This window comes from Salvelinus fontinalis, chromosome 37, assembly GCF_029448725.1.
Source record: "Salvelinus fontinalis isolate EN_2023a chromosome 37, ASM2944872v1, whole genome shotgun sequence".
Classification (NCBI taxonomy): domain Eukaryota; kingdom Metazoa; phylum Chordata; class Actinopteri; order Salmoniformes; family Salmonidae; genus Salvelinus; species Salvelinus fontinalis.
Window position 1 is genome coordinate 23,029,513 of NC_074701.1, and position 576,716 is coordinate 23,606,228.

The window sequence follows — 576,716 nt, forward strand, 5'->3', positions numbered from 1 at the left end:
CCCCACTTGCTTCAAGATTTCCACCATCGTTCCTGTACCCAAGAAAGCAGAGGTAACTGAACTAAATGACTATCGCTCCGTAGCACTCACTTTGGTCATCATGAATTGCTTTGAGAGGCTAGTCAAGGATTATATCACCTTACTTGACACCCTTGACTCACTTCAATTTGCTTTCCGCCCCAATAGATCCACAAATGATGCCATCGCCATCGCACTGCACACTGCCCTATCCCATCTGGACAAGAGGAATACCTATGTAAGAATGTTGTTTATTGACTAGAGCTCAGCATTCAACAACATAGAACCCTCCAAGCTCATCATTAAGCTAGGGATCTGGGTCTGAAACCCACCCAGGCCTTGAATTGGTATCTCTTAAGATGGTCTCAAACACAGCACTGTATTTCAGACCAGCCAAAATCTGGTTTTAGCAGTAACGCGGTTGGTTATGGCACGAATTTTGACAAGGTAAACGTAGCCTATCCAGCAGTGATGCGCACAATTGCTTATTTTACGTTTCATATGTTCGGAACCCAAGCCCCCAGTAGGCTAGCCTTACCCTGCTATAATAAAGGGTTGTTCAACAGCAATGCATTGAATATTTTCTATCCTGGAGATTTCATGATATCATTACATTTTACATGTCTTTATTTTTGTTACGATATCCATGCTCAGCCATAATGTGATTTATAGTAGGCCTAGCCCCTATATCAGTGTGAATGCTATGTATATATTTCCACATTGAAGTTATGCTATTACTTATAACAATGTGGACTGCAAACAAGTTAATATATTTAAAAAAAGATGGGATAGGTCTACATTTTGTTATTTGTTTCTGTAAGCTATTTAACAAACTCGAAATCAAATCAAATTGTATTTGTCACATGCGCTGAATACAACAACCTTACAGTAGAATGCTCACTTATAAAGCCCTTAACAATGCAGTTTTAAGAAAATAAGTGTTAAAAAAGTATTTACTAAAATAAACTGAAGTAAAAAAATTATAAATAAAGAAGAAAATAGAAAAAACACTAATACTGAAGTAGAGTATATTGTGATAAATTGCAGGCCACACTACTTGCCTAGAGAGTTCTCAGGTATACTTGTTGTGGCTGTTTATTTACCACCACAATCAGATGCGGGGACTAGACCACACTCAGTCAGCTGTATAAGGAAATAAGCAAACAGGAAACCACTCACCCAGAGGCGGCGCTCCTAGTGGCCGGAGACTTTAATGCAGGGAAACTTAAATCAGTTCTTCCAAATCTCGATCAACATGTTAAATGTGCAACCAGAGGGAAAAAAATTCTAGATTACCTGTACTCCACACACAGAGACGCATACAAAGCTCTCCCTCGCCCTCCATTTGGTAAATCCGACCACAACTTTATCCTCCTGATTCCTGCTTACAAGCAAAAATTAAAGCAGGAAGCACCAGTGACTCGGTCTATAAAAAAGTGGTCAGATGAAGCAGATGCCAAACTACAGGACTGTTTTGCTATCACAGACTGGAACATGTTCCGGGATTCTTCTGATGACATTGAGGAATACACCACATCAGTCACTGGCTTTATCAATAAGTGCATCGAGGACGTCGTCCCCACAGTGACTGTACGTACATACCCCAACCAGAAGCCATGGATTACAGGCAACATTCGTACTGAGCTAAAGGGTAGAGCTGCCGCTTTCAAGGTGCGGGACTCTAACCCGGAAGCTGACAAGAAATCCTGCTATGCCCTGCGCCAAACCATCAAACAGGCAAAGCGTCAATACAGGGCTAAGATTGAATCATACTACATCGGCTCCGACGCTCGTTGGATGTGGCAGGGCTTGCAAACTATTACAAACTACAAAGGGAAGCACAACTGCCCAGTGACACGAGCCTACCAGACGAGCTAAATCATGCTCGCTTCGATGCAAGCAACACTGAGGCATGCATGAGAGCATCAGCTGTTCCGGACGACTGTGTGATCATGCTCTCCGTAGCCGACGTGAGTAAGACGTTTAAGGACCCATGCCAAATCTTTTCAGTTTCCTGAGGGGGAATAGGTGTTGTCGTGCACTCTTCACAACTGTCTTGGTGTATTTGGGTCATTATAGTTCGTTGGTGATGTGAACACCAAGGAACTTGAAGCTCTCAACCTGCTCCACTACAGCCCGTCGATGAGAATGGGGGCGTGCTCGGCCCTCCTTTTCCTGTAGTCCACGATCCTCTCCTTTGTCTTGATCGCATTGAGGGAGAGGTTGTTATCCTGACACCACACTGTCAGGTCTCTGACCTCTCCCCTATAGGCTGTATCATCGTTGCCAGTGATCAGGCCTACCACTGTTGTGTTGTCGGAAAACTTAATGATGGTGTTGGAGTCAGGTCTTGACATGCAGTCATGGGTGAACAGGCTGTACAGGAGGGGACTGAGCACGCACCCCTGAGGGGCCCCTATGTTGAGGATCAGCATGGCAGATGTGTTGTTACCTACAGTAAGGGAATTTTAATGTCTGTGCTTTCTTTTAACTCATTTCTGTCTTCTATTCATGTGCTGTTCTAATAACCAATTTCTGTGTACATGCAAGTGACTGATTTAATGAATCCTCACTGTTAGTAGCTGCAATTTGCCAGTACGCCCAGACCTTGTTTTGAGAATGAACAAAGATATCTCCGTTTCAACGTCTCAGCTTAGAGAGAAGAAGCCTCATGAGGTATTGGTCTGTCACATGTTATGAACCAGTCTGTCACATGGATGAAACAAAATGGTAATGATTAATTAATTATACTAAATCATGCAAATATAACTTGTCTGTGTATAGCCGAATATCAAATCAAATTTTATTGGCCACATACATGGTTAGACATTTACATTTTTACATTTTAGTCATTTAGCAGACGCTCTTATCCAGAGCGACTTACAGTAGAGTGCATACATTTTATTACATTTTACATACTGAGACAAGGATATCCCTACCGGCCAAACCCTCCCTAACCCGGACGACGCTATGCCAATTGTGCGTCGCCCCACGGACCTCCCGGTTGCGGCCGGCTGCGACAGAGCCTGGGCGCGAACCCAGCCCAGCCTGGGCGCGAACCCAGAGACTCTGGTGGCGCAGCTAGCACTGCGATGCAGTGCCCTAGACCACTGCGCCACCCGGGAGGCCAGCAGATGTTAATGCAAGTGTAGGGGAATCCTTGTGCTTCTAGTTCCAGCAGTACAGTAATATCTAGCAAGTAATCTAACAATTCCCCAACAACTACCTAATACACACAAATCTAAAGGGATGGAATAAGAATATGTAGTTCCTTACATTGGTACCCCAGGTAATCTTAGGTTTCATTACATACAGTCGGGAGGAACTACTGAATATAAGAGCAACGTCAACTCACCATCGTTACAACCAGGAATATGACTTTCCCGAAGCGGATCCAGTGTTTTGCCTTCCACCCAATACAATGGATCTGATCCCAGCCAGCGACCCTAAGCGACGTCAAAAAAGGGGCAAACGAGCGGTCTCCTGGTCAAGCTTCGGAGACGGGCACATCGCGCTCCACTCCCTAGCATACTACTCGCCAATGTCCAGTCTCTTGACAATAAGGTTGATGAAATCCGAGCACGGGTAACATTCCAGGCAGACATCAGGGATTGTAACGTTCTCTGCTTCACGGAAACATGGCTCACTCAAGAGACGCTAACGGAGTCGGTGCAGCCAGCTGGTTTCTCCACGCATCGCGCCGACAGAAACAAACATCTTTCTGGTAAGAAGAGGGGCGGGGGTGTATGCCTTATGATTAACGAGACGTGGTGTGATCATAACAACATACAGGAACTCAAGTCATTCTGTTCACCTGATCTAGAATTCCTCACAATCAAATGTCGACCGCATTATCTACCAAGGGAATTCTCTTCGATTATAATCACAGCCGTATATATTCCCCCCCAAGCAGACACATCGATGGCCCTGAACAAACTTTATCTGACTCTTTGTAAACTGGAAACCACACACCCTGAGGCTGCATTCATCGTAGCTGGGGATTTTAGCAAGGCTAATCTGAAAACAAAACTCCCTAAATTCTATCAGCATATCGATTGTGCTACCAGGGCTGGTAAAACCTTGGATCATTGTTATACTAACTTCCGTGACGCATATAAGGCCCTCCCCCGCCCTCCTTTCGGAAAAGCTGACCACGACTCCATTTTGTTGCTTCCAGCCTACAAACAGAAACTAAAACAAGCTCCCTCGCTCAGGTCTGTTCAACGCTGGTCCGACCAATCTGATTCCACGCTTCAAGACTGCTTCGCTCACGTGGATTGGGATATGTTCCGCATTGCGTCCAACAACAATATTGACGAATACGCTGATTCGGTGAGCGAATTCATTAGAAAGTGCATTGACGATGTCGTACCCACAGCAACGATTAAAACATTCCCAAACCAGAAACCGTGGATTGATGGCAGCATTCGCGTGAAACTGAAAGCGCGAACCACTGCTTTTAACCAGGGCAAGGTGACCGGAAACATGACCGAATACAAACAGTGTAGCTATTCTCTCCGCAAGGCAATCAAACAAGCTAAGTCCCAGTATAGAGACAAAGTAGAGTCGCAATTCAACAGCTCAGACACAAGAGGTATGTGGCAGGGTCTACAGTCAATCACGGACTACAAAAAGAAAACCAGCCCCGTCGCGGACCAGGATGTCTTTCTCCCAGACAGGCTAAATAACTTTTTTGCTCGCTTTGAGGACAATACAGTGCCACTGACACGGCCCGCTGCCAAAACCTGCGGGCTCTCCTTCGCTGCAGCCGAGGTGAGTAAAACATTTTAACGTGTTAACCCTCGCAAGGCTGCAGGCCCAGACGGCATTCCCAGCCGCGTCCTCAGAACATGCGCAGACCAGCTGGCTGGTGTATTACGGACATATTCAATCAAGCCACCATTGTTCCTGTTCCCAAGAAAGCTAAGGTAACTGAGCTAAACGACTACCGCCCCGTAGCACTCACTTCCGTCATCATGAAGTGCTTTGAGAGACTAGTCAAGGACCATATCACTTCCACCCTACCTGACACCCTAGACCCACTACAATTTGCTTACCAACCCAATAGGTCCACAGACGACGCAATCGCAACCACACTGCACACTGCCCTAACCCATCTGGACAAGAGGAATACCTATGTGAGAATGCTGTTCATCGACTACAGCTCAGCATTTAACACCATAGTACCCTCCAAACTCGTCATCAAGCTCGAGACCCTGGGTCTCGACCCCGCCCTGTGCAACTGGGTCCTGGACTTCCTGACGGGCCGCCCCCAGGTGGTGAGGGTAGGTAACAACATCTCCACGCCGCTGATCCTCAACACCGGGGCCCCACAAGGGTGCGTTCTGAGCCCTCTCCTGTACTCCCTGTTCACCCACGACTGTGTGGCCATGCATGCCTCCAATCATCAAGTTTGCGGACGACACTACAGTGGTAGGCTTGATTACCAACAACGACGAGACGGCCTACAGGGAGGAGGTGAGGGCCCTCGGAGTGTGGTGTCAGGAAAATAACCTCACACTCAACGTCAACAAAACAAAGGAGATGATTGTGGACTTCAGGAAACAGCAGAGGGAGCACCCCCCTATCCACATCGACGGGACAGTAGTGGAGAAGGTGGAAAGTTTTAAGTTCCTCGGTGTACACATCACGGACAAACTGAATTGGTCCACCCACACAGACAGCGTTGTGAAGAAGGCGCAGCAGCGCCTCTTCAACCTCAGGAGGCTGAAGAAATTCGGCTTGTCACCAAAAGCACTCACAAACTTCTACAGATGCACAATCGAGAGCATCCTGTCGGGCTGTATCACCGCCTGGTACGGCAACTGCTCCGCCCACAACCGTAAGGCTCTCCAGAGGGTAGCGAGGTCTGCACTCATCACCAGGGGAAAACTACCCACCCTCCAGGACACCTACACCACCCGATGTCACAGGAAGGCCATAAAGATCATCAAGGACAACAACCACCCAAGCCACTGCCTGTTCACCCCGCTATCATCCAGAAGGCGAGGTCAGTACAGGTGCATCAAAGCAGGGACCGAGAGACTGAAAAACAGCTTCTATCTCAAGGCCATCAGACTGTTAAACAGCCACCACTAAAATTTAGTGGCCGCTGCCAACATACTGACTCAACTCCAGCCGCTTTAATAATGGGAATTGATGGAAATTATGTAAAAATGTACCACTAGCCACTTTAAACAATGCCACTTAATATAAATGTTTACATACCCTACATTACTCATCTCATATGTATATACTGTACTCTATATCATCTACTGCATCTTGCCATCTTTATGTAATACATGTATCACTAGCCACTTTAAACTATGCCACTTTATGTTTACATACCCTACATTACTCATCTCATATGTATATACTGTACTCTATACCATCTACTGCATCTTGCCTATGCCGTTCTGTACCATCACTCATTCATATATTTTTATGTACATATTCTTTATCCCTTTACACTTGTGTGTATAAGGTAGTAGTTGTGGAATTGTTAGGTTAGATTACTTGTTGGTTATTACTGCATTGTCGGAACTAGAAGCACAAGCATTTCGCTACACTCGCATTAACATCTGCTAACCATGTGTATGTGACAAATAAAATTTGATTTGATTTACATATAAATAAATATAAGACAACTGCTGGGACTGCCCAGGCAGAGCTCCTGATTGACACATGTACTATGGTGCACTCAGTTGGTTGTAACCTCTCCAGCAGGCTGACAATAAACAATGATTAATTTAAGATTGACTTTGATTGTCCTTGTGTACGAATTTCCACAAGACTACCCTCACCACCTGGGGGCAGCCCGTCAGGAAGTTCAGGATCCAGTTGCAGAGGAAGGTGTTTAGTCCCAGGGTCCTTAGCTTAGTGATGAGTTTTGAGGGCACTATGGTGGTGAACGCTGAACTGTAGTCAATAAATGGCATTCTCACGTAGGTGTTCCTTTTGTCCAGGTGGGAAAGGGCATTGTGGAGTGCAATAGAGATTGCATCATCAGTGGATCTGTTTGGGCGGTATGGAAATTGGAGTGGGTCTGGGGTTTCTGGGATAATGGTGTTGATGTGAGCCATGACAAGCCTTTCAAAGCCCTTCATGGCTACAGATGTGAGTGCTATTGGTCGGTAGTCATTTAGGCAGGTTACCTTGGTGTTCTTGGGCACAGGGACTATGGTGGTCTGCTTGAAACATTTTGAAACATATAAATGGACTAAGATTGGAATTTGAGTTGATACCAAGGCAATACATAAAATTCCGTAAATTCACAACTTGAAATAACCACATATTTAGCTATGGAGCATGTTCTGATTGTATAACGAATGCACTGAGAGTCGGGAAGCAAGTACAGGGAGTGAGTGTTTAGTAAATAAACGGAACATAAAACAAGGAACACAAACAACGGGCTGACATGGAACAGAGTCAATAACACCTGAGGAAAGAACCAAGGGGAGTTACAGATATAGGGAAGATAATCAAGGAGGTGATGGAGTCCAGGTGAGTGTCATGAAGCGTTGGTGCGCGTGACGATGGTGACAGGTGTGCGTAATAATCAGCAGCCTGGTGACCTAGAGGCCAGAGAGGGAGTATACATGACAGATTGGCCAGTGCGGGGTTAAGACTCAACACACCTACAACTTATTTATTAATCAAAGCTCAGCGCTTTTCGCACCACTGCCAGTAACAAAATATTTCAGAGACACAGCGCTTAGATTTACCATTGCGTTTGGTTGGTTAAAATAGAGCCCAGAGACAGAGAGAGCTTGTCAAGACTGGACTGAATCTTAAATCTTAAAATTCAAGCCATCCTTACTGCTTGTTAAATAATAATGGACTGCTTTGGGAAAAGCAAGCTTTAAAAGCTATCGCTTGCCGCATCACAATTTTATGAGTGACGCAAAGTGGGACAACAACTGACAAGGGGGAGGACAGATAATTTGTGACCAATGTCAGTGGTCAAAGAATGGAGAGGTTCGTGTTTGCTCCATATGAAAGATGTGTATGTGTGGAGGAGGACTGTGGGAAGGAATTATACCGTAGGATGTGTGCCTCTGAGACATGCTTATCATAAAACCACACCACACCTCATCAAAACCTCTGATCTTGGTGGCGAAAACTCAATTGTTGATTACTAACCTGTTTACAAGGTTGGAATCCTATGCAACCTGCCCCGTGGTGAGTATATGTTTGAAGCACAGTATACTGATGAGGCTGCAGTAATATAGCTGGTGTCAAGGCTGTGGGCAGGGTTCAACCATAGACCTATCATAACTGTAGAGGCCTAGAGGCAGGGTTCAACCATAGACCTATCATAACTGTAGAGGCCTAGAGGCAGGGTTCAAACATAGACCTATCATAACCGTAGAGGCCTAGGGGCAGGGTTCAACCATAGACCTATCATAACCGTAGAGGCCTAGAGGCAGGGTTCAACCATAGACCTATCATAACTGTAGAGGGCAGTATTTTTGTGTTTAATTAGACTTTGGGAATCACACACTCTTTAAAAATACCATGGCTTACTCAAACAACAATGTAACTCCACATGATAAAAAATACTCAACATCACCCAGCAGGGCCATTTGTTGAAATGAGACTCAAATTGTGGTAGGTTTAGTTCAGAGACATCACTAAGCTGTCGGAGAGACCTTGAACAAGCTGCCTCTCATGTTCTGTGCACTTTGCGCAGCAGTGTATTTGGGGAGAACACTGTGTCATTACATGCATTGTTAGGCACTGTGATTACTCAGAGACATTTCTGACATAGCAGTGCTTTGACAGCTCACATCATGTGTGGAAGAACGATGGAGGAAGATGGAAGGAGAAGGAGGAGGGAGGAGGGAGAGAGCTCAGGGCAATGCTTCAATGTCAGAGCTGAGCTATATAGTTCATTATCAGCACCCTTCCTGTCATGTCACCAGGCAGCTCAAGTCTCCCTCCTCTCTCCCTTTTTTCTCCGCTCAGTAACACATTATGGGAGCATTTCGTCTCAAGTCCCTAGGAAAAGACTCAGCAGGGTGACTTCATGCCACACTCATCCATGATGTGGGCAGCAGGTATTTGTATTTATTATGGATCCCCATTAGCTGCTGCCAAAGCAGGAGTGACTCTTCTTGGGGTCCAGCCTAGAAGTTAGAGCGTTGGGCCAGTAACTGAAAGGTCGCTAGTTTGAATCCCAGAGCCAAGAAGGTAAACAATCTGCTGATTTGCCCTTGATTTTTAATTTTAATACCACTTGAAGTATAACAAAAAATATCTAAACAAAATATTTGATTTAAAACTATTTTTACCCTTACTGCTATTAGCCCATACTGTACCAACACATTTAATAACAAATTCCCTACATGGAACAAGAGATAGTTCCCCCCCCCCAGAAGAATCAGAGAGATATAAGAAAGATCAGGAAACCTTGTATTTACAAACCTCTTAAAAGTAATGGCAAAATGTAAAATTCCGCCTAAATAGATATACCCAAAAGTACCTGCTATTCATGTGTAATTACATGATTCTGACATGCAAATAGTTGGAAAGAAGACATCTGGGAGATTATGAGGAAATTATCAAAAGATAGATAGGAGTTACATAGTTCAGAATACACAAGATCAAGCACACACAAAATACGCTTTTTTTATTTTTTTATTTTGAAAGTCATCTTTCATTGATAAGCTATAAGTGAATTACTGACGACTAGAGCTGGAAACACATCAGATGGCTTCCACAACATGTGAACAATATCAGAAAAAAAGGGATTGATAGACCTAACAACTAGAAATGGGGATATGGATGCCTACAGCGTGTAAGCTGGCAACATCATTTTTTTGATGTGCAAAGATATAGTGTACTTCAATGTTACCATCCACCCCTTTTTTTCAATTTTCGCCTGAAATGACATACTCAAATCTAACAAATCTAGCTCAGGCCTTGAAGCAAGGATATGCATATTCTTGGTACCATTTGAAAGGAAACACTTTCAAGTTTGTGGAAATGTGAAAGGAATGTAGGAGAATATAACACAATAGAACTGCTAAAAGATAATACAAAGAAAAAAAAAACGTTCTTTTGTATATTTTTGGGGGAAATGCAAGGGAAAGGCCATAATGTATTTTTCCAGCCCAGTTGCAATATACATTTTGGCCGCTAGATGGCAGCAGTGTAAGTGCAACGTTTGAGACTGATCCAATGAGCCATTGCATTTCTGTTCAAAATGTAGTATCAAGACTGCCCAAATATGCCTAACTTTTTATGTTCAAAATTGTGCACTCTCCTCAAACAATAGCATGGTATTCTTTCACTGTAATAGCTACTGTAAATTGGACAGTGCAGTTAGATTAACAAGATTTTAAGTCATACAATCATTAGGCTAGATTTGTGCCTACCAACCTAAGAATTAATTTGATACCCCCTATGTAGATATAGCTAAAACACAGACCAAATCGAAGCTTACCTTGTAAGATGTTGCTCTTTGGTGAAAACATTGTGTAAAATATAAATTTTGATTCTCGGGGTTGGTGATCAGTAATGGTAGGTCACAGGCAGACAAATACGATCATGATCTGTGGAGTCCCGCCTTTCGATATTTATCAACGTATTCCTTGTTAATTTCGTTAATGCTTCACAACGCTAACCGGAATGTAGGTAGCAGCCATCTTGAAATGAGGTAATCGGCTCGGCCTGCCCTTATAAATGTGTATGCCCATATATGGTAGTAAGTCATACCAAAGATTTGAAGGCACCGATCAACAGCCAAGATACTCAGCTTCACTCAGATACCTTGCTTTGCAGATAGGGGCTACCGTTCCTTTCAACTGGTACCAGGAGACCTTCAGGCCTGTGGGCATCCCAGAGTAAAAAGGTAACATAACTTGTCATAACCTGTCATAATATGGTCATAATACTGACCCATATATTTACACCTGTTGTGACATATGTTGCGTTACTTTATGAACAGTTATGACACCTAAATAAGAGCGTCAACATGCAAATTAATTGAAATTAGTTTTTTCCTGCCAAGAAGTTTCCTTTCATTTGAAAGTTTCTTTCTTAAATCCTTTGTTGTTTTTATTAATTATTTACAGTCATGCTTTTTTCCATCATATTTTAAATAACTTTATGACACTGTCATGAAGCATTAATACCATCATAATTATATAAGCCAGATAGGCCTATCACGTACATGCCCTTATGTCAGTCATCAGTCAAAAAGAGGGTGTCTTGTCCACCTCCTGAAATCTGCTCCTGCATTCATCCCAGTCATCATCAACAGCGCATTGGGGTAGCTGCATGTCTGACATAAATGTGTGCACAATTATAATGAAAATTGTACATGGTGTACAATTTTGTACATGGTGTACATTTAAAAAATATATATAACATCAACATACTGTTGACACATAGGCTATGTTTTGCCTTATGTGGTAGATTTTCTGGGTCTTCACACTCTTATGTAGGTGTCATAACCAGCCATTAAATGATGCAATATATGTCAAAACAGGTCTAAATATATGTGTCATGACAGTTTATGACAAGTTATGATTGCTGTGATGACATATTATGACATGGTTATCACCGTGTCATAATGTGTTATTACGCTGGGTGTCAAGTTAAGTGTTTCCCATCTTTCCATAGAGGGGTCACAAACATTCAGACACTACAGACGATTTTGTGAGAAGACCAATTTTCACGATGTCTCATGGTCTGACAAACATCGCTGTAGCTCTTTCACCCGAGATGCGGAAGAGCGACATAGGCGGATGCGGTGGATTGAGACAGGTGTCGCTTCAAAAAAGATAAATAGGTATCTCTAGCTTAACCTGATGGATTTTGACGGGGATTTATTTATTATGCTAATTTGATGTACGCGGGGGCGTGGACATCGTCCTTAGGGGGTTAATACACGGCGAATTCAACTGACAATGTTACACAATGAGAGGAGTTTTCTCACCTGTCAGACTGAGAGGTAGCCTGGCACCTTTCTAACTAATTATATCAGCTGCATCGACTTTAGTGCCAGGTGACCTTTGCACCAGTAAGTAACAGAGAAAGAGAACAATGGGTGAGAGAGAGTGGGAAAAAAAGAGAGAGACAGCAGGAGAAAGTTGTTTAGTGCAGTAATATTGTTCTGCTGCCCTGATCTTCGGGGTGTTTATCTTGCAGTGAAGCTCCAAAAGCCTGTTACATATCTGCTAAAAGCATGTGCACTCAGAAATGGCCCCCCTCTAATAATCCAGTGTGTTGCTTTGGATGTTATTCTGTAGGCCACTGGGATCATAACCAAAATAGTTTCTGCTTGGTTTGTAGGCTACGTGAGGTAGATGCATTTTGAGAGTTTAAAAAAGAAAATGTCCTTCTCAACAGTGGGATGAGTCGCCACCAAGACGTTTTCTCAGACAAGACAGTGTTATGAATAATACATCATTAAATGTGGCAGGTAAGAGTGCGTGAGATTGCCCTTCATCATGCTGCAGATGTGACTCCTAATCCTGATGCTATATGTAGAAGAAGAAAGTCCTTATTCCAGCCAGGATAACATGTCCAAATGAGCCTCAGAGCATGACATTTGTATCTCCTTCCTTGCAAACTGCCAGCTGCCACTCTGCCAACTAACCCTTTCTACCTGACACACATCTGCAGAGCCATTGGGCTCCATTTCCATAGCAACCAGGTGTGTCATATCACATCTCCTATGCTGAATCTGTCACCCATACTGCATATATCTCTGTGCCTCAGGGATAAATGGATCCAGACTAGTTAAATAAAGGTTAAATTAAAAATAAATGTAAAATATATTTTTGAAAAGGGATCCAATCAGACGGAGGAAGGAAAATAGAATCTGGAATATGGACAGAGACGATTGGTGTCACGCCCTGACCTTTATGTCTCTATTTTGGTTTGGTCAGGGCGTGAGTTGGGGTGGGCATTCTATGTTCTGTGTTCTATGTTTTGTATTTCTTTGTTGGTTGGCCGGGTGTGGTTCTCAATCAGAGGCAGCTGTCTATCGTTGTCTCTGATTGAGAACCATACTTAGGTAGCTCTTGCCCACATGGGTATTGTGGGTAGTTGTTTTCTGTCTCTGTGTCTGCACCAGACAGAACTGTTTCGTGTTGGTCTATTTTTGTTATTTTGTCTTAGTGTTCTGAGTTAAAATAAATATTAACATGGACACTTACCACGCTGCGTTTTGGTCCACTCCTTCTTCCCAGGACGATCATTACAATTGGTCGGTACAAGGGTTTGCCTTGAGGGTGTTTGAGGGGTTCAGATAGTTCAATCTGTTCTTAGAGAAGCCCACATCCCACATTATTAATCAACACACTAATTGATATTTCTCACATAAACAAAGCGTGTGACGTAAGCTAGGAAAAGACTTCAATGAGACAATATAGGAGTCTCTCCTGCAGTACATCAGCTGCTTCAGTAATATATTGCATTTTGAGAGTATAGTGTTCATAGACCACATGAATCCTTGACGTAAAGTCAATATTTCTCATCAGGCTTATGAGCTATGGGTAGGTGTTCATGTTGCTGATGATGGCTGGATAAGTCTATACTGCAGACTATGTAGTTTATTAAGATAAGGATGAGAGGGAAATTAGACCCAGACCATTTTTTTCACAGCTAGACAGGGGGAATCAATAAGGTTAGGTATTATCCTTTAAAGGAAACTTAGGTAAAATAGCCACAACAAAACAGCCCAAGCCTAGTGCCAAATACAACAGACATAAATTAGTATTGACAAGTAGTATTGATGTAAGCCAGCAAATCATAATAAGTATTTAGCTACAGGGATCCATCACTAACATGGCCTTGGTGATACTGGATTCTCCATAGAAACTATGATACTCCATAGAAACTATCTGCATTGCGGCTGTGATTTTTAGAGACCAATGCACATATGGATAGAGTAGAGTCATATACAGTGCCTATGGAAAGCGTACTCCCTCCTTGGATTTCTTCACATTTTATTGTCTTACAGCGTGAGATTAAAATGTATTTAATTGTATGTTTTAATCAACGATCAACACAAAATGCTCTGTAATGTGGAAGATACATTTTTATTTTTTTAAAAGATGAATGAAATATTAAACACTAATATACATATTCACTCCCCTGAGTCAGTACATGGTAGAAACACCTTTGGCAGTTATTACAGAATTATTGGGTAAGTCTCATAAGAGCTTTGCACACCTGTGTTGTGCAATATTTGCCCATTATTATTTTCAAAATTCTTTAAGCTCTGTCAAGGTGTTGGGGATCATGGCTAGACAGCAATTTTCAAGTCTTGCATAGATTTTCAAGCAGATTTAAGTCAAAACTGTAACTTGATTTAATTCAGAACTGCAACTTAGCCACTCAGGAACATTCACTGTTTTCTTGGATTTGGCTTTGTGTTGTAGGTTATTGTCCTGCTGAAAGGTGAAGTCCTCTCCCAGGGTCTGGTATAAAGCAGACTGAAGAAGGCATTCCTCTAGGATTTTGCCTATCCTTAGCTCCATCCCATTTCTTTACAGCCTGAAAACTCTCCAGTCTTTGCCAATGTCAAGCATACCCACACCATGATGTAGCAACCACCATGCCTGAAAATAAGGAGGCAGTTACTCAGTGTTGTGTTGAATTTGCCCTAAACATAAGACTTTGCATTTAGGCCCAAAAGTGTATTCCTTTGCAGTGTTTTTTTGCAGTATTACTTTAGTACGTCGTTGCATAAATATGCATTTAAAAAAAAAAAAAATGTTATTCTGTATATTTGTATTATTCTTAGGTCATTCTTGTGGAGTCACTACAATGTTTTTGATCATTCCTCAGTTTTCTCCCATCACAGCCATTGTACGCTGTAGCTGTTTTAAAATCTCTAATGGCCTCATGGTGACATCCCTAAGCAGTTTCCTTCCTGTCCTGCAGTTCAGTTCAGAAGGACGACTGCATCTTTGATGTGTCTGGGTGGTTTAATACATCATTCGCAGCACAATGATTAACTTGACCGTGCTTAAAGATATATTCATGTCTGATTTGTTATTGTTACCCCATCTACCAATCACTGCCCTTCTTATGAGGCTTTAAAAACACCCTCTGGTCTTTGTAGTTGAACCTGTGAATACGTATGCAGCAACTATATTTTGTTATTTAATTTGTATTAATTTGTAAACATAATGTAGAATTTTATTTTCACTTTGACATTATGGAGCATTGCGTGTAGATTCATGACAAATAATTATTATTAGTTATATTTCAATCCCACTTTGTAACGTAACAAATTGGGGAATAAGTTCAATAGGGTGTAGACTTTCTATAGGCACTGTACACAGTACTGTACAAGTATCACTCATGGATCATGTCTGCAAATTGTGGGTAGAGAAAGCTACAGTGACAGCTAACTTATGGCAAAATACACTCTAATTAAAAGGGCAAGACCCCATTTCTCTGTTGCCTGCAGTTATGTCAAACATCTCCATTATCTTTGGCAGTTGTGTTGGAAACAATTTCCTTTAAGGTGCAATATTTCCTTATCACGTCTCTCCCTCTTCTGTCAGGATTAAGAAACTCATATACACAGGCTATATAACCTCACTTGACCGCAGTCATTTCCATACTGTCAGCCTATAACCGCTGTTTCCAAACCCACATTAAATACCATGCGAAACGGTGAGTAAGGAGGCAGGGGAAAGAGAGAAACAGAGGTGAGCACACAGGATCATAAAGAATATCTGCAGCATGCCTTGACTATTAAACAGGGGAGGGCAAAGGAAAGGCAAAGATTTGTTATTTCCTCAGGAGAGCAACTACCTGCCCATCGCACAGCGTTCTCAAAGGGAGGTGTGGGTGTTTGCTAATGAACATCGCTCTCATCCAACCTCTAAATCTGCCCTCAGAGATTCCTCTGACTCTGTAAATGAGCGTGTATGGGCAGCTCTCGCACACTGAGCCACTCTGTGGTTCAATGGCTTTGTAGAGGCTCTCTCAAGTTTCAAGTTTAATTTGTCACATTTACAAGTACAGGGAAATACTTAATATATGAGCACTACCCAACAGTGCAGTATTCAATATCAAAATAGTATAACTAATAAAAATGAATTAAAGAAAACAGGAGAAATAAGAAATAAGAGAGCACGCTATATACAGGGTCAGTGGCAGTATCACATTTACAATGTGCAGGGATACTGGAGTATTGAAGTAGATATGTACATGTAGGCGGGGATTAGAAAGTGACTGGTCACAGCTCTGAAAGCTGTTGGGTGCTGATTACTTTTAGTATGTGACAGATGACAAAATATATATATAGGCGGACTGAATGGATAGATTGTTTTACACCTGAGTAACGTCTTAGATCACAGCTGCTGTACATAGAGTGCCATCAGAAAGTATTCCACATTTTGTTGTGTTACTGAATTCAAAATGGATTAAATAGATGTTTCTATTTTTGCCAATTGATTGAAAATGAAATACAGAAATATCTCATTTACGTAGGTATTCACACCCCTGAGTCAATGCTTTGTAGAAGCACCTTTGGTAGCGGTTACAGCTGTGAGTCTTTCTGGGTAAGTCTCTAAGAGCTTTCAACACCTGGATTGCGCAACATTTTCAAATTATTATTTTCAAAATTCCACAAGCTCTGTTAAATTGGTTGTTGATCGTTTCTAGATAACCATTTGTAGGTCTTTTCAAGTAGATTTAAGTCAAAACTGTAACTCGGCCACTCGGGAACATTTTTCTTGGTAAACAACTCCAGTGTAAATTTGGCATTGTGTTTTCGGTTATTGTCCTGCTGAAAGCTGAATTAATCTCCTAATGTCTGGTGGAAAGCAGACTGAGCCAGGTTTTCCTGTAGGATTTTGCTTGTGTTTAGCTCCATTCCGTTTCTTTTTTATCCTAAAAAACTTGCCAATCCTTATCAATGACAAACATACCTGTAACATGATGCTGCCACCACTAACCTTGAAAATGTGGAGAGTATAAATATGGCCAGTTTGTTGAATTGGATTTCCCCCAAACATAACACTTTGTATTCAGGACAAAAAGTGAATGGCTTTGCAACAATTTTTGCAGTACTACTTTAGTGCCTTGTTGCAAAGAGGATGCATGTTTTGGAATATTTTAATTCTGTACAGACATCCTTCTTTTCACTCTGTCAATTAGGTTAGTATTGTGGAGTAACTACAATGTTGTTGATCCATCCTCAGTTTTCACCTATAACAGCCATTAAACTGCTTTAAAGTCACTATTGGTGAAATTCCTGAGTGGTTTCCTTCTTCTCTGGCATCTGAGTTAGGAAGGACACCTGTATCTTTGTAGTAACTGGGTGTATTGATACAAAGTGCAATTAATAACTTCACCATTTTCAAAAGGATGTTCAATGTCTGTTTATTTCATTTTATATCCATCTACCAATAGGTGCCCCTCTTTGCGATGCATTGGAAACCCCCGCTGGTCTTTGTGGTTGAATCTGTGTTTGAAATACACTGCTTGATTGAGGGACCTTAAAGATACTTGTATGTGTGGGGTACAGAGATGAGGTCATCATAAAATCATGTTTAACCTTATTATTGCAAACAGAATGAGTCCATGCAACTTATTATGTGACTTGCTAAGCAAATTTGTACTCCTGAACTTATTTAGGCTTGCCATAACGAAGGGGCTGAATACTTATTGACTTTAGACAATTCAGCTTTTCATTTTGTATTAAATTGTAGATAAGATATACAGTACAAGTCAAAGGTTTGGACACACCTACTCATTCAAGGGTTTTTCTTTATTTGTACTATTTTCTACATTGTAGAATAATAGTGAAGACATCAAAACTATGAAATAATACATATGGAATCATGTGGTAACCAAAAAAGTTTAAGAAATCTAAATATATATTTGGGATTGTTCATAGCAGCCACCCTTTGCCTTGATGACAGCTTTGGACACTCTTGGCATTCTCTCCATCATCTTCATGAGGTAGTCACCTGGAACGTATTTCAATGAACATGTGTGCCTTGATAAAACTTCATTTGTGGAATTTCTTTACTTCTTAATGCGTTTGAGCCAGTCAGTTGTGTTGTGACAAGGTATGGTTGGTATACAGAAGATAGCCCTATTTGGTAAAAGACCAAGTCCATATTATGGGAAGAACAGCTCAAATAAGCAAGGAGATTACTTGCATTACTTTAAGACATGAAGGTCAGTCAATCCAGGACATTAAGAACTTTGAATGTTTCTTCAAGTACAGTCGCAAAAACCATCAAGTGCTATGATGAAACTGGCTCTGAAGAGGACCTCCACAGGAAAGGAAGACCCAGAGTTACCTCTGATGCAGAGGATAAGTTCATTAGAGTTACCAGCCTCAGAAATCGGCAATAAACTGCACCTCAGATTGCAGTCCAAATAAATGCTTCACAGAGTTCAAGTAACAGACACATCTCAACATCAACTGTTCAGAGGAGACTGCGTGAAACAGACCTTCATGGTCGAATTGCTGCAAAGAAACCATTACTAAAGGACACCAATAACAAGAGGAGACTTGCTTGGGCCAAGAAACATGAGCAGGTGGAAATCTGTCCTTTGGTCTGAGGGGGGGGGTTCTGAGTCCAAATTTGAGATTTTTTGTTCCAACCGCCATGTTCCAACCGCCATGTCTTAGTGAGACGCAGAGTAGGTGAACGGATGATCTCCGCATGTTAGGTTCCCACCGTGAAGCATGGAGGAGGAGGGGTGATGGTGTGGGGGTGCTTTGCTAGTGACACTGTCAGTGATTTATTTAGAATTCTTGGCACACTTAACCTATCAGGTATGAATGTAAGACCCAGATGCAGACCACATTGAATAAACAATAGTTTAATGATCCAATAGGGGCAGGCAATAGACAGGTCAAGGCAGATAGCGGTCAGAAAACCAGAGGTGAGGCAACGGTACCGGATGGCAGGCAGACTCAGGGTCAGGGTAAGCAGATGTCAAAAGCCAGCATGGGTCAGAAAACCAGAGGTGAGGCAAAGGTACAGGTCGGTAGGCAGGCTCAGGGTCAGGGGCAGGCAGAGTGGTCAGGCAGGTGGGCTCGGAGTCAAGACAGGCAAGGGTCAAAACCAGGAGGGCGAGAAAAGAAAAAGCAGGAGATGAGAAACAAAACGCTGGTTGACTTGACAAACAAGTTGAACTGGCAACAGACAGACAGAGAACACAGGTATAAATACAAAGGGGATAATGGGGAAGATGGGTGACACCTGGAGGGGGGTGGAGACAATGACAAGGACAGGTGAAACAGATCAGGGAGTGACATAACCAGCATGGCAAGCACAGCATTCTGCAGTGATACGCCATGCCACCTGGTTTGCGTTTAGTGGGACTATCATTTGTTTATCAACAGGACAATGACCCAAAACACACCTCCAGGCTGTGTAAGGGCTATTTGACCAAGACGGAGAGTGATTGAGTGCTGCATCAGATGACCTGGCCTCCACAATCCCCCAACCTCAACCCAATTGAGATGGTTTGGGATGAGTTGGACCGCAGAGTGAAGGAAAAGCAACCAACAAGTGCTCAGCATATCTGGGAACTCCTTCAAGACTGTTGGAAAGGCTTTTCAGGTGACTACCTCATGTAGCTGGTTGAGAGAATGCCAAGAGTGTGCAAAGCTGTCATCAAGGAATAGAATGGGTACTTTGAATAATCTCAAATCTCAAATATATTTTGATTTGTTTAACACTCTTTTGGTTACTACATGATGCCATATGTGTTATTTCATAGTTGTGATGTCTTCACTGTTGTTGTACAATGTAGAAAATAGTAAAGATAAAGAAAAACCATTGAATGAGTAGGTGTGTCCTGTATATATACATATACTGTATATATACATAATTCCACATTGACATTATGGGGTATTGTGTGTAGGCCAGTGACAAAATACAAATACATATTTAATCCAGCCTGTAACACATCTTTTTTATTAAAAAATTTTATTCAAGGGGTGTGAATACTTTCTGAAGGCACTGTAGGAGAAGCCAAATCTGAAGTGAAGTGGTAGATACTCCACCACACTGTGTTTACTTTCAAATGAAATATTACTCAGGGTCTATCAGAGATGAGTACAGATTGAGGATTATGTCAAATGAATGAGGAATAGTTTTCAAAATGACAAAATAAAAAAATACGTGATAGTTAAACTAGCCCTGACTTTGCTGACAACTACTCTATTGAAAAATATGTACAGACTATGACTGTGAAATGTCTCATTTAGCTATATGGAAATCCTCTATCCAGAAGACACAAGACATGTGGAGAGTCGTTGAGACTGGTTTCTAATCCCTAGTTTGTTTCTTCATTAGTTCTTGTTTCTAACGTTACTGTCTGGAACTACTCTTCAGAAAACCTCACTATCATTCTACTCATGCTTTGTCTGTGAGAGCCCTGACAGCCTAAAGGAAACAGACTGGAACTATCGCACCAGACCACCACCGCACCCAGACAGTATGGCACACACACACACACACACACACATACACACACAACACACACACACACACACACACACACACACACACACACACACACACACACACACACACGCACACACACACACACACACACACACACACACACACACACACACACACACACACACACACACACACACACACACACACACACACACACACACACACAGGCAATACAATACAACACACACACACCACAAGAGCACTTGACACATTGGTTCCAGTCCAGCGGTCCTGATGTTGGCACCTCAGCAGCAGCCATTATAAAGAGCATACTGAGTGTGTTTGTAAAAGGTTTGGCTTCCACCTGAACCGTACATATTTGTATCATTGTTTGAGGCAGTCACGTGTGTTAACTTGTGGTTAATTTTCTCTAGCGCAGCCTGAGACATGATGAGTATATATGCAATAATCATTATGACTACTTGTGTTGAACAACATGTTCATTTGGAAGGGTATATGAACTTTCACAGAGGGGATTCATACATCTTATGTAAACCTGTTCAATTAAAATGAACACACGTCAAAACGAATGATTGCATGCAGCTCAGTAAAGTATCCTGTTGTCCTTCCATATGTTCAGATACAGCATACATGGCTCCATGTAGTAAACAAACCAAATTCAGACCATTATCTCAGTTTTTATCTCATAAACGTTCTTCCTATATCTTCACCTGAGATTCATTATCCCAGCTGACAGCAAGTGAAAATTAGAAAAGTTCACAGTTCCTTGACTTAGTAAGAAGTTTAGAGGAGGAAGGGGTGCTATTAGTTTTACTACGTCACATTTTATTTGGCAAGGCAAAGATGCCCCCTTTGCTAAGATTCTGCTCATTCTGCACACTTTAATGTAGCCCAGCATGCCCTCCAGCATCTCCTCTCATCATCTCCCATTGGGTACGGTGAGATGCTAAATAAATGTTCTGCTGTAGAATGAGACTGTACATAGAGCTCATGCTCAGCGGGAGCCTGTGGGAAACAAGCGACGGTGTCCTGCACAATACGTCAGCATGAATTCTGTCCACACCAGTAGGGGTATTGCACAAAGCACCCTGTGTTTTTAGATGGACCTCATCAACATCACTGTGTCTGTTTAAATCAAAGATAAGCATTTCTGTTGACTAGATAGCCAGAAATGATGCATGGAGAGTGGAGTAGAGGAGTTTGGAAAAAGGAGAGATGAAGGAAAGCAAGTCTCTGCTGTAAATGAGAACTTGTTGTCAACTGGCCTACCTGGTTAAATAAAGGTGAAAAAAATCAAATAAATAAAAGTGCGTATGTGTATGACAGACTGTAATGTGAGACAAGTATACTATACAGCTGTCAAGGAACCAGACTTCTTTATAGCGGCTGTCTTTCCTTGTGTCTGCTGGAGATGATGGTTTTTTCCCTGAGATTTCATCAGGTCAGGAGTTTAGCCCCATATGTGAACCGCTTCATCAAACAGCCGCATCAAGGCTGCATTAGTGGAGAAATAAGTTCTCTCCCCCTCCCTTGGTCTGCGTGTGGCCCTCCATACCTCCCTCCCATTCTCAGCATGCTTTACTGCCACTACCAGCCATCTCTCAAACACTCTCCTCTCCCTGAGCTGCAGAGAAACCAGGGTGAACAAGAAGAAAAGGAGGGGATGAAACCAGGGTGCTCCGATGAATTTCAAGACCACTTACCAAGCCATCAGACATATGGAGCACAAAGGACAGTAAATTCAGTCTGGGGAAGCTGTGACTTGGTAAAATCGTCCAGAAAAGACCTGAAATCAATGCAGGATTCACAATTTTAGCTAATTTTAGCTAATCTTTCATGTACGTGAGTTGGAAATATTCAGTGTTTCACTGATGTTTTCTATTTTGTTCCTTATTGCAATGCCAGGCAGTGGATGATGACATAGGCAACATGGACGCCATCCTTTTCTCATTGTGCTGACCTTTCCACCCACCCTGTATTTTTAGACATAAAAACCACTGGTCAACCCAAGGCTCCTGAATTAAGCATGAGTCCTGCAAACCTCTGCCTCTCCTAGCAGATTATGCAGCCCCAAGTGACCAAATAGGCCACATGTAAGTCTCTCCCAGAAAATAATAAGGCGCAATAGGAAGTATACTGTGCATGTTGGCCAGTGTGCACACTCAATCATGGTTCATTACAACACCACTGTGGCATGTGGAATTTGGAAAGTGTTAGTATAATATAGCAGAGAATGATAGGGATTCCAATTCCTAATGCATTGGGTTTAGGGTCTTTATTCAGAAACCCATTTGGAATGGAGACCTTGGGCCGATTCCATGCCAGTGGGAGCGGAAAATATTTTTGGTATCTCAGATTGTTCCGTCAATTCTCACATAGGAACTTCATTGGGAGAAAGGCGGTTGAACATGCTTTTTACATTTGCATCACAAATCATAACAAAAAAATGATGATGAAAGTAGCCATTTTAGACCTTTTTAGACCTATACCCGCCTCCTGTAAGACCCTATGTTATGTGAACCGTAGATGATACAGACAACATATTGTTGTTATTATACTCCTTATAATGTTCTCGTTAATATAGAGTACGTCTAGAAAATACATTGGAAATACATATTTTCACATACATTTATTCAACATTACAAATATTAATACCTCAAAACGACCCGTTTAGATTGTTCGTATGTGATAGAAATGTAAAAAGCTTTTCAAACCTCCTTCCTCCCAATGATGTTTCTATGTGAGAATTGCCAGAAAAATCTGAGATGCCAAAAATATTTTGCACTCCCACTGGCGTGGAGTTGCCCCTAGGAGTTTCAATTAACCACATGGAAACACAGCAAGCATAAATCACAGTACGCAGAGCCCTCTTTTATGTTTTTAGGATTCCAATATAACAATAGAGATCTCTCTCTCTCTCTCTCTCTCTCTCTCTCTCTCTCTCTCTCTCTCTCTCTCTCTCTCTCTCTCTCTCTCTCTCTCTCTCTCTCTCTCTCTCTCTCTCTCATCCCCATTGTCTTGAGGCAATTATTACAGCAATTGGTAAACCATGCTCCATGGAGTTTGTGAGGTGCTGTGTATATTGAAACGCAATACATTTGTTTGATTATTATTTATTTTTTTAAACTAAACCATTACAATCCTTTCTCATTTAAATGAGCATTCACATTGCCAAATCCTTTCCCAGTCCATTTCATGCACCATATCTAGAATCATAATTTGTCATGATTGCACATGAAAGAGTTTTGTATCATTTTCATGATAGTGTTACAGAGGATTTCTAATGGTTCACTGAAATGTTTCTACATGATTGATTAAACACTAATAACCTTTTGATACTTTGGAGATCATATCGTACATATCACTAAGGACTAAACATTGTCCGCACACACCCACACAGTCTCTAGGCTCTTTAAAAAATGTATATATTCTAGTTTTACCAATGACCTGCCACTTGCATTAAACAAAGCGTGCGTGTCCATGTTTGCTGATGATTCAACCATATATGTGCCAGAAACCACAGCTAATGAAGTCACTGAAACTCTCAACAAGGAGTTGCAGTCAGTTTTGGAATGGGTGACCAGTAATAAACAGTCCATGATCATCTCTAAAACTAAGATCATTGAATTTGGTACAAATCATTCCCTAAGCTATAGACCTCAGTTGAATCTGGTAATGAATGGTGTGGCTGTTGAACAAGTTGAGGAGACTAAATTACTTGGTGTTACTTTAGATAGGTCAAAACATACGGATTCAATGGTTGTAAAGTTTGTCCATAATAAAGAAATGCTCTGCTTTTTTGACACACAAACTTACCCCACCAGACATGCCACCTGGGGTCTTTTCACAGTCCCAAAATCCAGAACAAATTCAAAAAAGAGTACAATGTTATTTAGAGCCATTATTGCATGGAACTCACGTCTCATATTACTCAAATGAACAGCAGACCTGTTTAAAAAACAGATAAAGCAACATCTCACTGCACAACGCCTCTCCCATATCTGACCTAGATATTTTGTGTGTATGTATTGATACTGTATGTCATTTTGTCCTTCAGCTGTTCTTGTTTATTAATGTTTTGTATTATGTCATGTTTCATGTTGTGTGTGAACCCAAGGAAGAGTAGCTGGTGCATCCTCAAAAAGTTATACAGTTGCACCATCGAGAGCATCTTGACTGGCTGCATCACCACTTGGTATGGCAAATACACCGCCCTTGAACGCAAAGCGCTACAGAGGGTGGTGCGGACAGCCCAGTACATCACTGGGGTCGATATCCCTGCCATCCAGGACCTCTATATCAGGCTGTGTCAGAGGAAGGCACAAGAAATTGCAAAGGACTCAAGCCACCAAAGCCATAGACTGTTCACTCTGCTACCGTCCAGAAACCGTACATGAACATTGGCTCCCGGAATAACAGGCTCCGAGACAGCTTCAACCCCCAAGCCATAAGACTGCTAAATAGCCAGACTGCTAGTTAATTAACTGGTTACCCAAACAATCTACACTGATTCTACCTTGTACTGACCCTACGCACACTCACTAGACTATATATACACACCATATACAGACACACACAAACACACTGCATTGATACACGTTCACATACACTACATACGCACACACACACACACACACACACACACACACACACACACACACACACACACACACACACACACACACACACACACACACACACACACACACACACACACACACACAGACACACACATAAAACACACATGCGTACCGACACAACACAAAAACACATACACACACGCACACTTTCACCCTCATAATTTCCTGCTGTTACTCTGTTCTTCATTTTACCCTTATTATTATCTATCCTGATGCCTAGTCACTTTACCCTTCCTTCATGTACATATCTACCTCAAATACCGTGTATCTCTGCACATTGATCTGGTACTGGTACTCTCTGTGTATAGCTCCATTCTTGTGTATTTTATTTGAATCCTCTTGTGTTACTCTGCATCGTTGGGAAGGGCTCGTAAGCATACATTTCACGGGGAAGTCTACACCAGTTGTATTCGGTGCATGTGACAAATACACAGGTACAGTATTGTTAAAGACCCAAAACCTACCTAGTATTTGACTTTATTCTATTCTTCTTGACAACCAGAATGGAGGAAGAAAGGCTTACACAATCGTCTACTGTCTAACATTTCACTGAAGCATGCTTTAGTTTTTCATCTCCCAAAGTGAGTAAAGCGTCCCTGAAGGGACCACTCTGCCTGGCCCTATCTGGATATCATGTCAGGGAAATCCCAGTGCTTTCCCTCTTCTCCTGTAATCCATTGCCTGCTGAGATTCTAGAGTTGTCTCCAATGTTCTAGAAACCTATTAATCACCCACTGCCAGAGTCTTGTTTAAATATGCTGCCTCTCAGACACAGATATGCTAGTTTGCTATATAGGCCCTGAAGGACCATAATGATTATACTTGGCTCATATTATCTTATCAACGTCAGCTCAATGAGGCAGACAAAAAAGTGATAGGCCATCATTTGTGGTATAGAATGTCAGACTTTGTCTCGTCAGAAGGAGTACAAACTACTATCCTGGGAGATGAGGACAAGCTTTTAACATTACTTGTTAGTCGTCCTTTAGTGAATCTGTGGAGTGCCAGGTGGAAGAGACTAAAAACTCATAAAAAGCAATAAATGAGAGGCAAGTAGCTAGCTTCTCCCTAAAACTAAATGGCAATTGTATCTAAATGAATGTGTTCACACAGGGTTTAGGCGGCTTGATAAACAATACATACAGTATAAAGATAATTCTTTATGCAAAATTGTTCTTGAAGCACAGTAGACAGAGGCTAAAATAATGGATAAATCCAGATATTCTTGATGAAACGTATCAATTGATGCACCATTCAAGTGTGATTACCCAAACCCTTTCCAGAGTACAACACAGACACTTGAACCTCTTCTCCTGGAGGGAAGGTTTCCAACTGGTTCCCCAAGATCTATTTTTAATTTACTGACAGTTGGACTAATAATAAACTCAATTACACAGTAACTGCCTTCTAATGGACTTGCACAGCGCTCCTCGTGGCTTTAACCTGTTTATGTTTAGGTGGGAGGTTGCCAAAGCAAATACACCATGCTTTATCGCACTGGGATTCAATAACAAAACCAAAGCTGCTGCTTGTCGACATACTAAAAGGGAAATTGTCACTATTAAAAGGATCTAAATAACTTAATCATATGATTATTATAACAGTTATTCCTGTGTCCTCTGTATTATGTGTGAAGGAGTTGATATTCAAGTTTCTTGCATTTATAAACAAGGTGCAAGACTCTTCATCATAATGCATTAACTTACAATAGCATTTATAAAATACCAAGGCCCTCATTACTTGACACCCAGCGTCACAACATGTTATGACACAAATCTATATCATAAAATATTGAAATAATCGACTGACTCCAAACCAACTATTCACTTATCATAAATGTTATCAATAAATGTTATCAATAAATGTTGATCATAAATGTTGTCAATGCAAATGACTATTTGCATTGACACCCCATCCAATAATAAATGTGCTTAGCTCAACAGTTCTCCACACTGTACTTACCTCACCACACACTGACACTCACAGATGGCCACCATTTTCATAATAATACTCCCACAACCCCTCAACTTCTCATCCCTTCTCTACACCCACATTTCATTGGCCCTCTACAGGGTCCAGGGCTAGGGAACCCCCATCAGTCACAGGCAGAAGGGGGTTGAGAAGAGATGTCTGAAAACCACTCTACATCACAGACTGAATTAGTACACGATTGATGCTGGGCCAGACTGGGGGATGCTCTGTTTTCCCTGACCCTGGTGACCAACCCTCTTATTTCACCCAGGCTGACAGAGCAGAGGCTGGGGCACCGCCTAAACTGTCACTCACTACCTACTGCTGTTGATGTGTTAAACCTGAAAAATCTTGTAAGTGTGAAACTGCAGAACACCTTGTGATGGAAATACATCTTTAGATATCGGGCACATGGCATTTCAGAAGAATTTGGAAAATGTAATGTTGAGTGTTCTACCTTACGTTCGAGGGGAGTTTGAGGTCAACCTTATTGTTCATCATACTTGGTTGCAACTTCACAACCCCTCAGAGTTCTTATTTTACAGTAATCAGAGATACTTAATTCATCTTATGCCATCAATCAGCCAGGAGCAGGATCCCATCAATCATTCTCTAATATGTAGTACATATCTATTATCTGTCATTTATAGCCTTCAGTGGATTATAGATAGTTGCCTAAATTCATTGCCTCCTCTGATTACTCAAGGCTACAGCATCAGATTAATATACTGTTTGACTTAATCAAGAGGAAATTCATACCCTACCACAGAGCTAACAGGATTCAAGGAGTGTTGACCTTTGAAATCTCTTGACTGATGGGATACGTTTGAAAATTACACAGAAATTATCTTATTACTAAATCAAACTGTTAGTCGTCTATTTATCAATTGAATATGATGACTCAATATATATTAATTTGAGGGTAATTGATGGTTCTGGAATATAGGACATTATAGGACCAACAGACTTCCTTTGACTGTTTTTGTTGTTGTTGGTCAAACCAGTACCCAGATATTTTTATTAACTAAGCATATCCAGAAGGATTATTCTGTGAGGGTAGAAAAATAATTATCTCCCTCACCCTGCAAACATCGACGCAGTATAATGAAACTGAAGTTATTTTGGGCTTTTGTCCCAGAACTCTGTTCTTTCGCTAATTCTTTTCCCCCGAGGAATGGCTGAACGGACCAGAGGTAACTCATTTCCAGTTTTTAGGACTACAAGCTGGCGAGCTCTATTACCCAAGCTAAATAATATAATACGCTATTATCTGCTGTTATCTCTTTCACTCTGGACATGACCTGGGACTCTTGCCCTGTTCATTACAGTAAGCTTTTAAATGGTAGTAAATGTTTATTGTCTGTAAATTCTCTGGCCCATCTGCAATATGTATCCAGAATAATTGGCAAATGTATGCGTTAATGCTACTCTGCTCGAATAAGGCAAGGACACTTTGCATGATCAATGTGAAATGCACAGCACATGCACCCCTTCTTGTGTTTCTGTGAGTGCATTTATTTAATGAGGAGGAGGAAAAGTGACTCAACAAATGACTCAACATTTTCTAAATGGCCGCCGACAGTAACACTGTTTTGCAATTCAGAGGGACTGTTTTGAGATAAAGGCACTACATATGTACGTTCCAAGGTGGCTTAGCAGTTCAGACGTCCTTTTCCGTATTGTCGTGTCGTGTCCTGTATATATATATATTTACACCTTTTCTTCACATATCTTTAATTTATTTTATTATCCAAGAACTCAACTACAAAAGCTTTCCTGCAAAAGCTTTCCTGCAACCCGCTTCACCAATTACAATAAGTATTATTTACCTCAATCTGAAAATCCATCGTGGAAGATAGCCAGGGGCTAATTCAGAAGCTAGCCTGAAAGCTAACCAGAAGCTACTCCGATAGCTAGCCAGAAGCTAATCTGTAGCTGCCCCGAAATTAGCCGGTTTGCTGGCTAGCGTTGGTGTTTCAGCTGCCCGTCACGTTTTGCGGTCATCAGCTATTCCTTTAGCACGATAATCTACCGGCACTGTTGTGCAATGCGACTCGGACCGGAGCATTCCGGGACTTTTTTTCTCTCAGTTTCCCCGGATTCCAACCGCAGGCTCTGGACACTTGCACCTTGATTTCGCAGCTAGCTAGCTGCATACCGTGTGACTATTGGCTTACGTCGACCCCGGAGCAAACTCAAATCATGCTGGAGCTAGCCAGCTGAGGAGTTCCATCACCATCCGGACCCGTTTCTTTTGTTGCTGCTGCAGATACGGAACCCCACCGGGCCTTCACGACTGACTGCCGACGTTATCTGCCCGAGGGATTTATCCAACCGGCACCTCCGTCCCGACGTTACCTGAACGCTCATCTGAGGCCCGCTAATCGTTAGCTGTCTTATCGGCTGCTATCTGAACAAAACCCCACTACACGGAACCTCCCGACGGAAACGCACAAGGTATCTACAAAAAGACCTCCATCCTATGCTGCTACCGATAGCCATATACCCGGCCAGCTGTCTGGATCGCCACGACCCCAACCAACCTCTACTCACTGGACCCTTATTGATCACTCGATTAAGCATGCCTCTCCTTAATGTAAATATGCCTTGTCCATTGCTGTTCTGGTTAGTGTTTATTGGCTTATTTCACTGTAGAGATTCTAGCCCTGCTCTCTATACCATATCCAACCTCTCAGTTCCACCACCCACATATGCGATGACATCACCTGGTTTCAATGATGTTTCTAGAGACAAGATCTCTCTCATCATCACTCAATACCTAGGTTTACCTCCACTGTATTCACATCCTACCATACCTTTGTCTGTACATTATTCCTTTAAACTATTTTATCGCCCCCAGAAACTTCCTTTTACTCTCTGCTCTAGTAGCTCTAGGCGACCAATTCTCATAGCTTTTAGCCGTACCCTTATCGTACTTCTCCTCTGTTCCTCTGGTGATGTAGAGGTGAATCCAGGCCCTGCAGTACCTGGCTCCACTCCTATTCCCCAGGCGCTCTCTTTTGATGACTTCTGTAACCGTAATAGCCTTGGCTTCATGCATGTTAACATTAGAAGCCTCCTCCCTAAGTTTGTTTTGTTCACTGCTTTAGCACACTCTACCAACCCGGATGTTTTAGCCGTGTCTGAATCCTGGCTTAGAAAGACCACCAAAAATTCAGACATTTTTATCCCCAATTACAATATTTTCAGACAAGATAGAACGGCCAAAGGGGGCGGTGTTGCAATCTACTGCAAAGACTGCCTGCAGAGTTCTGTTATACTATCCAGGTCTGTTCCCAAACAATTTGAACTTCTACTTTTAAAAATACACCTCTCTAAAAACAAGTCTCTCACCGTTGCCGCCTGCTATAGACCACCCTCTGCCCCCAGCTGTGCTCTGGACACTATATGTGAACTGATTGCCCCCCATCTATCTTCAGAGCTCGTGCTGCTAGGCGACCTAAATTTGAACATGCTCAACACCCCAGCCACCCTACAATCTAAGCTTGATGCCCTCAATCTCACACAAATTATCAATGAACCTACCAGGTACCACCCCAATTCCGTAAACACGGGTACCCTCATAGATATCATCCTAACAAACTTGCCCTCCAAATACACCTCTGCTGTTTTCAACCAAGATCTCAGCGATCACTGCCTCATTGCCTGCATCCGTAATGGGTCAGCGGTCAAACGACCTCCACTCATCACTGTCAAACGCTCCCTGAAACACTTCAGCGAGCAGGCCTTCCTAATCGACCTGGCCGGGGTATCCTGGAAGGATATTGATCTCATCCCGTCAGTAGAGGATGCCTGGTCATTTTTTAAAAATGCCTTCCTCACCATCTTGAATAAGCATGCCCCATTCAAGAAATTTAGAACCAGGAACAGATATAGCCCTTGGTTCTCTCCTGACCTGACTGCCCTTAACCAACAGAAAAACATCCTATGGCGTTCTGCATTAGCATCGAACAGCCCCCGTGATATGCAACTTTTCAGGGAAGCCAGAAACCAATATACACAGGCAGTTAGAACAGCCAAGGCTAGCTTTTTCAAGCAGAAATTTGCTTCCTGCAACACAAATTCAAAAAAGTTCTGGGACACCGTAAAGTCCATGGAGAATAAGAACACCTCCTCCCAGCTTCCAACCGCTCTGAAGATAGGAAACACTGTCACCACCGACAAATCCACTATAATTGAGAATTTCAATAAGCATTTTTCTACGGCTGGCCATGCTTTCCACCTGGCTACCCCTACCCCGGACAACAGCACTGCCCTCCCCTCTGCTACTCGCCCAAGCCTTCCCCATTTCTCTTTCTCCCAAATACAGTCAGCTGATGTTCTTAATGAGCTGCAAAATCTGGACCCTTACAAATCAGCCGGGCTAGATAATCTGGACCCTTTCTTTCTAAAACTATCTGCTGAAATTGTTGCCACCCCTATTACTAGCCTCTTCAACCTCTCTTTCGTGTCTTCTGAGATCCCCAAAGATTGGAAAGCAGCTGCGGTTATCCCCCTCTTCAAAGGGGGGGACACCCTTGACCCTAACTGCTACAGACCTATATCTATCCTACCCTGCCTTTCTAAGGTCTTCGAAAGCCAAGTCAACAAACAGATTACCGACCATTTCGAATCACACCACACCTTCTCCGCTATGCAATCTGGTTTCAGAGCTGGTCATGGGTGCACCTCAGCCACGCTCAAGGTCATAAACGATATCGTAACCGCCATCGATAGGAAACAATACTGTGCAGCTGTATTCATTGACCTGGCCAAGGCTTTTGACTCTGTCAATCACCACATCCTCATTGGCAGACTCGACAGCCTTGGTTTCTCTAATGATTGCCTCGCCTGGTTCACCAACTACTTCTCTGATAGAGTTCAGTGTGTCAAATCGGAGGGTCTGTTGTCCGGGCCTCTGGCAGTCTCTATGGGGGTGCCACAGGGCTCAATTCTTGGACCGACTCTCTTCTCTGTTTACATCAATGATGTCGCTCTTGCTGCTGGTGATTCTCTGATCCACCTCTACGCAGACGACACTATTCTGTATACTTCTGGCCCTTCTTTTGACACTGTGTTAACAACCCTCCAGGCGAGCTTCAATGCCATACAACTCTCCTTCCGTGGCCTCCAACTGCTCTTAAATACAAGTAAAACCAAATGCATGCTCTTCAACCGATCGCTGCCTGCTCCTGCCCGCCTGTCCAACATCACTACTTTGGACGGCTCTGACTTAGAATATGTGGACAACTACAAATACCTAGGTGTCTGGTTAGACTGTAAACTCTCCTTCCAGACCCACATCAAACATCTCCAATCCAAAGTCAAATCTAGAATTGGCTTCCTATTCCGCAACAAAGCATCCTTTACTCATGCTGCCAAACATACCCTTGTAAAACTGACCATCCTACCAATCCTCGACTTCGGTGATGTCATTTACAAAATAGCCTCCAAAACCCTACTCAATAAATTGGATGCAGTCTATCACAGTGCCATCCGTTTTGTCACCAAAGCCCCATATACTACCCACCACTGCAACCTGTACACTCTCGTTGGCTGGCCCTCGCTTCATACTCGTCGCCAAACCCACTGGTTCCAGGTCATCTACAAGACCCTGCTAGGTAAAGTCCCCCCTTATCTCAGCTCTCTGGTCACCATAGCAGCACCTACCTGTAGCACGCGCTCCAGCAGGTATATCTCTCTAGTCACCCCCAAAACCAATTCTTCCTTTGGACGCCTCTCCTTCCAGTTCTCTGCTGCCAATGACTGGAACGAACTACAAAAATCTCTGAAACTGGAAACACCTATCTCCCTCACTAGCTTTAAGCACCAGCTGTCAGAGCAGCTCATAGATTACTGCACCTGTACATAACCCATCTACAATTTAGCCCAAACAACTACCTCTTTACCTACTGTATTTATTAATTAATTTATTTTGCTCCTTTGCACCCCATTATTTCTGTCTCTACTTTGCACTTTCTTCCAATGCAAACCAACCATTCCAGTGTTTTTTTAGTTTTTATTTTACTTGCTGTGTTGTACTCACTTCGCCTCCATGGCCTTTTTATATTTTTATTTATTTATACATATATCTGTTTGCCTTCACCTCCCTTATCTCACCTCACTTGCTCACATTGTATATAGACTTATTTTTTTTCACTGTATTATTGACTATATGTTTGTTTTTCCTCCATGTGTAACTATGTGTTGTTGTATGTGTCGAACTGCTTTGCTTTATCTTGGCCAGGTCGCAATTGTAAATGAGAACGTGTTCTCAATTTGCCCACCTGGTTAAATAAAGGTTAAATAAAAATAAAATAAATAAATAAAATGTCACAGATCTAGATTTATGTAGAGAAAGAGAGATACATCTAGCTATGCAGTATATCTGACTCCATAGCTAGGTTGTGTACACTGTCATAGCCAACTGTCATTGCATTCAATAGCACTCAGGCACTAACAGTCCGCTGGAACCTCCTCTGCAGGTGATATCTATGTTGTAGAAGTCCCACGTCACTCCCAGAGGACATATCTAACCTTGTGAATGTCTCAAGAGATACCTGGATTCAAATTCTCCAATCTGTGCCCTGTATCCCACACTTTCTTGGTCAATTGCAGATATATCCATATGTTGCCACTATAACAAACAAAACATATATATTTTTTAATTAGATCAAAATAACTGCTCAAAACATACATTTTTAAATATATGCTGATTTTGTGGAATTTAAACCATTTAAATGTGATAGAAAAGGTTAATAAAATAAAAAGTGTTATTGCTTGACAGTGTCTCTTATCATTACCAATTTGGAGTTAAAAATAACTACAGGTGGTGCTAAAAAGGACATTTTAAATATATTATATATTGGCGCTTTTAAATATATTATATGTTGGCGCTTTAAGGAACTATAATGTTCTATTATTGGCCACTTTTACCATGTTTTTTATTTTGTTGGTTCTTTTTGGTTTGCTGTACCTCCTGTCAAGCATAATTGCAGAAATTGCAGCAGTGCTTTGTGCTTTTAGAAGGAAAGTGCTCTCCGCTCCCTGATGCATTATCTGTCACCATCCACCATGTCAAGCTCCTAATATATAACATAGCACTGGCACTGAATAAGACCCTAACACCTGGCCTCTAAGGCTAGTTTACGGAAAGACCCCCGTGAGGAAATGTTCTTAGTAGAACATATAAACTGTGCAGTGCAGTTTGCATTAAATAACCTGAAATTGAACAGCTCCAGCAAACATTTCCTTAAGAAATCAACCCTGTGAAAAGGAATAGAGTTTTCCGGCTGCCAAACTCCCCTTGACACCAAACATTACCACTAATTAAAGCAAGGCAAGAGTCCTGACAGTGAGAATTGATTGATCAAATCAAATCCAACTTTATTTGTCACATGTGCCGAATACCACAAGTGTAGACTTTTCCGTGAAATGCTTACTTACAAGCCCTTAACCAACAGCGCAGTTCAAGAAGAGTTATGAAAATATTTACAGGTTAGTTGAGGTAATTTGTAAATGTAGATGGGGGTGAAGTGACTATGCATAGATAATAAACAGCGAGTAGCAGCAGTATACAAAAGGGAGGGGAGGGGGGGGGGGGTAAATGGCGATTGTATTAATTGTTCAGAAGTTTTATGGCTTGAGGGTAGAAGCTATTGAGGAGCCTCTTGGTCCTCAATAGATTTGGCGCTCCGGTACTGCTTGCTGTGCGGTAGCAGAGAAAACAGGCTATAACTTGGGTGACTGGAGTCTGACAATTTTATGGGCTTTCCTCTGACACCGCTTATTATATAGGTCCTGGATGGCAGGAAGCTTGGCCCCAGAGATGTACTGGGCCATTTGCACTACCCTCTGTAGCACCTTACGGTCAGATGCCGAGCAGTTGCCATACCAGGCGGTGATGCAACCGGTCAGGATGCTCTCAATGGTGCAGCTGTAGAACCTTTTGAGTTCTGGGGACCTATGCCAAATCTTTTCAGTCTCCAGAGGGGGAGAAGGTTTTGTTGTGCCCTCTTCACGACTGTCTTGGTATGTTTGGACCATGATAGTTTGTTGGTGATGTGGACACCAAGGAACTTGAAACTCTTGACCCGCTACACTATAGCCCCGTTGATGTTAATGGGGGCCTGTTCGGCCCGCCTTTTCCTGTAGTCCACGATCAGCTCCTTAGTCTTGTTCACATTGAGGGAGAGGTTGTTGTCCTGGCACCATACTGCCAGTTCTCTGACCTACTCCCTATAGGCCGTCTCATCGTTGTCAGGGATCAGGCCTACCACTGTTGTGTCATCAACAAACTTAATTATGGTGTTGGAGTTGTGTTTGGCCACGCAGTCGTGGGTGAACAGGGATTACAGGAGGGGACTAAGTACACACCCCTGAGGGGCCCCAGTGTTAAGGATCAGCGTGGCAGATGTGTTGTTGCCTACTCTTACCACCTGGTGGCGGCTCGTCAGGAAGTCCAGGATCCAGTTGCAGAGGGAGGTGTTTAGTCCCAGAGTCCTTAGCGTAGTGATGAGCTTCTTGGGCACTATGGTATTGAAAGCTGAGCTGTAGTCAACGAACAGCATTCTCACATATGTGTTCCTTTTGTCCAGGTGAAAAAGGGCAATGTGGAGTGTGATTGAGATTGCATCATCTGTGGATCTGTTGGGGCGGTATGCAAGTTGGAGTGAATCTAGGGTGTTCGGGAGGATGCTATTTATGTGAGCCATGAACAGCCTTTCATAGCACTTCATGGCTACCGACGTGAGTGAGTGACACGGCGCGGTAGTCATTTAGGTAGGTTATCTTCGCTTATGGTGGTCTGCTTGAAACATGTAGGTATTACAGACTCGTTCAGGGAGAGGTTGAAAATGTCAGTGAAGACACTTTTCAGTTGGTCCGCGCATGCTTTGAGTACCTGTCCTGGTAATCCGTCTGGCCCAGCGGCTTTGTGAATGTTGACCTGATTAAAGGTTTTGTTCACATCGGCTACCGATAGCATTATCACACAGTCATCCAGAACAGCTGGTGCTCTCGTGCATGTTTCAGTGTTGCTTGCCTCGAAGCGAGCATAAAAGTCCTTTAGCTTGTCTGGTAGGCTCACATCACTGGGCAGCTCGCGTCTGGGTTTCCCTTTGTAGTCCGTAATAGTTTTCAAGCCCTGCCACATCCGACGCACGTCAGAGCCGGTGTAGTAGGATTCAATCTTAATCCTGTAATGACGCTTTGCTTGTTTGATGGTTTGTCTGAGGGCATAGCAGGATTTCTTAGAAGCGTCCGGATTAGACTCCTGCTCCTTGAAAGCGCCAGCTCTAGCCTTTAGCTCAATGTGGATGTTGCCTGTAATATATGGCTTCTGGTTGGGATATGTACGTACAGTCACTGTGGAGATGAAGTCGTCGATGCACTTATTGATGAAGCCGATGACTGAGGTGGTGTACTCCTCAATGCCATTGGATGAATCCCGGGACATATTCCAGTCTGTGGTAGCAAAACAGTCCTGTAGTGAAGCATCCGCGTCATCTGACCACTTCTGTATTGAGCAAGTCACTGGTACTTCCTGCTTTAGTTTTTGCTTGTAAGCAGAAATCAGGAGGATAGAATTATAGTCAGATTTGCCAAATGGAGGGCAGGGGAGAGCTTAGTATGCATCTCTGTGTGTGGAGTAAAGGTGGTCTAGGAAGTTTTTTTTCTTCTCTGGTTGCACATGTGACATGCTGGTAAAAATTTGGTAAAACTGATTTAAATTGGCCTGCATTAAAGTCCCTGGCCACTATGAGCACCGCTTCTAGGTGAGCATTTTCTTCTTTGCTTATGGCCTTATAGAGTTGGTTGAGAGCGGTCTTGGTGCCAGCTTCATTCTGTGGTGGTAAATAGACAGCTAGGAATAATATAGATGATAACTCTCTTGTTAGATAGTGTGGTCTACATCTTATCATAAGGTACTCTACCTCAGGCGAGCAATACCTCGAGACTTCTTTAAAACATCTTTGGGCTATGGGGCGGTATTTTCACGTCCGGATGAAAAGCGTGCCCAACGTAAACTGCCTGTTTCTCAGGCCCAGAAGCGAGAATTTGCATATAATTGGTAGATTTGGATATAAAACTGTTAAAATCATGTCTGTGAGTATAACAGAACTTATTTGGCAGGCGAAACCCCGAGGACAAACCATCCAGGGATTTTCTTTTGAGATGACTGTGTTTTCAATTGGGTTTCTATGGGATAGTAGATTTATGAGGCATCTGGTTGCAGTTCCTATGGCTTGCACTAGATGTCAACAGTCTTTAGAAATTGGTTGATGTTTTTCCTTTGAGAAATGAAGAAGTAGCACTTTCCTTTCTGGGAGTCGAGCCAAGTGTACTCTTTTGTTTGGGGCGCGTAACCTGAAGCTCGCTCCACTTTCATTTTATCCGCTATTGAACACAGTTCATCCCGTCTTAAATTTAGTCGATTATTTACGTTTTAAAATACCTAAAGTTGGGTTAGGAAAGTTGTTTGAAATGTTTGGACCAAGTTTACATGTAACATATTAGACAATTTGTAGTCATGTTGGGCGAGTTGGAACCGGTGTTTTTCTGAATCAAGCACGCCAAATAAATGGACATTTTGGGGTTATAATGACGGAATTAATTGAACAAAAGACCATTTGTGATGTTTCTGGGACATATTGGAGTGCCAACAGAAGAAGATCTTCAAAGGTAAGGCATGAATTATATCATTATTTCTGAGTTATGTGTCGCGCCTGGCGGGTTGAAATATAATTGTCATGTGTTTGTATGATGGGGTGCAGTACTCAGATAATAGCTTAATAGCAGATAATGGTTTGCTTTCGCCGTAACGCCTTTTTGAAATCTGACATGGTGGCTGGATTAACAAGAAGTTACGCTTAATTTTGGTGTATTGCACTTGTGACTTTATGAGAGTTAAATATTTTTAATAATTTAATTTGAATGTGGCGCTCTGCCATTTCACCGGATGTTGTCAAATCGATCCCGCTAACGGGATTTGATCAATAAGAAGTTTTAATATTAGACATTGCACACCAGCTGTTATTGACAAATAAACACACCCCCACCCCTTTCTTACCAGAGGCAGCGTCTCTGTTCTGCCAGTGCATGGAAAATCCCGCTAGCTCTATATTGTCCTTATCTTCGTTCAGCCAATCTTAATCGTAGGTCATCAATTTTATTATCCAATGATTGCACGTTAGCAAGAAGAACGGATGGCAGTGGGAGTTTACTCGCTCTCCTACGGATCTTCAGAAGAATGCTCGATATGCGGCCACTTTTCCTGCGTCTTTTCTTCACGCAAAAGGCGGGGATCTGGGCCTGTTCCAGTGAAAGCAGGATATCCTTCTCGACGGACTCGTTAAAGGAAAAAGTTTCATCCAGTCCGCAGTGAGTAATCGCTGTTCGGTCATAAGAGATGGTAGCAGCAACATTATGAACACAATAAGTTAAAATATAAGTTACACAAAACGGAAAAAAACTAACAAACAGCACAATTGGTTGGGAGAATGTAAAACGTCAGCCATGTTCTTCGGCGCCGTCTTAGGAGCATCTTATGTGCATCATAGTTCGGTGAGTAACAATTATAGTAAGTTATTTCAAATCAAATCAAATGTATTTATATAGCCCTTCTTACATCAGCTGATATATCAAAGGGCTGTACAGAAACCCAGCCTAAAACCCCAAACAGCAAGCAATGCAGGTGTAGAAGCACGGCTATTTATCTGGCTTTTAAAAAGAAGTTCAGAAATCCAAGTACTTTTCACATTTCCTTTTCAGACTACTGCTTTTTACTTTAAACCTTTCCTTCTTCAAGCTTTGTTTATGTTTTACTCTGTGTTGTTGTTTTTGTCACACTGCTTTGCTTTATCTTGGCCAGGTCGCAGTTGTAAATGAGAACTTGTTCTCACCTGGCCTACCTGGTTAAATAAAGGTGACATAAAAATAAATAAAAGCTAAACCTGTGGTTGAGCTGGAGCTGGGCTTCTACTACTTTCTCTACTCACACAGACAGACAGACAGACAGACAGACAGACAGACAGACAGACAGACAGACAGACAGACAGACAGACAGACAGACAGACAGACAGACAGACAGACAGACAGAGCAGAGAGAGAGAGAGAGAGAGAGAGAGAGAGAGAGAGAGAGAGAGAGAGAGAGAGAGAGAGAGAGAGAGAGAGAGAGAGAGAGAGAGAGAGAGAGAGAGAGAGAGAGAGAGAGAGAGAGAGATTTAGCTGCCCCTAACACAAAACAACTTACTATAATTGTCTCTCTCTCTCTCTCTCTCTCTCTCTCTCTCTCTCTCTCTCTCTCTCTCTCTCTCTCTCCTCTCTCTCTCTCTCTCTCTCTCTCTCTCTCTCTCTCTCTCTCTCTCTCTCTCTCTCTCTCTCTACCACAGGTTTAGCTTTTTTTTTTTTATGTCACCTTTATTTTACTAGGTAGGCCAGGTGAGAACAAGTTCGCATTTACAACTGCGACCTGGCCAAGATAAAGCAAAGCAGTGCGACAAAAACAGAGAGAGAGAGAGAGAGAGAGAGAGAGAGAGTTTTAAATAATCTTTATTGGGTCTGGGAGCCCACCACACAATAAATACTCATACAAAACCACAGTTACACATCAATTAAAAACACAACTCCAACTCCTCCTCCACAGTAACTAAACACAACAGCCTCTGAATACCCCATATACTCAAAAACAGATCAATATTGTTGACAAGTTTATAATAGGCAAACTCAACCCTTAGTCTCGCTGCCACCATTCCCTCCAGCATTCCCACCACATCCACAGACCCTTGTCCCCGAATACTTTTGTCTTCCATATCGCTAATTTAGCTGCCCCTAACACAAAGTTAAGCAACACAACGACACCCTTTTGACTGAACCTGTACTTTGGCCCAAATATATACAGTTGGGAAGAGAAAACCTCTCCCAACGTTGAGAACCAGTCAGTGATCAGGTCAGTCATCCCGACCAACCTGGGACACAGTAAAAACAGGTGTGCCAGAGTTTCAGACTCTGCACAGAATGGACACCCCTCCCCAACAGTAGGGTCCAGGTGTACCAGATGCATGTTGGTGGCTATAGCTCCATGTATTATCCTCCATTGGAGGTCAGCTGTCCTCTTATCATTCGGCAGTTTATATAATGATCGCCAACAGCCTTTTGGGGAAGCACCTGGACCAAGCACACCCGCCCACCTCGTCGATTTGAACCCTTCCAGGGAAGAGGCATGGGACACCTTTACACATATTCTGTACATGGCCTTCTTTCCCACCTCCTTGAACTCCCCCAGCTCCGGGGTATCGAAGCATCCCCACGTCCTCCTCGAATGCCCCCACCGCAGCACTAACAATCAGTGCAAAGAACACATAATCCAGTCCCTCCTTCCACCGATCAGAATTGGAAGTGTCAATCACATACTGACAATGAAGCACTGGCAAGGAGTCACAGACCTCAGCGACGACCTTCCTCAGTAGGCGAGATGATGATGGTGCACCCCACACCTAACAGGCATGAACGCAGGCTGGCTGAATCCAGAGCACTGGACTGGATGGCAGTGTTATAAAAAAGAGGCTCTTCAAAAAGCCACATCCCTGGTAGCGTGCCGGCCTTACGGGACTTGACAAAAACCCACCAAGCCAGCATAACAGACTCATAGAATGGAGTCAGGCCAGACAACTCACCCCCCTCCAGCTTTAACAGGAAAATATGCTTGTCCAAGCCCAAACAGCCTGCTCTCCTCATCAGTGTGTAGGCTGTGTCGACCCAGCTAGAACTGTCACTGTACAACAGTCTCTGGGCTGCTTGAAGCCAGAAAGCCATGATCCTAGAGGAAATGTCTACCAGACCTTGCCCCCCCTCGTGCAGTGGCAGGTACAGGGCTGCAGCTTTGATTCAGTGTTGTCCAGACCAGAAGAAATTGACAAGGGTCCTCTGAAGCTCTTGTATCAGACCCTTTGGTGGCTGCAAAATCATTAGTCTGTGCCACAGGGTAGAGGCAGCAAGATTATTAATTACCAGTACCCTTCCCATATAAGACAGCTGGGGCAGCACCCATTTCCATCTTGACAGTCTGGCACACACTTTCTCCACTACACCCTCCCAGTACTTTTTCTGAAAGACATCAGAGCCTAGAAAAACACCCAAAGTCTTCATCCCATCTCTGCCCCACTGAAGCCCCCCTGGTAACCGTGGAGCGGACCCCGTTTGAAGCTGACCTGCCCACAGCGCTTCACTCTTTCCCCAATTGACTCTAGCTGAGGAGGCCCCCTCATACACCTTTAAAGCGTTTGAGAGAACCTTAACATCCTCAGCCCCTGTAATAAAAATGGTCACATCATCTGCATACGCAGACAGTGCTATCGTGGGACCCTTCATTACACCTGGCACAGAGAAACCAGTAAGCTTCGCTCTTAAAAAACAAAGCATTGGTTCAATCGCCAGGCTATATAACTGCCCTGAAATTGGGCATCCCTGCCTGATGCCCCTTTGGACAGGGATGGGGCAACTCAAACCACCCCCCACCTTCACCATACACGAGGCCCCAGCATACAGTAAATTCATCCAAGACAAAAAAACATCCCCAAACCCAAAGGCTTTCATTGTTTTAAACAAGTACTGGTGGTCCACACGATCAAAAGCCTTCTCCTGATCCAAAGAAAGTAAACCCACATTTACATCAGACAGTTTACAAATTTCTAAAACATCTCTTATCAGAAACAAGTTAATCAACAATTGAGCGATCAGGTACACAGTAGGACTGGTCCTTGTGGACCAACAATCCCACATACTCTTTCAACCTGTTTGAGAGACATTTTGAAACTATTTTATATTCTGCACACAGCAAAGCAACAGGTCTCCAATTTTTTATGAGAGCCAAATCCCCCTTTTTTGGCAACAGTGAAAGCACCGCACGTTGACAGGATACAGGAAGAGAACCCTCATGAAAAGATTCACACACCACTTCATAAAAATCCTCCCCAATAGACCCCCAAAAGTGCTTATAGAACTCAGATGGTAAACCATCAATGCCAGGGGCTCGGCCTGTTGAGAGCTGCATAACTGCTGTGGACAGCTCTTGCAGTGTAATGTCAGAGTCCAATGCGACTCTCTGTTCAGGTCCCAATTGAGGAAGACCGTGTAACAACTGTTCAGTAGACAGAGAGTCACAATCCTCCGCCTTATAGAGGGCAGAGTAAAAATCCACGGCATGTTGACGCATTTCACTGTCATCCGTCCATCCATCTGTTTACGTTGTAATGTCGACTGTCCAAGGTTTAAAAAAAAAGCACTAGGAGCATCCATGTCCTTGAGGGAAGCGAAACGAGACCTAATCAAGGCACCTTTCACTCTTTCATGCAGAAACGACCTCAGTTCATGTCTCTTGTCCTGTAAGTTCATGACTAGTCCAGGGTCATTCTGAGTGAGCAGCTTCAATTCAATTGATTTAATGTCCTGTTCAAGGGCCTTGATAGTCTCTTTAACTTCAATTTGAGACAAAGCAGTATACTGTTGACAAAATAATCGTATTTGGGCCTTCCCAACATCCCAGCATTGTCTCAAGGACTCAAAATTCCCTTTTTTAACCCTCCATTTTTCCCAAATCAACAAAAACCTTTCACAAAACATGACATCATGTAACAATTTAACATTAAAATACCAGTAAGGTGATGACCTTCGTGGACAAGGGAATATCAACAGTAACAATATGATGATCAGAGAAACCCACAGGAGTAATGGCACACCTTCCAACCCTACTACAGTATTGATCAGATACGTACAACTTGTCTAACCTTGCTGCACTGACACAACCTTCTTTAATTTTTAGCCATGTGTACTGCCTAACTTTTGCATTCCTTACTCTCCACACATCAGAAAGCTCAAACTCAGTTAATAAGCCAGACAGGAAAGTGGCTGACCGCAGGTGAGGTTCTTCAGCAGTGCGATCAACAGTAAAATCCACAGTACAGTTCCAGTCCCCCCCTAAAACCATACACCCCTCTTGGTCACACTGTCTTAAGGTTTATTTTATTTGATCAAACACAAAAAGACGCTCTGTACCCTCATTAGGAGCATAGACATTCAAAAAAAAAAAAAAAAAAAACATCCACCTTGACCAATAAAACCCGACACTTGACAATCTCTGTTGTAGATATCACAGTCACCCCTAAACGTGAGGAAAACAAGATGGCCACCCCAGCACTGAAATTAGTACCATGACTGAGTATATGCTGCACCTCCCACCACATTCCCCAGTCAACCTCATTATCCTCATCACTATGTGTCTCCTGAAGGAAAACTACATGAAGCCTTTTCTGTTTTATTACTTCTAATACCCAAGCCCTCTTATTCCTGTCCCTTCCCCCATTAATATTGAGAGAGCCCACCCTTAGTACCTCCATATAGAAAAGAGAAAGGAAAAGCAGAAGATACCACAGAGAAACCAAAGAGAAAAAAGACACCCTATGAAGCATGATCATCATCATTATTTAAATTTTTTCTTATTAACCTGACCACGTTTCCCACCACCTTTTGCTGCTGTAACAGCAGTAACACATTTCAGTAACACATCAAGCGTGTTACTGTGTTATTCAGTAACACATCAAGCGAAACCGCTTCTTCTCACTCAACTGGTCTAACCCCACCGTCTTCTGTAACATCACAGCTGACCTCACAAACTTATCAACATCAAAATATTCTGCCAATTTGACAGATTTCCCAAAAGTCTGATCCAGAAAACCATTTACCTCCTCTAGATCATAAATTGAGTCCTCACCAGCTGCTGTCATATCAGAAGAGATATCCATGTCCTTCTCCTGATCCTCCTCAGCTGAGGCCACAGACCACTGACTCCCCTCTACCACATCCCTTTCAACACTCCCCACTTGCACCCCATCACTCGTACCAGGCATCTCCTCCACTACCTGGGAGACTAGCCCCACCTGAACCCCATTACCCGTGGTGGGCATCTCCTCCACTGCCTGAGAGCCTAGCTCCACATGAACCCCCTCCTGTACCCCATTACTCGTAGTGGGCATCTCCTCCACTCCCTTGGAGTCTAGCTCCACATGAACCCCCTCCTGTACTCCATTACTCGTAGTGGGCATCTCATCCACTACCTGGGAGATTAGCTCCACATGAACCCCCTCCTGTACTCCATTACTCATGGTGGGCATCTCCTCCACTACCTGGGAGATTAGCTCCATATGAACCCCCTCCTGTACCCCGTTACTCATAGTGGTCATGTGCTCCACTACCTGGGAGATTAGCTCCACATGAACCCCCTCCTGTACTCCATTACTCGTACTGGGCACCTCCTCACCAGTCTGAGGAACTGGCTCTTCAGATCCATCCTTACCTTCTACAACAATATTTTTCTGCTGCATAACATTTCCCTCTAATACAAGTTGAAAACTCGTGGCCTCAACACGGATAACTTGTTCCTCAGCAACAGGTGCTTGTGGCTGCTCAACCACTGTCGGCCCACCTCTCCCTACATCAGTGGGCCCAGGCGTTATGATGACCACCTGCGCCCCTCCCAAAATCAAGGTAATTTCGATACGAAAAAAAAATAAAAAATACTTAATTCTACCACACAAAAAAATTACAATAATCTTAATCATGCACAGAAGAAAACAAAGAATGCCACCAAGAAAGAGAACACCGAAAGAAAGTTCTGAATATCTAACTCTACACAACACACGCACTCCCTCGATCATACACTTCCCAGCATGCACCAAACACTCCCAGCATGCAGAGAGAGGGAGAGGGAGAGAGAGAGAGAGAGAGAGAGAGAGAGAGAGAAAGAGAGAGAGAGAGAGAGAGAGAGAGAGAGAGAAAGAGAGAGAGAGAGAGAAAGAGAGAGAGAGAGAGAGAGAGAGAGAGAGAGAGAGAGAGAGAGAGAGAGAGAGAGAGAGAGAGAGAGAGAGAGAGAGAGAGAGAGAGAGAGAGAGAGAGAGATTTCTCCAGTGTTCACTGTCAGGCGGAATAATTTCTCCCTCATTAGTCTGTCAGGATCCATAACTTAGTTTCAGGTTAATATGATGTAATAAAGGATCTGCCCTGAGGAACAACGACCGACAGTAGCAGTTGTTAAAAGACATGAGATGTTGCTTGGTACATGTCTCATACTTTTAATAATTTGTTTGGTTGCTGAATTTAACCTTAATTTAACTAAGCACGTCAGTTAAGAACAAATTCTCGATTTACAATGACGGCCTACCCCAGGCGACGCTGGGCCAATTGTGCACCGCTCTATGGGACTCCCAATCACAGCCAGATGTGATATATCCTGGATTTGAACCAGGGACTGTAGTGATGCCTTTTGCACAGAGATGCAGTGCCTTAGGCACTTTGACCTCTGCACCGCAGTAAAATTGGCCACAGGCAAATGGTTAATGTTAAAATGTTTATTTTTTGTAAATATCATACAGTATAGACCCTTTAGTCCATCTCAACCTTGACATAATCAAAAAAGTATGTTTGCTCTTCCGTTTAACTTCCAGGAGGGTCAAAATGCTGTTGCGAAACTCTCCCTATAAGTCTCTCCCCATTGCTTATCAAACATGAAACCCATCCTGGTGTCAGACTTTATATGTATGTCTAGGCTGACAACATGGCTTCAGAAAACAGCCTGCTCCAGATTAGTCCTCACATCTGTGTGTGAAGGGGATGTAAGCCTTGTGTGTGAAATAGATTGCCATAAAATGCTAGCCCTTGGTGAAATGATCTAAGATGAGCTAATAATATCAAACAGTAGCCACCCACACTGTGCTTAGAAGTGAAAGCCTTACTTCTGCTGTAGGGGTGAAGTAGTAGGTGGTAAATAACAGTGTGAATACAGTCAATGCTTTCTTTAAAGTGCATGAGTAGGTAGTCAGAGGTGTTTGAGCATTCTGCTGCTGATAAATGTAATCTTAACGCTCGCCCTTGACTAAACTCTCATGATTAATGCCCCTTTATTAGGAATGCATCTCAGGTCAGGGTTAAACATTGATTTCATTCCACCACAGGGAAAATAGGTTTCTGTGTATAATTTGAAGTTTCTGTATTTAAAGCTTCCATGGGTTTTATGTATTGTACAGTGCGAAAACCAAATAGCAAATGTCTGGCTGACCATCAAAAGTTTTTATTTATTCATGGAATATCTGCAGGAAAAACAGCGACGCAAACGACAGCAAGTACAATGTGTACAGTGGATCCTCTTTTATTGAAAGTCCTCCAATCTGTTTTATAGATGACACAGCAAATTGTTCTCCTCTGGTTAGGAACATACTGTACGTTCAGTGGCGACCTGTCATTCAGGGCAGGTGGGGCAGAGCTTTTTGTGTGTGTGTGCCTGTTTTGCATGTTATTTTGGCATTAATACATGTCACATATCAGTTTGAAAACAATGTTAAAAAAAATCACCTTTCAGTTAATAAAGCCACATACAAACATGGTCTCTTTTTCAATTTCTTGAGTAAGGCAGCTCCAAAATGCAGGTGTTTCAGCCTAGCTCAGTGCTGTCTGTGGTAGTGGGGCAGCCAGCGGAAAATACGGAGCATGGGGGTTGGTAATGTATTCTAGTTGCACCGTGATTGGCTCAGCATTCTGTCACTCTGCTGCATGCTACATGCTGCTGCATATATTATGTGATATGCCCGGAAGATATGTATACTGTAGCTAACATTTCATTAGTGATTAACAAATAGAAATATTGACTACGTCCATCCTAGCTCATTAATGTCTTAAGCCTCTTATCCGCTTGTCGTTCCCTTATGCCATAGTTTGTTTATCTCAATTGTCAGTAGAAACCACATTTGTTTAAGCAAGTCAGCCATATCAGCTATGTTTTTTTTAAAGCCATAAATGAGGCTGAATGAATTGTTCTGCTGCCAGACAAGGCTCCGCTGCTAGCCAGGTGTAGCAGTGGTAAGGATTCACTCCATGGTGCTGAAAAGAAAGCCCTGCCGTTGGGACAGCTTTATGTAGGCCCTAACAGTTTGTGCGCACCATTTGTCACCGTTATAGAGCAATTCATGTATTGTTTAGTATTGTGTAGTGGCTTTGCTGGCATCCATCTAAAAAATGATTTTTTTTCGTTTACCCCACTAAGATGTACATGCTAAATAGCCACTGTGCATGTTGCAGCATATGAGTGTGTGATTAAGTTATCTTTAAACACTGATGTAAAGTTAGTTTTGTTGTTGAACCTCCAGTGGTTACGTGGGGATTTTGGTAGGGTAAGCTGATCCTAAATGCTTAGGGGCAACTTCTGCCCAGAGCTCTTATATGATGGTTCGATGTTTGAATACCTAGCCTGGCCATCAATAGGCATCAGCTTTCCTCTCTTTCCACTACTGGGGAGTAGTGGCTTCTGTCTATCAAGAAGTCTGTCTTTCAAATGTCTCTTTAAAGCTCTACCTGACTAACAAGTGGCTTATATGAACTCAATCAGGCACTCTGAGTCTCTATGTGATTGTGTGTAAAGTGACAGGGCTGCATTTCAAGTTGAATACGTGTTCAGGTAAATGCACAGCTCCCTGGGAATTGTGAAGGAACTTGAACTCTTTTGAATTTGTAGCCTTCCTGTGTGTGTGAATACTATGGCCACTGCCAAGAGGTCTAGACCTTGATGGCACTAGTAGCAGTGAGGTCAATCTTGAATTGCAGTGGCATTTGGCCATGGCATTTGGAGACATTTTTATTTTATTTAAATGCATTTGGGTTCATCTTCAACTATGACAGCCTAATAACTTTAAATAATTTGTACCATTATGAAAACATTGTGAAAGAATAGTAACACTAATGACGGTTAACATCAATGACACATTTTAGGTAATTTACTAAGTGATATTGATTAATTATATTGCTCACAATGTGATTTCCCTCAATTTAAATTGAGTAACACTAATGTGACTTTCATTAGGAAACACCAAATGATAGAAGGAATCCTAAAATTTCTGACATACTAAAAAGGGGTGATTTGTTTCATAGAGACCCCTCCACTGATAACAGTTTGCCACTGGAGGGAATGCTCAAAGTCCTTGTATTTTACATCTTTGTAATGAACAATTTTCAAGGCAGTAACACCAATGACATAAAACTTGGGACACTTTTTATATTTTATAAAAAAATAAGGTATTTTAAAAGACTTCTGTTTTAACTGAAACGACATATACATTTTTATTTTACCAACTAGCATTCAAAATAATAGATACATATCTTTAATTCCCCCAAAACACGTCACTGCAACTTTACGCATCACTACTGATGAGCATATTGCATATTGAAACAGTTCAATATCAACTAAAACATGTATGATGTGTAACTATTTGTCATTTTAAAGTGTTTTTCATGGTAGGAAAGGCAAAGGCCTCAAATGCCACCGCAATTAAAAAATGACCCAGTGCAGTTATGTCTCACGTACATCAAGAATTTTGTGGCTCATGATGTAGGCCAGTTCACAAAAACGTACAGAGACACAGACACAGAGACACACACAAACTCACACACACACACACGCAAATACACACCAGTACTATAAGCTGCATATAGCAGGAAATCCGACCACCATACAGGCCTGAGTTATGGTCTTGCCTGTAACCGGATCAATGTGGGATGTGAACACATACATCTCAATTTCGGATCAACAAGCTAAAATGTACGTGTGGAAGAGATGTAATTTATCCCCCTATCTTATGCAGTCAGCAGCACATGCATACATTTATTCAGATCTTCTTTCCTGAAAGCAGGCAGTAAAAAATTATTTGGCACATACGGCTGATGAATAAATGGTAGTGGCATGTTGTCTGGAGTGAAATAGTGTTGTAGCCTTTAGTCTTATCCCTGTCTCAAATCTCAGCTGTTTATAAAAGTGGCCCTCTATAACAAATAGTGTGTGTGTGTGTGTGTGTGTGTGTGTGTGTGTGTGTGTGTGTGTGTGTGTGTGTGTGTGTGTGTGTGTGTGTGTGTGTGTGTGTGTGTGTGTGTGTGTGTGTGTGTGTGTGTGTTTTGTCATTTTGCATCTGCCTCTTATTTCCAGCACTCAAGCATTTTCCCTCAAACAGAAATATGACTGAAAAATGTCAACCAACAAATTTAACTATTGAATCTGGAAGTGGCCTTGAACAAGACATCAGTCCAGTGGCACATAGGTAAACCAACACGCTGGGATTTATCACCATCTCACACTACTGCTGCAATACTAAAACAGCTAGAGTACACTGCAAAACACTCACAAACATACATGTGAATGTAAAAACCACATACACGCACTCACCCCATGTCAACGTTTGGTCACAGATTCCCTCACACATTGTTTTAGATGTGTGTCAAGTGTATGTCATACAGTTTCTCGCTCATATATTTTACATATCGGCTTTCGACCATTACCTCACAAGAGTAATGGAAGAAAACCATGCTGGTGTATGGAGGAGGATTTATTTGACCTTTAAAGTCACATCATCCAGATATATTCACACCTAATGCATCTCCACTATACCAACACACACAGCAATCCCCCTTGATAATGGAAATTATTGACAAGGTTTCAACCATACTGTCAGATCAACCAGCAAGTAATTGCCTTAGGAACTAGTTTGTAAATAGAACTGTTTGTGTGTGCGTATGCGTGCACGTGTGTGTGCGTGTTTGCATGGTTTACATACTGTACCTTTCAAACTATTTTCTAATTGATTGTCCTCCTCCCGCAATTACCCTGTCCACTGTTGGCCGCTCTGCACTGACACGTGGAACACAGATGGGACGAGTATATGGCACTGTCAGGACAGGACCCAGTGGACCTCATGCAAAACATGGCAAACCAATTCCCTCAAATGACATAGTCCAGATATGCCTGCAGCATGTTAAAATGCCAAAGATGTCCACTGCATAAGCTAAGAATCAGAGTACTGATGAAATACTTTCAGTAAGTATTGCTTAAAAACATATATATTTTGTTCCCGTCATCTGTAATTGGGGTAGGAAACAGAAATAAACCTCTTTCAGGCAATGTCATGTTCAGATAAAGGCAGGCATTTAGCCCCGATTAAAGTGTGCATTGACATGAAGCTTTGTACTGTGGCAGGTAGGTCAAACCTCTGTTTGACACATCTTAACCTCCTATGGGATCGACTTGCCTGCATCAATCTCAATCCATCACGTCTCTCTCTCTTTCTCTCCCTCTGTCTCTCTCAGCTGCCCTGTTCGCCCAGATAACCCAGGTCCAGGTTTCATACTGTAACCGAGCTGCCCTCTGCTATCGCATGACTAACTATCCCCACATTGCCACCAGCCTTGTGTAGAGATTCATACCCCAGCAATGACATACGGGGTGATTGGATTATTAGAATGGCCTGACTGTGACTGCAGGTAAAGACTCTGCTGTTCTGAAGATTGCCTCCATGTGTCATGGTGACAGAGGAGACATTTTCCTGGAGACATTTTCCCATTTGTTTTTACATCAGAGAGACATGGGACGATGGAAAAGCATCTCTGATAACATCAAACATTATGGTCATGCCTACGGCATGTATTTATACATAAACAGAACTGCAAGATACTCTACCTAAAAGGAACAGTGGCCATGGATATGGCAGAAAATACCTCCATAAACAGGTGACTGTTTACTTGAAAAAGCTAAGGCTAGTTGGAGCGGGGATATGTTCAATTTTCACACCAAGATGGCATGACGAATGGAAAAAGTCAACGCAACCTCCAGAATCTCTCCAGAATTACAATCCCCCATTTCAAACTTCTAAAGAGCCAAATACGAATCTCCATGTCAAACCAAGCACGACATGTCCTGTCAGCTGTCAGTCAAAATGCACAATGACAATGCTGTCATTCACTTGTCAAACTGAAACTAACCTTGACAGTTAAGTTCCGGCAATATATCAGAGTGGTTAAGGTAAGGGTTAAGATTTTGGTTAAGGTTAAAACAGAAAATTTCAAATGAAAAAAAGTATTGCCTACCACTGAGATTGAACCTGCAACGCTTGGAGCAATAGCTGACTATTTTACCCTTCCTCAACCCCACAACACCCTAGTTCATTGTGAGGCTTCTAGATAACAGGCACTCACATTGCCCCTAGTGGATGAGTAATTGCCATGTAAATACATTGACTTGCCATGTTTGGGTTGGGAAACTAAGGTTAAAGGAATAGAATGAATAACAGACATCCCTTTAAACAATCAACACTAACACACAACCACCAGCACTTTTGGAATGATGAATCAAGGTAAATAAAATCTATAATCCTCTTCACCATAATGTAATGTGTTATATATGGCAACGTATTCATTGACTTACTTGACGATTAAGGAGTTTGTTCTGTCTACATGCATCACTCTTCATCTGCATATATCTACTGGGTCTGTGAGAAGCTATGACCTTCGGGTAGGCAGATAAGGCGTGATTGATGGTCGCTACACTCTTAGAAAGAAAAGGTGCTTTCTAGAACCCTACAAGGGTTCTTCGGCTCTCCCCATAGGAGAATCTTTTGAGGAACAATTTTTGGTTCCAGGTAGAACCCTTTGGGGTTCCATGTAGAACCCTTTTTTACAGAGGGTTCTACATGAAACTCAAAAGGGTTATTCCTAGAACTTAAAAGGGTTCTCCTATGGGGACAGCCAAAGAACCCTTTTGGAGTGTACATGTAAAGCAACCACTGAACAAGGCCACATCAAAAATGTAGCTGTACCATCAACATACTAACTATTGATCCTAATTAATTGGTATGTATATAAAACATTTCACAGCTAATACCTGACACTCTCTGACACAAAGGAAACCCTTTAGTTAGTTTTAGTTTCAGTCAAACAGGTAACATGTACACTGGGAGTAAATGTAATAGTAATGTAGGAACATCATAAAGTCAAGAGAGGATGTGAGAGTTGTATCAAACCTCTCAAGACACTCTATCCCTGAGACTGAACAGTATTTTTCATAAAAGATACATCACTGCTCAAACTAAGCATAGAGAAATGCCCTTCCAAAGACAGGATACGATATGTAAAACCAATGCTTCACAAAACCAAAATCTTTGATGAACGACATGAGTTGCATACTTGCATTTGCAACAAAAGTTACTTTACAAATTCATTTCACCAAAAATGAATAGGTTTTTCCATCTAATATGCAGTGAAAGGCTTACAATTCCACTGACATGCCTTTGATAATGTACTCGATAAGCCTGCTGTAGGTAGACTCCTGCATGGTGTAGGAGGAACTGTCACAGGTGAGGAGTGTGAGAAGCTCCCTCCAGCACTTGCATCAAACACACTTTGATCTGAAAACCGATGACAGCGTATCCTGTCAGCTCCTCGTCGAGTCAAACCTCTTATCTACATAAATCAACAGTCACTGAACCATTCACGGGAGAGACGGTGAGGTGTACCTGTATACCCACTCTTAATCTGCTGGGTCAGAGAATCGATGTCTCATCGAGATACTTCAGAATAGAAACAAATAGAAAAGAATAGAGTAGAGTAGAACCAAACAGAACAAAATAGAATACAACAGAATTAAATAGAATAGGAAAAAAAATGAAAAAAAATCATTGAATATTGTGTTGTACACCTAGAGATAGAAGATTTATTTTGACTTTCCCCTTACCCAGGAAACAAATCCAGGCAAATTCAGAGTAGGCCTGTTTGTCTGGATATATGTCTGGATATTGTTACATTTAATGATATAACGTTTTGAGCTTTGAGATGAATAGTACATTTGTTGGAGAGAGATTTGTCTATACTTATCCATGTTGACAAACAGAGGGCAAAGGGCCAATATAATTAGTTTTCTGCATGCAGGCAGTGTGCCAGTAAGAAGTAATGAGACAGTACAGTAATTCCTTATTCTGCTTGAGCAGAAATATATTCATCCCTGCCCATTTTTAAACAGAGCGCCAGGAATTTAGAGATTTCATTTGCAGGCTGTCACAACAGGATGAAGGGACTCTGCTATGCAACATCTTCAAGTCAGTGTTTATGTGACAACAAGCCGACATGTTGGAGATATGGACATCAAACAGCACTGTCATTTTTAGCCCTCAAATCGTTATACTATGTGTAAATGCAATACAAACTAAAGGGGAAATGCGGGTTGGCTTCATGAACAGTCTGAGCACAATATCACTACCCGGCTAATGTGTTCACAAGGTCATGGAAGGACAGAAATACCATCCCTTATGCTGGTGACTCTTCCACATACACACACACACCCACACACATGTGTACGCATGAATGCACACACAAACACACGCGCACACACACACAACCTATTTTCTCTCTTCCTGAGGTTAGTGACAAATAGTGAGGAGGCAGTTGGGAGCTACAGGCTTACTCAACATGCCTGTTAAATCAATATTTAGCTCCAGGGAGTGTCAGGACCAAACAAAATGTTGCTTTCAGTGACAGTCCCATCTTCTCTACTGCTTACACTGTCACTCTCTGTCCACTGGGCTGTAACATTCAAGACTCAAATGGGTTTTGAAGTGAAGCAGTACTCCTGCGCAGGGAGACCACTGAAAAAGTGAAGTTATCTCATTCCACTGTGGTTCATTGTAATACTGTAGACTGGTTAATGCGATCTGAGAAAGAAATCCATTAAACAAACCATATCAAGGAAAACATGGTTTCTACTTAGATGTTAAGAACTTGGGACTAGAAGGTTCTATCTGCATTTTTGTCAAAATGTATTTATTGACAGCTTTTTTCTGTTCAATGTTCTCTACCTATAAAGTACTTTAAATACCCAAATTCATGTTGTTAAGTTCATAAGAATACAATGTAAAAATTGCTGCCACCATTCAAACCAATGAGGGTTCGGAATTTTAAAGCCAGTTATCTCAGAATCATGTTTTTGCAGATAAAACCTTATACAGTATTCCCAAGCTCTCGATGTCTGTGATTTTGCTGAAGCTCAAGAAATTGACACCAGACCATTCCAATAGTCTTCAGTTATCAGGAACCGGCCAAGGTGTTGCTCTATACTCATTCAGACTATTACAATGAAAATAAAAGAACAGGCCCGGCTAAGACTCAGGGTGTGTGGGTTTTAAAGCAATGCGTAAGCCCCATTCTCTACGACTTCTTCCCTCCTCGCTTTTGTTATGATTGTGGGTCTTAGCAAATCTCGCCCCATTTGTCATTGTTTGATTACATCTACCCCATAGGTCTGTTTTCCACAGGACAATTGGGAGATTTCTCCATGAGATCAATAGGCCCCCAATAATGTATCTTTCGAGAGCCCTCTCAGCTGTAAGTGGTGATGGGTCAAGACTGATTAGCGAAGAAAACCGACCACAGTATCTGATGAACCATAAGGTCAATTCATCCAGAATTACACTACTTGAAACACTCCTCTCTCGTTCCTACCACTCCTTTTCAAATGTTGCACTGGTTGAGATTCATCCTTGAGAAGTAACTTTGGAAATCAGACAGATCAAGACAGCGGATAAACCGTTCATCTTGCCTCACATTAGCATATAAAGTTATGTAAATAATACTATTTTTATTTGGCTAAGAAATGTGCCAAAATAAGCCCACTGAGCAGACAAAAGGTGAGGTTACACACTGACACACATCCAAGTTGAGTGGACCATATCAGTATGGACTCAAAGGATTTCTGTAGCAATGCTCATCCCTGCAGTCAAAAACTCCACCAGACTGCTAAATACAGCAAGCCTTCATAGGGGCTTGTCCTGCGTTGACAGCATAATTAACAGTCTCCCAGAATACACTTGGTTTTCATATCACATTGTGTGACAGCTATGCATTTAGACCCCTGCAATATAACTCTGATATCAAACCTCTGAAACAGTATCCAAATAAAACCCCATTGTAAAATCAGCCATAAAGAGGATATCATCATATCAACAAATATAAGGGATATTGGTCAGCAGGAAGCTTGTTGACTGAATGTTGCAGCACATATCTTGTTATAATAAGTGTTTGACTTCATGAGATAGTAAATAAATTGATACTCTCTTATTAGTATGTATTCATAGCCACACATAAAAGGGATATCGGTCCTTAATGACTTGGTGTGGCAGATCAATTATTTATTTTACTGTATTACTACCTGAGATATTAAAACACCAGGAGGATCACAGTCTAATTTCCATCCTTCCCACTCAAATTAGAACATATGCAGGGTGACCATTGCCACTGTGACTGAGTGATTAGCAACACAACACTCAATTCATTAATGTTAAGATGCTGCTGGCACAGTAGACAAGATACAAGCAAGGTTGCTTGCTCACATTATATCATCACCATGTGTAATTTGTCCTTTGTGAGCAAGGCAAGTTCAGACTGTTGTAAAACATTCAGGTTACATAAATTGGGTACATTTTCAACTTAATTCAGTGTTGATGTTCTCTGCACATTTGAGTAATTTACTGTCAGGAAAAATCATATATCTTAAATTTTCATATAGAATAGAAAAATGCAAAGATTATTTAAATTGAGTTGAATGTAATTAGAATGCTTAGATTAAGAAAATTAGGCACGAATCAACGTAATCATGTTGTATTTGTCTGTCAGCTGTCATGCCCTGACCTTAGATATCCTTATTATTCTCTATGTTTGGTTAGGTCAGGGTGTGACTCGGGTGGGAAATTCTATGTTTTCTGTTTCTTTGTTTTTGGCTGAGTGTGGTTCCCAATCAGAGGCAGCTGTCTATCGTTGTCTCTGATTGGGGATCATACTTAGGCAGCCCTTTTTCCCACCATTGGGGTGTGGGATGTTGTTTTCTGTTTAGTTACTGTTGCCTGACAGAACTGTGCGTTTTCGTTTTCTATTTTGTTATTTTGTTTGAGTGTTTTTTTTAAATTAAAATCATGAACATTTTCCACGCTGCGCCTTGGTCTACTCTTTCTACCACCAACGAGAGCCGTTACCTCAGCGTCAAAGTCGAGGGTGCTTATTAGATAGCTTACAGATAAACAATACATGAATGAGAATCCAGATAGTTTTGCCACACAGCAACATGTTCCTAAATAGAAAGAAACATAACTTTTTTGCACACTGTGATGCTCATCAGTCGTGTGTGGTGTGCGTAGGGGCATGTGCAAGGTTCGTGGGCGGAAGTGCAGGTGGGCATTCATACTTGCGTGCCGGCATGCTTGTGAAGACGTAGTGAACATAGCTGACCAAGCTACTTGGGGAAAAGGGAATAAAGAGAGAGATGGGGCAAGGTGTAATTCATTTCAAGTTCCACTAATTGGTGTAATCCAAAGTTTTGGAATTTGGAATGATTGTTCCAATTTAACATAACACGGCTCCCCCACAGGACTAACAGAATCCCCTCTGTTCCATCTAAATAAATAAGTTACAACTATCCTGCACGCTTCCTCGTTTATTTCAAAAGAACTGAGGCGGCAGCTCTGTTCCAATTAGGCTGGCATATAACACGGGCCAGCTGTGTGGAGACAGTAGCAAAACACTTTTGAAGAGAAGAAACAAACCCTGAACAATGAGCCCATGCTGGACCCAACTTTGGTTTACATGAACCAGTCAATTAATGCATCTTCAGGTTTCAGGAATGGTCTCCCTATCCATTCAGACTCTAAATTAATCAAGAATGTTCTGCAGCACAATGAACCTTAGTGGGCACTGCAGGACTCGAGGAAGAGAGTTTAACATAGCCTTTACTAGCTAATTATCATTTTATATCCGCCAAGCCAATTTGTAAGTTCTTTCCCGTTGGAGCATGTCCTGAAAATATACATGTCTCCATGGCAACCACCCAAGGACTTGTCAAATGACTCCATGAGTAATAAGGAAACTTGTGCCATCTTGAAACCCTTCTTATCACAGGAAGTTCGATTGAATTGATAGATGTGGGTATTCATAGGTTGTTTACTAAGGATCTGTGAATGGCTGTATAACACCTCACATTACAAACAGTGACTGGTCTGATTTGCAGGGCCCGAAATCTTATTTAATTTAATGTCCAAATTCTGTAGTGTTTGTGAGGACAGCTGTGTATTAGAGTATGTAATCACACAAGCAGGAATGCAGATGCGATGGAAAATACTTTAATGGAAAATGGCAGATGTTTCATTCACATTACATCCAACCAAGAATGATGTAAAAGGGTATAGAATCCTAGAGGGCTAGAACACACAATACATACATAATAACCACACATGAACACATGCATGCGCACAAAGAGAGAGCAAGAGAGAGGGAGATAGATAGACTCACATATGCATAGAGAGACAAACTGAGCAAAACAACTCATTATTTCCTGTAAATTATTTAATTTTCTGCATCACTGCTCAGTGCTGTTTTTTCCTAGTTTGATTTTCGGAAGTCCTTTGCTGACCCTACTTATCATGTCTACTAATGAGTTGTACTGAGACAAAGTATTCCCGTGTTCTTTAAAATAAGACTAGGTATTTTGATTAATTCTGGTTGTTAATGATTTTGTACTCTGAAAAGGGTCAAGCTAAACAAATGGATGGGAAACTGTGGCTTCTCATCCTAATTAATGGCATACAATCATTGCTGGGTTGAACAAAGCAATGTTTTTGCTAAATAGTAGCTATAAGGCAGTGTTGGCTAACTACAGAAACGGTCCTTTTCGGTTAACATTAGACTGGTAAAGAAGTGTAGAATGTCAGAAATTCCAAATGTAAACTCTCTCTACACAGAGAATATCATGAACACTGAGCAGCATATCAAGTCTGTCTTTAGTGACTTTTCTGTTGTGCCAACACCATGACATTCTGTCCGACATATTCTACTGGCATTCCATTAATGTGTTGTCCTTAAAAGTTGATGGTGAACTTTAGGCCACACTGGGTAAATCAATTGCAATGTGTTTTTAGTGATTAAGCATCACCATATTGCAAAGGGAAAGGGGGATACCTAGTCATGCATTCAACTGAAATGTGTCTTCCGCATAAACAGTGCCTTGCAAAATTCGTTTTTACTATTTTGTTGCATTACAACCTGTAATTTAAATAGATTTTTATTTGGATTTCATGTAATGGACATAAACAAAATAGTCCAAATTGGTGAAGTGAAATGAAAAGAAATTACTTATTTCAAAAAATTCTAATAAATCTAAATATGGAAAAGTGGTGCGTGCATATGTATTCACCCCTTTGCTATGAAGCCCCTAAATAAGATCTGGTGCAACCAATTACCGTCAAAAGTCACATAATTAGTTAAATAAAGTCCACCTGTGTGAAATCTAAGTGACACATGATCTGTCACATGATCTCAGTATATATACACCTGTTCTGAAAGGCCCCAGTGTCTGTAACACCACTAAGCAAGGGGCACCACCAAGCAAGCGGCACCATGAAGACCAAGGAGCTCTCCAAACAGGTCAGGGACAAAGTTGTGGAGAAGTACGGATCAGGGTTGGGTTATAAAAAAATATCTGAAACAATGAACATTATTAAAAAATGGAAAACATATGGCACCACAACAAACCTGCCAAGAGAGGGCCGTTCACCAAAACTCCCAGACCAGGCAAGGAAGGCATTAATCAGAGGCAACAAAGAGACCAAAGATAACCCTGAAGGAGATGCAAAGCTCCACAGTGGAGATTGGGGTATCTGTCCATTGGACCACTTTAAGCCGTACACTCCACAGAGCTGGGCTTTATGGAAGAGTGGCCAAGAAAAAAAGCAATTTCTTAAAGAAAAAAATAAGCAAACACATTTGGTGTTTGCCAAAAGGCATGTGGGAGACTCCCTAAATGTATGGAAGAAGGTACTCTGGTCAGCTGAGACTAAAATGTTGCTTTTTGGCCATCAATGAAAACGCTATGTCTGGCGCAAACCCAACACCTCTCATCACCCTGAGAACAGTTTTTCATCGGCAGAGACTGGGAAACTGGTTAGAATTGAAGGAATGATGGATGGCGCTTAATACAGGGAAATTCTTTAAGGAAACCTATTTCAGGCTTCCAGAGATTTGAGACTGGGACGGAGGTTCACCTTCGAGCAGGACAATGACCCTAAGCATACTGCTAAAGCAGCACTCAAGTGGTTTAAGGGGAAACATTTAAATGTCTTGGAATGGCCTAGTCAAAGCCCAGGCCTCAATCCAATTGAGAATCTGTGGTATAACTTAAAGATTGCTGTACACCAGCGGAACTCATCCAACTTGAATGTGCTGGAGCAGTTTTTACTTGAAGAATGGGCAAAACCCCCAGTGGCTAGATGTGCCAAGCTTATAGAGACATACCCCAAGAGACATGCAGCTGTAATTGCTACAAAAGGTGGCTATACAAAGTATTGACTTTGGGCGGTGAATTGTTATGAACGCTCAAGTTTTCTGTTTTTTTGTGATATTTCTTGTTTGTTTCACAATAAAAAATATTTTGCATCTTCAAATGAAAATAAAATGTTACAATCCCCCCAAAATGTATTTTAATTCCAGGTTGTAAGACAACAAAATATGAAAAATGCCAAGGGGGGTGAATACTTTCGCAAGCCACTGTAACCCAACCGCTCTGAATCAGAGAGGAGCTGCCTTAATCAACATACATGTCATCGGCGCCCGGGGAACAGTGGGTTAACTGCCTTACTCAGGGGCAGAACGACAGATTTTTGCCTTTCAGTTGCTGGCCCAACGCTCCTACCCGCCAGACTACCTGACTAATGCCATGTGTTCTCTGTCGATGTCATACATGGGATTAGATCTGAAGGGATATATTCTGTGCGCACTTCATACTGCACTGGATAACCACACAGATAGACATGATTACTTGTCACTAATCGAGCACAGCAGACCTATGCGTGATATGCCTATCCCATTTTCAGTTAGTGTGACCATCTCTTTAAATTAAAAGTAGCTAACACTGTATTTACAGCTGAAACATACATGAATTAAACGATTCACCCTGTGAAATTTCTTGAACGTATTACAGATCTGTGGGATGGGATTAGTGGCAAGATCTCCTACTGTTATCCATCAAAATACAGTATTGTGAAGATATGATATATTCTAAAGCCCTCCCCTTCAAATTCGCTACAGGCATTCTGACCACAAACCTAGTGGGATTCCAGGGCCGTTATTCCCTCTTCTAAAATCATTTAAATCGGCATGGCTTCATTTCCCCTTACTCCCCATGGAATTTGTGTTGCCACAGCAATTAGTAAAGTGTTAAAGCGCTGGGTAACAAATTAGGGGCAAGACCAGACAGAGGAGGACTCAGGTCAGGTCAAGCATGACTAACAAGACAGCTAGGAAGCTTTAGTGGCCTAGACTGAGGAGCTCATTCTGTGTGACGGTATGCCTCCTCTTTCACTGATATACAGTACCAGTCAAAGCTTAGACACACCTACTCAATCAAGGGTTTTTCTTAATTTTTTACTATGTTCTACATAGAATAATAGTGAAGACATCAAAACTATGAAATAATACATATGGAATCATGAAGTTAACCAAAAAAGTGTTAAGCAAATCAAAATATATTTGAGATTTGAGATTGTTCAAAGTAGCCACCCTTTGTCTTGATGACAGCTTGCACACTCTTGGCATTCTCTCAACCAGCTTCATGAGGTAGTCACCTGGAATGCATTTCAATAAACGTGTGTCTTGCTAAAAGTTAATTTATGGAATTTATTTTCTTCTTAATGCATTTGAACCAATCATTTGTGACAAGGTAGGGGTGGTATAAAGAAGATCGCCATATTTGGTAAAAGACCAAGTCCATGTTAATGTCAAGAACAGCTTTAAATAAGCAAAGAGAAACAACAGTCCATCATTACTTTAAGACATGTCAGTCAATCAGGAAAATGTCAAGACTGCGCAACAGTCTAAGGCACTGCATCTCAGTACTAGAGGCATAATTACGGACCATGGGTTCAATTCCAGGCTGTATCACAACCGGCCGTGATTGTGAGTCCCATAGGGCAGCACACAATTGGCCCAGTGTCGTCGTGGGTTAGGGTTTGGCTGGGGGAGGCCATCACTGTAAATAAGAATTTGTTCTTAACTGACTTGTCTAGGTAAATAAAGGTTCAATAAAATTGTAAACATGTGCAGTCCCAAAAAACATAAAGTGCTATGATGAAACTGGCAATCATGAAGACCGTCACAGGACAGGAAGACCCAGAGTTACCTCTGCTGCAGAAGTTCATTAGAGTTACCACCCTCAGAAATTGCAGCCAAAATAAATGCTTCACAGAGTTCAAGGAACAGACACATCTCAACATCAACTGTTCAGAGGAGACTGCGTGAATCAGGCCTTCATGGTCGAATTGCTGTAAATAAACCACTACTAAAAGACACCAATAATAAGAAGAGACTTGCTTGAGTCAAGAAACACAAGCAATGGACATTAGACCGGTGGAAATTTGTCCTTTGGTCTGATGAGTCCAAATTTCTGATTTTTGGTTCCAACCGCCGTGTCTTTGTGAGACGCAGAGTAGGTGAATGGATGATCTCCGCATGTGTGGATCCCAACGTGAAGCATGGAGGAGGAGGTGTGATGGTGTGGAGGTGCTTTGCTGGTGACACTGTCTGTGATTTATTTAGAATTCAAGCATTCTGCAGCAATATGCCATCCCATCTGGTTTGCACCTAGTGGTACTATAATTAGTTTTTCAATAGGACAACGCACCAAAACACACCTCCAGGCTGTGTAAGGGCTATTTGACCATTAGGTGGAGAGTGATGGAGTGCTGCATTAGATAACCTGGCCTCCACAGTCCCCCGACCTAAACCCAATTGAGATGGTTTGGGATGAGTTGGACCGCAGAGTGAAGGAAAAGCAGCCAACAAGTGCTCAGCATATCTGGGAACTCCTTCAATAACTGTTGGAAAAGCATTCCAGGTGAAGCTGCTTGACAGAATTCCAAGAGTGTGCAAAGCTGTCATCAAGGCAAAGGGTAGCTACTTTGAAGAATCTAAAATATTAAAAAAACGTTTTTGGTTACTACATGATACCATATGTGTTATTTCATATTGTTGATGTTTTCACTATTATTCTACAATGTAGAAAATAGTAAAATAAAGAACAATCTTTGAATGTATCTCCTATATGTCTCATGATATACTCACATACGATACTGTAGCTCCCTCCTGAACAAATACGGGAAATATTGAGACAGAAGAGCAGTGACTATTTTTACTCAATGAACTTGCGCCAGGGATAGGTCATCTAAAGGACTAACTCCTAAAATATGAATCTGTAAATACATGGAGTTATGTGAATCTATTACATATGTTGCATTAATAACCATGTTTAGGGATGTAAGAGAAAAAGAGAAGGGTGAGTGCAGTTGAGCACATGCAGATGTTAACTGAGAGCATCAAAGAGAATTCAAGGAGGAAAAAAGTGAATTTTGTGCCACATTAACCACGTTTCCATCCACAGTTTTTTTTTTTTTTGTATTTTTCTTTATTATCTTTTCTCCCCAATTTTCGTGGTATCCAATCGCTAGTAATTACTATCTTGTCTCATCGCTACAACTCCCGTACGGGCTCGGGAGAGACGAAGGTCGAAAGCCATGCGTCCTCCGAAGCACAACCCAACCAAGCCGCACTGCTTCTTTAACACAGCGCGCCTCCAACCCAGAAGCCAGCCGCACCAATGTGTCGGAGGAAACACCGTGCACCTGGCCCCCTTGGTTAGCGCGCACTGCGCCCGGCCCGCCACAGGAGTCGCTGGAGCGCGATGAGACAAGGATATCCCTACCGGCCAAACCCTCCCTAACCCGGACGACGCTAGCCCAATTGTGCGTCGCCCCACGGACCTCCCGGTCGCGGCCGGCTGCGACAGAGCCTGGGCGCAAACCCAGAGACTCTGGTGGCGCAGCTAGCACTGCGATGCAGTGCCCTAGACCACTGCGCCACCCGGGAGGCCCTCCATCCACAGTTTTTATCTGAATAAAGTCATACAGCGTGACGGAAACAGGAAGTTTCGGTACCATTTTTTAAATGCAGACTACTAATTTGCTCATTCGACATGGTGGGATCTTTTTGTGTCGATAAAAGTAATTATGTGAGAAATGGCGATTTAATAACCATCATATCAAAGTAAACTTAGAGTCACGCGATGAAATGATGTGCGACCGGACCTCGTTGGCCTTTTCACCGCCTGTCATCATTGTCAGCTCTATGGTGAGAAACATCTTGGTTCCCCAGAGCAATGCTATCCTGGAGCACGAGTAGGCCGACAGGACACTACAAGGCTGCTTCCTAATGTTCTACGACAGCTGCCGAGGGCTGTTGTAGTCCATGTGAGGTCAAACGACATTAGGAGTGCAAGCTCAGAACTGCTGAAACTGGATTTTAAAGAACTGATTCTAGATCTGAAAGACTCCAAAAAGCAGACAATAATTTCAGGCCCTGTACCATCGCTGGGCCCCAGCTGAAAAAGATCCAGCAGGCTACTGGCATTATACATCTGGCTAAAAGACTACTGTAGCTCTGTTGGCATAACTTTTAAAACACTGAACAAAAATATAAATGCAACATGTAAAGTGTTGGTGCGTGATTCATGAGATGAAATAAACAATCCCAGTTTTTTTTCCATATGCACAAAATGCTTATTTCTCTTAAATGTTGTGCATACATTTGTTTATATCCCTGTTAGTGAGCATCTCTCCTTTGTCAAGATAATCTGTCCACCTGACAGTTGTGGCATATCAAGAAGATTGAACAGCATGATCATTACACAGGTACACCTTGTGCTGTGGACAATAAAAGGCCACTCTAAAATGTGCAGTTTTGTCACATAACACAATGCAATTGGCATACTGACTGCAGAAATTGGCATGCTGACTGCTGTTGTCCAATCGGCCTCACAAGTGCAGACCGCGTGTATGGTGTTGTGTGGGCGAGCGGTTTGCTGATGTCAACGTTGTGAACAGAGTGCTGCATGGTGGTGGTGGGGTTATGGTATGGGGCAGGCATAAGCTACGGACAATGAACACAATTGCATTTTATCAATGGCAATTTGAATGAACAGAGATACCATGATGAGATCCTGAGGCCCAGTGTCCTGCCATTCATCCACCCCCATCACCTCATGTTTCAGCTTGATAATGCATGGCCCGATATCGCAAGGATCTGGGCACGGTTGCGTAAAACATCTTAAGTTCATTTCCTCATTATCTTTTCACTTAAAGTGTCATTTACTTTAAGTCAGAAGCACAAAACATTTTAAGGCAAATGTCCACCTTAAATGAAGTGAAAAAGTTAAGGGTGCCCATGAGGTCTCTTGTGGAGGTGAATGTTGTTTTCCTCTTCCCTGGTTTCAAAAGGAAAACATCCACCAGCTAGCTAGGTGGCTAAACAATGGAAGGTGCACAATTTATGGCTACAAAGATAGCTTGCTAGCTAGCTACCAACTCTGTAAGTTAGCTTGACGTGCAAGAAAGTAATAGAGACAAGTTGAGAAAAAAGTTACTAAAATAAATGTGTTTTATATCTTCTGAATCAATTTGTTTTTTCCTGTCTTGAATGTAGAAGTTCTATTTTACGATCTCTTTGATGAGATGTTCATTCGGTGAATCAGGTTGTCTCCATGGTAACCAGAAACTCTTTCTGCTTTACATGCCTTCAAACCACCGTAAAATTCTTAAACTATGCCCTTACCTAAGGAAATGTTTGAGTGGCTCTATGCAAATCCCTTAAACCACTCAATTAGGTAAAGGGGAAATTATTCCTTAAGGTAAACCCTTAAGGGAAACACTTAGGATGTATTATGCAACTGGCCTTGTACACAATTCCTGGAAGCTGAAAATGTCCCAGTTGTTCCATAGCCTGCAAACTCACCAGACATGTCACCCATTGATCATGTTTGGGATGCTCTGGATCGACGTGTACGACAGCTTGTTCCAGTTCCCACCAATATCCAGCAACTTCACACAGCTATTGAAAAGGAGTGGGACAACACTCCACATACCACAATCAACAGCCTGATCAACTCTATGCGAAGGATGTGTCGGTCTGCATGAGGCAAATGGTGGACAATACTGACTGTGAATTTATAATTATGCCCACCTGTGTGGTATTGTCGTTGTGACATTAATTGCCATTGCCTTGCACGCTGAAAAAGGTATCTGAAAATATGTACATTTCAGTTTATTTACCGGAGTCCTGTCCTATTTTTGTTATTTGCAAATGGTGGTCACACCAGATACGGGCTGGTTTTCTGATCCATACCCCTACCTTTTGTTTAAGGTATCTGTGATCAACAGATGCATTTCAGTATTCCCAGTCATGTGAAATCCATAGATTAGGGCGTAATGCATTTATTTCAATTGTCTGATATCCTTATATGAACTGTAACATAGTAAAATCTTTATATTTTTGTTCAGTATAGATAACTTTGACACCCTTTGGAAGCAGAAGATGCTCCACAGTAGGGGTGTCAAACTCGTTGCACGGAGGGCCAAGTGTCTGCGGGTGAGGGAAGATCCTTAGTGACCTTAATTCATCAATCAAGTACATGGAAGGAGCGAAAACCCGCAGGCACTCAGCCCTCCGTGGAATGAGTTTGACACATGTGCTCTAGAGGAATGACGGAGTCCATCCAAATCATCTTGGCTCCTGGACCCTGTCCACACATTTCAAGGCAGCGTTGAGACAATGACTTTTCAGTGACCCAAGCCCTGCTCAGATAATCCGTACCATTGTGTGGCTGAGTTGTCGTAGTGCTGCTGCAAATGTACATTGTCCCAGGGGCGTTGGTAGTCATAATGTAAGTAACCTAATTTATGTTCCTCTAACTCCCCGGAATGCCTCTGTCAATACTACAGCTATTGTAGCAGTAATCATGTGCCTACGAATCTGAACTGAGATGTGCTAACAGTATAACTCAGTATAACTTTTGCCCTAGTAGTCCACTGTGAGCAGTTCACCCTGCACTATCAGCTCAAACATAAATATCACTGTCATGTCTTCCTCAGATACGCCTCACAGTGAAGCAATAAAAAACAATCAAGAATACCAGAAAATTGCAAAAAAATTGCCTACATTAACATATGTAGCCTAAGAAACAAGGTTAATGAAATCAATGACTTGCTAGTAACATAATATTCATATATTGACTATCTCTGAAACTAACTTAGATAATACCTTTGGTAATACAGTGGTAGCAATACATGGTTAGAAAATCTACAGTCGAGACAGAAATGCCAATGGGTGCGGTGGTGCTGTAAATATTCAGAGTCCTGTAAAGCTTAGAGAGGACCTCATGTTACATACTGTTTAAGTATTATGGCTACAGGTTCACCTGCCTCACCTATAGCCCATTCTGGTGGGGAGTTGCTATAGACCACCAAGTTCTTACAGTCAGTACCTGGATAATGTGTGTGAAATGCTTGATAATGTATGCGACAAACAGAGAGGTATATTTTATGGATGACCTAAATATTGACTGGCTTTAATCAAACTGTCCACTCAAGCTTCAAACTGTAAAAAGCTTCAAACTGTAACCAGTGCCTGCAACCTGGTTCAGGTTATCAGTCAACCTACCAGGGTATTTACAAACAGCACAGGAATGAAATCATCCACATGCATTGATCACAGCTTTACTAATGCTGCAGAAATCTGCTCTAAAGCAGTGTCCACATCCATCGGATGTAGTGATGATAATTTAGCAGCCATATCTAGGAAAACCACATTTCCAAAGTTTGGGCATAATATAGTATATAAGAGATCATACAAGAGGTTTTGTAGTAATTCCATTGTTGAAGATGTAAGTAATATTTGCTGGTCTGTGGTGTGTAATGAGGAGCAACCAGACCCTGCACTTCAGGCATTTATGAAATTGCATATTACAGTAACTAATAGGCATGCACCCATTAAGAAAATGACTGTACAAACTGTTAAATCCCTGTGGATTGAAAATGTGTATGGTTGAGAGGGATGAGGCAAAAGGAATGGAAAATAAGTCTGACTGCACAGCCGGTTGGCAAACATACTATAAATTGAGAAATCATGTGACTAAACTAAACAAAAAGAAGAATAAACTGTACTATGAAACAAAGTTACATGATATAAAGAATAATAGTAAAACACTTTGGAGCACTTTAAATGAAATATTGGGCAAAAACACTAACTCTGCTCCATCACTCATTGAATCAGATGGCTCATTCACCAAAAAACCCACTGAAATTGCAAACTACTTTAGGGATTTTTTTATTGGCAAGATTAGCAAACTTGGGCATGACATGCCAAAAACTAATTCTGAACCTACACATCCATGCATAACTGACCAAATTTTGAGTGTGGAAGAGCTGAAAACGTATTGTCGTCTATCAACAATGACAAGCCACCTTGGTCTGACAACTTGGATGGAAAAATACTGAGGATGATAGCGGACTTTATTGCCACTCCTATTAGCCATATCTTCAATCTAAACCTACAGGAAAGTGTGTACCCTCAGGCCTGGAGAAAAGCCAAAGTCATTCCGCTACCCATGAATAGCAAAGCACCCTTTACTGGCTCAAACAGCTGACCAATCAGCCTGTTTCTAACCGCTAAACTTTTGGAAAGAATTGTGTTTGACCAGATACAAATCTATTTCACGGTAAACTAATTAAAAACAGACTTTCAGCATGCTTATAGGGAAAGGCACTAAACATGTACGGCACTTAAACAAATGACTGATGATTGGCTGAGAGAAATTGATAATAAGAAGATTGTGGGAGCTCTTTTGTTAGACTTCAATGCAGGTTTTGACATTATCTGCTGCTGGAAAAACCAATATGTTATGGCTTTACATCCCCTACTATATTGTAGATCAAGAGTTACCTGTCTAACAGAACACAGATGGGTGTTCTTTAATAGAAGCCTCTCCAACATCATCCAGGTAGTCAGGCATTTCCCAGGGCAGCTGTCTAGGCCCCTTACTTTTATTCATCTTTACTTATGACCTGCCACTGGCTCTGAGTAAAGCCTGTGAGTCTGTGTATGCTGATGACTCAACATTATACATGTCAGCTACCACATCAAGTGAAATCACAGCCACACTTGACAAAAAACTGCAGTCAGTTTCAGAATGGGTGGCAATAAATATTTTAAGAACTTAAAGCATTGTATTTGTATTTTGGACAAATCATTCACTAAACCATAAAACTCAAAGAAATCGTGTTATGAATAATGTAGAAATTGAGCACGTTGAGGAAAAAAACTGCTTGGTGTAACCCTGGTTTGTAAACTATAATGGTCAAAACATTTTGATGCAGTGTTAGCTAAGAAAAATATGCAAATATATAATTATTTATATTTTACTCCAAGTGAGAAATTATCCTTTGTAGTGGTCATTAGGACAGAAATATGAACAAACGTACATTACAGTCAATGGGTACAGTAGGGGAAAAACACGCAGTAGTTCCTGCATCCGGGTGTCCACTACAGAGGACATTTCTTGATAAGCTCTTATTTAATGTCCTGACAACTCACTTAACTATTCCAGATGTAACAGATGTATAGTGTACTCTCCATGCGTTGTGTTTTCTAATAAAAAATCACTTCGGCCAGTGGTCCCAGTTGAGCATCATTTATTTCTGCTGTTGTTAAATGGGAAACAGCACGTTAGTTGTGCAGGGCTTAACTGTGTTGATGGCTGTCGATGACAAAATTTGTAGCATGAAGACAACTGTGTTAGCCGTGGCTTATGTGACCATGACATCGGTGTATGCTAGCTAACACAATTATTTACAGCAATCATATGCCAAAGCACATCCCAGAAAGCCCCTCAATCCCTAACAGGTACCATATACCCACACATGTATAAAATCAGTAACGTACAGCAAACTTGTACACATTGTAAAATAGAAAATAGAAAACAGTATTCAGAACGTGACCTACCCCTTGCATCACATTTTCATACTGGGAAGACCTGACGTTCGCGATCTCCCCCTATCTGCAAGTGGGGCCAATCACAACACCCCTTATTGTCATCAGAATTGAACTAACCAATAAGAATGCTTGAACATCAAATACACATTTCTTTAGAGGCAAGTGGAAACATAACCAACCCTGTTACACAGAGATATTCACTTACTAGAAGCAATTTGAATATCAAACTCACTAAAATTAGAATGAATATGTCACGCCCTGACCTTAGAGAGCTTTTTATGTCTCTTTTTTGGGTTTGGTCAGGGTGTGATTTGGGTGGGCATTCTATGTTCTATTTTCTATATTTTTGTATTTCTTTGTTTTGGCCGGGTATGGTTCTCAATCAGGGACAGCTGTCTATCGTTGTCTCTGATTAGGAACCATACTTAGGTAGCCCTTTCCCTCCTTTCTTTGTGGGAAGTTAACTTTGTTTGTGGCACATAGCCTTAAGCTTCACGGTTGTTTTGTATTGTTTATTGTTTTTGTTGGCGTCACCTAAATAAAGGAATATGCACGCTCACCACGCTGCGCTTTGGTCCACTTCCTTTGACGTCCGTGACAGAATAATTACACATGCTTCTTTTCAAATGTCCATAAAATGTGCTTATTTTGATGGCAGCCATATTATTTTGAACCAGGAAGGTAAAGTTGTCAAGGTCACACCCCCACACGTGATATCCATGAAAAGCCCGAAATGTCCCCTCAAAGGGACAACGGGACTTAACACAGTGGCTTGTATGGTCTCAGAGATACAGACCAAGAACTAATGTCTACTAGAGAGGACAAAAATGAATTGCTGGGTCTCAGGAGGATAATAGAATAATTTGAAATGAGCTCAGACACCCATGCATACTTTCAGCTCAGACACCCATGCATACCCCACAAGAAGTCTCTTCACAGTCCCCAAGTCCAGAACAGACTATGAGTACATGGAACTCTATTCCACATCAAGGAACTCATGCAAGCAGTAAAATCATATCTTTTTTAAATGATAAAACTACACCTTATGGAACAGCACAGACTATGAATAGACACATACACACAACCACACACACACACACGCATACACACACACATGCTAACAAACACACATTCTACACACACACGCTAACACACACGCATACACACACACATGCTAACACACACACGTACATATGGATTTTTTTATTGTAAAAATGTTGCAGTAGAGTACTGTGTAACAATGTGCTGTGAAATGTAATGTTTTAATTGTATGTCATTTCCTTAATCTTGCTGGACCCCAGGCAGAGTAGCTGCTGCCTTGGTAGCAACTAATAGGGATCCATAATAAACCCCAGGAAGATTAGCTGCTGCCTTGGTAGCAACTAATAGGGATCCCTAATAAGATACAAACACAAACCATGCAGTTTATTAGGCTACAGATGAAATAAGTTATGATGAACTTCACAGGGTGGATCTTGATGCTCCTATCCAATAAATATCGAGGGTCTAATTCTGGTGACATGATGATCAATGCTTGACTGCCATTTGACAAAAAATAAATATTCTTGCTCTTATCCATAATAATCTCATCATTTAGACTAGCCTACTCACACAGCCTACCCTCACTGTATCTGCGAACTGCTTGCTAGAGTTATTTTACGCAACAGGGATTGTAACAAAACTATCATTAGAGCTGAAAATGCCATGGAAACGCATTAAACTTTCGATTTTTATTCGGTACATGAAAACTTAAGCGAAAAAGTACATTTGTGTGCACTACGTCATCACGCACTGATATTTATCCACAACAAGTCCATCATATTTTGTTTATGGAGATTTTAGAATATTCACATGAAAATCTGTCGCCAATGGAAAGCTAGCTAATGATATTGATCAATCTCTCTCCATGTCCTTTCTGGTGGCACAGAACTTTAGCCACTGGAGGGTGCTAACCTAATGCATTTGCTCTCTCAGAGGAGAGGAAAATTATAACAGGTATGTTTTAGTAAATTATTTGCGCTCTCTACCTCTGATGTTTATGGCCTTGGTCAGAAAAGTTGCATAGACTTATGGCTATTCATTACACATTGTGTCCTGTTATGAATGTATTTTGTGTAGCTGGTACACAGCGTTCGGTGCAAGAACAAATCATTCCTTCCGCATGTATAGAGTCTACTAATAAATTAAGAAAAGTATGTTTGCTTCATTCAAAGTCTTTAACTTGACTACCAGAGGACTGTGGATTACATTGCAAATATAGTTGTTGTATGTTTTAGTGATGTTACAGTAGTTTTTGTCGATTGCATATTGAAGTATTGATTGAAATAATGGTGATGTGGGGGTTCAAGAGGTCACATTCCAAGTTTTTACCTTTGGCCTTCTCGTGGTGGATTGGAGCTGTAATTCCTTGGGCATTACACGGTAATGCATATCCACTAATCCTGAGATGAAGCATGGGCTCAATAGCAGCCTAATCCCTCTGTCCTATTACTGCTAAAGATCCTAAAAGAGCTAGATAGGTGTAAGGAACATTGTCGAAATCTCACATAGCCCACCAGAGAGCTATACACAGATCTGTGAGGAGGGGTCAACAGCAATTTAGGGAAAGGAGCTGAGATCAGTATAGAGCTGGGGTCCTGACTAAAACATTCGTGTTGAGTTCATTAACATATGGTCAAAGAGCCATGAAACTTTCAACGAAGCTAATCAGTAAACCAACCATGAAACATTGTTGGTAGACTTAGCCAATACCCACAGAACGATTTACAGGGTCTGGCAGGTTTGGATATAAGGGGGGTGGGGCGTTACTTAGCTTGATACCAATTACAGCATAGTAGAATGGACAACTTTAACCTCTCGTCAATCTGGAACCAAACCAACAACTTCCTGTCATACTAAGTGCATGTGTTAATCAACATTTTGGAGCCGTTTCTTGGTAAAGTCAAAGCATCACAACCCTCTGCACTTGAAAGAGGTGATGCAATGTAGTCCGTTCAGTGGAGTTAAATCGGTAAGAGACCTAAGAATTTATGGGTGAGTCAGCCCCTGCTCCAGGCAACAAGAGTTTACATCAGATCAATGCCTGAGGATAACAGTCATTGATCAACAGCAGCCTCTTCAGTGTTGGAATTACCTTGAGGACCTTTACCTCTACCAATGTTCCATTGATTGTGACTGGTGGTTCACGTATTGAAAAAAGTGAGGTAAGTAACATTTTGGGGATTTAAAAATAAGTCACACGTAATCACAAGAATGTTGTGTTTTTATCACGGAGGAAGTGTAAACGCAGAGAACTTTTACATTTATACCACTCTACTTCAGCAAAGTTTAAGGAGAGAAATTATCAAGTAAAAATGCACCACTATGTACACTGGTGCTTTTCTAGACGTCTATATTTATAGTTTTGCTTCGCTTTCATTTCTTTTTGTCTATTCCTCTGTTCATATCTAGGTCTGCTAGTTCCCGGGAGATGTGTTTTTCCTCACAGAATCTTTTGGGAATGTGTCGCTTTTTCTAAACTCTCTGTTTGAGTAAGCATTGCAAGTCAGGAGACTTTTTGCTGCGTCACTACGGTAACCACAGGAGCTGTTTGAGCCTCTGTCTCCCTCATTAATAACTTGTGCTGTGGGTCCCTATTATGCAAGCTCTGAAACCTGAGAGCTGGTCACCTGTTCTGCTACCTGAGCTGGGGGCTCAGGGGAAGGGAGTGTCGGCTGGCTGCCCCACTAGAAAACTGGATAGGAGGAGATTAGGCCAGAGCAAGTGCCTGAAACTCCAGGGATCTCTGGTGGATGTGTTAGCCCACGTCCCCAGGTCTGAGCTGTGTGGTGAAGGTGGTGGAGCTGGAGAGGAGTTGTGGCTGCCGCTGGAGTGGTTCCATACTCACCCCTCTGGGAGTTCCATCCAAAACGAGGTGGAACTTTATTTCGACAGAACAGCAAGTGTCACCTTCAACCCTGAGGAGACAGACTTGACCCCACCTGAGGGCTACTCACATAGCTTTGACTGGTCAGATGACCCTGGCTCCAGACCCCAGTCTACAGTAAGCAGTGATCAGCTCTTTCCATCGGGTACCCTGGGTCATCTGGAGACAGTCAGGACCAGGTGCACACCTGGGAGAGAATGGGTCAGAGTCTGTACTCTGTCTTCTGTTAGAAACGGGTGGCTGCCTTTACCAAAAAGAGGAGTACTATATGAGCTAACCGGCCTTCTCTACCAGGTAAGATACAACTGATTCAAATGTTTATTTTTTATTTTATTTATTTAACCTTTATTTAACTAGGCAAGTCAGTTAGAAACAAATTCTTATTTACGATGACGGCCTACCGGGGAACAGTGGGTTAACTGCCATGTTCAGGGGCAGAACGACAGATTTTTACCTTGCCAGCTCGGGGATTCAATCCAGCAACCTTTCAGTTACTGGCCCAAAGCTCTAAGCACTAGGCTACCTGCCTTAACCAACTATATATTAAATCATGCAAAACAAATCGCAGTACAGTAGTAGTTTTAGATGTATTGTTTCGTGTAAGAACTTTTACTTTCCCCTGGTTGAAAACCAAGTTGGTCAGCGTCAGGAAAGGGCTTCTCTCCACGGCTAGTGAGTTAAGTGGAGTTTCTAATCTCTGTAAATTTCTCAGAATCTGTTCTTGCCTCCTGGTGTGCGATTAAAATTGGATGTTGACAAAGAAATCTTTAGCCACTGGAATGTTCTCCCTCTGTGAATCACTGCTAGAATTCTTATGGATCATCGCTCATGTGACCACATTCCTACCATCCTAGTCAAGGCAATTACCGCATGCTTGAGTTTGTCCCCTTAATTGATGTAATACAAAGCCCTGTTTTTTTTATTTATAGATCCATCTCTGCAGTGTATGATACCTTTCACTAAAATACTATATTTAAACCAAAATATTAGTTTGCTTAAAAAAATTGCAGCAAATGTGAAAAATAACACTATTTTTCAGAGACAAATTGAACTTGGCATCGACTCCATCAGACGGAAGAGTTATGACAGCGGTGTGATACTCAAAGGTACTGAATGCCATTCCTCCTCTACTAATAATTACATGGACTGCTAACTATCTTTGATTTCTAACATTATGTTGAGCTACAATAAGTCAGAGTGGAGATAAAATAGGTTATGATAGGGGATAGGAAAGAGGAGAGGAATGAGTAAAAAGAAGGGAAGAAAAAAGCACAGCAGACCAAAGCACAAGATGACTCCACAACAAAAATCTATCAACTGATGCCAGTGGGTCACATCTTCATGAGCTGTGAACTATTTCTCCCATGGCTGTGATTCAGGTCCAGAGAGACATACAATGTCTTCTCTGCTCTCAGTGCTGACTGCTGATGTGTTTATTTGTATATACCCTGGGTACTACACAGTCTGTCTGCTCCCTAACCAGCTGTGAGCCCCCATGGCCTCACACTCTGTTCCCTTCACTGTCAGGCACAGAGAGGATGACTCAATCACTGCTTTCACACACCACAATCAACACAGTCACAAAGCCAATTCTTCATAGGCCCTCTCTCTCTCTGTGTGTTCTAGAAAGTAAAGATGGACCCTTGCCCAAGAGAGAGAGAGAGAGAGGCGGGAGAGAACAGACACATTTGTAATCATAAACACCCCCCAGGAGCAAAGAAACACACACACACACACACACACACGCATACAAACAAATAAACAAAGACACACACACACACTTGTCTTGTTTATACTCAGGGCTGTGTTTCACTGCCTCATGTTATCGTGTCAATCTGGAGATGCACGGCAGCAAAGCCATGAGAAGTACCCCTGCTGGTACTCCAATTCCCCTACCCTGCATGCTATATGCAAGATAAATAAAAGCAAAATCAAGGGAAAAACTATGCATGCATAATATTCAATTTCCATGTTACTGCTTACTTTCATAATCCTGTCCCAATTGATTTTCCTCTGAATTGGAACACGTGATGTAAACATAATTACTTTACAGTATCTTATTCTCAAAACAGCATAACATAGCCTATACAATTACTTCAATTTGCCTGCTCTCACTATGACATTATAGGGTAAATGGGGTTAAAGTGTTCCATGATTGCCGAAATGTATTACATACATCACACTCTCATTTCAATTTTAAAGTCTTGCTCACTGCATGCCTCCAATGAACATATAGACAATATATTGATAGATCCATCTAATATATTTCATGATTGAATGATGTAATGGACTGAGCAGGAAATAAAGAAAAGGTGCCAACGTGATGAGTTATAACTTGGGGGCAATAAACAAATTCCATTGCACATTGAGGTAGGCCATAAATCCATAAGCTGCAGTTGACTTACTTCATCCTCTTGTGTTTTAGAGTAAACACATCTTGGGAAATGTGAGCGCCAGGTGAGGTGATGAGGAATAATTAGGCCATGTGTTATGACAGTTTTATCATGGCTGCGATGTGGTCATAGCCACGAGGCGAAGCCTCGAGTGTATTATTACCTTGGACTCGAGTACAGTATTTCATACAATTGGTTACCAGCATTAAAAAGCAAGATTCTATCCCAAACCATTAATTTTTCAACAAAATGTGATGCTACATTCACTAACACTGGTTGTCAAGTGCAATTTTGGGCGTTCTCTGGTCGTTAGTTCTATTCGACTGCCAGGTAAAGCAAAACTACCCAAGCGCAGGTTGACATTTTCTGAACTTTGCAGGTTGCTATGGCAAACAAAAATGGTTGAAGCTGAAAAGACAGGAAACTAGCTGCATTTAGTTTCTCTTTAACTGTTCTTTTTCTTTATAGGCACTATGTATCCATAAAAATCATGCTGATTTGTGATTTAGACTGGCTGAGAAAAGCTGCCTGTCTGGCTCATGTTGATTAGTATGGGACACATTGGAGATCGAATTGCAAATGTTGATGATAATGTCTAGATATTTTTTACAGTGGAGATCAAGTTTATAAATTGCATGGCTGGGCAGTGAATCTTAAAAATATATATATAACTAGCCCAAGATAGACCACAGCCTGTCGTTTCCAATGGGAGCAAATTAATTCTAGTGGGCAGAACAAGCAAGGAGGTGGGCAGAGCCAATCATGAGCTGGCAAGAACATATTTGTGCGTTCTAGCATGTACTTGCATATTTGCATTATGGAACGCCTACTCCGTGAATGTGTGTGTGCAATTACCAAATTCGCCCTTACACTCCTTCTAAACAACACCATTTAAAAAAACTTTGGCAAAGGGTAAAGTCTACAAAACTTAGTCCACTCTGTTCGTAACAAGATTTTAGTTTTGGAAACAGAAAACTGTATTGAGATCAAATGTTTCATCGATGAGAAAATTTGCAGAATCTCGGCCATAATTAGTCTCGTTCCATCTTCTACCACTGCGGGCCACTGGGCTTCCTTTCACCACCATATTTGGTAGTGAGTGGAAACGCCAAGCGGATGCTTCACATTTATACATTCGGTAACGACGTAAACGATGGCACTTTTTATGAATGTATTCGCCATGTGTATGTTGTGTAGTATATCATGGGCACGATAGGCTCTAATAATGGGAGATAAATAAGTCCCAAGGGGGTGTGGTATATGACCAATATACCATGGCTAAGGGCTGCTCTTAGGCACGACAAAGCGCACAGACGAGACAGCTGTGGGCCTATCGTCTGTCTGTCTGTCAGTCTCCTCTTCGCCAGGACTCTTGACATCTGTCATTCATTGCAAAGTGGACAGAGAAAATAGTAGTACGCTTCTTCTCTGAGACCTGTTTCAGTGAGGAAACGTATAGGCTGAGTGCTTTGTGGACTTGCCTGTTGTGTTTTGTTTTAGATTTTTCCAATGTCTGGAACAAGCAGTAGGCTATATATTTTTTGTTTTGTTTACCGCCATGTACATATTTCAGACGGAAAATTAGACGACAATTGGTCCAAGTCCATGGGTTTTCGAAGTGGGAGGTTCCCCAGCCTACCAACATCTAATATCAATGAGGTAAAAGATAAAACCCTTTTACTATTCTAGCTGTGATATATTTGTTATCATATTACTGTGCTTGTCTTATTATTGTTATCTTTACAAAGTTATTTCTTCTGTACAAATTACTGCAACTTATAGCTAATAAGTACATGGTTATGTGTATCAGTTTAAAAAAAGTATATGTTTGAACATGGTAATATCATCATCATCATCATATCATCATCATCACTATGTTTTAGCACAATTTATGATGCTGAATTAATACATGTCATAACATCCATTATGGTAATGTGTGTCTTGCTTTTCTAATTAGATTTATGCCATCTAGACAAGGAGGCTATTCACTAGCTCAGCAGTGGGTTTTAGTCCGGAGAAGAACTTTGCCATTCAAATCTATTCGATTACGTTTGTAAGACATGCAGTCCTCAGACTTTGAGTCAACATGAGTGCAATTTTATGCAGGAACTTGTGGACATGTTATTGTGCTTGGACAAGCCATGGGAAGTTTTCACTGCAAACAACAGCCCTTATGTTAACTGACAGTCACGATCCATCCTGCAAATCAACTATTGTCAGAGAATGGACGTGAACTAACCATTAATATGACACATGTCTGATATGAAGTGAAAGTGTGACAATTGTTTTACCTTCTCATGTACACTGTACTTGTCTTAATTGGCCTGTCTTAAGCTGGATAGCCAGGCAATCCTGGAATGTCAATGTTAAATGTCATGGTTAATTTGTCGCTGACTGTTGGGCATTAGGTTACACATCACCATGGTAACAAAAGGAGATCTCAAAATGAAAGCAGGTAGCCGATAATAAGTAATCCCTAGAATATATCACGGGGAAAAGTATTGGATTTATTTCCCTCAGTCTGTTTCATATACCTGAAAGATGCGCTATATTTTTAGACTGACTATTTCAACACAGCTCTGATATTTTCCTTTGGGTTCCCTCTCCTTAGGCTTCCACCAAGGATATTACCCCCTCATGGAGCATGTGGAGAGGACAGGGGGAGAGGGCTTCCACATCACCCTCCCTTATGAGGCCGACACACTCTGGGGACTCCCAGAGAGGTGGACATGTACCCCACAGAGGGAGTCCAACCCTGCTGAGGATGGCCAGTGTCCCTAATGTCCTGGGCGGCCGACCAAAGACGGGCTTCTCCTCCATCACCATCACATCCTGCAGGGTCTCCCAGTCAGGGGCCAACCGATCACATTATCCCCACCAACCAATCCTGCCTATCAGGTCATCCACATCCCTCAACCCAGTCATGAGTCATGTCCTATCCTCAGCCATTCCAAAGCACTCTGAGGTGGTGACCAGACATAAGGCCACCATAGTAAAGGTGACAGAGTACAGACAGAGCTACTCTGCATGTGCCAAGGTCCAGATGAGAGGGCCAGGGATGAGGACTGCCTGGCCTGAACACAGGCACAGTTTCACAGGTGAGGACAGTCTCAAGGACAATGGAAGCTCCTTCAGGCCTTTCTCACTCCAGCCCTCTTTCCGCTCCTGCGTCCAGCTTGAGGTACATTGGAGGTCTGCGAACACAGTTCTGTATCTGGACAAGTCACTGTCTATCTCCATAGGACAGCCAGAGGTCACAAAACCAGTTGTGCACAGGTCCACCCTGTCTCTGTATGTTGGGGGCTCGTCCCACATTGGAACCTCTATGGATTACCCCAAAACACTTCAGGACCTCCGGAGATCTATGGGGACACTAAGCTGCACCCATAGATGGGACAACTTAGAGACTGATGTGGGTTACAGCATAGGCTCTTCATCAACCAAAGGGGGCTACGAGGTCCCCAAAATGGCAGATACTGATGGTATTAAGAATAGGACATCGGATTTAACTGCACACAATCTTACCTCAGGGTTATTCTCATCAGCCAGAGGAACAGGCGACTCATACTCCAGGGCCAGTCAGCACAATGGAATTGCAGATGAGCTGTGCTGTCGTCGGCTGAGAAATTCCACACACAGACACCCTGCTTTTAATATCAGCCCAGGTATGAATTTCATCTCCCCATGTCAGGGCAAAACTCTAAAGTACCCATGCAAATCCAGCAGCATTCCTTTCAATGGCTCCCCATTTCCATAGCTGTGTGGATGAAATCACATTTCCAAGTCTTAACAGCGTACGCAATGCCATAGCGAGGAGGTCTTAGAGGGTGTAAAGTTTCATTTTTAACTCTGCCTCTTACCTTTTGATTTATACCTCATACATTGTTAATAGGATATCTTCCTTACAGACGCAGTGTGTATAGAAATGCACATTGGTGAAAAATCCACAAGTGCTACATTCTCACATAATGGAACACTGTACTTATGTGAAGGAAAAACTCATGCTTCTATTTTAATTTCATCCAACACATCCTTTGCATACATTATCTACCCTCTCAACCCAGTAAGCGTGGCGATGTTAGGCTTTTACGGGTGTGACACCGGGTGAAGCGCCCCATGAAAAGAATGAGTATATTGTTTTAAACGATCTCACTCCCCAGGCTGGTTGTGGAGGCTAGCTTATGGCTCAGAGGACAGACGAGAATGTCCTGTCTGCTTGGTGCTGCTAAGCACTGTCTGAAATAAAATTAGGCCAGGAGTCAGCTTTGAGAAGCACTGCACAATACCCAGGGTCTCTGTATACCCTCTCTGGTATTGTACTGAAAAATGGCATTGTGGAGTTCACAGCACCTGAGTGGCATTGTATCCTTAGTTTTGTCCATTGTGGATTTCTTGGAGAGGTTTGTTTGTAATTAGATGTAATTTGCCAAGGTTCTAGCTCTTGTTTCGAAGGTACTGCGTTTTTCCTGAGGGGCATTGTAGGGTATCTATTTTGAGTGGCATTGCAGAGTTCACAGCGTCTGTGTGGTATTGTGCCCCTAGTTGTCCTTTGTGAATGTATTGGAGAGGTTTGTTTGTACAAGTGACTACCTCTTTTTCAAAGGGACTACTCTGTGCCTTGAGGGGCATTGTAGGGTAGCCATAAGAACCTAGAATGCTTACAATCTACAGTATGTCCAAGGGTACGTGTTATGGAAGTCTCATAGGCACTGCAGAGTATACATCATGTATGAGCAGAGAAGTGCAGCGTCTATCATTTGATCAGTACGCAGCAGTTACACTCACACCAGGGAGGTAAAGCTTGGCTCATTGTGGCAGTACTGCAAGCATATAGACCACACATACCTGCTCTGGCTGGCCTCCTAGTGGACTCATCTACTGGCCCAGGTCACAGAGTGATGGATTCTGGTTACAGTGGAAGTGTAGATAAACATAAATATACACATTAAATACACATTAAGATACAAAACACAGTCAATTAAAACATTATATCCTGGCATGACTTCCACTGGAACGCAAAGAGTTTGATGCATCTGGTGGACATAAGGCTTTATATAGGCTACAACCTTTTATAGGCCATGATTTAATATAATCATCCATTTAGTCACATGCGTTTTAGATCGTGCATCAAGGACCGGAACCTAACAGTTTTTTCCTCAACAAAAAAGATTGATGCAAGGGGGGCTCAAACCCACAGTTAAAGTGCACTATTCATTTAGAATCAACCACTTCAGCAGAGTGTTCCAACTCGAAGTGATGATTTTTTTTTTATTATTCTTTTTATTTCACCTTTATTCAACAAGTTAGGCCAGTTGAGAACAAATTCTCATTTACAACTGCAACCTGGCCAAGATAAAGCAAAGCAGTGCGACAAAAACAACAACACAGAGTTACACATGGGATAAACAAATGTACAGTCAATAACACAATAGAAAATCTGTATACAGTGTGTGCAAATGAAGTAAGGAGGTAAGGCAATAAATAGGCCAATAGTGGCGAAGTAATTACAATTTAGCAATTAACACTGGAGTGATAGATGTGCATATGAGGATGTACAAGTTTAAATACTGGTGTGCAAAAGAGCAGAGAAAAACAAAAACAAATATGGGGATGAGGTAGGTAGTTGGTTGGATGGACTTTTTACAGGTGGGCTGTGTACAGCTGCAGCGATCGGTAAGCTGCTCTGACAGCTGTTGCTTGAAGTTAGTGAGGGATATATACAGTGAGTCTCCAACTTCAGTGATTTTTGCAATTCGTTCCAGTCATTTGCAGCAGAGAACTGGAAGGAAAGGCAGCCAAAGAGGTGTTGGCTGTGGGGATGACCACTGAAATATACCTGCTGGAGCACGTGCTACGGGTGGGTGTTGCTATGGTGACAAGTGAGCTGAGATAAGGCGGAGCTTTACCTAGCAAAGACTTATAGATGACCTGGAGCCAGTGGATTTGGCCACGAATATGTAGCGAGGACCAGCCAACGAGAGCATACAGGTCGCAATGGTGGGTAGTATATGGGGCTTTGGTGACAAAAATGGCACTGTGATAGACTACATCCAATTTGCTGAGTATAGTGTTGGAGGCTATTTTGAAAATGACATCGCCGAAGTCAAGGATCGGCAGAATAGTCAGTTTACAAGGGTATGTTTGGCAGCATGAGCGAAGGAGTCTTGCGAAGTAGGAAGCCGATTCTAGATTCAACTTTGGATTGGAGATGCTTAATGTGAGTCTGGAAGGAGAGTTTACAGTCTAGCCAGACACCTAGATATTTATAGTTGTCGTCATATTCTAAGTCAGAACCGTCCAGAGTAGTGATGCTAGGCGGGGGGGGCGGGTGCGGGCAGTGATCGGTTGAAGAGCATGCATTTAGTTTTACTTGCGTTTAGGAGCAGTTGGAGGCCACGAAACGAGTGTTGTATGGCATTGAAGCTTGTTTGGAGGTTTGTTAACACAGTGTCCAAAGAAGGGCCAGATGTATACAGAATGGTGTCGTCTGCGTAGAGGTAGATCAAAGAGTAACCTGCGGCAAGAGTGACATCATTGATATATACAGAGAAAAGAGTCGGCCCGAGAATTGAACCCTGTGGCACCCCCATAGAGACTGCCATAGGTCCGGACAATAGGCCATCCAATTTGACACACTGAACTCTTAATCGGCAGACTCAACAGCCTTGGTTTCTCTAATGACTGCCTCGTCTGGTTCACTAACTACTTCTCAGATAGGCTGTTGAGTCTGCCGATAAGAATATGGTGATTGACAGAGTCGAAAGCCTTGGCCAGGTCGATGAAGACGGCTGCACAGTACTGTTTTTTATTGATGGTAGTTATGATATCGTTTAGGACCTTGAGCGTGGCTGAGGTGGACCCGTGACCAGCTCGGAGACTGGATTGCATAGTGGAGAAGGTACGATGGGATTCGAGATGGTCGATGATCTGTTTGTTCACTTGGCTTTCAAAGGCTTTAGAAAGGCAGGGCAGGATGATAGGGATAGCCTTCATGATTTCTATTTGACTAATCCATAAGGTTTCGGTATTTTTACGTTATACGATAAACGGACCTCTTATCTTTTTTCCATAAAAGCACAGATAAACAAAAACGTGGGATTTTTTTCATATATGAAAAAACATGAAAATGTTGTCTAATGTTAGTAGTAGCTAGTACCCTAGTCAAGGATGCATCGATGCAATATTGGCACTCAACATTTTGTTACAGACCAATGAAACAAAAGTAGCCCTTGAATTTGTAGGTTTGAAATATCCCTCTAATGGCCAGGGTTGACCTATTTTAAGAAATGCCATTGGTTGGTGGATATAAAGTCTAAGATCTAGGCTGATTTTTGTGCCAGGATATAATCAGTGCCACCTGTTGAGGTTAGCATAGGGCAAACGTGCCGATACACATTTTGTGCTGGAGAACCTGTTGGTTGCTTATTTTTGCAAGTACGGACCAAATGTATTGAAGCCGGAGTAATTTACCGGTGTTATACACTCGCCATACTCTGGCTCCGTTTGCTGCATTGCTTGCTATACCAATGACAGCGTTGAAATAGTCTGACTTGGTACATAGATTTCTTGTTTGTTGGCGCCAGAGCATTTGATGGTGTGTTCTTCCTATGATAAATGATTGTGTCTTATATTAAATGGGTCTGTTTTTAAAGGAGGTGGAGGAGCGGGGTTAGAGAGTGCAGGATAGATGCACTGTCATCATGGTTTACATTATTCATGCAGTATGAACGTGTCTTTTTCTCTGCTTTACTCACTGAGTCGTGGAGAGTAGGGGTCAGTTAGAGGGCTCAACAGTTTTCCCTCTTCTCCAGGGCCCAGTTTTTCAAAAGTTATCTATCGGATTTTGCCTATCGGAAAGGATTAAATGCATTCATTCTATTTCTATAAATGTCATCCTATCTGATAGGAGTAATCCAGATAGATCATTTTTGAAAAACTGGGCCCTGGTCATATATTCCAGATCACAAATAACTCAACTCTCACTCAGCCCTCATGTTCATTATACCTATGTTAGATGTGATGTAAAAATACAAAGCCACGTTTTAAAAAGGGCCAAATGGCTTCTCTGCAAATTATTCTGAATGCACATGTTAAGTAAGATCTAGGTTATCTGAAAACCTCTTTGTTGCTCAATCACAAAAAGAAAAATCTGAATTGATGTCTGACAATGCAGTACAGTCACAGTATTGTAATAAACGGCCTGTATATGAGATGCACTCTTTTTTACCATCCATGTAAAATGTAATCGACAATGTTTGATGAAGAGTTAACTGCATATGCACTGGAATATACAGCTAACTACCAAAAAAAAGGAAACACCTAAATAAAGTGTCTTAATAGGGCGTTGGGCAGGACAGGTTCAATGCACCTTGCCATAGATTCTACAAGTGTCTGGAACTCTGTTGGAGGGATGAAACTCCATTCTTCGACGGGAAATTTTGTTTTGTTGACGGTGGTGGAAAATGCTGTCTCAGGTGCCGCTCCAGAATCTCCCATAAGTGTTCAATTGGGTTGAGATCTGGTGACTGAGACACACACTGTTAAAGCCCCCTATGCTCCTTTGAGACCGCTATACCACTCTTCCAAAGTCACTGAGATTTCTTCATCTACAATACAATTTGACTGTCCGTAGTTACAGCGAACAACAGAAATGTGTCTTCTGCACTCTTAATTTCACACACACATACTTCCCTTGAGGAGTGTAGCGCTTAACACTGTTTCCTTGAATGCAACTCATGTCGCACACACACACACATACACACACACACTGCACTACTGGAGAAAATGTTGTGGAGTTAATTAAGAGCCTTGCTCAAGGGCTCAACGGTAGGGGATTGTTGTTAGGATATGAACACAGCAGCCCTCCAGTTACCAGATCAATTTCCCCATGTTTATCCAGCGCCCTACCTGGGATTCGAACAGGCGACTTTTCAGATACAGGTCCAATTCCTCTGCCGCTGTGCTACCTACAACCCGTAGCCATAGTAGCCAAAATAATGGGCAACTAGGCATTTCTATACATAACCCTGAGCATGATGGGATGTTTTAATTGCCAAAAGATATTCTCTGCTACTTTTGTAGACTTTTTAGCCAGTATTTCTGAAAGTAGCGCTCACTAACCAAAATGATCCCCGAAAATGTTGTAATACATCACAAATGTGCAGATATGTGCACCACGTTATTGTGCTCTCTCTCTCGCTCTGCTGTGTGTGCATTTTGCTAGCTGTCACTCAAATGGTGAGGGGCTGAAGCTCATTGGCTGAAACGCGAATTGGCTCACGTGGGGGTAAATCTAGGGAAAATGGTGCCGCACAGTTTCCAGAAAAGTCATTTTCAAAATAGGGATTTCATGGCTAATTGAGGTAAGACAGTAATTCTGACAAATCCAGCCCAAAGGTTGAAAAAAAGACTTACTAGTTGCCAAAGTACCAGACCATGTCTTCAATTAACTCAGGAACCACAACTTTGTGGAAACACATGCTTTTAATATACTTTGTATCCCTCATTTACTCAAGTGCTTCCTTAATTTTGGCAGTTACTTGTACAGCATATGTTCTGTTTTCTGTCTCTGCCAATCAAAGTAGATACTAGAACATGGGGAAGACAGTCAATACGTAAGGAGAGTGATGAAAGACAAGGACACTCCAGAGAAGATCTGCATGTTGCTGAGTATTTCTGTCCACACCAAGCAGACACCTGCCAATCACAACTGACAGTTGATCCTCAGGATATCAAACCCAGAGCCTTCAGTCTCAAAGTATGTGTGGATCAATATCACTCTATCTTCTGAAATCATTTTCCTGAATGTTTCATTATAGTATATACTGTAATATTATATGATGCTGTATGGTCACTGTGTGAAAATTCTTTATCTGAAATTTGAAAAGATATCGGCATCAATAGAGAGACGACTTTGGTTGTGTTGCTAGCACTGCAAACGACTAGTAAAGAGTAATCTGTGAGTGAAGGACTTTCTTTCAAAAGGAATGTTTATTCTACTTTATTGAAGAATAGCTCTTTCACATTCATTAGCGAGACCTGAGATCTAAACTGGTGCCAGTCAAAGTTAAAATGCTTTTATTTTTCCTGCACTCTTAGAAAACAAATATGCTATCTGGAACCTTAAAGGGTTCTTTGGCTGTCGCCATATGAGAACCCTTTTAATAACCTGACACGCCCTGACCTTAGATCCTTTTTATGTCTCTATTTGGTTTGGTCCGGGTGTGATTTGGGGTGGGTATTCTATGTTCCTTAGTTCTATTATTAGTATTTCTATGTTTTGGCCGGGTAGGGTTCTCAATCAGGGACAGCTGTCTATCGTTGTCTCTGATTGAGAACCATACTTTTTGTATTGTTTATTGTTTTTGTCGCCGTCATTTCTTAATAAAAGGAATATGTGCGCTCACCACGCTGCGCTTTGGTCCACTTCATTCAACAGCCGTGACAGAACTTCCCACCACCAATGGACCAAGCAGCGTGGCCAGGAGTATGAAACAACCTGGGAGGAGGTAGAGAGGTGGTCGGTCGACCCAGGGAGGGTGCCAGAGCCTGCCTGCGATTCAATTGAGCGTGCGAAGAGGGATACCGGAGAATGGAGTCGGCGAGACGTACACGGTTAGCGAGGAAGCTCGAGAGGGGGGGCACACGAGGAGATTGGCTGAGTTTGGAGACCTGAACCAACTCCTCGTGCTTACCGTGGTGAGCGTTGTACTGGTCAGGCACTGTGTTATGCGGTGGAGCACACGGTGTCTACATTGCGCGTTCACAGCCCAGTGCGCTACATCCCAGCTCCCCAGCATCTGCCGGGCTAGGGTAAGCTTCCAGCCAGGACGGGTTGTGCCAACCCTGATCTCCAGACCTCCAGCGCGCCTCCTCGGCCCAGTATATCCTGCGCCGGCTCTACGCACAGTGTCTCCGGTGCGTCTGCACAGCCCAGTGCGTCCTGTGCCAGCTCCCCGCATGTGCAGGGCGAAGATAACCATCCAGCCAGGACGGGTTGTGCATGCTCTACGCTCGAGACCTCCAGTGCGCCTCCACGGCCCAGTGTATCCAGTGCCTCTGCCAAGGACAAAGCCTCCTGTATGTCTCCCCAGCCTGGTGAGTCCTGTGCCTTCTGCCAGAACTAGGCCTCCTGTATGTCTCCCCAGCTTGGTGAGCCCTGTGGCAGCTCCACATACCAGACTGCTCATATGTCTCCTCACTCCAGCGATGACCCATGGCACGAAGACTCCAGTGATGATCCATGGCACGAAGACTCCAGTGATGATCCATGGCACGAAGACTCCAGTGATGATCCATGGCAAGAAGCCTCCAGTGATGATCCATGGCACGAAGCCTCCAGTGATGATCCATGGCACGAAGCCTCCAGTGATGATCCATGGCAAGAAGCCTCCAGTGATGATCCATGGCACGAAGCCTCCAGTGATGATCCATGGCACAAAGCCTCCAGTGATGATCCATGGCACAAAGCCTCCAGTGATGATCCATGGCAAGAAGCCTCCAGTGATGATCCATGGCACGAAGCCTCCAGTGATGATCCATGGCACAAAGCCTCCAGTGATGATCCATGGCACGAAGCCTCCAGTGATGATCCATGGCAAGAAGCCTCCAGTGATGATCCATGGCACGAAGCCTCCAGTGATGATCCATGGCACGAAGCCTCCAGTGATGATCCATTGCACAAAGCCTCCAGTGAGGAGTCATGGCACGAAGCCTCCAACGACGGCCTCCAGTCCGGAGCCTCCAGCGGCGGTCTCCAGTCCGGAGCCTCCAGCGACGGTCCCCAGTCCGGAGCCTCCAGCGACGGTCACCAGTCCGGAGCCTCCAGCGATGTTCTCCAGTCCGGAGCCTCCAGCGAGGTTCACCAGTCCGGAGCCTCCAGCAACGTTCTCCAGTCCGAAGCCTCCAGCGATGTTCTCCAGTCCGGAGCCTCCAGCGACCTTCTCCAGTCCGGAGCCTCCAGCGATGCTCCCCAGTCCGGAGCCTCCAGCAACGGTTTCCAGTCCGGGGCCCGCAACGAGGGTGCCCAGTACGGGGCCCGCAACGAGGGTGCCCAGTCCCGGACCCGCAACGAGGGTGCCCAGTCCAGAGCCTCCAGCGACGTTCTCCAGTGACGTTCTCCAGTCCAAAGCCTCCAGCGACCTTCTCCAGTCCGGAGCCTCCAGCGACGGTCCCCGGTCCGGTGCCCACAACGAGGGTGCCCAGTCCGGGGCCCGCAACGAGGGTCCCCAGTCCAGGGTCGGCGACGAGGGTCCCCGCACCAGACGTGCCACCAAAGTGGGGTGAGCCAGTGGTGGAGCACGGTCTGCATCCCGCACCTGAGCCGCCACCGCGGATAGATGCCCACCCAGACCCTCCCCGATAGGTTCAGGTTTTGCGGCCGGAGTCCGTACCCCCAGTCCGGGGCCCGCAACGAGGGTCCCCAGTCCGGAGCCCCCGGCGACGGTCTCCAGTCCGAGGCTCGCAACGAGGTTCCCCAGTCCGGAGCCCCCAGCGACGGTCCCCAGTCCGGAGCCCCCAGCGAAGGTCCCCAGTCCGGGGCCCGCAACGAGGGTCCCCAGTCCGGAGCCCCGAGCGACTGTTTCCAGTCCGGGGACCGCAACGAGGGTGCCCAGTCCGGGGCCCGCAATGAGGGTGCCCAGTCCCGGGCTCGCAACGAGGGTGCCCAGTCCCGGGCCCGCAACGAGGGTGCCCAGTCCGGGGCCCGCAACGAGGGTCCCCAGTCCGGGGTCGGCGACGAGGGTCCCCGCACCAGAGGTGCCACCAAAGTGGGGTGAGCCAGTGGTGGAGCGGGGTCTGCGTCCCGCACCTGAGCCTCCACCGCGGATAGATGCCCACCCAGACCCTCCCCTATAGGTTCAGGTTTTGCGGCCGGAGTCCGCACCTTTGGGGGGGGTACTGTCATGCCCTGACCTTAGATCCTTTTTTTGTCTTTATTTGGTTTGGTCAGGGTGTGTTTTGGGGTGGGTATTCTATGTTCTTTAGTTCTATTATTTTTATTTCTATGTTTTGGCCGGGTAGGGTTCTCAATCAGGGACAGCTGTCTATCATTGTCGTTGATTGAGAACCATACTTAGGTAGCCCTTTTTCCCAACTGTCTTTGTGGGAGGTTAACTTTGTTTGTGGAACATAGCCCTTAAGCTTCACGTTTGTTTTGTTTTGTATTGTTAATTGTTTTTGTCGGCGTCATTTCTTGATAAAAGGAATATGTACGATCACCACGCTGCGCTTTGGTCCACTTCATTCAACGACCGTGACATAACCATTTTTGGTTGCAGGTTGAACCCTTTTGGTTCCATGTCTACAGAGGGTTCTACATGGAACCCCAAAAAGTTATCCTATGGGGACAGCCAGAGAACTCTTTTGGAACCCTTTTTTCTAAAAGTGTGGCTGAAGAATAAAACGCCAATGTGAAACACCTTTATGAGGGGATTGCAAAGGAAGAAGGGTTTGCAAAGAGTTTTACTTGTAAGACCCTTTTCCTATATCCATTATTACAGAGGACTATGTGGTGTTGATTACCATATCACCTCACATCTATCCATTACAATCTGCAAGGGGAGTCATCAAGGGCAGAGGCATCTTTTCAGAATAACAGAATAGAATCTAGGCTTTTTTTTTACCAAGATGAGTGGGCCAGTGCTGGCTAGCAGTAACTAAACAAGCAGCTTATACTTTCCTCCCTCCCTGCTCCCTCTCTCCTCCCCAGGAGGCCCTGGAGATGTTTCGGCCAGACTTCATCAGTCGCTCCCAGGGAAGAATGAGGAGTCTGGAGCAGAGGGCCAGGCGGAGGAAGGCCCTGCAGTGTGCAGACCTAGACCAGGTGCAGGGTCTCTGGGAGGAGAAAAGTAGGCATAGGAGGAACTGCACCAAGCCCCACCCGCTCAGTGGTACGGTGATGGAATATGTCTGACATACAGTACAAGTAGGAACACACTGTTTAGTGATTTCTCAATCCTAGTCCAGGGGAACAGCTTTGCTCTCTGCTGGTCGTTATTAAGTACTGCAGCTCCGTTGAAGCGCAGTCTTGTTTACGTCCAACTCCACAACTAAAATGGTTATTATTGGTGAATTACATGGATTTACCATCTTTAGTCGCTATCATGTGTTTTTGAAAGTTGCTACAGCACTAATGATACACACTTTTTTCAAGGCAAGAACTTCACATACTACAGAATGTTAGACATTTCCTTTCCCAGTATGACAGTACTTTACAATACAGTATAGACCAGTCTCTCTAGTACTAAACCATAGCGTCACCTTAACTCTGGCCGCTCGCTCCCACTCCTGCTTAGCCTTCTATGAAGGTAAAAATGCAAGCTAAATATAGACCCTGATACTCACATCTTAATTATGCAGTGCTGACTGTTGGTCTCAGTGATGAGCTGACGAGAGTCCGCCCCTCGGCTCTCAGAAGGACAGGAGTAATGAAGCCTAGTAAGGAAAGTGGAAAGTGTGTGTGTGTGTGTTTTCCTGACAGATGCTTGTGTGTTTCCCAGATAACCTTTTCAAACCCAGAGAGAGGGCCATATCAGGGAAGGAGATGCAGCTACGCTCCAGACGGTAGGTTTACAGACAGAGCTGTACTGTGACGTGTCAGTCTCTTGCCTACCTCTGTTTCACACACACTCGCATGCACGCACGCAAAACACACTGTGGATGTCAGACAGCCGAACGTCTGTCTTGATTGGAGATATGAACTACCGTCTGTATCCCGTTATCATGATTTTCTTTACTCCCTGTCTTATCTGAGAAGGCACACCTGATCAGAGGATAGGTTCCCATTGTCATGTTTTTAATCTGACTGGGTCGATCTGGGAACAAATTGACTATTTATGTGAGTGAAAAAGGAGCCAGTGTGATTTTGGTTTTATCAGTGGATCCAGGTTTGGCCTTTGTGGGTTTGAGCAGATAAAGCTTCCTTTCTATGGTGACGATTTTCTGGGAATAGCTGAGTCGCCCCTGGCCTGCTAATTCTAGAATATTCCCCTTCACAAGCTTAACCTACCATGTCTAACCATCCCTTTTAACTTAGGATTTACAACAAGCTCCCTGAGGTCACTAAGAAGAAGGAGGAGGAGAAAAGGAGAGTGGTATCGCAGACCAACAGATTGCGGGCAGAGCTTTTTAAAAAGGTATGTTTAGTTGGTGCTGGGACTTTGTGATAAAATATTCACCACATAGTTGTATACACCGTAGCCATGTCTGAAAATTTAAATACAGAACAACTGCATTGCTAACTACAGTGTTGAAGACTGCGTTATGAGTGCATAGGGAGGCATTAAATGTGCTTGTAAAACTTGTAGTGTTTGAGGTTTAAAAAGGCCTCTGAAGTTTGTAATTTCCACTTTGAGATTTCAGACTTGATTCTCCCCAAAACTAGTAATAATTCATAGTGAGGCCTTCAATGTGCTTAATTTAACACACTGAAGGTTAAGAAAGTCATACGATAAGAACAAGGTATGCAACATTGCAATACAGTTAGAAGTCCTATTTAAAATAATAATCTTTCACTGGATATCTGGATGAGGTGCCATTTGAAAAACAGTATAATTCTCCAAGAAAAATGCATTCCAGCATGCTCCTTTCACAATCTATGCCCAGCAGAGGCCGCTGTTTGACTTCTTAATAGAATTTCCTTCCTACTGTAATTTGTCATCGAAATGTCTTCACAATCAATATCTGTGCACTGGTGTTATGTATTCATCTATTCATGTTTCACTGTTGCTTCAGTGAAATGAGTTTGAATCCAGGTATTGTTGAGAAGACATGTAATTTGTGATTTTAAAAGTTCCTGAATGGCAGCTCTATGGACACTCAAGGACACATTGGGTCCTTGGATTAGCACAGATCTAGTGTGTAGGGGCTCTTTTAACAAGCCAATGTGCCCTTGATGATTGGAGGGCAAGTTGTCATAAACTCATATAAACTGTCAAACATATTCTGGTTCACCCGTACCCTTCATTCAAATTCCCATTACACCAAAACCAGGACGGACATTGATGGCCTTGATATCAGTCAGGTGTACAGTGTAACAAGTAGAATGAGGAGACATTTCCAATTTACTCAGAGATAATTAAGATCCCCTTATATGTCTGGGGTTTCCTTTAGTTAGATACCCAAGGTGGTTTGAAGGTGACTGGGTTGTCTCATTCAGTGTCACTCAATCTGAATTAAATGCATGGTAGCACCCAGTAAAGAGTCAGACCTCTTACAAATCCCACTCGATAAAATGCCAAGGGGTGCAAAGTTCGAGCTCTTCACTCAGGAACGCCAAGTGGTGTACATGGTGTTATCTGTATGTCTGTGCATGATGTTTGTTACGCATACAGAAAATAATCCTGCAGCAACAGGAAATGTGGATGATAAAAAATTACAATTTTGTCGAGGTTGATACCTTTTCATAAGGGAAAATCAAGTCTGACATTTTAAAGTGGAAATTACAAACATCAGAAGCCTTTTTAAACCTCAAACACTACAAGTTGTACATTTCCTGCAATGGGTTGATCAAATTCAGATCCTATACATCTGTATACACGTTTGTGGAAAGAGAATCAGGTGTGTTTTACAAGGGACGCAGCCATATACTTTGTGTACAGCATTTCCTTATGGCTGGTTACTCTCTCTGTTATGGCACCTGATCCTTCCTCCTCTCATTTCTACTAAATCAAATCAAAATCAAATCAAATTGTATTTGTCACATGCGTCGAATACAACAGGTGTAGACTTCACCGTGAAATGCTTACTTACGAGCCCTTTCCCAACAATACAGAGTTAAAAAGTTTTAAAAAGTGGCTAAATAAAAAAGGCAATAGTAACACAATAAAATAACAATAACGAGGCTATATACAATAAGTACCAGTCCCGAATATGCAGGGGTACAAGATAGTTGAGGTTAGGTAATATGTAGGTTGGGGTAAAAGTGACTAGGCAGTAATGATAGATAATAATCAGAGTACCAGCTGTGTGTGTGTGTGTGTGTGTGTGTGTGTGTGTGTGTGTGTGTGTGTGTGTGTGTGTGTGTGTGTGTGTGTGTGTGTGTGTGTGTGTGTGTGTGTGTGTGTGTGTGTGTGTGTGTGTGTTGTGGTATCAGTGTACTATCTGTGAGTGTAAGAGTAGAGTCCAGTGAATGTGCATAGAGCCAGTGCAAGAGAGTCAGTGCAAAAGAAAAGGGGAGTCAATGCAAATAGGTAGCCATTTGATTAACTGTTCATGGCTTGCGGGTAGAAGCTGTTCAGGAGTCTTGTGGTCCCAGACTTGGCGCTCCGGTACCGCTTGCCGTGCGGTAGCAGAAAGAACAGTCTATGACTTGGTTGGCTGGAGTCTTTGACAATTTTTAGGGCCTTCCTCTGACACCGCCTGGGATATAGGTCCTGGATGGCAGGGAGCTCGGCCCCAGTGATGTACTGCGCCGTACGCACTACCCTCTTTAGCGCCTTACGCCCGGATGCCAAGCAGTTGCCATACCAAGTGGTGATGCAGCATTCAAGATGCTCTCAATGGTGCAGCTTTAGAACTTTTTGAGGATCTGAGGGCCCATGCTAAATCTTTAAAGCCTGCTGAGGGGGAAGAGGCATTGTCATGCCCTCTTCACGACTGTGTTGGTGTTTTTGGACTATGATAGGTCCTTATTGATGTGGACACTGAAGAACTTGAAGCTCTCGACCCACTCCACTACAGCCATGTCACATGTATACGGAAGAGAGCTTTAATTTTAGCAATGTTTTGCCCACTTGTCTGCAATGTTGATGCCACATTTCAGATCAGCAGTATGCTGGTCTAGGAGCAAAAATGTTAATCAATTCAGTTGTCAATTCAGAAAGTTTATTGAAATTGCAATGGAAAATCCTCATGGAAAACAATGAGAAATTTTCAATTAATTAGGAGAATTTCGTTTGACTTCCAGAAGAGTATGTTTGCAAAGCTTAGGACATATTGTAGAAAGGCAGCTTTATATGGCTAAAGTGAGATTGCTTCAGTATAAGAGGAGAGTTATAGCATTGCAGGCTGTTTAGCCAGATAGCAAGTCATCGTTATTCCCCCACTGGGACTTGGCTATCCACCTCAGGAGACAGACAGTTGATGGAAGTGAAAGTCAATTTAAAAGGAGGAATCTTTCCCATTTGAAAAACTGCTGATTTCAGAAGATTGAAATAAAGTCTAGCCAAGGATTTGTGTATTTGCCAGTCTTTGATTTCTAAATGATTTATTTGTTGTTTTGCAGAATCTTCTGGACAAGATCCTGCAGAGATGAATATGGACAAACTCGAGATGTTCCCTACTAAACCTTCAACTCACATACTACACTCACCATCCTCCTTGGATTCATGACCTTACACTCACTTAATATGCAATGTCAGTCATCGTTGCCATACCGACAGTATACCTTGATTTTATATGGAATAATGAGAATACTTCCAAGAAAACATTCACACTGCTCTTGTTCGTATCACTCTTTTATTCAAGCTTACATGTTCTCTTGGCCTTCTTGGCCTTCGTCAGAGCTTATTCGTATGTACATGAATTCCATAGCATTTAAAAGACTATCCAAGCTCCTGACAGGATCACTGACACTGTGCACACCTGAGAGACGAATGAACTGGAATGATTCTTTTGTACTCTCCATACTGACCAACATTTATTAACTTTATAATGGTAATGGAATTGATAGGGTTGAATCATACTGTTGTGTATCGAGCTACATTATAAGTGACAGTCTGAAGGCTAGGGCCATGAGGTTTTGTGGAAACCTGCCATTGATAAGGTTCTGTAAATATTACATAAACTGCCTACTCTCTCCAGTCCTCATACCTTGTAAACATCCACCTAAATTGACATAACTGACATTTTCAAACAAAGCAAAATTGTATTTTTCTATAAGAAATGTTTTATATTCAGTCAGCTAGAGACCAATCTACACTGCTGCAAGGTTAGTCATAGCCACGTTTTTAAAAAGATATGACATTCTCAGTAGGAAAATTGTTGGAAGACAAATGTAGGCCTTTAAGACGTTGGTTGTTGTAAGAGCAATGGCATGATTAGGTTTATCAGTTATGGTAAGATGGAATGATTCTCTGCCTTACAGCAAATGTCTATGTTTTGGCTTTCTATCACTGAATGATTTAATGCTCCTGTAAGTATGTTGTCATTGTTGTCTCAATTATAGTAAAGCTGTCTATCGAAATTAAATTTTTGTTTAATTTAATACTTATTCTTTTTCAGAGTTTAAAATGTGTTGGGTTGGAACATTGGTGCAAAGAGAAAAAAAAAGAGAAAATCACCTTGACTTGTCATTTATCTGTGTCAGAGATGTATAGAGCTGAGAGAGAGAGTGTCAGTCGTCACTGACTTCATGTCAGCTTTGGGGCTTGTGGAGCCTCCCATCCGGAACACTGAAATGCCCAGCTAATGGAACTCAGGAGACAGGGAGCATCTGTGAAAGAGCCCTTTGTCGTGGAGGTCCTTGATAGCTACATAAGACAGAAGGTTACTTATGAAAGGTGGGTGGTTGGTCTGGTTGGTCCGGGTGGATGGTTGGGTGTATATCACAAATTTCTAGCAACCCAAAGGTTGCGTATTCTGCTCACATCACAGACAACTTTAGATTTCAAATAATTAGAAACTTTGAAAACTGCTTTTTAAAAACGACTTACTACTTTGTAGCAACATTGCAACTACTTAGCATGTTAGCCAACCCTTCCCCTAACCCTAACCTTAACCATTTAACCTAACTGGACCCACAAATTAATACATACCATACCAAACGTGCCATACCATTTCTCTGTTAAGTCTACCCCGAGTCCAGCTTGCACAGCCCAGGATTACATGTGAAACAGGAGACAGGCAGCTAAACAAAATCTAGTCTGACCATCTTCATCCGACCCTCAGCAGCGTTGGAAGAAAGCGGATGTTTCTGGTTTTCAGGGATACAGTAGTTTCAACCTAACTTCTGTTTCCCCTGAAAAACAGAAGTTGGGACTCCCCACAGGCGTCTTTCTGCGCCTGCTACGTTAGGTTAGGGGCCCTTATAACAGAGAGAATTGTGGCATTATGCAACCATATTAGACACAGGCAGAACAGAACATTGAAAGTATTCGTGTACAGTCCATAGAGTGTCTAAATGCCCCTTTAGGCTAAACGGGTTCTTTTAACGATACCCACAAACCACTGTATTGATAGAACTGACCTTCTCTTGGGAATTACTTTCTGTAGCCACCAAGCCATGTAGCCCTGTTCCGGTGGCTGAGCACAGACTGACAGACATTAGATTATGAGGCGAGGGATGCCTATCAGCCTAGGTTTCTCAAGAGTATACAGCAGCAAAAGATCATAGCCTACTGCCTGGGCACACACTTGTTGAATCAACGTTGTTTCCATGTAATTTCAATGAAATTAGACGTTGAATTGGAAAACAACCTCTCACTCAACGTCAACAAAACAAAGGAGATGATTGTGGACTTCAGGAAACAGCAGAGGGTGCACCCCCCTATCTACATAAATGGGACCGCAGTGGAGAAGGTGGAAAGCTTCAAGTTCCTTGGCATACACATCACTGACAAACTGAAATGGATCACCCACACAGACAGTGTGGTGAAGAAGGCGCAACAGAGCCTCTTCAACCTCAGGAGGCTAAAGAAATGTGGCTTGTCACCTAAAACCCTCACAAACTTTTTTACAGATGCACAATTGAAAGCATCCTGTCGGGCTGTATCACCGCCTGGTACGGCAACTGCACCGCCCGCAACCGCAAGGCTCTTCAGAGGGTGGTGCGATCTGCCCAGCGCATTACCGGGGGCAAACTACCCGCCTTCCAGGACACCTACAGCACCCGATGGCACAGGAAGGCCAAAAAGATCATCAAGGCCTCGACCACCTGAGCCACTGCCTGTACACCCCGCTATCATCCAGAAGGCGAGGCCAGTACAGTTGCATTAAAGCTGGGACCAAGAGACTGAAAAATAGCTTCTATCTCAAGGCTATCAGACTGTTAAACAGCCATCACTAGCACATTAGAGGCTGCTGCCTATAGGCATAGACTAGAAATCACTGGCCACTTTAAGGAATGGAACACTAGTCCCTTTAATAATGTTTACATATCTGGCATTAGTCATCTCACCTGTATATACTGTATTCTATACTATTCTATGGTATCTTAGTCACTTAATAATGTTTACAAATCTTGCATTACTCATCTCATATGTACACTACCGTTCAAAAGTTCGGGGTCACTTAGAATTTTCCTTGTTTTTGGCCTTAGTACTTGTCTCATCGCTGCAACTCCCCAATGGGCTCGGGAGAGGCAAACGTTGAGTCATGTGTCCTCCTGTAACGGTCCTGACCTGTTTTATGTTGTTTTTGTATGTGTTTAGGTCAGGGCATGTGTTTTGGGTGGGCAGTCTATGTTATCTGTTTCTATGTTGTTTTTGGTTGCCTGGTATGGCTCTTAATTAGAGGCAGGTGTTTTGCGTTCTCCTCTAATTAAGAGTCATATTTAGGTAGGGTGTTCTCACTGTTTGTTTGTGGGTGATTGTCTCCTGTGTCTGTGTCGAAGTTACACCATACGGGATTGTTTCGGTTTGTTCGTACGTTTATGTAGTCTGTTCCTGTGTCAGCGTGCTTCGTGTATATGTAAGTTCGTTTGTTCAGGTCTGTCTACATCGTTTTGTTATTTTGTTAATTATATCCAGTATAGTTCGTTTTCGTCTTTGTCTATTTTGTTTATTTAATAAATCATTATGTATTCACAACCTGCTGCGCCTTGGCTCGATCACTACTCCACCTCTTCTTATGAAGAGAGAGAGGAACGCCGTAACACCTCCGAAACATGACCTACCGAACTGCACTCCTTAACACCTGCCCGCTTAACCCAGAAGCCAGCCGCACCAATGTGTTGGAGGAAACACGGTACAACTGACGACAGGAGTCAGCACCTGGCCCGCCACAAGGAGTCGCTAGAGTGTGATGGGACAACGACATCCTGGCCAGCCAAACACTCCCCTAACCCTCATGGGTCTCCCGGTCTGGGATCGAACCCGCGTCTTTTGTGATGCCTCAGACCACTGCGCCACTCGAGTGGACCTATAGGCCTATATGTTTATAAGATTAAAATGTGTTCAGTCAAAGGGGACCAAATTAGTATTTAGTAATTTAGCAAAGAATAGTAATTTCGACCTGGATGGACATAATTTCCTTAATTTGCAGACACTTGAGCTATGGAGACTCATTAGAACTGACACTTCCTACTAAGAGACATCTGTCCATTTGGCCTGCAGCATACCGTACACAGAGCAGGTTGGCATTTATTGAGATGACTCTTGTACTGGAGGCAGCACTGCAGAGTGGTCACTAGCTGGCACAGCCACAAAGTCATAAAATATTATTCTAAACCTAGCCTTAATGCTGACCACACTCCTAATCTTAAATCAAGACCAAAAAGCAAATTTTTACATGAATTTTTACAACATAGACAATTTTGACTTTTCAGCTCGCCTATTTAGCGAAAATTGCTCCATTCTGCCTCCTGGGCAAGATTTATGACAATAAACATCAACCTGCTACTGTCACAGACCAGAGGAACATGTGCAGGAGCAGGTAGCATGTCAAATGCAATGAGGAAATTATATGTTGTCCACTGTCTTAATGTGACAGGAAATCTCTTGAGGTATAATCTCTCGTCGACAGCCATCTAAACAAATTACGCGATATTTAGTTCTGGATTCACCGAGATTACAAGGCATATTGTATTTCTGTAAATGTAATATTAAACCATATATGTAGAGCCTAATATTACCTCAATATTGAAATAGGCCTACAGTAAATGTTTACACATATCCAAGTTACATTTTATATGTGGTAGAAGTGTATACCTTAAACATTTATGTTGATGGAGATAAATTGCGAATTTGGTCACCTTGATTTGGCAGTAGATGCCCATTGCATGTAGTCTGGCAAACACCTAAATCTCAAAGTACTCCTGACTAGTGAACGAACGGGTATTTTTGAATGGCTCTTTTTTGTGAGCGTTGGGAACTGAATAGCATCTGTGCAAGAGCCATTCATTTGGCAAGCGATTTAATTTAGTCAGGTAAAATTGTAATTTTCACAATCTGACAATGGTAGGCAACTGTTCAGGCTTTACATTAGAAATGTTGTATTTTTCATGATTTTTCATTTCAAAAATTGCACTTCTGAACGAAGAGCCGTTTTGGAGCCAATTAGGTGAACAGAACCGAATGATCCGGCTCACCGAAAAAACACGGAATGCCCATCACTCCAGAACTTCCGTCTGGAATGGATCTTTGATGCTGTCGACACAATGCGTCGATAACGAAGGGGGCTGTGCTCACTCAAACCACCGACACGCACAGCCACACATAACCCCCGAGCGTTGCCCTCTTTCATTACAACAGTTAGATTTTAAAATCCAAACAATGAGGCCTCAACCCCCGAGGAAAAAAACAAACATTTGAGAGAACCAATCAAACCATCACACAATTTCTGAGATAATATTGCATTAACAAACAGCCTCCTTTCCAAACCTGTGTGGTCACAGCTCTCCCTGCGCTGTGAGTTGTCAGGGTACATTGGATCAAAGACAGTACAGTATGAAGACAGGCAGAAACTGCTTCTCCAATAGAAATCCCCAATCACACTTGTAAGCGATGTCATGGCAACATTAGGTAGCTAAGTTCATGTGCATAAACACGTTATCGGGTCTAACTGTCGTTTCAGTCCGAACTGTGCACGTGCAGGCTGTCAAATCAAAGGCACTCCTGTTTGTTTTTGACAAAAATGAAAATGTGTCAGTTTGTCACGTTCACCAGGTTGGAGTCATACTACTTAAGACAGCCAACTACTTAAGACATTGGTTCGAATCTAGGTTGTGCCTTTAGATTTCGAAAAATTAACAACTAAAGATTTTTTTTTTCTCTCACTGACTTCTCAAAGACCAAACCCTGGTCTGCTGGGTCTGTTTGCAAGCGTTCCCGGAAGTCTCGGAATGTTGCGCCTCTAGGTTTGGAAACTCTATGATTGGATGCTCTTTTTTACAAAGATTGCATGCTACCCTCGCGGCGCTAGGACCCAACGTATATAGTCCTTGCAAGCGCACATGGCCATTGTAGATTGTAGCGGCTCTGATGTAAAATAGTACGCTGGTCTCGTGAATCAGATTTCTTATGTAGGCTATCTCTCTCTGTTTTCTGTCGGACCCGCTTACTTATAATTCTTCAAACTCACTTATCAATGTCTTGGAGACATTACTTACTGCCAAGTCCTTGAGTGCCGCACGCAGGGATTTCAGCATGCTTGGATGAAAAGTTTTTGACAGCTCCTCTTTCGTGGTCCGGCTATAAGAAGTCAATACTTGTTCTTCCTCTGTTTCGGAGCTGACCCCACTCTACTGCTTGCATCCCGTATCTGTCAATCACTCGTGGACAGCATATTATGGTCGTGTCGGTGCAATAATTCATCCTGAACGCATTTCTTTTCTAAATCGGGCAAAATGACTAACTGCCGTTGGAAGAACTTTGCATTTCTAATTGTTTTTCATGTCTTGTCCATGTCAACAGCAACGGGCAATACAGACAACACACTTCTGAATTTACATGATGGTAAGTCTCTATTTGAATTAGCCATCAGCCATGCTGACAGTTTTATTTTGCTGTAGTTTACATTGGTGGTGGAGATACATGGGCTACTGTATCACATTTCTGTCAATTAAAATGTAAACGTCTAAGTATGTAGAGTTAAAGGTATCAAGCTTGATTCAGCTTTTATATCCAAGTTACCCATTAATGCAAAAAGCTCAAGGCTACAAAAAAAAATTCTGCAGCTCAGTTTGGCCAAATCTAATACAAATTTAAGTGTGCGTGTGTGTGCGTGTGTGTGTGTGTGTGTGTGTGTGTGTGTGTGTGTGTGTGTGTGTGTGTGTGTGTGTGTGTGTGTGTGTGTGTGTGTGTGTGTGTGTGTGTGTGTGTGTGTGTGTGTGTGTGTGTGTGTGTGTGTGAGGCAGAGAGAGAGGTTTGTTACGGAGGTGTATCCTGAGGCTATTGTTTCCTGCAAAGTGAAATGAGACAATAGCAGGAAAGTGACAGCAGTGCTGGGTGGAGAGAGAGAGTGAGAGAGAGATACTACTAAGGAGATTAGAGCTGTGCTGGCTGAGGTGACCAAACCACCTCTGGAGTGTGAGAGTGTATGTGAGATGCATCCTTTGATCAGAGAGAGGATCTAGTGAGAGCCTCTGGCATCTGTGAACACGCAGCCTGTCAGCTGGACTAAGCCACAGGGACTGGCCTCAGAACAGCTCTTATCATCCCTCTCCAATCCACCTGAGTAGAGCCTTTCTGTCTCAGAGTCAGTGGTAGAGAGAGAGAGTGAGAAGTCAAGAAACAGTCTGGATAAAAAATCGTTTTGTAGTGGGTATTTGGTAACCTGGATGAAACTGTGTTTGAGCAACTTCTATGGTCCCTCCATGAACTATAACATTAGTGAGTGTAGCTATTAGATGGGTTAAGTTAGGCCTATATTTAATAACCCCACATATACCCTAGTTTATTCATGTCATATAAATAGTTTCTCCATCATCTCAACATTACAGCAGAGACAAATGGTAATGACAGTGTTATCGTTCCATCTGCTATGCTCTGAGAGGCTACCAAAACAGAATATATTTTAGAAACACACAAACATTACCCTCTGGGACCTGCTTGGCTCTGAACGGGGTGTACAAAATCGTTTTAGAATAGTGTGTATTGAAATGGGGCAAAACCATGCTTTGATGTCTGCAGGATATCTCCTGAGCTCCTCCACGTAGTGGTAGTTAGCATGTCTTCATCATCAACGAACGTGAAATATTGGACGTACTCCACTCTTATAATAAGATATCGATGTCTCATTTTCAATGTCTAGGCTACATCATACTTTGTATAGCCGTTTGTGGGATGTAGCAGGGAGGTAAACAGTCAAGTTCTCGTAGAACTTTCTCAATAGTGATAGTTTGACAATGTTCACCTTCTTACCTGCAATTTAGAGATAACTGAAAGGATAGTTCAGACTCAATGCCATTGTGGGTTCATATCACAATGAATATCATTCTTTCCCATAGAGGCTGTAGGATCCTATTGTGTTCAGTGGTGATTGTCAAATGAGGGGGAGTCTCCAAGACCTCCCAGAAAAGCTGGACTGTCAACCCAGAGGAAAATATAAATTGAGTTGCTTAACCATAATCATAGCTAGAGGAGCGATATTATCCTAATTACTGTGTTACTACAGGGTTGTCAAACAACGTGAAGATGAGTGGGAGGTCGGTCTGCTTTGATAAGAGCCTCTTAGTGAATGGCTGTTTCATTTCAGACCGATAAACTCTTAATCTTGTTTATTCCAATTAGCCTACATAGATTTAAACAAGGTTGTGTACTTTTAGGTTTGTGATTTATCCAGAGTTCAATAAACAATTAGAAGGAGCCAAATTACCATGATTAGATTTGAGGATATTATCTATTCAGTCAGACTTTGGTTGTCTCCAAAAATAGTGGAGAAGGGGCCGGGAAATTGAAGATTTTACTCTGACCGGACAACAAAGGACACACAGAAGCACAGTCTGAGACACACACACTTTCATTGAGGAGTGTAGCGCTCAACACCATTTCCTTGGATGTAACTCATGTCACCCCTCAGAATGCTATGGAATGCTGATGTATGGCTGACGGCTGCCACCGTTGCCACTCCTCCCTCTGGAAAACCCATTGAGGGAATAGTCTTCCTGGTTTCAGGCCCCAGCTCATTGGCTGTCTTTGACATTATGGGGACATGTTGGCATTAGTTGTTGCCGTCTTGGGACTGTGAGACATAGTCATCAGTGTCTCTCTCTGTTAGCCTTCATTGGCCATTAAAGTTGTCTTTGTGATTTAGCTACCTGCTGCTTGCCAAACGCTGCTGCTGCACCACCCTGGGAACAAACAGACAAACACACAACCTGACGTGCATCCCAACACACAGATGCATGCACACATGAAATACACAGAAAATACACTCACAAATATGACCCACCACCTGGATTCTATGTAGCAACATTTGAAATTCAGTTTTTTACGTCGGATAAAAGTAGAGACTCAGCTTGAAAATGGTATATCATACACTGCAGTTTAGGAACAATGGGGGGAAAAATCTGCTTAAAAGTTGATACATTTGTAACACCGTGAATGTTTTGGTACCTACTGGAGAGCTCTTCTTTGTCTACACCCATTCAGCATCATCCACACCCTCTTAAGTCTTAGCCCCACCCATCTCTTTAAGGATTCACATGTGAAGCCATCCCACTCATCGTCAGCCATCACTAGCACATCAGAGGCGGCTGTCTATAGACATAGATTAGGAATCACTGGCCGCTTTTAGAAATGGATCAATAGCCATTTTAATGTTTCCGTATCTAGCATTACTCATTTCATATGTATAAACTGCACGCCACACTATTCTACGGTATCTTAGTCACTTTTAAATTGTGTGTACATATTGCATTACTCATTTCATATGTATAAACTGCACGCCACACTATTCTACGGTATCTTAGTCACTTTTAAATTGTGTGTACATATTGCATCACCCATTTCATATGTATTTACTGTATTGTATTCTATACAACACCACTGACTGTTAAACAGCCATCTCCAGCACGTCAGAGGCTGCTGTCTATAGACATAGATTAGGAATCACTGGCCACTTTAATGAAATGAAACACTACCCACTTTAATAATGTCTCTGTATCTTGCATTACTCATCTCATATGTATAAACTGTACTCTATACCATACTACGGTACCTTAGTCACTTTAATTGTGTGTAAATATTGCATCACCCATCTCATATGTATATACTGTACTCTATACTATACCACTGTATCTTAGTCCAATGCCGCTCTGACATATATGTATATATATTCTTAATCTATTCCTTACTTAGATTTACGTGTATTTTTGGTATATGTTGTGAAACTGTTAGATATTACACGTTAGATATTACTGCACTGTCGGAGCTAGAAGCACAAGCATTTCGCTACACCTTCAATAACATCTGCTAAACACGTGTATGTGACCAATACATTTGATTTGATGTGCTTAGCAGAATGAGTAAGGTAGTGAAGGTAACAACCAAATATTTCAAGACTTAAAGTGGAGAAAGTAGTAGAAAAATGTAGTAGTAAAAATACACTTGATCTAGTCCTTGGCATTATCCTAATCTGATTTTGGTGCAGGTCATGTTGTTCTTCACATTAACGTCTCTGGGAAACACACACCATATTTGTCACATGCACAGGATACAGAAGGTGTAAATGGTACAGTGAAATGGTTACTTGCATAGTGTTGTATTTTGTTTAGACATGTAGCTAGCTAGCTAAACAATTAACCCTAATCCCAACTCATACTATCATGCACCATGCAACTAAAACTAACTAAGTTCAATGTTAGCTAGCTAGCTAACATTAGGCTATAACTAGCAATTCATATGGATTTCCGAGATACGGATAATATTACTACACAGATCATACACGTAACGTTAGCTAGTGAACCAGCCAGCTAACACTAGCTAGCTAGCTAACAGTATGCTTTAACTTGCAATGAAAATGACTTTCTGAATAAATTAGAAACATATAATATCTGAAAATGTAGCTAGACTCATACCCATATACATGGATGAACTCTTCTCCCTCACTGTCATGGATTTCATAGTTGCCCTCAGTTTGAAGATGTAATCCAGAGACAGCCGTTTTATACAACAGCCTTCTGTGTTCTCTTTTCGGCTCTCTCCGCATTTGGCAATCATACTCTGTTCCACTGGGCATTCCAATGATTTCAAAACTCAGTCAACTTCTTCCGTGACATCAACACTTGATCGCTGTTTCTTCCCCATCACTTTTATCAGAAGACTCTACAATGTCTGGTTCAATGAAAATGTCTTTAAATAAATCAGGAATTTCCTCATCATCTGATTTGTTTTCAGAGTCAGAGAGAGTCAGCATGGCACAATCGTACAACTTTTTCCCACTGATATTTGTCGATAGTGCTATTAACTTCAGGGCAGCAATGGTGAGAGCAGAAGCAACACCTTTTCAGTTATTCATGATATCTTTAAAAAAAAGCAGCGGTAGAAAAGAATATCCACACATACTGAACAGTTCATGTTATACTGTAGACAGAAGCCTGGTACATGGCAGACCAATCCGTACTCATCTCTTGACATGTCCAGCTCATCCATTATCTCAGACAATTATGGCTAGCGGGAAGGTTCCTGTATTTGTCCGTGGCTAAACCAAATAGGCTCGTCATTTAACAAGTGTATTAGTATTTACGAGTTTGTTATTAAGGCACATGGTAGTTGACATGTTCCAGAAGGCATTTCTGGCAAAAACAAACGTTTTTTTTTTTTTTTTTTTTTTTTACGTTCAAATGCCTCTCCTGTGAATTAGTGACGTGGACATAGGCCTAGCTTCTTGAAACGGGTCACAAATGTGTATCAACTTTGACACACATACTTGTTATGAGTCAACATATAATCTGTAAATACACAAATGTCATCGCAGGCCAACAAAGAAGAAAAGCGCACACACGATTTATCGTCAATGTTTCAGTTGGAGGGAAAAAAGACTACATAAATGTCAGTCAGCAAACAGTTCCTCAAAACTTAATTCACTATAATTATATAATGAACAAAAATATAAACACAACATGCACTGTAAAGTGTTGGTCCCATGTTTCAGGAGCTGAAATTAAAGATTCCAGAAATCTTACATACGCACAAAAAAGCTTATTTCTCTCCAATTTTGTGCACACATTTGTTTACATCCCTGTTAGTGTGCATTTCTCCTTTGCCAAGATGATCTATCCACCTGACAGGTGTGGCATATCAAGAAGCTGATTAAACAGCATGATCATTACACAGATGCACCTTGTGCTGGGGACAATAAAAGGCCACTCTATAATGTGCAGTTTTGTCACACAACACAATGGCACAGATGTCTCAAGTTTTGAGGGTGCATGCAATTGGAATGCCTACTGCAGGAATGTCCATCAGAGCTGTTGCCAGAGAATTTAATGCTAATTTCTCTACCGTAAGCCGCATCCAACGTTGTTTTAGGGAATTTGGCAGTACGTCCAACCGGCCTCCCAACAGCAGACCACGTGTAACCACAGGACCTCCACATCTGGTTTCTTCAGCCACCCGGACAGCTGATAAAACAGAGTAGTATTCCTGTCTGTAATAAAGCCCTTTTGTGGTGAAAAACTCATTCTGATTGGCTGGACCTGGCTCCCCAGTGGGTGGGCCTATACCCTCCCAGGCCCACCCATGGCTGCGCTCCTGCCCAGTCATGTGAATTCCATTGATTAGGGCCTAATTAATTCATTTCAATTGACATATTTCCTCATATGAACTGTAACTTATTAAAATCATTGACATTTTTCTTCAGTATAAAAAACTCACGTAGAAAGAGTAACAAAACCCCTAGTTGCCATAGTTCTGCAGTACATTGCTAACATACAGAGAGAGGAAAGCTTCGTATTAGCCAGTTATTCCCAAACCCAAGTTTTTTTGTAATGGACACTGGACACAGCAGCAGAACAGATCACCACACTGGGCAGACAAAAAGCACTCGGACAGAAGCAGTGTGAGAACCCCATGGGCACACTCACAGAGAACGGTGCGATGCTAGATGCCAGGCTTCTCAATTGGATGCCATTGTTAGGGCTGGATGAAAGGAGGTCCATGCTAGGGGGCTCCAATCGTGTCGCAATGCTAGGTGAGCCTAAATGCCACCTGACAGGTAAAGAAAGGAATGATGGAGAGGGTAGAGGACTTCATTGTGCAGAGTGAATCTGACAGACGTGTGTGTGTGTGTGTGTGTGTGTGTGTGTGTCTGTGTCTGTGTCTGTGTCTGTGTCTGTGTGTGTGATCATTGGGACAGTTGCAGCTTTGAGGACTTTTTTAGCAGCAGCATTCTTCATGCCACTATTGGAGTGGTCACCATCACTCACTTAAAGGAAAGTTGTATCATTTTTCTGCGTCTCTGAGCGATGTTCTATCGGTCCCAAGGGTCATTTTATGTGTTTGTGTATCTGAGCTATTCGCCGTTCAAGCAGGCAAAAATACAGCCAGTATGACAAGTTTTCCCCTGGTCAGTTTTATGGATTGACCTTTAGAATACTTTTGATGGTGAGCAGAGCTTGTTCTGAGGTACTGAGAATATATTATAATAATTGAAATACTTCTTGAAAGGTGAGTGCTGAGAAATAGTGCTACTCTGAAATGTGCTTTGCCTTAAACCTGTTGATGTGTTTGTGTGTGTGAGCATACTGCACACATGCTTGCAAAAATGTAGAGTTTGAGGGCCCTTTGAGTGGATCTGAACATCCATGTGTGTTTTCAGATGGATCAAATGTCTTCACTAAAACCCCTGTGCTGGGTTTACTGAGGTGATAGTTGGAACATGCTTCTCTGCAGCTGCCTGTTAGGTGTTCCTGCATGTGTGATCAGTTACTGTAAGCCAGAATCGCCAGGTCCCCATTCTGGGATCCCCAGAGCTTGGAGCCAGAATCCAAGGTGAAAAGTGGCTCCTAAGCCGATGCTTCCTCTGCAGCTCCTGAGGGATGGGAGGGCATGGACCCCCCCTTAACTCACACATACCACTCCCTCCAGGATTCTGCGATCACAGTGTTTTTTTGGCAAAAACAACAATTCCCTGCATATTACGTGAGGGCTTTCACTTTTTCTGTGTAAAACTGTCCAGCAAATCATTGTATATTGCCATGCAAAATGTCAGAATTGCAGCAGCAGAATCAAAAACAATTGTCTGCAAATATCACAAAAAATTGACATACTGTACACACACATATGCACACACACATGCACATGCAGACACACACACTTCAGGGCCCTCCCTTAACAGAACATGCTTAAGTGGTGAAGATTGGGGGTTTCAAATTCCCATTATTTCACCATGATCCACCAGCCCAATGTTTACCCAATCTTCCACTTAATTGGCTTGGCTGTTTGAAATGGGGGTGTGGGGCCCAACAGTCATGATTAACATCCCCTTTTCCAGTTAGCTCCAGCTTCATTACTGCATGCCTGTAGAGTGTTATCACTTGGCAAGGTAAGGAGGGAGGGAGCTGGCGATGGAAGGAGGAATCGGGGATAATCATTTCAATGGCCTCCAGGCACACACACACACCTACAGTGAGGTCCCTACAGAAAGATGACTTCACCAGGGGCCTTGGACAGCATGACGAGCGCTTCTCAAGAGGACAACTGGTCCCACTTAGCACAGCAAAACAGTCCTCCCATTACATACAGGTCAAGGAGGGCCGGAGAGGGACTGGGTGGGGGACTGGTGGTGAGGGGATGTTTATATAAATTATTCCCCATCTAACCTCCATACCAACCCGCAGATGAGAAGGATGTCTACTGATGCTTGTAGTTTTTCTCCTCTGGCATGTTTCCAACGCCAGGCTGTTTCAGCTTTGTTTGGTGTCCTGGTGATGTCATAACAACACATAAATAGTCCATATTGTGATTGGCTTGAAGGACATACATGAAGCAGCACTGGATCATGTATGAGGACAATTCACTATTTTGGTTTTGGCAACTAGCTACATTGACATCCCTCAGGGCAGTATGTAAGCCATAAAGAAAGGCTTATTGGGTTGTGCTATGTAAGAGGTTTCTTTTCAGGTTGCCTTTAGCATCCAATATCATGCTATGCCACATTCATCATAAATATCACAGAGGAGAGAGTTAGCACTAGCTATAGGTTTTATTAGTGTGAGAACATGACTTCTAATAGGAATTGTTTCAACGACTTGGTCTTTTATTGTGTGCATAGTGATACAGTACAGTTTTAATAAGGGGAAGTGTAAAGCATTTCCTTTGATGTTGTAGCGTTAGCCCTAAAACCATATCTGGCTCGTTCAAAAGAGGCTTGTGTCTTATGAATGGGGCCTTCCTTTGTACTGTAGTACTGTACTTTCAGAGTGATGAGATGGCATTAAAGTAAGTCTATGCTGCTAGACGTTCAGGTAGTTAAACGATGCATGCTACAGAATCAATTTGATTATGTTTTGTTAGTGTTAACAGAATGGGTCCAGCACTATTGACTTCAATGGATGGTTCCTCATTCAAAGACTCATTGATGTTACAGAGGTAGGCACATGACAGGCAATCCCTTGCATTGCAAATTAGATTTATAAAACAATAATGTTCCCTGGAAGGTACACTGTTGGTTTATATACTATCTACAGTGAGCTCCAAAAGTATTGAGACAGTGACATTTGTTTGTTGTTTTGCCTCTGTACTCCAGCACTTTGAAATTGAATTGACTATGAGGTTAAAAGTGCAGACTGTCAGCTTTAATTTGAGTGTGTTTTCATCCATATCTGGTAAACCGTTTAGAAATTACAGCACCTTTTGTACATAGTCCCCCAATTTTAGGGGACCAAATTTATTGGGATTTATATGTGTATTAAAGTAGTGAAAAGTTAAGTATTTGGTCTCATATTTAAAGCAAACGATGAACACATCAAGATTGTGACTCTACAAACTTGTTGGATGCATTTGCTGTTTGTTTTGGTTGTGTTTCAGATTATTTTGTGCCTAAATGATAAATAATGTATTGTGCCATTTTAGAGTCACTTTTATTGTAAATAAGAATAGAATGTGTTTCCAGATAGTCTTGAATGAATCGTGAATAATGACGAGTGAGAAAGTTACAGACGTTAAAAATATCATACATACCTCCAAGACACGCTAACCTCTAACCATTACAGTAACAGGGAAGGTTAGCATGTTTGGAGGAGATATTTATGCATCTCACTCATCATTATTACTCTCTCAGCTCTTTTCTCTTCTCTCTGTCTTTCTCTCTCTCTGTCAATTCAATTTACATTTAAAGGGCCTTATTTGCATGGGAAACACATGTTTACATTGCCAAAGCAAGTGAAATAGATAATAAACAAAAGTGAAATAAACAATAAAAAATATACAGTAAACATTACACTCCCAAAAGTTCCAAAATAATAAAGACATTTCAATTGTTGTATTATGTCTATATACAGTGTTGTAATGATGTGCAAATAGTTGAAGTACAAAAGGGAAAATAAATAAATATAAATATAGGTTGTATCTACAATGGTGTTTGTTCTTCACTGGTTGCCCTTTTCTTGTGAGAACAGGTCACAAATTGTGTTGCTGTGATTGCACACTGTGGTATTTCACCCAAAAGATATGGGTAAGATATATAGATAAGATATATTATCAGGATTTATTTTCGAATTCTTTGTGGGGAGGCAGGTAGCCTAGTGGTTAGAGCGTTGGACCAGTAACTGAAAGGTTGCTGGATTGAATCCCCGAGCTGTCGTTCTACCCCTGAGCTAGGCAGTTAACCCACTGTTCCCCAGGCGCCGAAGACGTAGATGTCGATTAAGGCAGCTCACTGCACACATTTCAGTTGAAGGCATTCAGTTGTACAACTGACTAAGTATCCCTCTTTCTGTGTAATCTGAGGGAAATATGTGTCTCTAATATGGTCATACATTTTGCAGGAGGTGAAGAATTGCAGCTCAGTTTCCACCTATCAAATCAAATCAAATTTTATTGTTGGCAGTGTGCACATAGCCTGTCTTCTCTTGAAAGCCAAGTCTGCTTACGGCGGCCTTTTTCAAAAGTAAGGCTATGCTGTACATAGTCAAAGAGTCTGTACATAGTCAAAGATTTCCTTAATTTTGGGTCGGTCACGGTGGTCAGGAATTCTGTATTCTGTCACTGTCTTTAGGGCCAAATAGCATTCTAGTTTACTCTGTTTTTTGTGAATTCTTTCTAATGTGTCAAGTAATTATCTTTTTGTTTTCTCATGATTTGGTTGGGTCTAATTGTGCTGCTGTCCGGGGGCTCTGTGGGGTGTGTTTGTGTTTGTGAACAGAGCCCCAGGACCAGCTTGCTTGGAGGGCTCTTCTCCAGGTTCATTTCTCTGTATGTGATGGTTTGGGAATCAGCCTAATTCTGCTCTGCATGTATTATTTGGGGTTTTACGTTGTACACAGAGGATATTTTTGCAGAATTCTGCATATTTTGCAGAATTCTGTCTCAATTTGTTGTTTGTCCAATTTTGTGAATTATTGGTTGGTGAGCAGACCCCAGACCTCACAACCATAAAGGGCAATGGGTTCTATAACTGATTCAAGTTTTTTTTGCCAGATCCTAATTGGTATGTCTAATTTTATGTTCCTTTTGATGGCATAGAAGGCCCTTCCTGCCTTGTCTCTCAGATTGTTCACAGCTTTGTGAAAGTTACCTGTGGCGCTGATGTTTAGGCCGAGGTATGTATCATTATTTTTGTGCTCTAGGTTAACGGTGTCTAGATGGAATTTGTATTTGTGGTCCTGGCAATTGGACCTTTTTTGGAACATCATTAATTTTGTCTTACTGAGATTTACTGTCAGGGCCCAGGTCTGTGCAGAAGTTCTAGGTGCTGCTCCTTGGTTGGGGACAGAAGCACCAGATCATCAGCAAGCAGTAGACATTTGACTTCAGATTATAGTAGGGTGAGGCCGGGTGCTACAAACTGTTCTAGTGCCCTCGCCAATTCGTTGATATATATGTTGAAGACGGTGGGGCTTAAGCTGCATCCCTGTCTCACCCCCCAGACCTGTGGAAAGAAATATGTGTTTTTAGCCAATTTTAACTGCACACTTGTTGTTTGTGTACATAGCTTTTATAATGTTGTATGTTTTTCCCCCAACACCACTTTCCATTGATTTGTATAGCATGCCAAATTGAGTCGAAAGCTTTTTGGATATCAACAAAGCATGAGAAGACATTGCCTTTGTTTTGGTTTGTTTGTTTGTCAATTAGAGTGTGCAGGGTGAATATGTGGTCTGTCACACAGTAATTTGGTAAAAAGCCAATTTGACATTTGCTCAGTACATTGTTTTCACTGAGGAAATGCACGAGTCTGCTGTTAATGATCTCTCTCTCTGTCTCTCTCTTTTTGTCAGTCTGTCTTTCTCTTGCTCTCTTTCTCTCTCTCTCTTTCTCTCTTTCTCAGTATCTCTCTCTGTTTCACTCTCTCACGCTCTCTCAGTATCACACTCTCTCTCAGTATCTCTCTCTCTCACTTGATCTCTCTCAGTATCTATCTTTCTATCAATATCTCTCTCTCTCAGTATCTCTCTCTCAGTATCTCTCTCTCAGTATCTCTCTCTCAGTCTCTCCTCTCTCTCTCTCTCTCTCTCTCTCTCTCTCTCTCTCTCTCTCTCTCTCTCTCTCTCTCTCTCTCTCTCTCTCTCTCTCTCACAGTATCTCTCTCTCTCACTCTCAGTATATCTCTGTCTCTCTTTTTTTTTCTTTTTCTCTTTCTCTCTCAGTATTTCTCTCTGTTTCTCTCTCAGTATCTCTCTCTCTGTTTCTCTCTCTCACTCTCTCAGTATCTCACTCTCTCTCTCAGTATCTCTCTTTCAATATCTCTCTCTCTCTCAGTATCTCTCTCTCTCTCTCTCTCAGTATCTCTCTCTCTCTCTCTGTTGTACTCTCTCTGTGTCTGTCTGTCTCACTCTCGCTCTCAGTATCTCTCTCGCTCTCAGTATCTCTCTCTCTCTCAGTATCTCTCTCTGTCTCTCTATCTCTCTCTCTCTATCTGTCTGTCTTTCTCTCTGTTTCTCTCTCTCTCAGTATCTCTCTCTCTATCTGTCTATCTTTCTCTCTGTTTCTCTCTCTCTCTCTCTCTCTCTGTTTCTCTCTCTCTGTCTCTCTCTTTCTGTTTCTGTCTATCTCTCTCTTTTTGTCAGTCAGTCAGTCAGTCTTTCTCTCTGTTTCTCTCTCTATCTGTTGTACTCTCTCTCTGTTTCTCTCTGTCTGTCTGTCTGTCTGTCTGTCTCGCGCTCTCCCGCTCTCTCTCTCTCAGTATCTCTCTCTCTCTCTAATTAGTGTGTGTAAGGTGTATATATGGTCAATGTGCGATGGTTGGGGAGAAAACCAATTTGACATTTACTTATTAAAAAAATATTGAAGAAAGGTTTGAATTCTTGAATTCAAAATGCTACAGAAAACCTTTCCCGAGTTGCTGTTTACGCAAATTCCCCTGTAATTATTGGGGTATGATTTGTCTCCATTTTTGTGGATAGGGGAGATGAGCCCCTGGTTCCAGACATCAGGGAAGCAGCCAGAAGTTAAAACTATGTTGAACAATTTAAGCACAGCATTTTGCAACTCAGGCATGCTGTTTTTCAGCATTTCATTTCTGATGTTATCTAGACCACAAGCCTTTGATTTAATAGATTTGAGCTTTTCATTTAGTTCTTGTTGGGTTATTGGGTAATGTAATGGATTATGTTTGTTTTTAATGACTGATTCAAGGATGTTAAATGTTTCTTTAATTTCTAATTGGTTCTGTTGTAAGTCTTTTTTTGGGATGTTTTTGTATAGATTATCAAAATAAGTTTTCCAAAATCCTACATCTTGTATGGCTAATTCTTGTAGCTTTGTCGTGCTTAAATTGTTCCACATGTCCCAGAACTGATTTTGGTCAATTGCGTTTTCAATTTCATCAAGTGTCTTGTTGGTATAATTCAATTTCTTGTGTTTTTAGTGTATGTTTATACTGTTTCAGAGTTTCAAAGTATTCATATCGTAGCTCTGGGTTGTTTTGCTGCTTATGTTTTTCATTTGACTTTTGCCTTAGAAAATACCTAATTGTTTTACATTCGTTATCAAACCATTTTTCAGAAACATTTCGTTTTTTGTTTTTGATGTTGCATTTCTTTGGTTTTCTCAAATCTGCTTTCGGTGCTGCTTTTTAGAATATGCAATTGATGTTTTGAGTAGCCAAATTGACACCTTCTTTATTGTTTTGGTATTGTGAGTTATTGAAGAACTGCATAGAGTTCATCATTTAATTTGAGTTCAATGTTTCAATGAATCTCTCTGCACTGTTTTGACCCCATCTGTACGATTGGTTTATGTTGTAGAGTTTATTGGGCTGTTTTTTTGAATGAATATTGCCAGTTAATTTCTTCAGAAACACGTTGTTCTGACAATGGTGTCTGTGGGCTGACAGTGAATGCACTAATTGAGGAGGGGTCAATGTCAGTGATGGCATAATCGACTACACTTGTCCCAAGAGCTGAGCAGTAAGTAAACTGACATAAAGAGTCCCCTCTGGTTCTATTATTAAGCATGTACAGGCCTAAGGCTCGACAGAGATGCACTAACTCCTTCCCATTTTTGTTCAGTATTTGGTCAGGACTGTTTCTATTATTTATAATAGGGCTACTATACAAGGAGGGGTGACCAAATATGTGGTGGTTACCTCCCACATCAGTGTAGTCAGGCTCAGAACCTGTTCTTGCATTGAAATCTCCACAAAGAAGCACTTTACCCTCTGCCTGAAATGTAAGGATTTCTGTATGGAGATTGTCAAAAAACTGATCATCATAATATGATGAATCTGAAGGAGGAGCATAAGCTGCACATATGTACACATCATTGTCACAATAGATTGAACCTTTGTTAAGTTTTAGCCAAATGTGATTAGTACCTTTTTTCATTTAATTCAGTGCTAAGTCCTGCATATGCCAAATGATGATTCCACCTGAGTCCCGGCCCCGTTTAACATTTTTATGTTTGATTGATGGTAGTAAACTTTCTCTATAGCCTGACGGACACTGAGTATCTATGTCTCCACGACACCATGTTTCCAGTAGGATTATGATGTCCTGTCCCTTGATGTTTTTAATCAATTCTGGATTTGTTGTTATAGAACCAAAATGTGAAGAGTATAGGCCCTGGATATTTTAAGAGCTGATAGTTAATGATCTCATTTATAATAAGTGATATTCACTGGTTTGAGTAAAGTACATTGAAAAAAACCTGAATAATAATATATATATATACAGTGGGGAGAACAAGTATTTGATACACTGCCGATTTTGCAGGTTTTCCTACTTTCAAAGCATGTAGAGGTTTGTAATTTTTATCATAGGTACACTTCATCACATTGTATGATTTTTAAGTAATTAATTTGCATTTTATTGCATGACAAAAGTATTTGATACATCAGAAAAGCAGAACTTAATATTTGGTACAGAAACCTTTGTTTGCAATTACAGAGATCATACGTTTCCTGTAATTCTTGACCAGGTTTGCACACACTGCAGCAGGGATTTTGGCCCACTCCTCCATACAGACCTTCTCCAGATCCTTCAGGTTTCGGGGCTGTTGCTGGGCAATACGGACTTTCAGCTCCCTCCAAAGATTTTCTATTGGGTTCAGGTCTGGAGACTGGCCACTCCAGGACCTTGAGATGCCTCTTACGGAGCCACTCCTTAGTTGCCCTGGCTGTGTGTTTCGGGTCGTTGTCATGCTGGAAGACCCAGCCACGACCCATCGTCAATGCTCTTACTGAGGGAAGGAGGTTGTTGGCCAAGATCTTGCGATACATGGCCCCATCCATCCTCCCCTCAATACGGTGCAGTCGTCCTGTCCCCTTTGCAGAAAAGCATCCCCAAAGAATGATGTTTCCACCTCCATGCTTCACGGATGGTGTTCTTGGGGTTATACTCATCCTTCTTCTTCCTCCAAACACGGCGAGTGGAGTTTAGATCAAAAAGCCCCACGAGGTGAGATGTATTGTGGATGTATTTCAAGGCATACCTTCAAACTCAGTGCCTCAAAAATAAAAATACATTAAAAAAAAAAACAGACCTCCACAAGTCTGGTTCATCCTTGGGAGCAATTTCCAAATGCCTGAAGGTACCACATTCATCTGTACAAACAATAGTACGCAAGTATAAACACCATGGGGCCACGCAGCCGTCATACTGCTCAGGAAGGAGATGCGTTCTGTCTCCTAGAGATGAACGTACTTTGGTGCGAAAAGTGCAAATCAATCCCAGAACAACAGCAAAAGACCTTGTGAAGATGCTGGAGGAAACAGGTACAAAATTATCTATATCCACAGTAAAACGAGTCCTATATCGACATAACCTGAAAGGCCGCTCAGCAAGGAAGAAGCCACTGCTCCAAAACCGCCATAAAAAAGCCAGACTATTGTTTGCAACTGCACATGGGGACAAAGATTGTACTTTTTGGAGAAATGTCCTCTGGTCTGATGGGGAAAAACAGGACAGTTTGGCCATAATGACCATCATTATGTTTGGAGGAAAAAGGGGGAGGCTTGCAAGCCGAAGAACAACATCCCAACCGTGAAGCACGGGGTTGGCAGCATCATGTTGTGGGGGTGCTTTGCTGCAGGAGGGACTGGTGCACTTCTCAAAATAGATTGCATCATGAGGAAAGAAAAGCATGTAGATATATTGAAGCAACATCTCAAGACATCAGTCAGGAAGTTAAAGCTTGGTCGCAAATGGGTCTTCCAAATGAACAATGACCCCATGCATACTTCCAAAGTTGTGGCAAAATGGCTTAAGGACAACAAAGTCAAGGTATTGGAGTGGCAATCACAAAGCCCTGACCTCATTCCTATAGAAAATGTGTGGGCAGAACTGAAAGAGTGTGTGTGAACAAGGAGGACTACAAACCTGACTCAGCAACACCAGCTCTGTCAAGAGGAATGGGTCAAAATTCACCCAACTTATTGTTGGAAGCTTGTTTGACGGCTACCAAAATGTTTGACCCAGGTTAAACAATTTAAAGGCAATGCTACCAAATTCTAATTTAGTGTATGTAAACTTCTGACCCACTGGGAATGTGATGAAAGAAATAAAAGCTGAAATAAATCATTCTCTCAACTATTATCCTGACATTTCACATTCTTAAAATAAGGTGGTGATCCTAACTGACCTAAGACAGGGAATCTTTACTAGGATTAACTGTCAAACTGAGTTTAAATGTATTTGGCTAAGGTGTATGTACACTTCCGACTTCAACTGTGTATATATATACAGTCATGGCCAAAAGTCTTGAGAATGACACAAATATTAATTTCCATGAAGTTTGCTGCTTCAGTGTCTTTAGATATTTTGTCAGATGTTACTATGGAATACTGAAGTATAATTACAAGCACTTCATAAGTGTCAAAGGCTTTTATTAAAAATTAAATGAAGTTGATGCAAAGAGTCAATTTTTGCACTGTTGACCCTTCTTTTTCAAGACCTCTGCAATCCGCCCTGGCATGCTGTCAATTAACTTCTGGGCCACATCCTGACTGACGGCAGTCCATTCTTGCAATATCAATGCTTAGAGTTTGTCAGAATTTGTGGGTTTTTATTTGTCCACCCACCTCTTGATGATTGACCACAAGTTCTCAATGGGATTAAGGTCTGGGGAGTTTCCTGGCCTTGGACCCAAAATATCAATGTTTTGTTCCCCGAGCCACTTAGTTTTCACTTTTGCTTCATGGCAAGGTGCTCCGTCATGCTGGAAAAGGCATTGTTCGTCACCAAACTGTTCCTGGATGGTTGGGAGAAGTTGCTCTCGGAGGATGTGTTGGTACCATTCTTTATTCATGGCTGTGTTCTTTGGCACAATTGTGAGTGAGCCCATTCCCTTGGCTGAGAAGCAACCTCACACATGAATGGTCTCAGGATGCTTTACTGTTGGCATGACACAGGACTGATGGTAGCACTCACCTTGTCTTCTCCAGACAAGCTTTTTTCCAGATGCCCCAAACAATCGGAAAGGGGATTCATCAGTGAAAATGACTTTACCTCAGTCCTCAGCAGTCCAATCCCTGTACCTTTTGCAGAATATCAGTCTGTCCCTGATGTTTTTCCTGGAGAGAAGTGGCTTTTTTGCTGCCCTTCTTGACACCAGGCCATCCTCAAAGTCTTCGCCTCACTGTGCGTGCAGATGGACTCACACCTGTCTGCTGCCATTCCTGAGCAAGCTCTGTACTGGTGGTGCCCCGATCCCGCAGCTGAATCATCGTTAGGAGACGGTCCTTGCTGGACCTTCTTGGGCGCCCTGAAGCCTTCTTCACAACAATTGAACCACTCTCCTTGAAGTTCTTGATGATCTGATAAATGGTTGATTTACGTGCAATCTTACTGGCAGCAATATCCTTGCCTGTGAAGCCCTTTTTGTGCAAAGCAATGATGACGGCACGTGTTTCCTTGCAGCTAACCATGATTTACAGAGGAAGAACCTTGTCCTTGTCAACACTCACACCTGTGTTAACTAGAAAATCACTGACAGGATGTCAGCTGTTCCTTTTGTGGCAGGGCTGAAATGCAGTGGAAATGTTTTGGGGGGATTCAGTTCATTTGCATGGCAAAGAGGGACTTTGCAATTAATTGCAATTCATCTAATCACTCTTCATAACATTCGGAGTACAGTAATCCCTCGTTTATCGCGGGGGTTACGTTCCGAAAATGACCCGCGATAAGTGAAATCCGCGAAATAGAAAACTTTTTTTTTTTTTACAATTAGCAACTATAGGTAGCATCTTCCGCCGTTTGGGCCCATCCGCAGGTGCTTTTGTCGGTCCAGGCCGTTTCGTCGACATTATGGGTTTAGGAGATGTTCGAAATTACAAGATAATTTGGCCAACTTAATGTAAATTTGCCAAGCTGTTTTATGTACGTACACATAACTGCACGAGACGACAAAATGATAGCACAATTCGTAGCATGTTTTGATACAAGAAGCGGGAGTGAGTTTTTAGCGAATCAGAATGCAGAGCACAATGCACAAAAAAAAAAAAAAAATGCATTATGAAAATCCGCGAAATAGCGAATCCGCGATAAGTGAACCGCGAAGTGGCGAGGGATCACTGTATATGCAAATTGCCATCATACAAACTGAGGCAGCATTCTCAAAACTTTTGGCCACGACTATATATATATATATACACCATTACATATAATTATTATTATAATACCGTGCCAATAAAATAAAGAATAGTTGTAAACATATGAATAAGAATGGAATATGATTGCACAAAAAATGAGTACAATGCAATCTGCAACCCTTTGTGTGTGTGTGTGTGTGTGTGTGTGTGTGTGTGTGTGTGTATTAAAAGGTCTGTCTAGCCCAGTAGTCTGTATATTAGATGCAGTAGTTGGTGCACCTCTCCTATCTCTGATTGTTTTAGGTGTCTTTTGCCAGAGGTTACCTCAGCATATGTAGGCTGATGATCTGAATGATACATGGTGTGGACTGCATCATGTGGTGTACTTCTCTGAAGGACAGTGTTCTGCCCGACCCTGGAGTAGTGGTCAGTGCTGTGTTGTGATGGGTCAGGTCAGTAGAGCTGTGTTTGTAATGGGCCTGGTCTAGTAGTGCTGTGTTGTGATGGGCCTGGTCTACTAGAGCTGTGTTGTGATGGGCCTGGTCTACTAGAGCTGTGTTGTGATGGGCCTGGTCTACTAGAGCTGTGTTGTGATGGGCTGGATCTAGTAGTGCTGTGTTGTGATGGGCCGGGTCTAGTAGACCTGTGTTGTGATGGGCCGGGTCAGGTTGTGCTGTCCTGACGCGGGTCTGGTAAATCTATGCTGTGTTGGGCCTGGTCTTGTAGAGCTGTGCTGTAATAAGCTGCGTCTGGCTCTTCTCTCCTGGGGATGGTGGAGGTACTGTTTTTTCAGAAAGTGGAGCGGGGGACCTCTACTACTGGGGTGATGGGTGTGTGGGTCCCTGCCAAGTGTTGCATCCTTTAGGTCCTTGCAAAGGTTCTGATACTATCCTAATCAAGATGTACATTATAGTATATATGTTCACATGTCAGAGTTGGGTGGTGAGCCGTTCTGACGTTGAGCAGTGATGCACAGTCCACAGTGATCTGTTGATTTATTTTTTCTATCAACTTTCCTGGGAAGTCTTTTCTTGGTAGGAGGTGTTACGCACGCCTCTGAGAAGAGGGAACGCAACTCCCTGCTACAACTCAACTCTCTGAAGTGCAAGAGGTATGGACTGTAGGTGCGAATAAGGATAACACAAAAGCAGAATTTACCGTTTACTAGGATTTATTTTCTTACACGGTAATATGGGGAAAAGGGGCTGGGCGGAACCAAAGCAAAGAAAGTAAATATCAAAGTTCCCCCTCTCCTATCTAACCTGCCTACCCACTTAACTTACCTAACTTAGCACCACCTGGTGCCATAACCAAAATACAGGGGGTGGTCCGCCCAGGTCTTACCTAGTGTGCCTAGACAGTAAATATACTACGGGTATATGTATGCCCGCGGGCCTCTTGCCTAAGCACTCCCAAAGTGCCTTCTCCTTCCCCCCTGGGAACAAATGAAACAGAGTAATTATTAACAATTTCACAAACACTCACAAACACAGGACATAGCAAAACTGCTACCAACAACAACAGTACATACCACACTTTCTGATACACAACCAACACTATATCACAATCAAATTTTTCTCTCTCGCAATCTCCCTCTATTCTCTAATTTCTCTCGATCTCTCCAAAATATTAAATTCTCTCTCTGATCTCCAAATCTCTACTATTTATCTCATCTCTCTCTTCTCTCTCTCACAGAACACTGGCTTTATTAGCTTCAGGTGGCAATAGTGATTAGAGTCAGCTGTTTCTTGACGAGGGGGCGGGGTCAGCTCCAATCATCAATAGCCTGGGGTCGATCAATCAGCTGGTTGGGGAGTACTTCAGGAAGCCATCTCTTAAACACACACACTAAAATACAAAACAGAACACAGAAACTGGGGAACGTAACAGGAGGGTGGACACAACTATATTGGTTGTTGGGAACACAGCCTGTGCCCGTTCTGCCACTCTTCTCACTTCCCCAGATACATTTTCACCTTTGACATGAAGGTCGTTTGTGCCAGTGTGGATGATGATGTTGTCAGGGGTGTCATTCCTGGTCTGACTGAGTAGCTGCATTGCACTGTCAGTTGTAGGACACCAGAACTTATACACTTGGTGTCTAGGGAATCATCTTTCCTGGACTAAGAACTTCCCATTTGAATCAATAAGGATTGCAGTTGTGGGTGATTGTCTGGGTGGGGCAAACTGGGAGGCTGGTATTCTGATCTGGGCTGGAGTAGACTGGGAGGCTGGTATTCTGATCTGGGCTGGAGCAGACTGAGAGGCTGGTAGGTTGACCTGGGCTGGAGAACACTGTGCTGGAGCAGACTGGGAAGCTGATATTCTGACCTGGGCTGGAGCAGACTGGGAGGCTGGTTGGCTGACCTGGGCTGGAGCAGACTGGGAGGCTGGTTGGCTGACCTGGGCTGGAGCAGACTGAGAGGCTGGTAGGTTGACCTGGGCTGGAGCAGACTGGGAAGCAGATAGGCTGGGCTGGAGCAGACTGAGAGGCTGATATTCTGACCTGGGCTGGAGCAGACTGAGAGGCTGATATTCTGACCTGGGCTGGAGCAGACTGGGAGGCTGGTTGGCTGACCTGGGCTGCGCTGGAGCAGACTGGAAGGCTGATATTCTGACCTGGGCTGGAGCAGACTGGGAAGCTGGTAGGTTGACCTGGGCTGGAGCAGACTGGGAAGCTGGTAGGTTGACCTGGGCTGGAGCCGACTGGGAAGCTGGTAGGTTGACCTGGGCTGGAGCACACTGTGCTGGAGCAGACTGGGAAGCTGGTAGGTTGACCTGGGCTGGAGCACACTGGGACGCTGGTTGGCTGATCTGGGCTGGAGCAGACTGGTAGACTGGCTGGTGCAGTGTCATCAGGCTGTGTGGTGGAGGCCATGCTGGTCTCAGGTTCTGCTTGTGTTGTACCAAGCTGGTGGACATGTTCTCTAGATGCAGAGCACATAATGACTAGCTGCTGGTTGAGGGTGTCAATGCACCTCTCTCTTTGTTCTAGCTCCTTTCTTGTTGTGCTCAGATGGTCTCTGAGGTCATCATTTGTCTGACTCAGCTTGTCCATTCTGCTTTCTAATTTAGCAATAGATTCACTGCTCTCCTCCCTGAACTGTTTCATCTCTTCTTTTAGTTTCTGGACAGTGTCCTCCTCTTGAAGCTTGTTCTCTCTGAGTTCTATAACCTCTGCTTCGACTAGAGAGAGGGTGTTGTGGAAACGTTGCATAGCAGGTGTTCCTGGTGTTGTAGGCATGTCCTTGACTCTGTCTGCTGCAGGTGAGGTAGGTAGAGGGACACTGAGGGCTTCTTGCTGGGTCACAGAGACCGCTGGGGCCTGCTTTTCTTCATCTCCCTCCTTTTCTTTTTCCTCAGTTTCTGGGATAAGTTCAGCTTCTGCTTTTAGAGTAGCAAACATATTCTCAAAAGCCTGGAGGCTTGAATCATTGCCTTGTATCAATACAGTTCCATTATTATATAAGTGTACTGTTTGATACGTGTTGCTCTGGTCAGCTTCTTCGAAAATGCTGATCTGACATCCTTGGCTGATGCCTCTCTTTTTTGAGAAAGGGAAATGGTTGCAAATAACCCTTTTCCATATGTGCCCTCGTTTGGTATTAAAAATTACATTTGCTCTTGTTTTGCAACTGGTAAGATCTGCAAACAGGCATTCATGGTTCTGTCCCATCAACAAACCTTTTAAACTTTTCTTAGCTTTCTCTGTTTGAATGTCTGGTGGGTAAACAATTTCCATAGCAACGCTGGTGACGTTGGCTACAATGTTGCAATAGAAGTGTTGTTTCTTGTATTATTGTCTCTTGTGTATTTAGAGGACTGTTTTACTTTGATGTCCTTTGTCTTCTGTCCGTATTTTGTCTTTCTTTTAATCTGTTAACTAGATGTTCTTTTTTAGCTAGCTAGCTTCTTTACAGGAGAGTCCCTAGCAACTGCTTAGCAACTGGTAAACAATTCAGCTAACTAAGATAACTGTACAATTTTATGAAAAAGTTACTTTTTCAAAAGCTTTTCTTCTTTGTTTTTTGCTTGTTTTGTCTCCTATTCAGTCTTGCTGTTTTCTTTTGCTTTTTTCTAAAAACCTAGTAAACTTCAATATTTGTAGGAGCTCATTTTTTCAGCAGCTGCTGCACAATTTGGAACTCCGGAACTCTCTTCCTCAGTATCTCTTTCTCTCATTCTCTCTCTCTCAGTACCTCTCTCTCTCTCAGTACCTCTCTCTCTCTCAGTACCTCTCTCTCTCTCAGTACCTCTCTCTCTCAGTACCTCTCTCTCTCTCAGTACCTCTCTCTCTCAGTACCTCTCTCTCTCTCTGTATCGCTCTCTCTCTCGCTCTCGCTCTCTCTCTCTCTCTCTCTGTATCTCTCTCTCGCTCTCTGTATCTCTCTCTCGCTCTCTGTATCTCTCTCTCGCTCTCTGTATCTCTCTCTCGCTCTCTGTATCTCTCTCTCGCTCTCTGTATCTCTCTCTCGCTCTCTGTATCTCTCTCTCGCTCTCTGTATCTCTCTCTCGCTCTCTGTATCTCTCTCTCGCTCTCTGTATCTCTCTCTCGCTCTCTGTATCTCTCTCTCGCTCTCTGTATCTCTCTCTCGCTCTCTGTATCTCTCTCTCTCTCTCGCTCTCTGTATCTCTCGCTCTCTGTATCTCTCGCTCTCTGTATCTCTCGCTCTCTGTATCTCTCGCTCTCTCTCTCGCTCTCTGTATCTCTCGCTCTCTGTATCTCTCGCTCTCTGTATCTCTCGCTCTCTGTATCTCTCGCTCTCTGTATCTCTCGCTCTCTGTATCTCTCGCTCTCTCGCTCTCTGTATCTCTCTCGCTCTCTCGCTCTCTGTATCTCTCTCGCTCTCGCTCTCTGTATCTCTCTCGCTCTCGCTCTCTGTATCTCTCTCGCTCTCGCTCTCTGTATCTCTCTCGCTCTCTGTATCTCTCTCTCTGTTGTACTCTTTCTCTCTGTTGTTCTCTCTCTCTCGCTCTCTCTCAGTATCTCTGTCTCTCTCTGTTCAAAATCAAATTCAAGCTGCTTTACTGGCATGAAAAACATTGTGTCAATATTGCCAAAGCAACAGTGTATACAATATACATTAATAAAATTATAAACAATAACAAATAATTATATAAAATAGTAGTAAATAATAATACAAAATTAAATACAAAAATAACAACAATATAGTAGAAATGTAATAAATATAAAACGCTAAACATGGAAAATGAAACTAACTATCTCAGTATCTCTCTCTCTCTCTCTGTTGTACTCTCTCTCTCTGTTGTACTCTCTCTCTCTGTTGTACTCTCTCTCTCTGTTGTACTCTCTCTCTCTGTTGTACTCTCTCGCTCTCTCTCAGTATCTCTCTCTCTCAGTATCTCTCTCTCTGTTGTACTCTCTCGCTCTCTCTCAGTATCTCTCTCTCTCAGTATCTCTCTCTGTTTCTCTCTCTCTCTCTCAGTATCTCTCTCTCTGTTTCTCTCTCTCTCAGTATCTCTCTCTCTGTTTCTCTCTCTCTCAGTATCTCTCTCTCTGTTTCTCTCTCTCTCTCAGTATCTCTCTCTCAGTATCTCTCTCTGTTTCTCTCTCTCTGTTTCTCTCTCTCAGTATCTCTCTCTGTTTCTCTCTCTCAGTATCTCTCTCTCTCTCAGTATCTCTCTCTCTCTCAGTATCTCTCTCTCACTGTTTCTCTCTCTCAGTATCTCTCTCTCTCTCTGTTTCTCTCTCTCTCAGGATATTTTTTTTCAATTAAATTGAATTTGCTTTATTGGCATGACGTAACAATGTACATATTGCCAAAACTTACTTTGGATATTTACAATAATAAGAATCAAAATTGTCTACGGGACAACAGTAACAACAATAACCAAGGGTCAAAATAACCAAACATTGAACAATAACAATAAGCATACAGTAGAGGACATGTGCAGGTTGGTTGGTCTGCTGTCCCTCATCTTATGGCAGGCAGCAATGCAGTGCGCTGCCATCCCACAGCTCTCTGCGTCCTCCCCCAACAGGACGGGTAGTCCTACTCTCATCAGAGAGGTCTTTAAAACCCACAGCTCTCTGCGTCCTCCCCCAACAGGACGGGTAGCCTACTCTCATCAGAGAGGTCTTTGAAACCCACAGCTCTCTGCGTCCTCCCCCAACAGGACGGGTAGTCCTACTCTCATCAGAGAGGTCTTTAAAACCCACAGCTCTCTGCGTCCTCCCCCAACAGGACGGGTAGCCTACTCTCATCAGAGAGGTCTTTGAAACCCACAGCTCTCTGCGTCCTCCCCCAACAGGACGGGTAGCCTACTCTCATCAGAGAGGTCTTTGAAACCCACAGCTCTCTGCGTCCTCCCCCAACAGGACAGGTAGCCTACTCTCATCAGAGAGGTCTTTGAAACCATAAGGGTTTCAAATTTGGGGAAATGACACTCTCTAATTGTTTTACATTTTTGACTTTTTGTCAGGAAATGCAGCTCTGTCTCAGGTGCTGCTGTTGTGTAGTGGTTGCACAGCCTTTCCTCTACAGGGAGCCAGGTTTTCCTGTGTCTACCCTTCTCAATGGCAAAGCTGTGCTCACGGAGCCTGTACTTTGCCAAGGTTTTTCTAAGGTTTTGATCAGTAACCATGGTCAAATAGTTAGCCATGGTGTACTGTCGATTTAGGGCCAGATAGCACTGCATTTTGCTTTGTGCTTGTTTTTCCCAATAAGCAATGTCGTTTTGTTTTGACTGTGTTGTAATTTGGTTTATTCTGATTGATTGGATAATCTGGTCCTGTGGCTTCAGTGTGTTAGTACAACAAGTTTGTGAACTCAGCCCCAGGACCAGCTGGTTGAGGGGACTATTTTCTTTGCTCAGCTCTTGGGATTGCAGGGCTTGGTAATGATATGAGAGGGGGTCACTGTATTTTAGATGTTTCCAAAACTTAATTGCTCTTTTTTGAGTTTTTATTATTAGTGGATATTGGCCTAATTCTGCCCTGCATGCATTGTTTGTAGTTTTTCTCTAGACATGTAGGGGAATCTTACAGAACTCTGCATGCAGGGTTTCAATGGGGTGTTTGTCCCATTTGATGAAATCTTGTTTTGCAAGTGTACCCCACACCTCACTGCCATAAAGTGCAATTGGTTCAATGACGCAATTAGTTTTAGCCACATTTTAATAGGTATTTCAATTTGAATCTGTTTTTTTAATGGTGTAGAATGCCCTGTGTGCTTTCTCTCTCAGTTCATTCACTGCCTCATTGAGGTGTCCAGTTGAGCTTATTTTTAAACCTAAGTAATTGTAGTGTGTGCAGTACTCTATATATTTTGTACCAATTGAGAACTTTGGTCTAATTCCCTGAGATCTGGATCTTCTCTGGAAAATCATTATTTTAGTCTTTTTGGGGTTTACTGCCAGGGCCCAGGTCTGGCAGTATGTAACGTCCTGACCAGAGTTCTTATGTGTTTTGCTTGTTTAGTGTTGGTCAGGGCGTGAGCTGGGTGGGAATTCTATGTTGTGTGTCTAGTTCGTCTGTTTCTGTGTTCAGCCTAATATGGTTCTCAATCACACAGCTGTCAATCGTTGTCCCTGATTGAGAATCATATATAGGTGGCTTGTTTTGTGTTGGGGATTGTGGGTGGTTGTTTCCTGTCTCTGTGTTTGTATTCTGCACCAGATAGGTCTGTATCGGTTTGCCACTTTTGTTATTTTGTATTTGTTTAGTGTTCACTGTAGTTTTTGTTAATTAAACATGTTGAGCACTGGCTACGCTGCGTGTTGGTCCGATCCCTGTTTCACCCCTCTTCTAGAGAAGAGAGGGAAGGCCGCCGTTACACAGTACTGCTCTTGAAGGTCCAGGCTCTGCTGTAGTGTCACGCCCTGGCCTTAGTATTCTTTGTTTTCTTTATTATTTTAGTTAGGTCAGGGTGTGACATGGGGAATGTTTGTGTTTTGTTGGTTTTGGGTGTTTTTTATGGTAAAGGGGTTGTTGTATAGTATATGGGTTTGTGTGGAGTACATGTGTCTAGTGTTGTCTATGTATGTTTAGTGGTCTAGGAGAGTCTATGGTTACCTGAATGAGTTCCCAATTAGAGACAGCTGATTTCGGTTGTCTCTGATTGGGAGCCTTATTTAGGGTAGCCATAGGCTCTCATTGGTTGTGGGTAATTGTCTATGTCAGAACGTTTGTAGCCTGTTGTATGTGCACATCGTTATTTAGCTTCACGATCATTTGTTGTTTTGTTAGTTTGTATTAAGTGTTTCGTGTTTATTTTTCGTCATCTTTATAATAAAAGAAGATGGCTTATTTTCCAAGTGCTGCGTTTTGGTCCGTCAATCCTCCACATGATCGTGACATGTAGGCCATGTGCTGTGGGTGACAGCAGGCATAGGTCATCTGCGAAGAGTAGGCATTTAACCTCTGAATTGTGGAGACTAACACCAGGGGCTGAGGATTTTTCTAGAATAGTTAACAATTCGTTGATGTAAATATTGAGGAGTGCAGGGCTCAGATTGCAACTCTGGCGAAGGCCCCGCCCCTGGTTAAAGAATTCTGTTATTTTCTTGCCCATTTTAATGCTACAAGTATTGCCAGTATACCTTGATTTAATTATGTCATATGTTTTACCCCCTACACCACTTTCAATAACTTTGTAGAACAGTCCTGTATGCCAAATAGAATCAAATGCTTTTTGGAAGTTGATAAAGAAAGCGTATATTTTGGTATTATTTTGAGGTGTTACGGTGTAAATAAGATCAGTCGTGCGATGTTTTGGTATAAATCAAATTTGGCTTTTACTCACATTGTGCTTATTAAGGAAGTTTAGAACTCTTACATTTATAATAATACAGAAAACCTTCCCCAGGTTACTGTTCACACAAATGCCTCTGTAATTGTTATGGTCAAATTTGTCTCCATTCTTAATTAAAGATTGGGGTTATGAGTCCTTGATGTCAGGGAAATAACATACACTCAGAATCAAATTAAACTGTTTTAATATTGCCAATTGAAATTTTGCACTAGTGAGTTTGAGCATCTCATTTAGGATGCCATCAGGTCCACATGCTTTTTTAAATTTGAGGGCCTGAAGTTTCTTATAGAGCTCCTGGTCAGTAATTGGGGACTCCAATGGATTTTGATTGTCCTTTATAGCTTTTTCTAATCCATTCAACTTCTCATGAATTAGGCGTTGTTCTGCGTTTGTGTCAATTTGAACGGTGTTCTAGAGTGTTATAAAATGGGTTGTCCATATGTCATCATTTTGTATCACTAATTCCTCTCGTTTCGATTTATTTCTTTTTTTCCCAATTTTGCCAGAAGTTGTTTGTGTTTATGGACTCCTCAATTAGTGTCAGCTGCTTGCTGTTGTACTGTGATTTTTTTGGTTCTGAGTGTACGTTTATAGAGTTTTAAAGTCTCACAGTAATGAAGGAGTAATTCACCATTATTTGGGTCTCTGTGCTTTTGGTTGGATAGTGTTCCATGTTTTTTCCTTATAATTTTACAATCTGCATCAAACCAGTTGTCATCTGTGGTCTTTAAAAAAATGTTTTTATCAATTTCAATTGTGCTTCTTTTGCCGTTTGCCTGAATATATAGTTGATGTTTTTTACTGCTAGATTGGTGGCTTCTTTACTGTGAGTGAATGTGGTATCCAGAAAGTTATCTAAGAGTGTTTGGATATTTTGGTTCCAGGTTGCTTTCTGGTATTCTTCTGTGCTGTTTTGGGCCCATTTGTATGAATTTCTGATGTTGTACAGCTTACTGGGCTGTGAATGTGTGGTTGTTTCCAGGTCTGTTCTTTTGAGGAACAACGTAATTTAGCTGTGATCAGACAGAGATGTTAGTGGCTTGACAGTGAATGAGCTGAGAGAGAAAGGGTCAATGTCTGTAATCATATTGTACTGTGGCCAAGAGGTGAGCAATAGGTGAATCTCCCCAAAGAGTCCCCCCGTAACCTACCATGACAAAGTACAGACCCAGGCTTCTACAGAGCTGCAACAGATCCCTTCCGTTTTTGTTGACGGTGCTGTCACTGTTGTTTCTATGGGGAGATTAAGGCAGTTAGAAACAGTATGGCCTGTAATAAAGCTGCCCCCTCGTGTGCTCGTTATATCAGGTAGTGTTCCTGTGCGCGCATTTGTGTCCCCACAGATGAGCACATTTCCCTGGGCCTGGAAATGGCACGTCTCTTCCTCAAGGGTGAGGAAGATCTCCTCTGAGTAATACAGGTATTCTGAGTGGGGGATAAATATTGCGCAAAGGAACACATATTTTTATGTCAGTACAAGTTATTTTTTCAGTTTTAACCTAATGTGATATTTACCAATTTTGAGGGGATCAATGTGATTTTGGAGTTTGGATTTGTACCAAATGATCAGTCCTCCAGAGTCTCTGCCTCTATTGACAGAGCTGTGTTTCTGTGATGGCACAATTACCTCTCTGTAGCCTGTGGGACAGTGAGTTACAATGTCAGCCTTACACCTTGTCTCTTGCAGAATGATGACGTCAAAATCTTTAAGATTTTTGTTGAACTCCAGTGCTAAACTCTTCAGTCCAAAGGTTGATGAGTTTAGGCTCTGAATGTTCCACATGCTAACTGATAGTGATTTCATGTTGCAAAAAGAAAGAATAGCAGTCAGAAATACAGTAACTACTAACTAATAAGTTGTTAAGAGTGGGATTAACACTCTTAACAACTTATTAATTAGTAGTTACTGTATCTTTGACTGCTATTATTTATATATATATGCTTTTTCTTTGTATTCTTTCGTTATATATATATATATATATATATATATATATATATATATATCCTATTAATTTAACAAGTACACGTTTAGGTGTGTTTAGTGCAGATGTATTGAAGGAGCTGTTTAATCTCACTCAATCCTACAGGGTTCTCTTGTCCTCTGACGACCTCCGCGTAGCTGTGCTGGTCCTGCTGTTGGGCCCTGTGGAGTGGGGCCAGGTCTAGGACGTGGGGCTTCCTAACTGGTCTGGTAGAGGTGGTGGTCTGGTGTGGGGTAGTAGGCTGGGCCTGGTCCGGTCTGGCTAAGCCGATGGAGGAGGTGGTGGTGCTCTGGTGGTGGGTGGGGTCTTTGGGGTGCGCTGGGTCTGGTGGGGCGTTGAGGGGGCCTGGGGCTCCTTGGTGGTGCAGTGGTCTGGTAGGGGTCTCTGGGTGGTCCTCTGGCCAGTGCGGCATGGGGGTGTTTGTCTACCAAGTGCCACGTCATTTAGAGACTTGGCAAACATCCCTACTGTCTGCTTCCTCAGGTGGGAGTGATCGTGCAGGTGCTCAGGGGTGATTGTTGGGTGGTGAGCAATGTGCACGTTTGGGATTAGGCCACACCCTCTGGTGATGTCAGCGTTGACTTTCTGAATGGTACAGGGATGAAAGTCTTTGCGGGGCAGCAGAGTGGAGATGGTGATGTGGGAGTTGGGGAACCACTCAGAGGCCCTCTCTGCTACTCTGTTGACCAGGCTGCCTACTCTCTCCTGCTCCTCTCGCAGGTTGTTGGTGCTGGTGTGAATAATAATGTGGCCTGGTGTGCCAAAGTCAGGCTGGGACAGGATGTGGAGTGCATCCTGTGTTTTTGGGCACCATATTTTGTACACCTTCTGGTGGGGGAAGAGTTTATCCTCTTGGATGAATTTCCCATTTGAGTCAATGAGGTTGGCCACCTCAGTGGGTTTTACCAGGTTAGTGCGTTTACGGTCTGTGGCTGGGGTACACAGGGCCTGTGTACATGGAGGGGTGTGTGGGGGTGTGTCAGGGGGGGGCAGAGAGCTTCTCTCTGTAGTAGGTGTCTCCATGTGAGCCTCCTTGTTGACTGGGGGTGTGGGTAAAGGGTTGTCGGTATGGGGGGGATTGTGGGTAAAGGTGGGTCAGTGGGGTTGCTAGGGATGGTGAGGGGTTGCAGCTTCTCTCTAGGAGTCTCTACAGTCTGTTCTCTGTGCTGCAGCACCCTCTTGATGACAGACATCTCCTTTGCCATCTCCTCCTTCACCAGCTCTCTCCTCATGGTGGCCTTTACCTCCTCCAGCGCTGTGGTAAGACTCTCTCTCAGCTCCTGGACAGAGTTCTTCAGCTGGGTCCTGCACTGGTTGATCTGGTCCTGTAGAAGCTCTGTGTCTGGGCTGGTGGTGTTGTAGATGGGGGGCTGCTCCTTCAGCTCAGTAACCCATACTTCTAACAGAGCCAGCCTGTCTCTCAGCAGGCTGATGGTAGTGTGGTCTTGGCTCTGGTGGTTGTAGGCAGGCAGGGGGAGGATGGTCCTGCTGTTGGGGTGCCTGAGTTGAGGGGAGAGGTCAGGGTGCTGTCCTTGTCTTTTTTGCTTTCCGCTATCTTCGTTAGGGTGGGGAAGTCCTGCACAACAGAGCTGAGTGCAGCCTCACTGCCCTGGACCATGACAGTGCCGTTCTGATACATGTTTACCGCCAGAAACCTGTTTTCCTGGTCCTTATCGCTGTCCTCAAGAATGTGCCTTCCCTTGCAGATGCCTTTCTTTGTGGTAGAGCTGAAATGCCTGGTTCCAGCTGTATGCCAGGCAGTAGTGTGGTCTGTGTAAAATAACAGGTTTGTAACAGTCCTGTGTTGTGAGCAGTCGGCAAACAAAGTCTCTGGGTTCTCCCTCAGAATTATGTGTTTGCAATTGATTTTTCCCTTCTCTGATGTGATTTCTGTTGGATATTCAAAAAAGGGGGGGGGGGGTAGTCTCTCAGTATCTGCTGCTGCTGGTGCTGCTAGCGCTGCCTCAGTGGCTATGTTGCTATGCTTACCACCAGTAAACAGTTGGAGCTGGACCGTAAGCTAGTTAACAAATTTGAATTTGGCTAGCTAGCACGCTTAAGATTGGTCATTTAACTCACTCTCTGTCAATCTTTTCCTCCTGTGTTGATCTTCAGTTGTACAGTCCTGGCCAAAAGTCTTGAGAATGACACAAATATACATTTTCACAAAGTCTCCTGGCTTAGTGTCATTAGATATTTTTGTCAGATGTTACTATGGAATAGTGAAGTATAATTACAAGCATTTAATACGTGTCAAAGGCTTTTATTGACAATTACATGAAGTTGATGCAAAGAGTCAATATTTGCAGTGTTGACCCTTCTTTTTCAAGACCTCTGCAATCCGCCCTGGCATGCTGTCAATTTAACTTCCGGGCCACATCCTGACTTATGGCAGCCCATTCTTGCATAATCAATACTTGGAGTTTGTCAGAATTTGTGGGTTTTTGTTTGTCCACCCGCCTCTTGAGGATTGACCACAAGTTCTCAATGGGATTAAGCTCTGGGGAGTTTCCTGGAGTTTCCTGGCCCAAAATATCGATGTTTTGTTCCCCAAGCCACTTAGTTATCACTTTTGCCTTATGGCAAGATGCTCCATCATGCTGGAAAAGGCATTGTTCGTCACCAAACTGTTCCTGGATGGTTGGGAGAAGTTGCTCTCGGAGGATATGTTGGTACCATTCTTTATTCATGGCTGTGTTCTTAGGCAAAATTGTGAGTGAGCCCACTCCCTTGGCTGAGAAGCAACCTCACACATGAATGGTCTCAGGATGCTTTACTGTTGGCATGACACAGGACAGATGGTAGCGCTCATCTTGTCTTCTCCGGACAAGCTTTTTTCTGGATGCCCCAAACAATCGGAAAGGGGATTCAATAGAGAAAATGACTTTAGTCCAGTCCTCAGCAGTCCAATCCCTGTACCTTTTGCAGAATATCAGTCTGTCCCTGATGTTTTTCCTGGAGAGAAGTGGCTTTTTGCTGCCCTTCTTGACACCAGGCCATGCTCCAAAGTCTTCGCCTCACTGTGCGTGCAGATGTACTCACACCTGCCTGCTGCCATTTCTGAGTAAGCTGGTGGTGCCCCGATCCCGCAGCTGAATCAACTTTAGAAGAGGGTCCTGGCGCATGCTGGACTTTCTTGGATGCCCTAAAGCCTTCTTCACAACAATTGAACCGCTCTCCTTGAAGTTCTTGATGATCCGATAAATGGTTGATTTAGGTACAATCTTACTGGCAGCAATATCCTTGCCTGTGAAGCCCTTTTTGTGCAAAGCAATGATGATGGCACGTGTTTCCTTGCACATACCCATGGTTGACAGAGGAAGAACAATGATTCCAAGCACCACCCTCCTTTTGAAGCTTCCAGTCTGTTATTAGAACTCAATCAGCATGACAGAGTGATCCCCAGCCTTGTTCTCGTCAACAGTCACACCTGTGTCGAGAGAATCACTGACAGGATGTCAGCTGGTCCTTTTTGTGGCAGGGCTGAAATGCAGTGGAAATGTTTTTTTGTGATTCAGTTCATTTGAGAGAGAGAAGGGACTTTGCAATTAATTGCAATTCATCTGATCACTCTTCATAACATTCTGGAGTATATGCAAATTGCCATCATGCAAACTGAGCCAGCAGACTTTGTGAATATTTATATTTGTGTCATTCTCAAAACTTTTGGCCACGACTTAACAATTTGATTACCTATACATTTTTTGCTAATTTAATCGTGTCAATCTCGCTCTTAACAACCAAAAAGTTATAACAAGTCAGGAGCTGTTTTTCTGCATGAGTTCTCTCTCTCAATTTCTCTCTCAGTATTTCTTTCTCTCTCTCTCAGTATCTCTCTGTCTTTCTGTCTACCTCTCTCTCTCTGTTGTTCTCTCTCTCTCTGTCTTTCTCTCTCTCTCTGTTGTACTCTCTCTTGTTTCTCTCTCTCTGTGTTTGTCTTTCTCTATCTGTCTCTTTCTCTCTGTTTCTCGCTCGCTTTCTCTGTTTCTGTCTACCTCTCTCTCTCTGTTGTTCTCTCTCTCTGTTGTTCTCTCTCTCTGTTGTTCTCTCTCTCTGTCTTTCTGTCACTCTTTCTTTCTCTCTCTCTCTGTTTCTCTCTGTCTTTCTCTCTCTCTCTCTCTCTCTTGTACTCTTTCTCTCTCTTTCTCTCTCACTCTCTCACTCTCTCTATCTCTCTCTTTCTCTCTCTGTTTGTCTCTGTTTCTCTCTCTCTCTGTTGTACTCTCTCTTTTTCTCTCTGTCTTTCTTTATTTCTCTCTGTTTCTGTTGTACTCTCTATGTTTCTCTCTGTCTGTCTTTCTCTCGCTCTCTCTCACTTTCTTGTACTCTTTCTCCCTCTCTTTCTCTCTCTCTCTTTCGCTCTCAGTATCTCTCTCTGTTTCTGTCTTTCTCTCTCTCGTGCTCTCTCTGTTTCTCTCTGTTTTACTCACTCTTTCTCTCTGTCTGTCTTTCTCTGTTTCTCTCTCTCTGTTGTACTCTTTCTCTGTTTATCTCTCTGTTTCTCTCTCTGATGCATATAATAGGATGGGTGAAATGTTTACATATAATTCCAAATGTTCCCAAGGAAGATCAAGCGTATGAGGGAGAGATGATAGATGCTGCATGCAAACACAATCCTTCAATTTGCACTCTCCCACACTCGGGCACACACACGCACACAGACACACACACACACACACACACACACATGCGACCTCTCATCATATATTAACACCATGTAATTACCAATACTTTCAGTGTGTGAGAGAAGAGGGAACATATGAATAGAGGGGAAGTTGTGTTAGAGCTAGTGTTGAAAGCTTTATTAGAAGACGTCTGCTTGACTTACATTTTATTCTGTTTTTTTAAATTGCACTCTAACCGCAGAATGTGGCTGCTGTTAAACACTCACGCTGTCACGGTTTACGCGCACCACTAAAACAAACAAAGTACTGTAGAGGCATGGTTAAATATCTTATAAAAACAGGTCTCATTTTGTGCTGTTAGGATATGAACGACAGTGGATAAATGGAGTTTGAGCCATCCTGGGAGCACAGTCTACTGTTGGACAGTCTGATGCAGGAATCAAATGTGGCGTTGTCGTCAGACTGGTCTTCAAAGAGAGTCCTATTAACCAGAGAGAGAGAGTGACAGAGTGATGAGGTTTCCTGCTATGATGAGAAGGAAAATAGAAATCACACAGACTCCGTAGTTCCTACTGTAGGCGCTGACTTCTCAGACTTCCCATGAAGAAAACCCTTCTAGTGTAGAGCTCAGAGAACATGAGGAACAACTGTTTCACTGTGTTTACTGGTAGAGTTGTGGTTCCCAGAGCCTCACATTGATGATAACAGGGCTTTATCACCAGTCCTTAGGCCTCCCTCCCCCTGTTCCGCTCTCCATCCCTCCACCTTCCCTGGGGCTAGTGTTCCCAGCACTTCCTCCTTGGCCACACAGGAACCCTACTGGGCCTGCTATCATGTGAGCACGCTCAGTGTGGACCTCAGAGGGCCCAGACGACAGTGGTTTGTGAGAGCAGAAGAGAGGAGAGGGGCAGCATGGCAAAAGACACTGATAAACTGGAGGGGGTACAATATCTTTCCCACACTCAGCTTGAAGTCAGTCACACAGTATACCATACATATAATAATAAAACTTTAATAAAAATATATGTATTTTATAGAGAATCTCAACGTCGCTTTAAAAACACAAAAAAACTATTTAACAAAACAAATCTGGCAGTTTTTGATGCTCTTCAACCACTTCAACTTACAGGAAGTTCGGGAAAGTAGTGTATTGAGCATATATATATATACACTGCTCAAAAAAATTAAGGGAACACTTAAACAACACAATGTAACTCCAAGTCAATCACACTTCTGTGAAATCAAACTGTCCACTTAGGAAGCAACACTGATTGACAATAGATTTCACATGCTGTTGTGCAAATTGAATAGACAACAGGTGGAAATTATAGGCAATTAGCAAGACACCCCCAATAAAGGAGTGGTTCTGCAGGTGGTGAACACAGACCACTTCTCAGTTCCTATGCTTCCTGGCTGATGTGTTGGTCACTTTTGAATGCTGGCGGTGCTTTCACTCTAGTGGTAGCATGAGACGGAGTCTACAACCCACACAAGTGGCTCAGGTAGTGCAGCTCATCCAGGATGGCACATCAATGCGAGCTGTGGCAAGAAGGTTTGCTGTGTCTGTCAGCGTAGTGTCCAGAGCATGGAGGCGCTACCAGGAGACAGGCCGGTACATCAGGAGACGTGGAGGAGGCCGTAGGAGGGCAACAACCCAGCAGCAGGACCGCTACCTCTGCCTTTGTGCAAGGAGGAGCACTGCCAGAGCCCTGCAAAATGACCTCCAGCAGGCCATTTGGAAGGGTCATTGTCCATTTGGAAGACCCATTTCCGACCAAGCTCTAACTTCCTGACTGATGTCTTCAATATATTCACATAATTTCCCAGCTTCATGATGCCATCTATTTTGTGAAGTGCACCAGTTCCTCCTGCAGCAAAGCACCCCCACAACATGATGCTTCTTCATGGTTGGGATGGTTTTCTTCAGCTTGCAAGCCTCCCCCTTTTCCTCAACATAACGATGGTCATTATGGCCAAACAGCTCTGTTTTTTTCCCATCAGACCAGAGGACATTTCTCCAAAAAGTACAATCTTTGTCCCCATGTGCAGTTGCAAACCATAGTCTGGCTTTTTTATGGCTGTTTTGGAACAGTGGCTTCTTCCTTGCTGAGCGGCCTTTCAGGTTATGTCGATATAGGACTCGTTTTACTGTGGATATAGATACTTTTGTACCTGTTTCCTCCAGCATCTTCACAAGGTCCTTTGCTGTTGTTCTGGGATTGATTTGCACTTTTCGCACCAAAGTACGTTCATCTCTAGGAGACTGAACGCGTCTCCTTCCTGAGCGGTATGACGGCTGCGTGGTCTCATGGTGTTTATACTTGCGTACTATTGATTGTACAGATGAACGTGGTACCTTCAGGCATTTGGAAATTGCTCCCAAGGATGAGCCAAACTTGTGGAAGTCTACAATTTTTTTCTGAGGTCTTGGCTGACTTCTTTTGATTTTCCCATGATATCAAGCAAAGGGGCGCTGAGTTTGAAGGTAGGCCTTGAAATACATGCACAGGTACACCTCCAATTGACTCAAATGATGTCAATTAGCCTATCAGAAGCTTCTAAAGCCATGACATCATTTTCTGGAATTTTCCAAGCTGTTTAAAGGCACAGTCAACTTAGTGTATGTAAACTTCTGACCCACTGGAATTGTGATACAGTAAATTATAAGTGAAATAATCTGTCTGTTTACGATTGTTGGAACAATTACTTATGTCATGCACAAAGTAAATGTCCTAACCGACTTGCCAAAACTATAGTTTGTTAACAAGAAATTTGTGGAGTTTTTGAAAAACTAGTTTTAATGACTGCAACCTAAGTGTGTAAACTTCCGACTTCAACTGTACATACATACATACATACACTACTGTTCAAAAGTTTGGAGTCTCTTAGAAATGTCCTTGTTTTTGGAAAAAAAAACATGTTTTTTTTGTCCATTCAAATAACATTAAATTGATTAGAAATACAGTGTAGACATTGTTAATGTTGTAAATGACTATTGTAGCAGGAAATGGCTGATCTTTATGTAATATCTACATAGGCGCAGAGAGGCCCATTATCAGCAACCATCACTCCTGTGTTCCAATGGCACGTTGTGTTAGCTAATCCAAGTTTATAATTTTAAAAGGCTAATTGATCATTAGAAAACCCTTTTACAATTCTGTTATGTTAGCACAACTGAATGCATTCAACTGAAATGTGTCTTCCGCATTTAACCCAACCCCTCTGAATCAGAGAGGTGCGGGGGGCTGCCTTAGTCGACATCCACGTCTTCGGCGCCCGAGGAACGAAGGTCAGTCAATTCGGAACATTTCAAGAACTGTGAAAGTTTATTCAACTGCAGTCGCAAAAACCATCAAGCTACCACGACTCCGGATATGACCCAGATGTAGACACAGGAGGCGGATAGTTTGATTCTCCGAATATTTTATATAACAGCGGAATTGCTGCAGCAATGCATTGAAAGTGTGATCCTGGCATTCCGCCAAGGTCTGGAGTTCTTTCATAAGGTTTTGAAGTAGCTCCTCGTGTCTTCCAAAGGTGGCTCCTTGGGAGGAGACAGCTTTGCAAAGCTGGTCTGAGTCTGCTGGATCAGTCATGGCCAGTTCGTACTATCACGATTCTCAGAATATTTAATATAACAAAGGGGCAGGCAAAAGGCAGGTCGAGGGCAGGCAGAGGTTCGTAAACCAGGTCAGAGTCGGGCAGTTATAGGACAGCAGGCAGGCAGAAAGGTCAGAACCGGGAAGACTAGAAAATAACTTGAACAGGAGAAACGGGAAACATGCTAGTAAGACCTGACAAAACAAGACGAACTGGCAATAGACAAACAGAAAAGGCAGTTATAAATACACAGGGGATAACAGGAGATAAAGGGCTGTGAGACTTAGGTTTAATCCAAGACACATGAAAAGTGGGATATATACGGAGGGTGCTGGGCAACAGACGACAAACAGCAGTGGGGCTAAGGATTTTAGAGATGGGGAAAGGGCTGATAAAGCATGGGGGGAAGTTTGGGGGATTGCACTCGAAGGGGCAGATCCCGAGTAGAAAGCCGTACCCTCTGCCCGAGATGATAGCAGGGAGCAGGGGTCCGGTGGCTGGAGGTGGTCTTGAGAACAACGGACCGGACTCTCTTCCAGGGACGACAACAGCTGTGGACAAACATCTGGGCAGAGGGTATGCTGATTTCCTCCTCTTGTTCAGGGAAGAGTGGGGGCTGGTATCCCAAGGAACACTCAAAGGGAATGAGACCAGTGGCCAAGCAGGGAAGAAAGTTGCGGGTGTATTCTACCCACACAAGTTGCTGGCTCCAAGTGGTGGGGTTGGCGGAGACGAGGCAAGAAGAGCCGTCTCCAGGTCCAGATTAGCTCGCTCCCACTGGCCGTTAGACTGGGGACGAAAACTGGAGGATAGGCTGGCCGACAACCCAATGAGGGTGCAGAACGCCTTCCAGAACCGAGACGAGAACTGAGGACCGCGATCGGCGACGATGTCAACCGGAAGTCCATGGATCCTGAAGACCTGTTGCACCATGAGCTGGGCCGTCTCCTTGGCAGAGGGTAACTTGGAAAGGGGAATGAAATGTGCGGCTTTGGAAAACCTATCCACCACCGTAAGGATAGCGGTGTTGCCATCTGACAGAGGGAGGCCAGTGACGAAGTCCAGGGACATATGAGACCAGGGGCTGTGAAGAACAGGGAGTGGTTGAAGGAGTACAGCCGGAGCTTGTCGTGGAGTCTTATTCTGTGCACACATAGTGCAGGCGACAACGACTGCGGAGACGTTAGGAACCATGGTGGGCCACCAAAATTGTTGTTGGATGAAAGCCAGGGTCCGACGGGAGCCAGGATGGCAGGTCAGTATAGAGGAATGTGGGACAAACATCCGGTTCTAACCTCTCCTCCTCCCCTCCTCCAGCTGGGAACGCTGAGCCTTACAGATCAGGCTCTCTATACCCCAGATGACTGCAGCCAGTATGGAGGATGGTCTAAGGATTAGACGGTGTAGCAACGGGGCTATACAGGTGTGAGAACACGTCAGACTTCACAATATTGGACCCAGGGCGGTAGGAGATAGTAAAAATGGATGTTCCACTCTCTCTAACCAGTGACTCCGCTCCTCCATCGCCATCTTGATTGCGAGTAGTTCTCGATTTCCCACGTCATAGTTCCTCTCAGCTGGGTTAAGACGATGGGAAAGGAAAGTGCAGGGATGCAGCTTTTGGTCCTGGGCAGAAAGCTGGGACAGGACAGCCCCCACTCAGACATCCAAAGCGTCAACCTCCACCACGAACTGTCGGACGTGTCCGGACGGATTAAGATGGGAGCTCTAATGAATCGATGCTTGAGGTCCGAGAACGCCCGGTCAGCTGCTGGAGACCACGTGAAAGGAACCTTGGGAGAGGTGAGTGCTGAGAGGGAGAAGCCAGGGTGCTGTAACCCCGGCTGAAACAGCAGTAGAAATTAGCACACCACAGGAAACGTTGCAGCTGCACACTGTATCTGGGTTGAGGCCAATCCACCACAGCTCTCACCTTGTCAGAATCCATCTGAATATATCCTGCAGTGATGACATATCCTAGGAATGAGATGGTGGAAAGATGGATCTCATATTTCTCGGCTTTAACAAAAATCTGGTTTCCCAGGAGGCGCTGAAGGACCTATCAGACATGGAGGATGTGCTCTTGAGCTGAACAGGAAAAAACAAGGATGTCTTCGAGGTATACATACACAAACCGGTTCAACATGTCACGGAGCACATCGTTGACCAGGGCCTGGAACACTGCAGGGGCGTTGGTCAGTCCGAATGGCATAACAAGGTACTCATAGTGCCCGCTAGCTGTGTTAAAGGCTGTATTCCATTAGTCTCCGTCCTGTGGATTGTTGCTCCCACACCACATTAGCCCAGGCGAGTGCCCTCCCGGACTTCACCGTTATCAGGTACGCTATCTTCGAGTGATCCGAGGGAAACGAAGAGGGCTGCAGCTCGTAAATGAGAGAGCACTGGGAGAGAAATGCCGGCAAGTTCCTGGATCTCCAGCATAGCTCTCAGGGTTTTCGGGAAGTTGGGGAGATGCGCCGCTGGTAGCGGGGTTACTGAGACTCTGGGGGGTTACCGTGGTGGCTTGCTGCCGAGTAGATATTCAGCGGAATTGCTGCAGCAATGCATTGAAAGTGTGATCCTGGCGTTCCGCCAAGGTCTGGAGTCCTTTCATAAGGTTTTGAAGTAGCTTCTCGTGTCTTCCAATGGTGGCTCCTTGGGAGGAGACAGCGTTGCAAAGCTGGTCTGAGCCTGCTGGATCAGTCATGGCCAGTTCGTACTATCACGATTCTCAGAATATTTAATATAACAAAGGGGCAGGCAAAAGGCAGGTCGAGGGCAGGCAGAGGTTCGTAAACTAGGTCAGAGTCAGGCAGGTACAGGACGGCAGGCAGGCTCAGGGTCAGGACAGGCAGAAAGGTCAGAACCGGGAAGACTAGAAAATAAAAACTTGAACAGGAGAAACGGGAAACATGCTGGTAAGACCTGACAAAACAAGACGAACTGGCAACAGACAAACAGAAAACGCAGGTATAAATACACAAGGGATAATGGGGAGAAATGTGAGACACCTGGTGGGGTGTGGAGACAAGCACAAGACATGTGAAGCAGATCAGGGTGTGACACAAGCGCTATAATGAAACTGGCTCTCATGAGGACCGCCACAGGAAGGAAGACCCAGAGTTACCTCTGCTGCAGAGGATACGTTCTTTAGGGTTAACTGCACCTCAGATTGCAGCCCAAATAAATGCTTCACAGAGTTCAAGTAACAGACACATCTCAACTGTTCAGAGAAGAGGGTGTAAATCAAGCCTTCATGGTCGAATTGCTGCAAAGAAATCACTACTAAAGGACACCAGTAATAAGAAGAGACTTGCTTGGACCAAGAAACACAAGCAATGGACTTAGACTGGTGGGAAAACTGTCCTTTGGTCTGATAAGTCCAAATTTGTGATTTTTGGTTCCAACCGCCGTGTCTTTGAGATGCAGAGTAGGTGAACGGATGATCTCCACATGTGTGGTTCCCACTATGAAGCATGGAGGAGGAGTTGTGATGGTGTGGGGGTGCTTTGATGGTGACACTGTCTGTGATTTTATTTTTCAACAGGACAATGACCCAACACACCTCCAGGCTATGTAAGGGCTATTTGACCAAGAAGGAGAGTGATGGAGTGCCTCATCAGATGACCTGGCCTCCACAATCACCTGATTGTCGTGTTGGATGAGTTGGACCGCAGAGTGAAGGAAAAGTAGCCAACAAGTCCTCAGCATATGTGGGAACTCCTTCAAGACTGTTGGAAAAGCATTCCAGGTGAAGCTGGTTGAGAGAATGCCAAGTGTGCAAAGCTGTCATCAAGTCAAAGGGTGGCTACTTTGAAGAATCTAAAATATAAAATACCTTTTGATTTGTTTAACACTTTTTTGCTTCCTGCATGATTCCAAATATGTTATTTCATAGTTTTGATGTCTTCTCTATTATTCTACAATGTAGAAAATAGTCAAAATAAAGAAAATACCCTGGAATGAGTAGGTGTGTCCAAACTTTTGACTGGTACTGTATATTTATTTATATAATTATTATTTATATATATATATATACTCTGTCTGTTTGTATACTCATTCCCCTTGACTTATTCCATATTTTGTTGGGTTACAGTCTGCACTGTCACGTGTGCTCCCTCTCCAGCCTCTAGTGCACCTGGCTGCTCGTTATAGCTCAAACACGTCACCATCATTACTCACACCTGCGCGTCATCACACCTGGACTCCATCACTTCCCTGATTACCTTCCCTAAATATGTCACTCCCTTTGGTTCCTTCCCCAGGTGTTATTGTTTCTCTTTCATGTCTGTGCGTTGTTCGTGTTTCCCTGAACTTGCATTACAGAATAACGCCTCACCTAAGGGAAGCATCAGTGTTTAAAAAAATTACATTCTGTCAAGTGGAATGACGTCGTGTCCGGGAGCCGCTGCAGGCTTTCTTGCCTCAGCCGGATTGCCAGGCTCCCCTGCCTTAGCCGGCTCATCGGGCTTACATGCCTTCGTCGGATCGCCAGGCTCCCCTGCCTCAGCCAGTCTGTCAGGTTCCCGCTTCCCAGCCGGCGACAGGTTCCTGCGCATCAGCAGGGGTGACCTGTCCTCTCCTGATCCCTGGGATCGTCACTTAGGATGTCGTCCTGCGGCTGGAACCGAACAAGACGGAGACAGGGTACCACCAGTTATGTTTTCTCTCTGGCGCTCTAGGTCGCCATGCTCCCACGTCTCAGCCGGATTGACAGGTTTCCAGCGCCTCTGCAGAGGTGTCCGGTCCGCTCCTGTTCCCCGGGATCGTCATTTTGGTCGGCATCCTGGGGCTGGAGCTGCGCGTCGGGGAGGGGGTACTGTCACGTGTGCTCCCTCTCCGGCCTCTAGGTCACCAGGCTGCTTGTTATGGCGTACACTTGTCACCATCGTTACGCTCACCTGCGCATCATCAGACTCACCTGGACTCCATAACTTCCCTGATTACCTGCCCTATATATGTCACTCCCTTTGGTTCCTTCCCCAGGCGTTATTGTTTCAGTTTCATGTCTGTGCGCTGTTTGTGGTTCTTGTTTTGTATTATGTTGCGTTTATTTATTAAAACACTCACTCCCTGAACTTGCTTCCCGACTCTCAGCGCACATCATTACACATTCAAAATGGATTAAATATATTTGTTTCTCACCTATCAACACACAATACCCCATAATAACAGTGAAAACAGTTTTCAACTTTCTCGGCAAGTTTCTAAGAGCTTTGCACAACTGGATTGTATAATTATTCTTTTCAAAATTCTTTACATTTGTTGTTTTGCAGATTCTCTTATCCAGAGCGACTTACAGTAATGAGTGCATACATTTTAATACTTTTTTCGTACTGGTTCCCCATTGGAATCGAACCCACAACCCTGGCGCCATGCTCTACCTACTGAGCTACACAGGACAAATTGGTTATTGATCATTGCAAGACAACCATTTAAGTCTTGCCATAGATGTAATTTTTTTAAGTTATTATTTCTTTTTTTTACCCCTTTTTCGTGATATCCAATTCATGTTCCATCGCTGCAACTCCCGTATGGACTCGGGAGAGGCGAAGGTCAAGAGCTGTCCGTCCTCCAGAACAAAACCCAGCCAAACCGCACTACTTCTTGACATACTGCCTGCTTAAGCCGGAAGCCAGCTGCACCAATGTGTCGGAGGAAACACTGGTGACCGTGTCAGCTTGCATTGCGCCTGGCCCGCCACAGGAGTCACTAGTGTGCGATGGGACACGAACATCCCTGCCGGCCAAACCCTCCCCTAACCCGTCCGACACCGGGCCAATTGTGCGCCACGCCATGGGTCTCCCAGTTGCGGTCGGCTGCGACTTCGCCTGGACTCGAACCAGGATCTCTAGTGGTACAGCTAGGACTGTGATGCAGTGCCTTAGACCACTCCGCCACTCGGGAGGCCCTGCCTTAGATTTTCAAGCAGATTTAACCTCTCTTCGGTACGTAAGACGTTAGCGTCCCACCACTTCAACAGCCAGTGAAACTGCTGGGCGCCAAATTCAAATACAGAAATACTCATTATAAAAACTCAGAAAACAAAACATATTTTACATAGGTTTAAAGATTAACTTCTTGTGAGTCCAACCACAGTGTCAGATTTAAAAAATGCTTTACGGCGAAAGCATACCTTACGATTATTTGAGAATAGCCCAGCAGACAAATCATTACAAACAGTAACCAGCCAAGTAGAAGAGTTACACAAGTCCGAAATAGAGATAAAATGAATTCCTTACCTTTGATGATCTTCATATGGTTGCACACAGCAGACATTCATTTACTCAATAAATGTTCCTTTTGTTCGATAAAGTCTCTTTATATCCAAAAACCTCTGTTTTCTTTGCACGTTTTCTTCAGTAATCCACAGGCTCAAACAGTCAAAACAGGCAGACAAAAAATCCAAATTGTATCTGTAAAGTTCATAGAAACATGTCAAATTATGTTTATATTCAATCCTCAGGTTGTTTTCAGCCTAAATAATCGATAATATTTCAACCGGACAATAACGTCGTCAATATAAAAGGTAAACAAGAAAGGCACACTCGTGGGCATGAAAAAGCTCTGTGACACTTTAGGGTCCACTCATTCAGACTGCTCTTACTTCCTCAGTTTTCAGAATATAAGCCTGAAACAATTTTTTAAGACTGTTGACATCTAGTGGAAGGCATAGGAACTGCAATTTGAGTCCTAAGTCAATGGATACTGTAATGGCATTGAATAGAAAACTAGAAAACCCCCAAAAAGACTACTTCCCAAATTGATTTTTCTCAGGTTTTTGCCTGCCAAATCCGTTCTGTTATACTCACAGACACTATTTTAACAGTTTTGGAAACTTTAGAGTGTTTTCTATCCAAATCTACCAGTTATATGCATATCATCTCTTCTGGGCCCGAGAAGCAGGCAGTTTAATTTGGGCATGCTTTTCATCCAAAATTCCGAATGCTGCCCCCTACCCTAGAGAAGTTAAGTCAAAACTGTAACTTGGCAACTCAGGAACATTCACTGTCTTCTTGGTAAGCAACTCCAGTGTAGATTTGGCCTTGTGTTTTAGGTTATCGTCCTGATGAAAGGTGAATTAATCTTTCAGTGTCTGGTGGAAAGCAGACTGAACCAGGTTTTCCTCTAGGATTTTGCCTATGCTTAGCTCCATTATGTTTCTTTTTAATCCTGAAAAACTCCCCAGTCCTTAACGATTACAAGCATACCCATAACATAATGCAGCCACCGCTATGCTTGAAAATATGGAGAGTGGTACTCAGTAATGTGTTGTATTGGATTTGCCCAAAGCATAACACTTGGTAATCAGGACAAAAAGTTTGTTGCTTTGTCACATTTCTTGCAGTATTACTTTGGTGCCTTGTTGCAAACAGGATGCATGTTTTGGAATATTTGTATTCTGTACAGGCTTCCTTCTTTTCACTCTGTCAATTAGGTTATTATTGTGGAGTAACTACAATGTTGTTGATCCATTCATCGTTTTTTCCTATCACAGCCATTAAACTCTGTACCTGTTTTACACTCACCGTTGGCCTCATGGTGAAGTCCCTGAGCAGATTCCTTCCTCTCTGGCAACTGAGTTAGGATGGATGCCTGTATCTTTGTGGTGACTGGGTATATTGATACACCATCCAAAGTGTAATTAATAACTTTACCATGCTCAAAGGGATATTCAATGTCTGCTTTTTATTTTACTCATCTACCAATAGATGCCATACTTTGTGAGGCATTGGAAAACCTTCCTGGTCTTTGTGGTTGAATCTGTGTTTGAAATGCACTGCTCGACTGAGGGACCTTACAATTAACTGTATGTGTGGGGTACAGAGATGAGGTAGTCATGTTAAACACTATTATTGCACACAGAGTGAGTCCATGAAACTTATGACTTGTTCAGCAAATTTTTACTCCTGAACTTATTTAGGTTTGCTATAACAAAGTGGTTGAATACTTATTGACTCAAGACATTTCAGCTTTTAATTTTTAATGAATTTGTAAAAATGTCTAAAAACATAATTCAACTTTGATATTATGGGATATTGTGTGTAGGCCAGTGACAAAACATCTACATTTTATCCATTTCAAATTCAGGCTGTAAAGTCAAGGGGTGTGAATACTTTCTGAAGGCACTGTACGTACTCAAATGGACAGCTTCCTCAAGTACTGCATTTTCTGTGTGTGTCTAGCTTGTCTAACTAGCTAACTGTGTATTACCCCCGGGGAATTCACCTTACCAGGAGGGTAAAGAAGTTGCTTTTGATGCTCAAATAATAGATTTACAATAGAACAAAACATTGGGGGACAAAGAGCTTCATATTGATTCCCAGTATACCAGAGTAAGAGCTTTAATGTACAGCACAGCAATAGGTTGGTTTGTGCAGTAGTGCTGTTGAGAGATATTGGTAAAGCTGTGTTCCCGGTGAGCTGTGTGAAACCATCCATTATTGATGTTGTGTCTGTGGTCTTACTGCAGAGACAGATACCCTTTGGGGACACCACTGTTTCAGAGTAGAATAATAGAGAGCTTGCATTGTGTTTGGAAAAGGCAATATCTAAAGGTAATATGTCTACAGTGCTGTACAATTTGTCTGAGGGTCTCTTTATTGTCTGTTTAAAAAATGGATCTGTGTAGTAGTTCTATTTAATGTGAATGTTTTTTTTTGCCCATAGTAGGTCAGTTTGGTTCACTCAAGTGACCTAATACCCTTACATAAATGGGGCATTTAGTGTGTAATAAATTCAAGGTAATTTAAACAATAGAGCGGGTTTCCCCAAATGCTATCGATTTTTGGGGGGGTTGGACATAAATTACTGTAAAAAAATAACAAGGCAAATCAGTGATTTTAATTTTGGAAATCTGTTCCAAAGTATTCCCATCCATAATAGAGAGATATATGTGATCGTATACAAATGTAAGCAAGGTTTGAAAATATTATGTTTTAGTCAAGTATTATACACTATATACTGTACACAAGAGTATGTGGACACCCCTTCAAATCAGTGGATTTGGCTTTGTCACCCACACCCGTTGCTGACAGGTTTATAAAATCGAACACACAGCCATGCAATCAACAGACAAAAATTGGCAGTAGAATGGCCTTACTGAAAAGCTCAGGGATTTTTGTTGGGATGGCCCAGCAGCCACACACAAGCCTAAGATCACCATGCGCAATGCCAAGCATGTAAAGCTCGCCTCCATTAGACTCTGGAGCATTGGAACTGTGTTCTTTGGAGTGATGAATGAAGCTTCACCATCTGGCAGTCCGAATGACGAATCTGGGTTTGGCGGATGCAAGGAGAATGCTACCTGCCCGATTGCATAGTGCCAACTGTAAAGGTTGGTGGAGGAGGAATAATGGTCTGGGGATTTTTTTCATGGTTCTACTAGGCCCTATAGTTCCAGTGAAGGGAAATCTTAATGCTACAGCATACAATGACATTCTAGACGATTCTGTGCTTCCAACTTTGTGCCAACAGTTTGGGGAAGGGGCTTTCTTGTTTCAGCATACAAATGCCCTCTTGCACAAAGCGAGATCCATACAGAAATGGTTTGTCGAGATTGGTGTGGAAGAACTTGACTGGCATGCACAGAGCTCGCACCACAATCTCATAGATCACCTGCGGGATGAATTGGCACGCCGACAGCGAGCCAGGCCTAATTGCCCAACATCAGTGCCCGACCTCACTATTGCTCTTGTGGCTGAATGGAATCAAATCCCTGCGGCAATGTTCCAACATCTAGTGGAAAGCCTTCCCAGAAGAGTGGAGGCTGTTATAGCAGCAAAGGGGGAACCAACTCCATATTAATGCCCATGATTTTGGAATGAGATGTTCGACGAGCAGGTGTCCACATACTTTTGAGCTTCGGTCACTTTGTAGTCTACAAATTGTTTGTAATTATTTTCCGTCCCTCTGACCATCTGCTCAAGAAAAATCACTCCGCAGCTGAATCTGGTTGATTAACCATTCAATAGAGCAACACATTTTACTTGAGGTGGCCTGAAGCTAAATGATGAAACAATCACATGTTCAAAAGACTAACATTTTAAGTATGATAACAATGGTATGTCCATTGTTATCATACTTAACTAATAGAATGTTATATATATGGGGGATACAATCTTCCCAGCTCTGCAGATTCTGCTGTGAGGAGGCAGAGTCATTAGACTATTTATTTTGGTATTGTCCGCATGTAGCTCGTTTTTGGTCACAGGTCCAGGAATGGTTGAAGAATTGCAACATTTGCGTAGAACTAACGCTACAGATAGCAATACTGGGGGATTTGAAAAGCCATAGTCAATCAATCAATCAATCAATAATATAATAATTATTTTAGCAAAAATGTTTATTTTTAAATTTACAATCCGTGGAAGCAATGAGAATAGGAAGATTCAAATCTTTTGTGAAGCATCACAGCACAGTTGAAAAATATATGGCAAATAAAAATCCGAAATGGATGATGTTGGAAGATAGATGGGAAAGGTTGAGTGGAGCTGAAGGGTGGGACTAATAACAAGATAAGCAATGTAGGGCATACGGGATCTGTGAAATGTGTATAGGTGCGGAGCTATTGTGAAATAGCACAGTTACAAGTGGAAATCAAACTGGATGGACAACAGAAATAGAGGAAGGACTAAGAACAAACAAGAGAGAACTATTATAAAGTAGACTGTGTCTCTAAAATGTGTATAAGATGTATAAATTGAAGGTAAAAACAGAAATGTTTATCAGTTTACTCCAATTGGGGGATCGGTGGTAGGGTTTGCGGGGAATAATAATAAAGGTATACTCTTTAAAAAAAAGTATGTATGTCTATGTAGGTATGTGTATGTATATATGTGTATATGTATGCATACGTGAATGGATATATATATTTACCCAAAAGAATATGGGGGATTGGAAATGATGCAGACAATTACATTGGAAGCAACATTCTTTCCGCAATATTAAGCTGATCCACCCCCGAAAAAAACAAAACAAAAAAAACAATGGTATGTCATTCTCCATAATCTCATGGTTGACTGCCGCCACAACCATTGAAGTCAGGTGTTATGTCATTCTCATTATACAGTAATATACATGCTCTCAGTTAGGCCTCCTCAGGTCAAGTGATAGCAGTACTTAACAGAGACCAGATAGACTCGCGCTAACCATACCCACTCAGTACAAACCATTTCCATTGATTACATCACATCACATCATTAATCACTGTTATTGATCTTTTAACAGGGAAAAGCTTGGACCAGAGTGTGCTGCACAGCGCTGTCCCTAAGCCCCAACGCTATGACACCACGGTACCTCTCCTGCTGGAAGGGCGGCAGCGCAAACCACTCAGCCAGCTCAAGTCCAGGGTAAATATTCATAAAGCGGCCACTTAGCGGCCTTGGCTAATGCTAATAAGCTGCTCCTACTATAGCTCAGCCAAGAGTAGATGCTAGTCTGCCTTCCTCACCTGCCTCAGGTCTCCTGTGTTGTTCCAGTCGTGAGCTCCTAATAATTCCCCATTTCTGTTTATCCTCGGCTGATTCCCCTTTGTGCTTTTTCCTCAAAGCTCGCTCCCCACGGCGTTGAATGGCCCCTCTGTTGTTTGTTTAGTATGAGCTAGGCCCTGAGGCTCCACACACTGTGAAATTATTCCCCCAACTCGCCAGGCTCCTATACTCTACAAATCAGCAGTGCATGAAAAGCAACATTTTGAAATGGTTTACCACTGGCAGAAGACTGCCTTTTTTCCCTAAACTGTCTGGTTTTGTAACAAAGTCAGGTAGCAACCGGATTTGAAACCATCTCACCATTGTGCTAAAATGTATTGGAAGGGTGAGCGTAGTTGCGGATGGCTAGCAAATGCACCCTAACACTTGTTATCCTTGACATACCAGAACTGCAAGCAAAGCAAAGATATATAAGACGTATTAGAGTTTCTTTCAATGAACCATGTGTAATGCCTGAAATCCATTGAGTTCTTAAAACCAGGTAAATCAGCACATTTAATCTCTGATATTACATGGGGTCTTTAAGCACGTTCTGCAATTGAGTATCTGGTTTTAGGGTATATTAGGGTAGCTTCAGACGGGGAAACCCAATGCGTTCAGCCCACTAGGACTTAGTGAGAGAAATAGATTTTTGAAATCCGGGATCCCCCACTTCACCATAGGGAAACCATTCCCGACAAGGGAAACGCGTGGGTGTTGAGTAGTACTCCCAGAATATTTAAAACAGCCATGGCTTTCCAAGATGTATCCCTCAGATTATACATGAGTGGATAGGTTTTTCCTAGCTGGAGGAAATACCACACCCTCTGAGGGGGTGTTTTTTTTTTTTTTTTCTATGTTAGTGTCTCAATTACACACTCTCCCTGAATGCTGAGCTTGTGCTTTACTTGGCTGACATGGGGAGGGTATTAGCAAATCAACAAAATCTCTGAAATGAGAAGGAGTCATGAGAGCTGCCAGTGATGCACCAGTAATTCATCAGAATGTGTTATATTATAGCTTTGTCTGGAACAATAGATTCTAGTTATTTAGTTAGGACAGAATTTTGGTGAAAGTTAATTTTATTTTATTAGAGAGGTATTCCATTGTCATGACACTACATAATCAATTGAGTTTAACAACAATGTGTATTTGTATAGTTCACAAGCCAGCTGTTATAGCCATGTTGACCATTCCAACATATTGAGTTTAACAAATTGGTTATTTTATCAGAGATGATACCAGACTCATTTTTCACTCCACCCCTTTAGTTTTTATTGAACTGTGCGCGGTGCCACAAGAAGTAGCAAGCCAATATCTTGGTGGTGGTGAGTCAGGACAATTGGGTGAATACCTGACATGAACCGCCCTGCCTTCTAAACCACAAATGGACCCACAAACTATACAACTCTATGCACAAGGACTACTTTTAACAATTTCTACTGAACATTTTACAAAAACACGTTCACTTGAAGATCAGTGCAGATACAACATTTGTAACAGAATGACGGCATTTGATTACCAAACCGTCATTTGATTACCAAACTTTACATCTGCACTGTTCAAGTAAATATGTTTTTGTAAACTTTTCTGTGGACATTGTTAAATAGAGTTGTATGGTTTGTTTAGCTTCGCAATCTTTGGTTTTTGTTTGGCATACATTTTAAGGTGAAAAATATGAGTCTCAGCATCACTCTGTTACGATGGATTTCCCCTTATCTGACTGGGACAAAATAATGATTGTTCTGTCTCTGCATGTCTATCTGTCACGATCGTGTGGCGGATTAACGGACCAAAATGCAGCACTTGGAAAATAAGCCATCTTCTTTTATTATAACAACACGAAGATGAACACGAACAAAACACTTTAACAAAACAACAAAACGACCGTGAAGCTACAAACGTTGTGCACAAACATAACAGGCTACAAACGTTCTTACATAGACAATTACCCACAACCAATGAGAGCCTATGGCTACCCTAAATAAGGCTCCCAATCAGAGACAACCGAAATCAGCTGTCTCTAATTGGGAACTCATTCAGGTAACCATAGACTCTCCTAGACAACTAAACATACATAGACAATACTAGAAACCTGTACTCCACACAAACCCATATACTATACACAACCCCTTTACCATAAACACCCAAAACCAACAAAACATAAACATTACCCATGTCACACCCTGACCTAACTAAAATAATAAAGAAAACCAATAATACTAAGGCCAGGGCGTGACATAACCCCCCCCTTGAGGCGCGAACTCCGGGCGCACCATACACAGTCTAGGGGAGGGTCTGGGTGGGCTTCCATCCACGGTGGCGGCTCCGGCTCTGGTCGCGGTCCCCACGTCACCACAGTACCTAAACACCTCCTAGGCTTCCTCCAAACGACCCCCCTCCACCTTAACCCCATTGCATTCAGGGGCAGTTCCGGACTAAGGGGCAGTACCAGGGTAAGAGGCAGTACCAGGGTCAGGGGCAGTACTAGGGTCAGGGACAGTACCAGGGTCAGGGGCAGCACCAGGGTAAGGGGCAGCACCAGGGTAAGGGGCAGCACCAGGGTAAGGGGCAGCACCAGGATAAGGGGCAGCTCCGGACTGAAGAATGGCAGCTCCGGACTGAGGGACTGCAGCTCCGGACTGAGGGACTGCAGCTCCGGACTGAGGGATGGCCCATGGCTGGCTGACGGATCTGGCTGCTCATGGCTAGCTGACGGATCTGGCTGCTCATGGCTAGCTGACGGATCTGGCTGCTCATGGCTAGCTGACGGATCTGGCTGCTCATGGCTAGCTGACGGATCTGGCTGCTCATGGCTAGCTGACGGATCTGGCTGCTCATGGCTGGCTGACGGATCTGGCTGCTCATGGCTAGCTGACGGATCTGGCTGCTCATGGCTAGCTGACGGATCTGGCTGCTCATGGCTGGCTGACTGATCTGGCTGCTCCTGTCTGGTTGGCGGCTCTGGCAGATCCTGTCTGGTTGGCGGCTCTGGCAGATCCTGTCTGGTTGGCGGCTCTGGCAGATCCTGTCTGGTTGGCGGCTCTGGCAGATCCTGTCTGGTTGGCGGCTCTGGCAGATCCTGTCTGGCTGGCGGCTCTAGCGGCTCCTGTCTGGCGGACGGCTCAGTGGGCTCATGGCAGACGGGCGGCTTTGCAGGCTCATGGCAGACGGGCGGCTTTGCAGGCTCATTGCAGACGGATGGCTCAGATGGCGCTGGGGAGACGGATGGCTCAGATGGCGCTGGGGAGACGGATGGCTCAGATGGCGCTGGGGAGACGAGCAGTTCAGTCATCGCTGTGCAGACGGCAGACTCCTGCCGGCTGAGGCGCACTGTAGGCCTGGTGCGTGGTGCCGGGACTGGTGGCACCGGGCTGGGGACACGCATCTCAGGGCTAGTGCGGGGAGCAGGAACAGGGCATACTGGACCCTGGGGACGCACATTAGGCCTAGTGCGTGGGGGCCGGAACTGGTGGTACCGGACTGGGGACACGCATCTCAGGGCTAATGCGGGGAGCAGCAACAGGATGCACAGGACTCTGGAGACGCACAAAAGGCTTAGTGCGTGGTGCCGGAATTGGTGATACCGGGCTGGAGACACGCACCATAGGACGAGTGCGTGGAGGAGGAACAGGGCTCTGGAGACACACTGGAAGCCTGTTACGTGGTGTAGGCACTGGTGGCACTGAACTGGGGCGGGGAGGTGGCGCCGGAAATACCGGACCGTGCAGGCGTATTGGCTCCCTTGAGCATTGAGCCTGACCAACCTTACCTGGTTGAATGCTCCCCGTTGCCCGACCAGTGCGGGGAGGTGGAATAACCCGCACCGGGCTATGTAGGCGAACCGGGGACACCATGCGTAAGGCTGGTGCCATGTAAACCGGCCCGAGGAGACGCACTGGTGGCCAGATATGTAGGGCCGGCTTCATGACATCCGGCTCAATACTCAATCTAGCCCTGCCAGTGCGGGGAGGTGGAATAACCCGCACCGGGCTATGCACACGTAGAGGAGACACCGTGCGCTCTACTGCGTAACACGGTGTCTGCCCGTACTCTCGCTCTCCACGGTAATTACAGGGAGTAGGCGCAGGTTTCCTACCTGACTTCGCCACTCTCCCTTTAAGCCCCCCCCAAAGAAATTTTTTGGGTTTTCCCACAGGCTTCCTACCGCTTCGTCGTGCTGCCTCCATTCGCCGGTATCCCTCCTCGCACTGCGCCAGAGAATCCCAGGCGGGCTCCGGCACTCTCCCTGGGTTGATCGCCCACCTGTCGATCTCCTCCCACGTAGTGTAACCCAGATCCTTTGTAGGTTCCTTTTCCTGCCTCCGAGCTAGCTCCTCATATCGCCGCCTCTCTGCTTTCGCTGCCTCCAGCTCAGCTTTGGGGCGGTTATATTCTCCTGGTACCTCCCGGTCTAAAATTTCCTCCCATGTCCATAAATCCTTGTATTGCTCCTGTTGCCGCTGGTCATGCCGCTTGGTCCTATGGTGGGTAATTCTGTCACGATCGTGTGGCGGATTAACGGACCAAAATGCAGCACTTGGAAAATAAGCCATCTTCTTTTATTATAACAACACGAAGATGAACACGAACAAAACACTTTAACAAAACAACAAAACGACCGTGAAGCTACAAACGTTGTGCACAAACATAACAGGCTACAAACGTTCTTACATAGACAATTACCCACAACCAATGAGAGCCTATGGCTACCCTAAATAAGGCTCCCAATCAGAGACAACCGAAATCAGCTGTCTCTAATTGGGAACTCATTCAGGTAACCATAGACTCTCCTAGACAACTAAACATACATAGACAATACTAGAAACCTGTACTCCACACAAACCCATATACTATACACAACCCCTTTACCATAAACACCCAAAACCAACAAAACATAAACATTACCCATGTCACACCCTGACCTAACTAAAATAATAAAGAAAACCAATAATACTAAGGCCAGGGCGTGACACTATCTTTATCTCTGCATATCTGTCTATCTTTATTTCTGCCTGTCTGTCTATCTTCATCTTTCAAGGTGCAGCCGAAATGTGTGTGTGTGTGTGATACAGTATCTGAGAGCCTGTCATAAACTGTGCGACAGACAGATTTATGTTATTGTTAACATAATTACAAAAGGGTTTTCTAATGATCAATTAGCCTTTTAAAATTATAAACTTGGATTAGCTAACACAAAATGCCATTGGAACACAGGAGTGATGGTTGCTGATAATGGGCCTCTGTACGCCTATGTAGATATTCCATAAAAAACATCAGCCGTTTCCAGCTACAATAGTCATTTACAACATTAACTATGTCTACACTGTATTTCTGATCAATTTGATGTTATTTTAATGGACAGAAAGTGTGATTTTCTTTCAAAAACAAGGACATTTCTATGTGACCACAACTTTTGAACGGTAGTGTATGTGCTCATCAAAAAGTCAGCTGTCATGTCTAGAGTCCAGAGCTTTCCCTGTTCGGGTTACGTAGTCAGGAAAACAGGGCCGTAGTCATGACAACCACCAATGCAATGGATCTGGGAACTGGAATCCCTGTTCCTGGCCCTTTCCCAGCATGCCCGCATACTTCCTGTCCAGTATGTGTCAGCCGTGCTGGGTGTCCCGTCCCCTCACCTCTGGTGTCCTGTGTTTGTGTTCTAGAGTCATCCTGCATCACTGAAGCTAGTGGTGGAGGCGGAAGGTGAACAACTGGTCCTGGCACTAGAAAAAAACCAGTAAGTCATCATTCTATATTCCACTGCACATCCTAAAGCCCTACATCAGACCTTCATCACTACAGGCATCTCGGCTTCCAAAGGAATATGGATGTTTGGGGACTAGTGAAATGGTTTGTGTGAATTTGGGAAGATACAAGTACATTAACATATGGAGTAAACAATGATCAGATGTGTTGCTTCTCAGCTAGCATATGCTTTGCCCATGACTAGTAAGAGCTATGGGAAACGATTCTACAGTATGAGGGCTGATACAGTTTCATGGAGGGGAAAAAATATTTCACCAAACAAATGTCGAGGCACTTTTATGGTTTAGTCTCTCTGAAGAGTTGAGTGATTATAGTTGATAAAGAATGACGGTGAAGTGGACTTGAGAGGGTTTTTTTTCTCTCAACGCCTTTTTCTCTTCCAGACTGTGGAATATAACACCAGGCATGAGAACTGGGAATCCTGTGGAGTATTTGTGAATTCAACTGCATATATACACACGGTTCATATATATACAGTACAAGCTAAGCATTTCCAGAAGCAAGGAGGCTTGGGCCAGGTATTAGGTCTGAAGCAGCCATAGGCCTTCAAGTATTTTATACTTGGCTTAATCATTGCGTTTGCATGTGTAACTTACACTCTTTGGCTTGGACACTGTGCAGGAGACATGATCTCCCTCTGGTTAGTTTAGTCTACCAGGTTTGATGGACCACCATAGATGCATAGACTAGACCAGTAGGGATAAGACCCCTGAGATCTATCAGATTTCACTGCAACGCTACTGAGATAGTACATACACTTTGACATTAGGATATTCTCATTGATTTTGTGTACTGCACTCACTCCCATCACTCCTTTGAAACACACCCACTATAAACATCAAAACTCTGATTTTCCTCATCACCTCACTTCTACTGTCCATCTTAATCTGTGTCCCTGACAAAATTCCCACCACCCTATTCCTAAAAATAAAAAATACTACCCTACCCGCATCGCCAACCTTGGTGACCCGTGTGTCAGCTGTGAGAGATAAGCCAGCCCAGGAATTCCCTTCCGTCTGTTCCGCCTATACTCCTCCCTGCCTCCCTCCAGATGTGTCCGCTGATGTCTGTCTCACGTCTGTACCCAGACACAGGTGGTGTGTGACCTCTGCGTGCTCTCTGTGTGTGCACTGTGCGGGGTTGTACACTCCCTGCGTTCTCTGTAGGATCAGGAGGTAGGAAGAACCTCTGAGCCAGCACAGAGTAGTAGTTTGCTCTCTCAGTGTGTGGTGTATAACACCACAATATGCTGCTAATGTCCACTTAATAGCTTTCAGTGTTAAGTATGAAGGTTCTATTATCCTAAGAAATTAGTTTCAGCAATAAATTAGCTGCACTGTAGACAGACAGATCTAAGCAACAGGTAGAGCAGGAAGTACCCTGAAATGTATAGAGATTCTGGTATGCATTCTATAAGAGTTTGTGTTTTATTGGTTTTCAGTAAGAGTGAGTTGGTCAACTGAATTAAAAGACCTGTTTAGTAAGTGGATGTGTTCTGGACTGAGTTATGCAAGGTTTACTGTAAGTGGTGTTTTTTTACAGAGTTCTGCGGAGTCCATAAGGTTTCCTAATTTGGTTTTCCTCAAGTGCACACCTGGTCCAGGGCCAATCTGAAAAGATCTAGCTCTACCAAAAGTAAACAGAATAGCACATCTAATTAATAAACCAATATGTTAGCTAGCAGCCCTCTGACCCAAAGGTCTGGCCTAGAGCAAGTATAGAGCTGCTCAGGCTGTGTGTGTTTGGGCAAGCATGCGTTTGTTCATTGATTATCACGAATAGATTGATTCCTCTATTCTCTCAGCTAGAAGCACTCACAACCTGCGTAGCATTAACAGTATTGTAAAACCAACTCTGTGGCCTTGTGGTTAGTATCTGTCCAGAGATTGGAAGGTTGGGAGTTTGATCCCTGGCCGAGTCATACCAAAGACTATAAAAATGGGACCTGATGCATCTCTGCTTGGCCCTAAGGAGATAGATTGGGGGAAGGCCCTGTGATAGACTAGCGTCTTGTCCATGGAGTGTACTTGTACATCAAGCTGCCTCACGTTACAGAAACAGGAGATACTCCTTTGAGCTGTTCTGGCTTGCAAAGGCTACTTCCAGTTATTGAGTCTCTCTAAAGTAACAGCCCAAACCCACTTCAACTTTTTCCTTTGGTTTCTCCTGGAAATATTTGACCCAAAAAAGCGGTCAATTTGGAGTTGGACCTGCATGTTCTGTCTGAGCTTGATGTTGGCTCTCTGTCAGCTCTGTACCTGAGCAACAGACTGAGAAATTAGGCTGATGCGTCTGGCCTCATTGGATCCTGGCTCTCATTTATTCCCATTTCTCTGTTTAGTTTTTTGGAGGGTGTATGTGTGTGTGTGTGTGTGTGTGTCTGCCAGCAGAGCTGTTTTTATTTATTCAGTCTGAGTGGAGTGCCTCCCAGCTCCTGAAGCAGCACCCACCAGATCATTGTTTCAACGTTTTCAACGCTTCAGATATAGATTTTTTTAATGGAATTTTCTGTCATTAGTCAGGAACAGAGTGAAAAATACAAGAAACTCACAACGGCCCACACTGCCATGCAGACACCAAGCTGTGTAAAAACAAAATGGATCAGATTATGCAAATCACCGAAGGATGGAGTAGTGAGAGGATGAAGAAAGATTGAATGAAGGAGGAAGGTTATAAGTTTTACACTTGGCTTTGGTTATGTCAATACTTTTTGATGAGGTCTAGCCCTTAAGATGCCAGTTTTAGTCGCTCTTGATGGCAGGGGCCTGAACAATTGCAGTTTTCAGGCAATACATGACTACTACAAGCAGTACTGAGACTATAAAGAAATAGCGTTCTGAATCCATAGGGGGACTCAAAGGTCAAAGGTTATAATAGCCGTGATCTAGAGCATGTTAGACAGCCTCTCATGATGTCAGTCCTATGAGACATTACACTGATTAAAGACTGCAACGGTAGGAAGAAAGAATTTGTGTGTGTGTGTGTGTTACCTGGTCTCATAGACTAGACGTAACATAGTAAATGTAAATCCGAGGACACTCAAATTAGTATGATATGTTACGTTTGGTATGGTTATATAAGACAGAAGGTTACTTAAGGCAAGAAACAAAAGGAGGGTGGTTGGTCGGGGTGGATGGATAGGACCTTAATTAAGGTTGCGTGTTCGAATGTCATCACGGACAATTTAGCATTTTAGCTAATTAGCAACTTTTCAACCAGTTTTTAGATTCTTTGCAACTACTTGGCATGTTAGCTAACCCCTCCCCTAATCCTAATCTTAACCATTTAACCTAACTCCAAACCTTAACCATAGCCACTACCTCTAACCCCTAACCTAGCTAGCGTTAGGCAACTAGCTAATGTTAACCCTTTAACCTAACTCCTAACCTTAACCCTGCCCCTACTTCTAATCCCTAGCCTAGCTAACGTTAGCCAGCTAGCTAATGTTAGCATTTGCCACCTAGCTAACGTTAACCACAACCAATTGGAAATTCATAATCATATCATACGTTTTTGCAAATTTGTAACATTTTGTACATTTTTGAAATTCTTAACATATTATACATTTACATATTTGTTCATATCATACGTAATTGATTATGGACATCCACAAATGAATACATACCATACTAAACGGACCATATCATACGAAATGGAGTGTCTTGAATTTTCTTACAGAATAATATGAAATGCTGTGAGACCAGGTTGATGTGTGCCGGCTGGGTTGAGTGGATTTTGAGAAATTGTCTTGTCAGGAAGAGTTCTGTTTAATACTGTTCAATTTTCCAATTTTCCTGGTACATTCATTTTATTCAGGTCATGCTGTACTTTTTGGTGTTGCAAAGCTTTTAGTATGTAACTGCACATAATTTCAGCATTAGGCATCTACAGTAATGATACAGGAAATTCCCAGACAACAGAATAACTTTTTAATGTCTCCATCCATTTCTCTTATCTGGGCCAGCTCCTGAAAGATTTGTCTTGAATCCATTCGACAGCTCAGTTGTTGACAGACTACTTTCCCATGAAGACATTTCCTCAAATACTTTTCTGCCAGGAAGGAATAGGAGATAGGGGATCCTTCACAAACACAGGTCACTGTTAAACAACATCATTATGGCTGCCACAAACATCCCCATAGCAACATCCTCCTCAAGACTGTCATGATTAGCAGGAGATGAGTTCAGATGAGGCCCCGTATGAGCTGTACCAAACAGAGTAGAGGACTGACAATGTCATGATCCCAAACAACCACCAGTACTAGACTTGGAGTACATCATTAGTGGAGAAGCTCATTGACAAGAGGAAGACCCTGGACAAAGAGAGCGCTGGTGTCCTTAGCTGGGTAATTGGATCTGTCAAATCAGAGATATGTCTTAGTCGTGTGTCAGAGTTATTTCAGTAGCATGGGTCCAGTTGAAAGGAATTAGTGGTTAGCTCGTTTGCCTGTCAACTCTGCAGCATCATGGGGCGGTTTTAAGCGCTCCCTTACAGCTCACTGTAAACACTGTAATGATTGCTTTCCAGGCAGACTAAACAAACACTACAGCGACCTAGTGACCTGGCAGGTCACGAGACGACACAACTACCATGACGATGTCTCTAAGAGCAGCACAGGACATTAGCAGCGTTGCGTCTCTTCGCCAAGGATATAATCCCTGTCTCTCAAATGTTCACTATTTTTTGCTTTCACTCTCTTTCTTTCTCTCACTCTCTTTCTTTGTCTCACTCTCTCAAATCCATCCCATCCTGGGTATGGACCTCCAGTGGCAGATGAATATGGTAGAAAGAGTGGTTGGTGTGTGAGGAAGTATGTGAGCAGCCCGTCTCTCTAAAGACCAGCTCTTTCCAGAACCTTTCCCCTCTCCACAGGCGACTTGCGACCTGATTCGAGCCACCAGTGGGGGATTTGGACCAGGCTGCTGTGTCTGGTGCCAACACAGTGTGCCCTCAGCAGTACTCTCTGCCCCCGTTGCCAAATCTCTGTGCCCCCTGCTTCGTGTGCCAAGACTCTGTGCACTATACCGGTCACAATCCATGTGTGTAGCATTGCCGGGTTAAATTGTACAAAACGCTCTTAGCCTTTGGTATGAAGTACATTTTCGTCCATGCGTGCCTTTTAGCCTTAGTAAATACACTGAAGTACAAGCGGATTTGTTGATACAAAGTAATGTAATGCATCCATACCAAGGTTCTGTGACTTTTAGATGGAATTCTTTCCGTTAGACATACTCTACTCTGCATTGATTAGGTACTATTTCTGGCATTGTCTTGGGTTGTGAAATGGAACACTTGGCAGTGGGTGGCTACCCCATGAGTGTTTGCAGTTGTGCAAGCGTCAATGACAATTCCCCCACTGCTAAAATAAATAACATTTCCAATACAGAATTAAACTGAGTGGATTTGTCTATTTTCAAATTACATGTGCAGAAGCTTCAGTTATCCCTAAGCTTAGAACAGTAATTATTGATAGTCTTATTGCTTCTTGTGGTCTTTTTTAATTAGTGGATCAGAAAGAATGTGAGAAAGTTCAGGGGGTAATACAGAGTGCCCTTGGGAAGAGTTGCCTGCTACTTAAAGGACAAAATAACTAGGGCTGGGAAATGCCAGGGACCTCATGATACGATAGTATCACGATACTTAGGTGCCGATACGATATGTATGGCAATTCTCACGCTTCCCATGATTCCATATGTATTGTGATTTGATAATGTGATTATATTGCGATTTGATGTTCCAAACATATTGCACACCATATGTCTGCTGCAGAGAGATGACAGAGAGCATGATAAAATTAGTTTTGGTCAGTCATGGAAATAAAAGTGCTGAAAACATGTTGGCTCACTATTTAAAGAAGATGGCGAACAAGCTATAAGATGAAAAATACTAGCGTTTTGGCGCAAGTACAGCCGACTAGCGCTGGCATAACGCTACCTAGTAAAGCATAAAAATATATAATCATTTTTACAAATCTATACTTGGAGTCAAAGTATTGATAAAATTTCATCCACGTATCAAAAAAAAAAACAGAAGGAGAAATCCCTTGGTGTTGTTCAGGGATAAGAGAAGAGTATTCCATTTGTGTATTTGCATGAGGTAGACCTTAAGCCAAGCTCAGACTGGCCCTTGTTCTCTATTCATCTCTCTGTGGGAGTGTTTTTCCAGATGGATTGTGGGACCTCTGTCTGTGTCCTATGTTTCGTGGAGGAGCCATGGCTTTGCAGCCAGCTTTTCTACTGGACATCTGGACAATGGGGATGGAAGAACTGGACAACCTGTTTACAGCACTATGGGCTATGGCCACTCAAAACAACAGCTGATTCTAGCCTCTGGTTATCCATCTTTTTGGTTGTCTGATAGAGTTCCATACCGAGGTTACAAACTTTCCTGAAATAACAGATTTTCAGGACAACACAGGGACATGGTTTGTCCTGTCTGCAGTGTTGTCAACCATACTTTCTCTCAGGTTCTAGGACAGTTTACTGTTATCTGAGTAGTTTGAGGCAAGCCTCTAACATTCTAGATGTTCCAAATTTATTTCAGGCTTACATCCTCTCCTTGAGATTGCTAAAGCATATGACATCACCTCTTGCTGCTCCCGTCTGGCTATTTTTAGGGAACAGTCATCGTAGCAAGGATGTTGTCAAGCCACTTAGCAAAAGTGTTTGTGTTGTGTTTCTTTTCTTGTGTCTGCATTTCTGATCTAGCTGAGAGAACATTTGGTGGGACGTCACCCAATTTTCACTGCTTTTAACCTTACATATATGGGTTCCTTGTCAGGGGTGTTAGCTTGCAGAACAGTTGAAGTCCTGCGAGCATCAGCAGTTTGTGGTTCGCGCTTGAGAACATTACAGAGAGTAAGTGCCTTCAAATGAGACTTGGGATGTGATGCATTCTCTGCCGTGCCCAACGGCCTCACAGAGCAAACCCCTGCTTTTAAAAATCACACTGATAGATATGGTGTCAGTGAAATGAACTACAGATATAGAATCTTAATTTGACCACACTTTTGTTGCTGAGAATTTTCCTGCATCGCAGGATGTGCATGCAGATGAGCTTCGTGACTTACATAAATTCACTTAAAACCAACACTAACAAACAGTTCTATTAACAGTATTGCACTTTTCATGTAGCTTACTTTTGGGCAGCTAATAGCCTAACTGCCGATCAAGTAACATTTTGGACTAAACGTTCAAATAATTTTTCTGCAGGATTATTTTTCTGTGACAACATTGGTCAAATTGAGATCCTACATCTGTATTGCTGTGTAGGCAAGTGCAAAACATATGGTAAGTTATGTAGGGCTTTTTCCTTCTCTTGCTTTGGGACTGGGGCACTAGATGTTAATGGTGAATAATGTTCCTATTTATCTGGATCAGCGGGAAAGGAAGACATCCTGGAGAGTGAGGGAATGCATTATTTTTTTCTGCTACTATAGAGATCTCTGGAGATGGTATGATTTGCATGTACATTATATATTGCATTCACATGCATTTGTCTCTGACACAATGTGAACATTATAATGTGTCATTATGTTAAATTTCCTGCCCAAGTATATCCGGTTGCACAGCCCGAATCTATCCTGGGTCGACTGTATCATAATCACGTTTCCTATGAAGATGCAAGCCTCTTGGCCCCCTTTGCCATCCAAACCAAAGTTATAATGAGAGAACACGGTCTTAGAAATTTACAAAAACCTTTAGGGAACTACCCTCCGATATACAGTACCAGTCAAAAGTTTGGACACACCTACTCATTCCAGGGTATTTTCTTTATTTTTTACTATTTTCTACATTGTAGAATTAATAGAGAAGATGTCAAAAGTATGAAATAACACATGGAATCATGTAGTAACCAAAAAAAGTGTTAAACAAATCAAAATATATTTTAGATTCTTCAAAGTAGCCACCCTTTGCCTTGATGACAGCTTTGCACACTCTTGGCATTTTCTCAACCAGCTTCACTTGTGATGTTTTTCCAACAGTCTTGAAGGAGTTCCCACATATGCTGAGCACTTGTTGGCTGTTTTTCCTTCACTTTGCGGTCCAAATCATCCCAATCCATCTCAGTTGGGTTGAGGTTGGGTGATTGTGGAGGGCAGGTCATCTGATGGAGCACTCCATCACTCTCCTTCTTGCTCAAATAGCCCATACACAGCCTGGAGGTGTGTTGGGTCATTGTCCTGTTGAAAAACAAATGATAGTCCCACTAAGTGCAAACCATATTGGATGATGTATCGCTACATAATGTTGTGGTTGCCATGCTGGTTAAGTGTGCCTTGAATTATAAATAAATCACCAACAGTGTCACCAGCAAGCACCCCCACACCATCACACCTCCTCCCCCATGCTTCACGGTGGGAACTAAACATGCGGCGATCATCCGTTCACCTACTCTGCGTCTCACTAAGACATGGCTGTTGGAACGAAAAATCTCAAATTTGGGCTCAACAGACCACAGGACAGATTTCCACTGGTCATATGTCCATTGCTCGTGTTTCTTGGCCCAAGCAAGTCTCTTCTTATTATTAGTGATCTTTAGTAGTGGTTTCTTTAAAGCAATGCGACCATGAAGGCCTGATTCACGCAGTCTCCTCTGAACAGTTGATGTTTAGATGTGTCTGTTACTTGAACTCTGTGAAGCATTTATTTGGGCTGCAATTTCTGAGGCTGTTAACTCTAATGAACTTATCCTCATCAGCAGAGGTAACTCTGGGTCTTCCTTTCCTATGGCGGTCCTCATGAGAGCCAGTTTCATCTTAGCGCTTAATGGTTTTTGCGACTGCACTTGAAGAAAATTTCTTGACATTTGCCCGATTTACTGACCTTCATGTCTTAAAGTAATGATGGACTGTTGTTTCTCTTTGCCCTTTTTGAGCTGTTCTTGCCATAATATGGACTTGGTATTTTACCAAATAGGGCTATCTTCTGTATACCACCCCTACCTTGTCACAACACAACTGATTGGCTCAAACGCATTAAGAAGTAAATACATTCCACAAATTAACTTTTAACAAGGCACACCTGTTGAAATTGAAATGCATTCCAGGTGACTACTCATGAAGCTGGTTGAGAGAATGCCAAGAGTGTGTAAAGCTGTCATCAAGGAAAAGGGTGCCTATTTTGAAGAATCTCAAATACCTTTTTGGTTACTACATGATTTCATATGTGTTATTTCATAGTTTTGATGTCTTCACTATTATTCTACAATGTAGAAAATAGTAAAAATAAAGAGAAACCCTGAGTAGGTGTGTCCAAACTTTTGACTGGTACTGTATATCCTCTAATGAACAATTGTGCAGAGAAGAAGTCATAACTAAGAGACCCATGAGAGAAGTAGGTTATTGGGCTAGATCGTGCCTCTGCTGAGGTTATGTGTATCAGATTAGAGCACCTTTATAGTCTCACAGATCTTTATCTAACATGGATATGTCAGTCAAATCACTGTCTTAACTGTCAGGCGATTCAGGTGATGTAAAGATTATGGAGACTACATGGTTCTGGCTTTGAGCTGAACCCTGTGAGCAAGAAGTGCACATGCACACAACACACACACACACACACACACAGGATGGGAAGTGTGGCTTCGTCATCTGCCAGATGTGCTTAGGAAAATAAGGAAGTAAGGAAATGCATCACATCACTGATGGAGGGGATCTTACCCAGCTGGTGTGTAAGGCCTTGCTGAATCTGCATGGGAGCAGCAAATCAAGTGGACAAACAGAGAGAGAACAGGAACATGAGGGATGTTTTATTCAGGAAATAGATAAGCTAACCGGGGATTTGTTTTAGACTTATAACAAAATGGATAAGGTCCTAAATAAGAAATGGATGTTCTATTTAAAACAGACAAGAGATTATGAAGGTTCCAGTCCAGGAGATTAATTATGGATGACTTTCAAATATTTTTGCCACATCCCAATCACTTCTAGGTTAAAGGTCAGTCAACCCTGAGAATCCTATAATCTCCCCATTATCGGACTGTGAGAGTCAGATGTTCAAAGTCAGGGTAAAGATTTTTAAAGCATTTATTATTCTCAGGAATGCAGAGGGAAGACAAAGTAGTGAAGTGGGGTCAGGGGTGCCAGAGCTGTTGTCAGAAAAATTTACACCTTGCATCTTGGGAACACAATGACCTTCTGACCTTTAACCTGAGCCCCTTAGTTACCACAATCCTACTTCCTGTCCAGGGTCAGTGTAGCTCCAGTATTCCTGCACGTTGCTTATAGCAATGAAGGCAGGCTCCGATTGTACTGCAATTCTAACACTTTCAGCGAGCAGTTAGAATCATTAGGAATGAGGAAGAACTGAGGAATGTATTAATTTCAAAGTAGTTCCTGTATGTGACTTTACATTTCACCCTTAGTGAGTCCATAGTTGACATGTGCCTCTCTGGCCACCACAGCAATGACTCAAAATGCATACTCTGTGACAGTCTGATCACCCTGATCCTCTGTTTAAGTGATACTGTGCAGTGGAAGACAACCTCCACCATGTTTCCAGGGTAATGAGGTGTGGGATGACAAATTGGATGCTATTATCTTATTCTAGAATCAAAGCTGCGTCTGTAAAAACAGAAAAGAAGTGGAATTAATAATGCCAGACATTTAAAGAGCAGAGAGTGTACTTTGGGTGGGAAGGGATTAAGGGGAAGTAATATATATATATTTTTTTGTTGTATTACAAGTGCTGTCTCGAACCTAAAGGGTTCTTTGGCTGTCCCCATAGGAGAACCCTTTGAATAACCCTTTTTGGTTCCAGGGGGTTCTACATGGAACCCAAAAGGGTTCTACCTGGAACCCAAAAGCGTTCTACCTGGAACCAAAACGGGTTCTCCTATCGGGACAGCCGAAGAACTCTTTTGGAGTGTATGTGTGTCATTGCTTTCCGTCATTGGTACCATCCTCCTCCAGTGGTCTGTGTACCTCAGATGTCAATCACTCTTTCTTTATGCAGTGTGTCCATGCCTATTCGACCACATGCAAACAATGAATTGTAAAGAGGTGTCAATCTTCACAAAAACAAGAAGAAAAAAGGAAGAAAAAAAACAAAGTAGTAAAGTAAGTAGAGGGAGCTCAAGGCAGAGAATCTGGATACCACTTGTATTTTCTATTCAGCCCTTTGTCTGTTTTCCCTGAAGAAAAAAAGATGTTTGGCAGAACAATGAGACCACTTTGGGGAGCAACCTTAGATTAATTGGAGAGATAGTAACCCACTGACAGTAATATTTGTGTATTTGTTTACTTTGTTCAATGAATAATAATGGGCCTCCTTCCTTTAAGATCCCCAGTCACTCATTAGTTCCGGTGTAAAACTTGTTATGAATGTGAATATGGAAGTAGCTTAAGCAGTGGTTTTGCATCTGAGCAGTGGGCAGTTACTAAACCACGCCTGGGGGTTGTTGTGGATGTGGCTGGCTGGAATAAATACGTTGCCAACAAGCTTTTTCACGCAGACTTTGTAACAGCCTACAAACACAGGAAGTTAGTTGTCACGTTTAGGTCCTTATGCGTCTGAAAGGTTGACTTAATAGAGTGGTTATTATGTGACTTATGTCACTGTCATCAGCCATTATGGTACATATGCATGCCTTAACATGAGGTAGCTTACAGTGTTTCTAAAATGTAATGTTTAAGCGATAAGGCCTGAGCGGGTGTGGTATATTGCCAATATACCACGGCTAAGGGCTGTTGGTGCTGACATCAGTCCTGTGTGTTTAAAAAAAAATGTAATCATTGATTTAAGATGACCATTACAGATATGCACATTGGCCCCCACTACAAAAGGGAAAGTTGGAAGAGCTGCAAAATACTTTAACATGCAGCTGCATAAATGAAGAATGTGGATCTATGTAAAAAGTTGTGTCTGATGCGAATAAAAACATTCAAAAGCTTCTCCATTTGACGTTTTGTATAGTAATGAAAAGTTTACAAAGAAAATGAATTTAACATGGTCTAAAACTGTATTGCTCCATAGATTTATAATTGCCTTCTGATCTAATCAGTGACGTCACGGATATGACATCATATGGATTAAACTAAATGGAGCATCTAGCCAATGCAAAGCGGGACTCCTATACAAATATCCGTAATGGAATGTTCCAAATAGATAGAAAATATTCTCAAAATTAACAAATATACAAATATTCACATAAATAATAATACTGTAATAACTTAAAATAGCTAAATACTATTTTCTGCATTATGGCTCTTACAATCTGTGAACAAAGATGATTGATTTAGTAGATTTAGTAGATTATCTGTAATTATCTAAAGAGTAATGTTTCTAACAACCTTTGATAAAACAGTTCCGCAGTTCACTGCTTGTTAGTTGTGATACTGCCTTGGGCTTCTCAGGTTCGCTTGTAACGTTATCAGCAGAACCAGAAACACATACAGTCGCTTTTTCAGAAATTAACTCTTCATGCACCTTTTTGTGTCACATCGTTGTAAGACTAATGCTAATGCTAGTTTTACATCAGTTCAAACCCACAGTACAGTTCAGGCCTAAGGGAGATTGGCATGTACTGTATGTATATAAAGGGATCACTGTTAGATTAAGAATTTTCCTCTCTGACAATTGGCCAACTGTTACCTTTTAAAGAGTCTCAGGGAGTATGACATCATGCTCTTTGTACAGTAACAAGGAAAAATATGTTCAGTCTGGGAATGGTTTTATGGTGTTACATATTCCGGACGTGTAGGCCAACAGGCAATGAAATGGTTCGTTCTTTTAAAAGTGCACCATACCTCAGGGCTGTTATCTTCAATTGTCATGTGGTCTCTGAATCTCTTGTGTATAACTAGTTAGTTAATGTCAGATAGCTGGTCTGATCTGACGATTTTGTAGGTGATTCACATAACAGTTGTTTAACACCCTACATTTGTATAATTTTGTGTAAATAAGTGTACGTGGGGTTTGCAGTAGTGTTAATAATAGGATGCATAGATCAAAAGGAAAATTAAGAAATTGTACACTACAAAGAGAATGAAACAAGAGACCTTGAGAGGGAAGAAATGTCTTTAACAGTGCTCAAGTGATCGTGGGCTGCTGAGTTACTGTCGGGCTCAAGAACCTATACAAGACATAATGAGATGTCTCATGGACCAAAATACTTAGTCATTCCACCTCAAAAAAGCACAAGGAAGAGGATTTTGTCACCCACCATATCGGATTGTTCTGAAATCGCTTCTGTAGGTTGAAACATAAGATTAGCATTCCTGAAACATTATTTTGTTGAAATATAATTTGGTCTCTGAGAAATTAAGCTAATTGATTACACCAAAATTGCATATTTTAATTGAAAGGATTCAAATAAATATAGTACCTAACATCCGATTTGGACCATAATTCTTCATACAAAGAATAATCCAATAAAATGATCAATAGCCATCCACAGACATCCCACCCCAACAACCAGTATACAGTATCAGTTCTCTGTATCTGACAAATAGTATGGAGCTGCTGCTTGGAGTATTGTTTCTTCAACCTTTAATGTATTCCCTGTGAATCTGGTGATGTTTTTTTCCCCTGTTCAGAGAAATTAACTATTGTAGTCGCTTGCATTCTATACCATAAATGAGTGTGAAAGTCCCACGTTTTGCCCACTAGATGCCGCTGTTCCTGCTACTGCCGCCACACCTCTTTATTTATTTTGCTGGTCTCGTGTTTATTGGATCACAGCATTTTCTTTGCAACTTTGGATAGAAAACTATTAGCTTATGCTCATGATTATATAAAGCCTTTCAATTAAAATGGCAAAAAATGGGTGCAACAATTAGCTTGGTTTCTTAGAGATCAATGTTTCAGGAATGGTAATCTTATCTGTTTCTAAATAGAGAAACGATTTCAGAACATTATGAGATGGTTGGTGACTATCTTATTTCTTGTGCTTTTTGAGGTGGAATGAGGTGGAATGAGAAATTATTATGTTTCATGAGGCATCTCATTATGTCCTGTATAGGTTCCTGAGCCTGACAGTAACTCAGCAGCCCACAATTATTTGAGCACTGTTAAAGACATTTCTTCCCTCTTAGGGTCTCATCTTTCATTATCTTTCTAGTGTACAAGGTCTTTATTTCCCAATGCTCATTGTAGGGTTCAGAGAGCTTCAGCACTTCAATGTGTAGGAGTGTTACATGTTTTCCCCATGAATGAGACATTTCATTTGCACATTGCATTTTAAGTGACAATGCATCTTATTAAAGTGTGCTCTCTTTTTGTACACTAGAAAGAAGATTAAACAAGATAACTTGTAGAGAGAGAGAGGGGAGACATTTATTTAACAGGCCTCAACAAATGAGTGTGGGCTGCTTAGTTACTGCCAGGCTCAAGAAAATATGCAGGTTGAGATGCCTCACCAACCAAAACACTTAAAAGTGGAGGCCAAACAACACCAACGAATGAGGTGTCACGTCATATTTACATTCAATATTTCTCAAATGTAATGAAAAATGTTCCAGCAGGTATTGAGTCTTTGGTAATGACCATGAATACGTTTTCAGTGTGCCTTTTTAGCATCAGATCCATGTGAGCTTGAACCATCACCGAAATCAGGCTTAGCTCAGAAACTTTGGTCTCTGTTTTACTAATTGACTGGGATCTCAAGATTTGCAGCATGTTCAATGGAAATGCATGTTTAAAAAGTTCCTTAGTCTATGCTTTTCATCTTGTGATCAGTTTTCGTTCATGAGTAATCATTAAGTCGCTAGTTACCAGTGCTTGACTTGGGCAGAAACTCACCGGAGCTAAATACCGGCACTTCAAATGTTGTACTGCTTGAGCTTCTGTTCCTCTTATAAAATATTAACTTAAAGCTATTGTGTAACTCCTGCACCTAAATATAAACAGTACCGGCACCCAAAATGAGTACCGGCACCTATTTCTGTCCAAGTCAAGCACTGCTAGTTCCAGTTACTGACCACGACTGGTGCTGGAATGCTAATGTGGTGTGGATGTTGTAGTGTTCGGTGATGGCATGGGGGCACACCCGATAGAATAGACAGAATCTGGAAGAGGCTTACTAACACATCTACAGTGGGATAAGAAAACACGTATCTTCCCTTCAGTAGCTAGATAACAACTGTATCTGGAGGTCTTATATACAGTATACAGTATGTGCCTTAACAAGAAAGGCACTCTGTGCAGCTAACTAGGCTTTGACCAAGCATGATAAGTGGGTGAGTATTCCTTCAGCTGAATGGGTTTGATTTTTTTTTCTTCCTCCACTTATTTTCCTTCTTTTCTTTGGCTCTGTGCACTCCATCGCTCCAACGAGAGCTGTGCCCTAAGCCGGGGGATACGGGGCTGTATGTAAATCAATTTGGGACGCAGACGCGTGTGGAAATAGAATCAGGGCTGTCAACCAGCGCTGTTTCATAATTTTCTCTTTCTTTCTCTTTTTCTCACTTGCTTTCTCGTACCGCTCTCCTCCACTTTGGCTAGCAGTATTTGAAGTAATAGCAGTGTTTTGCGACATGCTGGGAGAAGGTTTTTCTTTGCTTTGGGAGTTCTAGGCAGGGGGGTTGTGAGAATGAGAGACTAAATGAAAATCACCCAGATTACTGCTTTAAAAGAGCATGAAAGCTGTAAAGAGCAGAGCTGGATTTCAGTCAAATGGTTCAGTGCTCAGGGGGGTTCCTGTAATGGTGAATTATTACATGAGTCGTGGAGTTGCGTGTATTGAAACGCATTTCAACAGCCATGAATTTACATATAACATTAAATGATTTATGCTGCCAGAGTACAGGTGCAGGGTTTAAATGTCCAATGTTGTACTTTGATGAAAAATATAACTGTTGTCAGGAATTCAGAAATACTTGAATCTCTTTGTTGAAAAAATAATATGTTCTGTCAATTAAGTCATTATATACCGTCTGTAAAGGTTGTTTGGCTCTTACATGAATGTTCTATTTGAAATGATAAACTGTGTGGTCGAGCCCTGAATGCTGATTGGTTGACAGCCGTGGTATATCAGACCGTATACCACCGGTATGACAAAACATTTATTGTTACTGCTCTAATTACGTTGGTAACCAGTTTATGATAGCAATAAGGCACTTCAGGGGTTTGTGATATATTTCCATTATACCACGGCTAAGGGCTGTGTCCTAAGAACAGCCCTTAGCCGTGGTATATTGGCAATATACCACACCCGCTCGGGCCTTATTGCTTAAACATAACACTTTAGAAACACTGTAAACTACCTCATGTTATGGCATGCGTATGCCCGGTGTCCAGGCACTACGCGTTGCGTCGTAGCCCTTAGCCGTGGTATATTGGCCATATACCGCACCTTCTCGGGGCTTATTGCTTAAATAACATTCTAAGGAAATTGTTTATCCAAAGTATTTGTTTACTTCAAATTATAATGTCTTTAACACCAAATTGGGTTTTAAGATTATCCTCAGACAAAAGAAATGGACTTAATTATTTCTACTGGGCTCAGCAGTTTTGGGTAAAAAGCGGAGATTTGAATGTCAGAAGGAAAAAGCCTAGCAATCAATTATAGAAAAGTGGAGGCAACAAACAGATGCTTCACTAAAAGAGAAGGCTAAAAGTGGTGAGAGAGAGAGGACATAAAGAGGTAGAGCGTATAAGGAAGGAGAGAGGATAGAGAGAAACTAGGAGGAGGTTTAGTCTGGCTCCATTGCTTTCCTACACTACCTCAGGCAACCTGAACCACACCTAAGGTTTCCTCCTTCTGTTCATCTGCACTCCAAGTGCAGATAATCTTCCCAAGTGCACTCTCTATTAGGCTACCCCCTAACTCTCACACCGTCCTTTCTCATCCACTAGTTAAGAGACTCCACACCCCATACCTCACCTAATGGAAAAGCCCAAGAGGAGCGGGGGCTGAGGAAATGTTCAAACAAGGCTCTCCATGGAACATGCTGCAAACCCCCCCTTTTTTTTTTGCAGGAGCAAAACTTCCTCTCATTTTGTTCTTATAATTTTCTAGGTTTGTACAACAAAACGTGTCGAGTAGTCATGTCCTCAACAAACACTTCTGTTGAAGATGATGTACAGTAACTACAGAGGAGGAGGTTTACAGTTTGAAACAGCAAAATAAGATGGATGACGGTGGTTTCATCCTCCCTAAGGTTCCATTTAAAGGGTCTCGTTTATCACAATTAACCTGTGTAACATCTATTAAGAAATCGCTAATTAGATGTTATTCTGAGTTTAATGAAACGTAACAGGCTGTAAGGACTAGGAAATCAATGGTTATTGATTGGAGCATTATGATGACTTGTGTAACAGACCTTTGTGTCTATAAGGCAGGAGAAGTGGAAATGATTACAAAAGTTTCTGACACCACAAAAGACGCTGGAAAAGTGGGAAAGCAAGAAGTCGATGAAAATTGCTAGTCTACTTACCTTACAGTCGCATCTCATCCACCTATTTTCTGCCTGACCAACGAGAATCTGCATTTTCTTTTCAGATAGCAGACAAACACTTTACTCTGACTGAAGTGTACTGCACAGTAGTTCACTCTAGAACATGTGGATAGTTGCTTGTTGGCAACTGGCAGATTTGCTCATAGTTGTGATTGTGACCATGTTGTTTTTAAACCCATGTTCCTGACCTACCACCGACTGTCATTTATCAAAGTAGACACATCCATTTATCAAACAAGACACGTGTCAATCTTAAGATCACCCATGCATTCCACTGTAAATCAACTAAAAACAATTCATCACTGTACGACCCCCTCCATTTTTATTTGTGACACCAAAGCCATTTCACTGCCTCAACACAATTCCATTACTCCCTAGTCACTATGGAAAGACCATCCACAACATTGTTGGCTTGCTGTAGTGTTGATATAAAAAAAATGCCAGCTGTACATTCTGAATTCATGCTGGGTTTGTGCTGAGGATTCTGGTGACTGTCACGCCGATTGCCACGAGACGAGATCAAAGGCTCTGCCAGATACTTTGAAGTCATCCGCCATCTAAATATAATTTGATTGGCTGCCTGTCCCTCAACAAAAAAGGGCCCCTTGTGGGCAGTCATTAATAAAGGGGGGTGTAATCAAATTGAGCTGTTTCAATGTCCAGGGGGAAAATATATTTCTTGCTATCTTTTCTTTTCTCAAGAGTGTGCTGCCTGGTGAGGAAACTGTATGTCCGAGCTCCATCAAGCATAGGAAGTATCTATTCTTGATGAAAATACATGACATACCATGGTGATTTATTTGATTTTTTCAAAAGAATATAGAAGGATATTGTACGTACCAAGAATGGATCTATATCTTTCAAATCACATACTGCAATTGCCTTGACATTGTTGGCCTTGTGGAATTCTACCACACTAAGCTCTAACTCACATAAAAAACAACCAGCCATAGAGAACTGGTAGTGTATCGCAAAGAGGTGAAGTAGGCTGAACATGCAGACACCAAACACCCATGAACTAATACGCACCATCTGCCTCGTGCCAAGGAGATGATTACAACAGGATTTCATCATGTCAAACCAGTGGCTGCTGCAGTAATGTATGTCATGGCACCTTACACAAGGACAACTCTGCCAAAGCCCAGCTTCCAAACCTGCCCCAAAAACTCCTCTTTAGCATTTGCACGGAATTAGCATTAGCTTGACACAAATCCTTTCTGGACTCTGAACGTATCCTCTTATCCTGGACATGCCAGTGCCTACTGTAGCCTGTCTATCAAACCTCCTCTCTTCTCTGATATAGGTCCCCAGTGTAGCCTAATACATTTTCAATTAGACCGTGCCACTGTGAGTTTACTCGCTTCTGGCTTATTGATATTAATGTGATGTGTTGCTAATGGTAAGATAAAGATTGTGATTGATGAAGAAACAACCACCTTGTCATAGGTGAGACATAGAGCCACAAACAGGAGCGCTAAGCTTCAATCCGGCACTAATTTCTGGTATACCTCCTGAAGACTTTTCCAATGTCTGACATGATTGACTAATCCCTCCTCATCTAATCCTAAATATTGGTCGGCAGGAAACAGCATAGGATGGCTAGGGAGCTTCATGGGAGCTTCCTGCTGGGACTTGGACTCACACTGTGTTCCATTTAAAAAATATATATCCCACTGACTGATTTCTCAAATCCACTCCATCCACCCCAGCAGATTTGTTATCGTGATTATGTTAGGGATGGGTTTTTTTTTATATAGTTTTGCTAAAATATCGGTCAACGTAGTGGGGTGTAATATTTTCTCTGATATTTCCCACTCAACTCATTGGTCCGATGAAGCGGATGCTAAGCTACAGGACTGTTTCGCTAGCAAAGACTGGAATATTTTCTGTGATTCAACATTGAGGAGTTTACCACATCAGTCACCTGCTTCAATAATAAGTGCATTGATGACGTTGTCCCCACAGTAACCGTACGAACATACTCCAACCAGAAGCCAAGGATTACAGGCAACATCCGCACTGAGCTACAGGTTAGAGCTGCCGCTTTCAAGGAGTGGAACACTAATCCAGACGCTTATAAAAAATCCCACTACAACCTCCGATGAGCCATCAAACAGACAAAGAGTCAATACAGTACAAAGATTAAATCCTACTACCCCAGCTCTGATACTCAACGGATGTGGCAGGGCTTTGAAACTATCACGAATTAGAAAGGGAAGTCAAGCCGCGAGCTGCCCAGCGACACGAGCCTGCTAGATTCCTTTAATGCTTGCTTCGAGTCAAGCAACACTAAACCATGCATGATCTCACTCCGTAGCTGATGTGAGTAAGACCTTTAAACAGGTTAACATTCGCAAGGCCGCGGGGCCAGACGGAATACCAGGACGCGTACTCAGAGCATGCACTGGCTCAGAGCATGCGTCCGAACGGATGTTATTATTTGAATATGAGTAGGAGTATTCATTTTTTGAGGCCCAAAACATTATAGGCCTATTTTAACACTGAAAATGATTTTCTAAATGTAATTAAAATATCCATGTGATATTGTTAAGTACAAGGATACACCATGACATTTCAAATGATTCATTTTGTAAAACAACAAACTTTTCAATGTATTTTTATGATGTGAGCACCATAAAAAAGGCTGGTAGCTGGACGGTAGCCTTCACGTGTTTAGCATGTTGTATATGTTGGCCAATCAAACCGCCAAATATGCTCAATGTGTAGCAAGTGGAGCGAGAGTTCACCAATGTAATGCAATAAGGAATAAAATAACGGAATTAAAAGTTAGAAAAATTAGAAGGAGTAAGCTACAACGAGTAACCAACAGGTAGGCTGCTGTTATATCTGAATGGGGTTTGGGAGAAAGTGCAGCATGATGTGGCCTCAATTAGCCTATCTAGCTATAGTTTTCTAGACTACTCCAGTCAAGACAGACATTGTTACAGTGCATTTGGAAAGCATTCAGACCCCTTGACTTTTTCCACATGTTGTTAAGTATTCAGACCCTTTGTTACGAGACTTCAAATTGAGCTCAGGTGCATCCTATTTCCATTGATCATCGTTGAGATGTTTCTACCAATTGATTGGACATGATTTGGAAAGGCACACACCTGTCTATATAAGGTCCCACAGTTGAAAGTGCATGTCAGAGCAAAAACCAAGCCATGAGGTCAAAGGAATTGTCCGTAGAGCTCCGAGACATGATTGTGTCGAGGCACAGATCTGGGGAAGGGTACCAAAAAATGTCTGCAGCATTGAAGGTCCCCAATAACACAGTGGCCTCCCATCATTCTTAAATGGAATAAGTTTGGAACCACCAAGACTCTTCCTATAGCTGACCACCCGGCAAAACTGAGCAATCGGGGGAGAAAGGCCTTGGTCAGGGAGGTGACCAAGAACTCGATGGTCACTCTGACAGAGCTCCAGAGTTCCTCTGTGGAGATGGAACCAGGACAACCATCTTTGCAGCACTCCACCAATCAGGCCTTTATGGTAGAGTGGCCAGACAGAAGCCACTCCTCAGTAAAAGGCACATGACAGCCCGCTTGGAGTTTGCTAAAAGTCACCTAAAGACTCAGACCATGAGAAACAAGATTGTCTGGTCTGATGAAACCAAGATTAAACTCTTTGGCCTGAATGCCAAGCGTCACGTCTGGAGGAATCCTGGCACCATCCCTACGGTGAAGCATGGTGGTGACAGCATCATGTTGTGGGGATGTTTTTCAGGGGCAGGGACTGGGAAACTAGTCGGGATTGAGGGAAAGATGAATGGAGCAAAGTACTGAGAGATCCTGCTCCACAGTGCTCAGGATCTCAGGCTAGGGCAAAGTTTCACCTTCCAACAGGACAACGACTCTAAGCACTCAGCCAAGACAACACAGGACTGGCTTTGGGACAAGTCTCCAAATGTCCTTGAGTGGCTCAGCCAGAGCCCGGACTTGAACCCGATCAAACATCTCTGGAGAGACCTGAAAATAGCTGTGCAGCAACACTACCTATCCAACCTGACAGAGCTTGAGAGGATCTGCAGAGAAGAATGCGAGAAACTCCCCAAATACAGGTGTGCCAAGCTTGTAGTGTCATACCCAAGAAGAATCAAGGCTGTAATCGCTGCCAAAGGTGCTTCAACAAATGTGATATTTCAGTTTTTTAAATCTAGAAAATAAATAATTAACAGTTTATCCTTTATCATTAAGGGGAATCCCTTGTAGATAATTTTTTTTTGTTTTGTTTTTGTTTGTTTGTTTGTTTTGTTTGGTTTTATCTAATTAATACATTTTAGAATAATGCTGTAACATAACAAAACGTGGAAAAAGTTAAGGGGTCTGAATACGTTCCCGAATGCATGGTATATGGGATGATAGTGTTTCGCAGTATTACTTACCCGCCAGTGTTATGATTGGCTATGATATTCGATTGATTTCTCCTGCCGTAGCGGCATCTGTTGTCAAAATGGGAAGCGGTTCTGACTTTGTGGCTGTGTTACCTAGTGGAAATTTCTCTGTGATTTCCTGGTTGATAAAATACGACACTGTTTGCTCACTTTTAGCTTATGCAAGAAACAATGCCTGAATAGTGTAGGGAATCATTGTACTAACTAAATCGCTGTCAACTAGTGGATACAATTTGTATGTCTCTCTGTCTAGTATGAAGGAAGTTAGAGGTCATTTTGCGAGCCAATGCTAACTAGCATTAGTGCAATGTCTGGAAATCTATGGGTATCTGCTGGGTATAAAAACGGTATCCACAAGTTCATCTGACTCTGAGGAAGTAGATAAAGGGCCTCATTGCCAAAATCCCGAAGTATCCTTTTAAATACTCTACCCATGCATTTGACCAATGAGAAACAGCCCTATCACATCAGGTTCAATTAACATTCAATAGCATGAATTTCAATATCCACATCCTGATGATAAATGTAAATGAATAACCTTAAGCACACATCAATAAAGGTGCTAACATGCCTTACCATAAATACACTTAGGGATGTGAAAATATACATCCCTCAGGGATAAGCTACTGCCGCATTACACAACAAGGAAAACCATGCGCAGGAACGCACCCCATTTGCCTCTCAAATCTTGGACCAAATCAAATCAAATTGTATTTATAACATACACATGGTTAGCAGATGTTAATGCGAGTGTAGTGAAATGCTTGTGCTTCTAGTTCCGACCATGCAGTAATATCTAACAAGTAATCTAACAATTTTACAACAACTACCTTATACACACAAGTGTAAAGGAATGAATAAGAATATGTACGTAAAAATATATGGATGAGCGATGGCCGAACGGCATAGGCAAGATGCAGTAGATGGTATAGAGTACAGTATATACATTTGAGATGAGTAATGTAGGGTATTTTTTATTTTTTATTTCACCTTTATTTAACCAGGTAGACAAATTGAGAACACGTTCTCATTTACAATTGCGACCTGGCCAAGATAAAGCAAAGCAGTTCGACACATACAACAACACATAGTTACACATGGAGTAAAACAAACATACAGTCAATAATACAGTGAAAAATAAGTCTATATACAATATGAGCAAGTGAGGTGAGATAAGGGAGGTGAAGGCAAACAAAATATATATATAAATAAATAAAAATATAAAAAGGCCATGGTGGCGAAGTAAATACAATATAGCAAGTAAAAAATAACACTGGAATGGTTGGTTTGCAGTGGAAGAAGGTGCAAAGTAGAGATAGAAATAATGGGGTGCAAAGGAGCAAAATAAATAAATACAGTAGGTAAAGAGGTAGTTGTTTGGGCTAAATTATAGATGGGCTATGTACAGGTGCAGTAATCTATGAGCTGCTCTGACAGCTGGTGCTTAAAGCTAGTGAGGGAGATAAGTGTTTCCAGTTTCAGAGATTTTTGTAGTTCGTTCCAGTCATTGGCAGCAGAGAACTGGAAGGAGAGGCGGCCAAAGGAAGAATTGGTTTTGGGGGTGACCAGAGAGATATACCTGCTGGAGCGCGCGCTACGGGTGGGCGTTGCTATGGTGACCAGCGAGCTGAGATAAGGGAGGACTTTACCTAGCAGGGTCTTGTAGATGACCTGGAGCCAGTGGGTTTGGCGACGAGTGTGAAGCGAGGGCCAGCCAACGAGAGCGTACAGGTCGCAGTGGTGGGTAGTATATGGGGCTTTGGTGACAAAACGGATGGCACTGTGATAGACTGCATCCAATTTATTGAGTAGGGTTTTGGAGGCTATTTTGTAAATGACATCACCGAAGTCGAGGATTGGTAGGATGGTCAGTTTTACAAGGGTATGTTTGGCAGCATGAGTGAAGGATGCTTTGTTGCGGAATAGGAAGCCGATTCTAGATTTAACTTTGGATTGGAGATGCTTGATGTGAGTCTGGAAGGAGAGTTTACAGTCTAACCAGACACCTAGGTATTTGTAGTTGTCCACATATTCTAAGTCAGAGCCGTCCAGAGTAGTGATGCTGGACACGCGGGCAGGTGCAGGCAGCGATCGGTTGAAGAGCATGCATTTAGTTTTACTTGTATTTAAGAGCAGTTGGAGGCCACGGAAGGAGAGTTGTATGGCATTGAAACTCGCCTGGAGGGTTGTTAACACAGTGTCAAGAGAAGGGCCAGAAGTATACAGAATAGTGTCGTCTGCGTAGAGGTGGATCAGAGACTCACCAGCAGCAAGAGCGACATCATTGATGTATACAGAGAAAAGAGTCGGTCCAAGAATTGAACCCTGTGGCACCCCCATAGAGACTGCCAGAGGTCCGGACAACAGACCCTCCGATTTGACACACTGAACTCGATCAGAGAAGTAGTTGGTGAACCAGGCGAGGCAATCATTAGAGAAACCAAGGCTGTCGAGTCTGCCGATGAGGATGTGGTGATTGACAGAGTCAAAAGCCTTGGCCAGGTCAATGAATATGGCTGCACAGTACTGTTTCCTATCGATAGCGGTTAAGATATCGTTTATGACCTTGAGCGTGGCTGAGGTGCACCCATGACCAGCTCTGAAACCAGATTGCATAGCGGAGAAGGTATGGTGGGATTCGAGATGGTCGGTAATCTGTTTGTTGACTTGGCTTTCGAAGACCTTAGAAAGGCAGGGTAGGATAGATATAGGTCTGTAGCAGTTTGGGTCTAGAGTGTCTCCCCCTTTGAAGAGGGGGATAACCGCAGCTGCTTTCCAATCTTTGGGAATCTCAGACGACACAAAAGAGAGGTTGAAAAGGCTGGTAATAGGGGTGGCAACAATTTCAGCAGATAGTTTTAGAAAGAAAGGGTCCAGATTATCTAGCCCGGCTGATTTGTAAGGGTCCAGATTTTGCAGCTCTTTCACAACATCAGCTGACTGTATTTGGGAGAAAGAGAAATGGGGAAGGCTTGGGCGAGTAGCAGAGGGGAGGGCAGTGCTGTTGACCGGGGTAGGGGTAGCCAGGTGGAAAGCATGGCCAGCCGTAGAAAAATGCTTATTGAAATTCTCAATTATAATGGATTTGTCGGTGGTGACAGTATTTCCTATCTTCAGTGCAGTTGGAAGCTGGGAGGAGGTGTTCTTATTCTCCATGGACTTTACAGTGTCCCAGAACTTTTTTGAGTTTGTGTTGCAGGAAGCAAATTTCTGCTTGAAAAAGCTAGCCTTGGCTTTTCTAACTGCCTGTGTATACTTGTTTCTAGCTTCCCTGAAAAGTTGCATATCACGGGGGCTGTTCGATGCTAATGCAGAACGCCATAGGATGTTTTTCTGTTGGTTAAGGGCAGTCAGGTCAGGAGAGAACCAAGGGCTATATCTGTTCCTGGTTCTAAATTTCTTGAATGGGGCATGCTTATTCAAGATGGTGAGGAAGGCATTTTAAAAAAATATCCAGGCATCCTCTACTGACCGGATGAGATCAATATCCTTCCAGGATACCTCGGCCAGGTCGATTAGAAAGGCCTGCTCGCTGAAGTGTTTCAGGGAGCGTTTGACAGTGATGAGTGGAGGTCATTTGATCGCTGACCCATTACGGATACAGGCAATGAGGCAGTGATCGCTGAGATCTTGGTTGAAAACAGCAGAGGTGTATTTGGAGGGCAAGTTGGTTAGGATGATGTCTATGAGGGTACCCGTGTTTACGGAATTGGGGTGATACCTGGTAGGTTCATTGATAATTTGTGTGAGATTGAGGGCATCAAGCTTAGATTGTAGGATGGCTGGGGTGTTAAGCATGTTCCAATTTAGGTCGCCTAGCAGCACAAGCTCTGAAGATAGATGGGGGGCAATCAGTTCACATATGGTGTCCAGAGCACAGCTGGGGGCAGAGGGTGGTCTATAGCAGGCGGCAACAGTGAGAGACTTGTTTTTAGAGAGGTGGATTTTTAAAAGTAGGAGTTCAAATTGTTTCGGAACAGACCTGGATAGTAAAACAGAACTCTGCAGGCAATCCTTGCAGTAGATTGCAACACCGCCCCCTTTGGCCGTTCTATCTTGTCTGAAAATCTTGTAGTTAGGGATGAAAATGTCAGAATTTTTGGTGGTCTTCCTAAGCCAGGATTCAGACACGGCTAAAACATCTGGGTTGGCAGAGTGTGCTAAAGCAGTGAACAAAACAAACTTAGGCGTATGTAAACATTATAGAAAGTGGCTAGTGATACATTTATTACATCCCATTTTTATTATTGAAGTGGCTAGAGATGAGTCAGTATGTTGACAGCAGCCACTCAATTTTAGTGATGGCTGTTTAACAGTCTGATGGCCTTGAGATAGAAGCTGTTTTTCAGTCTCTCGGTCCCCGCTTTGATGCACCTGTACTGACCTCGCCTTCTAGATGATAGCGGGGTGAACAGGCAGTGGCTCGGGTGGTTGTTGTCCTTGATGATCTTTTTGGCCTTCCTGTGACTTCGGGTGGTGTAGGTGTCCTGGAGGGCAGGTAGTTTGCCTCCGGTGATGCGTTGTGCAGACCTCACTACCCTCTGGAGAGCCTTACGGTTGTGGGTGGAGCAGTTGCCATACCAGGCGGTGATACAGCCCGACAGGATGCTCTCGATTGTGCATCTGTAAAAGTTTGTGAGTGTTTTTGGTGACAAGCCAAATTTCTTCAGCCTCCTAAGGTTGAAGAGGAGCTGCTGCGCCTTCTTCACCACACTGTCTGTGTGGGTGGACCATTTTAGTTTGTCCATGATGTGTACGCCGAGGAACTTAAAACTTTCCACCTTCTCCACTACTGTCCCGTCGATGTGGATAGGGGGCTGCTCCCTCTGCTGTTTCCTGAAATCCACGATCATCTACTTTGTTTTGTCGACATTAAGTGTGAGGTTATTTTCCTGACGCCACACTCCGAGGGCCCTCACCTCCTCCCTGTAGGCCGCCTCGCCGTTGTTGGTAATCAAGCCTACCACTGTAGTGTCATCTGCAAACTTGATGATTGAGTTGGAGGCGTGCATGGCCACACAGTCATGGGTGAACAGGGAGTACAGGAGAGGGCTGAGAACGCACCCTTGTGGGGCCCCAGTGTTGAGGATCAGTGGGGTGGAGATGTTGTTTCCTACCCTCACCACCTGGGGACGGCCCGTCAGGAAGTCCTGGACCCAGTTGCACAGCGCGGGGTCGAGACCCAGGGTCTCGAGCTTAATGACAAGTTTGGAGGGTATTATGGTGTTAAATGCTGAGCTTAGTCGATGAACAGCATTCTTACATAGGTATTCCTCTTGTCCAGATGGGTTAGGGCAGTGTGCAGTGTGATTGCGATTGTGTCGTCTGTGGACCTATTGGGGCAGTAAGCAAATTGGAGTGGGTCTAGTGTGTCAGGTAGGGTGGAGGTGACATGGTCCTTGATTAGTCTCTCAAAGCACTTCATGATGACGGAAGTGAGTGCTATGGGGTGATAGTCATTTAGCTCAGTTACCTTAGCTTTCTTGGGAACAGGAACCATGGTGGCCCTCTTGAAGCATGTGGGAACAGCAGACTGGGATAAGAATTGATTGAATATGTCCGTAAACACATCAGCCAGCTGGTCTGCGCATGCTCTGAGTTATTGTCCGACGCTATGCGGAACATATCCCAGTCCACGTGATCGAAGCAGTCTTGAAGCGTGGAATTAGATTGGTCGGACCAGCGTTGAACAGACCTGAGCATGGGCAATTCTTGTTTTAGTTTCTATCTAAAGGCTGGGAGCAACAAAATTAAGTTGTGGTCAGATTTTCTGAAAGGAGGGCGGGGGAGGGCTTTGTATGCGTTGCGGAAGTTAGAACAACAATGATCCAGGGTTTTGCCAGCCTGGGTCGTGCATTCAATATGCTGATAAAATTTAGGGAGCCTTGTTTTCAGATTATCCTTGTTAAAATCCCCAGCTACAATAAATGCAGCCTCAGGATATGGAGAGAACCGTTTTCAATCACAGAGGAAAACAAGGTAATCATTTATATTTCTGAAGATTTACCTTAACTTTTGAATTGCTAAACATGATGACATTATAAAGCTAACTTCTGATCATTACATACATAAGAAAGAGTAGCATTTTACCGGGAGACGCACAACAATAGGTTTCGGCGCCAAACCAACGCTCCATACTCAAGCTCCTTATATATGTTTCTCTTCTTTTACAGGTGACCAGCAACAACCAAGTGGACATTTCAAACCACATTAGTATCAATAAATAAATATGCTTCTCATCAACCGTAAATCATCATCAGTGTCTGGTTATTCGTATAGGCATGTCTTTAGATTAAGTGACGGAGGACATACAGAACAATCGTCACATCCACACACTCCTGCCACCCAATCCACCCAAGACTGTTCTCTCTGCTACTGCATGGCAAGCGGTGCCAGTGCACCAAGTCTGGAACCAACAGGACCCTGAACAGCTTCTACCCCAAACATACTACTGCTAAATAGTTAATCATATGGCTACCCGGACTACCTGCGTTTGCACTAATTCTCTTGCACAGACTCTACCCACACACTCACACTGACACACCACTCACACTGACACACACATACACTACATATGCCCACACACATAATCCGCACACTCATGCATACTGACGCAACACACACTCACTCACACTTTCACACATACGCTGCTGCTACTTTTTTATCTATCATGTTGCCTAATCACTTTACCCGTACCTACACTACCATTCAAAGGTTTGGGGCCACTTAAAAATGTCCTTGTTTTTGAAAGAAAAGCATATTTTTTGTCCATTAAAATAACATCAAACTGATCAGAAATATAGTGTACAGATATGACTATTGTAGCAGGAAATGGCAGATTTTTGTATGGAATATTTTCATAGGCGTATAGAGTCCCATTATCAGCAACCATCACTCCTGTGTTCCAATGGTATGTTGTGTTAGCTAATCCACGTTTATAATTTTAAAAGGCTAATTGAGCATTAGAAAACCCTTTTGCAATTATGTTAGCACAGCTGAAAACTGTTGGTCTGATTAAAGAAGCAATAAAACTTGCCTTCTTTATACTGGTTGAGTATCTGGAGCATCAGCATTTGTGGGTTTGATTACAGGCTCAAAATGGCCAGGAGCAAAGAACTTTCTCCTGAAACTCGTCAGTCTATTCTTGTTCTGAGAAATGAAGGCTATTCCATGCGAGAAATTGCCAAGAAACTGAAGATCTCGTACAACGCTGTGTACTACTCCCTTCACAGATCAGTGCAAACTGTTCCTAACCAGAATAGAAAGAGGAGTGGGAGGCCCCGGTGCACAACTGAGCAAGAGGACAAGCACATTAGAGTATCTAGTTTGAGAAACAGACGCCTCACAAGTCCTCAACTGGGAGCTTCATTAAATAGTACCCGCCAAACACCAGTCTCAACGTCAACAGTGAAGAGGCGACTCTGGGATGCTGGCCTTCTACCTCAATTACCTTGTACCCCTGCATGTCACATCAACTCAGTACTGGTACTGCCTGTATATAGCCATGTTGTTTTTACTCATTGTTATTTACAGTGTATTTATTCCTCATGTCAATATTTATTTTGTATTCTATTTTTTATCTTTAACTCTACATTGTTGGAAAAGGATCCGCAAGTAAGCATTTCACTGTTAGTCGACACCTGTTGTTTATTTGTATTTTTTTAGGCAAGTCAGTTAAAAACAAATTCGTATTTACAATGACGGCCTACCCCGGCAAAACCCAGACGATGCTGGGCCAATTGTGTGCCACCCTACGGGACTCCCAATCACAGCCAGATGTGATGCAGCCTGGATTCAAACCAGGGACTGCAGTGATGTCTCCTGCTCTGGGATGCAGTGCCTTAGACCACTGCACCACTCAGGAGTTTATGAAATATGTGACAAATAAAAATATATTTGATTTGATCTGGTCAGTGTCTGTGATATGTCAACTCAGCTCACTCCTCTTTTCCTTACTGTAGTTTCTATATTCCGATAGAGTAATCCAGTACATCTTGTTCCTCTGAATATCCCTGAACTCAGACTCTGTTTCCTTCATCTCACATACTAGCAAGGAAACACGTAAAATATGCAAACACTCAATGAAGCACCTAGGGGCTCTCGCTCATTAACATCCATTGGTTCCTGAGCCGAATGGACAGATGTTCCTGTTCTGCTTGCCAAGCCACAAATCCTTTCTAACAGACTTAAGTATAGCACCACAAAACATACTACTTAGAAATAAATACTCTGTATAGTCTTTGAGTCACAGTTTTGGAGGACAGCACTCAGCTACCTACAGACCCAACTACACCTACTGCACTCATGGATTAACTCTTGCTCTCTCTTTCTTTCTCTACACACAGACACCCACACACACACCTACAAACTCCCAAACATTTTCCAGTGACCATCCGCTCTGATGTCACTTTGATTATGCAGCTGTAGAGATGGGTGTTCCTGCAGCTCCTCAGCCAACGCTTGGGGTGGGACTCACCATGTCCATCTGCTCATCGCCTGCAGTGTGAAACATACACACACTAAAATAATATAATTAACTCATCAGCGATTCTTCAGCGTATGAGTGTACAGTATGTCATTCAAGGTCACACCCAAACCCTGCCCCCGCTCCTCTAGCTTCCCAATGCTGTATATTTTACCTACACCTAATCCCTAACAGCTCACGCCTCACTCAAAATACTGTATAAGGCCATTAACCTGAGTGTGTCCTACTTCTCTCTAGTCCTCTGTAAGGGATTGGGTTTTTTATGTGGAGCTGAAAATATACCTGCTTGTGATGTCTCTTTCCTTTTCTGTTCCTTCCTCTTTTAGGGGCCTGTTTGCAAGCCATTACACTGAGACACATTATCTGGACGATGGCAGTGCAGTCACTGGTGCTCACAACTTTACGGTAGGCTGGAGGTCCAGTGTTTCTGACATTCATGTTTGACTGAACATTGTGTGCTGCTGACTTTAAAGGATGGACCTTTAAAGATGTCATGTAAACGGATGATTCAAATGGCCCTCCGGTAATGTTGAGGACACATATCTGAATTATAGACATGGCGTTGGCATCCAAAATATCAAATGTTGTCATCCAGTAAATGGAGAATGACTAACTTAGTTTTCAGTGGGGAATATCTGTACAGTTATTGACATACAGCCATATTTGCATGTAGACCTAACAATTGGTGAATTGATACGGGGTTAGGTACCTTAAGGGGAGCCAGGTATGAATATATTAACATTATTGCACAAAGCACCGTGCTTGTAAGTCCTCCAGGACCAGAACATGCTACATTTCAATGGCTGTCAAGACCATTTGGCTTCATTAGCTTACAGTTTGATTTACAGCAGTTAGCTACTGTAAGTATGCAGATGCTATTGCCAGGTCTCACACCTTGGTCAACTGAACTTTTGCTATTCTTCCTGAAAGTAATTAGCTCAACTGTTGAAGGTTTGACAAAAGGACAGCACAGCAGCTTTTCTAGGCCAGCCTTCAGGTACAACGTGTTGAAACATTCTGGGATAACCAAGCCAACCAAGCCTCATTAGTGATTTTCAAAAGCCTTTCGCTTAGTTAGCAGGCTTGTTCCCGCTTCACAGTTGGAGTGAGATTGAAAATATGACTTAATTGAGCAGAGGTGAGGACAGTTTGACAGGTGCTTGGCAGTTGGAAAGGGAAATGCTTTGTGATTTGGCACAGATTGACAATATAATTTCTCCAAAGCTAAACTGTACGAATACCCATTGTTGCATTCTAAATAGTAGGTTGAATGGGTATGCAAAAATGTTAAGTTTTATATTATGTGAAATTTCTCAAATTGAGTATGCTTTAAATGCCATGACATCATACCCTTTTTAGACTTTTCAGATGTTTGAAAATCCAGCTGTCTAGCTGTCAAAAAACACTTATTTTGAAAGTAGATTACCTTATATTTGGCTACTATTTTCATTTAAAAAGGTCACTATCCAAAACACAACTGAAAGTATTTATGGACATTATAAAACCGTAAATTGGTACACACTCAAAAAATGAATCACAGTGTCCTAAAGAAAGATGAAGAAGCTAAGGTAAATGCTAAACCTAGCGTTTCCCAATATATGTCTATGGCACCGTTCATGTTTAATTTAATGGAAGTGAAGTGAAGGCCATTAAGCCTAGCTGGTGACTCAGCAATGTATATTATATATTCATAGCAATGCTTTTTCAAATAGTTTCACATAAAGAGTCTCATTCCTTTCCTTTCAGAGGAGTAAGGGAGTCTCTTTTGGAGTCAAGTCAGCACAGCTGAAGTGATTGTGTAAAAGTATGAACTGGCTATGGAAAATGCCAGCCTCAAGTATTTCCTCACAGTTCAGTATTGACATTCTGTATTTTTCAAACAGACTTTTGGCTAGCAAATCAGTTGGTCTTGGAGGGATTAGTGTAGACTTGAAAGAAGCCTGTCAGCCATAATACAGAGGTTTGTTTTCACTCCAAACCAGACAGTTCCTCCTCATCATACTGTCTCAGACAGACAGTAGCTACATTATGTCTCTGTACACTTAGATGGCTTCCTTTCCACTTCTCCTTTCCATGGTTGAGCATGGGTGAAACAAAAGATAAGTATACGGTAAATCCATTTGAAATCAATCACTTTTTGACAGCATCCCTTTTGATTTAAACATTCCATACATGTTTGCCCATGGAAGAAGTGGTCAGAAAGTGACATTTTGCACCTAAATGACAAAACATTCAGGAGATAAAGGTGCTCAATGTTGACCCATTTTGCATACCCTACCATTCCATGAGACATCCATGTCTTCATCACTGGAAAAGATAAACGGTTGAGTTTAATATCATTTAAAAGCTTCCAAACAGGTTAGTCAAACTATTTTATAATTTCAACAACGTTTCTTTGGGGGATTTAAAAAAAAAACAATTCTTTCCTTTAACGTCAAAAAACGTGTAAACTCAGATTTAGCTTTCACCCTATTTTACATCATCTGAGGTTTTCGTGTTGTGCCTGCCATCGGTTGAGACAACATGCTCTTGAATATAGGGTGGGTGTCATTTCAATCATATAAATATAATTCATAGAATGGACCTATCCCTTCAGACCAATGCAATTTAGCTGGTACACCATTGACATTTAAATTGAATTGACATTTTAACTTTGAATTATTACCACAAAGATGGCCGCCGGTTCACACACCGGTGAATGTTAACTTCAGTGGTCATGTCTATTCTATGATCTATATATATTTATTTAAAAAATATATATATATTTGCCATTTTTTATGATTCTACAGATAACAGACAGAAAAGGTAGAGGGCAGTTACACACACGGATCCCCTCCAAATCAAACCCACCCAAACCCCCCCCCATGTTCTAACAGAGTCCCACCCCAAAACCAGATTTAAAGCAGGCATGATATACAATGAGTAATATAATCAAATAGTAAAATAAATACACAGATATTATAAAACAAAAAGTTAAAAAATATAAAAAATAATGATACCATTTCTAATTTGGGTTGGTTTATGGAGTTGTCAATTTAGCTGGGTCCATGTCTTCTACAAAGTACAGGAAGGGTTGCCAGATATTATAACATTTAATTGCAGCTCCACATGTTTTTTCTAGCTTGAGATGTTGCTTAACTTCCTTTATCCAGTGGTTAAAAGTAGGAGGAAACCGATCCTTCCACTTAAATAGTAGAAGACGTCTAGCTAGAAGAGTGGTAAATATCAGCATGTTGCCCATAGAACTGTTTAGAGGGGCCTCCTGTGGTGCCACTCCATATAATTGTTTAGAGGGACCTCCCATTGTGCCACTCCAAATATCTTAGAAAATATCTTAGAAAATGTCTCAAATGTTGGGCATGTACAAAACATGTTTATTAAAGTACTGTAGCAGGAGCCTGCTTACATCGGTCACAAGTGGGATCTATTTCTGTTCTAATCTTGGATAATTTTGCCTTTGACCAATGCAGCCAATTAACTATTTTAAATTGAATTACATCATGTCTTAGACATATAGATGAAGAATGTATTCTATGAAGGATACTCTGCCAAGTTTCGTCTGAAAGTTGTTCACCTAAATCCTCTTTCCATTGGTTCTTAAGAGAGTTCAGGGAATCCAGATTGTGCGAGTTTATGTAAGGGTTCACTAAAAATATAATCTAGAAGGGAGGTAGGTGGGCATTATTCCCTCAATCTCACACAAATTATCAAGGAACCTACCAGGTACAACCCCAAATCCGTAAACATGGGCACCCTCATAGATATCATCCTGACCAACTTGCCCTCTAAATACTGTAAATACTATATTCAACCAGGATCTCAGCGATCACTGCCTCATTGCCTGAGTCCGTTATGTTTCCGCAGTCAAATGACCACCAATTATCACTGTCAAACGCTCCCTAAAACACTTCTGCGAGCAGGCCTTTCTAATCGACCTGGTCCGGGTATCCTAGAAGGATATTGACCTCATCCCGTCAGTAGAGGATGCCTGGTTGTTCTTCAAAAGTGCCTTCCTCACCATCTTAAATTAGCATGCCCCTTTAAATTTTTTTTTAGCTATGAACAGATATAGCCCTTGGTTCATTCCAGACTTGACTGCCCTTGACCAGCACAAAAACATCATGTGGCGCACTGCACTAGCTTCGAATAGTCCCTGCGATGTGCAACTTTTCAGGGAAGTCAGGAACCAATATTAACAGTCAGTTTGGAAAGCAAAGGCTAGCTTTTTCAAACAGAAATTTGCATCCTGCAGCACTAACTCCAAAAGGTTTTGGGACACTGTAGAGCACCTCCTCCCAGCTGCCCACTGCACTGAGGCTAGGAAACACTGTCACCACCGATAAATCCACGATAATCAATAATTTCAATAAGCAGTTCTCTACGGCTGGCCACGCTTTCCACCTGGCTACCCCAACCCCGGCCAACAGCTCTGCATCCCCCGCAGCTACTGAACTTTTGTACTGTTCAAAAGATGCAAAATCTGTATCAATGTACATGTTTAGTGAGGAGATCCCATTTCCAGACTAGATATGAAACGGCGGTATAATAATGGAGAGAATGTATTGTTCGTTAATAATACTTCCAAATTGTTTGAGAGTATAAAATAGATAATCCCACTCCACCCAATTGATAACAATATCTCTGGAGTGTCAGATGAAGAGGGAATAAAAAGCATATTATAAAGACTTCTGATGTTGAAAAAAGAATGACAATTTTTTATGAAACCAGTTTGATCTGTAGAGATAATGGAGGGAAACTCTGACTCAAAATGGCAGGCAATCATCTTACAAAGTATCTTCACATTACGATTCAGTAAAGAAATTGGCCTATATTGTCACAATCGCCTGGAGTGGTGGGTGCAGAGTCAATTGCAGAGAGCAGAGGATACTGGGGAAAACGTCTTTATTTGGATTCCCAAACGAACGCCCAAAACCATAGGCGAAAAATAGACAGAAAAATAGTCCGACCCAACACAGGGCACAAACGGACAGGAACACGAACACGCACACCCCGACTAACAGAAACAATCAGGCACAAACATAGGCGGGCCTAACAGGCTTAAATAGACATAAATCAAGAAAGAAAATAAGAGACAGGTTTAACCAATAAGACCAAACAAACAGAAAAGGAAAAAGGGCTCGGTGGCAGCTAGTAGACCGGCCACGACGACCGCCGAGCGCCGCCCGAACAGGCAGGGGATCCACCTTCGGTGGGAGTCGTGACACATATGAACCACACTCAGTGTTTTTTTTCCTTTTTCAGAAGAAGTGAAATTGTTGAGGGTAAAGAGTTTGAGGAGAATGATTACTCAAATTTGGAAATCCGTCAGGTCCAGGGGATTTACCACACTGCATAGATTTAATTGCCAACACAATCTCTTCTACAGTTATGAAAGCATGAATTGACCTCTAAATGATCAATACATGTGTTACCCAGCTCGTCAGTTATCTCAGCTATGGTTTGATTTGCGGTTCTCTGATGCAGCTGGTGTGGTTGAATTTTCCCTGATTTCTCTCCATGTTCATCATTTTTGTATCGAGATTTACTAATTAGATTTTGAGCTTGTCGAGTTGAAATAAAATCAAACTTTGAAGTGTCAAACATTGTTTTAGTAAAGAGTGTGAATATGCCATATTCAAATCCAAGATTTTATTTGTAAGTTCCCATAGGTGTGGAATGTTGCACTTCCTTAATCTTGCTCTGTACGAAATAATTTGCCCCCTCAGATAAGCCTTCATTGATTCCCTTACTGCTGTTCCCTTACTGCGACAGTCCAGGGGTTTGATTAAGCTCGAGAAATAGTTACATTTGAGATGTTATAAAAGCAACAAAGGTTTCTTCTGATAGAAGTAGTGATTTAAGCCGCCAAGGGCAATAATTAGGTTGCATATTTGGTATAAGTAGTTTCATAGTGAGCGGAGAATGATCCGAAATGATTAAAGCTTGGTAATCACACTCGTGATAAGTGGTAGAAATCTATTGTCTAGGAAAAAGTAGTCTATACGTGAGAATGTCTTATGAATTGGTGAGAAAAAGATTACTTCCTAGCTGTGGGATTGTGGAAACACAACACATCAAATATGCCATAAGTCTTAAGAAATAGCTGAATTGTAGATACTGTCTTTGATGAAGATGATACCTTAGGAGAGCTATGATCCAGATTGGGCTACAGTACACAATTCATATCACCACCTAGTATAGGTGGTGTGTGTCCATATTTGGTCATCAGGAAAATACATTTGTGAAGAATGAACTGTTATCCCAATTTGGTGCATAAATGTTAGCCAAGATAACAGGTGTGATATACAGTCTTCCTACTGCTATAATGAAACGGCCTGCTGAGTCTGCCTCTGCACTTGACATTGCGAATAATAAAAAATGGCTGCCATTAATGAAAAATGGCTGCTCCTCAAGTTTTAAACGAGAGTGTTCAAAAGTGCGGAGATGTGGATAAGAGCGTCTGCTAAATGACTTAAATGTAATGTAAATGTAGATGTGTCTCCTGAAAAAAAGGCGATATCTACTTTAAGGTGATTTAAATGAGAAAGAAACCTTTTACATTTCACTGGGTGATTTAAAGATTTAACATTCCAGCTAGCAAAAGTGACCGAGCAACCAGATGTCCCTCTCATGATATTAGGCTTAGCCATGTAAAGTCAGGTGGGAAAGGATAGATGCCAGATTACAATAACAACTGATCCATTACATTTTTTCCAAAAATAGCAAAGAAAAACCCAACATTTGAAGAAGAATTAAAAAACATAAACAAACAATACTCTGAAGTCTGATATAAAAAAGAAAACCCACCCTGGTCACCTTGGTCACCTAATAGAACAAGGTAATCGCTAATCCACACTTAAAGATATCCACACATGATATGCTTGAATAATAAACCTATCGAGAAGAGAGCCCTGCTGAAATAATGAAGGATTTAGAAGAAGTTGCGCATAATAAATAAGAATGACTTATTTACAACCCAAAACTAGGCTGTTTTAAAAGAAAGTATAAAACATTTTATAAATTACATCTTACAGCAAATAGACATGAGCAGCTTCATGGTAATAAAATAAAACGTTAAAACAAAAGGACATTTGACTCACCAGAACTAAGGCACTGACGTTACCTAATAATAACAATATCAACTGATACCACTGGCAACGCTATACAGTATCTACAAAAGAGAGACTGAGTCTGAAGTGGTAGAAACATTCGTCCATTACCCTAATCGCCAAATAGGTAAACATTCAGTCATTTGCTTCGTCCGACCTTGGTAGAATATTTATCTTTACAAAGGCCATCGCCTTATGGAGTCTTGGAACTCTTTCTCTGTGCCGTTGTATGTTATACGGAGCCGGGCAGGAAAAGGGAAAAGCTACACCATACCGAACGTTGGTCCGTCCACAGAGCAGACTCTTGACATTGTTGAAGCGGCACGGTCACAAGCAACGCTGCGGGCATAGTCTGAGAAGATAGAGATGGATGCTCCGTTGCATCGAAGTGGGCCAAATTCTCTGGCACACTGAAGAACATCAATACAATCCTGGTAGTAGTGTAGTTTAGCCACAATGACTCAAGGTTTTCCGCCAGGCTTTCTTGCTTGAGAGCCCCGATGTGAGCAGTCTACAAGGATGTATTTATCCAATGTGAGGGCTTCCTTCAATAACTTTGAGACCGATGAAGTAGAACTTGAGCCCGGGTCCTCAGCTACTCCCATGATCCTAAAATTGGATCTTCGCATATAACCTTGTAGATGTATGAATTGTTCCTTAAGGCTAGCCACATCAGTTTCGAGCTTCTTATCGATTTTGTAGCGTAGTCGTGTCGTCTGAGCATGTTGACAAGCCTTGTTACATGTCGGAGACAGTTTTCTTAACTGTATCCAATTCAGTACGAACCATTGCTGTATGCTTTGTGAGTTCATTCTTGACTGCTTGTAATATCGACTTAATAAAATGAAAGTTCTCACTGAGCGCCTCTTTGAGTTCCGACTTGAGTATAGATGAAGAAGCAAGAATCTCGGCCTTCAAATCCATTTGTTGAAGCACACGAGCTCCTCGTCTTGGGCCTAGTGTTTTCTCTTTTGTCAGTGACTCCGATGAAACTTAAACTTTCACAGGTTATGCGCCATTTACACATTAAAACACAAATAAAAGTTGAACAAAGTAAAGCAAGTCATTCAATGGCTGTGTTTCCTAGTTCCTTTTGGGTCAAAGTTTTGAAAAAGTATTAAATAAATGCAATTTCAGCAGGAGCTCGGAAAAACATGACCTACTCCATGTCTTGCTACTAGCGCCCCCTATTATCCATAGTTCTAAGATTTCAATACAGATGTAGGATCTTAATTTGAGCCAGTTCGCTACAGCAGGAAAATTATCCTGCTGCAAAAGGAAATGTGAATTATTAAGTGGATTATAATGAATGGACATTTTCATATGGGCAAATCAAGTCAAATTTCAAATTGGAAATGACAAACGTTTCATTCAAATCAAAATGGTTGCTGTCAAAAAGTGTTTGAATTCAAATGGATTTACCCTATACTATAGCATAGTGAAGAACGTCCTGACACAGTTCAAATCTGATTTGAGTGCCATGATGGTGTTTTTTAGAAGAACTGCTACTACCATGGAAAAGTGGAGGGCCACACTAACTCTGACGTCACTCTCAGCACCTGCTCTGGCCTCCGGTAAGTAACACTTCACTCTATAAGATCCCAGCAGCCTCAGTCAGACATGCTGTGTAACTGGCCCTTAAAGCTCTGTCAACAATCAGGTATGAGTGTCCACTTACCCAAGAGTATAGAAGAGTCCACCAGAAGATATAAGAGGTCCCTAGACAGAGAAAATGGACTTGGTCTGGGCCACCCAGTGATAATTTTTATAACATTTTTTATTTAACCTTTATTTAACGAAGCAAGTCAGTTAAGAACAAATTCTTATTTACAATGATGGCCTACGTGTCTGTCCTCTCCTCTGGGCATGTGTCTGTGCCTAATGGCCACCTGGAAGTAATAAAGCTGCCTGCCTGACTGAGTGAAAACAGCAACAGAAAGCCTGCTGATGTACGCTCATCTCCTGTTTAATTACCCCAAAACTACAGATGCATTATGTGACGAGAAAACGTTTAATATGCCATTATCCTTTTAACAACACAATAAAAGCTAATGACTAGGAACATTTAGCGGTAATACACCTGAACTAGAACTAATGCTGTAGCTGAAGACTCCACCCCAATGGAGTTTTACTGGTAATGCTTTCTTTTTTTAATCTTGTACCTCATGACAAAATCCTTGAGTCAGACAGATGTTTGACGAGCAATATGTGGCTTGGCTTTGATGCCAAAACAAATTGTTTCAGAGTTTTGGTTGGCCTAAGAACACATTTCGGGGAGTTGAATCTATTGTAGGTCAGTGGGTCCATTTACATTGACTGAGTTATTGCACTAAGAGCCATTAGTTCAGTCCCCCCAAAAAAGCTCAAATCTAAATAATCCAGCCGCAAGAAAGGAAATAAAGATAGATTTTTCCAGTTGAGTTGTTAGGCTGTGTGTTAATCCAAAGGAAAGGTAGTACAGAGAAAGAAAACAAACAAATATATCAGTAAGCCTTAGAAATAGCCTTTCAACTATAAACAGTTTCCTAGTTACAAACATTTCTGCCCACAAATGCAGTCAATAGTCAAAGATGGCTTCCCCCTTCCTGACACACTCAAACCAGGGTTACGTTCAGTACGACAGAACGGTGTGCAATGTTAAACTCAACGGAAACGGTACTGTACTGAACGACCAGTTGAAAAAGTAGTGATTATTGTGGCCCTTAGGGCAGTTACTATAAATATAGTTTGCTGCATGAGTTTTGAGATTTCAGATGGTCACACCCATATTGATTCGGCCACAACTCGCCACAGCCACCAAACAGGAGCAAATCTACCTCAAAGGCTGTTGAAGAACGGTGCACACTGTTTTGAGGAAATGTGTCGTTCAATACAAACTGTCACACAACGTAGAAAATGTTGAAGCGAGCTGAACACACCCTAGGAATTGGCTATGTGTGTGGCTAGGGAGTGACTGTGGCAGAGCCCACAGCCTTTACACACTTCAAGGATCCATGGTACAATCTGGGTTATTCCATATTCAATCAAAACCAGTAAGATTTTTTTTTTAAGTATTTGTGAAGTATTTGTGTAAAAGGTCCAGTAAATTGACCCACCCGCACTGCTCACAGCCAGGAAAGTAAATATGTGGAATTGAGAAATTATTTGGGTTTTAAAACACACCATCTGCAATGTATTTGCCCTCCTGAAACTAGCCCTGATATGTGATTCATGCCAGACTTTTGGGTTTTATTTGCTAACACCAGATTAAAGAACCAGATCCTTATCATAGAGAAATACCTTAATCATTGACTTGTTTTCCACGTAGCTCATGATCATTTTGTATTATAGAATCAGGTCACATACTGCCTGGTCAACACTGTCAATGCATAATGCCAGATCTGTTGAACAGCATTACTGTACCTTGTCTTCCCTTCTCTTCCAGGGGTTTCATCTCACTTGAAAATAAGACCTTCATCCTTGAACCATCGTTGTACCAGGACAATAATAAACACATCATCTACCGAGGGGAAAACCTCAACCTGTCCCCAGGAACCTGTGGTCATGGCTTCAACATGTCCTCTGTTATCCCTGACAACCATCTGAGAAGCCCTTTCAGAACATTCAGCACCAGGGTAAGGCTCGTCATCAACTACAGCAACATCTGAGTTTTTCATCCGACCATTCAGATAACCTCCATCAAATACCACTTTAGCAATATTGTAGGATTCCATTAACAACACTGTTCGTGATGAAGCTCCCCTGTAACGGTAGTCCTCCTCCTCTTCAACCGAAAAGGAGGAGTAGTGATGGAACCAAGGCGCAGCGGGTTGTGAACACATAATTTATTTAAAGACAAGACGAAAAAACACGAACTTCACTATAACTAACAAAACAACAAAACGGAGTAGACAGACCTGGACGACGAACTTACATTAAACACGAAGAACGCACGAACAGGGAAAATAGACTACACAAAATGACGATGTACAAAAACAAACCGAACAGTCCCGTATGGTGCGACAAACACTGACACAGGAGACAACCACCCACAACGAACACTGTGAAAACAACCTACCTAAATATGACTCTCAATTAGAGGAACACCAAACACCTGCCTCTAATTAAGAGCCATACCAGGCAACCCTTAAACCAACATAGAAACAGAAAACATAGAATGCCCACCCAAACTCACGTCCTGACCAACTAACACATACAACAAACTAACAGAAATAGGTCAGGAACGTGACATCCCCGGAAGAATCATTAGATATAGAAGTGTTGAAAAGGCAGAGCTTGATAATGGATTGATGTTATAGATGGTCTGGAGCGTGGGCTAAAGGACGTGTGACGTTGTCGTCCAGATAGCTTTCTGATACCAGATGTACACAGGGTTCTGGGTTTGATAACAGAGTGAAGAGGAGGCCATCTTACATGAAGGGTGGAATCAATTTATCTGCCGACTTACAAGATTCGTAGGAACACTTCTTAATTTCTCTGATGTAATACATGACACCATTTGAAACAGGCTGATATTATTTTTGGGGAGATGCCTTAGGGAGATGTTAAATGTTCATTTGTAAAATAATGCGTGCTTTTATAGCTATTGCATTAGAGGTAGGGTGAAACTTATTTTTACCATACTTTCTTTGTGGCTGTGGCTATGGCTGTGGCTGTGACTGGACAGATCAGGAACCAGGGCTTAAACTGGATTGGGTTTGTACCTGGATTGGAGCTCAGACCAGCATATGAACCATGGTAGAGCTCCAACCTTGGCTTTACTCTCTCCCTCTCACCCTGGCTCCAGAGTCCTATATCAGGCCCAGGGCAGGAGCGTGCTCACCACACCAGTCTCCTTGTACCAGATATACAGGTCCATCTGCCACTACCACAGTACCTGCATCCACCCTTAATCCTGGTCCTCCCTTTTCCCTCAGAAACAATAACCAAGACACTCACTGACACAGTGAATCAGCAGCTTTCAATGCTAATGCTTTAAAATCTCTCAATAAAAAACACAGGTGAACAAGATATTTCATAGAAAAGTGTCTGTTGTCTGTGTGACTCAGCAGAAGAATAATAGGCTTTTTTTGTGAAACTTTCGTCACTGGTGTGTAGGCGGTTAATGCGAAGTTGAAATCAAAGGTGATGCTGTGACAGGAGCCTTTTGAAAGATTAATAAGCAATATTTTTTAAGTAGCTTTAACATAAAAAACCCACTGTGGACTCACAGGAAGTTGTGCGTAAGTGTGCGTTGTTTACAGCGCTCAAAAAAGACCATGCAGGATCTTGAGAAGAGCGGTTCAATTTAGAATCCCATGTCCCCCCCTCTCGCTCGCCCTCTCTCCGCATCACAGAACAAGAGGCACGCTCAGAAGACTACCAAATATGTAGAGCTGGTCATCGTTGCAGACAACAGAGAGGTAATGTATCTATAATGTATTTATAATGCATGTATAAAAGACCTATCATCAGCCCTCATCATTACCATGCCTATGTGGTTTGCCCATTCACAATGGCTAGAGATGGGCATGATGATGTAAGCCACACAGACTTTGCTGCAGAAAATAGGCGAGACTAAGAACGCAAGAACAAATCCACCTTGGTAACGGCAGAATTAGGTCAGTGTGCTGCTACAACCAGGGTGGTCGTCGGTGACAGCCATATCCCACAGGAAGTGCTGAATGATTCCCCAGTGGACTAGACAGGAAACAGGAAATGGTGTGGATGCAGAAGAAGGAGAGAAAGGCTCGCACTGGGATTTCCCTTGGCTGCCCCTAGCTGATGCTGTTGACCTGAACTTGAAGAGAGGAGGAGAGAACCCATTTGCTTCTTCAGCTCTATAAGTGGCAGGTTGGATGGTTCGGCTAAGTAGGCTTACACTTAGGACACTCAAGCAGGTGGATGCACAGTGGGATGAAAAAGGAGAGTCTGTCTCAACATTGATTGCATCCAACGCCTCTTACATGCTATTTCTGCCAGTGCACATGCTCCCCGTTGACTTGCCAATTGTATCTTTCCCACTGTGAGATCAGCCCAGATCCAGATTGATCGCAGCTTGACAACCTGTCCGACGTGTTATACCTTCTCTCTCAGACAGGTTGAAGATACAGGGTATCTGGAATTTATGGGCCATTACTGCATAGAATTACCATTATACTGTATTAGCTTGTGTAAAGGAGAAAATATACATGATGAGGAAAACTGAGAACAAATATTTTCCAAGAATACTTTGTTGAAAAAAAAATATATTAACTTACTTGTGCCAAAAATAGCAAAATAGCCTTGACTTGGGGCCTAAGGCCGAACACCTCAAACACAAAAATGTCCATTACTCACATATCTGAGTATTTGGCAGAGTTTTAGTAACAGCATGTTACCTGGACAAGCAGAAGATCTGCTTGCCATGTACACTTGAATGGCAATACTATTGCACAGTTAACATTACAATGGCTAACACATAACTCTAAGGTATAATTAGCACACACATTAGCGTTTACGATAAACTTTCAAAACACTCCTTAAATGGGAGATTCCCCTTAAACAAGAGAAACCAAATAAAGCCCTGGACATCACCGGCATGCCCTCTGAGGAACCCAGTTCACAAATAAATCTCTGGACATCACCGGCGCATGCCCTCTGAGGAACCCAGTTCACAAATAAAGCCCTGGACATCACCGGCGTGCCCTCTGAGGAACCCAGTTCACAAATAAAGCCTTGGACATCACCGGTGCATGCCCTCTGAGGAACCCAGTTCACAAATAAAGCCCTGGACATCACCGGTGCATGCCCTCTGAGGAACCCAGTTCACAAATAAAGCCCTGGACATCACCGGTGCATGCCCTCTGAGGAACCCAGTTCACAAATAAAGCCCTGGACATCACCGGCGCATGCCCTCTGAGGAACCCAGTTCACAAATAAAGCCCTGGACATCACTGGCATGCCCTCTGAGGAACCCAGTTCACAAATAAAGCCCTGGACATCACCGGCGCATGCCCTCTGAGGAACCCAGTTCACAAATAAAGCCCTGGACATCACCGGCATGCCCGCCTGAGGAACCCAGTTCACAATAAAGCCCTGGACATCACCGGCATGCCCTCTGAGGAACCCAGTTCACAAATAAAGCCCTGGACATCACCGGCGTGCCCTCTGAGGAACCCAGTTCACAAATAAAGCCCTGGACATCACCGGCATGCCCTCTGAGGAACCCAGTTCACAAATAAAGCCCTGGACATCACCGGCATGCCCGCCTGAGGAACCCAGTTCACAAATAAAGCCCTGGACATCACCGGCATGCCCTCTGAGGAACCCAGTTCACAAATAAAGCCCTGGACATTACCGGCATGCCCTCTGAGGAACCCAGTTCACAAAGAAGGTGGTGAGTAGAACAGGTTGGCAAAAAATTATATGATAACCAGACTCTGGAGCATTTGTGTTCTTATGAAGCTAACATAAAGAATAATATAATAATGATTATATGATATAATAATAATGATGATCATAGCAATAGTCATGTTGGAAAAGTTGGTGTACCAAAACAATCAGTCCGTTTGTGTGGGAAGAAATGGAGGTAAATGTCCGACGTGGCGATGTCTTACAGTCACACTTGTTCAAATGATATTGAACCCAGTTTTCAGTACTGTGTATTATGGGCATTATCTTATGCACTCATCCGCTATTCTTGTCCTTCTTTGCTTCCTAATGTCTAATAATGTTAACCTGGTGGTTGTGTGTTCAGTTTCAGAAACAGGGGAAGGACGTTGAGAGGGTGAAGCAGAGACTGGCAGAGATAGCCAATTACGTAGACAAGGTAAAACCTCCACCTCCCAATGCACAGCAGAGATCCATCTTATGTTTAAAATAGAAATACCTCTGGCAGTAAAGATTAATGCCACATCAGGCTAATATATTAATGTCAGTCTCTCACAACTGATTTTAGTCTATCTAAAATAATATTTTACAGCTATCGATAGATCGCTCGTATAAGGGTCCCAAGCAAGTCATCCATACTACATTTTTATGTAAATCTGTCCAAAAATACAATGGTGGACAGATTTACGGATTTACATATGCATCCTTCTATTCACTGGCCCTCTCCTCCTCCTCCTCAGTTCTATAGGGTCCTGAACATCCGTGTGGCCCTGGTGGGCCTGGAGGTGTGGAGCGACGCTGATAAGTGTCCTGTCACTCAGGACCCCTTCAACACCCTGCATGAGTTCCTAGACTGGAGGAAAGTCAAACTACTGCCTACGAAATCACACGACAACGCTCAGCTCATCAGGTGGAGATCCCACAGTACACATGAACGCATAATCACACACATGAAGCACACACTCAAACAAAGAGACACACGCAAGTTCTACCTCCCATACAGTTCAATTCCCTTGTTTGTGATTTGGGATACGAATAGGCTATGATTGGATTATTCGTATGTATTTAATCCCCGAAGTCACCATCTATACCTCTCCTCGATCCACTTCCCCCCAGTGGGGTGTACTTCCAGGGTACCACCATTGGCATGGCCCCCATCATGAGCATGTGTACAGTGGAGCAGTCTGGAGGCATCGTCATGGTGAGTATAAGCTGAACCTTAGTGTTCCTCCTCTATCTCAGTCTGATGCTATCAACCACATTGATATTGTTCAGAGCTCAGCTTATCGCTATCCAGAGGCACCGTGTAAAGAAAATGTGTTCACCGTTCATTGTTTGTTGGAGGGTCGGAGGAAATGATGTAAACACCAGGATATTCACACCCACGTACACACAGATGCAATCACACGTGTGTGTGTGCGCGCGCACACACACACACACACACACACACACACACACACACACACACACACACACACACACACACACACACACACACACACACACACACACACACACACACACACACACACACACACACAGCATCCAAGGTCATTTTAAATAATTGAACCAACCAGTCCAGTTATAAATGTAGGCTGATTTGAGGTAAGTCACAGAGCTTAAATACGACACATTCAAATGTTTATGAGGGGTGATACATTATTTGTGCCAGGACATACTACAGGTCAAAATGCCCTTTACTCACTACCACGCACAACCCACACAGTTAAGTTCAATGAGCAAAGTGAGCTGTGTTTCCATCCCCACTGTATCACCTGATACCATTTTCCCCACGTGGGCCAGCCCTCTAGCAATTCGAGTTCTAGCCAATAAAGCTTCAGCCCCTCTCCATTTGAGTGATAGCTAGCAAGATGTACACACAGCAGAGCGAGAGAGAGAGAGCAATAATGTGGTGCATATATCTGCACATTTATGATGTAGTGCACAACTTTTGGCTCATGAGCGCTACTTTCAGAACTACTGGCCAAAAAGTATACAAAAGTACCAGAAAATCTCTTTAATAGATATGTTTTTCTTCTGGCCAGGGTTGGCTAGATATTTCCAGATGTTTGTTCTTCCGATTACTCACACATGGCAAAGGCTTGTAGCAGGATTACAGAACCATGTATGGAGTTATAGGGCCAAACCTCTTCATATTCCACCATATGTTATAATTAACTCCAACCCTCTTTATTTACTCCACATGGAGGTTGAATTTCACAGTTTGTACTTCACTGGGTTTTTAAACAAACGTTTGGTCCTTAAATGTAAACAAAATACAATCATCTTGTTTTGAGAGATATAATATCCCCCTGCATGTCTGGAAACGATATCAGAAAGACCGTAAAACCCTTTCATGACCAAACTAACCCTATCGTGTTGTCCCCATCGCAGCTAGCCTAGAAGGGCTGACTGACTTCAACTACGTCAATTCACTCTCATTGATTCTACAATTACAGTGCTTGTGACGGGGGCACTCAACCATGATGCATGCAGTATGATCCACACCATTCAGTGACATCTATGAGACCTCTCATAAACATGACAGGGCTGTGAGAGACATAGCGTTCTTCCTCTAAAACCCCAGGAAACTGGTCGCGCCATGCGACTCCGTAATCAGGGCCCTCCTTTTTAAAGGGAAAAGGAATGCGTTTCTCATGGACAATAATCAAGGCCTCTGTGCACAACACCTGAAATCAGACTAGTTGTGGGGCTGTCTAGAGACATAGGGACCTATGGCTGATTCATATGCCTACTTTTTGTGCCTTGTTATGTCACGTTGGATGACAGCATCCACATACATGTAGAGGAAACATTATATGACTGAGACAAGTCTTTCTGTCTCCAGTTTCCCCTTATTAAAGTCAGAGCTTTGTGTGTGTGTGTGTGTGTGTGTGTGTGTGTGTGTGTGTGTGTGTGTGTGTGTGTGTGTGTGTGTGTGTGTGTGTGTGTGTGTGTGTGTGTGTGTGTGTGTGTGTGTGTGTGTGTGTGTGTATGTTTCAGTGTGTCTATACATAATTAATGGCTTAGTGGCTGTGGTTCACCTGGTGTGGCTTAATAAAGACACACACGCACATAGTGGGTAAAGTTCCATGGGGAGGGACCTTCATAATTTATACCGCCATTGTGTGTGCTGCTGTACACTCTCAGCACTTAACAGTGCAGCAAGCTTCAGCAGCTGGTCTTACCTTCACTTCTTGTGTTCCCTCACTTTCTTCTCTTTGTCTCTCAGTGTCTTTGCCACTCTTTTTTTTTCAGTCTCATTCCATTCTCACTCTGCACTCATCTCTACCTTTCTCTGTCTGATACGTTTGTCCAATTTTTCCTGGGTTTCCTCACTCTGCCCTTCTCCCTATCTCTCTACACCCCCTCCCCTCCCTCTGCCCTTCTCCCTATCTCTCTACACCCCCTCCCCTAACTCTGCCCTTCTCACTATCTCTCTACACCCCCTCCTCTCACTCTGCCCTTCTCCCTATTTCTCTATACCCCCTCCCCTCACTCAGCCCTTCTCCCTATTTCTCTACACCCCCTCCCCTCACTCTGCCCTTCTCCCTATCTCTCTACACCCCCCCTCCCTCTGTCCTTCTCCCTATCTCTCTACACTCTCTCCCCTCCCTCTGCCCTGTCTCCTTCTGAAGGACAGTGGTCTAGCTTATCGGTGCACTAAAATGTCATAATGCAGTAGGTTTATATTGCTCCCCAGAATCTGTCCCCACCGGCAGTAGTGTGTGATTGGGGTTGGTTGGGGCTGGTGAGGGAACAGCAGACAGCCTCCGATGAGCTCCCATCCTCCATGAGCAGAATGTCTAATGACATGTGGATCAGTGGCACCTAATGGAACCACTGTGAGCCTGTAGAGTCAAGCGAACTATGATAGATATGTAGATGTGTAGTGAACTAATGTATTACTGTACCTTGTAGCAGTTTTCTCTATGCAACAACCATTATCTTCCAAACAGTCGATGAATATCCGCCGAGCTCAAATAACTAAATATTGTGCTTCTACTTACCTATTCATGCTAGACATGACACAAAGCAGTCATTATACAATAGTTACTAATGGTGTGGTTTTCAGAAAGATTCACAGAACAAAGTGTTGTTTGTGTTTTTTCTCCATTTTGTTTTTTCGACAGAATATGAATGTGTTTTTTCTCCATTTTGTTTTTTCGACAGAATATGAATGTGTTTTTTTCTGTAGGATCATTCGGATAATCCCCTGGGCGCGGCTGTGACTTTAGCACATGAGCTGGGGCACAACTTTGGCATGAACCACGACACTCCAGAGCGGGGGTGTGGCTGCAGGATGACAGTGGACCGCGGGGGCTGTATCATGACCCCCTCCACTGGGTGAGTGATGCCAATGGCCCAGTCCATTCATATTAATGAATTATAAAAACTGTGTATAAAAATGTGCTATAAAAACTGAATGGTAGGTCAGCTATACCAATTCCAGTCAATTTCAGAAAATTGAGGTTTCAGTTTGTCTGTACTGGCTCGAATTGAAATGGTTACATCAGCCTTGTAATTTTCATTTTCCGTCTAAACTCTGATAGTCCCTTTTGTCTCATCAATGTGTAGCAGTTTAACTTAGCCGTTAACTCCCAAATCAGCCATATACTTTACCAGCATGCAAATGAAGTCCCATTCATTCCCAAACTTTTCAGAATAAATTAGCAACTTTTTTTAACCTTGTGTTAACAGACCATATAGACAAGATGAATCACCTGCCGGCTTATACAGGGTTATCTCATGTAAACACTAGCTCCCTGTGTGTGTCATTGTTAATGTGTCATGCATCTTGCTGAGGGCTGGGACCAACCTCCCAGCCTGAAGACAGAGAGGCTGCTCACAGATTCTCTCCCCGTTCCCAGCCTGGGATCTCGTGATAGTGCAGCTGCCGCGAGTGATGGACCATGTGACTGTTCCTTAGTAAACAGTAGTCAGATAAGGTGTACCCTGCGCGTATTATGAGATTTCACCCTTGATCTGATGGCAATTTGTTTTATCTGATGATGAGTGGACTTGCAGACGGATGGATGTGTTTGGGATGTATTTTACAGCGTTGTGAGAGAGGGAAAGAGGAGGGAAAAGGGGGAAACTATATGTCAGGTAGATAGACAGACGGGTGCCCAAGCAGTGGAGTCTGTTATTGCCATCAGAATTGGAAATGTAGAAATTCAACTGCTTCCTGAGCAGTACATCCGAGGGGGGCTTAGTTAAAGGACGCGTCGCTGCCTCCTGTTCGGAACTGTGCCGCTGAGGATCATGGGTAGGATCTGAGGGTTGTGGGCGGCAGTCGGACGCAGCTGTTTCACAGCCTGTCGACGACGGCCCCTCTTGTCTCTGGGCTTGCTGTGTTTTCACTGGACCAGGCTCTCACCGTTGTCATTGGAGCCAGGCCATGAAAAACATAGTAACACAATTCTCAATGATGTGCTCATAAAACAACATAGCGACCCACTGGGAGGAAACCGCACAGGGCTTGCGAGGGCATCCTTCGAAAATGCCAGCAGGTCTTTGAATAAGCGAAAGACATTATCCACCCTTCGAGGGTCAGCCAGAGAAAATAATACGACCTTTTACCTAAAAAAATAGGTCAGCCGAAAACTGTGTGCACCAGTTGGCAGTGAGCTCATTCAGTTATCCTCATGCAACATTCATTGAAAAAAATTGGGTAACACTTTATTTGGATAATCCATCTGTAGATGCTCTACAGACTATCAGTAACTTTTCAACTAACCCTAACCTTAATCCTTATCCTAACCCTAAACGTATCTCTTCCCTAGCCCTAACCATAACCCTTACCCAAACCCTTATTCTAACCCTAATTGCAACCTTAGCAAGCAGTTGCTTATCAACAGATAGTTTGTTGATAGTATGACCAGAGTTAGAGCGTCTACAGATAGAAAACCCAGACTATCCAAACAAAGTGGGACCGAAAATGATCCATTAAGGCATGAAATGAATGCATAAGCACCCTTCACCACCATTAGAGTATGCAGGACCTTAATAAGTACATGCAAAAATAATCTAGTTTCTTTGAAGTTGGTTTTGGGAGATGGCTATTTCATATGTTAACACAACATGTGCTTTGATTGATACACTTTGTGCAAGACAGTTCAGACAAGGCAATAATGTACTACCCTGTCTTTTTCTGAGGGAAGACATTGTTTCTCTCTGTATGTTCTATTCGAGAACCTCAGGGCTAAACCCCAGTCAGAATAGAACGCAGACAATGCCCTATTTCAACAGTATCAGTGCCCAATGGGAACAATCCTTCATCGTCCTCAGTTCATTTCAGCTGAAAGGCCACTGAGCACACACGAGACAAGAAATAAGGCATAGCAACTGACATTCTGCCTTAGTGTGTATACTGAATATACACTCTGTGTGTCTGTGTGTGCGTGTCTGTGTGTGCGTGTGCGCGCGTGTGTGCGTGTGTACACATCATACACCAATAAACACACAGTACAGCTGGATATGCAATGCCTTATTTCAGCCAGTCAAACACATCCTCCTCCGGGCTGAATTTACAGTGGCTTGTTGACAAAACCAGTCATTTCAGCAATCCAATCCGAAACTAATTTCCTCCTCACCGTTTTATGCCTTCTTTACCCACAGTGCACACTGTCTCTATCTATCCCTCAGTCCTGATGCATTCTCAGAATGTGAGGAGCAGGCAGGCAGGCAGGCAGTGAACCCTGTGTAGCTGCCTGGGTGTTGTGTCGGGGACATTCTTTAGTCAGACTTGCTAATGGAGCGAAGGACAGGCTGCATCTAAATGACGTGATTATCACTGACGCTGCCAGCTGTAATGAGGAACAGGGCTCAGAGTGAGATCCACAGAGGAGGTTTTTGCCAGGCTAGACAAACACTGAGGGAACTGTGCCTTTTTTATTTACAGTGTTTTATTTGTTATAGAAGAACAGTGGGAGAGATAGGTGGGAGAGAGAAAGAGAGACAGAGATGTGGTGGGCTTGCTTAGTGGGGATATAAAGTTAGGGGTGTTGTTTGAATACAGCACCTACAGTAGATCCCAAAGAGAGGTGTGTTGTTTGAATAAAGCACCTACAGTAGATCCCAAAGAGAGGTGTGTTGTTTGAATACAGCACCTACAGTAGATCCCAAAGAGAGGTGTGTTGTTTGAATAAAGCACCTACAGTAGATCCCAAAGAGAGGTGTGTTGTTTGAATACAGCACCTACAGTAGATCCCAAAGAGAGGTGTGTTGTTTGAATACAGCACCTACAGTAGATCCCAAAGAGAGGTGTGTTGTTTGAATAAAGCACCTACAGTAGATCCCAAAGAGAGGTGTGTTGTTTGAATACAGCACCTACAGTAGATCCCAAAGAGAGGTGTGTTGTTTGAATACAGCACCTACAGTAGATCCCAAAGAGAGGTGTGTTGGCCCGCCTCCAGATTTGAAGTACGACAATACTTAGAGCGAGAGCTGAGAAAGCCACAGGGATGGTGTTTGATGTGGGAGCTTAAAAGCGGATAAGAGCATCGGACCAGTAACTGAAAGGTCGCTGGTTCAAATCCCTGAGCCGACTAGCTGAAAGGCACTTAACCCTAATTGCTCCTGTAAGTCGCTCTGGATAAGAGCGTCTGCTAAATGATTCAAATGTAAAATGTAAATGTGGGGACTTGTCATGCTAGTGGATTGTGTCATTTGTGGCAGCTAGGGGTAGTCCCAGTTAGGTGGCTGTATCATGTGTAATTTAGTAGAGCCCAGACCCACAGCAGGTTGTATAACTGGGCTGCACACTCATGGTGAACCTCTGGAGAGGGGGAAAATTACTACCAATGTCAAGGTAGGACGGAAATTGAGGGAACATGACTAATTATGGGGTTGGTTGACTGAGTTGAGCGCCAGCATGCGTCCGTGCATCTGTGTCTGTGAGTAACAGTATACTTTTATGTTGTGGAGAATCTAGAGAAAGTTGGTGGTTGATGAGCAGATGTTTTGGGTAATGCCGTGGGCTGGATTCGAGGGGTACACAGTTCCCTTAACTGTCTGAGTGGACCAGTGCCAACACTACAGCATAGTTCTACATCTGCTTAAAGGTTAGACTTATCTCACCAACATAGTTAGTTTTGGAGCAAGGTTTCGAGGCGCAGATGGCTGTTCTAGTCTCCTGTGTAAAGAGACCCAAAGACAGCATAGTGTGTCACTCCCACAGAGGAAAACATCCCACTCTAGTACCTCCATTGTCAACAGACATCCATGCCAGCCCCCTATCCGCCGTGGCATTTACTCAGCCACTTAACCCAGTGGCTCCTTGTTTGACTTGATCAGACTAACAACAGTCTTCTGGGCCCACTGATGTAGGCTAGATACAGAGAAGCGCTACTGTTAGTCACCAGCGGTAACAGCCCAAACTCTACCTCAGTACAATGTTGCCATATCAGTGTGATTGTGATACCTCTGCATTTGTGACATGAGCACAGATGCAGATGGTCCCAAATCCTCTATGTCAGAAGTCAACGGAGACTTACTAGGCCTTGTTGTTGCTGCAGAGGAGGAGACATGTTACATTGGCAACCTGAAAATGACTGCAGATTGTCCTTCCCCCCTTTACTTTCAAAGCATTCCAAGGAAAAATGGTAATTCATTCTGTGTAATTTCCGATAGATCAGTCCTGCTGACGAAAGAGCACATCAGATCATATCCATTTGCTCTTTCCATCTGTGTGTCTGCCTGGCATTGAACTCCTGTTAGTAATAACAAAGGCTGTCAGCGTTTGAGCCCCGGGGAGTACAAAAGATGCTGTCTGTCATCATTGCCACTGCTCTAAGTAAGATATGAACGGCCATTCATCATATGAGCTATCAAGGCGTGATCAGAATATCAATTAGCTTCTGTGTCAGCTTTTATGAATAACCTTATTTACTTGTGAAATAACAACTCCTATTGCCTCTCATACTGGCTATCAATCAAGCCCTGCAAGATGACTATGTTTGAAATGGATATACTCTACGACCATTATGTGGCATCTGCCCCAGCACCTCCTAGTCCTAATTAGATCTACATTGCTTGACTGCTCATGGAGAAAACGTGGGGGTTTTAAGCTAACGTATAGTTCCTCGTAATATCATTTTCTGGACCGCGTAGCCACCACGTGGCATCAGCTGTAACAGTCACTATGGTGTAGGGGGATCCACATTCCATAGCTGTATTAAAGGACTAGAGGGGACTAGCGAGCAGGGCCCACGCCTCTCCCCAGGCCTGGTGGACCTTCTCTGGGTGCTCAGCTGGGTAGGAGATGATGGACGGTCTTAGGCTGGTCGCAGCAGATTGCTTTGTCTGCTAGTGGAGTTAAGTATTGTGTTTTTCTCCACACAGATCAGGGGTCTCCACCACTCTGGTGTGTTATCAGCAGCAAGCATGCTATTTACGAGGGCCTGCTCAGTGGCTTGGTGTAGCCCTGCTCCATCTCACTTTGGTTCCCCCCTAAAGAGCAGCCAAGCTCTGTGTAGTTAGTAGACCCTGTTCTTTTGAGGGAAACACATTTAGAACCAAGTGGATGAATGGAGCAGACAGGTTGGCGTGGTGCTGGTCATCACTGGGAGGTGAAGATACACTTGATACTCACAGAGGTGTTTCAGAGGTGATGGGTGGACTGTGTAAGACAGCACGATGTGTACTCACAGGGAGTTGTAGTGAGTGAGAGTTCAGTGGGTTTTTCCTCAGTAGTAAGGAGGGGGCACAGTGTGTTTCCTGGCTAGCTCCCCTTATCTCTTGGCCCCTAGCGGGCCCACTAAAGAGTGAACTGATGACAGTGCAACGTCCATAGAGTTACAGCTGCCAAATCCCCCCTAGGCTGAGGAGAAGCATCACAGATGCCCTCACAAACCCGATGCCAAGTTTTAGCTACAATCCGACTCTGTGTCACGTTAAAGAAAGTGATTCTGTCTAATGTCAAGGTTTAGCCTCAAACCTTCTTTGGTCCACACAATGTCAAGTTTACCAACCTGGTCCACCCAGTGCCAAGACTCTCAGTCCTTTTAGTCCTCTGACTTTTTGAAGCAGTCATGTCTGATGTCAGCTGTTCCACAATCCCATGCCAGCGGTCACCCTCCTGACCATCTTGCTCGGCCCAAACCAACGTCCTAGTTTGGTACCAGCCCTTCTAAACCTCTGTTGGTCTTAAAAAGGCTTTTCAAACTGCCGCCTGTCCAAAGCCAACGCTCCATCATCTCCACCACTCACAACACCGCTCACTCTCAGATACCAGGCTTACTCAAAGCCTTTTCTTTGGTGCCAGTCACCTGTGCCAATACCACTCCTTCATACTGTATCATTAACCAGCTTTACATACTGAAGGTGAGCCATCCTAGAGTGAAACAGTAAAGTCGCTATATAGGCCTGTATGTCTCTGCCTCAGCCCACCTGCTGCCATTTCTAGTACTGTAATTACAGATTTGTCACGTCCAGTGTTCTGTTCTTTGGCTTTAGTCTCCTACTGTCAGAGTTGTCAGGGTGATGGGAGGGAGGTTAGAGGAGGACAGGGGTTGATAATGAGGTGAAGCAGCAGTGTGTATCCATCTGTCCTGTGGTTGGTTGGTTGTTCGGTACGTACAGTGCAGCCTGAGGAAAACACTCTGGCAGCACAGAAACCCCAGGGAGGACAGCTGTTACAGACATATATTTTGTCCACATTAAGGTTGTTTTTATTTCTTACTTTCCTACTTATGTAGACATACAGTTTACACTATATATAAATATATATATATATGTGGATACCCTTCAAATTAGTGGATTCTGTGATTTCAGCCACAGACGTTGCTGACAGGTGTATAAAATCGAACACACATCCATACAATCTCCATAGACAAACATTGGTAGTAGAATGGCCTTACTGAAGAGCTCAGTGACTTTCAACGTGGCACTGTCATAGGATTCCACCCTTCCAACAAGTCAGTTCGTCAACTTTCTGCTGTTATTGTGAAGTGTAAACGTCCAGGACTGCTCAGCAACTGCTCAGCCGTGAAGTGGTAGGCCACGCAAGCTCGCAGAACGGAACCGCTGAGTGCTGAAGCGCGTATAGCATAAAAATCGCCTGTCCTTGGTTGCAACACTCACTACCGAGTTCCAAACTGCCTCTGGAAGCAAGGTCAGCACAAGAACTGTTCGTCTAAAGCTTCATGAAATGGGCTTCCATGGCCGAGCAGCTGCACACAAGCTTAAGATCACCATGCACAAAGCCAAGCGTTGGGTGGAGTGGTGTAAAGCTCGCCGCCATTGGACTCTGGAGCAGTGTAAAAGTGATGAATCACGCTTCACCATCTGGCAGTCCGACAGACGAATCTGGGTTTGGCGAATGCCAGAAGAACGCTACCTGCCCCAATGCATAGTGCCAACTGTAAAGTTTAGTGGAAGAGGAATAATGGTCTGGGAAAGTTTTTCATGGTTCGGGCTAGGACCATTAGTTCCAGTGAAGGGAATTCTTAACGCTACAGCATACAATGACATTATAGACCATTTTTATTTTTTTTATTTTTTTATTCTATTTTATTTTTACTTTCTTACTTATGTAGACATACACAGACTGGTAAAAAGTCATATGGAGATATAATGTACTGTATGTGGATCAGGTCTAATCATCATGTTTAAAATATTCTTCACCGCAATGTATAAGCAAATATTATGTTGTTGTTGAAGACACACAGACAAATTCTAAGAGGCATGTGTAATTTTCCCATAGCCCATCTTTTCAAAAGCCTGTTGCTTCAAACGGCCCAGATTACCCAACCTCCTCTGTGATCGAAGACTAAGGTCTGCCTGAGCGGCGGATAAATATTTATGAAAATAAGTAGCTTGCAAACCAAGCTGCATCTTTGTTGTATTGATCATTTGTTTGTTTGTTTGTCTTTGTGCTTATGAAACTGTGTCATATGGGAACTCATCTGATGTCAGTAGACCGTTAAATATGTGCCGAGGCCTTATGAATGAACAAGCCAGTCGAGCCTTTATAGTTTCATTCTGAGCTCTGTCTGGGTTTGCTACTTTCTGGCATGTGTACATTTACTTGTCCTAAGTTAACCTTTAAAGGCTTAAAAATATGAGCATACTTTAACCAGGAATGACAAGCATACAGGAATGAATCAGATCACGTAATAGACTGTTGGACTATTCTATGGAAACTCTGACCTTGAACACCAGGAGCTTTCCAGATTGCGTGTGCCCATATCACAGGTTTGTGCCCACAGCAAGTGTAATATAACAGTGTGTCTGCATAGCAACACTTTGCACTTAACAAGTTTACTCTGTCTTTATCCCTCAGGTACCCCTTTCCTACGGTATTCAGCACCTGCAGTAAGAAGGACCTGGCCGCCAGTCTGGAGAAGGGAGTGGGGATGTGTCTGTACAACATGCCTGAGGTCAAGGTGCTCTACGGGGGACAGAAGTGTGGCAATGGATACGTGGAGGAGGGAGAGGAGTGTGACTGTGGAGAACTGGAGGTACAGTAAGATTCAACGGCACAGAACGCAGAGAAACAATTATTTCTATCATATATTGTAGCTATAGCTACCGATAGCTTACATGCTGACACATTGGACCAGCAGTCACTATCCACACTAAAGAAAACAGAGAACTACAACAAACCATTAACATCCGCAAAGAATAGCAACAAATGGCACACAGTCAATACAATACAATACAAGCAATCAAAGCAAATGAAAATGTTTCCATACGTGTAGTTGCATGCCATACTCTCAATGTTATTTTGCCACAAAGGCAATGACATAGATGTGTAAAACGACTCCATGCATACAGTAACACAACAAACCACCGGAGAACCTAAGCCATTTGCAACTATTTACCCAGACCCTTCTCCCTGTCAGCCTCCCATATGTGCCGAGCACTGCTCTGATACTGTGCCACGATGATGTCACTTCCTGTTCATTTGCTCATTAATCAAGTGTGCCGTCCAAATTTGTGACAATCCTAACAAACAAGAGAGTAATCAAGGCGACGTGGAGCTTTCTTTGTCTCTGCCATCAAAACAACAGAGCACTACACTGACATGGTTGCCATGGGAAACTGAAACAAGTCCAAACCAGTCCAGACCCACATCTGGGGAACAGGTACTGGAGCAGCATACAGCATCACTCTAACTCACAACCATAGCAGCAGCTGCTCTCACATCCCACAGAACATGAGAAATCCCTCTGGCAATGTGCTTAGGTGTAACTCTTCAAACAGAGCAACAAGAAAGCAGGTAATTAACTGGATGTGAGAATGTTGTTGTCATCTTCAGGATGGTTAAGGACGCCATTAGGGAGGCTTTTGATGAAGATGCATTTGATATGCAGATAATTGAACTCTTTTAGCATTTCCATTCCATCATACATTCACATAATCCTCTCTATCTCTCTGTAGATACGTATCCACTCCTCTCAGATGTCTAATTTACTGTGGCATCCAGTGGCTATGCTAATAAACATATCTCTGTTCTTGAGTCTACTCCGATGATACACACTGATGTCATTTTGGTCTCAAGTGTTTACAGATTTGTCAAGTAATGATGGGACCAGAATCCCCTCAATTACAGTATGAGGTATTTCCAATCAGGCAATGATTATAACACCCTAATACCAGCTGTGTGGTTTGGAATACAGCTATTCCATTACCTCCCTGTGCCCCTCCGTGACCCAGTGACGTCACCAGAGGCCTGGTGTGGTGGGCCGTGGTCCCAGTTGGACCGGGGGATCAAAGCACCCCTCTCTTCCCACGAACAAAACAATAGGCTGACGTCAGGCCACAAGAGCACAGCCAACCCCATAAAACTCCCTTCCACAGAGCAGCAGTGGCCAACTAGGCCACCTCTAGTCCTGACCCATCAGCATCAACACCTTGTCAGGCCACAGAGTCAACGTACCAGGGTCTTGTTGGGAAGTGAAGACAAAGAAGAGATGGTGTAGCCAGGACTGTTGTGGCCTAGAAAAGGAAGTTGATGCGTTTGTCCTCTAATGAAAGGTTTTTAACGCCGTTCTGTGCTCTTTCACTCTGTCCTTTACTTAATCTCTTTAATTAGCCTTGTACTTTTACCCCGCTCTCCCTCTCAATCTCAATCCCAGTTCATTTCTCGCTCCATCACCTCTTGTCATTCACTCTCCAATACCTATCTGTCTCTCTCTAACCCCCCCCTTCACCCTCTTCACCTCTTTCCCTCTGTGGCCAGCTCTCCATTTCCTTCCATTGTGTTACATTGTTTGTAATCTCCAGGACTCAGGGGCCTCAAAGCTCACCAACCCCAGCTCACCCCACCAGCCACTCAATTACCTCTACAAGATCCTTTCACTACCTTCACCCTCAATGAAACCTCAACCAAAGCCCCCTTAACCTACCACACCCCCTTCCCAACCTACATTACACCATCTCAATCACCACAGCTGAGCCTGAGCTGTGGAACTCCCCATCCACCCACCCATTGTATAGACAGGCAACGCAAGGGACATCAAAACATAATGTGGTTTTAACAACAGAGCCAACCACAAATCCAAAACATATGAGCTGAAGATACGTTTACCCTGACAGAGAATGGTCTCTTTCCTGTCTGACCCTGACAGAGAATGGTCTCTCGCCTGTCTGACCCTGACAGAGAATGGCCTCTCGCCTGTCTGACCCTGACAGAGAATGGTCTCTCGCCTGTCTGACCCTGACAGAGAATGGTCTCTCGCCTGTCTGACCCTGACAGAGAATGGCCTCTCGCCTGTCTGACCCTGACAGAGAATGGTCTCTCGCCTGTCTGACCCTGACAGAGAATGGTCTCTCGCCTGTCTGACCCTGACAGAGAATGGCCTCTCGCCTGTCTGACCCTGACAGAGAATGGCCTCTCGCCTGTCTGACCCTGACAGAGAATGGCCTCTCGCCTGTCTGACCCTGACAGAGAATGGCCTCTCGCCTGTCTGACCCTGACAGAGAATGATCTCTCGCCTGTCTGACCCTGACAGCGAATGGTCTCTCTCCTGTCTGACCCTGACAGAGAATGGCCTCTCGCCTGTCTGACCCTGACAGAGAATGGCCTCTCGCCTGTCTGACCCTGACAGAGAATGGCCTCTCGCCTGTCTGACCCTGACAGAGAATGGCCTCTCGCCTGTCTGACCCTGACAGAGAATGGCCTCTCACCTGTCTGACCCTGACAGAGAATGGCCTCTCGCCTGTCTGACCCTGACAGAGAAGGACCTCCCTCCTGTCTGACCCTGACAGAGAATGGCCTCTCACCTGTCTGACCCTGACAGAGAAGGACCTCCCTCCTGTCTGACCCTGACAGAGAATGGCCTCTCGCCTGTCTGACCCTGACAGAGAATGGCCTCTCGCCTGTCTGACCCTGACAGAGAATGGCCTCTCGCCTGTCTGACCCTGACAGAGAATGGCCTCTCGCCTGTCTGACCCTGACAGAGAATGGCCTCTCGCCTGTCTGACCCTGACAGAGAATGGCCTCTCGCATGTCTGACCCTGACAGAGAATGGCCTCTCGCCTGTCTGACCCTGACAGAGAATGGCCTCTCTCCTGTCTGACCCTGACAGAGAAGGACCTCTCTCCTGTTGGTTTGTTCTGTGCTATTGTGTCTCCAGGCTTTAGCTCACAGGGTTAAGGGGCTGCACTGTGGGACTCCAGGGCTACAGTCAATGGATTCCCTACAGGATGTGCTCTCCCTGAGCTCGAACACTGATCTGAGATGGACACAGCAGCAGCAGCTGAGAGTCGGGGGTCCAGACCATTAATCAGATCCATGTGTTGCTTTGTTTTGTGTCACTCAGGAATGCATGAACCCCTGCTGCAATGCCACCACCTGCACCCTGAAGGGGGATGCCGTGTGTGCCCACGGACAGTGCTGCGAGGACTGCAGGGTAAGACTGCTCTTTCTGTTTCTCTTTTTATACCTCTCCCAACTGTCTTTCCCTCTCTCTCCCTTGCACTTTTGCTCTCTGTCTCTTCCTGACTCTTTCCCTCCCAGTCAAAATGATAAAGGGTGGTAATCTAATAATCTCTGCTCCATTGACAAGTATTACACAACCATGTGTTTACAGTAAAAAATTAAGACATTTCGTTTCCAGGGACTTTTAAGCCAATACATGAAGCTGTATTCAAGCAGAGTGTGTGTGTGTGTGTGTGTGTGTGTGTGTGTGTGTGTGTGTGTGTGTGTGTGTGTGTGTGTGTGTGTGTGTGTGTGTGTGTGTGTGTGTGTGTGTGTGTGTGTGTGTGTGTGTGTGTGTGTGTGTGTGTGATGGCTGTCGGGGGTGTTTGTTGGTGTTTGTGCGTGTGTGTGTTCTCTCTGCAGCTGAAGCCTGCTGGCACACCGTGTCGAGAGTCTAGTAACTCCTGTGATTTGCCAGAGTTCTGTACTGGTGCCAATCCCCACTGCCCTGCCAACGTGTACCTGCACGACGGTCACTCCTGCCACAACGTGGATGGATACTGCTACAACGGCATCTGCCAGACTCATGAGCAGCAGTGCATCACGCTATGGGGACAAGGTCAGTAGAGCGCCACAAATGATCAGGACCACTTGATGAAAGTCTTCCATGTTTGGAGATCTAAGATGAGTACATCCGTAACGTTCCTTAACATGTTTATTGAAGTAGCTAAGGAAAAACGAATCACCCTTTCTCTCTCACTCTCTCTCTTGCTCTCCCCCCATTTCTATCGCTCCATATTCCTCTCTCTCACTTTCTCCTGCAGGAGCCAAACCTGCCCCAGGGATCTGCTTTGAGAGGGTCAACTCAGCAGGAGATCCTTACGGGAACTGTGGGAAGGACTCCAAAGGATCGTTTGCCAAATGTGAAGCCCGGTAAGACTGAGCAGCTGTTGTTATGTATGTCATGTCTTCAAAGCAAAAAGAGCTAGCTAGAAAGACAAATGAATAAAGCAACATTGTTTATCTGAATTGGTATTATCAAGAGTGCCATCGACAATCAGCATGGCACATTAAATGGGACAACTAGCCTAGGAACAATTATTAATAAAGAGAAAAACACAATTTGGAGATAATGAAGGCTAATTACAGTTTGAAGTATTCATGAAGCACTTTATGCTATTGTTCTTAGATCTCCCATGGGTGAAATCTCTAATCAAGCATTTGTTAATTGATGTAATTGCTTTAATGACTGGAGCACTGAGGGAGTCATTATTAGGGTGAGACGAAGGCTGTCTAGTCTTTCATCTTTGGTTATAATTGCACACGATGTCACACATGTCAGAAATTGTCAATGTTAAACTTTATGCCTTGTCATTTATGTTGCATGTGTGTTTATGTGTCTATGCGTGTGTTGTTGTTTTTTTTACACAGAGACGCAAAGTGTGGCAAAATTCAGTGTCAAGGAGGGGCCAACAGGCCTGTGATTGGCACCAATGCCGTCTCCATAGAAACCAACATCCCTCTTCAGGAAGGAGGGAGGATCCTGTGTCGGGGAACCCACGTCTACTTGGGTGATGACATGCCCGACCCTGGACTGGTTCTGGCTGGCACCAAGTGTGGAGAGGGCATGGTGAGGGTACTCTGTAGGGCGCTGCAGCTGTTATCAAGCAGAGCTAGAGAGAGAGATTACCGTCACCGCTGGTGGAGATGCTAATGCCCACGCTTGTCTTTAGCCCAATTCCAAACCAATCACTTACTTTCATTACTGGGATCAGTTGAATTGGGCCTCTTACGAAGTACATTAAGTAGAATAGATAGCAGATCTCGGAAGATATGCTTTCCATTCAATAATTAACATCACATGTGGAGTACTATGTTTTCAATATGACTCTTTCTCTATTCCATAGATGTGTCTGAATCGTCAGTGCCAGAATGTCAGTGTGTTTGGAGTGCACCAGTGTTCAGGGAAATGCAGCGGACGAGGGGTGAGTACTCTGAGTTGGAGGGTATCATCTTATGTTGAGTATCTAGAAGGCAGTGACTTATTCCAGTCTATTAGCTAAACACCGGTGTCATATCAACATTATTAACGTATCACAGCATCTTATTGACCTCAACATAGCATAAAGTAGAGCAGTACAGGGCTTTACTGTGCAACCATTTACTCGCATATTTTGCTGTGCGACCTGGAATTTAAATTTAGGAGACCCAGTGCTTCTAGAAAAATGTATGATTCTAGCCTTTAATATTTTTCATTGTGCTCCTAAATGTCTTTGTGTGCGCATGCATTTTTCAACCTTGGAGCACACGTCAGCGTAGAGCCCTCTAGCTAGTACACTAAGCCCTTTACTCTGCTACACCGAGCACCAATCTAGTTACTGCACTTCCCATGAATTATGGCAGCTACGTCCATGCTATACAATCAATCTTCATCGACCCAGAGAGGTTAAATCAAAAATGGCGGATAAATGAAGATAGTTCACTCAGGCCGTTTACCGTTGAAAAAATATTGTCAGTTACGGTCTACCTAACTGGGTGTGTCTCCCATAGACACCAATGCAATAGCAGCTGGGTCTGGTCTACTTAGTTTATTGACTTTCATTGACCCAGAGAAAACAACTGGGGGGAAATAACTGCGAGTGCGGTGTCACGGTTCCTCTTCCGCCTCTAGTTAAATCAATATCATTTAATGACATCATTTATGTGCCGTCCATCATCTATTGGCATAGAGAAGGCAGGCCAAGCAGCATTCAAACATACTAGCAAGTAGCTATAGTCTGGAAACATCAAAATGCACTAGTCAAAATGCTCCTTGCTGTTTGAGTACGTATTAATAATGCAACAATCATTATTTTATGTTTTATTTACTTTGTTGTTTAGTTGAATGAATGAATGAAAAGTAGAACACTGGGCCAGATTTGCTTAAAATGACTGGCTTTTGAACCACTGCATGGTTGAATCACCTTCATCAGAGGTGAATTTAAAACACAGAATGAAAGCTGGATTAAGAAATTGCCTTCATTTACCTTAACTTTTGTTTGGTTGCTTCTTTGAGGTTTCATTTGACCTGTTATTGGATGATGTAAGACAGGTTGAACCAGGTGATGTAATCTGTTATTGGATGATGTAAGAACAGGTTAAACCAGGTGATGTCATCTGTTATTGGATGATGTAAGAACATGTTGAACCCGGTGATGTAATCTGTTATTGGATGATGTAAGAACAGGTTTACCCAGGTGATGTCATCTGTTATTGGATGATGTAAGAACATGTTGAACCAGGTGATGTCATCTGTTATTGGATGATGTAAGAACAGGTTTAACCAGGTGATGTCATCTGTTATTGGATGATGTAAGAACATGTTGAACCAGGTGATGTCATCTGTTATTGGATGATGTAAGAACATGTTGAACCAGGTGATGTCATCTGTTATTGGATGATGTAAGAACATGTTGAACCAGGTGATGTCATCTGTTATTGGATGATGTAAGAACAGGTTTAACCAGGTGATGTCATCTGTTATTGGATGATGTAAGAACATGTTGAACCAGGTGATGTCATCTGTTATTGGATGATGTAAGAACAGGTTGAACCAGGTGATGTCATTTGCCACAGCACTATTTAACCACAGCACTTTTGATTTAGTTTAATAAAATATATTTAGACGCAAAGCTTTAAAAAGAAGGGCAAAGTGCTGTTTTTTAGACCAATTTGCCTCATGATTTGTCAACTCACACACACTTTCTCTGTCCTTCACATCGGAGTACTGCTGCAGGCTCTTTGCATGTCTTGACCAATCAGATTAACGGAAATCACAGATCGTGCAGGCCGGGCACCCGCTCTCCACTTTCCTCCAGTATTTATTTAGCAAGCGTGATAACACATCACTCCCAACAGACACAAGCAAAAACTCTTCCATAAATGTAGCAGCCGAAACATCTAAACATTAGAGATCTGACATGCTGTATTGCATTGAAACGTAACTATTTTTCAGTTTGAAGCAAGCTCAGCCCAGTGAGTTTTATTGTCCAATCATGTTGCTTTCTCTGTGTCTGTATATAGGAACCCCCTAATTCTTCTTTATTAAAATAGAATTCATATGAACAAGTTCAAGGTTGCTGCAGTTTGACAGGTTTTTCATCCTCCCCAAGTTCAGGAGTTTTTTTAAACCATGTGAACTGATTAGAAATACTCTGGTCCCATCACAGCTCATATATATATATATTTTCTACAACAGATGAATCACATCATACCGTATAAAGTCTGGAGTTTTAACTGGTTAGGTTATCAGATCAGGAAAAAGTACGGGCCCCAGAAAAAGAAAAAGAAAAATTGCCACACCACTCTGTACTAACTACACATTAGTGTCTTTCTTTCTCTAAATGTAACATTATACAGTATATTGACTATAGTCAGACCCACAAGATGTCCTCAAATATAACCAACCCTACACTGTAGATCCAGAGCCAGTATGCATCTCCATATGTGGCTCTGTGTAGATGTAAGTCTATATAACATGATGTATGTGCGTGAGTGTGTTTACAAGTGTACTGTACAGTACTATGTGGTAAAATCCTATCACATCCATAGATCTCCCCTCATGGGTTCTTAAATGTCCTTAAGTCTCCAGTCTTGACCTTCACCACCCCTAGCCCCAAACACTCCAGACACATAAGGGAGTGCCAGTCACTCCGAGGGAGGCAGGGAAAGGTCTTCCCAGTTCGGGCCAGATCTGATCTGGAATTATCCCAACCACAGGCCTCCCTGCAGCTGACAGCTGGACTCCAATATCCCGCTAGGGAATCTTGTTGGATCCCTTTACCGCTCAGAAAACTTTTTTGGGATGGGCTGTCCTCTGCACATGTTTTCTCCATCATGTTTGATACTGCACAGTCTATTGCGCCCGCCACATCAAAACCGATGTGCCTGATGGAACGAGTGTGTGGTTTATTTGTAGAGATAATCCAAACATTGTGGGCTGGGATCCTATTTTCATCTCTCTCTTCTCTGAAGAAATGCAGGCTCAAGTACGATGCATACTGGTAGCTTATAAAGTATGTAAAATAAGTCATGCATACTTGCCATATCCCATGAATCCTTGCACTGTAGTCTCTTTCACTGACCTGTGTCTGATGATCACAAGAGCCTAGAGTTCTGGCACACAACTCCCTGTGCTCTGACCGGTGTCTATTGGTAAAACACAAGCTATGGACAGTATTGTATTGTACAGGTAAAGATGTGTTAATACTAACCAGCATGCATTGTGATTCTAGGTGTGTAACAACTTGGAGAACTGTCATTGTGAGGCGCACTGGGCTCCTCCCTTCTGTGAGAGTGCGGGGTTTGGGGGCAGCCTCGACAGTGGACCAATGAGATTGTCAGGTACAGTACGCTCTTTTCTCTTTTTACTTCACTAACTTCACCCTCTTTCTCACTACCAGTGCAGAGACTAAGACAGTTAGTTTGGGATAATAATCAGTTTAACACCTTTAGCTGTAATTTCATAACCTCACCTACAAATGTATGATCTTAATTTGACCACTCTTTTATTGCTGAGAATTTTCCTGCACCACAGGAAATGCAGATGAGCTTTGTGATTTACATAAATTCACTGAAAACCCACAATAACACACATATATATTAATAGTATTGCACTTTTCATGTAGCCTACTTTTTTCCAGGCTAACCAGAAATCAAGCAACATTATGGACTAAACAATCAAATCCTGTTGCTGCAGGATTATGTTGTGACAATATAGGTCAAATTAAGATTCTACATCTGTATTCATCCTAGCTACATAAAACTCATTACAACTATAGATGCAGGAACTTAATTTGAGCCAGTTTGCTACAACAGGAAAATAAGCAGGAAAATAAATGACTAGCTTTAGAAGCCTTTATAAATTTGCATTGCCTGCAATGCAGGAAAATTCTCAGCAACAAAAGAGTGATCAAGTTAACTTTCCCTGCCTGGTACAACTTTCCCTGCCTGGTACAACTTTCCCTGCCTGGTACAACTTTTCCCTGCCTGGTCATTCATGAACAAAAGGAAATAATTATGGAAATAATGTAAAATGTACTAAACCAGTGCTGTGGCTTCTATTAACACTCTCTGTGTGTGTCCTGTTTGTGCCGTGCCGTAGATGTGCGTGTGTGTGTATTAATGTGCGTGTTGTCGTATGTGACGTCAGCCGACAGCAGGGTGGTTGCTGTGGCAATCCTGGCCACCCTCCTCAGCCTTATGGGTGCTGGGTTCCTGGTATTCCTTAAGAGGAAGACTCTGGTCCGTCTGCTCTTCACCAACAAGAAAACCACCATGGAGAAACTGAGGTACAGTAGGACACCTCCTCCCACACCTGTGTTTACTCTTATGTTCTGTATGTCAAGATAGACTACTTTTCTAGAGATGCTTTCTTGGAGATGATGTTCTTGTAGAAATGACATCATGGTCCCATGGTCTCTCTCTGGTGATTTGATGTGTGCACAACAATGGTATCCTTGTGACTCCACTAACCATGTGAGAGAAAAACACATACCAGTAGTCCTTCACATAGTCCTGACAATGAAGAAGGCCTGTTACTGTGTGTCTCAAAGCTACAGCTCCTGTAGAATAGTAGGAGAGCTGTAGAATAGTAGTTATCAGTTAGTAGAAGACTTGTATAGTAGTTGAAATGTTAGCTTTCTGTCCTTATAGATCAGTTGGGTCGACCAGACCAGCCAGCCCCAACCAGACTCAGTCCATGTACAGTCCACGACGCAAGCCCCTAGCCAAGCCTCCAGGTAGCAGCATATACAAGGTGGGTCTCTTTCTGCTGGAGGTAATGGGCAACTGATTTTCCCCAATAGTCACTTTTGTAGAACACAGACTGTTACACATGACTGTATATCAATCAAATTTATTTATAAAGCATCAGCTGATGTCAAAAAGTGCTATACAGAAACCCAGCCTAAAACCCCAAACAGCAATCAATGCAGATGTAGAAGCATGGTGGCTAGGAAAAACTCCCTAGAAAGGCCAGTCCTCTTCTGGCTGTGCCGGGTTGAGATAACAGTACATGGCCAAGATGTTCAAACGTTCATAGATGACCAGCGGGGTCAAATAATAGAGTCTAAAACAGCAGGTCTGGGACAAGGTAGTACGTCCGGTGAACAGGTCAGGGTTCCATAGCTGCAGGCAGAACAGTTGAAACTGGAGCAGCAGCACGACCAGGTGGACTGGGGAAAGCAAGGAGTCATCAGGCCAGGTAGTCCTGAGACATGGTCCTATTGCTCAGGTCCTCCGAGAGGAGAAAAGAGAAAGAGAGAAATTCACACAGGACATTGGATAAGACAGGAGAAATACTCCAGATATAACAGACTGACCCTGCCCCCCGACACATAAACTATTGCAGCATAAATACTGGAGGCTGAGACAGGAGGGGTCGGGAGACACTGTGGCCCCGTCCGACGATACCCCCAGACAAGGCCAACCAGGCAGGATATAACCCCACCCACTTTGCCAAAGCACAGCCTACACACCACTAGAGGGATATCTTCAAACCACCAACTTACTACCCTGAGACAAGGCCGAGTATAGCCCACGAAGATCTCCACCACGGCACGAACCCAAGGGGGCACCAACCCAGACAGGAAGATCACGTCAGTGACTCAACCCACTCAGTGACGCACCCCTCCTAGGGACAGCATGGAAGAGCAGCACTAAGCCAGTGACTCAGCCAACGTAATAGGGTTAGAGGCAGAGAATCCCAGTGGAGAGATGGGAGCCGGCCAGGCAGAGACAGCAAGGGTGGTTTGTCGCTCCAGTGCCTTTCTGTTCACCTTCACACCTCTGGGCCAGACTACACTCAATCATAGGACCTACTGAAGAGATGAGTCTTCAATAAAGACTTAAAAGTCGAGACCGATTCTGCATCTTTCACATGGATAGGCAGACCATTCCATAAAAATGTTGCTCTATAGGAGAAAGCCCTGCCTCCAGCTGTTTGCTTAGAAACTATAGGGACAATAAGGAGGCCTGCATCTTGTGACCGTAGTGTACGTGTAGGTATGTACGGCAGGACCAAATCATAAAGATAGGTAGGAGCAAACCCATGTAATGCTTTGTAGGTTAGCAGTAAAACCTTGAAATGAGCCCTAGCCTTAACAGGAAGCCAGTTGGAGTAATATGATCAAATTTGTTTGGTTCTAGTCAAGATTCTAGCAGCCGTGTTTAGCACTAACTGAAGTTTATTTAGTGCTTTATACGGGTAGCCGGAAAGTAGAGCATTGCAGTAGTCATGGATACATTTTTCTGCATCATTTTTGGACAGAAAGTTTCTGATTTCTGCAATGTTACATAGATGGAAAAAAGCTGTCCAGTCTTGATATGTTCGTCAAAAGAGAGATCAGGGTCCAGAGTAATGCAAGGTCCTTCACAGTTTTATTTAAGACAACTGTACAACCATCAAGATTAAATGTCAGATCCAACAGAAGATCTCTGTTTCTTGAGACCTAGAACTAGCATCTCTGTTTTGTCTGAGTTTAAAAGTAAAACATTTGCCGCCATCCACTTCCTTATATCTGAAACACAGGCTTCCAGGGAGGGCAATTTTGGGGCTTCACCATGTTTCATTGTACAGCTGTGTATCGTCTGCATAACAGTGAAAGTTAACATTATGTTTCCGAATGACATCACCAAGAGGTAAAATATATAGTGAAAACAATAGTGGTCCTAAAACAGAACCTTGAGGAACACCGAAATTTACAGTTGATTTGTCAGAGGACAAACCATCCACAGAGACAAACTGATATCTTTCCAACAGATAAGATCTAAACCAGGCCAAAACTTGTCCGTGTAGACCAATTTGGGTTTCCAATCTCTCCAAAAGAATGTGGTGATCGATGGTATCAAAAGCAGCACTAAGGTCTAGGAGCACGAGAACAGTTGCAGAGCCTTGGTCTAACGCCATTAAAAAGTAATTTACCACCTTCACAAGTGCAGTCTCAGTGCTATGATGGGGTCTAAAACCAGACGGAAGCATTTTGTATACATTGTTTGTCTTCAGGAAGGCAGTGAGTTGCTGCGCAACAGCTTTTTCTAAAAATGTTGAGAGGGATGGGAGATTCGATATACGCGATAGTTGTTTCCATATTTTCTGGGTCAAGAGAGGCTTTATTACTGCCACTGTTAGTGAGTTTGGTACACATCCGGTGGATAGGGAGGTGTTTATTATGTTCAACATAGGAGGGCCAAGCACAGGAAGCAGCTCTTTCAGTAGTTTAGTTGGAATAGGGTCCAGTATGCAGCTTGAAGTTTTAGAGGCCATGACTATTTTCATCAATGTGTCAAGCGACATAGTGTTAAAAAAACTTGAGTGTCTCTCTTGATCCTAGGTCCAGGCAGTGTTGTGCAGACTCAGAACAACTGAGCTTTGGAGAAATACGCAGATTTAAAGAGGAGTCCGTGATTTGCTTTCTAATGACCATGATCTTTTCGTCAAAGAAGTTCATGAATTTATCACTGCTGAAGTGAAAGCCATCCTCCCTTGGCGAATGCTGCTTTTTAGTTAGCTTTGTGACAGAATCAAAAATACATTTTGGATTGTTCTTATTCTCCTCAATTAAGTTGGAAAAATAGGATGATTGAGCAGCAGTGAGGGCTCTTCAATACTGCATGGTACTGTCTTTCCAAGCTAATTGGAAGACTTCCAGTTTGGTGTGGCGCCATTTCCGTTCCAATTTTCTGGAAGCTTGCTTCAGGGCTCTGTATTTTCTGTATACCAGGGAGCTAGTTTCTTTCGACAAATGTTTTTTGTTTTTAGGGGTGCAACTGCATCTAGGTTATTACGCAATGTTAAATTTAGTTCCTCAGTTAGGTGGTTAACTGATTTTTGTACTCTGACGTCCTTGGGTAGGTGGAGGGAGTCTGGAAGGGCATCTAGGAATCTTTGGGTTGTCCGAGAATTTATAGCACGGCTTTTGATGATCCTTGGTTGGGGTCTGAGCAGATTATTTGTTGCGATTGCAAATGTAATAAAATGGTGGTCCAATAGTCCAGGATTATGAGGAAAAACATTAAGATCGACAATATTTATTCCATGGGACAAAACTAGGTCCAGAGTATGACTGTGGCAGTGCCTAGGTCCAGAGACATGTTGGACAAAACCCACTGAGTCAATTATGGCTTTAAAAACCTTTTGGAGTGGGTCTGTGGACTTCTCCATGTGAATATTAAAGTCACCAAAAATTTGAATATTTTCTGCCATGACTACAAGGTCCGATAGAAATTCAGGGAACTCAGTGAGGAACGCTGTATACAGCCCAGGAGGCCTGTAAACAGTAGCTATAAAAAGTGATTGAGTAGGCTGCATCGATTTCATGACTAGAAGCTCAAAAGACGGAAATGCAGTCATTTTATATGTACACTACCGTTCAAAATGTTGGGGTCACTTAGAAATGTCCTTGTTTTTGAAAGAAAAGCAAATGTTTTGTCCATTAAAATCACATCAAATTGATAAGAAATACAGTGTAGACATTATTATTGTTTTAAATGACTATTGTAGCTGGAAACAGCTGATTTTTAATGGAATATCTAGGCGTACAGAGGCCTATGATCAGCAACCATCACTCCTGTGTTCCAATGGCAGGTTGTGTTAGCTAATCCAAATGTATCATTTTAAAAGGCTAATTGAGCATTAGAAAACCCTTTTGCAATTATGTTAGCACAGCTGAAAACTGTTGTTTTCAAAGAAGCAATAAAACTGTCATACTTTAGACTAGTTGATTATCTGAAGCATCACCATTTGTGAGTTCGATTACAGGCTCAAAATGGCAAGAAAAAAATAACTTTCTTCTGAAACTCGTCAGTCTATTCTTGTTCTGAGAAATGAATGCTATTCCATGCGAGAAATTGCCAAGAAACTGAAGATCGTGTACAATGCTGTGTACTACTCCCTTCACAGAACAGCGCAAACTGGCTCTAACCAGAATAGAAAGAGGAGTGGGAGGCCCCGGTGCACAACTGAGCAAGAGGACAAGTACTTTTGAGTGTCTAGTTTGAGAAACAGACGCCACACAAGTCCTCAACTGGCAGCTTCATTAAATAGTACCCGCAATACACCAGTCTCAACGTCAACAGTGTAGAGGCGACTCCGGGATGCTGGCCTTCTAGGCAGCGTTGCAAAGGAAAAGCCATATCTCAGACTGCGAAATTGAAGCGGGCGAGAAGGCTGCCGCTCCAGCCTTTGGGAATCGCGCACCAGTCACATACTCTGACCAGCTATAACATCTGCTAAACTGTGTACGTGACCAATAAGGGAGCTGGAGTCTGCACTCAGGTTTTTCTCAACCTTCCCTTATGATCAATTGATTGGTATGGTTCACTCACAGGCCTACACAATGGATGATGTAACAAGTACACTTTGCATTGTATAAAAGATTGGGATATGGATGTAGGGAGAACTAAAACGTGTGTTAGCAAAGAAGTATTACAAACGAATTGCTGACAAACTATCTGACACACCATTGGATTTCTAATGTAATCATACTGTATCAGAACCGCAGCACCACAACAGGGCATCAACTTGGACTGAGACTTGCCATGCTTATCTGAACCTATTCATTCCAGACTTATTGTCAAAACAAGTTGACGGCTAAGCGGATAATTGATTTAGTCTCAGCGGCTCTCCCTTGAAGAAATATTCATGAGGCCAGTATTGCTGGCAGAAGGCTGAAGGAACTTTAATTGCGATGCTGCGGTCCATTTCAATGAAATGGTAATCATGATGCAGTATCATTATAGGGTTCTGCCTGAAATGAAAAGTGTTTGTGTACAGGGACACAGGAGAACAGAGTTGATTGATTCAAGCGTAGGAGGCAAATTGGGGTGGACTTGTGTTTGAATTGATAAGCATTGAGGGATGTGCGTGCGTGTGCATCTGTGCGTGCATTCAAAAAGCCAGTCGATTCCCATGGAGAACAGCTGGAGTGTATCATTGCGGTCAGAGTTCAGGGTAAAGGTTAGCTGGCTTAGGCAGGAAGGAAGATGCTTAACCCAGTTCCGTCTCCAATACCAGTATCTTATCTTGTAGTGAACATGGCTGGCTCCTCAGCAGTATTCAGTCCATCTGTCTACTGTATCTGAACAGTCAGATAGTTTGCTTCACCTGTGTCTAACTGACAGTTTGCTGTTGTCCCACTCCTGCTGTTTGTTCTGGCAGTCACGGTTCCCACTGTCCAGATGTCCAGCAGACTCTCTGCAAGTTACCTGGCATAGTTGCAGTCCAGGCCAGTTCAGTCAGTCCAGCTATCTCAGTTTTCTGTTATTGACTGCCTATGACACCTGTTAATTCATAGTAATATCATCTCCATGACAGAGAACTAAGGTAAAGTTTTACCCATAGAAATAATAATGAATAGTCTATGATGGCATAATGGGTGGACTGGCAGCCATTTGGAGTGTACCCATGCCAGGAAGTAAAAGCAGGAAGTGTACCCTTAAATCTGTGCTGTGATTTGTTGAGTCAACTCACATTCCCTAAAAATAAATTCCATTGCATGAGCCACATCAGTTAGAATCATTTGAATGAACATTCTACAGTACCATGGCAATCCAGCATTAGTTGAAAGAATGTTCCAAAATAACCATAGAAATACCAGGCAGCCATTGCGAGTGTACACATGAGTTTACCAGTCAATTGCCAGGGTTAGAGCTTCCAAGCTTGTTCAATTCATTCTTATTTCTGAATGAGGTGAGACAAGGAGGAGCAGACTGAGGAGAACATAATAGCTGAAGCCCAAACTAACAGCTCTCTCCTCTCTACCTCCATATCCCCAGCCATCACACCTGAGTTCGGAGCCTCTCCTCCCTCCACACAGTTTCCACTCCCACAGCTTGCGGCGGCTGCCCCACTACCAGCCCCTCCACATCAGCCACCCCATGCCTGTCTCCCTGAGTGTGGGTCAGCAGCCCCTGCCACCGGTCCCACCCCACCACAAGGCTCTGCCGGCCCACACCGCCCTCTCCCCACCACGGGCACAGCCCTTCCACAGCCTGCCCCGACAGCAGCCCTACAGAATGGACCAGGTTAGTACTAACTGTTCAGCTATACACCATGAATACAAACACAGATGGATTTCCCTTATTGGGGATTTCTTTGGAAATTGATCTAGCCCGGATCGACATAGTAAAAAGTTGATTGATGAATTTTCACAATCCATAAAATTCTAAGAACATATTCCAAAAGGACAATCGGAATATGTCCTATATGTCCTCACTCACTTATTCAAAACACCTGCCTTGGGTCCCAATACCCATACTACTACACAATGCATAAGTTATGGACGTGGCATACTAAATAGTGTGTTGCTATAACCATTGGAACAGCCCAACAGTTCTCCATGTTCTCCACACATCATGGTTTGTGCTGAGCCAGCGGGGCTGTGTATAGAGGATGTAAGTCCATCTGTCTGCTCAGGGCTCACGCAGGCAGCTGATCTGTATGCGTGGAGCACCGTGTCAGTTGTCCGCAGGTTTATGAGGCACAGTGTACACTAGCAGATGCACGTAAAAACAGACATTAACTTTAAGATGTTACTTTTCTCTCTGGTATATAAACCACATAACTGCTCCCAGAAGTAAGGAAAGACCATGCAGGAGATGGAGAGAGACAGAAATAGATGTAATGCATCCTTCTCCTGAGGTACTCTCTGTTGAGGTGGGGCAACTGATGGATCACATATGTGGGAATGGGGTGTGTGTGTATTTTGGTTTCCATAGCAGCCTAGCTCAGTTCAGTTCCCCATTGAGAAAAAACAAACAAATATGGTATCTGTACATCCAAGGCACTCAGGTTCTCTTGTACTTTTTATTTTTTAAACAAAACATGAAATAATGATGAAATTCAAACTCATGAGCTGTATACACCGTGTACAAAACATTAGGAACACCTTCCAAATATTGAGTTGCACCCCCCTCCCTCTTTTTCCCTCAGAACAGCCTTATTTCGTCTGGGAATGGACTCTACAAGGTGTCGAAAGTGATGCTGGCCCATGTTGGGGCTCCAATGCTTCCCACAGTTGTGTCAAGTTGGCTGGATGTCCTTTGGGTGGTGGACCATTCTTGATACACACGGGAAACTGTTGAGCGTGAAAAACCCAGCACCGTTGCAGTTCTTGACACACTCAAACCGGTGTGCCTGGCATCTACCATACCCCGTTCAAAGGCACTTAAATATTTTGTCTTGCCCATTCACCCTCAGAATGGCACACATACACAATCCTGTCTCAATTGTCTCAAGTCTTAAAAATCCTCCCCTTCATTTACACTAATAGAAGTGACATCAATAAGGGATCATAGCTTTGAACTGGATTCACCTGGTCAGTCTATGTCATGGAAAGAACATAATGTTTTGTACACTCAACCCAAATGTCCACTATGCTGTCTGACTACCCAAGGGTCGTCCTCATGGTCTAAATAAGGTTTCACAGTTCAGGCAAAAAAGATACATATTGACTTAGGTCTGCTGAGGGGCACAGTTCGTGTTGAATGTGGGTGTCCATATCATGTCATATGGTGTCCATGGTGACCTCTTTTCTACATAGACTCCTGTAGTGGAGTATCTGATCCAGAACTACCCCTGCTGTGTAGGATTCCACCACAGAGATGCACACACACAACACTCAATGTATAAGATGCATTTAACAACATATCTAGGATCCGATTACCCTACCCCTTAACTATCAGAGGTTAAAACGTATCTGATGCAGGGTCAGTAGAGGCAACTTCTACTTACTGGGAGCAACTCCAGTTTGGAAAGAAGTCTTAAATCTGATTAGGTCTTTATTTCAACCTCTGTGGGGCCTCTCTGGTTTTATCTGCATCAGAAGATGATTCAGCTGCCATCTACCAGAGGTGATCTTATTCTCTGAGTTTAGAGATTCAAAAGGAAAATTGAAGCAAACAGACCGCTGTTTCACAAGAAGTGGTTTCTGCTGTTTGTCCTAATACAAGAGTCTTTAGATGTGGTTTAAGGTACAATACATTAACACTAGTACTGTAGACTCAGTCTAATGTGTTTTTGTGAGGGCAGTCATATCCGGTCTAAGAGCTTGATCGGCTACAACGGAGTAGCCTCTAATGATGACATCACTGGGGATGGTCATTCATAAATGATTCATTAAATAACTCCTGGCTGCATTCAAAAGACTTAAAAGACACACCCTTACACCTCAGCCCTCAAATTAAGTGGACACTTCTGATGATGTATCATGACGTCTGACGAGTATACACTTGCAGGGCGAGGGAGGAAGGAATTATTATTAAATGGACCGCCCTTGCCCGGAAATTCGTCACTCGTTCATCCCCCGATGATTGTGTTTTCAGCCACCGGTAGCTTTATATGAGTATTTATGAGTATATGAGTACAGTAAATTATTATTGCATGTCTACTTATATTAACTATATAATTATTATACTGTATGATAGCCAGCAAATTAATTAGCTAACTAACATTAGCCTGCCTAGCTGGAACTTCTGAAGAAGGAAAATGTTTTATTTCTACAATTTCCAAAAGCTAACCAAAGAAAAACATCATTACTTTTATGATACGTCTTTGTGCATGTCACGCCCTGACCTTAGAGAGCCTTTTTATGTCTCTATTTGGTTTGGTCAGTGTGTGATTTGGGTGGGCATTCTATGTTCTTTATTTCTAGGTTTTGTGTTTCTATGTTTTGGCCGGGTATGGTTCTCAATCAGGGACAGCTGTCTATCGTTGTCTCTGATTGGGAATCATACTTAGGCAGCCTGTTTTGCCACCTTAGGTTGTGGGATGTTGTTTTTTGTTAGCTCCGCGTAGCCTATGGAACGCGACGTTCGTTGTTCTTTTGTTGCTTTGTTTGGAGTTCGGATTTAATAAAGAATCATGAACACGTACCACGCTGCATCTTGGTCTCATCCTTTCGACGAGCGTTACAGTGCATTAGTAGCACAATTTCAAACGTATTTACATTCGTTTTTTACTTACACTTGTATGTTGACTTCATATTGACGTTGAGGTTTTAAGTTTTGTCGGACCTTTCTTAGCAGATGTACAATCATTGCGAATTGAATAATGGGGTGTTTAAGGCGCAAAGTGATCATAATTGTACACTCACAAATTCCATTAAAAACGAGGGCTGAGGGGCTTACTTTGCAAAGTTCCCTTGCTTAGCTAATCATTTGGACCGACGACCATATGGCCGCGGGGATTATGGCCGTTACTTTGAGTTTGAAATCCAGCCCTTGTCATGCAGTGTTGTAGTACTTGATATCAAATCTTGAGAGTCTCGGTCTTGTCTCGTTGGATACATTTGTACTCGTTCTTGACTCGGTCTCGGACAGTGAGGACTCGTCATTTAAAAAAAAATAATAATAATAATTATCAGCTTCCATTCAGTCAGCCCATAAAACCCCTTCACCAGGTCAAATATATACACTCCTTTCTTGATACATTAATACCTGAACAGTCTTTATATCTAGACATGTTTGCGCAGTGGCGAGCCTATTGGACCTCGGTCTTCAGTGTGTGACAGGTTATTAATACTGAAATAACAGCAACAGTAATACCAGCGTAGGAGTGCCATTTTGTAAAACACAAAGGGCCAGTGGTGTAGTGGATGCTACCCAGGTATATACAATATAGCCACTTTTTTTCCCTTCGCTGGGAAATTTTGGGCCAAATTTGAATATATCCACTTCTCGCGGCACCACTACACCACTGCATAGGGCCGATGGAAAGACAGCAGTCACACACAGCATTATGTTAAAGGATAAACAGTCCATTGATTTACATAATAAGCCAGTAGGTCCCAATCATAAGAATACAAAAACACCATTAGGCTAAGCATTTCCTAATCAAAATTTCTCAATCGAAACTATTACTTCCCATTGCAAAAAAACATTTCATTTTAAGCACACAAACTAACAGGTGACCTAAAGTTTAAATGCAACAATGTTTCACACACAAGTTACTTTCAAGAGATGGCTAACAACAGCATACGAGTTCCAATAAAAAACACAGTTCCACTTACCAGATGATGATAATTTGAATCTTAACTTTTTGTTGAAAGTTATTTTTGAAAAGGGAGAGGCTAACAAATTAGCAAAAACATCCTCTTTGATAACACCTGCTACAGTGACTTGTTGGCCTTTGAGAAGGCAGAAGTTTCCATACGTTTTTTGTAAAAACAGTGCCACCCTTTACAAGTTAAAATGTGATTGGTTGATTCCACTGTCACTCCAAAATGATGTCCTAATACAGTTGAATCACAGAACAATGAGACAGATATTTCACGGATGTATAAATGTGAAGCATCCGCTTGGCGTTTCCACTACCAAATATGGTAGTGAGAGGAAGCCAAGTGTCAGGCAGTGGGAGAAGATGAAACAAGATGGATTTTGGCCGACATTCTGCTAATATTCTCATTATCAATCTCAATACAGTTTTCTGCTCACAAACTAGAATATGTTATGAACAGAGGTTTGTAGACTTTACCCTTTGCTAAAGTAAAAAAAAAAAGGAGTGTTTGGAAGGAGTGCAAAGGCGAATTGCGTTATTGCACATGGGCACTTTACAGAGTAGGAGTTCCCTAAAGGAAATATGCAAATATCTACTACAACGCGCCAACAGGATCTCGCTAGCACGTGCTTGGCTCTGCCCACCTCGTTGCTCGTTCTGCCCACTATGACTCATTTGTTCCCATTTGAAACAACGGGCTGTAGTCTATCTTGGTTCAGTTATAAAAATCTTTGGTTGAATGGCAGATGCCTTCTATCTAGCTTCTGATGACCTAGCCAATGACTGATTTAGCTAGCTGGATTTATCTCCCCAGAGGCAAACAAAGAAAAAATCCTGATTGGATATTTTTTTCTCTCTTCAGTGCTAACCCTTTCCTTTCCAACAAAAATTGAAGAGATTAAATCAGAACATCATTGAAAATAATAATATAATTTGAATTATTATTATTATTTTATAAATCCTTAGCCCTTCTCTGAAGGCGTAGAATGCCCTCATTGTTCCCCACTGTGTTTGGGTTAGTAATAATTTGTAGAGTGGCTCTATTTGCCCTCAGTATGCATTTCTTCACCATTCTGAATGTCTTAAGAATCCATTTGTTCTTCTGAAATATGAACACAGAAATACTGGACATTGTGAACTCTTATTACAGTGACGATTTGACAAAATTACAATCATGGTCTTGAATTTGACTTTTTCTGGTCTCTGTCTTGACCAGGTCTCGAACCCTGGTCAAGACCCTGGCCCTTCCGGTCTCGGTTTTGACTCAGTCTCGCCTCCCTCCGGTCTTGGTTTTGACTCGATTTGCTCCGGTCTTGGTTTTGAATCTGTCTCGCTTTAGGTAGTCTCGAACACAACACTAATGTCATGTCTTCAGGTGCTACTATAACCCCACTCCTTTGCCTACTGTAGCCATGTTCAAACCACTCACATAATGGAACAATATTATTTCACATCAGTGGAACAAAACATTTCAAGCATTGTCGGTATAAATCACCTTCAGGCAGTTGCTGACACTGACACATAAAACATTACAGAGCTGGAAGTCCCTACAAACTCATTTAGTTTAGGACACACTTTCCACTCTTAATATGTGACAGTGATTTCGGTGATTTCACAACAACATGGATGAATGTTTTTACACTTCATTCAGTTCTCTAAATGCTTTGCATTTGGTGTTTGCTGAAACTTGGCACTTATTTGTGAGTATTGCTCAAGGTTTCTCCCTTTCCTCCCTACAAACTGTACAGAGCAGCTGGGATGCTGCTAGCAGATGTTTGTCATTACCTCACCCTCCCCTCCCCGTTTTAGATTAGTAACACATGATGACACATCGTTTAGTTAAACTTCCAGAGAGAACTGCTACAGTGGTGGCTACAGACCTGCATTTTACAGAGCCTACCTTATGTTGGTGACACACTATAACACAGTGCCCTCTAGTGAGGTTTCAGTACCAACACTACTCTTCAACTTCTGGTTTATTGTTCCTAGGACTGTGAGAAACCCAGTCCACCCCAGAAGCCCCTGCCTGCAGACCCTCTGGGAAGGAGGGCTCGGGTGGGACGCAGCACCTCGGTGGTAGGGGTTCGCCTCCCTGGACCCATCCCTATCCCCATCCCCACCGTACCCAGACCCCTGCTCACCAATCCACAACTGAACAGGTCTGTGCTACGGTGGCCTGGCTGGCACAAAGTTGATAGGTTTATGAGGAGTGGTTGTTCTTTCTTTTTTTTATGTAATCTTTGCTCTGCATTTCATTCACTTGTGCTTTTTTCACTTTTCAGACCTGCACCCATACAACCCCCGAGACTGCCAAAGACTCATCATTTTGACCGCTGATCTCAACGAAGATCTGATGGAATGGAAAAGTGGAGCGCTCTATGGATGGAGACCCATATTTGCACTACAAGAATACCAGACCTTTGCAACTTTGAAAGTGTCTCAGAGTTTTAGGGAAAGGAGACTGACTTCAAACCTTGGTGCTGTACCTTTGCTTTTGTTGTCCTCGCTCAGGTACAAATGAACTATTTAATGTCTATATTTATTATTACCGTGTGCACAGTGCACTCTGGTAGACCCTATTGACAGTAGCATATTGAGACTTGGATCGCTGTTGGTGATTTTTTTTTTTTACCCCCAGCAAAATCAGAAGACCAGTTTGCCATATAATGGAGGGTATGTTTTTAAATATACAGTTAAGGAGAGACATACTGAAAAAAAGTATTTTATTTTTATCCTGTGAAGTTCTTAGAATAATTGAAGAGAGAAACACAGATTGGGTTAAAGTTAAAGGGAAACAGAGCACTGCATGGAACACTTTGAGAGTAACTTGTAGCTCACTAAGCAGCAGTGTTAGGGACTGGGAATTTTTGTTCAGTTTATCATTAATAAGAACTGCTTTTACATTCAAATGCGTCCACTCACTTCATAATCAGAAACGGTGTTGACTGACATGTTGGACGTATCAATTGAGGTGTGTTTCGACTAATCCAATTCAGTGCAAAAGCAAGGGAATTGTTCAGAATGGACACGTACTTGAGAATTGACTGTTACGTGATCTTTGTATTCATACATGATCTTTATTCATATACAGTTGAAGTTGGAAGTTTACATACACTTTAGCCAAATACATTTAAACTCAGTTTTTCACAATTCCTGACATTTAATCCTCGTAAAAATTCCCTGTCTTAGGTTAGTTAGGCTCACCACTTTATTTTAAGAATGTGAAATGTCAGAATAATAGTAGAGAGAATGATTTATTTCAGCTTTTATTTTTTTCATCACATTCCCAGTGGGTCAGAAGTTTACATACAGTCAATTAGTATTTGGTAGCATTGCCTTTAAATTGTTTAACTTGGGTCAAACGTTTCGGGTAGCCTTCCACAAGCTTCCCACAATAAATTGGATGCATTTTGGCCCATTCCTCCTGACAGAACTGGTGTTACTGAGTCAGGTTTGTAGGCCCCTTGATTGCACATGCTTTTTCAGTTCTGCCCACAAATGTTCTATAGGATTGAGGTCAGGGCTTTGTGATGGCCATTCCAATACCTTGACTTTGTTGTCCTTAAGCCATTTTGTCACAACTTTGGAAGTATGCTTGGGGTCATTGTTCATTTGGAAGACCCATTTGCAACCATGCTTTAACTTCCTGACTGATGTCTTGAGATGTTGCTTCAATATATCTACATAATTTTCCTGCCTCATGATGCCATCTATTTTGTGAAGAGCACCAGTCCCTCCTGCAGCAAAGCACCCCCACAACATGATGCTGCCACCCCCGTGCTTCACGGTTGGGATGGTGTTCTTCGGCGTGCAAGCCTCCCCCTTTTTCCTCCAAACACAACGATGGTCATTATGGCCAAACAGTTCTATTTTTGTTTCATCAGACCAGAGGACATTTCTCCAAAAAGTATGATCTTTGTCCCCATGTGCAGTTGCAAACTGTAGTCTGGTGTTTTTATGGCGGTTTTGGAGCAGTGGCTTCTTCCTTGCTGAGCGGCCTTTCAGGTTATGTCGATATAGGACTCGTTTTACTGTGGATATAGATATGTTTCTACCTGTTTCCTCCAGCATCTTCACAAGGTCCTTTGCTGTTGTTCTGGGATTGATTTGCACTTTTCACACCAAAGTACGTTCATCTCTAGGAGACAGAATGCGTCTTCTTCCTGAGCGGTATGACGGCTGGTCCCATGGTGTTTATACTTGTGTACTATTGTTTGTACAGATGAACGTGGTTCCTTCAGGCATTTGGAAATTGCTCCCAAGGATGAACCAGACTTGTGGAGGTATACAATATTTTTTCTGAGGTCTTGGCTGATTTCTTTTGATTTTCCCATGATGTCAAGCAAAGAGGCACTGAGTTTGAAGGTAGATCTGGAAATACATCCACAAGTACACCTCCAATTGACTCAAATGATGTCAATTAGCCTATCAGAAGCTTCAAAAGCCATGACATAATTTTCTGGAATTTTCCAAGTTGTTTAAAGGCACAGTCAACTTAGTGTATGTAAACTTCTGACCCACTGGAATTGTGATACAGTAAATTATAAGTGAAATAATCTGTCTGTTTACGATTGTTGGAACAATTACTTATGTCATGCACAAAGTAGATGTCCTAACCGACTTGCCAAAACTATAGTTTGTTAACAAGATATTTGTGGAGTGGTTGAAAAACGAGTTTTAATGACTCCAACATAAGTGTATGTAAACTTCTGACTTCAACTGTATACCCTAATATTTGAATTGGCAGGCTATTGGACCCAATTACAGAACTACCCCAAAGAACAGTATATCTAACCTTGTAATTTTTCTCCACTGGCAAACTTGAACACGTTTACTAATTGACAAATGGTGTTGGGCTCTTACATACCCTTATTAGTTCATGTTAGGACCACAAACTTGAAGAATATGCTGTATTCACTACTTCACGAAATAATCAACTCTCTTACACACAGCTTGGAGTATTTGCTGGCAGTTGTGCAATACGTAATGCTCCCAGCGGAGCAAGGAGTGTGATATGACCTGACCCTGCCGGGTTTCAGAGAATTACAGCAACACCAAATAATGCAATATAACAGGGCTTGTGGAGGAGCGTGCTACATGAACTATCTTAACTCACTTGATGCTGTAGTGTCAGGATGACTTCAGTGTTGTGAACAGTCCAAAACCCAACCGATGTTTTATTCATTTCTGTATTTTCAAAGTTCACTCAGACAAAAGTATGGCCAAGTGGTTTGGTTTATGAGGTAATTCCCAGTACTTGACATATTTATCACTATTCATTTGATATTGGAGCTTGGTGTCACACATTGGTATGCAAATCTCCTTTGAAGTTTTCAAGACTCCCATTAAGTTTAATTTGTCCATTGAAATATTACAGTCTATTACAAGACATACTCCCAATACCTGTATTGAGTGTTGAGTTTTTGTCCCTTTAAACTTGACCAACAATTTGTGCACTTTTAGATTTCCAGTACATTAAAATGTCCAAATGAAAGTAGAGACTGGGTGGATAATGTCTTGGTCACAATGTTTCATTAAACATAGCTTTGATGAATGCTGAGTAAGAGTGTTCCTCATACTGCTCAGTCCTCTGGCATGGCACGGGGTGGGGGGGGGGGGGGTGCGCGGGTGTGTGAGAGCACGCTTTCCATGTGCAGTTATGACCTCACTCTCATAACTACTCATAAGATTGTTTCAACAGGAGGGAACCTTTACACGTAAAAGCAGTCAGTACAGCAGTAAAACAGGGACACATATGGTTGCATTATTGTAGGTGTAAAACAAAATATCAAACCTGGTCTGCAATGTAGTGGGTCATCACCAAAGTACTGGTGTGCTTTAGTTAAATGGATGCATATGTGTGTGTTTGCATATGCAATATACGTCTTGTCGCTCAATATTGTGGAATGCACTACTTACATTGGACTTGCATCAGAAGTTCATTGCATAGTTGCATTTACACTTTAAGTAAGCACTGTATGTGTTACAGTTTTACAGATGTAGATATACTGCTGTCTGATGTCAGTTTTGGAAGATCTTCAGGTCTGTTCATCTGTGTAAAAGTTGCTTTTTACAAATGTACTGTATTTTTTGGGGTATAACTATTACATTTTCAAATGACTAGCCATTGTACAGTTAGTGTAAATATAGTATCTGTCAGCAATCATGTTTCTTTTCTTTTATGCTTTATTTTTTACAAGAGCAGTTAGAACCTAAATAAAGCGATCCTGTTCAATAAAGTTTATCCTGTTCAATAAAGTGATGGTTTCTCCTGTTCAATAAAACGTGTGTTTTATTAAACTCCTCAAGGAATGCGGATTATGGTAAAAAGCTGTGATTCTGGGGCAGTTGGAGTACTTGAACATTGACATTGCAGAGTCAAATGAGGTTTCTCTATTGCTGTTCATTTGATATATTTGCACTTATTTTGCTGACTGTACAGGTGAATGTAGGCAGACGACTTAACACTAAACATTTTATTACAAATAATAATACATGACTAATTTGCACAGCAATGTGAAATCTCTGACTCCCTCTTGCAGGATGATGTTTAATCAGACACAGTGAGCTCCAAAAGTATTGGGACAGTGGCACATGTTTTGTTGTTTTGGCTCTGTACTCCAGCAATTTGGATTTTAAATGATACTAAGGACTATGAGGTTTCAGTGCAGACTGTAAGATTTAATTTGAGGGTATTTTCATCCATATCGTGTAAACCATTTAGAAATTACAGCACTTTTTCTAAATAGTCCCCCCATTTTCGGAGAGCAAAAGTATTGGGACATATTCACTTACAGTATATGTGTATTAAAGTCGTCAAAAGCTTAGTGGTTGTGGACATATTCATAACACGCAATGACTACATCAGGCTTTGACTCAGCAAATGCATCCAACAAGTGTGTCGTTTGTTTTGGTTGTGTTTCAGATAATTTTGTGCCCAATAGAAATGAATGGTAAATAATGTATTGTCATTTTTATTGTAAATAAGAATCGAATATGCTTCTAAACACTTCTACATTAATGTGGTTGCTACCATGATTATGGATAGTCCTGAATGAATCATGAATAATAATGAGTGAGAAAGTTACAGACGCACAAATATCATACCCTCATTACAATAAAAGGGGAGGTTATCATTTTTATGGGGGGTATGATATTTGTGCGTCTTAACCAGCATGGCTACCACAACATTCTGCAGCAATACGCCATCTCATCTGGTTTGCGCTTAGTGGGACTATCATTTTTTTTTCAACAGGACGATGACCCAAAACACACCTCCAGGCTGTGTAAGGGCTATTTGACCAAGAAGGAGAGTGAATGTGCTGCATCAGATGACTTTCTCCACAATCGCCTGACCTCAACCCAAATGAGATGGTTTGGGATGAGTTGGACCGCAGAGTGAAGGAAAGCAGCCAACAAGTGCTCAGCATATATGGGAACTCCTTCAAGACTGTTGGAAAAGCATTCCAGGTGAAGCTGGTTAAGAGAATGCCAAGAGTGTGCAAAGCTGTCATCAAGTCAAAGGGTGGCTACTTTGAAGAATTTCAAATATAAAATATATTTTGATTTGTTTAACACTTTTTTGGTTACAACATGATTCCATATGTGTTATTTCATAGTGTTGTCTTCACGACTATTATACAATATAGGAAATAGTAAAAATGCCTTTGATTTTTTTTTTTATTGAATGAGTAGGTATGTCCAAACTTTTGACTGGTACTGTAAGTGAATTTTCCCTAAGTGCTGGAGTACAGAGCCAAAACAACAACAAATATCACTGCCCCAATATGTTTGGTGCTCACTGTATCTGTACGGTATAGCAAAACCAAGTCAATCCTTTGGGTCTTGAGGGAATTCTTAATGGTTTATTATTTCATTCATCCTTACAAATTGGTATACAGTATATGTATACATGTTTTGTTATACAAAACAAATATCCAGATAAAAATACAGGTTTAAGATACAGCGCATACATACAATATGTTAATAAATAAACAACAGTAATAAAGCTATTAGAATAATAATGCTGTCCACCAAAGCCCTTTAATAATGGACTATACCATCTCTGACTATACTCTTTAATAATGGACTATACCATCTCTGACTATACTCTTTAATAATGGACTATACCATCTCTGACTATACTCTTCCGTCCTTCTAATAAACTGATGATATTCTGGAGGGGGGGAAAATGATAATCAACATTTGCTCATATATTCACTATAACAGTAGCATATAACACAACAGTAATGGATATGGAGAAATACATTACCTCTCTTCCAAAGGCCTTTGCCATTTCAGCTGCCCCTGACCCAAACTACAAACACAAAAATATCAGTCAATTACAGAATGATTTAAATTGCTCTAATTGCAACAGAACCCATGCTGTAAGTTGTCATTACCTCGTTCTTCACATCGTGGTCGGCCCCACTGTCCAACAACAGCTGCACCAGCTCCTCATGGTTGTTCAACACTGCCACCTAGCAGACACACTCGTTATATTGACTGCTTGCCTTGTCCTCTATCAACTTTCCTGTCCCATGTCCTATTTCCTAAGGGGTCTTGCTGAGTTTGCACCATGAGTGGCACAACAAAGGTTTGGGAAGAGTGTGAAGTGTACCATAAGTGGTGTTTTGCCATCCTTGTCCCTGGTGTTGACATCAGCCCCGGCTCTGATGAGGAGAGAGGCCACCGCTGGGTTCCCACTGACCGCTGACACCCTCATCAGAGGAGTCCAGTGGGACACGGTGTCCCTAACGTTCAACTGAGACAACAATCAACATGCATTTTAGCCTCAAAATTAGAACTCTTTCACTTCCTTTAGTCTTTTACTTTTGATAATGAAACTAAGGCTCTGGTTAAAAGTAGTGCACTTTAGTGGAGCATCGCAGTGCTAGAGGCCTCACTACAGACCCGGGCTGTGTTGCAGCCGGCCGCGACCGGGAGACCCTTGAGGCGGTGCACAATTGGCCCAGCGTCGTCCGGGTTAGGGCGTGGGTTTGGCCACCTGGGATGTCCTTGTCCCATCGCGCTCTAGTGCCTCATGTGGGGAGTTGGGCGCATGCATGCTGACGCGGTAGCCAGTTGTACGGTGATTCCTCCGACACATTGGTGTGGCTGGCCTCGCAAGAAGCAGTGCGGCTTGGCAGGGTCGTGTTTCTGAGGACGCATGGCTCTCTTACAAGACTGTAACTACCAATTGGATATCACGAAATGGGTAAAAAGTTTTTTACAAGTACAATTTATTTTTATTTTTAGTAGTGCACTTTACATGTACAGTAGGGAATAAAGTGCAATTTCAGACATGGCCAGCTTATAAAGCTCATAAATGCTGACACCAGTCTTACCTCACAGCCATCCTGGATCATGTAGGCTATGACAGCAAGGTGTCCTCCGTCAGCTGCCCAGTGGAGGGGGGTACAGCCCCCCATGTCCTGGGACTGCCACGTGGCCCCAAATCTCCTCAGGTACTTCACTATGTCCAGGTGGCCAAAGAAACATGCCAGCATCAGACTGACATAGACACAGTAAATGGTCAATCACAAACCCATTGTTCATTTACCCACAACGTTTGTACTGTAAATGTGAGCAAATACAGTAGAAGTCTATTTGCAAAGGCAAGGTACATAATACTGTATGTGTTTGCACACCTGTCTTTCCCACTACCGTTCTTCATATTCACGTCTGCACCGTGTTCTACCAATTTGTGAACCAGTCTGAAAAAGATCCAAGTTCATAGAAAAGGTTTCAAGCATAATGGTGACATTATTCCATTACTAGGAGAGCTTGGTGAACAAGACTCGCCCTGTAAGGTTTTACCTGGCAAAGCCTTTCTTTGCAGACACCATGAGAGGAGTGAAACCGTGTTTGTCATTGACGTTCACACTGACTGTCCTGGAGAGAAATAAAGCATGACATTAACCATAAGAGTATCTCAAAATTCTATCCTATAGTCCATCTGCTCATTGCTCACCCAGACTCCAACACTCTGGTCATGTCCTCCTCATCATTCATGTTGACAGCAAGATGGAGGTTCTTCCCACTCATAGGCTCACCTGGATGACATTATATAGATGTCAAAGAACATAAATATAATTTTGATAAAGCAGATATGTCAACTGAAAGAGTGCTATGTACAGTATACTCACGTGTGGTAGAGACAGACACAGCCGGGCTGTAGAGGGACTCCCCAGTTGGTCTTGTGATTCTCAGTCTGTACTTATAGGACGTGCCGGGCTCCAAACTTTCTACAGTGTGGTGACTGCTGTACCCACTGGTGATGAGCCAAAAGCACAGTTAAGCCTAGTCTTAGATTATGTCAATTAGAATTAGATATTATTCTAGGCCCATAGGATGTAATCTATGAATAGCTTATACTCACACATAGATAGTCCCATATGTGTGGGATTTGGGGTCCATCTCTTCTACAGAGAAGCGGGTCCATTTCTCTGGTGAGCCCGTCCGTGGTTCATTCTCCTCTGTCTCCCAGCTCAGGTCAATGCTATGGTGACTCACTTTACCAATGACAGGAGGAGTCGGTGCCTTGAATGGTTTATGGCTGCCTAAAGAACAGCACAGACATTGAAAGGGATAAGGTGGGGGTCTGGGAGAGTTGGCCTTAATCTTAACACATTTTACAGGCGAGCTATATAACTTACATTACAGTACAGAGGGTTGCATTTCTGGCCATGACCACATGATGGCACTACTAGCTGTAAATTACACAAAACAGAAAACTTTCTGGGACTTTGTTTTAGCCGTTAGCATTTTATTTATTGTAAATAAATGATTGTGCACCAAAGGCCACCAAAGACTGTGAACCAGTGAATGATTTGCCGAATTGCTGAAGGTTAGGTCCAGCTTGCTGTAACTTTAAGATATACAGTAAAGTTGGCTAAGCTACTAACGCGTTACAGTATAGCTTAACTACTAAATTAGCTAACTAAAGCCAGCTCTATATAACTTCACGTTAGCTAGCTAAACCAGCTGTAGTTTGCAATCCTGAATTTCTGAAAACAGTCTTTGATTCAAGACGGAAATCAAAGTAAACCTAAAATTGACATACCTGGATTTGTCATTGTCACAGAAAGCAGTTATCTTGTTGATGCCATTTTATGGTTGCTATGGGAACCACATGTGGCATGTACGGGAAAACCTGACGTGCGAAAATGCTTAGAACTTTTGGACAACCCTGTGTGATTTATCCAGGTTGAAAATATGTAACGTTATATTTTCAACCTAGCTAGTGATTTATCTTTTGCAGTATTCATCTCATTCTATATGTCTGCAACATTGTTGCAAATGCATAACCGTTCAGCTGCGCACACTCCTCCACACAGACCATGTTCTCTATTTTTGTCCTTTCAAACTATTGTTCTCTATTCTACTATGCTTTAGCCTGTCCCATCATGGCCTCATCTGTTGGGACTCTTCGGGATTAAGTGGCCACATGACCAATCCATCCTTCACTGTGTCGCCGGAGCACGTTTAATTATTCAGGCTCCCCCGGCTTTGAGCAGGGCAGAGGCATTCGAAGCGATTTTATTTAGCTTGACCAACCTACTTTTAAATTATATAAAATCACAAAACATTCTTCATTTTTCTCATTCATTTTTGAGGCTGTTTCTCAACCATGGCGCAGGGCATAACAATCGGAGAGAAGTATTGGGAGGATAGAGTAGCCTTCGAAACAGGAGCAGGTCAAGAACATGTGGAATATGATGATGTTTTGGAGTTTAATACATTTGACGGACTACCCTACTCCTCTCGATATTACACATTACTGAAGGAAAGGATGGCTCTACCAGTTTGGAAAGCCAAGTGTGATTTCATGGACAAGCTGGCCAACAAGCAGTTTGTTATTGTCTCTGGCACTGCAAAAACTGGCAGAAGCTGTCAGGTGAGTTGATTACTCTCCCTTCTGACAATAACTAGGTTTTCTCTAACGATACACTGAGTATAGAAAACATGAATAACAGCTGCTCTTTCCATGGCATAGACTGACCAGGTGAATCCAGTTGAAAGCTATGATCCCTTATTGATATCACTTCTTAAATCCACTTCAATTAGTGTAGATGAAGGGGAGGAGACAGGTTAAAGAAGGATTTTTAAGCCTTGAGACAGTTGAGATATGGATTGTCTATGTGTGTCATTCAGAGGGTGAACGGGCAATTCAAAAAATGTGTCTTTGAATGGGGTATGGTAGTAGGTGCCAGGCGCACTGGTTTGTGTCAAGAACTGCAACGCTGCTGGATTTTTCACACTCAACATTTTTTCTTGTGTATCAAGAATGATCCACCAGCCAAAGGACATCCAACTGTGAGAAGCATTGGAGTCGACATGGGCCAGCATCCCAGTGGAATGCTTTCTACACCTTGTAGAGTCCATCCCCCAACGAATTGGCTGTTCTGAGGGCAAAAGAGTGGGGGTGTATCTAATGTTTGGTAGACTCAGTGTATATTTGTAATACATAATGACTATGGGTTGCATCCCAAAAACCACTCCTTTCTCACAAATTGTGCACTTGTTCAATTCCCTTCATGGATTTGAAAGAGAAGGACTAGTATAAGGGATAGGTTTATTGTGGAATCTCCCTCTAGTCTAGCCCATGCCTATACTAATCCAATGTTTTTACATGTGTGAGAAGTACTGAACCAATGCACACTTCAGGAAAAAAGAAAGATTGTCCAACTGGTAAGTGAAATGAGGGGTTTAATGAATGCTCTCATTATGACTGAAGGATGTGAATAGAGAAAGGAGAATCTGTTTTGACAGTGTTTCATGTTCTTATCTTTCTTCCTGTGGCATGCTCAGATCCCCCAGTGGTGTGCAGAGTTCTGCCTGTCTGTCCAGTACCAGAATGGCATGGTGGTGTGCACCCAGGACCACAGACAACATACCGTGGATCTGGCCCTGCGTGTAGCTGATGAGATGGATGTCAACATTGGTCATGAAGTGGGCTACAGCATCCCCCTAGAGACATGCTGCTCAGGTGACACTGTTCTCAGGTCTGTAAACACTATTTAACACACTGCTCACACACTATTTCAGAAATACACACACACACACACACACACACTCTCTTTCTCAAACACACTTACATCACCCACCTCTTTCCAGTTTTTATTTTTAAAGAAGTGAACATAAGAGTTGAGGGGCCTTTTTTCAGAAGCTCCACTGCAGCTTCCCAGGTCTAACTCTGACCATATGCCACGCTCCCACATCTCTCACTGCCATAAGTCAGCCGGGGAACAAAAACACAGGACAAGCTAAGAAAATAGGCAGCCACGGAGACCTAATGAATCCACTGACCAGACTAATTACTAGAGTAAATGACACTAGCACAAAGCAGCTTCATTAAGGACCCTTTCAGTAGGACGGCTAATACATCCTCTTGTCTTACACCTTTGGCTGTAATTTGCTATTAGTGCACTAGAATTGATTGCTTTTACGTTTTTGTAAGAGTCTTCCCTTTTTCACCACTCCAGGTACTGCACTAGCGACATGCTGCTCAGAGAGATGATGTCAGACCCCATGCTGGAGCACTACGGTGTCATCGTCATTGACCAGGCCCATGAGAGGACGGTCAGTACAGACGTTCTGCTGGGCCTGCTCACAGACATCGCCTGCAGAGGCCCGAGCTCCGTGTGGTGCTCCTCACAGCTACACACCCAGGACCCAAACTACTGGGCCACTACAGGAATGTCCCACTGATCCAACTGGAGGGCGTGTGTTCAGCGGAGGCGGTGTATACTGGTACCAGCCACAAGAACTACTTCTGCTCTGCCCTGCGACTGGTTCTGGAGATACACCACTCCCAAGAGGAAGGGGACATAGTCGTATTTTTGGCCACAACTCAAGTAAGATCTGCTTAAAATGTCATCTCCTAGTCTACAGTCTGGGAATGTGGGAGAAGCCATACCATGACAACTGTTGCTTGGAGAATAGCTTTTCCCAACCTTCTCTCTTGTGTTTTCCCTATCTCGGGAGATAGATCTGGCCCGCGATATCCTTCGTCACGGGGAGGTCAATATATCTCCACATCTAGGGGAACTTCTTCCTATCTTGGTGCACCCTGGGCTGGGTGGGACTCTGCCCATGCCAAGTGAAGAGGACGGCCGGTGCAGAAGAGTCTTCCTCACCTCCAGTCCAAATGAAGACCTCTTTTGGGCTGTGCACATGCTGAACTTTGTCATCGATGCCGGTGTCCAGAAAAGAAATGTGAGTAACATATTGACGAATAGTTATTTTAAGAGAAGCTTTTTAGTAACTACAATGTAATAAATTATAGTTAGTGGTGGTTTATTTAAATTAATGAATGTCTGTCTTTCCTCCTTTTATAGGTTTATAACCCTAGGATCAGGGCGAACTCAGTCGCCATTCAACCTATCAGTAGGAGTCAAGCAGAGAGCCGCAAACAGCTTGTAGGACCAACAGGTATGACAAAGACTGAAATCAGTATCAAAGTACAGGAGTGTTACAGTCTGGAGAGTTGTGTTCTTGCTAAGCTGAGCGCATCACTTCCCGCAGGGAAGAGTTTCTGTCTGTACCCAGAGGACACACCCCTGCCCAGCGAGACACGCCCCCACATCCTGGAGTCTGACATCACATCCACTGTGCTCTTCCTGAAGAGGATGGACATCGGTGGCCTGGGCCGCTGTGACTTCATCGACAGGCCAGGTACGGCGAAACAGGCTGAACAAGTACAGGGTCTTTCTTCAGCATTACATTTAATGTATCTACAGTACCAATGTGACAGGACAGCTAAATGTATACATACTGAATGGAGTGATACATCAGTACAATGAAATTACATCCATAATGCAATAATGTCCCTTGATTGGTTGGGTTGGCATAACACCAGTGTTGTTTTGTATGTAGAGTTTTGAGCTCCATGCATCCTGTAGAGAGACATTTTGGGTTGAGCTCAGTTAGTTAGTTTGGCCTGTGTGGTATTGTGTTCCATTGGAGTGCGGTGAGCCGTGCGTAAGCTAAACTGACAAGCCTTGTTCTACCGGCATTGTTTTCAGAGTTGACCTGCTTCTGTGAGATCTGGCTCCCTGGGCCTAGTGATGCAGCAGAGGCCATGGAGTGCTAACACTCATTAGAGATAAGAGCTTAGCCAAGCTCTCTGTGTGTGTGTGTGCGTGCTGCGTGTCTCTAAGCCCTGCCAAGCACTACAGCTTAATGGTGTGCAGCAGGGCAATATGGGCATTCCACTATAAGCCCCATGATTGGATGACATTTAGATTGAAAGTGTGTGCTAAATTGGTGTGTGATGTTATTATTATAATGTTGTTGCTGTTGTGATGCTGTTTCTCAGGATTAGACTATTACCATAACGTGACCGTATATTTGAGATGCGTATTGCCCTGTATACTCTAGTTTTGTTGTTGAAAACATTGTCACGTCCAGAAGTGGCAGTGTAAAGCAAAGCTTCTCAGAATATTTATTTTGCACAGTGATGCACATCTGAAAGAAGGATATTGAAGATTAAGATTACAATCAATTTAGCCTGCTGTTGTACAACATTACCAAATAATCTGTTTTACAACATTGTAAACAAACAGTTTACAGATACTTCACAGTTCTGTCATGCACAGTTTAGATTCATATCCATGGTTGTGTTATTTCCACCAGATCCTGAAGGTCTGATGCAGGCTTTAGAGGAACTGGACTACCTAGCAGCCCTGGATGACGATGGGAACCTGTCGGAGATCGGCATCATCATGTCTGAGTTCCCCCTGGAGCCCCAGATGGCCAAGACACTACTTGCCTCCTGCGAGTTTGACTGTGTCAGCGAGGTGATCACCATCGCCGCCATGCTGGCAGGTGTGTGGGGACTTCAACTTGTGCTCTGTATACCACATTAAAGATTCATGTTAACATACACACCACCACGCTGTCGTCATACTGGCGCACTTGCTGACCTCATACAAAGTGAAGTCATGTCAAATATACTTCATAGTGTACAATATTGATGCACTAACCCCTTCTATCATGCTGCCCCTCTCTTAGCACCAAGCTGCTACCTGGTCCCCTCAATGGAGTTGAGGCTAGAGGCCTCTCAGTGTCACCTTAAGTTCCAGCACCCAGAAGGAGATCACTTCACCCTAATCAACATCTACAAGGCTTTCAAACAGAACCAGCAGGAGCCCTGTGAGTTCACATAGGCCTACCTTTAGCCACAAACAGTTAGAAGAAAACTAGGTTAACATTGGCCATAGACTTGTCATTGATTGATGCTTGTAATGTACATTATGCAACCCTAAATTCCTCTCTGGTTTGGCGTGGTCCAGTTGTCAGTGTGGAGAAGTGGTGTCAGGACTACTTCCTGAGTCTGTCTGCCCTGCAGACGGCTGATGCTATTCGCTCTGAGCTGACTGACATCCTGAGGAGGATAGAGCTGCCTGTCTCCATGCCTTCCTTTGGTTCCAAGGGAAACATCATCAACATCAAGAGAGCGCTGTTAGCCGGCTTCTTCATGCAGGTAATATGGCTTCTACCTTCTAGCATTAGATATCTATTGAAAACTGATAATACTATGACACTTGAAAAGGTACAATCTACCATTTACTTGGAGTGATTATAAAAGACAGATACTGTACTGTTATGACTTTCAGGTGGCGAGGGATGTGGACTCATCAGGGAATTATTTCATGTTGACGCACAAACACGTGGCCCAGATTCACCCTCTCTCTGCCTACGGCACCAATACGCCCAAACTGGGCCTGCCGGAGTGGGTCCTCTTCCATGAGTACACCTTCTCAGAGGACAACTGCATGCGCACCGTGTCCCACATATCACCAGAGGAGTAAGTAGACTAGGTCTGTAGATCTGAAGTAACCATTTGTGAAAGATAAACATCAACAAAACAAACAAAATATATAAAAATATAGTATATCAACGATAATATCCAAAACCAACTCAATAATAGGCTATAACCATGTGTAGCTTCAAATAGATAACTACAGATATTCACTTCAGGGAGAGACAAGAGTTCCCAGACACTACTTTCTGTTTTGGCCCAGGCACATTATAGTCAGATTGTAACTGGAAAGGGTCTTCTTAATCCTGCCCTTAAAAAGGGATTATGGATAGCACAGCTACAGTACTTAGACAGTGCTGTCTTAATGGGGACAGTTAATGAAAGAGAAAGCCTGGTAGCTGACACATGCTGTCTTAGGTTACACACCTAAACATGTAGCTTTTTAATCACAAATGTTTACCAAATGGTTCCCCTCGCAGCTGTTTGATGTTACTGTAAGTGCTATATCCAATAAAGAGTCATTCATAGGAAACCCTGGATTGAGAGATTCTGGTACGGTTGTCTATGATCATCTCAAACTCATTTCAATTCCCACTTAGGTTGCTCTCCGTAATTGCAGGTGACCCAATGTTCCTGTGCTATGTTAAATGTGCACTTCAAGTGCAAGTGAATAAGACAAAAAAAAAGTGAAATCAGAACGGAATGAATGGAAATCCAATTCACCAATGATTCCCCCTCCCTCCCTCCCTCCCTCCCTCCACCCAGGTTCATTCAGATGGCTCCACAGTACTTCTTCTTTAACCTGCCTACCAGTGAGAGCAAGGACATCCTCCAGAACATCTTAGACAGGGGAGCTGAACACTACAAAGCAAAGAAGATTAAAAAGAGCCCCAGCCTAGACAGCATACCAGAAGTCACAGCCAGTTGTGTCATACAGTGATTGTGAATGCCTTGGATGGGGACCTCTTTAGAGGCAGAAACGCCCTACTCATTCCCTGGTACGTTATTATATGGTCATTCTCACCGGTGTTACTTTTGCGTCATTGAAACTTAGAATCTTGTCAAAATGTCAGGCTATAAAAATTAATATAATTCCATTTGTTAATCACTTGCACTTATATATAGGAAAAAAGTGACTGTCCAGATTTCCAATGTGTTTGTTTTAGTGATATTTATATAGGCAGTCCATGCACCTGTATGAGTGTTATTTTTTGGAACTTGCCCTTTAATAATAAATACCTCTAAAAATTGATGTTTGGGGAGTGCTCAACCTAAATGCACAACTAGTAAAATAAAAAAGAAGCCTATTTTGGGCAGTGCAAAAGCTGGGTGGTTCGAGCCATGAATGCTGATTGGCTGACAACCGTGGTATGTATACCACAGGTATGACAAAAGTTATTTTTACTGCTCTAATTACATTGGTAAACAATTTATAATAGCAATAAGGCACCTCAGGTGTTTGTGATATGACCAATGTACCTCGGTTAAGAACTGTGTCCAGGCACTCCGCGTTGTGTCGTACTTAAGAACAGCCCTTAGCCATGGTATATTGGCCATATACACACCACACCCTCTCGGGCCTTATTGCTTAAATATAAAACAGCTTAAACAAGGGTGCATTCTTCGTACTATTCTCGCCACTGCTTTTTAACCATCTGTCCCTTTTTGTTAAATTCCTCTAGTCAGTCACAGTCCCAGACAGATTAGAGTTACAGAGCATCACAGGGACACAATTTGAGTTTGTTGAGCCATTTCCTGTAGAGAGAATGGGTGTGGATGACCCAATTCAGTGACAGGGCATTACATTATTGTAGCTACATGAGGCATTACAGCACCATGTGACCTCTTTAGTCCTGCAGACACACTTACAGGCTCAAGCCAAGATCCACAGACAGAAATAGGTTGAACTGCTTGGCACCAAGGTTGGTGTTGTGTAGTTGTGTTCATACACTGTCAAGACCAACATGCATCAAGACAAGGTGATGAGAAATATCATTCAAACCTTTATTTCAAGTCAGGGCAAACATGCAGGCACACACACATTCAAACATATAGCAACGAGTACAAATTATCCTCTGAATGGATAGTTCGCAGTCAACATTACCTGCAGGCTATTGCACATTATCAGTTTGAAATGTTCTTACATTGTACAATTTTTCCAGGTTTATAAGACCAAATCCCGTTGAGATACCGGTACTCCAAAGTTTGAGTCATGCGCATGCAACTCGCATTTAGAGAGAACAAAGAAAATATACATTTTAAAAGGTAATTTTCCAATCCTCTTTACAAAACTAGGCCAATTGAAAAGGTGAAGCACTGCAATTGTAAAATAAACTATCTACCAGAGACTAAACTGTGGATTGCGCAGTCTGGAAGTAAGGCACAGCTGGTGATGTTTTCACATTGTAGGTGTGTAGAGGGTGTAGAGCAGTGAACACCTTGGTATGGGTGTTATTTTGGTTGTCGTCATGACGATGCCCCAAGGTCACCGCTTCCTGTGTTTGGGGTCAGCTGTTGCAGGAGGTCGAGGAAGAGCTCAATGCGGCTGAGGAGTGGAGCAGTCTTTTCAGCACGCAGTATCTTGGAGTAAACATTCTTGTAGGTCTTCAGGAGCTCCTCGTCCTTATTGCTATTGTAAAAGAAGAAACATTCTGAATAGGTCTTGATTTGAATCAAAGCTATGCTTACATGTATTAACATTCCTTATTGATGGTGTAGGGATACTGAGATTATGATACCCTGACCCCTATCGCCACTGTGCACTGTCTTAGAGACAAAGCTTTCTGCTAAAGAAGCATAACAATGATTGACACTTGTTAAAGAGAGGGCTAGAGGAACAGCTCTGTGTGGAGGGACATTGACACTGGGAGAGCTGTGGCAGGGTAGGATCAACACACTGGGATTCAAATGCTAAGGGTTCTTTAGATACTCAAGTCTATCTGTATCTGCTGGTACAGTGTATTGAGTGGAACTCAAGTTGTTGAGGGCATTCAGTGAACCAGTAGTGCTATTAGAAATCCTACATAACGACCAGTCTTACACAATGACCTTTTATGCATGTCTTCTCTTCCAACTAACTTCACTTGCCCTGTCCATTTCACTCCTTCTCCAAAACAGTTACCAATCCATCCAAGAAGAAATGGATAGAAAATAGCAGATGCTCTGGGCTGTCCTATAAAGACCAAGCTACTACTGACTGACTGACCAGTCTTAAGATGAAAAGACTTTGGAAGTTTCAGTATTATGCTTCTACTAGATCTCATGTTTAGTCCTGGTTTAGCCCTCTGCAGGACAAGGTTAACCAGGCTGGGTACAACCAGTCCTTTCCTCACCTTGGTTTGCGCTTCATGGCCGTCATCAGTTTGACCAGCTGCAGCAGCAGGAAGGAGAAACTGGGCTCAAAGACGCCAATCAACTTCATCACTTCTATGGTGTTCAGCCCTGAGGAGGTGGTCCCATCTGCACCACTGTCAAGGGGTCTTGTCAACTCTGGGCAGTCTGTCTACAAAATTTTAAAAAATTACATTCATGTGGAAATTTACACATAGAAATGTGAGTTATAGATCTATCATTCTACTTGAATGCAAGTCTAAGAAGCAACAAATATGTTCTATTTCTATGCTTCCTGTTCTTAAGTTGTGTTTTTGCGTCTTTTACTTTCGGTTTCATAAAAACTGCTTCAAAACAGCAGAAACAACAATATTTTTGGTTATGGAGCGGTTTACATGGTACAATGATTCTACACCGGTGGTTCCCAAACTTTTTAATAGTCCCGTACCCCTTCAAACATTCAACCTCCAGCTGCATGCCCCCTCTAGCACCAGGGTCAGCACACTCTCGAATGTTGTTTTTTGCCATCATCGTAAGCCTGCCACACACACACAATACATTTATTAAACATAAAAGAGTGGGTTTGTCACTTCCCACGTGCCGGGTTGTGACAAAGAGCACTTATAGGAACAGAGCGCAAATAATAATAAATAATTTTGCTCTTTATTTAACCATCTTACATATAAAACCTTATTTGTTCATCGAAAATTGTGAATAACTCACCACTGGTTAATGAGACGGGTGTGCTTGAAAGGATGCACATAACTCTAAAATGTTCAGTTGTATTGGAGAGAGTCTCAGTCTTAAATCATTTTCCACACACAGTCTGTGCCAGTATTTCGTTTTCATGCAAGTCAGGGCCGAGAATCCACTCTCACATAGGTACGTGGTTGCAAAGTGCATCAGTATCTTAACAGCGCAATTTGCCAAGGCAGGATACTCTGAGCACAACCCAATCCAGAAATCTGGCAGTGGCTTCTGATTAAATTCAATTTTCACAGAACGACAATGAGGCTCTCTTGTTCAGATATCAGTAAGTGGACTGGAGGCAGGGCATGAAAGGGATAACGAATCCAGTTGTTTGTGTTGTCCATTTGGGGAAAGTACATGTGCAATTGCACACCCAACTCACTCAGGTGCTTCGCTATAAATCACATTTTACATTGTCCGTAAGCTTGAGTTCATTTGCACACAAAGAAAATCGTACAATGATGGAAATACCTGTGTGTTTACTTGTTAACGCAGACAGAGAAGAGCACCAACTTCTTAATCATAGCCTCAATTTTGTCCGGCACATTGAATATAGTCGCTGTAATCCTAGATTCAGATCATTCAGGCGAGAAAAAACATCACCCAGATAGGCCAGTCGTGTGAGAAACTCTTCATCATGCAAGCAGTCAGACAAGTGAAAATTATGGTCAGTAAAGAAAACTTTAAGCTCCTCTCTCAATTTTTTTAAAACGTGTCAATAGTTTGCCCCTTGATAACCAGCGCTCTTCTGTATGTTGTAAAAGCGTTACATGGTCGCTGCCCAAATCATTGCATAGTGCAGAAAATACACGAGAGTTCAGGGGTCTTGCTTTCACAAAGTTAACCATTTTCACTGTCGTGTTCAAAACATCTTTCAAGTTGTCAGGCATTCTCTTGGCAGCAAGAGCCTCTCTGTGGGTGGTGCAGTGTACCCAAGTGGCGTCGGGAGCAACTGCTTGCACGCGCGTTACCACTCCACTAGGTCTCCCTGTCATGGCTTTTGCGGCATCAGTACAGATATCAACATGAGCAGCAGCTACAGTTGAAGTCAGAAGTTTACATACACCTTAGCCAAATACATTTAAACTCAGTTTCACAATTCCTGACATTTAATCCTCATAAAAATTCCCTGTCTTAGGTCAGTTAGGATCCCCACTTTATTTTAAGAATGTGAAATGTCAGAATAATAGTAGAGAAAATGATTTATTTCAGCCTTTATTTCTTTCATCACATTCCCAGTAGATCAGAAGTTAGCATACACACAATTAGTATTTGTCAGCATTGTCTTTAAATTGTTTAACTTGGGTCAAACGTTTCAGGTAGCCTTCCACAAGCTTCTAACAATAACTTGGGTGAATTTTGGCCCATTCCTCCTGACAGAGCTGGTGTTACTGAGTCAGATTTGTAAGTCTCCTTGCTCGCACACGCTTTTTCAGTTCTGGCCACAAATGTTCTATAGGATTGAGGTCAGGGCTTTGTGATGGCCACTCCAATACCTTGACTTTGTTGTCCTTAAGCCATTTTGCCACAACTTTGGAAGTATGCCTGGGGGTCATTGTCCATTTGGAAGACCCATTTGCGACCATGCTTTAACTTCCTGACTGATGTCTTGAGATGTTGCATCAATATAGCCACAAGTTTCTTTCCTCATGATGCCATCTATTTTGTGAAGTGCACCAGTCTCTCCTGCAGCAAAGCACCCGCACAACATGATGCTGCCACCCCCGTGCTTCACAGTTGGGATGGTGTTCTTCAGCTCGCAAGCCTCCCCCTTTTTCCTGCATGTGCAGTTGCAAAATGTAGTCTGGCTTTTTTATGGCAATTTTAGAGCAGTGGCTTCTTCCTTGCTGAGCAGTCTTTCAGGTTATGTCGATATAGGACTCGTTTTTACTGTGGATATATACTTTTGTACCTGTTTCCTCCAGCATATTCACAAGGTCCTTTGCTGTTGTTCTGGGATTGATTTGCACGTTTCACACCAAAGTACGTTCATTTCTAGGAGACAGAACACGTCTCCTTCCTGAGCGGTATGACGGCTGCGTGGTCCCATGGTGTTTATACTTGTGTACTATTGTTTGTACAGATGAACGCGGTACCATCAGGCGTTTGGAAATTGCTCCCAAGGATGAACCAGACTTGTGGAGGTCTCCAATTTCTTTTCTGAGGTCTTGGCTGGTTTCTTTTGATTTTCCCATGATGTCAAGCAAAGAGGCAATGAGTTTGAAGGTAGTCCTTGAAATAGATCCACAGGTACACCTCCAATTGACTCAAATGATGTCAATTAGCCTATCAGAAGCTTCTAAGGCCATGACATTTTTTTCTGGAATTTTCCAAGCTGTTTAAAGGCACAGTCAACTTAGTGTATGTAAACTTCTGACCCACTGGAATTGTGATACAGTGAATTATAAGTGAAATAATCTGTCTGTAAACAATTACTTGTGTCATGCACAAAGTAGATGTCCTAAACGACTTGCCAAAACTTTAGTTCGTTAACAAGAAATTTGTGGAGTGATTGAAAAACGAGTTTTAATGACTCCAACCAAAGTGTATGTAAACTTCCGACTTCAACTGAAAAAAAATGGGGGATTTTTTTTACAAAATACGTTTTTTTTCTCTTAATCTTTTTTTTGTAAATCACATTTTTATTTGGCCTACCCCCGAAGGCATTGTGCGTATCCCAGTTGGGAATACCTGCTCTACTTGCTTATTTTGTCACAGACTGAAATTAGGCAAACTATTCGTTTTAGCAACCAGGAAATGGCGGAGCGATTTCTGCATACTACAACAAGTGGGAGGAGGTGTGGAAGTAGTTGGTGGTTAAATGTAAGCGATGATTGTCAAACAGAAGGGGAGTGCCTCTGCTACAGGAGTAGGTTATATTTCTGTTTGTGTCTGTACCTCTGTGTGGTCCTCTAGCAGCTCTTTGTGGATAAGCAGGAAGGCATGGCGTGTGTCTGTCAATATATCCAGGGCTCCTGTCAGGGTCTTCAGCTTGGCCCCACTGCTGCTCTGACCTGTAAACACACATTGTTACTCAATGACACCATCTTTTAGGAGACTATGACAGTTCTGACCTGGCCGGGAGTGTGCCTGGCCCTGGCCTGGGTGAGTGAGCCTGACTGACCTGCCATGGTGAACTCGGCGAAGGCCACCCTCTCCAGCAGGGTGCGGAGCAGCTCGCAGGGTGCGTCCTTCAGGCTGAGGAACAGGAGGACAGCCTTGCTGTAGTGCAGCTCTGCCAGGCTCCTGTGCTGCTTCCTCAGGTGCTCATCCCCCATCTGGCACAGAGGAGGAAACATCCAGAATATACTACACAGACTGAACACCTTAATGCTTTTCTACAGATGCAACAACATTTAAATGGTTTAAAAACAGGATGACTGGTAGATATCTTGCTCTAGATACAGTGTTTGTCCTAGGTCAGGTCCTTACCTGGTTGCGGAAGCAGCTGTGGTACATGGAGGCCAGGCGGTGGTGGATGGTGGCAGCTCTGTACTGGTAGAGGGGCTGGCGGGCCGACTCGGTCTGCAGGTCACAGTACTTCAGAGACTTCAGCATGGCCTCCGTCACCTCCCGCTCAATCTGGCAACCCACAGCAATGAAAACTTAGTTATGGATTACTATGCTCCTACAATTTTCACACCGGCGCTAACCATTTCACCTAAGGCAGCATATAGTGTCCGTATGGTTAGTTAACTTGCTAGACATTTCCCATTCTGTTCATTCACCTACTATGAATCTATCCAAGTGTTACCTGTTCCTGAGCCTTCCTGGACAGAGGGGCGTAGTCCTGCAGCAGAGTGGCCAGGGTGAAGTAGGTAGTGGACAGCTCCCAGTTGACTGAGTCCCACACTGCAGGGTGGTTCCCTCTGGTGGCCAGGGAACGCATAGCCCTGAGGTAGTAGTCTATAGCCTGGAGGGGGAGAGAGCGAGTATAAAGGTCCCTGCTCCATTTTCATTAGCACCAACTCTTACTGAAAGCGTAGTGTTTTTAAGTTGAATTGCCCTACCTAAAAACCTCTGTCGTGGAAAATTGTAAGATTATGTTATAATGTTTGTATTACATTATAATAGTTGTTACATTCGACAGAAATAGAGTATTGTGTGTGTGTTCCACTGAGGATGGGCCTCTATCAGATAGCACTGACAGAGGAGATTTACGATGTCTTTGGGTAATAAAGCCTAAAGAGCATTCCAGATAACATGAGCTAATGGTTTTGTTCTATGCTGTATCAGGGAGAGACAGTTCCCTTTTGGAGTGAGGGGGCCAGATACTGGTCATTACAATGAGAACTGTTGACACAGCAGTAACTGTCTGCTATGTTTTATAGATATCTTTCATACAAATCTTAACCTTTGAACTGTTCCTTAGATCTGTGATTCGTCGTGTAAGTTGTGAGGGGTGTATCTTGGCTATAAAATATCTTTGTACTTTTCTGTTGGTACTTTAGAGATAGCCTTTTTGAGTTTCAATGATGCGCTATTGCAAAGCTCTTATTAAAAAAATTGTAGTTTAAGTATAACTCTGACTGGTGTGGGAAGTATGTAACTCTCCTCATTTGGTAAAGCAGAAAAATGCCACCACACCTCACAGAGCGTTTATGCAGCAGTTGCCAACATGACAGGAAAGTGACTGGCACAAAGATAAGCCTTCATGCCTTTCTATTTATTGTGGAAAGCAATACGGGGTTGGTGTAGTCATAGAAATCATGATATGTCTATTACATAATGATATTTCTATTAGTGTGGTAGCGGTACCTTATTGTAATAGAGAGACTCCTCTGGGGAGAACTCTCCTCTGCTCAGGTCTGCAGATGTAGCACAGTGGGCCTGGGCACAGATCCTCATCAGCCTGCCTGTGTTGCACAGCAGCAGGGAGGTGTTGGTGCTGTCCTCAATGGCCTCAAAGTCCTTCATGCCCTTCTCAAAGCACGAGAAACTCTTCTTCCATATCTCCTGTTCAGCTATAGATACAGACTTCTTCACTGAAAAGGAAGGGGGTGGAGGTTTAGAGTGAGGAAGAGGTTCATATGTTTATTTTAGGTCTGTTTCCTGAAGAAAGTTATCGAGTTTCAGAAATATTTCTTATATTGCTTACAGCAGTCATAAATTAAATCAATAGTCAACAAATCAATCATTTACACAAAATCATCCTCCATAACTGATAGGCCAGACTCCCTACCTTCCTTCTCGGTCTGCATGGCAGCAGCCTGGTTCATGTAGAAGACTCCGATCTCGTTGCGAATGTTGCCCAGCCTCTTCAGTACCTGGGCTAGCTGTTCAGGGCCATGCTCCTTCACCACCCCAGAGGTCAGCAGCTCGTAGGCCGCCTCGTAACACTTACTGCTCACAAACAGCTGGTACTCTGGGTCCGTGGCCAGGTCACTGGCCATGTTAAAGGCTGGGGGACAGTCACACAGGCCAGACTGATCTAATTTGTAACAACAATGATGCACTGCATTTATATATAGGATTGTTCAAGCTTTTAAGTATTGTAATTTAGCGTTTGTCATTACAGGTTCTTGCTTCTGAAAAGCATTACAGCAGGGATCATCAACTAGATTCAGCCGTGAGCCTTCAAACCTTGCTTTCATTTGTATACAATCACATATCTCTATTGTGCGTGGGAATACTTGGAAACAGATTTCTTATATTACAATCATTTGGAGCTGATTTCCTGGTGTTTTTCCAGTCTTATTTCCAACAATGAAAAATACTCAAAACCACCCGCGGGCTGCCAATTAGAGAACCCTGCAACATTAAATGGCAAATCTACTGAATACCGAAACCTTTTGTGTCAATTGTGAAGGGACGTGGAGGGATGCGTATGTGTTTATTGATGAAAAGTGTGAGTGTGTCCTCACCCTGGCAGCTGCTCTCTCTGTGCAGGCTGTGCAGCACCTCCTGGTCCTCCTTGGTCTGGTAGCTGTACTCCTCCAGGTAGGCAGCACGGTTACTGGCATTCTGGGCAAGCATCAGCTGGATGTCCCCACACAGAGACAGACACTGGCTGTGGAACAGCAGCACCCGCGAGTGCAGGGTAACGCTCACTGAACAGTAGGCATCTGCAGAGGGAGGGAGAGAGCGAGAGAAAGATAGATGAAGGAAGGGTGATAGCAAGGAAGATTCAACTCTATTTCAACAGGTCCCTCATTATCCATCAGTCCAATCTTAGACAGCCAATCTGATCACGGTTAACTACATGTCCCAGAATGCCTAACTGAACCAGAGAGGAGACACTGACCGTGGCACTGCAGGGCCAGTTTGATGTAGCGCAGGGCCCGGCCGTACTTGAGCAGGTTAGTGGCAGCGTCTGACAGTACGTAGTAGGCCTTGGACGCCTTGAAGAAGAGCTGCAGCTTCATACGGTGCTGCCAGGACCCTGGGATCATCCCTGACCGGGTCGGATGCTTCCGATCCTCCTGGAAGGGGCCAGCTGTACCCAAGAGATATAGGGGCAGAGAGAGGGGATAAGAGATAGATAGGGAAAGAGATATAGGGGCAGAGAGATAGATAGGGTAAACGATATAGGGGCAGAGAAATGGAGGTATTTATTAGGGGCTCTTCACATATGAGGAACCTGCTCATTATGGTAAAACATCCTTCATTATCAATATTGTAGTATATCTATGCTTCTTGATGGGGTCAGTGATGGCCAACCTCTGTCCAGAAGGAGTGCGATCCCTTTCTCCACGGCCTTACTCCCATCGTCGTACTTCAGGGGGATGGGGGTGTTTGGGTCAGCAGCTGGGAGGTCACTCTCCTTCTTAATGCTGCCGTCCACTGCTTTTAGGCCCTGCCAATCACATCCAAACAATATATAAAACATATACAGACGCACACATTCATCAACGACGTCACACCTGCCCAGACCCACATGTTCCCACTGCATCCATCTCCAGTGCTTGGAAGACTATGCCACATGGCCTCAAATTGCGCTAATTCAAATTCTCTCCGTCGCCCATACCTTTTCAATATTTAACTAATAATGCCTTTGATTCTTCCATAGTCTTAACGATGGAGGATCATTTGATTTCAAGTCTTTTTTTGTTGGTGATTGACGAGAAAAATATGGTCCAACCCATTGGCTATCTCACCGCACCCTCATATGCCATGTCTTGAAATAAGCAGACAGACGTATTAAAAGTACATTTACATTCCCATAACTATCACTACACTGCAGTAGAGGCTCACCTTTAAGACATAGCTGAGGACATGCCGACATCTTTCCTCCTTGTCTTGAGAGACGGGAAATGCGTAGATTGGCTGCAGCGGGGGGAAATATTACTTCATTGTCTCGATAGATGTTCTAAGACTCATTCTGTGTAGTGGCAAGTTTCTAGTTAGGTCAAGATATGTCAACATTTCCATAATGTCACCCAAACAGCATAGCTAGCGATAAACGTGTGACACTCACCCTGATCTGGTGAGTGGACTTGTACTTCTCTGGAACAGACAGCTCCCCCACTGATTTGATAATAGCTACAGCTTTGCTATCATCCTGTGAGTCCAACGTGGTACTAAAGGAGCCGTTCTCATCACTGTCCTCTGGTAGGTCTTCTGGATCCTCTTCATCATCCTCGTCACTGTAGCTATCCTCTGAGCCCCCAGCCCGCAGCGACTCCCCACCAGCTCCCTCCTCTGGAGGCTCGTCCAACTGGAACAGCTCTGCCAGCATGTAGTGGGCCGATGCTATGATCTGAGCCAATCAGAAAAGGGAGAGGACGGTTAGAGAGAGGGAACAGGCTAGCCATATTTCTCATCTTTCGATATCAATGATTTGCACAAACATTTTAGAAACAATCAAAGGCCTTTGGTCTTGTGGAGTAAGTAAGAGTGCGAGTCCAGTCCATTACCTGTGGGTGCCTGTCCTGGTCCAGGAGCTTCACACAGTTGAGAAGCAACGTTCTGATTGTTCCATAGTGCTTCCTGTTCTGGCTCTTCTTCAGCATCATGTTGCTAGCCACTCTGCAAGAACAATAACGCACATTCTACAAAACAGAATGTATAGTCTACTGCCACCTGTTGGACTTACTGTATTTGCAATTACTGCACTGACTGATAACCCTATGTTTTGTGTACTGGTTTCAGGGATGTGTAGATAATGTTCCAGGTGCCTACTTGTAAAGGAGCACAGCCACTGGCAAAGTGAATGGGTTCTGGCATTTCTCCTCTGCTGCTTCCTCACAGAGAGTGGTGAGGTCATACAGCTTTACAATGTCACTTCCACTGGCTGAGGAAGCACAGAACAGGACAGTAAGATTAAGTAGGGCTACTGCCACATAACTGTTTAACTACCAGGTAATTATCACATTTATTTTGTAAGTCCTACAGGAGTTAGCGAGTGTGTTGTGTTATCTCCCACCTTTGAAGAGCCAGTAGGTATGGCCCTCTTTGGTGCAGTTAGACTTGAGGAAGGACAGAATGTTCTGAGCGATGTCTTTCACAACCCTGGTTGAGAAGGTGGAGTTCTCCAGATCAGGGATGTCTTCCGTTTTGATCATCTCATATTTCTGACCAAAGAACAAATCAGCGCTAACTTTATAACAGTGCTTACATTTTAATCATTTAGCAGACTCTTATCCAGAATGACTAACAGGAGCAATACAGGTTAAGTTCCTTGCTCAAGGACACAGACAGATTTTTCATCAAGTCGGCTCGCGGATTCGAACCAGCGGCCTTTCGGTTACTGGCTACCTGCCCAGTGTTAAATTGTGAATATTTACAGTACCAATCAAAAGTTAGGACACACCTACTATTTCCAGGGTTTCTCTTCATTTTTACTATTTTCTACGTTGTAGAATAATAGTGAAGACATCAAAACTATGAAATAACACATACAGAATCATGTAGTAACCAAAAAAGTGTTACATCAACAAAATATTTTAGAGAGATTCTTCAAAGTAGCCACCTTTGCCTTGATAACAGCTTTGCACACTCTTGGCATTCTCTCAAACAGCTTCATGAGGTAGTCACTTGGAATGCATTTCAATTAACAAGTGTGCCTTGATAAAAGTTCATTTGTGGAATTTATTTCCTTCTTAATGCGTTTGAGCCAATCAGTTGTGTTGTGACAAGGTAGGTGTGGTATACAGAAGACAGCCCTATTTGGTAAAATACCAAGTCCATATTATGGCAAGAACAGCTCAAATAAGCAAAGAGAAACAACAGTATCATTACTTTAAGACATGAAGGTCGGTCAATCTGGACAATATCAAGAACTTTGAAAGTTTTTTCAAGTGCAGTTGCAAAAACCATCAAACGCTATGATGAAACTGGCTCTCATGAGGACCGCCACAGGAAAGGAAGATCCTGGTTTACATGCTGCAGAGGATAAGTTCATTAGAGTTATCTGCACCTCAGATCGCAGCCCAAATAAATGCTTCAGAGTTCAAGTAACAGACACATCTCAACATCAACTGTTCAGAGGAGACTGTGTGAATCAGGCCTTCATGGTCAAATGTCAGCAAAGAAACCACTACAAAAGTACACCAATAATAAGAAGAGACTTGCTGGGCCAAGAAACACAAGCAGTGGACATTAGACCAGCAGAAATCTGTCCTTTGGTCTGATGAGTCCAAATTTGATATTTTTGTTTCCAACCGCCGTGTCTTAGTGAGACACAGAGTAGGTGAATGGATGATCTCTGCATGTGTGGTTCCCACCGTGAAGTATGGAGGAGGTGTGATGGTGCTTTGCTGGTGACACGGTCTGTGATTTATTTAGAATTCAAGGCACACTTAACCAGCATGGCTACCACAGCATTCTGCAGCGATACGCCATCCCAACTGGTTTGCGCTTAAAGAGAGTATCATTTGTTTTTCAACAGGACAATGACCCAAAACACACCTCCAGGCTGTGTAAGGGCTATTTTACCAAGAAGGAGAGTGATGAGTGCTGCATCAGATGACCTTCTCCACAATCACCTGACCTCAACCCAAATGAGATAGTTTGGGATGAGTTGGACCGTAGAGTGAAGGAAAAGCAGCCAACAAGTGCTCAGCATATGTGGGAATTCATTCAAGACTGTTGGAAAAGCATTCCAGGTGAAGTTGGTTGAGAGAATGCCAAGAGTGTGCAAAGCTGTCATCAAGGCAAAGGGTGGCTACTTTGAAGAATCTCACATTTATTTTGATTTGTTTAACACTTTTTTGGTTACTACATGATTCCATGTGTGTTATTTCATAGTGTTGATGTCTTCGATTTATTCTACAATGTATAAAAAAGTAAAAATAAAGAAAAACCCTGGAATCAGTAGGTATCTCCAAATGTTTGACTGATACTGTATATAGGGTTAAAATGACAAATTTGGGCATTAAAGACAGGGCTTATTTACCTGTACGATGCCATTGACATGAAAGCACATGACGAGCTCTGGAACATTGCACATCAGATTGTCCAGCCAGTAGTCAATACCCGTGAGAATGTTGATTGGCTTGTTGTTATCCCTGAAAAAGAAGGAACCTTCTAAGTATTTTGCAGGAGAACATTGATGTGGAACAGTAGTAAACCAATTCAAATGTTTTATATTGACTGCCATGAATGATGTTTCTGGGGCCATTGTTCCCCGCTTTACGTAATTCTGACCTGAGCCGCAGGCTGACAGCTGGGTAGCGCCCTCCTCCAAAGATAGGCATGTTGGACCCCACCAGCATGTGGATGTCCTCAAATGTCCACAAGATGTTCCTCACAAAGTCATTCCTCAAACCCTGTAAAATAAGTTGAGGGAAAAGTTGAATGGATTCTTTAATTCAATAGATTAAACTAATGCCAACTAAACAAAAGACAGAAAATGCACATCTTTAATCATCCTGTTGATTAATAATTTTCTTAGCAGTAGCCTACCTGACTGTTCTCCCCCTCGTTGAACAGTGTGGTAAGGTTCTGCTCTTTGGAAGCCACTTGCCCCAATGCATACTTGCTGTCCATGGGAACCCCTTCCTGTAAAGAATGGACATACAGTCACCAAGGAAGACACAAACTCAACAAGAGAACAACAACACAGACTTAAGGTACTGCGATTCCTGCTCCTTTCCAAGGGAGACCTACCTCTTTGTGTGCTGCAGACTCCTCGGAGTCTGAAGCGTTGCTAGTGAATGTAGCAGGCCAGGAGGGACCAAACTCCTCCGCCCGACACCCCTCATCAGGATTGTCTGAGTCAGGGACAGGCTCTGCGGCTCCATCACCATTAATACTGGAGAATACATGGAGGAGTTAACATTAGGATTTACTCTGGCTAAAATAAGATTCTTGTTTCCATTGCAAGTATTTTTTCACATTAACAAGTAGGCTAGTAGTCCAACTACGGCTGTGGCGGTCATGAAATGTTGTCAGCCAACTAACATCAAGGCGGTGACCCGTTCCTGTAGGTTCATGCTCTACAACATTCGCAGAGTACGACCCTGCCTCACGCAGGAAGCGGCGCAGGTCCTAATCCAGGCACTTGTCATCTCCCGTCTGGATTACTGCAACTCGCTGTTGGCTGGGCTCCCTGCCTGTGCCATTAAACCCCTACAACTCATCCAGAACGCCGCAGCCCGTCTGGTGTTCAACTTTCCCAAGTTCTCTCACGTCACCCCGCTCCTCCGCTCTCTCCACTGGCTTCCAGTTGAAGCTCGCATCCGCTACAAGACCATGGTGCTTGCCTACGGAGCTGTGAGGGGAACGGCACCTCCGTACCTTCAGGCTCTGATCAGGCCCTACACCCAAACAAGGGCACTGCGTTCATCCACCTCTGGCCTGCTCGCCTCCCTACCTCTGAGGAAGTACAGTTCCCGCTCAGCCCAGTCAAAACTGTTCGCTGCTCTGGCACCCCAATGGTGGAACAAACTCCCTTACGACGCCAGGTCAGCGGAGTCAATCACCACCTTCCGGAGACACCTGAAACCCCACCTCTTTAAGGAATACCTAGGATAGGATAAAGTAATCCTTCTAACCCCCCCCCCCCTTAAAAGAGTTAGATGCACTATTGTAAAGTGGTTGTTCCACTGGATATCATAAGGTGAATGCACCAATTTGTAAGTCGCTCTGGATAAGAGCGTCTGCTAAATGACTTAAATGTTAATGTTAAATGTTAATTAACATAAACATGTTTAGCATCTCTGGGCTTCCACACATAAAAGCTGCTGATGTGCACCTTTGGAACATCTAGGCCTGCATTTTAATAAGTCGAATGGAGCGGCTACTGTGTTGAGCGTAAAAGTTAATGCACTTAATTTAAAGTTAATGATTAACTTTTGTTGTGATAGGCCTAGAAACCTCAGAATGTCTTAGAAATCAAAACATTTGGGTTGCATGATACGACTATATTGATGATTTGTGTGGCAAGCAAGTTAGGAGATATCTAGTCAATGGAATATGGAATTAAAATGACAGAATTAAAAGTGAAATCAGAAGGAAAGGCTACAATGACCAAAAGCCAACAGGCAAGCTGCTATTTATAATCTGAATGGAGTTGTTATTTGTAGGCTAACTGTAGGATGGTGAGAAGCACAGTAGCGTTATGGCTAGCCTCAATTAGCCTAGTTACCTAGTTTCTATCAGTTTGATGCAGTCAAAACCGGTATCGGATGATAAATAACTAGCAGTATACTAGCATGAGTTGCGGTCTCTCTCTCTCTCCCCCTCCGCCTGCTCCAGTGCTCCGAGCCTCCAGCGTCTTATTAACACATTCACACACACACCGCACAGCCCCTCGACCACTCCATAGCAGCTACAGCTGCTCGCTCTGTGCCTCTCTCTCCCTCCAGTTAATTGCTCCGGTTAATAAAGTAGCAAAGCAATTGGATTTTCTGCTGCTTCCCTCACTTGGATTGGACCGGGTGTGGACCCGACCGGCTCCATACAGGGATGGGTCTGGTTGTCCTTATGTCCATTCGGGAATGGGTTTTAAAAATGTATTTATCCATATTGGGTCCAGGGCTTTCCCATATCCATTTCGGAACAGGAGCTCTAACTCCCATCACCATTCCTCATTACATAGATTATTTAGATTCAATCATAAAGTGTTTAGAGAGTGATTGGAGAGGGACTATAGAGTGCTGAGTACCAGGCCATTAGTGAGGACCGTTAGAAAATTGGATAGGCTACCCATCAGCTCCATTAATTTGCGCAGTTTTGGATGAGATTACCGTGACCAACGGTCAGAGGGAATTGGACTGCGGTCATGACTCGTGACTGCCGGTGTGGTGGTAATGCGGTCACTGGGGCCCTAAGTCCAACAGCCCTAAGTCCAACCTCAAATAACTCACCTGTAGTAGAGGAACTTGGACAGGATTGCTTTTTGGTACCAGTGTTCCTTGCTCTTCTTTTTTCTCTGCCACTTTTGATCTATTAGTCTCTGGTAAAACTCCTTCAGCCATGTCCAATCTCCTGTCTGTGACAGAGCATACATATAGATCTTACTACTATACTGGCTACAATCAAAGAAAAATACAATCAAATGTATTTCTACAACCATTGTCAATCATTCAGACATTTTCAGGCTTTCTCACTTCCACAGTGACATTAAAACAGGCTTATTCTCCACTGGCTGTCTAATTGTACCTGAGAGGACCTCATGAAGAGCTCCTGAATGTCCAGTTCATCAAGGAGGAGAGTCCTTCCCACGCGGTGGACGGCCATACTGACATGGGACTTACTGTAGGGGATCTTTAACAGCTTCTTGATGTTCTGAGTAGAGAAGATAATGAGACAGTTAGGTTCAACAAACCCTTTTGATTACCAAACATGTCAAATACATAACACAGTAGCAAAACAAATTCTTAGATAGACCTACCTCAGAGTCTGACACCACATCAACATCATCCCCAATAGAATCAATGAAGTCATAGGCCATCCCAAAACTGTAGATAGAAGAACATACAAGTACATGAGCACCTTGCAACAATTCAGTGATGATGCATACCACCAGATACAACATCTTGTTTTGAGGACTGAATAACCAGCACTTCACCTAGAGAAAGGCTTGCTCTTGCTGCTGGACCCTAGTACAGTGGACCCTGCAGGCCCAAGTTGGGGACTCTCCCGGAGCCAGTTGGCAGGAGGAAGCTTCAGGTCTGTCTTCTCCTGCAGTAGTGCATAGGTGGTGGGTGGAGGGGCAGCAGAGTACTTCACCACCGCACGGCTCTTTATTTCGTTGTTGCCAAGGCACATCTCCAACTCCTTTGATACACGTAAACAATGGTAGCATTGATGGTAAACTCAGGCAACTTGATTCAATATAACAAGTAGATAGTTAGATTATTGTGAAGTTAGATGCAACTAACTTAATACATGTACATATCCCATGTATGTGCAGCTAGTTAGCTACAGATATAACATGCATAGACATAACTGCAGTTAAAAGCTAGCTAGCTAGCTACTGTACAGCTTACCTGTCTGCCAGTAGTACTGGCAATATCACCCCCGCTGTCATCTAACGTTACGTCTTCACTTCCACGGTCTGGAGGGACGCCATCCTCTCGGTTCCCTGGTGCTGAACTCATTTTCTGTCTGCAATTCAAGCTAGCTACTTGTCACAAAAACGAAGGCTGCCCAAGAGGTAGCCGTCCTTAGCTAACTAACTAGCTTCCTGAAAATGTCAACAACAAAAACACAGTGACAACCTAAATGAATTGCAAGTGCTGGCTAGCTAGCCACTGTAGTTGCTAATCTACCACCAGCTGATTAGATACCTAGCTAGCTACCTAACGTTATAGCTTTACACATCAGGCGACATATTGGTTCATCTGAGCGAAACGATAAAATTCTCAAGATGAATAACACTAATTCCGTTCTGCAGTCATCCAGACTGTATCAACACCACTTGCTGCGTTATTTTGTTTGCTGCTGTTGACAGAACACACGTTTGCGTAAAGACACAGATTATCCATTATATTGACCAGATATTCTAGCCGCTGCTCTAACAATAAAAATAAATGAGGGGTAGGACAAGATGGCGGAGTAAATGGTCGCATTATACTGAGCTCCTAAACTTTAAATTGAATTCAAACCCTAATTTGAGTTTGACGGCGAACACAGAGTTAAAGTTGCGTTTCTTACTGTATTTTTTCTTCTTTCAATTAGTTTGGTGGTTCATCGAACATCTCTTTTACACTTTGTTATACTTAAGTTCAGCCAATAGAAGCTAGCAATAAATCAGCGTTAGCTAGCTAGTAACCTTAGCTGAGATAGCAGCAAACAGTGTAGAGGGAGCTGTCGTAACCGAAGTGAGTACTGTCAACTATATGGACGATTTTACCGAGGTTGCAGAAATTCTTCGGTACAGGTGTCCAAATAACCAATTCGACCCCCCCCCCAACCCAACCCAACCTGAAGAGACTACGAGAAAGTGACGCCGGGCAGACTCAACCATCCACCCCAGCAAATGAAGCCATCTTCAAGGCAATCCAAGATTTAAACAATAACGTTACATTTGACGAACAAGCTATTCGGCTGAATGGCTTTGATGAGAGGATTTGTAAAAATACCCTATCGATTGCAAACGTTTCCAAAACTACAGAGTTTAATGCAGCAGGCATTAAGGATATCACTAATGATGTGAAACTGTTGATGCCCTGGCAAAAGAAAACGAGGAGCTGCGCACAGCCAGTGCTGAACCGGACGGATACAAGCACCGATGGGGAGCTGAGACTGAACGGGCTACTTGAAACTGATGATGAGAATATCAAATAGATTGTGATTGACATTATTGGGAAGTTTGTTCCATACCCCCCTGCTACCCTGAACATCGCGGTAGATGTTTTCCTATGCTTCCTGGCTGATGTTTTGGTCACTTTTGAATGCTGGCGGTCCTCTCACTCTAGTGGTAACATGAGACGGAGTCTACAACCCACACAAGTGGCTCAGGTAGTGCAGCTCATCCAGGATGGCACATCAATCCGAGCTGTGGCAAGAAGGTTTGCTGTGTCTGTCAGCGTAGTGTCCAGAGCATGGAGGCGCTACCAGGAGACAGGCCAGTACATCAGGAGACGTGGAGGAGGCCGTAGGAGGGCAACAACCCAGCAGCAGGACCGCTACCTCTGCCTTTGTGCAAGGAGTAGCACTGCCAGAGCCCTGCAAAATGACCTCCAGCAGGCCACACACATTGTGTTGTTTAAGTGTTCCCTTTATTTTTTTGAGCAGTGTATATATATATATATATATATATATATATATATATATATATATATATATATTACTGAGATCATGTGACACTTAGATTGCACTTTATTTAACTAATTATGTGACTTCTGAAGATAATTGGTTACACCAGATCTTATTTAGGGGCTTCATAGCAAAGGGAGTGAATAAATATGCACGCAATTTTTTTTAACAAGTTATTTTCTTTAAATTTCACTTTACCAGTGTGGACTATTTTGTGTATGTCCATTACATGAAATCCAAATAAAAATCTATTTAAATTACAGGTTGTAATGCAACAAAATAGGAAAAATGCCAGGGGGATGAATACTTTTGCAAGGCACTGTACTCATTCAAGGTTTTTCTTTATTTTTACTATTTTCTATATTGTAGAATAATAGTGAAGACATCAAAACTATGAAATAACACATATGGAATCATGTAGTAACCAAAAAAAGGCAACTGACTATAAGTTACTAGCCCATGTCTATGCCAATAGGCTAAAAAAAGGTCTTGATGATATAAGTGAAACTCAAATCAGCCTTCATTAAAGGAAGGAGTATTCATAACCATATATGATTGGTATTAGATATTGTAGATAACAATTCTTTTCTGTTGTTTTTTAGATTTTTTTTGCAGATTTTTATTTAGAACTCTACTTTTGGGTTCGGGGAGAATTTCTGTAAAGTGATTGATGATATATAATAATATTAGTGTGTGTGTGGGGGGGGGGGGGTTCGACTGGTATTTTTTTTTTTTTCATTGTATTCACAGGAATGTCCCTGTATTGATGTGTATTGTTGCAATAAAAAAAAAGAAAAACATTTTTAAAAACAATGAAAAGAAATGTCTTCAAAATTGGAAGGCAGTCGGGAGGCAAAATTCTAGCCAATGAGAGGGCAGATACGCGTTTGAACAACAGGCACAAAGGTTTCCACTAATTAAAACAACCACAAAGCTATATGTAAAAATTCATGAAAACAAACATTTTCTTTCTATTCAAGGTTAGGGTTGGGTTTCAAATCACACTTTAAGAATATATTTTGTAGAAATATGCAGAGTTTATTACTTTGTGGCAACTAGTGACAACCAGGCACAACTCCAATATAAAGTGTTTTTTCTCAAAATTTCCGGGTTGTCATGTGTCCTACTTATTTCAGTACACACGTAACAACCCAATAGTTCCGAAACTTCTATTCGATCAAATAAGACACACTTAGTAAATAATTAATTCATTTTTTTGCAAACCAAATTCGGCACTCTGACCTCCATACAAAAACTCCTCGCTTGGTGAACATTAAAACGCCACCTGCTGGACAAAACAGATTTTGTGCCCAGTTTCTTTTGCTTTATTTTTTATTATCATCAAATCAATACAGAAAGTACAAGAGGGAACACAAGTATATATAGATTATATACAATGTCACATTACAATTACACAAGGACCTTAAGGGACATACAATTCTAACAGCTTTTTTGTTAGAGTATTTAACTGTCTTAAAATACAGTTCAATTTCTTTTAGTAGGGTAAGAAAATGTGTTTTTTTGTTTGTAAATTTACATTTGTGTATATGAAATTTGGCCAAAAGAATAATGAAATTAATTACATAAAAATGTTTCAGCTTATTTCTATCATATGTAAAGAGTCCAAGCAGTACATCTTTCCACAATAGTGTAAAATCTTCATAAATGTGTTAAATTATAAATCTACTGATGTCTTGCCACAGTTTTCTTACATGAATACAATGCCAAAAAAGATGCAACACTGTTTCTGGGTGGTCATTACAAAAGGAGCAATTTGAGTTGATGTTTTCCTTAAACTTCTTCATATAGTGGTTGGCAGGATAGTATTTATGAATACTTTTAAAGGAAACTTCCTTAATTTTGTTAACAACTAGGTGTGTGTGTGCAACATCCAAAGTTTTCCCCAACAGATATTATCAATAAATCCATTCCAATAAGGCATGACATAGGGTATAGATACAACATCCTGCTGAAACAAGGTTCGTATCGCTCTGTTGTTGAATGGACCAAAAGAGAAACAAATCTTTCCTACTGATGAGTCAACAGGGTCAATAGAAGGTAGGCTCTGAGGGTCAGGTCTTGACACGTTCCTGAATAACAGAGCAACACCTGAGGGAATGGCATCTAAAACAATTGCAAAATCTTTAGGTGTTACAGGGACCTTGTAACGGGATAAGAATTCCTTATAACTGGGTAAAAGACCCTCTGCATTTACCAGTTGGCTCACCAATAGGATATTATTTCGGAACCAATATTCTAAAAACGAAGAAGTATTTTTATACAATATATCCCAATTATTCCATATATAATATCTGTGTGGAGAAAAATTGTGTTTATAAATTAAGGACCATGACAAGAAAACCTGCCGATGAAAAGCAGAAAGTTTCACTGGAATTTTGTCAATATTATAATTGCAAAACAACATGAAGTTAAGGCCACCAAAAGTAGAGAAGACATGATGAGGAATAAAATTCCAGATAGAAGTGGGTCTTCTTAGGAATTATTTTATCCAATTGATCTTAAAAGTATTATTTAAATTAGTAAAGTCCAGAAAATTCAGCCCACCATTCTCATAAGTGTTCATTACAACAGTTTCCCTAATGTAATGGGTACGGTTTCTCCAAAGAAAGTTGAAAAGCATCTGGTCTATCTCCTTGCTTATTTTACTGTCAAGATATAAAGATAGAGTGCCATATGCTAGTCTAGAGATACCTTCGGCCTTGGTTATTAGGACTCTACCTTTTCAAGATAAGTCCCTCTGTAGCCATTGACTTAGCTTCTTCTGGGTATTTTTAATAAGAAGGTTAAAATTTAGTAAGCCTGATCCTTTGTAATGGTTATGCCTAAATATGTAAGTTCTTCTTTTACTGGAATACAATAATATGAAGGTGTCACACAATCTTTGACAGCTATGAGTTCACATTTATTAATGTTAAGATATAGACCAGACGCTTTGGAAAAGGATTGTATCACATTGATCGATATGGGAATTTGGTTAGCGTCTTTCAGAAAAAGTGTAGTATCATCAGGCTTATAATAATTTCTTTACCAGCTATGGAAATACCTTGTACAGGACTATTATTTAAAGAATTCGCAAGAAGTTGGGTGATTAATAAAAACAGGTATGGGGAGATAGGACAACCTTGCATAATTCCTCTCTTTAACTCAAATCTAGGTGAGGTGCCATATTTCAATTTGATAGAGCTGTTACCATTTGCAAAGTCTTAATAGCCTTACAGAAAAAATCCCCAAAGCCAAGTCTCTCAAGGGAGTGGAAGAGAAACTGATGCTCTACTGTGTCAAATGCTTTATAAAAATCAAAAAATAATATGAAGCTATCCTCAGTTATTAGGTCTGAGTAGTCAAGTATGTCTAATACTAGTCTGGACATAGTTAGAAATATGTCTGTTCCTCATGAAGCCAGACTGTGTTTCATCAATGATTGCATCCAGGACTTGTTTAATTATTTTTGCAAGTAGTAAGGCTAATATCTTATAGTCATTATTAAGAAGACAAATTGGACATCAGTTATCAATGAGCAGCACTTATTTTTTAGGCTTAGGTATCAGTGTTATTAACCCCTGACTCATTGTAGGAGGGAGAACATTGTTTTTAATACTCTCTAAAAAGACTTCAAACAGGAAGGGAGCTACTTGTTCAGAAAATAATTTGTAAAATTCTGATGTAATTCCATCAACACCTGGTGATTTATTGTTCTTTAGATGTTTGATAGATTCTATAATCTCTTCAACTTTGATGGGTTCATCACACTGTTTATATTCTATATCACTGATAGAGTGAACATTATTCAGTGACTTAAAAAACATCTGTCGATTCCTGACAGTACGTAGAGCTATAAAATTTTCTGTAAAAATTGCTACAGTATTTAGCGATTAATTTTTGGTCATCTGTAATAACACCATCAATGTTTAATTTATGGATAGTGTTATTTTTAGAATGAAATTTCTCAAGTCTAAAGAAATAGGATGAATTCTGTTCTCCCTCCTCAATCCATTTTCTCCTAGATCTAATAAAGGCTCCTTCTGCTTTTAATCTATATATATTATCCAGTTTATTTTGTAACTCAATTAGTTCCATCTTCTTCTCCCCCGAGAGGCCGGCTGGGGACATCTGAGAAAGGGAAGTTATCTTAATGATCACCTTTTCCTTCTCAGCTCTTCTGGTCTTAGCAAGATTACTACCATATTTTCTAAGGTATTTGGACACCTCAAATTTAAAGAGCTCCCAGTTCTTCCAATAAGATTTTTCTTCACAAGCCCTTTCCCAAAAGTGTGAGAGCAGATCTTTAACCTCAAATGTAACTATATCATTATTTAATAATGAGCTATTTAGCTTCCAGTAGGATGCTCTGCCAACGTTAGTATCAGGGGTAAATATTTTGATATCAATGTAAATGGCTCTATGGTCTGTGAGGGGATTAGTACAGATATTTGTAGTAACACACTCACTATCAATACATTTGGATATAAGCCAAAAATCTATTCTGGATTGTCTGGAACCTGTTTTGTTACTCCAAGTGAAAGATCTGTCGGCCGGAAACCTCTCTCTCCATATATCAGTAAGATCAAACTTTTCCATAAAAAGTATTAAACCCAAATTCTGATTGGTTGGTCTACCTGGGGGCCATCCAATCAGTTGAATTATCTATAGTAATGTTAAAGTCCCCTTCTATCAATAATAACGAATTGGGAAATTTAGATAACCAATGAAGCATATGTTTCTCTATAGATTCAAGCAACTCATCATTCTCATGTTTGGTGTTGTACCCATAGAAGTTTACAGTAATGAGCGTAATGTCATTGTAACTGATCACAAGACAAATAAAGTGACAAAAGGGGTCACATTCTGAGTGTAGAATATTACCACCAAAGATATTTTTCATTGTAGTGATACCAGCGGAGCGTTCAGATCCATGGGAAAGCCAAATATCGTTGCCCCACTGTGACCTCCATAAGTTGGCATCAGCTGAAATTGAGTGAGACGCTTGAAGAAAGCAAAGATCTGTTCAAAATTGTTTAGCAAATAAAAATAAGAACTTGCGCTTCACATTAGTTTCTCTTAATGCTAGGGGGTTACAAAACAAAGACAAAACAACAAAGATTATATAAAAGTATAAACTGTAGTAGGATGAGTCAAAGACGTGGGAGCAGTGAACGTAAACGATAAGGAACAGAGATATGCACCATTTAAGTCAATTTAAAGTAAAATTAGCTCATTCCATAAACTGTGTTTAGGTGCAGTGCACCTCCTTGCACTAAGGCGGAGGTACCGGTACTGCTGCTGGGTTGTTGCCCTCCTACGGCCTCCTCCACGTCTCCTGATGTACTGGCCTGTCTCCTGGTAGCGCCTGCATGCTCTGGACACTACGCTGACAGACACAGCAAACCTTTTTGCCACAGTTCGCATTGATGTGCCATCCTGGATGAACTGCACTACTTGAGCCACTTGTGTGGGTTGTAGACTCCGTCTCATGCTACCACTAGAGTGAGAGCACCGCCAGCATTCAAAAGTGACCAAAACATCAGCCAGGAAGCATAGGAACTGAGAAGTGGTCTGTGGTCACCACCTGCAGAATCACTCCTGTTTTGGGGGGTGTCTTGCTAATTGCCTATAATTTCCACCTTTTGTCTATTCCATTTGCACAACAGCATGTGAAATGTATTGTCAATCAGTGTTGCTTCCTAAGTGGACAGTTTGATTTCACAGAAGTGTGATTGACTTGGAGTTACATTGTGTTGTTTAAGTGTTCCCTTTATTTTTTTGAGCAGTGTAGTATCTTAGTTACTGTATACATAAAATAAATACAGCTTTCAATCTTCTTCATAAGTTTGTAAACAAAATAGGTATTCTGGTCATACAAGAACAAACTAATGAATTGAAGTACCTGAGTATTCCTAAAAAATAGTCACCTGATGCTTGTTAGGTAAACAACATAAGGAAAATGAGAATAACATGGCTGAAACCATCAACCTGTTCCTTCTGGTGAGATTTTAGGGAGGAATATGGATTTCTGAACCGTTGATGAAGCCTCGTCCTACGACGAAGTAAGCAGCCGTTCCCTCATTTCGTGCTATCTTGATCGTTAGCCACAACTTGTTCCTTCTTTCTATGTCCTCCGGGCTGAGATGCTCGGCGAAACGCATACCATGGCTCTGAAGGAAGGCGTTCTTCCTAGCAGCTTTCCAAACAGCATCCCTGTAGAATCTGGCAGTGAAGAGGATGATGATACCCCTTGGTCTTGAATCGTTTTGCTGTTGCTTCTTGCCGAGGCGATGCACAACGTCGATGGTATCACCAACTTTGTTCTTCTCTGCAGGCATAACTTCTTGGCAGATGCGGATGGCCTCTCCTCGCACATCTTCATTCTCCACCTCTGGCAAGCCGTAGTCTCAGGTTCCATCTTCTTGTGTATTGTTTCAGATCAGTGAGACGTCTATGGTAGACATTGTTATTCTTTTCCACACTTTTTTTCAACTTTTGCCACTCTCGTTTTCACATCACCACATGCACCACATCCTCAGTCTTTTTCAAGCATTCGATAACCATTTTCTCAATGGCGTAAGACCTGGAGTTGATGAGTAAGGAGAGGGTAGCCAGGATGTCAGAGTTCATGTTGGGTTTTTTGGAGGGTGGAGATTTGCACGGAGTAACCGATAAAAGGGGGGAATTCGTCATCTTCAACAGCATTCGAAAGCATGATATTATCCATAGGGCATGCGTAGTTATGGCAGTTGTCTATAAGCACGTTTCTCTCTTGTTGATTAGCAATAGAACGGCTAACTTCTTCCTTTCTTTTTCTTGTCACGACTTTGCATGGACATGCCTAAATAAATTATCCAATTATTATTCCAGTATCAGGAAAGGTCTTATATCTTGAACAAATAAAAATAGTAATGACTGTAAACTTGTTTTTTTTTCACAATCTTTCTGAAGTTTGGTACGGAGCTCGGTAAAAAAAAAAGCGTCTATTCAAGTCGCCATCTTGGCGCCTCTTCCTTTCTGGTAAAGCTAGACGTCAGAGCAGGGATACCTTTGAGGAGATTGGAAACTCTATTGGGACCATATTTCAGGACACTGTGCACGTTACCCGTACGTCGTCAATGGGCCAGGCGGCGCATTCTGGGTACACTCCGAGAAGACGGTCTTTTCTTCAAGGAGTCAATTGAGTGCTAGCACAAAAACCCAACATGAGCATGAATTACGTGAACAAGAAGCTCAGTATTACAAATATTTTCCAAGATTTGAGATTAATTTGTCCTCTGTAATATCGTATATCGTTAAACTTGTGTCATTACGTGCTTTCGAGGAAAATAGGTTTCTCGAATCATACCCAGATTGACGATTAGCACAAAAACGTAAACGCGATTGGTCGAAAGTCTGCTGGGCGGAGCGTTATACAAACCCCATTTATTTCATGCTGTGATTCGTATATCCTGCTTTTATAATGTCTCTGTTCAAAGTAGCGAGAGAGCTCACAACTTCCGGGTGAAACAACGAAATAAAATACTGCATTTGCAGGATTATGAATTGAGCCAAACTCCAAATTAAACTATGAAGAATAAGTAGCTTCTAATACAACATCATGATAATACAGTATCTGATATAATTGGATTTAGACAAACACATATACAAGAATGCTGGTTTGGGTTGGATTTTTAGATTGATAGAACATGTCGGTTGTGATGTTGCAACCGATGTACTCTGGGTCTTGTTAGTTGCTGCTACCTTCACATTTGTTTACTTTTGACCCGGATATGCCATTTCCTTCTAGAAGTTTGCTTCCAGTGAGTTTCCAGAAAAGGCTAGACAAATTTAATAACTTTCTATTCATTATCTTATGTTCTGATTATTTTATTTTTCTATTCTTTACCCTGACTTATCTTTAGCAACATTAATTATTCCTTTATTTTCGTATTCCCTTTCCCCAAGTTACATATTTGGAAGGGCCAATGCAGCCGTTTTTATCTCAATATCAAATCATTTCTGGGTAACAATTAAGTAGCCTACCTTACTGTGGTTGTTTTAAATTAAAATGCTAGGACTGTCTGGTAGTAGTCTGAGTGGAGGGGAAAACATTGTTATTGGCAGAGAGGTTTGGAACTCCCTTTGTTATTGGTTTATTAATACATTTACTGCCTGGTAATGTCACAATTTCACAGTATTATTCCTCCCTCATAGTGTGGAAATATATATAAAACAAAGAAAACTCCAGTTTTTGATTGCACTGGGCCTTTAAATTAAACTGTATCTAACTAGTTTCAAATTAATTGAAGTAAATTGGCATAATGCAGCCACTACAAAGAAAACAAAGACATCGTCTTTGGAAGTGTGAGTGGCGTGGGGAGGATGAGGGAAGACTTCTCAACCTATCAGACACACTAACAGGACAGTCAGGACACAGAGGGCACCACCAGCAGGCGTTTCCCAGGAACCATCTGGAGAGGTCCACTGTGGCAGCTGCTGCCCAGGCAGGAGAGCGCTTTATGTGGTTCGGGAGGCATGATGAGGACCGTCCTGTGTCCCTTGGAGTGCTGGCAGCTTCCAACTGTTCCTCCTCGTCCAAGCCTTCCAGATACTCCTACCATAGCAGGCATTAGATGAATACACCATATTATCCAGATACTCTTCTTTAGGAAATCTGAAAGCAACACATCTTGATAGTCTTACAAGTGCAAATAAAAAACGTCAACATTGAGATACGGAGATGTTGAATTGTATTATACATTTCTCTTAAGAACTGTGTTTTTACTGTAATACAGATCAGGCTACCACCCAACCCTTTTGTTCCTCAGTAATTCATCAAGTCCAGATTAATTACGTAATGAAGGGCCATCTAAATTACACCATTCATCATAGGATTTAAGGAAGTAGATAAAAAAAACGTCATAAATGAGAAAGATTATTAAATGTGATGTATAAAAGACAAAAGAAGACACTGAGTAGACATGGCATTATATTCCTCTACTGATAAAAGATTCACCAATAAAATGCAAGCTTTTTATTTAGAACTTTGTTGAATTGATACTGCCACAATCCCATCTGAGGCACTTACACCAGCTGAATAGCAAACATGATTGAGGTGCAATGTGTGTGTGTGATTGCGTGCCTGCATGTGGATTGCTCTGTCTTCCGTACTGCGCCTACAGAGTAGTGATGGGTCGTTCGTAACTGAACGTTGGTAGCTGAACTTTGGGAGCCGGCTCGCATATCAGAAGAGCCGAATCTATAAATACATTTAAAAAAAATAAGATATAAATAATCAAAAGATTTAAATAAATATAATTAACAAATAAAATAATATAGGCCTAAATGCTCAAGCACACACATTCGTTCTGACTGTCTGTTCAGACGAACAGCCTCACCTGTTGTTCCTATCAATCAGACACGCAGTGTCAACCAATGAACCAAAGATGCGTGAGGGAGGGCCGAGCCAACTCACTCACAGCCACACACTTAGCAGCGGAGGAGAGAGGAAGGACAGCTGTGAAAACAACAGCTGGAAAATGAGTTGGGAGCACAGTAAGTAGCATTTGGATGTATTTTAATAATGTAGGCAATGTTAGAGCACAGTGTAGAATTTGCCAAAACAAAATCTCATATAAAGCCGGTTCTACGCACAACCTACACCTCCATATGCGAACTGTGCACCCAACTGTGAAGCTAGTTGTAGCGGAGCTTCGAGAAACTAGTGTGCCTGCTAGTAATAGTGGTGGAGCCAGCACCTCCACACGTCAAGTCAAGTAGGCCTACTCCGCGACCCACAGCAACGCAGTCTTCTATGGACCAGTATGCCAAAGTCTATGTCTGTAGCAAAACAAGGCCAAATTGATATCGCATTGGCTAAAATTATTGCCACCGATTTACATACATTTTCGATAGTGGAGGACAGGTTTTAGAAATTATAGCAATAGTCTAAATCCAATGTACACAACTCCAAGCAGGAAAAAACCCTTTCAAAATCACTTATTTCACAACTGTACGAGAGCACACAGGCTTCAGTGCGTGAAAGAGTCCAAAAAGCGACTGCAGTTTGCCTTAACACTGACTGCTGGACGTCAAGGGTAACCACTTCTTACATGTCGGTTACATGTCACTTCATTGAAGATTTTTCGATGTCTAGCTGTCTTCTGGACTGCTTTGAGTTCAGCGACAGACACACCTTAGAGAACTTAGCAGAGGAACTGTTGAGAGTGGCCAGAGAATGGCAAGTAGATGGAAAAGTGGTCTGTTGTGTTAGCGACAATGCAGCTAACATAACCAAAGCCATGAAAATTTAAAAATGGACCCATCATCCATGTCTTGCCCACACAATCAACCTGATTGTAAGAGATGCTCTGAAGGTGATGAAGCCCACTGTGGCCAAAGTAAAAGCAGCTGTGGAATACTTCCACATGAGCACAGAAGGTGCTGATGTAACAGTATAACTTTAGTACGTCCCCTCGCCCCGACCTCGAAGCATCGTTACCCATCGCTCCACAAAGGCCGCGGCCCTTGCAGAGCAAGGGGCAACACTACTTCTAGGTTTCAGAGCAAGTGACGTAACTGATTGAAACACTAGTAGCGCGTACCCGCTAACTAGCTAGCCATATCACATCCGTTACACTCACCCCCCTTTCAACCTCCTCCTTTTCCGCAGCAACCAGTGATCCGGGTCAACAGAATCAATGTAACAGTATAACTTTACGGCGTCCCCTCGCCCCAACACAGGCGCAAACCAGGGACCCTCTGCACACATCAACAACAGTCACCCACGAACCTTTCAACCTCCTCCTTTTCCGCAGCAACCAGTGATCCGGGTCAACAGCATCAATGTAACAGTATAACTTTACGGCGTCCCCTCGCCCCAACACGGGCGCAAACCAGGGACCCTCTGCACACATCAACAACAGTCACCCACGAAGCGTCGTTACCCATCGCTCCACAAAAGCTACGGCCCTTGCAGAGCAAGGGGCAACACTACTTCTAGGTTTCAGAGCAAGTGACGTAACTGATTGAAACGCTAGTAGTGCGTACCCGCTAACTAGCTAGCCATTTCACATCCGTTACACTGAAAAACTTAAGTCTACACAACGCCAGATGGGGATGCCTGAGCTGAGGCCTAAACAAGACTGCACTACAAGGTGGAATTCAACATTTTATATGTTGAATTGGTTTTTTTGAGTCATAGGATGCCATCATCTCTACCCTGGCCATTGTCAATGCACCTGTTGATGCTCTGACCCAAGAGGAATGGGAGGTGGTGGAGGAGGTGTGCAGAGTCCTGGAACCCTTTGAGCAGGTCACTGTGGAGATCAGTGGAGAGAGGTACAGTAAGCAGTTATTACTACATCATTATTTAATCCAGTATTATATATGTATATGAGCAGTACATGAGAATGTAGTATCAGTAGACAAAACATGAACCTGAACTAATAAGTTACTGTTCTCTCTTTTCAGCTATGTGACAGCCTCAAAAATGATACTCCTGTGTAATGGTCTGCAGCGAATCACAGCCAGCCGCCAGAGAGAAGCAAATGTAACCACAGGACATGTGACAAAGTTGATGGACACCCTATGTTCATCAATGGACAGAATCCACAGAATGGAATATAATTTTGTGCTATCAGAAACCGCTGCACTTGACCCCAGGTTTAAGAAATTAGCCTTCAGTGATGCCAGAGCGATTGATGAGGCTCTTCAAAGAATAACCTCAGCAGCAGGGAGTGACATCCCCAGCAGTCAGCTGGCTCAGGTGCCAGGGCAACAGGCAGAAGAGGGATCAGATGGATTAGAAGCACCAGCAGTAGTGCCACAAACGTCTGCTGTTTGGATGCTGTTTGACGAGAGAGCAACTGGGGATGCAGCATGAAGGAATCCCTCAGCAGATGCCATAATGGAGGTTCGATCCTATTTGGAGGAGCCCCTCCTCTGAGCTGGTGGAAGAACAAGGCCTCTGTCTACCCACGGCTTACTAAAGTCAGAACAGGGAGACTCTGCATAATGGCCACATCCGTTCTCTCAGAGGGTCTTCTCGAAAACGGGACAAATAATTACTGAGAGAAAAAACTGCATGCAGCTTGCATTTCTGAATGCAAATCTCTCATAAAAGCAAAATATGGTCAGCATTGCTGTGTGCTGCTGGTTATAACATGGCAATAAAGAAGAGAGAGAAAAGAGGGACCAGTTTAATGTTTAAGTGGGATACTACAGTTTTACACGGTGTTATTTATTTTTCTTTGATGGTGCAATATTCTATTATTATGTTGTTCAGATTGTATTCGTTTTGAGTTGTTACATTTATATGCACTTTGTTTATATACATTTAAAAAGTTATACTTTAAATGCACATGTTTAATAGCATTATTTTTCATAACAAACTAATGCATTTATAAATACATTGTGCTTAAGCTAGAGTATGATTTCATTTAATAATTTAATTAGAATTGTTTTAACACCAATCTTAGTCAAAGAATCACAAACTGTTTAACTTGAAAAAAATACAAAACATATATTTTTTAAAGAGCCATTTGGGAGCCAAAAGAGCCAGCTCACTGAAAGAGGCGGAATGGCCGTCACTACTACAGAGAGTTTCGCGGCTAAATTCACAATATCTCCAGCAGATGGCAGCTCTGTATGAGTAATGGTTATGGTCTGACAGGTACAGTAGTTATCTGTTATGTTGTGCATGACCTCATCAAGAAATACGTCACCTGTCGGGCCCAGTCTTGGGAATGAAAAAAGGGAAAGAAATCGGGTTTGTACTTCATGTCAGAGACAGGCAAATTAGAGCATCTGCATGGAAGGGAGCGATGATGTCTATTAGACATGCTACAACATGTCCCAAAGGCTGGCAGATACCCCTCAGCAGCAATCTGTTTCACTGTAACCACTTAAAGAGGACATGGCCAACTGTACTGGGGAGAGGAGCGAGAGGAGGGAGGGTCGGGTGTAAGGCAAGGAGGACACCTGCTTGGGATGTCTATATATTCTCTATGCGGGCAAAGAGAGAGAGCGAGAGGTGGGCTGGGGAGCAGCTGCTCTCTTTCAATGAGCACTCTACAGGGAGATTGTTTTTCATTTTTTTCTTTCTCTCCAGGGTCTCTATCTTGCCTGACCTTTACTTCACTGTTAGATCATGCAGTATTTATAGAAGAGATGAATTAGACAATGAGCTGACCTTTTGAACCATCCATTCTCTCACAGTTAGTAGGTTTGCGGCTGGAGACGGTGGATGGACAGAACATGTGTTCAGTAACCACAAGAGTAGAGAAAGAGTTAGATAGTCATCTGTCTTCTATCTAAGATCATCCTCTTATCTTTTATCTTCCACCCTATGGGAGACTTGCTAAAAATATAAATCAACGATACAGTAATGTAAGGAAAGGCAAAGATGTATCCACCTGGAATCGCAATTCATAGGCACCATCAAATATCTTATCTTACAGAGGCAGTTGAACTGAATTTGGATAAGGGAAGAAGAGTGGAGGTGGTATCAGGGTTTCTGTGGCCTTTGATTGATGAAAGTTATGAACCGGTAGATTGTGTGACTGTATTAATGCTTGGGGAGAGAATTGTACAGTATGCATGAAGAGGAGCCTTTAGCCGTATTGAGAAGCAGGTGCTGCTTACAAAGTAACACCTGCACCTCTCTGTCTGGCGGTCAGTCTGTCCATCTGTCTGTGAGTTACTTTGGACTGTATTTTCTGCCTGCACCTGCTGGATAGTGAGGCTATAGTGCTGGTCTTGGCCTTACCACAACATGTCTGTTCCATTCATTGACTGTGCACCACACCCCAGCCTCAAGCAGCTCAACATCAAATCAAATTGTATTTGTAAACAACAGGCCCTTCCCAACCAATCAGAGAGAAAGAAAATAGAGAAATAATAGAAAAGCAATAAACACACACACACACACTCTCTTCATAGAGGAGGAAGAACTCACAGGGGAACACATTGAGAATCATGAACTCAATTACAGACGACTTGACCCCTTTCTCTGTCTGTATATTTGTAGGTAGCTTTGTTTCTGTTTCCTCTGCCCATTCCACCCACCCTCTGTCCCGACGTAGGGATGTATTTTAAATCTCTGTGGCAACAGCGTCCTAATTTATTCAGTTCACAGAGAGGTCAAGAACAGCCCCCCCACCCACCCTAACTCTACAAAACACAGTAAAACCCATTCTCCCATCATAACCATGATAAGTGAAAGAACCCATACTCAAAAGACCTGTTCGAGAGGATCAAATACATTATGCATTGTGGGTAAATGGTGACTGACTTACTGATCTACTAATAATAATGAGCAGTTATTTATGATGCAAGGTGATCTGCAGATCAGGCAGTCTGTCGGCTGCAATGTCGAACAAGCCCTATGTGGTGCATCCATACCATGTTTGTATGCATTTGTGTATGTGCGTGTGTATGTATACACGCGCGAGTGTTACTGTGTATTTGTTTGTGCGTGTTTGTGTTCACACTGTGATGTGTAAATATGGACCAACAAGTGCAAACAGATGCCAGCTGGCGTATCAGACTTCCAATCACTGTCTCTCACAGACAAAAGACACAATTCAGTAAACAAGCTTTCAACCACCAAAGCGTACCTTGATGAATATTAAATTAGACACTTTGAAATGAATCGTACCTCTTTGTTGCTGGAGGCCCTAGCCTCGATCCACCGTGTCTGTTTGCTGTTATTTATTTGCAGGTGTGTCTCTTTGATGTGATGAGTTGAGAGGTTCTGCACCTGCTGGAGAGAAAAGGCTTTGATAAGGACCGGAAGATTGCCAGACAACCAAAGTTCTCTGTATCCCTCCCTGCATGAAGGTGCTAAAGCAAACGAAGGTGGCCTTCATGTTATTGTAAGGCACTTTCCCTCATCCTCTACTTCCCTCCGATTTTGATCTGTAAATATAAAATAAAATAATTTTTGTGATCCTCCCTAAGTTACATTAGCATGATAATATAGGTCAGCCTTGAGGGAGCAAAGTGCAAGGTGGCAACAAAATGAAACATGCATGTTTGGGTCAACAGTTCAGCATAACAAAGGTCCTTTTAGTAAGAATATGATTGGATGATGTCCTTGGAACACAAAGCATAAAATTGTCAAGTTTTTCCCATAAAAACAAATAGGCCCATGTGGATAGAAAAAAGAGAGACATGGCAACAAAAAGTATTCTTGATCAAACATTTCAATAACAGCTGATATTGTCTGTAGTCTGTTTCATCAAGGATTCAATTTGCGTAGTCTTAGTGAATGCCTGTTGTCTGGAAAAAGCTACACTGTTTCCTCATACTACTATCTCCACCACCACCTGGACTAGCTGCCTATTCAGAGGTACCCTCATCTACATTATTAACAAAGAGCTCCAATACTGCCCTTCTCCCAGTCTCCCTAAACACAAGTTTACCCTCATGTTGTACCAGACGAATATTCAGCAAGCCAATTTCGGCAAATGACAGCCTCTGTAATTCCCTTTTATTGCAGATGACCGTTGCAGTAATGAAGTTTTGCGCTTTGCATTTCTTCCATTACCTATTCATTAAAGATGCGACTGGAAAATAGAGTTGTCATGGAGATGGCTCGGCAAATTCACACAACATCCTACGAATGTTTTCTGTTTACTCTGGTTCCAAGATAACTAATGGCAAAATACCCCCTCCTCCTCTCTCCCACCTCTTTTGCAGCCTCACCCTCTTTTTGTGTCCTTCCCTGCCCTTTTTATAAATTCTCTCTATCGCTCTCTCTTTCTTTCCCACCCTCACCCTCTCTAATGAAACAAATTTGAACTGATGCAATGAGCTCACATTAAGATGTGTGTTTATTTCTGCTCAGGCTGGTTCATTACGGTCTCAACCTTCAGACAAAAACAGTTCTCATCTTAGGCTGAAATGAGAAAGAGCCCACTCCACTCAGAGGCAGAGAGAGAAATGTAATTTAACAGCAGTGCTACGTGGTCCAACTGATCTGTCTATCTCTCTACTCTCTGTAGGACATGGCAGTCAGTCTGCATTCCCTGCCAACCCAAAGATCCTTGTTACCGTGTGCCTAAGCTTTCCAGAGGCTGTGGTGATAAAGGTACCAGCTATCTCATTCCTACAGAGGACCAGAGGATAAGATGTCCTGCAAATGTCCCCATCATGGAGGGAGTTTGCCAAGTCGAGATAAGAACTCCCTAGTTAACCTCTATATGGCAGTAACATTTCTAGCCTCTCACGGAAGGTGTGTGTGTGTCCGTGTGTGCATGTGTGTGTACTGCACAGAGTAGTGGTGGGGCTTGTTAGCTGTAGTCTTGTCCAAGCTGCTGCCTCATGTCCCAATTGGAGAGCCGATTGGTCTGGCTTGTTGTCTCCAGGCAGGATAAAACACTGGCTCCTACTCCACATCACACACACTTGTTTTTCACAAGTCCACTCTTTCATTTTTAGGTGATGAATAAGTAGTGTATGCAAAATCACCTGTGGGTTGTGTGTAGGATAATATGACCTTATGTTTAGTGAAATAGCTAGATGAATATACAACCTGAGGGGAATATACAAAGAAAAACATTACAAGGATGGGTTGATCCATCACGAACACACAGCACATGGAAAACATGTCAAAAGGCGTGAAGACTGTGTCAGTCAGTGAATCATTTAATTAGCTGTAATCAAATAACAGCATCCTTTTTATCAGGGTGAATGGGGACGGTTCATTTGAGTGTGTACATCATGTTGAGTGCTTGGCCTATGCCTTTAATCAGCCTGTAATTATCAGACAGATTCTCAATGCCACACTAATTAAGATATTCAAACGCTACATGGGAAATGTTGTAATATGGAGATTTCCTGCACAACACCAGGGAAATCTCTGTAATTCTCAGACCATTCTCAGTCCAGCTAGACAAAGATTGAGAGGATTTGTTATAGAGAATGTCTAAATGACATTGCATGTGTAATTACATCCGTATTAACTATGCATTAGTGTTCACTTCTCTATATATATAATTTGCAAATTATTGAATGAATCCTTTCTAATGATATTGCTTGTTTATTATTATTATTATTATAGTCATTTTGACAAATTATTTTTAAAAATGCATCAAGATGTTAATCCAAAATGATATTTCTAAAACAATTCTTGACAAAAGAAACTATCCCCACACACACACTGCAAAACGTTTTGCACTGTGAACTATCCCCACATTTTGACCTGACAGCATTGTAGATAAACCCTCTCCCTCACTGTGCTTTTCTTATTTCAGCCAATAGCTTCCTGCCATTTCCGTGTGTTCATTCAACAGAGGACCCCTCAAGATTTGCACATTTCTACTTCCCTCGAACCACTCTCCCTCCTCAGTAAACCCCTGCCTCACAACAATTTAATCCCATTACCAAAGCCTGTTAAACCTATCCAGTTTTACAGATTAGTAATGCAACACAACTCTGCTCCCTACTCTGATGTTTGCTGCATGTATGTCAAAGCAAAGGTGTCTCAAACATTCAGATCAAAATGTCCAACAAGCTCAGGTGTAGGCAGGTTAATTAGAAGTCAGGTGCTGTTGGCAGCTTGTAGCACAAAGCTTCTTCATTTAGCCGTTTCCAACGTTGTTTTCTTCAGTGGCCTACTTGATATTGCCTGTGACCAGTGGAGGCTGCTGAGGGGAGGACGGCTCATAAAATGGCTGGAACGGAGCAAATGGAATGGCATCAAACACATGGTAAACATGTGTTTGATGTATTTGATACCATTCCACTGGTTCTGCTCCAGCCATTACCACAAGCCCGTCCTCCCCAATTAAGGTGCCACCAACATCCTGTGCCTGTATGTGACAAATGGAGTTTGGGAGTGTTTGTCCTTGGAGTTGTTTACCTCATTTGAGCAGCACCAGCAACAGTTCAATTAACCTGAACAAATATGTTTTTTGATTAGTCAAGCTTTTAAGCTGGCTGGCTTCCTTTGAAAAACTCAGAGAGACAATTATCTTATTTCAAATTAAATGTAACTTGCTTTCAAAAACAATTTAACTGCAATTTTCTACATTGTTATTATATCCTCTCTCATCTGGTTCTCCATTCACAGAACCTCTGCTCTTTAGAAGTCAGCATTGTGGGAAATCATAGTGAAGTAATAGGATACCCTCACTTTAAACAGCACTTGTCCTGTTCCAACACATATTTATCTACTGTAATACAGTCGTAAAGAGACTGGATCTCTCATTAAGGAGTAAACTGAACTCTCACACTCCTGTCAAAAGCTTAAATATTGAAACCCAGTCAGAGTTTCGGAGCATGAACATGTTGCTGTTTTGGGAGAGGGGCTATGGAAGCGGCACATTTGGCAAGAAAACAAAAGAGAGAAACATGTGGGAAGGAGGAGGATGTGTCGGTATTCTCTTAGAAGGCTCTTTGAAAGTGTCAGAGTAGTTTTCACGCAGTAGACACCATGACATGAAACCAATCATGGAAACAAGGTGTCGTAAGCGTGCATTTCTCACCAGATAGTGCAGTTTAAATGAGAATGTTGAGAGATGTGGATTGAGTATTAATATCAGACTGTAGGGTTTAGACTCTAATGAGCACCTTCAAAGCAAAAGATAAATATGATGCACACACGTACATAACAGACGGACGCACAGACACACACACACACACAGAAACACACACACGAGCACACATTCACATGCATATGTGTAGGTGGTACTTTTATAGTTTGTATACTGTTCAACTTTTGAATCTGAATGATTCCCCATGAGTTAATCCTCGTGATATTGCATGTGTGTGTGGGTGTTTGTGTGTGAGGGGCTGTAATGTGCTGCTGAAGGCGAATTAGGTTAAGGCAGAGTTTTACCCAATCTCATAAGTAAAGTAAAACATAAAGGTAACTCCCTCATCGTTCTTGTTTAATTAGAAGTGGGGAGAGATACATGGGAAAATGGGTATACCAGATCTGACTGCCCTCAGAAATGATTGATTATGTTGATGTAGCTACAGTACTTATAAGCAGAGACTAGGAATGAGATTGAGAAAGAGGACGTTTTATGAACTTTAATGTTCTTCTGAAATCAGTAGTGTATATGGGAGAGAATGAATAGACTGCAGGCTTCACTTTTTTTGTGTGTGAAAAAAGAGAGAAGGAGAGGATAATACAATGAAAGCTGGAGAGGGAGCCTTGGTCTGAGGTAAAATATTCATTCAAATGACGTAAAGTGTGGAGCAGAATAAGAATAACCTGTCTTTAAAGATTAGCATAACCCTTGAAGGTGTTATTGTATCCCCATAACCAAGTCAGGACTTCGAAAGTCATAAAATATCTCTCCCTCTCTGTGAGTTAAGTCCCTCAAATGCACTACCACAATCATGAGCCGCCCATTCGCTCTCCCAGTTGGAGAATTGTTTTGCATTTTAAAAAGGTCAAACACTCAGATATCTGCCATGAGGAAAGAAAAAGGGAGACAACCTTGTAATCCGTAGAAATATGCAGTCGCATACTACAGATCCTGTGGGTAGGGCTTAGCGTTCTGGTGAATGGTGTGTTTACCTTGCTCTGTCAAATGATGACAGATGCAGCACGTTGGTGTAAATCTTTGTCAACAACAATTCATCTTTCTTTTCTTCTTCTTCTTCTTTACACGTGGCTGTTCGCAACTCAACACCTGTTTCCCCAAAGCAACTCTAACTGATAAAGATAGGAATAGATATGCTAACATATCAGATGTTGGAGAAAGAGCTTTTGACCACCAAATGGTTTGTTTTTATTTGGGTGTTTGTGCATACATTGTGCTTGCGTGTGTGCATCGTCCGTGTGTGTGTGTGTGTGTGCTTCAGTGCCTTGGAACTAATCTAAACATCCCTGCTGTGTTTCTCAGTGAGTGTATCAGTACAACGATCATGACTAGTTCATTGATTTCACAACATTGTCCCTGCATCGATCTTGGTCTCCTAGAGTTAAGGAGGTCTGTGTAAAAGAGAGAGAGAAAGAGCACTTATTATATTATTCTACTCACATCACCAGCAAAATACTGTATTACCTACTGTAGGCCCTATAGTAAACAACAAAGCACACAATGGTTATGAGACATGATAAACAGCCTCATATTCCACATATAAGGCTGTTTATGGGGTGTGAAACAATATGAAACTGTAACAGTCCTGACCTATTTATGTTAGTTTTTATGTGTTTATGGTCAGGGCATGTGTTTTGGGTGGGCAGTCTATGTTACCTGTTTCTATGTTGGTTTCGGTTTGCCTGGTATGGCTCTTGATTAGAGGCAGGTGGTTTGCATTTTCCTCTAATCAAGAGTCATATTTAGGTAGGGCATTATCACTGTGTGTTTGTGGGTGATTGTCTCCTGTGTCTGTGTTATGTCTTACACCATACGGGATTGTTTCGGTTGTTCGTTTCGTTTTCGGTTTATGTAGTCTGTTCCTGTGTCAGCGTGCTTCGTGTATATGTAAGTTCGGTTGTTCAGGTCTGTCTACATCGTTTTGTTATTTTGTTAGTTATATCCAGTTAGTTCGTTTTCGTCTTTGTCTATTTTGTGTATTTAATAAATCATTATGTGTTCAAACTTCGCTGCGCCTTGGTTCCCTCAATACTCCTCCTTTTCCGAAAATGGAGAGGAGGAGGAACGCCTTAACAGAATCACCCACCAACCCAGAGCCAAGCAGCGGAGTCAAAGGAGAAAGGGACAGGAAAAGAAGGAGCAATGGACATGGGACGATGTTTTGGACGGAAAGGGTTGCTACACTTGGGAGGAGATCCTGGCTGGGAGGGATCGCCTCCCATGGGAACAGCTGGAGGCACTGAGGAGAGCGGAGGCTACCGGAGAGAGGAACCGGAGCTATGAGGGAACGCGTCTGGCACGGAAGCCGAAAAAGCCCGTGAGTAACTCCCAAAAATTTCTTGGGGGGGGGCTAAAGGGTAGTGGGCCAAGGGCAGGTAGGAGACCTGCGCCCACTTCCCAGGCTTACCGTGGAGAGCGGGAGTACGGGCAGGCGCCGTGTTACGCAGTAGAGCGCACGGTGTCTCCTGTACGAGTGCATAGCCCGGTGCGGGTTATTCCACCTCCCCGCACTGGGAGGGCTAGATTGGGTATTGAGCCAGGTGTCATGAGGCCGGCTCAACGCGTCTGGTCTCCAGTGCGTCTCCTCGGGCCGGCATACATGGCACCTGCCTTACGCATGGTTTCCCCGGTTCGCCTACATAGCCCGGTGCGGGTTATTCCACCTCCCCGCACTGGTCGGGCAACCGGGAGCATTCAACCAGGTAAGGTCGGGCAGGCTCAATGCTCAAGAGAGCCAGTACGCCTCCACGGTCCGGTATTTCCGGCACCACCTCCCCGCCCCAGCCTAGTATCTACAGTGTCTACACTACGCACTAGGCTACCAGTGCGTATCCTGAGCCCTGTTCCTCCTCCACGCACTCTCCCTGTAGTGCGTGTATCTAGCCCGGTGCCTCCAGTTCCGGCCCCACGCACTAAGCTACCAGTGCGTCTCCAGAGCCCTGTACACACTGTATATTCTCCCCCTACTAATCCTGATGTGCTTGTCCTCAGGCCGGCGTCACCAGTGCCGGTACCACGCATCAGGGATAGAGTAGGCTCTGAGAATACAGTGTGCCCTGTCCCTGCTCCCCGCACTAGTAGGAAGGTGCTTGTCATTAGCACGGTGCCTCCAGTTCCGGCACCACGCACCAGGTCTACAGTGCGCCATATCCGGCCAGAGCCATCCGTCTCCCCAGCGCCATCTGAGCCATCCGTCTCCCCAGCGCCATCTGAGCCATCCGTCTCCCCAGCGCCATCTGAGCCATCCGTCTCCCCAGCGCCATCTGAGTCATCCGTCTGCCAGGAGCCTGCAAAGCCGCCCGTCTGCCATGAGCCTGCAAAGCCGCCCGTCTGCCATGAGCCTACAGAGCCATCCGCCAGACAGGAGCCGCTAGAGCCATCAGCCAGACAGGAGCCGCTAGAGCCGTCAGCCAGACAGGATCTGCCAGAGCCGCCAACCAGACAGGATCTGCCAGAGCCGCCAACCAGACAGGATCTGCCAGAGCCGCCAACTGAGAGCCATGAGCAGCCAGAGCCGTCAGAGAGCCATGAGCAGCCAGAGCCGTCAAAGAGCCATGAGCAGCCAGAGCCGTCAAAGAGCCATGAGCAGCCAGAGCCGTCAGTGAGCCATGAGCAGCCAGAGCCGTCAGAGAGCCATGAGCAGCCAGAGCCGTCAGAGCGCCATGAGCGTCGAGAGCCGTCAGCCTGCCATGAGCGTCGAGAGCCGTCAGCCTGCCATGAGCGTCGAGAGCCGTCAGCCTGCCATGAGCGTCGAGAGCCGTCAGCCTGCCATGAGCGTCGAGAGCCGTCAGCCTGCCATGAGCGTCAAGAGCCGTCAGCCTGCCATGAGCGTAGAGAGCCGTCAGCCAGCATGGACCTGCCAGAGCCGTCCAAACAGGACCTGCCAGAGTCCTTCAGCCGGGATCTGCCCCTTGTCCCGGTGTTGCCCCTTGTCCCGGTGCTGCCCCTTGTCCCGGTGCTGCCCCTTGTCCCGGTGCTGCCCCTTGTCCCAGTGATGGTCCTTATCCTGGTGCTGCCCCTTGTTCTGGTGCTGCCCCTTGTCCCGGTGCTACCCCTTGTCCCGGTGCTGCCCCTTGTCCTGGTGCTAGCTGTTTATTTAGGGGAAGGTAGTGTTAGGGTGGGCATTAGAAGGGGTAGAAAGAAGAGGGGAGTGACTATGGTGGTACGGGGACAGCGTCCTGAACCGGAACCACCACCGTGGTCAACTGCCCACCCGGACCCCCCCCTGGACTTTGTGCTGGTGCGCCCGGCGTTCGCACCTTGGGGGGGGGGTACTGTAACAGTCCTGACCTATTTATGTTAGTTTTTATGTGTTTATGGTCAGGGCATGTGTTTTGGGTGGGCAGTCTATGTTACCTGTTTCTATGTTGGTTTCGGTTTGCCTGGTATGGCTCTTGATTAGAGGCAGGTGGTTTGCATTTTCCTCTAATCAAGAGTCATATTTAGGTAGGGCATTATCACTGTGTGTTTGTGGGTGATTGTCTCCTGTGTCTGTGTTATGTCTTACACCATACGGGATTGTTTCGGTTGTTCGTTTCGTTTTCGGTTTATGTAGTCTGTTCCTGTGTCAGCGTGCTTCGTGTATATGTAAGTTCGGTTGTTCAGGTCTGTCTACATCGTTTTGTTATTTTGTTAGTTATATCCAGTTAGTTCGTTTTCGTCTTTGTCTATTTTGTGTATTTAATAAATCATTATGTGTTCAAACTTCGCTGCGCCTTGGTTCCCTCAATACTCCTCCTTTTCCGAAAATGGAGAGGAGGAGGAACGCCTTAACAGAAACAATAATTGATCTGATTTTGAATATTTATTCTAGTTTTCATTTTAGCTCATGGGATTTTTAAGTCAATTGCTGGTGTTTTTTTCTCTTAATGTATTGTTTTTCTCTTAATGCATCATCCTTGTGCGAAATTATGGTAAGTACACACCGTTAAAGTTAAGTGCATTGTTACACCCAAAACTAGTGGCAACTGAGCTGCTACCAGTCTGAAGGAGACGAAACCTTAACTTTGATGCAGTATTGAAACACATAATCCTGAGATGTTTTGAAACATGACATGGTTATTGTTACACCGTATAATCAAGTGTTGTGAAACACCTTGCCAGAGACTGGGAGCACTACCGGAAAAGGTTGAAAACACTATTATGGTGTTTTGAATCCTGTTTAGTTCAGAATTAGATCACTTCTTCTGGAGTATGTTTAACATTGGTTTATGTATCTGATCATTTGCCAGTTTATGTAACGTTCGTCGTTGGGAGAAAGAGAGGAGGACCAAGGTGCAGTGTGGTAAGTATTCATTATGCCTTTTAATGAAAACGAATACTCGAACAAAACAACAAAACTAACGATAAACGAGAATGACACGAAACGAAACAGTCCTGTCTGGTGATATACACAAAGACAGAAAATAAACATCCACCAAACACAGGTGGAAAAAGGCTACCTAAGTATGATTCTCAATCAGAGACAACTAACGACACCTGCCTCTGATTGAGAATCCTACCAGGCCAAACGAAAAAAACAACATGGAAAAACGAACATAGATAACCCACCCAACTCACGCCCTGACCATACTAAAACAAAGAAATAACAAAAGAACTAAGGTCAGAACGTGACAGTACCAACCCCCCCCCCCCCCCCCCCCCCCCCCAAGGTGCGGACTCCGGCCGCAAAACCTGAACCTGTAGGGGAGGGTCTGGGCGGGCATCTGTCCGCGGTGGCGGCTCTGGCGCGGGACGTGGACCTCAATCCACCATAGTCGTAGTCCGCTTCAGTGGCGTCTTTAGAGCGGCGATCCTCGCCACCGACCTTGGACTGGGGACCCTAATAAATGGCCCCACTGGACTGAGGGGCGCCTCTGGACTGAGGGGCAGCTCCGGACTGAAAGGCTGCTCCGGACTGAAGGGCAGCTCCTGGCTGACGGACGGCTCCGGCGGCTCCTGGCTGACGGACGGCTCCTGGCTGACGGACGGCTCCGGGGGCTCAGGACAGACGGGCGGCTCATGGGGCTCAGGACAGACGGGCGTTTCAGGGAGCACAGGACAGACGGGCGGCTCAGGACAGACGGGCGGCTCAGGACAGACGAGCGGCTCAGGACAGACGGGCGGCTCAGGACAGACGGACGGCTCAGGACAGACGGGCGGCGCTGGACAGGAGGGCGGCTCAGGACAGACGGGAGCACCTGGAGTAAGGAAACGGAGAGACAGCCTGGTGCGTGGGGCTGCCACCTAAGGTATGGTACGTGGAGGAGGTACCGGATAGACCGGACCGTGGAGGCTCACTGGAGGTCTCGAGCACCGAACCTGCCCAACCCTACCTGGCTGAATGCTCCCCGTAGCCAGGCCAGTGCAGCGAGGTGGAATAGCCCGCACTGGGCTGTGCTGGCGAACCGGGGACACCATGCGTAGGGCTGGTGCCATGTACCCCGGCCCGAGGAGGCGCACTGGAGACCAGATGCGCTGAGCTGGCTTCATGGCACCTCGCTCGATGCCCACTCTAGCCCGGGCCGATACGAGGCACTGCTATGTACCGCACCGGGCTATGCCTGTGCACCGGGGACACCGTGCGCCTCACGGCATAACACGGTGCCTGCCCGGTCCCTCTCTCTCCACGGTAAGCACGGGGAGCTGGCTCAGATCTCCTACCTGACTTAGCCACACTCCCCGTGTGCCTCCTGGGGCTGCCTCTCTGTCTTCCAGCCGCGCTTTCGTGCTGCTTCCTCATACCACCGCCTCTCGGCTTTAGCTGCCTCCAGCTCTTCCCGAGGGCGGCGATATTTTCCAGCCTGTGCCCAGGGTCCTTCTCCGTCCAGAATCTCCTCCCAAGTCCAGGAGTCCTGCGATCGCTGCTGCTGCCCGTTACCACACTGCTTGGTCCTTTGTTGGTGGGTGTTTCTGTAACGTTTGTCGTTGGGAGAAAGAGAGGACGACCAAGGTGCAGTGTGGTAAGTATTCATTATGCCTTTTAATGAAAACGAATACTCGAACAAAACAACAAAACTAACGATAAACGAGAATGACACGAAACGAAACAGTCCTGTCTGGTGACATACACAAAGACAGAAAATAAACACCTACGAAACACAGGTGGAAAAAGGCTACCTAAGTATGATTCTCAATGAGAGACAACTAACGACACCTGCCTCTGATTGAGAATCATACCAGGCCAAATGGAAAAAAACAACATAGAAAAACGAACATAGATAACCCACCCAACTCATGCCCTGACCATACTAAAACAAAGAAATAACAAAAGAACTAAGGTCAGAACGTGACAGTTTAACCCATTTTGTCAGGCATTGTTGAGCACAGTGCTCAAACCACAAGTAGTGACTAGAGGTTTTACATTAAGCACTGCAGGATAACATTTTAAAATGTGGGAACGGGTTGTCTCATCATTAAACTTTATTTTGTCTGACTGTTTTGATATATGTTCATCATGATCCATTAGGCTTACACCTATAATAATTTAGTCTAAATGTTGAATTACCCATAATCCTCTGAAAACAGATCCACGTGTCAAGATAGGAAGGAGATTAAAACCAGACTTCCAATGTGTTCAATCACAAAATGTTCTCTATCTTTGTTATCCCAAAAAAGAATACATTTGAGCAGCATATTAAGTTGGATTTATTTTTATTTTATTTTGTAAAATGAAATGAACAAATCACTGAAACAACTTGCATTCATTTTATTAACAATATGTTTTTTTTTTGTTTTTTTTTAATCAATTTCAATTCACCACATAATACTTTTCTACAGTGTGGCTGTGTGGTTGAGTGTGTACAATTCCAATGAAATTCCAATTAAATGTACCATCTTACTGCCCCAGAAGTCAGAGTTCAATTCCCACTCCCACTTTCACTCCTTCTCTGTCTCCTCCTGTTTGTAATCTGAATTACAAATAAATAAAGCATTGGAAAATTAAGTTGAAATTCCACAAAAAATATTCTCCATATGCCCTTATCATCAATCAATATTTAGGCTACAAACCATTAGCATTTCTTAACAATTTGATTGTATGAGAGATACAGTCTGACAAAAATAAATAATTATTTTGTTTTGATGCAGCCTTTTACATGCACTAAAATCCCCAAAAGTGTTTTCACAACACTCTCTTAAAAACACCAATATTCAGTTGGAAGAACCGCTGGGTGTTTCAGAGTGCTTCTGTTTTGAAACACTTTTTGTGTATCAGAACACTTACATTGGGTTTACATTCATTCACCCTCCAAACACCAGATCTCAGGCTAGATGCACTACTTTTCATGGTTTCATTATACAATCATGGCATTTTGAGTCTTTCTATTTTTACATTGCAGTCTATGGAATGCTAGCATATTCTAACCACACCAAATTTAAATAATCAAACTGCTTAAAATGCTTCTATTTAACAACTCCTTTAATTAAAAGAAGATGGTAATAATGAATCATTGTGACATGCATTGTAAATTAACTTAGGCACACATTTATTACATATTTAATCATGTATGTCACATGCCATCCTTTTATAAAGTGCTACATTATTGCAGATTCATCATCAGTTTTTCTCATTTAGGTGTGGCAATAGAACCTATAGACTTGGGCTCAATTCTTGAACTAATTATCATTATGTTGAACTTGCTTTTGACCAAAGCACCAAGCATCTCCCCTCCCCTCTTTATCCCTCTTTGGGCTCCTGAATGGAGCAGCGGTCTACGGCACTGCATCCCAGTGCTTGAGGTGTCACTACAGACACACTGGTTCAGATCCAGGCTGTATCACCACCGCCCGTGCACGATTGGCCCAGCGTTGTCTGGGTTTGGCCAGGGTAGGCCATCATTGTAAATAAGTATTTGTTCTTAACTGACTTGCCTAGTTAAATTTTAAAAAGTCATACCTGTGCCTCCTCCTTTCAATACAAACATAATTATGCTCTGTCTCCCCTTGAGACAGCTCTGCTGTTGGTTTTGTCAACCTAAATGTTTGGGATGTTTCCCAGACAGACAGACACACAGGCAGCAGTGCACAGCAGTGGTGTGCAGCACAGAGGGACAGACAGACAGACTCAGGGCCTACACACCTAAAGGGTAAATACACAATTAGCAGCATCACCACACTCCATGACTAATTAGACAGGACAGGCAGCAGCTGTTAAAGGTCCAGTGCAGCCATTTTGATTTAACCTTTATTTTACTAGGCAAGTCAGTTAATTAGAACCAATTCTTATTTACAATGACAGCATAGGAACAGTGGGTTAACTGCCTTGTTCAGGGGCAGAACAACAGATTTTTACCTTGTCAGTTCAGGGATTTGATCTAGCAACCTTTCAGTTACTGGCCAAACGCTCTAACCACTAGGCTACCTGCCGCCCCAGGTAGACTTTTTTATCTCAATATCAAATCATTTCTGAGTAACAATTAGGTATCTCACTATGATTGTTTTGAATTAAAATTGTAAAAATAAATAAAAAATAGCTTAGCAAAGAGCTATTTCTCAAGAAAGAATGTTGCTGTGGTTGTATAATTCCAACCTCATAGTGTGGAAATTAAACAAAGGCAAATCACATTTTTGACTGCACTGGCCCTTTAAGGCAGGAAGGGGGTGGGGGGTTGTTCCTATTTCTCTCTGTGACTCTCGCTCTTGCTCTCTGCAGAAACATTGTAGCTGAGTGATGTGTAAAGTATATGATGATGTCAGAGACAAATGCTGTTCAAGCATTGATTGTTTTCATTTGTATCAATTTTACATTTCCTTTTCACCTTTCTTAAATGTTAAAGGGAAATGTTATGCTAATAATGTACTAGAACACCGTAATGTGCATTAACCAATGGGCCTACAACTGCTCTCTGTCATGAAGTCACGACACTACTGAAATTCACAGTGGTTAAAATGTTCACAGGTCTTGCTCTGCTCTTATTTCCCTTGTTAACCCCTTAAATTCCCTCCATTATTGGCAGGACTGATTCCTTGCTGCCTCTGGGGTTGGTCAGGGTATGTCTTGGTGCTGCTGTCAAGGAGGGAAACTAATTTGAGCTCACTGTATTTCACAAATGTAAGTGGACCAAAGTCCCTCCCTGATCATGCCCTCCACCATCCGTGCCATATTTTACATTTCAGTCATTTATCCAGAGCGACTTACATGAGCAATTAGGGTTAAGTGCCTTGCTCAAGGGCACATCGGCAGTTTTTTCACCTAGTCGGCTCAGGGATTCAAACAAGTGAACGTTCAGTTACTAAACCAACGCTCTTAACCGCTTGGTTTCATTGCAAATGTTCTAGAATTCTATTTCAATACAGAAAGTGTCAGTCCAAAGAAATGGACAGGAAACTGTACAGATTGCATGTTTAAAACATGACATGGACATGACTGCGGCTGCAGTGGATTCCCTACAAGTTCCCGGCAATGAGTGGAGCAGCGAGCTGTCTCTCTCTCACACACATACAAACACCACAGTTGAGGTGCAGACCATGCAGATGACTAAACACCATTGCTGGGGTGGCATAAAAGAGAGAAAGGAGAGAGTAGTGAGTCTTCCATGGGTTCTAGTGTAAAACCAAATAAATGTCTGTAGGGATGCAGACATGTCCATACTAGCCCCTCACATAGAATCAAGGTTTAGGGCCAATGAGTATGACATCATCAAACAGATTTAGAGCATTGTCTTTATAGCTATTTGACAAAATATGTTCAAATTTGTTAGAAATGTATCCATCCTTATCTGATGATAGGTGACCCATCTGATCTGTGTGTGTGTGTGGGGGGGTGGGGTGGGGGTGGGGGGGGGAGGGGGCGCATGTGGGGAGCCATTGGTTTGTATGGGCAAAAGCCCCGCCTCATTCAAAATTCGAGAAAAAAAGAAAAGAAACTGATACACACCTCTCTCAGTTCTTGCAGGAGGGAAATAATAGGAAGGAGTGTGCACGCATATAAACGGTGTCGCAATCTCAAGCATAGGCTATTTTAAAGGAAAAGGCTACTTTCTCTCAACAATCAAGATTAGGAATCAATTATTTATGCGACTGAGATTGGTCCCGTTGCTCTAGGATTAAGTTTTTGTTGCATCTAAAGGTGGATCATTAGCCTAATTAATATCCAACATAGGAAGCGATATTTTAAAGCGTATGATGATATTTTCGGACGCCTAAAGCCACCGCTTGAACTCTCAATAAACATCTAATCGAGGTAGGAAGAAATATAATTTTCTAATGATTTCGAAAACCTCTGTTGTGCCACTGGTGTAGTTTTGAAAGCAATCTTTGACGCTCGTCGGTGCCCATGTGTCTCTGCGCCATCAAGAACGGGCGGGACGAGGGAGGGAATTGTGGGCTATTCCGAGGACATCTTTGTGATAAGGAAAAACAATAGAGTGGTGAAGGCATAATGATATAATTTCCATCTCTCATACCAACAAAACAACCGTCTTTGGAACTCTTCAAAAAGATTGAATAGAAAAATAGATGAATAAGAGGACAGAAGAATAATTCTATTTGAACTGGAAGTGCTAATTTCAACACGTTGAGGAAGTCTATTTTAGACATTTCACATTATAGCATTGGATAGAAAAGAGTAATTTAGATTTAAAAAGTTAAATATCTCTAACCATTTCAGTAGATTATGAAAACAGATCAGTATAATAAAACCATGCCACCATGCAGCACTTTGCTTTATTAACTTGAGGTTTACAAGTGTAGTCTCTCCCTCCCACCCTTTACTTTTATTAACTTGAGGTTTACAAGTGTAGTCTCTCCCTCCCACCCTTTACTTTTATTAACTTGAGGTTTACAAGTGTAGTCTCTCCCTCCCACTCTTTGTTTTATTGCTTGCATCTACAGCACATCACAGATGGAAGCAGGTGGGGTGAATTTAGAGGGCCAAATCACTTATGCCAAGTCCCCTGGATTCAGTTTTTGTCATTGATTTTACTAAAGTATTCCACATAATCACTGAAAACCAATAATGTGCGTAATTCAGACTCCTCATACAGTGATTACTGTGGTATAGGTGCAAACCATCATGAGCTTTATTGGACTCTCCAGTCCCCCTACTTCACTATCTGGCATTATCATGTTAAAGGACCTGGCAGGGATTGGTATGAAAAGATAACCCTTTTTCCCCATTTGAGGCTCAAGTGGAAGGAAGGTCCTTGGGAGAGGGTTCTTTTGTCTGGGCGTGGAAGGGGTCGAAGGGGTGGGGACTGTGGCTGTATGCAGATGTGCTGCTGGCAACGGACATCTGCTCTCCCCTGTGGGCATTGTCATGAAGTTTGTTGGTGCTGGCCTGTGGTGAAAAGGCCCTGTCAGTAACGCCTTAATACCCCCGCTGCCCTCTCCTCTCAAGGGGAAACACTGGGATGAACAGACCTCTGTTCCCTTGCCCTATTTAAGTATTTTCTGGGTTGGTCTAGAGTGGGAATGTTTGGATTTCAAGGTTGCTAAATTTGCCTGTTCATTTAGGTTTCTTCCTTTCTCTATCCTACATATTCCTACTAGGATTATTTGTGTGCTTAACCGAGAGTCTCTCCTCCCCCCATACCCTCTGTTTCACCCCTCCCTACCTCTATCCATCTTCCCTGTTGGGGGTTGAACTTCCCCTCACGTATCCCTGGCCTTTATGTATTCAGATATGAAAAGAGTGTTTTCCCCCTCCAGGCAGACGCATCACACACGGAATCACAATGTACATGGCAGCTCATATCAGGGCGTTTGATTTTTCCCAGACGGCAGGAAAATGCAAACCAGCACTTTAATATTTATTTCATCCCGGTGCATCCCAGAGTTGTGCAAGAAGGGTATCCAGGGAGTCGCTCTGTTGGAACTGATTCTCAGGTGGATGTGAATGTGTATTGCACAAACTTAAGTAGAGAAGGTCTAGCGCATGATTTGCCAATGGTGGATAGGGATTTATTGGTAGAAACCTATGAGTGCCAGTGTGCTACTTTTTCATGTAAAATGAAGGCTGTTTTTATTGGATAACAGTATTTTGACTAAATGGTGATTATACAGTTGCATGTAGATGCATATTAACAATCACATGTATCAAGACACATTCCCAGTGGATCAACCTAAAACACACCTAAAAATAGGTGTGTGACACACAAAACATGTCTGGACATGGTGGTTCTGAACGTAATGATCTTCTTGAAGAACACTTGGTGTCTGAATAGAGGGCACCTTGTTCACAGCACATGTTGTAATCAGATGTCATAACTGATCGTTGGACATGTATTGTAACTGGTATGACAGTGTTATGTAAGCTTCATAACATAGGTGTTAATGCATGAAACACACTTCAATCATTTTTTTGATTTTTTACAGATGATTGAATGTGTTGTCAGATTGCTGTCCATTAAGCACATGTAACGTCTTGCCCTGTTTGAACAGAATGCTATGTAGACGGGCATTTGAAGTCACACAATTGAGTGGCAAAGCAATTACAATTATTAATCATATCCTCACATCCCAATACTCTATTTAACACATTAATTTGGGCACTCTTGAAATTGCTCTAGTGGAATACACTAAGGGTTTCTCAAAGGCAAAAGCACAAACCTCTTTAGCGAGTTACCGTAGGAAGTCTTCTGAGACCGTTTCACTACCCTGCGATTGTGCAATGCATTATGGAGAGGAGGTAATTGGTGTGAAATTACAATATACCATCTGCCTAGGGAGGACATTTATAGCCTGATGTCACTCAGAGCTTTTCACATTTGAGGGATACAGGGGCTGTTTCTCTCAAATAACGATTGATTTACAGTTAGATTTAAAACATCTACACTCTTAATGTTCAGGAGATGTGACTGTGGTATGGCACAGTATGTTCTAAGATATAGACTATAGGTTGAAAGGTATAGCAGGCTAATTCCTGGAGCGATAATGAACTACAGTGATGTTTGACAGGGTGTTGTCATGGTGACCCTGCTTATACAGTGGTTACAGATGAACTTTATTAGCAACGGATTTCTGCAAAACCTGCAGGGATCACAAAGTGATGATACTCTCTACAGAAATAATTACTTCCCCACTATAGCCATTGTGGAATGAAAATAAGCCACTTTAGTGTGCGTGTGCTTATGTGTAGAATTCTGTTTGTGTACAGAGGGATAATTGCTGAAGGTCATAGACTTTACCCTGCAGATTCCTGGTTCTGCATGCCTGTTGATAAGACCTATTTGCCAAGGTGAGTGGACCTGGTGCTGTGTGTGTGTGTTTGGGGGTTGGTCTCGTTTCTGGCATTGAGGAGAGATCAGGGCTCGACATTAAGGCTCATCCGGGGCAAGTAAAACAAATAGTCGGACAACCAGAATACATATTTCAGTTTCAGTTTATTTCAGTTGTTCATTCGACACTGGACAAGTAAAAAGAAATCACGATATCAAACAATTACTCCAATCAGAATTGGATCAGGCTGCCGCAGCGCACAGCTGGGACGTGCGTGGTTGACATTCTGAGTAAATGAATAAATGTCCTATATTCCTATTTGCTGTAGCCTCTTTCAATAAATGTGTTGTATTTACACAGAGCAAGAAAACAGTGTAGACAGAGAGAGTCTTACCAAAGCAGCGCAGAATATCTGGTCAGAAAGTGTTGTTTTTCGGGTGATCTGGGCCAATAGCTGATGTCTATTTCTATAGCGGACACTTATTGTTGTAGAAGCCGATATGTTCTATTTTCCTCCCATTTGATATGAGTATGACTTGGCCTATTAAGCCACTCTTTCAGTTTAATGTATGCTTTATTTCTCCTGCCGCGCTATTTCATCAGAGTTCTCGACTATCTCAGAAAGTTTTATGTTGTTTTTGAATAACCCCAAAACATGAGAGGCCTAAGGTAATAATGAGAGAGATAGAGAAATCAAATTAGAAATTTGAACAAACCTTACAGTCGAGCAAAGCATTATAAGACAGAAATTATGCGTACATGCGAGGCCAGGAAAATAAACACCTTCCTTGCCATTGCGAACCAAATAACCAAAATTAATTTTGTTGTTGTTGGGACATGTGACTTCAACTTTCGGACAAGTAAGAAATCAATGTGAAGGACAAGTGGTTAAAAAAGTTAAAGTCAAGCCCTGAGAGGATCGAGGAAAATATATTTGAGATTCACCCTCACTGAGAGATAGAGAGCTCAGACAGCGGTGGGAGGCTTTTACAGCCTTCTCATTGTATTACTGGGCCCATGTCATGCCACTGGGCCCAGTAATGGCCTCCCTTGTAGTGAAAAACACTGCTCTGTAGATTTCCACTCCTCTCCTTAATGACAGGTCATTTTCATCTAAACAAGCAATGAATTGCTCTCAACAGCATGGAGGGTTGACCAGGGCTGGGTGACAGGGCTCGCTAAGGGAAGTGTTATAATAGAATGAGATTAAATGATTATGTTCAAGACGGTGTGTGAGTGCACAGAGACTCGGAGTGAGGGAGACATTGTTATTCTGGTCAATAGAATTTCAGGTAATGCAGCAAACTTTTCTTTTTGCTCCACAACTCTCTCCTTCTGTATCTATCTCTCTCTGTATGTATCTCTCTCTGTCTCTGTATGTATCTATCTCCCTCTGTATGTATCTCTCCCTCTCTGTATGTATCTCTCTCTATCTCCCTCTCTGTATGTATCTCTCTGCTCTCTGTCTCTGTATGTATCTCTCTCTCCCTCTCTGTATGTATCTCTCTCTCCCTCTCTGTATGTATCTCTCTCCCTCTCTGTATGTATCTCTCTCCCTCTCTGTATGTATCTCTCTCCCTCTCTGTATGTATCTCTCTCTCTCCCTCTGTATGTATCTCTCTCTCTCCATCTCTGTATGTATCTCCCTCTCTCCCTCTGTATGTATCTCTCTCTCTCCCTCTCTGTATGTATCTCTCCCTCTCTGTATGTATCTCTCCCTCTCTGTATGTATCTCTCTCTCTCTGTATGTATCTCTCTCTCTCCCTCTCTGTATGTATCTCTCTCTCTCCATCTCTGTATGTATCTCTCTCTCCATCTCTGTATGTATCTCTCTCTCTCCCTCTGTATGTATCTCTCTCTCTCCCTCTGTATGTATCTCTCTCTCCCTCTGTATGTATCTCTCTCTCTCCCTCTGTATGTATCTCTCTCTCTCCCTCTGTATGTATCTCTCTCTCTCCATCTCGGTGTCTCTCTCTCTCTCTCCCTCTCTGTATGTATCTCTCTGCTCTCTGTCTCTGTATGTATCTCTCTCTCTCCCTCTCGGTGTGTCTCTATCTCTCTCACACACACACACACACACACACACACACACACACACACACACACACACACACACACACACACACACACACACACACACACACAAACTCAGTCACACAACCAGATGTGTCAAGTTTTTCCTCTTTTCTTGCATTCTCTCTCTTTCTCTCTCTCTCTTTCTCGTTCCCTCACTTGGCAAAGTTAGTTCTTTCAAGACCTTTCGTAGACTTTCACATACCATGGAGGATTATGAATCAATAGCAGCACAGGCCTCCAACAACATGGAACTGTTTTTTGGTTGTACAGTATGAATGAGCACACAGACGAAGCGCCATCTGCACCCAGTGGGGTTCCTGACTGACATGCTCTATGCAGGCAGGGGCAGGGAGAGGCTCCCCGTTAGCATGGTTATGAAACCACTGCTGCCTGCCACACAGCACTGTTGAAGCTAGGAAAATAAGCATTTCGCTACACCCGCGCTAACATTTGAAAAATTAGGTGTGCGCAACCAATAACATTTGATTTGAGACTGTAAAATAGACTGTAACATTTGAGACTATAAAATAGTCTGTAAAAGACCGTCTGGTCAATGACATGTACAGAGGACTGTGCTTCTCTTTACTGGATTTTGCTGTGCCGTGTTGGACGGTACGGTATAGCTGTTCTGTGTTGTGCTAGAGATGTGCGAAATATATTGGTCAAGAGAGGGAGAGAGAGATACCTAGAGGTGTGCTTCTCTCCGTCTGTGCTGACACAGCCTTCAACTTTGGTGAAGAAAACCAGTCAATGACACACAAACACTGTAAATTCACCAGGAATTGTTTTCTCTTTTCCTTCCTTTCCTGTCTCAGCATCTCTGGGGTTAGTTGGAGCTAAGAGGATGGGCTCCTTTGTGCCGTAGCTGTGCCTCATTCAGTTCCTCTGACATGGGGTAGTGTCAGAAGGATGTTTCCTGCTGTTGTAGGGACTAGCTAGTCAACTACGAGATAAAAGGCTAAGGTGTCTGGGAGGCCGAGGCCAAAGCGATGGCTCTGTTCACCAACTTTGCTGAGCTTCACTTCAAGAGAACTTGAGTACTCACTGTGAGAAAAGAAAGGAGTGACTGTTGGTGTTTGTAAGTCATGCTTGGATACAGCACTAATTGTGGGAATTCAAATGTTTGACATTTCTCTCCCACAAAGTTTGGAAAGATGTTTTGGTCCACTGTTTCAGGGAAAGGAATGCTGTCTGCAAGTGGTAACATCATGGTATCAACATAGCTGATCAGTCATGCCAAGGCTAGTGCAAAGGGATTACATGCATTCTTTATATACAACCTTTCATTATGTTTTTAGTATGTACAATTGTGTAATTTAGTACATGAACTATTGTAAATGAATAACAATCCATCTTGTCAGATAAGCAAAATGCTGACTGCAAATATCCTGGTTTTGTTTACCTGACACTTCACTCTTTTCTGTGCTGCCAAATCGAAAACCAGAGCAGTTGAATTATCTCTCTGAAAGGCATATGAATATGCATGATAATCTTTCTTTTCGTTCTTGGAGTAGTTGTCCGAAGGACCTGTCATTTGAAAAGGTCTTTGAAGAAAAAGCTGTTTATGACAACTCCAGATCTCTTAGCAGCATGATATAAATTGTATTGTGAAATAAGAACAGCTCCTGCATATTTAAATGCAAATACATTTGTGTGAATGTGCAGTCTGATTAAATGATTAATTTTGAAGGAAAAATAAAGTGTTTTTATGTTAGATTTTAGATTTCAATATGTTGGGGTGTTCTTAGAAATCATGGACATCGGGTCTGCTGGCACCCCTATAGTATATTAACTTAACAGTTATGTCGTAGGTAAAGTTTTACAGCTTGTTTTACTAGTCTGCTGTTGCTGTGTGGCACATTGAGCAGACAACGAGGAGGCCCCTGAAGTTTTTGGAGGGCAGCCCTGTAGTGAAACACTAGTCTCTGGCTGTTTAATGGCCTAGATGGGGTAACGCCTAGGGAAACCAGAGCCCAGAATTTGTGGACTTTGACCTGGTTGTGCAATACTTCATTGAGAAACTCCCCATTACTTATATCATGAACCGTTTACCAGAAAAATACCCTGAAAGATGCAACTGAGAAATCCTACACAAAACCAGATGCTGACAGTAATACAGATGCTGACATTGATACCCAGATACTGTTATCTTAACCTCAGGGACTAATGACTGTATTTATTCAGTCTTAACTGCCTCGACTACTTTGTATACACTCAATCTTGGCATGAGTCCATCGAGGCAATCTGGCAAAAGTCCAGAGGCCATCGACTACTAACTGCTATTAGGTCAAATACTCTTATTTCCTACTATGTGAACATCAGTGTATCGCTGACAGAGAGCAAGCATCAGTGCACACTGCATAGACTGTCTGTCTGCCAAACATCTTTACAGAGCACTAGTTATATATGTATTACTTTTTGTAGAGAAGAATGAAAGACTGGGAAACTGCCACTAGCAAAAAAAAAAATCATCTCCCCTCTGAAAGCATAGATTATCTCCTTGTCAACAAAGTGACAGAAGTGCTGCCAGAGTGGTGTATGTAACAGTATGGATGGATCTTATTGCCCCGTTTCCAGCATGAATATGGATAGGAGGAGTATTTGGCATGCCTACAGGGTAATCCTTTGATACTTAGCTTTGGAGAGCACAGTGGGATGGTTGACTTTTAACTTGTCTGCTTGTTCATATGGCAATGTTTGATTTCCCTCATATGGAGATGTTTGATTTATGATCCGGAACAAAAGTGTAGGGAATTACTCCTCTATATTTTTCTGAGCTAGCATAGCAAGGATCCAAGGAACCACAGACTCATCCTCCTCTAGTACCTCCTACTCAGCCATCTTGGCATATCTAAGACTTTCTATTTGAAATATTAGGGATTAGTATACCAAAATATATTTTAAGAGTTATTTTTTTTACAGTGCCAAAAGTAAGATAAGATGGTTGCTGGTATGCTGTCATTTTTCCTACCAGTTATATTTTATGAAGTGGGACGAATTGTCCACATTTTATGAAAACAGATTTTGCTCTAATTTCTTTGACAACACTACCGTTCAAAAGTTGTGGTCACTTAGAAATATCCTTGTTTTTTAAAGAAAAGCACATTTTTTGTTCATTTAAAATAATATCAAATTGATCAGAAATATAGTGTAGACATTGTTAAAGTTGTAAATGACCTTTGTAGCTGGAAACGGCTGATTTTTTATGGAATATCTACATAGGCGTACAGAGGCCCATTATCAGCAACCATCACTCCTGTGTTCCAATGGCATGTTGTGTTCGCTAATCCAAGTTTATCATTTTAAAAGGCTAATTGATCATTAGAAAACCCTTTTGCAATTATGTTAGCACAGCTGAAACATTTTGTGCTAATTAAAGAAACAATAAAACTGGCCTTCTTTAGACTAGTTGAGTATCTGGAGCATTTGTGGGTTCGATTACAGGCTCAAAATGGCCAGAAACAAAGAACTTTCTTCTGAAACTCGTCAGTCTATTCTTGTTCTGAGAAATGAAGGCAATTCCATATGAGAAATTGCCAAGAAACTGAAGATCTCGTGCAACACTGTGTACTACCCCCTTCACAGAACAGCGCAAACTGCCTCTAACCAGAATAGAATGAGGAGTGGGAGGCCCCGGTGCACTATTGAGCAAGAGGACAAGTATATTAGAGTGTCTAGTTTGAGAAACAGACGCCTCACAAGTCCTCAACTGGCAGCTTCATTAAATAGTACCCGCAAAACACCAGTCTCAATGTCAACAGTGAAGAGACGACTCTGGAATGCTGGCCTTCTAGGCAGAGTTGCAAAGAAAAAGCCATACCTCAGACTGGCTAATAAAAAGAAAAGATTAAGATGGGCAAAATAACACAGACACTGGACAGAGGAAGTGTCACACCCTGGCCTTAGTTATCTTTGTTTTCTTTATTATTTTAGTTAGGTCAGGGTGTGACATGGGGGAGAAGTAGGTGTTTTTGTCATGTCTAGGGGTTTTGTATGTTTATGGGGTTTTGTCTAGTCTAGGTGTTTGTATGTCTATGGCTGCCTAGATTGGTTCTCAATTAGAGGCAGCTGTTTATCATTGTCTCTGATTGGAAACCATATTTAGTCAGCCATATTCATTGGGTATGTCGTGGGTGATTGTCTATATGTAAGTTGCCTGTACTTATTGTAATTATAGCTTCACGTTCGTTTGTTGTATTTGTATAGTTTGTTTAAGTGTTCTTCGTCTTCGTTATAATAAATAGAAGATGTATTGTTATCACGCTGCGCCTTGGTCCTCCTCTCTTCATCCAAACGACGAACGTGACAGGAAGATTGGAAAAAAAGTGTTATGGACAGACGAATCTAAGTTTGAGGTGTTCGGATCACGAAGAACATTCATGAGATGCAGAAAAAATTAAAAGATGCTGGAGGAGTGCTTGACGCCATCTGTCATGCATGGTGGAGGCAATGTGATGGTCTGGGGGTGCTTTGGTGCTGGTAAAGTGGGAGATTTGTACAGGATAAAAGGGATCTTGAAGAAGGAAGGCTATCACTCCATTTTGCAACGCCATATTATACCATGTGGACGGTGCTTAATTTGAGCCAATTTCCTCCTACAACAGGACAATGACCCAAAGCACAGCTCCAAACTATGCAAGAACTATTTAGGGAAGAAGCAGTCAGTTGGTATTCTATCTATAATGGAGTGGCTAGCACAGTCACCAGATCTCAACCCTATTGAGCTGTTGTGGGAGCAGCTTGACCGTATGGTACGTAAGAAGTGCACGTCAAGCCAATCCAACATGTGGGAGGTGCTTCAGGAAGCATGGGGTGAAATCTCTTCAGATTACCTCAACAAATTGACAACTAGAATGTCAAAGGTCTGCAAGGCTGTAATTGCTGCAAATGGAGGATTCTTTGATGAAAGCAAAGTTTGAAGGACACAATTATTTAAATAAAAAATCATTATTTATAACCTTGTCAACATCTTTATTATATTTCCTATTCGTTTTGCAACTGATTTCATGTATGTTTTCATGGAAAACAAGGACATTTCTAAGTGACCCCAAACTTTTGAATGGTAGTGTACAGTCGTGGCCAAAGGTTTTGAGAATGACACAAATATTAATTTTCACAAAGTCTGCTGCCTCAGTTTGTATGATGGCAATTTGCATATACTCCAGAATGTTATGAAGAGTTTATCAGATGAATTGCAATTAATTGCAATGTCCCTATTTGCCATGGAAATGAACTGAATCCCCCCAAAATATTTCCACTGCATTTCAGCCCTGCCACAAAAGGACCAGCTGACATCATGTCAGTGATTCTCTCGTTAACACAGGTGTGAGTGTTGACGAGGACAAGGCTGGAGATCACTCTGTCATGCTGATTGAGTTCGAATAACAGACTGGATGCTTCAAAAGCAGTGTGGTGCTTGGAATCATTGTTCTTCCTCTGTCAACCATGGTTACCTGCAAAGAAACACGTGCCGTCATCATTGCTTTGCACAAAAAGGGCTTCACAAGCAAGGATATTGCTGCCAGTAAGATTGCACCTAAATCAACCATTTATCGGATCATCAAGAACTTCAAGGAGAGCCGTTCAATTGTTGTGAAGAAGGCTTCAGGGCGCCCAAGAAAGTCCAGCAAGCACCAGGACCGTCTCCTAAAGTTGATTCAGTTGCGGGATCGGGGCACCACCAGTACAGAGCTTGCTCAGGAATGGCAGCAGGCAGGTGTGAGTGCATCTGCACGCACAGTGAGGTGAAGACTTTTGGAGGATGGCCTGGTGTCAAGAAGGGCAGCAAAGAAGCCACTTCTCTCCAGGAAAAACATCAGGGACAGACTGATATTCTGCAAAAGGTACAGGGATTGGACTGCTGAGGACTGGGGTAAAGTCATTTTCTCTGATGAATCCCCTTTCCGATTGTTTGGGGCATCTGGAAAAAAGCTTGTCCGGAGAAGACAAGGTGAGCTCTACCACCAGTCCTGTGTCATGCCACCAGTAAAGCATCCTGAGACCATTCATGTGTGGGGTTGCTTCTCAGCCAAGGGAGTGGGCTCACTCACAATTTTGCCTAAGAACACAGGCATGAATAAAGAATGGTACCAACACATCCTCCGAGAGCAACTTCTCCCAACCATCCAGGAACAGTTTGGTGACGAACAATGCCTTTTCCAGCATGATGGAGCACCTTGCAATATGGAAAAAGTGATAACTACGTGGCTCGGGGAACAAAACATCGATATTTTGGGTCCATGGCCAGGAAACTCCCCAGACCTTAATCTCATTGAGAACTTGTGGTCAATCCTCAACAGGCGGGTAGACAAACAAAAACCCACAAATTCTGACAAACTCCAAGCATTGATTATGCAAGAATGGGCTGCCATCAGTCAGGATGTGGCCCAGAAGTTAATTGACAGCATGCCAGGGCAGATTGCAGAGGTCTTGAAAAAGAAGGGTCAACACTGCAAATATTGACTCTTTGCATCAACTTCATGTAATTGTCAACAAAAGCCTTTGACACTTATGAAATGCTTGTAATTATACTTCAGTATTCCATAGTAACATCTGACAAAAATATCTAAAGACACTGAAGCAGCAAACTTCGTGGAAATTAATATTTGTGTCATTCTTAAAACTTTTGGCCACAACTGTAGGTTGTACTGAAGTTAACTCTCCAGTCTCCACAATTACAAAATATAGCCCTACAGTACAGAACTGTGTAGCTCAATAGAGCTAAAGTAAACTCCATTAACTATAGGATGATGTTAGACAGAGGAGTCCATTAGTATCCGTGATAGCCATGCTCTGTGGCTGTGTGCAGGAATCTGCTGACTAAGCATACTGTATATTAAGGTATGCCCACACGCCCAGCCTTTGTAACTAGGGCTGGGCAATATGGCCTAAAAATCCTATCTCAATTTCTTTCAAACTTATGGGCATTTTACGATATACTGCTTTGTTGCGCAATTAAAGGTCCATACACCGCATTTCAAACAGTCAGGAATAATCTAATGAATACAGGGCTTGTAAAAGTATACTTAGGCTAAATTGAAGCCTTCTACAACCATAAGACCCACTAATAATTAAATTATTTCATCAAAATAGTTTAAACTGTTTTTTTTGTTGCAATAATTATTGATCTGGCTTCCTAAAGTCTAGCCAACCTGGATCTATTTGCTTGCTAACCAGGTAGAACAGTTGAACTGTTATGAACACACCCTCCTGCCTGTCTCCAACTGTTTGAACAACATGGCCTGTTCACTTTGTTAGATGTAGAAATCAAGTGGCCCACCTGGATATGTGTCACGTTCCTGACCTATTTCTGTTAGTTTGTTGTATGTGTTAGTTGGTCAGGACGTGAGTTTGGGTGGGCATTCTATGTTGTCTGTTTCTATGTTGGTTTAAGGGTTGCCTGGTATGGCTCTCAATTAGAGGCAGGTGTTTGGCGTTCCTCTAATTGAGAGTCATATTTAGGTAGGTTGTTTCACAGTGTTCGTTGTGGGTGGTTGTTTCCTGTGTCAGTGTTTGTCGCACCATACGGGACTGTTCGGTTTGTTTGTACATCGTTCTTTTTGTGTAGTCTATTTTCCCTGTTCGTGCGTTCTTCATGTTATATGTAAGTTCGTATAGTTCAGGTCTGTCTACGTTTTCGTTTCGTTATTTTGTTAATTATTCAAGTGTTTTCGTTTCGTGTTTATTCCGTCTTGTTTAATTAAAATATGTCATTTCACAACGCTGCGCCTTGGTTCAATCACTACTCCTCCTCTTCGGTTGAAGAGGAGGAGGAACACCGTTACAATATGAAGATGCTTATTTCTCAGAATAAGAACGAGTTGCCAATCCCCTATATAAATGCGTCTTTTTATGCTCATTGCACATATATAAAACACATACTAACAGCTGCACATAACAGTATGTGGCTAAAATGCTGTTGCGGTACATGGTAACACAGAAACTGAGCATAACTTTTCCACAATCATGTTCATTGATACTCTCGTTTTAGTAGGGTCTGCTCTGTTCTACACTTTGGGAGTTGAGACATAAAAAGGGTATCATTAGAAAGGGAATCAACCAATTCTATTGGACCAAATGTCAAATACAAAATAGCAAGTTGAAACTAGGCTTGGGCGGTATACCGTATCTATACCGTATACCGGGGTATTTGGAAAAAGCCACGGATGGTTTTTCAATACCGTCAATAACGTTAAAACAATTGTTTTATATATTTTTTTCTACATTTGAATGTTTGTAGCTACTTTTTAAGTAAGTACCTGTAGTTAACTTGTGCAATACGTTAGGAGAGGAAGAACATTACGTTCTTCATTTAACTTGTCACATTACTGTAGTCCCCAGTCACGTGTCACGTGGGGTTTTACAGACATACAATGACGAGAGACCGGACGGAGCCTAGTTAGTCACTCACTGTTGTGCAGCATGCGCCAGGGGATCTAATTACACTATGGAATTTACAACTAAATGTTTGCCAGCTAGATATCTTATCAATTAAATTAACTGTCTAAAATGTGTTAAATGCTATGCGGTTGTGCATTTGGTTTGCTAATTTAGTAGGTAGTAAGCTACACTACATGACCAAAAGTATGTGGACACCTGCTCGTTAGACATCTCATTCCAAAATCATGGGCATTAATATGAAGTTTGTCTCCAATTTTCTGCTATAACAGCCTTCACTCTTCTGGGAAGGCTTTCCACTAGATGTTGGAACATTGCTGCGGGGACTTGCTTCCATTCAGCCACATTAGCATTAGTGAGGTCAGGCACTGATGCTAGGTGATTAGGTCTGGCTCGCAGTCAGCGTTCCGAAGTGTTTGATGGGGTTGAGGTCAGGGCTCTGTGCAGGCCAGTCAAGTTCTTCCACACTGATCTCGGCAAACCATTTCTGTATGGACCTCACTTTGTGCACGGGGGCATTGTCATACTGAAATAGGAAAGGGCCTTCCCCAAACTGTTGCCTCAAAGTTGGAAGCACAGAATCGTCTAGAACAGGGGTGTCAAACTCATTTCGCATCGTGGGCCACATACGGCCTAGGGAGATGTCAAGTGGGCCGGACCATTAAAATTATACCATACTCTGCTATAAATAACCAAAATATCATGTCTTTCCTTTGTTTTGGTGTAAAGAAGCACAAGAACATTAGGAAAATATTGAAATTTAATGAACTATCCTTTTACAAAACATTTCATGAAACACCTCATATTTCCTTAGACAAATGTGCAATTTACTTTTATCATTCACAAATATGCATTGCAACTGATCCCACTGATTGTACAAAGGCACAAAACTTTAATTGGTACTGAAAAATATAGTAATGCACTTTAAGATTAAATGAGACTTTTAAAGAAAGGAATTTTTAAACCACTTACACATACGCATATAAAATCTAAATGTAATCCCTGCGTACACCTTACAAACTAAGGAGAGTGATTTTAAATGTGTAATGAAGAAAGTGTTCGCCTGTCCTGTAAATCTGTAAACTTCATACATGAAACATACATACACATACAATTCATACTGAAAATTTATGGAGTTGTATGAACAGTAGAATTCCATCACACAACTTTTGTTTTGAAGCTGCTGACTAACATTAAAGTGCACATTTTTTAAATCACCACAGTAAGGATTCATCTTCACAGAGCTGTATTCTTTCAATGCAAACAGTATCTAAGGCAGCATTTTAAAGGTGTTAGTCTAGTCTGGACTTGTATTTGTTCCTGAAACTTGGCATCTTTTGGCCTGTACAAGTGCATCAACACCAGGTGTCATGTCCTGACTAGCTGTCACTTTCAGAATGTCATTTAAGTGCTTGTTTGTGAGCCTTGAACGCATTTTTGTTTTATTGATATTCATCACTGAGAAAATTTGTTGACTTGCCCCTGGCTTCTCGGCTCTGGATGAAAGTTGACTGCTGTTTCCTCAGACCCGCCAGCAATTCGTTAATCTTATCTCTTCTCAGTTGTCCTTGCAAGCCGTCATATTTTTCGCTGTGATGAGTCTCGTAGTGGCGTCGAATATTATATTCCTTCAATACCGAAACTTGTTGCAAACACACCAAGCACGAAGGTTTTCCGTGCATCTCTGTAAATAAATAGGACGTGGTCCATTTTTCTTTGAAAATTCTACACTCCTTATCTACTTTTCTCCGTTTGGATAACGACATTTTGGCTAATGAGGGTGTAGCGGAGAGGTAGAGACCAAGGTATTAACAACGTCGTAACAAGCAGCAGATGGCGCATTGATACCGTCTGCTGTTTTCAGTCTGTCTCAGTGATGCGGCTTGTCTTCTACTCTGATGGAAAGAGTGCGCCCCTTAGCGGATAATCCATGAATTGCAGCGAATTAAAAATATTAATTCCATGTCTTTCATGCATTTTTTCCACTTTCAAATTATCCTGCGGGCCTGATCGAACCTCCTTGGGGGCCGGTTCCGGCCCGCGGGCCGTATGTTTGACACCCCTGGTCTAGAATGTCATTGTATTCTGTAGCGTTCAGATTTTCCTCCACTGGAGCTAAGGGGCCAAGCCCGAACCATGAAAAACAACCCCAGGGCATTATTCCTCCTCCACCAAACTTTACAGTTGGCACTATGCTTTGGGGCAGGTAGCTTTCTCCTGGCATCCGCCAAACCCAGATTAGTCCGTCGGATTGCCAGATGGTGAAGCGTGATTCATCACTCCAGAGAACGTGTTTCCACTGCTCCAGTGTCCAATGGCGGCGAGCTTTACACCACTCCAGCTGACGCTTGGCATTGAGCATGGGGATCTTATGCTTGTGTGCAGCAGATCGGCCATGGAAACCCATTTAATGAAGCTCCCGACCAACAGTTATTGTGCTGATGTTGCTTCCACAGGCAGTTTGGAACTCGGTAGTGAGTATTGCAACCAAGGACAGACAATTAAAAAATATATTTTTTTACCCCTTTTTCACCCCAATTACGTGATATCCAATTGGTAGTTACAGTCTTGTTCCATCGCTGCAACTCCTGTACGGACTCGGGACAGGTGAAGGTCGAAAGCCATGCGTCCTCAGAAACACGACCCTGCAAAGCCGCACTGCTTCTTGACACACTGCTCGCTTAACCCGGAAGCCAGCCGCACCAATGTGTCGGAGGAAACACCGTACAACTGCGACCGAAATCAGTGTGCATGCGCCCGGCCCGCCACAAGTCGCTAGTGCGCGACGGTACAAGGACATCCCAGCCGGCCAAACCCTCCCCTAACCCGGATGACGCTGGGCCAATAGTGCGCCGCCTCATGGGTCTCACGGTTGCGGCTGGCTGCGACAAAGCCTGGGATCGAACCCGGGTCTGTACTGACGCCTCTACCACTGCGACGCAGTGCCTTAGACCGCTGCACCACTCAGGAGGCTCGGACAGACTATTTTTACGCTCTTCGGCACTCGCCGGTCCAGTTCTGTGAGCTTGTGAAGCCTACCACTTCGCGGTTGAGCCGTTGTTGCTCCTAGACGTTTCCATTTCACAATAACCGCAACTTACAGTTGACCGGGGCAGCTCTAGCAGGGCATACATTTGACAAACTGACTTGTTGGAAAGGGGGCATCCTATGACGGACGACGTTGAAAGTCGCTGAGCTCTTCAGTAAGGCCATTCTAGTGCTAGGTTTTGTCTATGGAGATTGCATGGCTGTGTGCTTGATTTCATACACTTGTCAGCAACAGATGGTAACCAGCAGGTAGTAACCAGCAGTTACCATACCCAATCTGCTAGGTGGTTGCTACTTAAATTCCCCAGGACATTTACAGTATTAGGCAAGACTGCCTTCTCATCTTGTGCACCAGAGGCATAGAATAGTCTACAATCCATGCTTCATCTACTGTAGATGTGTTAGTGCCACTGAATGAATTAAACATTTTGATGGGAGACTCTGTTACAGAGGAGTGTAAATGCTTTTTTTGGCTGGATCATGTTGTATTGTTGTATGTTTTAATTCTGTAATGTATTGATGGTTGCTGCCTTCTTGGCCAGGTCTCCCTTGAAATAGAGACTCTGGGTTTCAATGGGCTTTTCCTGGTTAAATAAAGGTTAAAAAAAATATATAGTTTAGGTCTGAAACGGTACAAAATGCACCCATTAGCATTTAGTTAGCATTCTCTATGGGATTATACATGTACTTGTTAGCATTGCTAACCTTCTGATTACAGTTGTGGGGTTTGAAAACAGCACCCCTTGAGTTTAGTGTCAATATTTTTTTTATTTAACCTTTATTTAACTAGGCACATCAGTTCTTATTTACAATAACGGCCTACTCCGACGACACTGGGCCAATTGTGCACCGCCCTATGGGACTCCCCATAGGGCGGTGCACAATCCAGGCTGTATGTGATACAGCCTGGATTCGAACCAGGTACTATAGTGACGCCTCTTGCACTGAGATGCAGTGCCATAGACCGCTGCGCCACTCGGGAGCCCAATATATGAAATATCCCAGTATGGCACAAGGTCGGTATGAAGGTATGACAATTTGGATACCGCCCAAGCCTAGTTGAAACTGCTTGTTGTCAGAGAGGAAGAAGTGACATTTCGTGTTTGTTGTTGTCAGTGGCAGGGGGAGTAGCTTGGTGTCTGTGCGAGTGGGAAGGTGCACAGTGCACACAGCACAGAAGGACCGAAGGAGACGAGACCAAAAAGACAACGCTCATAAAAACAACATCAACCCCCCAAAAATGATTCTTGCAATACAGGCATTCAGAACATCGTGCTAAAACATCCATTCAAATGAATTCGATATATCGCCCAATCCTAATTGTAACATGACCTATAATGTCAATCAAATTGTTAGGAGCAAGCACAAGGTTGTTAGTGTCTTTAGCTAGGTCGTTAATCCTAGTCAAAAACACTTTCAGACTGGGGAAAGGATTTCTATAGTGTTGTTATTGTACGAGTAATATCATGACGTATGAACCAGAGTCACTTTCCTGGATCATTTGATAAGGACAAAGGAAGATAAACAATTCAGCAGATTTTTGTTTGAAAGGGAGACTACAGAAATACCACTCTTATCTCAATTCATCATACATTTTTCTTATCCTCTCTTTGTCTTTCACCTTTGTCAACTTTGTCAGACATTCTATTTCTCAATCACTTCACACTTTTCAAAGCCTGTGTCCTTGTCTGCTCTTTCTCTGTTTCACTCCAACTTTATCTCTGTTGCTGTTTATCTCAGTCTGTCTGTGGTTAAAGGTCACCTTGTCTTTCCCAGGCATTCTATGTGGCATTCTATGTGGTATCTGTTGTGTTCAGCCTCTGTCGCTGGTCAGGGAAGCATTCCAGTGTAATTAACCTGCCTGCTACACGGCGGTTCATTAATACGCTCACACTGAGAGGGCACTGTGCCCTGACGCTCTCCACCACAATACACACCTTCTTTCTGCTACACACATATGCATGAACACACACACAGGAACGCACCGGCGCGCAAATACACACTATTGGAGAGAGGGCGTGTACTCCGCCAACTGGCCAGCAAAAAGAGAAAGACGCGCTCTCTCTCTCTCTCTCTCACACACACACACACACACACACACACACACACACACACACACACACACACACACACACACACACACACACACACACACTATTATGCCAGGAAATAGATAAATAGGAGCACTCAACTACAGGTGCAGCTGAAACAAAGCCTTTAGACACTGAATCAAGCTCTTTTCAGGCTGCAACAAAACAGCGCTGGACAAACTGTAAGTGGATACAAATGATTCAGCCTCATGGTACACTGATTTTCCTCCATCAGCACCAGCACCACCCTCCTCTCAGAGTTACCCTCCCCAGCCTTAGCACCTCTCTGCTGGGCTGTTTTTCTCAGACTCCCCCACCCCTCCCTCCCTGGAGCTATACCAACCTTATCCCCAGACCCCAGCCCGGCATGTCTGTCTGTCTGCATGTTTGTGGCTGTGCATCAGCTGCCATTCTCACAGCCCGGCTGAACCTGACAGAATCATTTCACACAAAGGAAACAGGAAGTCAGAGTGTGGAGATTCGTCATGGCTATGGCTGGTTGGTTGGTATTCATCTAGGTTGGTGGTGCACAGTTCTCTCCTCTGCCCTTTCATTTAGCCTAAGCGGACGACCCCTTGGGTCAAGTCGACTGCCTCTATACTAAAGCTTCAAAGAATTTCCCTTGTCCTCCTATCCCCTGGTGACTTTTAAGAGATGTGGGTTTGAATATCTCCTCTGCTCAGGGTTTAACCAGGCACTGTTAGCCACCATTCAAGTGCTGGGCTGTAGACTGAACCACATGATGCTCCTATGAGCAGGACAGTGTGGACAGTGAGGAAAATGCTCTGGAAGAAAATAACCCAGGAAGGTTTTATAACTGTAATAAAGTCATGATCGACAGCACAGCTTCTCACCTGTCATCTAGCTTGGTGTGTATGTGTGTGTACTTTTCAATCAGCTCCACCTCAATCTTAGTACATACATTGCATGTTAGTTACACAGCCATGATTACAGTATGGTTGAGATCTGTGTGCAGGACTTTTACTAGCAGTTCAAGGTGTAATGCTATGCAGCGTCCATCTGTCAGGTTTCTGAATAGCACCAACTGTGAATACATCTAGTTAACATACTCACTCTGCGTTGGCTAAAAAGGCATGTGGAAATGTCATTTTTCTCAGGAGAGTGTTCATGGAACAGTTTATTTTAGTTTATTAGTCGTAAAAGCTGCACTGAGGAAAAACAGGCGTCAGTGATTTAGTGACCTAACAGGCTGCACAAAATAATGCCACCATTATGCATTTCCTGTGTGACTTAAACGAACAGGCATTATTAGAAAATTGCGCATTAGCCCGAGTCAGCAGTTTGAATGCTGCAGTCCCATTACATTTAGAATCGTGAGAGGAGGAGACGGGGAGGACGAGAGATGGACAGAGCACTTTGTCAAAAAGAAAGAAAGAAAGAAGGGGGTTGAAAGATGGAGGAAAGAAAAGGGGAGAGAGAGGGACAAATGCAAAAGGGATGCAGGGGAGCAAAGAGGAAATAAAAGGAGTGATGTGGCCAGATGCTGACAGGACAAGGAGAATGAGAGAGATTGAGGATGATGAAGAGAGCAACAGAGAAGGAGAGCAGTAATTGGAAGCATATAGTGGTTGGGATTGGAGGCAGTAGAGAGGTTTAAATCACTGGTCTGAATGACAGCTTTACGTGGCCCTCTGAGCCTGAACTACCTCCATTTAATGAGACCAGATAGAAACCTCCTTACTGCCTTTTCTATTCTCTCTTTTCTCTTTTTTATTTTTCTGCCATCCTGCACTTTCAGGAATATCACTCACCACTAACTAGGCGGATATATCAAGTTTAAACTGTTCTCTCAACTGTTAATGCCGTAGCATATAGTAAGGATACTTCTGAAAGGGCAGAAATGGGTCTGTCTTTGTTTCGTTGCTGGGGTTGCTGGATCCTCACTTCAGTTATGTTCATACAGTATACACATAATTATGAGTGGGCACACTTGGCAAACACAACAGTTGTTTCCATGAGCTCCACTACGAAGTTATTCTACCGGACAGATACCTCCTGGGAAGCTCTGTTTTCTGTCTCTGATTACAGGAGGAGAAAACAGCACTCTGGACAATGAACAATAGTAGGCCAGAATCCCCCCACACCACCTTCTCTAATCCCCTGCCTTCTCTGTTTCATAGCAACTACCATTTCATCAGCGCCATTCTTATCAGTTTGTCGCCAAACAAATATGCATTTTTTCCATAATTTACTGAGCAGTCACGGTGTTGCTAGATGAATATACAGGTATATATAACACATTTGTCATTGGTTTCTTGCTGTCTCTCAGTAGTACAGCTCTATCTGAAGGGGATATTACATGTGTACACCTCCTGGTAGTTCAGGATGATATTTGTAGTTTTATTTCATCCTTCATCCCTCCTGATGTGTTCACTGACCTATAGTCCAAACCCACCGACATTCTAGATGTTTCCTACGGAGAACTAGTCCCGCGAGATTCTACCCTCCCCTCCTTCTACCCCTCCCCCCTCTTTTTCTCTCTCTCTCTCTCCCTCCCTCTCATTCTCTCTCTCTAAGTCTGGTGTCACGTTGAGCCTGTAATATCGCCCACACGGACTAGGCCTCCTGGGTAGTTTAGCTTTCACCATTTTTTTTCTCTCCTTTCCTTCTCTACCTAATTTTTTGATATTCACAAAGACTTCTTTCTGTGCCTGGTCTCCCCTGACATTGGGCAGCTGGCTTTCATCTTACGTCTCTCATAAAAAGAAAGAGCGAGAAGAGAGAGAGATTTTAGTGTGTAGTAGTTTGAAGAAAACTTGATATCACTCTTCAGAGATTGAAATGTTTCTCTCAGATTTGGCATCTCCCTGTTAAACACATAATCCGGGAAAAATTTGGGAATAAAAGTGAATACATTTTGCTCCATTAATTGTGGTGACCTATCTACTCATGATTTATCACAAGTGGATCTTTTAACGTGGTGTCACTGTCATCAAAAGCCAGCTTAATTACTTATAGTGGTCACAAAGACGCATCTGTGATACTACACATGACCTCCCCATCCATTTTGTAGCCTTATATCATGGTATCCATTTTATGCTTATATGTCAATATCCCCTGTGTGTGTGCGTTACATGTAGTTGATTTTACATGACCACACATCCACATGCTCAGTACCTCCCTGGTTAAAACAACTGCCCCCTGTGCCAGACCAGCACAACGTGTGAGATCTGACACGGTCAGATGTTTAACGGTGAAGGTGCCAAAACAAACCACTGCACCTCTAAACTCTTAGAAAAAAAGGTTGCAAAAGAGTTCTTCGGCATAGGAGGACCCTTTTTGGCTCCAGGTAGAATCCTTTTGGGTTCCAGGTAGAACCCACTGTGGAAAGGTTTCAAAATGGAACCCAATGGGTTCTACCGGGAACCAAATAGGGTTCTTCAACCGGTTCTCTGAAGCTGAAGAAGCCTTTTAGGTTCTAGATAGCAGCTTTTTTTCTAAGAGTGTAGAAACTCCAACAGACACTGATGTGTGTGTGTATTGTCTTATTTCCCAGTTCATTCTTGTTATTCTATCCCTACTGTGTTGTGCTTGGCTGACTGTATTGGGGGTACTGTGAGAGGTAGTTAGTAGGGTGTTAGTTAAAAGAGGGAAGGGGGAGTGCTGAAAGTGCAGAAACAGCCAAAGTGGTGTGGTGATGAATGTGTGAGGGTATGTGTGTGTGTGTTTTCTTTGGGCCAGAGACCTGTGTTCTCCCTGAATCAGGTTCTCAGCTCTTTTAAAAGAGCTCTTCCTGTGAGCCCACTCAGGAAATTGTTGCTGAGCACTTGGCAGTGGACTTGGACAATCCCAGAGGCTATGTGCGTTTTAGTGTATGTGTTTGCTTGGAAACTTCTGTATGGCTGTGTGTGTTTGTGTGTGTGCTTGGACACTTGTTTGTATTTGTGTGTGGGGGGGTCGACACTATTTTCCCAGCCTGTACCTCTGTGTATTTCTGTCAGAACAAGCCCCTGTAATTGTTTAGTTCCATAAGTCCACTTAGAGTTACAGCTCACCAGTGTATTCAACAAGGGCCTCTGAGTGACTGTTTCCTCTGGCCCTCTCCTGGTTAGTTCTCCACTTAAACGTTGTTGATGTTGACCCTTCAACCTCCTCAGCGGAGTTGACATTTCAGCCTTTTCAGTGGAGTGGGTCTAACATTGTGTCCATCAAAGAGATAGTTTCATGACCTTTCACCCATGTATTATATATGTTAATGCTCCACTACATCCCTGGCCATCACCTCCTCTGTGACCCCAGGGAAGGCTCATGACCATCACTGTCACCTGACACTATGTATCATCTCTCTAGGACCGTACCTTTGGCCTCTCTGAACAAAAATATAAACGCAACATACGTAAAGTGTTGGTCTCATGTTTCATGAGCTGAAATAAAAGATCCCAGAAATGTTCCATATGCACAAAAAGCTTATTTCTCTCAAATTTTGTGCACAATTGGCATGCTGACTGCAGGAATGTCCATTAGAGCTGTTTCCAGAGAATTGAATGTTCATTTCTCTACCATACCAATGTTGTTTTAGAGAATTAGCCAGTACGTCCAACCGGCCTCACAACCGCAGACCACGTGTAACCACGCCAGCCCAGGACCTCCACATCCGGCTTCTTCACCTGCGGAATCTTCTGAGACCAGCCACCTGGACAGCTGATGAAACTGAGTTTTTATTTCTGTAATAAAGTCCTTTTGTGGGGAAAATCGTAATCTGATTGGCTGGGCCTGGCTCCTAAGTGAGTGAGCCTATGCCCTCTCAGGCCCACCCATAGTTTCACCCCTACCCAGTCATGTGAAATACATAGATTAGGGCCTAATTAATTGATTTCAATTGACTAATTTCCTTATATGAGCTGTAGCTCAGTAAAATTGTTGAAATTGTTGCATGTTGCGTTCATATTTTTGTTCAGCTTTGCACACTATTGGCATTCTCTCAACCAGCTTCATGAGGTAGTCACCTGAAATGCATTTCAATTAACAGGTGTGCCTTGTTAAAAGTAAATTTTTTGGAACTTCTTTCCTTCTTAATGCGTTTGAGGCAATTAGTTGTGTTGTGACAAGGTAGGGGTGGTATACAGAAGATAGCCCTATTTGGTAAAAGACCAAGTCCATATTATGGGAAGAACAGCTCAAATAAGCAAAGAGAAACAACAGTCCATCATTACTTTAAGACATGAAGGTCAGTCAATACGGAAAATCACAAAAGCTTTGAAAGTTTCTTCAAGTACAGTTGCAAAAACCATCAAGCTCTATGATGAAACTGGCTCTCATGAGGACCGCCACAGGAATGGAAGACCCAGAGTCACTTCTGCTGCAGAGGTAACATCAACTGTTCAGAGGAGACTGCGTGAATCAGTCTTTGTGAGACGCAGAGTAGGTGAACGGATGATCTCCGCATGTGTTGTTCCCACCGTGAAGCATGGAGGAGGAGGTGTGATGGTGTGGGTGTGTTTTGCTGGTGACACTGTCAGTGATTTATTTAGAATTCAAGGCACACTTAACCAGCATGGCTACCACAGCATTCTGCAGCGATACGCCATCTCATCTGGTTTGCGCTTCGTGGACTATAATTAGTTTTTCAACAAAACACACCTCAAGGCTGGTAAGGGCTATTTGACCAAGAAAGAGAGTGATGGAGTGCTGCATCAGATGACAATCACAATCACCCGACATCAACCCAGTTGATATGGTTCGGGATGAGTTGGACCGCAGAGTGAAGGACAAGCAGTCAAAAAGTGCTGAGTATATGTGGGAACTTTTTCAAGACTGTTGGAAAAGCATTCCTCATGAAACTGGTTGAGAGAATGCCAAGAGTGTGCAGCTATTATCATGGCAAAGGGTGGCTACTTTGAATAATCTAAAATCTAAATTATATTTTGATTTGTTTTTTGGTTACTACATGATTCCATATGTGTTATTTCATAGTTTTGACGTCTTCACTGTTATTCTACAATGTAGAAAATAGTACAAATAAAGAAACCCTTGAATGAGTAGGTATGTCCAAACTTTTGACTGGTACTGTATATACAGTATTTATACATACGCCAGACTCCAACATTTCTCATCTTAATACACCCGCAATAACATCTGCTAAATATGTGTATGCGACCAATAAAATTTGATTTGATTTTAGATGACACTGAGACAAAGAACAGAGCAGAATTTTTTCCTTTTTCAACTTTTTTAGCCAAACTATTTTTGTAAGGAAAGCCAGGAAGGCTTGACCCGTCTAGTCTGGCTAATATCTAACTCTCCAAGTCCTTACTTCAGAATCTGGAATGGCTCTTTGATGTTGTCGACAATGAAGAGGGCTGTGAAGTGGGCTTTGTTTTTACTGCTTGGCTCTCCCCTGTGTCTTTCTCACTGAAACACCCACACGCTCAGGCACACGCAGCCCCCGAGTGCAGCCAAACGTTGAGAGGTCTCAACCCCTGAGGACAAACATTTGAGAGAAACTAGTCGCACAATTTCTGAGAGAATATTGCATTAACAAATGCCCTCCTTTCCAGACTAGTGTGGTCACAGCTCTCCCTTCGCTGTAAGGTGAATGCACCAATTTGTAAGTCGCTCTGGATAAGAGCGTCTGCTAAATGACTTAAATGTAATGTAATGTAATGCTGTGAGTCACGTGGGCCGCATCAGCCAGGCCTGTCAGCATTAGAGAAGCCAATATTTCACTATGGCTTCTCTGGGAGACCCCAGATATGACACACACAATACCTCAATAGAAATCCCTGATCAGTTAGGACACAGGGTTGAAGGTTATTATCAGTGGTGTAAAGTACTTTAGTAAAAATACTTTAAAGTACTACACTTAAGTCATTTTTGGGGGTTTCTGCACTTTACATTATTATTTATATTTTGGACAGCTTTTACTTATACATACATTTTCTCTGCCACCCAAAAGTACTCATTACATGTTGAATGCTTAGCAGGACAGGGAACTGGTCTAATTCACGCACTTCCAAAATCCCTGGTCGTCCCTACTGCATCTGATCTGGCAGGCTCACTAAATTATGTAGTTTATGCCTGACTGTTGGAGTGAGCCCCTGGCTATCTGTAAATCAAAAGAAAAAAATAATTGTGCCGTGTCGTTTGCTTAATATAAAAAATTAGAAATGATTTATACTTTTACTTTTGATACTTAAGTATATTTTAGCAATTACATTTACTTTTGACACTTAAGTATATTTTAAACCAAGTACTTTTAGACTTTTACTCAAGTAGTATTTTACTGGGTGACTTTCACTTTTACTTGAGTAATTTTCAATTAACATAACCTTTTACTCAAGTATGAAAATTGGGTACTTTTTCCACCACTGGTTATTATGAGTCCAAGACAACGCTTTGGATGTAAATGAGATGAGCTGGGTGATTAGAAAGATGACGAGATAGAGAGATGAATAGATGGAGAGATGGAGTGATTACTGAGACAGTAATCAGGATAAAGGGAAGAGAAAGGCTGTGAAGTGGTGGGAGTGAGAAAATATTGGAGTAGTGTGTGTGTGTATGTGTGTGTGTGTGTGTGTGTGTGTGTGTGTGTGTGTGTGTGTGTGTGTGTGTGTGTGTGTGTGTGTGTGTGTGTGTGTGTGCAGAGTTTAAATGTCAAACCTAATCACTGTAGAGAGAGATTAACTTTACACGTCACACACCTGGCAAGCTGATGCTGCTAGTTTCCCATTAGTCCTGTTTTCTACTTCCTTTTTTAATATGGCTTTTCAAAGTGAAGTTCAGCACATATTTCTCCCTCTCACTTGGTCCCCTCCTCCCCTTCTGCCTATATTTTGCTGAGACAGTCCCCATGTCTGCTGAGTAACTGACCCACATTCCACAGTGTGACAGGATACCCTTAGGGCAGGGGTGTCAAACTCATTCCGCAGAGGGCTGAGTGTCTGCAGGTTTTTGGTTTTTCCTTTCAATTAAGAGACAACCAGGTGAGGGGAGTTCCTTACTAATTAGTGACCTTAATTCATCAGTCGAGTACAAGGGTGGAGCAAACACCCGCAGACACTCGGCCCTCCGTGGAATTTGTATTTGTATTTATTAGGGGTAGCAGCTACTCTTCCTGGTGTACTAACAGAGTTTGACACATGTGCCTTAGGGCAGTGTTTCCCAACCCTGGTCCTCCAGTATCCCAAACTGTACACATTTTCATTGTAGCCAAGGACAAACACACCTCATTCAACTCATTGAGGGCTTGGTGATTAGTTGACAAGTTGAATCAGGTATGTTTGTCCAGGGTTACAATAGAAGTGTGTGCTGTTGGGGGTACTGGAGGACCAGGGTTGGGAAACGCTGCCTTAGTAGTAATGTGTCTTTAGCTGCGTTTAGACAGGCAGCCCAATTCTGATATTTTTTTTCACTAATTGGTCTTTTGCTCAATCAGATCAGCTGTAAAAAAGAAGAAAAAAAGAAGAAAAAAAAGAAAAAAAGATCTGATGTGATTGATCAAAATAGCAAAAAAGACCTGAATCGGACTGCCAGTCTAAATGTGTATGAGGGGGTGAGAGCACATGTTTACATGTCTGTATCTGTGTTTGCTGTGGGGTATCTGTGTTCAGCCTCAGGGTTTAGAGGGGAATCAGTCTGTGAACAGGGAAATCTCTGACCAATGAGAGTTAATTGATGTTCCGCTCATCTGCATGTGTCTGTTTTTTTTGTTTGCTTTTGGTGTCTGGCCGTGACAGTCAGATTTTTACACAGCGCTCGGAGATAGCACTCCCTCTACTGGTCACCATGTGTCCTTGCGGGGTACAATCCTTTACAATAAAGATAATAGTCCCAAATTCGCCCCAGCCCTTGGTTCCTTAATGTGATCAAGATTTTTGAAGGTGACAATGCCATAGTAGATGAATAGCAACTCTGGAAATCTTTTTTTCCCTCTGTGTTGTCATTTCTTGTTCCATTAAATCAAATCAAAAATCAAATCAAATGTTATTTGTCACATGCACTGAATGCAACAGAATACAACTTACAGTGAAATGCTTACTTACAAGCACTTAACCATCAATGCAGTTTTAAGAAAAATACCTATAAAAAAACTTTTAAAAGTTACAATTTATTAAAAAGCAGCAGTAAAATAACAATAGTGAGGCTATACAGGGGGTACCGGTACAGAGTCAATGTGCGGGGGCACCGGTTACTCGAGGTAATTGAGGTAATATGTACATGTAGTTGGAGTTATTAAAGTGACTATGTATAGATAATAACAGAGAGTAGCAGCAGCGTAAAGGAGGAAGGGATGGGGGGCAATGCAAATTGTCTGGGTAGGCATTTGATTAGATGTTCAGGTGTCTTATGGCTTGGGGGTAGAAGCTGTTTAGAAGCCTCTTGGACCTAGACTTGGCGCTTCGGTACCGCTTGCCGTGCGGTAGCAGAGAGAACAGTCTATGACTAGGGTGGCTGGAGTCTTTGACAATTTTTAGGGCCTTCATCCGACACCGCCTGATATAGAGGTCCTGGATGGCAGGAAGCTTGGCCCGAGTAATGTACTTCTAAAGGACAGATGTTGACATTTAGTGTCTACATGTTAGATTGTCTTTTGGATGGGTCTGATGATGATTGGTGTGTGTAACCTTTCTTTTTCCTCTGTGTGTTTACAGGTGTGTGGTGTGTTGGCATGCCTCGTGGGGAATTCTGGGTAGAGTGCTAGCTTCCTAAAGATTGGCCGACAGGAGGAAAAGAGAACAGAGGAGGAGAGGAGTGCCAACATGGCTCTGCCCGACAAACACAAAGTGAAACGCCAACGACTAGACAGAATCTGTGAAGGTAAGAGACACTTCTATTTTTGTACACTTAGGGAGAAAAAGGGTTCCAAAAGTTTTTTTTGGGCTGTCCACATAGGATAACCCTTTTTGTAGAACCCTCTGTGCAAATCTACCAATGTGTCCTTGAGCAAGGCACTTAACCCTAATTGCTCCTGTAAGTCGCTCTGGATAAGAGCATCTGCTAAATGATTCAAATGTAAAATTGTAAATGTAAAATGTTCTACCTGGAAACATAAATGGTTCTTCAAAGGGTTCTCCTATGGGGACAGCCGAAGAACCCTTTTAAGTTCTAGATTGGAACTTTTTTTAAGTCTCTTTTCCTATCTACTTTTCCTCTGTTTCCTCCTCTGTCATACTGCTGAAACTGAATCACCCCCACATTGAGACAAAGATGTTCTCAACCTGAGTCATATCTGTTCCACTGGAAGAGACTAAAGGAAGTATTTGCTGTAGTGTGCAGGTCATATAGTCCTAGTGGTTGTGAAGAGGATCTCTTTTTCTCTCCTCTCCCTTTTTCTCCCCAATTTCGTGATATCCAATTGGTAGTTACAGTCTTGTCCCATCGCTGTAACTCCCCTACGGACTTGAGAGAGGCGAAGGTCGAGAGCCATGTGTCCTCCAAAACACGACCCTGCCAAGCCGCACTGCTTCTTGACACACTGCTCGCTTAACCCGGAAGCCAGCCGCACCAATGTGTCGGAGGAAACACTGTACAGCTGGCAGCCGAAGTCAGCTTGCAGGCGCCCGGCCTGCCACAAGGAGTCGCTAGAGCGCGTTGGGACAAGGAAATCCCAGGAGGCCAAACCCTCCCCTAACCTGGACGATGCTGGACCAATTGTGTGCCCCCTCATGTGTCTCCCGGTTGCGGCAGGCTGTAACACAGCCTGGGATCGAACCCGGGTCTGTAGTGACACCTCAAGCATGTAGTGCCTTAGACAGCTGCGCCAATTGGGAGGCTCTCTCACTCTTTCTGCCTGACTTTCTCTCTCTCGCTCACTCTCTGTCTCTCTCTCTGGCTCTCTGTTAGCTATAGGCCATCCATCAGCAGAGGTTATAGCAGTAAAGCCTGCTGTCAGCCCTGTGTTAGAAAGGACCTGGCCACGCTGGGTAGGGTCACAGTAGGAATGGTCCTGACTCCTGTTCTCACTGTCTATTTGTCTGAGAGACAATATCAGTCGCCGTGACTGGATTCATCTTCTGTACTGAGAAGATCATGTCAGCAGAGATCATATTTGGCTCACGAAATAAACTCGTCTTTGTGTGTGGGTGTGTGTGTGTGTGGGTGTGTGTGTGCATATAGCCTGCATGTGTGTATATGAATAGCCCATCAGGTATTTAAGCCCTATAACATTGTCAGAATGTAGAGAGGGACTGAGTTAACCTGCTTCATGAAGTAGCCCTCTATGTCATCATCATGTGTCACTATGCTGACTCATCACATCACTCTACCTTTTGTCTGCCTCCCTTCATGTTAACCGCAACACTACAAGTCAATAAGAGAGATGGTTAGTCACAGCAGGGCCTGACTGTCTTTCACGTTTAACTTTAGGACTGACTCAATCCAGCCAGAGTTATCCATCTGTCACGAAACACAAGGCATTTTCCACTAAGAGTGAGGTTTTCCAGGCTACTGGTGGAACTTCCCGGGAGAGCCAAATGGAGTCCCTGGGATAGTGTGGGTGAGAGGGATTGAGAGAAAGCCTTTGATACTTCCCCACCTCATGTGAAAGGAATTTGTAGTACCTTCATAAGTGGTATTCAGGCTGGTGATTGTGTTACTATATTTTAGCCTTGCTGAGATTTTGGGGGAACATCCACACACTGGCACCATTATTCATTAGTGATGGGGGGGGAACATCCATACACTGGCACCATTATTCATTAGGGATGGGGGGGACATCCACACACTGGCACCATTATTCATTAGTGATGGGGGGGGAACATCCATACACTGGCACCATTATTCATTAGGGATGGGGGGGACATCCACACACTGGCACCATTATTCATTAGTGATGGGGGGGAACATCCACACACTGGCACCATTATTCATTAGTGATGGGGGGGGGCATCCACACACTGGCACCATTATTCATTAGTGATGGGGGGGAACATCCACACACTGGCACCATTATTCATTAGTGATGGGGGGGAACATCCACACACTGGCACCATTATTCATTAGTGATGGGGGGGGGGACATCCACACACTGGCACCATTATTCATTAGTGATGGGGGGGAACATCCACACACTAGCACCATTATTCATTAGTGATGGGGGGGAACATCCACACACTGGCACCATTATTCATTAGTGATGGGGGGGCCATCCACACACTGGCACCATTATTCATTAGTGATGGGGGGGGGGGGGCATCCACACACTGGCACCATTATTCATTAGTGATGGGGGGGAACATCCACACACTGGCACCATTATTCATTAGTGATGGGGGGGAACATCCACACACTGGCACCATTATTCATTAGTGATGGGGGGGAACATCCACACACTGGCACCATTATTCATTAGTGATGGGGGGGGGGGACATCCACACACTGGCACCATTATTCATTAGTGATGGGGGGGAACATCCACACACTAGCACCATTATTCATTAGTGATGGGGGGGAACATCCACACACTGGCACCATTATTCATTAGTGATGGGGGGGAACATCCACACACTGGCACCATTATTCATTAGTGATGGGGGGGAACATCCACACACTAGCACCATTATTCATTAGTGATGGGGGGGAACATCCACACACTAGCACCATTATTCATTAGTGACGGGGGGGAACATCCACACACTGGCACCATTATTCATTAGTGATGGGGGGGCCATCCACACACTGGCACCATTATTCATTAGTGATGGGGGGGAACATCCACACACTGGCACCATTATTCATTAGTGATGGGGGGGAACATCCACACACTGGCACCATTATTCATTAGTGATGGGGGGGGGGGAGGGGACATCCACATACTGGCACCATTATTCATTAGTGATGGGGCGGGGGGGAAATCGATACAGTTACATATCGGGATATTATTTTTGACAATATATCCTATAGTATCGTTGTGACAATATTGCAATATTATTTTTGTGCTATTTGGCTGTATTTACACTAAAACACCAGTATTTTTCCATCATAGCTTGTTCTCCACCTTCTTTTTAAATATGGAGCCAATTTGTTTTCAACACTTTTATTTCCATGACTGATCAAAGCTCGTTTTATCATGGCTCGTTCTTGTCCCTCTGCAGCAGAAATATGGTTGGAACATCGCATTACAATAAAATCACAGTATCGAATCACAATGCATATAGAATCTTGAGAATCGCAATACATATCGTATCGGCACCTAAGTATTGTAAAACATATCGTATTGTGAGGTCCCTGGCAATTTCCATGGTAGACATACACACCACTTCCACCCCCTCTACTGTACTGTAGCTTTCCAGACCCGCAGCATGCCATGCCCTGCCTATAGTCTTTAACAACCTTTACTGTGTACGTGTACGTGTGCGTGTGTGAGAGACCCGTGGGACCAACGGCCCTGCCCAGCCCTCCAAACCACAGCATTGCTGGTTGTCTTACAGGGCCTGGGAGAGAAAGTAAGGAACCTTAGGCCTGGCCCAGGAGAGTGGGAGGGAAGGAAGGGGGGAGGGAGAAAGAGAGGGGGTATAGGAGGTTGGAAGTGGGTTGGCAAGAGACTCTTAAAATCTAGTTTGATGTTTCCAGATTGCTGTGCTGCTTGTTGCTGAGTAGAGACTTTGTAATAAAGAGAATCACTTCACCAAACGTTGGGATTGATTATGTGCGCTAGGCTCTGACAATCATTTTCTGTTTTATAAGAGCCACTGCATGTGTGTAAATGTGTATGCTTATTTGTATGTGTGTGCTTGTGCATGGCGGGAAAGGCAAATGAACCTATCACTACAGTACTGCACTATGCTCCTCTGCACCCCAGTATCTCTGCTTGTACATTCATCTTCTGCACATCTATCACGCCAGTGTTTAATTGCTAAATTGTAATTATTTTGCCACAATGGCCTATTTATTGCCTTACCTCCCTAATCTTACTTCATTTCAACACACTGTATACATACTTTTCTATTGTGTTATTGACTGTTTGGTTGTTTTTCCAATGTGTAACTCTGTGTTGTTTGTGTCAAACTGCTTTGCTTTATCTTGGCCAGATCGCAGTTGTAAATGAGAACTTGTTCTCAACTTCTTTGTGTTAGGATATCTGAACACGTGCCATTTGAAATTCTTTACAAGGAAGACTTTTCTGTCCTGTTTCTTTTTCTGTATAAAATAGACCAAAGAAAAACGGAGGCTTTCTTTAAATAAGACGGAGGCGATCTTTACATCACGCCTCCCGGGTGGGGCAGTGGTCTAGGGCACTGCATCACAGTGCTAGCTGCGCCACCAGAGTCTCTGGGTTCACGCCCAGGCTCTGTCACAGCCGGCCGCAACCGGGAGGTCCGTGGGGCGACGCACAATTGGCATAGCGTCGTCCGGGTTAGGGAGGGTTTGGCCGGTAGGGATATCCTTGCCTCAGTATGTAAAAATGTAATAAAATGTATGCACTCTACTGTAAGTCGCTCTGGATAAGAGCGTCTGCTAAATGACTAAAATGTAAATGTAAATCACTCCTCTGCCAAGCGGGGGTGGGGGTGGTCTTCTAACCCCCATAATGCATCTCTCCCCGCCAGTCAGAAACGAGAGCCACATGTGCATCCCTGGCCGGTCCAAGCCACTAACCCTTCACCCTGGGAAACAGAATGTTTTCAACTCACTTTATTGGTTGATATAATACACACACAGCCAATTGGCCAGTGTCCACTAGTGTTGATTTTTCTTTGTAATTTCTATTGTTCATTCATGTGTTAAATTAACACTCATTGGTCTAAAAGAGAAAACAGTGTTGGTGTTACTAACCATTGTTAAACCAAAACCATGCTCATCATTATCATATGTCATAGCATGTTGATTTTTTTGGAATATGTATGTTTTTGATTAATTAATTAATGTTATGCTACTCAAATATACATAACATTTTATTAAACTAATCCAATCTATTACTTAGACTTATTGCACCCATTACTGAAATGGTTGTTCCAGTTTAGATGGTTTAGGTAGTCTCATATTTTTGTCTTCCTAACCCGGCAGTCATTCTGAAGGCAGGTTGCGGGTGAATAAAAATTCCAAATGTTGGATATCCCCACTCTGGCTGGATTCCAATAGTAATTACAAATCACTTTGCAAGCCAGCATAATGTGACTTGCAGGCCAGATTTTGCATTTCAGGCTACTGTATTAGGGTAAACTAGGCCCACAAAATAAGGCCTTATTAAATATGTGTTGTATTGTGTTAAATAATTACATTTCTATGATAACATATTCACTTAGGATCTCACTTGGTGAAGGCTACAGGCCTGAAAATGGATGAATGCAACAACCATGTCTCTGTCACTAACAAATACAGTCATGGGTGGTAACTACAATTTACTAAAGGCAAGGCACTCTGGGAAATATGCAAATAAGGATTAACACTAAGCAGTGTGTTAATTTAACAATGAAAAGTGTGGACCTGTATAGACATTGGACCAGTGTTACATTTAACACTCTGTGTTGATTTAACACTGGAGAATTTGCCGTGCTTATAAAACTGGGGTTTTGCTTCGTGGCTATTGGTTGATTTGGCAACAGCAGTGTTTCCTCTGTTTACAGACAATTAGGTCATTCTACCAGAGATAATGGCCCTGTTCTGCTGCACTGCAGCTCTGAAACTAACTGTGTGGTAAATAATGCTTATTGAGGAACTTTACACATTGTGGAGGGGTGAATCAGCTTATTAACATGCTATGGAAAACCATGTGAAATAGACCGTGGGTCATACATGGCCTTGAGGAACATGATGTAGATTAGTGATGTAATGCAGATAGAGTATACTTGAGTATACGTTTTGAGACGATGAGCCCTCAAGTATTATACATATTTTTGTTTTTACAACCGCTCTAGACTATCATGCACTGTACATAATTCCAAACAACCACACTTGCTAAGTACTTAAATGTGTAGTGTGTTCTTCTCAAGCATGCTGATATGGCTATTTTAAGATAGACTGCATTTCCTTGGTCTAAGACAATATTTTATTACCTACCAGAGTCTAAGGCAAGAAATGTTCTGCACAGGCAGAACATTTTATTTCCTTAATTAGAACAAGCTTGACAAGGTAAACAAACCAGCTGCTTGAATCTATTACCAGAATCGTGGAACTGAAGCATGAAATAGTCAATATGAATTTGATGAATGAAAACAAGATTGGTCTTTGTAAGGATGACAGCCACGGACCATAATGGCACGGTGTGATTGAATATTCCATCACTCAGCTTTCTAAATGAGACCAAACTAACCACATTTCTGTTCTCAGAATAACCGTGTCAATAGAATCTCTGTTTATATCGGACTATTGATTTGCATTGTTAATGATCCTGATGAGTAGTAATTGTGTTTTGCCTGCAGTGGACACTAGATTCATTATTGCTGTTCTCTGAAGTGAAAGGCTTCTGTTTGGCCTTAATAAAGGCATCCATGGGGGGTGCTTAACCGTAACCTCCTTACCCCTAAAGGAAACAGTAAGTGTTTTTGTGTTCAGTCTGATTAGTGTCCAAAGAGTATGTAGACTCAGACACATTAGCCAAGAATAACAACTAAAATTATTCACTGAGACCTACTCGGTTTAGAAACAGCATGTTTCAGGAATGAAAGTTACAAAATGGACCTTTAATGAGGAGATAGTGAGAAACGTCTTTTGTCAGACATCAGTTGTCATCTGCGTATGATAAGTGACTGCATCATCCTATGCTTGGCCCAGCTGCAGTGGCTTGCTGCCCGACCTCGCCCTCCCCTCCAGCCCACCTCTCAAACACTGCAGCGCCCCCTCCCTCACCCCCTTGTCCCGTCTGTCTGCTCCATCTGTGTACCCAGCATGCTCTGGTTTGGCTACTGCTACGGCTGCAGGAGAGCACTCCAGAACCCAGTGCCACGATATTTAGTCAGACCTAAGTGACGTTGTAAGCAGAAGGTGTGAAGGTGAGGGGAGAGCAGAGATGGAGGAGGTGAGGGTGATGGTAATAACTAGATGGGGAATGTGGTTCTTCTCACATACATGTACACGTTAAGAATCCCCACAAATGTTTGTTGTAAAATGAGTTTATTTAGGAATTAAGGTTTCAAAATGTCTAAACATTGTAAGAGGGTCACTTAAAACATGGACTACCAATTTGCAGCACCTGCCTGGATAATGCATGGCAGCACATTTACAGCAGATGGTAAACCATTCGTTGGCTGTTGCAGTGGAGAGGTGAGGGGTATTTGTGCAATCAGCCATGAAAATATAGGAGAGGTATCCTGATGGCTTTTTCCCCAATAGGGGAGCCTTGTACCAGACTGTAAGCAGCCCAAGCCCCTGATACGCCCATCCCCCCTTTGCCTAGCATCCAGTCATGTTATGAACATCCCAAGCAACCATATTTCCCCCCCGGGTTTTGTTCCAGGCTCCCAGCCAAGACCCACAGCCCCTTTATGGGCTTATGGAGAGGGGCATGAAGGATTGTGTGTTGGGGGAGGAGAAGAACTCATCTGGTGTCCATAATCTCACAAATCCCAGGGAAGGAGGAACATCGTTTGAGTGGCCAGGCTGGAGGAAAGATGACTGTGTGTGTGCATCGTACAGTATTTATGGGAGTTAGCTTGTGTGTGTGGTAGCGGTCAAGTCTTGGAAATGAGTTCTCATAAAGACAAGTCACATGAACTGCAAAGAGAAAACAATAGGTTGTTCTTAAAGAACTGTGTCTGTTCTGGTTTGGGCTGGACGGAGGAGGGGCTGAGGGGAGATAGTGACAGTGGCGAGAGGTGCATTGTGGGATGCAGGATCTGACAGTGGGAGAATCTCAATTGCTTTTCCTTGACTCCTCACATCCTCTCTCCTCGCCATCTTCACGAAAGTCATTAGAGGAGAGGGTCAGAGGGGAGGCACCTCTGACTTCCTCATGCAATAGGTTTTGAGAACGAAGCACCGCTGTAGCACGTTATATTTTACAGTGAACACTGCCGAAGTTAACTCCTTCCTCTGCTACGCTCTCGTCCGCATGAGGTTATAATACGTTGAGTTGCGTTTTTGTCGTCCCCCCCCAGTTTTATCATTGGAATATGATACAAAATGAGGCAACGGGTGAATTAGGACCATGCGGACACCTCCGAGCGGTCGGGTAGGCTGTTTGGAGTGTTTATCCGACTGGATAAAAAATATATATATATACAGTACCAGTCAAAAGTTTGGACACATCTACTCATTCCAGGATTTTTCTTTATTTTTACTATTTTCTACATTATAGAATATTAGTGAAGACATCACAACTATGAAATAACACATATGGAATCAGTTACTAACCAAAAAAGTGTTAAACAAATATATATATTTGAGATTCTTCGAAGTAGCCACCTTTTGCCTAGATGACAGCTTTGCACACTCTTGGCATTCTCTCAACCAGCTTCATGAGGTAGTCACCTGGAATGCATTTCAACAGGTGTGCCTTGTTAAAAGTAAATTTGTGGAATTACTGTCCTTCTTAATGCGTTTGGGCCAATCAGTTGTGTTGTGACAAGGTAGGGTTGGTATACAGAAGATAGCCCTATTTGGTAAAATATCAAGTCCATATTATGGCAAGAACAGCTCAAATAAGCAAAGAGAAATTACTGTTCATCATTACTTTAAGACATGAAGGTCGGTCAATCTGGAAAATTTCAAGGACTTTGAAAGTTTCTTCAAGTGCAGTCGCAAAAACCATCAAGCGCTATGATGAAACTGTCTCGCATGAGGACCGCCACAGGAATGGAAGACTCAGAGTTACCTCTGCTGCAGAGGATAAGTTCATTAGAGTTAATAGCCTCAGAAATCGCAGCCCAAATAAATGCTTCACAGAGTTCAAGTAACAGACACATCTCAACATCAACTGTTCAGAGGGGACTGCGTGAATCAGGCCTTCATGGTCGAATTGCTGTAAAGAAACCACTACTAAAGAACACTAATAATAAGAAGAGACTTGCTTGGGCCAAGATACACGAGCAGTGGACAATGGAAATCTATCCTTTGGTCTGATGAGTCCAAATTTGAGATTGTTGGTTCCAACCGCCGTGTCTTTGTGAGACGCAGAGTAGGTGAATGGATGATCTCCTCATGTGTGGTTCCCACCGTGAAGCATGGCGGAGGAAGTGTGACGGTGTGGGAGTGCTTTGCTGGTGACACTGTCAGTGATTTATTTAGAATTAAGGCACACTTAACCAGCATGGCTACCACAAACCTTCCATCAGGTTTGCGTTTATTGGGACTATCATTTGTTTTTCAACAGGACAATGACCCAACACACCTCCAGGCTGTGTAAGGGCTATTTGACCAAGAAGGAGAGTGATGGAGTGCTGCATCAGATGACCTGACCTCAACCCAATTGAGATGGTTTGGGATGAGTTGGACCGCAGAGTGAAGGGAAAGTAGTTAACAAGTGCTCAGCATATGTGGGAACTCCTTCCAGGTGAAGCTCCTGAGTGGCGCAGCGGTCTAAGGCACTGCATCTCAGTGCAAGAAGTGCCACTACAGTCGCTGGTTCGAATCCAGGCTGTATCACATCCGGCTGTGATTGGGAGTCCCATAGGGCGGTGCACAATTGGTGCAGCATCATCCGGAGTAGGCCGTCATTGTAAATAAGAATTTGTTCTTAACTGACTTGCCTAGTTAAATAAAGGTAAAATAAATCAAAAGAAGCAGGTTGAGAGAATGCCAGGAGTGTGCTGTCATCAAGGCAGAAGGTGGCTACTTCAAATAATCTAAACATATTTTGATTTGTTTAACATGATTCCATATGTGTTATGGCATAGTTTTGATGTCTTCACTATTATTCTACAATATAGAAAATAGTAAAAATAAAGAAAAACCCTTGAATGAGTAGGTGTGTCCAAACTTTTGACTGGTACTGTGAATATATATATATTTGTATATATATATATGTGTATCCCCCACTTCTAAAACCAAAGTTGTGCCCCTGGAATATTCTATATATAGCCTACAGAAATTGGTTCAGTTATGGCCTAAAATAAATGTATTCATATGGGCAGAATATTGTATATAAATTAGTTCATATGGTTATATAAAAGCTGAAGGCTAAAAACAGCCTATTCTACACTGAGTGTACAAAACATGAATAACACCAGCTCTTTCCATGATATAGACTGACCAGGTGAATCCAGGTGAAAGCTATGTTCCGATATTGATGTCACTTGTTAAATCCACTGCGATCAGTGTAGATGAAGTGGAGGAGACAGTTTAAAGAAGGATTTTTAAGCCTTGAGACTATTGAGACATGGATTGTGTATGTGTACCATTCAGAGGGTGAATGGGCAAGACAAAAGATTTAAGTGCCTTTGAATGGGGTATGGTAGTAGGTGTGTCACGACTTCTACCGAAGGCGATGCCTCTCCTTGTTCGGGCGGTGTTCGGCGATCGACGTCGCCGGTCTTCTAGCCATTGCCGATCCATTTTTCATTTTCCATTTGTTTTACCTCGTTTTCCCACACACCTGGTTCTCATTTCCCTCATTATGTGTTGTGTATTTAACCCTCTATTCCCCCCATGTCTTTGTGTGGTATTGTTTATTGTAAGTGCTCATTTTGTTTGACTGGTGCGCGTCGGGTTATTGTGCCCATACTTTGTATTTCTTATGCCGTTGGTTTTACTATTAAACTGCTCCGGCTATTATCAAGTTCTGCTCTCCTGCGCCTGACTTCCCTGTACCAGATACGCACCCCTTACAAGGTGCCAGGCGCACCGGTTTCACTTAGTCAAGAATTGCAACACTGCTGGGTTTTTCACGCTCAACAGTTTCCCGTGTGTATCAAGAATGGTCCACCACCCAAAGGATATCCAGCCAACTTGACACAACTGTGGGAAGAATTGGAGTCAACATGGTCCAGCATCCCTGTGGAACGCTTTCAACACCTTGTGGAGTCCATGGACTGACGAATTGAGACTGTTCCAAGGGAAAATGTGGGGGGGGGGGGGTAATGTTTATATTTATAGGAAGGTGTTCTTATTTATAGGAAGGTGTTCTTAATATTTTGTATACTCAGTGTATATCTGGCCTGTTAGTTTCTACAAGGTGTTTTCGTTTTAAAGAATGTATTTTCTCCCCAAATAGACACAGGAAAGCCGTGTGTACAACGGTCCTTCCTGGGTCTCCAGGCTTCTCTCCTTCAGGCTATTCATCATCACCTTTTGGATCCGAATCCGAGCATTGTCCGGGATATGGTTGTGTTCTCCAGATAACCCCATCAGGTGAGGGTTAGGCGACCTCGGCATTCGAGAGCATCATATTCTGTCCACTTCCAGAAGGACGTATTTGAGGTCTGTCGTTCCCATCTGTATGTGTAGCCTCCTCTAAGAATTATGAATGCTGAGTGTAGCAGTGCAAGATCTTTTTAAGCAGAATATTTGGATTATTAGCATATGAACGACTTGCAATTCAATTACTGGACTAGCGAAGCCATACATCCAACCCTTTTATTCAGATCCGGCAGTTCGAAGGTAATCAATTGGGCCTAGGTATTGTTCATTAGCAGCACACATTTGCATTCATTCTCTTAAATTTCTTAAAATAGCCTATACTACTCTTGTGCAATGTATTATCTGTCTGGACTGTCTGCGTGTCTTGGTGAGGATTTTAAGTTAAGAAAATACTGAAATGGTCTTCTTTAGTTTGTGTGCATATTATTATTTTACACTTAAGTATGACCTCCTAAACTAGAAACGTCTTTTGGGCGTCATGGGAATGTAACATTTTACTACATTCTAATAACATTTTACTTCTCCAAAATCGTGTGACAAACACTTTTCGTTCTTTGTATTAATGGCAGTGTTTTACCTTTCGATATAATAAGCATTTATCTGTGAAATTAGACATTGAACTTGAACCCTGTTTCAACAATCATTAGCTGATTCACAAAATCAAAAAAATGTTAAGTGTGCAAGGGGGTCTGTGTGCTGAGTAGTACCACAGAAAGACACGTGAGCTTTTGAGAAGCGGTCGAGGAAGAGGAAGCAAGGAGTCAAGAAAATGCCATTGAGATGTAACAAGCCTGACAGAGAGGAAATCATTACCATCAGATTTAGAGTTTTTGTTTCTCTTTCTGCAACATAAGCTGCCCCTCGACTGAGCACTGTAGGAATCTTGGAGACATGTTGTTGAAACATTAATAACATAGTAACTAATATGATATTACTGTAGCTAAGACTAACCGAAATTACTGAGAGTATCTACATGCTCTGTTATAATCTGATCAATATCCATTGGATTCAGTTATAAGTAGGACTGTTGCGGTGACGGTATTACATGATGGGTAGACCGGGCATGCGCATGCGCCATCGAGTGCATGTTGATTTTGTCCATCCACACCAGACGCGATCAGGATACGCAGATTGAAATATCAAAACAAAATCTAAACCAACCATATTCATTTAGGGACAGGTCGAAACACGTGAAACATTCATGGCCACTTGGCTAGCTAGCTTGCTGTTACTGGCTAATTTGTCCTGGGATACAAACATTGGGATGTTATTTTACCTGAAATGCACAAGGTCCTTTTTTCCTGGATCTTTGTAGAATTTTGACCCATTTTGAGTCACACAAAATTGTGTGTTCCCTACAATTAATCCACAGATAAGGGGAAACCTAGTTAGTTTTTAGTAATATCTCCTTCAGGCTTTTTCTTCTGACTTTATATGGCGGTTGGCAACCAACTTTAAGGTGCATTACCACCACCAACTGGACTGGAGTGTGGACCTCAGTTAATCTTTTAATCACCCATGTGGGTATATGCTCCTAAAAACCAATGAGGAGATGGCAGAGGTGGGACTTGCAGCGTGTGAAGCGTCACAAATAGAACCAAGTTCTATTTTAGCGCCTGGCTACACAGATGCTCGTGAGCAGTTTGTTTTGCAACGCTCGTGCCTGTAACACGAGTGGTGTGGTCAGCATGTTACTGCCCTACCGGTCAGTCAGGAGTCATGACTGCAGTAAAATTCCACGCAGTAAAATCCCACGTGACTGTTGTGTCACGGTAATCTCCTTATATGCACTCGGGACATGCTTTGGTAGTACCCAACTCGCTAGTGGCCTGGTACTCAAGGCTCTATTGTTCTTCTAACCACTCCGATATCAATGCAATCAAAAATCACATCAAACACTTATCATCAAAACAGTATAGTGTTTTTAAAACTCACCTCACTGTGATTGATCAATTTGAAGAAAGATGTTCAAGTGGAAAACATGGTCATTGTGGATGTTGTTTCAAAGCCTAACAAGGAAATGGACAGTGCTTTCTAAGGTGATGATTCGTTCTAAACACCCAAACACATATTAGAGCTGATACAGATCCATAGGCTTATTCTGTATACATTGCAATCGGGAAGTATTCAGACCCCTTCCCTTTTGGGGAGCCCTTGGCAAACTGAGTTTGGACAGAATGTCCCCTGTCGAGCAGTGAGATGCTGCATGCTCCTCAAACAGTGGTTGAAGTGTGGAGTGAAGTAAGTGGCCTACCCGAACAAACAGGCAGGAAAGCTGCCTCCATTCGATATTCCAGTGTATAGGCAGATGAAATGTATTTTTCCCCCTGCCCCTGCCCCTGCCCATTTGATAATGGGCCATTCTAAATCGAAACAAATGTAGCGTATTAGTAAAGATAATATGAAATTGAGAATAGTCTGATGGGTGATAATATGATCACTTGATTAGAGAACAGTGTGTGCAGCCCGAGGCAAGGAACAGAGTTCAAGTGACTCAGATCATCAATAGCCTATCATGCAGCCCATATATATTTTGATTTCTAAGACATTCTAAGGTTTGTATCATTAACAACTAAAGTTGCCAAATAACTCTAAATCTAGTGTAGCCTATAGGACCTGTTTCAAGGGATCACTTTTATGTTCAACCTAGCCTTCGTATGCGCACTTACTCCAAAATGGTAAAAATACCCTTTCTGTTTTATTCAGCTAAGTGAAATTATATTCTTCTTACTATAAAATCATGTAATATAAACTAATGTCACGGGACTTATAAGCATATCTTGTCAGCTAAATGAACAAGCCTACAGCCTATGGCATGGAGCATAGCCAGATAACATACGATAGGCAAACTCATATTCTGTTCTTCTGAAATACATTTTCTTCATATCATGTTTCTTTATAGCTACCTAAAATAAATAATGAATATATTGTTATGGTGTATATTACATGTATTTATTTAACTTGTTAAAATATAGATGTTCTGAAGGTGTGCATCAGCAGCTTGTTTGTTCATTTACGGTCAATTACCGCGAGACCGGCAGTCTTTCGCATGTCAATAACCGTCTGACAAAATGTCATGACGCCACAGCACTAAACAAGGTAGTCATGGTATTGCTATTGGAGTCAGATAGCAACTTACAATATGCATTGAGATCAAGCAGTGCAAAATCTAAACAACATTGGTTGAACCACATGTAATTGAATCTCTATTCTATCTCTCACCTACAGTGTAACAGTCCTGACCTGTTTTATGTTGTTTTTATGTGTTTATGGTCGGGGCGTTAGTTTTGGGTGGGCAGTCTATGTTGTTTGTTTCTATGTTGGTTTTGGTTTGCCTGGTATGGCTCTTGATTAGAGGCAGGTGGTTTGCGTTTTCCTCTAATCAAGAGTCATATTTAGGTAGGGCATTCTCACTGTTTGTTTGTGGGTGATTGTCTCCTGTGTCCGTATGTATGTTCGTACCACATGGGACTGTAGCGTTTGTTTGTTTCGTTTCGTTTCGATGTCGTCTGTTTCCTGTACGTAAGTTTATGTTTAGTTATGTAAGTTTATGTTCAGGTTTCGTCAACGTCGTTTTCTTGTTTTGTAGTTTGGAAAGTGTTTTGTTTCGTTTCGTGTTGCCGTCGCATTTGATGAAGATGGCTTATTTCCCAAATGCTGCGTATTGGTCTGAAGATCCTTCTCTCCTCACCTCATCCGAGGATGAGGAGAGCACAAGCCGTTACAGAATCACCCACCACGCTAAGACCAAGCGGCAAGGGAAAAATAAACGGAGTAAGGGACAGGAGAAAAACAAGGATTTCTGGACATGGGAGCAGATAATGAATGGAGAAGGTCCCTGGGCTAAGGCAGGAGAAAATCGCCGTTCTCAGGAAGAGAGGGAGGCAGCTAAAGCCCAGGAGCGGTGGTTTAAGGAGGCAGCAAGGAGACGTGGCTGGAAGCCCGAAAAGCCATGGGAGCAGCTGGAGGCACTGGGGAGTGCAGAGGCTACCGGAGAGAGGAACCGGAGCTATGAGGGAACGCGTCTGGCACGGAAGCCCGAAAAGCCCGTAAGTAATTCCCAAAAATTTCTTGGGGGGGGGCTAGGAGGTAGTGGGCCAAGGGCAGGTAGGAGACCTGCGCCCACTTCCCAGGCTTACCGTGGAGAGCGGGAGTACGGGCAGGCGCCGTGTTACGCAGTAGAGCGCACGGTGTCTCCTGTACGAGTGCATAGCCCAGTGCGGGTTATTCCACCTCCCCGCACTGGTAGGGCTAGATTGAGTATTGAGCCAGGTGTCATGAGGCCGGCTCAACGCGTCTGGTCTCCAGTGCGTCTCCTCGGGCCGGCATACATGGCACCTGCCTTACGCATGGTTTCCCCGGTTCGCCTACATAGGCCGGTGCGGGTTATTCCACCTCCCCGCACTGGTCGGGCAACCGGGAGCATTCAACCAGGTAAGGTTGGGCAGGCTCAATGCTCAAGAGTGCCAGTACGTCTCCACGGTCCGGTATTTCCGGCACCACCTCCCCGCCCCAGCCTAGTACCTACAGTGTCTACACTATGCACTAGGCTACCAGTGCGTATCCTGAGCCCTGTTCCTCCTCCACGCACTCTCCCTGTAGTGCGTGTATCTAGCCCGGTGCCTCCAGTTCGGGCACCACGCACTATGCCACCTGTGCGTCTTCAGAGCCCTGAACATACTGTATCTTCTCCCCCTACTAATCCTGATGTGCTTGTCCTCAGCCCGGTGTCACCAGTGCCGGTACCTCGCATCAGGGATAGAGTAGGCTTTGAGAGTACAGTGTGCCCTGTCCCTGCTCCCCGCACTAGTAGGAAGGTGCTTATCCTTAGCACGGTGCCTCCAGTTCCGGCACCACGCACCAGGTCTACAGTGCACCATATCCGGCCAGAGCTATCCGTCTCCCCAGCGCCATCTGAGCCATCTGTCTCCCCAGCGCCATCTGAGCCATCTGTCTCCCCAGCGCCATCTGAGCCATCCGTCTCCCCAGCGCCATCTGAGTCATCCGTCTGCCAGGAGCCTGCAAAGCCGCCCGTCTGCCATGAGCCTGCAAAGCCGCCCGTCTGCCATGAGCCTACAGAGCCATCCGCCAGACAGGAGCCGCTAGAGCCGTCAGCCAGACAGGAGCCGCTAGAGCCGCCCGCCAGACAGGATCTGCCAGAGCCGCCAACCAGACAGGATCTGCCAGAGCCGCCAACCAGACAGGATCTGCCAGAGCCGCCAACCAGACAGGATCTGCCAGAGCCGCCAGCGAGCCATGAGCAGCCAGAGCCGCCAGCGAGCCATGAGCAGCCAGAGCCGTCAGAGAGCCATGAGCAGCCAGAGCCGTCAGAGAGCCATGAGCAGCCAGAGCCGTCAGAGAGCCATGAGCAGCCAGAGCCGTCAGAGAGCCATGAGCAGCCAGAGCCGTCAGCCTGCCATGAGCGTCGAGAGCCGTCAGCCTGCCATGAGCGTCGAGAGCCGTCAGCCTGCCATGAGTGTCGAGAGCCGTCAGCCTGCCATGAGCATAGAGAGCCGTCAGTCTGCCATGAGTGTCGAGAGCCGTCAGCCTGCATGGACCTGCCAGAGTCCTTCAGCCGGGATCTGCCCCTTGTCCCGGTGCTGCCCCTTGTCCCGGTGCTGCCCCTTGTCCCGGTGCTGCCCCTTGTCCCGGTGCTGCCCCTTGTCCCGGTGCTGCCCCTTATTCCGGTGCTGGTCCTTATCCTGGTGCTGCCCCTTGTTCCGGTGCTGCCCCTTGTCCCGGTGCTGCCCCTTGTCCCGGTGCTACCCCTTGTCCCGGTGCTGCCCCTTGTCCCGGTGCTGGCTGTTTATTTAGGGGAAAGTAGTTTTAGGGTGGTCAGTGGAAGGGGTAGACAGAAGAGGGGAGTGACTATGGTGGTGTGGGGACAGCGTCCTGAGCCGGAACCACCACCGTGGTCAACTGCCCACCCGGACCCTCCCCTGGACTTTGTGCTGGTGCGCCCGGCGTTCGCACCTTGAGGGGGGGGTACTGTAACAGTCCTGACCTGTTTTATGTTGTTTTTATGTGTTTATGGTCGGGGCGTTAGTTTTGGGTGGGCAGTCTATGTTGTTTGTTTCTATGTTGGTTTTGGTTTGCCTGGTATGGCTCTTGATTAGAGGCAGGTGGTTTGCGTTTTCCTCTAATCAAGAGTCATATTTAGGTAGGGCATTCTCACTGTTTGTTTGTGGGTGATTGTCTCCTGTGTCCGTATGTATGTTCGTACCACATGGGACTGTAGCGTTTGTTTGTTTCGTTTCGTTTCGATGTCGTCTGTTTCCTGTACGTAAGTTTATGTTTAGTTATGTAAGTTTATGTTCAGGTTTCGTCAACGTCGTTTTCTTGTTTTGTAGTTTGGAAAGTGTTTTGTTTCGTTTCGTGTTGCCGTCGCATTTATAATAAAGATGGCTTATTTCCCAAATGCTGCGTATTGGTCTGAAGATCCTTCTCTCCTCACCTCATCCGAGGATGAGGAGAGCACAAGCCGTTACATACAGTGTGCCTACAACCCCAACTCATGTGTGTTTAATATTCTAATCATGCAATGAGTAAACCGCTGTGGATGAATATTGAGGCAATTGTTTTTTTATGTCTGGTAGAGTCAGTATTCATGTCTGAACAAGGCTGGCTACAGCGGTGGCGTGTCTTAGCGTAATGGGACGTTACCGAAGCGCTGTGACTGTAACATGTCAGTAACATGTGAGTTTACACACGCGCACACCCACACACACACAGACACACACGCACGCACGCACGCACGCACACACACACACACACACACACACACACACACACGTGGCATACATACCCTTCCCCCGTCTGTCTGACTAAGATGCATTATTCATATCGAGGCAGGGTGCTGGGGTATGAGTGACAATGAGATGTAGGGGGCTTATTAAACATAGGCATCCGTGTGAGTGGCCTTGGAGAGATTAGATACTCTGATTAATGGTGTCTTTCACAGATGTGAAACATGCAGCCACCAATGACAGCCTGTTGAATAGGAACCCCGGTACTGTTCATGTGGCGGAACAATGAGAGTAGCAGTTACAATACCAAGGTGTACCAAGAAATATTGTGCTACCTACACGTACTGTATGTCGTGACTGAGGTATTTCTGCTTGGTATTCATTTCTTTTGTTTTACCTTCCACTTGTTGCGGATAATACTGAGTTTGTACAAGTGGCTCACTTTTATGTCTTCTCTCGCATAATAGTGTACGTACCTCCACAAGTCTGTGCATTTGAATGTCACACTGCGTTTTAAAGTTGGAATCTGAGGCGGTGAAACTGCTACGTCATTGCAAGTGCGATAGAACAGCAGAGTACGTACTATGATATATATTTTTTGTACTCCTCTACCCTGTTTCAAAAACAAAACAATAACAAATGCGACCAGTGGCGCTGTGGATCTCAGCTTTGAAAGGATAGTTCACCCAAATTACAAAATGACTTATTGGTTACCTTACCCTATAAGCAGTCTATGGACAAGGGCTGACAGCAATCCATGCTTTGGTTTTGTTTAACTGGCCACTGTTTCAAATGCTAACTGTTTAGCATTTGGGGCACAAATCCAATTCATAAGTTAACATTTGAAAAAGTGCAAGGGAAAACAAAACCAAAGCATGTATTGTGGTCATACCTTGTCCATAGACTGCTGACAGGGTAAGGACACCAACATGTGATTTAGTCATGTGGGTGAACTATGCCTTTAATGTCATGTATATACTCAGGTGTAGAGGGAATAGGGATATTTCATCCTTGGTTTGTCGACAGTGTCTTTGCCTCGTTGCTCCTGTAGGATTAGATCTACACACCCAGAACACATTCTCTATCTAGATCTATTTGATAAAGATGTGTGGTCTAGGCTAGCACTCTCTCTCTAGGGAACCAGATCACAGAAGGAAATCAGTAAGAGGGGACTTTTTAGGTTTTCTCTGATGGTGTTGAAACACAGGTTGTACGTACACACAGGGTTTGTTGGTGGCAGGAAAATGCAATGGTTTCCAGTGACCAATATTCATGTTTTGCAAAGTTAACTTAACCCTATTCCCACAAGGCATATGCTACGTAGGGTTTCTTTATTATAGATAACTGCGTGCTTCTACATATGTGCAGGCCTTTTGGTTTCCCCAAAGTCCCTAAAGACTTAATTAGTTTACTTTTCACCGTGATAATCTTTCAAGCATGAAACCGAATTGAGAAACTCGCTCTCATTTTAATATCAGTGCCCCCAAGCTGCCTTCCGTCTCTCGCTCTCTCATACATCCATTTCCCTCTCTCCCCATCTCACTTGCCTTATTTCCTTCTGTCAACTATAGTTTCCTGCAACTAGTATAAAAAATAAAAAAAACACAAACTAAGTTGGTCTAAAGTCAATTCCACTGTCAACGATAATCCCCTTTTTCCTCTCAACCCATAATGCAATAGCAGTGGGCGCTTCAGCTTTTCCACTTACATCCTGTCCAGTGCAATCTCTTATCTCCCTAATTACGCAACACTGATTAACGAACAAAATCATGATCCACCACTGCAGTCCAGTGTCCAATCTGGGTCTTCACGATTGTATAAAAAGCAAATGTAGAGTAAACTCTAGTATAATTTGTCAACGTGGTGGGTTATTTGAGAGGGTCCCCTAGTTGTCATAACAACAGAAAACATGAGGCCCCGGCACTGATCCCATGACAGGGTTAATGAAAATGAAGGCGTCCTTTCTGGCACAACAGTTAACAGGGAAGCTCTCCAACAGGGATCAAGTGTCAGCTGGCCAGGCAGGTAGGTACAGTAAGCCTAAGGACAAGGTATCACAAGGGACTGTGAGGATAGGACGGACTCAGAGGGTTTGAGGGATTGCTTAGGGATTGCATGTGTGGTGACAAAAATGCTTTCTCCCCCCTTTGCTCTGTAAAGTGGATCAGCAAGGCTTTGGGTTGAGTGCTGTGGTAACAGCAGGTAGATAGAATGTGGTTGGGGAAAAATGGCTTTAGTTCCACAATTGTACATGTAAATTGTGCTTTGAGGACAATCCGTGGGTGCATTTCTCGCTCAAGGCAGAATGCCTTGCTTTTGTCAGTTTCTTTCATGCTTTTTTCTCAAGGGCAATTAATCATTTATTTTCATTTTTGTGAGTGGCAGACAATGTGTTGTTCTAATAATCTTTTCAAAGTGTGAATATTTTTACCAGTCTGTTTCCCATGTCCACCCATGGTTTATGTTTCTAAGAGTCCCGGTCCTCTCGTGACAATTATCAGGTCCTCTCAGTGAGGGGGGACAGTGTGACAGGAGGCTACAGAGGCGTAAGTGACATTTTGGGCGAGTTTCACAGCAGTTGCGTGGTCACTCTGGCAGCGTCGGCACCGGCAACAGATTAGTGTCCAATCAGAGTGGATTTGATGTTTCCTGACAGCACATGAGACAGCAGTGAGAACTGTATTCATTTCAATTACCCGCCTGCCTGCCTTCCCCCTCCCTGAGGGATACTAGCGGTGTGGTGTGAATCTCCTCTTGCTCAATGAACGAGACCCAGCCGGCCCTGCAACTCATTGACGACCCAATCAAGTGATCAGTCCAAGGTAAGTGTCCCGGGCAACGGATGTGGATGAAGGTGTGCCCCCTCGTAAATGGGCAGAATAATCAGAGATATGTTTTATCTGGTTCACGTGACGTCACGATGGGCAGTGGAATTAATCAGGCTTTATATAGACGGTAATCCCTCATAGCAATCGCCAGAGCGACTAAAGTGTCCCAGAGTAGGGGAAGGATAAAACCCTACTGGATTATTACAAGCCCCTGCCTACGACCCTCTCCCATCCCACCCCCTCTAATATTCCCTCCTTTCTAGTTTTTTCCTCCTCTCACCGTGTCGGGTAGCCTACACAGTTGGTGGCCAGCACAAGCACGGACCCTGTCATTGTGGTTCAGTGGAGTAGCTGCTGCTGCCTTTGCAACAGTTGCACAGTATGTGTGTGTGGTGTCCTCTATCCCTTCTCACCACCAGCAATAATATTTCCAGAGATTAATTATTCAAGGATTGCCTGTCAAGGGGGAGCTACCTGATAGCAAGGACCTCAGGAGAGCCAAAAACCTTACAGCTGGATATCAGGTGAAACGATACACCCCACTGCTTCATCTCTTTCTCCTCCTCCTCCGTCCTCCCTCCTTCATTTCCACTCTTTTGATGTAAAGTGTAACTGAACACTTGAAAGAAAACACCAACTACTCCTGCTTGTTTTTTTTCCTCTGTAAAGCTGTCTTCTGTTTTTTTCTCTCCAATGCTCGTCACCAGCAAGCAGTTGAATATCGGTCGCTCCCACAGTTGGGACACCCTGGGGGGGAATGAGGGGCAGTGGGCCGGGGGAGAAAGCGTTTACGACCACCAAGGCAGGATTGCGGGCCGACGGAACTCGCTGTCTTACAGGGGAGACAGAGGAGGTTACTACGAGCCACCCCCTGGGGTGCGCCCTCCTGACCTGGATCTGAAACGAGACCCCTACTCCTACCAGGACTCTCTGTACAGCCAGCAGGGCTACGCTGCTGATCCCCGGGAAATGAGAAAGGGCTCAGTCCCTGAGCTAAACCACTACGACCGTCCAACCATGGCTCATAGTCACCAAGGATCCGTCGTCTTACAGGAATATTATCCCCATGACCCTGCTATGGCTCCCCGACCACCGGAGGATCCCCGGGGCTTCTACCGGGTGGAGCAGCAGCCACAGCAGCCACAGCCTCACCCGCTTAACAGATCCCCGTCCCACTATGGGATGAACCCAGTGGGACGGCTGCCATGGGACCAGGGACAGGGAGGGAGGCCCGGACCTCCGGGTCCTTCATCGGCTTCTCCTCTTCCTCCTCCCCCTCCTCCGCCAACTGCCCATGGCATGAACCAGGTTTACAGTCAGCCTGCAGCTGTAGCTGCCGCTGCCAAGATGATGCCAGATGGCCAGCGCTCTCCTGCTCACTATGGGATGGAACAACCATCTTCGCCTCGGTACGCATCTGAGCCACCCCCTCTAGCTGGACAGCCGGTCTACACCGACATCAACGGCCGTCCCCTGGACAATCGGCAGCAGCAGCCCGCAGCCACCTGCCTGGTGGTGGACCCTAACACTCAGGGACTGGACGGGAGCATGCAACAGCGAGGTATGATGATGAGGCAGGATTGCACCTCGCCCTACGGAGTACAACAACAGCCTCCACAGACCAACATGCAGATCTACAACCCCAACCCTCCTCTCGCCGCCCCTGCTCTTGCCCCTCTTCCTCCCCCACCAGCCCCTGTAGCCCTCCCCCCTCCACCTCCCACAGCCCCCCAGACGCCTGCAGACCCAAAGAGGAACGCCGACCCAGAGTTCCTGGCTCTGCTTCGCAATGAGGGTCTCTCAGAGAGTACCATCTCCTCACTCATCCAGCAGGGCTTTGACACAACCGGTATGCTGGCAGTCATGGAAGAGAATGACGTGCGCTCTGTGGCTCCCAATTTAGGGCAGGCGCGGGTGCTGTCGCGGGTAGCCATCAGTGTCAAGAGGCCCTTGGAGCCTACACCTACGACCCAGCAACAGGCCCCCATGCGGGGCCGCTCCAACAGTTTCAGCCACCGCTCTGACATGTACCTCCAACAGCAGCAGCAACAGCAGCACCAACATCAGCAGCAGGCCATGGCAATGGGCATGGATCCACGGCTGATGCCACCACAGACCCCTGGTGTCATGCAGACCATCTCCCCCGCAATGGCCGAGGCCATGGCCAGGAGGCCCAACAGCGCTCCCTCTCAGCACCTCCTAGAAACCACCCAGGGCTACCCAGGACCTCGTACCCCGGGGCCCTACAGTGGCGCCATGGTCCCTGTCCAGTCCCGGCCCGTGTCTGCATACTCCCAACACCCGGGTGTGCCTATGCATCCGGGCATACAGATGATGGCTGCCATGCCCCAGCACCAGCAGATGTCAGGGGCTGCAATGCAAGCCATGCAACAACAGCAGATGCCAGTGTCCATGCCTGCCCTGCCGCCACCTCAGCAGGCCCCGAAGGCATACTCCACCAACTACACAGTGCCCATGGAGTTGATGAAGCGGGACCGCAGCCTGCAACCCATGTCGCCCATGCACAGCCCCCACCTCAGCCCTCAGATGATGCGCAAGGCTGGGGGCACCCCGTCTGATGGCGCCATGATGCCCGTGGGTACCACCATGCAGAGCCAGAGTGCTATGGCCGCCAACCAGAAGCTTAGCCGCCGTACCGGCCCACCTGTCATCGTCTCCACCATGGCATCACCAGATACAAGTAAAGCACACTTTTATCCCTTCTGCATTCCCTCCTCTTCCTTCGCTCCCCTAGTCTCTTGGCTGTAGTGCATTCATTGGTTACTAAAGGAGCCATTCTTCATTGCATTCTTGTTGCAGTTATTGCGTTTTCTCTATTTGAAATGAGGGCTTGGTTATATAATCATTCACTCTGTACTGTAGCTAAGACAACAATTAGGTATTGTGGTTTTTCAATACGATTCATTCTTTTATACCCTTCCTTGTCAGGATAGCCTTGACGTGTGGATAACCCCTTTCTCAAAGAATAGTTGAATACGTGAGGCTACGACACTGCTCACTTTATGACACCTATTTGGCATGAATCGAATACAGGATACTGTTTTGCAGTGCTCTTAAACCAAGAGCTGAAATGGGCCATTTATCTGGTTCCCACTCAACGTTCAAGTGTTGTAGATACTTTTCCGGTGGATTGAGATGAATTGATCTCTTTGCTGCTTTCACATAATTTGAGTCTGTTGGCTGTGTGCAGCTCAGCATGTTGCTAACCTGTGGATGTGTATTGTATTGACAATGGATAAGCATCTCAACTTGATGTTTCATATAAAGGCTACCATATTTTATGTGAATAGCTTGAGTTATATCCATATTCTGTGTTTTTTGGGGGGAGGGTATGACTGGCTTTAACCCATGCCCTAGTTATCTATAGTCAGAGTGCCTGTTGAAAAGCTCTGAGAGTACTTTCCTCTTTCTGAGTGATGTGTTTTAGACTCTCACGTGTCAACTGTCAGCCATCTTTGCACACTTTACGACTCTTGCTGTCGTCTGTATTGTTTCATGCTAGTATTTGTCACACGCAATGGTTTTGATGACCAAGGTGGAGTGTGGGAGTGGGGTAAGGACTGGGTGATGTGGTACGGTGTGTGCTGTCGTCAGCAGCAACGCTGCTTTTGAAGCATGAACATTCCATGTCTGTAGCTGTCTTTGTCCAACCAATCTGGGTGGGCAGTATTTCATGGTCACTGTTAAACGTGGGAGACAGTGGGAGAATTGGAGCCATGAGTTTATGCGTGCATGTGTGCGTGTGGTGTGTGTCTGTCTGTCTGTGTGAGTGAGTTTTTGCTTAGGAGCTGTATTCCCTTCACCTCATCCGAAGGCATTTGGAGCTTGTCCACACAGTGCAAGGGCAAACTTGTTAAATCTGCCATAATCTACAGGCCTGGTGGGTTGGTGGGCTGGTGGGTTGTGTAAGAGTGGTCGCAGTTTACAGCATCATCCTGCTTATCGTTTTATTTCAGCAAATATTTCTCTGCAATGTAGAGGAGAGCCGTAATGGCCACGCACCACCTCTCCCCCCAGCCCCTACTGTAGTAAACATGACGGTCTTGTTGCATCATGGTATTGAGATACATTGGAGTGGTCTGGAGCAGTAGGCTGGGTGTTGTGTTGCATACACTTTGCCCTGTTCAGGTGCAGCAGTGACCATTGTAGGGAATGAAAAGGAATTATGTGGAAAATGAACTACATTGTTAAATGTATCTCTCTAATAATGTTGGTGATACAGAAATGTGGAAGATGGGAGAAATTACCAGCACAGGCTATGATTTCAACAAGTGTGATTCATCATCAAAGCTGTTTGATTAAAAATGAATATGAAGAGATAGCTGCTGTGAGCTGTGCCTGTTTTATTTCTACCGGTTGGTTGGCATCCTAGCTGTGCTGCTGAAATCAACTGAATGTGCCGATCAACAATTGTGTCTTTTCTCTGAGTGACTGTAATGAGAAGAGAGAGGGTTTAATCCTGTAGATCCTCCTTTTACAACACTGCTAATCCACAGATTCACTCAGTTCTCTCTGGACTAGGCTGGCATCCATGGATTCCCCCAGTTCTGGAGCCATGGGCTATGACAGCTCCACTACAGTTTGAGAACAAATGGATTTATGAAAGCTGTCTAGTCTCAGGAAAAAGTATGGTGCTTCTTCTGTTCATGTCAAAAGGACCCTTTCTGTTTAGCTAGCTTTCTCTGCTGTAAAAATCTGCAGCCATGACACTAGCTCAAGTTAAACACGCTCAGCACAACAAATTAATGTGCATGAGGCTGACATTTGTTGCAATGGTAATTTCATCTGTTAATGGACGGCCTGCAAAGCCTCTCTGAAAGCATATTTCTTAATTGTGTGTTGCTAGGCAACGGGGGTTTTGGTCATAATCACAGAAAGATTACCTTCTCGGTTAGGGAGTGGAGGAAAGGTTTCACTGGAGTGGGGACATTTGCATTTAATGGCACTTTCTTGAAAAAAGGGTGCTTGAGTGAATGCTGTAGCTCAGTTGGTAGAGCATGGCATTTGCAATGTCAGGGTTGTGGGTTCAAATCCTGTGGGGGACCAGTATGAAAAAACTAGGGAAATGAATGCAGTCACTACTGTAAGTTGCTTTAGATAAGAGTGTCTGCAAAGTGACTTAAATGTAAATAATCATGAGGTTTTAGTCACCTCGTGAAATATGACCAAGAAGCAATACTGATTTATATAATTTTGCATTGTAGAAATCATCAGGTTCAACAGTTATTTTGGTTGCATGGAGTATGTCAATCTGAGTAGGATTTCTGACATTTGACAACATGATATATGGAATATCTCAACCGTTTGAGATATTCTGCTCAACCGTCTTCATAATCCATAATTAGTAAACCTACATAAATAATTAGATGTGATATATCAATAGGCTCAATCAGTTCATTAGTATCACCCTTAGCGAAGCAAGACTTTTCCTCCCCATTAATTATGCCCTTAAATTATTTAGTTGCCAATATTTGGTGCTATGGGAAGTCCCATCGTGTAAAGGTCCATATATGGTCATATGGTCATTCCAGACATCACCCATCTTTATCATGCCCATATATGGCTGAGTGGCACCTCCTCTTCCTTAGTTCCTCCCTGGGAGTGCTTCCACTCAGACTCCACACAGCGTGATGCCAGTCCAGGTCAGTATTCGCGTGACAAACTAGACGCTCTTCCATAGTGTGATGGGCATTATGATCTGTGGTGCAGTTGATTCTCTAGATGGTAGATTATATTTTGAAATGAGTTCAGTATTTAGATCCACACACAGTGGTTCCAGTGAAGGATTAAGAAGCATTGAGTCAGTGTGCATTAGGCTAGATATTGTATACTGCCTGGTGATGGAGGAGGGGCTTTGTGATGGCGTAGTCAGCCATCAGTTAAGGATGGGGTCGCCTTGGTGATGAGATGAGGCTGTCAGCAGGGCCCACCCCCTGTCTGAGGGTAAAGCTCCAGGTGTAATCTTGGCTGGAGGTCAAAAGTGATGGTCTTTATCATGCCTTTCAGTGAGTCCTCCCTGGAGAGGTTGTGTAGTGGGTAAACTTTAGTTCCCATGATAGACAAGTGCCTGACTTTGCACCGATTACACAGCCTTGGGTACATGGCGACATTAACACGTTCTAGATATTGTGTGCGCGTTGTGAATAACTTCAGACAGTCATGTCGAGTTGTGTCTTTTTGGAACCTACAAGTACAGCATTTCCTTGTAATGTGAAAGACTTATCCATCAGGGACGTTTGCCCTTCAAACACTAGAGCTGCGTGCATTCTTGAGATAGACATATATATTATTGAGTAAATGAGTGTATATGAGGAGAAAAAAGGGGTAATTGAAAGGTCAAAAGGGTGAGAAAGTAGGAGGAAAGTAGAGTACTCCCAAGCAAATGTTTTTTTTGTCAATTGTCCTCATCACAAATGGTCAACTGGTAATATAAAGACAATCTCTCTATCTACCTATTGTGGCTCTGCCTCGCACTACGATTACATCTACAAAGTGCAAATATTCTCTATCGCTCACCCTCTCTTTCGATTTGTCTGCAGAAATAAGGAACATGAATGCAACACAAGAAACATCAGAACGATAGACAAATGTTTCTATATTGCTTCTACGTACTCAGCTCTGCACATTCATTCATAACTGTGGTTTGGAGTTGTGCAGAGGGAGAGAGAGAGAGAGATTAGATGAGCGGAAATTCCCATTATGCCATCTGTAAATGTGGCAATCAGTAGTTGAAACTATATAGAAGCGCCCTCCCCGCCATTGTTTGGGTAAAAAGCTGAGGGATGGGGCTGGAGAAATGTGACCACTCAAATTAATAGACAGAGCTATGGATGCAAGGACTGACTATCCATGGTATCAAAATAATAGTTGTAACCATTTTTTGAGGCTATATAGTGTTTATCTATATTTACTTTGTTTTCGAACATCCAAGTATAACAATCTTATATTTTGGTTCTGACGGGGCACGATAGTTGAACTAAGACATTTCTAAGTCATATCCTTCAAGAATCAATGGGTACATATCATTCATTTATTAGTCCCAAAATGTATGTAGCAACTGCAGATTGTCCCTTTAAAGGGTGAGGACAGGAGGAAATGGGGAGGGAGAGGAGAATACAGTACACACCCCATGGTTGGGTAATCCCATAGAAATGAATGAAGAGATTATAATCCCTCACATCCAAATTCTACATGCAATAGAAAAGGCTGTAACTAGACATAGCATTTAACGTTATAATCTGATGGTCAACCTTTTAATTGAGCTATTTTGTAATATCATTTATTCCATAGATGATCTATCGGAATTATACAGTATGGTTTGCTATCTGAGATAGTGTGAGGACGGCTGGGGACAGACGGTGTGCGTGAGCTAGAGAGAGAGACTGAGGGGGAGAGAGAAAGAGTTAGAGTATGAAAATTAAAGGGGAATGAAAGGAAAGAATGGGAACAATAAATTGGAAGCTGTATCTGACCTCATTCCTCCTCCCTCTCTTTCACACTCCCTCTCTTCTACCTCTCTTTTACTCTACCTCTCTGCCAAGCAGCAGGTCACATTTAATAATTCATCTAGAGAAAATGAAAACTTCATGGGTATTAAATTACTGAGCAGAAGTGGCTGCACTAACCTTATTTTCTCCAGATGAGAATATATGGAAATATAGAAGCTTTGCAGGAGAGAAATTCTCACTAAGCTGGCTGGCTGTGTTTTACCAGAGGGAGGACATCTTGGAAGGGGAATCTCATTGTCTGTGTGGCTGTACAGTAGTAGCTGTAAGGGAACAGCCCTTCAAGGTTAGGAGTCCTGCTCTCCACCTCAACATGTGTCCCTACTCTCTCTGTGCCTATTCCTATTCTATCAGGTCTTTTATGTTGATTTTATACCTTAAGGTATCTATCTGACAAAGGTAGTTATGCGATCTGATAATAACGTGCCTAGATGTGATAGCTTTGTGAAGTTAGAATGTCTCGCTGTCAAGTTTTATTCAACTTCTAAACCTTACGAGAGGGATTTCACGTGTGATTCAATCAGTGGTGGAAAAAATACCCAAAAGTATAGATACCTTAATAGAAGGTTACTCCCTGTAAAAGTGAAAGTCACCAAGTAATATTTGGTTCTAAATATACTTAAGAATCAAAAGTAAATGTAACTGCTAAAATATACTTAAGTACCAAAAGTAAAAGTAGAAGTATGAATAATTTCAGATTCCTTATATTAAGGAAAGCAGATGGCACCATGTTCTTGTTTTTAAAATGTACGGAAAGCCAGGTGCACACTCCCACACTCAGACATCATTTACAAACGATGCATTTGTGTTTAGTGAGGGATAATGTATTAAGTAAAAAGTACATTATTTTCTTTAGGAATGTAGTAAAGTAAAAGTAGTCAAAAATATAAATAATAAAGAACAGATGCTCCATAAAACAACTTAAGTAGTAGTTTAAAGTATTTTTACTTAAGTACTTTACACCACTTGATTCAATTCCACACACACACCAGCGGCACATGACTACGTTAGCTCATACGCTAGGAGTCAGTCTCTTTCATCATGGCTCTGGTGAGACAACATCAGCACTAATAAACAAGCACTGCTACACCTCATTTAGCTTTTCCAGCTGTGTCTGTGTAAGTGTGTAAATTGTGTGTTCTGCTGTAACTCCATCCATGGTGTTGTGAGCTGACATCTCCCCAGAGAGCTTTCTGCCTTCAGCTGGAACAGAACCCAGCCCCAGCTGTGTGTGTGTGCGTGTGCGTGTGCGTGTGCATCTGAGTCTGAACAGGCCCCAGCTGTGTGTGTGCTGGCTAATGTGCACATAATGTGTGTGTGTGTGTGTTGTGTTTCTTTGTAGGCAGTGTATGGGAGGGCAGTATACGGGTGCTTCTCTCGCGTTCTCTCTCTTTCTGTCTCTGTCCTCTCTCTCTCTATCACTCTTTTTCTCTTTCTCTCTTTCTGTCTCTGTCCTCTCTCTCTCTATCACTCTTTTTCTCTTTCTCTCTCTCTGTCTCTGTCCTCTCTCTCTCTATCACTCTTTTTCTCTTTCTCTCTCTCTGTCTCTGTCCTCTCTCTCTCTATCACTCTTTTTCTCTTTCTCTCTTTCTGTCTCTGTCCTCTCTCTCTCTATCACTCTTTTTCTCTTTCTCTCTCTCTGTCTCTGTAACCAGACAGATGGCTAATGTCACATACAGAGGAGGAAAGGAGAGAGAGATGGAGAGAGTTCCAGATCTCAGACACCTTCCCCCAGAGAGACAACATCTGGAGTCCACCTGCTGCTGTGTCGTCTTCCTCCTTCCCCCTCTCTCTCTATCGCTCTCTTTCTCTCTCTATAGCCCTCACAAAACAGGCACGTTAACACCAGTTAGCCACAGTATGCAGAACGTCTTCTTCTAGGCTGACACAGTGGTGGATTTACAACGGGTTTGGTGAATGGAGTCATTTAAAACAAACTTCCTAATCAATCTGTCTTTGTCATTGATATGTGAGGCCTATATGCAATTTCTAACATTACAGTGTCAATCAATGGTTATCCGTTCTCTCCCACTGAAGTGGTGTTTGTGTGTGTTCCTAGGAGGTTGTGTTGGTTGTGGAATGATTTCTAATTGAAGGCAGACTTCTTAGAAATGCAGGTTAAGTCCTGTAGTAGGGCATTTTGTCTGTGATCCCCTAGCCGTAAAATGGCTTAGACTTACTCCTTCAGACTACTAGCCCTAGATGTACACAATATCTTAGTACTGTGTTTGGGTTTAGAACAGCACTGAGCCTAAATTAGACTCAAATATATTTTGGACTGTTACAGAGTGCAAGTGTGTTTGGGTAAAGGGGAGGGTGTGTGTGTGTGTGCGTGTGTGTGTGTGTTCAGCCCCTCTGTTGTCCCATGCAGTGTGTACTCTACATTGTGTGTATTCTGGTAGCAGGAGCTCAGCTCTCTACTCTCCCTTGTTCTCTCTGACCTGGTTTTGACTAATTGATTTTGGCTGAGAGTTCATTAACCCTTCATTGCTGTTACTACCACCACCAATACCACTGTAGCAGGGAGGTCAGAAAAGGGTTAACACATTGTGAGTGTATGTGTGCTTGCGAGTATGCGTGCGCGTATGTGCTTGTGTATGTTTGTGTGTGGGTCGTTCCATCTGATTTCAATCACTTTTTGACCGCACTCCTTTTGATTTGAAAGAAACTTTCCATACATTTTGGCCCATGGTCGAAGTGGTCAGAAAGGGACATTTTGGGCCTAACTGCCAAAACATTTAGGAGATAGAGGTGCTAAAAGTTGACCCATTTGTAATACCCCACCCTACCATCAGACATCCATAACTTTATCAATGGAAAAAGATAAATGGTTGTCAAACTATTTTATAATTTCTTGATTTTTTTTAATTTTTATATATTTATTTACATTTAACGTAAATTATCAAAACATTCGTAAACTCAGATTTTTTATTAATTTTGCGTATGCTGTAGTTATACTCTATTTTACATTATCTGAGGTAATTGTGTTGTGCCTACCATCGGTTGAGACACAGCATAGTCTTGAATACAGGGTGGGTGTCATTTCAATCATAGAAATATATTTCATAGAATGGAGAAATCCCTTCAGAACACTGTAATATAGTGGGTACATCATACATTTTTTATTGACATTTTAACTTCCAACTACTGCACAAATATAGCCACCGGTCTACCCACCAATGAACATCTACTTAAATGCAATATGTCACGTTCCTGACCTATTTCTGTTAGTTTGTTGTATGTGTTAGTTGGTCAGGACGTGAGTTTGGGTGGGCATTCTATGATTTCTGTTTCTATGTTGGTTTAAGGGTTGCCTGGTATGGCTCTTAATTAGAGGCAGGTGTTTGGCGTTTTCCTCTAATTGAGAGTCATATTTAGGTAGGTTGTTTCACAGTGTTCGTTGTGGGTGGTTGTCTCCTGTGTCAGTGTTTGTCGCACCATACGGGACTGTTCGGTTTGTTTTGTACATCGTCATTTTGTGTAGTCTATTTTCCCTGTTCGTGCGTTCTTCGTGTTTAATGTAAGTTCGTCGTCCAGGTCTGTCTACTCCATTTGTTGTTTTGTTAGTTTATAGTGAAGTTCGTGTTTTTGTGTTTTCTTTAAATAAATTATGTATTCACAACCCGCTGCGCCTTGGTTCAATCACTACTCCTCCTCTTCGGTTGTAGAGGAGGAGGAGAACCGTAACAGAACCACCCACCAAATAACCAGAACCAAGCAGCGGTGTAATCGGAGGAAGGGACAGGGCAAGAAGGAGGAATGGACATGGGAGGATGTTTTGGACGGTAAAGGTTGCTACACATGGGAGGAGATCCTGGCTGGAAGGGATCGCCTCCCATGGGAACAGCTGGAGGCACTGAGGAGAGCAGAGGCAACCGGAGAAGGGAACCGGCGTTATGAGGGGACGCATCTAGCACGGAAGCCCGAAAAGCCCGTGAGTACTTCCCAGGCTAACCGTGGAGAGCGGGAGTACGGGCAGACACCGTGTTACGCAGTAGAGCGCACGGTGTCTCCTGTACGTGTGCATAGCCAGTGCGGGTTATTCCACCTCCCCGCACTGGTAGGGCTAGATGGAGCATTGAGCCAAGCGCCATGAAGCCGGCTCTACATATCTGGCCACCAGTACGTCTCCTTGGGCCGGCTTACATGGCACCAGCCTTACGCATGGTGTCCCCGGTTCGCCTACATAGCCCGGTGCGGGTTATTCCACCTCCCCGCACTGGTCGGGCGACGGGGAGCATTCAGCCAGGTAAGGTTGGGCAGGCTCAGTGCTCAAGGGAGCCAATACGCCTGCACGGTCCGGTATTTCCGGCGCTACCTCCCCACCCCAGCCCAGTACCACCAGTGCCTACACCACGCACCAGGCTTCCAGTGCGTTTCCAGAGCCCTGTTCCTCCTCCACGCACTCTCTCTATGGTGCGTGTCTCCAGTCCGGTGCCTCCAGTTCCGGCACCACGCACTAAGCCACCTGTGCGTCTCCAGAGCCCTGTACACACTGTTCCTTCTCCCCGTACTCGTCCTGATGTGCGTGCACTCAGCCCGGTGCCACCAGTGCCGGTACCACGCACCAGGCATATAGTACGCTTTGAGAGTCCAGTGTGCCCTGTCCCTGCTCCCCGCACTAGGCTTGAAGTGCGTGTCTCCAGTCCGGTGCCTCCAGTTCCGGCACCACGCATCAGGCCTACAGTGCGTCTCAGCCGGCCAGAGTCTGCCGTCTGCCCAACGGCGCCTGAACTGTCCGTCTGCCAAGCGCCGCATGAACTGCCCGTCTGTATTGAGCCTGCAAAGCCGCCCGTCTGCCATGAGCCTACAGAGCCTTCCGCCAGACAGGAGCAGCCAAAGCCTTCCGCCAGACAGGATCAGTCTGAGCCATCCGTCTCCGCAGCGCCATCTGAGCCATCCGTCTCCGCAGCGCCATCTGAGCCATCCATCTCCGCAGCGCCATCTGAGCCATCCGTCTCCGCAGCGCCGTCTGAGCCATCCGTCTCCTCAGCGCCGTCTGAGCCATCCGTCAGTCAGGATCTGCCAGAGCCGCCAACCAGACAGGATCTGCCAGAGCCGCCAACCAGACAGGATCTGCCAGAGCCGCCAACCAGACAGGATCTGCCAGAGCCGCCAACCAGACAGGATCTGCCAGAGCCGTCAGCGAGCCATGAGCGTCCAGAGCCGTCAGCCAGCCATGAGCGTCCAGAGCCGTCAGCCAGCCATGAGCGTCCAGAGCCGTCAGCCAGCCATGAGCGTCCAGAGCCGTCAGCCAGCCATGAGCGTCCAGAGCCGTCAGCCAGCCATGAGCGTCCAGAGCTGTCAGCCAGCCATGAGCGTCCAGAGCCGTCAGCCAGCCATGAGCGTCCAGAGCCGTCAGCCAGCCATGAGCGTCCAGAGCCGTCAGCCAGCCATGAGCGTCCAGAGCCGTCAGCCAGCCATGAGCGTCCAGAGCCGTCAGCCAGCCATGAGCGTCCAGAGCCGTCAGCCAGTCATGAGCTGTCCCTCAGCCCAGAGCGGCTATTTATCCAGAACTGCCCCTCAGTCCAGAGCTGTCTCTCTGTCCGGAGCTGCCTTTCAGTCCGGAGTTGCCCCTCTATCCTGAGCTACCTCTCTATCCTGAGCTACCTCTCTATCCTGAGCTATCCCTCTATCCTGGTGCTGCCCCTTGTCTCGATGTTACCCAAAAGATTAAGTGGGTGTAATATGAGGGTGGTCATTTGTAGGGGGAGATGTAAGCTGGGATTGACTATGGTGGGGTGGGGACCTCGCCCTGAGCCTGAGCCACCACCGTGGTCAGATGCCCACCCAGACCCTCCCCTAGACTTTGTGCTGGTGCGCCCGGAGTTCGCACCTTAAGGGGGGGTTATGTCACGTTCCTGACCTATTTCTGTTAGTTTGTTGTATGTGTAAATTGGTCAGGACGTGAGTTTGGGTGGGCATTCTATGTTTTCTGTTTCTATGTTGGTTTAAGGGTTGCCTGGTATGGCTCTTAATTAGAGGCAGGTGTTTGGCGTTTTCCTCTAATTGAGAGTCATATTTAGGTAGGTTGTTTCACAGTGTTCGTTGTGGGTGATTGTCTCCTGTGTCAGTGTTTGTCGCACCATACGGGACTGTTCGGTTTGTTTTGTACATCGTCATTTTGTGTAGTCTATTTTCCCTGTTCGTGCGTTCTTCGTGTTTAATGTAAGTTCGTCGTCCAGGTCTGTCTACTCCGTTTGTTGTTTTGTTAGTTTATAGTGAAGTTCGTGTTTTCGTCTTTTCTTTAAATAAATTATGTATTCACAACCCGCTGCGCCTTGGTTCAATCACTACTCCTCTTCTTCGGTTGTAGAGGAGGAGGAGAACCGTAACACAATATTTAAATTACATTTCTATGATTTCAATAGGTTTCCTATGGATTGTCAGTATAATTTAAAACAATTGATATTCCCATTCAAGTCAACATTCTCTGATGCGTGGACCTCCAACCATCTTTGTGCTACCAGTTGAAAGTTGAAATGTCTATTTTATTCAAATTTTTGTACATTTATCAGCCAAAACATGACACCCACCTTATATTCAAGAGCATGCTGTCTCAACTGATGGTGGGCACAACACAAACAACTATAGATCTGTCATTCTCATTGAAAGCAAGTCTAAGAAGCGGTAGATCGTTTCTATGTGCTCTATTTCTATACTTCATGTTCTTATGTTTTGTTTTTTTGTATTTTACTTTCGGTTATATTAAATACAATATTTTTGGTTATAGACGAGATATTTCACAGCGGTTTAGATGGTACAATGATTTTCGACACTATACTTGCTTGTTTTATCACATAAACTGAAATTAGGCAAACTATTAGAATTTTAGCAACCAGGAAGTGGTGGAGCATAGTGCACCTTTAAGGCTTTAAACCATCATAACTATTATTCCGAAATTAGAACGATCTGTCTGGAAAGAGTTAACCACACTGCTAACCTTATGCCTAACAAAACCTTAAATGAAGACTAAAAAGCACATTTTTGTTTTCAAGACTTTCTACGATATAGCCTATTTTGACTTTGCGGCTGTGGTAACTAGTGACAACCCTTTCCAAGCGCGAGTGCAGTTTACACACCCGAAAAATATCAGATTACGTTAATGCACAATATTTAGGAGCGCATGATTTTTTTTCGAGCTCTTTTCTCTTTTGCTATATTCGTTGACAGTCTATCTCTAGTCGTGGTTTTAAAAGTTTAGAAATCTCAAAGTATCAACTTTGTGGTAGCTTTCTTTTACGTCTGAATACGTTACTGCAGATATGGTAAAATGAACTATCCGATTGGCCGATGGTAGGCACTTGATTTGCTCCCCTTGGGCCCGCCGAGATGGCAGTTTGTACCTTCAGAAATATGGTTCAAAATGGGAACATGTTGCCAACCCAGCGTGCAGGGGAGCTGAATCGGGTGCACCTACCGCCAACAGGGCGCAAGGCTTATCGTTGTTTTTTACAGAAATGTTGCAGATCAACTAGGAATGCCTTGGAGATCGACCAGTCGATCACAATCAACTGTTGGTAACCACTGCATTGCATGGTTGCAACATAGCGGTGAGTGGCGACCTTACAAATGGAATCGCTTAATAAGCACATTTTTTTTAGGTCTTAATAAGGTACTAAAAAATAAAGTAAAACATAAAATAAGGAATCATTTACCATTTCAGACCTGAGTAATGAAAAAAAAGTTAAAAACCGAGGCAAGATAATAGATATGCAAATATGGCCATCAAACCTCAATAAGACATTCTGGTTGCAACTTCACTTGGTCACACACCAGGGTTCTCATCCTAACTACATTCTCACTCTCTCCCTTCCCTCTTATCCCCCATTGTCTTTACCCTCAAGCCATATTTTTACCTCCGACCTGAACATCCTGTCTGTCAATCTCGTCCTTTATTTTTTTGGTAGCGAGGGCTTGACAATGAAAAACAACTCAAGGCAAGTCACACCTTCTTTAACTTTAAAGGGCTACTTTGAGGTTTTGGCAATTAAGTCCTTATCTACTTCCCCAGAGTCAGATGAGCTTGTGGATACCATTTTTATGTTTCTGTGTGCAGTTTGATGGAAGTTGCTGACTAGCATTAGCGCAATGACTAAAAGTCTATGGGACTTCCAGTCATTGCGCTAACACTAGTTAGTGTTGGCTCACAAACCCACCTCTAACTTCCTTCATACTGGATGCAGAGACTTACAAATGGTGTCCACTATTTCATCTGACTCTGGGGAAGTAGATAAAGGGCTTCATTGCCAAATCCCAAAGTATTAATTTAAGGCTTTAGACACACAATGGAGATTTTGTGTCCTAAAATGTAGTTAGTGATTTTTCAATGTGAGTCGAGCTAGGATGGACAAAGGAGATTGTCAGTCAAAAAACATAGGATATGAGCTGTGCCGTGAACTTACCCATGCAACATTCTAAATAATGGGACCTCTGATACTGTACCTTGAGAATGCATTGTGTGAACCGCATGTATCACGCTATAACTAAATCATTTGTTAAACTGAAGTTACACTTGAAATAATGTAAACATCACAATCATAAATCAAGAATATGTACAACGTATATTGTATATATGTAAGAATATGTAACAACGACAACAATTTCAACTGTTTATAATTTATTGTTCTCATTTACCTTTACCCAAGATGGTGACTTTGAGTTTCTTATGTATCGTTAGGGTTACACATTTAGTTTTGTTTGGGGCTGATGAAAAAGTAGATAGTTTGTATACTATGTGCGTCCTTTTGGATCAGGTGTGTTTCTTGCTATATCAATATGGTTTCTTCCTAGGATATCAAGACAGCTGTAAGGTTATTATTATTTATGTTGTACCTTTCATTTAACCAGGGAAAACCCATTGAGACCAGGGTCTCATTTACAAGGGTACCCTGGGAACAATAAATGAACGTGACCAGGCTCAATACAGCAAATGGAATTAAAAGTGACAGATACAATTACACATCAATCAAACAAGTGGAGTTCTCCTTCACCACATTCCTCATCAAAGTTCCCAACTGACCATTCGAGACCAGAGTCAAGCCTCAAAGTAACCCGCAGGTCATTCTATGCGCTAGGGGCACAATAACTAAAAGTAATCTTTCCGGACTCTGTGGAGACCCGCGGAACCTCTACAACCTGCCAGTCTTAAGAGCGAGTCTGAAGGTGGCTGGATTTCCAATTAAGAAGTGAGGTGAGGTAGTATGGGAGTTTCTAGAGAACTGCTTTATATACAAATAGCAGCCAATGTTGGGCCCTTCTGGCAGTCAGAGACTCCCAGCCAACAGAGCTATATAAAAGGCAATGATGTGTACAAAAATTGTCTCCAGTGATAAAATGCAGGGCTTTTTATAGGTTTGATAAGACTATTACAGCCTTTCAAATTCCAAGAGCGAATAGCTAGCGTTGCCATTGTAAAACAAAATATAAAAAAAATATTAATGACGTCTCCAGCCCCCCCTCCACGGTTCCCCCATTATCATTACAGGGTTGCAGCATAACAGTGAGTGGCAGCCTTACATATGGAATCTCTTAAGCAGCACATTTTTTTTGTTGATCTTAAGGTATTTGAAAAATAAAAAAACTAGTTAAACATAATATAAGGAACCATTTATCAGACCTTTAAACATAAGTTTGCAGAATTGATGAGTAAGGGTGGGTAATGAAGGAAGAAAGAAAAGGAAACAGTAGGCTAAATAAAACAGAAATTCAAGCCTAGACAGTCAAATAGGATGGCTGTAGAAGCAATAACCCTTGATCCATTATTCTCAGTATTATTAGCAATAAGGTTTAAATGACCTTAAAACATGTTTAGGTCATTTTGTATAAAGCATTTTTGTGATCTATGCTATGTAAACGAAAAAATACAAAATAAAAGCACAGTACCAGAAACGCAGTCTATAATCTTCACAATAATTAATCGTGGCCTGTAGCCCAAGTCCTCCCTGGGAAATAAATTCAGTAGCGTAAAAGGAGGTGGACAGACATTTTTTTTTAAGGAATTGTGCGGTAGCCCATATGGGACTGGCCACCTATCCTTGACGGTAGTACAATAAAAATATTAGGGGAATAGCTTTCAATTTATATTGCCACATTTAGCCCATATAGGGATGCAATACACTGTATCCACACAAGCAAGCAGCACCAGTCTGTATGACACTTCAAAATATTGTTCATTGTTAACTAATTGGCATGGTGTCATCATTGTCTAAATGTCCTGAACAATAGGCAATATAATAATAACGAAGTCCAATGTTCAGCAATAATATCCAATTGAGGGGGTGTCCTCATAATTGTCTTATGCTGAGGACAGCACCATAGCCATAGGCAGGCTGCATGATTGGCCATGGATAGCATACCTGAGTATTGAGCCTGTCAAATTAGGGTTAGCCTGGATCTGTCGGATCGTCTCCTTGTGTGTTGGGCTTGATGTGCTGCTCAAAGAAGCCTTGAGCCTCCTTGGGATTGGAAAACGTGTGTGTTGTATTCTGGAAGACGAAGATGAGTTTTGTCGGATGGATGAAGCCGCACCTCAGGTTTAGCTTGCGTAGCTGAGATCTCAGCTAGCTGTAGGTCGCCCTCTGTTTCAGCAGCTCGGCACTCACATCTGGGTAGATGCTGAACCTCTTCTCAGCATAGGTCAGAGGCCCCGATTCTGCTGCTAGGCAAACAATTTACCGTTTGACTTCAAAACTGTGGATTCGTACAATCATACACCGGGATCGTTGTAAAGGACCATTCGCTGACACTGAAAGGATATAGCTAGCAAACGACCTCCTTTTCCACGTGGAAAAGACAGACAGGGACTTGCTAGCTACATTAGCTACTTAGCTGGGATTTTTTGGGGGCGCCGAATTGCCGGGTTTTTATTTAATTTTAATTTTTTTTACACTTTTATTTAATCTTTATTTAACTAGGCAAGTCAGTTAAGAACACATTCTTGTTTTCAATGACGGCCTAGGAACGTTCTGCCTCGGGGGCAGAACAACAGATTTTTAACCTTTTCAGCTCGGGGGATCCAATCTTGCAACCTTACAGTTAACTAGTCCAATGCTCTAACACCTGATTACATTGCACTCCACGAGGAGCCTGCCTGTGCCGCGAATGCAGTAAGCTAAGGTAAATTGATGTAACAGTTGTAACTTTACGTCGTCCCCTCGCCCCGACACGGGCGCGAACCAGGGACCCTCTGCACACATCAACAACAGTCAACCACGAAGCGTCGTTACCCATCGCTCCACAAAAGCCGCGGCTCTTGCAGAGCAAGGGGCAACCCTACTTAAAGTCTCAGAGCAAGTGACGTAACTGATTGAAATGCTACTAGCGCGTACCCGCTAACTAGCTAGCCATTTCACATCCGTTACACTCACCCCCCTTTCAACCTCATCCTTTTCCGCAGCAACCAGTGATCCGGGTCAACAGCATCAATGTAACAGTATAACTTTAAACCATCCCCTCGCCCCGACACGGGCGCGAACCAGGGACCTTCTGCACACATCAACAACAGTCACCCACGAAGCAGCGTTACCCATCGCTCCACAAAAGCCACGGCCGTTGCAGAGCAAGGGGCAACCCTACTTAAGTCTCAGAGCAAGTGACGTAACTGATTGAAATGCTACTAGCGCGTACCCGCTAACTAGCTAGCCATTTCACATCCGTTACACTAGCTAGCATTAAACTTATCTTATAAAAAACAATCAATCAATGACTGTCATTGCTCCAATGTGTACTTAACCATAAACATCAATGCCTTTCTTAAAATCAATACACAAGTATATATTTTTAAACCTGCATATTTAGCTAAAATAAATCCAGGTTAGCAGGCAATATTAACCAGGTGAAATTGTGTCATTTATCTTGCGTTTATTGCACGCAGAGTCAAGGTATATGCAACAGTTTGGGCCGTCTGGCTCTTTGCGAACTAATTTGCCAGAATTTTACGTAATTATGACATAACATTAAAGGTTGTGCAATGTAACAGGAATATTTAGACTCATGGATGCCACCCATTAGAGAAAATACGGAACGGAATAAACGTTTTGTTTTCGAGGTGATAGTTTCCGGATTAGTCAAAGGTATATGGTTTAGAGAGAAATAGTCTACGCGTTATAATTCCTGTAATAACTTGCGGCTGAACTTGAAAGGGGTTCCTTCGTTATTTTACCGTTCATGTCTTCCATAGAGAATGTCTTGATCTACTTCAAATAAGGTCTGTGTTTCGTGCAGTCTTAAACCGCCTCGACGTTTTGATACCCATGTAAATCTCACTAGGATAAGGTAACGTTTGTCAACATATTTTCATAAATCCACTCTACGAAAAAAATAATCTTCGCTTATATTTAGCCAATATTGATCAGAGTTACCTTGTCCTATGGATATCTACACAGTTCTAAAATTGGCAAGGTGGTGTAAGCCTACACGAAACACAGACCTTCTTTTAAGTGAATCGACTTTTTTTGTCCTCCAATAATCGGTATCGGTATCGACGTTGAAAAATCATAATCGGTCGACCTCTAACAGGTACCCCCGCCACACTCCGTCCTCTCTCCCGAGCTTTCGCTCACCTCCAGCACACATGCTTTGTTTGGGCGAGTGACACTGAACTTACAATGTCTATCCCCAAGTTATTATATTTTCTCTTGTGTTTTATGCTTTTTGCCTCTAGACACCTGCGTGCTTTGTTGACTGTGAACTTGTTTGTTTACCTAACCGTGGGACAGTCTGTTTGTTCCCACACTCGGGACTCTGACTCTCTATTGGTTTCACGGACTCTTGGCCTCCCATTCTATTCTAACCACCTATCGCCGGCTTTGGATTCATGTTACCTGATGAAATTGCTGTACAATATGATCTTGTTGCCATCTAATGCATATTCAAATGTTATAAATCAACACTGCAGAGCTCTCCCTGTCCTCTGCCATGCACTGATTATAATACTGCTGATTTATACTTGGAAATGTGCATATACAACCTGGCTTATCTACAGTTGCTAGCCCCAATTCTGATTTGTGCTCTGATATCTGCTTCACTGATTTCTGCTCTCTTCCAACGGTGGTGGAGTGGCAATCTTTACCAAGGAACACCTTCAGTGCTTGGTTGTCTACACCAAGTCAAATCAAATCAAATTTTATTTGTCACATACACATGGAGAGCAGATGTTAATGCGAGTGTAGCGAAATGCTTGTGCTTCTAGTTCCGACAATGCACTAATAACCAACAAGTAATCTAACCTAACAATTCCACAACTACTACCTTATACACACAAGTGTAAAGGGATAAAGAATATGTACATAAAGATATATGAATGAGTGATGGTACAGAACGGCATAGGCAAGATGCAGTAGATGGTATAGAGTACAGTATATACATATGAGATGAGTAATGTAGGGTATGTAAACATAAAGTGGCATAGTTTAAAGTGGCTAGTGATACATGTATTACATAAAGATGGCAAGATGCAGTAGATGATATAGAGTACAGTATATACATATACATATGAGATGAGTAATGTAGTGTATGTAAACATTATATTAAGTGGCATTGTTTAAAGTGGCTAGTGATACATTTTTACATAATTTCCATCAATTCCCATTATTAAAGTGGCTGGTGTTGAGTCAGTATGTTGGCAGCGGCCACTAAATGTTAGTGGTGGCTGTTTAACAGTCTGATGGCCTTGAGATAGAAGCTGTTTTTCAGTCTCTGCTGCGCCTTCTTCACAGCGCTGTCTGTGTGGGTGGACCAATTCAGTTTGTCTGTGATGTGTACACAGAGGAACTTAAAACTTTCCACCTTCTCCACTACTGTCCCGTCGATGTGGATAGGGGGGTGCTCCCTCTGCTGTTTCTTGAAGTCCACAATCATCTCCTTTGTTTTGTTGACGTTGAGTGTGAGGTTATTTTCCTGACACCACACTCCGAGGGCCCTCACCTCCTCCCTGTAGGCCGTCTCGTTGTTGTTGGTAATCAAGCCTACCACTGTAGTGTCGTCTTGATGATTGAACTTGATGACTTGATGATTGAGTTGGAGGCGTGCATGGCCACGCAGTCGTGGGTGAACAGGGAGTACAGGAGAGGGCTCAGAACGCACCCTTGTGGGGCCCCAGTGTTGAGGATCAGCGGGGTGGAGATGTTACCTACCCTCACCACCTGGGGGCGGCCCGTCAGGAAGTCCAGGACCCAGTTGCACAGGGCGGGGTCGAGACCCAGGGTCTCGAGCTTGATGACGAGTTTGGAGGGTACTATGGTGTTAAATGCTGAGCTGTAGTCGATGAACAGCATTCTCACATAGGTATTCCTCTTGTCCAGATGGGTTAGAGCAGTGTGCAGTGTGGTTGCGATTGCGTCGTCTGTGGACCTATTGGGTCGGTAAGCAAATTGTAGTGGGTCTAGGGTGTCAGGTAGGGTGGAGGTGATATGGTCCTTGACTAGTCTCTCAAAGCACTTCATGATGACGGAAGTGAGTGCTACGGGGCGGTAGTTGTTTAGCTCAGTTACCTTAGCTTTCTTGGGAACAGGAACAATGGTGGCCCTCTTGAAGCATGTGGGAACAGCAGGCTGGGATAAGGATTGATTGAATATGTCCTTAAACACACCAGCCAGCTGGTCTGCGCATGCTCTGAGGACGCGGCTGGGAATGCCGTCTGGGCCTGCAGCCTTGCGAGGGTTAACACGTTTAAATGTTTTATTCACCTCGGCTGCAGTGAAGGAGAGCCCGCAGGTTTTGGTAGCGGGCCGTGTCAGTGGCACTGTATTGTCCTCAAAGCGAGCAAAAAAGTTATTTAGTCTGTCTGGAAGCAAGACATCCTTGTCCGCGACGTGGCTGGTTTTCTTTTTGTAATCCATGATTGACTGTAGACCCTGCCACATACCTCTTGTATCTGAGCTGTTGAATTGCGACTCCACTTTGTCTCTATACTGGCACTTAGCTTGTTTGATTGCCTTGCGGAGGGAATAGCTACACTGTTTGTATTCGGTCATGTTTCCGGTCACTTTGCCCTGGTTAAAAGCAGTGGTTTGCGCTTTCAGTTTCACGCGGATGCTGCCATCAATCCACGGTTTCTGGTTTGGGAATGTTTTAATCGTTGCTGTGGGTACGACGTCATCAATGCACTTTCTAATGAACTCGCTCACCGAATCAGCGTATTCGTCAATATTGTTGTTGGACGCAATGCGGAACATATCCCAATCCACGTGATCGAAGCAGTCTTGAAGCGTGGAATCAGATTGGTCGGACCAGCGTTGAACAGACCTGAGCGCGGGAGCTTGCTGTTTTAGTTTCTGTTTGTAGGCTGGAAGCAACAAAATGGAGTCGTGGTCAGCTTTTCCGAAAGGAGGGCGGGGGAGGGCCTTATATGCGTCGCGGAAGTAAGTATAACAATGATCCAAGGTTTTACCAGCCCTGGTAGCACAATCAATATGCTGATAGAATTTAGGGAGTTTTGTTTTCAGATTAGCCTTGTTAAAATCCCCAGCTACGATGAATGCAGCCTCAGGGTGTGTGGTTTCCAGTTTACATAAAGTCAGATAATGTAACGGCTGTCTTTCGGTGAGTTAGTAGACCAAGGCGCAGCGGGTGATGAATACATAATGCTTTGAAGCAAGATGAAGACGGACACGAAATACACTTGACTAATTTACAAAATAACAAAACGAACTAGACAGACCTAAACTACGATCTTACATGAAACGAAGAACACATGAACAGGAACGACCGAACGAACGAGACGAGACAGTACCGTGTGGTGCAATAAACACAGACACAGCGACAATCACCCACAAACAAACAGTGAGAACAACCTACCTTAATATGACTCTCAATTAGAGGAAAACGCAAAACACCTGCCTCTAAGAGCCATACCAGGCAACCCAAAACCAACATAGAAACAGAAAACATAGAATGCCCACCCAAAACTCACGCCCTGACCATCACACACATACAAAACAACAGAAAACAGGTCAGGAACGTGACAGATAAAGTTCGTTCAGGGCCATCGATGTGTCTGCTTGGGGGGGAATATATACGGCTGTGATTATAATCGAAGAGAATTCCCTTTGTAGATAATCCGGTCGACATTTGATTGTGAGGAATTCTAAATCAGGTGAACAGAATGACTTGAGTCTGTCCCCACACAATTTGATTTGTTGGTTTTACACATTAAACTGTCAAATAGCTCTTTGTTGACTGTTGCTGGGTGTTATCGGCCACCATCAGCACCGGCCTGTACCCTAAATGCCCTAAGCTCTCTCCTGGGCCCTTACACTAAGTCTGAATTTGCCTTTCTAGGTGACCTAAACTGGGACATTCATAAACCACCTGACCAAGTCCTAAAGCAATGGGAATCCCTAAATCTTTCTCAGATTATTACCAATCCTACAAGGTATGACTCCAAACACCCAGAAAAGGCTACTCTCTTTGGTGTTATCCTTACAAATAATCCTGATAGGTATCAGTCTGGTGTTTTCTGTAATGACCTTAGTGATCACTATTTTTACAGCCTGTGTTCGTAATGGCTGCTCAGTAAAACGCTTGCTAAAAACTTTAATGCGCAAGCCTTCCTTCATGACCTGGCCTCTGTAAATTGGTATAGAATCAGCTTGATCCCCACTGTCAAAGACGCTTGGACCATCTTTTTTTGATATTTTCAGTGGTATCGTTAACAAATACGCACCCATCAAGAAAATGAGAACAGCTTCAGCCCCTGGTTCGACTGTGATCTGGCAGAGTTACTTGCTGACCAGACTGGACATGTCACGTGTTGCAAGATAAATGTACACATACATGTTTTCAATCATTGCACCCACACTGCTCACGTGCGTCAGTGAGTGTCTGCGTAGCCAGGAGCTAAAATAGAGCTGGGTTCTATTTGTGACGCTCAATGCGCTGCAAGTTCTGCCCCTCCCTTCTCCTCATTGGTTTTTAGGAGCATATACCCACATGGTTGATTGAAAGATTAACTGGGTTCAACACTCCAGTCGGTTGTGGTAATTTACCGTAAAGTTTGTTGCCAACCGCCATATAAAGTTCAAAGAAGAAGAAGAAGCCTGAAGGAAAGAGGAGAGATTACTAGAAACAAACTCGGTTGACCGGTTATCTGTGGATTAATTGTCGGAGTAAATGTTTAATGCTTTTCAATCTGTCCTCAAATTAATATAATTGGTTCAGAGTTTGTTTTGATATTTCTACCTGTGTGTCCTGATCCCGTCTAGTGTGGGGGGACAAAATCAACTTGCGCGTGTGGTCTGGTCAGCATGTTACTCCACCTCAAGAATTCCATTTGGCAAATCGCTCGGCACACACATACTCAGGCTGACTGGCTCTCGTTCAGGCAAATTAGAAATAAGTGCACTCAGAGTATCCGGAAGGCCAAAGTTACTTATTTTAAGGAGCAGTTCTCTCTCTGTGTATCTAACCCCAAGAAGTTCTGGAAAATGGTTAAAGTCCTGGAGAATAAACCCTCCTCACAGCTGCCCATGTCCCTTAATGTTGATGATGTGGTTGTTACTGACAAGGAGCACATGGCTGAGCTCTTTAATCACCGCTTCATTGAGTCAGGATTCCTATTTGACTCAGCCATGCTTCCTTGACCGTCCAACATTTCCTTATCTCCCACCCCTTTTAATGCGACTATATCCGATTCTCCTCCCTCTTTTACCCTTGCCCTGCTACAAAGTTTCTCCCTGCAGGTGGTCACTGAGTCCAGGTGCTAAAGGAGCTCCTTAAAATTGACCCCCAAAAAATCTCTGGGTCAGATGGTTTAGTTCCTCCTTTAACTTTTCTAGGACACACGTTCCACTAGCGGAACCCCTCGACAAAATTCCACTGAAAAGGCAGTGCGGGAAATTCAAAAAATATTTTTTTTTAAATATGTAACTTTCACACATTAACAAGTCCAATACAGCAAATGAAAGATTAACATCTTGTTAATCTACCCATTGTGTCCGATTTAAAAAATGCTTTACAGCGAAAACACAACATATGATTAGATCATGTTCATGTTAGATCATCGCCAAGTCCAAAAAACACACAGCCATTTTCCCAGCCAAAGATAGGAGTCACAAAAAGCAGAAATAGAATAGAATAATCACTAACCTTTGATGATCTTCATCAGATGACATTCATAGGACATCATGTTACACAATACATGTATGTTTTGTTCGATAATGTGCATATTTATATCCAGAAATCTCAGTTTACATTGGCTCCATGTTCAGGAATGCCTCCAAAATATCCGGCGAAATTGCAGAGAGCCATATCAAATAACATAAATACTCATCATAAACTTTGATGAAAGATACATGTTTTACATAGAATTAAAGATACACTTCTTCTTAATGCAACCGCTGTGTCAGATTTCAAAAAACCTTACGGAAAAAGCAAACCATGCAATAATCTGAGACGGCGCTCAGATAGAAACAAAATTTCTCCGCCATGTTGGAGTCAACAGAAATACGGAATTACATTATAAATATTCCCTTACCTTTGATGATCTTCATCAGAATGCACTCCCATGAATCCTAGTTCCACAATAATTTGTTGTTTTGTTTGATAATGTCCATTATTTATGTCCAAGTAGCTACTTTTGTTAGCACGTTTAGTACACATATCCAAACGCTCGTGCAGGTCCAGGCGAACGTCGGACGAAAACTTCAAAAAGTTATATTACAGGTCGAATAAACTTGTCAAACTAAGTATAGAATCAATCTTTAGGATGTTGTTATCATAAATATTCAATAACGTTCCAACCGGAGAATTCCTTTGTGTCTAAAGAAGTAATGGAACGCAAGTCGATATCATGTGGAATGCGCGTGACCAGGACCTGGCTCTCTGCCAGACCACTGACTCATTCCCCTCTCATCCGGCTCCACATCACAGTAGAAGCTTCATTCAAGGTTCTACAGACTGTTGACATCTAGTGGACGCCGTAGGAAGTGCAAACAGATCCATATCCCACTGTGAATTCAATAGGTGATGAGTTGAATATCGACCAACCTCAGATATCCCACTTCCTGGTTGGATTTTTCTCAGGTTTTCGCCTGCCATATGAGTTCTGTTATACTCACAGACATCATTCAAACAGTTTTAGAAACTTCAGAGTGTTTTCTATCCAATAGTAATAATAATATGCATATATTAGCATCTGGGACAGAGTAGGAGGCAGTTCACTCTGGACACGCTATTCATCCAAAGTGAAAATTCTGCCCCCTATCCCTAAAAAGTTTTAAGGTTGCTGCCCCTATCATCGCCAAGCCTATCTCTGACCTTTTTACCTGGTCTCTCCTCTCTGTGGAGGTTCCCATTGCTTGGAAGGCAGCCGCGGTGCGTCCTTTATTTAAAGGGCCAAGCTGATCCCAACTGTTATAAGCCAATTTCTATTTTGCCCTGTTTATCAAAAGTGTTGGAAAAACTTGTCAATAATCAACTGACTGGCTTTCTTGATGTTTATAGTATTCTCTTGGGTATTCATCCTGGTTTCCGCTCAGGTTATGGATGTGTTACTGCAACATTAACGGTCCTAAATGATGTCACCATTGCCCTTGATTCTAAGCAATGTTGTGCTGCTATTTTTATTGACTTGGCCAAAGCTTTTAATACAGTAGACCATTCCATTCCTGTGTATCGGTGTCTCTGAGGGGTCTTTTGCCTGGTTTGCTAACTACCTCTCTAAATGAGTGCAGTGTATAAAGTCAGAACATCTGCTGTCTCAGCCATTGCCTGTCACCAAGGGAGTATCCCAAGGCTCGATCCTTGGCCCCACACTCTTTTCAATTTACATCAACAGCATAGCTTAAGCAGTAGGAAGCTTTCTCTTTCATTTATGTGCAGATGATACAGTCTTATACTCAGCTGACCCCTCCCGGATTTTAGGTTAGAAATTCTACTACAAAGCTTTCTTAGTGTCCAACAAGCTTTCTCTGCCCTTAACCTTGTTCTGAACACCTCCAAAACAAACATCATGTGGTTTTGTAAGAAGAATGCCCCTCTCCCCACCGGTGTGATTACTACCTCTGAGGTTTTAGAGCTTGAGGTAGTCACCTCACACAAGTACTTGGTAGTATGGCTAGACGTTACACTATCCTTCTCTCAGCACATATCAAAGCTGCAGGCAAGGTTAAATCTAGATTTGGTCTCTTCTATCGTAATCACTTTTCTTTCACCACTGCTGCCAAACTAACCCTGATTCAGATGACCATCCTACCCATCCTAGATTACAGAGACTTAATTTATAGATCGGCAGGTAAGGGTGCTCTTGAGTGGCTAGATGTTCTTTATCATTCGGCCATCATATTTGCCACCAATGCTCCTCATAGGACACATCACTGCACTCTATACTTCTATACTCCTCTGTAAACTGGCCATCTCTGTATACCCGTCGTAAGATCCACTGGTTGATGCTTATTTATAAAAACCCTTTTAGGCTTCATTCCCCCTTATCTAACAGTCATATTCTGTTAAATAACCCCAAAGCACACACATCCCTGGGTCGCTCCTCTTTTCAGTTCGCTGCAGCTCGCGACTGGAACGAGCTGCAAAAAAAACTAAAACTGGACAGTTTTATCTCCATCTCTTCATTCAAAGACTCGATCATGGACACTTACTGACTGTTGTGGCTGCTTCGTGTGATGTATTGTTGTCTCTACCGTCTTGCCCTTTGTGCTGTTTTCTGTTACCCATAAATGTTTGTACCATGTTGTGTTGCTACCTTGCTTTGTTTTCATGTGTTGCTGCCATGCTATGTTGTTGTCTTAGGTCTCTCTCTTTATGTAGTGTTGTGGTGTCTCTTGTTGTGATGTGTGTTTTGTCCCAGCCCTCGTCCCCGCAGGAGGGCTTTTGCCTTCTGGTAGGCCGTCATTGTAATTAAGAATTTGTTCTTAACTGACTTGCCTAGTTAAATAAAGGTTACAATTATATATTTTTTTAAACCTTGTCCTGCCCGCCCAAACAGTTCATAGAAAAGATTGCCATGAAGGAAGTTAGTTCACTTCCACACCAGTTTCATGTCGTGTGACTCGTACATTGAATTTATGAGAATGGTTTTCAAATGATTCTGTTTTATTTTTTAGGAGGTTGATTTCCCCTTTTAGCTTATTGTGCATTGTTTCCAAGTCATGGAGTCGTCCCTCTGTCACATTGTCTCAACATTTTCCATATTAGTTGAGTAGGTATCCACTTGAGCAGTGCAAGAGATTTATTTACTTGTTTTAATTGCAAGACGAGGGCAGAGGTAATTTCCTCACAAACAATGTATCGAATAGTAGTGGCCAACTCTTTCTGTTGTCGGGTTTTGAGAGCCGCAATGTTCCCGTAGGTGAATTGTTAGCTGCTGGAGTGAAATAGACCTGTTAGTTGTTCCTTGTAATTTCAGTGTTGACAATCATTTGAAAATAAGTCAGTTAATTCACAGTTGTTTTGGAAAAGAAAGCAGCCAGGCCTTTCAATGCATACCACCGGAACTGGAAGAAAACAACAATTAAGAAATGATCAAATAGTTTGACAACACTGTTTGTAAGGTTTTAAATTATATCAAGCTCAGTACAAAAAAAATTGCAGTAGTCAAGTTTTCAAGATATTGAACTTTCAAGAAGCAAAGTGTCATGATTATATGGCCGGTGACACTTTGCTTCTTGAAAGTCCAATATCTTCAAAACTTGACTGCTGAAATGCAGAACATTTTGGGACTGTATCAACAGTGGACTAATGAAAAAGTTCCAAAAGGTAGTTTTGGAGTGGAGTTCCCCTTTAAAGCCAGACTAAGTCAGTGACAAAGATAGAACTATCCGAGCAGATAAGTCTCCTCAGATGTTGATATTTGGTTGCGTTGACAACCAAACAGAATTCAACATCACTAAATGTCATTACATTTTAAATCAACTCGAGCTTGAAACGCTATGCCTATAGACCAAATCAGAATGTTTATAAACAAAACTGTTCTGGGTTGCGAGCGTCGGAAAGCTGGACTTGAGAAATCATAGAAAACCATATGCAGACCACTATTGGACTAGCTAGATTATCAAGCCTCGATTTTTACATTTACATTTTAGTCATTTAGCAGACACTCTTATCCAGAGCAACTTACAGTAGTGACTGCATACATACTGTTCCCCTGGTTTTTCTTTATTTTTACTATTTTCTACATTGTAGAATAATAGTGAAGACATCAAAACCGTTTAAATGACACATATGAAATCATGTAGTAACCAAAAAAGTGTTAAACAACTCAAAATATATTTTATATTTGAGATTCTTCAAAGTAGCCACCCTTTGCCTCGATGACAGCTTTGCACACTCTTTTTTGGTTACTACCTGATTCCATATGTGTTATTTCATAGTTGTGATATCTCACTATTATTCTGCAATGTAGAAAATATTAAAAACAAAGAAAAACCCTTGAATGAGTAGGTGTCCAAATGTTTGACTGTATATACATAACCATACATACAGTACCAGTCAAAAGTTTGGACACAACTACTCATTTAAGTGTTTTTTCTATATTTAAATTTTTTGAAAGTAAAAAAATATTATCTAGATAGTTTCCTTCGTTCATGGAGGAAATGCTAGCTACATACATTGCGGCTGACCTGCTACATGTACTCTAGCCAGAGCCATGCATAAATGTATTTTTTTCTAAATATAGTACATAGCCAGCCAGCTAGCTTCTAATTGCAATGTTGGATAGATAGCTAGCTAACCTGATCCATATATGAAAATCGTGACAATTATCTCGCTGTATTCTAACTTATCCAATCTTTACCCACTGGCACTGTGCAGCATGCATGTATGTAAAAACAAAATCTAGCTAGCTAACGTGAGCTAGCCCATATGTAGCCCCCAACCACCTAGAGCTAACTAGCTATTTAGCTAGCTGAATTCCAGTTATTGTCTTATTTTACAAATTGTTTGCCTCAGCCATAGCATTGGCTATCTTGCTAGCACGCATGTTTGATTCAGCAGTCAGGAAACAAAGACAACCCTCGTTTTCAATTAATATTCTGGTTTGGTACATCGCCACACAAATATTTCCTTAACTGATGCCAATGATGGCTCCATAGCCTGCCATAACCTTGTAGGCCTAGCAACTCGCTTATCAGAAATTGTACTAGCTAGCTAGCTATTTGTCTTCTATGTCGACAGGTAATTGCTGCAATTTGAGAGTTGTTTACAACTGCTAGCCAGCTACCAGGTTGGACTAGTTGCCTGCTTGCTTGCTAGTAGCTGATGTTATACATAGAAAAATAACAGCCTCTCTTTAAAGACTGATATTATTACTTGGCTGTGGTGTGACATCTTTCTATATCATATGAATAACTGAACAGGCACGGGTTATCGTTGCTCGTTGTTAATTGCAAACAAACAGTGTTGGATATTTTTATTTGATAAAAAAAAAAATATTTCACCTTTATTTAACCAGGTAGGCTAGTTGAGAACAAGTTCTCATTTACAACTGCGATCTGGCCAAGATAAAGCAAAGCAGTGCTACACAAAAAACAACAGAGTTACACATGGAATAAACAAACATACAGTCAATAATATAATAGAAAATGTATATATACAGTGTGTGCAAATGAGGTAGGATAAGGAAGGTAAGGCAATAAATAGGCCATAGTGACGAAATAATTACAATATTGTAATTAAACACTGTGGTGATAGATGTGCATAAGATGAGCGTGCAAGTAGAGATACTGGGGTGCAAAGGAGCGAAATAAATAACAGTATAGGGATAAGGTAGTTGGATGGGCTATTTACAGATGGGCTATGTACAGGTGCAGTGATCTGTGAGCTGCTCTGGCAGCTGGTGCTTAAAGTTAGTGAGGGAGATATGAGTCTCCAGCTTCAGTGATTTTTGCAGTTCGTGCTACGGGTGGGTGCTGCTATGATGACCAGTGAGCTGAGATAAGGCGGAGCTTTACCTAGCAAAGACTTATACAGTTGAAGTCGGAAGTTTACATACACTTTAGCCAAATACATTTAAACTCAGTTTTTCACAAATCCTGACATTTAATCTAAGTAAAAATTCCCTGTCTTAGGTCAGTTAAGATCACCACTTTATTTTAAGAATGTGAAATGTCAGAATAATAGTAGAGAGAATAATTTATTTCAGATTTTATTTCTTTCATCACATTCCCAGTGGTTCAGACGTTTACATACACTCAATTAGTATTTGGTAGCATTGCATTTAAATTGTTTAACTTCGGTCAAACGTATCAGGTAGCCTTCCACAAGCTTCCCACAATAAGTTGGGTGAATTTTGGCCCATTCCTCCTGACACAGCTGTTGTAACTGAGTCAGGTTTGTAGTCCTCCTTGCTCGCCAACGCTTTTTCAGTTCTGCCCACATATTTTCTATAGGATTGAGGTCAGGGCTTTGTGATGGCCATTCCAATACCTTGACTTTGTTGTCCTTAACCCATTTTGCCACAACTTTGGAAGTATGCTTGGGATCAGTGTCCATTTGGAAGACCCATTTGTGACCTAGCTTTAACTTCCTGATGGATGTCTTCAGATGTTGCTTCAATATATCAACATATTTTTCCTTCTCATGATGCCATCTATTTTGTGAAGTGCACCAGTCCCTCCTGCAGCGATGCACCTCCACAACATGATGCATGATGCAACATGATGGTGTTCTTCGGTTTGCAAGCCTTCCCCTTTTTCCTCCAAACATAACTATGGTCATTGTGGCCAACAGTTCTATTTTTATTTCATCAGACCAGAGGACATTTCTCCAAAAAGTACGATCTTTGTCCCCATGTGCAGTTGTAAACCTTTTTGTCTGGCTTTTTTTTTATGGCAATTTTGGAGCAGTGGCTTCTTCCTTGCTGAGCTTCCTTTCAGGCCATGTCGATATAGGACTCGTTTTACTGTGGATATATATACTTTTGTACCTGTTTCCTCCAGCATCTTCACAGGGTCCTTTGCTGTTGTTCTGGGATTGATTTGCACTTTTCGCACCAAAGTACATCCATCTCTAGGAGACAGACTTGAGCGGTATGACGGCTGCGTGGTCCCATGTTGTTTATACTTGCGTGGTATTGTTTGTACAGATGAACATGGTACCTTCAGGCATTTGGAAATTACTGCCAAGGATGAACCAGACTTGTGGAGGTCTACAATTTTTTTCTGAGGACTTGGCTGATTTCTTTTGATTTTCCCATGATGTCATGCAAAGAGGCACTGAGTTTGAAGGTAGGCCTGGAAATACATCCACAGGTACACCTCCAATTGACTAAAATTATGTCAGAAGCTTCTAAAGCCATGACATCATTTTTCTAGAATTTTCAAAGCTGTTTAATGGCACAGTCAACTTAGTGTATGTACACTTTTGACCCACTGGAATTGTGACACAGTGAATTCTAAATGAAATAATCTGTCTGTAAACAATTGTTGGAAAAATTCATTGTGTTATGCACGAAGGGGATATCTTAACCGACTTGCCAAAACTATAGTTTGTTGACAAGAAATTTGTGGAGTGGTTGAAAAACGAGTTTTAATGACTCCAACCTAAGTGTATGTAAACTTCCGACTTCAACTGTAGATGACATGGAGCCAGTGGGTTTGGCGACAAATATGAAGCGAGGGCCAGCCAACGAGAGCATACAAGTCACAGTGGTGGGAAGTATATGGGGCTTTGGTGACAAAACGGATGGCACTGTGATAGACTGCATCCAATTTGCTGAGTAGAGTGTTGGAGGCTATTTTATAAATTACATCGCCGAAGTCAAGGATCGTTAGGATAGTCAGTTTTACAAGGGTATGTTTGGCAGCATGACTGAAGGATGCTTTGTTGCGAAATAGGAAGCTGATTCTAGATTTAATTTTGGATTGGAGATGCTTAATGTGAGTCTGGAAGGAGAGTTTACAGTCTAACCAGACACCTAGGTATTTGGCGTTGTCCACATATTCTAAGTCAGAACCGTCCAGAGTAGTGATGCTGGACGGGCGGGCAGGTATGGGCAGCGATCGGTTGAAGAGCATGCATTTAGTTTTATTTGCATTTAAGAGCAGTTGGAGGCCACGCCTTATCACTTGTTACCATGGACACGTGACTCATGAGCCACTGGTGTTTTTGTAATGTACACACACACACATTTTTTTGTGCACAAATAGAAGTTCAATGCAAGCACATTAGGATATGGCACATTAACCTCACATAGTGGGCTCACTTTCACCATCTGACGGATATTTTTGGGATTGCAGAATGAAATAGCACTGTGACATTGACAATGGTTCATCTTATTGGAAAGTCGCTGCATTATGTGATTACTGATTTGTAAATACAGAGCACAGCCATGCAGAGAACCATGCGCAGAATGCAACTTCCTCCAGCCGGAAATATGTTTGCTTGTGACATCAATAATAATTTGTTCTATTGTATTGTCTGTTTTTAGTTGAATTCTGTGTTGAATTGAAACAATGGCTGTTGATTACTTTGCAAATGCTATATAGGCCTAAAAAGCGTCATTGGTGATATATGAGTAATAAAGTATATTTACATTTAATTTGCTCTGTTAAACCTACCCTTTAGAATGACTTCGATAGCAACAGTGAATTTATTTCATTTTTAAGTGGAGGTCTCTCAACAGTCATTCTCTCGATAGCACATTGGTAATAGCCAGTGACAAACATCATAACTAAGCTGGGCTTGGTTAAAATCCTGGATGGGTGACCAAAGGGTAGCTGTAGATATATACATTCTCCAGTAGGAGGTGCTGCTAAGCCAAACTTTTTTTCTGATAGTAGATATAACATTGAAGATCTGATGTTGTTTTAAAGGTACAAAATCAACATATTGTATACAAGGTTTGTCTATGTTGAAATTGGGTTACCATGATGACACCCTCAAAACAACATTGATGACCTTTTTCAAATCCTATGTATTTTTCCACATAGATTCCACGTCACAATACGTTGACAAATTATGTTTCAAACAACGTTGATTCCACCAGTTTGTGCCCAGTGGGTTGTTTATGTTGTTTTATTATGACAAACTTGGAGACACAAGCCACCAAACCATGTGAGGATGTGATCATTAAGGGACAACATGCAGCTGATTGTAGGAAAGATACATTTCCTGGGAATATACTAGAAACACATGCCAGTAATTTCCCCAGGTTTTCCAGTTAATAATCCACTATAATTGAGAATTTCAACAAGCATTTTTCTACGGCTGGCCATGCTTTCCACCTGGCTACCCCTACCCCGGTCAACAGCACTGGCCTCCCCTCTGCTACTCGCCCACGCCTTCCCCATTTCTCTTTCTCCCAAATACAGTCAGCTGATGTTCTGAAAGAGCTGCAAAATCTGGACCCTTACAAATCAGCCGGGCTAGATAATCTGGACCCTTTCTTTCTAAAACTATCTGCTGAAATTGTTGCCACCCCTATTACCAGCCTTTTCAACCTCTCTTTCGTGTCGTCTGAGATTCCCAAAGATTGGAAAGCAGCTGCGGTTATCCCCCTCTTCAAAGGGGGGGACACTCTTGACCCAAACAGCTACAGACCTATATCTATCCTACCCTGCCTTTCTAAGGTCTTCGAAAGCCACGTCAACAAACAGATTACCGACCATCTCGAATCCCACCATACCTTCTCCGCTATGCAATCTGGTTTCAGAGCTGGTCATGGGTGCACCTCAGCCACGCTCAAGGTCATAAACGATATCTTAACCGCTATCGATAGGAAACAGTACTGTGCAGCCATATTCATTGACCTGGCCAAGGCTTTTGACTCTGTCAATCACCACATCCTCATCGGCAGACTCGACAGCCTTGGTTTCTCTAATGATTGCCTCGCCTGGTTCACCAACTACTTCTCTGATCGAGTTCAGTGTGTCAAATCGGAGGGTCTGTTGTCCGGACCTCTGGCAGTCTCTATGGGGGTGCCACAGGGTTCAATTCTTGGACCGACTCTCTTCTCTGTATACATCAATGATGTCGCTCTTGCTGCTGGTGAGTCTCTGATCCACCTCTACGCAGACGACACTATTCTGTATACTTCTGGCCCTTCTTTTGACACTGTGTTAACAACCCTCCAGGCGAGCTTCAATGCCATACAACTCTCCTTCCGTGGCCTCCAATTGCTCTTAAATACAAGTAAAACTAAATGCATGCTCTTCAACCGATCGCTGCCTGCACCTGCCCGCCTGTCCAACATCACTACTCTGGACGGCTCTGACTTAGAATATGTGGACAACTACAAATACCTAGGTGTCTGGTTAGACTGTAAACTCTCCTTCCAGACTCACATCAAGCATCTCCAATCCAAAGTTAAATCTAGAATCGGCTTCCTATTCCGCAACAAAGCATCCTTCACTCATGCTGCCAAACATACCCTTGTAAAACTGACCATCCTACCAATCCTCGACTTCGGTGATGTCATTTACAAAATAGCCTCCAAAACCCTACTCAATAAATTGGATGCAGTCTATCACAGTGCCATCCGTTTTGTCACCAAAGCCCCATATACTACCCACCACTGCGACCTGTACGCTCTCGTTGGCTGGCCCTCGCTTCACACTCGTCGCCAAACCCACTGGCTCCAGGTCATCTACAAGACCCTGCTAGGTAAAGTCCCCCCTTATCTCAGCTCACTGGTCACCATAGCAACGCCCACCCGTAGCACGCGCTCCAGCAGGTATATCTCTCTGGTCACCCCCAAAACCAATTCTTCCTTTGGCCGCCTCTCCTTCCAGTTCTCTGCTGCCAATGACTGGAATGAACTACAAAAATCTCTGAAACTGGAAACACTTATCTCCCTCACTGGCTTTAAGCACCAGCTGTCAGAGCAGCTCATAGATTACTGCACCTGTACATAGCCCATCTATAATTTAGCCCAAACAACTACCTCTTTACCTACTGTATTTATTTATTTTGCTCCTTTGCACCCCATTATTTCTATCTCTACTTTGCACCTTCTTCCACTGCAAACCAACCATTCCAGTGTTTTTTTTTTTTTACTTGCTATATTGTATTTACTTCGCCACCATGGCCTTTTTTATATTTTTATTTATTAATATATTTTATTTGCCTTCACCTCCCTTATCTCACCTCACTTGCTCACATTGTATATAGACTTATTTTCACTGTATTATTGACTGTATGTTTGTTCTACTCCATGTGTAACTATGTGTTGTTGTATGTGTCGAACTGCTTTGCTTTATCTTGGCCAGGTCGCAATTGTAAATGAGAACGTGTTCTCAATTTGCCTACCTGGTTAAATAAAGGTGAAATAAAAAAATAAAAAATTGTGGACGTAATGCTGTAGGAATCCTCAACTGCAATGTTATTCTTTTATAGTGTGTATTTTTGTTTATTTTCCCTTGTGTGACTGTCAATGTTTTGACTTAATGTTGGCAGGTGATGATGTTGATATTGTACTTTTTTGTTTTTGACATTAGGGGGACAATGCAAGTTTCAGAGAAAAACACATCATACGTGCACTACCCTGAATGGGTTTGAAAATAAATGGGATGTTTTGTTAAGAAAGGGGGAAGGGTGAAGAAGGAGAGAAATAACAGAGAGTGAGTGTGAAAGGGAGGGAGAGGGGAAAAAGGGGCTGGCATTCTTAAAATGCTGTGAAAGCCAGATCGAAAATAATAAAACAGAGAAAGGGAGAGTGAGGGAAAGAGGAAGGGGGAAAAAGAGGGAAGGAAATTGTGTGAGAGCAGAGGTAACGGAAGAGTGATTCGTCCACGCCAGGAGCGCCGCACCACGCGTTTTGACTAGCACTCATTTAGGGATTTTTTTTTCTCTTTTCATTTTTTTCTCTTTTTTTTCCTGCGTAGCTTGGGCTCTCTGGTTTGCTCACTTGTTTTCCCTGTCTTCTCTTCCTTTCTTTCTTTCTCGCTCTCGGCCTCACACAAAGGCTGGTGGAGAAAGCCTGCAATCTGTTTAAATAGCCCGGACGGAGCGTGCAGGAGGGAGGGAGGGATAGAGAGAAAGACAGACAGAGAGAGAGAAGATATTTGCGATCAACGAGAGGAGAAGAGAGGCGATTGCTGGCGGATGCTGACTGGAAAAGAGCTGTTTATGCCCCGGAGATAAAAGACTATCCGACCAAGCTCACCCCCCTGCCCTGACAGCCCCTCTCGCCACCCTGCTCTGACCCCCCCCCTACAGCCCCTCTCGCCACCCAGCACGCTTTCAAGTATGGAACAGCTGGGAGTAAGGTGAAGAAGGGTGCTTCTGGACAACAAGCAGTGGATAGAGACTGAATAAGGAGGAGAGGAGGGAGGGAGGGGGAGAGAGGGAGGAAGGAATAGCCTACCCTCAGGACACACTGAGAATCCCCCCTGCCTACTTTTTTTTTTTTTCTTGTGTTCTGCCACTGCCATGTGCCTCTCTTGATCTGAAGAATGTGGAGACAGCATTTCCCAGGCAAGGAGCATGTTTCCTGTTGGTTGTTCTGTGAGTGTGTGCTTGCGTGTGGGTCGGAGTGTGTGTGTGTAGAGGGGGGGGGGGGGGGGGGGGTCTGTCAAGGCAATTGAACCTCAACGTGTCTGCAATGAAGTGTGTCATGAAAGAATGTGTGTGTGTGCATATGTCTCTACTTGGCTTGAAACCAGTGAACTGTGTAAATCCAAGGGAAAGGAAAGCGAGTGAGCAGAGAAGATGGAGGGGGATGTATTGAGATTGAGGGATTGTTGGGGGGAGGTCATTGATGAATGGTCATCCGTGTGTCTTCCAGTTGGGAAGTAGTGTGAGTGAGTGATATCTGTATGTTCTTATACAGTGCTTAGCTCCTTTGTAAACAGTATAGTTATTACCACAATAAATCCCTGAGAGCTTGTGTCTATATGTGTGTGTGTGTGCTTCCCTCCCTGTGGTGTATGGTTCCCTGTGTAAAGAAAGCCAGTGTGGTTGAATGGGAGCTGAAGTGTGCTTTCCACTAGTCGCCTGCTTTTGTCTCTGGCCCCAATTGTGCTCTAGAGAGCAAGTCTGGCTGGAGAAGCACAAAGGCTGCCATTTAGGAAGGACAGACATCTCTCTCTCATTCTCCCTCACTCTATCATGGTCTCGTTATCTCTCATTCCTTCTCCCTGTATTTTCTTTCTTTCTGCCCCCTCTGTCTCTCTTTTTTCCCCTTTTTAAACAAATGTAACCTTTATTAAACTAGGCAAGTCAGTTAAGAACACATTCTTATTTACAATGACGGTCTACTCCGGCCAAACCTGGACGACGCTGGGCCAATTGTGCGCCTCACTATGGGACTCCCAATCACGGCCGGTTGTGATACAGCCTGGATTCGAACGTCTGTTAGTGACGTCTCAAGCACTGAGATGCAGTGCCTTAGACCGCTGCGCCACTCGGGAGCTCTTGGCAGGGGAGTGGTTGGTTTAGTGGGGCTGGTAACAGGGCAGGGGCAGCAGGGTGGTGATAAGGGTGGGGAAGGATGGCAGGCAGAGGGAGGACAAGCAGGGGCTTTGTGTGTCTACAGGGGGGATAGGGTGTGCTGGGTGGTGAAGGGGGGCAGGGCGCCGTATGGTCGAGGGGGCCTGGAAGGGGAAAAACCTGCCAACAAAAGAAGATTATATGGCCTCTACCCTCTTGCTCTCTCTCTCTCTTGCTGTTGCTCACACACAAGCATACACACAGTACCGTAGCTCATGTTCTGACACCGTGCTATGTGTGTGTGTCTGTGTGTGTGGGTGTGGGTGTGTGCCTGGGTGTGTGTTTTTGGCCCTCTCTGAGGCAATGCAGTGTTCCAGTGCTCTGGCTGAGCTCGCTGCTGTCTCACTGCCCATCCACACACTGTCTCTCTGCACCAGGACTCAAACTATGCTGCCGTTGGCTACTGACCAGCCATTGGCATACTTTACTCATATTCAAGTTTCCTGGCATATATTGATAGACATAACACATATTTACACACCTCTCTTTGTCATTTTCTTAGTGGAGTCAGAGCCTCTCTTTCTTTCTCGGTGTGCCAGTTTTGGAGGCCTGTTATGTTGAGTGAAGCTGTCTTATAATACCACTGGTTGCCAGATTGAGTCAGGAGAGTGAGACCCCCACTCTGAGCAGACCTGTAACCGTGGCCTCAGCTTGGGAGTTGCTAGGTAACAAGAACCAGCTGTTGGTCCTAAGCCATTGAGCCCTTCTTAGCTCTTCGTCTACAGTAGGAAAGAGAGCAGTTTCTACAAAACCCCATTCTGAACTGGGCGACCGCACCGTAGCAGAGCCCTGACATCACCGCACCGTGGAAAATCCTCCTCACTTCCTTTTGTTTTCTCAGTTTTATTGTTTAGTGGGCTGGAGACTAGAGGCCAGGGGGAGATATATTGCATTTGTCACACACAGAATTGAGTCATTGGGGCTGTGGTTGGCCTATGTTTGGTCACCTTACACTCTCCTCCAGGAGAGAGAGAAGGGGAGAAAGACAGAACGACAGTGAATGGGTGGTTTAGATTGAAAGAGACAGCTTTTCCCGTTATCTGTTGTGGAAAATCGGCTCAGGGGTACAGGGGGAGTGCAACACTCCCTTATTTAGTCAAACTAGCTCACTGTTATATTAGGGAGTATGCTAAACTGTTTTGTTTCAGGACATTGTTACTGGAGCTCTGCAGCATGCAACATGTAAACAACAACGAATTGGGTAGGTGAATGGGAGGCCACAGTGCCCAACTGAGCAAGAGAACAAGTACATTAGTGTCTAGTTTGAGAAACAGACGTCTCACAAGTCCTCAACTGGCAGCTTCATTAAATAGTACCCGCAAAACACCAGTCTCAACGTCAACAGTGAGGAGTCGATTCCAGGATGCTGGCCTTCTAGGCAGAGTTGCAAAGAAAAGGCCAGCATCCCGGAGTCGTCTCTTCACTGTTGACGTTGAGACGGGTGTTTTGTGGGTACTATTAAATGAAGCTGCCAGTTGAGGACTTGTGAGGCGTCTGTTTCGCAAACTAGACACTCATGTACTTGTCCTCTTGCTAAGTTGTGCACCGGGATCTCCCACTCCTCTTTCTACTCTGGTTAGAGGTAGTTTGTGTTATTCTGTGAAAGGAGTAGTACCCAGCGTTGTACGAGATCTTCAGTTTCTTGGTCATTTCTCACATGAAATAGCCTTAATTTCTCAGAACAAGAATAGACTGACGAATTTCAGAAAAAGTTATTTGTTTCTGGTCCTTTTGAGCCTGTAATAGAACCCACAAATGCTGATTCTCCAGATACTCAACAAGTCTAAAGAAGGCCAGTTGTATTGCTTCTTTAATCAGGACAACAGTTTTCAGCTGTGCTAAGATAATTGCAAAAGGTTTTTCTAATGATCAACTTATCCTTTTAAAATTATGAACTTGGATTAGCTAACACAACGTGCCATTGGAACACAGAAGTGATGGTTGCTGATAATGGGCCTTTGTACGCCTATGTAGATATTCCATAGAAAATCAGCTGTTTTCAGCTACAATAGTCATTTACAACATTAACTAAGTCTACACTGTATTTCTGTTCAATTTGATGTTATTTTAATGGACAAGAAATGTGCTTTCCTTTCAAAAACAAGGACATTTCTAAGTGACCCCAAACTTTTGAATGGTTGTGTACATATATTTGTTTTGTTCAAATGTGTGTATATAAGTGTGTGAGAGTTAGGCTATATGGAGGAGATTACTGAGTAGTTTGGTTCATCAGGCTGATGATATTTTGGCAATGTGAAGATAAGAATGACAGAGTATGGTACCTCTGTATCTGATAGAGAATTGACTATTGGAGATGTAGCAGTGGGGAAGGTGAAGGTTATCGCAGTGTCTATAGAGTTAGGAAGCAAGCTTGATGAACCAAACCACTAATCTTTCTGATGAAGCCAGCAGAATTCATCACTTTGCTGTAGACAATTTGAATATGATCTTTCCAGGAAATCTTTCCATCAATTAGAATTTTGAGGAATCTAGTGCATGTGACTAGTTCAAATTCATTCCCACCAATGGAGATTCGGGCTCTTTTTGTTGTTGTTGTTGAAATATTTCTTATTCTTACTTGTGAATAAAAATAAAGTTGGATTTTTTATTTATTTTTATCTGGAATCATTCAGAAAATTTGGCCATACCTTAGTTGGCGTCATTAATTAGTGAATCAAAATGATTGTGTGATGATAAAATCAAATTGGTGTCATCAGCAAAGAGAATGGGAAGACACAGCAGCAAGGTCATTGATATAGATCAGGAATAACAAAGGTCCAATTATTGAACCCTGTGGGACGCCACAGGATATCTTGGCTCTGGGAGATGCACAGCCGTTTGCATGAACAAATTGTTCTCTAACATAAACATAACTATATAGCCAATTATATGTATAATCATAAAAACTGTAATAATGCAATTTAGAAAGTAACATTTATTGATCAACCATGTCAAATGCTTTGGATGAATCTAAAAAGATGCCAAGAGCGTATTCATTGTTGTTACAATTAACTCCATCACCTCCATTACATCAGGAGGATCAAACTGAAGCAGAGAAGGGTAGTGTCTTTTAATGTAATCCAATGAAATAAAACTCAAGTTCCAAGAAAAAGTGAGGGATCGTTTCTCAATTGTTTTGCTCTATTTAGGAAGTTATTCTCCTCTAAATCTGTGACTCACCCTCTGGCAGCAGAGAATAGGAACTGTCTGATCAGACATCCAAATGGGAACTAGACACTCCATCGTATTATCTGAGGGAAAAGCTCATTTCTACGAAGGAATTTAGAGGCGGCCTTTATATTTCAGTTGTCAGAATCCAAAAAGGATTTTAGTGGCAGAACATCTGGGCCTCATCTGTGGGTGGATGCTAATGTCTCTCTGCTCTCTGCCAGCTTCTTTCATACTCCAAGAAAGCATCTAGATCGCGGCTGTAGTTGGCCAGGTGTCTTAACTCATCCAATGAGAAGTATCACAACAACACTGCGTGGTGGTGACACACTTCCTTCCTTGAGTCTCAGAGCAACGTGATCTATTGGTTGTGTTAGTGTTCTATGATAGCCCATAAGCTAAATACAAAGCATCTTCTGTGTTTACATAGCTCAGTGTAGTAATCGATTCTCTATTAACTATGAAGTGTATCATTGTATCAAATTGGTGGCTTCAAAAGGTACAGTGGCATCTTTATCCATTAAAACAAAGGGCTCATTTTTCCCCTCAAGTTGAGGCTAGTATTTTGTCTAGTGTGGATTTCTCCACCCTGTTTTGGCTAGTGTCTACTCCTGCGCTGGTTTCCAATGACACAGGCTTTGGGTGGGGCTCATGCTAGCCTGCCAAACACCCATAGTGGTGCTAAACAGACCAGAGCCTTTAGTACAGAGAAGGGTGGGTCGTTCCACCTCAAAAAACACTAGAAAGAGGATTTCGTCACCCACCATCTCAGATTGTTCTGAAATCGTTTCTGTAGTTAGAAACATAAGATTAGCATTCCTGAAACATTATTGTATTGATATATAATTTGATCTCTGAGAAATTAAGCATTTTTTTGTTTGTTTTGTATTTGCGATCCAATTACGATCTTGTCTCATCGCTGCAACTCCCCAATGGGCTCGGGAGAGGCGAAGGTCGAGTCATGCGTCCTCCGAAACAGGACCCACCAAACCGCGCTTCTTAACACCTGCCGCTTAACCCGGTAGCCAGCCGCACCAATGTGTTGGAGGAAACACTCTACAACTGGTGACACGAGTCAGCGTGTCACTCATCGAATGATGAGTTACACATGAGGAATCCAAATATATTGTGAAAAGCCCACCACGGAACCCTCACACCCCACGCCAGTCCCACCCCAACCATGACTATATAGCAGGGTTCCCAACTGGATTTGGCCCACGGTTGTTTTATTTGGCCCACCCAAGTTTTCTGAGCAATGGAATTTTTAATGTTGGATGTAAAAGACTGTAAAAAAACAGGAAATCAGCTCCAAGTGACTTTAATTTTGGAAATCTGTTCCCCAGTATTCCCACGCATAATAGAGATATATGTGATTGTATACAAATGTAAGCAAGGTTTGAAATTATTATATTTTTTGTCAAATATTATATTGGTTTGGGTTTCTTTCAGTCAAATTTGCAGACAACAAATGATTTGTAATTTTGTTCCAGCCCCCCAACCATCTGCTCAATAAAAAATCAGCCCACGTCTGAATCTAGTTGATGATCACTGGTATATACTGTAGTATCAGTTATGTAAGTAGTATGGAGCTGCGGCTCGGAGTATTGCTTCTTAATCCTATATAATCTATTCTCCGTGAATTTGGTGATGGTTGATGTCATACCTTGTCCATAAACAGGAACAGCATAATCTAGTGGTCAAAACCTAATAATATCAGGATGTGGGATGGAATATCAACCAAACGACTTCCGTGGCTAATTTCTCTGAACAGGAAAACAAAAACATCACCAAATTTACTGAGTTTACATACAACGTACATACATACAACAATACTCCAAGTAGCAGCTCCATACTACTTGTCAGACATAGAAAACGGATACTGTATACTTGTTGATGGGGTGGGATTGGTGTGGGGTGTGGACGGTCCGTGGGTGGTTTTTGACCATTTCGTTGGATTCCTCATGTCTTACTCATTGTTAGAAAAAGGTTGGGTCCAGACTTGAACACAATTGAGCATCTTTGGAGAGTCCTGAAAATAGCTGTGCAGCAACGCTCCCCATCCAACCTGACAGAGCTTGAGAGAATCTGCAGAGAAGAATGGGAGAAACTCCCCAAATACAGGTGTGCCAAGCTTCTAGCGTCATACCCAAGAAGACTCGAGGCTGTAATCGCTGCCAAAGGTAGACTAACCGGTGCCCCCGCACATTGGGTCTGTACCGGTACCCCCTGTATATAGCCTCGCTATTGTTATTTTACTGTTGCTCTTGAATTATTTGTTACTTTTATTTATTTCTTTTTGTTGGTATTTTTCTTACCTGCGTTGTTGGTTAAGGGCTTTTAAGTAAGCATTTCACTGTAAGGTTATATTCGGCGCATGTGACAAATAATATTTGATTTGATTAGTAGCCTATAAGTGCTGATTTAGGACCACAAGTGTAACTTCATGGTTGGTTCCCAGAACACACAGTGGCGGAGGAAAAATATCAGGAACCACTACAAGGAACTTCACCGGTTGTCCTGACACGGCCTTGCAGCGGTCCTTGGGGATGTTAGCTGGCACAAATGGAGATCTCACGAGCTAGTTTTCATTTCAGTTATCTTCAAGGAAGAGAGTCAGACCCTGTCTGTTAGCAAATTGGGTAGCAAACACAAGTCTTGGTGTCTCCAGCAATGTTACTTATTACGTGAGTGTGGTTCACAGAACCACCTCAGTTACATAAGCACTGGTCCTGGACCAGCTGTGGTGATGAGATCTCAGAGGACACGTCAGTTCAGTAAGGATGAGGGATCCCATGGGGAAGATGGCAAGTCAACAAGACCGGCTGGACTGGATAAATCCACTCTAACTGTGTGTGTGTGTTTGCTGTGTGCTGTGTGCTGGTGGGTTTGTGCACGTGGGTGTGAGCATATCTGTTAATCTCCACTCTATTTTCAGATTATCCAGAACATGTATGCATACATTAGCATTTTATTATGTCGTTGAGAACATTCTAGAACAGTATGGAGTTGCAGCACATTTGACGTGATGTGACTTGCATTTGACTTTACAGGAGGCTGCTGAGGGGAGGACAGCTAATAATAATGGCTGGAAACATGTGTTTGATACCACTCCATGTATTCCGTTCCAGCCATTATTATGAGCCCATACTCCCCAATTAAGGTGCCACTGGCCGCCTGTGGTTGACTTGCCTCATGTCATTTTCTCCCAGGCTGCTTTAAAGGGGTATTATCTTTCTTCATACTGGACAGAGACTAAAGAATGTTATCCATGAGTTCCTCTGAATCTGAGGAAGTAGATAAAGGGCCTCATTGCCAAAATCCCAAAGTGTCCCTTTAAGAAGCTCTTCAGAATTACTGACCAGGTATTAGGTCCTCATTAAGCTCTCATTAGTAGCTAATTAGCCAGCAATGTATCATGTATTTAGCAGAGCTTCTTGTTCTGACTTAATAGGGTGCTGAAAGTCTATTAGCCACAAGGAAATAATTAATCATCAGTATTTTGACCCATTTCCGACTGTTGCCAGTATTTTGCTTGCCTCTAAACTGTGTGTGAGTGTGACCCTCTGCTCCCAGCTAATAGGGTATTTGAAGGAGGTTGTGCTCACCAATTCTGTGCTGTGTTAATGGGGTCTGCAGGAGTGTAAGGAGATTCAGGCGTGTGTCTGTGGAACAGTATTTTACTTCAGAGCGCCCTGTACACAGTCGGGCTAGTGCCAAACTTGAAGTCTTCCTGACTTCGGAGTCTGGCAAGGCTGCTTGGTGTTGTAGGCACGATGCGTCGATAATGAAGGGGGCTGTGCTTTTTTACTGGTTTACTGGTTACATGGACAACCACACATAGCCCCTGAAAGCTGCCCCCTTCCAATACAACTGTTAGATTTTCAAATCCAGGTCTCAACCCCCCCCCCCCCCTCCCAGGAAAGAAAAAAAAACATTTAAGAGAACCAATCAAAGCTCAGCCAATTTCTTTGCGAATACTGCATTTATGGTGGACCCCTAGCCAGACCAGTGTGTCACAGCGCTCGTTCGTTGTGTACCACGGGAGTGGCGTCAGCCAGACTACCATGCACAGTCCCATGGAGAGAAAGTGAACTGTGCAACAAATAGCTATAGACCTCCATCCTTCCAGGGATATTGAAGCTATAGGTACCCTATTCACACAATTGTAAAGAGCTATGTTGTCATGGCAATTTCCTTCCTCTGTGCTTCGTCATGTAAAAGGCTGTGAGAGTTGACTGACACTGTGAGAGGCACAGAGACATGTACCCATGATAATAACACATATACACAAAAGTATATACAGTGTATTCGGAAAGTTTTCAGACCCCTTCCCTTTTTCCACATTTTGTTACGTTACAGCCTTATTCTAAAATGTATTAAATATTTTTTCCCCCTCATCAATCTACACACAATACCCCATAATGACAAAGTGAAACATGTTTTTAGAAATGTTTGCAAATGTATTAAACATGAAAAACAACTTATTTACATAAGTATTCAGACCCTTTGCTATGAGACTTGAAATTGAGCTCAGGTGCATCCTGTTTCCATTGATAATCCTTGAGATGTTTCTACAATTGATTGGACATGATTTGGAAAGGCACACACCTGTCTATATAAGGTCCCACAGTTGACAGTGCATGTCAGAGCAAAAACCAAGCCACGAGGTCGAAGGAATTGTCCGTAGAGCTTCGAAACAGGATTGTGTTGAGGCACATATCTGGGGAAAAATGTATGCAGGCTTGAAGGTCCCAAGGACACAGTGGCCTCCATCATTCTTAAATGGAAGAAGTTTGGAACCACTAAGACTATTCCTAGAGCTGGCTGCCCGGCCAAACTGAGCAATCGGGGGAGAATGTCCTTGGTCAGGGAGATGACCAAGAACCCGATGGTCACTCTAACAGAGCTCTAGAGTTCTTCTGTGGAGATGGGAGAACCTTCCAGAAGGACAACCATCTCTGCAGCACTCCAACAGTCAGGCCTTTATGGTAGAGTTGCCAGACTGAAGCCGCTCCTTAGTAAAAGGCACATGACAGCCCACTTGGAGTTTACCAAAAGGCACCTAAAGGACTCTCAGACCATGAGAGACAAGACTCTCTGGTCTGATGAAACCAAGATTGAACTCTTTGGCCTGAATGCCAAGCATCACGTCTGGAGGAAACCTGTCACAGAGCCAAGCAGGAGTGGCTTTGGGACAAGTCTCTGAATGTCCTTGAGTGGCTCAGTCAGAGCCCGGACTTGAACCCAATCGAACATCTCTGGAGAGACCTGAAAATAGCTGTGCAGCAACGCTCCCCATCCAACCTGACAGAGCTTGAGAGGATCTGCAGAGAAGAATGGGAGAAACTCCCCAAACACAGGTGTGCCAAGCTTGTAGCGTCATACCCAAGAAGACTTGACGCTGTAATCGCTGTCAAAGGTGCTTCAACAAAGTACCGAGTAAAGGGTCTGAATACTTATGTAAATGTAAGCCACAAGAGCATTAGCGCTGAAGTTGGGCGATTAGGCCTGGCTCACAGTGTGTGGATTGATGAGCAAAACAATTGATTTAATCAATTTTAGAATAACGCTGTAACGTAACAAAATGTGGAAAAGAGGAAGGGGTCTGAATACTTTCTGAATGCAATGTATGAACTAGCCATCCCTTACCTCTCCACACTCACAGGGCTCAGTGGTGACCTCCCAAAGACTGGCTGTCCTTCCCAGCTGTGACATTATACAGGAAGTCTATTAGGTGCTCTCTTTAGGTTGTACCGTATGAAAAAAAACAAATAATTCAGTGCTAGCGTCACGTTATGATTTCAACCTCCCTGGTTACCGCCACCAAGACGGAATTCATCAATTTCTTATGCTGGATACAATTTAGGATGTTGTGGTTAGCTGATTTTTGTTATTAGGGAAAACTCATGAAGAACCAAGTAGTGTTAAGGGACATTGTTTTTGTGTTGTTGTACATTCTGACACATTTCTCTGTATTTCTTTTGTGTTGCTGGTCTATCTTGTGTTCTCGTTCAATGGGCACAGGTTACAGTCTGTTCTCTCTGATGTTGAAATGGACACAGAGGGGAGAGAAAAGCTCAGATCTGCTCTTCAGCAGCACCGACGCCACTAAATCAAATATTTCATAATCCTGCCCAAATCCTGTAATCACCATGACAACAGCAGTAGGGAGCGCTGGAGGAGTGGTGTGCAAAGTGCTTTCTCTCTCTCTCTCCCTCTTCCCCCCTTTCCTTTTTTTGGATGGAATTTGGTTTCATTCTGCCCAGAGTCGCTCTTCTCTTTTTTCGCTCCGTTCCTTCGTATAAAGCTCCAGGGATGATACATTGGTGATATTGTGCAGTGTGTTAGGAGAAGGTTGAGATACTTGTGTCTGTAGTATCATGCTGTAACAGATACAGAACACAGGTGTGTGTGTGCTTGCTTACGCGTGTGTGCGTAGTGCGTACACACACACACACACACACACACACACACACACACACACACACACACACACACTGCCCCTGCAGGGTTGTGATATGGTGGGAGTGACCTCATGGGGTGAAAGACCTTGTTGCCTGGTAACTGGAGTTATCAGGAGTCACAACGTTGAGACACAGCAGAGGGGTTGGTCATTTCAGGAAGTATTGAGTGTGTGTTATTGATCCATCTTACCAGGTGATTGTGGAGTCAGAGCATTCATTGTATCGAACTGTCAATTTTCACAGCGTGTGTGTGTGAGGGAGGGAAAAGATTACATATGCACATCCAATGTCTTTGTGCGGTTCAGTGAATCTGTTAAAGAGACTCTACACACTGCAATCTATTCTCCAAAGTAGTTTATTGTTAACAATGTGCCGACCCCTCAGGTTTTCATCAAGTTTCCTCCCCCTCTCTCTCCCTCTCTCTTTATCTCCTCTCCCTGTTCTCGCTCTCTCTGTCCTCTCTCTATATCTCATTTCTCTCTCACTGTCCTCTCTCTCTGTCCTCTCTCTCTCTGTCTCTCTCTCTCTCTCTGTTCTCTCTCACTCTCTCTGTCCTCTCTCTCTGTCCTCTCTCTCTCTCTCTCTCTCTATCTCCTCTCTCTCTGTCCTCTCTCTCTCTCTCTCTCTGTCTCTCTCTGTCTCTCTCTGTCTCTCTGTCTCTCTGTAGGTATCCGGCCCCAGATCATGAATGGGCCGATGCACCCTCGCCCCCTAGTGGCCCTGTTAGATGGGCGTGACTGTACAGTAGAGATGCCCATCCTCAAAGACCTGGCCACTGTCGCTTTCTGTGACGCCCAGTCCACACAGGAGATCCATGAGAAGGTATAACACACACACACACACACACACACACACACACACACACACACACACACACACACACACACAGGGACTGCATGGGTTTGTGCCCTCAATTCAAACTGTAGCTGTCTTTTCACCTCTTTCTCCCCCTCTGCTCCTTCTCTAACATAAAACGGATATTACAGTACAGTATATTGTCTCTCCCACCCTTTCCCATTTAAGTGAAAGTGATTGTATTAGGATGTAATGTCATTGGTGGTGTATGCTGTTCCTCTCCTCCTCTGGTTGTTAAATAGAGAGGCTGGTTATGGGAAAGGAATGTCATTATATACTGAGATAGCATGTAGCGCTCCTTAACGACAGTCATCAGCAATATACCAGTGCAACAGCAAATCTTCCCTTCTTCATGTAAAATACAAAATGTGGAAAAAGGTTGTTAACGAAGCAATTTCCATGTGTTGTGTATGTTGACCCTACAGTTTTGTCAGCGTTGAAAAGCTTCATAGTGATAATCAATTGTTAACAAGGTTTGTTGACATAGATTTTGTCAGCGCAGGCAGTGTTGAACCATTTACAAATATATATTTGGGTGTGACGCATAGAGAGAGAGCGAGTGAAATTGGAAAATAGAAAGAATGGAGGGAGGGAGGGAGAAAAATAGGACCAGGGTTCTTTTGACCTCCTGACACTTTTCTCCCTGGACCTTGGCCTCTTCGTGCTCCCCTGCTCATGCACACCAAGGCCTTTCTGACCAATCAGCTGTTGTGTTTGTGCATACATTACAAAACGAGATGGCCTGCCCTGGGTGTAGAGATATTGGCAGAGCTCCTGCCTCTGTAACGAGTCAGCAGAGACAGCAGAGGTGGCACTCCACACACACGAGAGGAGAAAGGCCCCACACAGGCACTCATATGCAAACAAACCACAAAAATTGGTTCACACTCACACACAGAGGCTCAAATGCTGACTCACTGATTTCACACACACACACACACACACACACACACACACACACACACACACACACACACACACTTTACCTCTCATACACTCACACACACACACACACTTTCATCTGAAACATACTGAAACACACACACTGCTGCCTCTGCATGCATCGCCTGAGAAAGAGGAGCCAAGTTAATACCCTGACAGGAGCCCTAACCTGCATATTTCTTCTCAGTGGCATTGCGTTTGAGCAGTGTTGGGATGCTACAATGACTCACTATCTAATTCAAAGCAGTGCTAGTCTCATCATGTTTTGGTGGGGACTTATCTCTACGTTGTGTCGTGTGGACAAAAGGGCTAGCATGCTCGTGTGTTATCTCCCCCTCTGATGTCAGAACTAGCATGCTCGTGTGTTATCTCCCCCTCTGATGTCAGAACTAGCATGCTCGTGTGTTATCTCCCCCTCTGATGTCAGAACTAGCATGCTCGTGTGTTATCTCCCCCTCTGATGTCAGAACTAGCATGCTCGTGTGTTATCTCCCCCTCTGATGTCAGAACTAGCATGCTCGTGTGTTATCTCCCCCTCTGATGTCAGAACTAGCATGCTCGTGTGTAATCTCCCCCTCTGATGTCAGAACTATGTTAGCAGTTTAACCATCTGTTTGTGGACTTGTTTCCGTGAGTTAGCGAGGGAATTGATACAAATGAATCTTGAGCATTATATCAGCTTTTATCTGCACAGCTACCGCCCCACCCCCACACCAACTGTCTCCACACATCATTTTGATCTGGAGGAAATATTCTCTCAAACTGGTCCTTTGACATCTATTGGGCCATATCCAACTGATTTTTTACAACTACCGTGTATTTTAATACTGGCCCACCATAGTTATAAAAAATACCATTTCCATTTAGTCTGACACATTGCTCAGCGATTACCCCGCTTGCTTAATGACTCACACAGCATTGGTCATTATAACCCACAGGACGTATTGTCTCCAGCCAAACATGCCTCTGGCTAGCAGCACAGCCTAAGCAATTAGATGAACGCATGAGGAGAGCTTCAACCTTGAATTAGCATCTAGCGCTGATTCCAGCTAGCTCTCATAAAACCCTTATGGAAATTCACATCTATGCTAATCTGGCAGGCCAAGCAAATGTAGTTAGCCGGAGGAGAATTTAAAGCTATTATTTACCCAAAGTGCCTGGCAGGGGGCACTTGCTATGCTATCTGGGTATCTGGATAACCATCAATCTAGTTTATGACCCTGGCTGTCTCCACCCTAACCTGGTTTGCGTAGACAGATTCTGATAATGCAGGGCTTTTGACACGTACACATTTGCACCTGCGCGCACACAAATGCATATGTGATGAAATGATGAATTGCCTTTAATGATAATGATGATGATGAAGGTGACTCTCCCTTTCTCCATCAGGTGCTGAACGAGGCAGTAGGGGCCATGATGTACCACACCATCACCTTGACCAGAGAAGACCTGGAGAAATTCAAGGCTCTACGCATCATCATCCGCATCGGCAGCGGCTACGACAACATCGACATCAAGGCGGCCGGAGAGATGGGTAGGAGAAAAAAAGAGAGAGGACAGAGGGATAAGATAAGACTTTATTGATCCCCTAAGGGGACATTTTATTGCAGGGGCCAATACAACATAGGAATAACAACAACAACCCACTGGTCAGCACTGCAGCCAAGACTCTTTGGAATGTAGCCAAACCAAACACTGCTTTTATCATTTTACATAACATGTAATTGGAGTATTATCCCCTAAATACACAGACAAAAGCTGTGAAAACATTGATAAGAAATACTCCCCCACAGACTTAGTTTTGCCCCGGGCATGTCACTTAATTAAAACAAAAAATCCTCAATAAACATTGAAGCCTGGTGTGAAATATGTTGTTTGTTTCATATTTGTGCACTATAATGCAAAAATATGTCATTGCCTTTCCAAGTGCGCAGTTTTTGCATGTTTCTTGGACACTTAGTTGTTCCTTTCATAACCAGCTGTGCATAGAGCTTCTACTTATTTTTGGCCTTCTTCATCCCTCACCCTGTCTTCCCTCTCTCTTTGCCAGGCATCGCGGTGTGTAACATCCCTTCGGCGGCGGTGGAGGAGACAGCAGACTCCACTCTGTGCCACATTCTCAACCTGTACCGGCGGAACACCTGGCTGTACCAGGCTCTCCGGGAGGGCACGCGGGTCCAGAGCGTGGAGCAGATCAGAGAGGTGGCGTCCGGAGCCGCCAGGATCCGAGGAGAAACGCTGGGCCTCATCGGCTTCGGTGAGTCACAGGAGATGTCTGTCTTTAGTAACGCGCACTGTTGTGAGAGTGCTTTGTTCACACACACATCCATTACATTGTGATCCGCTTCTGACACTCGATTCCTGTGTATGTCTACAGGTCGTTCAGGGCAGGCGGTGGCGGTGCGGGCCAAGGTGTTTGGCTTCAACGTGATCTTCTACGACCCGTACCTGCAGGACGGCCTGGAGCGTTCGCTGGGTGTTCAGCGTGTCTACACCCTGCAGGACCTGCTCTACCAGAGTGACTGTGTCTCCCTGCACTGCAACCTGAACGAACACAACCACCACCTCATCAACGACTTCACCATCAAACAGGTGAACACACTCAGGCAACCACACAGACACGCATACACACAATCCTCAAAAAGGCCAGAACAGTACAGTAGTGCGCACCCAGCCCTCACTGCGTAGTTGTTGATCACCACTGCCACCTGCAGTCAGCTTTTCAAACTGCATTCTGCTATAGGAGTCTGACATCAATGTCCTCCTTGAAATGTGAGGGGCGGTCTCATCAAGGAAGAACCTGGTTAACTTGCTATTTATATATTCAAAGAACTATACCATACGTTTCCCGGAAGAACATCAGTATTTTGCTGCCACCAGATCTCAGTGTGCGTGCGTTCATGCCTGTGTGCATGTTTGTATTTATACGTGTGTTTGCGTGTGTCTTGTGCCTTTTACAGAGCAGATACAATTGTTCCCTGAATTCAAGCTTTTATCAAGATGAAGGGATGACTTTTATCCAGATGCTCTCATTTCATCTCTGTCGCTCTCTTTTGGTACACAGAGGTTTGCCTTTTTGGATATGAATCTAAGCTTTTAGTATGTGAAGCATAATGCAGTGCACCTTGGGGCTTCGTGGTTGAAAGCACCACTGCAGGCACATACTGTAGCAGTGGGCTCCCACATGTGTATTCTACAGGAGAGGGAATGTCACTTGATGTTAGTAAAACAGGTTTACTTTTGTTTTAGATGCGTCAGGGTGCGTTCCTGGTGAACTCTGCGCGGGGAGGTCTGGTGGATGAGAAGGCCTTGGCTCAGGCCCTGAAAGAGGGCAGGATACGAGGGGCCGCCCTGGACGTTCATGAGTCAGAACCCTTCAGGTGAGTGTGTGCATTTATCTGTGTGAATAGATAACTTCATCAACTCCATTACCCAGTTCACCGTAGCCAATCTTTCTCTCTGCCACTGTTGTGTAGTTTTACCCAGGGTCCTCTGAAGGATGCCCCTAACCTGATCTGTACTCCTCACACGGCCTGGTACAGTGAACAGGCCTCACTAGAGATGAGAGAGGCAGCCGCCACAGAGATACGCAGAGCCGTCACTGGTAAACACACACACACAGACACGCACACATACATTATATCACACACCTAGAAACTCATTTGGAGTTAATTCTTTACTTGAATGTTTTTGTTTTTCTGATGCAGGCCGTATCCCCGACAGTTTACGAAACTGTGTCAACAAGGAGTTCTTTGTTACCACGGCACCCTGGACAGTGGAGCAGCAGCAGATGCAGCAGCAGATGCACCCTGAACTCAACGGTGCTGCGTACAGGTAGGGAAGCTCAATCACAACCAAACAGACCATTATGCAGGGAACCCCTCTTTTTGGTCAGGTTGACTTCCTCCTGCATATACTATCCACATAAGCAGGACATAAACATTTTTATAAAAAAAGGGGATATTTTCCCAAGTAAAATGAACAGTAAAATAGTCGTTTCCATGCTCAAGTACAAAAAGGTGTCCCCTGTATTCAATCTATGAGAACCTCTTGTATTTTCTATTTAACCTTCCTGGTATTTTAGGCTAGGTTTTCCTTAGTGGCATATAGTGGAAATGAAGAGCTATGGGGACACATTGATTACTACCATCCCCTGCTATTATTAATCAGGCAGTCACAGTATTGACCTCTCAGTCTCTCACCTATACCTGCTGTCTCAACTGGACTGAACTACTTCTCTTACACAGCCGAGTCAACCAAACCATGGTACAGGCCATAGCAACTGGGGGAATGCAAGACAAATTATATACCTAATAGAAAACCAGGTAAATACTACCGATGCTGACCCACAGTGATAGGCTCAGGCCCACCTGTGCTGATCAAAGCATAGCTGCTGTTAGTTTTCATGATAGTCTGTGTTTCATTTATTTCTCACCCAATATACCTGCTCTGCCCACCCTCTCATTGCACCCCTTATTTCCTACCCCAAAACCAACAAATGTGGCCAAACCCTGGCCTCTTGTACCATACCAAATAATACAAAATCTATTGAATGTTGGCACATTATGGCAACCATTTGATTGTAAGTACAGTCAGTGTTGTATTCCATATTATTCCCTGCTCAGGAAGTATGAGTATGACTTGGGTTTAATTTTTCCTCTAAACACCCCTTTTCCCCAAACGGTTCACTGTGTCTGTCCCCTGAAATATCCTATCAGGAACTTTTCCTTGACCTGTCATCTCTAGCCCTACAAACCATTCCCTTATGCCTAAATATAACTACATTTTGTTGATATCTGAGTGGTTTAGTAAATCAAGATATATTTCTCTGATACGTTTATCAGTTTCCCAAGAACAACAGATGAGGTCTTGTGGTCGTTTTGAATCCTGAATTGACATGTAAGAGTTGAATCAGTTTTCAGATTTCATGTGATGTCTGTTTTGCACCACACTATGTGTGACTTCACTTGCTTTGATTAGAGTATTCAGCACTGAATTTGATCCTTAGCCTCATTTCTAATGTAGCAACTTAAAATGGCCATTTAAAGGCTTATCAGGTTGTTGTAACCTATGAGGTATTGTTATGGTACCATGTGACCTGACCATTGTCTCCCTGGCACAGGTACCCCCCTGGTGTGGTGGGTGTGGCCTCGGGTGAGATCCCTGGGCCGATGGAGGGGATGATGCCTGGGGGGGTGCCCATCGCCCACACCCTGCCCTCTGGTACCCACCCCTCCCAGGCCCCCTCCCCCAACCAACCCTCCAAACAAGGGGAGCCCATGAGACAGCACATGACCGAGCCATAACTCTGCATCCAGGGAGGAAGGAGTTCATATATACAAAACCGACCAACTGACCCACCCGCTCTTAGACCAGCAGACTGATCATTAGGGTTCACGCAGAACACCGGAACCAAGTGGGGACAGTGAATATATTCACAACTGACACTCCAAAGTGGGGACAGTCAAAACTCATGTTCCAAGGATCTGAACTTTTCACTTCTCATTTTCCTTTGTTTTAGTTTGTATTCAGTTTAAGTGTTTACTCTTTTTTTTTTTTTTTTTTTGCGTTTGTTGGAAGATTCCTGTGTTCTGGGACAAGTTGTTACCGAGTGCCAGAGTTAAGGCTCGCCCATCTTGACTGACCCACCAATGGGAGAGCTTGGAAGGACAATGACATCATCTGTTACTGCCCCATTCTTCATTTCAGTTCAGTCCACGTGTGTCTGTGTATTTTTCTTTCAACTGTTCTGAGACCACCCTACAAGTGAATATCTGTCTTTCTGTTCTTCAATGTGAAAAAAAATTAATGATTATAAAATGACATATATTTATCAGACAGTAGAAAAAGACAATTGGTGTTGCCAGTGGCATCGGCAGTCTCAATGGGGACCTCTAAACCCTTTCCTAGTCCATCTCTCACCCTGTTGACTGCTGGCTCATGAATTTACAGACAGTAATGTTGGACACATCAGGGTTGCCAGATCTCTTGAGCCTCATGACCAGTACGAGACAAAAACAATAAGCCCAAATTGCCATTCTGAAGAATCAAAACAAAACTCAATTTAAGTGAATATGGGACCTAAAACCCTTATTTGAATTTGTCCATTGTGAACATCTCTCAACCCCTGAGAACACCCAAAGTATTATAGAGAAGATTTTGTTCTGGTAAAACTCCAATTTAGTCATTTAGTTCCTCTAAAGAGCTTCTTCAAAGATCCAGGTTCTGACGCACAGGTGGGAGAGAGACTAGTGTGATAAAGGTTATGATCGCAATTTCAGACAATGTGAAGTTTTAACTATTGATGAATTGCCTTTCATTCCGACTTTGGATTCAGTAATGACATGTGGTGGTCTGCCACTAAAATATTGAAATGGATGCAACGGCAGTTCTAACTGTTAAAAGCACCTCTGCTTTTACCTGGACCTCTACATTATGGATTTGGACATTGTCACGGGTGTTTGTATACGAGATTGATCTCTTAAAATGTCCTGTTTTTTTTCTCACCAAATGGACTTACAAAGTAGCACCAGGCAGATAGGAAAGGGTTTGGAAAGTGAGGTTACCGACTCAGGAATCTTTTTTTGTTGCAGATATGATCTTTTTCCCAAATTCTGTCTGAAAGAAAAAAAAAGTCTGGATGGTTCTGTGTGTTTCCACCTTTTCTTCATTGTGGTATTTTTATAAATCAAACCTGTCTTTTGGTGTTCAAGGTTTTTGCAGAGTCCTGTTAGATTTGTATTGGCTAGTTAAATGTTCTTATAATCATAGTCTAATGTGAACCACCCTTTGTTTTTGGTTTTCTGTTCTAATGAAAGCCAGTGGGAGCTCTTAGAGGCATCGTGCACTGCACTCTGTGAGCAATAGCAACACCCCTCTAGTGCCCCAAAGTTAGCAAGACAGGGCTGCTAGCAGATTGTCTGGTTTTTAGTGTGAGTATTTGTATTTGTTTCTTGTACAAGGTGAACATATAGCATTCAGTGCAGTTCAAATAAAAAAATGCTGCTCTATCAGGCTCTGTGAAAGGTTTGTGAAATTGGTGTTTGACTTTGCTGCTTATTCATGCATATGAAGTTTAACATTAATGTGGAATTAACATCAGTAGCTAGGTTTCCATCCAACTGGCGACAGATTTTCATGCGAGTATTCTAAAATCCACATAAATATGCGCATTTTCCCACCGAACTGACTTGTTGCTCATAAAAATCAGTGCGTGATGAGTAGTGCACACAAATGTACTTTTTCGCTTATGTTTTCATGTACTGAATAAAAATGTAAAGTTCAATGTGTTTCGCATTTTCAACTCTACCAATAGCTTTGTCACAAAACTGTTGCGTTAAATAGCAAATGTGCCTCCTCTGGTCTGGGCATGTGTGCTCTAGCCCAGGGTCCCCCATTATAATTTAGGATAGTCTACACTTTGTTAAAGGGATGTCAAAGGATACTTATAACCAGATGCATCAAGTTGTAGTCAATTCATACTGAAACATTCAAACACCACCACATCACAGAGTTGACATTTTAGAGACTTCATAATTGGACATTCAAAAAGGTTTTCCTTTATTTTTTCCTGTCCGTGCCACACACGCTAAAGCGAGGTCAGGCTTTTACCTAAATCCACAAACCATCAGTCAGATCTGAAACTATTGCATAAATACAAAGCAACATACAGGTGATGCTCAAAACGTGTATAACTAGATTGTAATACACCAAAATAAAAGTTACAGTACTCAACGGCAAGGAAACCCAACAGAAACTTCCTTCACTGCTAAAGCATGATTTTAGAACTTTGGTTTATGTGCAGTCCCTCAAAGACCTTAAACTCAATTCAAGATGTTCACATATACATTAGAGAAAAATAAAACACAGGTACCATGGGTTAAACTTGACAGGGAGGAATAGCAACAGAGGAAAAATGAGAATATGACAAGAAACTGGTGTGTTTCTGGTTTAATGTTGGATTGAATGTCTTACTCGCTCCTCCCCAAAATCACCAACCATTCAAATGAGATACTGAATCACACGAGAACTGAAGTCAACCATTACAGATGGTTGTTATTTTCCTCACCGAAAAAATGTTAGTGCAGCCTAAAAAAAAACCATCTAGATTTAAATAATAAATGAAAGAAAAATACAGAGAATCAAAGCTCTCCTTAGCTCAAAAGCTCCCAAACAAATAAATATGTAAAATGAGTTTGGAGATGAAATTAAAAACAAGATTTCATTTCAGCCAGTCAGGGAAAAGGTAAACTAAACATCCATGTGTATGATCTGTCTCCTAAACCTTAGTGACTTTGAACTGCCATCTCAAAGCTTAATAAACGACCTTTATTCAAGCAGTTATATTCATATAGAAATGTCTTTCAATAAATGCGCAGTGCTTAGTATTAAGAATTAAGTTCATATTACACAATCGAGCCAGTTCTCCGTTGGGTCCCATGACTCAAAGATGTTGGCTTAGTCACTGCCCATCAAAAAAAACAAGCCAACTCTATTTCAACTGGAAAAACAACAGTAATTTTGCAAGTGTGCTTCATCAGTGCCCATAATGAACAGAAAGATGTCTGAATCAATGCTGGTATATTTTCTTATACTTCTTTTTTTAAACAACCACATGCATTTACACTTTTGGATAAAGATTTTACATTAGAAAATCAATAAAGATAAATAGCATTAGTATACTATAATCATTTATTTCCCATCATCCCCAGGTCTTTTTGTAGCAGTGGACCATTTCTTCTGTCAGTCTCTAAGATATTTGTATGCGTGTGTGTCCTCTGCCAGGGTGCGGTGATGCTCAAGATTCCCTCCCCTTTCAGTTTGTCCATGTCAGGAAAGGTGGAAAAAAAACAAAAAACGAGGCTGGACCCCTGCCCCTGGGGACCCCGCCTACACCAGTTTCATCACTCATCCTCCTCCTCCTCCTCTTCTTCCTCACCGTCGGAGAGAGAGGCGCAGGGGCGGATCTGTCGGTAGCCGTCCAGCCACTTCTCCACCATCTGTGTGACCAGGGGGTGGTTCCGCCTGCGGGAGCTCTTCTGCATGGCCACCAGCACTCCGCCCTCCGTCACGCAGCAGTCCAACCACTCCCTCAGCAGCTTCTCCTGCTGCTCTTCATTACCCATCTGACATGGACAGACACACACCATCTACCATGAGACTATATATCTTTAGTTACCTTTACAGGATGCTCTCATACTGAGAAAATTACATTTCACAATCCAGCCACTTCACGAGAACAGCAAAAGACTCTTACTAGACATACATTTTATACTATAGTCACTAAGCGGAGGGTATAATAGAACTATGTAATCAACATGAACAGTAAAATCAGACTAAATCCTTAAAGCAGCCAGTCAGGGGGTCCATATACATATTCATGATACCACAGCGGGAGCTCCCTCCTACCTCCTGTGCTGAGAGGAAGTGGATGTGGAGCAATTTTCTCTCGCTGTCCACCAGCGGTAGGAAGGTGACGGTGACGTCGTCGTCTGTGTTGAGGTTGGCGCCTGCGCCCCGATTGTCGAAGCCGTCATTCTCCATGGCCACCAGTGCAGAGAAGTGGCCACGCGTGTAGCCCAGCGCGATGGGACTCTTCCAACAGAAACTCTGCTCCCACAACAGGGGCAAGTACACACCTGGAGAGAGAAAGGGAGAGATGAATGAGGAAGGGAGGTCCAGACCCAAAAGAAAAGGAACACATATTTCTCAACAGTTTCCTAAACACAATGGACACTTTTTCCCTTAGATTATTCAGTCAGCCTCCTAACCCACCAGACAGCCTGTGTAAGTAAACACAACTGAAACCACAAACCACTGTTCAAGCGTCTAGAACAGTTGCTCTCCCTCTCTGTGCAACAGTCTGCCATTGTGTTTTTATTGGAGCTTTGTGTTTTAAACAGCTTTCTCCTTCCCACCCTCCATAGACACCCATCAGCCCCTCCTTAACACAAACAGTAGCCTATCATTCCTCTATTAGCATGACATTACCACAGGCAGACAATCGTTAGAGAGCTTTCATTATGGCTGCAGCCGCTGCACGGGCTCCACAGGATAACTCAAGCCAGACTGTTTTTACTAGGGTACACAGACGTGGACCCCGCCCTCAGCCCTTATTGGGCACCTGCTTTACACTACCACTCCTTCTCCTGACAGCTAACATATGTTGAGAGATATTCTAAAAGTATGTACAGTGTGATCCATTCTTCTGCACCACTGCATAGTTAGGAAGTGGGGTTGGGGTAGGATTATTTTGGCAGAATTGTTTGACTCATTTTAGAGAGTCACATGAATGCTGTATCAGCATTGGAACAATCATGTTGAACAATTGTAACTCCCTCTTCCCCTTACTAATCAACACGGACTGAATATATTACGGAAAACATGCATTCTTCTGTCATGTACATTAGGGAATCTTGTCAGGGACTTCTGTCATGCAATGCTAAGGATCATGCCACGAGACAGACGGTTTCTAATCAAGTGTCAACTCCCTCAAATTTTGCATTCCCAACTAGCCCTAATTTTAGGGAACAGATTTTATGTCCCAATAACATGTTATCGGATTTATAAACTGATATACCAAATGATTAACGCATCAATTCGGTCTTCTCAATTTAAAACTATAATACAAAAATAATATATAACATTCTCGCAACACAAAAAGTATGCTCAATGCATGGGGCACTGGACAGTCAGCCCCGTGAAGACTGCAATGAAGAAACAATGGGAAATATGATTACTATTTATTTTTTAGGGGAATCTTGATAGAAATTGAACAAAGAAGTTTAAGAGCCTCATAAGATACAGTAAAATTGAAGGATGAATTGGAAAAATAAATAGTAATATACTGTGAAAGATGAGATAGTGGGGTCCACACAAAACAAGACATAATATTAGACAAGAACAACACTATATACATTTGCTTGCTTCCATTCAGCCACAAATTTTTACACCTGTCAGCAAGCAGTGTGGCTGGAATAGCTAAATCCACAAATTTAAAAAGGTGTCCACATACTTTTGTGTACACACACAAAGATATAAATGCAACATGTAAAGTGTTGGTTCCATGTTTCATGATCCCAGAATTATTATTCTTTTTTTTAAATATGATGCACACATTTGTTTACATCTCCTTTCCCAAGATAATCCATCCACTTGACAAGTGTGAAATATCAAGAAGCTGATTAAACAGCATGAACATTAAACAGATGCACCTTGTGCTGGGGACAATAAAAGGCCACTAAAATGTCCAGTTGTCACACAACAAAATGCCACAGATGTCTCAAGTTGAGGGGAGCGTGCAATTGGCATGCTAAATTAGATTAAGATTTAACTAGGTAAGTCAGACTGTAGGAATGTCCAGCAGAGCTGTTGCCAGAGAGTTGAGTGTTTATTTCTCTACCATAAGCCACCTCCAATGTTGTTTTAGAGAATTAGCCAGTACGTCCAACCGGCCTCACAACCGCAGACCACGTGTAACCACTCCAGCCCAGGACCTCCACATCCGGCTTCTTCACCTGCCGGATCTTCTGAGACCAGCCACCTGGACAGCTGATGAAACTGAGTATTTCTGTCTGTAATAAAGCCCTTTTGTGGGGGAAAAATTAATTCTGATTGGCTGGGCCTGGCTCCCCAGTGGGTGGGCCTATGCCCTCGAAGGCCCAGCCAATCAGAATCAGTTTTTCCCCACAAAAGGGCTCGGCTTCAAAGCTGCAGACATTTTTTGGTACCCTTCCTCAGATCTGTGCCTCAACACAATCCTGTCTCAGAGTTCTACAGACAAATCCTTCAACCTCATGGCTTGGTTTTTGCTCTGACATGCACTGTCAACCGTGGGACCTTATATAGACAGGTGTTTGCCTTTCCAAATCATGTCCAATCAATTGAATTTACCACAGGTGGACTCCAATTAAGTTGTAGAAACATCTCAAGGATGATCAACGGAAACAAGATGTGCCTGAGCTCAATTAAGAGTCTTATAGCAAAGGGTCTGAATACTTATGTATATGTGATATTTATTTTTAATACATTTGCAAAAATGTCTAAAAAAAACTGTTTTCGCTTTGTCACTATTGGGTATTGTGTGCAGATTGCTGAGAATTTGTATTTATTTAATACATTTTAGAATAAGGCTGTAATGTAACAAAATTTGGAAAAAGTCAAGGGGTCTGAATACTTCCAAAGGTGTGTGTGTGAGATATATATATATATAAAAAAGGATAAAAAAATGATACAAATAATGTTATTTGATAGTCCCCCCCCCCAAACAAATATGTAGTCCCTCCATCTGTGACACACTGCTGTGATAAATCAAAAACACCTCTGAATCCGGAAAATTCACTATTGATTGTATACTGGCCTTTGAGCAAAATCTGCAAACCCAGTCGAAAAATAGCATCATTCGTGTGCCACGATTCATGTGCTGGGCCTAATTCACATCAAAAGGGCTTTGTCTGACGTAGCAGATATTATCCAAACCGTCAATCTAATTGGACAAGGAGAGATACATCTCCAACACTATTTTTTAAGAATTTTTGCTTGTCAGGATTTAAAGCTTAATACATCAAAGGTATTACTTTTTATTTATTTTTATTTTTAAATCCTCCCAATTTAAGACTGAGGCCAAAGAAAACAAACATCACCTTACCTTGAAAACGGGTGTAACCAAGTGTTTCACCACGGAAACTTTTGTAATACTTCACTCCATAGACGATGATTGGTCTACGAAGAATGTGTGCAAGAACAAAAATATGAGTCTGCTCCAGGCTGGCTCCAGGCTATAGAGAGAGAAACAACACAAAGAGAGAGGCATGTTAAACTACCTTTGTGGAGTATAGCTACAAAATATACTATTAGGATTTGAGCTATTACTTGTTATTAGGTATTACGCTAGCCTGATTGTATGTACGACCAGCAATATCATAAGCCAGATTCTTTATTATTATACACCAAACATTAAGAACACCTTCCTAATATTGAGTTGTGCAAATACACAATTCATGTATCAATTGACTTTAACCTGTCTCCTCCCCTTTGTCTACACTGATTGAAGTAGATTTAATAAGTGCCATCAATAAGGGATCATAGCTTTCATCTGGATTCACCTGGTCAGTCATGCCTCGATACTGTAAACACCATGTGATTCAAGTATTAAAACAGAGGCATTTGCCTAAGGTTGTTCTTTGTCTTAAATTAAATACAGGAATCTTTAATGTTGCACAACAGTGGATGCTCTCATACACTTTAGGAGCTTTCCTATTAAGCTTCACTCATTCTTTCCTGTAAGCTTCACTCATTCTTTCCTGTAAGCTTCACTCATTCTTTCCTGTAAGCTTCACTCATTCTTTCCTGTAAGCTTCACTCATTCTTTCCTGTAAGCTTCACTCATTCTTTCCTGTAAGCTTCACTCATTCTTTCCTGTAAGCTTCACTCATTCTTTCCTGTAAGCTTCACTCATTCTTTCCTGTAAGCTTCACTCATTCTTTCCTGTAAGCTTCACTCATTCTTTCCTGTAAGCTTCACTCATTCTTTCCTGTAAGCTTCACTCATTCTTTCCTGTAAGCTTCACTCATTCTTTCCTGTAAGCTTCACTCATTCTTTCCTGTAAGCTTCACTCATTCTTTCCTGTAAGTTTCACTCATTCTTTCCTATAAGCTTTATGCATTCTTTCCTATATGGTCAGAGCAGTATGGCATAATTCATGGACCGTAATTTCTTAATATTTTGCATGTTACAGTACACTGCTGATCCCAAATCAAGTCCTGCCACCTAAAAGGCTTAAAGCTTTATGTTTGTATGCATAAGGAATCTGTCTCAGCCTCCAGTATTTATGCTGCAGTAGTTTGTGTCGGGGGGCTAGGGGCAGTTTGTTATATCTGGAGTATTTCTCCTGTCTTACCTGGCCTGATGACTCCTTGCTGTCCCCAGTCCACCTGGCCGTGCTGCTGCTCCAGTTTTAAACTATTCTGCCTGCGGCTATGGAATCCTGACCTGTTCACCAGACGTGCTACCTGTCCTAGACCTGCTGTTTTCAACTCTCTAGAGACAGCAGGAGCGGTAGAGATACTCTGAATGATCGGCTATGAAAAGCCTACTGACATTTACTCCTGAGGTGCTGACCTGTTGCACCCTCGACAACTACTGTGATTATTATTATTTGACCCTGCTGGTCACCTATGAACATCTTGGCCATGTTCTGTTATAATCTCCACCCGGCACAGCCAGAAGAGGACTGGCCACCCCTCATAGCCTGGTTCCTCTAGGTTTCTTCCTAGTTTCTGGCCTTTCTAGAGAGTTTTTCCTAGCCACCATGCTTCTACACTTGCATTGCTTGCTGTTTGGGGTTTTAGGCTGGGTTTCTGTACAGCACTTTGAGATATCAGCTGATGTAAGAAGGGCTTTATAAATATATTTGATTTGAAATGAGTGTGTGTGTGTGTGTGTGTGTATATATATACACCTGGCTGGCCAGTGAGAGAATGAAAGCCCAGTCTTCCTGCCACTGTTCCTCTCTGAGTGAGAAGTGCAAGCCGAAGCTCTGGGAGTACCACGACTCCCACTCCTTCCAGCGTGTGTAGAACCTGCAGACAGAACACACGTCAGTGGCCCTGTACCAACTCCCTGTGGTAAAAGGTCAAGTGTGTGTTACCTTTTGCAATGAGAAAGGTCTCTTTTTTTCTAAATTATATGATTGTTTATTTATGTAAATCACATAGCCTTCTCATCCTTTCCCCATCCCCAGCCAGCTACACACCCCAGACCCAGGTCTCACCAGTGGGAGCAGTCGTGCAGGCTGTCGTGAAGGGTCTTGCGGAGGACGGAGTCCTTGTCATAGATGCCCCAAGTGGCCTGCAGTACTGAGTCTAACAGGCAGTCCCCGGCCGTGCGGTTCCACAGGGCATACAGCCTGCTGTCCAACCGCGTGCCTAGCTCTATAGACCAGTTGATGATGGGAGACTCCTCCTCCAGCTCTGAGAGAGAGACACAGAGAGAAAGCGAGCCATGGGGTCATTTTCAAAATGAACCACTATTTGGTTTTACATGCAAACTTTTGTTCCAGCCCAGCACTAACATCCCTGTTCAATGAATCAAGTCAATGAGCATTTGGATTGGGGACCACTAGTGTAAAGTATAGGGAAGTACAGTGACAGCAAGGAGGACACCATTGGGATGCCGGACTTGCACTATGTATGAAGACAAGGTGCGGATAGAGGGGCCACCTTGATGCTACCGACATGACAGGTGGTGGCACTAGAAAGGTTAGTGCTCTCTGCGATCCATAACTAACCCTAACCATTTTACATATCAACTTCAAATGAGGTAGGGTCCCGGACAGGAAGGACCACACAGGAAAGGAACCCGGAATTATGATATTTCAAGGAGGGGATCAAGCGTAAGGATAAGTGATACACCTGCCTTCACAGTTTCATCATAGTAGAGACAGAGACAGGAGAGTATAGAGATGACTTTAGTCACCTTGTTTTCCCATACACTGGCGTGTTACCCTTGGGGTGCTGCAAACTCTGGGGAGCTTAACAGGTCACAAGACACCCTAGAGAGAGTAAGCAATCAGTATGGAACCCATTGATGTTGTGTGTGTCCCTGGAGGAAGTAGTCATTCAGTAAGGGATCAGGGAAATCCTAAAACTCAATTAGCCTGATTAGCACAGACACAAGCACACACAATAAGGACAGGCCAACAGACAGGGAAGGCACACTGTTGGCAGGCAGGGAACAGACCTGTAATACAACACTATACAGCAGCCTTCTCGTTTAGTAGGGGGGATAGGAAGCTATACAGATGCCCTCCACTGTCGACTATGACAAGGGTCTCACACATGATTCAGTAAAAGCGGCATTATAAGTTACTGAAATGTACAGGAAGTCAGTCAATATTTCACCTTTCTGTACATCTCGGTCCAGCACTTCGTCAAACAGTTTCTCCTGAACTGTTGGGGGCAAGTCCTCAATATCTGTATAGAAAAACAGACAGTGGTATTCAATGGGTTTGAGAGATAGACAACACAAGGGAGACATGACACAGTTCCAAAAACTTCACAAAAAAGGGGAAGTTAGAGAGCAAGTATTTATTTGACAATAGTGAAATGAAGTTTGGAGCTTGGAGAAGAACACGTATCTGTCTTGACCTGCACACGCCTTAAAAATCAAGCCAGGCTGAAGTGATTTGGGTTTAATTCCCTTGAGGTTAGCAGGACTCAAAGCTGCCCTGTAACAAAACAGACAGCACTGCAAGCTACAGACACCACATTTGACTGTTTTCTACCCAATGTCAAAACATGTTTTGTTGTGTGTGTGTCCTTTTCTTTCCACACTAGAGCTACTTTGTGTGCTTGGAGAACTTCGCAACAGTAGCGGCTATTCTTCAGCTCAACAAATGAATGCATTGACGTTGTGCAAAAGAACAGCGAGGCTTCTATAGCGGTCGGAAGCCAATGCACGCTCCCCCAAATACTCTGCATAACCAGACATCACTGCTTACCAGCCCTGTGGCTCTAATTTTCAACCACAATGTAGGATATTTCTCAAGGAGGAATTCAACCAAAATAGTTGTCGACTCAACCTTGCTTACCCGAGCAAAAACGTGGTACATAAGAAAATACAATGTTGCTATGCAGGGCTCCAGACTAACTTTTCCCCCTGGTGGCACTGGTTAAGTTGGTGGCACCGGCCTATGATTTGGTTTCACCAAAATGTTGCCGTCGTGTCACACAACAGAAACAATTTGCAATAATTTTAGAAAGTCATTCACAGTGCTACTGAGATCGTATGATTCAAGAAAAAGATGTTACATTTTTTCATGTCCAAATGGGAAAGCATAATTCAATTTAACCTAAACCAGCGATTTTCATTAATTTTGGGTAGAAATGTATGCCATTGTTAGATTCTACCCTCAATATAGTGGTCCAGAATTTGATTTATTTTGTTCAATAGAGATTCATTTGCATACTAATTTCACTTCCATCTAAGGAAGTGGAAACAACTCACTAAGCTAAATATAATAGACTGCTAGTTAGAAATGCAATTGATTTCTCTAACATTCCAGCATACTACTCAATGAAGTCTATTGACCTCAAACTGTCCACACATGCTTTGTGTACTCTATCTCAAAGCAGTACAGGTTACTTTGGTTGTAAAACGGTGCAAAAATGCTCAATATTGAGAGTTGAGAAATAAATGTAAAACATACAGAAAGTTGAGACCATCATCTCTTCAACAGTTGCTTTTAGAACTATGCAATTGTGGGGGAAAAAGCACCCAAAAAATTATCTTCAGCCCAGTGCTTCCCAAACCTTTTCTTCATGCACCATCTTTTCTTATGGGGGAACATAGCGAGACAGATTGACTCCAGTAGAGAAACAGGCTTGAGAAATATTAGGCCCTTCAATTTTGCAGCCTACTAAAAACCAGACATTACAAGGTTTCTAATACTGCCACAGTTGTCTTTCAACTTAACATTGAGCACAATATAACCATTAGTAATTATCACTCGCAATATGCGCTTATCGTCACACTTTGGAAAAAATAATTATCTTTATAATTCTTATTCGTGCTTATGAATTGACCATGTTTAAGTTGACTGCACCATTTAATTTGTTCCAAGTTATCTCACAGATGTGAGGGTTTGTTTATTGGGAGAGAGAAGGGGAAGAGATCAGGCGGAGCAGCATGCTGCGAGAGTCCACCTAAAGTAATCTTATGCTTTTAATCTAAAAAATACGATCACAAGATTTAAGTGTGAGTAGAAATCCATCTTATTTTTCTCTAGTAGTATAATTAAGCAGTGTTTGTTCATCTTACCCTACCTCTATGGGGGTGGCCGCCCCACAGTTTGGGAAACGCTGCTTCAGCCTAAGCTGGTACTAGGGAAAGCATTTCACTCAGAGTAGTTGGAAACATCTATACCATTATGCAATTCTCGACCACCAAAAAAACATGCATTCTACCATCATAGAAGACAAGAAGCTTTACAGTAGAAGAGCAGCAAAACAGTTACTACCACATAACTATACACAGTAACGAGGCTGAATAAAACTACTGCAGGTAGTTACTACCACATAACTATACACAGTAACGAGGCTGAATAAAACTACTGCAGGTAGTTACTACCACATAACTATACACAGTAACGATGCTAAATAAAACTACTGCAGGTAGTTACTACCACATAACTACACACAGTAACGAGGCTGAATAAAACTACTGCAGGTAGTTACTACCACATAACTACACACAGTAACGAGGCTAAATAAAACTACTACAGGTAGTGTATAATAGGTCAGAGGGAGGCTGACCTGCTGGCAGGGTGAAGGTGACCAGGTCAGTGAGGAAGTAGCAGGTGAAGTCTCCCTTGCGCTGGTGCAGGGAGGCAGCCACCTCCCGACGGATCTGCTCCGTCAACTCAGGGCACACCATGGCTGGGATACACTTAGCTGCCTGTTGGGACACCTAGACACAGAGAACGGGACACATGAATGATAAAACTGTCTCCTACTGCAAATACAACCTAGGGAGAATGAAAGCCACATTTTATTTTTTCACCTTTATTTAACTAGGTAGGCCAGTTGAGAACAAGTTATCATGTACAACTGCGACCTGGCCAAGGCAAAGCGTTAAACAAACGTGCAGTCAATAACACAATAGAAAAATCTATGTACAGTGTGTGCAAATGTAGAAGAGTAGGGAGCTAGGCAATAAATAGGCCCTAGATGCAAAAATAATTACAATTTAGCATTAATACTGGAGTGATAGATGTGCAGATGATGACATGCAAGTAGAGATACCGGGGAGCAAAAGAGCAACATAATAATATGGGGATGAGGTAGTCAGGTATGCTATGTACAGATTCACTGTAACTGTACACAGTCATCGGTAAGCTGCTCTGACAGCTGATGCTTAAAGTTAGAGAGGGAGAAATAAGTCTCCAGCTTCAGAGATTTTTGCAATTCGTTCCAGTCATTGGCAGCAGAGAACTGGAAGAAAAGGCGGCTAAAGTAAGTGTTGGCTTTGGGGATGACCAGTGCAATATACCTGCTGGAGCACGTGCTATGGGTGGGTGTTGCTATGGTGTCCAGTGAGCTGAGATAAGGCGGGGCTTTACCTAGCATAGACTTATAGATGACCTGGAGCCAGTGGGTTTGGCGACAGATATGTAGTGAGGGCCAGCCAACGAGAGCATACAGGTCACAGTGGTGGGTAGTATATGGGGCTTTGGTGATAAAACGGATGGCACTGTGATAGACTACATCCAATTTGCTGAGTAGAGTGTTGGGGGATAATTTGTAAATTACATCGCCGAAGTCAAGGATTGGTAGAATAGTCAGTTTTACGAGGGTATGTTTGGCAGCATGAGTGAAGGAGGCTTTGTTGAGAAATAGGAAGCCGATTCTAGATTTAATTTTGGATTGGAGATGCTTAATGTTAGTCTGGAAGGAGAGTTTACAGTCTAACCAGACACCTAGGTATTTGTAGTTGTCCACATATTCTATGTCAGAACCGTCCAGAGTAGTGATGCTAGTCGGGCGGGAGGGTGCGAGCAGCAATCGTTTGAAGAGCTTGTACTTAGTTTTACTAGCGTTTAAAAGCAGTTGGAGGCCATGGAAGGAGTGTTGTATGGCATTGAAGCTCGTTTGGAGGTTAGTTAACACAGTGTCCAAAGAAGGGCCAGGTGTATACAGAATGGTGTCGTCTACGTAGAGGTGGATCAGGGAATCACCTGCAGCAAGAGCGACATCATTGATGTATACAGAGAAGAGAGTCGGCCCGAGAATTGAACCGTGGCACCCCCATAGAGACTGCTAGAGGTCCGGACAACAGGCCCTCCGATTTGACACACTGAACTCTGAGAAGTAGTTGGTAAACCAGGCGAGGCAGTCATTTGACCAATCTTTGGGGATCTCAGACGATACGAAAGAGAGGTTGAATAGGCTAGTAATGGGGGGGGGGGGGGGGGGGGGGGGGGTTGGACAAGTTGCTGCAGGGGGTGCTGAGATGTTGGCCGGGATAGGGTTAGCCAGGTGGAAAGCATGGCCAGCTGTAGAAAAATACTTATTGAAATGATCGATTATAGTAGATTTATCAGTGGTGACAGTGTTTCCTAGCCTCAGTGCAGGGGGCAGCTGGGAGGAGGTGCTCTTATTCTCCATGGACTTTAGTGTCCCAAAACTTTTTGGAATTAGTGCTACAGGATACAAATTTGTTTGAAAAAGCTAGCCTTGGTTTTCCTAACTGACTGAGTATATTGGTTCCTGACTTCCCTGAAAAGTTGCATATCGCGGGGGCTATTCGATGCTAATGCAGAACGCCACAGGTACACAGATGAAACGTTCAGAGCGTTGCAGAGAGGAATGTAATGAGTAGAACAGACTCATTTGCCTGATTTGAATCCTTGTTCAACACAATCCATTTCTATCTGAACGTTCTGGAACAGTGCACCCTTCTGAGCAGGCCCCAGGTAGAACCTGCCCCTTCCCCCTTAGGGGACACATTCCTGCCGGTCCTTCCAACTAACTCTGGGATAAGAGAGCCTACTGTCAACACAACACATCACACCCACTATGTCCTCAGAGCGCATCTGTGGTATCGTCAAAACATTGATGAATATAAAACGAACAACCTGGAGATGGAGTGATTACATATATTTAATCGAGCTGAACTGGTACAGTAGAATAAAGACAACAATTCTTGACCTGTACCATTATGATAATACATTTGCAGAGCCTGTGTATTGTCCTGACCTCAGTGAGGAGCACTGCCAGCATGTCCTGCCTCTGGAAGCGGATGGCCAGGTGTACCAGGGTGAAGCCGTCATCGAAGGCCGATGACCGGTTGAGGAGACGCACCTCGTCGGACGTCAGCTGCCTGGCGATGTCCCCCCCTGATGACTTATAGGCCTCTACTGCAGCCAGGTCCCCCTCTACCACACCTGCAGAAAGGTGTGTGTGTGTGTGTGTGGGGGGGGGGGGGGGAATCAGTGAGCAGGTAAACAGACATGTTAGGTTACATAGTACATACACAATCTCTAAAATGCTGTTTACATTTGATTTTTTAAGAAGAAAAAAAGAAAGTCAAATAGTCATTCATGCAGTTTGTTGGACAAGGTGGAAATTCTTTAGTTTACCATACAAATCATTTGTAGGCTATTCCTTGCCAAAACACATTTTGTATTTTGTAATACAGCCGTATTCCAAAATTCATTCAAAATCTACACACAATACCCCCATAATGACAAAGCGAAAACAAGTTTGGCTATTTTTGCAAATGTATAAAAAAACATCTAAAACAGAAATACCTTTTTTACATAAGTATTCAGGCCCTTTGCTATGAGACTCGAAATTGAGCTCAGGTCCATCCTGTTTCCATTGATCATCCTTGAGATGTTTCTACAACTTGATTGGAGTCCACCTGTGGTAAATCCAATTGATTGGACATGATTTGGAAAGTGTACCCAGAACTTTCTGCAGCATTAAAAAAGGTCCAAGAACACAGTGGCCTGCATCATTCTTAAAATGGAATAAGTTTGGAACCACCAAGACGTTCCTAAAGCTGGCCACCCTGCCAAACTGAGCAATCGGGGAAGATGGTCACTGACAGAGCTCCAGAATTCCTCTGTGGCGATGGGAGAATATTCCAGAATGACAACCATCTCTGGAGCCCTCCACCAAACAGACCTTTACGGTAGAGCGACCAGACTGAAGCCACTCCTCAGTAAAAGGCACATGTGAGCTTGCTTAGAGTTTGCCAAAAAGGCACCTAAAGGACTCTGACTATGAGAAACAAAATTCTCTGGTCTGATGAAACTAAGATTGGCAATCAGGCCAAAGAGTTCAACTGTCACGTCTGGAAGAAACCTGGCACCATCCCTACACTGAAGATGGTGGTGGCAACATCATGCTGCGGGGATGTTTTTCAGCGGCAGGGATTGGGAGACTAGTCAGGGTTGAGGGAAAGATGAATGGAGCAAAGTACAGAGATCCTTAATGAAAACCTGCTCCAGAACACTCAGAACCTCAGACTAGGGCGAAGGTTCACCTTCCAACAGGACAACAACCCTAAGCACACAGCCAAGACAACGCAGGAGTGGCTTCGGGGACAAGTCTCTGAATGTCCTTGATCGGCCCAGCCAGAACATCTCTGGAGAAACCTGAAAATAGCTGTGCAGCAACGCTCCCCATCCAACCTGACAGAGCTTGAGAGGATCTGCAGAGAAAAATGGGAGAAACTCCCCAAATACAGGTGTGCCAAGCTTGTAGTGTCATACCCAAGAAGACTCAAGGCTGTAAACACTGCCAATGGTGCTCCAACAGAGTAAAGGGTCTGAATACTTATGTAAATGTCATATTTCAGTTAATACATTTGCAAACATGTCTAAAAACCTGTTTTTGCTGTGTCATTATGGAATAGTGTGTGTAGAGCAATGAAGAAGAAAAAACAAGTTAATCCATTTTTAGAATAAGGCTATAACATAACAAAATGTGTAAAAAGTCAAGGGGTCTTTATACTTTCTGAATGCACTGTAGATACCAGGGTAGTTTTACTACCACTACCGTACTGAAACAAAACCAACACTTGAGAAAAAAACAAAAACAAAAAAAATACTATAATGTGTTGGGGAAGATAAAAGTAGAGAACATTCAGTTCTACTACCAGCCTCCCATCATTTCTGGAATACCCATTTAGCAGTCTCTGGCACATTACACAACATTACTCCCTGGCTAACCATTGTTCTACACTCAAAAAAAAGGGCCACACAATGCTTTGCAGCATAATCAGGGTGTATGTGTGTGCGAGCGATCGTGCGTGCATGAGTTGTTCAACTGCAGTAAAAAGTAGAAATATTGAGAAAGGAACAAAGAGGAAAAAGTGAGTAGGAACAGAGGGAGTGGGAGGACAAACTGTGCCGATTGGAGCTTGTCAGAAAGGAAGAGATGGACAGGATCACAACCACTTCTCACAGCAGTCCATTAGTTTGGGTGTGCCTGCCTGCATAGTCAAGAGTAGCACTCACACACCCTTTACCACACATATACAAAACATCAAAGGAAATGGATACAAAAGAGTTGCTCTATACTAGGGAGGGTGGAGAACATTGACAATTATTGAAGACAGAAAATGAATGAACGCGCTGATTTTACCCACAGAACATGGGGGAAAGGGCCTATTTAATTCATTTACATCAATAATGTTGTAAATTAGTACCAGCGATCAAGTTAGACCCAGGTGCAGATCAGCAGGCCTCCACTACACAGAGAAAACTCCAACAATATTTTCATGACCATCACATTAAAAAGGGGCAATCAGCAGATGCTACACCCATATTTGGACTTCGATATGTTCCCATTAATTCTTGAAGAATATAACTTATGTCTCATGAGCTTAGTTCAACGGTTGTACCCCATCAGAACCCAAAATATAAGTGTGTTTTACTCAAAATGTTCGCTACAGTTACGTATCGCGCTATTATCTTTGGACAATATCGATATCTGACTCAAAGTAAATAGATTTTAATATTTTTTACTGTAGGTAGCTATTGCTAGTCGGCTCTACCTACGTCAAAACACTGGTATTTTCCATCCTATAGCCTGTTTTCCATATTCTTTTCAAAAAAGTGAGCCAACATGTTTTTAGGACTTTTCTTTTTTGAAACAGGGATCCCTTAGCTTTTTACCGAAACCGGGGCGAGTCGAATTGCTTTGTTATGGTTTCTACTGCTGACTGCCACTTTAAAACAAACAAAAAAATCTTCACTTGTACAAATCCACTTTCCTAACTCATGAAGATTGTTCACCCAGGCCATTTAAAACAGAATCAGTAAAAGTTTTGATCACGCTCCACTGCTTTGATCGGTGCAGATAGAAATCACAAGGGTCTTTCTTTCCTAGATGGAAAAGGCATCCGTGAAAGAAGATTCCACAAGATTCTTATGCGGTTGTTAGACCAAGTATTGGTGTTTTGTTTCATGTCAGATGCACTCAGGGTGTTGTAACATATAATTTGTGGCATGCATCATAAGCAAAGTCATTGTAGCCTTCCCCTAGCTGTGAGAACCATGCTATTCATATTTCCGGATCTTCACCTTATTCTTTCTATTTCTATGGCGGATTCGCAGCCGCAATTTACGGAAGATGCCAAAACTTGAGGTAAAGTCAAAAGATACTCGTTTCCCCTATCTGTGGCAAAGTTGTCACTACATGCTTATGACAAATCCAGATCCAGCCATAGCCTAGCTGGCTAATCCTTTGAATAAGGTGTAGCAACAACAGATAACAGTTTGCTAAATACGGTTAGCATTGCTAGCTAGCTACACTGACAGCCATCAGTGCCCTACTTGTTGTTATTTCTCCAGTCCACATGGACATCACCCACAATGTTCCCACCCTCAATTCGTGAATATGTATTAGCAGCCTGAGTCATTCATCGGAGGTGGAACATTTAAGGACAATTTCTGCAATTGGACAGGAATCACGTTAAAATGGGGGTGGCATTGCCCTCTGGTGGGGGCCTTTTTAACATGTTATGTATGCAAGTAATGTTGTTTACAATTTCACTTGTCACATAGGAGAGGACTGGAGAAAAGAAAGTGCTAAGCCTATATGCTATGTGTCCATATCTACATTTCACAGAGCCAGGAGACACTTATGAGGAAACCAATTTGGATTGAATTTGCATAAATAGTGGAGTCAGTGTGATTGATCCCAGGGCAGCAGAAAGCCAGGGCACTTAATGGCCTGTCAAGGAAGAAGTGCAGACAGAGGCCCAGATGAACAGTAAGCATCAGCAACAGGCCTGTAGTGTTACTGTAGCTCTCAATTGTTGACAGAATTCCAACTGGCAGTGTCGGCACTACATCACAGGTTGTCTGGCATAACAGTAGCTTGTGACAACCAGTGACACATAACAAGCTAGCGCTTCAGAATAGAGTTGGCCACACGCCAGCTACAGAACATGTTGCCTGTTTACGACTTCTTTCCACAGTAGCTTCATGGCTAGATTCCTGATATTATGCATGATATAGCCTAGGGTAGGTAGAGTGCGATGCAGGGCTAGCAGTACGCTCCCTAAGAAAAGAGATTTGATCTACAGCTGATTGCATACAGTAACTATGGCACAACTGGACCGAGATGTAGGTCAATAGGAAAGCTAATATCTGCAGGGTTTCAGCAGATGTAAGGAGAAGTCTCCAAGTGCATCTTCACCTGCTTAGTGCTTACTTGGAATAGGCCAATCAAAATAAGATGTCAACATAGAAAAGGCCTGTCATATAGCCTAGACAGATTATCTTCCAAACAGGTTATGGCATTGATACTTTTGACACCTTGAGCATCTGCAAGTCTTCACATAATGTAATGTTTTGAAAAGGTTGGGATTATCCAAAGTTCTTCCCGTGAAAACGATTCCTATTCTGTCATATAATAATCTCCAATTATATCACATTTCCGGTTGTGTTGCAGCCAAGTCATGTAGCCTAGTTAATGTGCTAGCTAAGCCAAGGGGTATTCAACTCCAGTACTTGAGGGCTGAAGCCTCTCGATGGGTTTTTTCTTCATTGTTCAATTGATCTACCCACTCACACACTCAAACAAGACTACTATTGTAGCCTCTGTGCATTCACTCCTTTCATCGATTCATTTAGGTGTCAAACGGACGCCCATCCATATGTAAAACGGCACACACACACACACAGGTTGTCAGGGAAACCCTCCTGAAGCATAAGGACCACTTGCAGCCAGCATGGTTTGTTCAGGAAAAAAATTATTACAAACTCAGCTAACAAACCTGCTGTGGCATAAGCCAGTGGGCCGTAAAGCAGACAAGCATTCCCTCAGTCAAGCAGACTGCCCTTAATACAAATGGGCATCTTGTCTTTGTGTGAGCACACGTCCTAGCTTCTGGAGAGTACAGGCAGCATGACTAAAAACTGCTCCTGCATATGCAATTTTTATAGAGGGTACTTCCAACAATGCATTGTTAATGCCACCATGTTACAGATTTAGCTTTGTTTTAAATTAACATTCAAAGGCCTAGCCTGCATAATTATATGACAGATTTTACTGAGGAAAGTGGCACTTCCAGTTTCCAATAAGGATCATTGTGAAAAATACTACCTGGAAACTAATGTAGGCTCGTTTGTGATTCATTACATCCAGCTTGTTTAAACAACTAAACATGAATACAAAAAACATGTAACGCTACACCAGTAGAGTGTACATAATAGGGCTCCGGGCTGCGAACAGAAAGCCGAAGGTCATCTTCGATGTGAATGCCTGTTTATTTTTGACTTGTGCACCAGTCAGATATTTTAAGTGCAGGGCCTGCGGGCTACTAGCCTGTCTAGAGCCGCACGCTGTGGCCACTGTTTACCAGCTCCTGGGACTGAAAGGCAGGGTGTGTGTCTGTTGACAGTGAGGGTTCCCCTGCAGTACACACAGGACATGCTTAGCATCCCCTTCACAGTAATAAGTTGGGTACCTCAGACACTGGAGAGAATACTTTGTTATGGGGAGAAAATTTGTATCAGCGGACAAACTGACTGGGAGGGGCAACTCCACTATAAACAGTAGGGAGGAAGCTAGCTATCCCATGGAATCCTGTCTGAAATGTAGTCCAGACAGCAGCAGTGGAATCCACTCAGTCACCATTATGAGGCTTGCCTTCATAAACCTCAAGGGGCAGTGTGGCTGTCTGGACTAGCCCTTGATTCAAAGCTTCAAGGGACACCCTCTGAAAGGGAGAGCCGAGTATCCTCGTCACTCACAGACTACCTAGACTGTGCCTGACAGAGGCTGGGGGATACATATAGTGGTCTCGCACATGCTGTTCAGTCTAGCAAACGGGAATATCTGTCAGGGGGGAGGATGGGAAGTGAACCTTAAGCCTCTGACCGAGTGCTTACCTGACTACACTGCATTAACCAATGGTTGTGTGCCATGTCAGACTGTAGTCGGGAACCAGATTCCTATATCATATTATGCTGTTAGCTGATATGGTAAATACCTATCCAGGCGTTGCAAGATCTGGTATGCGTCTGCACTGTAGTCAGACAGGAATTCAACCTCTAGCTCCAGTCAGCACAGCAGTTCCCAACAGTTCATCCATCCATCCACCCACTCAGCTTGCTGCTGCCTCTCCTCTCACAGCGTGAGCAGTGAAGCAGTTACATCGCTGCATAAAATGTACAATATAACACTTACTGTTTTTCAAGACTTGCAGCCTTAATTGTTGCTCAGTGGCAACAGATATAATATTTAACTTCCACCCAAGATAGAGAACTCCCATTTAACAACAGAAGTAACTAAATACAGGGGAGGTATTTCAACCATAATGAGCATCTCATTCGCCACAGCTGGGAATACAGAGAAATAAACAGGGTTGAGAGAGAACCTTGATTTCTTTGCATCCACTCACACACACCGACTCACCTGCACAGGCATTGAGAAACAACCAGTCAGTTCTCCTCATCCTGTTCTTTATCTGTTTGAGCCTTTTAAAGTCCACCTGCTGCTCCTCTATGCTCCCCACTCCGGCTCCCGAAGCCAGTTCGATCCTCTGAAAGTCCATTTTAACCTCCGCCTCCCGCTTGGAGGTGGGTGGGGACCTCCTCTGGCCGCCACTGCACCCCACTAATCCACCGCCGCCCCCTCCCACACTCACAACCCCCCTCCTGTTGTCCCTGTCCTGCTCATTGAGTATTGAGGGTGGTAGGCTCCCTGGCTCACAGGCCAGTTCAATAGGTTCTGTCAGGCTATTGGGCCTAGGGTGGTCACACACTACACATTTGCACGCATTGGGCCAGTTTGCATAAGTGCAGACGGCGCAGGTCCAGTGCTGGGCGCGGGTGTTGAGGCGGTTGCGGTCGTTATACTCCTCGCAGGGGTCGGTAGGGGTGGAGGGGGGTGCGGGCCGGCATCCTGAGCCTGAGGTCTGGGGTGACTCGGTGGGGCTGCGTGGCTGCTGTGCCAGTCCATGGTGGTGCTGCTCCTGCTGATGTCGCTGGCACAGACACTGGGTGCAGCGGATGGCACGGGGCCAATTTAGGAAGGTGCAAATGTGGCATGACCACTTGCTGGAGGGGGTCTCGGGGGCGTCTGCAATGCGGACACGCGGACGGGCGCTGGAGTCCGGGCAGATTAGGAGGCTAGAGCCTCCCTTGGGCGGGCTGTTACTCAGGCTTGGGGGTTCCCACTGGCGGCTGGTGTCCAGGCCAGGGCTGCTCCGGAAGGGCTCCTCAGTGATGATGGCGCCCCCGCTGGGCCTCTGGGCGCGGCACATGGTGCACTTGATGGCCGAGGGCCAGTTCTCAAACGTGCAGTACTCACAGGCCCACTTGGTACCCAGCTCGGTCATTGTCGCTCCACAGCTCCACTTAAGGAGATCACACAGGCAAGCAGGATGCTAGGGCAACAGAAACACAGGAAATGTTGAGGAGGAGGAGCCATAGTGGTCTTTGATGATCACAGACAGACTGCACTGTCATCATGCAGAGACACACAGAATTAAGATCACAGATAGAACGAACACATTTAGACTTTAATTGATGTCATGTTTTAAAGGAAATGTTTTCATAAGTAAAAACATGAACATCATTAGTTAGTCTAGCTAAGCCTAGTCTATTATTACAGATAGCCTATTACATAAAGTAACAGACCTGATATTTGAGACCTCAAAACTTTGACACAAAAACAAAGAAAGCTACATTAACACTTGTTTTTCACAACTTCTGGATCATTGTTGAACACTGTCAAACAGGATGAGCAGGACATGATAAACAGCCTTGGCATTTATATCAATCCTGCTCAAACAGCTACAATGATGTGTGATCTTGACCTGGCACTAATTCTCAGTGTGGTTAATCAAAGCCTGAGGCTCAGTGCAGCTGAACTCACAGAACAAGGTGTCAAGAGTAGCAGGCCGCAACCCAATCTTGACTTGCCTCCATGACTTAAAACGGACACCTAAACATATCCAGTGATACAAAGCAAACGTGCCAGACAACAGTGCTGTGTTACCTGGCAGATGAAACCAAACACCAGGCAACACTGAAACTTGTACCAATAATGACCCTTAATGCAGTTGAGAAGTTTCGCCCCCAAAGCTCTGACCTAGGCCCATGAGGTTTTTATTTGGGTAAACTAAAAGGTTTTCAATAGGGGCGAGATAGGTTGGTCCTAGATCAGCGCAAAACAGTGTACTCTGCACTCTCTCAGTGAAGTATTAAAAATGTTTTAAATATTCCTCGACATAAACCTACACCATGCAAAGTGCATATAGAGGAATGTTTGCAATTACTCAAGCAATTTAGACATATGTTAGCTATTATCACAACAGAATACTATTCCCTGACTTGTTGCAGCACACATTTCAAGAGGCTGCAGATCTAGGTTTAGAACTACATTTTAAAGTTGAAACCACCAGTCTTATAGCCTGGATTGGTACCTAATTGGTTTCAAACAACTCAGTGCATTGAGTCTACTTAGCCATTTAAACTGATCAATGTAACAAGACAACTAGATAACGGTAGCTAGAGTTGCTACCGAATATTGCGTTGGGCGTGCCTACGTCAATGTGCCATACTAGTAATGTTAGCTAGTTAGTGTCACTAGAAGGGAGAGTGTGGTCAATACGATATCGGTCACCTATCTTGTTATCTAACTAGCAAGCTGCCGTGGCATCTGATACAACTAGCTAGATAGCTAACGTAGTTAACTGAAGTAGCGGTGGAAAGCTAGTTAACTACTGTACCAAACAAGTTAGTTAACTAACCAGTAGTACAGTTGCCATTTACTTTCGATGTAACGGACTAAGACACCAATGAGTAGAGCAGACGAATCTATAAGTGTGTCAATATGCTCTGCAAAATTCAACACATTCGTGAAAGACAAGATTCCTCAACACACAATGTTGTGCCCGTTAGCTTCGCTAGAGGCTACTGTATTTGTCAAATTCTAGTTAGCGAACAGTAGCCAACTAACGCGTTAACGTTGGTAAATATGAAAATAATCTAGTTAACGTTACCTATTCAATTTATGATGAATTGCTAAAGGTAACGTTATTATTTACTGCTTCGTTTCTAAACAATATCTCATACAGAAGTGGTGACAAATCTGACATGCTAACTACATAACATTTTGAACATGGGCGTCTGTTTACCTTTTCCTGTGTTGACACTCTTCTTCCAAGCACAACCAAACCGTTCTCGAGCTTGTCCCCGGTTCTATCCACTCGATTCTTCCCAAAGAAACCCAATCCGTATGTTCCGAAGTCAAGCTTTTATTTGGCCAGAAGCCGCATATTTACGTTTCCGTGCTCCGTTTGTGCGGGGCTTCGAGACCTATGCAATTGCACAACACCCCCCCGTCCCTCCCCCCGTCCCTTTGCCGTCTCTCCGGGGCTTTAAATCATTTTAATCCCCATTTCCAACAACCGTTCTGTTGGTATTTAATGGCGGCGTAGGGGAAGCTGGAAAATACAAAAAAATACACTCCAGAGAGAAGCAGGATAATTTACCACCTGGATCCAACAGCCAAGCTGATTGGATAGTTTTTCTGTTTTCTTCCTGTTGGCCTATGAGATACAACGTCTTTCGTTGCCAATAGTTAAAAAGCTTGATCACAGCGGTCTCCAATGTCAAAATAAGAAAATGTCATTCATTTTCACCGTTTTAGCTGAAATTATGAACAACGGACTATTACCTACACTCCATTCCCGGAGCCACCATGGCGTTTGTTTCATGTCTGTATCTCAGCTGTATACCTTTAAGGGACATTAGGATGATGTCATCTTTTTGAAAAAAATATACTGCAGTAGTCTGCAGTAAAGGACAGCTTGTGGTCGTGGTTATTGAAAAAGTAATCGATGGGAGTTCTAGAGCACTATCAAATTAGCATTCACGACTCTTTTGCCAACTGCAGAATGTGACCCTGGTTTAAACCTATTTGAAACATTAGCATATGCAGAACAGTAAATACATCTGTCAAATTTTGCATCGATCATGCAAGTTCATTTACATGAACGTCCCACCCACTTCCCAATTACGTCACAGAAGACTCCTCTGAGCTTGTTCACGGGCGCCGGCCAAATGTTCTCTGCCACTATGCAGATTAGATAGGAAATTCTTTTGAACAACTTGAAATTACTTTAACAAGAGTTTTATAGCAATAAATACAATATGGAGAAAATATATTTGCTCATGATTTTCTTAAAAAAGACATGCAATCTAGTATTATATCAACTGCTTGAGCTCCTGTTCCTCTTATAGAATATTAGCTCAAAAGTATTGTGGAGCTCCTGCACCTAAATACTGTATAAACAGTACTGGCATTGTGTGCTCGATTGTATACACCTGTCAGTAACGGGTATGGTTGAAATAGCAGCAGAATACACTAATTTGAAGGTGTTTCCACATTTGTATATATAGTGTAGCACAGGATAGACATGTTACAACTAATCTCAGCTGTCACTATACTCTATTGTTGTCCATTGAGTTGGAACGATTGACATGGTAGTGTTGTAAAAGTAACAGGCCTTTGTGTAGAAACACAATTTAGTGTATGACAAATACTAATTGTGAGATTAAATGGCATGGCAGCATATATTTATATTTTATTTGGTTAACAAAACAGGCATGATGTTAAAGTAGGAACTAGGAAGTTATATCAAAGGTTTTAAAGTTAGAGGCAGATTACACACCTTCGTAAACTCGTACTGTATTTTCAAACATGAAGAGAAATTGGATTTACTTGAAGGTGTCCTCTTTTGAATGACACCACTGAGGTAACCATATAATAAACATATCAGCTGCTCTTTTTTTAATCAGATTCTCAATCCCACCTGAAGTCTTGCCCCACCATCTCATTGAATTTAAAATTAAAAGGCCAATAAAAATGTTCAAGAGCTGCTCAATGACTTCCCGGTTTATCTGCACATGGGTTCTACCCTTGGACTTGCCCAGGCAGCGGGGCTGGCTGCTCCTCTCTTGTTTCTTCAGGCAAGGGAAGTCTTTGGTTCGGTTGAAGTGCTTGTCTGTGATGATGCGTTTGAGACCCAAGAAGTCCTGGATGCAGCCCAGCTACCCCGCCGGGTCCGTGATCAGCCGCTCGCAAAGTGGATCTGCGGGGAGGCAAAAGTACTGCAGGCAGTTCTCTAGGTGGGAAAATGTACATCCCTATGCAGATAGCATTCCATGAGCTGTCTACCATACCCTGGCTTCGGTTCTGGAAGGCCAACTCCTCGAAGGTGGGGATGTCCGGCTTCATGGACAGAGTGTGTGTGTAGTCTGAGATAGCTCTGGTGACTGGGTTAGGCACCATCCCAATCAGCTTGGTGTTGGGGGACATACTGGTGATGCATCTGGGAATATCTATAAAAAATAAATAAAAAAATAAATAAAAAAACAGTACTGGCACCCAAAACGAGTACCGGCACGCATTTCAGTCCAAGCCAAGTGAGAGATGTGAATTGCTAACAGTTGGTCTTTCTGGACAACCCTCGGCTCTGGTCTCAAAAGTGGGCAGAAAGCGAGAACAAATGACTCTGCAAACCAAATAAGCATGTCTCTTTTATTATTACAACCCACTTAAGAACCAAGTGACCAAAAGAGCTTGGCCTATTCCTGTCCCACCGATCATACAGACATGAGTGATGTGATGAGACTTTGTCCTTCAGGGAGAAGTTGCAGGCTCTCAGGGGCCATTTCCAGCTAGGGGCCAAACCATGTTATTAAGAGTACTTTCACCCTTCTCTCCTGCCAGCCACTTCCATCCTGACTGAGATTCTCATAAATAAGTGCTGTTTGAATGCTACAACCTCCTATATACTGTACAGTGTACATTCATTATTGATTACTCTTTCTTAACTCCCATTGTTTATTCCAGTGCTCAAGTGGAAACCACTCCTTTCTCGAATTTGTCATTATAATCTTTTGTGGGACTTTGTTGTTCAGTAATTATTATGTTCTAAGACAAATTAGAGTACCAGTTCACCAAGCTATGAGTTGACATTATACAGTATGGCTGAGTGATGAAGGAAAGCTAGTTGACCAAGGCAGAAAGAGCGACACACAATAAATACAACGTGGGCTGTACATGGGAAAAGCTATATACACAAGGCTTGGATAACACTGCAGGGTGAAGGATACTCTGACCACAATTGGAACAACCTTTCTTCTTTCCAGTCGCTTGAATTGTGTGTGTAGTAACAAGTCGTTGTAACTGCCAAAATGGAAGGCACTGGACTCTGAATTGAGGTCATTTTTGTCACATTATCAAGGTCCATACACATTTATCCCAATCAGCTTTGAGAGTGTGAGGTCTATTGGTGTTGACAAGACAGTCAGAAGATGTCTTGTTCCAAGGCTGTAACATATAGCTAGCTATACACTACAGGGGGGAAACCGTTCCCTCAGAATTACCTTGGGGGAAGCCATTCTAGTCAGTTTCAGCACTCGGCAGAAATGGAGACGACCAGCAGTGCAAGGACATGAGATGAAAGAAGCAGACAGGTTTATGTAAATGCACAGTTATCTTGTTTAGTGGTAGCTCTGATGCAGCAGCGAGGTCTGGTTAGTAAAGCTAGAGTACGTTGTGTTTTCTCCCTGTCAACCCCATACAATCCACAAAAGCTGAGCTAGCTCAGCTCAGGTGATCAAAGCGTACTACTCAAGTGGCACAACTGAACAGCATTGGTGAAGCACAATAACAAAATCATCTAAATGTGTTATGTGCAGCAAAGCGCATACAGTTTCAGTGTTATTTAAGAAAAATTAGACATTGAGTGACATTAATTAGGGATACTGCGAGAATCTGTTTTTTATAATCACCCATAGTCAGATGAACTCGTAGATACCATTTTTCGTATGCAAGTGTACCTGTAGACTTCTAGTCATTGCGCTAACTTTAGTTAGCGTTGGCTCGTGAAACTAACTTCCTTCATACTGCATGCAGAGTTGGTATCCACGAGTTCTTCTGACTCTGGGTCATAGCTGTTATTTTGTTCTAAAAATAATATAAACACAAATTATAGTAGCGGTGAAGTAAAACTGAATCTAGACTCTTTGTCATCTAAATAGGCAACCGCATGATTCATAAAATCCATTGATTGTTAAAGGAAATTAAATCCTAATAAAGATAGCTCAAAGTAGAGTATCAGACCTGTGCAGACTAACAAAATTATAGCTTACGCATACATATATATTACTTCTTTGTAATAAGCAAAAAAAAAGAAAAAGGAAAGATTTTAAAAAAAAACTCACCTGTCTCACTAAAAATAAAAGTTTGAAGGCCACAGAACATTTTCCCTTTGCTTGTCTTAAATAAATTGTTAAAAGGCAAACATAGTGCAAGAGGTAATGGTACAATTGGATGCTCAAAGTTGATGATGCAGATGTGATGCAGCATGATCCAGGACGAGCTGAGTGGGTCTATCCATACGGAGAGGTCGGACAAACCGGTTTGCGTTTATTCCGTTATAGCGTAATCAGTCCCCAAATCAAACGCATCCACTGGAGGCAGCCAGGCTCCAACTGATTAGCTTTACCACGCTAGACAGAAAAGTATAGCCCATGAAGCTGACATTACCCCCCAGAATGGTAATCAAACTAAAAGCGAACAGAAATACACATGCCATTTATTTTCCGGGCTGGCACTTCCTCTGTAATACAGAAGACTACTCTCTTTGATTGGTTGGGATGCCATCCTCTCCCAGCGTGTCAGTTAATTGTGTTCCCATGGCTGGCTTCTACGAAGTCTGTGAGCCACGGACTGAGGCATCGCCGTCTGGACTGAGGGCGGCTGGGCGGCCCTGCGCCAACACACTGGCAGTGACCGGGGGCAACTGTGCCACCTCGCTCACAAGGTTCTCATACTCACTGCTGTCCTCATCATCATCATCATCATCATCCTCCTCATCATCCTCTTGCCCTGCAGCCTGTCTGTCCAGGGAGTCAGAGCTGGATCCGTCTCCGTTCCCCAGGTAGGGCGTACTGGGGCTAGGAGCAGGGCTGGGGCCCGCACTGAGATTCAGACCCAGAGGACTGGGAGAAGGGTGGCCTGGAGAGCCCACAGCCTGGGGACGGGGTACCAGCGCAGCACTGGTAGGGGAGGACAAGGAGTGGAGGAGCGAGTCATCCTGCAAGGAGAGGAGGTCTGCGTAAGAAGGGGGGTTTGCAGAGGGACCTGCCCGCTCGGGGGTAGATGGGGTGTGGAAGACCACCCTGGACAGGAGGGAGGTCTCTGGGGGCTCAGAGTTCTCCTCAGGAGTAGGACGTTGCTCAGGGTTCTGTGCCTCCTGGAGTCCTAAAGTACAGGAATAGGCAACCAGGCTAAGATTAAAAGGGGATTCAATGCAAAACTAAAAACATTCTGGTTTGTTTTTGCTTCCCCACATCTTAAAGAAAGAAATTGTATTTGCTTAATACCACGTAAAACACCTCCCCAGATATGGTTACAGGGAATGGATAGTTGATTCAAGAATAAATTTCATGAGAGAATGAGATGGTCAGAGCAGTCAAATTCAAACCCAATTAAGTAACATACTTCTCTCCGCCTCCGCGGATTTTTGTTTCCTGAGAGCAATTTGCAGTTTGAGTTTGTTCACCTCCTCCTGGAATTTCTCTTTCACGCGTTCACTCTGCTCAACCTCTCCACATACAGCCTGAAAAAGCAATCAAGAAAAAGCTATCAAGAATCATATCACTATTTATCTAAAAAAAATATAAAAACGCAACAGACAATTTCAAAGATTTTACTGAGTTACAGTTCATATAAGGAAATAAATACATTAGGCCCTAATCTATGGATTTCACATGACTGGGCAGGGGTGCAGCCAAAGGTGGGCCTGTGAGGACATAGGCCCACCCACTTGGCAGCCAGGCCAACCTACTGGAGAACCAGCACCCAGCCAATCAGAATTAATTTTTCCCCCACAGAAGGGCTTTATTACAGACAGAAATAGTTCTCCGCATGTAATACATTTTAGAATAACGCTGTAACGTAAGAAAATGTGGAAAAAGTCAAGGGGTCTGAATACTTTCCGAATGCACTGTAGCCATGGTGTCAACCAAAACACCACATTGCTGTTTATCCAAGTATAAATGTGACCTGAAGGGTATGAATAGGACATTTGCAGGGAGTCAACTCACTTGCACTCTATCTTGTAGTGCACCGTAGACTTGAAAAATTGTTCTGATATCCTTCATCACACCGTCTTTATCAAAGAATTCAGCCCTGCAAAACATACGGTACATCTTATTTCAATCAACACATGATTTTCAATACAAAAAAATAAACTACTTGACAGGGCCTACATGTGGGAGACACTCACCCGTGCTCTTTGATGACCTTGGCATAGTTGAGTGAGGTGTTGGGGACAGAGGAGACTTTGTATTCCTGCTGGCTGGTGGTGCCCAGGTTGGGGATGCGGAGGGTCACCCTTTGGTTGTACCTGCTGGATGGAACCAGAGTTAGCCTGATAATACACTACAGGCAGTCTAGCCCAAAAGACCCTTAAAGCTCAGACACACCGGTTGGATTGTCAAAAGTTAGCTTGCCGACAGTACTTAGCACCTCTGAACAGAGTGTCGGCAGTCAATATCTTTTGTGTTCACACAGCAAAGACCTTGGAAGTCTTTAGCCACTCAGCCTTGTTAAAATACTCCAAACCAGAAGGTGGAAGTAGCGTTGTTTGGCAATGCATATCCGTGCATATTGCTTATGTTCTAAATTCCTATTAGCAATCTGCGCTAATGTTGCTATTTTCTAGAAAGCCCTTGTTGATACTAGCCAGACGGCCACTGCTAAATAACAAAGAAACAAATGTAATTCAATCTCCATTATCCTGTACCGCCAGTGCCAGACCATAGCTAAATGTTTGGGGTAGCTGCCTCCCGATATGGAGACCAGAGTATGGGCTAGTGGGTGTGTTGAAAAGAAATTGGTGGGCGTGTGGAAAGAAGTGGGTGTGTTGAAAGGAAACTGGTGGGCGTGTGGAAAGGAGTGGTTGTGTTGAAAGGAAAGGGGTGGGCGTGTGGAAAGGAGAGGGCGTGTTGAAAGGAAAGTGGTGGGCGTGTAGAAAGGAGTGGGTGTGTGGAAAGGAAAGTAGTGGGCGTGTGGAAAGGAAAGTAGTGGGCGTGTGGAAAGGAGTGGGTGTGTGGAAAGGAAAGGAGTGGGTGTGTGGAAAGGAAAGGAGTGGGTGTGTGGAAAGGAAAGGAGTGGGCGTGTGGAAAGGAAAGGAGTGGGCGTGTGGAAAGGAAAGGAGTGGGCGTGTGGAAAGGAAAGGAGGGGGCGTGTGGAAAGGAAAGGAGTGGGCGTGTTGAAAGGAGTGGGCGTGTTGAAAGGAGTGGGCGTGTTGAAAGGAGTGGGCGTGTTGAAAGGAGTGGGCGTGTTGAAAGGAGTGGGCGTGTTGAAAGGAGTGGGCGTGTTGAAAGGAGTGGGCGTGTTGAAAGGAGTGGGCGTGTTGAAAGGAGTGGGCGTGTTGAAAGGAGTGGGCGTGTTGAAAGGAGTGGGCGTGTTGAAAAGAGTGGGCGTGTTGAAAAGAGTGGGCGTGTTGAAAGGGCTGTTGAAAGGTTAGACAGTTTTGATTGAGCAGTGTTTTTTTTTTAAGTCTTCCCAGCCTGGTGCAGGTCTACAATTTTGTTTCTGGTGTCCTTTGACAGCTCTTTGGTCTTGGCCATAGTAGAGTTTGGAGTGTGACTGTTTGAGGTTGTGGACAGGTGTCTTTTATACTGATAACAAGTTCAAACAGGTGCCATTAATACAGGTAATGAGTGGAGGACAGAGGAGCTTCTTAAAGAAGTCCCTGTCTGTGAGAGCCAGAAATCTTGCTTGTTTGTAGGTGACCAAATACTTATTATCCACCATAATTTGCAAATAAATTCATAAAAAATCCTACAATGTGATTTTCTGGATTTTCTTTTCTCATTTTGTCTGTCATAGTTAAAGTGTACCTATGATGAAAATTACAGGCCTCATCTTTTTAAGTGGGAGAACTTGCACAATTGGTGACTGACTAAATACTTTTTTGCCCCACTGTATATATTTATATAAATAAAATCTATCTATCTATCTGCATAATCTGCACAATGTAGTAAAATGCTTCACCCATTGATGGCTTTAACTTGTATGTTGTATGTTTTCTACTGTGTCATTGGCTTGTTTATTGTTTACTCCATGTGTAACTCTGTGTTGTTGTCTGTGTCACACTGCTTTGCTTTATCTTGGCCAGGTCGCAGTTGCAAATGAGAACTTGTTCTCAACTAGCCTACCTGGTTAAATAAAGGTGAAATAGAAAATAAAAATGTAGGGCAGCAACATTTTACTACATTGATTTGATTGATACTCAGATCCAATGGATCTTGTTGAGAGTTCAGAAGCTGTAAAAATCTGCTGATGTAGGGTGCCACCCACACACACACAATCCCTCCAGGCCTCGACCAACCCACTCTGAGCCCTCAAGCCACGGACAGAGAAGCATTTAAGTACCCCAGTTTGAGTCCAACACACAAGCCTTTAATCCCTACTGACAGACCTCCCGCTGGGCAGTCCATCTGACCCTACATATAGAATGGCCAGACCCTAAATAGTTGTTTAATCCATGTGTGATTTATCTGAACGGTCATTCTATAATTGATATGCCTACGCACCCGAGGTGCTTCCACAACTAGCAACCATTAAGGCTCAAAGGAGAGGCCACTAGTGTTCTCCTCCTCTGTGGATTCTGTGCCACTGACAACAGCTGTGTCCTTCTGTTGCCTCAGTAGGAGGTGAAAATTAAGGGCCACTTTCAAATTACCGTTTCAGATATTAGTTTCCCCTTGTGAGGACAGTGAGTCAGTTCAAAAAACTAAATTATTATTCATTCCAAGCTGGCACCACTTGCAGGCAACAGAGCTGCACTTGATGGACCCGAGCTCTGATTCGCCTCCCACACACACTGACCTGGCTGCAAAGGGTGAGCAACAGCGTGGGAATGAACACAGAGGAGGGAGGCTCAACAGCCAACTTCATGACCAGTGTTGGTCTGTATGTGTGGATTGTTCAGCATCGCCAATATATGCACCAGCCTGTTTGTGCATGCTGTTTGATACAGCGTGCATATAGCTGTGCGTGGGTAGTCCTACCTGCGGTTGGGTCTGAACAGCACATACTCCAGTGCGTGTGTAGAGTTATTAGCTGTGGAGATGAAGCTGAAGAGGAGGAAGACTAGGTCGGGCACGCCCAGGAGCTGGGTCAGCTGCTTGTGGATGATCTGTTCCCTGAACGACATCTGCTGCTGCGTGTTCCTCCTGAACCTGTACCAGCCGATGACATTCTACACAGGGGGGTCAAGTACAAGAGGGTCATTAAGAAGATGCACAGACAGTGTTTAAGCTACATGTACAGACTGATCGCTAGATACTACTGTTCAATAATGCTACTAATGCGCATACAAATAGGCCTATAATAAATACTCACTTTCTGTCTGTCTTTAAGAATTCTGTTAAGATTCTCATCATTGACTTTTCCAGCATAATCATAAAAGCTGGTGGGGGGGATAAAAAAAATAATCAATTTCCGCACAGTAGGTCTGCATTACTCAAGACTTATGGTGGGGTGGGGCCACCTGCTGTTCACTGACAATTACATCACTACTTTGTTGAATGAAAGTACTGTACGGTATTTGGCCTACAACATGCATGATCAAGACAAAGCTTGATCTCAGATTGGATAATACATATGAAATATATCACTAGTCTTGGCTAATTATATTTGAGCCCATAACTTTAGTTTGCACATAAACCAAGCAGTCATTTGAAAAACAGTTTTATAAAAAATAATGTCACAAAATGTCTTTAAGGACAACAAATTCCATAGAATTTCAAATAACATAAAATCTTACCTAAATAGCTGTGCACAAGGTTCATGATTATGGACTTCTGTTTTTAAAAAGAACACAGCAAATGCATGGTTATTAAACATATATATAATGTTAGTCTATGGCATCCTACCGCTTTAAAAGGTGTCATCTGCAGTTTGAAGAATAAAGTGGCCACACCGCCAACGATTTGGTAAACAGCGGAGTGGGGCTGGAGAAATGTAACCACTCTCAAACTCATGGAGAGAGCGATGGATACATGGACTGGCCATCCATGATATGAACATTATATTTTAACCATGTTTTGAGGTTATACAGGGTTTGTTGTTAACAATGTAAATGTAAACAAAGGAGTGAACAAGCTCATATTTCGGGTTCTGACGGGGTACGACAGTTGAACTAAGGTTATGAGCATGAATCAATCATGAATTTAAACGTCTGAAAATGGATGTAGCAACAGCAGATTGTCCCTTTTTTTAAATTTTATTGTTGAGACAACTACAATTCTAAGACTTTAGCCTACTGTCTATTGTTTACAAATTCCATTTCCCAGAGACTAGCTACATAATATATTGAACAGCTGCTGTGAAGGATCCACTTTAAACTGGACAGTCCAGTTTGACAGAATTCCACAGTAGCACAGAGCATATTCAGTCAAGACAAGCCTGGAAACAAATAGGTCGGTTTCTTTGAGTTCAGTCCCCACATGTCAAAGAGTTAGGCTATGCGAAGCCTAGCTCTCGAAAACCCTTCTTCTTCGTATGTTTTCAGCAGTTACATTTTCCCATATCTGGCTCCATGTGAACTACAATACCAACACTGTTTTAACGTTTAGAAAAGTAAGTTTTCGAAAAACATTCTGATTTGCCCCTTATCTTTCATGTTTGCGAGGAAGAATCTTTCAAATAAAAAAATATACACATACTGTAGCAGTTTTGCACAGATCCACACGCTCTGTGTGCCTCCGTTGATGAACTACACTTCCTTCCCAGTTAGCTTACACAGGATTTCAGAGCACGCTAGATAACTAATTAGCACAGGTGGCAGCCTACATCATCAGTCTGTCTTCCGTAAACAAGCGATGTAACATGGAGATTTGGCCATGTCGGAACACTAGCCAAACCCTATAAAAAGGTGTGTAGTAAGTTAAAGCTGCACTATGCAGAAATCGCTCCACCATTTCCTGGTTGCTAAAATTCCAATAGTTTGCCTAATTTCAGTTAATGTGACAAAACAAGCAAGTATAGTGTAGAGAATCATTGTACCATCTAAACCGCTGTGAAATATATTTTCCATAACCAAAACTTTTGTATTTTCAGCTGTTTGAAATAAAAGATGCAAAAATTAAACTTAAGAATGGAAAGTATAGAAAGTGCAGATCTACCACTTAGACTTACCACTTACATTTAGACTTGCATTCAACAAGAATGACAGATTTATAACTAATTTCTTTGTAAATTTAGTCAGCTCACCCGAAAAGTTAAATATTTCAGCTTTAACATTTTGTTTTTTGAAAATGATTTCTTGCTGATACGAATGATATGTTCCTTATGTTTCCAAAAACATAGTGTAAATTGTTGAGCAAGCGCTGGGGCTCTTAACACAACCCCCCGGTCAGAATATACTATTGTCAATAGGCGCTAAAGCAGTTCACTTCTATGAATGGGGAATCCAAGGTCTTACCTACTACTTGGAGGAGTTCAGCGCTGCTGATCTGTGTATCACTGATGCTGACAGTTTCCTCTTGCCTTACTTCTCCTAAAAGGAAGCCCTCCTGTAGGAGCAAAAAGTTGTTTCTAATGACAAAACGTGGCAGAAAGGCAACAATTAATACTACAATTATACAACAAATACTGTTTGAGGCCTGACACTTATCAAGCTCTGGCTACAGACAATCAAATCAGTCATGTGTCAAATGTCAGGTGAAACAGCAGCATCGACTCTCAACTCTGTTTGCTAACAGGTGTCAATCTATCAAATGGTAAACAAAAACTGTTGTGGCTTGAATGCACGCTGATTGACTTGATTATTGTTTTTAAGCTTATCAGAATTCACATCCTAGTTGTTCAACAAACTTGCTGGCTAGCTCGCGAGATATGTGGTGACAGTGCTAGAAAATACTTCACAATACTTTACTTTTCAGAAAAATAAATCTAACACTTAGCAAGATATGTTGTACATTAGCTAGCTAACGTTAGCTAACATAGAGCAGAAAAAAAACAAATCTCAGCTCTACCTTTCTGATGACATAACCAATGCAACTGTGCCATCTGTGACAACGTTAGCCAACTAGCTAATATGTAATGTAATGTGCATAATGTGATGCAATTGCACATTTTTGTATTATTGTTAGCCAACTAACTAGCTAGCTACATATAACTACATCAGTGTTGTAAGTCGACACCACTGAAAGTCCACCCTAAGTATTACAGACTAGGTAGCAAATGTCTTGCTGTAGTGATGGCACGTAGCTAGCTAACTACTAGCGAACGTTAGCTAACAACAGGAAGATGATACTAGGAAACCCACTGAGTTTATGCCCGAGAATAAAGTCCAAATATACACCCAAGTTGCAATTAAACAAATATATGCACTCTCTCCTAATTCATTAAAATGTCCCCGGTACTTACATGATCAGAGTTTCTGTTAGCGCTGTGATAACACACAGAACTAAAAGTATAGCCCGAAATGGAAGCCGCCATGATGGAAACATCCCCATCTATCCCACCACCCACTGCGTTTGCACGCACGCTCCTCTCGGCGTAAACATCCTGAGGACACTTCTCTTTGGGAGAATGATTTGGTGTGTATTATTATACCGATCGCGCAGATAGCTTACTTTACTCGGACTAACTATTAATCTAATTTAAAACATACATAATATGTGCACATGAAAGTTGATGAATACGTTGTCATCGTGAATGCGTTTGTTACTTTGATAGTTGTTTTAGTTTATATAGTAGTATTTTTAACTGGGATGATGCGTACCAGATGGAATTGCAGATATTTAAAGACAGTAGAGACGTGAGATAAGGTAAAGTCATTATGTGTATAAATTGGTCTGTGCAGCCCTATCAACTGGATCGGGTGTTTTCAGAAGGGTTGAACATTAATTTGCCTACAAACCTTTACGTTCATTTTGCCTGCAACACTTTGCACCGGTGAACTACCTACTACAGTATCCAGCTACAAAGGACACATTATGGTAACAAAGTTGCTACAGTTGTCATTGTTCTGTATTGTGCCCCATCTCTATTTCCCAAGGTTTGGAGAAGACAGTATGGACCGTGTGCTGCGGGTGGATGGAAAAAGAGGAAAACACAGAAATCTCTGTCATACCTGATATTGGCAAGGGGAATGGCATCCACTTAATTGAGCTGGTAGGCTTTGAACTAACATTTAAAGGTGTGTAATTACTATGATGTAAAAATGCCAATTAGGCCTACACACCTGTAGCATATAGGACAACATTAGCTTGAATGCTTTTTTTTACCTATGTAAATCATTTGTTTCTTTGCATGACATGTTCTTTATGCATTCAGATTTTCCACATGAATAGATAATTCTGTAGCCTCTGTAGAACTTCAAGAAATGTACTGCAGACAGAAGACTTGTCTAATGTGGAAGTCAAGGTAAGTCCTACCTGCTGTGTGTGTAGAAATGCTAATCACTACAGTAACAGCATTGTATTAACTGCTGTTACACAGTACAGTAGCAGGCTAATAGCTTTGTTATCACATAATAATGAAGTTGAGCGGTTTTTGTTATTGCACAAGTGATAAGGGACATTACCTAATTGTCTTTTTCAGTAACAAAAATAGTGTTAGTGTTTTAGTCGTGTGTATACCGGCAATTGTACTGTGCATGGTTACAGCAGATGGTATACTTAACAGTTGGTGGCACTATTGGACTGTATTGTGCATAGACCTATGCATAGACCTATGCACAGACACCTTGACATAGGCTTATGCTCCATACAGCATGCTAACTTCTCACCATTACAGTAACAGGGGAGGTTAGCATTTTGGGGGGGGTATGATATTTATGCCTCTGTAACATTAACACTCATCATTATTCACAATAAATTCAGGACTATGCGTAATCACGGTAGCATCCACATTAATGTAGGCGTGTTTAAAAACATATTCTATTCTTATTTACAATAAAAGTACTCCAAAATGACACAATACATTATTTACCGTTATTTTCTATTGGGCACAAAATAATCTGAAACACAACCAAAACTAACAGCAAATGCATCTAACAAGTTTGTAGAGCCACACGCTTGATATAATCATTGCGTGCTAGGAATATGGGACCGAATACTACACTTTTGACTACTTTAATACACCTATAAGTGAATTTGTCCCAATACTTTTGGTCCCCTAAAATGGGGGGACTGTACAAAAAGTGCTGTAATTTCTAAACGGTTAACCCGATATGGAGGAAAGTACCCTCAAATTAAAGCTGACAGTCTGCACTTTAACCTCGTGGTCAGTGTCTCAGCCAAAACAACAAAACATGTGTCACTGTCCCAATACTTTTGGAGCTGACTGTATATTGCTAGGGATGCAAATTGTGGTCAATTTTGCTGCCGACTAACCGACTCTCATTAACCAGTCAACAAACCGTGAAAAAATTTCCAAATAGTAAAATTATGTGACCAAAAGAAAATACTATGCATGAATACAAGGAACGGACATTTTTCATGAAGAGCTTAATGAAAACATGCAACATTAGCAAGCCTATCGTCTTACAGTCAAAAGGCTAAAGCCTATTATTGAACACAAAACTCTTGTAATGAAACAGCTAATAAGACGTCATTAAATATTTGCCAAAATGCAATTAGCTGGAAAACACAGTTATAAACAGTGCAGGTAATGCGAGCGGTTCCATATGTGACAGAGATGAACATCTCAGTTAGAAACTTAGAAAGGGGGAATCTGATAGGATTGGTTGCTATTATGACTAGGATTGTGCCTTTGGCTTTTGGACAATGAAAGAAAGGTGATATGAAAACCAACAGAACAGGAGAGAAATGCTGGTTAATGGCATGAGGAAGTCTTTATAAAATAATTGCCTCCACATTTCTATGGTTGGATTTTGGCTCGGCTACTTTGAAGCAAGGTAAGTCATTCCTCGTTATTTGAAGTGAAGTAAAACGTTTAAGTTTCAAACAATTATACGGCCTCCAGCTCACATTGTAATGTGGTGGGTGACGCGTTGATATCCTGCCTACTGTTGACTATAGTCTATGCACTCGAATGGGAGGAGCACCTTAATTAGAAGTTGAGATTGAGAAATAAAAATCCTAGCTGTCACGTTCCTGACCTATTTCTGTTAGTTTGTTGTATGTGTTAGTTGGTCAGGACGTGAGTTTGGGTGGGCATTCTATGTTGTCTGTTTCTATGTTGGTTTAGGGTTGCCTGGTATATGGCTCTTAATTTGAGGCAGGTGTTTGGCGTTCCTCTAATTGAGAGTCATATTTAGGTAGGTTGTTTCACAGTGTTCGTTGTGGGTGGTTGTCTCCTGTGTCAGTGTTTGTCGCACCATACGGGACTGTTCGGTTTGTTTTTGTACATCGTCATTTTGTGTAGTCTATTTTCCCTGTTTGTGCGTTCTTCGTGTTTAATGTAAGTTCGTCATCCAGGTCTGTCTACTCCGTTTGTTGTTTTGTTAGTTATAGTGAAGTTCGTGTTTTTTCGTCTTGTCTTTAAATAAATTATGTGTTCACAACCCGCTGCGCCTTGGTTCCATCACTACTCCTCCTTTTCGGTTGAAGAGGAGGAGGACTACCGTTACAGAACCACCCACCAATCCAGAATCAAGCAGCGGTGTAATCAGAGGAAGGGACAGCGCAAGAAGAAGGAGGAATGGACTTGGGAGGATGTTTTGGACGGGAAAGGTTGCTACACATGGGAGGAGATCCTGGCTGGAAGGGATCGCCTCCCATGGGAACAGCTGGAGGCACTGAGGAGAGCAGAGGCAATCTGAGAAGGGAACCGGCGTTATGAGGGGACGCGTCTTGCACGGAAGCCCGAAAAGCCCGTGAGTACTACCCAAAAATGTATTGGGGGGGGCTAAGAGGTAGTGGGCCAAGGGCAGGTAGGAGACCTGCGCCCACTTACCAGGCTAACCGTGGAGAGCGGGAGTACGGGCAGACACCGTGTTACGCAGTAGAGCGCACGGTGTCTCCTGTACGTGTGCATAGCCCAGTGCGGGTTATTCCACCTCCCCGCACTGGTCGGGCGACGGGGAGCATTCAGCCAGGTAAGGTTGGGCAGGCTCGGTGTTCAAGGGAGCCAATACGCCTGCACGGTCCGGTATTTCCGGCGCTACCTCCCTGCCCCAGCCCAGTACCACCAGTGCCTACACCACGCACCAGGCTTCCAGTGCGTTTCCAGAGCCCTGTTCCTCCTCTACGCACTCTCTCTATGGTGCGTGTCTCCAGTCCGGTGCCTCCAGTTCCGGCACCACGCACTAAGCCACCTGTGCATCTCCAGAGCCCTGTACACACTGTTCCTTCTCCCCGTACTTGTCCTGATGTGCGTGCACTCATTCCGGTGCCACCAGTGCCGGTACCACGCACCAGGCATATAGTATGCTTTGAGAGTCCAGTGTGCCCTGTCCCTGCTCCCCGCACTAGGCTTGAAGTGCGTGTCTCCAGTCCGGTGCCTCCAGTTCCGGCACCACGCACCAGGCCTACAGTGCGTCTCAGCCGGCCAGAGTCTGCCGTCTGCCCAATGGCGCCTGAACTGTCCGTCTGCCAAGCGCCGCATGAACTGCCCGTCTGCCATGAGCCTACAGAGCCTTCCGCTAAAGACAGGATCAGTCTGAGCCATCCGTCTCCGCAGCGCCATCTGAGCCATCCGTCTCCGCAGCGCCATCTGAGCCATCCGTCTCCGAAGCGCCATCTGAGCCATCCGTCTCCTCAGCGCCATCTGATCCATCCGTCTCCCCAGCGCCGTCTGAGCCATCCGTCTGTCCCGAGCCGTTAGAGCCGCCCGTCTGTCCCGAGCCGTCAGAGCCGTTAGTCAGTCAGGAGCCGCTAGAGCCATTCGTCAGTCAGGATCTGCCAGAGCCGCCAACCAGACAGGATCTGCCAGAGCCGCCAACCAGACAGGATCTGCCAGAGCCGCCAACCAGACAGGATCTGCCAGAGCCGCCAACCAGACAGGATCTGCCAGAGCCGCCAACCAGACAGGATCTGCCAGAGCCGTCAGTGAGCCATGAGCGTCCAGAGCCGTCAGCTAGCCATGAGCGTCCAGAGCCGTCAGCCAGTCATGAGCTGTCCCTCAGCCCAGAGCGGCTATTTATCCAGAACTGCCCCTCAGTCCAGAGCTGTCTCTCTGTCCGGAGCTGCCTTTCAGTCCGGAGTTGCCCCTCTATCCTGAGCTACCTCTCTATACTGAGCTACCTCTCTATCCTGAGCTATCCCTCTGTCCTGAGCTATCCCTCTGTCCTGAGCTATCCCTCTATCCCGGTGCTGCCCCTTGTCTCAATGTTACCCAAAAGATTAAGTGGGTGTAATATGAGGGTGGTCATTTGTAGGGGGAGATGTAAGCTGGGATTGACTATGGTGGGGTGGGGACCTCGCCCTGAGCCTGAGCCACCACCGTGGTCAGATGCCCACCCAGACCCTCCCCTAGACTTTGTGCTGGTGCGCCCGGAGTTCGCACCTTAAGGGGGGGGTTATGTCACGTTCCTGACCTATTTCTGTTAGTTTGTTGTATGTGTTAGTTGGTCAGGACGTGAGTTTGGGTGGGCATTCTATGTTGTCTGTTTCTATGTTGGTTTAGGGTTGCCTGGTATGGCTCTTAATTAGAGGCAGGTGTTTGGCGTTCCTCTAATTGAGAGTCATATTTAGGTAGGTTGTTTCACAGTGTTCATTGTGGGTGGTTGTCTCCTGTGTCAGTGTTTGTCGCACCATACGGGACTGTTCGGTTTGTTTTTGTACATCGTCATTTTGTGTAGTCTATTTTCCCTGTTCGTGCGTTCTTCGTGTTTAATGTAAGTTCGTCATCCAGATCTGTCTACTCCGTTTGTTGTTTTGTTAGTTATAGTGAAGTTCGTGTTTTTTCGTCTTGTCTTGAAATAAATTATGTGTTCACAACCCGCTGCGCCTTGGTTCCATCACTACTCCTCCTTTTCGGTTGAAGAGGAGGAGGACTACCGTTACACTAGCTTTTTTTAATCGTGGCGATCAAACGCGATTGCATTTAGAATTGTTATTTGTTGCGCAATGACTGGGCTTATAAAAGCACATTTCACTCCAGTACCAGCTTTTTGAGGAGCTGCTCTTGGGTTTTCTAACAGGTGATAGGCCATTCCGCTCCTCAAACTAGGTTCTGTCTGCTGCGTGTGTGTGATAAATAAGACGCATGACGATTTAATTCAACTAAATTATGTAAATTAACCTATAGATTGATAAGCATGACTGTTCAAATGTATTTTTCGGTGGCTAACTGATAAACTGTTCACCATGTACATCCCTAGTCACCAATGCTTTGGAAGAAAAGCCTTGTGGTGCACTGCATATACAGTACCATTCAAAAGTTTGAACACACCTACTCATTCCAGAGTTTTTCTTTATTTTTACTAATTTCTACATTGTAGAATAATAGTGAAGACATCAAAACTATGAAATAACAAATATGGAATCATGTAGTAACCAAAAAAGTGTTAAACAAATCTTAGATTCTTCAAAGTAGCCACCATTTGCCTTGATGACAGCTTTGCACACTCTTGGCATTCTCATTTACATTACATTTACATTTAAGTCATTTAGCAGACGCTCTTATCCAGAGCGACTTACAAATTGGTGCATTCACCTTATGACATCCAGTGGAACAGCCACTTTACAATAGTGCATCTAAATCTTTTAATGGGGGGGGGGGGGTGTCAGAAGGATTGCTTTATCCTATCCTAGTTATTCCTTAAAGAGGTGGGGTTTCAGGTGTCTCCGGAAGGTGGTGATTGACTCCGCTGTCCTGGCGTCGTGAGGGGTTTTGTTCCACCATTGGGGTGCCAGAGCAGCGAACAGTTTTGACTGGGCTGAGCGGGAACTGTACTTCCTCAGTGGTAGGGAGGCGAGCAGGCCAGAGGTGGATGAACGCAGTGCCCTTGTTTGGGTGTAGGGCCTGATCAGAGCCTGAAGGTACTGAGGTGCCGTTCCCCTCACAGCTCCGTAGGCAAGCACCATGGTCTTGTAGAGGATGCGAGCTTCAACTGGAAGCCAGTGGAGAGAGCGGAGGAGCGGGGTGACGTGAGAGAACTTGGGAAGGTTGAACACCAGACGGGCTGCGGCGTTCTGGATGAGTTGTAGGGGTTTAATGGCACAGGCAGGGAGCCCAGCCAACAGCGAGTTGCAGTAATCCAGACGGGAGATGACAAGTGCCTGGATTAGGACCTGCGCCGCTTCCTGTGTGAGGCAGGGTCGTACTCTGCGGATGTTGTAGAGCATGAACCTACAGGAACGGGCCACCGCCTTGATGTTAGTTGAGAACGACAGGGTGTTGTCCAGGATCACGCCAAGGTTCTTAGCGCTCTGGGAGGAGGACACAATGGAGTTGTCAACCGTGATGGCGAGATCATGGAACGGGCAGTCCTTCCCCGGGAGGAAGAGCAGCTCCGTCTTGCCGAGGTTCAGCTTGAGGTGGTGATCCGTCATCCACACTGATATGTCTGCCAGACATGCAGAGATGCGATTCGCCACCTGGTCATCAGAAGGGGGAAAGGAGAAGATTAATTGTGTGTCGTCTGCATAGCAATGATAGGAGAGACCATGTGAGGTTATGACAGAGCCAAGTGACTTGGTGTATAGCGAGAATAGGAGAGGGCCTAGAACAGAGCCCTGGGGGACACCAGTGGTGAGAGCGCGTGGTGAGGAGACAGATTCTCGCCACGCCACCTGGTAGGAGCGACCTGTCAGGTAGGACGCAATCCAAGCGTGGGCCGCGCCGGAGATGCCCAACTCGGAGAGGGTGGAGAGGAGGATCTGATGGTTCACAGTATCGAAGGCAGTCGATAGGTCTAGAAGGATGAGAGCAGAGGAGAGAGAGTTAGCTTTAGCAGTGCGGAGCGCCTCCGTGATACAGCAGTCTCAGTTGAATGACTAGTCTTGAAACCTGACTGATTTGGATCAAGAAGGTCATTCTGAGAGAGATAGCAGGAGAGCTGGCCAAGGACGGCATGTTCAAGAGTTTTGGAGAGAAAAGAAAGAAGGGATACTGGTCTGTAGTTGACATCAGAGGGATCGAGTGTAGGTTTTTTCAGAAGGGGTGCAACTCTCGCTCTCTTGAAGACGGAAGGGACGTAGCCAGCGGTCAAGGACGAGTTGATGAGCGAGGTGAGGTAAGGGAGAAGGTCTCCGGAAATTGTCTGGAGAAGAGAGGAGGGGATAGGGTCAAGCGGGCAGGTTGTTGGGCGGCCGGCCGTCACAAGACGCAAGATTTCATCTGGAGAGAGAGGGGAGAAAGAGGTCAGAGCACAGGGTAGGGCAGTGTGAGTAGAACCAGCGGTGTCGTTTGACTTAGCAAACGAGGATCGGATGTCGTCGACCTTCTTTTCGAAATGGTTGACGAAGTCGTCTGCAGAGAGGGGGGAGAGGGGGGGGGAGGAGGATTCAGGAGGGAGGAGAAGGTGGCAAAGAGCTTCCTAGGGTTAGAGGCAGATGCTTGGAATTTAGAGTGGTAGAAAGTGGCTTTAGCAGCAGAGACAGAAGAGGAAAATGTAGAGAGGAGGGAGTGAAAGGATGCCAGGTCCGCAGGGAGGCGAGTTTTCCTCCATTTCCGCTCGGCTGCCCGGAGCCCTGTTCTGTGAGCTCGCAATGAGTCGTCGAGCCACGGAGCGGGAGGGGAGGACCGAGCCGGCCTGGAGGATAGGGGACATAGAGAGTCAAAGGATGCAGAAAGGGAGGAGAGGAGGGTTGAGGAGGCAGAATCAGGAGATAGGTTGGAGAAGGTTTGAGCAGAGGGAAGAGATGATAGGATGGAAGATGAGAGAGTAGCGGGGGAGAGAGAGCGAAGGTTGGGACGGCGCGATACCATCCGAGTAGGGGCAGTGTGGGAAGTGTTGGATGAGAGCGAGAGGGAAAAGGATACAAGGTAGTGGTCGGAGACTTGGAGGGGAGTTGCAATGAGGTTAGTGGAAGAACAGCATCTAGTAAAGATGAGGTCAAGCGTATTGCCTGCCTTGTGAGTAGGGGGGGAAGGTGAGAGGGTGAGGTCAAAAGAGGAGAGGAGTGGAAAGAAGGAGGCAGAGAGGAATGAGTCAAAGGTAGACGTGGGGAGGTTAAAGTCACCCAGAACTGTGAGAGGTGAGCCGTCCTCAGGAAAGGAGCTTATCAAGGCATCAAGCTCATTGATGAACTCTCCGAGGGAACCTGGAGGGCGATAAATGATAAGGATGTTAAGCTTGAAAGGGCTGGTAACTGTGACAGCATGGAATTCAAAGGAGGCGATAGACAGATGGGTAAGGGGAGAAATTCTCTCAACCAGGTTCACCTGGAATGCTTTTCCAACAGTCTTGAAGGAGTTCCCACATATGCTCAGCACTTGTTGGCTGCTTGTCCTTCACTCAGCGGTCCAATTGGGTTGAGGTCGGGTGATTGTGGAGGCCAGGTCCTCTGATGCAGCACTCCATCACTCTCTTTCTTGGTAAAATAGCCTTGGAGGTGTGTTGGGTCATTGTCCTATTGAAAAACAAATGATAGTCCCACTAAGTACAAACTAGATGGGATGGTATATCGCTGCAGAATGCTTTGGTAGCCATGCTGGTTAAGTATGCCTTGAATTCTAAATAAATCACAGACAGTTTCACCAGCAAAGCACCCCCACACCATCACACCAAAATATATTTCACAGCGGTTTAGATTGTACGATGATTCTATACACTATACTTTCTTGTTTTGTCACATAAACTGAAATTAACTATTTGGATTTTAGGACCAGGAATTTCTGCATAAATGCATCTTTAAATCTCGAATCCTTAATGGTGAAACTGCCACGTCTGTTTGCAATATTACAACAACAAAGAAGTTACTGCAAACAACAAACTGTTTTTTTTTTATCAATGCACACGCAATAGAAGAACACAGTATGTACTGCATCTGTTTTTATCACATTGGGTGACGATCCTCACCGACACTTCATCAACAAAACAAAAACAATAACAGTGGCCGTGGGGTGGACAGTGGCGCTGTTTTCCCCCTTACTGTGGATTCCATCTTTAAACAACTCTACTCCATCCCTGTTATATTATGTTTAGGACTTTGGGTCTCTTGGTTGGACCCCAGACAAACCCAGCCATTGATGTTTCAGCCCCCCCTTTTAGCGCACCATATCCCCCAACCTGAGGCTGCTGCCATGAGGGGAACTCTCCTGTGTTTACCCTGCAGTGTGGCGGGGTAGCAGAGAAGTGTTAAAAGTAATGGGACTCCGCCCAGTTTTGGATTCAGCCACCTTATGCCCGAGCGAGCTGACACAATTTAACACATCTGCAGGAAAAGCAGTTTTTAAATGCTGCTCAGCCATACAATAACACACCCGGGGATGAGTGAGGTTTCCTCCCCCATATACACACATGCATACTGTCATATTGTACACCTACCTCGAGAGATGTGTACTGTATACTGTATTTGGTCAGAGCGCTTGCTGTTGAGGTCAATATTGACCTTAGTCTGGCAGCAGTCCTGTCTGGGTATATCAGATGGTATGTTGGACCATGCCTCCAGAGCAGTAGAACACTAGAAACGTGTGTGTGTTCTCACCTATTCTGTGCTATGTTAATGTCTGCAGGAGTCTGAGGAGAATCAGGTGTGTGTCTATGGAACAGTATTTTGCTTCAGAGCGTCCTGCACATGGTCTGGCTAACGCATGAGTGTGTGAGTGTACATCTGGCCTGGAGCATATACCGAGAGAGTGCCCAGTGGCCACAGCCGGATGCTCAGAGGGTAGGGGGACTGTCCATGGAGGTCTGTCTCTCTCTGAGCGTCATCTTTAGTACTATCCCGTATCTGCCTGAGAGCGGGACAATCCCACCATTTGGACGCACTATCTTGTTTTCAACTGTTTTAAAGCCTCTCCCTCCCACCACTGGCCTAAAGCACTTCACAGAGGTTTCTGGGTGCATCCATCCAAAGCATACGGAGCCATTCCATTGGACAAACATACACTGCTCAAAAAAATAAAGGGAACACTTAAACAACACAATGTAACTCCAAGTCAATCACACTTCTATGAAATCAAACTGTCCACTTAGGAAGCAACACTGATTGACAATAAATTTCACATGCTGTTGTACAAATGGAATAGACAAAAGGTGGAAATTATAGGCAATTAGCAAGACACCCCCAAAAAGGAGTGATTCTGCAGGTGGTGACCACAGAACACTTCTCAGTTCCTATGCTTCCTGACTGATGTTTTGGTCACTTTTGAATGCTGGCGGTGCTCTCACTCTAGTGGTAGCATGAGACGGAGTCTACAACCCACACAAGTGGCTCAGGTAGTGCAGTTCATCCAGGATGGCACATCAATGCGAGCTGTGGCAAAAATGTTTGCTGTGTCTGTCAGCGTAGTGTCCAGAGCATGGAGGCGCTACCAGGAGACAGGCCAGTACATCAGGAGACGTGTAGGAGGCCGTAGGAGGGCAACAACCCAGCAGCAGGACCGCTACTTCCGCCTTTGTGCAAGGAGGTGCACTGCCAGAGCCCTGCAAAATTACCTCCAGCAGGCCATAGAAGTGTGATTGACTTGGAGTTACATTGTGTTGTTTAAGTGTTCCCTTTATTTTTTTGAGCAGTGTATTTCTCCCAACACTGAAATACTGTTCACCCCTCATAAAACTACAATGATGTGACACTTGGGTTGTGGTAAGTGTGTGGCTGCTTGGCTCACTCCAGAGGTCTAGTTTTTCGTGGCCTATAAGGATCAAGGAAGTCTTTCATTGGTAATAGGTCCTCAGCCTCAGCAGTGGTCAGGTTGGACCACATGGGCGAAAGCGCTATATTTTTACACAGATGTTAGCGTTTGTCACGTGGTTACTCAAGTTCAACAGATATTGAAGCAAAAGATTGATGCTGAACGCTGAAAGCAATTGTTTAATGACAAAGAGTTTTGGAAATTATAAATATATCTCATACAGCCGTAATGTAGCTCAACACATATGGAGTACCTGGCTATTGTATGTAAATGTAAACATTATTTAAGTACATACTGATATCAACTCACTGCCTTTTGCATCATACTAGGAGGTGGACTTTATGAGCTGCTCTGGAGAGCTGAGCGGCTTTGATTTATGCATCGACAAGGGTGCATTTGACACCATAAGCCTGAACCCAGAGAACACTGAGGAGGGCAAAGCATGTTACGTTCAAGCTCTGAGAGGGGCATTGAAAGAGGAGGGGGTCTTTGTTATCACTTCCTGTAACTGGACTAAGGAACAGCTACTACAGATGTTCAGTCAAGGTGAGCGAACCGTCGGAGACACTCCTGGAATGTTATACATTGGATTACACTTTTCAGTACTCCTCCATCCCACTGTCAACATAATCTATTAGTTTCCAGAATGCAAAAGTCAGTTCTCATCAGTCACCATGATTGTTTATGCCATATTTTATGCCATTATGATTATTTTATAGGCTCAATACCAAGTTAAGTGTTATCAGCAGGGACTAGGGGAGTCTCTCATTGCTGTCTGATGAAAATCTCTTATCTCCAAAACAGAAGCTTTTCAGGAAATGGAAAGAGCGGACATATTTTACCATTTATAAACATACAATTACCAAACTTCAGATGCTATTTTCAATACATTTTCTTGTTCATTAACCTAGAGTCATGAAAGGTTCAGAGTACATTGAGGGGATGTACTGCTTTCAATACGTTTGACAGCTGTTGGGCTTGTAAAATCTTTGTTTGGGTGGTTCATTTTGGTGTCTGACCTATTATCAAAACATTAATATAATGCCACAACCAAGACAGCTCTCTCGTCAAGCATCAGGTTATAACAAAAGCAGCCTTGATCAGCCAGTATTTATTTAGGCACCTTTCAATATGAGTAAGAGCTGGGGAGATGATAGCAGATACCCATAGACTTCCAGTCATTGCTCAAACACAAGTTAGCATTGGTTCGCAAATCTACCTCTAACTGTCTTCATACCGGATACGGAGACGTACAAATGTTATCCATGAGTTCCTCTGACTCTGGGGAAGTAGATAAAGGGGCCTCACTGCCAAAATCCCAAAGTATCCCTTTAAGCACAACAAATTCATAACATATAGAACAAAATGCATTCGTAACATATACCAATTGCAAAATATATATATATTTTTTATAGCACACAAACAAGAGGGACCACTTTGGGCTCATGAGCACCACTTTCACAACTACTGGCTACAATTATGTTGTTTTAATGGATTTTTATTTATCAATTGAAGTTACATTTTTGTGAAATGATCACAGCAACAATTAGAATACCCCAAAATAAATATATTATTTTGTATTGTTATTTGTCTTGCACCTATTTTTTTTTGTATCAGATTCCAGACATCTAAATTCTGCAATGAGAATTGTTATTTTATTAGGATCCCCAATAGCAGCAGCCACTCTTTCTGGGGTCCACATAAAACATGGCATAATACAGAACAAAAATAGACAAGAACAGCTCAAGGACAGAACTACATACTTTTAAAATACGAATAATATGTAACCGTTCACTCTTTCTGGCATTACCATATATATATCACTGTACCCTGGTGTCCTTCTCAAAGCTTAGGAGGTACAGCTGTGAGTCACAAGGAAATGTGAGGGTTAATGCTACTAAATGTGATGATATTGTCAGACACAGCAGAGGGGGCCATTTCTCGGCAGAAGAAATGCATCAAGCCTTGTCCTCTAAACAGCAGCACCTTGTTCCTTAAAAAGCCTGTCATATTATGTGCTGTTGTCAAAACCAGTTTTATAAAAAGTCCTATGTTCAGATAATTAATGTCATGTCTAGATTGATGAATCCAAAATCTCCCTCCGGGAAAGATTGTAACTTTTGAATGTCAAATAGCTATGTGGCTTTCTAATATGATCATCTTTTGCTAATATTACAAATATTTACAAATTTCCTATGAAACCTTTTAGTTCAGATTGCCATCAGTTCTTCTTGGCCTTTTATTAAACCCATTTACTTTGTTCTAATTTACGGACGTATTATCATCTTTAAGTGGATTCTCCTGCCTTGTGGCATTGAGGTCATCACTGACCCATATGGACTCATCATTTTCATGTGCGGTCAGTTAGCTGTAGTCAGAAGACCATGGGCTATTAGGTCTTCCTAGTGTAGGACATTGATCATCTTGTTCACCGGACACCAGCCATGTGTCCTCTCTAGCCTGTGTGAGGAAAGATAGAGAACTGAGAGTACATGGAATAGTAATCTAATCTGTACCCTTTTCAAATGCTTATTAACCAAATAGGGATGGTATCATGTTCAAGTTCTGTAAATCCAGAGTGACAGTGTATGGCTTATACATTAATGTTGCAATCAGCAGTTGAAACAATAACAAAGTGTGATTCCTGCCACTGTTTCAGTAAAAAGCTGAGGGATGGGGCTGGTAAAATGTAACCAATCTCAAATTCATACAGAGCTATAGATGCAAGAACTCCCCATCCATTATATCAACATTTTAGTTTTAACCATTTTTCAAGGATATACAGTGTTTGTTTACATTTACTTTGTTTACAAACATTGGAGGAAAACCAGGTTACATTTTGGGTTCTGATGGGGTAGGACAGTTAAACTGAACTCATGAGGCATTTATGAGTTATATTCTTCACAAATCAATGGGTACATATCATTAATTTATAAGTACAAACATTTATGTAGCAGCTGCAGATTGCCCCTTTAATGTACAGTATCTTTGGATTAAGCTGTGGATGTATTCATCATGTCTACCTATGTCAACATTTTCCATTCAGAAGTCCTCTGTTTGCAATCTACCTTAATAACCAGCTCATAATGAATAAACAGAGGGTATGGTTCAAAGAAAGATAAGTGATTTCCTGTCTTAACTCATTCTGTCATTAATAACTCTCAAACTACCTCTAATTGGAATCTGGGCGGGTGGCCCAATGGGAGCAGTTGATGCCGAGGCATGCTATTGAGTAAACACATGCAACGTGTTACGAAAACTACTGCCTGGAAATTTACAAGACACTGAAAATCCTGCCTGGATGCGCATTGACACATTATACCATTACACAAATTTTTCCCATGAAACGAGATGCTTCTTGACTGTCTTCACTCGGTGACCAATATTGTCTCATTGAAATGTACACTGTCTGAGACGAGACAGCATCTAAGGAAGTCTTCAAATGGCTCTTTGTTTGCCTGTCACAGAAACAATGTCTTTGTTCTGCACCACAAATTAGATTGAATTACGGACTGAACCTCGCTGCTCCTTGCGTAAAGCCCACTCCCTCGCACAGGTGCTGTTGCTAAGAGACGTAGACACAAATATGGAGGCTTTGGGAGGCACTGAAATCCTGTTAATCAAAGTCATGTCATGAAAGTAATCCAGTCAGCTTTTCAATACAGCATGCCTTATCATCAGGGTATCCTGCTAATGCAGTTGCCAAACACCATTCAAATAAACCTCAATTCGCATCTGTGGATAGCACCTTAGTTCCTTGTGGATGAATAGAAGTGATTGATAGATGTATCATTACCATGAAATGTTTTATGCATCTGCTATGTTTTTTTTTACCTTCATTTAACTAGGCAAGTCAGTTAAGAACAAATTCTTATTTTCAATGACGGCTTAGGAACAGTGGGCTAACTACCTTGTTCAGGGGCAGAACGACAGATGTGATTGTGATCCTGTCACCCTGAGGGTTTGATAGTGGTTAACTTGTTAGTTTACGACGCTGTGAACAGGAACACACCCCTGGAGCTCTGCTGCTGTTCATGGAAATAAAGCATGCCCACTGTACCGCGTGTTTTAAGGCAGCAGTCATTAAACTGGCTCCAGGAATTTGAGGCCTAGTAAATGATACATTTTGTTTCACTCATCTGCTTGGAGCATGTTATTCTCTTTCAACAGATGCCTGGCATGCCAAGGTAGTTGAGCAATCCTATCTTTTGGGGCGGCAGGTAGCCTAGTGGTTAGAGCGTTGGGCCAGTAACCGAAGGGTTGCTGGATCGAATCCCCGAGCTGACAAAGTAAAAATCTGTTGTTCTGTCCCTGAACAAGGCAGTTAACCCACTGTTCCCCGGTAGGTCGTCATTGTAAATAAGAATTTGATCTTAACTGACTTGTCTAGTTAAATACAACAATCTGAAAAGGACTGGTGTGGGTGGCTGGAGACTTTTTTGCACATTGTGCTGTTTTAGGATGTCCACTGTAATTTCAAATCAAATTTTATTTGTCACATGCACCAAATACAACAGAACTTACCACAGTTCAAGAAATAGAGTTAAGAAAATATTTACTAAATAAACTAAAGTAAAAAAATAAAAAGTTTCTCAAAAAGTAACATGATACATTTACATAACAATATGTACCGAGTCAATGTGCGAGGGGTTAGTCGAGGCAATTTGTAGTGACTATGCATAGATAATAAACAGCGAGTAGCAGCAGTGTAAAAACAAAGGGGGTGGGGGGGAGCTTGGCCCCAGTGATGTATTTGGCCATACGCACTACCCGCTGTAGCGCCTTATGGTCAGATGCCGAGCAGTTGCCATACCAGGCGGTGATGCAACCGGTCAGGATGCTCTCGATGGTGCAGCTGTAGAACTTTTTGAGGATCTGGGGACCCATGCCAAATCTTTTCAGTCTCCTGAGGGGGAAAAGGTGTTGTCGTACCCTCTTCACAACTGTCTTGGTGTGTTTGGACCATGATAGTTTGTTGGTGATGTGGACACCAAGGAACCTCTCAACCTGCTCCACTTCAGTCCCGTTGATGTTAATGGGGGCCTGTTCGGCCCTCCTTTTCCAGTAGTCCACGATCAGCTCCATTGTGTTGCTCACATTGAGAGAGAGGTTGTTGTCCTAGACACATGATCTGTGTTTCATGAGTCACAGAAGACATACACTATATAGGCATACGCTATATGGGATATATGGGCGTCATTCTCAAAGCCAAATAAAACAACATAAGCTGGCGCACACCCAGAGAAAAGTATTTTATGTAGAGGTGCTGACTGACGGAGAATAAACTATAAGCTATGAAAATAAATAAAGAGAGTCGCACACTCGATATATTAGCTCCCATTAATTTATTGGGTAAATCACCAACGTTTCGGCATCACTGTGCCTTCTTCTGTGCCTTATTCTCAAAGCAACATGAAAATGTACAGTAGGTTCATAACATGCCATCATCAGCAGGCAAAGTGTGCTGGCACTGTGGTGAGACAGACTTTTATTCCACTCATAATGCTAATCAAAAGTTGAAAATGCTGTGCTTTCATTTCAGTCTCAAGTGTGATCCAGTAAATATTTATGTTTTTTGTATTTCTCCTTGGAAACCGTTTGACCTCTTAATATGATTTTCGGGCACTGATTGAATTACTCCTGCATGTAGCTTTGCAGTTTTCCTTGCCGGGGAAGCAATGGAAAGTGGGAGAGATTCCTCCTTGCCACATTTCAAACCATCTGTCAGGTTCCAGTGAAACCTTACAGGCAGCTCAGTCAATTTCACAGTTACAGAGCACATGGATGTAGCTAAATATAATACTGTATATCTGCAGACAACCATTATACATTTATTTAGGCTACTAGGCCTGGCCTAGTATTTTTCTACTGCTAAAATAGTTTACAGAACTGTATTACATGTTTCTACATGAACTATGGGTGTATGTAGACATGACTGTGACAAAGAAGGAACACTTTTAGACATGCCTAACAAATGGCAATATGACTAGTGTCATACATTACAGATGGTTAAGGCCTGGAAACAATTCGTTTTAATTCATGTCACAGAGGGTCAGTCAATCACAGTCACATTGTGATAGTACAAGTGAACTAGTAACTGTAACAATGTTAATACAGAGTTGTGCATTCAGAATAGCTTGTGGGAAAAGAAAAGGAGCACACTAGTAGACGATACCAATATGGAGGGGGGGGGGTAAATGATGTAGTTTCTATTGAACTAGAAATAAAATACATGTGTAATGAATGGCAAGAAACATGCTGAATATATAAATAGTATCTGTATAAGTACGGTTAAGCTTAATTGTTCAAATTGGCTACACCACTGTGGAATCAATAGTTGCTTCCTCCCTCTGCGTGAGAAATGGTTTCGCTCAACGCGGATTTTGTTTCAACGTTCCATCGAGCACGGAGTTTCATGCAGTTGCTCAGTCCCACACTGCCATCGCCGCTGTGGAGGCAGTAGTGCGCATGAGGATCCACACACTTTTCTGGTCCTTTGTTGCGGAAATCGAAGATGATTTAACTTCGACAGACTCTCAGCTGGCCAGGTAGTAAGCCATACATCCCGACATCATATTTTCTTTGAATTGGTATGCCACTCTTGAGAATGTATGCTAATCCTTTGTTGGGGTGTCTTTGTTGCCCAAAGTAGTTTGTTGATTGCTGAAGTTTGCTTGAGCTTTTTTCCATTGCAAGAAGTTGAAATAAGCATATACGCTTATTTCTAATGTCTAGAGAAAGTTAAATATTGTCAACAATATAAACGGGGAAGTGTTGCTTGCTTGTGATCCATGCGATCATAGTACCTGGAAACAAAGTGCTTGGAAAATGATGTTTTCAGGGATGACATTGAAAGGCTGTAACCCCAACACAAATGATTATCGTGTTTTATGTATCTTAAAATAGGCTACTGCACAATGTAATTGAGGAACAAGTTAAATACCGTGTTGCGATGCTGCGTAAACTTGCTTGCTTTCTAGCTGCCGGTTGCGCATGTTTCCACTGTAGTAGAACAGCACATAGTCAAATAAGAGAATAGAGAGGAGTTGATTGAGAGATCATTTGCGTTGTGCGCAGTGCTTGGGCCACTGGGACAAAAGCCTTCCTGTATTCAATGCTCCAGCTCTGTAACCCGGTTCAATTTAACCCCCCTCCACCCTTGTGTGGTACTACTTGTTGTTCTCCGCTGCTCTCACCATGCCTGTGTAGCACATGGGGATGTGCAAAACGTACTTTTCAGCCTTAAGTGTTGCCACTTGCAGCTGACTGCTACTTATTCGTGTGGTGCTAACTGTTAAGACAGTTTCAGGAGGGTAGTCACATGTGCTAGCAAGGCAGCAGTCCTGGGTTCGAGCTTTGGTGTGAGCCAAATCAGGAGCAAGTGATACTTGCTAATCCAGCCACGATGATCTTTACAATGGTGCTGTGACCCAGATATACAGTTGTGCTCAGCTCAATGTTGGGGCAGCTTTTGAGTACATTTTGAGGGTGAATGTAGCAAATGGGGATGTGTGAAACTTACTTCTCAGCCTTAAGTGTGACTTCTACCTGAAATGTCTCCACCTGCGCTGCTGAATTGCTAGCTTTTGGTGTGGTGCCGACTGGTAGATGCTTTACGAGGGTGGCAAGGCCTGGGTTCAAGCCTGGTGTGAGCCGAATCAGGAGGTACTCTCTTAGCAAGCAGTGTGGCATCCTTTACACTTGCATACCCTCAAATATCCAGATCGGGAATTGTAGAGCTAGATATGTTATTATTATGGTTGTTGGGGTTTGTAAGTTGTCCCACTTTTATGTCATATTGTGTGCCTGTAACACTGGTCTGTTTCAAGAACTGCCAGTTAGAGGGAAGTGTGGCTTTCTTATCTCATTTTATTGACACCCTCCTCAGCACCGCAACCTGAGAAAAGATTGATAGTCATTTGAGGTGTTTCATGAGTCACACACACACACACACACACACACACACACACACACACACACACACACACACACACACACACACACACACAACCTTAGAAAAAACCCACATGATCTCAAGTGAAATTTCACATGAAAACATGTGTTTTTGGAAAACTTAACATGAAACTACACGTGAAAACATGTGATCACATTAACTTCACAAAAGATCACCTACCACTGAAAACACACTGGTTGAATCAATGTTGTTTTCATGTAATTTCAATGAAATGACGTAGAACCAATGTGGAATAGATGTTGGTGCCCAGTGGGATGTGATCACGTGTTTTTGGAACACTTCACATGTGAAATTCATGTGAGTTTTCCATAAGGACACACACAAACACACTGGGCAAGACTTCAGACTCTAGGCTCTAAAAATTAATAATAGAGTTGCACACTATATATAAGCTGTCTGTGATTTATTGGGTAAACCAATGTTTCAGCATCACTGTGATTTTTAAACAAGTCAGTTAAGAACAAATTCTTATTTAGAATGACTGCCTACACTGGCCAAATTGTGCCTATGGGACTCCCAATCACGGCTGGTTGGAATTCAGCCTGGATTTGAACCAGGGTATCTGTAGTGATGCTTCAAGCGCTGCCTTAGACTGCTGCACCACTCGGGAGCCCCTCGTGTGATGACACATGAGAAGGCACTGTGATGCAGAAATGTTCATGGGTTACCTAATAAATTACTGCGAGCTTGTATATAGAGTGTCCGATTCTCTTTATTTTTTATAGCCTACAGTTTACTCGCCGTTAGTCAGCACCTCTACTAACTTTTTTGAATGTGCGCCAGCTCATGCTTTTCACAAGACTTCACACTCAACAACATATTTCAGCTTTTTATTGTAATTGAGTTCTGTAATTAACATCATCCTTCTCGTTTGTGGTTTTGCAGAGGAGGGTTCGCAGCTGGGATGTCTTGATATGAGTCACTTTGTTCTTTGTTTGTGTTGCTAAGTGGAATGAAACACCTAGACTTGTGAAAAAACACTTTACATGTAACTTTGAAGGTGTTCTGAATGGTATGGTTCAGTTTCAAGAAGCTCAGACAACCAAACCGCCCCTACGCTCTCTTAACAAAACAAAGTGTTGAGATTGAAGTGCTGGCAGGGAAATGCTGTACTGTTAGATTGCATTGTTTTTGGAGTCATGTTTTGGACCATCGTTGGAGTGTGTAATGTAATTGCGTGTCTACAGAATGTTTGGGTAGGCCTACACTGATTAAAGTGCCACTGACAATGGAACACTTTGACTACGGGTTTTCCAGGGTCGTTTCATTTGGGACTAGGGAAGTTATTGTTAGAGTATGTGTTTTTTGCCTTCTTGTTATGTTATGGGAGAGATGGTTGATCTTTACTTGATGAACTAAATACCAGACAGGACTGGTTTTGTACCAGGATGGCCTGAAATTCCATGGAATGCTTACAGTCTACTTGTCTGTGTCTGTTCTCACCGTACTGGGACAGCCTGAAAGGAGGTATGCCTATGTGGGTTTATACACCTCTGTTCTCTCTTTACTGGGGTGGTTATTTACAAATAAACTAGTGTAGTTTTAGTGAATGTACATACAGTAGTGCACCTTCCCGTTTCTTGCTTGCATGTGAATTCACTCATTCACTTGAAAACTAATCTCAGTTCCACTGGCAAACTAGGTGGAAAGTCAGGCTGAGATTGGATCAGCTCTAGTATCTAATTGCAAAGGGGATGTTGATAGGGGTATACCATCAGGCCTGTGTGTGTCTGAGACAGTCTAAGGGCTGTTTGTTGAGGAAAGAACAGTTTTTTTTGTGTGTTGGTTCATACTTCTCAGCTATGGTGGTAAATACAGTTATGATGACTAAGGCTGTGTCTACACTTGACACTAACATGTGACATACAGTGGGGCAAAAAAGTATTTAGTCAGCCACCAATTGTGCAAGTTCTCCCACTTAAAAAGATAAGAGAGGCCTGTAATTTTCATCATAGGTACACTTCAACTATGACAGACAAAATGAGAAAAAAATCCAGAAAATCACATTGTAGGATTTTTAATGAATTTATTTGCAAAATATGGTGGAAAATATGTATTTGGTCACCTACAAACAAGTAAGATTTCTGGCTCTCACAGACCTGTAACTTCTTCTTTAAGAGGCTCCCCTGTCCTCCACTCGTTACCTGTATTAATGGCACCTGTTTGAACTTGTTATCAGTATAAAAGACACCTGTCCACAACCTCAAACAGTCACACTCCAAACTCCACTATGGCCAAGACCAAAGAGCTGTCAAAGGACACCAGAAACAAAATTGTAGACCTGCACCAGGCTGGGAAGACTGAATCTGCAATAGGTAAGCAGCTTGGTTTGAAGAAATCAACTGTGGGAGCAATTATTAGGAAATGGAAGACAAATAAGACCACTGATAATCTCCCTCGATCTGGGGCTCCACGCAAGATCTCACCCCGTGGGGTCAAAATGATCACAAGAACGGTGAGCAAAAATCCCAGAACCACACGGGGGGACCTAGTGAATGACCTGCAGAGAGCTGGGGCCAGATGAAACGTGGCTGGGTCTTTCAGCATGACAATGATCCCAAACACACCGCCCGGGCAACGAAGGAGTGGCTTCGTAAGAAGCATTTCAAGGTTCTGGAGTGGCCTAGCCAGTCTCCAGATCTCAACCCCATAGAAAATCTTTGGAGGGAGTTGAAAGTCCGTGTTGCCCAGCAACAGCCCCAAAACATCACTGCTCTAGAGGAGATCTGCATGGAGGAATGGGCCAAAATACCAGCAACAGTGTGTGAAAACCTTGTGAAGACTTACAGAAAACGTTTGACCTCTGTCATTGCCAACAAAGGGTATATAACAAAGTATTGAGAAACTTTTGTTATTGACCAAATACTTATTTTCCACCATAATTTGCAAATAAATTCATTAAAAATCCTACAATGTGATTTTCTGGAAAGAAAAAAAATTCTAATTTTGTCTGTCATAGTTGAAGTGTACCTATGATGAAAATTACAGGCCTCTCATCTTTTTAAGTGGGAGAACTTGCACAATTGGTGGCTGACTAAATACTGTTTTGCCCCACTGTATGCTATCAGAATACGAAGCTTGCATTGAAAAGACGGGTCTAGACACACAAGTCACTTTGTGGTTTGATTGTGTTCAGATCCGGCTAATCACTTCAGAATGTGGTCAGGGATGCATTGTGTGCCGATTTCTCCTCAGTCTGGACACAATCAGGCTACCGAAAGCACTCAGCACTCCTCTCACATGTCTCCAGAATACTTGTGTTTTGGGACAGAGGCATCTTTTCATTATAACGTTGGAGGAAACGCATTCTTAGCATGTGGAAAACATGTTTGCTGGCCTTATAAATGCTAGCTAATATTTAGAAAAACTTTTTTGTTTGTCTAGAGTTATGCTAACTAGTTTGCAATCCTTTAGCATTGCTTGCTAGCTTGCTGGCTAGCTACAGAGGTTAGCTGGCTACTACACTACAGTAGTTAGATACTTCCATCAGCTGTTGCTGTGTTATTATCATATTTAGCCTATTCCTCCACTTGTAGAATGCGTACTGGTATTTGAATATAGTGCAGGAACAGACACAGTGTGGGTAAGGTGGACACATGTACAGTTGAAGTCGGAAGTTTACATACACCTTAGCCAAATACATTTAAACTCAGTTTTCCACAATTCCTGACATAAATTCCTGGTAAAAATTCCCTGTCTTAGGTCAGTTAGGATCACCAGTTTATTTTAAGAATGTGAAATGTCAGAATAATAGTAGAGAGAATGATTTATTTCAGCCTTTATTTCTTTCAGCACATTCCCAGTGTGTCAGAAGTTTACATACACTCAATTAGTATTTGGTAGCATTGCTTTTAAATTGTTGAACTTGGGTCAAACGTTTCGGGTAGCCTTCCACACGCTTCCCACAATAAGTTGGGTGATTTTTGGCCCATTCCTCCTGACAGAGCTGGTGTTACTGAGTCAGGTTTGTAGGCCTCTTGCTTTCACCTGCTTTTTCAGTTCTGCCCACAATCTGTTGATATCAAACAACTGTGCTATGTCTAATTTTGTATGCACTTGCATGGTAAAGTACAACTTTGTTTGTTTACAATCTTCCAGAGTATAGGCCTCATTCAAGGAATCTCTGTCTATGTTTCTGCCAAAGTATATTTGCATGACAATCACGATCTCCCAAACTATCCAATGCAGTGTTAAAAAATGGCTTTACTTGCTTCAGTTTCTTCTTTTTAACACAGTAAAATCTGAAATGCTGGAATCTATATGTGAAAGACAGTCAAGTCGAACAGGGTTGTCTCAGATAGCTAGGCAGGCGGTAGGCAGACAAGAGGGACTTGTTTTGGACATGGGATAGCTGCAGTAATTTATGGAGGTAATTAAGCAGAGTTGGTTTTTAAAGGGGATCACTCTGTGCTCCTGTGTGTGCTTAAGCCGCACACATTTGCAAGGCTTTTGTGTGCGAGTCCCTATTAAGGCTTCATTCTCTGAGTGGGCAGCTGCGTGCCTGTCTGCGAGGCACTGGACCATAATCTCCCTCTCTATCTGTAGCCCTCTCACTTTATCTCTCTCCTTTGCTCTCTCCACTCTCTTTCTGTGGTTTCCTGGCCCGAGGCGTTATGCAAAGCCTCCAGAAAGAAGGATTGTTAGCCATGCCAGTCTGCGCCTCTGTGTTGCACACATTTGATTTTAACGACAGCCCTTTCTCTCTTTCTGTGTGACCTTCAGTCATAACTGCTCTGCTTCGCCCACAGCGTCAAAAGCTGTGAGCTGAGCTCAAACAAAAAGTCATGTTCCACGGTCTCCCCCGTGTTTCTGTGTGTATATCTCATTTACATGATGCGTTTGTAAATGTTACGTCTCGAACGCCCACAGAGTCTAAGATGGACTGCTGAGAAGAAAGGAGGCATTCTGGCGTACACCAGAGCAACCTTCCCCAACCCCCTGCCAATGACTAGATCTGGTTTCAGATTAAAAGCATTCTGGGAAGAGAAGCCATTTTTAAAGCCCTGTGACACATTGCCACATCAGTGTGTCCCACCACCACATCAGTGTGTCCCACCACCACATCAGTGTGTCCCACCACCACATCAGTGTGTCCCACCACCACATCAGTGTGTCCCACCACCACATCAGTGTGTCCCACCACTAGTCTGAAATGGCTTCCTTTCATTTTCTTCATTACCACTGATTGGTGAGAGGCCTGATAAGAAGCCTTATGATGAGATGGACAACCACCACTGAAGGACATTCACCCTGAATTCCCTTTTGACAACTGAAGTGACCTTATGTTTTTTTGTCATTCACTATCATCAGACGTCTGTTATGAATGACAAAGGAGTCATTCTTCTGTTTATCCTCCACCTTCTCCTTTCTCCCTGCTTTTCTGAACGACACTGCATATCTCCTGTCTGAATCACTCAAGGTTTGGTTAGGCTTTCTGTTGATTCTGTCTAGAGCGTAATCCGTCAATTATACACCCCTAAAAAAAGCAGTAGTATGTTTCCATTGTTTTACGGCGTAGACAGTCTAAATATAAGTATTAGCAAGCAGAACCTGTTTTCCATGCTAGTTCTGAAGCAGCGGCCTGCACTTCACAGTATTTGCCACAGTTTCTCTGCCAAGATGTTTCGCCTCTCACAACAGAGGTTTAATGAGCTGAGCGAAATCATGTTCCTTCCATCTGGTCAAAATGGTAGCTAAATTAGAGTTGGTGTGTTTTGGCAATCCCTTTTCACTACACCATCTTTTACATTATGTGAACGTAGAACTTTATTATTACAGTGTTTACACTCTACTATGCAATACTTAGCAATCATCTCTAATAGATCATTTTGCAGGATCAATACATGACCCTGCGTCATGAGGAGACACACCTGTAGAACACAAACGCACGCATGACAGGCAGGCTGGTGGAGGTAAGACAGAGTACAGAAAGATCAACGCATTCTCAGCTGCTGAAAATCCAATTCTCACACATTTACATTAAGATGATCAAAAAGCTGAAGGTGATCATCTGCCATTATATTAGTATGAAAGTATTGTATGGAAAGAATAACATGTAGCCTAATGCATCTATTATGTTCCACAGAGATTTTGCTGTGATGATGCACAGCAGGTAGCCTAGCGGTTATGAGTGTTGAGCCAGTAACTGAGAGGTTGCTGATTTGAATCCCTGAGCCGACGTGGTGAAAAGTCTGTCTGTGCCCTTGTGCAAGGCCCGTAACCCACTTACCCTTGTTCCAAGCATACACACGAACACACACAAAGTCATCGAGACCGTTGCCAAGCAAGTAACAGATGGCTGTTTGGTTGAATAAGTCATACACTCATTCATGAGAAAGGTGAGCATGTCATGACTCAATGGAATTCCCATGATTTCCCATCATCCTAGGGCTGGGAAATATATTGTGAATAAGCGGTATACCGGTATGGAATTGGACTACTTCACTGTCAGTTTTGCCCTAATTTGGTTGAGTATAAAACTATCCCTTAGAATGAATTGTTGCCAGTCTAGTGTAATGCACTGCTCATAAAACATATATTTAGAACTATTATTATTCAGAAACATAAAATACCACCATACCGTCAAAATAATATGATATTTTGGTCATAAAGTCACCCTCTATGCCAAAACACACCCACACCATTCATCCCCTAGCTCCCCCTAAACACACCCACACCATTCATCCCCTAGCTCCCCCAAAACGAGACCTGCAGTGTTATGTAACTGTCTTGGAGAGAAGTGGTACCCGGGACGTGCGATTATGGGGTTGGAAGTGAATTTCTTTATAACGTCACCTATTTAAACACCGTAGGAGTGGCCCCCTTCCTTAGCCGTGATGGAGCCCTGAGAGTGGGATTAACCATCATGGTCTGGTCTGGAGGCTCTCATGTAACATATCCCTGGTGGATTAGGGCCTGGTTAATGTGCATAGAGCAGCCTGTCAGGGGTAATGGGAGAAACCACATGCTGAGGGGGTGAGGGGATGAGAGCGGAGGTATTTTGGGTACCTGATGTGTGGAGAGCCCTGGAATGCAAAGGCTTTTCCAGAAGGGGGCCTCTGGCCTGTACCTCCTTTATTACCTCACACTTGGAACCCACCCGGTTCAGTCTTGTTCTATAGATTAGGGATAATTTAAGAAGAAGTGATACTAAATCAGCTTTGACAAGCATAGCATCACTGGACAGGAACAGTGATTGCGGTGTCTGAAGTCCATCTCTCAAGCTTGAACTAATGTACTCCACTGATAAGGAAGTGATGTACTGTCTAGATATGACTTTGTCCTAGTTTCTAACATCCAGGTCAGAGGTTGGCCTTTTTCCACGTGAGCACATGTCCACGTAATGCAGCATATGTTACACATCCATACTGTAGCATGCTTGCCCTTGTAGACTAGGAATTGTACAGATCAATCAGCAGCAATGTCCTGTAGTGAGGAAACACAGAGAGATGTTGCAGTAGTTTGAAAAAAAAACATTGGCACATCTGGATGGATGTGTTGACGACATCTTGATGTTTACTGTGTGGACAATAAAAGTGGATGTGAAAGCAAGATGGGATATTGCACAAGTTGACTGTGTTCCTCCTTTTCTGATTGAGGGTCTGTGTGTGTTTGTGTGTGTGTGGCCCCAGCTACAGTATCTGTGTGTGAGAGACTGATTATAGCTTTGACAAGGCTTTGTGGATTTCCTTTGGCGGTTTTTATTATCACATGTTAGCTAATGAGGTCGTCGCTGCTGCTCACCAACACCCTGAAATAGAGTGCTGACTTGTGAGCACAGGGGAAGTGTTATTTGTGTATGTGTCGGTAATTTTAAATGGCAACACATTTTGCACTCCCGTTTGTGGGGGGGCGGTTACATGTCAGTGCCCTGGAAACCTCTCTCAAGAAAGGTGTGTTTCTCTGGAAACTCTTTCTCAAGAAAGGTGTGTTTCTCTGGAAACTCTTTCTCAAGAAAGGTGTTTCTTCTCTCTGTTGTTTTCCCCCTTTGTTACAGGACTGGGTTGTCATGGTCACTGCTCTTCTTTCAGAGATAAAGAAGTGAATGGCCTTTCAGTGCTCATAGAGATAAAGCCTTTATTTGTGTAGAATCAACTTGAAGGCCAAAATCAACCGCCGTTACCGCACATCAAGTCAGACGATGTCAAGTAAAAAGTTTAATGAATGAGAGCTGCTTTGTTTGTGTTCTCACCAAGCTCCTGTTGCATGATGGGGTGTCGTTTTTGGACAAAGTGTCCAGCCAATGGGTGCTGGGGTGATGGCTGGATGGCGGCTTGGTATGCCGTGACCTCTCCAGCCTTGCTTTACGACCTCAACATGAGAAAGGGCTGACCCAGCGTTAACTAGAGAGTGATAGCTCTCCTGTGCATTAACCACATCCAATCAGTTATGGACACCTAACACTGTGCCACAAAACCTTACAGGGCCCCATTTGTCCCCCCAGGTGCTCATTCACAATTAATGTGCGCACAGGAAGCAGGGTGAGTAGCGATAACGTCATCACATCATCCAAAAACATGGCAGACATTGGATGAATATAAAATGTTAAAGCTGCAATATGTAACTTTTTGGGCGACCCGACCAAATACACATAGAAATGTGAGTTATAGATCTGTCATTTTCATTGAAAGTAAGTCTAAGAAATGGTAGATCTTTTTTACGTGCACTATTTCTATGCTTCCAGTTCTTAAGTTTTGTTTTTGTGTCTTGTACTTTCGGTTTTGTCCACAAGCTTCAAACGGTTGAAAATACAATATTTTTGTTTATATAAAAGAGATTTCACAGTGGTTTAGATGGTACAATGATTCTCTACACAATGGACTCATGTTTTACCACAAACTTAAATTAGGCAAATTATTAGAAGTTTAGCAACCAGGAAATGGAGCAGCCTCTCCTCAGTAATTGACCCTTGAGAGCCAAGGGGCCTGTGCGCAGACCCAACTTCTATAATGACGAAAAATCATCTGTTTAGAATTACTGTTAGGTACAGTACTTCCCCTATGGAATTGGATCATAATGAACTTTTTCCCTTTAGGGATTTATAAATGCAATTGCTATTGCCATTTAGTATGATCCTTTTTGGAATTTAGAATTTACCCAGATATGATATGATATGATTTAACCCTTTACACTTGTGGGAATTGGCATATATGGATAGTGTATATGGTAGCAATTGAAAGGGAACAGTTTGGAGATCATGGGAACATTGTTAAACCAAAGATGAGTACACTACAGTTCACCTGACACAAGACTAAATCCAAACATCTACTGTACTTTTTGGCACATTTTTTGAGGACAAAATCTGAAAATACTCTGGATAAAATGATAAGACTGTTCCTGGAAAATGTGGGGTAGGTTTAAATGAAAGGACTAACTGGTATCTCCATGTGGCCACAGTTCCTAAGCAATTTCAATGTACTTTTATGACTCAAAGAAGAGACTTGAGCTTTAAGGTACTGTACCGTTGAGGAACCAGGGCAAGCACACTTGTAGTTGTTTAGTTCGGAACTCAACCTTGCGTCCCCGCCATAACACATTACAGGTGTTTAAGCAATCCAAAAATGGTCCAATATAAATCGCAATCTGGGTTCCTATTCCTATGCCAAGAGGCCTAACTAAGTTCTAAAATACGATCTTAGAGTGTTAGACTTGAGCAAGGCAATTCAGAGAAACAGGTTGTATATAGAAAGGAGTCAGGTGTGTGTGCCACAGCGACTTTTCCTCCCAATTTAACAAACAGGCTCATTCTTGAGAAACTTGAGAATGACCCAGGTTATAACATCATGTCGTCTTGTAACTGTACACCAAACATAGTGATCATAAACGGTGACAATATATGATTTGGAAATGTGAAGTGCACATTTGGACTCACAGGTGTTTGGCTTATCTGTATGACATCATAGTTGTATTTATAATAATCCTCAAAATCTCATCTTTTTAAAATACACTGAACAAAAATATAAACGCAACAATTTCAATTCATATAAGGAAATGGATTATGCCCAAATCTATGGATTTCACATGACTGGGAATACAGATATGCATCTGTTAGTGACAGAACTTTTTTTTTTTTAAAGGTAGGGGCGTGGATCAGAAAACCAGTCAGTATCTGGTGTGACCACCATTTGCCTCATGCAGTGCGACACATCTCCTTTGTATAGAGTTGATCAGGCTGTTGATTGTGGCCTGTTGTTCCACTCCTCTTTAATGGCTGTGTGAAGTTGCTGGATATTGGCCGGAACTGCAACACTCTGTTTTACACGTCTGGTGAGCATGAAGGCCATGGAAGAACAAGGACATTTTCAGCTTCCAGGAATTGTGTACATATCCTTGGGCCGTGCATTATCATGCTGAAATATGAAGTAATGGTGGCAGATGAATGGCACGACAATGGGCCTCAGGATCTCATCACAGTATCTCTGTGCATTAAATGCAATTGTGTTTGTTGTCCGTAGATTATGCCTGCCCGTACCATAACCCCACCGCCATCAGCAAACCGCTCGCCCCCAACGCCATACACATTGTCTGCCATCTGCCCGGTACAGTTAAAACCGGGAAGAGCACACTTTTCCAGTGTGCCAGTGGCCATCGAAGGTGAGCATTTGCACACTGAAGTTGCGACGCCGAACTGCAGTCAGGTCAAGACCCTGATGAGGATGACGAGCACAGTTCATGCAGAAATTCTTTGGTTGTACAAACCCACAGTTTGTTTCATCAGCTGTTCGGGTGGCTGGTCTCAGAGGATCCCGCAGGTGAAGGATGTGGAGGTCCTGGGCTGGCTTGGTTACACATGGCCTGCTGTTGTGAGGCTCGTTGAACATACTGCCAAATTCTCTGAAATGTGTTGGAGGCTGCTTATGTTAGAAAATGAACATTCAATTCTCTGGCAATAGCTCTGGTGGACATTCCTGCAGTCAACATGCCAATTGCACACCTCCTCAAAACTTGAGACATTGGCCTCCCGAGTGGTGCAGTGGTCTAAGGCACTTCATCGCAGTGTTTGAGGTGTCACTACAGACCAGGGTTCAATCCCAGACTGTGTCACAACCGGCCGTGACCGGGAGTCCCATAGGGCGGTTCACAATTGGCCCAGCGTCTTCTGGGTTAGGGGAAGGTTTTGCTGGCTCCATGCCGTCATGAGAGGAGAGCAGAGGACATGAGGGGAAATGTCCCTGGTCTCTTTTTCCCTTGTGGGTGGAGGACAGCCTGCAGGGACTGATGCCCTCATTATTTCAACTCTTTTGTTTCCCACAGTTGGCAAGCACAGTACCAATTTCTTTGTCATATAGTGTATTAATGCAACCTTAACGTCCAGTACATTCTGTCCTCTCCAACTGACCCATCCCACCTTTTTCTATCCTCATCCCATGCTCATTCTCCTCCCACTTCATTGAACCATATCTTATGGAGAACCCAGAACAGTCATGGTGTTAGTTGAGGAGCTCTGGAGACTGTGGTAGCTGTGTCCGTTGGCCCACAGTAGAAACTGCAAGCTGTCATTAGTAGGCTGTTGATTGGAGAATAAGGCCTGGACCGTTCTAATCAGCTGTTTTGCATGCTATTCCTGATATAGCCTAGCTCTGTCTGTCGGGGGGGATTCAACTGCATGTTTTGGATTAGCTCCCTGGTGAGGGAAAGATTCAAAGTGGAGGACTCAGTAAAGAGTGAGCCTGTGCTGTACTGTGTTTGTGGTGTCCCAGCCCAGTGGACTGACTGTATGTGTTTAGACTCGTCTCTCTAAGGGCCCTGCTGCCTGATATACAGACACACCCATGAGGACCAATCCTCCTTTCCTCCTCGCCCTGCGCCTGGGGACACATTGTGGTGGTGTGTGGGTAAAGATCATTATGACACGTACTGCAATCATGGCGTGCTCACGCACATTTGTGCCCATTTGCAAACATGCACCCACGCATGCCGGGCGCAATAATGGCATGCACACATTTTTATGGATTGTAATATTTGTGTGTGTGCTCACCAAATCTCTTTCTGTCTGTTGTTGCACAGGGATTGGCTGAATAGCGAGAGACGCTCCCCTACCATCGAGGACACTCTGCAGATGAGAGGTGGTCGTCTGCCTGTCCAAACTGCCCAAAAGACCTTCTCCCCATCCGTCCTCACCTAAGATGGCTTCCCACGGCCTTCTCCTGCACTGGAACGGACTGGAGCAGAACTGCGCCCTACCATGGTGATCATCTTCTCAAAAACACTAGAAAAGAAGAAAGGTGGCGATCATGTAAGGGCTAAGGACACTGAATATTTGCTGCTGGTAAGTAAAACTCTGCTAGCTAGACCTATAACTAAAGTAGTGTAACAAGTTCCTTACAGGTGCCTCTCTCTCCACCGGCCTTGGAAACATGAGACTTGGGCTTTCTATTGGCTTCTCTACAATACAGTCTATTGTAGTTTTTGGCAGGGTGCTCGCCATCAAGGTGTTAACTTCATATGGCCTCTACGTTGGTCCTTCTAAGTAAATTGTATATTATTCTACCTCAGCGTTCAAATCAAGCAATTTGGGTAAAAAGGCTTCAACTGAAATGGGGCCAATTTGAGTAGTTTTTCCTCTTTATAACCCTCATTGTGTACTGTAAGGTGTCTAGCAGTTCTGAATGCTGACATTACACTGTATTGCTGTGACTCCCAGTAATGTTAATGACTCTGCTGCTTTGCCCTATTTCTCTGAGCCAGCCTGAACCACCCTGCTTGTTATTTTCTCTGAATTGTTCTATATGTTCCCGGATGAACAGGGTGTGTGTGTGTGTGTGCACTCCTTCGTGTTCGATGCCTGAAAAGTTATGTACGGACATGTTTGGAGTCTGAGTAAATGAGCCTAGTCTAAGCCATGTCCTCTGTCTGTTTTTCCCTGTCTATCCCTCCATCTGTCTGTCAACAGCGTGAGCGCCACACCATGAGCAGAGGGACTACCCTCTTCTCCTGTGGCACTGTGGGTGAGTGCATCCCTCTCCCCTTCACTCAGACTCAGTTGTTCTCACCATAACGTTTCTTATTGTCTCCTCTTAGGCTTTATTGACCTGGGCTGTTGTGGAAACTGGTTGAATTGAACATCTGCTTTTCATGTCCTCCGTGCTTTTCATAAAAACTGTCTCATTATTTGTTCCCATTCGTTCATTTCCTTTGTCTTGTTCACCAGCTTGATGTCTCGTTACAAGCTCCCCCATAACCGTTTCTGCTGATCCCCCTTCTGTCTCACTTCTCTCTTTCTCCTTCTGTCTCTCATCTCGCCTTCATGTCTGGTGTGCACCTGCCGTCACACAGAGCTGTGTACTGCACTCATGGGACTTAACTGTAACCGAGTGTTGTTTTGCCTTTGTTAATGGTTCCCCTTTGGCTCGGTGAACGTGTTAAAAGACAAGCTACTGTAAATAGGAGTCCCATTGGACCCGCCCTGTCGTCTGTTCAATGTACCCGCGAGGGGTTAACACAAAGGATGCACGTCCTACAACTGCTGTATCTACTGTTACACCTGACATCACAAGACGTGTTATATACTATTATATGGCTTCAGGTGGGATTTCAGTCCTTTTTCAAAACATTTTTCACTGGGCTAGGTGAACCTTTTAGGTGTTTTCTCCTGTTGTTATTTTGTATTCTAGACATTATTGTCAGGTCATGTCGTCGGCCCCGTTAGTTGTTTTTTGGGACTGAAACAAAGACTTCTGCCCACCAAAAATGGAGAGAAGCATTTGACGGGATGGGTTTGGGCAGGGGTGGGCCACTTGCTGCCAATTGGGTATCAATAGAGTTCTGTGTTAGCTTTGAGCTCAGTAGTGGCTAAGTTAGCTAGAACCAGTGTGATAGGTGTTTTGCCTGTGACGAGTAATGTTGGCTTAGTCATTTGTCAAATTCTGTCTGAATTTAAACCAATCATTGGTATAGGAAGCCATTCACCTTCACAGAATAATAAGCCTAGCTAGCCTATCCTGCTAACCAAACCAGTTGTCAGACTAAGACACATTTCCCCTGGGATGGCTGCTACCACTATGTTAGGTAGCAATAAGCTGTGCTTAGCAAAGAGATGTTGAGAAGCAATGAAGGGAATGCCCAGACACCTAGCTGCCTCTCTATCAACATTCATAGGACTTTTTGAAGTTTTCGTTCAGTCTGAGAAAAACCCATCAACAGTCAATCAAGTGGTAGAGCATTGGCCGCTTCATTGACCTGAATGTCATTGTTTGTTTTGTGACTGGTGTTGGGCAAACACCACTGTGCCACTGTTACTCAAAGCCTGCCCGTGTCAAGTTTTGTTAGCTAAGCGTTCTGTGACAACTGCAATGCTATATAATACAAAATGTGATTTGATTAATGACACACTGCCAGGTTGCTTGTATAATCCTGTACTACCAGAAAGCTCAGGCTATTGCCCTGCCAGCCACTATGCAACTGAACGGTCTACCCAACTCAGGAGCTAGCAGCTCTGTTCCAGCAGGTAGTGTTCTGTCAAGCAGTGCAGCCTGGGTCGATCCAATCCCCTGTCTGTAGCTAGCCATTCTTCTACTATCTTGTCTCGAACCACCTTAACCGGGCATCTAGACCTTGAGTGATGCGTTTCATCTCTCTCTATTAAAACTCCTACCGATGTGACCATACTCGCTTCACACCTATTGTCTCTTACCAAGAGCTGCTACTGCTGGCTATTCTCCCTCTGGCCTCAGGCTGCTTACTGTCTATTGTTTTCTGAAGTGAGATGTGCGTGTGCGTTTTGGTGTACGTGTGGTTATTTACTAGGTTGATCATCCTAACGCGCATACGTGAAGAAGCTGCACACGGCACCTCACCCTGGAAGTTTAGCCCTGCTGTCCATTTCATTATTGTTTCACATGAAGCTAGCCTCTAGAGGAGATGAAGTGGGATTTTTCACAACTCTGTTAGATGGCATAAGGGGCCTTATGTTGTTAGAGGGGACACGCAATAAGGAGGAGCATGTTATGATAGTAATGATTTCAGCTTAGGCCCCTGGTACAATAACTTTCCATCTGTTCTGTCCTGATTTATATGCCCATTTTTTTTTATTACATTTTGTCAAATTAAATTATATGTATAAGTGTTCGTTCATATGTGTGTGTTTGTATGTTTATAAGTGTGTCCATGTGTTCCAGAGGCAGACAGGTGGCTGGACCTTGGCCGAAGCTGTGCCATCCAGCGAGGGACGCCCTGCGAGTCCGGCGCCAGTCTGGAGAGCCTGTGGGGCGTTCAGCCCGAGGAGTGCCAGCGGAGGAGCCTGGTCTGGGGCCACGAGGTTGGCCCTGCCACCGCCATCACCAGCCTCATTCGAGACCTTAACCTGGGCGATGCCAAGCTGGCAGCCACCCAGTCCCTGGCCCTCGCAAACTCCACTTCAGCCTCCACGGCACCCCCTAGCAAGCGCCAGTGCCGCTCACTCTCCTTCTCTGAAGAGTTTGGTGGCTGCCGGTCTTCATGGAGACCTCAGGTGTCGCGAGTATGGACGGCGGTGGAGAAGAGGAGGTGCCACAGTGGGGGGAGTGTGCATCGCTGCTCTGGAGGAGGTGGTATAGGAGGTGGTGGAGGTTTTTCAGGGGGTCATTTTCCTGCCATGCAGCGGAGCTCCAGTTTCAGCCTGCCCTCACGGTCCAACAACCCCACAGACGGCGCTCTGGAGCTGCCCTGCTTCACCCAGCGCCTTCCCCTTCACCCCCTGTTCACTGCCTCCCCTACGTCACCCTCCCACCACCACTACCACCACTCCCTCAGGCCCCTCTCCTTGTCCCATGAGCAGATCAGCCTGCCAGAGCACCACAGGGAGGGGGCCACCTCCCCGGACTTCACCCAAGAGATGGGGAGACGTGCTGGACAGAGAGCAGGGGGGACTGGGGGCCTGTCCCGGAGCAAGTCCCAGCCCTGCGTCCTGAACGATAAAAAGATTGGCATGAAGCGCAGGAGACCAGAGGATGCACAGGAACCACGGCCCTCCCTGGACCTGGCCAAGATGACCCAGGTTAGTAGCCACTGAGACACACACACCCCAATGGTCTGTCAAGAGTGTCTGCCCATACCAAATGACTGAAAGGCAACTGTAGATCAAGACATATTAGTGGATTATGATTATGTTATGATGACTCAGACATTTCACAGAGCTTTATCCTTATTTACTCATCTCGATTAAGAATAGATCAAGTTTCATCCAAGTCTTTACACAACTTTAATACCTTTAATAACCTGAGTGCATAAGGTTAGATCAGGCCAAACAAAATGGCTAACAAAGGAGTACTTCTGTTCAGAGATGGGGAACGTTCAAGGTTTCTTTCTCTGTGTCTGATCTGGTGGGGGATTAAAACAGGCTGTATTAGGTTTTCTGGGTCAGTGGTTTGTAGCGCAGAGCGCAAGTGTTTTCAAGCCTCCCCTTTGGGAAGTGGCACTAACTAAGGAGCATTTCTTGTGTTCCGTCATGCTTCACACCGCCATGCTCTACCACACTCGGCTCCGGTTATCATTTCATTGACTCTGTTGGGTAAACACACGATGCAAAGGTTGAACCCACACAGTCCACTTCCCTGCCTACATTTTTAGCTGGATCACATTCTGCCTGGCCTGGGGGTGGCTTGTTTGTGCTTGTGTAATGTCAGAGGAAGTCGTGGAACTGCTCTGTGATTACTACTTGATGGCTCCATATAGAATGGATCGATAGCCTACTGGATACAGTCTAATTTTGCACATTGATCAGATGTTGAACGCAGCCAATTAATGTTGAGACAGCACTATATGCAGTCTTCAATGACCCAAGACTTGCCTGGCTCACTTGGCTCTATCCCTCTGACCAATGTGTCTCCCTTGAGAATGAGCTGAGAGCACAGTTTGGAATTTAAATCCAGCACATATAGGGCTCCTCCAGGACTAGCTCAGTGTAAACACTGATGAAGCTAGCTGATATTACTGTGTGCCTCTCCGCCCTCCTCAACCCTGCTCAGAGGTCCCCTATCCTCTCTAGAGATCTCTAAATCTGTCCTAGAAAGCATCCAACCTCAACCCCCCCCCCCCCCCCCCTTCCTGTTCTCTTTCCCCTCTCGAAGAAACTGTTCCTCGCCACACTGAGGGTATAGCCAAGGTTGAATCAACAAGTGTTCAGTAATGGAGCCTAGCATGTTTCCTATGTCCATGCCAGCCGCTAAGAGAGGAAAACCAAGAGCATTTTCATTATCCACACCAGTTACCTCCTCTCTCTGGAATTCCCCAGTACGCCTCTCCAATGGCTCACGGGCTTTTCTTCTGGCATCGAGACGACCCGAATGGAGGCTACTTATTTTATCACCTTGTTTTTGTTTTGGGTTGGGATTGCTCGACTGCGCTTTAGCATTGTGTGAGGAGCACTGATGAGATCGTGTGGTGCGGGTTTGATCAGTAGTTTCAAGCCTCACACGCATGAAACCAGATATCCACTTACCGGTACTTACTCTCTCAGAACACAGAATACTGTAGGTCACAAGAGCACACTGACACATTGATACACAAACACGTTGTCACAGATGCACACACCCAAACTCAGTCACTCTCAGTCAAACTCAGTCCTTGTGAGTTTAGGTAAGGAAATGAGTCTGACCCAGTACAATAAACTTACATTTTACATTTAATTTACATGAGTCATTTAGCACTCTCTCTTATCCAGAGTGATTTACAGTTAGTGCATTCATTCAGTTAGCTAGGGTGGGACAACCACATACCACAGTCATAGTAAGTACATTTTCCCTGAATAAAATAGCCATCAGCAAAGTCAGAGCTAGTAAGGGGGGAAAGGCAAGTGTGTGTGTTAAATTACAAAAGGCTTTTTTTGGGGGGGGGGTGATTTAAGGTACTCTTTGAAGAGGTAGGGTTTCAGATGTTTTCTGCTTGGCTGCTATACTGAAACACAAGCAGAAACAGTCTGTATACAGCACTGCAGATGTACTGTAGCTCCATATAACTGTACTGAAACACAAGCTGAAACAGTCTGTATACAGCACTGCAGATGTACTGTAGCTCCATATAACTGTACTGAAACACAAGCAGAAACAGTCTGTATACAGCACTGCAGATGTACTGTAGCTCCATATAACTGTACTGAAACACAAGCAGAAACAAGCAGAAACAGTCTGTATACAGCACTGCAGATGTACTGTAGCTCCATATAACTGTACTGAAACACAAGCAGAAACAGTCTGTATACAGCACTGCAGATGTACTGTAGCTCCATATAACTGTACTGTATGTATTAAACTATGAATATGGTTGTTATTTTTGTACTGATTTAATTGGGTCATCATTAGTTACTACCTGCCACAAAGTCATAATTTTGGTTAAACCCTGCCTAATTCCACAATCTCTCTTCTTAAAATATGATTTTAAACCTAATCTTAACCACACTGCTAACCTTATTTCAAACCTTAAATGAAGGCCCAAAAAGCACATTTTCGTTTTAATTTGTTTTTACTATATAGCCAATTTGGACTTTGTTGCTGTGATACTGTAACGAGTGACAACATTTGTAATGCAGGTTTATGGGTGAGGGGTACGCCAGACCCAGAGAGTTGTTATGGTCTCTGGATGAGGACAGATGAGGAGTGTTAACTGCTGGTTGGTAAAAAGGAAGTGTGAAGCCAGAAATTTTAGGCTGGTTACAAAATGTGTTCTGCCTGACATTAAGAGAGAATGAATGGAAAAGAGGGAATGTTTGGAATAGATTCGATTGTATGGAATTCTGTCCTCTCCAATGGAAGTAGGATTGGTGTGGGAATCATTGAATTGTCTTTTAATTGAGATGTTCATTGGTTATGTCACTCTGTTCATATTTATTGACCTTTTGGTTTGTGTGGGAAGCAACTCAGATTGACTTTAACGAGCATAATTGCATGAGAATGTGATTGCCCAATTCTCTCAGAGGCTGTTTTTACATGTGAAAGTGATTCAAAAGGGCAAATCCACCTTCAGGTCACTATGGGTGTGTATGCATATGTCATGACGGTGAACATTAAAAGTGAATGCTTCTTCATGTATGAAAGTTAGGCCTTACCCAGTGAATAACACACACACTCCACTCCACTCTGTGTAGAGAAACTAGGTGTGAGGTGTCAGTACTAGGTCTACCATGGATTGGTTAAATGGATTAAGGTGTTGCTGCTGCATCATGTAGACCTACCAGCGCTCCTATGACCTCTGTCAAGACTACATCTAAGGGAACTACAGTGTGTGGCTACAGTGAGAGTAAAAGGTTTGTTATTCAGCAGGTGGAACATGTTGTACATCCATCCCCCTTGTGTATTGGATCAAATGACTTGTATAAAGATTTTTATAACTAAACCAAGATAGACCACAGCCTGTCGTTTCAGATGGGAACAAATGAGTCATAGTGGGAGGTGGGGGCAGAGCCAAGCACGAGCTAGCGAGATCCTATTGGCGCGTTCAAGCATGCATGTGCATATTTCCGTTAGAGAATGCCTACTCTGTGAAGTGAGCATGTGCAATAACTCAATTTGCCTTTTCACTCCTTCTAAACAACGCAAAAAAAAATTGGGGCAAAGAGTAAAGTCTACAAAACTTAGTCAACTCCGTTTCTAACATATTTTAGTTTTGGTAACAGAACATTTTATTGAGATCAAATGTTTCATCGATGACAAAATTAGCAAGAATGTCGGCCAAAATCCATATCATTCCATCCCACTGCCGGCCACTGGGCTTCCCCTCACTACCATATTTGGTAGTGGAAACGCCAAGCGGATGCTTCACATTTATACATCCGGTGAAATATCTGTCTCATTGTTCTATCTGTGTTTGTATTATGTCCAGCCCATGTTGTAGATCAGAGATCATCAACTAGATTCAGGCGTGGGCCTATTTGTTTCTTGAGTGGACGGTCAGGTGGCCAGAACATAATTACAAATCCTTTGTAGACCGCAAATTGATCTTGAGAAGCCCAAACAGATATAATATTTGACTAAAACATAATAATTTCAAACCTTGCTTACATTTGTATACGATCACATATACACTACATGACCAAAAGTATGTGGATACCTGCTCGTCGAACATCTCATTCCAAAATCATTAATATGGAGTTGGTCCCCCCCTTTGCTGTCTTAACAGCCACTCTTCTGGGAAGGCTTTCCACTAGATGTTGGAACATTGCTGCAGGGATTCACTTCCATTCAGCCACAAGAGCATTCGTGAGGTTGGGCACTGATGTTGGGCGATTAGGCTTTGCTTGCAGTCGGCGTTCCAATTCATCTCAAAGGTGTTTGATGGGTATGAGGTCAGGGCTCTGTGCAGGCAAGTTATGTTCTTCCACACCTATTTCGACAAACCATTTCTGTATGTAACTCGCTTTGTGCATGGGGGCATTGTCATGCTGAAACAGTAAAGGGCCTTCCCCAAACTGTTGGGGTAGGTAATGGGTTTCCACTGCTCCAGAGTCCAATGGCGGCGAGCTTTACACCACTCCAACCGGTGCTTGTCTTTGCGCATGGTGATCTTAGGCTTGTGTGCTGCTGCTCGGCCATGGAAACCCATTTCATGAAGCTCCAGACTAACAGTTTTTGTGCTGATGTTGCTTCCAGAGGCAGTTTGGAACTCGGTAGTGAGTGTCGCAACCAAGAACAGACTATTTTTACGCGCTTCAGCACTCGGCTGTCCCGTTCTGTGAGCTTGTGGCCTACCACTTCGCGGCTGAGCCGTTGTTGCTCCTAGACATTTCCACTTCACAATAACAGCACTTACAGTTGACCGGGGCAGCTCTAGCAGGACAGATAGTTGATAAACTGACTTGTTTAAAAAGGTGAGATCCTGTGACGGTGCCACGTTATAAGTCTCTGAGCTCTTTAGTAAGGCCATTCTACTGCCAATGTTTGTCTATGGAGATTGCATGGCTGTATCCTCGATTTGATACACCTTTCAGCAATGGATATGGCTGAAATAGCCGAATCCACTAATTTGAAGGGGTGTACTGTTTTGTAAACTGTGCATTCGGAAAGTATTCAGACCAAATGTTGTTACATTACAGCCTTATTCTAATTTTATTTATTTTTTTAAATCCTCAGTAATCTACACACAATCCTTCATAATGACAAAGCAAAAATAGTTTAAAAAATTTTACATTTCAAATGTATAAAAAATTTAAAAAACAGATACCTTATTTACATAAGTATTCAGACCCTTTGCTATGAGACTCGAAATTGAGCTCAGGTGCATCCTGTTTCCATTGATCATCCTTGATGTTTCTACAACTTGATTGGAGTCCACCTGTGGTAAATTCAATTGATTGGACATGATTTAGAAAGGCACACACCTACAAGGTCCCACATGTCAGAGCAAAAACCAAGCCATGAGGTCAAAGGAATTGTCCCTAGAGCTCTGAGACAGGATTGTGTCAAGGCGTAGATCTGGGGAAGGGTACCAAAACATTTCTGCAGCATTGAACGCAGTGGCCTCTATCATTCTTAAATGGAAGAAGTTTGTAACCACCAAGACTCTTCCTAGAGCTGGCCGCCTAGCCAACCTGAGCAATCGGGGGAGAAGGGCCTTGGTCAGGGAGGTTACCAAGCACTAGAGTTAATCTGTGGAGATGGGAGAACCTTCAAGAAGGACAACCATCTCTGCAGCACTCCACCAATCAGGCCTTTATGGTAGAGCTACCAGACTGAAGCCATTCCTCAGTAAAAGGCACATGACACCCCGCTTGGAGTTTGCCAAAAGGCACCTAAAGACTCTCAAACTATGAGAAGTGAGATTCTCTGGTCTGATGAAACCAAGAGTGAACTCTTTGGCCTGAATGCCAAGCGTCACTTGACCCCGATCAAACATCTCTGGAGAGACCTGAAAAATGCTGTGCAGCAACGCTTCCCATCCAACCTGACAGAGCTTGAGAGAATCTGCAGAGAAGAATGGGAGAAACTCTCCAAATACAGGTGTGCCAAGCTTGTATCGTCGTACCCAAGAAGACACAAGGCTGTAATCGCTGCCAAAGGTGCTTCAACAAAGTACTGAGTAAAGGGTCTAAATACTTATGTAAATGTGATATTTCAGTTGTATTTTTTAGACAAATGTCTAACCTGTTTTTGCTTTTTTTGTCATTATGTGATATTGTGTGTAGATTGAGGTGAAAAAACATTTGAATACATTTTAGAATAATGCTTTAACCTAACAAAATGTGGGAAAAGTCAAGGGGTCTGAATACTTTCAAAAGGCACTGTATATCTCTATATTATGCGTGGGAATACTTGGGAACAGATTTCCAAAATTCAAATCACTTTGAGCTGATTTCCTGGTGTTTTTACAGTCTCTTTTATGTCCAACAATAACCAAAATAATATATGTACCAGTCAAAAGTTTGGACACACCTACTCATTCAAGGGTTTTTCTTTATTTTCATTATTTTCTAAATTGTAGAATAATAGAGGACATCAAAACTATGAAAGAACACATATGGAATCATGTAGTAACCAAAAAAGTGTTAAACAAATCAAAGTATTTTTTGTATTTGATATACAAAAAAGTAGCTACCCTTCAAAGTAGCTACCCTTTGCATTGACAGCTTTGCACACACTTTGCATTCAGCTTCCCCTGGAATTTATTTCCAACCATCTTGAAGGAGTTCCCATATATGCTGAGCACTTGTTGGCTGCTTTTCTTTCACTCTGCGGTCCAATTTATTCCAAACCATCTCAATTTGGTTGAGGTAGGGTGATTGTGGAGGCCAGGTCATCTGATGCAGCACTACATCACTCTCCTTCTTGGTCAAATAGCCCTTACACAGCCTGGAGGTGTGTTGTGTCATTGTCCTGTTGAAAAACAAATGATAGGAGAAATCTGTCTTGGTGCCTAAAATTGAAAGCATCCTGTCGGGCTGTATCACCGCCTGGTACGGCAACTGCACCGCCCGCAATCGCAGGGCTCTCCAGAGGGTGGTGCGGTCTGCCCAACGTATCACTGGGGGCAGTGACTACCTACCCTCCAGGACACCTACAGCACCCGATATTAGGTTGTGTGTATTGTTGTGAATTGTTAGATATTACTGCACTGTTGGAGCTACACCCGCAATAACATCCGCTAAACATGTGTATGTGACAAATACAGTTTGATTTGATGAGAGCCAGTTTCATCATAACGCTTGATGGTTTTTACGACTGCACTTCAAGAAACTTTCAAAGTTCTTGAAATGTTCCGGATTGACCAACCTTCATGTCTTAAAGTAATGATGGACTGTCGTTTCTCTTTGGTTATTTGAGCTGTTCTTCCCATAATATGGACTTGGGCTTTTACCAAATATGGCTATCTTCTGTATGCCCCCCTACCTTGTCACAACACAACTGCTCAAACGCATTAAGAAGGAAAGAAATTCCACAAATGAACTTTTAACAAGGCATGCCGTTAATTGAAATGCATTCCAGGTGACTACCTCATGAAGCTGGTTGAGAGAATGCCAAGAATGTGCAAAGCTGCCATTAAGGCAAAGGGTGGCTACTTTGAAGAATCTCAAATATAAAATATATTTTGATTTGTTTAACACTATTTTGTTTACTACATGATTCCATATGTATTATTTCATAGTTTTGATGTCTTCACTATTATTCTACAATGTAGAAAATAGTAAAAGTAAAGAAAAACCCTTGAATGAGTAGGTGTGTCCAAACTTTTGACTGGTAGTGTGTGTGTGTGTGTGTGTGTGTGTGTGTGTGTGTGTGTGTATATCCCTCAGCCATACTGATGCAATGGGGTGTGAATTGTGTGGATGCATGTTGTGCTAATGGGCTAAGGCCCAGCCACCATGGGGAATTTGTGTGTGTCTGAGAGAACTTGCAGGGTCGAGAGAGGGGGGGGTATTTGTTTCTCCCTAAATCTCCCCTGCTGGCGGAGGGCTGGCAGAGGAGTCTTGTGGCCTATTAATATCTCCTCATTGGCCTGAGTTCAGGCTCATAAAATGAAGGGGGGTGCTCTCTATCCCTTCTCTCCTCCCCTCCATTTCTGGAATGATAGGCATGGCGAGCATAGCTGAGCTGCAGTCCTTGCCGGGTTGTGGGAACACCTAAGTGGGTGGGGTGTGGTGGCAGGGTGTGGCGTGGCGTGGGGCCCTGCTGTGACAGCAAACTATGCACACATGCACACACAGGTAGATCTGCTAAACTAGTCATAGTCTGTCTATCTCTGTCTGTCTGCCAGTTATGGGTTAAGCTCTACTTCCCTCCCTTCCTTTCCTGTCCCTCCATGTGCTGTCCTGTCCCTCCCTGTTCTGTCCCTCCCTGTCCTCTCCCTCCGTGTCCTGTCCTGTCCCTCCCTGTCATGTCCCTCCCTGTCATGTCCCTCCCTGTCATGTCCCTCCCTGTCATGTCCCTCCCTGTCATGTCCCTCCCTGTCATGTCCCTCCCTGTCATGTCCCTCCCTGTTCTGTCCCTCCCTGTTCTGTCCCTCCCTGTTCTGTCCCTCCCTGTCCTGTCCCTCCCTGTTCTGTCCCTCCCTGTCATGTCCCTCCCTGTCATGTCCCTCCCTGTCATGTCCCTCCCTGTCATGTCCCTCCCTGTCATGTCCCTCCCTGTCATGTCCCTCCCTGTCATGTCCCTCCCTGTCCTGTCCCTCCCTGTCATGTCCCTCCCTGTCATGTCCCTCCCTGTCCTGTCCCTCCCTGTCCTGTCCCTCCCTGTCCTGTCCCTCCCTGTCATGTCCCTCCCTGTCCTCTCCCTCCCTGTCATGTCCCTCCGTGTCCTGTCCCTCCCTGTTCTGTCCCTCCGTGTCATGTCCCTCCCTGTGCTGTCCTCTCCCTCCCTATCCTGTTCTGTCCCTCCCTGTCCTCTCCCTCCGTGTCCTGTTCTGTCCCTCCCTGTCATGTCCCTCCCTGTTCTGTCCCTCCCTGTCCTCTCCCTCCGTGTCCTGTTCTGTCCCTCCCTGTCATGTCCCTCCCTGTTCTGTCCCTCCCTGTCCTCTCCCTCTGTGTCCTGTCCCTCCCTGTCATGTCCCTCCCTGTGCTGTCCTCTCCCTCCCTATCCTGTCCTGTCATGACCCTCCCTATCCTGTCATGTCCCTCCCTGTGCTGTCATGTCCCTCCCTGTGCTGTCATGTCCCTCCCTGTCATGTCCCTCCCTGTCCTGTCATGACCCTCCCTATCCTGTCCTGTCCCTCCCTGTCATGTCCCTCCCTGTGCTGTCCTGTCACTCCCTGTCCTCTCCCCCCATGTGCTGTCCTGTCTCTCCCTTTTATGTCCCTCCCTATCCTGTGCTGTCCTGTCCCTCCCAGTCCTCTCCCTGTCCTGTGCTGTCCTGTCCCTCCCAGTCCTCTCCCTGTCCCTCCCTGTCTTGTCCCTCCTTGTCCTTTCCTGTTCTTTTTCCGCCTGTGTGTGTTTTCTCCAGGAGGTCTCTCTCTCTCCACCCCATAACACACTGTCTCTCTGGGGGCAGCTTATTGTACCAGTACCATGCTTTTTATATGGAGCTGGGAAATACGCTCTGATGAAGAGCTGTATGAGTAGCACTGTTTTGCCAGCTTGTTAGTAGGGTGTTGTTTTGACTGTTTGTTCGCAGCCCCATTATCCAGGGGGATATTTCCTTAACCTCTTAGCCCTGTATGTGTGTGTGTTTGTGTGTTCCCACACTAGCAGCTGTCCACACTATCCAGCTAGAACAAAATGCTATGCGCCTTCTAGGACTGGAGGGGCTTACAGGACTGTGTGTGTATATGGGGGTTACTCAAGGGAGGTGCTCTAGAAGAACAAAAAGCTGAGTAAACTTCAGAGTATTAAAGCTCCTTACCCCAAATCCTGGTTGTAGCCCAGGAGGATTTAATGGGAAGCATATTGCAGAGAATACCCTCCTCCTGCCGTCCACTTCCCCCCCTTCTCTCTCCCTCTCTCCTTAGTGGGCTATAGGAGGGGTTGAAGAAAGAGGGTGAGGCCCTCAACAACAAAAAAAGTGTGACAAAAATGCCCAACGATGCCATTAAATACTGTTCAATGTCAGCACATGGTGTTTACATACATGGCCTTTGCTTGTCTGTATTTTCTTTTCGAGGTAACTGGAGCGAAGCATTGGCCTCCAGTGTTCACCTGACATACAGTATTATAATATATTGTAGGTGTACCAGAGTATGTCTGAATGTTAGCCCTGCTCATGTTTTAGCCACAGAATGTAAAGCTGACGTCCAAAGATGGTAAACATTAAAGTTATATAAACGTATCACTTTATATTTATTGAAATGCCTTTTGCTTCTATTTTCTTTCTCTCATAACAAGCACATTTTGGAAAAACCTTTGGTAAAAGTCTCTACCAGTTCATTGTAACCGGAAGAAGTGAATGAGGGATTTGAGGAACCGTGGGCTTTAGGAACACATCTCTATTCACCTCTAACATCTGCTACTGGGAGAGAGGGACGCTTAACCCTTTCACGGCTGGAATATCTCTGGTCTGCCTCAATTGGAAGGCGGAGGGAAAGTCATTTAATGAGGGGACACGTTTTTTAGAGAAGCAAACATTACACAATAAGGCATCAATACCACATTCAGTACGTATACTGACACAGATGGAAAAAGGTGGCTATGAACCGTCCTTAAATGCCTAGAGTAGCCTACACCAGTCTGAATATAGATGTGTTATGTTGATGATACATGTTCACATATGGGTGTAGACATAGGGGTATCTTGCATTGGCAGTTGGCACACAAAGAAGTGAAACTCAGTCAGCCCTGTGTTGGGCCACATGGGATGTGCTAATCAAGGTTATGGACAGGCGTTAACAACCGAACACGTGCACACAGCCATACGCACAGCTCTTCACATAACACATGGTCAAACTCTCTCTCTCATGCTCATTAGTAAACACACAGTCTCTCGCTCTTGAGCACACATGTCGTTGTAACACAAATAGCCTGCTTTGCATACCTTGCCTGGGCACAGTGTGTTTGGCGTACACACATGTCTGGTTTCTGAAAGGAGAGATCACACCCTGAGTAAACAGAGAGCTGCTCCAGAGTCGTTTTTTCTCTCCCGAGGGCTTGTGACGTCCATTTACTAGGAACACTCACTCTCGCTCTCTCTCGCAATAGCAATAACCGTACCTAACCCCCTTTGTCCAACACACGATTATTCATAAGGGTCAACTAGATGATGGGTGTATGAGTTGGCCAGTGCAGTTCAGGGGGTTTACCAAGCTAGGTCAAGCCAAACAATTGGAGGAATCGTATATAGCACATTGTAAGTCTTCAGGAAAGTTTGTCCCTTTTTGTCTGTTGTGTGTGTTTTAGTTGTTCATCCCCTCAGTGCAGCAGGACAGGGACACCCATGGGGTTGGGAGGAAGAGCATACCTTTGTGGTTTGCAGCTGATTGCGCCATGTCATCATTCCACTGTGTTTCCTCTGACTGAGTGACTTACCAGAACATTAACAAAACTAGCTCCCTAGTGGGAGGGTGAGCTCAGCTCCACCGGTGAAGCAGGAGTCACACACCCATAGGCCATAAAGGTCAAGCTCTCAGGTTTCTCTCAACAACTGTGTTCCAGATGACTTAATGACATTTCTGAAGTGTACATGCAAAGGTTTTGTGACCTGAATCAAGATTGAACAGTGAGACGACGATACTATAAATATTTGATGTGTTGTTATAAAGTTATACTAATCAATGTCTCCCTTTCCCTCGCATCTCTTCTCTCAAACAGAAACTCCAGACGTTCCACAGCTTGAGCTGCCCTGGGTTCTCTGGTCTGGACAGCTGGCGCTCATACATGCCCCCGCCCTCCGCCAGGAGCTTGAGCCAATCGGAATCTGACTTCGCCTGTGCGTCTGACCTATGTGCTGAGACTCAACAGGAAGTGGAGGAGGATGACTCTTCTTATAAGGAGCTGGACAGTGACTCAGCGTGTAGCCTGGACTCCAGGCCCGGGTCACCATGCAGGGGAGTGGGGGAGAGAATGGGGCAGGGACACACCCCCTGGAAAGGTGAGTATGGGACAGAGAAGGACATCTACCAGCTGGGGGGTGAGCTGGACATCGACCAGATCGAGAGGAACTGAATGCAACCTGAAGCTTTTGGATAAAGGATTGTCATAACCTTTTATGATGGCTGAGGAATGTTTCTGAATGTTTGCCCGGAGAATTTGGAATTTCATGACCACGAGAAGGATGCCTTACGTATGATAGGCGGATATTGAGCAGGTTGAAATGACCTCAGAGAGAGGAACCTAGCGATTTTAGACGGTGGTTTTTGGAACATTATAAGGATGTTTGTAAATGCAGTGGGGGAGATGTTGTATTGTGTGTAATGTCAGCGAAGGACAAAGCACGTGTAAGTGTCAATAGAAGGTGCTGCATGTTGAGTTGGCAGATGGCTTCTTTGGTTGAACTTTGAGATCCTGCGGGACAAACAGTTGTTTGGCACTGTCTCGTTGTCTTTCTGAATCTAAAGGCAGTGGCTTTCGCTTGGCGACGTGCAGCCTAACTCAGGAGTGGGAAAGTCTTTCACACCTCCAAAAAGCCCTCTCTCCTCTTAGCCTGAGTACCTCCCTATACACCTGGACTGAACTAACCGTAAGTTTTAAGCATTAGCAGAAGGAATATGCTACAACTTCTGCTTTTCTCTACCAGACTGGGGGGACATGATGGACCGGGAGAGAGGGATGAAATAGAAGAGGAGAGAAACAGTATTTTTTTTCTCATATAGACATCACCTTGACACTTTTCTTCAACAATACCTGCAGAAAGGACATTCCCTGTTGAATTCCAAGTTAGCCCCTAGCCTCTATACCCTATACCCTAGCCCCTATACTCTAGGCACTCCTGTAGATATGAAAGGAAGACAGTACCATTATTATGGTCATTTCTTCACCTTCCCTTCTAACAGGTGGTGTGGAGTTTTCACCATATTGCTTACATATCCAAGGGTTTCAGATTGCCTAGGGGATAGGGGTCAATTTGGAATTCCGTCATTTGGAATTGCGAAAGTGTTCACACACCATCGCTGAATGTAAATAAGCTTTTAAATGGGTTTGGAAATTACAGGCAATTTGGTCGGTCAGATACATGTGTTGTCTTTACACCTCAGAATACCCTGCTCGAAACAAACCTTTATGACGTTTTGTAGATTCTAATATGCAAAATGTATATTTGAATAAACACTGAATTTTAAGTTTTCAGTTCTAATATCAATGTATATTTTTCTAAATGTATTTTTTAAGATCTGTTTGTGAAGGATCTGAATTAAGAGGCTTTTCTTTAACAGGATAGACATGAAATAAAAACACAAACTGCCTCTGCTGTGGTCATGTTGTTTCATTATTATCAGGGAGGGGTGCCATTATACATGGTACAGCTTGACATTCAGTCTTCATGTCATAAACACGACATGGTGTGTGTTTACATACAGTAGATATGCTTCTGATCTGATGTCCTCTAATTGTTTATAAAGTCATTTAACTGCCATTGACTTTGGCACATGATGCCACGCAAGTTGTTTATACCCTGTGATGGATAGGGTCAGATAGGTAAACATCCGTGTGCTATATGATACCGTTACACAGCCCACCGGCACTAAACAAAATGCCAGAAAGTCTAGAATACCCTGGCAACGCCACATACCTTGAACTGAGGCAAGAGGAAGTGATGTCACAGCCACAGGAATGCTTCTTCTCTCCTCAGTTCAGTAGGAAGGCAGACAGACACGTCATCAAGGCGGTGCTGTTTTGCCTGGAGATATCCTGTCATATTTCTCTGTTGTCCAAGTCTGAGGGGGCTAAAAGCACCTGTCATATTGAAGAAAATACGATATAAAACTAGTTGATAGATTTACACATCTTCACTGTATGTTCTTCTGCCCTCAGGGTGCATTATTCAAATAAAGTATTAGTGGAGTGTAGTTTTCCAGCACAACAGGATGTTGCAACTAGCTGAATGCTCTTTCCTTTCACCATGGCCTTTCCTTTGACTGTGGCCTTGAAGTAAAACAAACTCTAACCCCAACGGTGGGGTGTTACCTTACCACACACACAGCCAAAGGCCTTAGAATGAATGCTGACTGTGCGCTCAGGGAGAAGTTCTAAACTGGTCTGAAAATATTTGGATTGCCTTTCTCGCTTGCGTGAAGGGATAGGATGTAGAGTACTCACAATGACTCCCTCTCCTCAGAGCTGTTGTTACAGCTGCCCACACAGTGCCAGAGTGGGAGTACCGGGTCGATCGAAATGTGGATGGATTCAGAGTGGTTTGAGGTGGGGAAGAAAGATGAAATGAAGGAAAAGGAGGCGAGGCTGTTGAAATCAACAACCTCCTGTTCACAGGCCACTTCTCTCTCCGAAACAATAAGCCTGGAAACACAGAATCACGTTGCCACGGACAACACATCAGTCGCTCAGTCAGACCTAAAGGTCACTGACCTCCTTCCACACACATATGCACACTTCCTGTCAGACAGGAAGTAGCAGGCTGAGAGGAATAGAGATTTAGAGTCTGAGGTAATGCAAACACCCACTCACACCACTGGCCCAGGCCTATAAATAGGAGGCACTATGTAGTAGAGGGAAAAGTCCATGTTACTCAAAGTCACAAACCAGGGCTGTATAGCCTCAATTACACGTGCAAACACTGATGTTTTAGGGGAAAGCAGAGATTTTAGTTTGTTAGCAGAAAATAACTGTCAGCAGAATAGGCTTTCGTTCTCAGAACTGCTGAGGAGTAGAGTATGGTGCATTTATTAGTCTTGTAAAGGTTCATTTCGAGACGGATTCAAAGACCACTGCAATAAGAACATTAAGGAAAATACATCTGGTCTTCCATGTTCAAAAGGGTCTAGCTATATGGCCTTGTTCCGAAAGGCCGACCTACCTTAAAACTACCTCATACTGCGTCACGACCAGAGCTTTGAGTTCACTGAATGTTCTGTATTTGTCTCGCTCATTAGGTCATATTAGTCTCCACTTCGCACTGGGTGAGCAGAGACAATATCTGTCGTTGACATGTGGCCAGTGTCACATGTCACTGATTGACTACCTCTCTACTCAAAGATCAATGAGATCTGGCACCAATGCCCTACAGTCTGTCGCCATGGTTTCTGCTAAGCCTAGACCTTTCTATACATCCTGTTTCCTTCCTCATAAGGCCAAGGTTTTATTTTTATACAGTTAATGTAACGTTCATCGTATGGAGGAAGAGAGGAGGACCAAGGCGCAGCGTGAAAAGTATCCATTTTAATCGAATACGTTAAACAAACAAAATAACGATAAATGAGGAAAACCACGAAACGAAACAGTTCTGTCTGGTGCAGACACACAAAGACTGATAATAACCACCCACAAACCCCAACAGAAAACAGGCTACCTAAATATGGTTCCCAATCAGAGACAATGACTAACACCTGCCTCTGATTGAGAACCATATCAGGCCAAACACAGAAACGGGAAAACTAGACACACAACATAGAATGCCCACTCAGCTCACGTCCTGACCAACACTAAAACAAAGAAAACACAAAAGAACTATGGTCAGAACGTGACAGTTAAGTTACACAGACCATTTAAATTTCACTTCAAGGTGTTTGCAATTGCAGTTGTAGTATCCACACCGCATGCAAGCGATTCATATTCTAAGCCCGTGATTGTCTTTGCTTAACCGCACCCTCAGAAGGTTCGCAACAACCGAATGCACCCGGCTGTTTAGGGGAAACGGAAAGAGAGCCTGTGACGCGACTTCCACTTTTGCACGTTAACAAGGCAACACTCCATCTTAACTCCTCCACATTTACTGAATTGGTTGAACAGTGCAGAAGAGAACCCCCCAGAAAGAAACCCAGCGCAGGCATTTATGTTACACCTGCTACGTCAGGTTAGCTTAACAACCTTGACATAGAATGTGGCATTCAAACACGGCAACTACCTCTTAGTGGTTCAGGTAATCCTTTTGTAAAGATTGTAATTATTGTACATATGTGCTTAATTGCAGCATCTCTAGTACACAACATTGTTTTATATTTCTCAAATTCACTTCCTTGAATCTCACGAGAGAGAGACAGAGAAACACAGAGCGAAAGGATTGGTTAAAGACGGTTAAACAGTGCCTTTTATTAACAATATAATCAGCTTCAACATTTAATTCAGACAGCTTTTACCAATATTGTACCTATAAATGGTTGTAAGCTTATATGAAGGGCATGGAGCCATGGTGAGATATTTATGTCTGCTTGCTTTTCAAGATCACAACATATTGAATGCAAGTGTTGCTGAAAACTGTTGCAGGAAGCCAACTTCAATGAAGGCTTTTAGATTTTAACAACAATAAGGAATGCCTTAGTTATCTGTCTATTCAATAGCCATCTGCTGCCATAATTTACTGCATTCCAAGCATCAATTGTTAGGCGTATAGCCTAACTACAAAAACACACAACTGTGAGTGACTCTATAACTAGAGGACTCCTGATCTCCAGGAGTGATAAGTATAATTGTTATCTTCATCTGTTGTCTTTTTACTAGCTAGGGCCATCTACTTCAAGTGCTGCCTGTCTTCCCATTAGTCTACTTGGTGTGTGAACTGATGACTGCTCATAACTTGCAGATGTTTGTTAACACATCAACCAGGATTAAAGGGAAGGGCAATTTGTGACTTGTTTTGGTTATCAGTGGCTGTACTGGAGGGGGAGTGGTTTCTCCTCTCCTAGGCAATCAGCAATTAGTACAGTTTGGTGTGCTCTTCACCTCTGCTAGGCAAATAGCAATTAGTATTAGTACTTCAGTCTTCCCTGGTTTCTCAACGGCAGCTGTAAGTGGCGGTCGTGTCAGTGGCGGTCTCGTCGGCAAAACTAAGACCGTTGCCGAAACAAGACGGTTCTGCCGAGTTGTTCTGCCAAGTTCTTCGAGGAAGACTCCAGACCACTCTCTCACTTCAGTATCTTACCTAGTTAATTTCTGATGATCTCATTTGCTCTTTTGTAGCTTTGGGAACTATGTGTGTCTTCTATATCTGTTTGCTTCTCTCCCTGTAGGCTTTACAGACTCTCCCCACCTCTTGCCTGCAACCCTTCTAATTTAGTGTACACTGTGCGCACAACCCATGTGGAATTCTGGATCTCTGGCAGCGTTTGGAACTGCTGATCTGCGGTCAAGAATGCAGAGTTCATCTCAGCCTATATTGCCCTTCAGTCCCTTGACTTTTTGGCCCTGATGGAGAAATGGATCACCCCAGAGAACACTGCTACTCCAGCTGCTCTCTCTTCATCTGACTACGTTTTCTCTCGTAGTCCAAGAGCATCTGTTCGTTGTGATGATGGTACAGGTCTACTAATTTCTCCTAACTGGAAATGTCCTATTTTCTCCCTCACTCACCTGTCCATCTCCTCATTTCAATTCCATGCTGTCACTTGTCCACTCAAGCTTAACATTGTTGTCATCTATCGCCCACCAGGTGCCCTTGGATAATTCCTCAATGAGCTTTGCACCCTGATAAACAAATTATCTGACGATTGCTCACTGCTCTTCGTACTTTCTGACTTCAACCTCCCGACGTCTGCCTTCTATTAATTCCTTTCCAACTATCCTGTTCCCCTCCTTGCGTCTTTATTTTTTTTATTTACCCCCTTTTCTCCCCAATTTCGTGGTATCCAATTGTTAGTAATTACTATCTTGTCTCATCGCTACAACTCCCGTACGGGCTCGGGAGAGACGAAGGTCGAAAGCCATGCGTCCTCCGAAACACAACCCAACCAAGCTGCACTGCTTCTTAACACAGCGTGCCTCCAACCCGGAAGCCAGCCGCACCAATGTGTCGGAGGTAACACCGTGCACCTGGCTCCCTTGGCTAGCGCGCACTGCGCCCGGCCCGCCACGGGAGTCGCTGGTGCGCGATGAGACAAGGATATCCCTACCGGTCAAACCCTCCCTAACCCGGACGACGCTAGGCCAATTCTGCGACAGAGCCTGGGCGCGAACCCAGAGTCCCTGGTGGCGCAGCTAGCGCTGCGAGGCAGTGCCCTAGACCACTGCGCCACCCGGGAGGCCCCCCTCCTTGCGTCTTTTGACCTCATCTTTTCCCAATCCCCTCTAATTCACAAGGCAGACAATACGCTTGACCTCACCTTTACAAGAGGCTGTTCAACTACTAATCTCACAGCAACTCCCCTCCAGGTCACTTTGTTTCCTTTTCTGTCTCCCTTTCCTCCAACCTTAGCCACTCAGCCACTACTCAGATGGTCATGTGCCATTGCAATCTTCGCTCTCCCTCCATTACTCTCTCCTCTTCTATCCTCTAATCTCTCTATTCTGCTAAATCTTTCTTCCTCTTTGACCCTACTCAAATCAAATTTTATTTGTCACATGCGCCAAATACAACAAGTGTAGACTTTACCGTGAAATGCTTACTTACAAGCCCTTAACCAACAGTGCAGTTCAAGAAGTGTTGAGAAAATAATTACCAAGTAGACTAAAATAAAAAGTAACACAATAAGAATAATGAGGCTATATACAGGGGGCACTGACACTGAGTCAGTGTGCGGAGGTACAGGTTAGTTGAGGTAATCTGTACATGTAGGTAGGGGTGAAGTGACTATGCATAGATAATAAACAGTGAGTTGCAGCAGTGTGCAAAGGGGAGGGATCAATGTAAATTGTCCAGTGGCGATTATATTAATTGTTCAGCGGTCTACTCTCCTCCCCTTCCGCATCCTATGACTAGCACTGTCCTCTTCCTTCCGGCCGGTTGTGCCCTCCCCTCCTGCTGTGGCTGACTCAATGTGAGCTTGCAGAACAGGGTTGCGGGCAGCTGAGCGAAAATTGAGAAACTCAACTTCCAGAGGATCTATAATCCTTTCACTCCCTCCTCTCTACCTTCTCTTCCTCTGTATCTGCTGCTAAAGCCACTTTCTATCGCTCTAAATTTCTAACTCTAGGAAACTATTTTCCACCTTATTCTCCAGCCCTCCTCCCTCTCTGCGGATGACTTTGTCAACCACTTTGAAAAGAAGGTTGACAACATCCGCTCCTCACTCACTCAGCCTATTGAGTCCCCTGGTCCCACTCACTCAGAGCTACCCTACGTCTTGACCTCTTTCTACATTTAACATTTACATTTAAGTCATTTAGCAGACGCTCTTATCCAGAGCGACTTACAAATTGGTGCATTCACCTTATGACATCCAGTGGAACAGCCACTTTACAATAGTGCATCTAGATCATTTTAAGGGGGGGGGGGGGGGGGGGGCAGAAGGATTGCTTTATCCTAGGTATTCCTTGAAGAGGTGGGGTTTCAGGTGTCTCCGGAAGGTGGTGATTGACTCCGCTGTCTCCAGATGAAATCCTGCGACTAGTGAGATCTGGCCGCCCGAGAACCTGACAGCTCGACCCCATCCCCTGCTCCTTTCTCCAGACCATCTCGGGAGACATTCTCCCATTCCTCACTTCCCTCAACTCATCCCTGACCACTGACAGCATCCCCTCTGACTTCAAAATGGCCTGAGTCGCTCCTCTCCTCAAGAATCCAACACTTGACTCATCTAATGTCAAACTATAGACCTGCAACCCTTTATATTCTTTACAAAATACTTGAGCATGCTGTCTCTGATCAACTCTCTAATTATCTCTCTCAGAATGATCTTCTTGACCCTAACAAGTCAGGCTTCAAGATGGGTCACTCAAACAAGACTGCTCTTCTTTGTGTCACAGATGCTCTCCACACTGCCAAGGCTGACTCTGTCTTCTCTGTTCTCATCCTCCTAGATCTATCTGCTGCCTTCAACACGATGAACCATCAGATCCTCCTCTCCACCCTCTCAGGGCTGGGTGTCTCAGGCTCGGCACACTCTTGAATTGCATCCTACCTGGCAGGCCACTCCTACCAGGTGAACTGGAAAGGATCTGTGTCCGCACCACATACTCCCACTACTGGTGTCCCCCAGGGCTCGGTTATAGGTCCTCCACTCTTCTCTCTATACACCAAGTCACTTGTCTCTGTCATATCCTCACATGGTCTCTCCTATAATTGCTATGCCTGACATATCTTAGCTTGGATGTTGGCCCACCACCTCAAGCTCAACAAGATGCAGCTGCTCTTCCTCCCAGGGAAGGCCTGCCTGCTCAAAGAACTCTACATCATGGTTGACATCGCCACAGTGTTGCCCTCTCAGAGTGCAAAGAACCTTGGACAACACCCTGTCGTTCTCTGCAAACATCAAAGTAGTGACTCACTCCTGTAGGTTCATGCTCTACAACATCCGTAGAGTACAACCCTACCTCACACAGGAAGCGGTACAGGTCCAAATCCAGGCACTTGTCATCGCCCGTCTGTACTACTGCAACTCGCTGTTGACTGAGCTCGCCGCTTGTGCCATCAAACCCCTGCAACTTATCAAGAATGCTGCAGCCTGCCTGGTTTTCAACCTTTCCAGTTTCTCCCATGTCACCTTGTTTCTCTGCACACTCCACTGGCTTCCAGTCGAAGCTCGCATCCACTACAAGACCATGGTGCTTGAACTGCCCCTCCCTACATTCAGGCCATGCTCAAACCCTATACCCCAACCCGAACACTCCATTCTGCCACCTCTGGTTTCTTATCTCCCCCCCCTTTCTAGCTCTGACTTTGGTGAAAGTACATTTTCCTCAATAAAATAGCTATGACTGTGATATGTGGTTGTCCCACCTAGTCGCTCTGGATAACAGCGTCTGCCTAAATGACAAAAATGTAAATAACTATTCCGTTCCATCAATTTTGTCCCCCAGTGTGTTAGCAAGAGTGTATAAGAGGGAAGCACAGCACTGTGACTCTGTGGAAGGACACGTGCTGAGAGAAAGGAAACACATGCTCTGTGTTTTTCCCATAAACTCTCCTATCCTTTGTGAGGCAAAGGGGACTGGGCTGACTGTTGACTGGCTGCTAGTGATGACTGAATGCTGAACAATGGAGGACTGAAATAGTCGAGACCTGGCAACTCTCTTCCATATCCACGATTCATCATGTCTGTCACATCTGACCGGTTGTGGACCTTTGATTGTTCCAGCTGTCCTGGATCCACAACTGTCACCTTTGAATGTAGACCCCTTTATGTCTTTCTGTACATACGAAGGATGGACTTGTGTGTAAGAGTCAAGGTTCTTTAGCATTATGCTCAACCTTTATTCAGATTTCACCATCAAGATGAATGCACAGTTACTTATACAACCGTTTTGTGTGTACATTGACTACATTGCGTGTTTATTGTATTTGCCAGCCCAAGTAAATCCTATCCATATGACCCCCTATCTGCAGTATACACATAGCTAAATCCCCGGCTTACATCAAGTAACGGAAACAGATCTGTATCTCAGCGACAGCGGGACGGGTGGAGTTGAGCTGAACCCTATTCTGTACTATACTATATGAGAGGGAGCTGCTACAACCCAGGACTATGAGGACTCTGCCTGTCCTGGGAGTTAGAGCCACGGGTGTTTGTTTCATCTAGGCATCTGAGGGAGAGGCAGGCAGGCAGGGAGGTTGAATGGGACCGTCTGTGCTGTTGTCAATCTACAGTGATTAGAGAGCCAGTGAAAACAGAGGACCTGTGAAAACATGTAGGAAATGCAGCTGTCATGTGGCATGACCTTTGATCCGGAGTTCAAACCTTAGCATCTTGCCGCCTCAGCAACCTTACTGACTGGTTAATGAAGGACTGGTTAGTGTGTCGCTTAGCCACCTGGGGTCGTTATTGGTGTGTTAGGCATGGACATTACCCTTGGTGTGTTAAAAGGTGAAAGGTGCACTCTAAGATTTTGAAGGCTGCTTTTTGCTGATTCATCGTCTACAGACATGTATCACTGAAATTTGAACAACAATATGCATAAAATGTATCGAACAACTCAGATATTTTCTCTCCACAACAAATGTTACATTTGTACTGCTTTGGGAGTGATGCCCCAACTGCTTCATTCTGAGCAGAGCAGTCTTCGGAACTTGGATTTCAGCAGGTAGACAGACATCTGACAGAAATCATCTTTGATGACCGTACCCCTACAACACAGACAGCATTCAACCTTTGACCTATGTCTTGCTCATGACATCCACCTGTGGGTGTGAGAACTATGTACTAATCCCAGTATGAACACAGGACTTGGCAGTACTGGTAATGGCAGGAACAACAGAGAAATGTACAATTTTAGAGTTCAAGATGTGTCTTGGACTGACTCCATGTCAGTTGTAAAGACTAGTAAATTTCCAGTACATTCTACATCTTTCTAGTGCCCTGTGGGATGGTCTTTCAGTGTGTTTTCTCCTCTGTGTCCACACGCTTGTTCCAGCTTTTCTGTAACACTGTGAACTTAGAGGCCCAGCTAGCTGTCAGATAGCAGAGCCTGTGTAATCCATCTCCACACAGTCTCTTTAAAGAGAACAGACAAGCGCCATCTTACTATTTGTCATGGGGGTTTATACACAATGTGAAACATCTCAGTGAGTGTACAGAGAGAAGATAACATTCACAGATCTCCTAACTTTATGGGCCTGGAAAAGGAAACTAATCGGAGAGTTTGATGCTCTGACTGAACGATGGCAGATGCTACTTTTAGCTCCGCCACGAAACAGGCGGGAAGCTCCAACCGATGGGAATTCCATGATCTGCAACAATTGTTCCACATCCCCGTGGCCCCTCACTTGATCCCGTGTGGAGAGTGATGTAAGCCCATGCCCAAATGGATTTCCCAGGTCATCTTGGTCTGTCTGTCTGGCATTGGCTGGGGCAGTGATATTCTCTCCCAGTGACTCTCCTGGTTGGATTGACCTGCGTGTACCAGAAGTAGAGAGGTTTCAGAATTCATGATCCGTAAGTGCGTTTCAGAATTTCAGCCATGGTGTGCTGAATCGCTCAGTCGACCATACTACCCGGCACACCACCCTTCACGGCAGCCCTGTGGGTACTAACAGGAAGGGGTGAGCGTCTGCCACACACCCAGCTACACATCTGTAAACATTTGCAGACGAATGGGCTGCAGTCGCCGATGCTATCACGAGAACATTAGCTACATTAGCCAGGACAAGAGGAAGGGGCTGATTGTAATGGATGGGGTGACTGGCTGACCAATAGGGAGACAGCAGATGTTGTTTGGGTACAAATTCATTGTAATTATGCATTGTTGAAGTTTATTTGAGTGTAATCATGAACTCTCTTACATGTTCTGTGTTGAATTGCAATGAAGGACATCAGGTCAGAATGGTGCCTCCTCCTGCTGAATGAATAGCATAATTGGAATCTAATTTCAAAGGGATCTGGTCAAATCTGTTATCGTTTTATCCAAAATAGGTAATAAAAGGAGGAAAAGTAACCAGGACCTTGGAATACTATCCAATCTGGCATGAGACTGGAATGTGAAGGGACTGAAGAGATTGTGCTTGTAGTTGTTCAGGTTCCCACAACTGTTTATAAGCTTCTTATCAGTTGCTGTTCTTTTAGCATAGGTCTCTGTCAGTTATAATGGTATTTGGCATAAGTCTCTATCGATGATAGCCATAGGGGGGTTTGATCTAGCAAGAAGGATGACAAGAATGTTTGGAAAACTCTAAACTACTGGTGATCTGCCTTTTTATTCAGTATTTTTACTTTTGTTTTGCCACTCAAAAAAATAAAAGTACATTAATACAAAGTATTGACCATTTTGATCATATGACAGAGTTAAGAAGTAATAATACACTGAGTATGTAAAGGAAAATAATAAAAAAATAAGTAAGCCTCCATCCTCCCATCCATGTCTCCATCCAACCTTCCTTGCTACATTGCTGGGGAAGTGTAATAATGTGACACGAGATATTCCGTGTTATGGTTTTAGGTCAAATTAACTTCTTCAGATGTTCTTGACCTTCTTCTCTCTCTCACACACGCACATACAAGACATCACATACACTACATGACCAAAAGTATGTGGACACCAGCTCGTTGAACATCTCATTCCAAAATCACGGGCATTCATATGGAGTTGGTCCCTCCTTTGCTGCTATAACAGCCTCCACTCTTCTGGGAACGCTTTCCACTAAAGGTTGAAACATTGCTTTGGGGACTTGCTTCCATTCAGCCACAAGAGCATTAGTGAGGTCAGGCACTGATGTTGGGCGATTAGGCCTGGCTCGCAGTCGACGTTCCAATTCATCCCAAAGATGCTTGATGGGGTTGAGGTCAGGGCTCTGTGCAGGCCAGTCACGTTCTTCCACACTGATCTTAACAAACCATTTCTGTATGAATCTCGCATTGTGCACGGGGGCATTGCATGTTGAAACAGGAAGGGCCTTCTCAAAACTGTTGCCACAAAGTTGGAGCACAGAATCATGTAGAACGTCAATGTATTTCCCTTCACTGGAGCTAAGGGGCCTAGACCGAACCATGAAAAACAGTCCCAGACCATTATTCCTCCATCAAACTTTACAGTTTGCACTATGCATTTGGGCAGGTAGCGATCTCCAGACATCCGCCAAACCCAGATTTGTCTGTCAGACTGCCAGATGGTGAAGTGATTCATCACTTCAGAGAACGATTTTCCACTGCTCCAATGTCCAATGGCGACGAGCTTTACACCACTCCAGCCGACTCTTGGCATTACGCATGGTGATCTTAGATGTGTGTGCGGCTGCTAGGCCACGGAAACCCATTTCATGAAGCTCCTGACAAACAGTTCTTGTGCTGATGTTGCTTCCAGAGGCAGTTTGGAACTCGGTAGTGAGTGTTGCAACCAAGGACAGACAATTTTTACAGCACTCAATGGTCCCGTTCTGTGAGCTTATGTGGCCTACCACTTCGTGGCTGAGCTCTTGTTGCTGCAAGACATTTCCACTTCATAATAACAGCACTTACAGTTGACCGGGGCAGCTCTAGCAATGCAGAAATTTGAAGAACTGACTTGTTGGGAAGGTGGCATCCTATGACGATGCCACATTAAAGTCACTGAGCTCTTCAGAAAGGCCATTCTACTGCCAATGTTTGTCTATGGAGATTGCATGGCTGTGTGCTCGATTGCATACACCTGTCAGCAACGGGTGTGGCTGAAATAGCCGAATCCACAAATTTTGAAGGGGTGTCCACATACTTTGGTATAAATAGTGTGTGTGTCAGCCTTGTAATGTGTTTGGGAGTGTCTGACATGGTCCTATGGCATCACAGAGATATGCAAGTGTGTGAAATACCTTAATTCCTGCACATGACGTGAAGGATGATGGATGGATAACGGGTCAAACCAGGACAAACCGGGACAGTGCTAATGTCGGTGTGCTTCTTGTGTCAGTGACAGAGAGAGGGACAGAGAGTCTGTACATGCCAATGTTAACTGCATTCCAATTGTGTAGCTTACAGTACTGAACACGTCTTGTACAGTACGTAGATGACTGTATATTCCTTTGATGAAACAGTCTGGCCTGTGCATGAGAGTCAATGTTTGTTTGTTTATGCTCGCTACACATGGGCGAGTGAGCAAGTGAACAAACTTCACACTTGCCTGAGATTTGAACATTCCCTCCTCTCTGTCTCTTTACCCCTCCACCCTCCGTTTGATATACTCACCTGGTCAGCAGTCTGGCACGGTGGGAGGGGGGCGAGGGTAACATGGCATGAGGGTCTTCATCAGCGAAATGTGGAACCTGTAACTGTGGAGCACGTGGCATCTCTTTCCCAAGGTTAGGGAGGGGAATCCACTCTGAGGGGAGGAAGTCCAACCGTCACCCTGCTCCGATTTATCAGCTTCCTTTATAGATGTACTGCCTTGTCTGTCTCTACTTCCTGGAATCCACAGGGTAATATGGAGACACACTCATACACACACTCATTTGTTTCTTGGAAAACTGTAAAAGGAATGTAGAAACTGGTTGAATGAGACTAGTAAAGCGAAATAACACAACATGGCAACAAGAAAAACATCAAAGACACAGATGGCTCTTATACTACCATAACAACAGTGTTGGGATTCTAATTACGGCAATCAAAAGATGCCATTGAAGTGAAAAAGGCCACTTTAAAGTAGATGTATTTCCTCATGCTGAGGGGCTTGTGGTTTTTCATCTAGGGAATATGGGTTATCAAAGCACAATAGAGCTCAGTTAAAGGCCCTCCCTGTGTGGAGGTTTGGAAAGCCCCCATCCCATGCGACCCATTCCCCTGTCTCTGTTCACCACCCTACCCCCGGAACCTCCAGATCCAGGCGCTGCTTTGGACCAGCCTGCCTGGCTTTCATAAAAGAAAGACAAGGAAAGAATAGAGGGCTAAATGAGAGAGTACAGGGTTAGTGGAGAGAGTACAGGGTTAGTGGAGAGAGTACAGGGTTAGTGGAGAGAGTACAGGGTTAGTGGAGAGAGTACAGGGTTAGTGGAGAGAGTACAGGGTTAGTGGAGAGAGTACAGGGTTAGTGGAGAGAGCACAGGGTTAGCGGAGAGAGCACAGGGTTAGCGGAGAGAGCACAGGGTTAGCGGAGAGAGCACAGGGTTAGCGGAGAGAGCACAAGGTTAGCGGAGAGAGCACAGGGTTAGCGGAGAGAGCACAGGGTTAGCGGAGAGAGCACAGGGTTAGAGGAGAGAGCACAGGGTTAGTGGAGAGAGCACAGGGTTAGTGGAGAGAGCACATGGTTAGTGGAGAGAGTACAGGGTTAGAGGAGAGAGTACAGGGTTAGTGGAGAGAGCACAAGGTTAGTGGAGAGAGCACAGGGTTAGTGGAGAGAGTACAGGGTTAGTGGAGAGAGTACAGGGTTAGTGGAGAGAGTACAGGGTTAGTGGAGAGAGTACAGGGTTAGTGGAGAGAGCACAGGGTTAGTGGAGAGAGTACAGGGTTAGTGGAGAGAGTACAGGGTTAGTGGAGAGAGTACAGGGTTAGTGGAGAGAGCACAGGGTTAGTGGAGAGAGCACAGGGTTAGTGGAGAGAGCACAGGGTTAGTGGAGAGAGCACAGGGTTAGTGGAGAGAGCACAGGGTTAGAGGAGAGAGTACAGGGTTAGAGGAGAGAGTACAGGGTTAGTGGAGAGAGTACAGGGTTAGAGGAGAGAGTACAGGGTTAGTGGAGAGAGTACAGGGTTAGTGGAGAGTACAGGGTTAGTGGAGAGAGTACAGGGTTAGTGGAGAGAGTGCAGGGTTAGTGGAGAGAGTACAGGGTTAGTGGAGAGAGTACAGGGTTAGTGGAGAGAGTACAGGGTTAGTGGAGAGAGTACAGGGTTAGTGGAGAGAGTACAGGGTTAGTGGAGAGAGTACAGGGTTAGTGGAGAGAGTACAGGGTTAGTGGAGAGAGTACAGGGTTAGTGGAGAGAGTACAGGGTTAGTGGAGAGAGTACAGGGTTAGTGGAGAGAGTACAGGGTTAGTGGAGTGAGTACAGGGTTCGGGGAGAGAGTACAGGGTTAGTGGAGAGAGTACAGGGTTAGAGGGGAGAGTACAGGGTTAGTGGAGAGAGTACAGGGTTAGTGGCTGGCTGCATATCCCTATGTATTTGCCAGTGTGAATGGAAACAAATAGTCTTCAGAGGGCAAAACAGAAGATTAAAAAAGAGGCAAAGATCGGTCAGCAGCATATCTTGGCATGAGGCGTGAGACAGAAGTTACCCACTCTGTTATGGGTAACACTGCCAAACACAAAGACAAAAACAAACTGCACTGTTACAGTACGCAGCGAAATGCCAGATCATGTCAGTTTGAGGGTTTATAAGGGTTTTGACATTTAATGGACATTCATTGGAACTGACATACGGAAATTACACAGTAAACAAATGAGTTTGACAGCTTGTGAGTCTTTATGACATCCAATCTGACACTTATGACAACTTACATAACACATGCCACAGAGCGGTAACATCTGAACAGGGCCATGCCTCAAACAGACCTCTGTACGAATGAGACCTCTGAGGTGATTGATTTGGTGTCAGGAAATGAGGGGGGAAGAGCTCTATGAGTTAAAGCTGTGGTTTCTGTTTTCAACATTATGCACTCACACAACCCCCCCTCTCTCTGCATCTTTCTAGTGCTCTACTGGATAGTCTCTCTCTCTCTCGCTAACTGTTACTAAAAACAAGGAAGTTCTCATTATTTTGAGAAGTTTGAGTAAAACCTGATGTGTAAAACTACGTGCTCATACAGCAGCCCTACCTCGATGAACAAAATCTCTTTCATCTCAAAGACACCTCTGTTGATTTTTGAAATAACTTCACAAGTTAAGAGTGGCGTAATCGGGGTTTTCCGCATGCACGAGGACTCAAATTTTAACGAGATCTTAAATGTATCTCCCTTGTTCTGCAATATCCTGTGCTGCTGTGCTATGGCAAAGATACGGTTCCGCCATACACTTGTGGTAGCAAAAGTCTATAGAACAGGCAGAGGCTGTTGGGTAGAAGACACATGGGGGGCCAGTCTCCCTCAAAGGGGACGCTTCCCTTGAAGCAATTTTTGTTCTTCTTCTGTGCATACCATGGGACCTATAGTGGTATATCCAGCTGCAAAAACCGGCCACAAAACACTTTCAAATGCATGTCATATGGGCTTGTCTTCACTCCTGTCACCCGAAGCCACTTAAACTGCTCCCAGACATCAATAAAGGCAGAACACATGTCCTACTGCAACATTCCTTAGTTTGGAGGTAACCATGGCTAAACGTCTGATCTACATTCTTTAATTCACATGGTATTGTTAAATATTTCCCCCAGCTTCTTTCTAATCAGACAACAAAGGATGTCATGTTCAGGAAGTGAGGCAGAAATCTCTCATACGTACTGGAGTGTAGCCAATCACTGAGATCGTTCTTGAGGCGGATAAAGCAAAGGCAGTTCAGCATGAAGACGGGCTAAAACTGCTTCTCCAATAGAAATCCCCGATTGCAATGATCGGCGATGTAATGGCGACGTTGGCTAGCTAAGCTCATGCACAGAAACACGTCATCGGGTCTACCGGTTGTCTCGTGCCGAACTGCGCATGTGCACGCCATCAGATAAAAGGCACTCTTCCGATATGAAGTTGTTTTTGACAAAAATGAAAATGTGTCTGTTTTTCACTTTCACGAAGATGGAGTAATAACATGTTCAACTATTTAAGAGATTGAATTGAATCTAGGTTGTGCCTTTAGATTTCGAGAAAATTAACAACTAAGGGGGAAAAAAAACTTATCTCATTGACTTCGGAAACCCCGGCCTGGTCGGTTTGGTCTGTTTTGCAAGCGTTCCGGGAAGTCTTGCGATGTTACGCCTCTGAGTTTAGAAACTCTGTGGTAAAAGTTACGTTCAGAATAAACCTGGGTAAAATATGTCCAATGCCCCTGATGTACTGTAGCTTGGAGTTGGTTCAATTGTACACTAAATCCAGTACAGCTCACGTACTTGAGATTTGACATATGACATTTGACATATGGTATGGTTCAGAAAGCATTCCCTATTTCATGCATTATGGTGTCAATGTACAGTACTTGCTATGCTTTGATAAATAATCAGATTTTCAAGAGAACTTGCTCTAATTGCTCTCCCCCCTCTCTCTCTGTCCGTGACTGAGGGATCTCTATGCTTGCGACTTGGGTTATTTGTTTTATCTGTCAGCAGTGGGCCATTATATTTCCTTGGCGGCTGCCGTGCCCGCTGTGTATTTTGTTTGGAATGACCTGAACGCCGTCTGCGCTACGGGCCTGTAATGTAGAACGTGTGACTGGCAGACAGAGAAGGGGATAGAGAAAGGTACATCTCAGTAAGACAAAAATAATGGTGTTCCAAAAAAGGTCCAGTTGCCAGGACTACAAAAACAAATTCCATCTAGACACCGTTGCCCTAGAGCAGGTATTCCCAAACTGGGTTACGCGCAAATAAAAATGTGATTCACATTTTCAAACAGTCCATTTATATTTTGCAATGAGGCTATACACTTGGGTGAGGTTTTTTTCTCTCACCTGAGTAGCCTCGTTTCACTGCCAAAAATAAAATGAAACCATCTAGTTTTCAGCAAAATAACAACACAATGTCAAATCCAGGTAGCCTAGTCAAAAAATTAACATCTAATCACATTAACCGTTATGCTCTCACAGGAATTCCACTAACAGTCCATATGTAGTCAAACATAGCTGCTGCTCATTCCATTTGCTCTAAAATGTATAAATGGTTAAAAAAGTAAGCCCCGCGTCCATAGAGACACATACTGTACCAGCTCTACTGGTGGTACTACTACTACCAGCAGTACTACACTTCACCTGTAAATTGACACTGCTTCCACGAGCACATCCAATGCTAGCCTCTTTGGGAAAGGCGTACCACTAGTGCCCGGCCTCAACAACATCCGGTGAAATTGCAGAGCGCAAAATTCCAAAATACAAAATTCATAATATTAAACATTCATGAAAATACAAGTGTTATACATTGGTTACATCTTCTTGTTAATCCAGACATTTTGTCCGATTTCAAAAAGGCTTTGCGGCGAAAGCATACCATGTGATTATCTGAGGACAGCGCCCCGCGTACAAAAGTATTAAAAACATTTTCCAACCAAGCAGAGGCGTCACGAAAGTCAAAAATAGCGATAAAATAAATCACTTACCTTTGAAGATCTTCCTCTGTTTGCAATCCAAAGGGTCCTAGCTCCATCACAAATGGTTGTTTTGTTCGATAAAGTCCTTCTTTATATCCCAAAAAAGTCAGTTTAGTTGGTGTGCTTCATTCAATAATCCACCGGTTTCCCCTCATTCAAAATGCATACAAAATGAATCCCAAACGTTACCAATAAACTTTGTCCAAACAAGTCAAACAATGTTTCTAATCAATCCTCAGGTACCCTAATATGTAAATAAACAATACAATTTAAGACGGAGAACAGTATGTTCATTGCCGGAGATAAATAATGAAGTGCGCGCCCTTCTCTGATTTTGCGGTGACCTAACATAATCGTTAGTGGTGCTTTCACTGAAAGGCCTATTTGAGATCGGACACTTTGGTGGGATTAACAACAAGATTAGCTTCAAAATGGTATAAGATACATGTATGTTTGAGGAATTTTAATTAACACGTTTTGGAAACTTTAGAGTGTTTCCTATCCAATACTACCAATTATGCATATCCTAGCTTCTGGGCCTGAGTAACAGGCAGTTTACTCTGGGCACCTCATTCATCCAAACTTCCGAATACTGCCCCCTATCCATAAGAAGCTCTAGCATCAATAATTCTACATTTGTTGTTAGCCCAGCTAGCATGGACACTGACAGTTGTGAATCTGATGCAGCCGAAGAGCTACTGCCCCCCTACCCGGGAAAGCACCGGACAACAGACAGGGACGTTGGACCATCGAAGAGGCGCAAATATGATGAGAACTACATTGATTTGGGGTTCACTTATATTGGGAGTTGTGCCTTTCCTCAGCCACAGTGTGTTATATGTGCAAAAGTACTATCTCACAACCCAATGCAACCTTCACTCTGCGCAGACATTTAGAAAATAAACATGCCAATTTGAAAAATAAGCTACGAGTTTTTTGAGCGAGAATTAAGACATGTTTAAAAGCAACAGATACCTTTAATAAGAAGGGGCTAGAAGCGTCTTATATGGTGAGCTACCGAGTGGCTAGGACAGGCAAGCCCCATACTATTGTGGAGCACTTAATTCTTCCTGCTGCAGTGGATATGGCTGGGATAATGCTGGGGGCCCCCCAAAAAAACTATACAGACAACACCTTCATCAAACAACACTGTTTCACGACGCATCAGTGACATGGCAGGAGATGTTTTTAAATAATTACTGATTTGTATACAAGCCAGTGAATTCTATGCGTTAGAGCTGGATGAGTCAACAGACGTGGCGTGCCTGACACAGCTCCTGGTATATGTCTGTTACGTTTATGGGGGGTCAATTAAGGAAAACGTTCTCTTCTACAAACCACTGGAAACCAGGACAACATGAGAGGATATTTTTTAAGTACTGGACAGCTTTGTGACATCAAATGGACTTTGGTGTTCAAGATGTGTTGGCATCTGTACTGATGGCGCATAAGCCATGACGGGGAGATATAGTGGAGTGATAACACACTTGCAAGCAGTTGCTCCCGATGCCTGTTGGGTACACTGCAGCATCCACCGAGAGGCTCTTGCTGTCAAGAGAATGCCTGACAGCTTGAAATACGTTTTGGACACAACAGTGAAATGGTTAACTTTGTTAATAACTTCTTGAGGGCAGGGGACAGCATTTTCACTTTCGGGAAAAATATCATGCCAAAATTTAACTGCTTGCTACTCATCCCCAGAATATAAGATATGCATATTATTAGTAGATTTGGATAAAAAACACTCTGAAGTTTCTAAAACTGTTTGAATCATGTCTGTGAGAATAACAGAACTTATGTAGCAGGCAAAACCCTGAGGACAAACCATTCAGAATTTGTATTTTTTTGATGTCACTGTCTTTTCAATTAGTTTTTTAGAGACACCAGATTTCTAATGGACTTGCTTGCAGTTCCTACCGCTTCCACTGGATGTCACCAGTCCTTGGAAATTGGTTGAGGTTATTCTTTTGTGTAGTGAAGAAGTAGGGCTATCGTAAATGAGGGTCACATGAAGTAAATATTTTGAGAGAGTCACGTTACGAAAAAAGTGGCGTCAGATGTTTTTCTTTTTGTATTGAACACAGATCATCCCGTCTTCAAATTGATCGATTATTAACGTTTAAAAATACCTAACGTTGTATTACCAAAGTAGTTTGAAATGTTTTGGTAAAGTTTACATGTAACTTTTGATGTATTTTGTAGTGACTTGGCGAAAGTTGGAAGCTGTGTTTTTCTGGATGAAACGGTCCAAAGAAATTCACATTTTGGATATATATCGACGGAATTAATCGAACAAAAGGACCATTTGTGATGTTTATGGGACATATTGGAGTGCCAACAAAAGAATTTCGTCAAAGGTAAGGCATGATTTAGATTTTATTTCTGCGTTTTGTGTCGTGCTTGCAGTGATGAAATATGCTTCTTTCTTTCTTTACTTTTGTGCTATCATCAGATAATAGCATCTTATGCTTTCGCCGAAAAGCTTTTTTGAAATCTGACATGTTGGCTGGATTCACAACGAAAGCTGGATTCATAATGAAAGTTAGATTTTTATATAATGTTATATTTTCCCTGGCTATTGGCCGGGACGTTTGCGTCCCACCTGCCCCAGAGAAGTTAAAGCAAGACCCCTGAACTCTCATGTATTTTCTGCACTATGCAAAGATATGGGCATCGACCATGTAACGCTTTTACAACATGCTGGTTATCAAGGAGCAAAGTATTGACACACTTTTTTGAATTGAGAGATGAGCTTAAAGTTTTCTTTACTGACCATAATTTTCACTTGTCTGCCCGCTTGCATGATGACTAGTTCCTCACACGACTGGCCTATCTGGGTGATGTTTTTTCTCGCCTGAATGATCTGAATCTAGGATAACAGGGACTCTCCGCAACTATATTCAATGTGTGGGATAAAATTGAGGCCATGATTAAGAAGTTGGAGCTCTTCTCTGTCTGCGTTAACAAGGACAACACACAGGTCTTTCCATCATTGTATGATTTTTTTTGTGTGCGAATGAACACAAGCTTACGGACAATGTCAAATGTGACATAGCAAAGCACCTGGGGGAGTTGGGTGCGCAATTACGCAGGTACTTTCCCGAAACGGATGACACAACCAACTGGATTTGTTATCCCTTTCATGCCCTGCCTCCAGTCCACTTACCGATATCTGAACAAGAGAGCCTCATCGAAATTGCAACAAATGCCTCTGTGAAATTGAATTTAATCAGAAGCCACTGCCAGATTTCTGGATTGGGCTGCGCTCAGAGTATCCTGCCTTGACAAATCGCGCTGTTAAGACACTGATGCCCTTTTCAACCACGTACCTGTGTGAGAGTGGATTCTCAGCCCTCACTAGCATGAAAACTAAACACAGGCACAGACTATGTGTGGAAAATGATTTAAGACTGAGACTCTCTCCAATACAACCGAACATTTTAGAGTTATGTGCATCCTTTCAAGCACACCCTTCTCATTAACCTATGGTGAGTTATTCACAATTTTCGATGAACAAATAAGGTTTTAAATGTAAGATGGTGAAATTAAGAACTAAATTATTGATTATTATTATTTGTGCCCTTGTCCTATAAAAGCTCTTTGTCACTTCCCACGAGCCGGGTTGTGAAAAAAACACACAAATTCTTATGTTTAATAAATGTATCATATAGTGTGTGTGTGGCAGGCTTACAATGATGACAAAAAACAACATTTGAGAGTGCGCTGACCCTGGTGCTAGAGCTGGAGGTTGAATGTTTGAAGGAATACGGGACTATAAAAAGTTTGGGAACCACTGCCCTAGAGCACACAAAAAACTATACATACCTCGGCCTAAACATCAGCACCACAGGTAACTTCCACAAATCTGTGCACGAACTGAGAGACAAGGCAAGAAGGGCCTTTTATGCCATCAAAAATTAGACATACCAATTAGGATTGGGCTAAAAATACTTGAATCAGTTATAGAACCCATTGCCCTTTATTGTTGTGAGGTCTGGGGTCCGCTCACCAACCAAGAATTCACAAAATGGGACAAACACCAAATTGAGACTTCTGCTAAAATATCCTCACTGTACAACGTAAAAGACCAAATAATGGATGCAGAGCAGAATTAGGCCGATACCCGTTAATTATCAAAATCCAGAAAAGAGCTGTTAAATTCTACAACCACCTAAAAGGAAGCGATTTCCAAACCTTCCATAACAAAGCCATCACCTACAGAGAGATGAACCTGGAGAAGAGTCCCCTAAGCAAGCTGGTCCTGGGGCTCTATTCACAAACACAAACAGACCCCACATAGCCCCAGGACTAGAGGTCTACCGATTAATTGGAATGGCCGATTTATCGGGGCCGATTTCAAGTTTTCATAACAATCGGAAATCGGTATTTTTGGGCGCAGATTTGCCCAATTTTTTTTTTTTTTTTTTACACCTTTATTTAATCTTTATTTAACTAGGCAAGTCAGTTAAGAACACATTCTTATTTTCAATGACGGCCTAGGAATGGGGCAGAACGACAGATTTTTAACCTTGTCAGCTCGGGGGATCCAATCTTGCATTGATTACATTGCACTCCACGAGGAGCCTGCCTGTTAGCGAATGTAGTAAGCTAAGGTAAGTTTCTAGCTAGCATTAAACTTATCTTATAAAAAACAATCAATCAATGACTGTCATTGCTCCAATGTGTACTTAACCATAAACATCAATGCCTTTCTTAAAATCAATACACAAGTATATATTTTTAAACCTGCATATTTAGCTAAAATAAATCCAGGTTAGCAGGCAATATTAACCAGGTGAAATTGTGTCATTTCTCTTGCGTTCATTGCACGCAGAGTCAGGGTATATGCAACAGTTTGGGCCGCCTGGCTCTTTGCGAACTAATTTGCCAGAACTTTACGTAATTATGACAACATTGAAGGTTGTGCAATGTAACAGTAATATTTAGACTCATGGATACCACCCGTTAGAGAAAATACGGAACGGAATAAACGTTTTGTTTTCGAGGTGATAGTTTCCGGATTAGTCAAAGGTATATGGTTTAGAGAGAAATAGTTGACGCGTTATAATTCCTGTAATAACTTGCGGCTGAATTTGAAAGGGGTTCCTTCGTTATTTTACCGTTCATGTCTTCCATAGAGAATGTCTTGATCTACTTCAAATAAGGTCTGTGTTTCGTGCAGGCTTAAACCGCCTCGACGTTTTGATACCCGTGTAAATCTCACTAGGATAAGGTAACGTTTGTCAACATATTTTCATAAATCCACTCTACAATTTTTTTAATCTTCGCTTATATTTAGCCAATATTGATCAGAGTTACCTTGTCCTATGGATATCTACACAGTTATAAAATTGGCACGGTGATGTAAGCCTACACGAAACACAGACCTTATTTTAAGTGAATCTAAAAATATCCTATGGAATAAATGAAGGAAACGCTTTTCAGATTTTGCTAGGTGTCATGGGAATTATGACTCGCACTTTGGTTTTCAATTCTTACCATGCCCATTATTAAAATAGGATTTCCTGCATATAGAAATTAAAGTTTTTGTTTTCAACATTCATCACAGGTAACTTAAACTCTATTTATATTCAAACAGTTGAGAGTATTTGTCTCCTAAGCAGACTCTTCAGTATCATTGTCACTTCAGAGCTGTGTGCGTGTGTGTATTTATGTATTATATTAAAACAAAAGTGTTCGCTGTTCATTCAGTATTGTTGCAATTGTCATTATTACAAAAATGTGTGTGTGTGTATGATATATATATATATATATATATATATTTTTTTTAATAAATCGGCCGATTAATCGGTATCGGCTTTTTTTGTCCTCCAATAACCGTTATCGGTATCGGCATTGAAAAATCATAATCGGCCGACCTCTACAAATTACAGCAACACAATTAGACCCAACCAAATCATGAGAAAACAAAAAGATAATTACTTGACACATTGGAAAGAATTAACAAAAAAACAGAGCAAACTAGAATGCTATTTGTACCTAAACCGAGAGTGCACAGTGGCAGAATACATGACCACTGTGACTGACCCAAACTTAAGGAAATCTTTGACTAAGTCCAGACTGTGAGCATAACCTTGCTATTGAGAAAGGCCGTTGTAGCCAGACCTGGCTCTCAAGAGAAGACAGGCTATGGGCACACTGCCCACAAAATGAGGTGGAAACTGAGCTGCACTTTCTAACCTCCTGCCCAATGTATGACCATATTAGAGAGGCATATTTCCCTCAGATTACACAGATCCACAAAGAATTTGAAAACAAACCCAATTTTGATAAACTCCCATATCTACTGGGTGAAATACCAGTGTGCCATCACAGCAGCAAGATTTGTGACCTGTTGCCACAAGAAAAGGGCAACCAGTGAACAACAAACACCATTGTAAATACAACCCATATTTATGTTTACTTATTTTCCCTTTTGTACTTTAACTATTTGCACATCGTTACAACACTATATAGATATAATATGACATTTGAAATGTATTTGATTATTTTGGAAGTTCTGGGAGTGTAATGTGCACTGTCATTTTTTGTGTTTATTTCATTTTTGTTTATTATCTACTTCACTTGCTTTGACAATCTTAACATATGTTTCACATGCCAATAGAGAGCTTACATTGAATTGAATTGATAGAGGGGGAAAAAGAGGGAAAGAGAGAGAGGGGGAGAGAGAAAGCATTACTAGGGGGTTTGGCATTGGGTGTGTGTGTGAAAGGGGGGGGGGGTTGTTAGAGAGGTGGGTGGGAGGGAAAACCTTTACTCTCAGACACACACAAGTCTGGTGTAAAGTTTCAGCGAACCAGTGTCTTTGTCCACTTCTGCCTCTGTCTTTCAATAAACAGCAGTTGGAGTGTGGGGACGTAAGGCTGTCCATACTATCCATGGTGTGACAGAGTTAAAGGGAGCTGTTCTGTGCCTCTGTGAGAAAAATACTTGTTAATCATTTAGGAATAGACCAAAAGACTGAAAAAGAGGGGTTGGTGCAAAAAAATATTTCCAAGTATAGTGACAGGTCCCTTACATGATCTACTGAACAGTACTCTTGCTCTCAGCACTCCAACCAGTATGTCTTGTATGTGGGTGTCAGCGGTGTGTGTGCGTCCGTGCGAGAGTGTGAGTGTGGAGGGGTCTGTTATACTGTACAGCCTGGAGTGAGAGAGTAGGGGGTCACAGATCTAATTACATAGAGAGCAGTGTGAGTGACATCCCTACTAGGGGAGTTGTGAACATGGTCCTTCACCAGACATTTCCTGCCCATGCCACTAAGTCTCTGGGCCTTACATCACAACAGAGTTATGACAGTCACTAAGGACCACTAATTAACCAATACCTGCTTTTCTGCTTCCCTCCAAAACCTCTTGGGATTTTCGCGCTACAGGATTCCCCCATACAATAAAAAAAAAAGGGGAAATGTTGGATGTCATCTTTTAGAAGCATTTAGATGTACTTTTTTGAACACTTTTTTGGACAAAAATAAAACTTTCTGTAAGATAGTAATTCCGCTTTTTTCTTCACCCAACCACGGCTGCTGTCGCTAACCAAAAGCTGTCGCATAAACACAAAAGAACACACAACACACAAGAAAAAGAGGAACACAGAAACAATAACCTTTAGACATACAGAACTTTTGAAAATACTCACACCCCTTGACTTTTTCCACATTTTGTTGTGTTACAGCCTGAATTTGATTTTGTGCCACTGATCTACAATACACACAATACCCCACAATGCCAAAGTGGATTTTTTGTTTTGTTGACTTTATTTTATTTTTTAAGCTGAAATGTTTTCAGTCAATAAGCATTCAACCCCTTTGTTATGACAAGCCTAAATACATCCAGTAGTACAAATGTGCTTAAGTCAAATACAAAGTTGCATGGACATACTCTGGTTAACATGATTTTTTAATGATTACCCCCATCTCTGTACCCAACATACAATTATATGTAAGGTCTCTCAGTCAAGTCGTGAATTTCAAGCACAGATTCCACCACACAGACCAGTGAAGTTTCAAAATGCCTTGCAAAGAAGGGCATCTATTGGTAGATGGGTAAACATTTTAAAAAGCAGACACTGAATATGCCTTTGAGCATGGTGAACTTATTAATTATGCTTTGGATGATGTATCAATACAATCATTCACTGCAAAGGTACAGGCGTCCTTCCTAACTCAGTTGCCTGAGAGGCCAATGGTGACTTTAAAACAGTTAGAGTTTGATGGCTGTGATAGGAGAAAACGGAGTTACTCCACAATACTAACCTAAATGACCAAGTGAAAAGAAGGCGGTCTGTACAGAATAAAATATTCAAAAACATTCCTGTTAGCAACACGGCAATATCCTGCAAAAGTAATAATTTTTGTCCTGAATACAAATAATTATTTTTGGGGCAAATCCAACACAACACATTACTGCATGGTGGTGGATGCATCATGTTATAGTTATGTTTGTCATTGGAAAGGACTATGGTTTTTTAGATGATACAAATAAATGGAACAGAAATAAGCACATGCAAATCCTATCAGAACACCTAGTTCAGTCTGCTATCCAACAGACACTGGGAGACATATTCACCTTTCAGCAGGACAATAACCTAAAACACAAGGCCAAATCTACACTGGAGTTGCTTACCAAGACGACATTTATGTATGTATTTATTATGGATCCCCATTAGCTGCTGCCAAAATTTAAGGTAGTTATATACAATATAAAAAAATATTACACAACAGATTTCACAACACATTAAGTGTGTGCCCTCAGGCCACTACTCTACTACCACATATCTACAACACAAAATCCATGTGTACGTGTGTGTATAGTGCATATGTTATCATGTGTGTGTTTGTATGTGTAGCGTGGTTCGTTCTGTGTTTTTTAATCAGGACGCTGCCACAACTGAAGGTCTGCTAGTTGAATTATTTTTATTTGCCCTGCACACGAAGAGACAACACACATTATGTTAACTCTTGGCGCAGTCCTAGCTCTCAGGCACCTGCGCAAGCACATGGACACTCACTCAAACACTGTCCCAAGTACTCACAAGTTACAATAGATACCCTAGTTAGCGAGCTTTGTGAAACTTGTTGACAAAAATCTTTATATTATCCACATTGTAACAAACTTATGGTAGCATAACAGTACATTGTGTAACATTATGACGGTTTTATATTAAACAATTTCGGCGCCAAGGACAACATACCTTGCTAGCTGAAGGTCAGGCAAAAGAGAACAATAAGGGGGTACGGAAATACAGATAACCCGCGATGGACCAAACCAAAATATAGAAAACTTTTACCATCACATGTATGTACAATATTGATATGAAAAAGTGTTTGTACACCAAAGAAAAACATTAGCTATGCAGCTGTAATGAACTAAAATACACTGAATTATTATTATTATTATTATTATCAAATGATTAACATCCCCTCTAGACCTGGCCTATTTGAATTGGTGCTTGTGTGCAACTTGGTGCATAATCTAGGGGAACAACATCACACTGCTACATATGCGTGTGTCTGTGCCTGTGTCAAGTCTGTGCCTGTGTATGACATTAAATGTTCCTGAGTTGCCTAGTTATAGTTTGACTTAAATTGGCTTTATGACTTGAAAATCTAGCAATGATCAACAACCAATTTGACAGAGCTTGAAGAGTTAAAAAAATAATGGGCAAATATTGCACAATCCAGGTGTGCAAAGCTTTTAGAGACTTACCCCAAAAGGTCCACAACAGTAATTGCTGCCAAAAGTTCCAGTGAAGGGAAATCTTAACGCTATAGCATACAATGACGTTCTACACGATTCTGTGCTTCCAACTTTGTGGCAACAGTTTGAGGAAGGCCCTTTCCTGTTTCAGCATGACAATGCACCCATGCACCAAGCAAGGTACATACAGAAATGGTTTGTCGTGATCGGTGTGGAAGAACTTTACTGGCATGCATGGAGCCCTGACCTCAACCCCATCGAACACCTTTGGGATGAATTGGAACGCTGACTGTGAGCCAGGCCTAATCGCCCAACATCAGTGCCTTACCTCACTAATGCTCTTGTGGCTGAATGGAAGCAAGTCCCCTCTGCAATGTTCCAACATCTAGTGGAAAGTCTTCCCAGAACAGTGGAGGCTGTTATAGCAGCAAAGGGGGACCAACTCTATATTAATGCCCATGATTTTGGAATGAGATTTTCGACAAGGAGGTGTCCACATACTTTTCATCATGTAGTGTATATTAGTGTTTTATCTTTCATGAATCTTTAAAAAAAAAAAAAAATCTTCCACTTTGACATTAGAGTATTTTGTGTAGATCGTTGGAGAAAGAAATGATAATTAAATCCATTTTAATCCCAATTCCTAACAAAATGTGGAAAAAGTCAAGGGGTGTAAATACATTCTGAAAGCACTGTAAATTGTACATGACCCACCACCACATCTACATGGCTTGGTGACAGACACATTGTTTGTACAGCGTTGTTTCACGTGAAGATCATGGCTCGGAGGTAAACGTCTCCTGTGATCCCAACCCATCGTTGTAAAGTAAATATACCACACCTTACATTGTTGAATCCTGTCAGGTTCTCTGCTACTGGGACTCTGGGATGGGCTACAGCATACAGAGACGTGTTGGGGTTTAGACAGACTACAGAAGCTCACGTAGTTCAGAAATCTGACGAACATGTCGGAAGGGGCTAGTAGTTTGGTATGAGGGTCAGTTGTGGATCAGGGTTGGTAGCTAGCCTTCTGGCAGGGTCAGCCCCCAGTCGTGAACTGTGTTTGTGCTGAGCCTTCTGCTTGAGATGGCGGGGAGGCTGTTATGTGCTGCCGAGGGGGCAGCTCTGATCCGGAAGGAGTGGGAGTAGAGGTGTGCAGTGAAACAGGTATGGGAGATAAGGGTCTTCAGGTGTGACTGGAACCAGTGTCTGGTGACGGGGTGGCGTCTGTCTGTTATGGATAAAGTTTGAGGGGAGGAGTAAAGGGCGCTATATTGAATGTAGGAGGACAGGGAGTTAAGGTGGTTGAGGAGACGAGGGATGTTGAATATTCCTTGGGAAGGCCCTTGTGTGTTGCCGTGGCTGCTCCTACCCAGACGGAGAGGCCTTCAGATGTGATTGGAAACAATGTCTGGTCATGGGGAGGTCTCTGTCTGTAAGACCTCCCCGAAGAGCACAGTTAGTGGAAGTGGTCCAGCGAAGAAACCCGAAGAAGGTAAATGTGAGGATGGTTTCCAGGGTTCAGTTGGTGTGGGAAGAGAAGAGGCCGGTGACCGGTGATACTGATGGAGATGATATTGAAGGTGATGGAGGGCACTGGAAGGTGGTTGACTCTTACGGATGCCCTTTGGTAGTAGCGTGTTCTGCATGAATTGGAGGCTGCTGAGGTATATCCTGATGGTGGTGTAGTATGAGCGGAGGTGCTGGTGGGAAGGTCGAAGTTAGGGACATGGATGTGGGTACGCGGGGTTATGGATGTGGGTACGCAGAGCCACTGCGGCCCCTCATGATGAGTTTTTTTTTTTTGTGGCCCCCACCCCCATCAAAGTTTCCCATCCCTGATTTACAGCTACATAATGTGTTGTACAACAAGAAACCTACCTAGGTAATAGCTATCTAACATCTGCTGTTGTAGCTAGCATGTTGAATTATGCAGGACAGAGATACTTTCTGACAAGTCGTCACTGGTACAAGTCCGAGTTAACACTGGTCAGATTGAGTCACTGCGTGGATAAACTGCCTGCAGATACTACGTGCCGGGTTAGAGTTTTAGTGAGGTCCGGCATTTGAACATTTGAAAAAAAATATTGTGTAGAAATTAAGTAAACAAGCTTTAACTTTCAAAACATTTCCTGGGGGGCAAAATCTCGCAGCAAAACATTTTAGTGGCCTCCCTCTTGACAGTGAACGTAATTTTTAAAAATAAGTTAATTTCCTGCAATTCTACACATTTTAACATGGGGCGGAGATATTTTTGTTTTTGCAGTTTTAAAGCAGCATGCCTGCAATTCTACACAATTTGTAATGGCTTATGCCATGTTAAAATCAAATCTGAGTGAGAATGTCTGGAGGTAAAGGACATCATGATGCTTGCTTAGTGAGTACCACTTCCTCACGATTTGGCCCATACCTGGTGCAAACTCAGGACCTCTGCCTTGCTAGCACACGTGACCGCCCTCCTGAAGCGTCTTACCAGTCAGCGCCACGCTATTCACAGGTGCGAGTGTGGACACTTCAGGCTGAGGAGTAAGTTTCACACATCCCCATGTGCTACACATGCCTGGTCAGTATTTGGCCATGATTACTATATGTTTAGATAGCTGGCTAGACTAACAAAAAATTGTTAGCAGACATGGCTCAGTGACGGTCAGTGACTGACATAAGAGGAAAACTGCTGATGCCGAAACAAATGTGGAAATTGTACCTGATGTATTCTACTGTTCTTACTCTCAACCTGATTGAGTTCCACATTTTCTAAAATAATAAATAATAATAATAATGGGAGAAGCATGTGAGGGAAAGGCGGTGTTAAGGCTGCCTGGTGGAGCGGGAGGATCTGTTCCATCTCGAGGTGGGCGAGAACATGTGATTTGATGGGGCCACCAGGACAGTGGCGAGGGGGAAGTGGCTGAGAAGGGGGGAGGAGCTGCGGCAGTGGTGAGGGAGCAGGGAGGTTGTGATAGCGGCCGAGAAGGCAAGAGGAGCCACCAAAGAAGGCGAGAGGAGCCACCAAAGAAGGTGAGAGGGCCCACCAAAGAAGGTGAGAGGGCCCCCCGGTAGAGATGTTTGTCTTCCATGTCTCCCAGAGGAAAGCGAGAGAAGAAGAGGCTGCGGAGCCCAGGAGCTCCAACTCTGGGTAAGCCGAGGGTGGAACCATGGTAATGGACCCCGGCAGTGAGGCAGCATGCTGGGCCAGTCACAGTAGGAGCCATCGACCGTGGTCGTCATAGGCAGAATATTCCACAAGGTCATCATAGGCAGAGAGAAAAACTGAAGCACAAGTCACTGTATTACGACATGAAGGCACATGACAACACAAGCTAGGGGCTGCAAGGCCTAACGACTCCAACACCATCATTAAGTTTGCAGACGACACAACAGTGGTAGGCCTGATCACCAACGACGATGAGACAGCCTATAGGGAGGAGGTCAGAGACCTGGCTGTGTGGTGCCAGGACAACAACCTCTCCCTCAACGTGATCAAGACAAAGGAGATGATTGTGGACTACAAGAAATGGAGGACCATTCTCATCAACGGGGCTGTAGTGGAGCAGGTTGAGAGCTTCAAGTTCCTTGGTGTCCACATCACCAACTAACTATCATGGTTCAAACACACCAAGACAGTCGTGGTTGCATCACCGCCTGGTACGGCAACTGCTCGGCCTCCGACCGCAAGTCACTACAGAGGGTAGTGCGTAAGGCCCAGTACATCACTGGGGCCAAGCCTCCTGCCATCCAGGATCTCTATACCAGGCGGTGTCAGACGAAGGCCCTAAAAATTGTCAAAGACTCCAGCCACCCTAGTCATTGACTGTTCTCTCTGCTACCGCACGGCAAGCGGTACCGGAGTGCCAAGTCTAGGTCCAAAAGGCTTCTACTCCCAAGTCATAAGACTCCTAAACAGCTAATCAAATGGCTACCCGGACTATTTGCATTGTCCCCCCTTTTACGATACTGCTACTCTCTGTTTATCTATGCACAGTCACTTTAACTCTACCTACATGTCCATATTACCTCGACTAACCGGTACCCCCTGTATATAGCCTCGCTATTGTTATTTTACTGCTGCTGTTAAAATATTTGTTACATAAATGATTTTTTATTTTTTACTTAACACTTATTTTTTTTAAACTGCATTGTTGTTTAAGGGCTTGTATGTAAGCATTTCACTGTAAGGTCCGCTACAAGGTCTATCTATACCTGTTGTGTTCAGCGCAGGTGACAAATAACATTTGATTTGATATTGCACTGCTGGATGTGGGGGACAAAAGCAGCCATGGGTGAGTTAGCTATGCAAACTAGATCCTGAACTTCAGCGTCAAAGAGGTTTGCATGGTTACAAAAACTGGGAACAAAGAGTGGAGCAGAGAATAGAGAAACAGGCCACAGAGCAAAGTAGCCAACAGGTGGTGGTCACAGCATGGGCAGTTGCAACAAATGGTGGGCCGAGCTGGTCTATGGCTCAGCCCAAACTTGCATTATAGACTGCTTGTTAAGCAGATGTACAAAGGAGTGAAGATGGATGCCGTTTAAGATGGTGGTTGATTAAGCAAGGGTATTCAGGTGAGTGAGGCGGGCTTTTGGCCAATGAAGATGGACGCATGAGAGCAGATTGGTGTGGTCACGGCTCTATGATCATTTATGGAGTTCCTGCACCAGGGCTGCATTCCAATATGAATGTCAGTGCCAATGGATGGACATCCTATTCCGGGCCACATTCCAACATTAACGTCTGTGCCCATATATGGAGGAAGGCCACATTCCAATACAGAAGACAATGCCCATATACAGATGGCATTTAAGAGGGTGGTTGATTAAGCAAGGGTATTCAGGTGAGCGAGGTGGGCTTTTGGCTAATGAAGATTGGATGTTAGCAGATTGGTGTGGTCACGGTTCTATGTCCATATACGGAAGTTCCTGCTGTGGATTAGCTGTGTTGTCTGACGCTTAAAACTCTCCTCCCTTAAACTGTGTTATAAACTACATATACCACAATGTAATTTACTCCCTCCTTCACACTTGACGACAACACAGACAGACACACACGCATGCACCCTTGAGGGTACTCCCCAGTCTCCCCTGCATCCCATCACTACACACAACGGGTTTCTTATTTTATCTGCACATTGTGTTGTGGCCTGAACAAAGGTCTGTTTTGCCACACAATACTCCCCTTAGGTTATTTTCTAGTGCCTGGGGATTTATGAGGGATTGGCAACAAAGGAAAGAATGTGGATCCTGTTGTGGTCTTGGGGTGTGGGGGGTCTGTGTTTCCCCAGGACCACTCAGCCAAGGTCTTCAGGGGTTCCCCTGAGGGCACACACTTATTATATGAACTCTGTTGTGAGTGTATTGTAATGTTTTAAAAATGGTATAACTGCCTTAATTTTGCTGGACCCCAGGAAGAGGAGCTAGGCAACAGCTAATGGGTATCCATAATACATACAAATAAAGAGCAGGGCTACACAGGGTCAGAGGTCAGAGGGTGAGTTAAGATGAGTTATACACTATTAGAAAAAAGGGGTCCAAAAGGGTTCTGCGGCTGTCCCCATAGGAGAACCCTTCTGTCTTCCATGTAGCACCCTCTGTGGAAAGGGTTTTACCTGGAACCCAAAGGGGTTCTTCAAAGGGTTCTCCTATGGGGAATAAGTGTCAATTAACCCTTTTGGATTTTAGATAGCACTTTTTTTTAAAGAGTGTAACATGTGCACAGGGAGGTCTCTGAAAGGACAGCATGCAGGTCAGCAGTATTGTAGAACTAGAGGCCTGCATTTTTCCTGATGGTGTGACCTTACCAGAGTTTATCCGGGCCCTACATATAACCAAAGAACAGAGACGCATCAAAACAGTCAATTCCAATGGAAAACCCCAGTATCCCTGACGGCATGAACAAAACGAACATTTACTGTACAAATAGTCAAGTACATGGTGCTGCTAAGAAGAATTGCCATTGTTATTAGCGTATCTACTAGACTGCCTCTGCAGGTCAGAGAGCAAAGCATAGTCTTCCATAGCTGTGTTTATACAGGCAGCCCAATTCTGATCTTTTATCCAATTATTGGCAAAAGAGCTCATCTGATTGGTCAAAATGCCAATTAGTGGGAAAATAATAAGAAATGGGCTGCCTGTGTAAACGCAGTCTCTGACATGTTTTAGCTGACTCACCACAGGACTCAAGAAATCAAGAATCCCTGGGAGAGAATGTCTTGCCTGTGGCAACAGCCGACACAGCAAGACTGAACACAACATGTGGATCCCATCGGTTGACTGCACAGCCTGGAGTAACAGGATGTGTGTGTGGGTGTCGTCTGAACCGAATAATATAAAAGCATGTGTGAGTCTGTATTTGTGTGCTCTGGCTTCGGCACGCAACAATAACCAATTCCTTGAAATGTTGTCTCAGAATCAAGTTCTGCTGTGAAGTGTCTTCAAGGTGCAGTAGGTTTATTCACCGCAGCCAATGGGCTTTCGTAACAGTCTGCAGATCCCGGCAGACAAAAGCCTTCTCATAATAGACAGCTGATGACAGAAAACGGGAGGACGGAGCGTTTTTTATTGACTCATTCTGATTACAGTGGCCGGGCTGGGGCCAAGGCAGCACACATCAACGGAGGCAGACAGACAGCATGTACAAGGTTATGGAGTGAGCTTTTCAAAAGGCTCTGAATCAACAACTCCATATCGGGAACAGTTGACCTCATGAAGAAGGACAAACTGTGTGTATGGAGACCGAGACTCTACTTAATACATCAGCTTGAGATGACAACATGCTTCAATGCTACAAGTCCGTTGAGACAACCAAGTTCCTTCAATAACACAAACATAACATTAACAAAAGGTCTATATACAGCATGATATGAACCAGAGTCACTCTAACTTTACACTACTGTATTCAGCTCCTGTTATTTGTTTTCTCAAATGACCCTTTCCCCCTCCATCCTTGCGTGTGTGAAAGATAATTGCCCCAGTAAGCTGGGACTCTGTGACTGAAAGACTGGCACAAGACTGCAGGACGTCAGTACTTATCTGTGGGAGTCGACTCGCCATCGGCCCAGCAAGACCAGGGGGACAAAGAACTCTGTAACAGAGCGTGGGAGTGTGTGTGTAGGGAGGATATATGTGTTTATGTGGTTGCGTGTGGGGAAGGCGACATCTTTATATTGTGTGTGATGTCTTGCTATAATACACAGGAGAAACAAAAACTCAACCCGCTCCTTCCCTCCAAGAAGTCTCAATCTGTCTTTTTAAGGAGCAGGTAGGCAGAGGCAGGCAGGCAGGCAGGCAGGCAGGCACACACACGCACACACACACACACACACACACACACACACACACACACACACACACACACACACACACCAGCCCACTGTCTGTCTTCATACTGCAATCAGCGTCCCCACAGGAAGCATTTAGCCTCACGCCCCCGGACTGGGGTCAGAGAGGAACTATCACACCATTCTCAACTGGCCTCTTTCTATCTCTCTTTCCCTTCCTTCATCTCTCTCTCTACCTCCCTTTGTGTATAAATCTGACTCTCTGTGTCTCTGTCACTCGCTCAGACTCCTTCTCTTAACCAGAGCACAGAGTTTGAGTGAGTTCAGCGAACAGACATCACTATTTCAAAATCCTCTAGTGTTACATTGCACAGTCCTGAACTAGTCCTGTCTAGTCCCCATTGACTATTTTGATTTTGTAAAGAGTCACCAGCAATGCAAACTGTTTACACTCTGTCGAACACTAACTATGCAGCATTTCCATGTCTCGAAAACACTCAGTTATTTTTGGGGATATACATACTACATTTTGATATACATACTACACCGAAACAGTCCCGTGTGGCACTGACACAGGAAACAATCACCCACAAAATACCCAAAGAACATGGCTGCCTAAATATGGTTCCCAATCAGAGACAACGATAAACACCTGCCTCTAATTGAGAACCAATCTAGGCAACCATAGACTTACATAAACACCTATAATGAACACAACCCCATAAATCTACAAAAAAAACCTTAGACAGTACAAACACCCTAGACGAGACAAAAACACACAAACCACCCTCGTCACACCCTGACCTAACCAAAATAATAAAGAGAACAAAGATAACTAAGGCCAGGGCGTGACACCGTTATATGCAAATCTGCTCTAGGATCAGTTCCAGACGATAATAAAACATAATTAAACACGGAGTGTCGGGATTTATCAATAATGATTTATGCTTTACAGCACAGTGAGGATGATATAATTATAACAATCATTCCTTCAGCAGTATTGCATGTAAAGCAATCAGACTGCTGAACACTTGAACTGGACTGACCACCTGTTCTGATTCTCTGCCATTTAGGACACACACACACACACACACACACACACACACACACACACACACACACACACACACACACACACACACACACACACACACACACACACACACACACACACACACACACTTTCTGCTACCAGACTCTTATTATGATGGCTAAACACTGCACAATTGAAACACTTGTCCTCCAATCCCCCCTTCCCCAAAACATGTGTAAATATTGGTCTATAAAATGTGCCTTCCTGTTTTATACTTATACTAACATATTTATTGTATTCTACTGAGACCTTTACTTTATGTTCGTATACTTATCTTCTATTATGCTTATGGTTGTTGCATTGTCCAGAAGGAACCGGCAAGTAAGCATTTCATTGGACAGTGTATACCATGTTAATCCCGTACATACAACTAATATAAATTCAAACTTGACACTTCAGAGGCACCTCCCTCACTCGTTTGGCTTCTCTCCCATGTTAGCTTCATTCTCCCCTATTTTGAGCTAGGCTAGGTTTGGCTATCTCTTTGAGCAATACCACTGGGACAACAAAGTATACAGAGGGAATTTGCTGAACTGTTTCCCAGTTCAGGAGTCAAGCATGATATTTTCTCAGAAAATGATTAATTTGTATTGCTGGAACCGTTAGGAGGAGAACAGCTAGAACAGAACAGAGAAAAGTAGGAAGTTGTGAGCTGTATTAAAAGAGTGAGAGAGGATTATGCCCAATGCCAGCCTATTGATAACAAACCCTTGACACATTTAAACTCATCCTGATAGTGGCCAGCCCAGCCATTCCCATGCCTGTGTAGGCTACAGTATGGTCCAGGTCACCACAATGATTCATCACTTATACTAACAGTGTGGTCAGCAGCAGTGGGTTCCCAGGCACTACAAGCCTCATTAGTCTTGGGGTCTGTTGAGAAATAGCTCCTTTAATCAATGGAAAAGTTTTAGAAGGTAATTACCCATGGTCCTTCAGGGCTTCTCCGTCTGTCCACATAATCTACACAAAGCTATTAAACCCCCTAGCCTGCCCCTTAAAATAACCCCCCAAAATAAAAAGTGGTTTATTTGACAAGAGCTTGCTCTGTTGTTTGTGTGTGTGTGTTTTATAATGAGTAAATAGCCTACCCAACAGATTGTCTCGGGACAACTAATAATGGGAAGGTCTGTTGACAAATATGAGGGCAAAGTTTGAACAATACCTGGAGCAGAACTAGACCAATACTTCCTATCTCTTCATCTCTGTATTCAACCTCACCCAGTCAAACCAGGATGAGGATATTCATACACAAGAACATGAGCTGATGTTATGAAATTCAACTGCTACTACCATAGCCTGTGCACCTCCTACCTTATCCCATCCAAACATTATAGGCCTCTGTTACACAGTGTTCCTTCCTATGTGACCGCCGTCCTGAACCGCAATAGGAAACACGAGAAGCCATGACTAAACATATGATCCTAGCAATGACTTTTCAACACACCCCACAAACGGCAGCTGTCTGAGACGCTTAGACAAATATTCTTCCTCTTTGAACATGAGTGGTGATACACCCACGCACCCACGCACACACGCACACACGCGCACACGCGCACACACGCGCACGCGCACACACGCACACACGCGCACACGCGCACACACACACACACACACACACGCGCACGCGCACACACACACACACACACACACACACACACACACACACACACACACACACACACACACACACACACACACACACACACACACACACACACACACACACAGAACAGCAGCTGGTTATTGTGCTAAAGTGTTAGAGAATGTCTGTCACCTGGAGGTCTTGACAGTTATGTTGACCTTCTGTTAACTCCCTTCTCAAAGGGCCAATACACACCGGCAATGTTTAACAAGCACACAGGCCAGTGAGATTGTGTGTTTGTGCGTTTGTGTGGCTGTGTTTGTGTGCACTGTAAAGGGGTTACCATGAATCTGACAGTAATTTACAGGCAGCTCGGTTTGCAAGTAAAATTCTGTATTTAATATTACTGAAAAAAATATATAAACACAAAACGTAAAGTTTTGGTCCCATGTTTCATGAGTTGAAATAAAAGGTCCCAGAAATGTTCCATAAGCACAAAAGCTTATTTCTCTATAATGTTGTTGATATCCCTGTTAGTGAGTGTTTCTGCTTTCCAAAGATAATCCATCCACCTGACAGGATTGACATATCAAGAACAACATGATCATTACACAGGTGCACCTTGTGCCGGGGACAATAAAATGACACTTTAAAACGTGCAGTTTTGTCACACAACACAATGCTACAGATGTCTCAAGTTTGAAGGGAGCGTGCAATTGGCATGCAGACTGCAGGAATGTCCACCAGAGCTATTTCCAGATAATTGAATGTTAATTTCTCTACCATAAGCCACCTCCAACGTAATTTTAGAGAATCTGGCAGTATGTCCAACCGACCTCACAACTGCAGACCACGTGTAACTACATGTAACCACGCCAGCCCAGGACCTCCACATCTGGCTTCTTCACCTGCGGGATGGTCTGAGACGAGCCACCTGGACACCTGATGACACTGTGGGTTTGCACAACCAAAGAATGTCTGTACAAACTGTCAGAAACAGTCTCAGGGAAGCTCATCTGCTCCATCTTGACCTGACTGCACTTTGGCGTCATAACTGACTTCAGTGGGCAAATGCTCACCTTCGAAGGCCACTGGCACGCTGGAGAAGTGTGCTCTTCACAGATTTATCCCGGTTTGCTGATGTCAATGTTGTGAACAGAGTGCCCCATCGTGGCGGTGGGGTTAATGTATAGGCAGGCATAACCTACGAACAATGAACACAATTGCATTTTATCGATGGCAATTTGAATGCACAGAGATACTGTGGCGAGATCCTGAGGCCCATTGTTGTGCCATTCAGCCACCGCCATCACCTCATGTTTCAGCATGATAATGCATGGCCCCATTTCGCAAGGATCTGTACACAATTCCTGACAGCTGAAAGTGTCCCAGTTCTTCCATGGCTTGCATATTCACAAGACACGTCACCCATTGAGCTTGTTTGGGATGCTCTGGATCAAAGTGTGCGACAGCTTGTTCCAGTTCCCGCCAATATCCAGCAACTTTGCACAGCCATTGAAGAGGAGTGGGACAACATTCCACAGGCTAAAATCAACAGCCTGATCAACTCTATGTGAAGATGTGTTGCGCTGCATGTGGCAAATGGTGGTCACACCATTTTTTTATGTACCTGTGACTAACAGATGCATATCTGTATTCCCAGTCATGTTTAATCCATAGATTGGGGCCTAATGCATTTATTTAAATTTACTGATTTCCTTATATGAACTGTAACTCAGTAATATCTTTGAAATTGTTGCATGTTGTGTTTATATTTTTGTTTAGTGTAAATACGGTATCAAAGCATGTACTGTGTAATGACACACATTACTATACCGTAAAATTAGTTGTACTATACAGTAAAAAAGTAAACACTACCATATTCTGAATGAATGAATGAAATTCATTGAGGGGAAGGGTTTATATTTCATAGTGTTTTACTGTAATTGCAAGGGACTTGGTGCAAGAAGGTTGGCTGCTAGGTAAAGTGTTTGCACATTACAGCATATTAATAAATATTTGGTGTTTAATATCACTTGCACTTCTAGTGGCCTAAGCAAAGGATTCCAAACTGGCTGCAACTACAATGCAAAACAGACATTAGGACATGGAAAAATGCTCAACCATTTAAGGTTTAAGACTAGCTGCCACTCCAATCTGTCCACTATATTTGTTTTAATTGATGGGAAACTATAACCACATAGGGGTTAAATTGGTACAGCATTATCACTCACAGGCTCAACACATATAGCCTCTCACAAGGCATGCCTCAAAATATGTTAATGAGACAGAAAAAATAACACCATGCACCCACTAGTGGTCAAAACGTATTTGTTGCTCCAAAGATACAGTACTGTACTGTATTCTGTGGGGGTGGAATTACAGTACCATAAGAAATACAGCAATTTTACCACAATGCACCACAATTTACAGTATTCACAATATGTAAAACGTTTCAGAGTTTTCTACTGTTGATAATAGCTAAAATGACAGTTTTCCATTACAGTGTGTGTGTGTGTTTGTATGTGTGTGTATATATGTGCAAAACAGCTCGTAGCCTTACGTATCCCTGACATGACCTTTTCACAAAGGGAAGTGTACTAATAATTCTCCTGTGTTTTCAGGCCAGTAATCATTTGACAATGTTGCACAATGTCTTTCATTGGCCCCAAGGAACAAACTGTGCTGCCAATGACTCTCATGTACCTAATGAAGGTACAGTATCCAACACAAACTCACACACAACCACCGAGTTTCTTCAATTAGCAATTAGTGCTGTACATGACTATTGTAAAAGCTGGCCTAACTAACCAAAGTAGGCTAAAGCACATCATGATTATGATGTAACTTGTGGCGTTGTTTTCTGGGAAAGCAATTTGTCTTGCAATAACATCACAGGACTAGATGGCGCCATATAGCCAGACGGGGGCGCCAAATGTCATATCATGACTGAAAACCATAGTTCTGCTCATCTCTCGCAGTTTATCCTGTTATTTCAATTATTTACATGTAAATAGGTATATGGTTCATACAAATATCTTTATTTAAAGTAAAGGTGCAGCATAGTTTTCTTCTGTGATTTTACTCTCAATTTATTTTGATTTAAGATTTTCTCGAAAGCTATTACAATTTTTTTAAATTACCGACTGTATAGCATAAAAGCATAACATTACATATTCTTAATCACATGTAGAAAGATATGTAGAAAGACATGAAAATGGACAATCGTTGTAACAGAACTCAAAGTCCTCTTTGGAGGAGGAGAATGCGATCCCTGAAGTTACAGCACCCTCTTCTGACGAACACAGAGCGCATGACGTCAGGCCGGGTTTACCCACCGATCGTCTGCGCCTGTTGTTTTTAAGAAGGAATTCTACATCAAAAGTAAATCTGAAAGCAGTGCAACGATTTAGAGAAGAGGGAACAACGTACAGTGGAATCAATAGCAATGTCCCTAGCGTTTCTTAATCATACATTATAAAGGTTCAATGGATGCAGTACTTTTTAAAATGTTATCTCTGTTTGCTCTCTGATGTACTATTCCCCTCTTGAAGCGTAGTCCAAACTTAGCCCTGCTGTAAACCAACCATGCTTCAAATGTACACATTTAATGGATAGTGGTCAGCAGAAGGAGAGTGATTTCACTCTGACCCTGCTAAAGGTCATAAAGCTAACCATCCAATACCAACCTTTTTACTCCCTCCAGCCCCCAGCTAGATGATTCATCTTAGATCAAGAGGAGGTATTAAAGGTCCTGGCTGCAGTGCTGGCTGTCCCTACGGTCTGTATGCTGTGACCCTATCAGATCGATATAGAGCGGCCTTCGTGCAGTAAACATAGATTGAGCTGAACTGCCACTCTATCTCATCATCTCACATTCGGTGCTCACATCCTCTCTCTCGCACCACAGGACACCCAGCCTGCCCACAGACGCCATCATCACTCAACGAGTCATCTCCGTTCATCACCGGCCATCAACTGAACGAGAGAGAGGGGGGGTGATAATAACGAAAGGAAGAGAGAATGTGTGAGTTAGTGAGAGAAAGAAAGAGGTTAAAAGATGGAGTGAAAAAAGAGAGAGTGAGCACTGAAGCATCAAATGGAATTCAGCGTCTCCATCATCCCAGACAGCATCCCTCAGTGTTTATGGACGTGGCCGTAAACGTGAACACTCATGTAATGGGATCTGTCGATAAAAACCACGGCAACACAATCTATGGGAGTTTACTGAGGACCATGAGTGGCCAGGCTGTTAGACAACTGGGATCTAATTTTCTCAATATGAGCCTCTAACTCAACGGGCTAAAGGTCCCATAACTCACAAACACATTGCAGAGATTTCTGAACTTCACTAGGATAGACAGAGTCATCTTGCAATGACATTGCGCCATTATCAAATGAATGACAAACCTATAATTTACAGTACCATTACTGTAAAATTAGCCCCATATCTGTCACAATGCTGATCAATAAGTTTACAAGTTTGTAATTGAGAGACTGATTAAGAGGAACAGTTTATGATGAATTCTTAGAAAGTGGAAGATTTAGAGTTCTTATGTATGGCATCGCCTTGGTGATGCGGGGTGTGTGTGTGTGTACGGATATCCATATGCTTTGAATTGTTTGATTCCTTCTTGACTGTAATGTGATTTGTGGATTGAAGTAAAATATTTAAAATGTGTATGTATGTGTGTTATAGCATGGGTAGAAATATGGGACGGTGTAGACGATTATGAGAACAAACCACGAGTGGATCACACTGATCACTGAGATACATTAACATAAATATACAGACATAGACACTGTGCTATACACACATACACACACATTCATGTGCGCAACCCAAGCAAACAAATAAACACAGACGCTGTCCAAACATTGTGCACACACTGTCCTCATTAGATAACCACATTCATCTTTTTGATTGGGGGATTTTAGAATGGGGGAGGAGCCAGAACCAGATGTTCTTCCCAGACAGAGGAGCAGAAGACACAGGTTTAGAGTCACGGATTGTATGACTGTGTAACGGCTGTCTCTCTCCTCATCCTCGGACGAGGTGAGGAGAGAAGGATCTTCAGACCAAAATGCAGCTTGAGGGAAATAAGCCATCTTTTTATTTATAACGCTGAGGGCAACACGAAAAAACAAAACACTTTCAAAAATACAAAACAAGAAAACGACGTAGACGAAACCTGAACATAAACTTACATAACTAACACGTAACACTTACGGACAGGAAACATACTACATCGAAACGAATAACCAAAACAATCCCGTATGGTGTAAGACATAACACAGACACAGGAGACAATCACCCACAAACAAACAGTGAGAACGCCCTACCTAAATATGACTCTTAATTAGAGGAAAACGCAAACCACCTGCCTCTAATTAAGAGCCATACCAGGCAACCCAAAACCAACATAGAAACAGATAACATAGACTGCCCACCCAAAACACATGCCCTGACCATAAACACATAAAAAACAACATAAAACAGGTCAGGACCGTTACAGACTGAATGAATTAACATGTGAATTGATTACTTTTACGGGTAACACTCTTCTTAGCAAATTTCAAAACACTACATTATGTAGCAAAGGACCTAGTCCACCACCAGTGTTTAATGGTACCCACCTGGGTGGTGCACGGCAGCCATTTTGTGCCACACATAATTTGAGAGCAGAGAGAGGGGCGAGAGGAGAGGAGGGGGAATGAGAGAAGAGGGTTGAAAGAGGCAAGAGGAGAGGGGCAGTGATGCCTGCAGAGGCCAGCCATGCTGTGGCAGGGGACTAAAGAGAGGCATCTGGAGGCAGCCGCTCGGCTCCCCTGGCCTCCCTGGAGAGAGGAAAGCAGGGGAGGGGAGAGGGACCACGCTGATTTACTATCAGTGGCTTAAGAAAAACAATTCCTCCCCAATCATTTCCTGGTCTTTGACAGAGTCATGAGCCAAAGGACTGGGGAGCCAAAGGGTGAAGGTTAGGGGGTGGAACGGTCACCCTTACCCTGGTAAAAGACTTTATCCTGACTGGGTGATGTGGAGCTGATACAGTTTGTTTTTATAGGATTGTGAACGTTTTAAATCAATCTGTTTCTGATACTTATTCTTGTGTTATTATTTGGCTGTGGTAGTCATTGTACTGTAAGTTGCTGCGGAGGAGTGAACCTGTACATACTGCCTGTTATAAACTGGGTAGTTTGAGCCCTGAATTCTGATTGGCTGAAAGCCGTATACCACGGGTATGACAAAACGCTTAGTTTTACTGCTCTAATTACATTGGTTACCAATTTATAATAGCGATAATTCTCCTTGGGGGTTTGTTATATAGGGCCGATATACCACGGCTAAGGGCTGTGTTCGGGTACTCTGTTGCATCGTGCATAATAACAGCACTTAAGCCGTGGTATATTGGCCACATACTGCACCTCCTCGGGCCTTATTGCCTAAATATACAATGGATTAAAAGCTCCCCATGGTATTCACTTTACTGTTGCCCTGGACTGGGGTCAGTTCCATTCAATTGAAGCTTGCTTGCCTATTATTTTGAACAGGGTTTTCTGTCCACGTTTCGTTTGAATTCAAACAGCAGTGTGACGCATTCAGAGGTGGGTGTGCCTTGGGGAAGCTACAGTGTGGATGGATCAACAGTAATCCAGTGCACTGTCAAAGGTCACTGTCAACTCTGTAGGGAAAGGTTCCCTCAGTCATGTGTTGCCAAAGTTCCATTGGCAATCTGTTATCCTCAGTTCGTTGAGAAGGATGGGGTTGAAATGGAAGACAGGCTACAACGAACAAACACACAAAAACACACACACACACACACACACACACACACACACACACACACACACACACACACACACACACACACACACACACACACACACACACACACACACACACACACACACACACACACACACACACACACATGGCACAGACCTTGTTTGATGAAAAATAACGATCAGGGGAGAAATGAGGGAGAATCATCGAGGGAAATGGCTGATGAAGACTTTCTTGATTAGAGCAGCTTCACTTATCCAGAGCTCAGTGTAGCAATTAAACTGCCCTCAATGGGAGCTTCGTGGCACGGCACATCCCTCACGGTAAAGTTTAGACCAGACAGGAAAATACACAGTCAGGATCATGGTCGCATCATTCAACATTTCTCACTCACATTTAACATGGTTTCACAAGTATCACATTAATCTATGTTTTCCTGAATTACTTGGAACGACTTCGTTATGCATTATAACTAGTGGAGATATATTTAAAATTATATTTGATAAATATTGTATTTCATAATACTTTGAAACATTCACACATTATGGGATAGTCAAGTCCATGCATCTCAGTTTAATCCTTGATATTTACCAATACATTAGAGCAGTCTCAATGGGACTGGGATAAGTCTGTCTGTTAGGGTGTGGAATGAAAGAGGAGGAAGGGGAAATGGGGGTAAGCGGCCTGTGTGTGTCAGTCTTTGAATAGTTTATCTTTACCCGTCACTCTCTCTTAACTCAGTCAGCAACCTTTGACCTCTGTGGACGTTCAGCACACACACTTAGAGAAAGGGGCTAGCGCCAACACAGGAACACAGTAGTCAGATGCCTTATCGCTATACACACACACACACACACACACACACACACACACACACACACACACACACACACACACACACACACACACACACACACACACACACACACACACACACACACACACACACACACACACACACACAATACAAGCCAATTATTAATTCAAATCCCCAGTGAATAAAGCAATAAAGCTCCAGGACTCTGCCATCTGACTCGACACACCTACCTTCCAGTGGTACATGGCTGATCTTTTCAATCACTCTATTTCCACTACCACCATGACAGTGTGTTTGTCTTCAAATCAGATCGCTGTCTTAGCTCACGATAAAGGAGAGACTAGGCCATTCATGTATATGTTGTCTTGGCGATGCAGTTGTACATAGTGGACAGTTACATAAACTCAGCAACAAAAAAAAGAAACGTCCTCTCACTGTCAACTGCGTTTATTTTCAGCAAACTTAACATGTGTAAATATTTGTATGAACATAACAAGATTCAACAACTGTGACATAAACTGAACAAGTTCCACAGACATGTGACTAACAGAAATTGAATAATGTGTCCCTGAACAAAGGGGGGGGGGGGGGGGTTTAAAATCAAAAGTAACAATCAGTATCTGGTGTGGCCACCAGCTGCATTAATTACTGCAGTGCAGCTCCTCCTCATGGACTGCACCAGATTTTCCAGTTCTGGCTGTGAGATGTTACCTCACTCTCCCACCAAGGCATCTGGGGGGAATGGCCCTAGCCCTCACCCTCCGATCCATCAGGTCCCAGATGTGCTCAATGGGATTGAGATCCGGGCTCTTCGCTGGCTATGGCAGAACACTGACATTCCTGTCTTGCAGGAAATCACGCACAGAACGAGCAGTATTTCTGGAGGCATTGTCATGCTGGAGGGTTATGTCAGGAGGAGCCTGCAGGAAGGGTATCACATGAGGGACGAGGATGTCTTCCCTGTAACGCACAGCGTTGAGATTGCCTGCAATGACAACAAGCTCAGTCCGATGATGCTGTGACACACTGCCCCAGACCAAGACGGACCCTCCACCTCCAAATCGGTCTCGCTCCAGAGTACAGGCCTCAGTGTAACGATCATTCCTTCAATGATAAACGCGAATCCGACCATCACCCCTGGTGAGACAAAACCGTGACTCGTCAGTGAAGAGCACTTTTTTCCAGTCCTGTCTGGTACAGCGACGGTGGGTTTGTGCCCATAGGCGACATTGTTGCTGGTGATGTCTGGTGAGGACCCGCCTTACAACAGGCCTACAAGCTCTCAGTCCAGCCTCTCTCAGCCTATTACGGACAGTCTGAGCACTGATGGAGGGATTGTGCGTTCCTGGTGTAACTCAGGCAGTTGTTGTTCCCATCTTGTACCTGTCACGCAGGTGTGATGTTCAGATGTACCAATCCTGTGCAGGTGTTGTTACACGTGGTCTGCCACTGCGAGGATGATCAGCTGTCCATCCTGTCTCCCTGAGGCGCTGTCTTAGGCGTCTCACAGTACGGACATTGCAATTTATTGCCCTGGCCACATCTGCAATCCTCATGCCTCCTTGCAGCATGCCTAAGACACGTTCACACAGATGAGCAGGGACCCTGGCCATCTTTCTTTTGGTGTTTTTCAGAGTAAGTAGAAAGGCCTCTTTGGTGTCCTAAGTTTTCATAACTGTGACCTTAATTGCCTACCATCTGTAAGCTGTTAGTGTCTTAACGACCGTTCCACAGGTGCATGTTCATTAATTGTTTATGGTTCATTGAACAAGCATGGGAAACAGTGTTTAAACCCTTTACAATGAAGATCTGTGAGGTTATTTTGATTTTTAGGAATTATCTTTGAAAGACACGGTCCTGAAAAAGGCACGTTTCTTTTTTTGCTCAGTTTATGTAGCTGATTTAGGATGTCATCACCAATTAGAACAGTGATATGGGGTGAATTGTTGTTAGTTAGGCTAGGCTACGTAGGAAGGTATAGCTCTGACCATTGGCTGAATAATACTCTGAGTGTACTAAACATTAAGAACACCTGCTCTTTCCATGACAAAGACTGACCAGGTGAGTCCAGTTGAAAATGATGAATCCTTATTGATGTTACTTGTTAAATCCACTTCAATCAGTGTAGATGAAGAGGAGGAGACAGGTTAAAGAAAGATTTTTAAGCCTTGAGACAATTGAGATATGGATTGTGTATGTGTGCCATTCAGAGGGTGAATGGGCAAGAGTGCCTTTAAACGGGGTATGGTAGTAGGTGCCAGGCGCACCGGATTGAGTCTGTCAAGAACTGCAATGGTGGTGGATTTTTTTTCATGCTCGACAGTTTCCCGTGTGTATCAACAATGGTCCACCACCCAAATGACATCCAGCCAACTTGACACAATGTCACACCCTGGCCTTAGTTATCTTTGTTTTCTTTATTATTTTATTTAGGTCAGGGTGTGACATGGGGGATGTATGTGTTTTGTATTGTCTAGGGGGTTTTGTATGTTTATGGGTGCTGTGGCTTAGTTGGTTAAAGTGTCTAGTCTAGGTGTATGTATGTCTATGGTTGCCTAGATTGGTTCTCAATTAGAGACAGCTGTCTTTCGTTGTCTCTGATTGGGAACCATATTTAGGCAGCCATATTCATTAGGTAGTTCGTGGGTGATTCTCTATGTCTAAGTTGCCTGTGTCTGCACTTATTGTTTATATAGCTTCACGTTTGTTGTTTTGTTTAGTTTGTAAAGTGTTCTTCGTCTTCGTTAATTAAATATGTATTCATTTCACGCTGCGCCTTGATCCTACTCTCTTCAATGTTACGACGATCGTGACACACAACTGTGGGAAGCATTGGAGTCAACATGGGCCAACATCCCTGTGGAATGCTTTCGACACCTTGTAGAGTCCATGCCCCCTTCGGAAGGTGTTCTTAATGTTTTGTACGCTGAGTGTATACTTTCACATCCAACAAGACGTCAGACCAATGGATGAGGAATTGAATTGTATCCCTGTCTCTCCTAATCACCATTATGCACCCAAATGGATTACAAAATTGGCAGTTACTGAGTTTGGTTTGGACTACCTCACTTGTGCAGACACCAAGTTCAAAGGTCATGAGCGTTGATCTTGAGAAAACACAGAGGTCAGGGCCACAGATTTCATTAGCCCTTTGACCTGACTCAAATGACAGATGACACATGTATGAGAACATCTCTGATTAGTTTTCTGTGGGCTGCTCAATGGACTCAACCAATATGACCCAACAATCAATCATGTAACTCCTCATGCCTGAATTCTGATCAAATCTCTGATTCAAGGTTTGGAATACAAGGGTCTGGATAGTCCATGATAAAGGCACAAGGAGGGAACGTCAGTATTGTATCCTTCATGCGAAATTATCGACCGAACTGAGAGACTGACTGGACAGATGTCACAATGAGAAGAACCGACACAAAATAGACCTCTTTTATAATTCACATTTGATTGTCATCCATACACATTGACTAATTTCCAATAGAAACATACAAAACTTCTGTGTAATTATTGAATTCCAGATGCAGTTTAGGCCCACCATAGCTAGCTAACGACGTAGTATTTGGCAAGGACATAGAAACAAATATGAGATAACAGTCAATGGAGAAATATGAAGGGACAAACACAATCTGTTTCTACACTAGATAGATATAAATGAAACCCCACCCCCCTACTTTACATCACGCCTGTTCTGCCTCATCCACCGCCGCTCCCCTTCCACAGCTCAATGAAGACAAATCCCGTCCCTACAATTTATATTTCCTAATTGTAATTAGTAAGAATTATCAATTATGGTTAGTGCCTAATTGCCCTTCATAAAGACAGTTCCCCAGGTTTAAACTGGTCCATTTAAATAATGTAACTAATAGCTCTTGCCTTTACGTGGCGGATGCATCTTCATTGTTTGGTGCGCTGCAGCCTGATAGTCGCTCGTAATTTAAACGGGGAAATCAAGTGAAGGAGTGCAGGTGGCGTCGGGGGAGTCATTATTGTTAATGAATTATGATGTGACCTTCTCAGAACAATGGCTGATCAATGCTAGCATTGACTGACAGTGGAGCCACCACAGCTGACAGCTATTACACACCGACCTCCCCCTCTGGAAAGATGGAAGCAAGTTATCTAGCTTGGAACTGTGTGTGTGTGTGTGTTTACAGGGCCACCTTGGCTACTGAACTGTTGTCAGTGTTTAACCTCCCAAGCCAGAGAAGACCCAATCCGTGCTATCTTCTAGCCAAGCGTTGACTTGAAATACTGCTTCATCTTAGTTCAGAGGGCATGTTACTTCCAGAGGTAAAGTATACAATGTAGACTAGAGCCTTCACAGGTCAATGTACTGTGATCTTAATTAAAAGATTATGGAAGAGAAAAATGGCATGAGATGTACAATGAAAATTAAAAAGCCTATGGCTATCCACATGGATGTATTGGAGCAGTGCCTTGCAATTGATTTCTGGGTGATGCACGTTGCATACCTGCAGTGGTTTGAGGCTGTAAATGCCTGAGGAAAAGCATTAATATGTGTGTGTTTTCAGTGGGACAGAAGCCAGTTCAAATCAGGGCCTTCCTCTCACATTGTCACTGCTGCTCAGGGGTAAATTACAGTGCATTGATAGAAAATGGAGGTAGCTTTGCTTCCCATCTCTACGCACTAGCATATGGGGCCTGGCCCACAATTAGTGTTTTTGATCCCTACACTCTTAGAAAAAAAGGGTTCCAAAAGGGTTCTTCAACTGTCCCCATAGCAGAACCCTTTTTGGATCCAGGTAGAACCCTTTTGAGTTCCATGTAAAACCCTCTGTGGAAAGGGTTCTACATAGAACCCAAAATGGTTCTACATGGAACAAGAGAAAACAGGTCAGGAATGTGACACATCCCCTTTTTCCCTCAGAGCAGGCTCAATTCGTTGGGGCATTGACTCTACAAGGTGTCGAAAGCATTCCACTGGGATGCTGGCCCATGTTGACTCCAATGCTTCCCAAAGTTGAGTCAAGTTGGCTGGATGTCCTTTGGGTGGTAGACCATTGTTAATACACATGGGAAACTGTCAAGCGTGAAAAATCCACCACCATTGCAGTTCCTGACAGACTCAATCCGGTGTGCCTGGCACCTACTACCATACCCCGTTCAAAGGCACTCTTGCCCATTCACCCTCTGAATGGCACACATACACAATCCATGTCTCAATTGTCTCAAGGCTTAAAAATATGTTATTTACCTGTCTCCTCCCCTTCATCTACACTGATTGAAGTGGATTTAACAAGTGACATCAATAAGGGATCATAGCTTTCACCTGGATTCACCTGGTCAGTCTGTGTCATGGAAAGAGCAGTGCTTAATGTTTAGTACACTCAGTGCATGTTGTTATTGGTGAACAGGATGTGTTGAACTGACCTTTACCTCGCCATGACAGGGGCGCTCCATGACTGAGAGTGTCCCTCAGGGTAATTTACCCCTCCCACCCCCTCCACCCCCTCACGTCGCCCTCCGTCCCCTCCAACGATGGAGTCAACCCCTTTACAAATCACCCCCAACTTTACACATCTGCTGCCTGTCAGCATCTGCCAGAGGCACTCACCCGTCCCGGCCGTAATGAAAAACTCTCATTACGGCCCCCAACAGGTACAGAGGCCGTTAGGACAATTACTGGGCAATGCCACTGACCTTGTAGTCACAGTCAAACTAAAGCAGAGGTCTCTAACTCCAGGTCTGGTGGTGCCCATAGGTGTGGTGTGGTTACTAGGCATAACTGAACCTGTGTTAGTGGAGAGGGTTGTATTCTATCCATCTACGGCTTCACTGCAGCCAACACAGACACAGCGTGTGGGGAGGTGATATCTGTATGGCGCATGGCTTGGCTCGGTTTGGTTCGCTGGGGATGGGATTTTGCATTGAACTCACATCAGAAAAGGTGCCAGTAACTTGGGCTGGCTGGGTTGCAGTATTGGGGGAATAAGAGATCATTGAACTTTGGTTGAATTTACAAAGCAAGTGTTTAAGTCATTGTATGCATCTGTATCATTTCAACTTTCCTAAAAATCTAAATCATACATAATCATTCCCTTCTTGCGTATGTGTCTTCTTGGCTGTACTATGCAACATGACTAAACATTCCTGAGAGTCTGGAAGTGAAGCCATGGAGGAGACCCTAAGTGCTTTAGTGTTTAGGAAGCACAGTGGAGGTAACAAGTAGCTCTGACGGTACCTAACACTCACTGATCCTCTTTGTGTGCTGCACTTTACAGTGGGACAGGGGAGACAGGAGGACAAAAGAGACACAGTAGCCTGTCAATGGAAACCACCCTCACAATGTGACTCCTGCCATTAGACAAATTATCCGACATTTAGCAGACTGGGGCAGCCTCCCTGGTGAGTTAATGACTTTATTGGCCCTGGTGGGGGATCCTGGATGGAAGTGTGCCCCCTGGCACCCCAGGAGCTCTGGCTGGGTCTGCGGTCCCCCTCTGATCTCTGGCTCTGCCCACTGTCACCGCATACAAGGCCAGCTGCTGTCACCGTCCTCTGATGTCTACCTGGTCCCTCTTTGTCCCCGGGGCCGTGCTTTGTGTACTGGCCTCATGCAAACAGATGTCCGGCCACAGGAAGTTGTAAACCTCCAGCGTGCAGTGCTCTATTCATATGGAGCCCCCACAGTAACTGTAGCTGTGCCATCGCCATACACATGCTAATGTAGAAAAACAGGATCCTCAGGAGGGGAGTGCTTTAACAAATGTTTTACTATGTAACTACTATGGATCATGCCAGTCCACCAGACTACGACTGGCAGGAACAAAGCAGCCATGTAGAGTTGTAATCACCCATAGTCATAAACTATGCAGGACCAGGGAGGAAATGGTAGATGGAGAATAATTTGGGAGACCATTTAACAGTGTGTAAATTTGTTTTTGGTCTACTTCCTCACTAACATAGACAGGAACCATAGCTAAATAGGGCTTCTGTTTGCCTCCTTCACCCATAAGAGTGCACAGGTAGGACCTCACATACGTTTCTGTGGTAGAGACTGTCACTTGCTATTCCCACCCGGAAGCAGGAGCTTTGGAATTTTTATTTCAAATTATCCCATGCACTCACTCTTTAACAGAGACATTACTGCCTCTTGAGCCAGGGTTAACAATAACTTCTTCCTCGTTTGGGTTAACTTCATCGTAGTTTGTTTTGTGGGCTGAGAAAGGAAAAGCTTACACAAAATGTATACTTCATAAAATATGTCAAGTTTATATTAAACTAATAATAATCTGAGTAAAACAAATACAGCATTCCAATCAGTAGTCAATCAATAGTATGACACAAGATACAATGTTCACTTTCAGTAAGTTATATTAAAGACTGGCATAACTAGCTCCAGAGCTTGTAAGTTAAACTACCTCAGAAAACTCAAGTCTAGTAGATCTTCAGCATCCAAAAGAATAATAATGTTTTATCATTCTACTCATGCACATGTGCATAGCATAGTGGTGGGGGAAATGCAGCGACTGCAGCCTATCAGAAGAGTTGGGGCGTGGCTTATTGGGGCCGTGGCTTTAAGTTTGTCATTTTTTGGCCACCCTTGAGAATGAATATCATTCCAGTTAATGCGTTAGCAGAAGATGACAATGGCACCAGAACATCTTCTCTCTTCCTCTGCCAATCTTCTGTCCATCTTTAACTGTTGCACCAACATGGTTAGGAGATCACTTTCACCAGCAGTCAGGCCTCCACATACCGCTTCTCCACACATCTTCCAGTCTGCTTTATCTCCATTCTCCTCTCATTCTCTGGGTCAATAGGTAACTTTAGCCTCCATCTGCCCAGAGTAGTGCTGTAGTTTTACAGGATATTGACAATTGATCCTACTTTACATAATATACATACACTTGCATGGTGCACATAGACTAAAACGCATGCAAGGCACACGCACACACACCCACACACACATACACAGTATTTTACCATTGTTTACTAAAAATACACTTCAATATCATTTAATAAAATGATCTAAAAGGGTCATTCAAGCAATAATACTTATAATAGTTTACACATTTTAGTTATGGCTTGGCCTTCTAACCTAAAAACGACGCTCTGTAATGATGGTCAGTTTTATCAGTGATTGACATCCGCTGTGAATATTGACCCAGTGCTGGTTTCACCATTTCGGCCATCGCTAGGCTTCAATGTTTAAAACAATCCTATGCCACTGTGCATTCAATTCTAATCCCAAATATGTAGGGGCCAATCGATTTATTGTGAACATGAATATCTCACAAAACGAGAGAAAATAGTCAGACAACATACTATATATGCGTTTGCTCATTGTGGGGCAGACTTCCCTGTAATCATGTGGATCATAGTTCATTTGTATAATAAATAATCCACTTTAAGATATAATTAGATTACAGAACTGTTGGGTTATCCAAATGTATTAGTATTGGAAATCTATCCCAAACAAACCAAACTAAATACTATCTATCCCAAACAAACGCAATAGATACGCCATAGTGACTGAGGTCTCGCTTTATTTTTGTTGTGTGCACTAACTAGGCTTTTTGGTGTCTCTTTTGAAGACAGCAACAGCAAAATCTGCCTACATGTGAAAAATGACAAAGCAACATTTTCAAACATTGAAACATTCACACTTTTTACAGATGATAATACTATTTTAAAAAACGAATCATGGAGGGGAAATAGAGGATTGTATCACCAATCATTTTCATGGCAGAAGGCTTTTGCCAAACATTTTTATTTAGCAACCTGTCACCTCTTCACTTTCGGTAAAGGGTCAAATATCATTGGATTTAATGATATGGGTGATTATCGACGAAATGATTTAAGTCAATTACAGGAGGTCTTGTGAAAGGCTAATGTGGCTGTCACGTGGGAGCCAGAAACCGCGTCTCTTCGAATCGAGCGGAGAGGAGACGCTTTAAAGATCTCACTCCCCTCACTCATCGACCTTCATTTGTCCAGACTGACATAGAAATCTGAGGGCAGGTGCATTTTATGGGACAGACAGTTGACTAGTTTAACCAACGTTTAAAGAAGTGTAGAAAGTATGCCAAGTGACTACCCAGATGCGTAATAGCGCGCGAGAGTTCTCACCTCTTACCACTGATCAATTTGGAGGGATTTAAAAGGATGTTGGATTCCAATGAGTCTAATGTGAAAATGACATCTAGTCATAGGATTTCTTTTTCTATAATTGATATAATGGACCCAAATAAATTTAATAGCAAGAAGATACTCGAACTTTTCCCAACAAAGGATACGTTTCCTTCGCAGAACTTACGAGTGGCACGTTTGGAAGAGGATGCTGGCGCAGATGGAGTGCCGCCACTTGTGCGCACGGAAGCAGCAGGTAAAGATATCACAAAACTACAGACAACAATTTATTTTTGGTACAGGTATACCCGCTGTTTTTTGTTTTGTTTTAGGGGAAAATAGAGAATCAACAGACGTATATAGCCCACGTAATGTGGAATATTCGTTCAGTTCAGCATAACATATTTGTTTAGCATTATTACATGAATAATGTCCATATAACTTATTTTCAACATAGGGATTCAATACATTATATAATATGTCCATAGTTAATACGACGTAGGCCTAATAGCCAATATGAGAAACATCTATAGCTTCTTGGTTCACTGACCAACTAAGAGTGTGGCTATTTTATATCAGATAAAATGTTGTCATCTCTATATGACCTTCCCTTAATTTTCAAGGCTACGTTTCCTTTTAAGAAACCCACAAAGGGTTGCTCCCGCTACCCGTGTGTGTGATTGGCATTGGGACAGGCTGGCCAGATAATTGTTGAAATCGTCCCATTGAGGATGCCTCCGCTCGCTTTGATCGATATCCCATTACTGCATCCTGCATATCTCCCTCCAGCACCTTGCAGGTACAAACTTCAAACCACATCCCTTTCTGATCCTAAATATCATTCGATTAAAACTTCCCTTTAAATAGATTAGATTTATCGATCCACTAACAAATATGAAACTCCATTAGCACGTCATAGGTAGATGGTGGAGCTGGATTTGGCCTGGATTTCTTTCCTCAACATGACATTTGAGGCGATTTGTGATAAATACATTATTTGGGGATTAGAGGCTAAGCCACCCATAGTCCCCTTCTTAACCCTCGCTTCGTCCCACTCGCACAAGTCCTGATTGTAATCAAACACATTTTACAGTTATTCTATTAGGTAGGCCTATTTTAGACTATGTATTGGTTTTAGGGATTTCAGACAGAGTCTTAAATATACTTATATTTTCAATTTCAAGGATAGTCTTTTCTTTTTCTAATTCTTACTTTACGCAAGGATCTCAAATTAGTCTCTGTAGTCCCAGACCTAGAACATTGCTGTAGAAGGCAACGCGATTTACAGTGCTAATGTTCATGTTTGTGTTCACAGGTGAAGACACAGGGACTGACCACTCAAGTAGCGCAGATCTTAAGCACCAGGCAGCCGTCAACAACCCACTTTCAGTACACTCAACGACTGAGCCAGAGGAGCAAGAAGAGGGGGCCGGGGACAGCATCAGCAGCAGCGTCGGAACTTCAGCCACACATGACCCCTCGCCTCACAAACGGCGGCGCTCGGATCACGGTTGCGCCAAGCCGCGACGCGCCAGGACTGCCTTCACATACGAACAACTGGTGGCCCTGGAGAACAAATTCCGCTCTACGAAATACCTGTCAGTGTGTGACAGACTCAACCTGGCTCTGTCCCTCAGCCTCACCGAGACGCAGGTCAAGATCTGGTTCCAGAACAGAAGAACCAAGTGGAAGAAACAGAACCCGGGCGCGGACAGCACGATGTCGCCTGGGTCGAACTCTTTGGTCAGCGTCAACCCATGTCCTGTGACTTGTGTCTCGAGTTCAGCCAGTTACCAAACTTTCCCGTCCTTCAGCTCTGGGAATATGATCTTCCACACTGCCGCGGTTCCTTTGTCGTCCACTGGAGGGCTGTTACATCACTTCTTGCCCAATGGTTATCATCTCCAGCCGTCCTACTTTACCCCACATTTATGAGACATGACCTACTTCGTCTATGGTGACTTGAGGATGGACACAGAGAGATAGTATTATAACTAGGTATTGGACTCTCTCTCACTAAAGTGACGGTCTGTTGAACGATGTCATGACAGACAGTCTGCACCCTCAAATGATAACCAGAAGAATAACTTCAGACTCCTCCCACTGGGCAAAAACTGGTTGAATCAATGTTGTTTCCATGTCATTTCAACCCCCCCCCCCCAAATCAATGTGATGACATTGAATTAACATGGAAAGCTGATTGGACTTGCAAAAAGTCATCAACATAAGGGAATTTCGTCCTTTTTTCACTCAACTTTTAAAGTCCAATGACCAGGTCACATTTTTGGTTGATTTCACGTTGAATTCACATGAGTTGGTAACTAGACGTTGAACTGACCTCTGTGCCCAGTGGGTTGTTCGATGATGGTCGTGACAGAAATGTCGGGACAGAGCCTTTTCTGACACATGGGTGGTGAACAAGACTATTTGTCTTTACTGTATCTGATGATGTATACCAACAGTTCATGTGGAGATCTTGCTGTACAGCTGCTTATCATGGAGGGCCAAATAAATATGCAAACCTGCTGCATGCAGATATCTACATAATTAAGATCCTTCAGTGTATGTAGGAACTATAGAGATTGTTGGCCTGCCATAATGAACTTAACCAATATCCCGTTTTCTCTATCCCTGTATTTAACTCTATCTGTAGCAAAATGTGGCATGATACAAACCATCTCTCCTTACGGTATGTTTGGGTCTGTCACTCACAAGATTTCACTGTTCATATCTGTCCATTTTAAAAGGAACACATGTAAATTAAAACATATATAGAGTACTAATATTTGATGAATTATGTTTTTTCTTGTTGCTAGTTGCTAGCAAATGGAATTAATTGTTCAAAACCAGAGAATTTAGACTGTCCAGGAATGAACTACGATCATAGAGGAAATGCTGGTGAAGGAGGTTCAATGTAGATCAGATGAATTTGTCTCAATACCCGTTCAGGCCAGTATAGCTCCATGTTATTGATGTCACACATTCACTTTTTACTCCACTACAAATAATATTTAGTTTACAATGATTGACTCAATTGCTGAATTCGGGTAAATCATTAACATTGACTAGGGTCCATGTTTCTGGTGATAATGCATTTGAGATGAGTGTTGGTGAAATGCTTTTTGGGTCACAATAGGTTGATTATTTTGTTTAAGAAAGGTCATCTCTGTTTAGTGCAGATAATTGTAGTTATGTTTTTTTTTAAATCAACGATGCCTCTCTGAAAAATCTGTATATACTGCCATCTTCTGGACAAAAAAAGGTAAGACTTCAGGGGGCCTACTTCATGCATAAGCACTCACACTAAAATATTTGTTTTACATGCTTCAACTACACGCCATAACCACAGAGGGTCGCCATCTTCTCACGTTGTTTAATATACCCAATAAGCAGTGAGCGCATGAGGACAAAACAGATTCAACACAGATTTAACTACATATCTTGGTTTCATAACACTGGTACTGATTACCTAGTTTGTATGCTAGTAATATTGCTTATCTAATAACGGTTTGTTGACTTTAAGTACACAATACACAACTCAAATGTATGTTAAAGTAAACTTGTAGGCTCCTTTGTTTTTAGTAGCTAAAGAGTCAACATACATTTACATTAATGTATAATCGTGACACAATATTACTGTAACCTCAACCAAAGTACTTCAGCTAATGCGGTGTACATAGCAATATAAGTAGTCAGTATGGACTACATGGCTGGTCACAGACCTCAACATGGTGTTCCTCTGAGTCAAAATGGAAATATAACACAAACACGGAGAAGCTGGAATGTCATTACTGTCCGCAACTATGAGAGGTCAGCAAAGCTTGTAAGACCTGTGTGTGTGTGTGTTTATAGAGACATGTTTAACAATGCCAAGGAATGCTCACCCTGGCCTCAACTCAACTTGCTATTGCAAACTGTCGCTGATCATCAATCATCATGATGTTCAGGAGAAGAAGAATACCAAGGCCTTCCCTCTTTTACCACCTTTTTTTTAACTTACTTCATACCTTCCATAGCTCTCCATAGCTCTCCATAGCTCTCCATAGCTCTCCATAGCTCCCCATAGCTCTACATAGCTCTCCATAGCTCTCCATAACCCTCCATAACCCTCCATAGCTATCCATAGCTCTCCATAACCCTCCATAACCCTCCATAGCTCTCCATAGCTCTCCATAACCCTCCATAGCTCTCCATAGCTCTCCATAGCTATCCATAGCTCTCCATAACCCTCCATAAACCTCCATAGCTCTCCATAACCCTCCATAGCTCTCCATAACCCTCCATAGCTCTCCATAACTCTCCATAACCCTCCATAGCTCTCCATAACCCTCCATAGCTCTCCATAGCTCTCCATAGCTCTCCATAACCCTCCATAACCCTCCATAGCTCTCCATAGCTCTCCATAGCTCTCCATAACCCTCCATAACCCTCCATTGCTCTCCATAGCTCTACATAGCTCTCCATAGCTCTCCATAACTCTCCATAGCTCTCCATAGCTCTCCATAGCTCTCAATAGCTCTCCATACCTTCCATAGCTCTTAATACATTCCATAGCTCTCCATAGCTCTCCATAGCTCCCCATAGCTCCCCATAGCTCTCCATACCTTCCATAGCTCTCAAAAGCTCTCCATACCTTCCATAACTCTCAATAGCTCTCCATATCGCTCCATACCTTCAATAGCTCTTAATACCTTCCATAGCTTTCCACAGTTCTACATACTTTCCATAGCTCTCCATAGCTCTCCACACCTTCCATAGCTCTCCATAGCTCTCCATATCTTCCATAGCTCTCAATAGCTCTCCATAGCTATCCATACCTTGCATAGCTCTTAATACCTTCCATAGCTCTTCATAGCTCTCTACAGCTCTCCATAGCAATCCATAGCTCTCCGTAGCTCTCCATACCTTCCATAGCTCTTAATACCTTCCATAGCTCTTCATAGCTCTCCACAGCTCTCCATGGCTATCCATAGCTCTCCATAGCTCTCAATAGCTCTCCATACCTTCCATAACTCTCCATAGCTCTCCATAGCTCTCCACACCTTCCATTGCTCTCCATAGCTCTCCATAACTTCCATAGCTCTCAATAGCTCTCCATACCTTCCATAGCTCTTAATACCTTCCATAGCTCTTCATAGCTCTCCATAGCTCTCCATAGCGATCCATAGCTCTCCGTAGCTCTCTATAGCTTTCCATACCTTCCATAGCTGTTACTACCTTCCATAGCTCCCCACAGCTCTCCACAGCTCTCTATAGCTTTCCATACCTTCCATAGCTCTTAATACCTTCCATAGCTCTCCATACCTTCCATAGCTCTTACTACCTTCCATAGCGCTCCATAGCTCTCCATAGCTCTCCATACCTTCCATAGCTCTTACTACCTTCCATAGCGCTCCATAGCTCTCCATAGCTCTCCATACCTTCCATAGCTCTCAATAGCTCTCAATAGCTCTTAGTACCTTCCATAGCTCCCCACAGCTCTCCACAGCTCTCAATAGCTCTCCATAGCTATCCATAGCTCTCCGTAGCTCTCTATAGCGCTCCATACCTTCCATAGTTCTTACTACCTTCAATAGCTCTCCACAGCTCTATATAGCTCTCCATAGCTCTCCACAGCTCTCCGTACTTTCCATAGCTCTTAATAGCTTCCATAGCTCTCCATAGCTTCCATAGCTCTCCATACCTTCCATACCTTCCATAGCTCTCCATACCTTCCATACCTTCCATAGCTCTTAATAGCTTCCATAGCTCTCCATAGTTTCCATAGCTCTCCATACCTTCCATACCTCCATAGCTCTTAATAGCTTCCATAGCTCTCCATAGTTTCCATAGCTCTCCATACCTTCCATAGCTCTCCATACCATCCATAGCTCTCCATACCTTTCATACCTTCCATAGCTCTCCATAGCTTCCATAGCTCTCCATACATTCCATACCTTCCATAGCTCTCCATACCATCCATAGCTCTCCATACCTTTCATACCTTCCATAGCTCCCATAGCTCTCCATACCTTCCATACCTTCCATAGCTCTCCGTAGCTTCCATAGCTTTCCATACCTTCCGTACCTTCCATAGCTCTCCATACCATCCATAGCTTCCATAGCTCTCCATAGCATCCATAGCTTACATTGCTCTCCATACCATCCATAGCTTCCATAGCTCTCCATACCATCCATAACTTCCATAGCTATCCATAGCTCTCCATAGCTTCCATAGCTTTCCACACCTTCCGTACCTTGCATAGCTCTCCATACCATCCATAGCTTCCATAGCTCTCCATAGCATCCATAGCTTACATTGCTCTCCATACCATCCATAGCTTCCATAGCTCTCCATACCATCCATAACTTCCATAGCTCTCCATAGCTCTCCATAGCTTCCATAGCTCTCCATACCATCCATAGCTTACATTGCTCTCCATACCATCAATAGCTTCCCTAGCTCTCCATACCATCCATAACTTCCATAGCTCTCCATAGCTCTCCATACCATCCATAGCTTCCATAGCTCTCCATAGCTCTCTATAGTTCTCCATGCCTTCCATAGCTCTTAATAGCTTCCATAGCTCTCCATACCATCCATAGCTTCCATAGTTCTCCATACCATCCATAGCTTCCATAGCTCTCCATACCATCCATAGCTTCCATAGCTCTCCATAGCTCTCCATAGCTCTCCATACCACTCATAGCTTCCATAGCTTTCCATAGCACTCCATACCATCCATAGCTTCCATAGCTCTCCATACCTTCCATAGCTCTCCATAGTTCTCCGTAATTCTCCATCGCTCTCCATAGCTTTCCATACCTTCGATAGCTCTCCGTAGCTCCCCATAGCCCTCCATTCTTAAACTATCAGCGTAAAATGTGCAGCACATGTATTTCCAGAAGAATATGAACTAACAATTTATGGCTGACATTATTATACGGCTACAGATGTTTGTGTGTGTGTGTGTGTCTTGTAGGGGCCCTTGGAGGATGAACTCTCTTAGTAGAGCAGCCAGAGGGTATATGCTGTGGTAGACCACCTATGTGATATATGCTGTTCCTCATATGCATGTAATATCATCAAAAACCAGGGCTGTAGTACTGTGATACATGGCCACATTGCTCCACCTAGCTTTCAATTACAAGAAGCTTCTACCACACTGACGCCTTTGATCTGTTAGTCCTCTTTCTGTGGGCGAACTATTTTAATTAATGCCATGTCTTCTGAGGACAGTTGAGAATTGCGAAGGGAAGGGGAGAGAGGTTGGTAGAACTATGAAATGAGAAAAATGTACTCTTGACATCAACTTGAAGTCTGGAGGGTTGACACATTTCTGTCGACCGGATGGAAGACTCCGCTGTCAAAGGCAGAGGACTGTCAACATGTCACAGAGCTGCAGGCATCAATATCACCCTTCTCTCTCTCTCTCTCTCTCTCTCTCTCTCTCTCTCTCTCTCTCTCTCTCTCTCTCTCTCTCTCTCTCTCTCTCTCTCTCTCTCTCTCTCTCTCTCTCTCTCTCTCTCTCTCTCTCTCTCTCTCTCTCTCTCTCTCTCTCTCTCTCTCTCTCTCACTCACTCACTCACTCACTCACTCACTCACTGTCTCTGAAAACTCTAAAAACTCAATATAAACTCTTGAAGTCTTACTCTTAGCCTATACTTACATTGCAGGAAAATGTCAATGTTCCTGTGCCAACAAAATGCATTATTTTGTCTTTCTATTTTTGGGGGGGACAAAAACTCACATATGTAATGTATTGACATGAAGTAAACACTGACTTCTGATATCCTCGTAGCCTATAGGAAAAAATATAATAACTTGCACTCTGTTTTGCTTCTCTGCAAGGAGGATTGCTGCTATGTCTACATTACTGGTAAATGATCGGTCCCTGTCGTAGTGCACAGTGTTTAATTCCAACACAGTCATAAAACCAGGGAAAAACTGTACTGTCAACACATGTAATCAATATTTGACGAAAGGCGACATAATTCTGGATTCCACCGGCTTTTAGCTGGAGGCTAGCCAATGACAATGCACAATGTCCATGGTGTCTGTTTGGGGTCATTTCGGTCCGGGATGGAGGAACCTGTTTAAAATTCATGTGACAGTATTCTCTGGGGCAAGGTCAGACGCTAATGTTACCAGTGTCCTCATATGCCTGAGGTGGTAAAGCGGGGAAATTACATCCACAGTCCCTGTTTATTTTCTTATCTATTTGACGGTAATGGACAGGCAGGAGAGTGAAGTAAACCAAAATAGCAGGTGGCAGAGAATGCAGACCGAATCGTGTATGCATGCCTCTGCCTATATTCTCCTGCCATAGAGGTCCATAGGGACCAGTAGCATTTCTATTGAAAGCCACAGGGCCAGAGACAGAGACAGAGGGAGACAGAGAGGGAGAGGGAGACAGAGAGGTAGACGGAGACAGAGAGGGAGAGGGAGGCAGAGCGGGAGAGGGAGACAGAGCGGGAGAGGGAGACAGAGAGGGAGAGGGAGACAGAGAGGGAGAAGGAAACAGAAAGGTAGAGGGAGAGGGAGACAGAGAGGGAAAGGGAGAGGGAGACAGAGAGGGAGAGGGAGACAGAGAGGGATAGAGTCAGAGGGAGAGGGAGACAGAGGGAGAGGGAGACAGCGAGGGAGAAGGAGACAGAGACAGAGAGGGAGAGGGAGACAGATAGGGAGATGGAGACTGAAAGGGAGAGTGAGTGGGAGACAGAGGGAGACAGAGAGGGAGAGGGAGACAGAGAGGGAGAGGGAGACAGAGAGGGAGATGGAGACAGAAAGGGAGAGGGAGTGGGAGGCAGAGAGGGAGAGGGAGACAGAGAGGGAGAGGGAGATGAAGAAGGATAAACTTGCATGGAATGAAGATTCCAGTAAATATTATGGTGATACAGAATACATTATATTGATCTACAGAAATTAAAATTGCATTTCTGAGTGTCTGATTCAGCCAGAACTCAGTGTTCGATGTGGAAGGTTTCCTTATTGTCATGGATACAGAGGGTATGGGCTGCACTAATAAACATTTAGCTAGTATATCTTCTAAACAGGTTTCCATTGTAAACAGTATAGATACATTGATCTATTATTTTTTCCCTTTGATTTACACTTCAATCATCACAAAACCAATCAAGTCATTCCAATACACTACAAGGCATTTGGTGAGGGGAGGCAGGCTCATAGTAATGGCTGGAACTTTTAGCTTTTTGAGAGGGAAAGAACTTCCATCTTGGTGTTTGGCAAATAATTGCAGTTATTACTGTTGGTTCTCAACTGGGTTAGTAATTCCTAATGAGAGAAGGCGACATCCATTTATACACATTCCTCTAAGCAGCAGAAGAAAATCAATGTTAGTACCAAGGTTGTTTTGATCAGAGATAAGCGTGGCACAGACAATAGGACAAGCAGCAGTCCTGATGTTGCCAGTTGCCACCCACACAAGTTGCATTCCATTGCAGGTCGCCAAGGTTATTTTTCCATTGCATATTTTTGCATTAGAATGAGGCAGACGAAAGCATGTCATCCATTCTGATCATATTAACTCTTTTAGCACCACTTTACAGCTAGTGTTTTAAAAACACCAGTGCAATTTGTAGTAACCTGCAAACTTCTGGATACAGGTTCAGTTTAATTAGTGTCCTTAACAGTTTGATTCAGAAATAGAAAATCCTATTTTATGGCTAGGAGAATATCATTTTATTAAATACTACCCACTGGAGCTGCACTTTATCTTGAACTGAAATGTTTGTGATAAATTACCAGTCAAGGGATTTCACAATTACAATACTGTACTATACAATACAATACTATACAATACAATACTGTACTATACAAAACTGTATATACAAAACATTAAGAAAACCTGCTCTTTTCATGACATAGACTCACCAGGTAAATCCAGGGGAAAGCTATGATCCACTGTTGATGTCACTTGTTGAATCCACTTCAATCAGTGTAGATGAAGGGGAGGAGACATGTTAAATAATTTTTACCCCTTTTTCTCTCCAATTTCGTGATATCCAATTGGTAGTTACAGTCTTGTCCCATCGCTGCAACTCTCGTACGGATGCGTCCTCCCAAGCGTCCTCTGGAACACGACCATGCCAAGCCGCACTGCTTCTTGACACACTGCTCGCTTAACCCGGAAGCCAGCCGCACCAATGTGTCGGAGGAAACACTGTACAACTGCTGACCGAAGTCAGTGTGCATGCACCTGGCCCACCACAAGGAGTCACTAGAGCGTGATGGGACAAGGACATCCCGGCCGGCCAAACCCTTCCCTAACCTGGACGACGCTGGGTTAATTGTGTGCCGCCTCATGGGTCTCCCGGTCGCGGCTGTCTGCGACACAGACTGGGTTCAAACCCGGGTCAGTAGTGACACCTCTAGCACTGCCTTAGACCACTGCACCGCTCGGGAGGCCAAAGAATGATTTTTAAGCCTTGAGACAGTTGAGACATGGATTGTGTATGTGGGGCCATTCAGAGGGTGAATGGGCAAGACAAAAGATGTAAGTGCCTTTGATGAGGTATGGTAGTACAGTATGTGCCAGGCCCACCGGTTTGTGTCAAGAACTGCAATGCTCCTGGGTTTTTCATGCTCAACAATTTCCTGCGTGTATCAAGAATGGTCCACCACCCAAAGGACATCCAGCCAACTTGACACAACTGTGGGAAGCATTGCAGTCAATATGGGCCAGCTTTTGACACCTTGTAGAGTCCATGACCCAACGAATTGATGCTGCTCTGAGGGAAAGAAGGGAAGGTGTTCTTAATGTATGATATACTCAACAATGCAGGCTTGACCTCAATCTGTCAGTAGAGTCTGAGATTGGGCTTGGTGCTCCACAAATTATTGAATAAAGTGGGAACTGGGGATTATTGACTGTTACAAAGCATGATAAATATTGAAGTTCCATCTTTGTGTATTGGAGAAAGTGTAGCACAACTAGGATAGTCTTCATCTTGCATGAGGTATGGTATATGTATGGCTGTATCCATCTTTATTTTAAGAGCATGCTGAAGATGCACACTTAAACACCATCACCTAGGTACTTCAGATGAAATATTATCACATTAAACGTGTGTTGAACAGGGACACTATCAGTCTTCTGGCAACATGGCTCAGACTACTAGGAGTTCCATTTGCCTGAATGTCAACTCAGAGTTGGCTTGGTTGATTGGCGCACAGAGGAGTTCATGCAGGAATACAGATAAGTTCAAGTTTCAAGTTTTAATGTCATGTGCGCAAGTACAGCGAAATGCCTTTCTTAAACTCAAAACCCAACAATGCAATAATCACTATCAATGTAATAAAAAAATAACAAGGCAGAACAAAAGACACAAGATATAAAAACAAGAAGAACACGATAAACGTTGTAGGTTTCTGACTGACCTTCCTATGTTTTATTATTCAATATGCTAATAATCAGAGCCTCATTGATGAATAACTTTACCATTATGCTGCTAATTTGATAAAGAAAGAACATGCTTGACCAAGTAGTAGGAAAGTACATGTTTTAAGGCAATATCACAGTGCATTAAAGTATGGCATCGGCAAGGAGAGAGCTAATGTCCCTTCCAGAACAAATCCCTTTCTAAGAGAAAGGGATTTGAGGTGTGTATGCATTGCAGCAACACACACACTACCAACCACTTGCGCACACACACACACACACACACACACACACACACACACACACACACACACACACACACACACACACACACACACACACACACACACACACACACACACACACACACACACACACACACACACACACACACACACACACACACACACACACACACACACACACAGCTGTGCATCACTTTCCAGCCTGCCTCAGTCAATCCGATAATACCAGTGTGGAGTCAGTGGAACATCATGGCTTATTCAAACAGTAGGTTTGTAAGATTACCTGAGTGCTTTGGAATATTTGGAATAACGTAAAAGGAGAGGTTTTGGTGTATTTTTGTAATTTAAGCACATTATGAATACTATTTCAACATGCATCAATTAGCATGCTATACAACTATTAGTCTCTATTTCAATGTTTTTACCCTGAAGAAATGGAGGGCTTTTCTGTGACTATTACATCATTTCATTGCATTTACAGTAGACTCAAGGGTAGACCCTCCTCCTCCCCAAGAACCTTTAAAATGGTTTGACCAACTCAGTTGCCTCACCAATCTGTGTTCCTGTAGCCCTCTACCAATCAGCGACTGACCTGAGACTGACCTGAGAGAGGTACAATTAGTTATTCTAAGGCCAGGTCTAACGATGCAGTATACATCTCTGTCCGAGTAGCTGTGAAATTCCCCCTGGTTTCCCGGCAATTCCAAGGCATTGTGAACTGTTTGCAAACAACGTTCTGCACACCCTAATGTAGGTCATTAAATCACACAAGCCAGAGTCTGCTATCCTACAGTCCTACAGTGAACACATGGATCTACTACAGCTTATTCCAGGGAGTATGGGGTGGTAGTGCTTGAGTCCCTTTAATTGTGGAAATTCAGATCACCTTACTATAGAACCACTGTTTATGTAACATGTTGCAAATATTTTGTGTCTTTCAACTTGCACATGTGGAAGTATTATGATCATGTCTGGTTGCTTACATAAAAAAAATATAGCAAGCTCTTTTAATCAATATCATTTTTGTAAATCCACTGACAAAAGACACCTGGTGGTGTATGATATGATGCATTCAGGCATCCCAACTCCATCTGTTTGCATTGCTCCAATTCTCCTTCACAGTTTGCTTCATCTTCAACACTGCAGGACTTCCCATCTAAGCATAAGAAGATCAGAACTGGTTCTCCAAAACCAGACAGCAGCCAGCTTGGATGAAAGTTCCCTTCCCTGGAAGTAAAGATATGTTTGAAAGGAGTTCAGTCACATAAGAAATCAAAGGAAAGCAACACAATGTTGATTCCCTCATTTCATCTCTCTGCCAACAACTGGAACTCATTTCACTGAAGCAAGTCATCTCACACAAGGAGGTGCGTATCCTATTATGTTATCACTTGTCTGTTAGTGTGAAGATCTTCATACATGCATAAAGGCATTTCTAAAAGATGTGGTGTCACAGGTGTGTACAGTAGATCTAGTGAAATATGTACCGATTTGTTACTCAGTTTATTGAAAGGCCTCTAGATGTTTTTTGAGACATATTTTACACTGGGTTTTTGAGTGTGTGGGCACGCACTGCCAAGACTTGTGACCGCACTTACCGCATCAAAGTCCCAGTAGTGCATCTGTCTGCCAAACTGAAATCTGTCAACGTTAATAATCATTTGTTTACTAGTATTGAGTAAACTGTAGTCTGATGTGTTTAAAAATCTGACTGGGGCAGTGATGACTAAGGTATAAACTTGCTTGAGTCACATACTAGCTCTGAACTTAATTTTTTAAAAGTAGAAATGTAAAAATGCAGATTAATAGCCTCAGTTAAATCAAATCAAATCAAATTGTGTTTGTGACATGCTCCAAATACAACAGGTGTAATGCTTACTTACAAGCCCTTAACCAACAATTTAGTTAAATAAATAGAGTTAAGAAAATATTTACTAAATAAACTAAATTAAAAAATAAAAAGTAACACAATAAAATAACAATAACAAGGCTATATACCTGGGGTACAGGTATCGAGTTAATGTGCGGGGGTACAGGTTAGTCGAGTTACATTACATTACATTTAAGTCATTTAGCAGACGCTCTTATCCAGAGCGACTTACAAATTGGTGCATTCACCTAATGACATCCAGTGGAGCAGCCACTTTACAATAGTGCATCTAAATCTTTTAAGGGGGGGGGGGGGGGGGGGCAGAAGGATTGCTTTATCCTATCCTAGGTATTCCTTGAAGAGGTGGGGTTTCAGGTGTCTCCGGAAGGTGGTGATTGACTCCGCTGTCCTGGCGTCGTGAGGGAGTTTGTTCCACCATTGGGGTGCCAGAGCAGCGAACAGTTTTGACTGGGCTGAGCGGGAACTGTACTTCCTCAGTGGTAGGGAGGCGAGCAGGCCAGAGGTGGATGAACGCAGTGCCCTTGTTTGGGTGTAGGGCCTGATCAGAGCCTGAAGGTACTGAGGTGCCGTTCCCCTCACAGCTCCGTAGGCAAGCACCATGGTCTTGTAGCGGATGCGAGCTTCAACTGGAAGCCAGTGGAGAGAGCGGAGGAGCGGGGTGACGTGAGAGAACTTGGGAAGGTTGAACACCAGACGGGCTGCGGCGTTCTGGATGAGTTGTAGGGGTTTGATGGCACAGGCAGGGAGCCCAGCCAACAGCGAGTTGCAGTAATCCAGACGGGAGATGACAAGTGCCTGGATTAGGACCTGCGCCGCTTCCTGTGTGAGGCAGGGTCGTACTCTGCGGATGTTGTAGAGCATGAACCTACAGGAACGGGCCACCGCCTTGATGTTAGTTGAGAACGACAGGGTGTTGTCCAGGATCACGCCAAGGTTCTTAGCGCTCTGGGAGGATGACACAATGGAGTTGTCAACCGTGATGGCGAGATCATGGAACGGGCAGTCCTTCCCCGGGAGGAAGAGCAGCTCCGTCTTGCCGAGGTTCAGCTTGAGGTGGTGATCCGTCATCCACACTGATATGTCTGCCAGACATGCAGAGATGCGATTCGCCACCTGGTCATCAGAAGGGGGAAAGGAGAAGATTAGTTGTGTGTCGTCTGCATAGCAATGATAGGAGAGACCATGTGAGGTTATGACAGAGCCAAGTGACTTGGTGTATAGCGAGAATAGGAGAGGGCCTAGAACAGAGCCCTGGGGGACACCAGTGGTGAGAGCGCGTGGTGAGGAGACAGATTCTCGCCACGCCACCTGGTAGGAGCGACCTGTCAGGTAGGACGCAATCCAAGCGTGGGCCGCGCCGGAGATGCCCAACTCGGAGAGGGTGGAGAGGAGGATCTGATGGTTCACAGTATCGAAGGCAGCCGATAGGTCTAGAAGGATGAGAGCAGAGGAAAGAGAGTTAGCTTTAGCAGTGCGGAGCGCCTCCGTGATACAGAGAAGAGCAGTCTCAGTTGAGTGACTAGTCTTGAAACCTGACTGATTTGGATCAAGAAGGTCATTCTGAGAGAGATAGCAGGAGAGCTGGCCAAGGACGGCACGTTCAAGAGTTTTGGAGAGAAAAGAAAGAAGGGATACTGGTCTGTAGTTGTTGACATCGGAGGGATCGAGTGTAGGTTTTTTCAGAAGGGGTGCAACTCTCGCTCTCTTGAAGACGGAAGGGACGTAGCCAGCGGTCAGGGATGAGTTGAAGAGCGAGGTGAGGTAAGGGAGAAGGTCTCCGGAAATGGTCTGGAGAAGAGAGGAGGGGATAGGGTCAAGCGGGCAGGTTGTTGGGCGGCCGGCCGTCACAAGACGCGAGATTTCATCTGGAGAGAGAGGAGAGAAAGAGGTCAAAGCACAGGGTAGGGCAGTGTGAGCAGAACCAGCGGTGTCGTTTGACTTAGCAAACGAGGATCGGATGTCGTCGACCTTCTTTTCAAAATGGTTGACGAAGTCGTCTGCAGAGAGGGAGGAGGGGGGGGGGAGGGGGAGGAGGATTCAGGAGGGAGGAGAAGGTGGCAAAGAGCTTCCTAGGGTTAGAGGCAGATGCTTGGAATTTAGAGTGGTAGAAAGTGGCTTTAGCAGCAGAGACAGAAGAGGAAAATGTAGAGAGGAGGGAGTGAAAGGATGCCAGGTCCGCAGGGAGGCGAGTTTTCCTCCATTTCCGCTCGGCTGCCCGGAGCCCTGTTCTGTGAGCTCGCAATGAGTCGTCGAGCCACGGAGCGGGAGGGGAGGACCGAGCCGGCCTGGAGGATAGGGGACATAGAGAGTCAAAGGATGCAGAAAGGGAGGAGAGGAGGGTTGAGGAGGCAGAATCAGGAGATAGGTTGGAGAAGGTTTGGGCAGAGGGAAGAGATGATAGGATGGAAGAGGAGAGAGTAGCGGGGGAGAGAGAGCGAAGGTTGGGACGGCGCGATACCATCCGAGTAGGGGCAGTGTGGGAAGTGTTGGATGAGAGCGAGAGGGAAAAGGATACAAGGTAGTGGTCGGAGACTTGGAGGGGAGTTGCAATGAGGTTAGTGGAAGAACAGCATCTAGTAAAGATGAGGTCAAGCGTATTGCCTGCCTTGTGAGTAGGGGGGGAAGGTGAGAGGGTGAGGTCAAAAGAGGAGAGGAGTGGAAAGAAGGAGGCGGAGAGGAATGAGTCAAAGGTAGACATGGGGAGGTTAAAGTCACCCAGAACTGTGAGAGGTGAGCCGTCCTCAGGAAAGGAGCTTATCAAGGCATCAAGCTCATTGATGAACTCTCCAAGGGAACCTGGAGGGCGATAAATGATAAGGATGTTAAGCTTGAAAGGGCTGGTAACTGTGACAGCATGGAATTCAAAGGAGGCGATAGACAGATGGGTAAGGGGAGAAAGAGAGAATGACCACTTGGGAGAGATGAGGATCCCGGTGCCACCACCCCGCTGACCAGAAGCTCTCGGGGTGTGCGAGAACACGTGGGCAGACGAAGAGAGAGCAGTAGGAGTAGCAGTGTTATCTGTGGTGAGCCATGTTTCCGTCAGTGCCAAGAAGTCGAGGGACTGGAGGGACGCATAGGCTGAGATGAGCTCTGCCTTGTTGGCCGCGGATCGGCAGTTCCAGAGGCTACCGGAGACCTGGAACTCCACGTGGGTCGTGCGGGCTGGGACCACCAGGTTAGGGTGGGCGCGGCCACGCGGTGTGAGGCGTTTGTATGGTCTGTGCAGAGAGGAGAGAACAGGGATAGACAGACACATATTTGACAGGCTACAGAAGAGGCTACGCTAAAGCAAAGGGGATTAGAATGACAAGTGGGCTACACGTCTCGAATGTTCAGAAAGTTAAGCTTACGTAGCAAAAAATCAATAAAATTAAAAATCTTATTGACTAAAATGATATAGTACTGCTGGCTGGTGAAGTAGCCTGGCTAGCAGTAGCTGCGTTGTTGAAAGTGAAGCTGGCTAGGTGACCTCGACAGTTTCTCTAAGTTTCTCTAAACTACACAATTATCATGGATACAAGGACAGCAAAGACAACTAGCTAACACTACGCTAATCAAGTCGTTCCGTTGTAATGTAAGTTTCTACAGTGCTGCTATTCGGTAGAAGTTGGCTAGCTAGCAGTGTTAGCTAGCAGTGTTGGCTAGGTAGGAGGACGGCAGCGCGGCAGGCGAAACTAGCTGGCTAGAGTTAATTGTAGGTAGGGGTAAAGTGACTATACATAGATAATAAACAGCAAGTAGCAGCACTGTAAAAACAAAGGGGGGGGGGGGGTCAATGTAAATAGTCCGGGTGGCCATTTGATTAATTGATCAGCAGTCTTATGGCTTGGGGCTAGAAGCTGTTAAGGAGCCTTTTGGACCTAGACTTGGCGCTCCGGTACTGCTTGCCGTGCGATAGCAGAGAAAACAGTCTCTGACTTGGGTCATAGTCTATTTTTTGGGCCTTCCTAGTATATTGGTCCTGGATGGCAGGAAGCTTGCCATACCAGGCGGTGATGCAACCGGCCAGGATGCTCTCGATGGTGCAGCTGTAGAACTTTTTGAGGATATGAGGACCCATGCCAAATCTTTTCAGTCTCCTGAGGGAGAAAAGGCGTTGTCGTGCCCTCTTCACGACTGTCTTGGTGTGTTTGGACCATGATAGTTTGTAGGTGATAAGGACTCCAAGGAACTTGAATCTCTCAAACCGTTCCATTACAGCCCCGTCGATGTGAATCGGGGGATGTTCAGCCCTCCTTTTCCTGTAGTCCACGATCATCTCCTTTGTCTTGCTCACGTTGAGGGAGAGGTTGTTGTCCTGGCACCACACTGCCAGATCTCTGACCTCCTCCCTATAGGCCCTTCTCATCGTTGTCGGTGATCAGGCCTACCACTGTCATCAGCAAACTTAATGATGGTGTTGGAGTCGTGCTTGGCCATGCAGTCATGGGTGAAAAGGGAGTACAGGAGGAGATTAAGCACGCACCGCTGAGGGGCCCTCATGTTGAGGATCAGCGTGGCAGATGTGTTGTTGCCTACCCTTACCACCTCGGGCGGCCCGTCAGGAAGTCCAGGATCCAGTTGCAGAGGGAGGTTAAACACCTCCCAGGTTCCTTAGCTTCGTGATGAGCTTTGTGAGCACTATGGTGTTGAACGCTGAGCTGTAGTCAATGAACAGCATTCCACCATAAGTGTTCCTTTTGTCCAGGTGGGAAAGGGCAGTGCGGAGTGTGATTGAGATTGCATCATCTGTGGATAGGGTGGTATGCGAATTGGAGTGGGTCTAGGGTTTCTGGGATGATGGTGTTGATGTGAGCCATTACCAGCCTTTCAAAGCACTTCATGGCTACCGACATGAGTGCTACAGGGTGGTAGTCATTTAGCTTTGCTTTCGTGGATACAGGGACTGCTTGGTAGTCTGCTTGAAACATGTAGGTATTACAGACTCGGTCAGGGAGAGGTTGAAAATGTTAGTGAAGACACTTGCCATTTGATCCGCGCATGCTCGGAGTACACATCCTGGTTATTCGTATGGCTGCGCGGCCTAGTGAATGTTGACCTGTTTAAATGTCTTGCTCACATCGGCTACAGAGAGTGTGATCACACAGTCATCTTGAACAGCTGGTGCTCTCATGCATGCTTCAGTGTTGCTTGCCTCGAAGCAAGCATAAAAGGCATTTAGCCCACCCAGTAGGCTCACGTCACTGGGCAGCTAGCGGCTGGGTTTCCCTTTGTAGTCCACAATAGTTTGCAAGCCCTGCCTCATCCAACGAGCGTCAGATCCGGTGTATTAGGATTCAATTTTAGTCCTGTATTGACGCTTTGCCCGTTTGATGGTTTGTCTGAGGGCATAGTGCGATTTCTTATAAGCGTCTGGATTAGTGTCCCGCTCTAGTGTCCCGCTCTAGCCTTTAGCTCAGTGTGGATGTTGCCTGTAATCCAGTCTGTGCTAGCAAAACAGTCCTGTAGCGTAGCATCCTTGTCATCTGGCCACTTCCGTATTGAGCGAGTCATTGGTACTTCCTAATTTAGTTTTTGCTTGTGAGCAGGAATCACAAGCAAAAACTAAATTAGGAAGTAGCAGTGACTCTTACCAGACGTAGCTGTACTGTCCTGCAGATGCACGGAAAACCCAGTCAACTGTATAGTATCCTTGTCGTCGTTCAGCCACGACTCAATGAAATAAAATATAGTATAGTTTTAGGAAATTCTCGAACGGAGCTCATCTAGTTTATTCTCCAGTGATTGCACGTCGGCCAATAGAACAGATGCTAGAGGCGGGTTACACACTCGCTTACGAATTCTCACAAGGCACCCTGATCTCTGCCCCCTGAACCTCCATCTTTTCTTCATGCGGATGACAGGGATTTGGGCCTGGTCTCGGAGAAACAGTATATATTTCGTGTCGGACACATTAAAGAAAAATCTTTGTCCAGTTCAAGGTGAGAAATCGCTATTCTGATATCCAGAAGCTAGTTTCGGTCATAAGAGACGGTAGCAGCAACATTATGTACAAAATAAGTTTCAAACAATGTGAAAAAACACACAAAATAGCACAGTTGGTTAGGAGTCCGTAAAACGGCAGCCATCCCCTCCGGCGCCATTCTCATTGGCTACTATACTATACTATTCTATACACTATACTATACTCATCGGTTACTATACACATAACACTATGCTATAAATACAGAATGAATACAACAAAATATCTTAGAGTCAAGGTCTATAAAGTATGATTATAGACCCATATGGTTCTCCCTGTTAACCCTTGACATGTCTCTCTCTATCCTCTTACAATAGAACGCCCCTAACCTCAAATGACCCTGACACTGTGACTGTGATTAAAGTGAAAAGGTTGCCAAGGGCACGGCAGCTCAACTACTCCCTTGTATTAGGCCATGGCCTGTCATGCCTTTAGCTTCCTGTCACAGCTGGCTCTGTACAAAGAACTGTAATGAGGAGCATTATCAGTCCGTTGTCCCTGGTCATAACAAAATTATGTTTAATTAGGATTCAACGATCCCATAACAATTGCTGCTCTCTTTGTTGGCTAGATAGCACGCAACAAAAGGATATAGAACAGAATGTCTTCATATCTGGAAGAGAAAGATTATTCATTTTTTCATATCTGCAGTTTTGTGACTGTTCTGAGACTGGGTTTTCTCAACAATCTATCTTTGTGATAACTCCTCCAAATACAAAATTGTTCCCTTTCTAATCTTATTAATGTACTTTTTTTAATGTCTCCCTCAAGCAGATCTTTCTCATGGAAATGTGACAACGGCATACAAAGCGACTGAAAAGCACAAAAGATACATGCTTGAAGGAGAAAATTAAGGCAATCTTGACAGAGAAGGGAAGGCACCTAACCTTATTACAAATCAGAAATCTCACAAATGTTGACAGCACACACTTAAGACAAGTGGCATAAAATGCATACCAGTAGGCTCCAATTTCTGCACAGCATCAACAAACCTATTGCATTCTATAGCCTACACGTATACTATAGTCTTTAAAGAGTTTATAAGATAAAGATATACAGATGGAGATATATGTCTGTTGCAGTATTGCAGTAAGCTATAGTGTTGTGGATGAATCAGCAGGATTAGTTCATACAACTCAGAACTACTGCTGCTCTTATAGCTCATTATCACTCCACTATTTTCCTCTAACTTATTCTCCTGAAGCTGACCTTGTTGTGGTGTCATGAAATCGTTAAGTCAATATCAAAATGGAGTCAGAGGCAAACTTGATTAAGAATGGGGCTTCGAGTCTAGTCTGGCATTTTGGAAAGCATTTGGATGGTTTCCCAGGCCGACTGCACTCTACTTCAATTTACAAGACAGTCAGGAAATGGCAAGTCAGTGTTTGAGTGATGCAAGCAACAAGGCCTGAATAAATCCATGGCAAGCCATGAAGATAAAGCTTGTCCACTCCACATTTTAATGCTTCAACTCCCTTTCCCAAGTCTTTGGGAGCACATTGATGTGGTACTATGGCCATTGGCCCCATTGCAAGTGGTAGATGAAAATATATTTTGTAAGCTACGGCATGTGGGGGGATCTAATCGTGGTTAGAGGAGGGATTCCATATCCTTGAGTCATCCTGAACTTCAGCCTGAACCCAGGATAGGCTGAGAGGAATATGTTTCTCATCACAGGGACTTGGCCAAAAACTAATTACGTAGACTCTCTCTGTTCAAACACATCCTACTGCAGACTCACAGAGAGACTCAGGTCATTGGCCACGTACTGTTTGTACTTTGGCACGTCCTCTTTGGGAATACCTTCATAATGATACTTTAACATTTTTACAGAATCATACATTTCATGTTTACATAGACAATCTCAAAGTGCCACATAAAGCAAAAGGCACTTTCGGCACGTTCTCTCCAGGAAGAAATCAATACAGCCTAATGCCCCACTATATTCGTCAGGCTGAAACATGCACTCCCTCTCTATACTAGGCACAGCATTCTCATCTTTCCACTCACAAAAGCTACAGTGCTGTCATGTTTTCCCTAGAATGCATTTTGTTGTTGGTTTGGTCCAGTCAAAGGTCAGCTGCACAGATAACATTCAACAGAACACACAGTGTTAATTACAGCACATCCTGTCAGATTCAAAGACCTCAGTGCTGTCAGTGCCTTCACCTGCTAACGCAAGCATTTATAGACGCCCCTTCAAAATGGCTTAGCCAACAAACTAATGACTGACGAATGAACTTCAATGTTATTCTATATATTATATAGGCCCAATGATAGAGACAGGAGATGCAACAGCCTAAATCATTTATTCTGGAAGAGGGTACCACTAGCAGCATCCTCTGAAGGAAAGTTGACTGGGTTCCCAGAAGACCGAGGCATGGTTTCAACAATGTTCAATCAGTGCTAGAGATGAATCACTGAACCATGAGCAGAGATTCAGATTGTTTTGTAACAGATTACAGGCAGAAAGGCAAAGGCTACAGTCGTAGTGTTTCTGCTGTTGTAGAGATCAATAAGACATATGGGGACTCACAACAGAATCGGAATAACACTTCATACACACTCTGTTCTTTATTACAACATCTTATCTCAGATGGGGATCCTTGAGGGGGCAGGATAAAGGCCAAAGAATACCGCTTGTCATTGTTGATGAAAAATAGAGTTAAAAAATGATGTTTGTACTGTTGAATCTATTGTGTTTGTATCTTCAGGAGATGACTAATGGAACAGATTTCATATAACTACAGTATATGTGAGAATAGAATAACACTTTGGAGAGAAACACAAGCATTCGTTTTGTTATGTCTTGAGGAGGAAACAGGCATTAGAATTTTCAACAACAAAGTTTCAGTTTGAAAACCCTCTTCATTCAGAGTGAGATGGATTTATCTTCCTTGTGCAAGGACGGACGGGCAGAAAACGACCAGCCCCTAATACAACCACCTAGCTGCATCAACCATTGATCGCTATCGCAGTATAACTTTAAAAAGGCTGCAGAACACACACACCAACGCTGCACATTGTTATAAAACTTCTATAGAACACACACTGAACTTGTCATGATTAAACTACCTCAAATCACATGAAGCCTAGAGTGAAAAAGAGATGCTATAATATCCACAATACTCACTGAAACACAGAACTGTCTAACTGCTGCTCAGGGTCAGCTGGCTGGCTTCACTCTGTCAAAGTACTGGACAGTAATATTACAGACAGGAAAAAGAGACATTAGAAATGTGAGAGTCTAATAATGGTAAGTAAACAAGTTATAGGAAATATGTCCCAACTACCTGATTGGAGGAGCAATTTTCTCAACAGCTCGCTTTTCTCTGCAACTCTATGGATCATTATGTCAATATCCAGGACCATTATGATGCCCTCCTCAGTAACCATGTCAGTATCCAGGACCATTATGATGTCCTTCTCAGTAACCATGTCAGTATCCAGGACCATTATGATGTCCTTCTCAGTAACCATGTCAGTATCCAGGGTCATTAGGATGTCCTTCTCAGTAACCATGTCAGTATCCAGGACCATTATGATGTCCTTCTCAGTAACCATGTCAGTATCCAGGACCATTATGATGTCCTTCTCAGTAACCATGTCAGTATCCAGGGTCATTAGGATGTCCTTCTCAGTAACCATGTCAGTATCCAATACCATTATGATGTCCTTCTTAGTAACCATGTCAGTATCCAAGACCATTATGATGTCCTTCTCAGTAACCATGTCAGTATCCAGGACCATTAGGATGTCCTTCTCAGTAACCATGTCAGTATCCAATACCATTATGATGCCCTCCTCAGTAACCATGTCAGTATCCAGGACCATTATGATGTCCTTCTCAGTAACCATGTCAGTATCCAGGACCATTATGATGTCCTTCTCAGTAACCATGTCAGTATCCAGGGTCATTAGGATGTCCTTCTCAGTAACCATGTCAGTATCCAGGACCATTATGATGTCCTTCTCAGTAACCATGTCAGTATCCAGGACCATTATGATGTCCTTCTCAGTAACCATGTCAGTATCCAGGGTCATTAGGATGTCCTTCTCAGTAACCATGTCAGTATCCAGGACCATTATGATGTCCTTCTCAGTAACCATGTCAGTATCCAGGACCATTATGATGCCCTCCTCAGTAACCATGTCAGTATCCAGGACCATTACGATGTCCTTCTCAGTAACCATGTCAGTATCCAGGACCATTAGGATGTTCTTCTCAGTAACCATGTCAGTATCCATGACCATTATGATGCCCTCCTCAGTAACCATGTCAGTATCCAGGACCATTAGGATGTCCTTTTCAGTAACCATGTCAGTATCCAGGACCATTAGGATGTTCTTCTCAGTAACCATGTCAGTATCCAGGACCATTATGATGCCCTCCTCAGTAACCATGTCAGTATCCAGAACCATTAGGATGTCCTTCTCATTAACCATGTCAGTATCCAGGACCATTAGGATGTCCTTCTCAGTATCCAGGACCATTATGATGTCCTTCTCAGTATCCAGGACCATTATGATGCCCTCCTCAGTAACCATGTCAGTATCCAGGACCATTATGATGCCCTCCTCAGTAACCATGTCAGTATCCAGGACCATTAGGATGTCCTTCTCAGTAACCATGTCAGTATCCAGGGCCATTAGGATGTCCTTCTCAGTAACCATGTCAGTATCCAGGACCATTAGGATGTCCTCCTCAGTAACCATGTCAGTATCCAGGACCATTAGGATGTCCTTCTCAGTAACCATGTCAGTATCCAGGACCATTATGATGTCCTCCTCAGTAACCATGTCAGTATCCAGGGTCATTAGGATGTCCTCCTCAGTAACCATGTCAGTATCCAGGACCATTAGGATGTCCTTCTCAGTAACCATGTCAGTATCCAGGACCATTATGATGCCCTCCTCAGTAACCATGTCAGTATCCAGGGCCATTAGGATGTCCTTCTCAGTAACCATGTCAGTATCCAAGACCATTAGGATGTCCTTCTCAGTAACCATGTCAGTATCCAGGGCCATTAGGATGTCCTTCTCAGTAACCATGTCAGTATCCAGGGTCATTAGGATGTCCTTCTCAGTATCCAGGACCATTATGATGTCCTTCTCAGTAACCATGTCAGTATCCAGGGCCATTAGGATGTCCTTCTCAGTAACCATGTCAGTATCCAGGGTCATTAGGATGTCCTTCTCAGTATCCAGGACCATTAGGATACCCTCCTCAGTAACCATGTCAGTATCCAGGGCCATTATGATGTCCTTCTCAGTAACCATGTCAGTATCCAGGGCCATTATGATGCCCTCCTCAGTAACCATGTCAGTATCCAGGGCCATTATGATGCCCTCCTCAGTAACCATGTCAGTATCCAGGACCATTATGATGTCCTTCTCAGTAACCATGTCAGTATCCAGGGTCATTAGGATGTCCTTCTCAGTAACCATGTCAGTATCCAGGACCATTATGATGCCCTCCTCAGTAACCATGTCAGTATCCAGGGCCATTAGGATGTCCTTCTCAGTAACCATGTCAGTATCCAGGGTCATTAGGATGTCCTTCTCAGTATCCAGGACCATTATGATGTCCTTCTCAGTAACCATGTCAGTATCCAGGGTCATTAGGATGTCCTTCTCAGTAACCATGTCAGTATCCAGGGCCATTATGATGCCCTCCTCAGTAACCATGTCAGTATCCAGGGCCATTATGATGCCCTCCTCAGTAACCATGTCAGTATCCAGGACCATTATGATGCCCTCCTCAGTAACCATGTCAGTATCCAGGACCATTAGGATGTCCTTCTCAGTAACCATGTCAGTATCCAGAACCATTAGGATGTCCTTCTCAGTAACCATGTCAGTATCCAGGGCCATTATGATGCCCTCCTCAGTAACCATGTCAGTATCCAGGACCATTATGATGCCCTCCTCAGTAACCATGTCAGTATCCAGGACCATTATGATGTCCTTCTCAGTAACCATGTCAGTATCCAGGACCATTAGGATGTCCTTCTCAGTAACCATGTCAGTATCCAGGGCCATTAGGATGTCCTCCTCAGTAACCATGTCAGTATCCAGGACCATTATGATGCCCTCCTCAGTAACCATGTCAGTATCCAGGACCATTAGGATGTCCTTCTCAGTAACCATGTCAGTATCCAGGACCATTATGATGTACTTCTCAGTAACCATGTCAGTATCCAGGGTCATTAGGATGTCCTTCTAAGTATCCAGGACCATTAGGATGTCCTTCTCAGTAACCATGTCAGTATCCAGGACCATTATGATGCCCTCCTCAGTAACCATGTCAGTATCCAGGACCATTAGGATGTCCTTCTCAGTAACCATGTCAGTATCCAGGACAATTATGATGTCCTTCTCAGTAACCATGTCAGTATCCAGGGTCATTAGGATGTCCTTCTCAGTATCCAATACCATTATGATGTCCTTCTCAGTAACCATGTCAGTATCCAGGGTCATTAGGATGTCCTTCTAAGTATCCAGGACCATTAGGATGTCCTTCTCAGTAACCATGTCAGTTTCCAGGACCATTATGATGCCCTCCTCAGTAACCATGTCAGTATCCAGGACCATTAGGATGCCCTCCTCAGTAACCAAGTCAGTATCCAGGACCATTATGATGCCCTCCTCAGTAACCATGTCAGTATCCAGGACCATTAGGATGTCCTTCTCAGTAACCAAGTCAGTATCCAGGACCGTTAGGATGTCCTTCTCAGTAACCATGTCAGTATCCAGGACCATTAGGATGTCCTTCTCAGTAACCATGTCAGTATCCAGGACCATTAGGATGTCCATCTCAGTAACCATGTCAGTATCCAGGACCATTAGGATGTCCTTCTCAGTAACCATGTCAGTATCCAGGACCATTATGATGCCCTCCTCAGTAACCATGTCAGTATCCAGGGTCCTTAGGATGTCTTTCTCAGTAACCATGTCAGTATCCAGGACCATTAGGATGTCCTTCTCAGTAACCATGTCAGTATCCAGGACCATTATGATGTCCTTCTCAGTAACCATGTCAGTATCCAGGACCATTATGATGCCCTTCTCAGTAACCATGTCAGTATCCAGGACCATTATGATGCCCTCCTCAGTAACCATGTCAGTATCCAGCACCATTATGATGTCCTTCTCAATAACCATGTCAGTATCCAGGGTCATTAGGATGTCCTCCTCAGTAACCATGTCAGTATCCAGGACCATTAGGATGTCCTTCTCAGTAACCATTTTAGTATCCAGGACCATTAGGATGTCCTTCTCAGTAACCATGTCAGTATCCAGGACCATTAGGATGTCCTTCTCAGTAACCATTTTAGTATCCAGGACCATTAGGATGTCCTTCTCAGTAACCATGTCAGTATCCAGGACCATTAGGATGTCCTTCTCAGTAACCATTTTAGTATCCAGGACCATTAGGATGTCCTTCTCAGTAACCATTTTAGTATCCAGGACCATTAGGATGTCCTCCTCAGTAACCATGTCAGTATCCAGGACCATTAGGATGTCCTTCTCAGTAACCATTTTAGTATCCAGGACCATTAGGATGTCCTTCTCAGTAACCATTTTAGTATCCAGGACCATTAGGATGTCCTCCTCAGTAACCATGTCAGTATCCAGGGCCATTAGGATGTCCTTCTCAGTAACCGAGTCAGTATCCAGGACCATTAGGATGTCTTTCTCAGTAACCATGTGTCACGCCCTGACCATAGTTTGCTTTGTATGTTTCTATGTTTTGTTTAGTCAGGGTGTGATCTGAGTGGGCATTCTATGTTGTTTGTCTAGTTTGTCTATTTCTATGTGTTTGGCCTGATATGGTTCTCAATCAGAGGCACGTGTTTGTCGTTGTCTCTGATTGGGAGCCATATTTAGGTAGCGTGTTTTGTATTGTGGGTTGTGGGTGATTGTTCCTGTTCCTGTGTTTCCTGTGTTTGGTGTTCACTATTCGGGACTGTTGCGTCGTCGTTCATTTGTCGGTTTATTGTTTTGTTCTTGGTTTCAAGTATTCTAATTAAAAAGAATACACACCACGCTGCATTTTGGTCCTCCGATCCTTCAAACTTCTCCTCCACAGACGAGGAGGAAGACGAACGTGACACCAAGTCAGTATCCAGGACCATTAGGATGTCCTTCTCAGTAACCATGTCAGTATCCAGGACCATTATGATGCCCTCCTCAGTAACCATGTCAGTATCCAGAACCATTATGATGCCCTCCTCAGTAACCATGTCAGTATCCAGGACCGTTAGGATATCCTTCTCAGTAACCATGTCAGTATCCAGGGCCATTAGGATGTCCTTCTCAGTAACCATGTCAGTATCCAGGACCGTTAGGATGTCCTTCTCAGTAACCATGTCAGTATCCAGGGCCATTAGGATGTCCTTCTCAGTAACCATTTCAGTATCCAGGGCCATTAGGATGTCCTTCTCAGTAACCATGTCAGTATCCAGGGCCATTAGGATGTCCTTCTCAGTAACCATGTCAGTATCCAGGACCGTTAGGATGTCCTTCTCAGTAACCATGTCAGTATCCAGGGCCATTAGGATGTCCTTCTCAGTAACCATTTCAGTATCCAGGGCCATTAGGATGTCCTTCTCAGTAACCATGTCAGTATCCAGGGCCATTAGGATGTCCTTCTCAGTAACCATGTCAGTATCCAGGGCCATTAGGATGTCCTTCTCAGTAACCATGTCAGTATCCAGGACCATTAGGATGTCCATCTCAGTAACCATGTCAGTATCCAGGGCCATTAGGATGTCCTTCCCGGTAACCATGTCAGTATCCAGAGCCATTAGGATGTCTTTCTCGGTAACCATGTCAGTATCCAGGGCCATTAGGATGTCCTTCTCAGTGGCCATCAGCAAGGCCTCTGGGTGTTCTTGTGAGAGAGTGCTCCTGAGTCTGCTCCTGATATACTTTAAGGTGGAGAAACTTCATTCACAAGCTACCTGTGTAACTGAGAGGGTGAGTAGGAACATGTAGCCAAGGCTAAGGATATGGTATGCATCAATCAGCAGGTAGTACCGTCTCACCATCTGATAACAACGCAGTGGACATTCTTTGTAGGATGAGCAGCATTTATTTTTAATTTCCACCTCATCTTCATTTACATCAGTGCCATCCTCCACTGTCCTGGTCATGTATTCCTCCAATCCTGAACTTTTCAGTCTTTTCCACTGTTTCCTCCTCAGTAACCATGTCAGTATCCAGGACCATTAGGATGTCCTAATGGTCCTGGATACTGACTTGGTTACTGAGAAGGACATCCTAATGGTCCTGGATACCAATGACTTTCACTATGTCTACGACACGTTCCAGCACCTGCCTTCTCCTGCGTACCTGCTCTGTGTGGGCAGGGACCTGACTGCCACTGGGCAGACTTTGAATGTCGGCTTTGGAGGACCTTAAAAAGTATGCATCAGTACTACTTCTGTGCATGTTGCTCGTCATGCTCTTCTACCCTTTGGTGAACATGTTTCCAATCTGTCATTCCACTCATAAATATACTGCTGTCAGTAAGCTTCGCAAATGCCATACAAATTGAACAGTATAACGCATAGCTTTCTTCATTGTATGCCTGCCATTTCCGATTGGTGCCGTCTTTAAAACAGAAAACCCTCTGTACCACAGAGTTTTTTGATTTCTGCATAGGGTGGAAACCAGAAAATGTTTTTAGGTCATTTGACTTGGGTCTATTGAAATAATCTAAACTTTGTCTGGCATCCTGGCCTTCCCTGACTTTCTCTTCCACTGAAACTGGACTGGGCCTCTCATCAACCCCAAAGATTCTCTCTTCCAATAAAACTGAACTGGGTCTGTCATCAACCTCAATACTCTCTTCCACGGAAACTGGACTGGCCCAGTCATCAACATCAATGCTCACTTCCACTGAAACTGGAATGGACCTATCATCAACTTGGATATTAATAAAATAATATATAAATTAACTAATAAAAGTCAAATTTTGAAAAACTACAAAAACACAGCAGCAGCCCCACTATTTCATATCAAGTGAATGAATGACAACACAACATGTTTTTTTGTGTGGCTTTACTCGCCGTTCACACCGGACTGTTGGCATGATGATGAGTTTCAATGCATTGTCTAGTAAGAGGAGAAGTGGTAGGAACTGTGGCGATGAGGATCATTGCTAGCAAATCATTGTAGCCATATTCTCCAGCACAAAATATGAATTAGATTGGGAAAGGACTTGATTGGTTTTACAATATGTATACTATTTGCAACCAATGTGTCACGGATCCCTCTGGAACTTTCATTACGCACACCTGGCCCCTATTCCCAGTGATTCGCAATTGTGTAAGTGTGTCCTTTGTTCTCCAGTGTCCTGTCGATTATTGTTCCAATGTCCGGTGGTCGTGTGAGTACCTGTGCTATGTTGTTTTGACTTTCGTGCCACGTATATTGTGCAGATGATTACGGGTCTCGTCCCGTGTGATAATCAATGCGCGATTGTTTATTTATTCGAGGTACTTCTCCCTCTTTTGTTTGGGTTTCTACCCTGTGTTTTGTATACGTGTTTGTTTGGTCTTCGTCCCCGTGCCTGTACATGGCACGCTGTAATTTGGGGCTAAATAAAAACCCTATTATCCATTCCTGCGCCTGTCTCCTGACACTTTATACCAGCGCGACACAATGGCTGTATAAATATTAAATAAAATTAGCTAATTAACGTTTGCATATGTCTAATGCAATTTAGTGTTTAGAAAGACAAGGCAAAAGCAAGCAGAATCAAATGAAAATGCATATTTAGCTAAGTAAAATTATACAACAGTAAATCACTGATACTCAAGTGATAACTGATAACTCCATTTCCCAAAAAATCCCTACAGGAAGGCAAAATCTAGGCATTCAGAGCTTTGCTAGGTATCAAATTTGAGTTTTTCCATTAGGCGGTTTGAACAACCAGTTACTGTATTTCTTTACCTCAATTATTTCTTTCTGGTACATTTACACACCAATAGCTGAACAATAGTATTTGCATTTCACTCTTAAATTGTGATATAACATGTTGTATTTGTAACACATTTTGGAACATATCTACTGCTACGGTGGTACTGTTTTTGGCTTCTCTGCCCTCCCGCTGTCATGACCTTGTTTGGGCCGCATTCGGCGGTCGACGTACCCGGCTTTCTAGCCATCGCCGCTCCGTTTTTCATGTATCCATTTGTTTTGTCTTGTTCCCTGCACACCTGGTTTTCATTCCCCAATCAATCTACATGTATTTATTCCCCTGTTCCCCATCATGTCTTTGTGTAAGATTGTTTAAGTTACGTGTATTTTGTTATGTGGTGTTTTGTTACGGGCCAGACATTTGTCTATGTTCCGGGTTTTGGACACGTTGATGTGCTTTTGGTATTTTTACCGTAATAAAGTGTGCGCCTGTTCACTTCACTCTGCTCTCCTGCACCTGACTTCGCCACCAGTACACATAATATTGACACCCGCCTACTCTTTTACCTACAAACCGGGTTGTGGCATCTTCCTCTTGCCGGTCTAGCACTTCGATGTTAGTGTCTGTGGCACTGGTACTAAACTCAGAAAACTTAACATGTATAAATATTTGTATGGACAGAACAAGATTCAACAACTGAGACATAAACTGAAGAAGTTCCACAGACATGTGACTAACAGAAATGGAATAATGTGTCCCTAAACAAAGGGGGGGTCAAAATAACAGCCAGTATCTGGTGTGGCCAGAAGTACTGCAGTGCATCTCATTCCACCAAGGAAGTACTGCATTAAGTTCTGCAGTTAACCCATACTTCCACCAAGGCACCTGCAAGTTCCTGAACATTTCTGGGGGGAATGGTCCTAGCCCTCACCCTCCGATCCAACAGGTCCCAGATGTGCTCAATGGGATTGAGATCCAGGCTCTTCGCTGGCCATGGCAGAACACTGACATTCCTGTCTTGCAGGAAATCACGCACAGAATGAGCAGTATGGCTGGTGGTATTGTCATGCTGGAGGGTCATGTCAGGATGAGCCTGCAGGAAGGGTACCACATGAGGGAGGAGGATGTCTTCCCTGTAACGCACAGCGTTGAGATTGCCTGTAATAACAACAAGCTCAGTCCAATGATGCTGTGACACATCGCCCCAGACCATGACGGACCCTCCACCTCCAAATCGATCCCGCTCCAGAGTACAGGCCTTGGTGTAATGCTCATTCCTTCGACGATAAACGTGAATCTGACCATCACCCCAGGTGAGACAAAACGGCGACTCGTCAGTGAAGAGCACTTTTTGCCAGTCCTTTCTGGTCCAGCGACGGTGGGTTTGTGCCCATAGGCGACGTTGTTGCCGGTGATGTCTGGTGAGGACCTGCCTTACAACAGGCCTACAAGCCCTCAGTCCAGCCTCTCTCAGACTGTCCGCAATAGGCTGAGCAGGAGGGATTGTGTAACTCTGGCAGTTGTCGTTGTAAGGACTGGGTGTCGGAGTGCGATGTCAAGCGCAGGAAACAGCAGGTGCAATAACAAATGTTCTTTAATGAACACTGAGAAACTAGGCCACCCTTCTATACACTGGGTGTTCTCCTAAAACAACCCCAGACACGGGGGGGAACGACATCAGTCCAGTAACAACATAGATCGAAACAAACACCATTCGTACCAACAAACAATCCCGCACAAAGAAACGGGTGGGCCGGCTGACTGATAAGCCCAACTAATTACAACCCTAATACAAAACAGGTGTAACCAATAAACACACTAAGGAGGGGGAGAAAAGGATCAGTGGCAGCTAATAGGCCGGTGACGACGACCGCCGAGCGACACCCGAACGGGAAGGAGAGCCTGCCTCGGTCGGAGTTGTGACAGTCGTTGCCATCTTGTACCTGTCCCGCAGGTGTGATGTCCGGATGTACCGATCCTGTGCAGGTGTTGTTACACGTGGCCTGCCACTGCGTGGACGATCAGCTGTCCGTCTTGTCTTTATTGCCCCTGCCACATCTGCAGTCCTCATGTCTCCTTGCAGCATGCCTAAGGCACGTTAACGCAGATGAGCAGGGACGCTTGGCATCTTTCTTTTGGTGTTTTTCAGAGTCAGTAGAAAGGCCTCTTTAGTGTCCTAAGTTTTCATAGCTGTGACCTTAATTGCCTGCCGTCTGTAAGCTGTCAGTGTCTTAACGACCGTTCCACAGGTGCATGTTCATTAATTGTTTTTGGTTCATTGAACAAGCATGGGAAACAGTGTTAAACCATTTACAATGAAGATCTGTGAAGTTGTTTGAATTGTTATGAATTATCTTTAAATGGCAGGGTCCTGAAATAGGGCCGTTTCTTTTTTTGCTGAGTTTAGTACTACTACTACCAAATAAGTCGGTTAGTTTTTTACATTTATTTGCATTTGAGTGAAGACTTTTGACTATTTTGTCTCTTAAGTTTTCATCCCCACCCTTACGTTTTTTTACTCTGCTTTTCCATTTTCTATTGTAGCTAGTTTTTGAGCTGTTTGTGTCAATGTGTTTGTGAGTATGAGCGAGACAAAGGGGGCGGGACTAAGGGTTGCATAGATGTTCGTTTGGAATAGACCAACGGGCCTGGGGGAAAAGGGGGGTTGGCCCGTATCACTCAACCTTCTGCCAACTTTTTTATTAGTAGTATAAAATGTATAAGGCAGGCGGCCCACCGGCCCAGAGGTTGACCAGCCCACCGGGAGTCCTCCTGGTGCTCCCGGTGGCTACTCCGCTATTGTCCTTGTTTGATGGCATGAATCATCTGAAGTGTAATTTGGGCTCTTCATGAGAAAGAGTAATGTGTGTCCACATGAAAATGGAGTTTCCTATCCTGAGCTGATCCAGATGTGTTTGTGTTTAGTCTTTTAATGATATGTGCATGAGTGCATCAACCCCTGTCTAAAAAAGAGTTTCAATAACAAACCAATTAAATATCGATCAGAACTGATTATCCAGTTAACAGGATTCGCCTGAGAGCCTAAGAGAGTTGACAGATGATGTGATCCAATCGGCATGCGGACCCAGCCTCCTACAGTGAAATGTGTATAAATCTGTATCGCTCAAGCTGGGAATTATCAGCAATTAGACTCAGCCTCTCATGAATATGGATTTGCGCTGGTGGGAAATTATTTATTCAAATGAGTGTTTATCTCTGTGTGCACAGAGCCATGGACCTTCTCCGGCTGGCTTTTTCACTTGTCAGAAATGAACTATCTCACCTTTTAATGCCTCAACTGCTGGGAGTTTGGAAAGATGAACATCGTGCAGCAATCAACATTTCATTTATTTTTCAGACCAAGAAATAGATGTAATGGATTGGGGGAGAGCTCGATCTCCACAGAAGAATACATTTTCTTCTTAAAGTAGAAGAAACACTACAGAAGAGTAATTCACAACATTTTATCCATAGAACGGTCCTTAGTAGAAAGGATTGTTGACATATATTTGACATGTCTATCTAAAAGCATAATTGAGAAATCATTCATCAAAGTTGGTATATTTATGACATAGTGGC

The 576,716-nt window shown here is 43.4% G+C and overlaps 11 protein-coding genes, 1 long non-coding RNA gene and 1 pseudogene across 31 annotated transcripts; 9 read left to right on the forward strand and 4 right to left on the reverse strand.

Annotated features, from left to right (window-relative positions):
- Positions 1 to 72,278: 72,278 nt before the first annotated feature.
- Positions 72,279 to 75,179, forward strand: LOC129835937 (uncharacterized). Its single transcript, XM_055901633.1, has 3 exons — positions 72,279 to 73,043; positions 73,789 to 73,855; positions 75,175 to 75,179. Exons 1-3 carry the CDS (start codon positions 72,462 to 72,464, stop codon positions 75,177 to 75,179), a joined length of 654 nt encoding a protein of 217 aa, XP_055757608.1. The 5' UTR covers positions 72,279 to 72,461.
- A 1,232-nt stretch (positions 75,180 to 76,411) lies between these two features.
- Positions 76,412 to 94,330, forward strand: LOC129836380 ((E2-independent) E3 ubiquitin-conjugating enzyme FATS-like). Of its 2 annotated transcripts, none has more exons than XM_055902459.1 (7): positions 76,412 to 76,801; positions 77,754 to 78,807; positions 84,727 to 84,899; positions 88,851 to 89,031; positions 89,641 to 89,704; positions 90,177 to 90,276; positions 93,366 to 94,330. In XM_055902459.1, exons 1-7 carry the CDS (start codon positions 76,652 to 76,654, stop codon positions 93,393 to 93,395), a joined length of 1,752 nt encoding a protein of 583 aa, XP_055758434.1. In that variant the 5' UTR covers positions 76,412 to 76,651; the 3' UTR covers positions 93,396 to 94,330. The 2 variants fall into 2 exon arrangements, with proteins under 2 accessions (XP_055758434.1, XP_055758432.1); XM_055902457.1 differs by having other exon boundaries at positions 76,415 to 76,801; positions 84,724 to 84,899.
- A 4,868-nt stretch (positions 94,331 to 99,198) lies between these two features.
- Positions 99,199 to 237,281, forward strand: LOC129836381 (disintegrin and metalloproteinase domain-containing protein 12-like). 8 transcript variants are annotated; one of them, XM_055902462.1, is made up of 24 exons: positions 99,667 to 99,753; positions 140,457 to 140,660; positions 148,139 to 148,260; positions 154,047 to 154,120; positions 184,755 to 184,833; positions 193,035 to 193,111; positions 194,962 to 195,151; positions 196,874 to 196,939; positions 199,255 to 199,326; positions 199,628 to 199,797; positions 200,004 to 200,088; positions 203,086 to 203,234; positions 211,174 to 211,351; positions 214,658 to 214,747; positions 215,179 to 215,374; positions 215,580 to 215,688; positions 216,187 to 216,385; positions 216,663 to 216,740; positions 220,029 to 220,137; positions 220,898 to 221,084; positions 221,449 to 221,551; positions 227,569 to 227,817; positions 233,777 to 233,946; positions 234,070 to 237,281. In XM_055902462.1, the coding sequence occupies exons 2-24, from the start codon at positions 140,621 to 140,623 to the stop codon at positions 234,122 to 234,124; spliced, it is 2,847 nt and encodes a 948-aa protein (XP_055758437.1). In that variant the 5' UTR covers positions 99,667 to 99,753; positions 140,457 to 140,620; the 3' UTR covers positions 234,125 to 237,281. The 8 variants fall into 8 exon arrangements, with proteins under 8 accessions (XP_055758438.1, XP_055758435.1, XP_055758436.1 ...); XM_055902460.1 differs by lacking the exon at positions 140,457 to 140,660 and having other exon boundaries at positions 99,204 to 99,753; XM_055902461.1 differs by lacking the exon at positions 140,457 to 140,660 and having other exon boundaries at positions 99,204 to 99,753; positions 220,946 to 221,084.
- Positions 237,282 to 238,304: 1,023 nt separating this feature from the next.
- On the reverse strand, positions 238,305 to 242,930 carry LOC129836382 (fibronectin type 3 and ankyrin repeat domains 1 protein-like). Its single transcript, XM_055902469.1, has 10 exons — positions 242,853 to 242,930; positions 242,169 to 242,349; positions 241,936 to 242,060; positions 241,761 to 241,842; positions 241,607 to 241,681; positions 241,438 to 241,503; positions 241,135 to 241,300; positions 240,408 to 240,551; positions 240,190 to 240,267; positions 238,305 to 240,104 (listed from the first exon to the last, which is right to left on the reverse strand). Exons 1-10 carry the CDS (start codon positions 242,863 to 242,865, stop codon positions 239,997 to 239,999), a joined length of 1,038 nt encoding a protein of 345 aa, XP_055758444.1. The 5' UTR covers positions 242,866 to 242,930; the 3' UTR covers positions 238,305 to 239,996.
- Positions 242,931 to 243,262: 332 nt separating this feature from the next.
- On the forward strand, positions 243,263 to 249,849 carry LOC129836383 (putative pre-mRNA-splicing factor ATP-dependent RNA helicase DHX32; annotated as a pseudogene).
- A 686-nt stretch (positions 249,850 to 250,535) lies between these two features.
- On the reverse strand, positions 250,536 to 268,621 carry LOC129836384 (erythroid differentiation-related factor 1-like). 2 transcript variants are annotated; one of them, XM_055902471.1, is made up of 25 exons: positions 267,011 to 268,621; positions 266,590 to 266,798; positions 266,413 to 266,479; positions 266,181 to 266,306; positions 265,886 to 266,010; positions 263,685 to 263,829; positions 263,481 to 263,576; positions 263,223 to 263,344; positions 262,972 to 263,083; positions 261,001 to 261,148; positions 260,757 to 260,868; positions 260,492 to 260,603; positions 260,053 to 260,334; positions 259,830 to 259,901; positions 259,296 to 259,431; positions 258,880 to 259,071; positions 258,500 to 258,700; positions 257,818 to 258,036; positions 257,394 to 257,620; positions 256,390 to 256,548; positions 256,068 to 256,217; positions 255,760 to 255,913; positions 255,534 to 255,649; positions 251,888 to 252,057; positions 250,536 to 251,184 (listed from the first exon to the last, which is right to left on the reverse strand). In XM_055902471.1, the coding sequence occupies exons 1-25, from the start codon at positions 267,119 to 267,121 to the stop codon at positions 251,022 to 251,024; spliced, it is 3,726 nt and encodes a 1,241-aa protein (XP_055758446.1). In that variant the 5' UTR covers positions 267,122 to 268,621; the 3' UTR covers positions 250,536 to 251,021. The 2 variants fall into 2 exon arrangements, with proteins under 2 accessions (XP_055758446.1, XP_055758445.1); XM_055902470.1 differs by having other exon boundaries at positions 257,818 to 258,066.
- A 7,634-nt stretch (positions 268,622 to 276,255) lies between these two features.
- LOC129836385 (uncharacterized) lies at positions 276,256 to 283,397 on the forward strand. Its single transcript, XR_008756652.1, has 3 exons — positions 276,256 to 278,321; positions 279,439 to 280,106; positions 280,239 to 283,397. It is a non-coding gene; the product is annotated as an uncharacterized LOC129836385 (long non-coding RNA).
- Positions 283,398 to 298,177: 14,780 nt separating this feature from the next.
- Positions 298,178 to 405,459, forward strand: LOC129836388 (C-terminal-binding protein 2). Of its 9 annotated transcripts, XR_008756654.1 has the most exons (12): positions 298,178 to 298,487; positions 326,685 to 326,850; positions 397,045 to 397,199; positions 399,564 to 399,708; positions 400,225 to 400,431; positions 400,552 to 400,766; positions 401,424 to 401,554; positions 401,651 to 401,778; positions 401,882 to 402,008; positions 402,422 to 402,499; positions 403,019 to 403,073; positions 403,297 to 403,328. XR_008756654.1 is itself a non-coding variant. In XM_055902479.1 (11 exons), the coding sequence occupies exons 2-10, from the start codon at positions 326,793 to 326,795 to the stop codon at positions 402,486 to 402,488; spliced, it is 1,233 nt and encodes a 410-aa protein (XP_055758454.1). In that variant the 5' UTR covers positions 298,178 to 298,487; positions 326,685 to 326,792; the 3' UTR covers positions 402,489 to 402,499; positions 403,019 to 403,391. The 9 variants fall into 9 exon arrangements, 7 of the variants coding, with proteins under 7 accessions (XP_055758454.1, XP_055758457.1, XP_055758455.1 ...); XR_008756653.1 differs by having other exon boundaries at positions 402,422 to 403,073; positions 403,297 to 403,342; XM_055902479.1 differs by having other exon boundaries at positions 403,019 to 403,391.
- On the forward strand, positions 344,964 to 356,811 carry LOC129836387 (histone-lysine N-methyltransferase 2B-like). Its single transcript, XM_055902474.1, has one exon. It carries the CDS (start codon positions 348,533 to 348,535, stop codon positions 350,606 to 350,608), a length of 2,076 nt encoding a protein of 691 aa, XP_055758449.1. The 5' UTR covers positions 344,964 to 348,532; the 3' UTR covers positions 350,609 to 356,811.
- A 248-nt stretch (positions 405,460 to 405,707) lies between the features above and the next one.
- Positions 405,708 to 429,008, reverse strand: LOC129836386 (ubiquitin thioesterase Zranb1-like). Of its 2 annotated transcripts, XM_055902472.1 has the most exons (10): positions 428,337 to 428,987; positions 425,609 to 426,581; positions 418,928 to 419,115; positions 416,486 to 416,639; positions 414,074 to 414,145; positions 412,945 to 413,143; positions 412,633 to 412,753; positions 410,821 to 410,950; positions 407,583 to 407,812; positions 405,708 to 407,299 (listed from the first exon to the last, which is right to left on the reverse strand). In XM_055902472.1, exons 2-10 carry the CDS (start codon positions 426,531 to 426,533, stop codon positions 407,078 to 407,080), a joined length of 2,241 nt encoding a protein of 746 aa, XP_055758447.1. In that variant the 5' UTR covers positions 426,534 to 426,581; positions 428,337 to 428,987; the 3' UTR covers positions 405,708 to 407,077. The 2 variants fall into 2 exon arrangements, with proteins under 2 accessions (XP_055758447.1, XP_055758448.1); XM_055902473.1 differs by lacking the exon at positions 414,074 to 414,145 and having other exon boundaries at positions 428,337 to 429,008.
- Positions 429,009 to 430,730: 1,722 nt separating this feature from the next.
- On the reverse strand, positions 430,731 to 440,774 carry LOC129836389 (BRISC complex subunit Abraxas 2-like). 2 transcript variants are annotated; one of them, XM_055902485.1, is made up of 9 exons: positions 440,663 to 440,774; positions 439,716 to 439,806; positions 438,057 to 438,093; positions 437,633 to 437,699; positions 437,299 to 437,489; positions 434,505 to 434,624; positions 434,323 to 434,407; positions 433,718 to 433,835; positions 430,731 to 433,477 (listed from the first exon to the last, which is right to left on the reverse strand). In XM_055902485.1, the coding sequence occupies exons 1-9, from the start codon at positions 440,732 to 440,734 to the stop codon at positions 432,921 to 432,923; spliced, it is 1,338 nt and encodes a 445-aa protein (XP_055758460.1). In that variant the 5' UTR covers positions 440,735 to 440,774; the 3' UTR covers positions 430,731 to 432,920. The 2 variants fall into 2 exon arrangements, with proteins under 2 accessions (XP_055758460.1, XP_055758458.1); XM_055902483.1 differs by having other exon boundaries at positions 434,505 to 434,627; positions 440,663 to 440,773.
- Positions 440,775 to 458,381: 17,607 nt separating this feature from the next.
- On the forward strand, positions 458,382 to 489,148 carry LOC129836390 (protein FAM53B-like). The gene is made up of 5 exons (XM_055902486.1): positions 458,382 to 458,499; positions 471,933 to 472,194; positions 472,819 to 472,873; positions 475,043 to 475,899; positions 487,560 to 489,148. Exons 2-5 carry the CDS (start codon positions 472,111 to 472,113, stop codon positions 487,911 to 487,913), a joined length of 1,350 nt encoding a protein of 449 aa, XP_055758461.1. The 5' UTR covers positions 458,382 to 458,499; positions 471,933 to 472,110; the 3' UTR covers positions 487,914 to 489,148.
- A 53,405-nt stretch (positions 489,149 to 542,553) lies between these two features.
- Positions 542,554 to 545,456, forward strand: LOC129836051 (NK1 transcription factor-related protein 2-like). The gene is made up of 2 exons (XM_055901802.1): positions 542,554 to 542,981; positions 544,041 to 545,456. The coding sequence occupies exons 1-2, from the start codon at positions 542,762 to 542,764 to the stop codon at positions 544,658 to 544,660; spliced, it is 840 nt and encodes a 279-aa protein (XP_055757777.1). The 5' UTR covers positions 542,554 to 542,761; the 3' UTR covers positions 544,661 to 545,456.
- The last annotated feature ends 31,260 nt before the right edge of the window (positions 545,457 to 576,716 follow it).

Bases quoted from the DNA above. Each gene is read 5' to 3' on its own strand.
- LOC129836390 (XM_055902486.1), top strand. From the start codon at position 472,111: ATGGTGATCATCTTCTCAAAAACACTAGAAAAGAAGAAAGGTGGCGAT. The intron at 472,195-472,818 runs GTAAGTAAAACT...GTCTGTCAACAG, and splicing joins ACACTGAATATTTGCTGCTG to CGTGAGCGCCACACCATGAG. The intron at 472,874-475,042 runs GTGAGTGCATCC...CATGTGTTCCAG, and splicing joins CTTCTCCTGTGGCACTGTGG to AGGCAGACAGGTGGCTGGAC.
- LOC129836382 (XM_055902469.1), bottom strand. The intron at 242,061-242,168 runs GTGAGTATAAGC...GCTCATCACCAG, and splicing joins ACATATGGGACTATCTATGT to TGGGTACAGCAGTCACCACA. The intron at 241,843-241,935 runs GTGAGTATACTG...AATGTCATCCAG, and splicing joins TGTGTCTGTCTCTACCACAC to GTGAGCCTATGAGTGGGAAG.
- LOC129836380 (XM_055902457.1), top strand. From the start codon at position 76,652: ATGTCTGGAACAAGCAGTAGGCTATATATTTTTTGTTTTGTTTACCGC. The intron at 76,802-77,753 runs GTAAAAGATAAA...CCCTCTCCTTAG, and splicing joins CAACATCTAATATCAATGAG to GCTTCCACCAAGGATATTAC. The intron at 78,808-84,723 runs GTATGAATTTCA...TGCCAATCAAAG, and splicing joins TGCTTTTAATATCAGCCCAG to TAGATACTAGAACATGGGGA.
- LOC129836386 (XM_055902472.1), bottom strand. From the start codon at position 426,533: ATGACCGAGCTGGGTACCAAGTGGGCCTGTGAGTACTGCACGTTTGAG. The intron at 419,116-425,608 runs GTGAGTCGGTGT...ACCTTTCTGCAG, and splicing joins GTTTCTCAATGCCTGTGCAG to GTGTGGTAGAGGGGGACCTG. The intron at 412,754-412,944 runs GTGAGACCTGGG...TTCTGTCTGCAG, and splicing joins CTGCACGACTGCTCCCACTG to GTTCTACACACGCTGGAAGG.
- LOC129835937 (XM_055901633.1), top strand. From the start codon at position 72,462: ATGCAAGCTCTGAAACCTGAGAGCTGGTCACCTGTTCTGCTACCTGAG. The intron at 73,044-73,788 runs GTAAGATACAAC...ACTATTTTTCAG, and splicing joins TAACCGGCCTTCTCTACCAG to AGACAAATTGAACTTGGCAT.
- LOC129836384 (XM_055902470.1), bottom strand. From the start codon at position 267,121: ATGAGTTCAGCACCAGGGAACCGAGAGGATGGCGTCCCTCCAGACCGT. The intron at 266,307-266,412 runs GTAGGTCTATCT...TTCTCTACTCAG, and splicing joins ATGTGGTGTCAGACTCTGAG to AACATCAAGAAGCTGTTAAA. The intron at 260,604-260,756 runs GTAGGCACCTGG...TTGTTCTTGCAG, and splicing joins GTGGCTGTGCTCCTTTACAA to AGTGGCTAGCAACATGATGC.
- LOC129836388 (XM_055902476.1), top strand. From the start codon at position 326,793: ATGGCTCTGCCCGACAAACACAAAGTGAAACGCCAACGACTAGACAGA. The intron at 397,200-399,563 runs GTATAACACACA...TTTCTCCATCAG, and splicing joins CACAGGAGATCCATGAGAAG to GTGCTGAACGAGGCAGTAGG. The intron at 400,767-401,423 runs GTGAACACACTC...CTTTTGTTTTAG, and splicing joins ACGACTTCACCATCAAACAG to ATGCGTCAGGGTGCGTTCCT.
- LOC129836381 (XM_055902460.1), top strand. From the start codon at position 99,645: ATGACTAACTGCCGTTGGAAGAACTTTGCATTTCTAATTGTTTTTCAT. The intron at 195,152-196,873 runs GTAAGGCTCGTC...TCCGCATCACAG, and splicing joins TCAGAACATTCAGCACCAGG to AACAAGAGGCACGCTCAGAA. The intron at 199,327-199,627 runs GTAAAACCTCCA...CCTCCTCCTCAG, and splicing joins TAGCCAATTACGTAGACAAG to TTCTATAGGGTCCTGAACAT.
- LOC129836051 (XM_055901802.1), top strand. From the start codon at position 542,762: ATGTTGGATTCCAATGAGTCTAATGTGAAAATGACATCTAGTCATAGG. The intron at 542,982-544,040 runs GTAAAGATATCA...TTGTGTTCACAG, and splicing joins TGTGCGCACGGAAGCAGCAG to GTGAAGACACAGGGACTGAC.
- LOC129836387 (XM_055902474.1), top strand. From the start codon at position 348,533: ATGCTCGTCACCAGCAAGCAGTTGAATATCGGTCGCTCCCACAGTTGG.
- LOC129836389 (XM_055902483.1), bottom strand. From the start codon at position 440,734: ATGGCGGCTTCCATTTCGGGCTATACTTTTAGTTCTGTGTGTTATCAC. The intron at 437,700-438,056 runs GTAAGATTTTAT...CCCCCCCACCAG, and splicing joins CCTTGTGCACAGCTATTTAG to CTTTTATGATTATGCTGGAA. The intron at 433,836-434,322 runs GTGAGTTGACTC...TTGCTTTTTCAG, and splicing joins CACTACAAGATAGAGTGCAA to GCTGTATGTGGAGAGGTTGA.